This window comes from Peromyscus leucopus, chromosome 10, assembly GCF_004664715.2.
Source record: "Peromyscus leucopus breed LL Stock chromosome 10, UCI_PerLeu_2.1, whole genome shotgun sequence".
Lineage (NCBI taxonomy): Eukaryota > Metazoa > Chordata > Mammalia > Rodentia > Cricetidae > Peromyscus > Peromyscus leucopus.
This window is the reverse complement of record NC_051071.1, coordinates 53962348-54515687: the sequence shown is the minus strand read 5'-3', so window position 1 is coordinate 54515687 and position 553340 is coordinate 53962348. Positions and strand designations below refer to the sequence as shown.

At 45.1% G+C, this 553340-nt stretch overlaps 2 protein-coding genes, 1 long non-coding RNA gene and 1 pseudogene across 17 annotated transcripts in view; 3 read left to right on the top strand and 1 right to left on the bottom strand.

The window, feature by feature from the left end:
• The window catches only part of LOC119088687, a 9611-nt gene extending 3335 nt beyond the window's left edge, over positions 1-6276 (top strand). The window contains exon 2 of the long non-coding RNA XR_005092381.1: positions 6070-6276. This is a non-coding gene — a long non-coding RNA (uncharacterized LOC119088687). The remainder of the gene's footprint in view (positions 1-6069) is intronic.
• Positions 6277-131026: 124750 nt separating this feature from the next.
• Positions 131027-135759, top strand: Phox2b (paired like homeobox 2B). The gene is given in 4 exon segments (XM_028882216.2): positions 131027-131475; positions 132334-132521; positions 133465-133720; positions 133723-135759. Coding segments are annotated over 4 exon segments (942 nt in total). The 5' UTR covers positions 131027-131234; the 3' UTR covers positions 133980-135759.
• Positions 135760-177494: 41735 nt separating this feature from the next.
• On the bottom strand, positions 177495-498314 carry Limch1 (LIM and calponin homology domains 1). Of its 15 annotated transcripts, none has more exons than XM_037209070.1 (33): positions 498110-498314; positions 375807-375877; positions 347677-347746; positions 272845-272951; positions 268118-268148; positions 266535-266645; positions 258926-259121; positions 253459-253711; positions 252316-252576; positions 244344-244643; positions 241492-241734; positions 240627-240953; positions 239073-239188; positions 238859-238970; positions 234006-234041; positions 229389-229515; positions 227820-227977; positions 227229-227637; positions 223814-224035; positions 212099-212189; positions 211072-211235; positions 207072-207201; positions 203074-203114; positions 201547-201627; positions 198692-198784; positions 197725-197829; positions 195309-195433; positions 193277-193407; positions 192123-192246; positions 190315-190401; positions 188815-188923; positions 186077-186179; positions 177495-180382 (listed from the first exon to the last, which is right to left on the bottom strand). In XM_037209070.1, exons 1-33 carry the CDS (start codon positions 498203-498205, stop codon positions 180357-180359), a joined length of 4656 nt encoding a protein of 1551 aa, XP_037064965.1. In that variant the 5' UTR covers positions 498206-498314; the 3' UTR covers positions 177495-180356. The 15 variants fall into 15 exon arrangements, with proteins under 15 accessions (XP_037064965.1, XP_028738099.1, XP_037064966.1 ...); XM_028882266.2 differs by having other exon boundaries at positions 190324-190401; XM_037209071.1 differs by having other exon boundaries at positions 197749-197829.
• Positions 326617-329575, top strand: LOC114702007 (annotated as a pseudogene).
• Positions 498315-553340: the final 55026 nt, after the last annotated feature.

Genomic DNA, 553340 nt, shown 5'->3' with positions numbered 1-553340 from the left:
AACGCCATTGTGGGGAGGCCATCCCAAAATAGAAAGCGCTGGGGAGAGAGAGGCCTGGAGCCCAGGAGGCTGGGCTTTGTCCTCCCCTGGGAGAAGATGGATGGCCAATGTCATAGAGATGATGACTTGAAACCATTAAATTGTCAGAAGAGGGAGAATCTTTATCAGCCCCCAGCGCTGCTGGAAAATTCTAGAGACAGCCGCCGCCGCCGATGGGTCTTGGTTGGGAAAGGAAGGCCGGGTGGCTGGGTTTGCCAGGCAGGTTGGAGCCTGAGGTAGGGTAGCAGCCTGCAGAGGCAAAGTGGAGAGTACAGGGCGGCCAGGCCACCATTGGGTCTCTTTTTTGGGTGCTCAGACTTCAGCGGGTCACCTGGTCCTGAGCTTAGCTCCCTTCCCAATTGCATACCCCAGGCTGGCTAACGCCAGAGAAAGGAGAAGGGCAGAGAACCCCCTAACAGCTGAGGACCGTACCAGGCAAGGACAATTGTTCCCATTATTAGGGACTGAGGCCCAAGCCCAGCCCTCTGCTCTGTTGGGGGGCGCCTCGCTAACTGGATGGAGATGGATGGAGGCGCCCTGAGCCCGCGCCGGCGTCATGTCAGACCCCTGGGCAATTACTGTCCCGCCAGAGTGGACACACTGCCCGCCACCCTGACCCCAGCACGAGGGCCCACTGGCTGCCTCTTCTGCTGCGGCGATTTTCCCTCACCTTTACAATAACCCCACATGACATAAATAACTCCCGCGTGCTTGCCCACATTTGTTTGAGCGCCTCAATTCACAGGAAATTAGCTGTTACTTTTTTTTTCCTTAGAAAACAACAACAACAACAACAACAAAAAAAAAACCAAAACAGAACCGAAAAGATTTGTATCCTAACTTGTCCGCCTCTAGTATCGGTTCTGGTGGATCTTGGAATTCATCTTACTATAACAAAAATCATTTCGCTTCTGCCTCTGCCAGAGTAGGTTTCTTTTTGCTTTGACCGGGCTCTGCCAGATATCCTTCGTTTTGATGCTCCATCCAGGTAGTGGTGGAGTCTCCAAAACCTTCTCTGTGGGCGCAGGGGTGGGTGGGGTGAGCTTTAGCCACAGTGCAGGACAGGACATAGAGCAAGGTCACCCCTCTGGCCTGCCCCTGCTGGGTTTGGGGTTGTCTGAGAGAGAGTGCATCTGTTCAACCAGGCCACGGGGCAGGGAATGACTACATCTCACTGACTTGGTCTGGTAAGGGTGAGCATGGGCTGATATAGTCGGAATGGGATCGTGCCGACTGTAGGTGTGCAGTGGGTTGCCAGGTACCGAGATCAGAGGGAGGAGGGAAATGATTTCCAACGTTTTAGGACAATGGTCTCTCCAGTCGAGGAGACCTGGGGATGTCAGAGCCAGCTTTGCACCCTGAGGTATCCTCTTGCTGATGATGTTGGGTAGCAGTACCAGGCCAGTCACCTCCTATCTGGACAGGATTAGGGGCAACTCAAGAACTTCTGAGATGGAAGGGCTCCTAAAGGTCTGGTGTAAGGGTGCTTCTAAGTGTAAAGTTACAGAAAGCACACACACACACACACACACACACACACACACACACACACACACACACACCCCACTTCACTTCACAGCTTTAGCAGAGGGGTTGGACCCCCCCCCCCAACCCCTTTAGGGAACTTTGTAAAAAGCCTTGGCTAAGCTTTGTTAGAGAGAGCTACTCTGTTGAGCTCAGGTCCGGCTCCCCTCCTCCACTGCCCTTGCAGCTGAAGCTGCTAAGGCTTCCACGGTATCAAAATCAACAGACACAAAACAACGAGCCCATGATAATATCCCAGTTCCACAAGGTCAGCCAATTCTTGTGCTTGCTTTATTTTTATTGAAGAAAACGTCATGCAAATGTCCAAAGATGCTGAGCCTATGACCCTAGGGCTTGGGAAGCCGAGGCAGGGGGATCAGAACTTCCTAGGCTACCTAGTAAGTTCTAGCCTGGTCTATAGTGAGACTTTTTTTTTTTTTTTTTTTTTTTTTTTTTTTTTTTTTTTTTTTTTTTTTTTTAAGAATAGCACAAATAAGCAACCCAAATACCTGGAACATAGTGTTCACACTGTCATTGTCCATGTCATCGTAGGTAGGTGTAAACTGGTAGTGGCTCACTGATTAGTGTCCCTAACTTCATTTATTCATTACTGGTCATTAGTCATCCTTTAAGTAATTCCACAGATGCTCTCTGATAGCTCCATATGAAATACAAAAGAAACAGAATTCTTTGCAGTTGAGGTACTTCGTTCTCTTAGGAGAAACCTTCCATGTGGACTGAAGGATTTGCGGTGTAACCTCATTGTGGAACCCCAAGATGCAGGCTTAACCTGATGCGACCATTTTCTGATTTAGGGCCCAGGTCAGGTACGGAAAGGCTCTGGGCCTCGGTGGTGTTGTCTATGAGATGATGGGGTAGGAAAATGTTCATGCTTGAGAAGTCAGTCTCCTTAAGTTCTCTAGAGGCATTAAAGGGTGGAATATTCATTGGCAAACTGTGGGAGAGCGTTAAAGTGCCTCCAACAGGCTTGGGGGGACATCATTTTTCTTTTTTTTTTCTTTCTTTTTTTTTTTTTTTTTTTGGTTTTTCAAGACAGGGCTTCTCTGTGTAGCTTTGCGCCTTTCCTGGAACTCACTTGGTAGCCCAGGCTGGCCTCGAACTCACAGAGATCCGCCTGGCTCTGCCTCCCGAGTGCTGGGATTAAAGGCGTGCGCCACCACCGCCGGCAACATCATTTTTCTGATTGAGCCTCTGAACTCCAGATGTTAAAGGACAAAGCACAGGAAATGTGTAGGTCGAACACACTACAGATTAGGAATCTGGCTGTCATTGTGGAAACTTAGTTGGCTTATTTACCCTTAGTGAACTGATTTCTTCTCCTACACAGAGGGCATATGAAGTACCTGCCTATGTGGTGGGGTAGAAGCAGGCAGATCTCTGCCAGGGTTACCTAGAAACATCCTGTCTCAAAACCAAACACCCAACCAAACCGAATTAACTGCCTTTTTGCAAAAATAGTTCTCATGGTCGGTTCTGATAATGTGTGAAAACAAACGAACATCATGGTAATTAAAAATACAAATGACAATCTGGGATTCCACTCTTTTGACTGCCTGGGATAGACTTCCTTTCTTTAATTTCTTTTAAAAAATCATTTTTAGGTGTGTGTGTGTGTGTGTGTGTGTGTGTGTGTGTGTGTGTGTGCACATGCACATGTGAATGCAAGTACCCATGGAGTCCAGAAGAGGGAGTTGGTCCCTGGACTTGGAATTGCAGGTGGCTGTGAACTTCTCTATGTGGGTTCTGGGGATGGGTCCATGTCCTCTGGGAGAGCAGAATTCACCCTCATAAGGGCTAAGCCATCTCTCCAGCTAGATGTTCTCTTTCTTGTGAGATTTCCTTTTTTTCTTGTGGTTCTGCAGAAATTAGGGAATACTGTTTTAGGGAGCAGCTAGTCTCAAATTGGAATATTTTAACCTTTGCTGCATATCAGGATAGCACAGTTCCTTCTTGGAATTCAGCATCTATATGGCTACAAAAGAGAAGATAAAGTCTTGGGGAGATCTAACATACAGAAATACACTCCAGTCAGCTTCATTGAACTTAAGCCTCTGCTATTTGGAGTTTCTTTGGAAATAAGATTTATTACTGACACAATGAGGAAAGCGAGAAGCGTTTGAAGTTATTTGGCTGGTCCTAGCTTCTGAAGAAATACATGATTTTACTCTCAGCAGGAAAAATAAAACAAAACGCCAACTGCCCTTTTCATAGGATGCTCCTTGCTAGAGACCTGTTAGCTTACTTGGATTAGGGAAACAGAGTCAATTTCCCAAGAAGCTTCACTCTTTGCTGGAATGGAGGGAGACCCAATGGGTTCCGAGAGAAAGAACCTTGGCAAGTCTGTGTATCAAAAGTGGAAGTGTTGACAGAGGAGGAAGGGGGACACAGCCCCAAGGAAGAGCAACCCACCTTTCTCCTGGAAGCAGGAAGATAATAAGGCCACTCGTCTGCGGTCTTCATTCTGTGTGGCCTGTGGAATTCATCCAGCAGTTCTCAATTAAGGAGGCTGCCTTTTCCTTTTCTTCTCTCAACTTTGGTGATAAATGTTAGCGACCCGATCCTATCTATTATGGTGCCATTATCACAGAATGTTGACTGAACTGGTTCTTTTATCTTCATTATGGAGCTGCCTCCCTTGCAGATTTATGCATTTTTTTTTAAATATTAAAGTCTTTGTTTAAGCCTATTCTCTTGTTGACTTTCATTGACCCCGCCCCTCCCGACCCAGTCCCTAATTCTTTCCCATATTTAATATTGAAACATTTTTTTTTTCTCTCTCTCTCAGTGTTTCTCTTGGCTTTGTTGCCGTCCGTTTGATGGCTGTCCCTAATGGCCTGTGCTGTTTGCTCTGTTCTTGAACTTGGTGGGGTCACACATTCTTAAACAGTGATGTTCTCTGGATGTCTACCCTTGCTGTCCGGCCAAGTTGCTCCGTGTCACAAGCTCTGCCCTTTTCCCCGCCCCTAACTACCAACTGTCCCTAATCACTTAAACAAACACCTTTCCTAGTAGTGGCTCAGGCCCCCAGAGCCTTTTGGGTTTTGTTTAGCTGACGCTAATGCTCTGCCTGGCCCACCGGCGGCTTGGCCCCGCTGACCTGGTACATCGCAGCTCTTCTCCTTGGAGCGCGGCCTTGTCCAGCGGCCCCTGGGCCAAAGGCCAGGGTCCGGGCAAGACTGAGCAGCTGCTTGAGGTTGGCTGCAAGAAGACATCCCCGGCCAACTTTAGCTTGGAGCTGGCAAATGGACGTATTCATCTCCCTGCCTCCCCTCCCCCTCCCCCACCAACCCTATCTACTGCGGGGCTAGGAACAAGACAAAGGGGCAAATATTGGGAAGAGAAGCGGGAGAAGCTCATCCCGCACCAGAAATCTTAACTCCCTTCTTGGGGGCCGTCTGTTCAGTTTCACAACACTTACAAGAGCAATTTCCAGAATTGAAGTTGCCTGGTGTTTTGATTCTTCCGTTGCCTGTGCATTTGTGCCCCGAAGGTCCCTTCCAAATGGATACTAATTGTGGGGGCTGCACGCTGCTGGCTGCTCCAATGCCCCAGGGCCCTGAGGACCTGCTTCTCAAAGCCTTAATTGACAAGGACCTGTCTGTATTTAGGAGCAGCTGGTCCAGAGCGTTGGCACATCAGTGCAATCTTAACGCAGCATCCCTAGCCCCGAGGAGGATGAGGGTAAATGTGGTTAAAATGAAGGAAGATTTATAGCCCGCCCCCTTGGGTAATAGGACAGAAGACAGCTCCCAAGATTTTCCCCTATGAGGGGGTTCATTCATCAGCTCCCGGGCCTAGTAACCTGATAGGAGGCTCGATCTCGCTATTATTGCTAATGGGGGAGGGGAGGGGAGAGGGCTCTCTCAGAACAATTAGGCAGGTGACAATATCTCGCTACAGTGCATAGCCCCCTAAACTGGACGGAAATTTGGCTCAGCACGGGCGCAGTCTTCATGCTTCTGTGGGATCCGGCGCCGGTGCCTCTCTGCCTGGGTCTGGCGCTGGGTTAATGGTGGCGCCGCAGGCAGGCTGGGAAGAGAGCAGAGGGCGCTCTGGCTGCCCTTCCCCGGAACAGGGAGGCTTTCAGAGTCCGTGGCGACTCCTCAGGACGTTTCAAAGTTTCCAACTGTGGGTGGAAGGGGTGATCCTAGCGATCAGCTTCTCCCTGACGCGCCCCAGCGAGCGCAGCCGGCTCCCCAACTCTGGGGCTGCACGCTGAGAGCGTTTCTGAGACCTGCTCGCTCGGTAGACACCGCCATTCAGCCGCTTACAAAGAAGGTTGATTGGTTCAAGAGGAAGCTGGTTTTGTTGCGATGTGTGGGAAATACTTTGATGTCCGCCCGGTTCGCACGTGTGAACAGGGATAAAGGGGTTTGGGCATCTTCATTGAAATTTCAGGTTTTTAAAGCAGAAATTCCCCAACTTTTGCCTGTTTTTCTCAACATTTTCTTTTTCTGTCTTTCTTTTTTTCCCCCCTGCCTTTAGGAACAATGCCAACATTGAAGCCCTCGGTTGGAGTCTGCACAGTTGGAGATCTTTGGTGCCGTTTTAGACATCTTTGGATTTCATCAATCAAACTGACTGCAATTTTCCATAAAAACCCTGAATTTGGGTCAGAAAGTGGGCAAAGTAGATAAAGATCATTCGAGCTGTCTTATAAGATGATAAATAGATATCCTTTCAGGCCAACAATGCTAAAGTGCAGTTTTGTGATTCCCTTCCATGGGCTGTGAATGCAGTGAGTCGAAACGATTTATACATGTTTTCCCATGGTTTAGGGGGTGTCTTTACATACTTGTCAATAGTAGTCTGACCTTTCCCCCACTGAGTGGCTAAGTGTGTTAGTGGTTTTGGGTATTCCCCCCTCCCCCGTTGGGGTGTGTGTGCTTCCTCTCAAGAAAAGAAGGCTTTAATATTAATAGAATATGGGTCTAATCTAGACAAGTCTCCACGAATAGGCTGGTTGCAGAGGCCCATGAGTTGGTGGAGAATTCCCATCTACTTTGTGGTTACTCTTTGGAGTACCTCTTTGGACACCACGCTGGGATGTGAACTCACTTTCTTAACAACAACATCACTGGCACTGTGTCCTTATTCTTGAACTTGACAAATGGACCTTTGTATAAGGTGAACAAAAAGAGGCACCAAAAGAAACAGCAGAAGGAAGTTCCTTAAGGGTATGAGCCCACTAACTCCCAGAGATCTTTCAGAATGCTAGCGGACATGATTTCTTAGTGGATAAATGCATTTTAAGTATTTCCTCCTCATTACTAAAAATAATTATTTAGCATGCATTGCATGTCACTTTTTACACACTGAATGATTGCTGCTTCTTTTCTAGAAATTTTTGTGACCCTCACTCTCAAAATGTGCATATTTTGATAATCCCTTCACCCAGTATTTTTGTCTTACCAGATAGTTTGAGAGATTCATAAAGAATCTCCATGGAGAAATCCTAACTGCCCTTCTTGGCTACTTAAGAATTATTTGAGGTGTCCTATGAGCTCATAGATCTTTCTTGTGGAAGTATACAAAAATACTTATTAAAACACCTTTATTTCTCTTGATATAAGACTCCTTCCTATATGTGTCCCAGGAACACCATCTCTTTTCTGTGGTTGGCTTTTCCAAACTTGCTAAGTACCCAATGTATGCTGTGAACTATGTATAGGGGAGAACATGGTACAGTGGAGTTAATTACTGTTATTAGCTTACTGGCTTTATTAGTTTTGAATGAGGCACATAAGCTGTGGCTACAGTTACTTAGGCACTCTTTATTAGCTAAAATAATTTGTGAATTTTGTACATACTCCCACCATATAAGATTTAAAATGGCAGTTGGAAACTTGGGAAAGATCCTTGCCTTGCCATTATTAGTCTTTAAAAAATCTGGCTTCCAAGTACCAAACATTTTAACATATGGCTGTCTAACTCTTTAAGTCTTTCAATACCATTTTATTTATCTTATATGACAGTGATATGTATAAGTGATATCATACACTTAAAATTGTTTGCCTAATTTAAAAAAGACCGCTACAAACAGCAAATCCATGAAAAAGAAAAATAATCATTGTAATTGTTTATATAAAACAAACATATATGCATTTTCTAATTGGCCTTTCACTATCTCTTATTCCAAATACTCAACTTACATATATTTATAGTATCCATAAAATCTACTTAATGAGCAAAGAGGCAAAAAGGAAGGAGGGTGTGAAGACTGAAAACTTGGATGTTTTGGGGCTGAGAGTGTGTATTGCTCAGCAATAGAGCACTTGTCATGAGGCTCTGGGCTCAATCAACACACCCATACACACCCCACCCAACCCCTCACCAACAATAAATGAAGTTTATTAATGACATCCAATTGTAGTAAATGAAAAGCATATCTAAGACCATTTTATCAATAAATAGAATGGTAGAACTGTGTTCACCATTGAAGTGTGCTATAAACACCTGTTTCAGAACACCAGCAACTGTGTCCAATGGTCATTGATAAAATTTCTAGTTTGGAGTTTCAACATGCTCTGGGCATATAGTAAAGCTATTTGATTACTCTTATTGTTGGTGAGAACAGAGACCCTATTGATTAAAGGGAAAAAAGCCAAAGCCTTTATGTGATCTGCCATGTTCTATACATAAGGCATAGTCTGCAGGGTCTATGTACATTCAAAGCTTCAGATGTGGGTTGTATGTTTATGTCTGTGACGTGAATCATTTGGCTTGGTCAGGTACTAATTCTTCTAAGCCCCATAATTATAGTCCACAAAGGGAACTTTTAGATTAGTTTAGTGCTCCATACTCTAGAGGAGAAAACTAAGGCTGACTAGACACTGTGGCACACACTCATGGTAGTCAGAACAAGCAGCCTTTTCTTTACCACCTTTTCCTCAGTAAATCAGGGACATGTTTCTTTAATTTTCTTGGAGCTAAAAAGAGAGAGGGGGAAAAAAAAACTAAAGGTAAGAAAGGAGAAGGGAAACAAGGAAGGGGAGGGAAGGAGAAATGAAAAGAGGAAAGAAAGCCAGAAGGCATTTACTCAGTTCTAGTGGCCTGCTCCTCCCACTGATGGCACACATCGGATAAGCTGTTGCCTGCCCAGGGCACAGGAAGCACAAGGTCAATTAGACTGATGCCAGCAGCTCTTTGGAGGTTAGACAGCAGCAGTTCTTTTTCATGGAAGGATTTTCTTCTTGAGAATTATTTGTACAGTTCCCATAGGCTTTCCAAAGGAGGACATGAAAATGATCCAAACTTGGGGGAGCAGGCACAGTGAGAGGGGGGAGGAAAGGGGGAGAGGGAGGGTGAAGAGCAGGTGGGGGGTGGGAACCCAGGTGAGAAGGACGGGTGTTGAGGTCCTCAGCTGTGCAGTCTGCCTATCCATGGAGGCTCCCCCTCCCCCACTGCTTCCCACCCCCTTCTCTCTTTCCTCGATTTTGGGGGGCTAAGCATGCAACTCGGCACATGCTATGCACATGCTCAATGACTGAGCTATAGCCGCAGCTCTATGTACTTCACCCATCCCTGTTCTTCTCTGGGCGACAACACACACATTTGAAACAATCCATACAGAATACACTTTGTAATCTAATAGCCATCATATTTGAAATCCACCATTCAACCCAAATCCACAACTGCACAGTGATCCAGTGTGCTCGTCAAGTCTTTGATGGCTTATGTTAACGTGTGCAATAAGGAATGATAACCTTCTTATTTTCAATAACAACACCATTAGCTTGCTGTCATGACCCCCTCTATGACGGTGATTATCTTGGTAGTTACTGTCAAATTTTGTCATTTTTGAAAATGATGTGGTTTACTAGGATTTTTTTTTCCGGGGTTTAAATGACCATCCAAAGTAAATAATTTAAAGAAAACCTACCTCTTGTTCTCATTTAGCTGGGCGATTTAAACACAGTTATTGAGGAGGGAGTCATGAATGTTCTGAGTGACCCAACCCTCTGGTCCTGAGTCTACTGTGCTTGTAAGTTGGAAGTTGCTTGCTAAAAATGGCACACCACCAAGTATGCAAAGGCCATTTTACCTTAGACCATTTTCAAGTTTTAATAAGGATTTAATAGCCTTTGATTTAGAGGCAGCCGGAGCAAAGTTGTTGAATTGAATAGAGGCTAACATATGGGTAGGGTTTTAAGGAGCCATTCCCATCTAAACCCCAAAATGGTTTCAATCAGCAGGTAGCCTGATGCTTATTTAATGAAGAAATGTGTGAGCAGCTGCGGTTTCCCATCTCCAGATGCAGTTAGCTTCCACTGCTCTGCAACAAACCAGGAAGAAGACCAGCTTTCAGCTGTAATTCGGGACTATTCTATTAGATATGTAGGGCTACACCACTAGATTCATAAACAAGAACAATGAAGCTGGTTTAAGGAAGAAAATCAAATCGAATAACCCTGGGGGTGAAACCTGTGGGTTGTGTTTTGGGATCTATTGCTTCGTTTCTAGGTCATACATGCTTTCAAGTTTAGATTAAACCTTAATAGCCCTTCTATAGATAAATACAAACCAACCCGACACTGGGTTTCAACTGACCTTGTGGGAGTACTGCAGATGGATGAGTGAGGTTAACTTTTGCTTCCCAGTGCATGGTGGATGTTGTCAGAATCTTAATGCCATTCTACCAAAGCCAACAAGAGGAGGGAAAGGCATCTGGGACTGTGGTATGGCCTGCATAGACATTCCTACAGCAGGGCATCGCTAATTCAAATGCATTGCTCATTTTACTCCTGCTTCAAGCCAGTTCTCCTACGGACTTGAGGCCTAAATAGGAGGTTACTTTTTTTGTGGTCTAACTATGGCTTTTGAGCAATTATGAATTGGAGACATGTGCTGATTGCTCTTCCTCCTCATTAACACATGCTGGGCCTCTTTGAAAGGAACACAATTGGTGTTCTTGCCCTCCTAATAGACTCCTTACTTAAGAGAACAATTATAGACCCTTTCTCTGACCTTGGCCTTGGGGGTTGAGTTGGCTACAGTCTGGCAGCTTCTACCTGCTCTTTCTTATAAACAGTTCCCAAGTTGGGTGGGGGCTGGGGCTTGCTTCAGAGATGCGGCTCTGGGTCTACGGAAAATGGCCTACAGTAATATACATTTAAGTTGAGCTAAAATTATATATTCAACTATACAGGGCCAGTACAAACAATGAATCTATTTGGGAAGTTCTTTCTTTTTATTTTTTTCTTTTTAGTCTCATTGCAACAAATACTTATTACTTTTTAATGTATTAATTGGTGATTAAGGTAAAGTATTTTTCTCTTTTAGACTCTCAGAAGGCCTATGCTGTTATGTAACCCCTACTATGAAGCCAGAAATGGGGAGGGAGACAAAAAAAGGGAGACAATTTAAGCATTTTTTTTTTTTTTTTCCGAGACAGGACTTCTCTGTGTAGCTTTGACTGTCCTGGAACTCTGCCGAGCTCTGTAGCCCAGGCTGGCCTCGAACTCAGAGATCTGCCTGCCTCTGTCTCCTGAGTGCTGGGATTAAAGGCATATAGCAGCATGCTCTGCTAACTTGGGCTCTAAAGATTAAGTCAGCCTTTAGGACTGGTAACACAGGTATAAACAAGGAGTGTTTCGGTTAATTGATCTGTATTGCTGCTTACAGATCTGGCAAATGGGTTTGCCAGTGAACTGAGTGCTGCTTCGGAAGTCAGCAAATGCCAGGAAGGTAGCTGTTAGCTCAGTTCAAAGGACCCCAAGAACACAGGTCTAAAAACCCAACCTCGCAAACTAAGGTCTCACTTGTCTCTCTGAGGATCGGTTTCCCTGTTGGGTTGCAGGATTCAAGGATTTGTGTTTAGTGCTTAGAACAAAATGTTCCGTGGTACTGCACTGTGGAGAGGCCTCTTTTCTGATCCCTTTCTCTGTGGGGCCCATACACTAGTGTCCCTTCCCTTCGGGACCCTTAGGGAAGTAGCATCCTCTACCCAGGCCATCAGACCGCGCCCCTTCTGGCTTCTGCCGGGATTCCGCTCACATCCTAACACCTTGACCTTCCCTGGGGCTCTAGCTGGCCACAGGTCGACTGAGCTCGGGTTGAACCCAGCCGGAGCAAGGGCGAAGCCCTGGAGCTCACAACCCAGGCGGGTGGCCAAGACCCCGAGGGGCGCTGAGGGGCTGCGGGCGGGCCAGAGCTGGCTGGGGGCACTCGGGGAGCATGCTAATGAGCAGCGCGCAGGGGATGCGCCCCGGCTGGGGCACGCGGTGCCACTCAGGCCCGCGGGGGGCGCGCAGCTCGCAGCAGCCGGGAGCCCCGGCCTCTCAAAGCCCCTTTCAGCAGCTCTGCGGGCTCCTCACCAGAGGAGTCTGCAGCGACATAAAAGCGCATTATGAAAATTATAATATCAGCCACAGAGCATGTCCACCGAGGCAGCTCTGCACCTTTGAGGCATTGAGCCCGGTTCAGCTGGGCCGAAGGGAGAAATATCCATTTGAATTCGGCCCCTGAATGGGGGGTGGGGGGACAGCGGCGGCGTCAACGCCAACAGTGCCTCCTTTATCCGTTTGGCCGCTTCTCCTGCTTGCTCATTCCTGGGCTGTTGTACCTTGTCGCCTTACGGGCAGGAGTGTGGAGCTGGAGGGACGCGGGCAGCACAAAGCAGCAGAAGTGTGTGTGTGTGTGTGTGTGTGTGTGTGTGTGTGTGTGTGTGTGTGTGTGTGTGTTGTGCTGTGTGTGTTGTGGGGGCGATTCACAGCTAGCTGGGACAAGGACCGTAGTCCTCCGATCCCCATGAAGAGGATAAATGAGGACTTTAGGGCCCAAGGAAATGTTTCATCTGCGGGTGGAGGAGCTGAGGGTCAAGAATTGAGTGCATTTGTCCCAGGCTGCAAGAATGGAACGGGTATCCGGCTGGCCCCATTTTCTTGTCCATGTGCCAACTTAGAGATGCCACCATTAGGGGCGTTTTCCCATCAGCGCTCAGATTCCAGCGTCTGAAGCTCTAGGGCGGGAAGGGAGATGAAGCCCAGGTCAGAGTGGACCCCGCCCGCGAGTCGCCTCCCCAGCCCACAGGGAATGCCACTTCAATGGTCTGAGCCCCATAAGGCCACGTCGCTGGACGCACTCTGGCTCCTTGGGATCCCAGGGCGGCATTGGCATGCTGAGGCCCCGAGGCAGGTCTGATCTATTACAGCAGATGAGTGGCTCCACCAAGGAGTCCTGTCCATTGTCTTGTTAATCACCTTTCATTACCGACTGCTCGGGACCGTCCTAAAGCGTTTAATATTAATAAGGACCAGTGCATCAGCTCCTACACCGAGGTCCTGAGCGACCTGATTGACAGCGCAGGTGTTGCTCAGCAACCTGTTCAGCCAGCCTAGACTTAGTGTCGTCCCGTCCCCCCCCCCCCCCCCCCCCCCGAACCGGGAAGGCAGGTGGTAAAGACCTGGAAGGAAAACAAAACGCCAAACAAAAACCATGGTCCAGACAAAGGGGCTGGTTTGCTCCTGTCGTGTGCTGGGAAGAGTTGTTTAACTCCGGAGGAGAGGCGAGGTGAGAGATGGGGGTGGGGAGTGTAAGGGTCTGCTCCGGTAGGAACTTGACGTTTCCTGTGGTGAAGCCTGCATTGGCTGCTAATAGAGATCTAATTGATGGGTGAAGTCCCATTTCCGCGTGGTCTCCTTTATTGCTCCGTCCAGCCTGTTGCAAAATATAACCTTAATCTGATTTAGCAATTCCTCCAGGATTCGGTGTGAGCTTCCAGCTCAGGAAAAAAAAAAAATCGTTATTAAAAAAGTTAAAGTTACAGACTTGGGTTCGGTGCATTGCCATTTAAAAAATCTTGCCCCGGGTCCTGACATTTCACGCTTTTTCTTTTTGTAATCGCCTGATGTCTTATGGTTATTAATAACCGCAGCGTGTGGTGATCTACGCATCGCGCATCTGTTGGGGGATGCAAACTAGAGAGGTGATATGAGGTTTCCACGTGCGTGGGATGCTGGCTGGACTGGATGGCCAGTGTCGGGCTTTGCACACACAGTCTAAATGGTTTAGAAGCTTTCCTAATCCCTCAGCGTTCCCGCAGAGGCCGCCTGGGGACAGCGGCTTTGTAAGCCTGGGCAGCCTGGTGCCAGGCGGTGGCAGGATGGTGGGATCAGCCTGTACTGAGGAGATGATTTCCTCCTTCCGCTAAAACTTCCCAGTAAAGATTTCAAAGTAACAGCACCAGATTTAGCGTGCTGGTCCATAAAATAGTACTCAGCTTGGGTGCAGGGAGGAGATAAAGTTGGCTGTCGCAGGATACAAGATGGATGTTAGATGTTGGTAGCCAAAGGCATGGCTTCCCTTCCCTTCATCCGAATCCCTCTCCCCAGACACTCCCCCCTCCTCTAAGTACTATGCAAGCTTTCTTCTGCATCCCTTTTGGTGTTTAGAGACTGATTTTTGTCACAGGAGTAACAGGTCAGGGGCTGCTGTTTATTTCCTTGCTTCCTCTAGTCTGTTGAGGGGAATCCCTCAGGGAAGCATTTTGTATGTAGATATCATATCCCAGACATTGTGACAGAGAATTCTATACATAGGCTGAATGAGGCCACCCTGAACATCTATGGCAACAGAGTCATTAGAAAAAAAGGAAAGAAAAGAAAAGAAAGGATGCCTATCCACGTGATCTTGGTTGAATTCAGTACTTCTTAGGTTTGGCCTTTTCACCTCCAAAAAGCATGGAGAAACAATGTGTGTGAAATCTCAGTGTATTGTTTATACACACACAAAAAAAAATCCTGGAAAAATTTAAAACTAGAAGATCAGTTTGGAAAATTACAGGAACCTCTTTTACCATTGTAGACAGTTGGGTTTTATGCAAGTCACCTTGATGGTTACCTGACTGATTCATTTTGTCTGAGGAACTCTTTAATTTAGTGTCAGGCTTGTTTCCTACCCTCAAGCCCCCCCCCCCTCACCCCCTTTCTTCCAACAACCAGAAATTCACATCTGTTAGCCTTGACACTTTTCTCTTTCTGGGAAGCTATGATCTCAGGTCTCACTGGTCTCCCATTTCACCAGGAAGTTCTCTCAGAAGCGTGCTCTTCAGCCTGGGCTAATCAATTTCCTACGAGATGCTCAAAGAAATATCCCAGGGCAGACTGCTGACCCTGCATAGCAGAGTCAGGCCTGAGTACCTGGCGGGTCCAGCCTTCATAAGCACCTTCTGAGGCAGGTTGCTGTGGTGGGTTCCGGGCCTGAGATAGAGCAGTGGGAACAAGTGCTTAGGGTCCTGCTCACCCCACTTCTCTGTTCTGCAGTGCCCTTGATGGGTTTAATGAGGCGGAACACCGTGAAGGAGATGTGAACTGGTCCAAATGATTGATGAAGCCAGGGGCAAAGCCCAGGCCTTTCCAGATAAAACCCCATACAGATGGAGATAAAGGCGGGACAGTGGCAGGGCTGGGCTCCTTCAAAAGCTGTGGCCCAGAGGCATTGAGAGGAAACAGAGAAGGAAGGTGCTCTGTTGTTACATAATCACTGGTGCACTAAGCCACCAGCCACAGAGAGCAGGGAGGGCTGATTTGGAAATGGGGAGGGTGAAGGCGGACCTCTGTGCTCTCTTGCACACACACACACACACACACACACACACACACTGGCTGTCTCTCTTTTCCCCTTCTGACTGAGCAAGGCCTAGATCAGCCTTAGCTACCACAGCTACCTACTAGCTACCAGGGTACTCAACACGTATTGGGAACACTCCCTTCCATGGGCACAGAGAGAAGGGGCATAAGTGACTTTGCTTGGACATAGTGTCCTCAGTGTTACAGCACACAGTGTCTCCCTCGCCATGGTTTAGCAGGCATGTGTTGGAACACCAGTCATTGACGGTGAGAAAAAGCAGTGAAAAATCCCAAACTACTCTACAATTCCAATGAGGGAAATATCCAACCAACCAACCAACCAACCAAAACCCCCAAGGACTTCCTTAACTTTTTCTGTAATAAGCAATTAAAATAAAACAAGATTCACTGACTCAAGATAAAACCAAAACCAACTACTATTTTTCTCTCTGCAGTATATTCTTTTCTAAAGGACAATGTGTTACGGTTCTCGCAACAAATAAGAAACACAACAGTTAATAGGCTGTAATTATGGCATTCGCCTGCACTGTGGCAGGAGAAGCTATGTTATAGGAGAAGAATATCCGTAGGGCAGTTGGGGGTGGAACTCAGTGGTGTGTCTTAACATGTGTGAGGCCCTGGGTTCAATCCTTAGCACCCAATGACCTGCCAACTAGTGAGACCTTTCTGCAGGTGCAGCTCTCCAGCTAAGCCAGTTCGGCCCACTGAGAGACAAGGAGGCTAGCTATCTTACTCCTGGCTGCTGGGGGCTGCTGGACAAGCATAAAAGCCACCATCAGTTCATAAACACTTGCAGATAGGGGAACATTTTGACCAAGGTGGTGCTCTACATGGCGTTTCAAATATCCTACACTGGCCCAGAATTCACTGTGTAGCTGAGGGTGACCTTGAACTTTTGATCTTCCTGCCTCTACCTCCTTAGTGCTGAGATTACAGGTGTGCACTACAAAGCTTGGCTCATTCTGTGCTGGGGCAGCAAACCCAGGACCTCTTGTATGCTGGGCAAGCACTCTACTACTGAGGCCCCATTTCCAGCGCTTGTCTGTTTTTGAAACAGAGTTGACGATATAGCCCAGTTTATATATTATATCATATCTCAACTCCTTATCCTCCTGCTTCTTCTCCCCAGTGCTGAGATAGCAGGTAGGTGACATCCCTGCAAATCTGGGGTTGGGGAAGTGGCATCATTTTGACATTGTTGTTCATGTACGGGTTTCCATTTTGAGTTGTAACCACTGTCTAGAACTTGTTTTCAACATCTCTTTCACGGCCATATCTGTGTTTTATGTTCTACCCTTCAAAGATGACTGATACTGATGTCAATGTCTGTGAAAATGTCTCCGTGTCCCACAGGTGAGGTGGTCAGGAGAGATCATGACTTCTGCAATTCCTTTTAAAGACTTGTCAGTAAATCTCTTTTACCATACCAGATATCATGGCATGTTTACCCTATTTTCACTATTTATGTCTATCCACTGCTGGTCACGTCTATATTTAATTTTTATTGCATTCATTTATTTAGTGTGTATGAGTACATGCATATGTATGTATGTATATATGTATGTGTTTGGACATGTATGTGCCACAGTACTCGTATGGAGGTCTATCTGGGTTATCATTGCTATGATGGAACACATGACCAAGGCTACTTGGAGAGGAAAGGGTTTTATTTGGCTCACACTTCCACATCACTGTTCATCACTGAAGAAAATCAGGACAGAAACTCAAAAAGGGCAGGAACCTGGAGGCAGGAGCTGATGCAGAGGCCATGGAGGGTTGCTGCTTACTGGCTTGCTCTTCCTGGCTTGCTCAGCCTCCTTTTTTATAGAACCCAGGACTACCAGTCCAGGGGGTGGCCCTACCAACAATGAGTTGGGCTCTCCCCATCATTCACTAATTAAGATAATGCCCTACAGGTTTACCTGCACATAATCCTATAGAGACATATTCTCTCTCTCCTTCCCTTTTGTTTTTTTTGAGACATGGTTTCTCTGCGTAATCCAGGTTGTCCTAGAACTCAGTCTGTAGATCAGGCTGGCCTGGAATTCAGAGATCCACCTGCCTCTGCCTTCAGAGTGCTAAGATACCACCACTACCTGGCGAGGCACTTTCTCAATTGAAGTCCCCCTCTCCTCAGGTGACTAAGTTTGTGTTAAGTTGACATAAACCTAGCCAGCACAGAGTCCAAGGACGACTTGGACTTTGTATCATAGAGAGACTTGGTTCTCTCTATAATGTGGGTCCTGGGGGTTGAATTCAGGTTCAAGGTTGGCATGAAGCATTTTTACCTGCTTTGCCATCTCCCTAGGACACCTTTCATATTTTTGTTTACATTTGTTTGGAGCCAAAGTCACATTATATATTCCAGGCTGGTCCCGAACTCTCCATTTCTTGTCTCTGTCTCCCTCGTGATGAAATCACAAGTGTATGTCACTGTGCCCCTGTGCCTTCATTTTAGAGGGGAGGCTACTGGAGTACAGTGTCCTGGCTATTAGTAACTGTGCATTGCATTACAAGTAAGTAGCACTGAGTACACCAAGAGCTCATTACTTAAGGAAAAAAGATGTATCAGGCAGACTCTTGCTACTGACTAACCCTCTGTCCCATGTATTGTACTCAATAAATTCTCTCTCTCTCTCTCTCTCTCTCTCTCTCTCTCTCTCTCTCTCTCTCTCTCTCTCTCTCGTGTGTGTGTGTGTGTGCGCGCGTTTCACATGTATCCATGCAATTTATTCAGTTATACACAAGAGAGAAAAAGGTATTGGGGGAATAATTACTGTGGAGGATGTTTTAATGGGAAAAAGTGTTTTTAAGTTAACATTTTTTAGAAGAGAAGGGCAGGAAAATGGGGTGTTATGCCCTTCAGATATAACACAGCCCTTACAACCATGAGCATGCAGCATCTGTGGATACCTGAACAAAATTGGGGCCTATAACATTCCTCCATGGATAGAGACGGAGCCTATGAAGCCTCATCCCTTCTTGAGGAGCCGGCCACTGTTAGTGGCTGCTGGAGGAGGGGCTCACTGGGTGATTAGTTAGGAGAAAGAAGGGGTTCAGAGGGAAGGGAAAGGGGATGGTAGAGAACAATGGAGGTAATATAATCACAACATATAGTATATATGTATGAAACTGTCAAAGGAAAAATGTAAATTAATATTTTCTTTGATTATACAGTAATGTTTCAAAGAGTTTTTGAATATACTATTTTTATGAGTCTTTCAAATGAATATTCTAAGATCACACTTGAAAGTAATACCATCATATTTGTAACTTTCCTTGAAAAATGTCCTCAGAATATTGTATTATAGTGAATCCTTCTTTTTCTTTCTTGGGCTTCTAAATAGCATGTGATTGTGAAATCTTTTAGGGAAGGAGATAAACCAAGTCTGATAATTATAATCTTGAACATACATAGAAGCTTATTTGGCACTAAGAAAAAGTACAGTCTATAAAATATTTAATATCAGAATCATTTACATAAAAATTGTGGCCACATCATTTGTCAAGCTGGGCTGTGGAAATGAAATAACTATTCATATCATTTGGGCAAAATGAACACATTATTCCATAAAATTATTTTTATAAAGGTGAGATGGTGTAAAGAATATGTCTGTGAGTGTTCATGTTTTTAAGAAGAAAAAAAAGGAGTTTAGGCTCCAGCTGTCTAATTTATTCTATGACATTGATTTTGCTAATTAAATAACTGCTTGACTCTCTCTCCCCTTCTTGCCTATGAACAAAATAGAAACACAAAGTCTTTGGGATAAAATGCTAATGTGTCTCTCAGCGTCTTCTATGGAGTAGAGAATCTAGCGCTTTATAAGACTAGAAAACACTGATTTTCCCAGATTTGGCTTCCATTTCCAGATGAGGACTTCTGACTGAGGAACTTTGAAGGGCAAGGGGCTTCTACAGCCTTCATGGGGGCCTCCACAGGCAACAGGCTTGCAGAAATTACTTGGGGGCCAAACACAGTTAACTCTGCATGCAATTATTTTCTAATACAGGTTAGAAATGGATGTCTCTGCAAGGCGGTCCATAATTAGATGCTATCCAGGGAAAGTTCTTATTGCTGGGCTGTATTTCTGCATCTCTATTTAACTGGATCTTAAGAAAAATTATCTAGGGGGTTACATGTATACATACTTTTGTGTTTTAAACATGAAAAATTGAAATTATTTCAGAGTAGGGGAAATATATAGGAAGATGCCCCATAAGCAACTGATTATGTGAAAGTGGAGGGTGTTTTATTGTACTCATAATAAAGATGTTAAGTGTGAGGAAAAATCTCCTGGGAATGAGTTTTTTTTCTCTTACAAACCTCTATTAGATATTATAAAAACATATCTCTACACCTTCTCTTCCCCTTAATTCAAGTTTCACTTTTTCATTAGAGAGAAAATAGTTGATTAATGTCCCCTCATTTACTTTGTTTTAAAGAAGGTCAAGGGAACGAGCCTAAAATTACATTTAAGATTTTCAGGAGTTGCATTTTTACTTACTTTTTTTTCCATAATAAAGAATATTATTCTATTTGCTTCTTCAAACATTATTACTAAGTTTTATATGTACCTATTTGCATAACTGTTTCTTTACACATATTTATTCCAGAAATATTTTATTTACTTAAAAGTACATAGTGAAATTATTTTCTCATTCTCTGGGAAGTAAGTGGCTGCGGAAGAAAAATTGATGAAACTTTTTATGTGCCTCGTCCTCACAGGGTCTCTAGGGAAATCTGGGGAGAAACGACAAAATAACAGCCTACAGTGCCTGAAAAATCGCATTTGTTCAAGTGCAGGATGGAATTTCATAAACATTGGGATTTACATAACTATTTATATGACTCTGGAGTTTCATCAACAGTCAGTATTGATGTTTGATATTTACACGGCTATGGTTTTAGCACATTTGTTTGATAGGGGATGCAGTTGATTTTGCTTGTGTCTTTAAACAAGGCCGAAGCTAGCTGCATTCATATTGTTCTCATTTATACATCTTACATATCTTCTAAGATGAAAATAAATTAAAACTGAGAGACCTCAACCCATAGCCTCAACTCAAGTACATGTACCTTACACGTCCTGGTAACGTTTTGAGATTCCTAAGTTAAAGACACCAGCAAGATGTGAACATTTGACTCCTAGCATCCAGTTTGTTTTCCATTTGGTGAATAACAAGATTTCTTTCTAGCTATTAAAATGTACCCTTGGTTTAACTTACAAGAGAGAGTGATCATTAACTGTGGTTTACGAAGACCTTAGCTATGCAATGGTCTAAAATATGCATTTGATTCAAAGTTGGGGGCTTCATGTTCATGCGATTCACTTTCCCCCTTTTGCTTATATGAAAGTGCCCTTTGATTTCCAAAGACCATCTCTCTAATCATTGTTTTGGAAAATAAATGTCACCCACCGTCTAATGTGCAAGCATTCTAGATAGACTTTTTATAAGATTCTTTAATTTGTAAACCTCCCAATGGGGCTCTGTGAAAAGCAGCATTTAACTTCACTTCATCTGTAAACTATGTTGTTCTTAGTAGATGCTACACGATCATGTAAAATGTCTCACTACGTGTTCTGCATCTCTGCTGTGATTTTCAATGTCTATTCTGGCTTAAGAACATGTCTTTAAAAAACTGAGGGGGAAAAAACCCAACCACACCCACTGGAAGCGAATAACACACACACAAAGATGAGCTGGGGGGGGGGGCGTCGGCTTGCTCTGCTTCCTTTGCAAGCAGCTCCTGTCAGTGGTCAGTTACAATCAAGGCAGAACAAAGTTCCCTGATGTCTACTGAAAAATAGCTGCCTGCCGTTCCTTTCAATTGCTCCCTTGCCCAGGCAGGCCGGCCTCCAGCCAGAAGCCAGCAGGCAAAATTTAAAAGCCACGCTTCAAAATGTTAGTAGCAGCTATCAATGCATCCATAACTCTTAGCCCTCTAGATATGGGGTCATCTTTCAATACTACCCCACTGTCATATACAACATTTGTCTTGTCCCACATTCAACTGATTGTGTCAAACTATGGAGCGACTATATAATACACATATACAATAGCACAATGAAAGCAATCATCTCCAGCTCAGTTTCTTTATTTACTTGTGTGCTAGTACAAAGTTTCCCTGCAGTAGGGAGAGAGGCTGCGATGTGTCCAGCCTGCAGTGGATCTCGGAGGAGTCGGCGCTCCCGAGGACTGAAGTAGAGTCGGCACTTGCTTTGGTTTTGAACCAAGGATGCACGGTTTCCAGCATTTTAACAACCAAATTTGTTTTCCTAAATTCTAATTAACCCTGCTTATATTATGTAGAACCTATTTTCTGTTTCACCCAGGAAAGTTAAATAGACTGATGTTTATGCATCCTAGAAAAATAATAAGTTATCTAAAATAGCATTCAACTCACCTTGATTTTTCTAGGAGGGGCTATGAATGAATTCTTCCACCCAAACAAATCCAATTTGCCAAGGTATATCTTGCTTTATTATAATGGAATGCAATTCACAAAATCGTAATGAGATGTTAAAGAGGTGATTGCCTTAGAATCATTTTCAAGTTGTTTTTAATCCTTGTATAAAAGCTTCTGGGGGGAAAAAGTTGACTTTAGGGCACCAGACTTTTTTTCTTTTTCCTGAAGCTACACCTGCTGTAAGTCGTGAAATGTCAACAAGTCGGTAGAGAACATTGAATTATTTAGTCATTGGAAAGGTTGACAAGGCATTTAGGTACAAGCCTGGATGACGGGATGAATGAATATTGAGGAGGACTGGGCTCAGTCTAGCACAATCCCATAAAGCACAGATTGATTACGAGGAACAGCGACACACATTTAGAAGCTGCCGCATGAATACATCTGTAATTGCGATTTGTTTGGAGCTAGTAAGTAAACAACACTATTAATGTTTTTAGAGAATTGTCTCATTTCGCGATGAATTTGCACTGTTTCTGAGCAATAAAGAACCTGCTTTGGCCATGACAACTTCCTAAGAAGAAAATGAGGAAGAAAGAGATCATTTGAGGCGATCAGAACACAGCCTTGGCTAAAGAGTACTGGCATGGATGGAGTCAATAACAATGATGATCACAACGCGAACTGAAGAAGGAGAGAGAAGAGCGTCTGAACTGAGGTGTAACAGATTCTTGGTAATGGTTCTCCACCACGGAGTGGAGCGAGTCGCTCAAAGCCGAGTCTGTCTCCTTCCCGGCATGTTCCGAAAGAAAATGAATCTTGTTAATATTCTCGCAAAAGTCAATCGTCTTTCAGCAATCAAACAATGCTCTCTGTAACAGAGCTGCAAAGTACGTGGGGTTTTCAGCCACACTGTAATATTTTTATAGCCCCCGCAGTCACCATCTATTCCATATACACAAACATCCGCGTACCCAGAAAATAATTGTGGATAATTCAATGTTCAGATTCGATAATGGATGCTCAAATAAATATGAGAATTCCAAGCAAATTTGTGCAAATGAAAAAAGATTTCCTCTGACATAATGGCATGGTGCAAGGCTGTGTGTAATGAGCTGTAATTTGTCTGGAAGAGCATTTTAAAGGGGTTGATCCATCCACTGGCAGGGCCAGCAGCCGTTCCAAGGCTCACAGCACAGAGTCGGCCTGCCTCGTCTCAGAGGAAATTACAGCACAGGCCGGCCAAATTTCTGACAACTTCCATAAATTACTTCAGATTTTCATATTTCAAATTTCATCTGCATTCATCATGTGAGTTTGACTGGGGAAGAAACGTCTAGGAGCAGCTCGGCTAGCATTCAATGCAGCCGTCCCAGGAGCCTGCCCTGGGACGAGATAATTGAATTTCGTTTTGATTAGATTATTCCTGCTGCAGTCTACTGCCAATCTGAAGTATTGTGCCTTCTTCTCTACTTAACCTTCCTGCCCCATGCCTGCTCCAGCCTGCATGCAGCTCTCTATTGCAGAATATATTTGAACAATCAAAGTTAGGAGTTATTATTTTGCTTTCCATTGTCCATCCTTATAAAAGCACACATCCTTCACCGGGCTCCCTCTTCCCAGAAATCAGATTACTTCTTTCTTTTTTTTTTTCTTTTTTTCTTTTTTTTTAGTTTGTAATATTGTTTACCATTTTCAGTGGAAAGTGCCCTGTAATTTAGGTGGAAAATCTAAAATCATTACTAAATCTTGGCATGATGCAATAGACCATAAATAAGGATCATCTTTAAAACAACTATAATCATCACTCAGCGACACATGAGAGACCGAAAACAGGTGAATAATGAATATGCCCATCCATTAAACTAAAAATCTATTGTAAACCCAAGTTATTTTTTCAACCCTTTACCTAATGGTCAATGAAGAGAGCCCTCCGTAATCGGTCTTCCAAAGCAGGCTATTAGAGATGCAGAATACAGACTCTTGGTAAACATGCAAAAGCATAACCACTATTAACTTAGGAAAAATGCTGGCACAATAGCAGAATAATCTGGAAACAGACGCAGGGAATTTAATTTGAAAACACAGAATGGCGATTAACAGTAAATACGGACTGTGGCTACTTCACAATGCCTAAGCACACCCCCACCCCCACCCCACCCCCATTTTTAGAGAATGACTGTATCTATGTGAGATTCAATAACCAAAGAACACCAAAAATGTTTGTCACTGACTAAGTTAGAGGCGGGATTATTAGAAACACAGATAAATAAACAAAGCTAATGTTGTCTTTTAAGTGATATCTATCACTTCCTCCTTATTGAGTTATTTCTTTAAACAATATAAGTTTTTTTGATGCCATGTGTCTGAACTGAGGACTTTACCTTCTTTATTGTTCTCCATTTTGATGAAAAAAATTGAATTGGGGTCTGTTCTATTGAGTTTTGTTCAGTAAATATACTGAAATCATATTTTTGTTAGAAACTATCAATAAATCCAGTATAAGAAAAGTAATAAGATACAAATATGAACAGGACCTTTGCAAAGGAAATATTACAAAGAGAGTGAGCCCAGAAAATATATTAGGGAATGTGCTTCTTCCCTTGTGCTAGGAGAAAATGCAGAAGAAAGGACAGGAAACTGGGTTATTTTTAATACAGATTCCGTGCTTGAAATAAAAACAATTCTAAACACTCTGTCAGTGGTTCAATCGAATCCTCTTCTTGACATTGTAGTTAAAAAATACAATAGGTGTGCACCCAAATCTTTTTCCTAAATTAAGATAAATCACTGAAGAATAATCATACTCGATAAATAATCATGATTTCAAGATTATAAAAATTTGAAGTTTTTTTTTTTTTGGTACACATTCTAGTAGAGTGCACCTAATAGTCTCAATGTTTCTTCAAGCCAATTTAATAACATGTGACTAAATTATCTATATCCAAAATTCTATTATGTCCTACTAGTCATAGCAGAAAAAAGTATCGAAAGGGTATAAGAAGATCTAATTGATTATGGGTATATCTTTTGATTCAATGGATAGTGTTAACTCCTCCTAGTTTGGGGCAATATTGGAGGTCAAGAGAAAAAGAAGCATGTTGAATGCTGTGTTTTTCTTTCCACTTGTTCAACTGAATCAATAATGTGGAGTAGAAAATGATACAAGAGGCAAACCTGACTTGAGCAACTCCATTCAGAAGATCCCTAGTTTACCTGGTAACCTTTGCCCACTCCTGGAAATTAGACAGTGGCTGTCAGTCATTTGCAGTGCTGAAAGCTCCCATGGTATCTCCAGTTTTGTATGTCCTCAAGGAAGAGATGCCACAGACCCAGGAAACATTAATGGACATTCCTTATTAACTTAGACTTTTGAACAATATTTTTCCTTGGATGTGCTCACCATTTTTAAATAACTTTCCAATAAATGAAATGTAAGAAGAAAAAAAAATGTGATTTGGTATTTGCAACTTGTCTTAAGGGTCTCAAACTTGTTCTAATAAAATTAAATGCGTGCACTTTCAAAGCACTATCAAATCACGCTCTTGAAAATCTCTGTGATTCAATGCCGGAGCCACTGGGTTGTTTGGCAAGGAGGTCTGGCAATTAAGCTTTTTGTACCCGGTATTCAAATTTGAGAATGTCACTTTATTACTTTGATTTTTAATTATGGACCATGTCAGCAGAAAGACTTCCAGTGAGTGCAGTTAAAAAAGAAAAAAATTCCCCGTCTTTCCTGGAAATGGCAGTCGATGAGAAAAGCTGCATTCCTAGAAATGTATAATTTATGATTGAAGCCAGAGGCTCCCATGGACCATCGGAAAGGTAGCTTTAAACCAGGATGGCTCATATGGCTGGGTGCCTTTCGCAGTTGAGCTTTGGCATGTGATGATGAGGAGTAGCCTGGCCACTTCAAGTCTTGTAAGCCGAGCTTCAGAAGAAATGTAATTAACTACACATTTGCTCTGCGGAAGGGTGAACTCATCCTTTTGACTGAGCATGACTTTGGTTGCTGTTAAGGAAAATTAAGACTTGACTATGGTGAGTCATTTTCCCAAGACAGACCCCATTCTTTCACAGGAAAACTCCGTACCATTCTGAATAATTCTGAGCCCGTCACATTACATAACTCCAGAGACGCTGTCATATACACTGCGGTGGAGTTGCATTCTTGGAAGCCATTTTTAAAAATGCCCCGGAGGCAGGTGCCCTTGAATTTAAGGGCTCCCGCATAAGCTGTGGTGGAACCGTTTGCGTTGGGTTTCTTTATGCAGAGGAACCATCATCAATAAGGAGAAAGTGACGGGAAAGGACCCATCGGCTCCGTTTTTCTCCACCAAACTCTACCCTTCCACTCCCTGTAGACTTTTCCAAGCAACTATGAAAAAATATTTGGAAAAACTTGAAACTTCCCAACCAAGGAAGTAGATGAACAAAAGAGAGCCTGTCTCTGTTTTTATGTTTTCACCTACTCAGAGAACCTGGATGCTAAATTGGACATGTATCTCTCTCTATTTGTGAGAGCGGTGATGCTGCATTGGAGAGGGGACCCAGATGGACTCCTGTGTCCTCGAGGTGGCCTCTCTGAGTCCAGGGGAGGCTTTCTTGTTCTCTGAGAGACGTATGTCAGAGACGCGGGTTTCTATCACGGAGGTTCAGATAGAAGTCATTTCTTATTTGTTGAATTCTAGGCTTTGTTCTTTTAGTCCTCTCAGGAATATGAATTGGGCTACAAATTTTTGTGGTAGTGGATTTCTGGATATAAATTACCCTGGTGTGGTCATCTCCCCTATCCTCCACTCAGTACCAAGGTTTAAGATAGTCAGTTTTCTTTATCCTCTTTGGGGGACAGGCTTATTTCCAGCTCACCCTCACCTTTCTCTTTCATCCTCAGTGTCTCTTAAGGCTATGAAATCTCAAGCCCCAAGTCATGTGGGCTCAGCAAAGGCTTCCCAATGTGATCTTCTGATTCCTGGTCTGTTTGGTTGCTTTCGGCTCTCATGATGTCATTTATTTGATGCATTTGATTATTTATTGACTAATTTTTAAAAAGTTAAAGATTTCATTTTTGAATTTTCAAGACAGGGTTTCTTTGTGTAGGCCTGACTATCCTGGAACTTGCTCTGTAGACCAGGTTAGCCTCCAGCTCAGTCATCTGCCTGCCTCTGCCTCCTGAGTGCTGGGATTAAAGGTGTGTACTACCATTGTCCAGTTGAATTTTTTCTTTTTCTGCAATTTCTTCTCTCTCTCTCTCTTCCTTCCTTTCTTTTTCTTTTTCTTTTTTTGGAGACTGGGTTTCTCTGTGTAAACCTGGCTGTCCTGGAACTTGCTGTGTAACTTTTATAACTAGTTGAAGTAAATGTAAATTGGCAAACCCCTTTGGGAACTGTGTGAAAGTAGGTACTGAAACTAGTCCTATGCACACTTATGACCAACAGCTGCTTTCCTGGGTGTACAGACCAGAGAAACACCTAGAACAATTCTCCAAAAGACATAAGAATGCTAACAGCAGCCTTACTCACGCTAGCTGTGGAGGTTTCAATGAGAATAGTCCCCATAGGCTCCTATATTTGAATGTTTGGTTCCTAGTTGTTGGAACTATTTAGGAAGGATTAGGAGGTGTGGCTTTACTGGAGAAGGTGTGCCACTGTGGATGAGCTTTAAGGTTTCAAAAGCCCATGCCAGGCTTAGGCTTACTTTCTCTCTGCCTCTTGCTTGTGGATCAGATGTAAGCTCTCAGCTACTGCTCCAGCACCATGTCTGCCTCCCTGCTGTCACACTTTCTGCCACAGTGGTTGTAGACCAACCCTCTGAAACTGTAAGCAAGCCTCCAATTAAATGCTTTCTTTTACAAATTGCTTGGTGTCTCTTCCTAACAATAGACAAGTAACTAAGACATTTGCTTTAACTAGAAACTTCCAAACACTGTCAACAGGAGAATGTCTACATAGACTATGGTGTATTTGTGTAAGAAATCTGTGAAGGATTCTTTCTTCTGGCATGATACAGAAATTTTGCATTTTCCCTTTAACAACATGCTTGGGTTTAAAGGAGAGAGCCATTCTCCAACTCCAAAGCCAGCGTTAATTTTTAATTGAACTGGGACTACAAGAAGACCATTTGTGTTAAATGTCCGTAGAGAAGAGCAGAAACAAACATTTAAGAAGACTTATGAAATTTTATAGATGATATACCATGAGGTCAATTTACTCTTTTTCTTGGGACATTTTTTTTCTTCAGATGTCTCATTTGTCCAGTGTTCTTCAGATTCCTTAGCCTTCATTCTCCTGAAAGACAAAAACAAAAACCTTTCCCCAAGACTAACTTTGGGGAGGTTCCCTTTTGGCAAGTTATATCTGATTAAATGAAAAGGCATGTGTTAATGGTATAAGTTAGTTTAATTGGATGGTCATGCTGGTTGATGAACTATCACCTCTTCTAACTAAGAGGTCTCTCTGGTTCAAATCGAACCTTTGTTAATTTAAATGGTATCCACAGCTTATCATCTCCTGTAGAAACAAAAGCAAAACCTCATCTCCAACGTAACACATATCCTGGTTTCCATTCTGAGATCAGCACATCCTTAAAATATATAGGCTGATTTAATTCTGAAGATTTTTTTCTATTATCCAATGTCTCTCTACAGCTGTTTTCTCATTAGCATTGAGAAAATTCAGTTAATAGAGCATTATGTAATCTATTTCTGGGTTTTTTTTTTTTTTTTTTTTTTTGTTACCCCTTTCTGCTTATTTAGCATATCCTTTAGAGTTCTGTTTGATCTTTCTATAACTGTTTCATGGCCAGGAGTTCTTCCTGCTTAGTCAGGATCTCATTCTCCTAGGCAAGGAGGATATTTATAACTTCCTCATTTTCATTCATTTCTTCTTTGGAAACATCCTCTTTTGAAAGAGATGAAGCCACCCACAAGCCGAGAAGAATGGACAGCTGAATTCCAAAAACATCAACAATTTCCAGAATTTAAAACCCTGAATCATGACAGGACACTAGTGGAATTCAGGTTTATCTGGTACATGGACTACTCGAACTGAATGTGAGATTGAACTGTTGACCTTGTGTACACCCTACTTCACAAATGAATCTGCCAGATATGCTAAGCCTATAGGCTGAAGATGATGCCCCAACACTGTGGAGAAACCTCAGGTGACTGTCCAGGCAGCTGGCTGTTTCTGTCAACTCACATTTTTTTTTGGAAGCCGCTTACTTGCACTTCCTGTTTTACTAGGTAATATTATTTCCTTCTCGGGTCTCTGAGGGAGTTGAAGATTAGATAGCTATAGTTATAGTTAGTTAAAGATTAGGTAGTTATAGTTTTCCTTGTTAAGAATTTCAGAAAACTCACTAAAGAGGGGTAAGTGTATAAATTTGAAAGACATTATAAGATAGTTCTGTTAGTAATATAAGATAGGATAAAAAGTGAATCAGGTACATTTTGGACTTACCAAAATAGGATAGATAATGGAATATTTTCTCTGAGTCTGTCAAATGCAAGTGGACTAGACATTGTTGAGGTATTTACTGCTTGTATATATTGTATATAGTTATTGTACTTATTTTATGTAGTTTTTCTTATATTAGCTATAACTTTTTTCTTTTTTCTTTTTATTAGAATAAAAAGGGGAAATGTGATATTTTAATTGTGCTGAAATGTGATTTTATTTGTATGTTAATAGATAAAGTTTGCCTGGAGATCACAGGTCACATATCGAGGACACATAGCCATAAAGGGGAGTCAGGCGGTGGTAGCACACGCCCTTAATCTGATCACATGGCAGGCAGAGTCTCTGTGTGGTCAAGGACACAACCAAGCATGGTGACACAAGCCTTTAATCCTAGTACCAACCATAGAGACCAGGAGGTCTGTATAGACAGGCAGTGATGAGGAAGTCATGTGGCTGGTCTTAGAGCCAATGAGAAGGCAGAATAGAAAGGCAATAAAAACACAAGTCAGGCAGGAAGAAGCTCTCTGTGGAAGCCATAGCAGTGAGGTGGTAAGATAAGGTAGTCATGGCTTTTCGCTAGTTCTCTGATCTCTTTGGTTATTACCTCTGTATTTGGCTCTGTTTTTTTTTTTTTTTTTTTTTTTTTTTTTTTGGTTTTTGGTTTTTGGTTTTTGGTTTTCCGAGACAGGGTTTCTCTGTGTAGCTTTGCGCCTTTTCCTGAAACTCACTTGGTAGCCCAGGCTGGCCTTGAACTCACAGAGATCCGCCTGGCTCTGCCTCCGAGTGCTGGGATTAAAGGTGTGCGCCACCACTGCCCGGCTTGGCTCTGTGTTTCTTATTTAATAAGACTGTTTAGAAATTCGACTACATATTTGTACTCTGTGTAATGTTTAAACTATTATCCGGAGACTGGAAAGAAACAAGGTAAAATGGCATGCAATGAGATGAATGTGTTGTAGACACACAGCTAACCCAGACACAAAGAAAGTGCACTACATTTCATTTATGTGACACTCAAAATCAGCAAATCACTGTGGTCTCTCCTCTTCGTTGCTGGAAGGAAACTCAAGGGAGACGTTTTGAAATTGTGGTTATTATTTTTTATTCTGGGTGCTGGTTACACAGATCTGTTCAGATAGTGGGAATTCATCAAGATCAAGCACAATGCTTAAGACATCTGCCCCTTTCAGACTGGATTATGCTTTCTGAAAAGACAAAACACTCTGCATCTTTTTAGGAGTCTAACTAGACAAAAAAGTAGTCAGAGTAAGCTGTTTGCCATAGTTGAGATAATGAAAGGAAATAGTGTTTATCTTGATATTTATGCTTCCTGCACCTGCTTGGCCCATAGTACTCAAAAATATTTGTGGGACTCACATATTTAGGCTATCTATGTACATTCAAGCCAGCATGAGCATGAGTACGCGCATGCATATGTGCATATGCATGCATACATACACACAATTATCAGTTGACTAGCTCATTTTTTACATTAAAGAACCCCAGGAAATAACTAATATATACCTATAGAAATTCAATTGCCTTTCTAACATCTGTGAATAAAGCAGATTGCACTACTTTATTCACACTCAGAAAGCCAAGGAGTAAGTAAGTGAAAGAGGTTCAAACTGTTATCAGCATAGAAGGAAGCAGAATGTCCTTAGGAACCAGGTATGAATGCAAGCAACCTGTAAATATATATTATTTATATTTTGGTTGTTTTGGCCTTGAAAATGTGAGTTCTTTGAACAATAGCAAAAGTAATTTCCCTAATGGGAAGGGACGGGGGTGGGGGGGGGGAGTCTTTAGAAAAGTTCAGCTTTTACTTGAGGAAGTTGAAGCTTATTATAGAAGGTATGGTGGCCCTACAGAGACATTTCAGTGCAGAGCTGTGCAACCTTGCCCAACCTCACATTCTCTGCTTTGTTTTGTTTTTCTCATTTGCAAAATGGGAAGCAGGTTTTTTTCCAATTTTAATTCCCATCATTGTGTAATATTATGTAATTGTTGGGAAAATTGGCTTTTGAATTACTTTAAAAATATGAAATCTATATCATGAAGAAGGAAAGGTGATGTTCTAATTGAATTTCTGCTGTTGTGATTAAAATGTCCTGACAAAAGGCAACAGAGAGGAGGAAGTGATTTGTTCAGCCTGCAGCTCAGGTGGTAGCCCATGGCTGAAGGGAAGCCAGGGCAGAATTCCAACAGAGAGCCACGTCAGAGCCAAAGTCAAGAGCACAGGGAGAATAAATGCATCCTTGCTTGCTCACTAGGTTGCTTCTCCTCAACTAGTTTTTTTCATTTTTATTTAGTCCAGAGCCCAGTTCATGAAATGGTGCCTCCCACATTTAGGGTGGGTCTGTCCACCTCAATTAACACTCAAGACAATCCCCCTGAGACACACTGGCAGGCCAACCTAATGTAGACAGTTCTTTATAAAGAGCCCTCTCCAAGGTGAGTCTAGGTAGTGGCAAATTGACATGTTGTTGTGGAATGTTATTTTAACTGTGTAAAGATGTGTTACATTTGTTTATGCTGCATTTATTTAATTTGCAAAGATGTGTTCCGTTTGTTTCACCTTGCCTGCCTACGGCACCTGATTGGTCTAATAAAGAGCTAAACAGCCAATACCTAGGCAGAGAAAGGATAGACAGGGCTGGCAGGCAGAGAGAACAGACGGAGGAGAAATTTAGAGAAGGGAAGGGAATGAAAGAGGAGAATGAGGAGAAGGACATGCCTGGAACCGGAAGCCAGGCAGACAGGAGAAGCAGTGAAAGAAAGAGATACAGAAAGAAAGAAAAGTAAAAAGCCCTGAGGCAAAAGGTAAATAAAGAGAAACAGCTTAACTTAAGCTGAAAAAAAAAAAAAAAAAAAAAAAAAAAAAAAAAAAAAAAAAAAAAAAAAGGTAGCCAGAAATGAGCCTAAGCTAGGCTGAACCTTCATAACTAATAAGAAGTCTCCGTGTCATGTTTTGGGAGCTGGTTGGTGGCCACAAAGGAAAAGGTTGGCACAAAGTGTAAACTAACCAGCCCAGTTGGTTTACCAGCTACAAGCATACACTTGAATGTCGCTTAGCAGAAGCCTTGTAAAGGATTAAAGATGGTTTAGAATTAGAGTGTTCATGTGTCACACTTTCCTCTGCATTTCGGTAACTGTCACCGTGGCAGAGAATGGACAGCTGGCTTTCCACTGAGACTGTGCTGTTCCTTTTCATGGGGATGTGGCCAGGCTCTGTTTCTTACTGTTCATCTCATTCTTCTCTGCCATCTTCATACGGACGCGTGTTTCCATGTGGGCTCCTTCCTTTCTTCCACAGCACAGAGTCTCTGCAGCCTTGCAGGCCCACTGGTGGAGGGATTCCCACCCTGAATCGGTCAGCCATTGACCAACCAGGAACACATTTTTTTCCTTCCCATAAGTAAGAAGAAAACATATTTCACATATTGTGTATCATTTGGGTTTAACTTGCAGACGGCCTATTTCACTAGACAACCCTTTACAAAATTGAAATATGACTTTAAAAGAGAAAATACAGATAGAAAATGTGATCGCTGGCTTGGCCTGGTGGCTCAAGCCTGTCATCTCAACCACTTCGATGGCTGAGGCAGGAGGGTTTTGCAAGTTTGAGGCCAGCCTGGGCTACAGAGTGCATTCAAGACTAGCCTAGGTAACTTAGTGAGGCCCTGTCTCAAAATAAAAAGTAAGAAGAGAGCTGGGCATATAACCTAAAGGCAGAACACTTACCTGGCATATGTGACGTCATGGGTTCAATCCCCAGGACTGCAAGAAGATAAAGAAGGAAGATACTGACGATGAAGCAAGCGAATAAGAAAGTGGCAATGCCGATGTTTTTCTTCCTTGTAATTCTCTGTGAAGAGCAGGGCTGTTAGCAAGAAGAGACACCACACTCCCCACATTCTCCAGAAACTGGACCAACCATCCTGATTCCGACATTAGGGAAGCATCAGGGTATGGCACCGAGGTTAAGCCCCCAATTTACTACCCAGTGCCTCATAGTTCTTATCTTAAGGATGGAGCTGTCCTCCTTGCTAAGCCATCAGCAGTAAAGGACAGTGGCTAGGTGCATCATTTAGGGTTGGATTGCCCAGAGTTGGATCCTGGCTTTGCTGTTTTGAGTGTAGAAACATGGGGGTGAAATACTTAAATTCTTTATGCTTTAATTTCCTCATCTGTAAGACTGGAGTGCTAATATCTCATTATAGGTTACAGTGAGAATTTAATGTTAAAATGGTCATACTTACACCCAATGGGTTTCATATCTGTGGATCTGACAAAACACAGCTTGCAGATATTAGAAATAAAGCCCTTCACTTATAATGAACATGTGCAGACTCTTTTCTTGCTCTTTACTCCCTAGGCAGCATGGTATGACAGCTACATTATATTAAATAGTGTAGAGATATAGGAGAACGTGCAAATCATTTTATGTAGCTTATCAAGTAACAGACTAGAACATCTGTGGATTTTGAATCTCTAGAGGTCCTCAAACTGTTCATTCTCAGATACTGAGGGACAGTGGACCATGCATACAAAGTATGTAGGACAGAGCCTACCACAAAGATGTGCACATATTTGTCATTGCAGTGATTAACTAGAGTGTGGGTGAACATTTCCGTACATTGTAGGCACTCATTAAATGGCAATAATGTGTGATTCAAAGATGTTTGGCAATACTCTTCGGCACACAAAAATCAGAATCTTTGCTTGACACTTTCTACATGTACAATACCTTATCATCCAGAAGTTTCATTTCAGCCCATTTCAGTTTATCCAGTGTGTGTTGGTCCAATGTGAAATAATTTGATTCCTGATCTAACAGGTATTGCATTGAGAAGAAAACATGACATATAGGAAGAAATCTGTCTTCTCTGAGAATTAGAGTTGAGAGCTCATGTGTGATTTTTCTTCTCTTCATAGTAAGCAGAACCCAAGCTCTGTGCACCAGGAACCTATGGCTAAGGCTGAATGCTCTTGCCCCTAGAAGTCCCTGCCTAACCTCTTCCTGCCTAGCTATTGGCCATTCAGCTCTTTATTAAACCAATCACAGTGACACATATTCACACAATGTAACGGAATATCCTGCAACATCTTATTGTGTCTTTTAATCAGGAAAACAATTTGGACAGGCATTCTCATAGCAAAATGTATTTATTACAAACACTCAGTATTCATATATAAGTATGCATATACACTAGTGTTCTTATGTAGTATTAAACATGGTACATACATAAAACTGCCGTCTTGACAGGATGGAGCAAGGAAAATAGCTCATTGTATGAAAGGTATTCCTAACTGTGATGGCTTCATGTTATTAGTCAATACCTTAGGGCTCAGTCCTAGGATAAAGGTCATTGTCCGTTAGAATAAAATATTAATTAATATTTCAACTAGGATAAATTCTAGATAATTTCAAAATGGTTTGATTGACATGTTAAGTATTTTCCTCGCCCTTCCTATTAATTAATTTTGTTTCAGTACAGGGTTTCTCCGTGTAGCCCTGGCTGTCCTTGAACTGGCTGTATAGACCACGCTGGCCCCGAACTCAGAGATCTGCCTGCCTCTGTCTCCTGAGTCTGGGATTAAAGACTTGGGCTACCTTTGAATGGCTCATTTTTATTTTTTAAGACAGGCTTCTGCTCTATAGCCCAGGCTGGACTCAAACTTGCGGCCCTCCTGCCTCATCCTAGTCTTCCAGCCTTCCTCTCCCGAGTGCTGGGATGATGGCCACCAGGCCTGGCCCTCATCTTTTCCTTTTCAGTGTCGTGGTGTAGCTAATGAAAAGCCTCTTTAGGAGCAAAAGGGAATTGCATTGTACGGTGTCCAGTCTGTGATCTTCTGGAAAACTGCATTCCTACTTTTCTAGTTTACTTAAAAGTCTCAGGGTGGGCTGGAGGGATGGCTCAGAGGTTAAGAGCACTGCTGCTCTTCCAGAGATCCTGATTTCGATTCCCAGCACCCACATGGTGGCTCACAACCATCTGTCATAGGATCAGATGCCCCCTTCTGGAATGCAAGTATCCGTTCAGAGCACTATACATAAAATATAAATAAATAAAAATGTTGAAAAAGTCTCGGGGCTGGAGAGATGGCTCAGTAGTTAAGAGCACTGACTGCTCTTCCAGAGGATTTGGGTTCAATTCCCAGCACCCACGTGGCAGCTCACAACTGTCTGTAACTCCAGTTCCATGGGGATCCAATACCCTCACACAGACAGACATTCAGGCAAAACACTAGTGCACATAAAATAAAAATAAACCATTAAAGAAAGGTAGGAGACATAATATTTGGTCCATGAGACTGACCACATGCAACATTGCAGTTTCAATACATATCCACAAGCAGTCATGAGGAAGAAGTCTACAGATGCTCACGCTCTGAGAAGACGGGGTACATACTTCTTTGGCTGAGGGCTAACAGTGTCAGGACCAGTAGTTTATATACCTCATTGCTCTTTAGTGGGCTCATGCCTTGTAGTAACATGGCTGTTTCAGTTGTTGCCATTGGGTTTGATGCCGGTCAGTGAGGAGAAAAAGAGAGAGTGAAGGAATGCTATTTCTCCTGGAAGAGCACCACTTGGAGGTTGTTCAAATTCTATTGGCCAAGGCTTAGTTAGCCACATGGCCACCTCCTACCTGCAAAGGCACATGGGAAATGTAGTATTTGTTAGTGTCTAACTCCAGGTTTCTTCTACTAATAGGGGGGATGTTATAGGGTTATGATGGCCATCTCTGATACACTTGTTTCTTAGTATAGTTGTAAGGATTAAATAACATTTTAAACACAGAACTGTCCTTATGATTAAACAACAAATCAAAAGATAACTTTCAGATTTTCATTTTTTTTTTTAATTAAAAAAAATTTTTTTTGAGCCAGGAGTGGTGGAGCATGCCTTTATTCCCAGTACTAGGGAGGCAGAGGCAGGATCCTGTCTCAAAAAATAAAAATAAAATTTTTCTCTTTCTTTCTTTTTTTAGAAATAGGGTCAAACCATGCAGCCCTGAATTCATTACATGGACCAGACTGGTCTAAAACTCCACCTTCCTTTATCTTCCAAAGGCTGGGATGAAAAGCATATGCCGCCTTGCCCAGCTTGATTTTTGTTTTATGTGGTGGCATCTGTGTCTGTGACTGTGTGTGGCTGTGCCACATGTGCGTGGATGTTTGCAGAGGCCAGAAGAGGGGGTCAGATGCCCTGGAGCTGGAGTTGCAGGCTGTCATGAAATGTCTGACATGGATGCTGGGACCTGATCTTGGCTCCTTCATAAGAGAAGCAAATGCTCTAAGCTGGTAAGCTTTCTTTCCAGTTCCCAAAGATCACTTTCATTACTAATCTCTAGAGCTTTCCCGCTCTCTGAAGCCAAGTGCACACTGACCGATTGCTCAGTTCTGTAAGCAGGCACTGAGTACTGATCTTGTGGTGAGAATGTCTGGGTATGTCACGGGCACTAAGTACTAAAACAGCTCTGGCATTGTAGGCGGGTTCTGTGAAGCAAATGCATCATAATTTACTTGCAAAGCATAATTCTTACTCCTTTTATGTCTATGTTGTGAAGTCTTTGCATCACAACTAGTGAAAAAAATGGAAAAAAATTACGTTGTTTTTACTGAGTGTGAAAAAGAAAAATGACAGGATAATCTGGGGGAGTGCTCTTTGAGGGGACCAGAGACGAGAAGCAGGAGAAGTGAATGGGATGTTCTTGGACTGTAGAGGCAGAGGGACTTTGTATGTTGGTCAACTTCTGCTATAATAATTCTCAAAGGGGCTGGGGAGATAGCTCAGTGGTTAAGAGCACTGACTGCTCTTCCAGGGGACCCAAGTTCAATTCCCAGGACCCACACGGCAGCTCACAACTGTCTGTAACTCCAGTTCCAGGGGATCTGACACCCTTACACAGACACATATGCAGGCAAAATACCAATGCATATAAAATAAGTAAGTCATTAAAAACAATTCCCAAAGCTGGTGGGTTTAAAAAAAAACCAGCATGTTCTTGGGAACTGATGGGTAGTAGTTCAAGAGGTCAAGTGACAGCAAGAGCACTTGGAGCCACTTTTGTTTGTTTGTTTGTTTGTTTGTTTTTTCGAGACAGGGTTTCTCTGTGTAGCTTTGCGCCTTTCCTGGATCTCACTTGGTAGCCCAGGCTGACCTCAAACTCACAGAGATCCGCCTGCCTCTGCCTCCCGAGTGCTGGGATTAAAGGCGTGCACCACCACCGCCCAGAGCCACTTGTGACATAGTTACTCGACATTGCATCCACCGAATCAAGTTACAAGGATAAGGCTGAAGGCACCGGCGTGAAGGAGTGTTTTCCATCTTACAGGCAAGCACTGTAAAGGGAGGAAAAGAACAGATGTGAATAAATGTCTTCAACGCTAGAGTCTGAATCCCTAACACACTGTACATTGGAGGTGAAGTGCTTAATCTTTCTCAGGCCCATTTATGAACAGGAACTGTAAACTATAAGCCCCAAGTTGGCATGAAGTAAATGAGATGTCTCTATAAAGCAGCTTCCCAGTGACGTGCGATGTACTGATCATACACGTGTTGTGCTTGTGTGTTTTGCAGCCCACAGATCAGTTGGTTTTGGGGGTGGGGGCAAAGCTTTCAGATACTCAGTGCAGCCAGTGGCCTCCTGGAGGGGCGGCCTTGCCTGTGTGCTCGCTGTGTGAGGACTATAATTGTATTTTCTTTCCTCCATCCTTTTTTGTTCCTCTTAATATAATGTCACTGTGTGGGTGAAGCTGGTTTGAGACTCAAAAGTAGCTCAAGCTGGCGTTAAACTTGCGACCTTCTTGCCTCCCCCTCCCAGCTGCTGAGATCATAGGTATGCATTACTAGGTCATTTTTTTCTATGATGCATTAAAAACATTAGGAAAACCCAGCAAATAAAGTAACTAGAGGTTTTTGGGGTTTTTTTTGTGCTTGATCTGGTTTGGTTCCCGAGGCATCTGTCACTGCTGAGAGACGGCGAGGTAGCCGGAGAGGCTGTCTCGGTGGCTATGAAGTCACCAGCTAAACAGAATTGCCCCTCAGAGCAGCTTCAAGAAAATTCCCCTTGTTGCTTCGCTGTTTTCCTCCCAGTGACCCTAGTGAGGTCATGACCTGCTCCCCCCTCTGCAATTTGAGAAATCCTGGAGGACAGTGTCCAGAGCCCAGCTCTGTGTGACCAGAGCTGAGTTGAGTCTAAAAATATGTCTTGCTATAGAACACCAATTGTGGCTGTTTCTCCAGTCCTTCTGGAGCTTATTACAAAGCCATCCAAAAAGAAATTCCTGGCATTGCATTGGTCTGGGAGTTGCTGGGGAGACAGGGCTGTTCCTCGTCTGGTTTGTGGTGGAGGTGGACTTGCAGGGTCAGGCACTGGGGCTGTCTCCTGTCGCTCAGGTCGTTCTGGGTGTCCCTGGAATCTGTCCTGGCTGCAAAGATACTTTTCTCCTATGACCCACACTGAAAACCCAGGAGAACAACCCACATCACTGGAAAGCATTGTCTGCCCACTGCTTAGTTAAACCACTAAGCAAAATGCTCCTCTGCTGTACACAGAGATAATTGCTTCTTATTTGACTGCAATTTCCTCACCTCCAGCATAAGTATGACCAAGGTTTATTGGCCTACAACAAATAACAAAGTACAGAAAACAATTCAAGACCAGTGAGGAAAGCTGGAAAATTTAAACCAGAAGAAGAGGACCAAGTTTCCTACCTTGGAAACAGCTTCACCATAAGTGATTTTCAGGGCATGACCACTTGTTCACTCTGCGTGGATTCTGCAGCTTCGTACTCATCGCCTAGATTTACATCTCCGGGAAGTCGTTTCTATGTGAGACCCTGGAGAAACACGATAAAGCAGGCCTATCATCCAGCCTCGGGGAGTTTACCCAGTAGGACAGAAATTTTAGAAACATTCTGATATTCACGAGGATGGTCACCGTCCTCTGATCTTACGCCGACTGCATAAATGTGGCCTGGAAGTTAAACAGTAATTCTATACACATCTTTTTGACCCAGGATCTCCCTTTGTAGCCCAGCGGGACCTTGAACTCCAATCCTCCTGTCTCCACCACACTTAGCTTAGATACACATTTTAAAAGTCTTGTTCACTCAGTACCCTGTCTTTAAATTCCTGTGTCCAATTAAGAGTTCCCCATTATTTTTCTAGGGAGGAAAAATAAAGCAAAGCATAACCAACCATCCAACCAAACAAACAAAAACACTTGGTCAGCAGTGCAGTTAAGAGAACAGGGAAACGACACACCTACACTGTTGATAGGGACCTACATGGATTCAGGCTTTCATGAATGGCAATCTGGTAATATGCAAATGCCACCTGATGGGAGAACTTCTTAAATAGATTATGGAATTGCCATACAAGGGAACACTGTGTGTGTGCCACAGGAATGCTCCAGAAGGAACATGAAGTTGAATGCGTTATTATATGAAGAGAATATTCCAAACGTGTGTGCATGTGTTCACGGGGAGGTATATACCCACAAAAAAACTGAGAAAAAGAGAGCATTAGTACTGTTAACTTCAGGTTTAATGTGTTGTGGGGACACAGATGTGTGCAATCGGGAATGTGCAAGTGTATGTCCATAGGTGTGGAGGTCAGAGTCTTCCTCGGAGCTCTTGAGACAGCATCTCTCACGGGCTGGACTTTCACCAACCTGGCTAAGTCGTCACTGAGCATCCAGGGGTTAGCCCATCCCTGTCTCCTGTCTCCCTGTGATGGGGATTGCAAGCTCACGCCATCTACGTGGCTTTTTCTTTGTGTTCTGAGGATCCGAATCAGGCCCTACTTGGTCGACTGAGCCTTCTTTCTAGACCCAATTTCCTCTTTCACACGTGAAAGAGGTGGGCATGCGGCGCTTGTCCTCCCTTCCTCAGTCGCTTCTTTCAGCGTCTTATCGCAGCAATGAGAAAGGAAACTAATTTTGCCAGATTTCACCAACGTAGACTTTACCAAGTTAGGCCTATGGAAGAGCTGGCTCGACCTTCCATGTTCTATCTGTGCGAAAGTAATGGCGGTGCAGCCTATCTGAGGGGGAGAAGATGGTGTCAGCTCTTCTAAGCAAATTGTGTTCTCTTTGATGATTTGATATTGGAAATCAGGGCCACAGGCAGATAGGGGAATGGCATGCTGGATACCAGCAGGGCCAGGGTGGGGTTGGTGTTGGGGAGACCATGTGCCTCCGCGGGATTGGGTTGTTACAGCAACAGAGTTGGAGAGGAATGAAACCCTCAGGTTCCCAAATAAGAGTTGTTTCTTCTCTTCTAAATATCACAGAGTTTTAAATGTAATGAAAAGTAGAAAATCATGTAGTGATCATTGTTTTTCTTATTTTCTTCGGATTTTCTCTCCTCTTCCCTCAAGTTTAAATATATGGGTACCTTAGAAGCCACTTCTGAGCTCCCCCCTCTTTCCTCCTCCCTCTTACAGAGGTCCTCACATGAGGCATTGCAGGGTTCCTTGTTCCCATGTTCCCTTCAGAAATTTCTACAGATTTTGCAATAACAAACAGAGAAAATATTACTTTTCTCGAGTTTTTTCTTCTTCTTCTTCTTCTTCTTCTTCTTCTTCTTCTTCTTCTTCTTCTTCTTCTTCTTCTTCTTCTTCTTCTTCTTCTTCTTCTTCTGGGTTTCTATTGACTTAGCCATGGTATTGCTATCCTACCTTATGCGCTTCCGTGGCTGTATTGTCTTACATTATGTAAGTACACCATAGTGTATGTGTCTACCCTTCCATCGATGAATGTTTTGATGGCTTTAGACTTTGTCTTTGTTTCACTACTTCTAATTATGCTGCAGTGGACATTCCTGGGCTTCTGTCCTTATCCAAGGGCTAGAGCCGGAAGCAGGTATTGCTGGGTCACAGGACAAGTAAGTCAATCTTCAGTATAACTGAGAATGGCCAAGTGCTGTGCAGGTTACACCCCCCCCCCCCATTTAGGTGTGAGACTTTGAATGGCAGTTCTTTTCGCCAATTTGAAGGGTAGGAGATGGGTTCTCCTTTGCATATTTTATTTTCCTAAGAAGCATCTTACTATGTATTTATTGGCCATTCCCTTTTCCTTTCTTGCCAGTGACCTTTTATCCCTTTCTTAATGCATTGTTAATTATTTTATTTTTGGTTTATTCTGAGCTTCCAAAAAAAAAATAAGAAAAAGAAATCCATCCATTCTACATATTTTTATTGAATGAAAAATCAGGTGCTACAAAAAAGAAAATGAAAAACAAAATCTAGACACTTCCATGCCAATATTCAATGCGTGTTATTGTTGAAAATTCATAGTATTTTTGATAGTAAAAAGAAGAAATTCTGTAACAGTGCATTGGCATTGTAGGAGGATGGAATTGTGCTTCATTTATATTTTGCTCTCAAGGTTTATATCAGATTTTAATTAAAATACAGAATGACTTGGTTAGAATTATTGTCGTGTTGTCCTTTGATTAGTCAAATCCAGGGTGTATTCTGAAGTTGAGAATAGAGAAGAGAAGGAAGTGGCTATTCTCCCTCGAGATTTCCTTGCACTCCCCCTGCAGCAGGCAGGCCTTGTGGGATGGACCAGGGTACACAGAGTGACTCATGCATTCATAGGGCTCCCAAGCACCTCCCTCCCCATAATGGCGCCCTCTCATTAGTTTCCACCCAGCTGGCCTGAGCTGCACAAACAAAATATTGTATAAGATCATCCCATTGATGGTAAATTGGGGACAATTTTTGAAAAACTCTTGCCAAGTTACATACTGACCTCAGGGTCTCTAAACCCAGCCAAAAATGTTAAGCAAAAACTGAATTAAATCTATTATCACAAATGTGTGCCCTATAATCTGATGAGCCTTCCAGATGTCCAGCCCGAGACCATCTGCTGTTTGTCTGTGGGCACACACCCCAGAGCCCGCACAGCACTGAGGAAGCAGAGAGGAGCAGGACAGCTCGGAGCACTTCCTGCTCAGACATGAAGCAGGCAAGGAAGTAAACAAGCAGGAGGATTCTGTTTGGAGAGCTCTTCTTCTTCAAGTCATTTTCCCTTCTCTTTAATGGATCAGTTGATTTCTTTTTGGAGTCCGGTAGCTTTCTCTAACACTCAGCAATGGAATACATCTCTTGCAAAGGCACCATACCAGGGTGATGTCAAATACTGAAACCAAAGCTATCAACTGGCTACCTGGATGAGACAACACAAACTCTTCATTTTAACTTCCATTGATTCACAGATTCAATTCCATCCAAACCTTAATTCTCCGTTTTTTTTTTTTTATATAATATAGCATATTTAAAGGCCACGGGGATTAAGATGTGACATCTTGAAGAAGATTATTATTTTACCAACCACAAGGGATAAATGTTCAAAAATGGCATAAGATATAATTATATGTTTAGATCAACAGGATAGATTTGAGCATGCACTGTATTTTAATACTTGCTCACACTCAGTTCTCTTACAACAAATGCAATCTCTTAGGTAGTTATGGTCATATCTTTTTTATGGCTATTTGGTCTATGCCAAGGCTATCATTGCCAATTACCTTCTTTCTCAGTACTTATTTTCCCACTCACTTTTTTTTTGGAAAGCGATTCTTATGGTGTCAGTAACATATGCCTATTGACTTACTATGAGATTTCTCATACCCGATATTCCTTTATCATTTATTCTGGTAAAAAGAACAATTTTGTTCACTATCCTCTAATTTTATCTCTTAATGTAGCCTACCTCTGAAAGAAAAGGCCCGTGTCTTCAACAGTTCACAATAGACTTCAAATTTTTTAATCCACAGACCTATGTTTTGAATGACCTTCTATGGAAGTATGTAGACTAGTGTACAAACCAGGAGAAAACAGGGCTGTTTTGTTGGCCTGAATCTCATGCTTCACTTCCAACTCTAGAAACACCATGGTGAAAAGAATAGACACATACCTCCTGAGGAAATGATGAGGGCATAGGAATCCGTAAATGGTAACATGGAATACACACTGGCAGAAGTGACATTAACATCGTACAAAGCTAGGGAAACAATGAAATCACAAGAATTTTGAGGAGTTTAGATCAGAAGGAAGCAGCAGAGAGACTAAAAGAACATGAGTGAAGAGAGAATGGCAAAGTAGAGGTTGTGTTTGCAGGAAACCTAGACAACCCTTAAAATTGGTTAAAATTGAGAAATGTGGGTGAAGAGTTGAAATAGAGAAAGCTGATGAAGGTTTGAATGCCACGCTAAAATTACAGACTTCATTTCATTTGGCCATGGAAAACATGTACTGAACACAGGATTTGCAAATGAAAACTAGGTCCAATTAAAACCTGGGAACCCATTCGTGTGAATTATAAATAATTTGAACACTTAATCCTTTGTATTTGGAACCTTTAGGAGGTGGGATCTACCTGGGAAGTAAGTCACTTGGGGAGGACTTTCAATTACAGCCTGCCTCCATGTCAGCTGCTCTTGTTTCCTGGTCCACTGTGACATGGACAGGTACCGACTCATGTTCGTTTTTCCCATTTCCCACATGTATTTTATATTATTTGATAATTTTATACATGAACACAGTGATTTAAATTATATCTACCAACCATGCTTCATGTTCTCATTGCCATGTGTGAATCTGTTCCAACATGGTTTCTCTACTATGATGCACTGAAATCTCATGGTATAATGAGAAAAAATACCCCCCCCCCACTTTTGTGGTCACAAAAATAGAAAAGTAAGTAACTAATAGAGAGCATACTTATGAAATTAATTGATATTACAAAGATTTCCTTTGTTTGAAGCAAAGGAGGCATGTTTATAACATTTTTAACAACTAGTTTTCTTCAATTCCATTATACAGTACTGTGGTTTAGTCATTGACATTTTTGCCCTTTCTCTGTTACTAATCTACTCTGCTCCTCTCCTCTCCTCTCCTCTCCTCTCCTCTCCTCTAAGCTATTTCTACTTCTGCTCTTCTTGTTAGTCTTTTTTTGCTCTTCTCTCTTCAGCCCAGGTTTCTCCTATTGATTCTCTCTGCCTGACAGACACACCCATCCTTTCTCTGCCTAGCTATTGGCCATTCACCTCTTTTTTTTTTTTTTTTTTTTTTTGGTTTTTCGAGACAGGGTTTCTCTGTGTAGCTTTGCGCCTTTCCTGGAGCTCACTTGGTAGCCCAGGCTGGCCTCGAACTCACAGAGATCCGCCTGGCTCTGCCTCCCGAGTGCTGGGATTAAAGGCGTGCGCCACCAACGCCCGGCGGCCATTCACCTCTTAACCGATCAGGTGCTTAGGCAGGTAGAGCCAAACAGATGCAGCACATCTTTACATAATTAAACACACATCCTGGCATCATTAAGCAAAAGCAGCATGAACAAAGGTAACACACTTTTACAAAGTTAAAGTAATATTCTACAGTGTAAACAAATGTAAATACATCTTTGCCTAGTTAAAATAATATTCTACAACAGTCATTTTGTGATGTGATTTGCAAATATACATGCATAGACACATAAAATAGGATTGAAAACTATGTAAAACCAAAGCCATAGTTTAAGATGCTCCATTGCAAGCCCTCCTCCAAGAGCCCGAGAAGAAGGTATCTGATGACTGGACTGTGGGAGACATAAAGAAGAAGGGTGTCTCTATAACTCAGCAGGTAAAGGCACCTGCCCGTAAGGCTGACAATCTGAGTTTGATCCTGGAGACCCACGTGGTGGGAAGAGAAAACTAGTCAGTCAAGTTGTCCTCTGGCCTTCACACATGTGCCCACACACATACACTTGTGCCCATATGCATATATATGTGCATACAAAATAAAGAAAAAATAATCAAACACGTTTTATACAGTGCCTCAAAGCCAAAGTTACCTCTAAGCCTGAAATGGTGATGCATGCTTGTAATGGTCCCAGCACCTGACTCAGGAGGACTGCTTCAAGGTCAAGGCTAGCCTGGGCACATGGAGTTAGAAGTCATCCTAGGCCACATAGGAGACTGTTTCAAAGAAAAGAGAGTTGCCTTTAACATGAACTCCCCAGGCACTGTAGACAATTCTTCCCTTAGAATATAGATTGTTTGAAAGAGTAACTCTTGGACTTTCCTCCCGTTAAATAACGAGAGTTTTATGTATACCAATATATACAGGCATAGTATAAAACTAGTTATTTGTTTTGCTGCATAAATATAAATAAAAATTAAGCCAAGTGTAGTGGCTCACGCCTTTAATCCTAACACCCAGGAGGCAGAGGCAGGAAGATCTCTGTTAGTTCAAGGCGAGTCCAGTCTATATAGTGAGTTCAAGACAGCCAGGGCTACATTCTCTCTCTCTCTCTCTCTCTCTCTCTCTCTCTCTCTCTCTCTCTCTCTCTCTCTTTCACACACACACACACACACACACACACACACACACACAAATAAATAAATCAAAACACCTAGGTAAAATGAATAATCATTCAATGAAACCCCATAGAGGAAGCGTGTATCATAGACGCACTGACTTGTGCCTCACTAGAACACACTAAGTACTTGATGACAGTATCAGCATAGAGTGAAGACAATTAATGGCTGCCATAAAACAAGGGAGGCCGGAACTAGTGCCAAGCTCTTCAAATCTAGAGCCAAGGAACACAGTATGTAGATCAGAGCTCTGATTCAACTTAGGAACCTGTCCAGGGACTTCACAGGGAAGTCCTATTGAGGAAAAGTCTGACTTTGCAAGCTCTTTAGTAAATGGCAAGCCTTGTTTCGTGGAGGAGTGGAAGCGAGCTCACACCACCAGAAAAAGGCATTTTCCACACTGACATTCAAGTCGTCTCCCCTAGTAAATACCACAGCAGCAGCCTTCTCATTTTCATGTTGTCCCTGACAGATTCAAAGGCAGAGGCTTTTCCTGTACCTTATTGTCCAGCTCACATTTGGGGGCTGGCCATGGAGCTCTGTTGGTAGAATGCTTGCCTGCAGGGTGTGAGGGTCTCCCTGAGTTCAACCTCTCGTACCACAAAACTAAGTAAGTAAAAAAATGAAACAATGTTTTGCTAAATTATTCATTGCTAAAACAGAAAAATTAGTAAAGATGGCTGCATTGCAAATGATCGAGCCAATGGTGTCAGTCCTTCTTTAGAGTTATTTACATTTACTTGTCCATTCTGGGGTGGGAGGGTGAGGCGTAGAGGTCAGAGGACAATCTTTGCAAGGTGGTTCACTTTCTACCATGTGAGTCATGGAGCTTAAAGTCAGGTTGTCAGGCCTGGCAGCTAGTGCCCTTCCCCGCTGAGATATCTCACTAACCCCAAAGGACGGTGTTTTGTGAGATAGTGAACCTATATGATCTCATTACCCAAATCCTAGGCTGTTAGCTGCTCCACACTTCTTCCACAGCCCCTAGAAAGCAACACCCCACCACCACCACCACCACTGCCTCCTAGGAAAGGAAGAACTCAATTCAGAACAGAGGCAATATCACCAAATCAGTTTTAAAAATGTAACCCATATGTCTTAGTTAAGGTTTCTATCATTATGAAGAGACACCATAACCATGGCAACTCTTAGAAAGAAAACATTTAATTGGGGTGGCTCAGTCCATTATCATCATGGCAGGGAGCATGACGGCATGCAGGCTGACATGGTGCTGGAGCAGTAGCTGAGAATCCTATGTCTTGTAGGCCACAGGAAGTCAACTGAGACACTGGGTGATACTGATGGTAGGAAACCTCAAAGCCCGCCCCCACAGTGACACACTTCCTCCAATAAGTCCATACCCACTCCAACAAAGCTACACCACCTAATAGTGCCACTCCCTATGAGATCTATGGGAGCCAATTACATTCAAACTACACCATTTATAGTAATTTTCTAAGGGTTTGATAACATATGTTGTCATAGGGTTCCCCCCCCCCCATGTTGATGTGATGAAACACCCTGACAAAAAGCAACTTGAGAGAGAAAAAACTTATTTGGCCCCCAATTCCAAGTTACAGTCCATTGTTGCAGGGAAGCCAGAGTGGCTGAGACCTGAGGCAGCTGGTCATATTACAGCCACAGTCAAGAGCAGAGGGCAGTGAATCACCCCACGAAAACAAGTACCCAGCTCACTCTCTCCTTTTCATTCATTTCAGAGACAGCCCATTAAATGGTGCTACCCGCATTTAGAGTGGGTCTTCCGATCTCAATTAGCACAATTAAGAAAATTCCTCACAGGTCAAGCTAATCTATACATTTCCTCATTGAAACTTCCTTCCCAGGGGATTTGAGATCCTCCCCAGTTGACAAAACTAACCATCACACACGTCAAGGAAAAGCATTCCCATGTCCATTCATAATAAAATCTCGATAGTTATTGAATGGTAATGAAGCATCCGCCATGCTCCTACCACCCTCTGTGTAACTCAGGCCATAAATTTAGTGTTACATGGCCCATTCATGGATGCGACTGCCACTCTCCCCATTCTGTAGATAGACAGCAGGAGCCGTGGAGGGTTAGTGGAGCCTGCCCAGGTCCAGGGAGGATCCTCAACCTGGAGCTTCTGGCAATATTAATTGGGAAGTCACAATCCTGGGAGAGCTCTGGGACCTGGATTCTTGCTGTGCCCGATAATTTTATGTCAACTTGACATAAGCTAAAGTCATCTGAGTGAAGGGAACCTCAATTAAGAAAATGCCTCCAAAATGTAGGGCATTTTCTTAATTAGTGATTGATGGGGGAGGGCCCAGCCCCTTGTGGGTGGTCCCATCCCTGAGCTGGTGGTCCTGGGTTCTATAAAAAAAAAACAGGCTGAGCAAGCCATGAGGATATATATATATAAAATAAAGGAGGCCACAGGTGTGGTGGCACACACCTTTAATCCCAGCACTTGGGAAGCAGAGCAGAGTTTGAGGCCAGTCTGGGCGACATAGTGAATTCTAGGACAGCCAGGGCTATGTAGAGAAACTCTAAATGATAACAACAACAACAACAACAACAATAAAGGTGGCAAACATCTGGCTGTGCCCTCACCCTCCCGATTCAAGCTGAAGGCCTGGTAGGGCAGGCTCCAGGCCCCTCTCCCACCCCCAGCCTTCTCTGGACTTTGCCTGCTCTTATGCTTACTGGGTCTGATCATTAGTTTTTTGTGTCCCCATCTTTGGGGAATGATTGTCATTTACTGTGCTGCCAAGGGCTGAGCCTTTGACTTTTCAGAATTCAGAGAAGTCGGTGGCAAATTCTCAAACTTTTGTTATTTCACAACCCATCAGTTGTTAAACATCCAACTTTGATTCTTTGGTCCTTGTTTTTTTATCATTTTCCCTGAATGACTCAAGTATCTAAGATAAGGTCACTCACTGTCAGATTTCTGAGGCAGCTTAAAGAGAACAGAAGAGGCCATCTACCCTAGACAAGTGGGGCCGTGTTTATTGGCACCCACGGCAAGGGAGCATAACTTTAACCCATAAGGACAAAAGAGAATAACTTCAACCCGAAGAAGTTGAAAATGATGGTTGGAACCCTTTGTAGAGGCAGAAATGACCATAGCCATAATTTCTTCCGTAGTCCTTTGCTACCAGAGTTGCCTTGCCTGGCTGCAAGGGAATCTGGGAAGTGTAGTCTTTTAGCAGGAAACTGTCATTCCAAAGTCTAAGAGGTTATAAAAAAAAAAAAAAATGGGGAGGGGCGCAGGGACACAAATTCTTTCTCAGTTGTTTCCTGCAGAGGAGGGTCTTTGTTGGAGGTGGGCAGTTCTTGGTCCGTTGAAAAGGGGGTCCTCTGGTCACTTTGTAGGGTGAGAGCCATTGGGAATGCCTACGCGGAACATTTTATTTAGGTGTAGGTGGAAGCTCAGTATGGGAGGGAACCGGAGACCCACATGGGAGGAGCTTGATGTTGAGTTTTATCTGGTCCCTGTGTCTAGGACCCCATCTCAAACCAGTTAGGATGTATTTGTGTGGAAGCATCATGGTTTGCGGAGGAGAGCACACGTCCTATTCTTAGCAGCAGTCAGCCCTAGAGCTTTTTTATTTCCAAGTACTACAGCAGTCAAGGAGTAGAGCTGGACTTGAAGGATGCTAGGCCGGTCTGAGATCTCTCTAGGTTTTTTGAGAGCTGGTGGGACAAAGGGTTAATCATTACAAAGTAGGCTGTTAGAGTTGAAAACAATGCCCCAGAGTGGCATAGGGAGGGATGTGGTGGATGGCCCACCGCCCACTAGTTCTGTTTTTATGGGTTTGGGGAGGTGCTGATCTCTCAGTAACTGCTTCATGCTGACAAATGGTTGATGAGGTGGGCAGTGATCAGATTGCCCCAGAAGAGGGTCTATCCAAGGGGCCATGATACAGTTGGGCAAAGATCCAGAACATAAGCCAGGAGGTAGGAATTGTAAAACCTTGTGGAGAACATTCAGAGACAAAGTTAATGAGGAAAAATTTTGCATCAAAATTAACATAAGTTAATATAAGATTAAATATAAAGTTAGCATAAGGTTAAATGCAATTGTAGAACTGGCTGGATACCAGAGTTCTGTAAAAAGGATGTGGTAACTGTAATCAGCTGTTGGTTTACATCAGACTCCTGCATAAGGGACAAGTACCAGGAAGAAGTAAAAGAAGTCAGTTTAAGTCAGCACCTAATTGACAGTTTTAAAAGAGAAATAGAATCCCACCGAGTCATTTTTCTAGGACTGTCTAGCAAAGTTCCAAAGACACCACTTGGATAGTCTGAATAAATTTCCCAAGATGCGTGCTTGATGACTCAGTATCTGGCAGCCTCCTTCAAACAGAGACATAGGGTGTGGACCTTGGGATTAGCAGGGAATGACAGTCATTTTCTACACGGCCACGGACAGACCTCCTGATTCTTCAGAATTCAAGGAAGTTGGTGGCAAATTACCCTCAGGATTTTGTTGTTTTCAAAGCCCGTCAGCTGTTTAACATCCAGCATTGATCCTTGGTCCTTGTTTTTATCATTTGCCCTGAAGGACTCAAGTGCCTAAGATACGGCGCCCCCAGATGCATTTCCTTCCACCTGTCTCTTACCACATTTCACCAATTGCACCGTTAGGGAACACGGGGAGGAGCTAACCATCACTGACCTACCACAGGCTCTGAGCTCTTCCGTGTCAGCCAGCTAATGGGTGGTCCAGCGCTGAAATTTTATTTCAGAGTCTGATCCCCAGGATCTCTTTTTGCACGGTTAACTTAGTCTCCCGGAAACAAACTCTGGCGTGGAGCTTTTCTGTGAAAGCAGGAGCCAGCACTGCTAAAGAGATGATCGGGTTGCTCACTGGACAAAGGACAGCAGCACGCTTTTATTGATTTTCTGAGATGCGCTAACAGTTGTTAATTTTTTTATAGTCCATGTACAGTTTCAGATATTTAGGATTTTTGTTGTTGTTGTGAGCATTCTGGCGGAGAAAACTCCAGCTACAAATGGCACCCGGCTAGCTCAGTGTGTGCACGTCTCTGGGCTATGTTCTCACTGGTGAGAAGCTGGCGTCAAATGCCCCACGTAGAGGGAAAGGGAAAGAGGGATTGCCTTCACAGAAGAGGATCTCAAAGTGTGCCACCACACTTAGACCTTTATTTAGCAATGTTTGGTCAGTTCGTCTGGTGTTGGACTTCGTGGATTTGATTCCTGATTGCCATTTATTAGCTGTGTAACTCTGGATAAGTCATTTCAGTTCTTTGTGTCTAAAAGTCTTATCTGAAATGTGATGATAAGACCACCTTCTCAGGGCCAGAGGGAGGGTTCAGTGGTTAAGAGCTCTGGGTACTCTTCCAAAAGACCAGGATTCAATTCCCAGTAATCACATGACAGCTCACAATTGTCTGGAACTCCAGTTCCAGGGCACCTGACAGCCTAACACAAACATACGTGCAGGCAAAACATCAATGCACATAAAAGAAATAAAATGAAAAAAAAAAAAAAGAACATCTTTGGGCTTTTGTGACTGTTAGATTAATTAGACTTGGCAAAGGACTTACTTTTAAATGGTTTATTTTTATCTATCTATCTATCTATCTATCTATCTATCTATCTATCTATCTATTTATTTGTGTGCACGTGTGTATGCATGCATGCTCCTGTGCATGCGCCTGTGAGCACAAACGAATGGGGTGCCCATTGAAGGCATGAGAGGGCACCAGACCCCTTAGATCAATGGTTCTCAACCTTTCTAATGCTGTGACCCTTTAATACAGTTCCTCATGTTGTGGTGACCCCACTGCCCCAACCATAAAATTATTTTCATTGCTTCTTCATAACTGTAATTTTGCTACTGTCATGAATCATAATGTAAATATTGGATATGCAGGATGTCTGATATCTGATCCTCAAAGGGGTCTTGACCCATAGGTTGAGAACCACTGCCCTAGAACTTAAGTTACAGATGGTTGTGAGCTGCCATGTAGGTGCTGGAATTGAACCTAGCTAGGTCCTCTGTAAGAGCAGCCAGTGCTCTTAACCACGGAGCCATCTCTCCAGCCCTAAGCAATTAGTTTTAAAAAGAAGAAGAGGAGAATGAGGAGGAGGTAGAGGGTCCAAATTAGCATTAGTCTTTCCATGAGATGTCCTATGCCATGTTAGGATGCGTTAAGAAGTTCCTCATCATATGTTGGTACCTTTTAAAAATGTGATGGTGTTTTCCTGCATGTCTATATATCACATGCATGCCTGGGGCCCATGGATACCAGAAGAGGGCATCAGATCCTTTGGGACTAGAGTTACAGGTGGTTGGGAGCTGTCATGTGGGTGCTGGGAACCAATACTGGGTCCTCTGTAAAGGCAGTGAGTGGTCTTAGCCTCTGGGCAATCTTTGTAGCCCCATATTGGCACCTCTCTTTGAACTTCGAAGTTTCCAAAACCATTAGCCAAATACAACCCTGATCTTTGTAAGTTACCAGTCTATGATAGTCAGCTACATGACATAAAACAGAAGAAGACACTGTGTGTGTGAATGTGGTGGCTCTTACCATCACCTAGTCTCATGGACTTTCTTCCTCTGCTTAGCATTAGTACTTGAATTCTAAGTTTAGATGAGATTGCTTTTCACATCTACATCGAAGCTAGCTACATCTTAGGTGGGAACATAAGAGGAACCATTGTGAGGGTTCCAGGGTGCCGAAGAATGTCTCCTTTTGCCTCTTTGCCTTCTTACCTGTTAGCCTACAACTGAGAATTGATGGCTGCAGCCACAACAGTCACCCTAAGGCACATAGACATCGCACTCTGAGAGTAGCTGCTGCAAAGGACTGACTCGGGTCTCTGGAGACGCAGAGGGACTCCCGCCCACACCCTCCCAAAACACCGTTACGTCAGAGTGAAACCAAACTTCCCTTGATTCAGCTGCTGTTATTTTGACTTCTGTTGTGTGGAGCCCACCTCTCCTAATACATATCTGTACCCCACCAATTCATTCATTGTCAATTTTGCTACTTATTGAGTCCTCACTCTGTGTAGATGCTGAAGAGTTCAGGCAATCCTTGGGAATAATCGTCTCTCCAGGTCACTGGGTCTCATGAAGATGAGCTGTGGCTACAATAAACTCAAATGAAAAATTAAGTGAAGAGACCATTTGGAGTCTCTTCCAGCATTTGAAGACGGACCTGTCAAGTGATCTGCAAACTCATATTCACTCAGAGAGAATAATGAAGCTGCCTTGAGCTTCTTTCAGCCATGGTGGTTATAGGATTGGGAGAGTTCTGGGAACTTATTTGGTTTGCTTCCTGCTCCTTGACTCCAAAGTTTTCCCTTCCTTTTATCTTTAGTTGGACATGACGTCACTAGTCAGCCTCACGTGGGTTGTCTTTTATCTCTGTGGCTGGCTGTTCCTGTAAAGCTGGCAGTCCTTGAGATGCTGGGGTAATGGAAGCAAAAAGACACCAAGGAACCATGAGAGCAGCAATCACAGACGCTCCGCCTTGAAAGGCAAATTTGCCAGACCTTGTAGCAGGCACATAAACGCTTGGGTGATCACATGACAGGTCAGGCTGCTGCCCAGACAGATGAAGGCCAGGACTGTCTCTGCAAAGAGAACTGAACATGATGTTAGGAAGCTTCGGTCACCCAATCATTCAATTGAACCCCAATTACTGACTTGCTACCAAGTATGGGGGCGGTGGTGGTGGGTGGGTGGGCGTAGAAAGTCAGAGTGAGCCTGCCCTCATGATGCTTAGAGTTACAGATAGCTCCCCTTCTTTCCTCCTGAGACAAATGAAGTTCTCGTCCTATCTTTACTTTAAAATTGTGCAGATATGGTATGAAGCTTGACCATTATGATAGGACTTATAGGTAGCATGACCTCAGTTTTACCTTTGACTCAGGATAGCCTCATTTGTAAAAAAAAAAAAAAATTAAAAAAATAATAAGGGCCAGTGGATTGGCTCTAAGGGTGAAGTAGATTGCTATGAAGCCTGAAGACCTGAGTTTGAACCCTAGAATCGGCATGATGAAAGAAGAGAGCTGACTCCTGAAAGCTGTCCATGACCCCCCACACCTGTACCACGGTACATATGTGCCTTCCTCACATACAAATAAATAAATAAATAAATAAATAAATAAATAAATAAATACAAAATAAACAAAAGCAGCAGATTAATTTTCCAGAGAATATCCTCCCTTTATGTGAGCTGTGCTTGATATATTTTCATAGCAACAGGATACAGAGAAGATGTGAGCCGTAACATTCATTTCCTTCTCTACAGAAATGTTCTCCATATAAATGCAACCCAGTGCACTAGATAGGGAAAAATCCACTGTGCCAAACACCCTATTATCTCTTCCCCTTCCTTTAGAGCATCCTCACACACTCAACGGACATCATATTTATGAGGTAGGGCCTGCTGTTGATTATTTAGTTGTTCAACATCTGAAGCATAATTGAGATAAAATGTGGGTCACTGAATAAAAATCCAGTGACTTGTATTTTTCCTTCAACAGCAGCCCTCAGACCTTTAAATTTGTCAATAATAGATTAAAACACATTACCATTTGGTCTGTCTTCTCCAACCTCAAATCCGTTTGAAACATTAAAAACACCTCCTCCCACGTGATTCGTGTGTTTTTTATTTCTTTCCAAATAGTGTTGATTTGATGCCACGTCTTCCGGGCTCTGATAGCGGAGGGGCTGCGTGTAACTGACGGGTTAAAAACAAAGAGAAGGAGCCGACACCAAACAGAGAGGCTTGCCTTCTTTTTTAAGGGGCAGCAACTAGAAGTCAGGTCAACAGTTGTGTTTTTCAGTTCATTTGGGGTCTCTTTCTCCCTCCCTGACCCCGATCTAATTTATTTTTTGCATTAAATAATTCAGCTCCTCTCCCTTTGTCATGGGGAGCTGAAGACAAACTGCTTAGACCTTGAAAAGCACATGGGTTCCTCGCTTGGATGGCGTCTGGGTAGACTCCGGACTGCCTCCACGTTCTATAGGGAAAACACAGAGCCAGGTGCATTTCTTCCCAAATCGAATTAGCTGCAAGATGCCACATCCAATTGTGGCAAATTGATGTGAGAGTTTGTGATTTCTGCGGCGGCTCTTACAGCAGAGGTCAGCAGGCAGAGGCACAGACACCAGGCGGGGTTTTTTTTTGTGTGTGTGTGGGGGGGGGGGTGCCACAACTTGTGGTCCAGGCTGCTCTGACAGTAGCAGGGAAGATGTGAAATGCAATCAGCTTTTTGAAAATTGCAGGAGAATCCAGTTGTAAGTACGTATTCTAATCGGATTTACTGTGCCATTGTTTACCTCTTTAGGATGTTAACATAACATTATGCTTAATTGAAAAACTGGGTAGTTAGCTATTCAGATGGGATTTTTTCCAGCCCCCCACCCCCATCTAAGCCTCAGTCTAATCAGGCACAAAATATAGGATCCCCTAATCATATAAGCAGAGTTTTTAGATTTCTGAAATAAAATTTGCTTGTTTACTATTGGAAATTAGCTAAAAATGTTGACATATGACAAATTTGCCCCTCTTCACTGCTGTTTTTAAAGACCTCCCCTGACATTAAACAGGTTTACATCATGCATTATGACATTTAATTAGTCATTGTTTATTTAATTAGCATGGCAAGACATCTAGAGCAATACAAAGATTTTCTGCGAAGCCCAAACAGGAAGCGGCAGTTCCATACATTGTGGGAGCAGGAGAATGCAAAACAGACCATCTACCTGACAGCTGTGTTTCTACATATCCCTCAAAGACTGCCCTAGCAGAAAGCTGGGAAAGCCTCAAGATTGCATAAGCCATTTCAGGACGCTTTGTCCAAACTGGTCTGTGGAAAGGATATGCACAGTCAAGTCACCTTAACCCAAGGCACATCTCTGCAAGAAATCCCTTCTGCCCCAGGAAGGCTTGGAATCTACCTGCCATACATTCAGGAAGATTTCTTCACCCATGAATAAATAAGCCAGCGTGTTGGTACAGAGGAGATGGCATCCTACAGTTGGAGTCCCTTCTTCTCACAGCTTTCCTCTACATCTCGTGGACTTCTGATTCAGGCCACTCTAAATTTAATTCTTGAATATGTTGAGCTGTCCTGAAGATTTTACATATAAGGCCACATGCTAAGTGAGCTTGTGTATTTTATCTCCTTTCAGCCACTGATCCATTGCTGCACCCATTCGTTAGATGGTGTAACTGAGGCTCAGGGATAGTTACTCACAGCTTACAAATATGTGACAAAGTCAGGAGTCAAACCAGTCTTGGAGCAGATGCAGGCCCCTGTCGGAGAACCACAGGTTCTCTGGAGCGCAGATTCACAACCCCTGGCAATGCACTTGGCTTCTGCCATGTTCAAACCAGACTCCTCTATTTTCGCATAGTTGTTTGTTTGTTTGTTTGTTTGGAGACAGGGTTTCACTAGGTAGCCCTGGCTGTCTTGGAACTCACTTAGTAGACCAGGCTAGCCTCCAACTCAAAAAGTTCCACCTGCCTCTGTCCCCCAAATACTGAAGTCAAAGGCATATGCGCCACAGCCCAGGCTGCAGTTTTAATTTTTTTTTTTTAAATTTTTCAAATTTTCATTTTAAGTGCTGCTGTGAGCTCAGATGGTGCCTCTGAACAGAAAGACGTTTTCTGTAGAGGCATTTGTTAGCTCAACTTTTTCTCCCCTCGGTACAGGGAAGAACAAACTTTGGTTCATTTTCGAGATAAACTATCATGTTCAAAGTCAACCGGCCAGTCGGAGGGAGCAGGATGACAGCTCTACCCCTCCTCCCACTCTTAACCCCACGGACTCTCAGGGAAGAAGAGCTTTAAACCCACTGCCAGCTCTGTCTCGGGTTTAGGTTGTTGGTGAAATGTAACTTTAATGCATTTGTGGGAATCTTCCCGTGGACCTGTACCCCATATATGTGCAGCCACTTAAACCTACTCCTAAGCCCCCTCATGAATGGGGATTGCAGATGTCAGTCTGATGCCAAAGCACCAGGACTCCAAGTACATTAAGAAAATCATCTCCATGTAGCTTTTCCTAATGCAGAGTATTTTAAAAAATGAAATGAGGCAGATACAATAGCAGAGGCGCCCCAGATTGAATAAATATCACTTAACCAATTACCAATTATCCATGCTAATGAAGGATGAGGCAGAGTCCTGATAATTAAAACCCCAAATAAACTGAATGCTGGTTTAACCGGCGATTCTTCTTTTGCAAGAATGTCTGAGGGACAGCCATAAAATGACTGATCTGAGTTTCACTTCCCCGCCTCCACTTGCCCACCCTCTGACTGGGCTCTGATGGGCAGCAGAAGGGTCAGAGGGCAGACAGCTGGCGGGGAGTCAAAGGGAGTAGGGGAGACCCACAGAGTGGAGACTCTGCCCCCGGATAACTGAGACTTGATTGGATACACAATGGCATCCCATTGTCTACTTCCCATTTTGGAGAAGGGGCCACAGACAAGTTTGACATACGTAGCTCCCGCCTGGCCCTTCCTCTCCTGGGCCATCTGTAGGCATTCACTGGTGACAACCACAATCCGCACATTCCTGACTTTACTCCTCTGGCCTGAGAAATCAAGGTTTGAACTAGAAAGTTCTGGCCATATGGGAAGACCGGCTCTGTCATTTTGTACAATGTCAGCCTGTACCAAAGGCTCTCAAGATAGGCCTGGAAGGGAATGCTGGGGGACATCTCCCGATCTGACATCATGAGCTCCGGGGGTGCGTCACTTCTTGGGTCTTCACCCTGCCTCCTGACTTCCTGGTGCCTTCCCGATGCTCTTGCCCTGTGTTCCCCCACTCCAGCCATGCCTCCATCTTCTTTCCTGTGTCCTTTGCCTTATCCCTCACCTCAGCATCACTAACAGGGCGTATGTAACTAGAGCTGGCATCCTGGGGCTCTATGGGTCTTGACCATGGCAGACACAAAACCGTTATGCAACCGGACATCTTACCATTGGCTGTCAGAGCCAGCAGCCTGCTACCCTGCTCACTTGGCCCTCTGAGCTCAACCATTAGGAACCTCTCCCTTACTTTTGGACCGTCCATGTTTCATCAACTAAAGCAGTGGCTCTCAACCTTCCTAATGCTGCAACCCTTTAAAACAGTTCCTCATGTTGTGGTGACTCCCCCCCCCCACACCATAAAATTATTTTTGTTGCTACTTCATAACTGTAATTTTGCTGCTGTTGTAAATTGCAATGGAACTATTTGCTATGCAACCCCTGAGAAAGAGTTGTTCGGGGAGGCCCCTAAGGGGTCAAGACCCATAGGTTAATACCTTAACTAAAGGGTTAAAGATGGATACAGCCGAGGATCTCCAAGACCTTGTTCAACCTGGCATGCAGTTGGCATCTGTTCTACAGGGCTGGCATGTTTGCATGCTTCATCAGAAAGACAATCTGCCTTTCAGGGGTACAGATACAAAGGTCTCTGAGGAGCCCAAGTATAAAAGGGTAAATATGCAGTCATTTATACATTGGAAGTTGTTTGGGGTCTTGTGGGCTTGACTCTGTTCTATGGGTTGGTGTCACTTGCAAAAGGGGTTTTATTTAAGTTCCAACAAAGGCTCACAGATCCATCCGACTGGCATGGGTTCCCTTCTCTACGCAATGCCCTTGCTGACTACATTGAGCTGGCATGCCGGCACTGACCTTACAGCTTATCATATATCTTCGCGTACCCTTTGCCTTTTGAAGGAATGCCGTGCTTTCCTGGGTTCCCATGGAGGGTGTGCCTTCCTCTGCCATAGCCTTGTGCTGGAGCCGGGCGCTCACCCATCATTATCGTCCACAAAACCAGCGGTGGAAAGCTGCCGTACACAGGAGGCATTTAGGGGTCTTAAAGAGACACATTGGTTGAGCCTCTCACTCTCGGAGGTGCTGATGGACTGGGAATAGGTGGGACCTAATACCTCCCACGTGACTGTAGCACCCCAGTGTATTTGACAATCCTGGCGGTGTCTCATGTGTCCTTGTCACCTGCGCACCCAGCACAGCACATGGCGCATGGGAGGTGCTTAGTGAACAGACTCGTTGGTCTATTCCTAGCAGATGAGAAAGGTCTGTGCAGAGGACGCTAGGTTCTCCCCAATATTAGTTTTCTCTCCCCCAGGAGGAAAAAGTCGACCTCATGACTGTGGATGCAGGGCTGCTTAGGGGCGGGGAAACTACTTCTGCCTTCTCTGGTAAGTATGAGAGACCAATAGATTAGTCCTGGTCGGCTGGATGTGATCAGAAGCAGTGGGTGCGTTTCCCGTGTCGTGCTCTTCAAGAGGGGCCTTGAGCTTCTGTGTCCGCCTTCTCTTGCTCTGCAGCCGGAGGTTCAACATGTTGCTGCAGACCACCTTGGACCATAAGGCTGAGGACGACGTAATAAACAGAGTTGATTCTGCCTGTGTGGAGCTACCAAGTTCACCCGTAAGAAAGCCATGGGCTGAAGTAGTCACTAATATTTCAGGCTTATGCTGTAACATCAAAGTATTACAGTGTCTAACAAATTTGAAAAAAAAAACCTGTTTAAATTAAAAAAAAAATTTCTAAATCACAAAACCTGATACCTGAGCTTGTCAACACTAGCAAAACCTATCTTAGCTCATGTCCTGGCCAGAAATGGCAGGACAAACACCGAGGTCACTCACATGATGGCATCCAACCATTCTCCCCGTCCCCTGCCAGAATGCTTATTCATTTATTTATTTAAACTCTTGGGATTTACTTATTTGTTTGTTTATTTTGGTTTTCTGAGACAGGGTTTCTCTGTGTAGCCCTGGCTGTCCTGGAACTCACTCTGTAGACCAGGCTGGCCTTGAACTCACAGAGATCCACCTTCCTCTGGCTCTCGAGTGCTGGGACTAAACGTGTGCACCACCACCTCCTGGCTGTAAACTCTTTTTTTTTTCCCCCAGATTTATTTATTTATTATGTATACAGTGTTCTGCCTGCAGGTCATAAGAGGGCACCAGATCTCATTACAGATTGTCGTGAGCCACCATGTAGTTGCTGGGAATCGAACTCAGGATCTCTGAAAGAGCAGCCAGTGCTTTTAACCTCTGAGCCATCTGTCCAGTACTCTTTTTTTTTTTGAAAGACATTTTTCCACACAATATATTTTGATGACAGTTTCCTCTCCCCCAACTCTTCCCAGATCCTCCCCACCTCCCTATCCATCCAACACCTCATCCTTTCTTTCTCTCTCTCTCTAGAAAACAAACAGGCAAACAGACAGACCAAAAAAAAAAAAAAAAAAAAAAAAAAGAATTAAAAAAAAAAAGACTAAGAAAAGACCCACAAGAAACACACACACCAAACCCACGAAAACATATAAAATACAAGCAAAAGACCAGAAAGTATTTAAAAAAAAAGTCCAAACAAAGCACTAAGAGACAAAATGTCTACAAAATACTATTAACTGTTTGAGAATTCATACATGCCTCTAATGTGTTTTGATCAAGCACACTCCCTAGTCTCTTCTCTCCAGTTCCTCCTCTCTCCATTATCATTTCCTCCCAGCTTCATTATTTCTTATATCCCGAGCCCACTTAGTACTGTCTGTGCATGCATGGGTGTAGAACCCCTCAGGGGCTGCATTCCTGAGGAAAACTGACTCTCCCACTCCGAGCAGCCCTCCATCGCCAGGAGCTCCTCAGCTTGGGGCAGGACTTTGCGACCCCCTCTCCCAACCACGCTGGGATTTTGTCTGGCTCCGTCTTGCTCAGCTCTCGCGCCGGCAGGCACAGTGCCTGTGAGTCCGTTCACGCAATTGTCCTGTTGTACTCGGGAAAACACAGTTTCACTTTCTCCACTCGTTACCTCGGACTCTTACAATCTTTCTGTCCCCTCTTCTGAGATGGTCCCTGTCCCCTGGGAGGAGGGAGTATTAGACAGATGCTCCACTGAGGAATGAGAGCTCCGAGATCTCTTCCTCTCTAACTACACGCTGACCAGTTTGGGTTTGCCGTGCTAATCTCTGTCTACTACAAAAGGCTTCTCATCATTTTTGTCTTTTTTTTAAAAATTATTTTTATTTTATGTGAGTTGGGTGTTTTGCCATGGGTGTCCAGTCCCCTGGAACTGGAGTTACAGACAGTTGTGAGCTGCCATGGGGGTGCTGGGAATTGAACCTGCGTCCATCTGGAAGAGCAGTCAGTGCTCTTAACCACTGAGCCATCTCTCCAAGTCCATCATTTTTGTTTTAACAGCCACGAACCTTGACAAGGATTTTGTCTTGCTTGGTCAGGCCATGTCTTCCTCCCAACCCAACCCCCTACTCCTCACATGTCTCCCTCTCTGTTTCTCATGGGACTTTTCTCGACTCCTCAAGTGAATTGCTCTCTCCTCTCACAAGACGGCTCAATGATCTGCTTCTTACCTATGTTCCCACCTGCTGACCCTGACTCATCCTCTTGTCCTGTAGATCCCAGTTTGGGGGTTATTTCTTCGGTCTGCCCTGACTCCTCTGAATAACCATCTCCATATTATATACATCTTGGAACTGCATTCAACAGAGCTGTTCCATCATCGACTCCCCAGTGCCTAGTGGAGTCGAGAACGAAAAATAGCTGCTTTGATGAACGGTGATGGAAACACATGAGGAAACTCGAGGGGCTAATCTTTCCCTTCTACTGTAGACCAGGCAGGGGCAGAGGGGATGAAAAGCATGGGTTAAAACATCCAGAGAAGAGGAACTTCATTTCCCAACACTCTTCCAGAGAGCTTCCTCCCCTGGGATCAGGCTAGAGGAAGGTTAGCCAAGCATGAGCTCACTAGCCTGAGTCCCAAATTAAGTTGTTCTTGGCACGATAGCCACCAGATCACAAGTAGGTGGACTGCCTCTGCTTCGGGGAGCAGCGTTTCTTCCTTGAATTATGATGACTGGGAAAGCTGTAATACTCTTCTTTCCTGTTGCAGGCTCATTCACTTAAAAGCCCCTGGCCTGAGCTTCCTTGACAGACATAAGGCCTCACCATGACTCCTCTTGCCTGGAATCATCTCCCCCCTGGATGTGTTCAAAGTACTCATGCCCTACACTGCCTACAGGGACTTTTATTCTCTCTTTCGGAGAGATTTGATGAGCTAACCCAACTGATGGAGGCCTTATGCCCGTCCCTCCCTGAATTTCAGGAGCTTTGTTAGGAACACATTCAATAAACCGTCATGACAAGTTGCTTAGCAACATTTATTTTTATGAAACCGTACTATCTCTTTGAAAAGAGTTTGTGTTTGATTGAGGGACATACTAGCAACCTTTTATTCTTCCAGCTCAATACAGGGGATGGCACTAAGAGTCCAGGGAACCATAGCTTGTTTAATATGATGAGGACAGGGTGGAAGCATGTATGGATTCCCTGGTACCTTGCTGACCTGTATTCCTATACCCTGGAATTGGGTCAAGAATAGAGTGCAAAAAATCTTAAGACAACATTTCACTCTGAGATTGAATGTTGAAAGTGGCTGCTAACACAGCCCACCCCGGGGTCCTAATTTGTTTGCAGCTAAAAAATAATAGGTGAGATCTGAATCTGCAAATCTCCTGAGGTGATGGAAACTCGGTGTGAATTGAAAACACCTCTTTCATCTTTATTTCTAATAGAAAATAAACCATCCAGTTAAGTTACAAGAATCTTGGGTGGGTGCTAGTCTTGTATTTTATTCCATTCATCTTTCATCTGGTACCTCAGACCCACCTACATCTGACAACTTGATTTATTATTAATCAGGAAGAAACTTATGGTTTACTTTTCCTGGGGGAAAATGGCCTTTGGTATTTCGGAAAAAGCACTGGTGTATTTGTTTGGTTTTTCCTGACTACATGCTCATCCACCTGTTTAACTCTCCACCTATCTGCCTAACTACGGAGTCTTCCTCTTTCCATCTGGCAGCCTCCCAGGCAGCAAAGGTAGAAGTTGGTCACATGCTAGGCATTAGGCTAAATGTGTAATATAAGGCTAGATGCTAATAGTAGTATAAACTAAAATAATGGTCAATTTTAGCGGCAGAATCTCTCCTTGGGTGATACTATTATATCCCCACCCAGTCTTTCTAAGGTTCTGAGTGAGCTTTTTAGTTGCTTAGTCATCACCTAAAATTTACTCAGCACCTTCTATCCAACTCAGAGCAAGCTCTGGGGAGGCATCAGTGGCAGATATGATTGCTGGCCACAGGGAGCTCACAATCTCTGTGGTAAGATAGATGAATGGAGAGAAAACACTTAAAACATAGGCCTATAAGTATGTTCGTGGTGTCATGATATAAAGAAGACGGGAAAACTCAGAGAGGGGACCTCGGCTTGGGAGACACTGTGCTGAGTCTGAAGACTGGAGTTAGCCAGGTGGAAGAAGGCGAAAGAAGGTGCATGTAAAGGGGAAGGCTGAGGAAAACACGCAGACATGTTATGCTGATGTTCAAAACAAGGAAGTGTGAGCAAGCAAGCAAGAACAACTGGAGAACCTGTGGGTAGCTCATATAGCTGCAGCCTGGAGCTCAGGGGTGTGTGTACTTGCATCTAGGGAGGGAAGAGAAGAAGCCCTGAATGCCATGTTGAAGTTAGACGCGGTTATGAATGCAATGGTGAGTCATTGAAGGATTTCAAGTCAGAGGAGTGACATGATCAGATTTACCTTTTAAATGATCGCCGTGACATCAGTGTGCTGAATGCGTTGGAATGAAGCCTGACTGGAGACGGAGAGGCCAGTTAGAGCGCCGTGGCAGCGATCCAGGTGGGAGACAATGAGATGGGGATGACAATAGGGGGCAGACGCAGGAGCAGTTTAGGATATAGAATCAGCAGGACTTGGCCACAGACAGGCACTGAGAGCCGAAGGAAGAGGCCTTCTAGATTTCCGGTTTATGAATGAGAAGGGAGGATGGGGGTGGCAGGAGGAAATTATGAATTGAGTTGGGGACAATTTGAACTTGAGATTGTTTCTTATTACTTAAGTGGAGATGTCCAGTAGGCAGGCTACCTGGAAATCAGTTCATGACCATCTTCTTTGCCGGTGAAGGCTTTTTCTTTTGTAGTGTGACTCACCCATACTTCAGCTACCACTTCGTTTCTAGGACTTCTAAGTCTTTAAATGATCCCAAGTTTCTTTTCTGGGCTCCAACTTTCTGGATCCAACCACAAATTTGGTATTTTCTTTTCTTTTCTCTCTTTCTCTCTTTCTCTCTCTCTTTCTTTCTTTCTTTCTTTCTTTCTTTCTTTCTTTCTTTCTTTCTTTCTTTATTTTTTAAGATTTATTTATTTATTATGTATACAGTATTCTTCCCCCATGTATGCCTTCAGGCCAGAAAAGGGCACCAGATCTCATTCTAGATGGTTGTGAGCCACCATGTGGTTGCTGGGAATTGAACTCAGGACCTCTGGAAGAGTAGCCAGTGCTCTTAACCTCTGAGTCATCTCTCCAGTCCAATTTGGTATTTTCTTTTGGAGACCTCATTTCAGGGATGAATAGTTGTATCCTGTAACCAAGGTAATGTTTCTAGGATGTTGATGCTACCACCGAATGCTAGAAATGTGCCTGGCCCACTAAGGAAATGGGAAGACAAGACACAGAATAGGAGCAAAGACTTGCTGAAGACATACCTGATAAAGAAGCAAAAATGTAGAAAGGAATCTTGGGACTCAACAACAAGAAAGCAAAAAGCTTGACCAAAAAGTGGGTCAAAGATCTTAACAGACAACCTGCTAAAGAAGATAAAGGTATGAGAAGGTACCATGGATTATATGTTATTGGGAAAATATAGATTCCAAAAGATTTCACTGCATAGCAAAATGCTGACGAGGATACCCAGCAATAGAGCTCTCAGTCAGTGCCACTGGGAATGCAAATGGAACAGGTTGGGGGGGGGAGTGGCTGGAGTGTCTTCCACCAATTAAACATTCTCTTACCTTGTCACCTTGTAAGTCAAATTACTAAACGGTCTTATTAATAAAAACCTGGAGCCAGATATTGGGGTTAAAACTGAGAGATCAGAGGAATAAGACAAGCCACAGCCAACCTTACTTCACCAACATCTCAGTCTGCAAAGAGACCTACTTCCTGTCTACCCATGCCTAAATGCCTTTCTGTCTCTGCGATCTCACTTCCTCTCTCCATCCAGCTACATCACTTCCTCTTCCTGCCCAGCTCTGTCACTTCCTGTCTGTCTGTACAGACCTCCAGACTTTTATGGTTAACTAGTGTTGGAATTTAAGGCGTGTGCCACCAGGCCTGGCTCTGTTCCCAGTGTGGCCTTGAACTCAGAGATCTGGATAGATCTCTGCCTCCTGAATGCTGGGATGAAAGGCATGTGCTACCATTGCCTGACTTCTATGTTTAATATAGTGGCTGGCTTTTTCCTCTCATCTTCAGATCAGCTTTATTGGGATGCACAAATAAAATATCGTCACATCACCTAGAATTGCATTCCTTGGACTTTACCCCAATGAAAACCATGTCCTCACAGAAGCCTGCACAGGAGTGCTTGCAGTGGCTTTGTCCATAGTTTTTAAAACTTAGAAGCAACCATGATGCATTTTGGTAGGTCAAGGGATTCAGTTGTGGTTGATCCAGATGCTTGGGTATTACTCACTGTTAAAAATTAATGAACTATTGAGCCATGTGTAGTCTAACAGCTTTCTCCAAGACTGAAACATCCCACCCTGCGGGGAAATACCTTAAACTCTAAGGTAAACAACTCATCTCAAATGTAAACAACTCAAAATAGCTTCAGGAAGTCCCTGAAACTGAGCAGATTCACCAGGCCCCTCCCTGCCAGAGGGAGTAAGCAGTGAAAGCTGAGAGCCCCTCTCAGAGGAACTGAAGTGGAGTTGAAGTGATGCTCAGACAACCTTAGCTGCAAAGAAGACTCTGGGACCAGACCGGCTGCCTGGTAGAAGCAGAAACATGCCATCTTCCTGGAGGAGGTTTTGACCAACTGAATCACTTGAAAGGGACACTCTACATCCTGTGGAGCCGTGTGCAGGCTGTGCAGGGGGCTCCAGGTTCCCAGCTTCGTGCACTGTCACCCATGCTGCGGTGGGCTTCGGTGGCACAGCTGTCTTGGAGTCATTTCAGCTCCTGCGAGTGACCCCTCACCCATGTTCCTGTGAGTAACCCTGATGAAAGTCATTGCTCACTAGGTTGGACTTTGGTCTGTGGTGGGCTGCCGGTCTGGGGTGTAGGCATGTGTGTTGCATCTCCCCAGGAGAAGTTTTATCACCCAACACCACAAACATTTTGGAAAAATTTTAAATGTATATTTCTAAGTGAAAAAAAAAAAAAGACAACTTGAAGAGGTTTCATCTTTGATTCCAACGATATGGAGGTCTGGAAGAAGCAAAACTATGAAGATGGAAGGATTAATGCCTGTCAGGGTTATATAGGGAGAGATGGACGAACAGATAGCGCGTAAAGCAGTTTTAGCGTGGTAAAACTAGCCTGGTGGTTATAACGATAGGTACGTATCCCTGTATATTTGTCAAAATCCGTAGGCTGTACACCACCAGGAGGGGGCCGGTGCAAACTGGCTAAGGAACATTTGAAGCTGTGCAGGGTCACGATTGTAGCAGAGGTGCTCCCACAGTGTTGACAGAAGGGGTGCCGTACATGTTGGGGGGGAGGGGTGCATGAGAAGTCTGTGTACTTTCTGATTAATTGTACTGAAAACCAAAATCCACCCTAAGAAATAAAGCCCATTTTTTTTCCAAATGTGGCTGGGCCACATTGAGATAAGATGAAACTATAAAATAGGCCTTGAATTTCAAAGACTTGTATGAAGAAAAGGGCATGAAAATGTTATTAGTACTTTCCTGTATGATTGCAGGATGAGCAGCTTGCATCAAGAGCGGGTTTGGCATCCACTAAATGCTGTGGGATGTTCTATATGCCCTGTGGGAGCCCGTTCTTGGGTTCCTCATGGCTTTACCCAGCAGGTCCGCATAGAGGATGATTAGGACCACGGGCCTGAGTGCAGGTGTCTGAGATGGTCTGCACTTGGCTGTGCTGTGGGATGGTCTGTAGGTCAAATTGCTCTGGTCAATAAATAAAACCTAATTGGCCAATGACTAGGCAGGAAGTACAGGTAGGACTAACAGAGAGGAGAAAAGAAAGACCAGGAAGACAGAGGGAGTCACTGCCAGCCGCCACCCTGACAAGCAGCATGAAAAGATGCCGGTAAGCCACGAGCCATGTGGCAAGGTATAGATTTGTGGGAATGGATTAATTTAAGCTATAAGAACAGTTAGCAAGAAGCCTGCCATGGCCATACAGTTTGTAAGCAAAATAAGTCTCTGTGTTTACTTGGTTGGGTCTGAGCGGCTGTGGGACTGGCAGGTGACAAAGATTTGTCCTGACTGTGGGCAAGGCAGGAAAACTCTAGCTACAGCTAAGTAAAATACATCATTAAAATGTTTTTGCTGTTTCGTTTTTTACTTTAAAGAGTGTGGCTATGGCTAGGGATGTGGTTCAGCTCATAGAATGCTTGCCTAGCATGCACCAAGTCTGGGTTTGATTCCCACACCACATAAACTGGAGGTGGCCACGTATACCTGTGATCCCAGCACACAGAAGGTAGAAGCAGGGGGAGCAGGAGTTGAAGGTCATCCTCAGTCACACACCAACTTTGAGGGTCAGCCTGGACCACAGGAGATCGCCTGAAACAACAACAGCAACAACCACCACAAAAAAGCAAAATAAAAAAAAAAAAAGTGAGACTACTTAGAAAAATTTAGCTGCTGTATGAGAACAATTTATTTCTTTGGGATAGTGCCAGCCCAGACTATAAAGGCACCAGCATTAGAATCCAGGACACCTGGCTTCCAGTCCAGGAAGAACCACCCTATAAACATAGCTGGAGCGCTCACCCCGTGATGAAGACAACGATGGTTCCTGCCCATGCAAAGCTTGCGATCCTCTGTCTTAGCTCTGAAAAGTACCAAGCACCTTAATAACTCAAAAAATAATGTGAGTTTAACGTCTAGGTCAGAAGAAGACATACTCTGAACTCTGCTATTAGGATAACCAAGAATATCGTATATATATATATATAACGTGTAATCAGTCCAATAATTGTAAGCGATTAATTAACCTTGAGCGGACATTGAGGTTGTCCCAGGAGGTGAATAGGACACCTTTAAGGACTATACAAACTGCAATTTCTAGCAAAATACGTGGAACAGACCCAAAGGTGGTCTGTCTGCAGAAAGAGTTTTGCATTTTGGCTGACTGCTGCCTTGGAAATAAAGAAAAAAAAAATGATTTTATGCTGTGGATATTACTCTATATAAATAAAACACTGATGGCCAGTTACCAGGCAGGAAGTAGGTGGGACAAGGAGAGAGGAGAATTCTGGGAAGCGGAAGACTGAGGGGAGAGACACTGCAGCCACCACCAGGAGAGGCAACCTGTAAAGACGCCGGTAAGCCACCAGCCACGTGGCAAGGTATAGATTTATAAAAATGGGTTAATTTAAGATAAAAGAACAGTTAGCAGAAAGCCTGCCACGGCCATACAGTTTATAAGTGATATAAGCGTCTGAGTGATTATTTTATAAGTGGATTGTGGGACTGCGGGGCTTGGGGAACCTGGAGAGAAGCCCTCCAGCTACAAATGGCGCCCAACGGCTCGAGTTTCCACCTTAAACCTGAGAATATTTAATAACCAATTCTAAACAGAGCCAAAACCAGGTTCCTGCTTCTTGTCTCATATGAGCAGTTAGACGCCGCAAAACGCAGGTTTGAACACCGGCGGGTTCCCGGCGTGTGCGTTTGACCGGCAGTATGGCGGGAATGAGGCGTCTGCCAGCGGCACATTACGCTGTGTGGTAGATTTATTCTTTACTAGTATTAAAAAAAAAAAAAAAAAAAAAAAAAAAAAGGTTTCTGGGCTACACACTGCTTTGATAAAAGCGTAGACCTACTATTTCTGAGACTTGATGACTCCCAGAGCTGGCGGAAAACGTACCACTGCCATGTTGGGAAGCTGAAGTGGGCGGAGCCAGCGGCCACAGCGCTGTTTCAGTCTTACAATGGTGCAGTTTAAAGCAACAGGCTAAGGTAATATAAAAAATAAGCCACGTAAAGATGGCTACCACACAGAGAATCTGAATTATGTTCTCTTTGATATTCGTAACTGAAGAAAAACATTTGATTGCAAAAGCTGTTCAATTATGCCAAAATGTATATTTTAAAGGTACCTTGACTTCAAAATTTGGATTTAAGGATATGTTGCTTTGGAAAAGAGGTTCTGCTTTTGTTTCCACAGAAAGCCAGAGGCTGTGGATTTGTTCCAGATTAAGATACATCAGGTTTCACCAACCAAGACCCCCTGAAAGGTCTCCGATGACACCATGGCCCAGATGATCCAACATCCAGAGCGGTTTCAAGGCAACTGGTTCACACAATACAGCCTTACGGACTACCCCATAGGCCTAAAGTTTTCTTTGCGTCCCCATAAGATACAGCGCCCCCCTCCAGCAGGAAGTAGTAAGAGATGCTACGCCCAAATTCCCAAATATACCAAGCTGGCTTTAGAGGTGGAATTGGCTCACTCCCCCTCTAAACCCAGACATATTAAAAAAATAAATGGTTAAGAGATTCTTGCGTCCCAAATCAAAAGAGCCCTCTGGTGTGGGACAGAGAAAAACCAATATTTTTATTTAAAACAGGTTGATTATAAATGTGATCTCTTTCTAAAAAAGAAAAGGGGATATGATATGGATATATAGGATATGGAGATGATAAGATAAAAGGGTAGATTAATGAACCTACTTTTAAAGAACAACTTGTTTAAAATGTTTTACATTGGTATAGATTTTAGTTTATGTTTAAAATGTTTTGCATTGGTATAAATTTTAGTTTATTGATACAAACTTGAAGTTAATTTTGTTATACTGTATATATGTATATTTCTATTCTTGTTTGAGGTATTATGTTTATGTAACTCATTTAAAATTGTAATGGATAATTAAAAATAGATTAATAATCAGTCATCTATGATAATCATATTTGTAGCCATGTTAGTTAAGTCTTCTAGGTATACATAGATATATTTCAGATAGATAGGTAATCTTCAAACACTTCATAGACCTAGAGAATATGGCATTTAAATAACTTAAAATTCTGTTGACGTGAGACACAATTGCTCCTGGCTGCACCAATTGATCCCGAGAGAATGTTGGGCTTCTAAGACATTTCCATTTGGAAGTTTGTCTTTTTGGCACAAAATGGCCTACTGGGCAAAGAACTGCCCTTGCCTTGATGGCTGACAGTACAAATGCAATGCTGTCCTTTCTGGACAAGCGGGACACAAGGAAAGCGACCACTGTACTCTGCCAAGACAGGGTAAGATGGTCTCTCAGAATTCCTGCTTCTGAAAATGGTCTGTCAGATATTCTAGGTCTGTAGCCAATTTAAATGCACCAACAATGCTGAGAAACATTAGGTGACTGTCCAGGCTGCCAGCTGTCTTGGTCTACTTTTGCAAGATTCCCGAAAGTTGCTTGCATCCATCTACCATTTCTCAGGTACCATTATGTTCCTTCTCAGGTCTTTGATGTGGTTGAAAACTAGATAGTTGTAATTTCCTCAGTTATGATAAAAGATAAGTTAGATATAAAACCTTAAACTCACAAATATAAGATAGATAGGACATCTTCTTTAATATTGTAACTGTAATTCTTGCTTGATAATTGTTTTGTTATATGTAATTTTACTATGTTAAAGTTAAAACCTTCCTTTTTAAAAAAAGAAGAAAAGGGGAAGTGCTGTGGATATTACTCTATATAAATAAAACACTGATGGCCAGTTACCAGGCAGGAAGTAGGTGGGACAAGGAGAGAGGAGAATTCTGGGAAGCGGAAGACTGAGGGGAGAGACACTGCAGCCACCACCAGGAGAGGCAACCTGTAAAGACGCCGGTAAGCCACCAGCCACGTGGCAAGGTATAGATTTATAAAAATGGGTTAATTTAAGATAAAAGAACAGTTAGCAGAAAGCCTGCCACGGCCATACAGTTTATAAGTGATATAAGCGTCTGAGTGATTATTTTATAAGTGGATTGTGGGACTGCGGGGCTTGGGGAACCTGGAGAGAAGCCCTCCAGCTACAATTTTAGTTCACTTCTCTTCAGCCAATGCTGCTGAGAAACCGAGGTAAAGTGGGTAGGACAGAAGAAACAGTCAAGTAAGACCCAGAGAAAAACGTCTGTTGTGGGCCACGTACCACTCTCCCAGTGCAGGTGAAGGGTGGGTCAGTCTGAACCAAAGTTTATCAGCTGAGGGCCTAAGGCTCAGGCACTCAGCTGCCTCTGTCTGTGAATGGATAAATGGGTGAAGCAGGGCCAAGCTTCGTGCTTATCACATGCATTTCTGAAAGACCATATGCCCTGAAAAAGGTCTTCAGGATCCGGGAGAAAGAGCAGCGGGGAGGAAAAGACACTGGTGGGTTTGCTGGTGCCTGCAGTCCTGGGCTGTGTTAGAAGCCCCAAGGGAATAAGATGTCCCCTCCCTCCTCCCCCGCCCCCTCCCTCGATCCCTCCCGTGAGCCTTTCCTTACTGGGAGGAGATCCTGTCTGTCTGGCAGTGTTTCCTCCACCAAGGAAGCAGTCTCTAAAATGATTCATTTAAAAAGTGCATTGGACTGTTTCAAAACCAATTTCAAGAAAATTGTCCAAATTTCGATGCACAGTTCCGTAAAACTGAGACGTTCGGAGAAATAATTCTCAGAGAACCTTTGGCATTTTAGAACAAAAGAAGAGGGTCGTTTTGCTGCTGTAAAGATAGTTCTTTGTTCTTTTTAATTTTCCCTAAGTTCAAGTGCATGTATATGTTATTAGCTGACAAAGGTCAGATCCTATTGCTTAGGACACCTGGAGATGTATAGACATTTCTTATACTTAAGAAAACCATCACACTGAGTGTTACTTGAAGTATGAGTGCTCCTGGATCTGGGGTAGGTATTTCCTGAACGGCAGCTACATGCCAGGCATAGTTCTGGGCCTTGGGGCACAGTTCTGGGTCGCCTTGGGGCACACTAATGAAGATAATTAAAGCCCTTCTGAGGACCAGCCGTACTGAGTCAATAAACATGGAGTGCGGTGTCAGGGGCACTAGTGGCAGAATGGGGGGCTGGGGAATGACAGAGTTTGGGCCGTTTGGGTGGATGGCCAGGGAAGGACTCTGTAGCATACATGGTGGTTGTGGAGATCACGTTTACAAGCCCTAAGGAGTGAGGAGGCAATCCACGAAGGAATGAAGTGTGGGGACACACCGTGTTCCTTGAAATGGACCTGCCTCTGTGACCAAGAGACATCCGCATATACCTTACACAACTTGTCATGCATGGGGCCATTGGTGAAAGCAGAGATTTGGAGAATGGTGGCCATGCTGGAGAGAATCTTGGGGCATTCGGGGAGGAACCAAGGGACAAGATGGTAAGATCTTTAAATGGCAGCCTCTCAGTGGTCTCTGATCGATTTTCCACTTTTTTTTTTTTAAGTTGTCACAGTTGATGTCTTGGATAGGTAAATCATTGTTTGGAGTAGAGGAAGGCAGTCATACACACTGGGAGATGTCTAGCAAAACCCCTGGTATCTCCCATTTATAACAACCTAAGATATTTCCACTGTGGCACACTGCCACATCCTGTGGAGTAGGGGAACAGAGTCACCTGAGGTGTAGAACCAGTGTTCTAAACCCTGGTGGACAAAGTGTTATCCTTCCTGAAGAAGTGACATTACAGGAAAGGAGTTTAATCAACATTTATTTCACATCTGATCAAGAGGAAGCTAGGGACGTCTGGTAGCAAGGTACCAAGAGCTTCTTATGAGCAGTGGGTCCCTATCAGCCACAGCTTCATCCCTGTGAGGTTTCAGTTACCCGTGGTCAACCATATCTGAAAATACTAAGTTGAAAGTTCTAGCCAGGGGGTGGTGGCGGCACATGCCTATAGTCAGGAGGCAGAGGCAGGTGGATCTCTGTGAGTTCGAGGTCAGCCTGGTCTACAGAGCGAGATCCAGGACAGCTGGAGCTGTTACACAAAGAAACCCTGTCTCAAAAAAAGGAAAGAAACAAAAAAGAAAATTCTAGAAGTAAACAATTTGTTCATCTAAAATTGTGTGCAGTTCTGAGCAAAAGAAACACTTCTGGTGAATGCTGTGTCCCACCGAGGATGGGAATTGTCTCCTTCACACTACATCTCAACGTGATTTTCACCTGCCCAATACTTGTCTTAAAGCCATCTTAATTACAGGATGGCCTGTCATAATACTGTAGAGCTTGCGTTCAAGCACCCTTCATTTTATTTAGTAACCACATCAGAGCCCACAAACAGTGGTAGTATGACAACCAATCAGAGAGAAGTTGCAGATTCTTTCTTTGAAGCAAAAGGATGGAAGATTCCTACCTTGCTAAGGAAAGAAAAATATTTGCTGCATGCGGAACTTACTAAGATCTATAATAAGAACTCTCCCAACTGTGAGACGTGCAGGAGCTACCCCAAGAGTGTGTGCAAAGTGCTTCGTCACTCACCTGGCTTCATCCCATCACTCAGACATCACGAGAACAGTGCAGTAGAACAATGTAGTTCAGATAGAGGCTATATTCAGAGCTGTTACTACAGCATGTTGTCAAAACCATTCCATTCTGTTATTAACTGCAGTTGATCTTACTGTGTCTCACTTATTAATTAAACTTACACATAGAAAAACTTACATATTTGGTACTATCCAAACATTCAGCCATCCACTGGGAGCCTGGGGACACAGTCTCCCTAATATAAGGAGAGGGATACATTATCTGATTGACTCCACACAACAATTTGACGAGTAAGGGATCATTAGTCCTACTTCTACATGGGGAAACTGAGGCTTCCGGAGACGGGTGGCTTGTCAAAGGTCCAACAGCTAGTGAACAACAGAGCCAGGATTCGAACTCAGGTTTGTCTGACTCCAAAGATCAGCCTGTGTTCTGGCCCCTCACTGTCCAATATGGTAGACATAATCATATATAGCCATTAACATGTAAATAAATTAAAATGTGAAATTCAGTGGTACTTGCTACATTTCAACGACTCAGCTGTGACACATGACTAGTGACCAGTGTCTTGGACATGCAGAAGTAGGACGTTCTTCCGGACCGAACTGCTGTGAGTGGACCAGCTGGCTCCGAAGGAGGTGCAGGTGTGAGATGGGCGAATGGGCATCTTCGTCTCCCTAAGTTACCACTCTTTCCACCATTCTCCCTCCTGACAGGCTTGCACAGTCCGCCTGTGATGACCTGCTTCTGTGCCGAAATGCCTGTAAGGAGGAGGAATGATCCCGGTGTTAGCAATTTTGTTTTTGTTTGCAGAAAATGTTCTTAAGGGCAAGAGACAAGGCTGGCTGCAAGTCACCGGAGAGAAGTCTATTTTTAGACCTATGTGGGCAGACTATGGCACCAAGCATTTCTTGATCTTGTGAGCATGAAAAAGGAAGGGAGGAAACACATGGTCTTATTGAGCCCAAGCAGAAAATTGATGTCAGAATTACTTCCTTTCCCCATTACTTTTTTTTTTTCTAATAGAAGCCCGAGCGGCCCTACAGATTGTAAGATGTAAGCTCAGTGTAGCATGGAACACCAGAGACAAATTAGAGTCTCCTAAATGCTACCTCTCCTGGCACAATTAGAGTCCAAAAGATGGAGACAGAGCACAGTGAGTGACAGACTGGCACCTCAGGTCTCCTTGTATTACTTCATACTGGCCCCAGAAAGCTTTTTATAATTCCCTCTCATCCACTTAGCTACATTTCAATCTTTTTCAGGAGGACAATACTTAAAAAAAAAAAAAAAAAAAAAGAGCCACACAGCTTCCCGTTGTTTTTAATAGAACGGAGGCTGGCTGTCTTAGGAACTGCTCCAGTACCAGCACCAAGATGAAGTCAGTGTGGAACTGAGGCAGGAGGCGATCCCGTGGCGGATCCCGTTGCCGTGAGTCAGTGTGACCTCCAAGCATCCTACTGGACAGACTATTCCAGGGTCACACAGTAGGACAGTTTGCAGGAGAGTGTTCAAGTCATCTGCCTTATTAAACCAATTTAAAGCACGCAGGAAGACAGGAGGACTATTTACATATGTGGGAGAGGAGACAGTGTGGGGGCAGGTTAGTCATCTGCACGGCACTGAGCAGTGTTCTGCATCATCTCCACACACGCCTCCTCTCTGACTCATTCTCTCCTCTCTGTATCAGCTTCCTCTCCTGCTGGAGTGCTTATCAAGACCACGGAACCAGGAGGGTCAGCCCTTGGGAGATGCTGGCAGCCAACACAAATGCTGGCCTGGGTCTGCTGGAGGGATGCGGTGTTGAGGAAGAAGGGATATACCAGACCACAGACGCCGCTCCCCTAACAGCCACCCAGCAGCTCTGAAGAGAGGACATACGGAATCAGGGCAGGAAGTCACAGTGGGCGACTGAGCAGGGACTCCAGAGTTGGAGGCTGCCTGGACGGAGGTGGTCTGGTTACTCCCAATGGCTTGCTCTGCATCATTTCTGACTGTAAATACCACCTTCATTTATTCCACCTACTTCATCTTCTATTCCACCCTCCTTTTAGTTTTCCTGATCGCTTACCAGCTGACTGTCTCTGAGTAACACATCTTAACCAATGTTGGCCTTGTGTTCTAAGTTATTTACTTCAGTCATTTCTTATTAGAAGGCAATATTGTACATCCTCAATTCCGCAAACACCTATCACATCTCCCTCTTTAAGAAAAAGAACACTTTCCAATCCATTTTCAAGTATATTTAGCAAGTTTAGTATTGTACTTTTCTTCTTTTTTCCTCCCAAGAGTAGCCTTCAACTCATTAGTCTCAAAAAACAAACAAACATAAAAACAAACAAACAAAAAAATCTTTGGCCAGAGGAAGCATTTTCATGAACACAATAGAAAACTTTTTGTGTGGTTCAGGAAATTTGTAGTGTCTCAGAGTCGTGATTCCTCATGTGGAGTGATTTTAGAGCTAGAAGGGGCCTCAGAAATCATTCAGTAAGGCCATAAGGGGAACTGAGGCCCAAAAACACTACGCACTTTATACTTGGCCACACAAGCGCTTTATACTTGTCTGAAACAGGTAAGTAGAAACATTTGGACACGATATGCAACAGCCCCAGGAAAGCTCCCAGAAGTTGTTTGTTTAAAATAAAAGTTGCTGTCAATCCCCTTGGTGGTTATTTGCCCGCTACAGGAAGAAAAGAATGTGAAATGCAGCCACTTACTATGCTCTGCCTCCCTTCTTTGACTGAAACCATCGAGTCCAATATTCTAGTTCAACTTGACCAACTCTTCAGGAGTTAAACCTATCACTGAACACTGTAACAATAAAACTGATCTTCAGAGAATGTGGCCACTTCTATTTGGTTAGAATTGACAGAGGCTTGAGGCAAAGACAAAGCTAGCAGCAGTTTGATACTGTATTATTTTTACAGGAAGAAATATTCATAAAACACACCATGGAATCCACTGCCCATGACAGGGCCTCTCAGCCCCCTGAAACTAGAAGCTGTTTTGTTTTCCTGTCCCTGGGGGAGATGTGGTTACCGATGGAGAGGTTGTATAAAAAGAGGCTGGACAACATAAATTAGAGCAATGGTTCTCAACCTGTGGGTTGTGGTCCCTGGGAGGGGGGGGGTCACATATCAGATATTCTGCATATCAGATATTACATTATGATTCAACACAGTAGAAAATTACAGTTATCAAGTAGCAATGATGTAGTTTTTTTGTTTTTTTTTTTAAAGATTTATTTATTATGTATACAGCATGTATGACTGCAGGCCAGAAGAGGGCAGCAGATCTCATTACAAGTGGTTGTGAGCCACCATGTGGTTGCTGGGAATTGAACTCAGGACCTCTGGAAGAGCAGTCAGTGCTCTTAACCTCTGAGCCATCTCTCCAGCCCGCAATAATGTAGTTTTATGATGGGGAGTCACCACAACATGAGGAACTGTTTTAAAGGGCTGCAGCATTAGGAAGGTTGAGAACCACTGGATTAGAGGGTTATCTCTAGAATCCAGAGGAGCCGGAATCCTGACTTCCCCACCTACTACGTGCATAGCCACTTGCTCTGTGGCTTGCTTTTCAGGCTGATACAATGAGGACAAGAGCAGAATCTATTTCAGGCGGTTTTTACAAGTGTCAAGTGAGTTAGTACATCTGGCTTAACTGAGTCCAGTGAACTGGGGACTTGAGTCGCGTAGCTCGAGAAATGGTCGCTCTCACTCTCCTTGCTTCCATCAGGCTTGGATGGAACAAGAAATGATCTGCTGACTCTGAAGCTGAAGGAAATATGCCAGCAGTTGTCTTTCCTGGGTTTTGGCCACATGGCATGGCTCTAGAGTGGTCAACAATACGTGTTTGCTCAAACTACCCTGGCATTAGTGCCGAGAGTCCTGTGCTGCAGGAAACCCTCCATCCTTGCACAGGATCTTGCACAGGGAGGGCACGGGGAAGCAAGGCCATTGCTGTAGTGGGAAGTGAAGGAGCATTGGCTAATACTGGCTCTGCTCCAGATCTTTTATAACATGGTTTTCATTCACCCTTACAATCCTAAGACTATACTTTAGCTGGTGCAGTAGCAGAAATAATGGACATAATAGCATAGTTAACTAGGTGTTACAGAGGAAGAAATCAAGCTTCATTTCAACCTAAGTTCACATGACTCCTAAGAGACAGGTTCAGGATTCCAAACCATGGTTCCTCTGTCCATGAAACCTGCACTCTTTCTAGGATAATGTGATACTTAATCTTGATTGTCAATTTGATAGGACTTGGAATTAACTAAGAGATATATCTCTGGGTGAGTCTGTGGAGTCAGAACAGATTAACTGAAGGAGAAAACCTCCCTCAGTGTGAGCGGGACCTTGGGGGGCGGGGGAGGCAAATAGAAAGAGATCCGAGGAAAAAGGAATGTTACTTGCCTACCTGCCTTTGCTTCTTTCGGAGCAAGGACATCAGGTGCCCCTGCTGCCACCCACGGCCACCATCCTCCACGGACATCAGACTCCAGCTTCTTCAGACTTCCAACACGGACTGGAGACCAGCAGCTCCTGGAATCCTGCAGGCCTTCAGGACAAGACTGGGACTCTGAGGCATCCAGCTTCATAGGCTGAATAGCTACTGACTTCTCAGGCACTCTACTGTGCAAATGGCCATGGCAGGAATGCCTAGACTCTGTCGTGTAAGCCAATTCAACAGACTCCTTGTCCTTTTTTATTTTTATTTTTATTTTGAGGTAGGATCTCTCTCTGTAGTTCTGGCTGCCTGGCTGGCTTAGAACTCACTATGTAGATTAAACTGGCCTCACACTCACAGCAATCCTCCTGGCTATGGCTCCTAAGTGCTAATTAAAGGCATGCAGCATGCCTTTAATAGTGTACACACACACACACACACACACACACACACACACACACACACACACAGAGTTCCTCTTACAAGCCCTGTCATATGCACATAACATTACAGCTCCTGTAGCCTGGTACATACAATTCTCCTATTTACTATTTTTGGGTCTATCTGTTGCTGTGGGATGTTCTGAATGTTAAATGTGTTGCTCTGATTGGTTAATAAATAAAACACTGATTGGCCAGTAGCCAGGCAGGAAGTATAGGCGGGACAAGGAGAGAAGAGAATTCTGGGAACAGGAAGGCTGAGTCAGGAGACGCTGCCAGCCACCGCCATGAGTAGCAACATGTAAAGTACTGGTAAGCCACAAGACATGTGGCAAAGTATAGGTTAGTAGAAATGGGTTAACTTAAGATGTAAGAACTAGATAGCAAGAAGCCTGAGCTATTAGGCCAAACAGTTTAAATAATACAAGAGTCTGTGTGTTTATTTTATAAGTGGGCTGTGGAACTGCCGGGGCTTGGCGGGACCTGGAGAGAAAACTCTCCAGCTACAATCTGTGTTTGCAAGTTTGGGGAATTTACTTCTGGAATCCTGTGGTCTAAAGGCAGTGCAGGAGCATCTGAGACACCAGCCCTTCTGCTTTAGATCCAGTTTTGACGAGCTGCCTGCAAAGACGTATTCTGACTTAGGGTCATTGAGGATCCTGCTTAGACTCTCTGGTCAGGCGGCTATATATAAGGTGGCTTGTGGTAGCCCAGCTGACTCCTGTCCTAGTCCTGGTTGGGCAGGCTGCCTTGCCACACCGTCCAAGGCTGAGTTGACGTTGACGATGGTATCCTGTAGGTTATGCTGCCGACCCCTGTTTTCACAGACCTGCCACTTTCACTCACTGACCCATAAGGCCCTGCAGTGAGGACAGGGATTCAGGCCAGATCAGCTGGAGGGCAGAGATGACTCCCTTGTCTGCATTCACCAAGGCAAGGACAAGAGATATTCAACTTGCCCGACAGCTGAATGCAACCTATGGGAAGGGCCTCTAATTTGCTCCACAAGACAGCACAATCCACAATCCATCAGGATGCCCTGGCTTCTGTGCTGAGAAAAACGTTGCATGAGTATGCCGTAAACAACAAGTCCAAAAAGCTGGGATGCCCCCACTTCTAACAGGTGGGACCAAATTCCGTCCTTTTGTGTATGAGGTGAACACAGTGACTCGCTTCTTACAAGCAGGATGGTAGCAGTAACGGTGCATGGCTTTGGAGGTTAAGGAGAGGGTGCGGGCAGCCTCCTTGCTCTCTTAGGTCTTTGCTCATTGGGAAGCCAGCTGTCATGTCAGGAGGACACTCAGGCAGACTCTGGAGAACTCACATGGCAACGAGAATGAGAGAAACAAGTCAGGCTTTTGGCCTGAATAACAGAAACATTGACTTAACTGAGCTCTCAAAATAATTCAAGCAGTTCAGCCATTTGTCCTTGCAAGATTCTTTTCTCTTGTGATGCTATTCTCTGAACCGGATTTTTCTTCTTTGTTGTTGACTGATCATTTTCAGTTTCCTTTGCTGCTACTTTCTCTCTTACCCACTGTTTGGGTAATCAGGGCTTGATTTGGGGCTCCTTGGAGTTTTATAGTTTTCCACTAAGCATTCTTATCTTCTATAGAGACTTAAGTGTAGCTGAAGCTTTACTGGTCCTGCCTGGCCCATGGTTAGGACAAATCTCTCTCACCCACCAGTCCCATAGCTGCTCAGACTCAACCAAGTAAACACAGAGACTTATATTGCTTACAAACTGTATGGCCGTGGCAGGCTTCTTGCTAGCTGTTCTTTTATCTTAAATTAACCCATTTTTATTAATCTATAAGTTGCCTAACTAGATTAGGTTACCAGAGTGGGCATATCTACCCTTAGAGTGGGCCTGAACCATCCCATGGACTAGGGTCCAGGACTGTATAAGGAAGAGTTAACAGCAGCATTCACTGCTATCTGCTTCCCAACTGTGGACACAATGTGACCAGCTGCCTCAAGCTCCTGGAATAATTTTCCTGCCATGATAGACTGTGTCATCAAACTGTGAACCAAAAATCAACCTTAGCTTTCCAAATCACATTTGTTGGGTATTTTGTTGCAGTAACAAGACAAAGGGTTAATACAGCATTAGGCTTTGCATTGGAACTCACAGTGGGGCTCGTCAGAGCCTGACACTGGGCAGATCCTAATGGCCCTCATCCCAGGCCTGCCTATAGGCAGGGACATGGAACAGCTTCAGGGCAGGCGGTGTACAGGAGCCCCAGCATCGGATATCAGTGTTGGCCAGCATCACCTTTCAGGCAAACCACACATGGAGACTCTTCCTTATCTCCTGGCTTTTTACTTTTTTTTTTTTTGATGGTTGCAGTGGTTTGAATGAGGATGTCTGCTCTAGGCTCAGATGTTTGAATACTCAGCCCCAAATTGGTGGTGCCATTTGGGGAAGTTTAGGCGTTTGCCAAGGAGCCTAGTTGTGACCTTCTTGGAGGAAGCTTCGAGGTTTCTAGTTATTCAGTGTCCAGATGATGTTGTACACCAGCCAAGCATGGTTTCAGAGGACACAACCTCACCTAATGGTCAAAATACAGTACCCAGAACCAACCAGACAGTAGTAGCTGTGACCGAACTCTTAGATGGAGATAAAGTCAGTTGCTTCAACCTCGCAATGGGTTTCAAGAGAACACAGAGGTGTAATCTCACACTCTCAACAGACAACCTAACAGAGATTCAAACAATTAAAATAGCAGGTAGGGCTTGAGATGTAGTTCTGTGATGAAATGTTTGTCTAACATTTACTTGCTTTGATCTTTAGTAGCGTGCGTGCATGTGTGTACGTACACACACACACACACACACACACACACACACAGAGAGAATTTTAAAACTAAGCAGAGGTCTCTGATCAGGGAAACACTCTAAGCAAAGTTAAGGATATAACAGAAGTCACCCACAGCCACAGAAGGAGAAATCAAAAGGAGGAAAGGACCAGTGACTTTAAAATTAGGCGTTTTGAAAATACAGTTAGTGGAGGGGGAAACAAAAGACCAAAAATAAGAAGAAGAACCTCAGAAGAAATGACATAACTTTGCAATAGCTTTTGAGGTTTGGGATCGTCACAGTGGTGGACAGCTTCTTCAAAGACAACCAGAGAGAACGTTTCAAACCTAGGGGGTGAGGCAGAATCCAGGGAAAGAAAGGCCAAGCGAGCAAGCTAGATTCGACTCAACCAAGTTTACGGTAAAGAATCCTTCCTCAGGCTTCCCTTCCAACCGTTAAACATGAAGAGATTGTCACGGCAGCAAGAGAAGAGAAGCAGCTAACGCATGGCAGTGTCCCCATTATGCTGACAGGCAATTTATTTATAATGATAGCATTATTATGAATTTTATTCATTTTATGTGTATGGGTCTTTTGTCCACACGTATGTCTGTGTATCATGTGCGTGCCTTGAGGAGGCTAGCAGAGGGTTTCAGATCCCCTGAGACTGGAGTTACAGGAGGTTATAAGCTGCCATGTAGTTGCTGGGAATCGAGCCCTGGTCTTCTGGAAGAGTAGTCAGTGCTTTTAACTGCTGAGTCATCTCTCCAGCTTTTTTTTTTTTTTTTTTTTTTTTTTTTAAATTTTGAGACAAGGATTCACTATGTAGCCCTAGCTGGCCTTGAACTTGGGATCTCCCTGTCCCAGCTGCCTATGGGTTGAGATTACAGGCAAGTCTCACCATACCCAGCTCTATTTATAGGCTTTAATACAAGTTGCTCCGTAAATAGCTATTCTACTGTATCATTTATGGAGTGATGGAGAAAATACCATATACATGCAGGACAGATGCAATCTTTTCAAGTTTGCTTGATGCCTGGTTGTTTGAATGTGCAGATGGGAGCGGGAAGATGAGAGGGGATCTGGGTATCCCTCTCCCTTTTAGTAGCTAGACAGAGAAGCCACTCCATCAGTGTGAGTCCCCAAGTGACTAGTAAACAGGGGCCACTCATTCACCCATTTCTTTAATAAACACACTTCATTGTGTTTGAGTCGTTATTCTTTGTGTGAAGAAAACCACTGATTACTTCAACTAACTATGGTACATAGGCTTTATTCTGTTTTTCAAGATGCTTCTAAATATTCTAATTTTATTCTAATAAAATATTAATAATATTTTACTACTACTACTACTAATTATTATTAATAAATAAAATATTCTAATATGACTCTACTGGCTACAAAAGAGAAAGAAACATGGCTCCATACTCTGAGACATTTTTCCTGATTAGGATGGTGCCTCCGCTTTTCCAAGTGCAGTGTTACATAACTTTGATTTCAACACTCAAGAGGCAGAGGCAGAGGCAGACTGGTCTCTGAGGTCAAAGCCAGCCTGGTCTACAGAGAGAGTTCCAGGACAGCCAGGACTAGTGAGATTCTGTCTAAAAAGAATGGAAGATGGAGCCGGGCGGTGGTGGCGCACGCCTTTAATCCCAGCACTCGGGAGGCAGAGCCAGGCGGATCTCTGTGAGTTCGAGGCCAGCCTGTACTACCAAGTGAGTCCCAGGAAAGGCGCAAAGCTACACAGAGAAACCCTGTCTTGAAAAACCAAAAAAAAAAAAAAAAAAAAAAAAGAATGGAAGATGGCTTGTGGTGGGCGTGTGGGCAAACAATGGCGTCTGTAGTTACCTTTGACTCTCCCGAAACCAAGTGCTAGTTTATAAGCTATGCTCAGTGTGCCAAAGAAGTCTCCTGGGGCCCAGCCTGCTCTCTGCCCTGGACTTTCCACAGAGGTTTGGACATGTATTTGACAGAAACACTGTTTGCGGCCTCTTGACTGTACTCGCTGTGTTAAAGTAAAGCATTGTTCAGTGTTACTGGACCCAGTTAACCAAGCCACGCCCTCATGCGGCCTAGAAGCTATGGGCCCTGAGGGCTCCTGGACAGTCACAGTAATTATCAGCGCAGCCTTGAATTCATCCTAGTAACTGTGTTAACCAGATAATTTAAATACTCCACTGAAAGGTTTTAAGAAGTTATTTCTAAAGTGGGTCAAAAATTTGTGACTTCAAACAAACAAACAAAATAATAGATGGATTTAGGAATCATGTAAGAAACCCCAACCCATAACATTAATGCAATGAGTGTATTTCTCTAAATTTAAAGTTAGGACCTACAGGTGGAATTGTATCTACAACCAAATGCCTCTTGTTCCTGAATTCAGAGTGATACTTTTCTAATTATGTCAGTTTGCTCCTGCCTGAGTAGAATCAGTTCTTCAAGTCCAGCTCGGGTTCTGCTGTCATGTTGTCTGAAATGGACATCTCTACCTCCTCTTCCAATCTCTAGCCCATCAGTGGGGATTTTGCAGCAAATACAGAGGAGCCAGAGCCCTAAGTTCTTGTTGTCCAATGTCTTTTTGTCTTAATTGTACAAGAGTACCTACTCTTGGCCATATTAGCAAGGTAAGAAGAACTCAGGAGTCTGAGACTGTAATGCTGTTTGTCTTGATCTTCAGAGAGCAACTCAAGGAAAATTACAGTGGGAAGGAAAAGGGGCCTGTCATCTACACTTTGATTTTCTTAGTTTAATTCAGGAAGTGCAGTTTCCCTAAAAACCAACATGGCGTGTCTTTTAGTCTTGGGTTGGAAGAAATCCGATTTTGGTTCCTTTTTGGCATTAAGTTGGGCAGCATATAGACACAGAAGAGAGATGTTGGAAATTTTTACTACTGAGATGTTTTTAATGACCCTCAACTCACTGTTTACTGTCTTTCATACTAGGGACCTTACAATAATTTCCCTCATAAAAATAGGATTATTGGATTAAGTGCTTCTATACCAGTTCACTTTTTTGGCAATTCATTGTTATTTAGGAATTGAAACTTTATGTTGTCTTGTTTAAGTTTGTAAAGCCCATTTTTCATGTGGGAAGCTTTTCCTGTTTTGTTCAGTTCTAGCTGTAGTTCTGATCTATCAATCGGATCAATGTAATCATGCCCAAAACAACTTAGTCTGGGAAAGGTAGACCTTGCTTTAAGTTCTAACAGTGCCCATACACATACTCTGTACATGTTTAAAGTGGAATAAATGGAGATTGTGGAGAAAAAAAAATTGTGACTTGGTATACAGAACACACACACACACACACACACACACACACGTACTATATACTATATACTATATACTATATATTGTATACTATATACTATATATTTCAGTGAAACATAGTAATGTATCAGAAGCCAATGGGATGCAGAGGATGATAGAAAATTCCTGCTGATTTGGAATTCAGGCAACTACCCTTCAAAGGTTCTTTGTTTCCCTCTTGTCTGCTGGCCTGAGATCCCCTCTCATCAGAATTCAATGATGCTTTTCAATTCACTTCTCAGTACTAAGAGAAGCCAGCACCCCTGTTTTCTTGACTGGGGTTCATAGCAAGTGATGAGGTGAGCAGGTCCATGGCGGTGGGGACTTCACTTTTGTGACACTGCTTTGCCGAGGTCACATCTCCTGTTTCCTCACTGAGTTAAGGCACGTCAGGTGGATGCTTGTTTGACATCTGTTCCTGAGCCAGAATCTTGCCTGGTGATTGCTTCATGATTCACTTCCTGTCTTCCTGTAGACATGTGCAGGTCTGGGGGTTAGGGGTTGGGCAGCTCAGTGCGGTAGGGATGCTTAGCATAAATGAGATCTTGGGGTCAGTCCCCAGCACTAAATAAAAACAATACAGAAAATAAATGTGTGTACTCTACAGAGAGACATAAAGAGATTCGTTATCAATTCAAACAGACATGATATTCTACAAAACATCATATTTCAGAGAAATTAAAGACCTTTGACTGTGTGTATGTGTGTTGGGGGGGAGGGGGGGAATGAGTTCCTGACCTCTCGTGGAAGTAGATGACAGGGACTTGTCCTAACCTGGAGAAATCAGACTGAATGCACATGCCAGCTTGTGTATCAGTCAATTCTGAGAAGCACACTTCTACCTTGAAGTTTTAAGTGGACCTGAGGTTCAGGAAGAGAAGATTTGCCCTCTCCAAGGGAACAGTGGTACACAGCTCTGGCATTGACTTAGGGGAGACTCAGGGAGGTGAACTAGAAACAGACCGGTAGTTGACTGTAGAAAGCTAATTCGTAAATCACCCAGAGCCCAGTCAAAAGGACTAATAATTCTGGGACTGTAATTACCCACCTGTAGGCTTTATTTTTTTTTTTCCTTCCAACTTCCCACTTTTCTGTTTTTCAAATGTTTTAATAATGAGCATGCACTCCTTTTATAATAAAAAATCCAATTAACTTAATTAGAAAAAAATTACCCACAGGTGACGGGAGGTATCTCATTAATTCATCATGGAGCGTTAGGATCTGGCCCACGATCTCTGCCCACTGCGCACCGTCACTGCTGCGTTGTTAGGGCTGAGTTGGCGTGGAGCACTGAGGTGGGCGTAAGAAGGAAAGTGATGGGAAGAGAAGAGGAAAGGCTGTTTCTAAGAACACACATTGGGAGGAGAGGCCCGAGTAAGTCCCTCTGAGTGAGAGCAGTGTTCGATGCCATGTGGCTTTTGGTGATTGCCAAGAGGGGAAGGGAAGGAAGGATGCTCTCTCCTGGGGCCTGGGTGTCACAGTGTGTCTGCTGCCACTGCTAGTCTTACATTTGGAAATCTGAGTTTGGTCTACCTGGGAGCCTGGAAGAGATGCACATAACTGTGGGGCCTCGATGTTGCATGGGTCCTACAAGCAGGCCAGGGATGGAGTGGCCAGTCCAGCCTCCCGCCTGGCGTCATGTTCGGTCTTCCCCCGAGTGCCTTTCTGAATGGGTCTAGTGGGTATATCAGCTTGAGTACCGACCGGAAGTTTGCAAGACTCATCAGTCTTCCTCTGGCGTAGATCGAGCCAGTGTTAATGGTTGGGCGCTGGGGACGAAAACACGTGATGTGGATGTCTTTCCTCTCCAGGTAAATGCAATTGTCAAGTTTACTTTCTTCTAAGGGATTCCGCGTCATGTAATTGGCAACTGTGGCACGCCCATAACAACAAATAAGTAAATAAATAGACAGTCCACACCCTGCCTCTAAATGGACATGCTCTCCATCCCTCCGGAGTGCAGTGTAGCTGCAGCGGGAAGAGGAGATTCCTCACAGTTCGCAGGGACATGCAGAGAACCGCAGGGGAGCAGGGGGATAAAATGGGGAGTTAAAATGCAGTATCACAATGGAAAGAGCGAGGTCTGCTCCTCCACGCCCACGCCTTAGGTAGAGTTAATGTATGCCCGTCTTCCTAAAGACCATCCCACTATCGATGAACTCCCCGTTGTTCAACAGTTAGTTAATTGCAGCCTTTTCCTGTTTCTGGCTCTGGTGTTTAAAGACGAAATAGGCTCTTTGTTGTCTTTTCAGAAGAACTAGTTGCACGTTTTGATTTGGCAAAGAACTGTTCATGTTTTTAGACCCTTCTGGCTTAAAAAAAAAATCTGTATGGAACATGCAAGGAAAACTGGTTGAGCATCCAGACAGCAGATCAATCCCAATAATCAACAGACTTTGCTCGCCTTATTCTTTTCTGATGGCTACATTTCGTATAAACTAAGTCGCTATTCTGTGATAGAAAGGCCGCTGTATGAAGAAGGGTGCATCTTCCTGCTGTACCAGCTGCCTCAGAACCATGAGCCCTGAACACTGGGCTTCATGAGCGGTCCAATCTGGAATGTGCTTTCTTCCCACCGCTGGGTCTCTCCACTGTGGTGGGGGAGGGGAAGCTGTGGGCAAAATCCTCAGCCCCTTGGAAGGCACCCTGACCTCCCCAGGACTGAACTTTCAACCTCTTGAGCTGACAGTTAGTGGTGTATTGCACAAATTTTGTTTGAGACTAATTGCAGCTTGTAAATGGGGCATTGTGGCCCTGGATAAGAGCCAGCGGTCTCTCTCCTCAGGGTCACCCAAGTGGAATCCGGACACAAGAAAGCCTGTCCCCTAATGGGCCTCCTCCTTGAGCTCTTCCCAACCTCTGGAGCCCTGGGCTTGTCTCCTTCATCAAGTGGAGAACCAGAGGGCACAGCAGGAGGCTCCTCTGTAAATCTCCTCAGGGAAAGCCGGGCTATTCATAGCAACTTGCAGCTCCCTCAGGAATTCCCACAGACTCCCCAGGGCTCACCATTATCTCCCACTCAGCGGCAGCCACCTTTCACACACCCAGGGACACACAGCTGTCTCCAAGCACAAAGTACTTTGAAAGTCATCCCCGTGGTGTCCACCAGGGAAACTACTGGAAGTTGAGGAGATTTTTCCCAGCACATCAACTCCCTATGTTTTTGGTTTCACAAAGTCGATAGACTTTGGAATGGAAGCATAAGCCATCAAGTGCATGGACCAGGAAACCCCACTTCTTCTCGGAGGCAGGACGGGATGTGGCCCGAGCACCTTTCCTCCTGAACAAGCTGCTGCTTCCATGTGTGACTCACAGACGTTCAGCTGTAAGACAAAAGAGGCAGCCAAGGGTGACTGTGTTCTGAGAGTTTCATCTGACCAGAGTGGTGGCTAATATCTTCTATCCCGGGGCCATGAAAAGAGCATACGGAAGTGTGTGGAAGTTTAGAGTGGGTGTTCCAGGCAAGCGGCATATTGTCCTCAGTTAATCTAATTTGTCAAATTGTTCCTGGTGCCTCAGAGCTAAAGGATGATGCTCGGGCCACAGTGTACAAATCCCCAGCCATCTGCTCTGACAGCTGTTGGACTCTGAGCAAGAACTTGTACCCCTGGCATCTTGTGAAAGCCCTTGGGCCCAGGAGGGACTCGAACAGCTCAACCAAGTGACCAAAGGTTAACACTACTAACAGCATTGAGGTAGAAAGGGCGGTAGAGGACACCAGCAGAGGTGTGCCCAAGAGTGAGCAACGCCCCCCAATTCTGCGCCCCCCCCCCCCCCCCGTGACTCATCAGCCACCAGACACTCCAGTCTCTGTGTCTGGATATTTTCTTAATCCCTTCAGCCTTGCCTTAAAAATCAGTGCAGTTACTGCACTGCTTAGTTAAACGTGAGCCTATCTATTGATGGTAAAACAAGAGCTGGGCACTTCCTGCCAATATCAGGAGATCTGCTGGCATGATCTGTCAATGCTTTGAAGAAAAAGGGCCGGGATGAGCTTGCAGGTTCAGTAAATTATCTCCATGAAAGCCGTGTACCTCTAACACACTACTCTCTGTGGGCCAATTTCATTAGCCTAGTTGAGTTTCATAAGTGGAGTTAGACTACCCAACCATCCCAGTTATCCTGATGGGGTCACGGTTTCAAAATAGAAAACTCTGCGCTCTGTTAAATCACTTATTCCAGGAACAGAGAGCTGGCTAGTCACAGTGACGGGCTATTTGCATTCGGTTAGGTCCATTCTCTGATGCTATAACCAAATAGTCAAAGCTAGGTAACATAGAGAGAAAAGTTTATTTAGCTCACAGTTCTTGAGGCAGAAAGTCTAAGCTTTACTGGTTGAACTCTGATAAGATGTCCCCTTGCTGTATCCCACCCCACCCCACCTCACCCCACCTCACTCCACCCCACCCCACCTCACCCTACCCCACCCCATCCCAAACCCTCTCAGAAGATGTCAGTGTAGGGGAATGTGTGCCAGAAGAAGAGATAGGATAGGAAGCCAGAGTAGGAAATGATGCTAATCTTATTCTTTCTTTTTCTTTTTCTTTTTTCTTTTTTCTTTTCTTTTTTTTTTTTTTGGCAACTCCCTCAGCATCCCACATGAACTATGTCAATCTCTAAAGGAAGTGCCCACTGAAGACCCCACAAATCCCCATAGGCTACAACACCTTTGTTCTGATTTGAGGATTTATTTTATATGTAGGAGTGTTTTGCCTGCATGCGTGTATGCGCACCACGTGGAGGCCTAGGACCCTCAGAAGTCAGAAGGCAGTGCTGGATCCCCTGGAACTGGAGTTTCAGAGGGTGGTGAGCCACGGTATGGGTGCTGGAACTGAACCCAGGCCCTCTACAAAAGCAACAGGTGCTCTTGCTCTCTGAGCCATCTCTCCAATATCCAGCTATTACAAGTCTCACGGCCTCTCAACATGACCAGATTGGTGATCCCCACATTTCTAGTCCGAAACCTTTGCGGTACAGATCCAAACCACAATGCCTTGCGAGTCAAGATCCTGAGCTTGACAGTGAGGTAACCTGATGTAATCTTAATCTCAGAGGGATTCACACCCAAAGGAGGTCCTCTGAAAGTGGTCTTAGCTTTTCTTGGCTGGCCAGTTTGTTTTGAAGTTCTGGGACCACGGCGCAGCGTTCCTGCTGATTACATCTGAACTTTTACCTTCAGGAAATTTCTGGAAAAGAGGGAAGAAAGGTGGAGAGGACCATCCTTCTGTTCTTGAAATTAATGCTTGTTGAGACAGGGAACTCTGTGTGCTCCGATGCTCAGAGCAAATGAAATTAGAATTGACCCCAAACATCATTGTACCTAGGAAAGGAAGTCACTGGGAGGAAGTAGAAGGGCCTGTGTTTGGCAATTACAAGGTCCGTGGCTGGAGGGAAATCACTCTTTTTTAAAGTATTACAGACCACCCACCCCCCTGCTCAACTCTACTGTTCCCTAGGCCTTACCAGCCAGGGGTTTCCTTTCCAGAGGTTGCCAGATATAAGAGGAGAGCTTTTGGTAGAAAGCAAGGAAATGTTTCATTCCCTTCCAATTGGTTGCAAGAAAGATCCAAGTATGGATGAAAAATGAAGCTTCTTCTGAGGAGCGTTAACAGTCACTTCATGTTGGTTATGGCTTTACGTGCTGCTGGAGACACAGAGGCAGATAATGAAATGCGTGAGTAGAAGGGGAAATGTCATTAAGTCAAATGCCTGACAGAAAATGGATGGTGCTCCATCACACACACACACACACACACACACACACACACACACACACACACACACCCATGCTGTGATACGGTCTGCAAGAACCCTTGAATCCAATTCAAGCACTGTCTATCACTCACACAGCCCTGGTTAATGAGAAGACACATTAAGGGGTAGAAAGGGAATTCTGGGATTAAGTGTTTTAATTATTTAAGAACAAAATATACGTGTCACAGAAATGTATGAGAGAGCATTGTTCTCCAAATGACATCAGTCATGACCTTGGGAGAGTTTATGTTCTTTCCCCAGAAGAGAAAGATCAGATGTTGATGAGTACATGGTTATTAAGGTATCAAACAACAAAACAAACACACAAAACAACAACAAAAAAGAGGAACTTCCAATGTGTGCGCTGTCCACGAGAAAAGTGGAGCCAGGATCCTAGCTAATGGGATGTTTACTTTCTTCTCCTACAAGGATTTCAAGCAAAACCAAAAAATAAATAAACAAAACCCACAAAGTTATTTTTCTCCCTACCGGTCATCAAAGCAAGAAGCGCCCAAATTAGACTCCATGTTTCTTTCCATTTCTACAGAGCACGAGTATCTAACTGGGATAAATCAGTTTCAATAGTCTTCCTTCCCTTGGTGCTGCCTCTGTTTAACTGTCTCCCTGACTTCTGGTGTGAACTGCTGGCCGGTCATCCACATTCTTTTATTGTCGGGATGTCCTCAGAGACCAGACTGTGGGACCCCGAGATTGGGACTCTTTTCTTTGCTCCTCACCAAAGCGAGTGCCCTGGACACTCCAGTGCTTTTGAAAACTGCGCCTCTCCTCTGTCCCCACAGGGTGAGAACAACCTTGATATATATTAGGCTCCGTCTCCTTCCCTATACCTTCCCATGAGTGTGTAGGGACTGGTAGAGGGGAGGACGGGCGAGAGGCCACTCGTGGGGTCAGCTTGGTTCACCTGCCCCACAACACACTCCAGCTGAGAACCGTACACATATCTCTAGGTGGTCACAGCTCCCAAACTCTCCCCAGATTAAACTGTCACCAGTGCACAGGCCAACGGGACTGAATAGAAATGACCTCTAATTTGCTCAGACATTTGTACAGCTAAAGTCATCATGCCACTTAAATAATGTCATACATTTTACCTTAGGACTATTTTTTTTTTTCCGAGACAGGGTTTCTCTGTGTAGCTTTGCGCCTTTCCTGGAACTTGCTTTGTAAACCAGGCTGGCCTCGAACTCACAGAGATCCGCCTGCCTCTGCCTCCCGAGTACTGGGACTAGAGGCATGTGCCACCACTGCCCTAGGACTATTTTTTTGGGTGGTAGGAGACACGCTGTCACATGGCAGCACAATTTTGCCCTGTGTTGGCTAAGTAGCCAAGGATGACCTTGAACTTCTGACCCTCCTGCCTGAACCTCCTGATCTCGGAGTGGTGGAATTACAGGTGTGTAGCATAATGCCAGCTGTGATTTCTGCAGAGGGGTGCAGCTCAGCAGTAATGAACTCCCCAGCATGAGCCAGGCTTTGGGGGTTTGATCCCCAACGTGAAAAATAAATAGTCATACGTGTCTCTTCTTCCCTGACATAGGCGTTTCTTTTGCTTTGCCTTTCAGAGGCAAGGTCTTTGATGTGTGAGAGAGATACAGTCTCACTATACAGCACCTTTGTCTGCACCAGTCTCTCTGGGCTCTGTGGTTTCTTTTCAGCAGAGAGAAAAGGAGGGACAAGCAAGACTCCCTGCTCAGATCTCTCTGCCTAGTACAGGCTTCTAGTAGGCAAGGAAGCACTCTGTTACAATCAGGCGTAGCTGACCTCACGGTCATAAGAAACATACAAAACAGGCTGACTTTGTTGGCACCCATCAACTGAAAAATTTAAATTTTACTTGATAGCAAGTAGGCTTTTTTGTTGTTGTTTTCAAGACAGGGTTTCTCTGTGAAATAATCCTGGCTGTCCTGGAACTCACTCTGTAGACCAGGCTGGCCTCGAACTCACTGAGATCCACCTGCCTCTGCCTCCCGAATGCTGGGATTAAAGGCATGTGCCACCACCACCCGGTTAATAGTTGGTTTTTTGTTTGTTTGTTTGTTTTGTTTTTTGTTTTTTAAATGGGGTCTTGCTCAGTAGCCCTGTCTGTCACAGAACTTACTATGTATATACCAAGTCATTCTTCATTTGGAACGATCTTCCTCCTTCTGCCTCCTAAATGCTGAGGTTACAGACATGTACCACCATGTCTGTTAATAGGTAGATTTTTAAACAGCATTTTTCTATGAACAAAACGAATGCATTTCTACTGTAGAAACAAAGGGAAGCACAGAGCAACTCTATATAGAAAAGGCAAGCCCTGTTTAGGACTACTGTTCTATAGTAACTTCTTCCAAGGTTCTCTTCACCGTGTCCCAAGGGGGAGTAAAGAGCATGAGTCAGGGCTGTGTCTGGCTGAGTCAATTCCACAACGCCAGCAGGGGAGACACCATCTTAGTACAGACAAGTCCGCAGTAAAGAATTTTTTGAAAGAATCATCAATGAAAAACATAGAATCATGTCTATAAAGATACTTTTGCCCCACCGGGACCACTAACTGTCAGGCAGAGTTTTTTCATCATCACTTAGCTGGGTCCTTTAAAAACACAGACTTAAAGTCAATGGCGAATGTTAAGTAGGTCCTAAATGGATGAAGAATCACAGGCTCCTGTTTTACCCTCATGGTGGTCCTTAGCTAAAGAAATGTCCCTGTCTCACATGAATGGACCCTGAAGGTTCATCAGGCTGAGCTCAGACAAATGGTGCCTAGCTTGGTCTCAGGAATCCTTGAGCCTTACTGGGTGTCTCCTTCTGAAGTTTTGGTGGGTGTCATAGTTACCTGTCAACTCGACATAGCCCAGAATCCCCTGGGGGTGGGGAGTAGTGTTAACTGAGTAATTGTCTGTATCAGTTGGTTCTATGGGGATGTCTGTGAGGGACTGTCCTGACTGCTGGTGGATGGAGGAGGACCTGGCCCACTCTGAGTAGGCAGATGGACCTGGGTTGGATAAGGAAGTTTAAGCACGCCAGCAAGCAGCTTCCCCTCAGGGTTTCTGCCTCAAGTTCTTACTTGAATTCTTGCCCTGGCCTCCCTCAGTGATGGACTGTGATCTGGAATTATAAACCAAATAAACTCTTCCCCCCTTCTCAATTGCTTATAATAGGCCTGATGCAAAGCTTCAAACATGCCATCCTATTTAATTCTTCCAACAGCCACTTGGGTTGGCTACTGCTTGTTCTTATAGACAAGACAGTAGATGCTGTGATGGTACAGTGGCTGGTCAAAGCCACACAGCTTGTGAGGGGCAGAGGCCAAGCCATGCTCTTCTCATTCCAAACTCCTTACTCAGTCACTCAGATATGATGTAATCAGAATTTATGCTTTATTTGGACTATGCTGTGTATTTGATCTCATATTCTAAACACTTATTCTAATGATTAAATTACCTTCTCAACACCTGAAGTGTCAAAGTGACATGTTGTAACTCACTCTATTTTCTTGTACTTCCTTGTTGATACCTGTGTTGTAGAGAACAAAAGAGCCAAGATTCCCAATGTTTAAAACCCGGACAGGATCGGGAAGAGCATCCTACCGTAGAACCCCGCAGTGAGATAGAGGCCAAACCAAAGCTGTTCTGCTCAAAGGGCCCAGGTACAACCTAGGTCCAGCTACGCACCCTGCTGAGGCTCAGAGCCAGCACCCTGGAAATGAAGGAACACTAACTAAAGGGGCTGTAAATGAGGAAAAGAGAAGGGCCATGCTTTGTCCTTTCCTACATCTTGTTACCAGCCATTCAAACACCTCACAGAGCCCAACTGTTTTTTTCAAAATCGCTAAGTATCAGAACCTCCTTAGGCACAGGAAGGAAACATGGATCCTGGTTTGCTGTTAACTCCCCTCCCCCACTCTTTCCCTGTCTTCGCCATCTACCCTTGCTCTGTCATGAGGGGTAACACAGAGGGGTAACAAAAGTTGAAAGATGCTCCTATCCTTGACAACACCCCCCCAAAAGCTCAGGCCTAGATCTTTCTGCCTTCAAAACCCTTGGCATCTGCCCCTGTCAGTAATTGTTAGAGGGAGGCTACAGCTTCAGACAAGGCCCAAGAGCAGACTGATGGACCCCCAGCCTGAGCTCTGACTCACAGACAATGAAGACCCTTCTGCTCTCCCAATCCTGCCATCTCTGGTCCCCCTGGTGGGGGCGGGGGTTAGTGACCAAGTGAACCCAGCCTAGGAGGGCACACAAAGGGAGAGTGAGTTCAAATCAGCGTTTCTCTGAACTCTGGGCTAGGGGTTAAGCCCCATCTCTACCTTTATAACCTAGAACTGTGCTATTTACTTAGGACTTAGTTCTCCTATCTAGAAAATGGTGGTGAGCGACGCTGCCTTAAAGAATAGCAGAAATGAAGCAACATTGAATACTTTGCCTGGCAACCGGTCCGTGTGCCATAAAGACACTGCCATCCTCAGTATGCACAGAAATCTTGTCTCGTCTGGGGTGAAAACACTCCCGACTGTTTTTGTGAGATCTGCTGGTGTTTACGCTGCCTCATTTATGGGGCAGGTTGGCTTGCTAGCTCTCCTTTTTCTTTTCTCCAGAAGTTTTTGTTTTTCTAGATTCACCAGATCTAGACCCTTTTGTCTGAAGGACACTGGGGCCAGTGGTGACCCTCAGGGGACCTTCTATATTCTAGACAGAGAATCTAGGTGGAGAAAAGGAGGCAGGAAACACAGAAGTCCTTTATGATGGTTCTCTCTCTCTCTCTCTCTCTCTCTCTCTCTCTCTCTCTCTCTCTCTCTCTCCCTCCCTCCCTCCCTCCCTCCCTCCCTCCCTCCCTCTCTCTCTCTCTCTCTCTCTCTCTCTCTCTGTGTATGTTTGTGTGTGTGTTTAAAGTCATGGGTAGAAGCTATTTTATTCTGTTGCCATTAGTCCTGACTCCACCCCCTTTCAACCTTGAGAATCCAGAACAGAAGAGAGGAATCCTGAGAGGCCTCTACATAAGAATCTGAAGTTCTGTGTTGTCTGTGTGGTTGGCATTTACAATGGAGTACAGTTGCAGGAGAGCTAGGAACACACACACACACACACACACACACACACACACACACACACACACACGAAGACAAAAACACTCAGAATCTTAAGGAAAAAGAATCAGAAGTTCAAGGCCAGTACAAGCTACATATCAAGTCTTTCCCTCAAAAAACCAAAACCAATGCATATATAATAGACACACACGAGTGTAGTATATTCTCATTAGGACAGTAGAAAATCCTCTCCTAAAACCAGGCTGAGGTGGGTGATGCCCTGAGATAGGCAATACCAGGACAAGATCCCAGAAGAGTCCTTCATCTGGAAGCTCTGGTGTCTCATAGTGACCTTGTTTTAATAAAACATGTCACTGTGGATGAAGAAACAAAAACAAAAACAAAATAAACTTATACCCTAATAGTAGGGAATGATTTTACGGCTAAATGGCGCCCTTTGCCAAGTGTCTGAATCATAGCTTTTACTCTTTTAAGAGATTTCTCCACCGCCAGTCACTCACTGAATTTCTTCTCTCAATAAACTCTGTGATTCTCATGTGACTGAAGCAGGACACCATTTCTTTTTCTAGAATTTAGATTCAGAAAATTGCCACTGTTCATTTTTAGTTCATTTAGCAGTCAGAAAAATGTAAATGGTGAACTGTTTCTTGAGACTATTTGATGGAGGGGTTTTCAGATCACCAGTAACACTCGTGGTTAATCACTCAATGATTGTTTGCTCAGCTCTCATCTCAACTGTGCACCCAGATTTTTTGGATTGATGTGTTGCTGTTATCCTGTCAACAAGCCCTCAAAACTCAAGATCATTTTTAATCCCTCCCACATGAGGACTTGGCTTTTAATACATTTTATTTGCAGTTATTTAAAAATGTTGTGTACATATATAGACTCTCACTTGCTCTCATTTCGTCTCTCTGTCACCTTCTCAGGCAGATTTTTACGAGAAAAGTCCTGTCACCCGAAGCAACCTAGCCTTATTTCTAATTCCCTTTTAATGGTCTTGTGTTCCAAGTTTAATTTCAGAATGGATTGCTTACATTTCACTTACAAATCTCCCTTCTAATCATTGTTATTAATATCACCATTTGGTTGCAATATCTGTAAGAGCACAAAATGTGTCCTCTTAAAGATGCATTTGCCAGCCACTGAATTGCATACATTTCAATTACCACTCTGCCTCGTAATTATTATTATTAATATCACAATTACTATTGTAACATCCATAAGACTGCAGAGGGTGTCTTGTCAAGAGTGCATTCACAAACAGCTTCTTCAGTTTGCTCTTAAGAAAAACGTACTAGCCTTTATCTAAATTCAACTTCCCCTACAATTTACATTAGACCACACACTCCATCAATAAACCCATCAAAATGATCTACTGTGCTGTAGACAAAAGTTATTGTGTCAAGTTGACACTAATCAGTTAATTCCAGTAAACCTTCAGATAAACAAAAGCTTGTTGTCTATTACTGATGTGCGTGATGGGCCCCATGTACGTCCTATGGTTATAGCATCTATAGAGATGTATCTGGCAGACATGCGCCCTAAGGCATGTATATGGAAACTCAGACAAGATCTATAGCTAATGATGTTGACCCTGACTCCCCCAACAGAGATTGAATTCAAGTCCTCATAATATCCAGACAGCTGATATGTATACTGTGCTAATAATATTAACAATTACTATGCCACTGGGATTCCCCAGGCCCTCGCTTAGGAAAAAAAACAAAAAACAAACCCAACAGTCTCAAAGCTTCTTCCTTTACGTAATTTCCTCCTTTGTGCCATCGTTCCAGCTACTTCTCTATGAAAACAAGGATGCATTTCTGAATAGAAGAAGGCTTCTTCTTCTTCTTTTTTTTCTAAGATGGAGTGCTTATGTTAATTAGCAATGCCATGCAAGTTAAGCGCCTTCCGGGAAGAGCTGAGAGTACCATCGGTGGTCTGAGGAGCTGATTACAGCCACCATGTAGGTCACCGGCAGACTGGCTGAGTACAGACCGAAGGGAGAGACAGCTTTGCCTGTTCTTGTGGGGGCGGGTCAGGAGGGAGCATCAGGAACGACACCAGGCTTTCATTGACGTTCTCTCTGGGGCCCAGAAAGCACCCTTCCCATTCTGTTTGACTCACTCGTGAGCGAGATGGGGCTGTGGACTGACGCAGCCTTTTTCCTCCCCTCCCTGCCTTTTCTTCTTCTGTTGCAAATAAATGGGAAAGGCCAGGGCAGGCTCCCAGGCCACAGGAAAGCTTGGGATGAAATGTTGACAGGGGCTTCTGTTAAAAATTAAATTCCACCCTGTTTTGTGTATCATTCTTGTGAGTCACATTCGTGAATAGTAGCGAGAGATTTAATGATCGCATATTCTTTATCTTATTTCCCTTTGGTCGATGGCAATTTTTTTCTGTTAATGTCAACTTAGAGCTCAAAGTAATTTAGTAATTGATTCTAAGCACAGCAGTTCGCCAATGGCAGGCTCTCTATTTGGGGGGGGGGGGATATAGCTTTGCTAATTTTATCCATCAGAATGAGATTACCATGCTAATCTCTCCCAGCCTCATCTCTTGGTCATTTGGGACCTGCTGAGGCAAATGACTTATTAGACACAAGGGCTTCGTCCATTCCCATGATCAGGGAAAGATGATAGGAAGCCAAGATAAGGATATTGCCATGCCCTAACACACACGGATGGCATGCATGCCTGATACTAAAATCGGAAAACCCTGAACTGGAAACCTGAGTGAGAAGTTACAACAAAGGAAAAACACAATGAATCAAGACGTTAAGTTCACTGATGGAAAAGAACAAACGTTAAGGCAGAGCAGATGTATCCGGGGACACGTAATTGGAAACCTAAACATTCGCTGGGCCAGGGAAGCCTGGTCGATCCAAGGCAGGTGGAGGGGGAGAGGTGCCCTAATAACATTAAGTGGAGGAAAGCCAAAAAGGCTGAGCTAACAAAAAGACTGAGGCTCAGTCTCCAGACAATCTCCTCTGCTGCCTTCAGTGAATGGCTGCTCGCTGGCCACGTTCGCCATTGGTTATTTGTTTGATTTAATTAAAATGCTCAAAGCAGTGTGAGCCCATGTGGTAAAAATAGCCTAGAAGTAGTTTGGGTTATACACACACAGTAAGGTATTGTATCTCACAATGGGCTGAGAGTCCTTCCAGTCAGTGAGAGTAAATGGGCATGTTCTAAAATGTCTCACAGAATTTCTGAAAAAAAAAATCTGTTGAATAATTCAGGTAAAGATGGGTTTTAAAGAAAGAAAAAAATAATATGAGTGTATTAGCTGGGTGAATGTTTATAAAGGCAGCAATACCCCCCAGATAAAGCATTTATGATGCCCACCGGCAGATCACACAGGAAAATCTTGATACTAAGCATATAAATAAACCCTGTTGCTCTGCTTGTCTCGAGAAGGGGCAGAGAAATTGATATTATGAGCATTTTAATTTCAGAAGACAAAGCCTTATTACCAAAATAGATCATGGAAATCTAAAACAAAACTGTTTCCAAGTTCTTCTCATGTGTCCTATAATTTCAAGTGTTTTATGCTGTAAGTCCGTTATGTAATCAGGTTAGCAGACTAAAACTATGGAACCAAGTGACATCAATTGCATGGTCGCTGTCCTCAGGCTTCACCTCAGCCCTCCCAAGTCAGGATTTCCCCCTAACTTTCTAGGTGTCACTGAAGAGACGAACTCCCCCACATTGCTGTGTTGGCTTAGACCCTGCCTTGTTTACTGTCCAAAATCCCAAACCTGGTTTCAGTAAAAAATTATTTCTAAAAATAACAAGAACAGGAAGGTCTACAGTGGGCTGATTTTATTTTATTTTATTTTTAAGATTGTCCTATAATGTTATTTATCAGGACCACCGAGGGTTATTTATTTATTTTTGAGTTCTCCACTTAGCACAACCTGATTCCTGCCTTGCCCTGTGTGGCTCACTGACTTAAGAGCAGACTGCTAACTCTGGTCTTCCAGGGTTTATGACATGGGAAGTCTCCCTCCTGGCAGTTACCTTTTGGGGACTTGGAGCTCACCAGGCCCTCAGCACAAGTCTTCACCCTGCTGACCACTCACTGTACTGAGCATGGGCCTGAGCTTTTGGCTGAGATGTTTTTATAAGCACCAGGGTGAAATGGTGATAATAAAAACAAAGATTCTTCTCATTGTGGTTTTTTTTTTTTTAACTAACTGAAAGATTATTGGAACATAGCTAACCTTTAGGCTGACATGGGCTTGACCAAGAAACATGACAAAGGACATTTTGCCTGCTAGGCTCTAATGGTAACTGCAGCCAATGCTACACCAAGACAATCTTAATCTTTTCTAGCCACAGCTGGGACTGTTGGAATTTAAGCTATGGCCTATGGCAAATGAGCTTTGAGTACAGCTCTCAGATATCATGAAAGGGGTTTCTTTGTGTGGTCGACAGCCATTAACACAGAAACTCGAAACTGGCCAAAGAAAGCAAGAGCCTGTGGGAACTCAGTCACAAATGGGACATCTGCACCACACACACATCCATCAAGGCTCGGGGACCATCATGGAGATGGAGCCAGAGGTTGGACCAAACAGTGTCTTCTGGCCGTGACAGTGCCCTGAACTCGTGAACTCGTAAGCAGCCCTGGTTGCTAGCACACGATCAAGCCGGCCCATATTCCAGCATAGAGGGTGGGGAGGCTCACAACCCACCACCCATAGCTGAGGAGCTATTGCTAGTTGATGGCTCCTGGGAGAGGGAGAGCCAGTTTTCTTTAAGGGTGGCTCCTGGTGGGTCCAACTATGCTCTAGTGGATGGCCCTATGGAAGGCTTTCTTTTGGGCCACTAACTAGCACCCCAATCAAGACACTGGGACTTCTTATTAGTTATGAATGCTCGGCCTTATCTTATGCCTGTCCTACTAGCTCTTATAACAACCTATTTCTCTTCATCTACGTTTTGCCTCGGGGCTTTCTTCTGTAAATCTTATTGTCACTGCTTCTCACATCTGGCTGGCTGGCATCTCCTCCCTCTCTTTCTCCCTTGTTCTCTCCTCCTTCTTCTCCCTTGAGCCTAGATTTGTCCTTCTATCTAATCTCTCTGCCTGCCAGCCCCGCCTATCCTTTCTCTGCCTAGCTATTGGCCGTTCAGCTCTTTATTAAACCAGTCAGATGCCTTAGGCAGGCAAGGTGAAACAAATATAACTCATCTTTACATCATTAACAAAGGCAGCATAAACAAACACAACACAGCTTTATACAGTTAAAGTAATATTCCACAACATGGCCCCATACCCGTGAGTATATGGTGAGTACAAAATAAACTCAGTGGGCTATTTTTTTTAAAGGACATTAATTTGGGGAAGGGGTGAATCTGGGAGAAGTTAGAGGTAGGAGTGGGCATGATGTGATAAATCACATTGTATGCATGTACAGAATTTTCCAAAAATTAATAAAAGCATGCTATTTACATTGTTCTTGTGTTCACAATGCTTTAGTAATAGAGTTTGTCTGAGCTTCCATATTTCCTTCTTTTAGCAGGCTGCAGGAACTTTTTATCAGGGCTGGATTGTCATGGAGCATGGCCTTGGATATAGAAAGAAGTTGTGACCCACTTTACAAAGAGTCATCCAGTCAACTTCACAGGCGGTTTGTAATCTTCAAGAACATATGTCTAAGGACTAGATGTGTGGCTAAGTGGCCCAGCACACGCCCAGCAAGTACACAGCCCAGGGTTCAATTCCTCAGCTAGGTGAACACAAACAGAAAAACAACCTATTTTGTTGAGAGCTTCTGTTGGGCATGGAGGCACATGCCTGGACTCCTGTACTTTGAAGACTGAGGCAAGAAGGATGTGAGCACAGGGCCAGCCTAGGCTATACAGTCAGACCCTATCTTACTTAGAGCTATAGTACTTAGTACTTACTTACATAGTCAGTAGTACAACTGTACCTCCACTCCTCACATCTCAAGAACACATGACCTTGTAGTTGAATTCCTCTGTGTGTGTGTGTGTGTGTGTAAGAGAGAGAGAGAGAGAGAGAGAGAGAGAGAGAGAGAGAGAGAGAGAGAGAGAGAGAGAGTGTTTGGAGACAGGGTCTACTCTATGCAGTCCCAACTGTCCCAGAGCTCACTCTGTAGACCAGGTTGTCTTTGAACTCACAGAGATCCGCCTGCCTCTCCCTCCCGAGTGCTGGGATTAAAGGCGAGCACCACTACACCGGGCCTTGAATTCCTTTTATAAGTAAAACTCCAACAGTCTTTCCCTGTTCATCTCCAGTTGCTTATCTGAAGTCCCTTGTGGTGACTGAAGAATGACTAACGGGTTGCTATGGTAGAGTGAAGTACAGAACATTCAAACCCCGGTTTAGCTGTAGAATTGCTGAGGGCTTCGGGGTGATTTTGTAGCTTCGCTAAACCTCACCGACATCTGTGCACGTACACAGAGGATGTCAGATTTCCTGCTGAATCACTCTCTATTTTTTTGAGATGAGGTCTCTTATTGAACTTGGAGCTAGCCCGGCAGCCAGCAAGCCTCAGTGATCCTCCCGTTTCTGCTCTCCATGGTACAGGGGCCATAGCTCACGTGGTGCCGAGATCCATTGGCGTTGTACATGGGTGCTGGAACCCAGACGCAGCTCTTCGTGTTCTGTACAATCTCTTGTATCCACTCAGCCATATCAGTCCAGTCCCTGGGTTTCCTCTTTATGGTCCACCTTTTAAAAGTTGGATCATGTGTCTTCCAGAGTCTAAATTTCGGGTCTTGTTGGTTTGTGTGTTTATTGTTTGCATCTGTATGTGTGTGTAGCAGGAATGCATGCATGGACGTGTGGAGGCCGGAAGACAGTATCTGGTGTGCTTCCTCAAAAGCTGTCCCCTCTTCTTTTTAGACAGGGTCTCTCACTGGCCTAGAACTCACCAAAGAGCCTACATTGTTTGGCCAGTGAGCTCCAGGGATCCACCAGCCTCTGCCTTCTCAGTGCTGGGGTTACAAGCCCACGCCACCATACTGGCATTTCTCTGGATGTAGGCTCTGGGGTTCAAATTCAGGTTCTCAGGTTTGCAAAGCAAGCGCTTTCTCACCTGAGTGACCTCTCCTCAGCCTGCAGAGCCTGCTTTCATTGGCTGGCAGACCGCCAAGCTCTCAAGACTAGAAGAGCAGCTTTCTCTCTCTGCCTAACACCCTTAAGGGGACCTGTGTACAGTTCCCATCCAAATGGAAAAAAGTGGTCAATGGGATGTGGGTTTTCTAAATAACTTCTTCATATACCTGATGATGAAATGATCGGGCAGGTTCAGAAGGTAGATACTACTCACTGTAATAAGAAATGGTGGTGATCAATACACACTCTGTATTATGTAAAGTGGGCCACAACTTCTTTCTATATCCAATGGTGTGCGTGCGTGCGTGCGTGCGTGCGTGCGTGTTGTAAGTTTCCCATTGTGTAGAAGATTCCCTGGATTAGCATGCACCTTCCAAATGGCATGTCAGGGTGCAGGGGCATAACTCCTAGGGTGAGCCATCTTCTGCTTTTTCTCATACTTTTCCTTCTTTTGCTTGTTTTCCATTTCTTCACTTTCTGTCTGTTCTTGACCCCTGCCCGGGCACTTTCAGGAGCCCGGTAGTCAGATGAAGGGAGCACAGGTTCTCCTGAGGCTGTCAGGACGTAAAGTGATACCTCATACATAAAAGAGAAAAACGAGCTAGGGCAGGATGGCTCAGTGGGTAAAGGCACCCGCTGCCAAGCCTGAGGACCTGAGTTCAATTCCCAGGATGTGCATAATGGAAGGAGAGCAGTGAGTTCCACATTTTGTCCTCAGACTTCCATATATGCATGTGCCCACAAATGTGCCACACATTTGCAACATGCATGCACACACACACACACACACACACACACACACACACACACACACACACTTGGGGCTTGCCTGTTCCATTATACTGACATCTCATAATTTTACAGAGTATTAAATGAGATGTGAGTAGTTCTTTTTACAAGATACTTTTATGTGGTTGACTTTTCACTCAGTGCTGACCCAGGGCTATTTAAGAGGGAGAGGATCCCCTAAAAAACTTCCAAAGAGAAAAAGCTGAATTTTTCTATGCTGTGTGAAGGGGTCAACTGTAGTGGAAATGCTAAATGGTCTTATTAATAAACCTGGAGCCAGATATCGGGGTGAAAACCTGAGAGATCAGAGGAATAGGAAAAGCCACAGCTAACCTCACCTCCCCAACTCCACAGATTCCAAAGAACCCTACTTTCTGCATACCCACACCTATATGCCTTTCTGTTCTGCCAACTCACTTCCTCTCTCTGCCCAGCTGCATCACTTCCTCTTCCTGCCCATCTCTGTCACTTCCTGCCTGTCTGTACAGACCTCCAGACCTTTATGGTTAGTCCTGGGATTGAAGGTGTGTACCACCAAGCCTGCCTCTGTTCCCAGTGTGGCCTTGAACTCACAGAGATCCAGACAGATCTCTGCCTTCCAAGTGATAGGATTAAAGATGTGTGCTACCACTGCCTGACCTTTATATTTACTATAGTGGCTGGCTTTTTCCTCTGATCCTCAGATAAACTTTATTGGGGGACACAGATAAAATATCACCACAATCAACTCTAGCAACTTTTAGTGTGAGACTTTAGAGAATATTACAGTGATAAAAATCTGCGACATGCTAGAAGACCTGTGTGTGAGCACATACATACATTAATCTCCAAGCTTGAACTCATGACTTTGCCAACAAATGTCCCATGAGCTGAGTTCATAATCATACTAACAGCAATGGCTATTGTTTATTAAGCATTTGCCTTAGGCTGAGAACTTTACAACTAGCATCCTTTTGACCATCACAGTCACCTATGGAGTTGATATTATTATTATTACTATTATTATTATTATTTGGTTTTTCAACAGTGTTTCTCTGCATAGCTTTGGAGCCTGTCCTGGAACTTACTCTGTAGACCAAGCTGGCCTCAAACTCACAGAGATCTGCCTGCCTCTGCCTCCCGAGTGCTGGGATTAAAGGCGTGCACCACCACCACCCGGCTCTATATTATTTTTAACATTTTATTTCATAGCAAAGGAATTGAGATCACGAAAGTTGAAATATCAAAGGTCCCGATAGAGCTGGGATTTAAACCAAAGCCTTTGTGGCTGCAAACCCACGCTTTTGACATTTGCCTGGCTGCTGCTGTCTCGTGGCCCTGACTTCTGTTTCTCTCAACTCCCTATGTTAGCCAATTCCAAGCCAATCTATATTTAGTATTGCAGCAATTTCTAATACACCTTCTCCACCCTGTGTGGTAAAAATCGGACTCTCTAGGCGACTGCGTAACATAGCGTCATTGCAGATGTGAGGCGTCCACGCTCCACATCCAGAGAGCTGTCCTGTGTGTGGTCAGGTCGGTCCTTGCTTGCACACCACCGGAGACCTTTCTATTTCTGACTGGCCACATTTTTCTGTCACTGACCTGCCACCCTGCAGACTTCTTTCATTAAGTCTTAAAGAGCTATGAAATCAGTAGAATTACCAGTAAATAAGTAAGAGGGCAGGAGGACATTTTTATTGTTATTCTTAAATGCTTTATTGAGTTCACACAAACAGAGCAATATTTTATTTATGAATTTAATATAAATGCCATGAATTATATACAAAAAATGCACAAAACCAATGAGCAGAACATAACAGTATTCGAGTCCTGCACAGTTTAATTTTACCAATATTCCACGGAAAAATTTTCCTTATGATTGTTTTCAGTTTAGTGTGAGAAAAAAAAAAAAACTGTTGGTTGAGCTTTCTTACCCTACAGTAGGCACCAAATACATGAGTGAACGCGGCACATGGCTGTCCCCTCCCTCTCAAATGACATGTGACACAGACTTTCTTAATGTGTATGGGAAATCTGTGCACCATCCTCTATTTTAATAATTTACCAACCCCAAGTCAAGCTAAGGGCCCAAGTACCCTTTAGAAACATTGTGTTGATGATGCTCACGGCGGTGAGGTGGGGACTTATGTGCCGTAGCAGGAATGTGGAGGTCAGAGGACAACTTCGTAAGATCAGTTCTCTGCTTTCGTCTTTATGTGGGTCCCAGAGGTCATCAAGCTTGAGAAGTTAGTGCCCTTATCTGCTGAGCCATCTCACTGGGCCTTCGAGCGCCTCTGTGTTCTGAACAGAGACTGTATGAGTGAAACCCGAGGGCCTACGGGCATTCTACATTGATCGTGGCACTGATTTCTGACAGGCACACGGTCTCAGAATCCTTCTCAAGCCAGTGCTCACAGTCATGGGGGTTGGCATGTGAGAGGTCATCACTCCCTAAGGCTTTTCACTAAACGTGTGCCGTGTCACCCATTTCGAATGGGTGCTGTTGAGGCTTTGGGCATAGTCAGCCTTGATTCCACTGATGTCGCCTGGACACTGTGCCAGCTAAGGTAGAGGGCTCACACTAGGCCTGCCACTGAGCCAAGTGCGTTCCTCACATTGTAATTTCATCCCATACATACTCTGTGGGAGCGCAGCAGAGATGGCTCCGTGGTGAAGAGCACTGTGCTGTTCTTCCAGAGGACCTGAGTTCAATTCCCGGGGCCCATGACAGGTGGCTCTCCATTACCTGTAACTCCAGCTTCAGAGGATCCAATGCCCACCTGCACTCATAATAAAAATAAATATTTAAGAAGAAAAAACCCAAACGACTGGGTAGGATGGGGCTAGAGAGATGGCTCAGCAATTAAGAGCACTTGCAGCTCTTACAGAGGACCCAGGTTTGGTTCCCAGCACCCACGTCAAGCACCTCACAACTGCCTGTGACTCCAGCTCCAGGGGACCCAACTGTTCCTAGCCTCCACGGACACTGCACTCACACACATCATACCTTCACACAGACACAGACATATATACACATAAGTAAGTCTTTAAGGTGCTGGGGAGATGATTCAGTGGTTAAGAGTACTTGCTGCTCTTCCAGAGGACCCAGTTTCTATTCTCAGCACCCTCATGGTAGCTCACACCATCTGTAACATCAGTTCCAGGGGATCTAACACCCTCTTCTGACTTCAGCAGGCATCATGCACACACTTGTGTACAGACATACATGCGAGCAAAACACCTACACTCATAAAATAGTAACAAAAATATTTTTAAACTTATAAAAAAAAAGCCTGGCGGTAAAAGCTGGCGGTTCTGTGCCCTATAGTAGATAGTTCTGAATTTGTTTTGTTTCTAATCATGCAACGCACTTTGCTACTTTCTGGGCCGACTCTGGCCCAAACTGTGGCAACACATAACCTTGGCCTGGAGAAATGCCCAGTGTCAGGGTTAAGAACCTTCTTGGCCACATTCGAAACAAGCTCCTCAGCTTTCTGCTTCTGTCTCTGTGGTTCTGGGAGCTTGAGTGTTTGTGAATGTGTGTGAGTATGTGTGAGAGTGTGTAAGAGTTGTGAGAGAGTGTGTGAGTGTAAGAGTGTGTGTCTAAGTGCATGTGAGTGTGTGTATGAGCTAGAGAATGTAAGTGTGCATGTGTGTGTGAGAGAGAGAGGATGTGTGCATGTGTGTGTGAGAGTACATGTGCATGTGTGTGTGAGAGTACATGTGCATGTGTGTGTTTGATTTTGACTTCTTTGTTTTACAAACAAAAAAATACTAACAGAATCTAATTTCACACATGAAAACTTAAACTTACTCAGGTAAACTAACCTGTTCATGGTTACACTAAATAGTGAGTGGTTGAGCAGGCTTAGAGTCACAGGTCAGCTTTTGCCTTTATCAGTGTGCTGGTTGATCTGGGTACTATGACAGGATCTCTCTGCTCTCAAGACCCAAGACTGAAGGGTCAGAAGTGAAGTGCTGGTATTCCACATGACAGAACCGCTCAGGGTTTCAGATCTTAATTTCCAGACAACTGAGGGGGAGATTTTAGTTGTAATGATAAAAATAATCCATAGTCCCTGACTAGATCTCCAGGTCTGGGACAAAGGGCTTTGCCATGCTGAAAAAGAGGACAATGCGAATTGCCATCTTGGTGTTAATGTCTTTTCGGTATTTTAATCTGGAAGAAGGGAGACTAGCTCTTCCCACTCTCTATAACTCTGTATAATATTTGCTACACAGAAGATGAGCAAAACAACCAAAAAACTAAATAAGGGAGGGGGCAGGTTAATGCAGATTCTTTCCAGTTACAAAGCGTAGCATGTTTATAGGGAATAACTGGAAATCTCAGAACAGTACAATGGAGAAATGTTGCTCACAATCTTACCAAAAGTCAGCTGTAGTCAACTGTTTTGTCTAAGCTCCCATGGTTACCCTCACTGTAAGAAATTTACATAGCATTTTGCTGTACTTGTTCTGAGCTCTACTTTGTTTTAGTATATTTTAATTTTTTTTCTATTTTCATGTGTGTGTGTGTGTGTGTGTGTGTGTGTGTGTGTGTGTGTATGTGTGTGTGTGAAGGCCAAATGCTGATGTCAGGAATCATTGTCCATCACTCTTCTCCCTCTTTTACTGAGGCAGGGGTTTCTCAATCAGATCCAAAAACCTGGGGTATGGCAAATCTCTCCAGCCACCTTGCTCTGGGGATTGCCTGTCTCTGCCCTCAGAAGTTGGAGTTGCAGGCAGGACACCATGCCCGTGGGGCTTTGTATGAGTTGAGTTCTCTGGGTGAAATGGCTGTCACTGGTGTGACCCCTTCCAGCCCTCACTGGCTGTCATTTACAGTTCAATGTCTCCAGCAGGTGGACATCTTGTGATTACTTTGTTTTTATTTTTTGAGGTAGGATCTTGCTGTGTAGTCTAGGCTGCCCGCTGTTGTTCTTTCACTCGTTTACTCTTTTAGGGACCCACCACTCAGCTCCCAAATAATCACACACAGAGATTTATCCTTTCTTATGAATGCCCGGCCTTAGCTTGGCTTGTTTCTTACCAGCTTTTCTAACTTAAATTATCCCGTCTACCTTTTGTCTCTGGGCTTCTACCTTTCTCTATTTCCGTGTATCTTTTCTTTCCTTCTGATTCCATGGCTGGCCATGTGGCTGACTGCTTCTTTTCTCCCTCCATCTCTCCTCCCAGATTTCTCCTATTTATTCTCTCTGCTTGCCAGCCCCGCCCATCCTTTCTCCTGCCTGGCTATTGGCTGTTCAGCTCTTTATTAGACCAATCAGGTGTTTTAGACAGGCCCAGTAACTCAGCTTCACCGAGTTAAACAAATGCAACATAAAAGAATGCAACACATCTTTGCATCATTAAACAAATGTTCCACAGCATAAACAAATGTAACACATCTTAAAATAATATTCCACAACAGCTGCCTTAGAACTCTCTGAGATCCTCCTGCTTCAGCCTCCCAACCACTGAAATAAAAGGCAAGCATCACTGTACCAACTTCACTGTTCACTTATGGTTTCATCTGCAGTTACCTACTGATAGCACACCTTTAATCCCAGCACTGGGGAGGCACTGGTAGGCCTGGGCTATGGAGTGAGTTCCAGTCCCTGTCTTAAAAAAAAAAAAAAAAAGTGGATAGACAGACATATAGACAGACAGACAGATAGATAGATAGATAGATATTTTTGTCTTTGCTCAGTCATAACAATTACATATTTACATGACATTTGAATACATTCATGCAGCATGAATGATGGATCAGGGTAAGCGGCAAATCTGCCATCTCAGGCAGAGATCATTTCTTTGTGTAATAAACAATCGAAGACCTTCTCTTCTGGCTACTTTGCAATATTCAGTTAATTCCTGCCAACCGTAGCTTGCTACTGTGCTATAGAACATTAGAAGATGCTCCCCCACCAGGCTGGACCCCTGTATCCACCTGGGGATGGACACCTTGGTTGGCTGAAGTACATATGCGTATCTTGACTGCAGTGCGGGTGTCTCTTCCTCATACTGACTTCAGGTCACCTGACTCTAAGGCCAGGCAGGAGCAGGCACAGCAATCACGTGGCTGCTCTATTTCTGGCTGCCTGAGGAACTTCCTTACATCTTCTGTAGTGGTTGTACTTGTTCACACAGCTGTAGGAGTTCCCTTTTCTCTACGTCTTTGCCATGTTTATTTTGAGTGTAGGGATGCTTTATATACCCTGCATATTAAATTCTCAGGTTACGTGCACGGCAAGCACCATATCCAGTCTCTTGTGTGTTTCATTTATTTGTGGTGTGACTGCTGTTCGTACAGTGTTTTCTGCACATCTTAGATGCTTACTCAGTACACACACGAGTGATTTTTTTTTTCATTTAACACCAAAACATAAGCATTTTTCCAAAATAATAGCTAATAGCACTGTGTAATGTGGTGATATTTTGTTTGTGCTCTAACAAATAAAGCTTGCCTGGAGATCAGAGTGTAGAACTAGCCACTGGTTAACCATAGAGGCCAGGCAGTGGTGGTACACACCTTTAATCCCAGCACTTGGGAGGAGGAAGCAGGAATATCAGGAGTTCAAGGCCACCCTGGGCTACACAAGATTAATCCAGTTTAAAAGAGAAACTGAGCCAGGAGGTGGAAGTTCACACCTTTAATCCCAGCACTAGGGGGGTGGAGACAGGAAGTGATATGGCTGGGCAGAGAGACTATAAGGTGGGAGGAGACAGGAGCTTGACCCCCCTTTCAAGCTGAGGAGTTGGCGGTGTAAGAAGTGGCTGTGGCTTGCTCCTTTGTCTCTCTCGTCTTTCAGCTTTTACCCCTATATATGACTCCAGGTTTTTATTTTTAAGACCAGTTAGAATATGCACTACGGTGTATTGTACAGAGTCACTCTGTATGCTCATCCCTCGTTGAACATCCATACTGCGACACTTCCAAAGCTGTGTTACCGTTCTTGCTTGCCTGGATCGCCTTGTCGTAATGGTTTCTTATTCAGCAGCTTGGTGCTTGAAGTTTTGTGTTCCGTGAGTGAACAGGGATAGCTATCCCAAGCAGTTCCGTTCCTGAGTCAAAAGAAAGACCCAGCCCTTGCCAAACCGACCTTCGGAAGGTCACATCATTGTGTCTTTCCTTCCAGGTCGCCTGGAGTGGATCTGCCGCCAGGGCTCCCGGGTTTAGTTTCCACTCACACCTCATCTCAGCGCTGGTTGTCACAGGCTGTCACTTAAGGCACTCAAGAGTCCTACTCTGCTTGAAAACTCTCTTATAGGAGCGATTAGTGTCATATCTGTTCACATTGGCCACAGCAATTTTCACGGTCCTAACTTCATACGGGTCAGAGGATGCCAGCTGCCAGGTGCTCGGGCAGAAAATCACAACTGTGAACAGCCTGAACTCCCAGAAAGAGGCAGAGGGAGTCTCAGTACACCATAGCTTTCCTATTTATATTTTTTAAATGGAGAAAGAAGGCTGGGATATAGTACAGTAGGAGAGTACTTATACACATACCCAGGGTGCTGGGGTCAGTCTCCGATGTCTAAAAAAGGAGGAAGGAGAGCAGGAAGGGAGGAGGAAGAGGAGGAGGAGAAGGAGGAGAGAGCCATAGTGAGAAAGATTGCCTTTGGGATCTGCCCCTTTAACTTTTTTCTTTTTTGGTGTATACATGTGTTCATGTTTGTGTGTGCATGTGTGCACATGTATGTAAAGGCCAGAGTTTGACAGCAGGTGTCTCCTCAACTGATGTCTACCTTACTTTTGAGGCATGTTCTCTCACTGAACCTTCAGCCCTCCAACTAGGGTAGACCAGCTGGCCAGCGGACTCCGGAGATCCTGCTGTGAACCCGGAGATTCACCTCCTCAGGGTCACCACATCTGCCTGGCTTTTTTATGTGGGTGCAGGGGCTCAAATTCAGATCCTTGAGCTTGCCAGGCAAGCACCGGACCCACTGAGACATTTCCCAACCTCCTTTCTTAACTTTCATTTTGAAAGAATTATACACAGGAGGTTAAAAAATAACACATGGCAGGTGGCGGTGGTGCATGCCTTTACTCCCAGCACTTGGGAAGCAGAGGCAGGTGGATCTCTGTGAGTTGGAGGCCAGCCTGGTCTACAGAGTGAGTTCCAGGACAGCCAGGGCTGTTACACAGAGAAACCCTGTCTCAAAAAAACATGAAGTCCAATATGGCCTTCCCTCAACTTCCTCCATTGATGGCTTCTTGTGTAACTGCAGTACGGTATGAAACCAGAAAATAGACATTACTGCAACAGTGGGAACCGACTACAGGCCTCATCCTGTTTCTACAATTCACAGATACTTCTTTGTGTGTGCTTCTGCGCAATTAAATTAAATTTTCTTTATTTGTGTGTGTGCGCGCCCGCAGTGCCTGCGTGGGTGTATTCACACATGTGGGTGTGGGTTTATACAGGCAAGAAGAGGGTGTTAGATCCCCTGGAGTTTAAGCTACAGGCATTTGTAGGAGGCTCAGCTTGACACACAGTGCTGAGATCTAAACTTCCAACCCGAAGATTGCTCAGTGAGCGCTCTTAACGGATGAGCCCCCCTCCCAGCCTGTCCACGCACTGTTGTTACTGTTGGGCAATACATCCATCGTTTTTACTATTTGGATTCCATGAAATTTTAATCTCTTCACATATTCTTGTAACCAGCAACCTAGTGAACCTTTCCCTCCCCACAAGACAGCCTGTGAGCCTCTTCATGTTTATTCCAGGCCTGCCCTTTGCTGTATGTTCATCTGCCACCCATTTCTGTAGTTTTGTGATAGTACATATGTTTTGTTGTTGTTGTTGTTCTTGTTTTTGTTTGTTTGGACACAGGGTCTCTCTGTGTAGCCTTGGAAGTCCTGGAACTCACTTGGTAGCCCAGGCGGGTCTCAAACTCACAGAGATCTGCCTGCCTCTGCCTCCCGAGTGCTGGGATTAAAGGTGTGCATCTCCACCACCAGGCGATGGTAAGTATGTTTAAGAAGTGGAATTATTTGATGTTTACTCTCCTGAGAGTGGTTGTCATAGGCACCAATACTTCATTCTTCTTCTTCTTCTTCATTTCTATGGGGGTCTAAGGTGTGGATGTACAATTGGTTTTCCCATTCACATGTCAAAAGCATGGGTTGTCTTGGGTTTGGGCGATCATTACTAAAACCACCATGAGTATGGGTTTATATGGCTTCTGTGGGTCAAGATGGCAGTTGTTGGGTTATGTGGTAAATGCATGTTTGGTTCTATAAGACACAGCCAATCCTTTCCAGAGAATGTAATATTACAGTCCCAGAGAGATTAAGTTTCTTTGGATCTTTCAAAGAATTGAGTGTTATTATTACATTTCAAAATATTTCAGAGGGCTGGGAGATGGCTCAGTGGGCAAAGGTGCCTGGTGCGCAAGGGTGAGAAACTGAGTTTAGTACCCATGTAAATGCCAAGTAGGCATGCAGTACCCAGGAAGTGAACATAGTGGATCCCAGGGCCCGCTGCTGACTAGACTAGCCAGATCCATGAGTTCCTGGCTGAGGACAAGGGCATGCTTCCATACACAAGGAGGGGCTTGATCAAGGAAGACACTTTATGTCAACCTCCGGCCTTCACACACATGTGCACGTATGTTCATATGCACCTGAAAACACAGGTGTGCCCATATGCATGTGAGCACCCATGCACGTATGTATGCACACAACAGGCGTGAAAAGAAGTTTAGTTGTTTAATAGGTGTACAGTAATACTTTATAATACTTTTAATTAATTTCCCTAATGGCTAATGATGTCGAACACTTGTTAATGTGTTTATGTGCTGGCTGTGTCTCCTCTCTAATGAAATGTCCTTTCTCACTTTCTAATTGGTTTTTGTTTTCATATTATTGGGTTTTGAGAGTTCTCTATCTATTGCAGATACAGGATGTTGGCCAGAGATTCTGCCCCCGCCTCCCGCCGTGTGTGTGTGTGTGTGTGTGTGTGTGTGTGTGTGTGTGTGTGTGTGTATGCACACACACATACATGTGTATATGTATGCTACCTGTTCAGGCCAGAGGTCAATGTGGGGTGTATTTCTCATATTTTGCTCTCTACCTGATTTTTGCGACAAGGTCTCTCACTGAACATAGAGCTTACTATTGAAGCTGGATTAGCAGGCCAGCAGACCTCCAGCACTCACCTATCTACCCTGTCCCCCTAGTGCTAGGATTATGGACACAGACATCCTCATGCCTGTGCCAGCCGGTCCTAAGTCAATTTGATACAAACTAGAGTTATCTGAAAGGAGGGAACGTCAGTTGAGAAAATTCCTCCAAGTGATCTGACTGTAAAGACTTTTCTTAATGCTGTGGAAGTGTAAGAAGAATAGACCTTTTCCTCCCCAATTTGCTTTTTGGTCATGGTGTTTCATCACATCAATAGAAACCCCAAGACAATGACCAATGTTTTCCTGTGAGCTAGGGATCCAAACTTCAGGTCCTCAAGCTTGTGTAGCAAACAATTTGCCCACTGAACTATTTCCCCAGCCTCAATTTATCAGCCTTTCAATGGATTCCACATCACTGTTCATCATTAAACGAAGTCAGGGCAGAAACTCAAGCAGGGCAGGAACCTGGAGGCAGGATCTGATGTAGAGGCCATGGAGGGTTGTTGCTTACTGGCTTGTTCTTCATGGCTTGCTCAGCCTGCTTTCTTTCTTTCTTTTTTTTTTTTTAAGATTTATTTATTTATTGTGTATACAGCATGTATGACTGCAGGTCAGAAGAGGGTACCAGATCTCATTACAGATGGTTGTGAACCACCATGTGGTTGCTGGGAGTTGAACTCATGACCTCTGGAAGAGCAGTCAGTGCTCTTAACCTCTGAGCCATCTCTCCAGCCCTTAGCCTGCTTTCTTATAGAACCCAGGACCACCAGTTCAAGGAAAGGACCACTCACCATGGTCTGGGTTCTCCCCCATTAATCATTAATTAAGAAAATGCTCTACAGCTGAATCTTATGGAGACATTTTCTCTATTGAGGGTCTCTTCTTTCAGATGAATTCTAGCTTGTATCAAGTTGACATAAACTAGCCAGCATACATAACAAGACCCCATCTCAAAAAAAAAAAAAAAAAAAAAAGTAAATAAAATTCTGTAACTCAGCCATCAGGATCCAGAATCATAGCCAGTACATATAAATTTAGCAGGTTTGTGTGCATTTCAAATGTATGTAGTACTTCATTTCAAGAAAAAAAAATAATAAAGGACCATTTGATAAGTTAAATCTTCTTGCAAACGCATTTACATCTCAGTCATCTTTAATGTTTTATAAATAAGTTGAATTCATTGCTATCTATTTCTATACTAAAACATATAGAACAAAATGTAAAGCAGCCCACTGCTGAACATTTGTGACATTACTCCTATCAAGAATTGATTGGAAGAGAAAGCAGGCCTGGAGGCAGAGGGATGGATTCAATGGCTTCTTGAGGTCTTTGGCAATGGGCAATGTCTAGGATTATAATTATGACTATGTTTATTTATTAACATTTCTACTAGGCCATTTTAGTTGATTAGCACAATGCAATTACAAAAAAATATGCAGCTACAAGTTCTGGGAAGTCTCTACATTGCTAGGAAAGTCTAGATATGATATCATTTCTGATTTTCAATGATTTAATTAAAATAAACAAGCATACAATAGTCTCAGCATAGCTTATAATATGATGAAGACCTACATCTAATTGCTCAAAGTCGAGGCAATGAGAGCCAGTCATCTCAAGTTCTTTGCTAATTACTCCTTGGGCCCTTCTCTGTCCACCAGACAAAAGAGATGTATTCTCTTAAGGCAGAGGAGATGGAAAGGGGGTATCACTCTGTGTTAGAAAGTGTGCTTAGTGACCACCAAGACAAATATAAATAAATAAAAAGGAGAAAGAAGGATGGAGCTGTAGCTTAGTTGGAAGAGTGCTTGTCCGGTACACACAAAGCCCTGGGTTAGATCTCCAGCACCATGGGGCACACACCTACAATCCCAGCAGGGTTGTGTGCAAGCAGAAGGGTGGGAATTCAAGGTCGTCCCATGTTGTACTTCGCGGATGACCTGAATTCGTTTGCTTTTCCCATTTACCGTGCCTCACCGATTCGTCTTGCAGCCCTGGACTCTCATCAGCTTCAGGTGGGAGCCAAGGGGACAAGCCTAGCTGTGAGCACAGTGACACCAGAACAGCAGTCAGATAAAGTACCTACTACATCTCTCATGTGCTCCTTGAGAGACCAAGGCTCCTGAGGGAGATTTAATCCTTGTTGAAATACAAATGCCCTAAAACCTTGAACTTATCATCCTCAGCTACAAATACAGATTAATTTTGCACAGCGTTTCTTTGGAGTACTGGTTCTTTTTTTTTTTTGGTTTTTTGAGACAGGGTTTCTCTGTGTAGCTTTGCGCCTTTCCTGGAACTCACTTGGTAGTCCAGGCTGGCCTCGAACTCACAGAGATCCACCTGGCTCTGCCTCCCGAGTGCTGGGATTAAAGGCGTGCGCCACCACCGCCCGGCTACTGGTTCTTTTTTTGGTAGGGGGGTTGGTTTTTTGAGACAGGGTTTCTCTACAGAGGCCTATCTGCCCTGGTGTCCTGGAACTCACTCTGTAGACCAGGCTGGCTGAGAACTCAGAGATCCACCTGCCTCTGCCTCCCAAATGCTGGGATTAAAGGTGTGCACAACCACCCCTGGCCTAGAGTACTGTCTCTCAACACAAGATCAGAAGACCTCTGGAAGTCCCTAATATTGGGTATGGAGGGGTATCAATGGAGCTGCAACTATTTTCATAATAATAAAAATAATAATTCATTTTTACTTTGCTGTCTATCTCGAGTATAGAGTGAAATTTTCTTCCTTCCTTCCTTCCTTTCTTTCTTCTTCTTTTTTTTTTTTTTCCCAGACAGGGTTTCTCTGTGTTGTTTTGGTGCCTGGATCTCTCTCTGTAGACCAGGCTGGCCTCTAATCCACCTGGCTCTGCCTCCTGAGTGCTGGGATTAAAGGCATGTGCCACCACTGCCCGGCTTTAGAGTGAAATTTTCTAATAGAATCTACTTGCCATGTGATATTACAATACTTTGAGTGTAGAAACAGGTGTGAGAATATAGTAGTCTCCTTATTAGATCAAATACTAAGAAATTGGCAAAATACAAAACAATGCCATTATTTTAATACATTTTTTAAAAATATTATTTCATCTAAGTATGTTAATTGTATTAACATTTAATGGATTTTATTCTTATTTTTAAATAAAGTGCTGGGTGAATATCGTAAGCTTTTTTCCTCAGTTTTTATTTCTAATATAGAAAGTATCAGAAGATATAGCCCTTATAAACAAAAGCTCTCTGGGGGGGCCTCAAAGATGGAAAGGAATCCAGGTATCACAAATGTTTCTTGCAGAGGCCAGCAGAGTGGGCGGCTGTTGAATATTCTCTTCCACCATACACAGCCATGATCTTCAACAGAGGAGCTCTGGCTGCCGGCTAGACACCATCAAGATCCAGCCTGCTAAAGTTCCTGCTAAAGAAAAGAGGACTAAGGGTAGGGATTGTCACTGGACCCTACCTGAGATTCCAACTGTGAGCCTGCAAGTCACTAGGCTGTCTGGAATTCTGCCCCAGCCACAGGAGGTCTTGGGAGGAGCTAGAAGATATAATGGGGGAAAGTTCACTGAAAGGAGGAAGGGCCCATTCCTGCTCAGGAAAGTAAGCCCTCCTCACCCCTGCTCCTGTAAACACGCTCAATCACAACATTGGTTCACCAAGTTAGACTTGGGTGGAACCATTGCTGCGGTCTGTTGTTCCTGCCTTATCTGGGGTGAAGAGATATTTGCTGATGTCTCAGTCAAGGAAAGTTAACGCAACAAAGGCAACCCTGGGAAATATTGGGTTCCCTCACCTCTTTTATAGATTGAAAACTGATGCCCAACGAAGTAAGACAGTTTACCTGGTATCCTGTACTATAAAGTCCCACAACATGGTGGTGGATGAATACATAACAATGATTCATTTTGCGGTCACATATGGGATTTGTCTGAGAGCTGGACCAACTGGGCTTGGCAGGATGCATTCTCTCTCCCCCTCCCCTCAGGACCCCCTCACAGCTCTCAGGGCTTCTTCACAGAGTGAGTGAGCCTCTGTGGAAACACTCACTCTGTGGAGTGAGCCTCCCATGACCTCGAATTAGAAGTCCCGTTGTTCCCACCACACGATACTGGTCCAGGAAGTCCCTGAGATCAGCCCACTTTCAGGAGGAGGAAAGCTGGTCTCCTCTCAACCAGAGGAACACCAAAGAGTTTGCGGCCATCTTATCTATCATCTAGCAGAGGTCCGCGGACCCTGGGATTGGCATTAGAAGAAATGACCCTGCAGCTGAGCTCCCCTGGGTCTTAGCACACATAGGAAGGGATGAAGGCATTGGGGCTGCCCTCCTAAGAATGGAAGCATCTCAGTGACCGTAAGCACCCCCCAGGGGCATGCACAGTGTAGAGCCTGAAAAGGAGGCCACTGAGGAAGCTGCTCATGAAGCTCCTGTCTCAGACACAGGACAGAATTCAGGCTTTTATTGCTTAGGATACTCAGCTCTCCTCAGCCTATATTGGAGGTGGCAGGCTTAATGTGGAGATGGCCTGCTTCCCCGTGGGGCAGTAGAACAAGGGTTCCCAACCTATGGGTCATGACCCCTTAGCATTAACTGACCCTTTCACAGAGGCTGCATATCAGATATCCTGCACAGCAGATATTTACATTACCTTTCATTACAATTATGAAGCAGCAATGAAATAATTTTATGGTTGGGGGTCACTACCACACAAGGAACTATATTAAAGGGTCACAACATTAGAAGGGTTGAGAACCACTGCTCCCGAAAGTTCTGCCATGGAGCAGAAATCTGTTTGCCAAGGGCCTCTGGGTGGCCTCCTGGTTTCTCTCTTGTTGCTTTAGGTGATGCTGGGGAAGTTTGCTCTTGTCTTTGCATGAGCCTCTAAGACTTTTTGATTCCAGGCTTGGGATTCATTAAATTGTCCTCTGTTTATCAGGTCTTGTGTATCCCAGTTTGTCAACGAGCTACAAAGTATTCTCTGCAATCGGTCTGCGCAGCCCGCTCTTGACCAGTATTCTCACGCACACACTGTCTTAGTCAGGGTTTCTATTGCTGTGAAGAGACACCATGACCATGGCAACTCTTATAAAGGAAATCATTTAACTGAGGAGACAGCTTACAGTTCAGAGGTTCAGCCCATTATCACCATGGTGGAACATGGCAGTGCGTAGGCAGACATGGTGCTGGAGAAGTAGCTGAGAGTCCTACATCTTGCAGGCAACAGAAAGTGGTCTGAGACGCTGGGTGTGGCTTGAGCATATATGAGAGCTCAAAGCCTGCCTCCTCCGTAGTGACACACTTCCTCTACAAGGCCACATCTATTCCAACAAAGCCATCCTCCATTAGTGTCACGCCCTTTGAGAGTGCATCATTCATAGACATCAACATTCTGTGCACTTTGCTGTTATCCGTATACATTAATAGTGTGCCAGGAAGGGCCTAGAGATTTAGCTCAGTGGTGGAGCACCTGACTGGCAAGTGTGAGGTCCAGGCTCCATCCCCAGCACAAAAACACACAAAGGTGTAGATAAAAAATACAATATGCAGATTGAAGCTCCTAGATCTTCTCCGAGGACTCCGCTAACTACACTTTGCTCAGGTTGTCTGGATGTCTGTAAGTACCCATGCTTAGTTTTTAACTTGGCTCTGAAATTTTACTTTCATCTCTAGAAATTTTATCTGTGGAGCTTGATGGTCAGCCAGTCTAGCCACCCGGTGAGCTCTGGGTTCAGTAGGAGACTCTGTCTCAAAAAACAAGGTGGAGAGCGACTGAGAGAGATACCTGGAGTGGATTCATAAACTGAACCTGCCAATATCTACCTGAATGCAGACAAAACTACTCAAAGAACAGGACACCATACAACCGGCATGCTCGTTAAGTATTTGTCCTATGCATTTACCATGTTGTTGAAAAGGTTCAGCCGGACAGAGGCCTCCGTCTCTTCACTTGAGACCATCCCCTGTGCTAACGTCAATCTCCTAAGCAGCGTCTTTGGGGTTCGTTCACTCACCTAAATGTTGTTAATTTGTCTAATGGGGCTATTGTTTAGTCCATATTTCTCCATGTTGTCCACAGTGATATTGTGACAGCCGGGACGGATGCTCTGTTGAAGTCCAGATACATTATGTCTGTGGCACTTGGCCGCTCTCTCTATCCACTAACCCTGTCAAAGGAAATGAAGCAAATCGACTCTCCAAGCACGCCGTGCGCTTTGATGGTCAGCCTTTGCTTTTCTTCTTCGCTCTGCCCAGCATCCCCTTGCGTCCCACCTTCCTGCCTATTTCTAGTGCTTATTGCTCTTCAGTGAAGCCTTGTTCCTTGACTCCAGACGTGGTTCTTTGTGCCGGACTTGCCCACCCCCAAACCCTGAGGGTAATGTTATCTCCCAGGCTATTTATGCTTACGTGTCCTCATCCTCATCCTCATTTACAATTGGACTTTGATTATTTGGTGATTGGTTCAACTCGATTTTGGACCTACTGACAGTCACTTCTTATCTAACCTATCACTCATTCCAAAATTCAGCCTAAGCACCCAAGGTGGCTTCTACGTGCCAATTCCTCATAAGAAAGAGCAGGGCTCCTTGGTGAGATGGCTGGTGCCGGCTGTAGGCAAAGGTGGGGAGGATGAGGCTGGACCATTCTGTTGCTCCATCAGAAAGGAAGCTAAGGGGAGCCATCGGGGGTCTGTCAATTGAGTTAGAAGCTGGGAAGTCCCACTGGTCAGAGCCAGGCTAACTTGAATGCTAACAATGCCACCGCAGGGGGTAGCATGGGATAGCTCATCAGCAAAGAGCTTGATGTGCAAGCATGAGGACCTGAGTTTAGAGCCCCAGCATAAAAATCTGCGTGAGTGTGCATCTTTTACCTGAGGGCTAGGGTCACAGAGGGACAGGTTGGGCTGCCAGCTAGTCTAGCCAAAGGAGGAGCTCTTAAGTTCAGTGAGAGACTCTGTCTCAAAAATTAGGTGGAGAGGAACTGAGAGAGACACCTAAGGCTGACCTCTGACCTCCATGTACACTCACATGAATACACAGAGAGAGAGAGAGACAGACGACAGACAGACTGAGACAGAGAGACAGAGTGAGAGAGAGTCACTGCAATGAAAGAAATATGCAAAATATATCTAGATCTGTGCATGAATAATGCTGTAAGAAATGAAAAACCCCACTAATGTGGGGTGCCTACAAAAAAAAATCTTCATTTTCTGTAAACTGGTAAACAAGGGATTCAGCCTTCCCACGCCTGCCACATGTTAGTGAGCTGAGGATCGACTGTTTTCTTACCTCCCTCCATCCCTCGGCCTCCATTCCTCCCTTCCCTCCTTCCTCCCTCCCCTCTTCCTTCCCTTTGACATTGATTCTCACCAAGGAGCCCCGGTTGGCCTGAGTTCGAGAGCCCCTCCCTCAGCTCCCCAGTGCAGGCTTGGTAGGAATGCACACCCACACCCAGCCCTGGACCATCCCCCCCACAGCAGCATTCCAGCTAGAAAGTTAACACGGAGTGCAAGAATTAGAACTTCGCCATTGTGTGCCATCTAAATAAATGAAGACCCTCCTATCTCCATCTCATCCCTGTTGGGATGACAACCATGTCACTGTACCCAACTTCTGGCTTTTTAAAGTGGGTGCTGGGGATTAAGCCCTATGGTTGTGTGGTAAGCATTTTATAGACGCGTCACCTCCCCAGTTCCTCCTGCTTCATTCTCTATGGTCCTATGAAATTACAGTCTTTCAGGTTCCCACTGGCGTGCTTTCCTGGGCCTCAGAGCTCTGAAGGAACTCACGGAAGTGGTCAGGACCCTTCTAGGTCGGGCACAACCCATCGGCTCTGGTTCCTGTCCCTGGCATTCACACTAATCCTTCCCTGCTGAAGTTTACTCTCTTTGACAGGAAAGGCAGAATCCAAATAGGAGTTTTATTTGGTTTCCTTCATCATTTTTCAATGTTGAAAAAAATCAATCCCAGGTGGAATTCATCCCTTTGTCATCATTAGATTTTTAAGCCTTGTCGTTGAAACTCTATTTTTATAGGTTACTGTTAATATTTAGAATCACTTATTCCTGCCCTCATGCCTTTTCATGGGGTCGTTGGTTTCTTCGGGCAACCTTTTTCTTTTCTTAAGAATTCTTGCTCATGACAACACCCCAGTGGAGAGGAAGGACCGCACTTATTGATGATACCGTGCGGTGTTGGTGAGTGTTGGGATGCAGAGGTCCCATGCTCTGCTTCATAAGCACAACAGAGTGTCACCTTTCTGGAAGGCAAATGGGTAGCATGCGTTCAGAGCCTTTCAAAATACACGCGCTCTTGTGATGGCAGAGTTCCCATGTTACCAATTAATCCTGAGTCCAAGAATGTACAGAGAGACTTGCCTAAAAGGATGTTCTGAGTAGTATTTTAAATACATTTTTAAAAATTAGAAACAGTCTAACCGTCCATCAATATGAGGTTGTCGAAACACACTATGGTTGTATTGTGCATTGGAATACTATGTGGTCATAGTTTTCCTAATTGGGAATTTCTCAATGTGGGGATGTTCATGACATATCATTGAAGGAGAAAGGAGGTTACAAAGTAGTCCATGGGGGTACATTTCTAATTTTTGAAAACTGTATCTCATTTTGTAAAAATTGTATATTAGCAGAAGGAGAAGAGATAGGTGAGAAAGTTAGAGAGCGTTTGCTTTCTTCTCTACGCATGATGTCTTATACATGTCCATGATGTGTTTTACTGTAGATATTGATTACTTCAAAGTAAGGAAGGGCAGGAATAAGAAAGCAGTAGTCGGCTCTGACTACGTCATGAGTGTCTTGTCTGGTGTTGGCTTCTGTGGCTTGACTGACATGCAAGAGTGGCCCTCAACCTCTCCTTGGAGCGGTTTTTTGTTTTGTTTTATTTTGATTTTGCTGTATGCACAGAGAGGTGGGTGTGGCCTAAGGGATCCCTCAGAAACAAGGGCATTTCTGCAGATGGTAGGGACATGGATGGCCAATAGTAGCTAATGAAGAAGTTGGTCTCATGAATGTGGGCCTGGCCAAGGCCAGTCCAGGAGGTCCAGTGTGGCCTCAACCCTGTCTATGAAGCACCATTCTGGCCCCAGCCTAGGCCATTTGGGAGACTTTGTCGCTCGTCTCCCAGCCTAGCACTGTTTGGATTGGAGCTGGTGGCTTCTGCTCTGTGCTCTCTTGGGGTGACTTGGGGGAGCTGTTTCATGTACCATCCTGCCTGACTTCCCCTGAGCCACCCTCCCATTTCTTCCTTTAAAATCTCTCTTCCCACTTCCTGTCTTCAAGCCCAATTTCAAATGGTGAAAGCTGTATGAATAAGCAAGTGTCTTCACAGGAGTTTATGGCGGGAACCCCTCCGCCTAGTAATTCTCTAGGATGCTGATAACTCAGCGCGGTAAACAAACAGCTGGAGGAAAGAAATACGCATTTACAAAGAAAATGAGTCTTCCCACTCTATCGGCAGGGGAAATACTGCAAACACACATACTGTAACTATTTTATTGTCTCTGGCTCCCGGGCTCTAGGACACGTGGTGCCAGTCCCCGAGTCCTGGATTGCATTTGCCTCTAAATTCTGAATCAGCTGAAATCCACATTAAAATGCATGATGCTGCAGCACATTACCGGCAAAGCCCACAAACTTCCTAAATGAAACAATTCAGTGAGATGAGGAGCCCATAGCAGCAGGACCTTTGGAAAAGCCAGAAAGGAAAATATTTTTAGACACTTCCAATTTCTTCTTCCCTTCTCTCCATCTTTCAGGCTGAGCAGTTGAAGACCACAGACAGCCCCAGCATCCCTCCAACCCCTCTCAGTGGGCTCCCTGGGCTGACTGAAGATGCAGAACTTACCTGGGTGTGGTGGTGGCAGCAGAGAACCCTTAGAGAGCTAGGAACAAGGCAAGCTTCCCTGCGGAGGGGGCGGGGTGCAAACAGATAGCTATGTTACAGGTATACCAGCAGTAACACTGGGAAGGAAGCACCACCTGAAATACTTCTAGAAGCTTCTTCTGTCATAACAGGGCTTGTTTCCTATGACACTACCTCTTGGTAGCCTTATCTGAAAAATAGGCCCGGGGAGACAACATGCAAAATCCCAAGGAAAAATGGAGGGCCAGACAACATTTACTCAGCTCTCCTGGTCTCTCTACCTCATGCTCCTCTCTTCTCTAGATATCCTTCCTTGGCTTTCCACTGTCCACACAGCCCCTTCTGTTCTTTCTCTCATAGAGAAAATTACCCAATGGAGGAATGGAGGTTCCTAAACTCTTTCCCACCGATCAGTTCACAGGACCTTAGGAACAAACTAGACTGACCAAAGTCTTACCCCGGTCGCTGAGGCGACAGAGGTCTTTGCCCAGAGTGATCGGTGATGGGTCTGTCTAATGGCCAGTCCGGCTTGAGACACTCAAGTTTGGCGCCAAACTTTCTTACACTGTGCGATAGGGGTTCTATTTTCAGCTGGATGGTTCCCCTCCATGCCGATCCTTGTTCCGTTTCCAAATCATGCAAGATTATCTGAGCCATATTTACATCAAGGAGGAGGGTTCTAGTACATAGTAAAGACCTGAGGGAGTGATTCATGTCTGACAAGCTCAGAAAAGTGGCTTAATAAGATCCCTGGACTGGAGTGACAGAGTGGAAATCTTGACAGCTCACACATCTAGGGTGATCCTTGAACTCATGAACTGGTCAGGACTGTGGACTTGGCTCGCTCTGAGACTTGCTTCTCTACCATATTTTTAATCCCTTTGTGTCCCTTTATTCTACATTGTGCTTGTCTGTCTTGGATTCATGCCTGTCCTTGGGCCACACCTCTGAGTTTATCGTGTGTCTTATTGTACCTTTCCATGGACCCCAATACTCTTGTCTTTTCTATTATAATGAAAACCTAAGTTGAACTACGTATGGGTTCCTGAATATTCCAAGCTCTCCTTGTCTTCGGTGTCTCTGACTGCCTTAGTTAGGATTACTGTTGCTGTGATGAAACACCATGACCAACTGCAACTTTGAGAAGAACGAGTTTATTTCATTCACAGTTCCATGGGACAGTTCACCATCAACAGCAGGAAATCAAACAGGGCAGGAACCTGGAGGCAGGAGCTGATGCAGAGGCCATGGAGGGGGCTGCTTACTGGCTTGTTTGTGGTGTGTAAGCCTGCTTTCTTACAGAACCCAGGACCATTAGCCCAGGGGTGACACCACCCACAATGAGCTGAGCCCTCCTTCGTCAATCACTACTTAAGAAAATGTCCCACAGGCTTGCCTATAGCCAGATCTTACGGAAGTATTTCTTAGCTGAATTTCCCTCTTCTTAGATGACTATGGTTTGTGTCAAGTTAACATAAAACTAGCGTGAATATTGATTATCATGGTCTTGTGCCTGGAACCTTCCTCACCATTTTATTTCCTACTCAGCTGGTAGTAGCCAGTTAGCATACACCAGCTCTTCCAGAGCATTCCCTGGCCCTTGAAGGAGCTATGTGTTCATTATGGTTCTCCAGTGATCTCTTCTCCATGGTATCCCCAACTCTAAGGCTAGGGCTAACAACGTGGCCACTACAGGAGTAAAGATAAGAGCAAAAGAGATGGGAAGGGCTCGCATGCCTTCTCTCCATTTCTAGAAGTCACAAGCAGGAGTTTATCTAACTGGCATTGCCAAGGCAAGGCATATGACAGTATATATCTTCTATAATGTAGGAAGGTGGAATCCTACTAGGTTCCTGGAAGTAGGCGAAGCCAGAAATATTTGTTAACTAGCCCGAGTAATAAAATATACTCAAGTAAGTCCAGGCTTAGAAAGTCTATGATGGAGTTGGCAACCATGATGAAAATATTTGATTTGCATGAGGAAGCCACGTGGTGAAGGATGATGAGAAGTTAAGAAATAATGACACTGAAGAAGACAACACATTCCAGATGTCTGACTGCCACTGGGATGGGGTGGTAGCAGTGGGGTGAAGCTACGAAAGCTGTTTGCCTGACGGTTAGTGTGGGTGTGGCCGGGGCTAGCCTGATGGTTAGTGTGGGTGTGACCAGGGCTAGCCTGCTGACTTCCAGAAGTCAGGCGTTTGAAGACCCGTGAAAGGGTTAGATGGAGCCCTCAGCCAGTGGAAGGGGTTGACCTCCAGGGTACAGTGCCAAGATGAGTTTGAGATTAGACTAAGGCTTCCTCCTCTGAGCAGCGGGACAGTGGAAACACGGAGAGGTGCAGAAATGGTTTGCTCTACGGGTTGAGGTAGAGGGATTCTTGTGCGGTAGATTTTGTTATCACTGGGAACCTGATGTGTATAATCACAATGGGTGTCACTTGGGAAAGGAGAGAGATGAAGACAGAGAGAGAGAGAGAGAGAGAGAGAGAGAGAGAGAGAGACTACCAGGTTGGAAAGACGTTAAGTCATTATCTCTGAACGGCCCCCCCCCGCCCCCCATAGGTGAGCCCTACTTCAGGTACCGTGTAGGTAGTCTCAATGCCATACACAAATTCTAGGCACACAAATAGGCCGGAACCCACAAACTCATTCGTCGTAGTTGACAGTAGAAGCTTTAATCCAGCCGTTGAGTGAGACTCCAGTTCTTGCCACACTTATCCAGAGACAGCCTGGGATGTCAGAGTGCCCAGAGGCTTTGCTCTGACCAATAAGCCCTGTCTTCAATCCGGAGATGGCTTCTCAGCTCATACCTTATCCACATAGGCTGGGGTATTGTTTGATTGAGAGAAACCTGTTTGACCATTTTCTCTGGGGCACGTGAGCTTCAAGGGTTCAGGACATTGCTGCTCTGTGGGAGCTGCTACTTGGCTTCTTGGCTTCTCCTGGCAGCCGCTGTTCACAAAAACCTCTCCACTTGCCATTTGCTAGCTTGAGCAGCTCAGGTTTTCTTTTTCTCTCTGCTTCTTCAAATAGTTTTTTTTTTTTTTTTTTTTTTTTTTTTTTTTTTTTTTTTTTTTTTTTTTTTTTTTTTGTCGTTGTTGTTCAGGCAGAGAGGGCTCCCTGCCTAATTTAATTTTGTTCCTCCTTTCTTTGTTACAAGCAGATGTCACTTTTACATCTGTGACTCTGATCAAATGCCCTGTGCCTCTCTAACCAACAGCCCAGCAGATGTTACTACCGTCAGCCAAATTCCAGTTAAAGTAACGGGCTGCCCCTTCTGCTAATTATGGCTTTATAGGGGGGAGGGGGACAGAGGAGGGAAGGTGACTGGAACCAGGCATGTCCCATGAGGAGGTCCTCAGAGAACATCTATGAAGACTAGCAGCCCATCACCAATACAGAGCACTTACATTTAAGATACCCTCAAAGCAAATCCAGCTACATAAGTCCCATCTAGGAGTCATCTGTAAAACCCTAACCCAAGCCCGCCCAGTGAGCCAAAGACAAAAGGTTTTTACAGAGCGGTTCCTCTCACACTCAGCATTTGTACACGAAAATAAAGCGTCATATTAGTCACAAGCAAATTCTGTGCATACTGTAAGATGAAACCTAGGATTAGCTTTTCATCTGTATCTATATATCTTCTAGTATATCCCTTTAAAAAATGGAATGTTCAGGCTTGATTGCTCACTCTTTCCCACCGATAACCTGGAGCTGATGGGTGACTGGTTACCATCCTCTACACACGTTATAAGTACGCAATTGGAAAGATATGCCTCTCTATGCTTCATGCGAAAGCCAGTGTTCACCTCACAGTCCTAAAAGACTTCAATCTCCCAATGCCATCACCCTCATCACCCTAATGCTGGTGGCTAAACCATCACCGGATTCTTTCCAAGCACCAAGCTCCACGTCACTCGCTTTGCTTCTATTGACGAGCAGTTAATAATTATTAGCATCATGGTGTGAGGAGGTTAGCTTACAAAAACCAAAAAAAGGGTTTCTACTGGGAAATGTGAATTTGGGTTGCTAGGCAGTCTCTAGTAAAGATTCTCAAACACTGGGTGAATGAACACAGTTGGCCTGAGTCAGGTTTGGAGACTCGTTCTGGCTGCTTTGTTTTCTGTTCTGGGAGTTGGTGTCCTGATAAATTCTGTGAGGATTATTTTCTCGGTGCAGGTAAAGGAGAAAAATTGCAGCCTGCAGCATTCTTTGTGGAGAGAAGGCCAAGGACAAATTGCACCCTCTAATTCTCTGGTTGAGAGAACACTGGCTCTGAGTTTCATATCCACCAGGCAAGGGGTTGGCTGTGCCCGGGCAATTCAGCCGTAGCATTAAATAAAGCAAACAGAAAATTCCTCTGGAACTCTCGCCGGTATTTAATATTTTATTTGTCTCTGTTATTGTGCCCAGCCTAGGGTAAAACAGTCTCCTAAGAGCGAGGCGTGAGGGGGCTGGCTAGCATTTCCCCATGAATCGCTACTACAATACAATGGCATTTTGTTTGCTGGTTTTGACTCCTTGTCTTCTAACATTCTTTCTGACTTTCAAGGGAAAAGAGAAGAAGAAGAAAAAAAAAAAAGAAACGCTCCTATAATGGCAAAGAAAAGGGAAGGAAAGTTTCTTTTAAACCTTCAACCTTTTTTATTTGGTAGCATGTAAACATTCCCCGCCCCGCCCCGCCCCCCCAAGTATATGTGCGGGCAGTCTTCTTCTTCTCTTGTCCTTTAAATAGCGGGCTTTTTTTTTTTTCTCCTTTTGCCACATAGAATTGCCTTTCCATTATTGATTTAGAAATTGGCAAGGGGATAAAAAGTCAACCGTGTACACATACTAAGAAACGAGAGACAGAAGAAGATGGATCAAACCATCCATCTATCCATGTGGCCATTTATCTATCAATCCATCTCGCTTCCCACCCGCCTCTATTAAAATAAATAGCAGGCTCTGTACACACTGCTGGTTGGCTGAAGTTGTGATCTGGACAAAAGGTCTGTTTGGGAAAAGGATGCTGAACCTTTAATTCTATTTGTGCCGGTTGAAAACCAGGAGGGGTTTTTCTACACTTCACTTTTATTAGATTATTTCTTATAGATGGCTTCTTTTTTCCTCCCAGACGCGTGGTGCGGCTGCTGAAGCAGTTGGTCTATAGTTGGAATAATTGAATTAACCATTTGGTACAACTTTTAGAGGAGAGCTCGCGTGTAGAAAGCACAACCGGGACAAAGCAGGGAGCTGGGGCTGGAGCTGTGGCCTGGCCCAGCCTCACAAGCCTTTCACGGCTGAACAGAATCAGGACCCCGAGCCACAAAAGAGGGGCCGGGGCTGGGGAAGGGGCGGGTGGGAGGGACGGTGACATTGAACAAAATAAACCTACAAAGTCCTACAATGGGAAAAATGAAGTCAAGAGCGTTTGCTCATCCAACCGTGCGGTTCTAGTTCGGAGAGGTCTTCAAGGAGGCGCTCAGCACACGGGCCACAAGAGGATGGGCACCAGGGGGCGTCTGGAGCGAGGCCGAGGATGGTCCACAGAACAGGGCTGGCACCCTGGAGGCGGCTGGCGCGACCAAGTGGTGGCGGCTTGGAGCCAGACTGCGGGGAGGGACCAGCCCTGGGCTGGCGCCCTGCGGTGGCTTATCCCTCCTCCAAGGGCATTTCCCTAGCCCAGATTGCTGGTCCCTACTCTCTCTTTCTCCCGTCCAGACGCCGGGCCCTGAGCTGCTGCATAGCCCGGACCTCTTTCCAAACTCCTTTCAAAAAAACAAAATAAACAAACAAAAAAAAAAAAAAAAAAAAAAAAAAAAAAAAAAGAAAAAGAAAGAAAGAAAGAAAAGAAAAAGAAAAAGAAAAAAAACCCAGCCGCGTGCGTTTTAACTTTCAACCTAGAGTGGTCTGAAGCTGAAGTCAGGTGAAGGCTGTTGGAACGCCGCGTGAAAATGCGTGGCGAGCCGGTCTGGTGTAGGGCTCTTGGCTCCGTGGGAGAGCAGCTGCCAGGAGCCGGGGTGGCTCCCAGTGGAACACCCCGAGATGCACCTCAGGCAGGCTGTGAACCTGGGCTTTGCCAAACCTAGGCTCTAGAGACTAAACGCACCTCCTCCCTAAAATGTCTCTCTTGCAGAAAAAATAGCTTAAAGCCCACCGCTGCCAGGGAGAGGAGCTGGCCGGTGTTAATCTGGCCTAACCTGGCCTAGATCCCACGCCTTGGCATCCTCAGAACTCGGGCCTGAGCTACAACATCCCTTTCAGAAAAACCAGGACGCACTCTTTTCCTTTTGCCCCCCCCCCTTCACCCCTGAGTCCCAGGGAACAGAGAAACTTGGACAATCGTAGCCTTGTGCTTGGTAACTTATCCCCCACCTCCCTGAAGTGGAAGGCAGTGGGAGAATACCAGTGAGGGAAATTCCATGTGGAGTCCGTGGGGTACAGGCACCTCCCGGTCCAGATGCAGATTCATATTCATGAGAGAGCAATAAATAAAGACAAATCCGCGCTGTAATAACCCTTGGATTCGCATCCGTCTTTGCTGGCCTTTAGGTTCAGGGACTGAAGACAGATGTTTGCATCCCCTTTTCTCCTCTTGTCTGGTGACCATAAAGAAAAACCATTTAGAGTGTTGCAATTTGTTTCCCGCCGCAGTCAGAGCTCGGACGCATTTATTTTCATTCCCCCCGCTGCACAAAAAAAAAAAGTGCGCATTGGTGACCGAGGGACCCTCTTTATCAAATACGCATTGTACAGCGTACAACTGCAATAAAACTATCAGCCCTCCCCATAAAACTATCACCAGCTTCCTCGGTGGGTTCCCTTGCCTGCACTTGCTAGTTCAGAGCTCTTACGTCCAGAGGATGCGCAAACACCTGGGAGGAAGCTGAAAAGGCTGGGGGCCGCTGTCCGGGTTTAATCCATTACCCAGTCTGCAGCGGTTTAGTGCGTAATAAAGCAGGGTAGCAGCGGAGAGCGTGCGCCCATCCACTCCCCGGCACTAGCATCGAATTAAACCACTTAGTTTGGCAAACACTGAACGCCTAAATGCCCCTATAAAGACTTTATGAGTTTGTTACTTTAATTACTGACTTGTTACAGAGCACATAAAGGGGGTAATGAATGCAATAAAACTAATTATCTACACATTTAATTCATATAAAATATCCAGGGTTTGTTTACACCACACGGCGATTCAACTAAGCATTCCCCCCTCTTGTCCACCGAGAGGAAGGATTTAATGAAATATTTCCCTTTATTCGGCTAGAGTCTAACGAACCAAATGAAAATTACCCTCCGCTTAAATCATGGGGCCACCGAGGTCCACAAATCACGGCTAGCTTCTTTGTCTGCGCCTCCTTGCCAGAACCCAAGAGCCCCAGGAATCGAACTAGGAAAGCGAGCTGCCTCGAGCCGTTGGGTGCCGCTCAGTGAAGTCCGAAAACCTACAGGGGCAAACAGACAGCGATCCTCTTTGGAAAACCCCAAGTCTGGAGGGTGTGAGCGCCTGAAAAACCGGGAGGCGAAAGGGAGGGAGAGAGTAGAAGGCTGGAAAAGGAGACCCCGTTCGGGTGCATTTCATGCTGGGCATGGTAGCTACCGAGTAATTAAAACGAACAACCACCGCGGGGAAGCGTCACACACACCGCGGCAAATCTACACGAACGAAAGCAGACAGACACTGCGCAGGCTGAGCGCAGAGAAACGTTCGGTGGGGAGTCCAGATGTTTTACCTCTGAGATCTTCACTCGGTTGTTTATTTTACTTTTGTAAAGGGGGCTGTCTGCCCACGTCTCTGGAAAGCATATAAAGCTTCGAGCAGAAACACAATTGATAAGATGCTATTTTTTTTCCCCATCCCCTTCGACCAGGTGTATTTTAAAGAAATCAGCTTATCCTTATCGTTCACATAAAACCCCCTCGGCCCACTTACGCTACGTTACAGGGCGCCCGAGTCTTGCCAATGTCCCAGTCTTTATAACATTTCATGCACTTCGGGGGGTAGGCTTGTTGTTAAATTGAGCGTGTAACACTCTTACAAAACAGGTTTTCTATGACATCAAGGTTTCTTCTCCCTAACCAAGAAAAAAAAAAAAAAAAAAAGAACGAAGAAGGGGGAAAACACACTATCTCAATTTATGCCTAAGGTATATGATCAGTTAAAAAGGCTTAAAAGCTCTTGGAAATTGGATCAGGGAAAATCGTCACCCAACTTTCATTATTTCCAAGTAGCATGATTGAATTAAAGGGCAGGAGCTGGTTAGAAGGGAGGATCAGGGGCTCGGTGCGTAATGGTGTGGTATTAAATTCTAATTAGAGATGCAGGAATCGATGATAGGGAGGTTGGACAGCTCGGTTCCCCAGTGCCAGCCCAATAGACGGATGAGTTATTGTCATGTAAAAAGCGCCAGCAATAAGACCAACCGCTTTGCTATTGTCCAAGTGGAAAGAGCCAAGTTTATTATGAGGACTATATGCTCTAGAGACCTCAGACAAGGCATCTCATAGGAGGCTTTTTCATAAAACTAGGCTCTGCTGGTAGTGGGGAGGCCAGTGTGGAGGCAGGCGCTGAGCTGTGCACATCTCCCCACCGCCGCCGCCACCGTCTCCTCGCCCACCTTTCATTTCATTTTTCCACTTGGCTGAGCCGTCCAGAACCTTTTCAATGTATAAAATGGAATATTCTTACCTCAATTCTTCCGCCTACGAGTCCTGTATGGCCGGGATGGACACCTCGAGCCTGGCTTCCGCCTATGCAGACTTCAGTTCCTGCAGCCAGGCCAGTGGCTTCCAGTATAACCCGATCAGGACCACTTTTGGGGCCACGTCCGGCTGCCCGTCCCTCACTCCGGGATCCTGCAGCCTCGGCACCCTCAGGGACCACCAGAGCAGTCCGTACGCCGCAGGTAAGGACCGCGAGCTCTCTTAGCGGAAGACGCTGCCTTTCCGCTCGTATATAGGAAGCCTTGATTGCATTTGAAAATGGAAATGTGTTTAGTATTTACCAAACGAAATTTGCTTACACAAATGAAAGAATTTATCACGTTAGAAGCGATTGCAGGGAGGGGTAATTCACTTACAGGGTTACACTATCCTAGTCACACCCGAACCGCCAACAAAATTATCTTAAGCTGCCAAAATGATAGGCATAATTTATTTACTTTGCGATGAGACGTAAAGCTTAGAAAATAATTAAATAACAAAGAGTAAAGCTCATTACTGGCGGTGTCTCCTTTTTTTTTTTTTTTTTTTTAAGAACCGACAGCGGCTCACACCTCTTTGGCCGGTCATTTTTATGATCATTTCTGGAATGTATTGGTTTTTTTTATTATTATTATTTTACAGCACTATCCCCCAACTTTTGGTCGGCGGGCATCAACTTCTGAGAATTGAAAAGTTGCAACAGGGGCGCGAGGGGATAACTTCGTCCCTGGCTTTCTGCTATTCCGGCTGATGTTTTTGGACTGTTTTCGTGCTGAGTGCGCTATTCCCCGTTCGGGGGCTCAAGTGGTCTCCAGCTTGCTGTTTCAACCCATCCAAAGGCACTCGGGCCACAAGAAGCCACACAAAGTCCCCGCTTCTGTGTCTTACTAATGTGCTGGGTTTTCTTGGCAGGTCGCCGCTACTAAAACTCCTTCCGGATGCCGCCGGTGTCCGTAGCGGCTCCCGGGCTCTCCGACCTTGGGTCCCCACGTTCTGGCTCGGCGGCCCGCAAACTCCTGACTGTTTCGCTCACTCTAGCCTCCTCTGTCCTCCTCCCCTAGTTCCATACAAACTCTTCACGGACCACGGCGGCCTCAACGAGAAACGCAAGCAGCGGCGCATCCGCACCACGTTCACAAGCGCGCAGCTCAAAGAGCTGGAGAGGGTCTTCGCCGAGACGCACTACCCTGACATCTACACCCGGGAGGAGCTGGCGCTGAAGATTGACCTCACCGAGGCCAGAGTCCAGGTACCGGACGGAGACCGAGGGCCGCGGCGGCGGTAGGGTGAGGGAGGGGTGGATGCTAGATGCCGGATGCTGATGCTTGAGAGTTCCGAAGGGACCCAGGGCGGATCAGAGGAATGAGATTTGGAGCGCTGTGTGCGTGCGTGCGTGCGCACGAAGTGGGCCTAGGATCCACGCTCTGGGCCATTTCTTCACAGCCGCCAAGTGTTTCCCACCGGGGTTGGGGATTTAGCTCAGTTGGTGGAGCGCTTGCCTGGGAAGCGCAGGGCCCTGGGTTGGGTCTTCAGCTCCAGGGGAGGGAGAAAAGTGTTTCCCACCAACCAGTTGGAAGTTTGAACGGGAAAAGGGAAGCGCGGGGTGGGAGGAAGGTTGCGCACTTTCCCTGTGCCTCGGTCAGCCTAGCTGTCATCGTCGTTCGGTTGCTAAGTGCCTCCGAACTTCAGCGCCTTGAAAAACACGGTGTAACCTCCTAGCAACTCGGACTGGAAACAGATTCGTGAAGGGACCGTCCCTACCTAACTATTTAGGAGCGAACGTTCTGGAGCCGGTCAGCCAGCCCAGTGCAAGGCCAGGGGATGAGCGGTCACCAGAGTGGAAGACACCCCCCTTTCTCCAGTCAGACTGGAGAGGCCTGGGAGCAGGCAGAGCGCTTTTACGTCAAAAGAGCGGCTTGAGCCGGTCTGACCCTGACGGTGCCGCGTTCGGTTCGTTCGAGCCCTAAGACGGTTTCTCGGAAGGGGTCCCAGCAACGAGGAGGGCCGGGCTGGTCCTTCGCTGTGGTGTCAATGGTCCATTCCTACAGCGAAGTGTGTGTGTGTGTGTGTGTGTGTGTGTGTGTGTGTGTGTGTGTGTGTGTTCCGTCTGAAACGAAGTCGGTCGTCCCAAGCGCCACTTTGCCTTCTGGTTTTCTTCCCCCGTTTCATCACCTCCCCCTCTCTTCGGGCAGGTGTGGTTCCAGAACCGTCGGGCCAAGTTTCGAAAGCAGGAGCGCGCCGCCGCCGCCGCGGCCGCTGCAGCCAAAAACGGCTCCTCCGGCAAGAAGTCCGACTCCTCCCGGGACGACGAGAGCAAGGAGGCCAAGAGCACCGATCCGGACAGCACCGGGGGCCCGGGACCCAACCCCAACCCGACCCCCAGCTGCGGGGCCAACGGCGGCGGCGGCGGCGGGCCCAGCCCGACCGGAGCTCCGGGGGCGGCGGGCCCCGGGGCCCCGGAGGCGAACCCGGCAAGGGCGGTGCGGCCGCGGCGGCGGCGGCAGCGGCTGCGGCGGCAGCGGCGGCGGCGGCGGCGGCGGCGGGAGGCCTGGCTGCGGCCGGGGGCCCCGGACAAGGCTGGGCTCCCGGCCCGGGCCCCATCACCTCCATCCCGGATTCGCTCGGGGGCCCCTTCGCCAGCGTCTTGTCTTCGCTCCAAAGACCCAACGGTGCCAAGGCCGCCTTAGTGAAGAGCAGTATGTTCTGATCTGCGATCTGCGGCGGCGGCGGCGGGCGAGCCCGGGCGCGGGCTGGCGAGTGGGCGAGTGGGTAAACCCAAGGCTAGGGTCGCTGCTGCCAGGGGCTTTTTTCTTTTCTTTTTTTTCATCGAAGGCCTAAAATGATCGCGATTCGAATAACGAAAAAATGACGTCGCTCCCATTTCAACCCCACTCTTACCCGGTTCCTCAACCTCCCTCCCCTAACAAAACAAAACAAACAAACAAACAAAAAAACTTCCCCGGCTTCGCACCTGCCTCGGGCTGCGCATCGGACAGGGCTCCGCCTGCTGCCCAGGGGGTGTGAGCAGCGTGGCCTGGACTTCGGGGCACTCTCAGGGGGCTGTGTCTGAGTGTCGGGTGTATGTTTGTCTCGGAGAATGTGTGTCTGTGGCCCCAAGTAGGTGATAGGGAGAGATGGGGTAGGGGCCACAACCAACTCAGTGACTTCTTAGAAACAAATTAAAAATTCGGAAGGCAGCAACGATTTAAAAAAAAAAAGTAAAATAAAATAAATCACAAAAGTTAAAAAGATCCACATGGAGGGGACAAGTTAAAAATACAAAGGGGACAAGGAAGGCCTGTGGCTGGTACTGAGGATTTGGGCTTGCGAACCCCTAAATTCTCATGCTCACAACTGTACAGACTCTCGTGACTCCTCTTTAGGAAGGAATACTGACAGCCTTTCCAGCCTGGTTCCCCTCAGGTCCTTGGGTTCCGGCCACCGCAGAGATGGCTCACTCAGACTGTCCTGGCAGCCAAAGTGACTTTCTGGAGCCCGCTTGCCAATGTCCCCACCTCGCCGCCGCCGGAAAACCATCTTGCCATGAGCGCGACTGATGGCCACACCGTTTTGCTATCCCCAAACCCGAATCTTGCAGCCGCTTGGCCCTGAAAAGATGCCCTGTACATGAGATGCCTTTTCATCCTCAAACTCTGCAAACCGTGTCTCCTATTCCACAGCGCTCCTTGTTTTTCTCTCCTGCCACCCCGACCCACCCGCATTCTCTTCCTCCACCAGCTTTTACGGAACTTTCTGGCACTGCTTTGCATTGGAGTCCGTTGCAGTCCCACGGAGCTGGCTGCAGAGAAATCTACCCAGCACGGGAAAGGCACACACACACACACACACACACACACACACACACACACACACACACACACACACAGAGTTTGCAGAAAGTGTCTCGGCTTGCGTTTCTGATTGAGTGATCCGAGCTGGACTCATCCTGTAGGGTGGACGGACTGTATATTGATGCGCAGTTTAGACATCTCTGTTGGGATTTTTATTTTATTTTATTTTAAAAGGCACAAACTATAGATATTAGTTGAATGTTGAGGCTTTAACTTTTTCGGTGTCTTTCTACAGCTGTGTTCTGTGACTCAAATGTATCGTGTTACTCTCAGTACAGACCGTCTCCTCTACGTGACCGTATAATGTTTTTCTCTTCTTGTAGTCTCTTTGGTGTGTCTTTATGGCGTAATAAGGTTCTCACGGGTTCAATTCCTTTGTGTTTAGAGAGACCAGGTTCAGACAATGGTATATATTTTTGTTATCAGGTGCATGTATGTCTGATTTCATTTTCTTCTCGTTGGACTATGTTTGTGAACATAAGCGTCATAAGTTATGTTTCAGATTTTCAAATTTATTTATACGTGTTATAATGAATGCTTCTATTTAAAGGGGAAATATTTCTACATGTGCATATAGTTTTCCAAGAGTGTACCATTAACTTGATTGTTGATAATAAAAACAAAAAGCAAGTATAAGCAATTGAACTCTCCGGATTTTCTCTGCAGTCTGGTTTAAATCTAATTTGAAGTGTTACGGGCAGAAGAATTGGTGCTAAGCATTGAGAGGGCTGAATTTTTAATCCCGGCACTTGACTTGTGGACTCAAGCATTCAAATTGAGCCACACCTGAATTTTGGTGCCTGGAGAACAAGGGCGCCTCTGCTCTGTATGAATTTGTTTCTCAGGAACATCAACCACCAATAAAAGCGTACATAGGGTGCTCCTGGCCACTGCTGACTCGGTAGTATCTGAGGCACGGTTGGAGAACGGGTCTTTGAAGTGGGCTTGAAGTGAAAGCTAGGGTTCTGTGTGCAGAAGCCTGCAGGGTCTATCTATCCGTTAGCTCTGGGTAATCTGGAATCCCCAGACCTCACCAACTGCTGCCACCCAGAGATACCCCAGTGCCTCCCTGTGGTCAAGGGGCAGGGCTTCTGAACCCAGCAGCAGCTTGCTGTAATGGTGTGCTGGAGGAACTAACTTTCGGACTTCAGGAGGTACTGCCCATCACAACTGTGCTTTTGTGCATTTTCCTGTCCACCTAGGGCCACAGAGCAGGTGCAATTCCTTTTGAACGGGGTGCAGGACCGTGATGCTCATGGGGAGATTATACAACCCAAGAGTCCTCCTGTTGACAAAAGGTAATGCCAACCTTTGGAGCCCAGAATCTAACTCTAGAACCTACCCACCAACTATTCAAGTGGTTCTCAAAATGTAACTCCCAGGCCTGAAGCATCAGTATTACTTGGGGATTTGTGGGCACACTTGCTTAGATCCCATCCTGGCCTTTGAGTGAGGCCGAGTGACTGGTTCCTACCAGTTTTACTAAGACTATGACTTGATGAACTATAATATACTCTAAGCAACTCAAAGGGAAAATTAAGAATTTTACCTAGATTGGGAGCAGGTGTGTGTGTGTGTGTGTGTGTGTGTGTGTGTGTGTGTGTGTGTGTTCCGACAGACATAATGGTCCCCTTTTAGAATAAAGAAGTCATCAAGAAAGCCCAACACACCACTCTCTGTGCTTTTCTCTCTTGAACTGTTTGAGTCACTTTTTTAAGCAGGAGTCTTATATGCATTTCTGACCCTTTGATTTGCTTTTGGTTTTGCCTTAACAGCCAGTGACTCAGTCCCCTTCCCTGAGGCATAGCCACAGTCCGTCTGAATATAAGCAACCCATATGTCTTAAATCTAGAGGGGCTTCTCACCTTTGCACAGCTTGTTTTTGATGAGGCAAGTTCATTCAGAATTTGCTGGACTATGTCTTCAAAAATAAATTGTCATAAAATATACTTCAGATTTCCAAATGTCATAGTGATTCCTTTCAAAGTTTCTTTTTCAAACATTACATGTGCATATCGTTTTCCAAGATCAAAACTCTGGGACAAAATGAGCTTTTAATCATCATTGAAAAAGGCTTTCAAATAGTCTTTGAAAAATGTCATCTCAAAATGCCCCTTAATAAATGCCAAGACTGCATCCTTTATAAACAATGCCTTTAATTGTTCTGGTCCAGCCAGGCGGTGGTGGCACACGCCTTTAATCCCAGCACTTGGGAGGCAGAAGCAGGCAGATCTCTGTGAGTTCAAGGCCAGCCTGATCTACAGAGTGAGTTCCAGGACAGCCAGGGCTACACAGAGAAACCGTGTCTCAAACCACCACCACCACCACCACCACCACCACCATCACCACCCGGCCCCCCGCAAAAAAAAATTGTTCTGATCCAAACCAATGGTTACTCGATCTCTTTGGACTCAGTATTTGGTTGTAAATGTAACTTGGAGGCAAAGAAAAGAGAGGAAAGCTATTGATTAAAGAGCACTTAAAGCAGGTAATATTTTGGCTACAGGAAGATTGTCTTCTTTTAGACAGTGAGGCCCATCTGGTAAAAATCCTTGAGATTGGGCAGGGCCAGTGGGACAAGTGTCTTGGAGAAGGCAAAATGAGCAGAGGGAAGGAGAAAATGAGGGAGGCAGAGAAAGAGAGGAGAGAGGAGAGAGAGAGAGAGAGAATCAGGTCATGTCTGTGAATCTCAGTTCTGGAGGGGCACAGCTTGAGTTACATAAAACCCTGTCTCAAAAACTAGGAGTAAATAAATACAAGAGGAAACACCAACCAGCTAAAGAGCTTTTTAGAAATACTAGTGAACCCCCCCCCCCCCAGAGATGTTTTCAGATGGGAACAAATGGGTGAACGGTCAAATATCTTCTTCTCCTTTGAGTGTCTTGTCTCTAAGACAGAGAAACTCTGGGGATTGCTGAGGCAAATCCCACTCTTCAGAATAACAGCTCCCCAAAGAGTCACCTGTGACTTGAATTTGGGTCACCTCTGCTTCTCTTAATGGCCTAAGAAACAAATTGTTGGAAGGCAAGTTTTTGATCAAATGCAAAATATTGTCCCTGTAATATGATGGAGTCTAAGGCAGGACACTGTGTCTCTCACGTTGTGGCATTTCCTTGGAGTCCTGCACAGTGTGAACAAGCTCACTTTCACTTTTCCTCTCCTATGGAATTTGCATTTTGGCTCATCAAGGCATCCATTTTCCTGGCAACCCTGAGACCACACGTGACTTCACAAAAGCTTTGTGAACTGATGCCAGATGGCCATCCTGAAGCCAAGTCTCCTCTAAAACATCCCAGGACAGAGAACCCAAGCGGCTGCCTAGAGGAACTGATAACCCAGCATATTAGCTGCTCACAACACAGTCCAGATGCAGCTACCTCAGACCTTAAGGAGGGCAGTGTAAGGCTACCTGGAAATGAGCCTCAATTCAAGACAGATCTCTGCATGCCTTTGAGAACCTTAGTGCTTGGAGCCTGACTCACTCACCAACTATACATTTGAATAATAATAATAATAATAATAATAATAATAATAATAATACAGACTGAGGGTTGGTAGGGTGGGCAAATAAAACATTATCCAACAAATATCTGGCATGGCAGTAAGTTTTCAGTAGATGATAATGATGATAATGATGATAATGATCAGACCCCCCAACCCCAAGGTCCTTTCTTGATTTTTCTAGCTCAGGTCTGTTACCAAAGTCTTCAGAGCCATGCAACAGTGAGATGAGATGGTAACCTGGAATACAGGGAACAATTAGTCCACACTCAAACAGGAAAGTGAAAAAGGATAATGTCAGGTTGCCTACTCTTCCCAGTAGTTATATAGTAGCATATATTCCCACTAATACATGCTAGACTCACAAGCTTTAGTGACGTCAGCTCCCACAACTACTCTGTGGGGAAAAGATTCCTTTTCATTTTTTCTTAAGAGGGACCCGAGGCACTGAAGAGTTATGCAACATGCCCAGGGTTAGTAACACTGCATCAGGAATCCAGTCCTAGCTAGTCTGTCTCTAGAGTTTGTGGTCTTTCACTAATGTTCTTTACAACATGACAAGGAAGGATTCATTTTAGCCCATGAGGTTCCATATTATCAGACCCAAGAGATCTCGAAAGGCAGGTGAATGTTAGACTAGAAAACAGGAAGGGTGGTGCTGGGCTAGAACTTACAGAGAAGCCCAATCCTGGAGGAGGGAGACTGGTCCCTGCCAGACAGCACAGTCCCAGTTCTATCTCCATGGAAATGGACGAGACGAGGAGTAGCCAGAGGCATGGAACAAGAAAGGGAAAAGAGCGGTTTTACAGACACAGGGCAGAACATGCATCCACCAACAGGAATGGACTTTACCCTGGAGGCTCGTTTATCACCGTCATGACAGACACATGGCTCCACTGAAGAAGCCCTTCTTCATCTTTGGCCTCGATTTCAGGATGGCAGTTCTCAATCCCTGTGGTTGTATAACGATGAGTCATCTCCGGCTGGTGATGTGTCCATGTGGGAAAGCAAGGCATCATGCAAAGACCTATAGCTCATTGTACAGGTGGGCAGGTTGGTTAGAAACAGGTCTCCAGCACCGCGGTAGACATTCCGGATGATGCTGGTTTCTTCACCTTGAGTTCATGTGTAGACTGCATGAGGCATAGCAGATCATAACCGACCTCTACATGAACTGCCTAAGTGATGAATTTAGGGACCATAGCTACAGCACTCACTGTCAGTACCCATGACCTGGTCATCAACAGTCGTCACAGACACTTGCATTTCATGGTGGAGCTTCTGCAGTTAGCATAAGATTCACATTCATCATTATTTAAGATTATGATACTTATTAGCCTAGACGTTATATGTTATTATTGAATACATTAATAAAGAAGCACACAACTTGAAATAACAAAAATTGTTACATTTTTTGTGGTGTTGGAGGTCAAATTCAGGGCTTTGCATATTCTAGACAAATGCTTTACTCCTGAGCTACACCCCAGTCTATTAAAACCATTTTCTGATAACACTGCTCTACCTGGCCTTTCTCATAGAACTATACACTTTCCCCCAGCTTTCTCTTGTTTTAACTGACTTATGTAATGTTTTTCCAAAATGGCAAAGTTTGTACATATTTATTGTACACATTGTGATTATTTTAAAATATGTATACCTTATAAGAAGGCTACATTAACCTCACTAACATACTCATAACTTTATCTACTTATTTTTTTTTTTTGAGGTGAGATCACCTAAAATCTGTTCTTTTAAAAACCTTGAAGAGCACATTCCATTATTATGAAGTATAGTCACTATGTTGAACAGTAGATAGATTTAATCAACTTTTAGACCAAATTTATAACTTAAATTTTATAGTCTTGGACCACTGTCTCCCCTGACTCCTCCAACTTCATTTTGTGTTTTTCATTGGAGCCTGCTATTTTGAGAAGGGGTTCATGGGCATAATCACCTTGCCAAGGGGCCCGTGGCGCATGCGCGCGCGCGCGCGCGCGCGCACACACACACACACACACACACACACACACACACACACACAAAGCTAGGGGCTCCTGGCCAATTGGTGAGACCCGGGGATTATGTCTCCGGAACTAAAATATGCAATCATTTTGCTTTATTGGTAGAAGCAACATCAAAGAAAATGAAATTGTATCAAATGTTCCTTCAAAAGACAAAACAGAATAAAGCAAGCCCTCAAAGCCATCCAAAGAAGACCCTAGAACAGTGGCTCTCAATCTTCCTATCTCTGGGACTCTTTAATACAGTTCTTCATGTTGTGGTGAGCCCCCCCACCACCAACCATAAAATTATTTTCATTGCTACTTCATAACATAATTTTGTTGCGAACCATAATGTAAATACCTGTGTTTTCTAATGGTCTGAGGAGAGTCCTGTGAAAAGATCATTGGACCACCCCCAGGGGTCACGACCCACAGATTGAGAACCACTGCTCTAGGACTTTAAATGCTCCTGGCTGCAGCAGGAGAGAGTGAGGAGACCTGAAGGTCTCTGCAGAAGTTGGGCTTCCTCTTGCTAGGCATGCCACGTGGTCACAGGAGCCCGACACTGGGCAGAGGCTCAGAGAGACCCTGCAGGGATAGGACTGTGTTTCCCTTCGTTCTTCCACACTCCTGAGATCCGAAGCCATGGGGTCTTGTCCAAGGTCACACAATTAGCAACATGGAAGCAAGGATCCCACTCAAAGCTTAGCCTGCTCACACATGAGCACCACAACTTTAAAAAGAACCCAGAAACGACAATTTTGCATCTACCTAGATGTTTACTCACTATTTTTATTTATTTATTTATTTATTTTGTCTAAATCCGAAGCTATTTGGCTTGTTGAAACATCCCACAGCCCGGTGTTTTAGCAATGACGTTACTTTAGTCTCATGTCAAAGACCTCCCTGTGGGAAAAGCCAGACATCAGGGGGATACAGGCCTGTTACCTGGACATAACTTCGTTATGGAACTGAATGGATGACTGCCTGCTAGATAACTTCTCAGATGGTATATGTGTCGATTTCCAGAACAGGAAGAGTGTGGTGTAAAACTTAATTTCTCTAAGGCCATGGTGATGGGCCACCTTGGGCAAAGCAGAAGACAGACCTGGTTTGCCTGAGACATAGCATATTGAACTCTTCCCTTTAAATTTAGTGTGTGTGTGTGTGTGTGTGAGAGAGAGAGAGAGAGAGAGAGAGAGAGAGAGAGAGAGAGAGAGAGAGAGAGAGAAGAGTTAGGAAAATGGCATCAGGTTCCCCTGGAACTGGAGTTACAAGCAGTTGTGAGGTGCCCAACACGGGGACTAGACTAGAACTCAGGTCCTCTGGAAGAGCAGCAGGTGCCCTTAACCCCAAAGCTCTCTCTCCAGCCCAGACACAGAGTGTTTTAAACTACTAACAGTATGTTGAATATTCTCCTGGCCATTTGGCACTGTTGTCTATGGAAGATTTTTGAGCATCCAGAATGCAGATGTCATGTTCTCATCTTACAGATGTGAAAGAAATTCCAGTGATAGAACAGAGCAACCTCCTCCAGATTTCAAGGTGGATAAGTACCAGAACTGAGTTCCCAGCCCTTGTCCCATCCTCTAGAGCCTCCCAGGTCGAGACGAGTCATTGCCTAGAACACAGAACCGCCTTTACCTCACACCTCAGGAAAACATTGGCAAGGGCAGAGGGAAGGATGGAGATGTTCTGGCTTTCCCCTTAAGAAGAGGATATTTTACAGTATGTGAACCACAGTCAGTTAAAAATAGAGACTCTAGTAAGGAACGCATCACCTCTTTGCTTTCCTCCATGTCATTTATTTCTTAGGCCATAATTTACACACGTCTTCTCTTAGTCTTAAGTCAGGGTGCCTGCTGTGAAGAAGAAGAAGAAGAAGAAGAAGAAGAAGAAGAAGAAGAAGAAGAAGAAGAAGAAGAAGAGAGAAGATAGTAAGATATGTGTGTGTGTGTATGTGTATGTATGTATATACATATCTCTAGATATATGTATATATATACATATGTACATTGTGCTTTGATCTTGAAATGGGGAGGTCTTTTGCCTCTCCCCTGGATAATGTATAAAAAGCACATTAGAATAGATTTTGAGGCAACTGGGCCCTCCAGAAGCTATCCCATGTATATATGGGATATATATGTATACACAGACACACACACATACACACACAGACACAGACACACACACATACAATCTCTCTCTCTCTCTCTCTCTCTCTCTCTCTCTATATATATATATATATATATATATATATATATATATATATATATATATATATATCTCCAGCCTGTAGAAGCAGTTTGGAATAAGTAATAAAAAATCTGAATAGTTTAGTGATTTCAAAATTTAAATATTTACAAGGTGAGATGTACATGGGGTACAACTATAAATGATTGAAAAGGTTAGTGAGGTGTCCCCCCAAAAGTTTCTAGCATTTTTAGTCATTGTGTCCTGAAAACTGTCTCCTGCAGTCAGTGGGAGTGCATGTCTTGATCCCAGTAACTGAGAGGCAAAACCAGGAAGACTGAGTTTTAGGTCAGCCTGGGTCACCTAGACTATCTATCCTAGGGTAAAAAACAGACTGTCTCTCTTCATTTATCTACATGTATCCCTCCACCCCGTGTGTGTGTGTGTGTGTGTGTGTGTGTGTGTGTGTGTGTGTACACATGCATGTGCATGTGCAGGGTGCAGAGATGGAGAAGCATAGAGGATTTGAAAAGAGTCAGGAAACTGGAGAGGGATTTAGTGGATCCAGAAGTGTAGTCATTGAAGTCCATAATCACTTTGCAACACCGGTAGTAAGATTTCTGTTTAATATTTTTATTCCCCTGGAGGCAAAGTTTTAATATCTCCATCAAATTTCATCTTGAAATATAATTATCACTGTGTGGTTTTAAGAGTGTGGAACACTTAACTTGTGACATTTGGTGACGAGGCCTTAGGGAGGTTATTAATGCTTATAGAGGAGATAAGGTGAGGCCCCTCATTCAATAGACTGTGGCTTCATAAGAGGAGGAAGCAGCTGAGATATCCTTGGCTCTGCCTCCTTCTAGGTGCCCCATGTTCCTCAGGACTCTGCGGAGTCCACGCCAACAAGAAGGACCTCACCGGCCGCTGCTGCCCAGTGTTGAACTTCCTAGCATGAGCCAAAGAAACATGTATTCTGGGCACACTGCCATCTCTGGTGTTCAGTTTCAGCAACAGGAGAGGGACTACTAATCATATGTGGGCACAAAGGCTATGATGACTGTTCTTTGTTGCCAGCTTGACCGGATTTGGAATCACCTAGGAGACACATCTCTGGATGTGTCTGTGAAAGTGTTTCCAGAAAGAGTTAATCAAGAAAAAAAAAAAAAGAAAAAAAAGAAAAGAAAAAAGAAAGAAAAAAGAAAAAAAGAAAAGAAAAAGAAAAAGAAAACAAAACAAAATCTCACCCTAAACCACTCCTAAATGTAGTCTGGATGTCCAGTTGAATAAAAGTTGGGAAATGAACAAGAAAACTGGTGAGTCCTGGGTGCATCTCTTTCCTTCCCCGATCTCAGATTCAAGGTGATCAGTGGCCCCACAGTGCTACCTTCCAGAACGGACGGTCCCACTGCCACCCACGAATCCAAACAAACTCTTCCTTTTCCAGGCATTTTTGTTACAGCAATGAGAAACGTAATTAACACAAACGCTGTGACCTCGTACACACTTTCTACGCTTTGTACTTTTTACTTCCTCTGCACAGGGGCAGAGAACGACCTCTCACCTTCATGAGAAAGGACACCCAGCAGTCGTGACTGACGGCAATTGTACTCCTGGTGGAAGTCTCTTCTGGGTTGGAGACTGTGCAGGGCACTTCTCACGCATTATTTCATTTCATTGAGGCAGCAGCCATGTGAGGTGGGGTAGTACCATCACCCCACCCAGAGATGAGGAAACTGGTAGCGAGGAAGATGGAGTAGCTGGCTCAACTTCCCACTGTCAGAGTCTGTGGGAGATCAGCTCCAACCTGCTGAAGAATTCTTGCGGGGAGGAGAGAAGGATGAGGAAATGATAGAAAGATAGAGAGACGATGAGAAAGACAGAGACACAGGATAGCTTCTGGAGGGCCCAGTTGCCTCAAGATCTGTTCTAATGTGCTTTTTATACATTTTCCAGGGGGGAGGCAAAAGACCTCCTCCTCTCCCCCTAGATCAAAACACACTGCACAGCCAAGTGCAGACCCTTCCAAACACCTGGTAACCACACCCGTAGCCAATCACCCCCATTATACAGCCCTGCTGGGTAAAGCAAGCTCAGATTCTCTGACCTTGAGCAAGGTCTTACTAGGGAGCCTCTGTGGGCTCCCACATCCCACAGCTGGGAGGAACAAGACTAGGATCTGATTTCATCTCCTCTCAACCTGCCCCCAGAGACCCCTCTGTTCCACATGTTCTGCTCCACAGCGTCTACTTTTACACAGCAGGTGTGTGCTCACTTTTGCCTTAGTGAAAACCATTCTTTCTAATCCCCCAAAAGCTCTTGTGCGTAACAGGAGTGTTTGTGCCGTCTCCTGTCTGATTTTTCTTTTTTTTTCATTCAAGAGTATTTTGTTTTGGGCAGAAGTTCCTAAAACCCATCTTTACAGCGTCTGGTGCTTAACAAGTATTTATCAGTGTGAAGTGTCTGTGAACCAGACAAGCTGGGGAGTCAGGACGCCCCAATACTTTGGAAATAATGAGGTTCCCCCCTCCAGGGCTAAGCCATTCCCACAAGTCTTTCTTCTGTCTCTGTCCAGCACTTCTCCAGGCCTACGACTTGAGACCCTAATTCATGCACAGCAGGCCAGCCGAGAATGAGATTCAGGAAGACGCTAGCTCCGAAGGACAGAGATGACGTCATCCGGTCCTCTCTTTGTGGGTCAAGACTTTGGGGGAGCAGAGATGCCTTTTCTCCAGCACGGGCTCGGGTGGCCAGCCCACTTTGATAACTACTGCGCTTAGGCTGGCTAAGAGACACCAACAGTTTTGGTCTGAGGGCCTTGGATGTCTGCCATTGGTGACAAACAGATTGTACCCGATCAAGGCCGAGTAGTGTTGCCCTCCAGAGACGAACTGCTCACTTGCCTCACAGAACAAGGTGTCACAGCCAACCCAGGTGGGGCCTTAGTCATTCCCCCATTTTCCAAAAGTAGAAACTCAGGCGTGGAGGGGGGCTGGTGACTTGCCCAAGGTTGCTCAGAATAAGTGGCAGGAATGTGGTTTTTAAACTCCATGCATTTTATTTAGTGCTTTTTCTGTGTCTGTTGAATCTTGGTTTGGAATGGGGGAAATGACGGAAATGGTTTAATTATTTCAGGAGTATGGGACGGGTTTTGCTTCTCTGTCTTTGATATTGTAAAGGAAATAAGAAAACAAAAACCAAACCATGAACACACTAGCCACCGGCAGCCCCAACCACCTCCTGCTGGGAACAAAACCCTGTTCCGAGGTTACTGCTGCTGTTTTTGAATAACAAAGCCCTTGCAGGAATTAAGCCTCCGCGCCTCGGCTGCTCAGACCTGGAGGAGCCAGATCAGACCGGAGGATGTCAGACCGATCAGGCCTTTTTCCCTGCAGCAGGATCATTTCCAACCACAGCCGGGATGGCGGAGGCATTAGCAAGCCTGCAACATCTAAAACGGCCAGATCAATTCGCAGAAGCACTTCTAAGGGAAACAGATCAATACGTTCCTTCCCCTAAAGATGGATAACATCATCAGGAAGCAACAGATGCATTTTAGGGCTGGTGCACCGTGGAGGGGAGGTGGACTCCCCGCGCTCCATCTCTGGGAAAGCTATTATAAATCAGCACCTGAGCAGCCTGGCACCTGGCAGGACAATCGGAGCTGATCCCAACACACTTGGCAGGTTGGAAGGTGCCATCACATATCCATCTCTCGCCATTAACATTCCGAGGTGGATACCACCATCCCTATTTCACAGGTGAGATTCAGGGAGGGGGAAAGCAGCTTGTTTGCTACATAGACCCATATGGCCAAGGTAGGGTTGGAATCTTCTGATTCTGAACCTCTTGTTCTGACTAATCACCAACTGCCCCCCAAACTTCATGAGCTCTGGGGACACCTTCACTGTTCCCCACACACCAGAAAGCCTCCTGCGCTGTTCAAAAGCTCCTATTGCTTTTGCTTTTCCTTCATTTAGTTTTCATCATATGTAACATCAAGTTATTTAGAAGGAATCCTCCTCACACTATTATAGATGAAAGCGGCAGCTATAACTAGAAAGATACTGCAAAGAACTGCGAACACTTCAGAAACAAAATCAGCATATTTTTCGATGCATTACCTAAACCAGTGGTATGTGTACAGGCCATCCTTCCAGAACACGATGTTATATTTAGTCTTTGTCCCGGTCCTTAAGTTTCTTTTTAAAAAAATGACGCAGGGCTGGGGATGTAGCTGAGGTGGTACAGTGCCTGCCCAACATGCACAAGGCCGTGAGTTTGATCTCCAGTACCACACAAATGGGGTGTGGTGGCATATGCCCATAATCCCAGCCCTGGGGGAGGTAGAAGGATCAGAAGTTCAAAGTCATCCTTGGAAAATGTGAGGACATTTTCCAAGGGTTACATGAGACTAAAACCACAACAATAACAACAACAACAACAAAACATAATTTTAAATCTTGAGGTCCTAAAATATAAACTCTATTAATGTAAGTTCATATCTTCACCCATCATCTTATCTCTAGACAAAAAAGATTCAAGGTTAGGGCACTGAAAGCGTGCCCCATGTGAACACAAGGGTCTATAAGAAGGAGTCACTTTGGACAGGCTTCCCAAAACCTAAAGAATAGAAGAGATGGGAAATTCCAAATAACATTGTCTTTTAAACAAGTAAACATCAGAGCCAAGTGCCAGGCACAAAAAAAAAAAAAAAAAAAAAAAAAAAAAAAAAAAAAAAAAAAAAGCAGCTTCTAACTAATTCTACAGGGGAAGCAGCTCTCAAAGCCAGGATTAAATGGAAAACTGTCCCACTTTATTCCTGAGAGAAATCTGTCATTTAAATTCACTTAAGACTCATTCATGTCTTATTGTCAATTCTGACTCATAATGCTTTCCCCGACTGTCCTCAGATCCTCGTGTCTTCACTCCCCTTAACAGCACCTACACCCCTTTTTAATCAGCATCCCCCTTGAGATGGCTTGGGATCAGCTGCATTGGTTACTCAGGCTCTTGTCTTTAGCTCCTTGTGTCCAGGTCCAGTTCATCTTGCACACAATATCAGCATCGTCTTTTCAAAGTACAGGTCTGTTCAACTTCTCCATCACCTGAGATGGGCCACCGAATGTCTTTAATGGCTCCTTGTTGCTCTAGGGTAGAGTGTAAGTTCCTACTGAAGAGATTCCTGCGTGGTCATTTATTGTAGTGTTGCTGGAAATACCTAACAGGTCATCTTCAGGGCCAATCAACAGATGCACAGACATAGAAGGTGGTGTATATACACAGAAAGACGAGTATTGCTTGTTCTCTTACATGTATGGGAACTACAAAAGGGGGTCTGAAAGTAGAACAGTGACCACTAGATATTGGGAAGGGCTGGGGTGTCTTAGTTAGGGTTTCCATTGCTGTGAAGAAACACATGACCAAGGCAACTCTTATACATAAAACATTTAATTGGGGTGGCTTATAGTTCAGAGGTTCAATCTGTGATCATCATGGCAGGGAGCATGGCGGCATGCAGGCAGATGTAGTACTGGAGTAGCAGCTGAGAGTCCTACATCTTGCAGGCAACAGGAAGTTGACTGGGACACTGGGAGGTATCCTGAGCATAGGAAACCTCAAAGCCCATCCCCACAGTGGCATACTTCCGCCAACAAGACCATACCCGCTCCAACAAAGTCACACCTCCTAATAGTGCCACATCCCATGAGATTGTGGGAGCCAATGACACTCACACTACCACACGGGGTGAGGGTGAAAAATGACAGCTAGTTCGATCAGAGCACCGTGCGTGCACGTTCACAAGTATCCCACTGGATCCCATTAGTCTTTGCAATTAGTACCCTTTGGAAAAAATTTTAAATATTCTGCGCATGTGGGAAAAAGGTCTAAATTCCTTCACAGGGCCATATGAAGTAATAGCCACGTGTTGTCCACAAACTTACTGTCCCCCAAACCAAACCTACCAGGAAGGACGCTGTATGTCTCATCTCTTCCCCTTTTCCCCGACACACTCTTACTGCCTCCTGGGACTTCTCCATCACACAGTCCAGAAGACACTCGAACACTTCTGACCGATCCACAGAGCCGGGTGGTGTTTGCACCCCTGGGCCGGGTGTTTCATGTGAGCAGTCCTGAAACAACTGTGGCGAATCATTTGTTAATCATGAATTATGCATAGCTTTCGCCTTCTTCCCAAAGGGAATCCTTTTCTTGCTTTCTCTTTCTCTTTTTTTTTAAGTTGATTCATTGATTATTTCTTACATTGTTGACTGCAATATAGTTCTGGGTGTGAAACGCAAGACCTTGGAAATTCAAGTATTCGTCAGGAAAAGCATCCGTTTTCATCTCCTAGCTGACAATGACTGAGGCGGAAGGCTCCCTTTAAAACAATTACTGCTGGAGAACTTGGGCATAATACATGAGTCGGTTCATGTTTCTTTGTTCAGAAATAGTCTTTGGTGTGAAATAAGCCCACACCTGCCTCAAATGCAATTCTGTGTTAAACTGTCCTTGCTTTAAATGTCTAGCTTTATCACTATGCCTTCCGTGAAACACTTACCGTCTGAGTATTGGCTCTGGGACAGGCGTACAGTGAGAGGTTGAGTCATTGGGTGCGATGATTGGTATAACAAGTGTGACCTAGCCTCACTTTAGCCCGGAAACCTTTAGTGTAGATGGGTTTAAAGTCCTGCTGGAGAACTGACAGAGAAAGGCATGGGAAGTAAGAAAATCTGTCACTTTTTTGTTTTGTTTTGGTTTTGGTTTTTTGAGACATTGTTTCTCTGTGTATCCCTGGCTGTCCTGGATCTCACTTTGTAGAGCCGGCTGGCCTGGAACTCACTGAGATCCGCCTGCCTCTGTCTCCTAAGTGCTGGGATTAAAGGTGAGTGCCACCACCACCACCTGGCCTGTCACCTCCTTTTGCCCCTCTTGACCACAACTGTCGATCCTTCCAAGTTATATCCTGCTTTCTATTCATAACTCTCCTGCCTCTCTGGAAGTACAGCATCGTGCTTGCTTCCCAGATTAAAAAACTGAGACATAAAGATGTTATGTCAACTAGCTGTGGTGACATTACAAATTCCTATGCGCGTGCGCGCGCGCGCGCATACGTGCGTGATTATGTGTGTGTGTGTGTGTGTGTGTGTGTGTGTGTTTGTGTAGTGAGTACATGTCTGCAGGCAGCAGAGTGGGGTAGGTGGTAGTGGGTGGTAGGCAGGAGAAAGTTTACAAGTAGAGAGAGGATAAAAAATGGGAATAAAAACAAAGGAAACTGTGGACTGGCTTTTGAAGAGTACCTACGGTATGCCGGGCACCTAGCCTGTCCTAATTCATTTAATCTTAACTTCATAACTCTTTTCTAAAAAAAAATTTCTTATTTTTCATGCATTGAGTGTTCTGCCTGCAAATATGTATGTGTGCCACATACATGCCTGGTGCTCAAGGAGGTTGGAAGAGGCACTGAATCCCTTGGAGTTGGAGTTCTGGATGTTCGTGAGCCACCATGTGGGTGCTGGGGTATTGAACTCAGGGCCTCTGAAAGAGCAGCCAGTGCTTTTAACAGCTAAGTCATCTCTCCAGCTTAACATAATAATTCTTTGTGTTAAATATTCCTATGCTCCATTTTACAGCTGTAGAAATTACTTGTACATGTAGTAACCAGGGACGATTCCTTTTATTACTCCAGGCAAGGATCCGGGTGGTCTGGTACAAAATCCAGTGTTCTTCCCACGCCTTCACCTTTCTCAACAGCTGGGAGGATTCAGGGTCGTGGAGAAGCCCTTTGGGGAACTGCACATTACATTCATCTTGACTTCATTACAGGTGGTTTTCTTACAAATTTCTTTACATTATTTTAACATTTTGTCAATGTTCCTCTCACCCTTGAACTGAGTTTCATTGTCTTCTGTCAAAATAAAAGTCATCCGTGGGGGTCACAGCCACATACCATATGGGTCCTGGACATCCAATTCAACTTTAGAATTCTGGTATAACAGCAAGATTTCAAAGGGTTAGGTTAGGCTCAGTAGTCCATGGCCACCCCACTTCTGTCCCTGTCCTGGAGTAGATCTGATGGCTGATGAAGGACGCTCGGTGTCAGCTCTCTGGCCAGGGGTGACATTAAGGAATCAAAAAGCATTGGCCCATCAGGATTTGACTCCAGGAGTCCTTTGTGTGCGACACACAAATCTTCTTGCTGCAGGATCGTGGGGGAAGTCTGCGTGTCCCAGGAGAGGAGTTGGGGTGGGCAGGGTGGGCAGGTAGCATTCAGAACTCAGCAGAGAGACTTTTCACCAAAGGGTTCAGATGCACTTTAATATTGGAACTGCCAGTCTTGACAGACTGGTACTTGTCGCCTGCTTGGTACCCTGCCTCTAACCATCTTCTCTAAGTTACAGCCTCTGCTGCCTCTCTGCCCCTCAGGAGGCGACTTCCTTCTGTTTGGCTGGTGTTGATTCTGGTGAGGACCAAAGGGTCGACATGTCACTTTGTGGATTTCTCTCCCTTTGGCCCTTGGCTTGGGGATGAACACAGTGTATCAATAGCTAATCATTTACCAGGGACCCACTCTTTTCTTTCCAGATCTAGAAGTCTAATCTGTCATGTGACTGCCTAGCCAGAATCTAGATTTCCCATTTTCCTCGAGCCTCAGCTACTGTCTGTTAGGTGTATCATTGGTTGATTGTACCATTAATCAATGGGTTTTCCATAGCTCACTACCTTTGAAAATAGATAAGAGGAGGATTCTGTAATCCCAACACTCTTGTGGCTGAGGCAGGAGCATATCAAGATTTGAAGCCAGTATGGGCTATAAAGCAAGTTTGAGGTCAGTGCTAGCAATGATGGGGTGGAGGGCTGAGGACGTTCGAAGGGTTTAAGATGGAGCCCAGTTTGTGGAAGTGTGTGGTGGTCTTCAGCGTTTGGTAGAGAATATCCCGACCAACCATGGAAGGTTGAGGAGGCTGGATTATGGCCGTCTCCTGCTGCCTCTGTGGGGACTCTTTTCCATTCACTTCTCCTCCTCTTTCCCTGCTCAGTTTCTCCGGATGCTGGCTGGAGATTCCGATGGCTGCTCTGTTCCAAACACACCTGTCCCTAGGGGATTTTCGGTCTTCTGGTGGTGGGGATTCTCTTGAGCCTAGTCCACATGGACCTCGACTGTGAGACTTTTTTCTCCCCTAAAGCAAAGAATGTCTCTTCTTGTGCCAGTCAATTTAAACTCTTTTGCGATGCCCATTAGTAACTAGGAGCCAATGCTAGCCAGTCCCAAAAAAATAAAAATAAAAAAGAAAGGAAGAAAGAAAGAGAGAGGGGAGGAAGGAAGGAAGGAAGGAAGGGAGGGAGGGAGGGAGCAAGGGTGGAAAAGAAAAAAGAAAAAAGAAGAGGAGGGAGAGGAAAGGAAAAGTCTTTTCAGTCTAGAATTTTTTTTTTTTGGAACTGATCGACAGCCAATCAGAGATTTTGATTCATAATAGCGTCATAACATTTGTTATCAGTCAGGTAAGAATGGGGGAGAAGTGACATTTTAGATGGTCTCTGCCACCAGGAGTGAGATACCTGGGAGACTCTGCAATCAGTTTTAACTGAGTGTTGGAGAGGGTACTCATCACTCAGGTTCTCACTTCTAGATCTGGCTTGCCATGGACCACAGACTTTGTGCTCTGGGTCTCCCTTGATGTCTTCAATGGTTTCTTATTCCTTCATGAGAACTGTTACTCTACTTTGTGGGACTCTATGGGGGATTCCAGGAATGGTGTCTTCCTGTCCCAGACCCACCAGTGTGCAACGGTTATTAGTCCACCAGGTGGGGATGCCATCTACTGGTTATATATGATTTTCCTTGTTGGGAGCCAGATCCACCCTAGGCTTTCTCAGAGGCCCTGAGAAAGGGACAAAGGGAGCATTAGTGTAGGCCCTTGTCCAAGAATGGACTTGGCCAAGAGTCAGTCTGAAGCTGGAGCCCTGTGCCTCAGAGGAGTCAAAGTTGTGGTTTGTGGGGACCCAACTCTTCCCCCTGGACTGTGGTTATTCCTGAAGCACCCATGTCTGAGGCAGGCTGTGTTCTCCTAGCTCTCTGCTGACCTTGACCATGACCCCCGGAAGATAGGATATAAGAAGTTGTACTTCTTAGTAAACTTGTCTGGCATTAGACATGGCTTGTGCAAGACTTCCTGACCCCAACCTTTCTGTCTTCGCCTTCTTATCTTCCGGCCACCTTCCCCTTAGGACTCTGTCACTGAAGAATGACCTACTGGTCCAGGTCATTTCCTGGAACTGATGTTACTATAGTTTGAATTTTGAATGCCCCCCCCAAAGGCCCACGTGTTGACCTGGGGTGGCACTATCCAGAGTCAGTAGAAACTTTGAAAAGTCAGATCTTGTGAGAGGTCCTTAGAGAATGGTGGAAGTGACTCTTTTCCTTTTGTCCTTGTGCTTCTTGGCCACAGAGCTGAGTGGTTTTATTCTGCTGTGACATGAGGGTCTTTCTGTGAGTCCAAAGCCCTGGGGCCAACTGATGGTGGCCTAGAACTGCAAAACCTTTTCTCTTTTAAGCTGACCATCTCAGGCATTTTGTTATAGTGAGGGAATGCTGATGAATACAGAGATGCTGGGCGAAAGAAGGAATCTCTCTTCACTGGTGTTGCTAAGGAGTGTACCAAGTGGCCTCTCACACTCCTCCCTGGCTATACGGAGAAAGCTGGTCTTAGCATAGGGTTTTTATCCCGACATCCAGTGTTGGGTTGAGAGAACCCTGGCAGTGTTGTGTTGCTGATACCAGACCACTGTTCTCAGCCACTTCTTGAACACTGCCTTTATAATTCCATCATCTATCCAGATCTCTCCTCAGCTCTATGTGCCCCTCATTTGCTTAAGCTGTTGTGAACTAGGCTCTTGCCTGCAGCGTTTTAATAATGCATGTTACTTCCCAAGCATAATTACTTAATTAATGCCCAACTAGTCACAGATTCTAGTTGAATGTCTACATTCTGTCAGTGACCCTCTAGAACTTCTGTGTCCACATAAACGAGTCTTTTCAATGGGATGAACAAGTCACAGGCAATGTAGCAAGTCACAGGACTGTCTGGGGACCCTGGAGGCTGCAGCCTCTCAAGTCAGCGGGAGCTATGGAGCAAAAGCCCCAATCAGTGACCTCCATTCTGTCTCAGGTCTGCCTTGTGCAGGTGAAAGTGACCAGCAGAGCCGCTGGAAGCCGGGAGCTTATTTTAGTGAGTTCCTCCCCAGGCCCAGGGCTTCTGACATCCCTCAGCACTCCTGCACCACTGCAGCAAGACACGGGTAGGATGTTGTGTAGGGAATTCACCACTAAATAGCAATTGCCACCAATACCGCCACACTTCAGGGAAGGACAGTTATGCAACTAATTACTTCCCAAGAAAATACCCAAACATAATTTTGTTCATTATTAAAATTCCCCAATAATAAATTTATCCTCTCCATTAAGTAATACATTATTCTCCCACAAAACACACAGCAAAGTAGAATTACTAGGCACTGCTCATATTAAATTGTTGCTTAATAAATTAAAACTCCTATGGTTATGAATAAAGTAGGTCATCTGCACATTCTGTAAATTAGTAGTTTCTTGTAGTTATTTTCTCCTGGTCAAAGCCTGGAAGAGGGGGAGAGGAAAAATGATGGTTGTTATTATTTTATTGTTTCCAAGCAAAGTACTGCACTCAGCAGGGTGGTTTAAAAACAGGGCACTCAATCCACGACACCAGCATCAATATTGTTAAGTATCAGTCAGTGAGGATACGTCTACGGCCTCTAGTCTACAGGCTGCTAAGTCACACTGGGAGCTGTGTCTGCTTGGTTAGTAAGACCAGATGACTAACCGGCCTCAGTAGGACTTGAAGATCCTTTGTTTGTGTGTGTGTGTGTTTGTTGAGACAGGGTTTCTCTGTGTAGCCTTGGCTGTCTTGGAACTCACTCTGTAGACCAGGCTGGCCTTGAACTCACAGAGTTGCCTCTACCTCCCAAGTACTAGGATTAAAGGTGTGCGCCACCATGCCTGGCTTGAAGATCCTTGCTACAAAACATCTCTGTCAAAGTGGCTTTAATTTGTGTCCCCTCCCCCTCCTTTCTCACTAACTGGAGGAGAGGTCAGCTTCTCCATCATCTTCTGTTTGAAAAGTCCTATCTGAAATGGGAGCTATTAACGAATCCTCTGCAGCGACCTCTCAAGTTACTTATAGAATCTGACAATGCGAATAGGTTATTGATGATTAAAAAATAAATCTCTGTACTCATTTAAAAGTTAGGGTGGGAGACAATTAGGCCACAATAAGACACTCGCCCCACCTTCTGATAAAGCTGTGGAATTGCGCCCGGCGGTGGTAGCGCATGCCTTTAATCCCAGCACTGGGGAGGCAGAGCCAGGTGGATCTCTGTGAGTTCGAGGGCAGCCTGGGCTACAGAGTGAGTTACAGGACAGCCGGAGCTACACAGAGAAAGCCTGTCTCGGAAAGCAAAGCAAAACAAAACAAAAGCTATGGAATTGTTCCCACCCAACCGTCATCCAGCCTGCCCGCCCCTCTCCCTCCTGCAGGCTTGGCTCTGCTCCCCACGGTCCTTTTATCTCCCAGTCGCTGCTGTTCAGATCTCTCGACTCTGCTGATTCGCCCCTTATCTCCGTGCATAGGATTCCTTCAGCACGCTTCTCTTGTCTGTCCTGAGCTATTGGCAGATACTGCAGGGATTTCTTTCTCTTTCCTGAGCAGTTCTGCTCCCCCTCCACAAAATAAAACCACCACATCACCACCACCATGATTACCACCACATCACCACAACCATACCACCGCCACACCATCATGACCACACCACCATCAACATTACCACATCACCACAACCGTACCACCATCACCATTATCACACCACCACCACCATTACCATACCACCACAACCACACCACCACATCACCACTACCACACCGCCATTATCTAATTTAACATACATAGGAGTGGCATTTTATAATAAGGCAAACAAAAACCAGGCTTCAGACTATACACACACAATCATTAGGGCAGCTGAGATGTCCATCGACTCAGAATCTCTTCAGAGTGTCTACAGAAAGATTTGCTTTAATGAAACCAGTAAATGTGAAACTTACCTCATATTCAATGTTTTTGTTTTTCTGTTGAACCATTCATTTAAAAAGTGAAGATTTTTCTCCCCAGGATACTGCAATCCATCTACATTTAGTTGGTTAGTAATATTTCTAGGTTGCTGGAGGTCACCGAGAACTAACTTTCAAGTCACATTCTAGGAGCTAAAGACACATTGCTTCAAAGATACAGCTTGTCTTTTAGAAATATTGTCACTACCATCAGTGAATGTCTTCATTAATCTAGATCTTCATTTAAAAAAGTTAAGAATTCCCAAAGTAGTAGTCATTCACAAAAACAAAACAAAGCAATTGTTAAATAGATAAATTAAAATAAAAGTTTCATCTCTTACTACTTTTATTTCTGGTGTATGAGTGTGTGTGCATGTGTATGAATATGTGTGTATATGTGTGTGTGGTGTTCATGTGTGTATGTGTGTGTGGTATAAATGTGTGTATGTGTGTGTGTGTGTGTGCTGTACTGTATACGTGTGTGGTGTACATGTGTGTATGTGTGTGGTATACATGTGTATATGTGTGTGTGGTGTACATGTGTGTATGTGTGTGGTGTACATGTGTGTATGTGTGTGGTATACATGTATGTATGTGTGTGTGGTGTACATGTGTGTATGTGTTGTACATGTGTATATGTGTGTTACATGTGTGTGTGTGTGGTATGCATGTGTGTATGTGGTGTACATGTGTGTATGTGGTGTCCATGTGTGTATGTGTGTGGTACACATGTGTGCATGTGCGTGAAGGCCAGGGAAGGATGTCTGATGATGCTGTGCTTCTCTCTGCGGGTCTCTCATGGAGCCCAGGACTCACTAGTTTCTGACAACACTGGGAGACAGCAAGCCCTGACGATCCTTCCTTGTCCCATACGGTGCTGCAGTTACCGGCCATGCATGCCAGCACCCAGCTTTTTCCACAGGGGCTGGGACTGAACTCAGATCCCCAAGCTTGCACGGCAAGCCCTCGTACCCACTGAGCCTTCTGCTCCCGTCCGTTCCTCTTCTATCCGTCCCTCACCAGAACCAGCGAGCATGCCTGGAGCGGTGACGCATCCTGGTAACCCCAGTACTCAAGAGGTTACCCAGTGAGCTCCAGAGCAGCATAAGCTACGTGGGGAGACCTGGCCTCAAGAGCAGACCAAGCCAAAATGACAAAACAAAGCAGCCAGCGCCTGAAGGACTTCAACTACTCTATGCAGTCACCATGTATGTGCAGAGCTGGAGACAGAGGAACCCTGCCTGCCTGCCTGCCGTCTGTCTGTCTGTCTGTCTGTCTATCCACCTACTTACCTATCATCCGTCATCTACTCTTTAAAGTCTATGAGGTTATTTTTTCAATCTATTTACTATGAGCATTCTTTGGTGTATGACTATGATTTAAATAAAAAATATTTCCCATTAAATACTTTATTATTTCTATAAAAAAAGAGGGGGTATGCATGAGTTGGGTTTATCTGAGATCAGAAAGTGAGAGTGGACACAAAGAAAGTGTGCTCAACTCTACAGCCACGAACTTGGCCATGGCATAAAGAACAACCCAAAAGTCCTCTTTTCATCATGGTTCATTTGAAGCAGGGTCTCTTGTAGCCCAGGCTGGCCTCCCATTCCCTGCATAGCTGAGGATAACCTAGAAACTTCTGCTCCTCCTTTCTCGACCTCCTGAGTGCTGGGATCATAAACACCTGTCTCCGGGCCTGTTTTGTGCCAGGTAGGGAGCCCAGGGCTTCAACCATTGCAGGCAGGCACTCTCCCGACTGAGCTACAGTCCCAGCCCTGGGAAAGCAGTTTCTTGTTTTCAGAGAACATGACCACGGAAAATAGGAAATCAATGCACGTTTTTGTATGTGCTGTGGCTCATCCTTCTGAATATAATTTTTTTACATTTTGCAAACTCACGTACTTTTTACCTTTTTCCAGTAAATATTACCTCATTCATGGAGCCTATTTAGGCCACCTCGGAAGTCAAGCAAACACAATCTTAAAGAAAAATCCACACAGCCGGGACTGGTTTACTCTCCAGGGATTGACAGAGCCCCAAGTAAGAGCACACCTCTCTGTGTCACCAACCTTAGCACACGAGAATGGTTTGGTTCATCGGGAAGAATGCCAAGTTTTCCACTCCAGTGCATCTCTTCCTCAGTCCTATGTTTGTAGAGCTTGGCTGCACCACCAGGATGCTCCCCACAGGCTGGTCGATCCATTTTTCCATCAGAAACACCTTTTCCTTTACTGCTTTCTTTTTCAAATAATTTTGCCTTTTTATTGTTTGTGTAACCACAGCTTATCCTGTGCTTGTAGTGATGGTTTGTGGCTGCTCCGTGGCTGCTCTGTGGCTGCTTCGTGGCTGGCTTTTATGTTGCTACACCAAAAACATCTGAGGCTGAGTATCTTTATCAAGAAAAGAGGTTTATCAGGCTCACAGTTCTGAGAGGATAAGAACATGGGGGCAGCATCTTCTCAGCCCTGGAGAGAGCCTCATGGGGAGTAGTATCACAGTGTTGAGAGCGTGTGCTGGTGGCGCCGTGGACATGATCACAGTGGTGGGAACCTATGCTGGTGGCTCCATGGACATGGAGGATATGGTGTCACCGTGGTGGACATGAGGATATGGTGTCACAGTGTGGGCATGAGGATATGGTGTCACCGTGTAGACATGAGGATATGGTGTCACAGAGGTGGACATGGAGGATATGGTGTCACCGTGGTGGACATGAGGATATGGTGTCACAGAGGTGGACATGAGGATATGGTGTCACAGAGGTAGACATGAGGATATGGTGTCACTGTGTGGACATGAGGATATGGTGTCACAGTGGTGGACATGAGGATATGGTGTCATCGTGGTGGACATGAGGATATGGTGTCACAGTGTGGACATGAGGATATGGTGTCACAGAGGTGGACATGAGGATATGGTGTCACAGAGGTGGACATGAGGATATGGTGTCACAGTGTGGACATGAGGATATGGTGTCACCGTGTGGACATGACGATATGGTGTCACCGTGTGGACATGAGGATATGGTGTCACAGTGGTGGACATGAGGATATGGTGTCACCGTGTGGGCATGAGGATATGGTGTCACCGTGGTGGACATGAGGATATGGTGTCACAGTGTGGGCATGAGGATATGGTGTCACCGTGTGGACATGAGGATATGGTGTCACAGTGTGGACATGAGGATATGGTGTCACAGTGGTGGACATGAGGATATGGTGTCACCGTGGTGGACATGAGGATATGGTGTCACAGAGGTGGACATGAGGATATGGTGTCACAGTGTGGACATGAGGATATGGTGTCACAGTGTGGACATGAGGATATGGTGTCACCGTGTGGACATGAGGATATGGTGTCACCGTGGTGGACATGAGGATATGGTGTCACCGTGGTGGACATGAGGATATGGTGTCACCGTGGTGGACATGAGGATATGGTGTCACAGTGTGGACATGAGGATATGGTGTCACAGTGTGGACATGAGGATATGGTGTCACAGTGGTGGGAGCGTGTGATGGTGGCTCCGTGGACATGAGGATGGTTGAGGGAAGGAGCAAGCCTCTTCTGTCAGGACTCAATAGAAAAGATTTACTTACTTATGGACGTGTATGTGTGCGTCTGCATGAGTTTATGTGCACCACCTGTCCGCAGGTGCCTGTGGAGATCAGAAGAGGAACTGGAATTACAGGTTGTTGTGAGCTGCTGGTGTGGGTGCTGGGATCCGGCAAACCAGTGGACGCTCCTAAAGCCTGAGCTCTCTCAGCTCCAGAACACGTCTAGTCTCACCGGAGCTGGCCCCTCCTGGGAGATAACATCAATCTGTTTTCAGGGTGATGCCCTATGACTTACCTAATCCCATGAGGCTTCGCCTCTTGAAGGGTTTGTAACCTGCCAGCACCACCACCCTGTGGATAGAGTCTTCAACACCTACTCCCTCAACAAACCACCCCCAAACCTAGCAATGGCCCTTTGTAAGCCTATCTTGCTGGCTGCTGCTGCTCCGGATGCTAAACTTGTCCACCCACGGGCCCAGTGACATCAACCCACTTTGGCCATGTGGACCTCTCTCTCATCTTTCCAAACTCGGATTCCTGTACCAATGCCTGCCACGATCATGGACCCACACCATATCTGAAGACTTATTGTAGGGTAGTAATCAAAACTATTGGAATTGGAAGCTTTTAGCTCAACTTTTTTACTTTGAGATATAATAGATGCAGAAGGAAACATTGTCTTAACAGTATGAATCCTTAATTGTGACGATGAAGAATTGTCCTTCTGAGGAGTGTCCCTGAAGTGTGTATTACTTATTTTAAAACAGAAAACAGACAGACAGACAGACAGACAGACACTCATGCATGCACAAAGGTGGAGAGGAGAGCACATGCATGTATAGGGCTGTAAATTTTCTTTTACAATACTGATTTTTTCCCTCCTGTCATTAAGGGAAATGGTATCTGCAGGATCACATGATGTTTACACACCAACACTTCCCCCAGGCCTCTTTTCTTTGCATTTACTGAAGATTAGAATTCTTCCTCCCTGGTGAAGGGCACGGTTGAACTCTCTAATTGATAGTGATTGGCCTTCCCATCCTGTTAGGTGGCCAGTAGTCTTGTTCATTGTGGGGTGGGGTTTGTTTTTTTTTGCCTTTATTTGTTTCATATTTTTAAAGCTAATATTAAAATTATTATTTTAATACTAACTTTATAATAATAATTAAGGGGAGCTAGTTTAAAAAGTCGGTTTGTGACAGTGACTTCCCCATATTTCCAAGACAACCTTTTGAAACATCTATATACGTGGGGTGTCCATGGAGCCTTCCCCACCCTCCCCCTTCTTTATGACCAAAATTGTCCCAAAAGCTGGAAAATTGCTTCTTATTGGCTGCTTTCCCCAATCATCAGTGTACTTAAAAAAGATAATACCAGAGTCTTGCAGTGCCAAGCAGCTAGTGACTGGAAAAGGGAAATAATCATCTTGTAATTTAGACTGGTAGGAAACAGTCATTTCTAATTACTTGTCATGAGAGAAGAAAATGCAATTAAAGGTTCTGGCTTAGACTGGAGCCTCCACACAGCTCAATTGATTCATACTTTAGACTGTCGGAAAAGGCAAAGTCAGCCAGGCTGGCCACACGCTCATCCAAGTTGGCTTGTGTGTGATGGAAGACACCTTATGGCTGGCTCATGCTTTTTGTGGGTGTCAGAGAGACTAGAAGATCTGCCCATTAGAAGCCAAGGCCCTTAGGGCTAGAAGAGCCATCAGGGATTATTTCAGAATGATAGTTAGGAATACTACTCAACCGTGTTTTTTAAGGACCCACCGGTACGATCTGCTTAAGAGTCAGAGAATTTTGTTAATGCAGCCAAGAGGCACTTTTTTGGTCTCTTACCTTATCTGATCATTATGTTCAGTTCTATGTATCTATGTGTCTATGTGTACCTATGCATCTATGTATGCATGTATCTATCTATGTGTCTATGTATCCATCTATGTATCTATGCATCTATGTATATATGTATAATTATATATGTATGAATCTATCTATGCGTCTATCATCTATCACTATCTATGTATCTATGTATTTATCTATCTCTATCCATCTATGTATACGCATCTATGTATGTATGTATGTATGATGTATATATGTATGTATGCATCTATGTGTCTATCATCTATCTGTCGATCTATCTGTTGATCTATCTATCTATCTATCTATCATCTATCTATCTATCTATCCATCCCTTCTTCCTGGATGTATAAAAGGACTTTGATATTTAGTAACCCTATACTCAGTTTAAAACCCATTTTCACCTAAAACCTTGAAGGTGTGGCCTTGGTGCTGAAGCAGAGCATGTCAGCCCTGACACCCTCTCACACTACCTTCATGGTTGCTGGCCTCTACCCTATGTGGCAGACACTTTGGACCAAGTCTGGCCCCTTGAACCACTGCTAGGAGGCAGGGAGACCTCAGCAGCTGAGTGCAAGGGGGCCGTGTTCTGGTGCGAAGCCAACAGGCCTGGGGCTTATGCTGCCACTGCGGGGTCACCCACTCTGTTCGCTCCCAGCGTCTTTGGAGGTCTGACTGCCGATCTGCCTGGGATTGTGTGATTCAGAGCTGAACTCTCCTGATACCGCTTTGGCTCCACTTTCTCAGTCTCCTTGAAAACGCCCTCGCCCATGCTTTCCCTGTCTTTACCGGAGGTCCTGAGTTGCCTGCTCTGGACTCTCTCCTCCTCTCACTCGCCACAGTCACCCTGTTCCGGTTCTACCTGACGAGGACTTGTAAATCTGTATCTCTAGCCCAGACTTTCCTCAACCACACACCTTACGTGTCTGCCTACGTGCCTACTGGATGTCTCCTGTGGATCCAAATTTCAACCCATCTAAAATCTATCTTAAAAGCTCTCCTTCCTTCAAACCTGCCCCTCCTCTCGCTGTTCTCAGTCAGTGCATCACCACGTGCTGCATGTACTCTTCAAAGATGAGTCCCACGAAGCATCCACCTCCCCGCACTCATGCTCTTGTTTAGATCCAGAACAAGCCCATTTCCAAAGAAGGCCACCTTCTGAGGTTCTGGGAGTTAGGACTTTGCCATACAAATTTGGAGAAGACCTAATTTACCTAGTCTCATAGCCATTCATATCTCAGAACAGGGCGTATCTCAAGGATAAGTTTGAAGTGTAGATGAGACCTGGCACATTCAAGGCGGCATGACCATAGACACATTTGAAGTTTAGACCTGGATCTCAGATGTCTGGAGATCAGCTCATCTTAGAGAAAATCCAAACTCTGGCCCTGTGTCTTTGTCTCCCATGAATCTGAGGAATGCTGTGGCAATCATTGGGCTTCCCCGAGGGCTGTGCATCTGACCCCTGTGACCTGTAGCAAGTAGATGGTTGCTGGGTGGTATGCTGCTTTTCTGTGTGCTGGACTAATGAAGCATTATATTTTTGGTAATTGTGCTGGTTTACTATACCTGGAATTTTAAAAAATGATTAATGTCCAGATATTCAAACCCCAAACAGAGAAACAGGAATCACTTTCCTCTTTCCTGACCCTTCATATTTCTAGCAAGTGGGTCAAAATTCCAAGTCGATGGATTTAAAACTATTCAGAATAACAAAAAGTTTAAGCTGCAGCCTTACTTCCAAGTCTTTTAGACACACGAAGCGTGGGAAGCGAATGAGTAATTGTGTGCTAGGCTGCGCTGAGATCATCCATTTCTCCCGAGGGCTCCATTCATCACTCTCGCTTTGTAGACAAATATGAACTACCTGTACTCAACGTTCGAGACATGTTCTCTCTAAAGACACGCAAATAAGGATTTAAAAAACATTGTTAGAAAATATAAAATGCTTTCATGAATGTGTTAGGACTACCGAGATTCATTTCTGCCAGCTGATTGAACATTATGGCGGGGGTCTTTCGCAAATCCTTTTGTACTGTGCCCCAGCCTAGTGCCCACTTGAGAAAATGCTGACTCCAGGCACCATGCAAGACTTTTGAGATGTCCACATCTTGCTTTATGTCGAATTAGTAAAACTCGTCTCAGGGTGCCTTCAAAGGAGGAAATGAGACGGTCTTGTTAATTTAGCATGTAGGATGGAAAGATAGTACAACCATCATCATCTCATCAAAATTTGATTAAAATATTTGTGACTGGCCAAAGGGAAGGGAGCCACTTTTTTCCCCCTCTTTGATTTATTTTATTTTATTTTATTTTTGAAGAGTTCTTGGAACACCACTCAGCTCTTAATGGTTCTTTCATTATGGGAGCCAATTCGAAAGGCTAATCCCCGCGTCTGAACGGCCTCATATATTAAACCACAGAACTCGTACAGTCATATAATTGCTATTAATTTAAAGCATGCTGGTCTTAGCAATGGCAGCCAGGCAAGAAGGTGATTTTAAGGTCTTCTCACAGAGGTTTTATTTTTTTTAGATTTATTTATTTTTATTTTATGTGCATTGGTGTTTTCCCTGTATGTATGCCTGTGAAGGTGCCAGAGCCCCTGGAAATTGGAGTTACAGACAGTAGCATGTAGTGGGTGCTGGGAATTGAACCCGGGTCCTCTGGAAGAGCTGTTAGGGCTCTTAACCACTGAGCCATCTCTCCAGCCCCCTCTCACAGAGATTTAAAAAAAAAATCTACTATCAAAAAAATCTTTGAGTCTTAAAAGACCTTCTCGTATCCAGTGGAGAACACGGACCAGTGATTATCCACTTAGCCCAGATTCAGACTCCAGCTTTAAGAAATGCTATTTGCTGAGACATAGCAGACCTCACACAAGGGGAAGGTAAGCTCACGGCTCTGGTAACAAGATTTGTGGTGTTAAATGCAATTGGAGCTCAAATTTTAGGCAGTTAAATGTCTTAATTTGTTCTTTTCTACCTGCCATAAGATAATGAGGGAAACTTTGACACCCGGCTGCTCCTCCCAGGGAAGAGTTCTCCGTGTTCACTGTTTCTCAAACCAATCTTCTCTCTTGAAATTGGATTTCCAAAGTGCCTCACGGTCCTTAAGCCAGGTGGCCGCAGTGAGCCCACTTGGAACATTCATAATCATCTGCAGTAAAAGCACACTCGAGAAGCCAGATGTACTTAGGACAACCGAATGGGGTTAGTCACCGAGTAGAAATAACCTTTTTACTCTCTTGCCAACCATGCCCTGTAGCCTACCCAGTCCAGCTCAGGCTGCTGATGGGAATCACCTTGGCTTGGAAATAAATAGCAGGACTCCCCCTGTGTGAAGTACTCATGTGTCCTCTTATGCACAATTCATTGTTCCGGGGCTTTGGCTCAACTATTGTCCGTCAGAGGCTTGCCCTGTGGCTTGACTCGGGAAGACTGGCATAATTTCCAAAGGGCACAGTGGAAGCCAATCTCCTGACTTTACCACTACTAAACGTTCGAATCTTTCCCCATAGACGTCTGCCCCCCATCTGAAGAAGGTCAGCTGAAGAACTGATAGGGGTTTTAGAAGATCAAAGGAGTCCTGTGTTCCATGTGAGAGGGCCTTGTGATTTGAGTGTGAAATGTCCCATAGGCTCTTGTGTTTGAACCCTTGGTCCTCAGCTAGTGATGGTGGCTTGGGAGGTTTGGAAGCCTTCGGGACAGTGGTTCTCAACCTTCCTAATGCTGTGACCCTTTAATACAGTTCCTCATGCTGTGGTGACCCCCCCATCACCACCACCACCACAAAATTACCTTTGTTGCTCTTCATAACTGTAATTTTGCTATTGTTATGAACTGTAATGTAAATATCTGTGTTTTCTGATGATCTTAGACAACCCCTGTGAAAAGATCATTCAACCCCTAAGAGATCATGATCCCCAGGTTGAGAACCACTGCTTTAGAAGGTGGAGCCTGGCCGGAAGTCAGTACTTGCCGGACTTGCTGTTTTATACCATGGTCACGCTTGGGGTCTATTTTGTGCTCTGTGGTGTTGACACAATGTGACCAGTTCCCTCGTGCTTCTGATACCAGGCCTTCACTGCCAGGACAAAATGTATCTCTTCTTTTAAAAATCTTCAATGAGAAGTTTATTTAAACAACAGGACGCTTGACATGAAGGGAAAACTATCTAGGATTCACCGTTTCCCCCCCGCCCCCAGAGTAATTTAACCCTACTTAAAGACAGATTACCTTGTGTGTAACAGCTAGGTACAAAAGCTATAAAACTGTCGTATCTGTTTTTACAATGATAAATGAACAACATTAAAATTCTCCAATTGAACAAGATCTGTGAAGAGTTTTATGTTGTTGGGTTTTGTTGTTGTTGTTAAAACAAAATAACTTACTGGAATATGAAGTTCAGATCTGAATGAGCATGCCACTAATGGAGAAAGGAGGCATTTTTCAGAACCAGTACATTCCCTGTACCGTCTTCACTTGATGCCGATAAAACCCATTTGTTTGTGTGTTTGTTTGTTTTTAAGGTACAATATGTTCTGCATCCCCACCAGTTACTTTATGTCCAATAAAGATATGGGGAAGGGGAGATGAAGGACTAGAGAAAACCATACAGTCAGCAGGCTGTGTTGGAATCAGACCGCACTAACTGAGAATGTATTCTTGGTCTGTTATATTTTCTGGAGGAAGGGACAGGTTCCTCTTTAGTACATACTTCCTGTCTGTGACTGGAATGCACCAGGGCATTCATCCTCCAGGTTTCTCATCTTTGCGGCTGTGTCTGTGTTATGATTGGCTGCCCATCACATCAGACTCCCGCCTGCCTCACTGACCAACCCTGTCGCTCACAGCCAGCATTCATGGGTTTGCTAGATGGTTGATACCTTTTCATCTTAAACTGCACCACTGCCATTGGCCCCCACCACCTTCTAATTAATACGATCGATGTTCCCAGTCTTGACTCCTTGCTTGGGTTTCTCACGGTCCAAGGTGAGCCCTGGAGTCTCCTCAGCGGCTGTCTCACAAAAGAGGCGCCAGGTCCGCACTGAAAGTGCCCTCAGGCAGCCCGAGTCCCGTCCTATACCGCAGACCCTTTCTCCTGAGTGGCTTCTTGCCCGGCCTTTGGTCACAATGAGAAAGGTAACTGAAAGACCCTAACCCTTCAGGCTTACACCCCCAAACCCCAGGAAATGAGAAACTAAAAATCTAGTTCCAAGGGCAAGCTGACTCAATCATTATTCAACCACCCCTGTAACAATGTAAAATGATTTGTGTTAGGAGATGTGCTCAGCTGTGACTGGGATAGTTGCAAGTGTTCCAGGAAGGACCACTGTGACCTTTGTGTAAGCTCCACTCCCGCCCTGATACCCGCCTTGAGGTTTCAGGAAGAATGTACATGTGGACGTGACTGTACCCACTCTGTGATCAGACCATGATCTTGTGAAACGAAATTGTATGGGAATTGTAATCTTATGGCTTTTGTGGGTTTTTCCTTTAAAATCACCCATGTGACTACAGTAAGATGTGCCTCTTGCTCTCTGGAGCTGGGTTTGTCCGACTGTACAGCCGCATCAATAAACACCTCTTGCTGTTGCATCAACTGGACTGGAGTCTGAGTTCTTGGGGCACCCCCTTGAAGCCCTAGATTTTTGGGGTCTAACAGTAACTAATGGAGAGGAGCCACGGATCTGGATTTGGGCACAACTGACCCTGTTTTTGTCTGTTCATTCTACATTTCATCTTTCAACAAAACTGTCCTAGGACAAAACCCTTTCCCCGTTATACAGTCAGCCCGAGGAAGGCGGGGCCTCGCTGTCACCTGGGCTCCTTTTTAATCAGAGGAGCTGCCTTACCTGTGAACAACTGGCCAGAGGTTTTATGGGCAAAAGTAACTGTGTTGACTTGAGAAGAGTTACCACACTCCCCGGGTTGCCCCCCCCCCCGTTTTTACTGCTCCCTAACAGAAAAGTCAGAAGCCCTCTGCTAAGAGGGTAGGGGAGAATAAACTATAAACCAACAGTATCAAAGGTGGGACAACCACTCGACCACTAGGAGAAAACTGTGGAACCTATTAAGACTTGAACTTAATCATGTATCAGTTCAAGACATCAAATCTAGGCACCACTAAAGGTAGAAGCAGAAGCAGTTGTGGTCATTCTAACATGCTTTTTGTGTCTGAGACACACACTGACTTCTGCTTCATACAAGAAGCTTTTCCTGGCAAGTCGCAGGAAAAGCAGCCAACATTGAAATAAACGAACACTACAGGAATCTGAAGGTCTTAGGAATCTCCACATGTGGATTTAGAGCCGGGGCCTAGGAATGTCTCAGAGGACTCTTTTCTCCATCACCACATCTTCAGCAGCCCCCGAGGCACAGCACAAGCAGATACACAAGCGTCCTCCTCATCTAGGGAAAAAGGGGACACTTCCCTCAGCTCTAACAAAAGGCTTAAGTCACCGACTTCAATCCTAGTCTCTCAAATCAATAAGGATGGCAAAGGAGCAAGGCTATTTTGATGGATTGTTGCAATCAGAGCCCGGCCCTAGAGCCAAGTGGGGCTGTTAATCCCACCTAACAACATGGCCGATGTGGGATGGGTGATGGGAGACGCACCAGGGCCCCCGCCACACACAGTCACTGAGACAGTGAATTCAGGAGTCCTGGGTTTCGTACTTTTTTTTTTTTTTCAACAATAGGCAATGGATGGCACAATAGTAACTTCAAAGCTTTTAGGGATCTCAGCGCTCTTACTGGGGCCCTGTTCTCACAAAGATCAGAGCAAAGTCGATTTCAAGATGCTCAGCAGAGCCTCCCTCCACGTTACCCCTCCGCTCCTGTGACTCAGAGGACGGAGCATCGCACAGTGGTCCAAAGCAGAGTCCACAAACCCTGGAACTCTGCATCGGAAGATGAAGACCGAGGGCACAAAGGTAGAAACCATCACGTTTTTGTTCAAATTACTAAACGCTTTAATGAATGGTTCCCAAAAGCAAAAGATAGTTTCTGACTTACTTTTATTTTTAACCAAATGGAGTTATTAGTTATCTTTAGATAAGAACAGCTTTATCTTGTTGGTTATGACAACCCCCCTGGACATTTCTTGGGAGCTCAAGGGCTTGAATCAAGAGGTCTAATGCATTCCAGCCATTACTCCCTCAGGCCTCTCCACCCCGCAGGAGCCTCCCATTCCTACCTGCCTCGTTTCAGAGAAAAGTTTCCAAACTGGTTTTATTGTTGACGATCTTTATAGCTGGGAATTCAGAATTAAAAATGGCCTAAGAACTTCAAAACATAAGTGCACATTACCAAAGAATCAGAGTGATTTTTTTTTTCAAATGTGTTAAATGTCTAATCATTTCCAAAGCACAGCCTGTGGAATCCAAATACTAGATGTTGAGAAAAAAAAAATCTGGAATATAGTTTCTTGATGAGATAGCCTTAGGAAAACATGGATTGAGCAAATTTGCACACACCACTCCATCTTTTAATATGCCTTATATAGCCCCAGGAAAAAGAACACGCCACGTTTGGACACATGTTGGCCATGAAATTCTCTTCCTGAACAGCATTTCACAGAACACATCATAATGCACACCGGGAAACGCTCCTCGCCTCCCTGTCAAATCACCGGGCTTTCTGTAAGTCAATTATCTACTTGCCCTTTGTCAGTCTGTGTTATTAGATGCCTCTAGGATGCTACGCCACAATGAAATCCATTAAGGAAAGCTTGAAACCCCCTTTAAAAAGTAATAGAAAGGAGGAGAGAAAGGCCCGGAGGTTATTCTTTCCAGAATAGTATATCTGATCTAAAGATGCTACTGATTCATTGTACTTGTTGTCTTTCCGAGGGTGGAGGGTACACTCTGTGCACCTTTAACTGGATCCCCTTTTCCACCTTATGGTACATCCTGAGGCTCTAGCTTCCTGATATCAATGTCGAGCTGAAGCATTTCTTGTGAGCCACTCCTAAGACCTGGGTGGATGCTGCCCATGTTAAATGCGGATGAGATGAGGCTCTGGCGTCAGTTCCAAGTTCAGGGTAAGACGCAGTTCTGTTCTGCCCCCAGGGGACGAAACTCTGCCTACATTAAGGGACAGCAGCTGGAGAGCTCCCAGGCCTCTGAGAGCAGCCACATGGCCAAAAGGACAGCTGGACTCTGCCAGGACCCAGTGCTCAGATAAACGCTGCCTCATTCAGGCCTCTGCTACAGTTCATTGTAGAATCTGATCATCTAACCAGCTCCAACAGACTCTCCCATCTGCATGGATATGGAAGACAGATTCTCCATTTCTACAATAGTTCTATTCTTGCACACCACGAGAGCGGTAGAGAGCCAGGATGGGTAAACACTGAAGGGTACCGCTAGAGTAGTATGCCAGCCACAACCCCACCAAGCAGCGGCCACTGTTGCAAGGGCTGGGGTTGGCTTGGCTCTGTTTTCTTCCTTTTTAAGTCGGTACATATTTATGTGGCAGTGTTCCCAGTATGGTTCTGAACTCTTGGGATTCCCAGCGCCGAATACGAGGATTTAACCAGGGGGCACTCTCCCTCAGAAGACCTAGTCTGGCGATCCTGTCCTGCAATGTGGAGAGGGATTGAGTTTTGTTTTGTTTTTGTTTTTTACATACTGAAAAAAAAATGTAAGTCCTGGAGCTGGAGGGATAGCTCAGTGGTTATGAGCCCTTGCTGTTCTTCCAGAGGACCTGGGGTTTGATTTGCATCACCCACCACCATGTGGTATCAGACGTACATACAGGCAAATACCCATACACATAAAATTAAAATGTAAAAAAATGTAAATACCGGGCAAGTAATTCTATTATTATATCTTTTTAACATACACATACCCATATAGTAATAGACAGCAATCCTAATATGAATGGCCAACATTTTCCTATAAACTAGAAATGTACCCTATTTAAAATGCATTATCTTCTTAAGAACACTATTGGTATGCTATATTATTTTATCTAATTTATTTGGGGACAGGGTTTTACGTAGCCCGTGTTGGCCTCGACATCACCCCGTGTTAGCTGGTCTCTGAAAGAACTCCTAATAAAGTAAATGGGAAAAAACAAAAGAGCGACGAAGTTGGCAGTCCCTCACAGTGTCCTCAGTAGCGTCCCCTCCTCCTGCCCCAAGCCCTGAGTTCTGTGTTCTTCTTTCTTTCATGCAACAGTCATGTTGCATGTCTGTGGAGGCTACAGCACTTGGTTCTGTTGTCTCTGGGTGTCAAGTCAATGGTATTGTGTACCACATTTTATATATATATTTATTATTTATATATTATTATTATTTATATATACAATATATATTCATATATAATATATATTGACAATGATATATATATATATATATGCATGCACACACATATATCATTAGGTGTCTTATTGTTGTAGTCCCTTATTTTTTGATACATCTGAATATGTGTGATCTGTTCTTCACTCACTTTTCATAATTTTCCCTTGTAATTATAAGCAAGTAGAGTGTGCCTCATAGCACACATTATTGAACATGTGTCCTGGACCACATGTGACTCCTTTTTAAGCTTCTCTCAAGTGAGGCTTAGGCATGATTCTAGAAGTCAATCGATGCCATTATATTAATCGCCAATAATTTTTTTTTTTTTGGACAGGGTCTCAATATGTAGCCCTGACTGGCCTAGAACTCTGTGACCTCAAGCTCACGGAGAATCACCTGCCTCTGCTTCTCGAGTGCTGGGGTTGAAGGTGTGCACCACCATGATTGGCTGCCGATAAACACTCTTATCAGTAGTGAGTTCATGACTTTTATTCCTCACTCACATCCGGCTCCATCAAAGCCTTGAGTTTTCCCCAGTCGGACGGGTATAAAATGGCACTGTGGTTGGCGATGTGACTCAGTAGTGGTGGGATCGTCCACCATGCTCAGGGCCAGGGGTTCAATGCCCAGCACCGTTAAAAAATACTATGACATGTCTACTGGTTATAATTTGCATTTCCTTTCTAGCAACTCAGCGTGTTTGTGTGTGTGTGTTTGTGTTTGTGTGTGTGTGTGTGTGTGTGTGTTGTGATTCATATTTTCTTTCTTATTTTTTTTAATTTTTTTTTTGTTTTTTGAGACAGGCTTTCTCTTGTGTAACCCTAGCTATCATGGATCTCACTCTTTAGACCAGGCTGGCCTCAAACTCACAGAGATCTGCCTGCCTCTGTGTGGTGGTATTGTGTTCCCCAAAATATTGTGCACCCTAATAAACTTATCTGGGGTCAGAGAACAGAACAGCCATTAGACACAAAGGCTAGAAAATGGTGGCACTCACGCCTTTAATCCTAGCACTCCAGAGATAGAAATCCCTCTGGATCTCTGTGAGTTCAAGGCCACACTGGAAACAGCCAGGCATGGTGACACACACCTTTAATCCCAGGGAGTGGTGGCAGAAAGCAGAAAGGTATATAAGGCGTGAGGATCAGAAACTAGAAGCTTTTAGCTGGTTAAGCTTCAGGCTTTTGAGCAGCAGTTCAGCTGAGAGCCATTCTGGATGAGGACTCAGAGGCATCCAGTCTGAGGAAACAAGATCACCTGAGAAGTTGGCCAGGTGAAGTTAGCTGTGGCTTGTTCTGTCTCTCTGATCTTCCAGCTTCACCACAATACCTGGCTCACAGGTTTGATTTTATTAATAAAGACTTGTTAAGATTCTGCTACCCCTCTGCCTCCCAAGTGCTGAGATTAAAGGTGTGCACCACCACCTACCTGGCCATGATTCATATTTTCTATTAATGGTTTCTGCTTTTAATGGATATTTTAAGTTTCTTTATGTGTAATTGATATATTCTTGATTTTTTTTATTCTAAATCTTTGCTAATTGTATGTGTAACAAGTATCTGGTTTCTTTGCCGCTTTTGTTTTCTGCTTTTGTTTTTGCAATCTATAAGTTTTTAATATAGTAAACTGGTTCCCTATTTGGGGGAGATTCTGTCTTAACTGTTTACAAATATTTTTACATGTGTGTTTTATCTGCATGTATGTCTGTTCACCCCTTGCATGCCTGGTGCCCTCAGAAGCCAGAAGAGAGTGTTGGATCCCCTGGAACTGGAGTTACAGACAGTTGTACACCACGGTGTGTGCTGGGAACCAAACCCAGGTCCTCTGCAAGAGCAGCCAGTGCTCTTAATGTGGAGCCATCTCTACCCCCTTAACTGTTATTTGAACTTGCATTTGTTTTGATCAGTAATAAGGCTGAAGGTTGCTTTTCATGGTCTATTGGTCATTTATATTTATTTTTATGAGATTTTCAAAAATTTATCGTATGTCTCCACATTACTGATAGTAACCTTCTGTCATATCATTAGTTTTAAGAGTTTACTTAAGTTTCTCCAAAGTTTGTGTTTATATTTAGACCTTTCATTCTTTTCTTATTTTTATTTTTAAAAAGCATTTGAGGATTGACCCAGGTGGAGTTGATATTATTGTAGAAGAGATGACATTAATCAACTATTTCTTGTGTGGCACTGATTTATGATGATTATTATACACTAAAATGTTGTTTATCTGGGTGTCTCTGACCTTTATTCTTTGCCACATCAAATCTAATTAGTTTGGCAATGCTTGCCCCCATCCCTATTCTATTATTATCTTCTTAGCTACTTTACTATTCAGTAAGACCATTTGGTTGAACTTTCATGGACCGTATCAGGAAAGGCCTTCTTTTTTGTTATCAAGCATTCCATTTGGTTCCTAGAGCGCTGTAATACAAACCAAGCTTCCAGATTCTCAGTGTTGAAAAGCAGGGTCACTTGTGGTCACATTTGTTCATGGTCAGGAGGAACAGCCAATGCTCCCAGATCAGAGTGTGAATGGTAGTTGATTCAATATCTGTGCAGAGTGAGTGCGGTGTTTGGCATGATGGACTCTCCTTTCCCCTCTCAGCCAGGGGCTTGCCATGGTGCCCCGACTGGGCTTCAAGCCCTGCCCTCAGCCGACTATAGACGGGCCTACAGCCATGGGCTCCAAAGCCAGCTGAGTGCTCATGGGAGCCTCTAAGGGATGGTTCTGACATCTCTCTCTGCCAAACCGTGTTCTAAACCCACAAAGCATGTTGAAACAAGCATCCATCTGTCTGGTGAATGCTAAGAAACACTAGCTTCCACCCACAAAGACATTTCGTTCCTCCTGTACCAGTGGATCTTCCGCCCAAGAGCACTGAGCACAAGGACCAATGTGGGGACTTCCGGAGTCCTTGTCCTGTTAGCCTTGGCTGCTGTTGAATTGAAAAAGCTGAGGTCCAGCTAGGTGGAGCTGGACAACTCGGGGCTGGTGATTTCAAACCCATGGAGAGGGGAGGGAGGTTTGGAGGTGGTGTTTGTTGGGAAAGGCTGGATCGGAGTTCTGGTTGGGGCCAACACGGTCATGTCCCAGCCTCCATGTAGCAAACATCTAGTAGCTGAAGCCTGCCATAAGGACAGCTGGGTCCCCTCACCTCCACCCCTAGAGTAACAACATTCAGTCTCAAAGGGTATGCTAGTTGGCTTTTGTCAACTTTACACACACCCGCACTCATCTGAGAAGAGGGAATCTGCAACTGAGGAAATGCCCCCATAAGATTGGCCTGTAAGTAAGTCTATGGGCATTTCTTAACTAGTGAATGAAGCGTGATCCTAATTAGTCTTATCAATAAAAACCAGGAGTCAAATATCGGAGTAATAACTTGAAAGATCAGAGAAGTAAAGGAGCAGCCACCAGTGACTTCTTACCTCTCCAGATCCTCAGACCAAAAGGGGACCTAGGATCCTGTCTCCACCCGCCTTATATTCCTGTCTCCACCTCCCGAGTGCTGAGATTAAAGGCCTGAGCCTCCCAAGTGCTGGGATTAAAGATGCCAGCCACCACTGCCTGGCCTCCATGGTTAACTAGTGGCTAGCTTCCGCTCTCTGACCTCCAGGCAAGCTTTGTTAGAACACAAACAAAACATCACACAAGTGAATGATGTGGGAGGACCCTGACCATTGTGGGTGGTGGCACCCCTGGGCAGGTGGTCCTGGAGGGCAAAAGCAAGCAGGTTAAACAAGCCAGTCACGTTCCTTCATGGCCCCTGCTTCGGTTCTTGCCTTGATTTCCTTGATTTTTCTTCCTTTAGTTTTTTTCTGATTTCCTTCAATGCTAGACTGTGACATGGAACTGTAAACTGAAACAAATCCTCTCCTCCCCAAGTTGCTTTTAGATACAGTGTTTTATCACAGTAATAGAAATCCTAACTAAGGCAAAGGGAAAGCTGGAATGCTGAGTCATCTGAATATGTGTTAGTGTAAATTTAGACAAGTGTGCTTGCCAGGAGTAGGTACACCTTCAATTCCAGAACTCAGGAGACAGAGGCAGAAAGACCCTAAGTTTGAGGCCAGCCTGGACTACATGAAGAGATTCTGGCTCAAAAGGCAGGCACTGGAGCATGTGCGAGGACACTGCCCCCCCGCCCCAGGTTCTTTCACCTGGGTACAGATGAAATTCTACCAGTTCCAGCCATGCTCAGGGGTCCCCCTCCTGGGTCTCAAGTGATGTCCCAGATCCTGAGAATCTGGAACAGTTCAACAGGAATTTATCCTGACCAACCTTGATTGCGGAAGTTGATGAAATACACAATTCTGTAAAACATTGGACTTACCTGAGACACATCACTTCCTTCTCTCAGACCCTCGTTTCTCACAGATAAAACATGGGGAGACATAAAGCTATCCTGGAACATGCCAGAAATGCTATCTTAGAAATAAAACACGGCTGGAAACAGTGCAGTTGTTAAAATGAAGCTGAACAGATTTAGGAAAGAAAAAAAAAATAGTCTTGTCTCCGGAGTCCCTTGAAGACACTTATAATCAAGTATGAAACTGTTTAGGGGAGAGGCACAGTTAATCTGGACCCCAAACGGTGCTCCCACAGTAGTAATCCCTGACACAACACTCCAGGGAGCTATCCAAATGTCCCAGCACTGTCGCCTGGTGATAGCTTCCTCTGCACGACCCCAAGCATCCTGAAATGCAGGTGACTGCATGGTATTTGTCAATAAATAATTATTCATATCACAGCTAATTAGTAGCCGCCAATAGAGCAAAAAAGAAGAGTTATAGTTTGCCATCTGATTTCCTGAAAGTTGTATGTATACACATACCGATGTAATAGATAAAATTACATACATACATATAATCATTTTGAGTTCCATAATTTTAGATCGGAAAACTTTTTTTAATCCACTTATTTTGTGTAAGCATGTGTGCACATGTGCGTGCATGTATGCATGCCATGGAACATTTTTGTGGAGGTCAGAGGGACGATACATTGGAGTTGGTTTTGTTCTTCCATGTGGGCTCCAGGGCCTGAACTCGCGTCATGGGTCTCAGCAGCAAGTGCTTTTGCCCAGTGAGCCATCTTGTTGGCTCTCGAGTTCTGCAACTTGGGGTGGCACCGGGTTAGAGGGAGTTTTGAACTGGCCACTTCTGAAAACTGGGCATTTCACAGGCAAGCAAATGGGCAACATCAGAGGTTGCCGGCTTCTTCAGACAGAAGCGCGTTGGGTCTGCTGCTGTCCTCACGCACCGTACTTAGCATTTCCATTTAAGTTTGAACTACCGAACCATTCTCATTACTGACTCCTACCTCAGGTAATACCAAAGACTGGGGAGGGAGACCTCGTGGTCTAGGTTAGGGTTCAGAAATTTAGTATTCATCCTCGATTTCACGGAGTCACACTTGTTGGTTCTGAAATGCATTCTAGTCGCAGGGCTTTCATTGCAGTAATCGTACTTTTTAAAGATTCGTGTTTTTGTTTCTTTTTTTGTTTCTTTGGTTTTTCGAGACAGGGTTTCTCTGCGTAGCTTTGTGCCTTTCCTGGAGCTCACTTGGTAGCCCAGGCTGGCCTTGAACTCACAGAGATCCACCTGGCTTTGCCTCCGGAGTGCTGGGATTAAAGGCGTGCGCCTAAAAGATTCGTTTTTAACTGTGTGTGCCTCTGTGTAGGCACATGCGTAAGGGTGCAGGTGCCCGCAGAGGCCAGAAGAGGGCACCGGACCACCTAGAAGTGGAGTTACAGACAGCCCTGAGCTGCCTGCCGACATGGGTGCTGGGCACCGAACTTGGGTTCTCTGCAAGGGCAGTATCCGCCCCTAACTGTGGAGCCGTCTCTCCAGCCCCAGCCCCTGCTCCTCTGGTAACTATGGACGCCCTCCGACTAAAGGAAAGGCGCTTACTTCCCCATGGTAACAGCAGCAACAACTAACTCCCCGTCAAATGTTCCAAGAATCAGAACCCCATGCAAACAGCGGCAACAAGTAGCATGTGGCTCCCTAAAGCGCTGGAAAGTTTCAAGGGATCTGCTTGCTGTTACCGCTCCCTACAAATGTGGGACTGAGCGCAAGGCACAGTACACCAGAGCTTTAGAAAGAGGGGTGAGAGCCAGCAGGGGGTCCCTGTCTTCAGCATCTTCTCTGGTCCAATCTCCGGGTAACTGAGGAAAGGGCCCTTAGTGAGCGCAGCTGTGTCCAGTGAGTGAGGAACCTTGAGGAAGCGGGGGTGGGGTGGGGGGTGGTGGTGGGGGGGTGGTGTGTGTGCGGTAAGTGGTAGCACACACTGACTTCAATGGGCTAGTGCTGTTTCACTGATCATTACCTGTTTGCTCCTGGAAGCTTCCATAGGCATCTGAATGATCTCTCCTGGACACTGTGTATCTAATATCAAGGAGTTAAAAATATTCCCTTGCGAGGCAATTCCACATCAACCCCTACAACCACTGGGTAGATCTGATTGTTCATAAATAGGTGACCTTGGACGCACATTTCTGTTTTCTTTTTTTCTTTTCTTTTCTTTTTTTTTTTTTTTTTTTTGGTTTTTCAAGACAGGGTTTCTCTGTGTAGCTTTGTGCCTTTCCTGATCTCGCTCTGTAGCCCAGGCTGGCCTTGAACATCACCAAGATCCACCTGGCTCTGCCTCCTGAGTGCTGGGATTAAAGGTGTGCGCCACCACTGCCCGGCTGGACGCACATTTCTGCCATCATCTGACAAGGCAGCCCTGAGCCAAGAGCCATGAGACTCTCTGCTCCCCAAGAAGAATTACCTCACTCCCCCCCAGAAATAACAAAAGCAATACCAAGTGGATTTGAGTATTTTATTTATAAATGTACATTTACTATAAAAGCTGTTGCATTTTAGACAACTTTTCATTTTTAATTTTTTTTAAACTATTTCTCAGAGGCATTTTTAGAATAAATATTGTAAATGAAAGTTAGTGTATTTGATACAGAATGTTGCCCACCCAGAACAGGAACATCTCTTGGATGGACTCACATCAAAAGGTGGATTACTTCCGCTCACTGAATCTTAGGCCGTGTACGGTAACTAGAATACGGATCACGTTAATGACACTACGCAGAAAGGAGGACAGATGTCATGGAAGTTTGCTAGTGAGAAACAGAGTCACCGTTCTTGTTCTTGGGAAGGAAGCATTCGGAGTCTGCAGGGGAGAGACAGCTACAGTCCCCCAGGAACAATAAATCACTCACTTGCCCCGTCTGGTTTATAAACAAACACATTTACATTATAGCTGCACACAACAGCACATTTTTTTTTTCCTGGGATCTCAAAGATTATTTGAAGAGAAATAGATCATAGTCGTCTATGCTGCCTTGGAGAACAACAAGATCTAGTCTGCCAAAGCTGCCATGTAACTGGCCCTAAATGAAATATAAACCAAATGGAAATAGAAACAGTTGGCAATTAGAATTTAGAAAATGCTGGAGATTATTCCAGGCTGGTGACTAGTGTTCATTACGGGAAAGCACGCTCCGCTTGGGAATGGGGCTTGATTCCTCCTGACTCCAGTCTGGCTTCAGTACATGTACAGTGCGTCTCACTAAGAAATCTGTATAAATGGCTTTGTGAAACCAGAAGAATGTGCAATACTCATGTGCTCCTGACAGAATGGATGGCCTCTCGCATGGAAAAAGTATTCTATAAAAGTTGCTTATGAATGACCATATTGTACATGTTTTGTGCATCGCTTCTCGTAAAGTACTCTGTTAATATCATGCAAAGTGTAAACATCCACATTATTAAAATAGTTAATAAAACATGCAGGTGCTTCATCAAAATATTGGACTTGATCTGTACATTTTCAAAACTTTTCTTTTTCTTTTTAAATTTTTCCTTTTTTTTTATTTGTCTTTTAAAATCTTTTATTTTTTTTTTCTTGTAAAGCAGCAAACACCTTTGAGAGAACTCATGGGAACCGGGAAGTGACGTCATTTCCCTTCGGTGTTCTGGATCTGCCGTTCATCGCTATGTGCAACAGCTTTGCATTTTCTAAGGCACAATTTTGAATGAAATGGTGTGTGAATTTCAATCCAATAACAGCTCGTCCAAATGACAAAGTGGTCAATATGCCTCCAGTGGCCAGGAGATGCCCGCACCTATAAGGAACCCACATGCAAAGAACCGTCTAGCATGGAAATAAATAACTGCTAGCCATAATCCATAAGACACAGAAAAAATTATTGCTTTACATAACAGAAAAACATCTACTTGCTCTCTCTCTATGCTACATTAGCCTACTAGGAGTGTGTCCATAGTCTACATTCATCTAACAGCGTCGTTACTTGGTTGCCATCCTTTTAAGGCAGAATAAATAGTTCCCCTTTCCCCAGTCTTAAGGAAAACAGCCTGGAGAGCTAAGTCATGCTGGTTTAGATATTTCATGCCTGTCGCGTCCAGCTGAAACTTATCACATAGGGCAGAGAAATAAACCAGATCTCCGCAGGCATCCCTTTCTACACTCCACGGGTCAGGTCCAGAATGCTTGAGCGTAAAGAAGGCGATGTGGGAGAAGGAAGGCGCTCACAGGTCCATGGGAGTGGGCAGGGCGCCGTCCGCCTTGGTTGCGGCCGCTTACAGACCAGGCTGCGGGCTTGGCATGCCATGCCATCTGGGTTCTGTTGGGATTGACTTAATGCTTCTCTTTGGATACCTGGGCGTCAGCCCCCAAGGCAAGCTTGCAGGCAAAGATGAGATGTGCCCATTCCTAAAGGTAGACTGTTATCGATGCCCAACACCCACATCCTCACATCAAGCCCTCAACAAGCCCTAACCCAGTGCTTGGAGAAAGCAGGCGGCCCAAGCCGCAAGGCTACCACTGACACACGGTCAGGGTAGACTCTGCTTCCTCACAGATTTTACAGTAAGTCTGAAGACAACGGCTGGTCTCTTTCCCTCCTGCTGTTTCCTACCTTCCCACAATGTCACAGAGGGGAAGTCTAGCAGTCTGGAAAGGGCTCTCTTCATTTGCTGGACCAGCCTCTATTAACGACTTGACTTCCAGGGTACACAAAATCTAATACTAGCAGTGGGATAGTTTATTGGTAGGATTTCTGCCCCCAAAAGGTAAGTAACACACATGTTCTCAGGAGTACAGTATATACTATCAGACTAGCGTCTTTGCATTAAAAAACAAGTTACAGTTCAGAGTCAGAGCTTTCTGGGGTGTCTAGTTTTTCTGAAATGCATTCACTTTATGCTCCTGTCTTAAGTTGGCATGTCTTGCACTTCCTGAAGCTCAATTCTGTAAACATAACATGTTTAATTTCTAGAAATACTAAAACACAACAGGTTTATTGCACCCTTTTGCTATTTCCCAAAGAAGAGAATAACAACTTTTCAGCCATAAGTCTCTCTGCCCATGCTAAAACCAGTTTTTTTTCCCCCTGTTAACTGTTCAGGATCATTACAATGCAATATTCTTTTGTATATACTGTGCAAATGCAGAAAAAAAAATCAGCCCCCAACCAGAAAAAAGCACAAACATTGTGCTACAATACAAAAGAGCAGATACCACCTCGTAGGAGAGTCTTCCAGAAATTAGATGAATGCTGAGAAGCCCCTGAACTTGGGGTTTAATTAAGCAGTTGCCAAGGGACACCCTTAAAAAAAAATGATGCTCGGTGATCCAGAAGCTCCCAACCACATCACAGTGTTGTAGGTTGGCCAGCACCTGTGGTGAGAAAAACAGAAACTTGGGTTAGTCTCATTCCGTATGTTTCAAAACTCTCAAGTCAGCAGCCACCCTTGCCAAAGTCTCTTCCCACAGGAAGGGGAGTCGTGGCCCCCCTGGATGCTTTCGGCAGCATCTCTGGGCACAGAATGTGGCATCACATGGGTTTTTGTTAGAACACAGCTGTGAGCTCCTCAGCCCCACACGGCCAGGTGTACAGGTGGTCCCGAAGCTCCCAGCCTGATGTAAGGTCTCTGGATTTCCCCAAACCAAATGACTCCCCATCAAGCTTTCCAATTTGTCCTTTGGGACACATTAGCAAGAAATTCTTGTTTTTTTGTTTTTTTTCTTTTTGAGGTCTTAGGTCAACGAATCAGCCCACTGAAACTGGAGGAATCTAAATGATCTAAAAAACCAGATTGCTGGATTGAACAGGTAAAATACAGAACACCTAATAAATCTGACTTCCAGATAAATACACATTTTAAACGCGTAAGTATACCCCATGTGATATTTGGGACACACTTGTGCTAAATCTGGAGCATGCAATATACATTGAAAGAATGATTATACATCTGAAATACAATGTGAAAAGTTATTGTTTAGCCTGGTGTACCAATGCATGCCTGGAATCTCAGCACATGGGAAGTGGAAACAGGAGAATCAGAATCTTGGCTGCACGGTGACTTGGAGGTCAGTCTGTGCTATGGTGTGAGTTTGACTATCTCAAACCAGGCCACCCCTGCCCCGCTGCCCACCATACAGAATGGGGCACAGGAGACGGCACAGTCGGATCCTTAGAAGCCAGGTGAGTAAGTTTAAGATGACGGCACACACTTGCAATTTCAGCAGTGGGAAGGCAGACACTGACAGATTCCTGAGGCTTGCTGGCCAGGCAGCCTAGCCAACTTGAGGCGCAAACAGACAGACAGACAGACACACACACACACAGAGTGGACAGCATCTAAAGAATGAGAACCAAGGTCACCACCCCTGGCTTCCCGTATGCATTTGAATTTTGTAAACACATACCAAAAAACAAACAAATAACAAAACAAAACAACCCAAAAACACCCCCCTCCCCCAAACCAACCAAAAACAGTAACAAAAATGCATGGCTCTCTGTGAAATTCAAGTTTCAAACACTTCATTGAGCATCTTGTATTCTACCTGGTCACCCCATCTAGGGAGGGTTAAATTTCGAGTTCTCGTTGAAGCTTTCCCAAGGTACCTTCTTCATTTGAGGCACTCCAGTCATGATGAGGCGAACTTCACATTGGAAAGGCCCTGGGGGAGTTTGTGCTAAGTGCATTTCACCAGAGTGAATGATGGGACAGAATGCCGTGTACAAAGACGGCCATCCAATGCCCAGGCGCAAACGGTACCAGTTAAACATGTGATGGCTGGAGTCGTGACGGGGAATTGGCTTTGCACTCCCATTCCCATTTACATACGAACTGAAAAACTCCTTACGTGGCTTTTAGGGGCTGCATTTGAATATGCTTTATGCCATTTTTCCTCCAGCAGAAAAAAAGTTCATTTAAATGTGACTAGTTACTTGGAGAAAAGAGGATTAAATATTCAGGTTTTATTATTCCACAGAATGAAGTGATTTTTTTGCCTCTGTGGAATGCCTCTGATGTAAGCCGTACTTTCCATCAATCCATCTCCCTTCTCATTTCAAAGCAGGATTTTAAAAAAGAGGAAAAATCGCTGTCAGCCATCCTTCCCCCACGCCACTTACATCTGGGGATACAGTCAACCTGTCAAGTGTATTTATAGTTCTTCAGCTAAATGATTCCTACCCCATCACATCATTCCCGAGTACATTTATTTCTTAAGACAGCAAGGAGAGAGAGAGAGAGAGATAGAGATAGAGATAGATAGATAGATAGATAGATAGATAGAGAGAAGTGCTCTCATATACCCTGGTCTCTCCCCCTGACATGTGTTTACTTAATTAAAATTAGCCTAAAATGATACAAATATTTGTCTGGAAAAAAAAATCAAGGGCAAGAAAGCTTGGGGGGCGGGGAGAAAGAAACTGGAATGTATGTGGCTATTATTAGTCAATCTTAAAACATATTATGAAGCTACAACAATTAAAACCACACAGTCATGAAACGTAAGTACATTAAAATATAATCATATATCCAGAAGCAGACTCAAACTCACAGGGAACTCAGGAGAAAGCTAGTATTCCATATTAGTTACAAAAAATGATCATGAAGTAATATTCATGCCATGGGCTGACTTACCAAATATCTGCCTAACTTTTATCTCCAAATATGTTCCTGAGAATCACACATTTATAGTCTGATGGAGACTTTAGGGTAACTTTCAGCTAATCTTGTTTATACCTTTGGAACAGAAAGTGTTGCTTTCCCTGAGTAGGACATAAGGCCCAGAATTTTAAAAGGCAAAGAATTTGTATGTTTATTTAAAATGAAAGTCTTTTGCATGGAAATAAATCACAAAGTGAAGAAAAATGAATAATCGCAGCCTGCAGCAAATGTCACACCGGGAAAACGTCTAACTTGCAAAGCCCTTCAACAGAGCAGGTTCCGGGCAGAGGGACAAAGGACAGAGAGCCACATTACAGAAGAATAAACACAAACAGAGAAACAAAAAAACACAGGGAAAGAGGCTTCAACTCAGAATTAAAAACACACCCCTGGGGCCAAGGGGAAGCCTCAGAGGGTAAGTGTGTACATACGAACAGCTGAGTGTGGATCCCCAGGGTCCACACAGAAGCCAGACATGGTAGTGCTTTTGTGTCTGTGATCCAACACTGGGCAGCGGGGAGAGACAGGTGGGTCTGTGGAGGTCGCTGACCAGCCAGGGCAGTTCAAACAGTGCACCTGGCGGTTCAGTGAGAGACCCTGTCTCAAAAAGTATGATGAGGAGTGACCTCGGAACACATGTGTTGCTGACCTCCACTCACACATACATTGCACACACATTTACACCATACCCATACCCACCTGCTACATATCTAAGGAACACAAGCTTTTCCCTGCCTAGCAGAATGGGTTTTTCCATTTCCTTTTTTTCTTCTTATTTTTTGGTGCTGGTTCTCATGGACGGTAACCAAGCACTCTGTCCTGAGCTACACTGACAGCCCAGGGGTGAAACTTTAACAGATGATCATCCCAAGAGTTGCTATCAGCAGAGAAGAAGAGGGAGGATCCCCATGCACTCTGCACGGAGGACTCGTTTGTTTTCAGATGATAATCAGGCAAGGTGTCTGAAGCTGTAAAAAGCTCCCGCCTTTTAATACAATGTTGCTCCTGCTCAGCATCTACCCACTGGAGATGGCTTCACATCTTCATCCAGGTATACCCAAGGATGTTCACAGAAGTGTTTGGCCACAACCGGTGTATCCACCCAGATGAAGGACGGGGCAATGCTGAACACAGCTATAATAACAACTCCGTACAGAGCCCAGTCCCTCTGTGGAGTGAAGCCGAACACATATGCAGCTAGATGCAGCCCGTGTGCAAGCCCATGTGCTAGCCCGTGTGCAAGTGCGTGCACAATACACAAACACCCATTCCACCCCTGCCCTGAAGAAACCACGGGAAAGGGGTAGCCTCAGACAGACTTTGGTTCCAATGTCGTATGCTTCAGAGAGAGGGAGAGAGGGAGAGAGGGAGAGGGAGAGAGAGAGGGAGAGAGAGAGGAGGGAGGGAGGGAGGGAGGGAGGGAGGGAGAGAGGGAGAGAGAGAGAGAGAGAGAGAGAGAGAGAGAGAGAGAGAGAGAGAGAGAGAGAGAGAGAATGATGAACACACAGGATGTACACATACGAAAGTGGAATAAAGAGACCTAGCATTTGGTATAATGACTATGTGCTAATAAAAGGAGAAAAAAAACTCATTATAAACAAGAAAAAAAAATCTCATGTGTAGTCTACCTTCAAATAGCTTTCTTTTTATAGAAATTGCTTCAGGAATTCTCTGGCTCTTATCTTTAGTCGGAATTAAAAACAGTTAACGCCCTTTATACTTGCATGTGTAACGGAAGTTCTTGGCCTAAAGCCAGAAACCCAATTGCAAAGGAAATGGCAACAAATCACCTAACTCCCAAAAAGTCTGGATGAAAAAACGGGTCACTGCCACCCAGAGGCAGGTTCAAGCTTGTCGACATCTTTTGCGCATGCTCAGATCCAAAAGCAATTCAGCTCCACTGTGCTGCCTCAACAGTCCCTTATTCCAACAGCGCCCCCTTCTGGGACTAAGATTCCAATCCAGCCTCTTGCTGAGGTTGAGAAGAAAGCGTGATTTATAAAGAATGATAGGGGGAAATCACTTTGAAACCTGTGGGAAAGGGGAGTTCCTTTCCAAAACACAAAAACAAAACACAGAAAAGCCTAGTTTTAAAAAGTACAATCGTGCGCTTGTCTTTAATCCCAGCACTAGGGAGGCAGAGGCAGGTGGATCTCTGTGAGTTCGAGGCCAGCCTGGTCTACAGAGCGAGTTCCAGGACAGCCAGAGCTACACAGAGACCCTGTCTAGAGAGAAAAAAAAAAAAAAAAAAAAAAAAAAAAAAAGGAAAAAAGAAAAAAAGCACAATTATTATACATTGCATGTGTATGTATGCATTTGTATATGCAGGCATGCATATTCATGAGATGTACTGAATACTGCTTATACACCTCATATAGGATACAAAATCTGACAACTAATGCCGTGTAATCCATGATGTCAACAGTCCCATTATTCAATAACAGCCCCAACTGGAACTGTATGACTTCAAGGTTTATCACAGATCCGAACAATCTGCATTTGATTTTGTTAACAGGCATCCATTTCTCTGTATTTCTTAATGCACTAAATCTGCAACTATAAATGAAAACCATTGAATTTTTTTTATTCTTATCCTCCAATCTAGAAGCCAGGGATATAATTTCTTCACTTACTTTGACACATAATATTTTTGAATTTCGGACGCCATTTCTTCCGCGTAACTGGTGAATTTGCACTAAAAGGTCTCCTGCTGTTTGTCTCTACTTACTGAGGACTAGGCCAGCAAGCCACCGGCCAGTTTCAAACTGTCTCAACAGTTAGACATCAGCGCCCCCTGGTGGCTCCACACAAAACACGCACCCAGAAGGTACCCACAGCCAGCCAGTTTTTAAGATCTTACTGTACGCAAAGGTATGGAAGTGGGCGGGGTCAGAGAAGTAGGAGCCATCAGTATGCCTTTCAGTGAACGTTGAAGTTCCTTTAAGAACAAAACCGTATTCTGTAATGAAACCCCTGAAGGGCTCTGCCGTTGCAGCGTGGGCACTTACCTATCGAACCCGGGACAGCTACTCTCCGAATTCCACCTCCTCCAGCAGCTGCCGGCCTCCGAAGACAGGCTTGACCAAGGGACAGTGCTGGAGACCCTAACCCTTCCTCTGCCTCAACAAGGTCCCTGCAGTACGCTCAGGCGGGTCTCTCAAACCTGCCTACTACAGTTTCACCTGCCGAGGAGCTCACACACTCCTCCTGGGTAAGAGTCATGTGCCCAGCGGAGCAGGAACGTCCTGTGAGGAGTAACTGCCTACTGGCTTTTTATTTCTCTGGCCCCCATCCTCAGAATCCTCCTTCCAGGGGTAGGAATGCCAACTGGAGGCAGAAAATAACTGAATCCACGCACCGAATCCCACAGAAGAAGTGTGACTGGGGGAGACATCCTCTCCATACTCACTTCTGGATCGCATGTAGCAGTCGGTACAGTTTAGGAGACCGTTGCGAATCCTAACATCCGTCCCACTCACTGTATCTCCGAGCTGTCCTTTACAAATGCCGCACTGCAGGAGAGAGGGGACAGAGGTTATAAGACATCAGGGAATCGTGTCTGGATCCGAGCTGTCCTTTACAAATGCCACACTGCAGGAGAGAGAGGACGGAAGTTATAAGACATCAGGGAATCGTGTCCGGAACCTGAGGGGGACTATTTGTGGCGGTTTGAGTGAGAATAGCCCCAGTGGCTCATGTGTTTGCATGTTTAGTCCCAAGGTGGACTTTCCAGGTGGTGAACTGCTTTGGAAGGATTAGGAGGTGTGGTCTTGTTGGAGGGAGGTCCGTCACGGGGGAAGGGGGGGTTGGCTGGGAGGCTTCCAAAGCCCATGTCAGGTGCAGTGTCTCACTCTGCTGCCTGTGGTTGAAGATGCGAAGCTCTCAGCTACTGCTCCAGCCCCATGCCTGTCTGCTTCCTGCATTGATGATCGATGGATCGATCGTGAACTCTACCATCCTCTGGAACCGTGAGCCCCAAATGAAAGGCTGTCCTTAGTAAGAGCTGCCTTGGTCATGGTGTCTCTTCACAGGAACAGAACCGTAACTAAGACACTGCTTATGCGAGGCACTCGGGGATACTCCCATGAGCTCCATGTTCACTGAGCATCTATTATGGGCTAGCTATGGCGCCAAAAGCCAATTTATGGCAGTAAGTAAAACATATTTTGACCATTTTATCTTAACTCCTGTATTTTACAGAGAAGGACACAGGTTGAGAGACACTAACCGGTTTGCTCTGGGGTTGGGAACCTGGTAAGTGACATTGCAGTGACTCGAGAGCCCGCTCTACTGTTAAAATGCACAATTTCTCAACGGAGACAGAAGGACCATTTCCAACATATTACACCCCCTACTGGTTTTAAACAGACATGCAGCCAATGGATATCAGTTGGTACTTGACTACTAATAGTCTCGGCTTTCTGGAACATCCCACCAGAGAATTACTAAGGAACACATTCCGTTGTCTAGTTCCACATTAGAGGCGTGGCGCCCAGGGTAATAAATTCCCCGGGTATGGAACCCCCATTAGCTGAGTGGTGTGGGAGCAGAAGTGAACTGCAGGAGGCGTCTGCAACAGAGGAGGTGGCACGGGGCGGGGAGGGGGGAGGTCCCCTCCAGGTGCCAGCCCCCTGCAGAGGTTCAGATGCAGCCTCTAGTCCATACTCCAGCCAGGTCACAGGGCACAGTCGGCAAACAGGCGAGACTGCATTTCACTGCCTTCTGTCTGACTTGTGAACTCCACTGACTGCTTCTTACACTAGGGGCAAAGGGAGGTTCTCATTTTTATTTTTATTTTTTCATCCCTTATGAGGATGGCATTGCCCAGGAGGCTACCAACGAGAAAGAGGGCGAAATCCAAAGAGAAAAAGGAAATGTAGTGGCATCATGTAGAGAAAAGAGGACTCATATTCAGAGAGAGAAGGCTGGGCTTCAAAATCAGTGACGTCCACTTGAAAGAGAGGCTGGGGTGTGCCGATGGAGTACAGTTCATTCCCCCGACAGCACACCAAGTATGACAGTCTCCCCTGTCCCCAGGTAGCAGGAGACCTGGCGTGAGAAAGAAGCCAGGCTCCTCGGTGCACTGTACTCGTCCATCTAAAGTATTTATTGGTACTTACCCCTGTAGATGCAAAGGAAAGCCGTGGCCGTTGAGGAAGACAGAATCATTACTCTTTTTTTTTTTTTTTTTTTTTTTTTTTTTTTTTTTTTTTTTTTTTTTTTTTTTTTTAGTTTTTTGAGACAGGGTTTCTCTTTGTAGCTTTGGAGCCTGTCCTGGATCTCACTCTGTAGACCAGGCTGGCCTCGAACTCACAGAGATCCACCTCCCTCTGCCTCCCGAGTGCTGGGATTAAAGGCGTACGCCACCACCGCCCGGCCAGAATCATCGCTCTTATGGAGCTCACTGTTTATCGCAGCAGCTGGTAACTAACACAGCATCATGAGTAATAAGGACTCAGAAAGGCTACCTGGGATTCCCCAGCAAAGGCGACTGACTGGCTGGGTGTGGTGGTGCGTGCTAGTCATCTCAGCACTAGGGAGACTGAGGCAGAAGGACCGTGAGGGGCTTGAGGCCAGCCTGGGCTACATAGCGAGACCTTGTTTCACACAAAACCAAACACACCAAGGACCAGCAACAACGGATCCACAGGCTTAACCCAGGGCTTGCCAGAGGGGGCTACCATCTGAGGTGACAGGCATGCTCTCTCTGAACTCTGAAATCTTACAGCTAGTCACTGCCACTCACTGGGCAGGAAATATTCCATTAGGGCAACACCTAAAACCCTGTCACAGGAAATCGTAAGAGTTAGAGAACAGCAAAGCTATTTCAAATAAATCCTTAAAGCCCCACAGACCCTGAGGCCCCGCTGTCTCCCAGGGTCTCATTCCCGACTTCCCTTTGGAACGTCCACGGCCAGCAGCGGAAGCGTGCAAAGACAGATAGCACAGATCTCTTTTCCTTCTAGAAGGAGTTTTCTTCCCAGAGGGACTCAGGGCCGGGGAGCTGTATCCTTAAGGCTGGACTGGACCCACACCTCTGTCTATACCACGTGGGAAGAGGCAGCCAAGTTGCAGGAGGGATGTCTCAGGACAGGACACGACCTAACCCCTGACATCAGCTCAGAGAGGAGAGCGCTGCGTACATACCCGGAAACACTGGATGTGAAAGCAGAGATTCAGAGTCTCGATGATCATGGCGGCTCCTTTACCCAAAGCGAGCCCGCAGGAGGAGCACAGCTTCTTCCCACTTATGGACCTGAGTCAAAACAAAACAAAACAAAACAACCAAAAAGAGACATAGTGAGAACCTTGGCTCACGCAACAGGCAACCTCATGCAAAAATGGGAACATGGATTTTTAAAAAATGCTTAAACCATGAATAAAATGAGGATCCCACACTGACAATGAACACAGAATTAAACAGAGCCATACACTGCCAGCAAGGCCCAAGCTGAGGGTGATGGATGGCGTGGTGTTGAATGTGCTGGGTCTGAGCACCTTGAGATGATTCAACGTATGTATCATGTTTACAGAAGTCCTACAGAGACACTCAGATTTAGCTTCATTAAGGTCCCAATGTGGCCTTAGCAGTCTCCATTGCCTTTCCTTAACAAAGAGTCCACTGTCATGGGGGAGGGGGACACTTGTGGAGGCCTCAGGGATCAGGTCCCTGCTCCTCCGAGTCATGGTGTGCCATCTAGGGCTCTCCTTGGGTCTCCCTCCTACCTACACAGGGAGAGGTTGGCCAGCCTATCTCTACTGTGTCTTCCAGAACAAACATCGTCTGCAGGAATGGTACGTGCTGTCTGTCTATATCGGAACCTCCTGGGACTGAACCCATGCCTTGCCTCTACCTACAGCCCTGGACACTGTCTACCCACAGGGGCTAAACTCAGCAGGTCCCACCAGGGGCGAGGGCAGGGTCAACTGCCCACCTGCCACCACAGGGCTGTCCTCTCAGGACAGCGTTCCCATGATGCCCACAGCTGCAGGGCCCTAGGAGAGATTCACAAGTATGCACTGCACAAAGGGCCAGAGGAAACAGAAGGACAGACGTCGGCGGAGGAAGAGCTGGCCTCATCAGACACCCTCAATTAAGATCTCCCTCTCTCTAGCCACGAAGAGAACTCCTCTACCAATGAGAACCACTGAGCCCTTAGCCATGAGTGCCTGTGACAGACAGACACCCAGGCAGCTTTGAAAGATATCACGGGGACCGACTAATGTCCAGAGACCTCGGGGAGAGGCGGAAGAGGATGAAGTTTTGTTTCCCAGCTTCTTCGTTTCTCTGGAGGAGCCAGCAGCCCATTACCCTGGGAGGGCTGATCATCTCGGAGGCAGAGACCCTGCTGTAGGAGCCCACCAGCTGTCTGGCGGGCTTTATTATTAGATTGCCTGTTCCACACGACGTCATTAAAACCTAATGGCCACGGCCAGCACCACCCAGCTGACTTTTTCTACCCCATGCGGATGAATCTGCAGGCAGATGGAGATGTTTTCCTGACTCCTCCCCTCTCTGGGGATGGGGGGGGGGAGTGAGGGATGAGGATGATAAGCCTCTCAGCATCACTTGGCACGCACTCATTTGGCCGGAATCAGGCCCATTAGGTGCTGGACCACAAAACAGCCTCCGAAAGGCTCGCTGACCTCTTATACCTGTTTGGTGACTGGCCAGGAGGGGTAGGAGAACAGGGGGACAGGGGACCGGCCCGGAAGTTCTCTCGAGGGCTTTTCCTGTAACACGGTAAAGGAGCCCACAGTTACAAGAAGTCAACGGAAGCCACAATCAAAGACATTTTAGCTTAAAACTAAAACAAAAGGGCCACAAAGGAGTCTCCTCCTGGCGTCTTCGCTTATTTGTTTTGAGATAAGGTCTCACCATGGCGCCCAGGCTGGCTTGAAGCTTACTCTTCCTCGTGGCTCAGCCTCTCAAGTGGGGGTTAGGAACATGTGCTACCACGCTTGGATTTTTGTCTTTTTGGAACAAAAATTAGCAATTACATCTGGCAGGAATGCACACGTATGTAAAATGAAAACCTTACTGGTACTGCTGCTTAGAAAGGAGAATACTGGTGAATTCTCCTTCACTTCGGTTACGGGGCTTTTACTCATCGACGCTGTGGAGTAAGCTGTTGTTGCATGCCGAGTTTAATATGAAAACTACGGCCTTTGTGGGATTGAAAGATGAATAAAGACAGAGGAAGAAATTCCGAAGGGCAGCCCAGAAGTTCAGGGGAGATTTTTTAAAAAACTGCTTTATGGTAAGGACCTTGCAAATAACAAGTATCATGCAGCTGGGGTCACGTGACCTCTCAAGCAAGCAGGGCAGATCTTAGAGGAAGCAATTTTCAGTGTCACGGTTCCTGCCTTCGACGCCTGCCATGAAGGGTGGCACTGAGACCCTTCAACACTCATTAGGTCATGAGAAATCAGAAGAGGCGCCATCTGATGCTGTCAGCATGTCACCCGGGTGCAGGGGCTGCTTAGGAGCCAGCCCCTGTGTGGGATCAAGTTTTCAGTTTTGAAAAGCTAGTTTCCTGAGTGAAGAACCAGTTAGGCGACAGAAAAGACCAAGGAAAGGAAAAGGCAAACAGAGGCAGACTCCCTTGTCTTCTGGCTGCTTGCCGGTGAGATCTTGGAGGCCCTGCTCACCCAGGGCCTTCCCACCTCAGGTGGCGCTTGTCTCCTCCAAAAGTCACATTTTCAAAGTGTCAGCACCAGGGCTCGAAAGAACAAAAGGCTGAGAAGCACCACAGTAACCACTGGGAGTAATCCCATCCAGGCCATCTGAGCTCCTCCTGATCCTGGTGCCACAGAGGTCCAGCCATGGAAACCGGAGCAACCGGAGAGAGAGAGGCAGTGGCAGCGGCGGCGGCGGCGGTTCAATACCGTGTCAAGGAGGAAGAGAAGCTAAGGGGCATGCTCATGACCCACACTGCAGTGCTGGGTATTTGCCAGGCCTGGGAATCCGAGGAAGGTACCACCAGTCTCATTCCCACTGGGAATGAGGAAACTAAGACCCATGCCCAAGGTTCCGGGTAGGTAAGCGGCAGCAGACAGACTCTGAACCCACACAGTCGGGATCCAAGTGGGGTGATTGTTAAAGGAACGAATGCCCTAAGTGTGATGCGGCTTAACTGCGGTCTGAAGCCGTGAGCCCTCTGTGTGTTCCTCTAACACGTCACCAGACAGATTTGGTGGGCAAGTTACGTAACTTCCCTAAATTCCTCATCTGGAAACTGGGATTAGCAACCTCCTAACATTATTGGGAAGGCTCACTGAGAGGAAGAGTTTTAAACGCTTAAATACCTATCATCCCCAAGTGTATCCTTCAAAATGATCACACGGAGACCAAGCACAAACATGCCGCTGCCATCTTACACTCCTCCCCTCCCTGAGCCGATACAACTGTTTTCGATACAGGAATCCCACCTCCGTCCTCCTCGTCTACTCACTTCCGCCTTTCACCCGGAGACTCAATCTGATGATTAACGTTTTTATCCAGGGGCAGGGTTTTGGGCTTCACATCTTCTGGCACGTATGATGATGGGTCTGACACCTGAGGACTCTGAGGTGGATCTAAGACCAAGGGAGGAACATAAACGTGTTCAGCCAAGTCACTTTGATACCCGGAAATACACCGCCCTTTAAGGCGCCGATGGCTTCCGGTCCTCACCGCCATCCTATGTGGGCCAGGTTGCACCCGTATCCCAGTCTGGTTTGGCAGGGTCTACCCCTCAAGAGCATTTTGGGGGTTGGAGCGGGGGTTATGTTCAGAGGTAGAACTGGGACATTTGAAGAATGCACGGTTTATGATAACTTAAAGTTTTTTTTTTTTTTTTTTTTTTTTTTTTTTTTGTAAAGTCTTCCTCTGATTAAAAAAATTCTATTTTCTGAGTATGGGTGCTTTGCCTGCATGTACATCTGTGACCCCCATACACAGGCAGTGACATGGAGGCCCTAAGAGGGTGTCATATCCCCCTGGATATGGAGTCACTGACAGTTGTGAGCTGCCATAGAGGTGCTGGGAATTGAACCTGGGTCCTCTGAACGGGCAGCCACTGCTCTTAACCATTGAGCCACCCCTCCAGCCCCTCCATTTAAATGAAAAATAATTTCATTTATTTATTTATTTTTGTGTGTGTGTGGGGGCACTTGCCACAGGGGTGTGTGTGTGTGAAGGCCAAAGGACACCTTTTGGGAGACGCTTCTCTCTTTCCACTCCATGAGTCTTAAGGACTGAACTCAGGTCATCAGGGTTAGTGGCAGCCCTTTCCTCGCTGGGTCATTTTGGGAGCCACAAGCTGTAAAATGCTAAGAACTGTTCGGGTCCCACTGAGACCCCGATGACCTCGTGTAGAGTCTGGTCACACAGTGGGAGTTTATGTGTTACATATTTATCAGAAGCTAGGGTACGGGGGCTCTTAGAGCGATCTTGCCACCAGCAGAGGTCAGCTCTGGACAGCAGGAAGGATTTACAGTAACTTAAATGCTGGGATTCTTACCCTGAGCTAGCTGGGGGCGTGCACCATAGTGTGTGTGTGTGTGTGTGTGTGTGTGTGTGTGTGCGCGCGCGCGCCTCTGCCTCCAGCTGCTGGTCCATTCTTACCCTGAGCTAGCTGGGGGCTTGTAACACAGTGTGGGGCCCCAGCCTCAGCCTCGGGCTGCTGGTCCAGATGGATTCCTTTTGACATGGACTCTTCAGAGTGAGCTGAGGGCCCTTGAGTTAGGCTGCTAATGCTAAAACAAAGAAACATACTTCAGAGTACAGATAACAGCAACCAGATCAAACCTACTGTTTCCATACCCAGGGATACAGAGCTAGCAATTACAATCTAAGGGAAGGAATAGACTGTTCATTCTTTTTATTTTAAACTAAAACCATTATACAATACTATGTATTTTTAGTGCCCATCTATTTAATCAAGTCAAGAAATGATCGTTTCTGGGGTCCTCCCTGCCCACTAGGCTCTTGATGCTGAGTTCCTCTAGGGAGTGGACCTGAAGCTCCCAGATTTTCACAAGAGAGCAATTATTATAGGTTTCACTTGGAAGCCAGGCCTGGTGAAGCACACCTGTAATCCCAGCACTCAGGAGGCAGAGGCAGCAGGATCAGCCAGACGGGGCTACATAGTGAGTTCAAGGCCAGCCTAGGCTGCAAAGAGACATACTATCTAAAAATAAACAGATAAATAGATCACTGGGGCCACTTCACTTGGGATCTCTGCAGCCTTGGTTACTTCCCCAGCCTTTCGGTGACTTCTGTGTGCAGAGAAAGGAAAGATTTAAGGAGATGAAGGCACCGTTTCTGGTGACCACGAGACCAGCCTGGAGAAAGCAAACAGCCAATCCACAGGCAGGGCCTGTTTGGAGAACTAGTGAAGGAACATGCAGGCACACGGGGTGTGTTTCGGGACCCTTCAAACCTTCCTAACAGCTCACTCCCCAGACTGAAGCAGTGTTACCCGGAAACAGAGTTGCTCTTCCAGGCCATGCCCTGCCAGTCAGACTTGGTGCTCAGAGTCCGATGCCAGCAGCCCAGAGTGCAAGCCCTCACCAGAATCCTGCTCCCAGCCAACGGCTCACCTTGACCCGTCTATGACACCCGGACACCTTTCTCATTTTCGGGGCCCTCTGGGATGCTGTACACATGTTATAGGTGCATGCATACTTGCTGACACCTGTCTGGGATCTCACGCCCCTGAAGCAAGCATCTGTTTCTTAAGCGGGATGCTGCCAACTTCCTGGGCTTCCTGTAGATTCCTTCCAGGTTAAGCAAGAGGTGCACTGATAACCTGCAGCCCAAAGTCTGCTCCAGTCTGAGGTACTCTGTGTGTTCTGGGGCTTCTGGGTTTGTTTCCGGATCTCCCGTGGAACATCCTAGAGTTCACGCGTGAGGTGACCACCCACAACTGTTCTGACAAATTGGTTATCCTTCACATTAACACTCACATCAGTGAGGACACCCGCGGCCATGCTCGGGTCCACAGTGAACCATGGTAGGTGGGACTCAGGACTTCAGTGTCTTTCCTCTCTGGCACATCCTCTACTTCAAGTAACTGAAAGCTTGAGGTTTGGGGTCAACAACAAGCTTCTCTGATGATTTATACTATTTTCTTTATTTAAAAGAGGTCTCCCTTATTCAACTTTTTACATCACTATTAAAACATTCCGACTGAATCACGTGATATACATGTGTATGATGTGTGAGCTCACATCACACCATGCGTGTGGAGGACACGGGATGATTGTGGACTGGGGTCTCTCCTTCAACATTTATGTACTTTCCGGGGATCACACTCAATTCCAGGCTTGAGCAGCATGTGACTTTATCCTCTGAGCTGTCTCTCCAGCGATTACATTTATCTGTTTTTTTTTTTGAGATATGCTTTCATATGTACCCAGGGCTGACCTCAAATTTATGATCCATTTTTCTCTTCACAACTGGCCTCGCCTGTTTAAAAATAGGTCTATATATTCCAGAGCACAAGGACACTGACTTCAGAGCTGTTATAGCATGTTTCAACAACATGGACTGCATCATTAGAGATCCTTTTAAAGCAGCGGGACCACCTTCCTGGGAGGGAACGGCGGAGCTCAGCTTTGGAAATTCCCGTGGACGGTCTGGGATGGGCACATACCTGTCCTCCTCTGGTGGACCACTTTCCCTAGCCCTGAGCAACGAGTCACTGTCGTTCTCCTGGAAAGGTGGCTTCTGTCTTCTCTCTTGTTCTTTGTCTTGACAGCTTTCCAAGTCCATCTTATTCTGATAGAAAAATTGGGATCATTTTGAATATAATCTTTTTTTTTTTTTTTTTTTTTTTTTTGGTTTTTCGAGACAGGGTTTCTCTGTGTAGCTTTGCGCCTTTCCTAGAACTCACTTGGTAGCCCAGGCTGGCCTCGAACTCACAGAGATCCGCCTGGCTCTGCCTCCCGAGTGCTGGGATTAAAGGCGTGCGCCACCACCGCCCGGCTTTGAATATAATCTTTAAAGACGCTAGATGACTTTTCTGTCTGACCATGGACTCTCTGAACCCCATCCCTAATGACTTATATTTGACCATGGACTCTCTGAACCCCACCCCCTAATGACTTATATCTGACCATGGACTCTCTGAAACCCATCCCCCAATGACTTATATTTGACCATGGACTCTCTGAACCCCATCCCCTAATGACTTATATCTGACATAGACCCTCTGAAACCCAATCTTTGAATAATAAAAATTTTCTTCCATTTTTGCCCTAACTTTTAAAGAAATTATTACTATGTACTTTCTGTATATGAATGAGACTCACTGTAAGCTTGCACACACACACTTCTGTACATGAATGAAACTCACTGTAGGCTTGCAAATGAGCACACAGTGTGCTCTGGTTATAGCCACCCTGCTCTTCTCCTTCTGCACCGACCCCCTGTTTTACCCGCCCCACTGTCTACAATTCAAAGAATAGTCTTCTAAACTAACAGAGTTCAATGATTTCCAAATACTTAGAGTAAGTGTGCAAAGTGAGATCTTTCTTGAAATTATCACAAAAGGGATTGGTCCAGAAACCCCCCTTTCCAAACAAAATGAAGTCATGGCACTGCTTACTTCCGGACAAATGGCCTCTGGCATCCATGAGTTATTTTACACATCTTGGCATGTTTCTACCTAGCACCCCCATCACTTTACTTGGGAGATGCGGGTCTGACCAGCCTTTACAGACTCTCTCCACCCTCAAAGACACGTCAGGTTCGTGTGGAATTTGGGGGATAAGAAGCTAGTTGTATGGCAGCTGGAGGGGATATACTGGGGGCCTGTCTGCGGCTGCAGGATGATGCAGAGGGATGCACAGCACTGTGGGGAGGGAATGCATCGGGGGCCTGTCTGCGGCTGCAGGATGATGCAGAGGGATGCACGGCACAGTGGGGAGGGAATGCATTGGGGGCCTGTCTGCTGCTGCGGGATGATGCAGAGGGATGCACGGCACTGTGGGGAGGGAATGCATTGGGGGCCTGTCTGCGGCTGTGGGATGATGCAGAGGGATGCATGGCACAGTGGGGAGGGAATGCATTGGGGGCCTGCCTGCGGCTGCGGGATGATGCAGAGGGATGCACAGCACTGTGGGGAGGGAATGCATTGGGGGCCTGTCTGCGGCTGTGGGATGATGCAGAGGGATGCATGGCACAGTGGGGAGGGAATGCATTGGGGGCCTGCCTGCGGCTGCGGGATGATGCAGAGGGATGCACAGCACAGTGGGGCAGGAATGCATTGGAGGCCTGCCTGCGGCTGCGGGATGATGCAGAGGGATGCACAGCACAGTGGGGCGGGAATGCATTGGGGGCCTGCCTGCGGCTGTGGGATGATGCAGAGGGATGCATGGCACAGTGGGGGAGGGAATGCATTGGGGGCCTGTCTGCGACTGCGGGATGATGCAGAGGGATGCATGGCACTGTGGGAAGGGAATGCATTGGGGGCATGCCTGTGGCTGCGGGATGATGCAGAGGGATGCATGGCACAGTGGGGAGGGAATGCATTGGGGGCCTGTCTGCTGCTGCAGGATGATGCAGAGGGATGCATGGCACTGTGGGGAGGGAATGCATTGGGGGCCTGTCTGCGGCTGCGGGATGATGCAGAGGGATGCATGACACTGTGGGGAGGGAATGCATTGGGGGCTTGTCTGCGGCTGTGGGATGATGCAGAGGGATGCACAGCACAGTGGGGAGGGAATGCATTGGGGGCCTGTCTGCTGCTGTGGGATGATGCAGAGGGATGCGCGGCACAGTGGGGGAGGGGCACATGGCTGTGGAGGGAAGAGTGATGCTCCAGTCAGGCAGAGAGAAGGTTCTAGCGCATGGCTTTACTCCTGGAGATCCTGCTAGCCTGTCTGGGAAGATCTGGCCAGGGCAACGACTCCTGCTCTGTGGAGGGAGCTTAGGGTCTGGTGCCAGCAGTGTAGGAGCTGCTGAGGCTCGGGGTGAAAAGCCAGCTCCGTCCGGTTTTAAGGTACTAAGGTGATGGGAAGCCTGCTGAGGTTACTGAGGGCAGACTCGGTTTTCACCAGCGCTCTCACCGGTGTCCCACTGCCTTCGCTTACAGAGGAGGAAGTAGACAGCTGGTCTGCAGAACTTGAGGAGAGAGTGAACGGGACCACAGTGTCCTCAATTATCTTGCGCTCCTAGGGCAAAGACAGGGATACATGAAAAAAAAAAATTAAATCTGTCAAGAGAAAGAAGTACAGTAAGGAACTCCGGGAAAGGAAAACTCATCAGAACATACACACATAAGCAGGGCATTAGGAAAATTATTTTTCCATACAAATCAAGTAACGCCAAAGTGGGCAGTAGTTTAGAACTTTGTACTGAATTTGCAAACACCAAGTTTAATTAGTGCTACAGAAGAACACAATTAAGAAAAACTACTGTGGAGCTGATCGGTTAAGTAATTGCTGAAGGTGAAGTTCCCAACAATATTGACAACAAATTTAGATAGCCTCCTCCAAACTCTGGGTTGTGGCCTGTTTGTTGTTGTTAAAACATTATTACCGGGACAACTCTCCTCCACAAATCCCTCTAGCATGGTGCAGCAGAGGAGTCAACAGTGAGGATGTATGTAGCTTCGGTGCTCAAGTTATCCTGTAAGACGGATTCGTTACTACCAAACGCTCTTGCTGCAAGGGAGCAGACACACAACGTAATAGTTGCTGTGTTTGTGTTACCTAAGACAGATCAAGAGTCAGGTAGGACTGGAGGAAAGATGTGATACAGCGGCTTCTTGAACATGGTTCAATCCCTTCCTCCTACAATCCACATGGTGTGTGTGTGTGTGTGTGTGTGTGTGTGTGTGTGTGTGTGTGTGTAGGGGTACTGCGGTCTGTTGGAACCGGTATGATGTGGTTCTCTTTAAAGAGACCGAAGGGACCCCACTTTGAGCACAGAGAGTCAGATACACCCACAAGCAGCATGCGCTGCAGACACAAAGGGAGGTGACAGACTTTGCGGAACTGCGTGACGGGCCCGGTCCTCTTGGCGGTCTCCTACCTCCTCGTAGTACCTGCGTTCTTCTTCCTCCACCTCCTTCTGGGCCTTTTCCCACTCTTCCTTCAACTTATCTTGTTCCTTCTGGTACCTCTCCTGTCATGGGATGTCCAAAGAACAGGTGACCATCGCACTCATTACCGGGATTTTTCCCCTCTTCTAAAGCAATACAGTCTTTGTGAGTGAACATTTGGAATCTAACACATGCATATCAGAAAGAAAGAAAGAGAAAGAGAGAGAGAGAGAGAGAGAGAGAGAGAGAGAGAGAGAGAGAGAGAGAAAGAAATGTTGGATATTATGCACACAAGTTAGGTCTGTGTGGGGGATGGAATGAGTAATGTCCCCCTTTGGCTCATGTATGCGGACATTTGGTTCCAGCTGGTGTCATCTGGGAAGGTTCTGGAACCTTTAGGATGAGGAAGTGTGTCACTGGAGTTGGGCTCTGAGGTTTTAGAGCCCAATCTCCCTTCCTCTTCTCTCTCTGTTTCCTGTGTGTGAATGAAATGTGACCACTTTGCTTCTTGAATGCCAGGCAGGCCTCCAGCTCCCGCGGCTCGCCTTCCCCACCATGATGGGCTGTAGCCCTCTGAAACCGTAAGCCAAAATAGACCCTTTCCTCCCTTGCTTTCCATCAGGGTATTTTTTTTTTAATCACAGAAACAGAAAAGTAACTAACATAGACATTTAAAATCCCATGGGAAGCCAGATTTCTGCTGCTAAATTTTGTAGAATTTCTTTTCAGATAGACCTTTGTTCATAAAAGATGAAAAAAAAATCAACAATCTCCCTCGAGAGATTGGGAGGTGCTAGTTAGGCCATACATAGAGTTTGCTTCAACTGAGCCTGTCAGAGGTGATTTTTTTTTTTTTTTTTTTTGAGTGCCTGTCCTGGATCTCACTCTGTAGACCAGGCTATCCTCGAACTCACAGAGATCTGCCTGGCTCTGCCTCTCGAGTGCTGGGCTTAAAGGCATGTACTACCACTGCCCGGCCTCAGAGGTGAATTTTGTTATTTAACTAATAGAAATATATTGCTGGACTGGGGATGTAGTTGCTTAGCATGTGCCATGGTCTGGGTTTGAACCCCACCCCCACAAAAACCAACCAATCAAAGCCAAAACCAACCAGCAGTGCTGCTAAGGAAGTTTAATAAAAGGTTATAAAATCCTGTTAAGTTTATAAGAGATACAGGGCAGAAAAAGTCCAAAGTGCTCAAGACAACCATCAGCTGAGAGGCAGAAGCACTCTGCTTATCACCATGGCAACGAGGTGAGGTACCAGGCCCAGCTAACAGTAACTTGAATCAATAGAGTCTTTATACCACCCCTTACAATGTGTTGGCGTGAGAACTTCTGGTATGGGATGTCTTTCCACACACTGTGAATATGTGTTGCTCTGATTGGTTGATAAATAAAGCCGTTTGGCCTATGGCAAGTCAGGTTATAGCCAGGTGGAAAATTGGAGAGAGAGAAGAAGAAAGGCAGAGGGGAGAGAAGCCAGCACCACCAGGAGAAGCAAGATGTGAAAGTACTGGTAAGCCACATGGCCACATGGCCACTTATAGATGAATAGAAATGGGTCAAGTTATAAGAGCTGGCTAGCAAGAAGCCTGCCATAGGCCATGCAATTGGTGATTAATATTAAGTCTCTGAATGATTATTTAATTAAGTGGCTGTGGGACCTTGGGGCCAGGTGAGACTGGAGAAACCTTTCGACTACAAACTTCCATCCTTGTGTTCAGAAATGGTGTAATACCTGTCACCATTTCTGAGAGCAAATAAAACACTTGGAATAAGAATGACATTAAAAAAATATGCAGGGAGTCCCTAACAGCTGACCGGGAAAATATAAGAGTATATGAAGATTAAAATCAGTATTTGAAATAAGATTTGGCCCCTTGAAAATGGTGTCCTCACGGCAGACAAAGGAGACATGGGCTTGTGCACAGACGTGCCAACACTGGTCGGAACGGACTGGTTACTGTCAGCTGTCTAAAGCTAGGACAGGACTGTGTGTCTCTCTGGAGGGGGAAGGCAGGCACTGAGTTGTCCCCAGAGAGCGGCTGCTATGACTTAGGTGCACAAAGCTTTCCTGGGGACTTCTGGAGACGGTGTTCTTGCTAATGCTAGCAGAGCACCCCATTTAATGAGGTTTACACTTCCTCTACGTGAGCGTTCGGGTGTCCAGTGGAAACGGCATAGGTTTTAGAGCTGTACAGACAGACTGGGCCCAGGCTCGGCACCTATCAGCCATGTGATATCAGGCGGTTAATCTGACCTCTGTGAACCTTCACCTCTTCAACTAAAAGAGGGATATTCAGATGTGTCCCCGGCAAACCCCAAGTGTATAAATAGGCCAGGTTTGAAGGTCGCTAGGTCACTTTGGGCATGAGGCAAGTGGAAGCATGTTACATCTCTTCTCCAAATATTTCTAGGATTGACCATTATCAGCTTTCACTGAAACATGGAGTGAAAATTCTGTTGAAGGAATTAGACTGATAGCAAGTTTCATTCTACCTGAGTGCTGTTGACTATCTTTTGGGTAGTTCATTCTCATTGTTTCTTGAACTGGGAACTGGTGGCTAAGGAGGTAATAAATCCGGGTAGACTGACCCTTAATCACTGCACAGAGATACATTTTTTAAAGTATCAATGTGAATGTTTTTCGCTACTCCTTCTCATCATTGGACCTATTCTCAGGAACAATCAGGTACAAGACTCTGTTGCCTGGACACAAAGCATCGAGAGACTCATGAGTTTCTGAGAACTGGATTCCACGTTCCCTGTGCTAAAAATCCATTCAATGCAACAGACATTCACGCAGTCACAGAACACAGGGAAGGCAGCAGGCGGGTCCTACCTGGAGCACACGCTCTTGTTCCCGCTGCCATTTCTCCTGCCGCCTCCGCTCCTCTTCCGGGTCCCACGCCCAGAACTTAAACTGCTCCGGAAAAACAAAGAACACAACCCTGTGATCAGAACGTAGGTAGGTCCTCAAGGGCCGGCCAGAACAAGAGAAGACAATTAGCCTCCAACATGGTACCCAAGGGACCAAATCTTCATATATCCAAATGCTCCCTTTGGTGGCAGACTTAATCAATCAATCTCTCTCTCCTCTCTCTCTCTCTCTCTCTCTCTCTCTCTCTCTCTCTCTCTCTCTCTCTCTCTCTCTCTCTCCATTGATTCCCAAATGCCAGGCTGGTTCTGTGCCTCGGTGCCTCTTTACGGATCATGGAAACACTCAGTGACTAGCCGCAGGACCGAGAAGGCTTTGCTCCATTTCTCTCAGAAGCATGAGAAGTTTAGAAGCAGCCACGCTCCTGAGCATGACGCTCACGGTGCTTATACCAGGAGAAACGCACCGTCTAAGGTCTAGAGACCCCGTACCGGAAGCAAAGCCTGTATACCACTACTGCTTTCCAGGGCAGCTCCCTCCAGAGTGGACTGATGTCACTCGGAGAGGTAAGAGGAGTCGGGGGAGCCCCAGCCCTGAGGCCAGCATAATCAATACTCACACCCAACACTGAGAACAAACAAAATCCTTCGAGAAGGTTTGAGCATGTTTGAGAACAAACAAGAACGCAGTTGGATTTCCCATCCGAATCCACGGATTCTCTTGCTTCCCCAAACAGGAAACGGCAGCCCATCTTTCTGCAATGCCTTTTCCTCCCCCCTCCCTCCCCCAGGGGCACGTGAAGAGTTTGACAACCTTGGAAGTCAATGGCTTACATCATCCTCTTCAGCTGTGTGTGGTGATACCAGCTTTATAGTCATTCTGGGGTTTAGTTTCCAGGAAACTTGGGGTTACTAGCATGGGTGTATGATCGAACTTTCACATATGGTTCCTAGTTCTGAAATGTGGTGGGAGATACTTAGGCTAGGTAACAAGCAGTGGTCCATTCTACATGGCCACCAAGGGAACAAATTTGCCAGTAGATACTAGGTGGTACTGGCTACGGTAAGCATCGTGGACTGGTCACTGGAGAGGGAGGGATCATCCCCTTATCAGGCACTGTATAGCAGCAACTGTACGACAATTTCAAGTAAGGCTCACAATAACCCTAAAAGAAATCTATTTGCACCTCACTGCACAGTCAAGGGAGATTAATTAAGGATTTATAAACTACCTCCAGTGTCCTATGCTAGTAAACCTGGACTCAAGGATACAAAGAGATAAGTGCTTTGTTTCCAGGCAGGGCAGGATATTGACTTCATATAATGATGATCTATGACTTTACAATCTTGGGTACCAGGAACCATCAAATTGTTTCAAAATAAAAAAAAAAAATTTTAATCTCAGTTTTGGTTGAACACTCTTTAAGAAGATCAAACATACGTTAAAATCACTCTAAATGCGCGGCTTAGTTCTTTAAGAGGGACTACTTACAGGTGTAGTCACGGGGGACTTTTCACTGCTTGGAGAATCCGCTACACAGAACAAAAGACAGAAGAGAAGACAGAGGTCAGTGTACGTGGCTTCCGGCCGCGGTCGTCTTTTGATCCTACAGTGTAGTTCCTATGTGAACCTCGGCAGCCTTAGGAAATCACAGTAAAGCAGAGCGCCGCGGCAGGGTGTGCCCGTCACCAAGAGGAATGAGGAGCGGGACACACCAAGTAGCGCCAGGTGCTAGACTCTAGGAAGCGACGACTAAGCCATTAGTGCTGGCGCTTAGTACACCGTGCATTCCGGTGAAGGGAGCGGGCACCCCACTGTCCGGCATGGAGAAGTCCCACACAGAGACGTTACCCAGAGAATGACACAGTTAACAAGAGAACACCGCGTTGGTGGCCATGGAGTCCAATCTTTGTTTTCCCGGGGAACGTGGGTGGTAAAGGGCCAGGTGGATGGTGCTACTTCTCTGGCATCTCAGAAACCAATATAAAGTTCTGTGAACTTCCTCCCAATTTGAGTGCACCGTGTGGACATCAAAGAGCAAGCTCATTGCTAACTGTGTGTCACCAACAAGCCTCTTTCTTCTCTCAAGTATCTGAAGCCGGAGACGAAGACAGTGACAGATACCATCGGTTGCCCCAACATGGATTTTTACCCAAAAGAAAGGCAGCGACCCCCGTATGTCGTTTACCTGACCGGGAGAAAAACTGGGACCGTCGCCAAGAGTTCTGAACTCTCAGCGGGACACTGGCACTGCTAGGCATCTCTAGATCGGATGGCGAAAAATAGAATAAACAGAAATCCATGAAACCAATGGGGTGAGAGCCGAGAACACATCCCCACCCGTCAAAAAGAAGGGTCAGCCGGAGTCGAGCCGGGAACCGGACGTAAGACAGCTCACCGGAATACACGTCAAACCTGACCATACGGACGATGGGCAGTAGAACCGGGCAGTCTGTGTTCCTGTTGTTGTGGGTGCTGAGTGCAAGTTTTTAGGCTTATACGTAGTGGGGAGATTTTTGAAGGGTTAAAGGTCACGATGACGCAGCAGTATGCTGTGCAGGAGCAACTTCAGGAACGTGTAAGAGGGTGGTGGAGATTGTGTGGTGGGGTCATGATGTTACCCACACCCCACCTGATGAAGGGGCGATGCTGTGGCTGGCTTCCTGTCACGCACACAGACAGGCACACGCCTGTGACAGCCTGTGATGCACCAAGCAGACAGAACTCCTGGCGAACACTTGGCACCTTACCCATTGGCTCTGAGACCTGCGTTCTCAGAGCAACAGACACTGCACATTCAAGCCCGTCTTTTACAGAAACATAACTTTGGCATAACTTGATTGTTCCCAGAGAGTTGGATCAAGGCAATCTGTCAGCTTTAAGTGTATTTTATGAATGTTTCCACAGCGTTGAAAGACTGTACTGATACGCATGTGTGTGCCTGGGGGCGCCTGTGGAATCTTATTTGGGTTGACAGGCAGATCTGCAGTGGCCTGTGAGCATCTATAAATAGATGACTTTAAAGAATTTGGGAAGACCCCAATTTCTGGGGGAGAGAGAATTTATGAGGTGTGGCCCCGGGGCTTCTGGTTCCTTTGGACTGGATGCTGGAATTCATGCTAGCCGCTTCAGTGTGGACCAAGTTCTCATATCTGGGTCATAACCCAGGACTTCTCCCACCACACTCCAAAGACAATCATGTCTTCAAAGGTTACATTATTAGAGGCCTCCGGCTTCCAGAAAGACCTGTACTCTGCGGAGTCTAAATAAGCACTACAGCCAGTTTCCTATCCATCAGCAATGTCTCTGAGGCACCATTGAAATAAATACTTCAAGTCAGTGGCTTCCGGGTTGGATTCCTGGGCAGCCACATCACCTGGACATGTGGTCTTGCTGAAGTACAGACAGAGAGCCTCTGGCCAGATCTACGGAACCAGACCGGGTTTTGGCCCCAGCCCGGCAGGCTCAGGCGCACACTCAGGTTTGAGAACTATTGCTTCAAGCTGTGTCGCTGTCCTGTTGATGCTTTTATTTTCCTCCTCCTCCTCCTCTTCCTCTTCTTCTTCCTCTCCCCTCCTCTTCCTCCTCCTCTTCCTCTTTTTTTTTTTTTTTGGAAAGCATTCCATAAGAGTTTATTATTTCTTCCTAGCACTTGACTCTATACTCCCACTCTTACTGCTATAATTCTATAATCGCTTAATCCAATTCTCTTAAAAACCAGTGTATGGTTATTTCTACTGGACAGGTGATAGTTAAGCCCATAGGGAAAACCGGAAGGGGAAAACTATGCAGCTAAGAACTCGATGAGCGAGAATTTAAACCCAGGTGTTCTATCTCCAGTGCTACACTTAAAGATCACAGAGTTCCTGATCCACATGTCACAACAGAACAAGTGGATTTTGCCTGCTAAATGAAGAATGACCTTTAAAAGACTCCAATGCCATGCATTTTTATTTTTTAAATTATTCAACTCGGATAAAGCATGAAGTAAAGTTCTTTACTTCAATAGCAGTTTCTCAACACCAGAATGCCTTGTGTTTAATGGGGGATGACAAGTATAAATATAAGCCATCAAGACTAATTGATAAGACTTACATGTTTATCCTAACTATATTTCTTATTTACATAGTTACAAAGTGCTAGAAATGGAACATAATTACAATATCTACATATGGCCAACTGGTTGACCCAGTTGTGAGTTTTATTTTTATTAATTATTTTCAGGACTGTACCGCTGAAAGATTTGGGTCACATGCTTTGGTGGTGGTACTGAATTTGCCTCTATGTTAAGAGACTAATGCTTTAGTATGTGTACCTCTTAGTTTCCTACCAAATGCTCCTTGTTTTGTATATGGCTCCCCAAATGACCAGCAAAAGTTAATGGAGACCAACTCAGATGGTGTTAATGGTGACCCCAAATAGCTTCTCACTCTTTAAAAGAAAAGCGATGATAAACCATAAATAATGATGTCATACCATCGTCCCTGACAGATCAGATCTACAAATACTGGAGAAAAATGTCAACAAAGAGTTACGTGGAGCCTTATGAGCCTACCTCCCATTGAAATGTTTCATGCATTTTACTTTTCATTTTTGAAAATATTAAATTTTCCTTTTTTTAAAAAAAAGATTTATTTATTTATTTATTTATTTATTATGCATACAGTGTTCTGCCTACATGCCAGAGGAGGGTACCAGATCTCATTATAGATGGTTGTAAGCCACCAGGTGGTTGCTGGGAATTGAACTTAGGACCTCTGTAAGAGCAGCAAGTACTCTTAACCTCTGAGCCATCTTTCTAAATTTTCTTATTATGAAGAATTTTATTTGTTTGTGTTGTTTTGAGACAGTGTTTCTCTCTATCACCTTGGCTATCCTGAAACTTGCTCTGTAGACCAGGCTGGCCTTGAACTCAGAGGTCCACCTGCCTCTGCCTCCTCAGTGCTGGGATTAAAGGTGGCGCCACCACCGCCTGGCCATGAAGAATTTTTTAAAAGAGTAAAATTTTGAATGAGTAACTACACTAATCATTGTGTACACCCAAGACTTATTATAGAACAAAAAATTTTCACCTTCCCCAAAGTTTATATTAAATGAGTATTTTATAAAGACTGGAATTAACAATAAAGTTTATATAAATAATATTAAGAGATAAACTTTTTGAAAAACAAGTTGAGTTTTTATTTTTAATTATCTTGTCATGTTTTGGAGCCAAGACAAAACAAGTTGGAAGGTCTCAGTACCTAGTCAGGCCCTGTTGTACCCATAATGCCTAGCTGACAAGGTGGGCTTCATGGCCAGGGTCCTGTTGTCAAAGGGAAAATGCATCCCAGCTTTCCAATCTGAAATTCTCCATTCGCAAACTCTGGCGGAGACTATGGCTACAGGAACGTCACATGAAGGATGCAACCTGCTTTCCGTATGAAGTGCATTTTCCCACAGGTGGGCCCGGCAGACTATGAAGATCTAAGAGAGCACCCCGCCCTTACCTTGAGAACTGAGATTTGGCAAATGCAGTTGGTTGGTTTCAGGCAAATGCAGTTGGTTGGTTTCAGGCATTTTGTCGAGAAATGGAAACGTCAAGGTTGCTTCTGGTTCTGGGGATTTTGGCTTTACCACCTGGACCACAGCAGGAGACACAAACATTAGAAAGACTGTCCAGCACTTACCTCACAGATCATTGTTACACTGTGACTATTTAAACAAGCCAGTAAGCAAAAACATTTAATTTTACAATAGAATTTTTCCTTCCCTAATGACTTATCACACTTTTCTGAATCAATAGAGTGATCGATTTTTCTTAGAAATTACATAAGGGCATAAAAATGTGGTGATCCCCTTTCTTCAGCCTCAGAAGACATTTGGAGCCCCCACACTTCCTTCTCTTTTTGGGGGACAGGGTCTTACTGTGAAGCCCTGGCTGTAACTTGCTCTGTAAATCAGGCTAGCCTTGAACGATCTACCTGGCTCTGCCTTCTGAGTGCTGGGATTAAAGGTGTGCACCACCACTCACGGCTTCAACTCCTGGCATTACAACCTGCTGATGAAATATTCTACAGAAGATGGTGAAGACCATCTTTGCTGTAAGGCTGAGTATCATAGTAATCCACGTTTAATGGACATTATTCTGAAGACAGTATTCCACCCTCCTACAAAGTTAAGCAACATACGTACACTTTGCCCGTTGACAAAGATGCATTGCCCATAACGGCTAGTATCACACAGTGCCAGCACAGGGGTGTCCTTACAGTTTTTGAGGCACATTAGATGACTTGTCCTTATGGTAAATGGTTCTAAAATCATAGGCTTTAACAATTGTCATTTTTCGCTCTAGGATTTTTTGTATCACTGCCCTTTAATTGTATTTGTTTCTTCCTGGTCGAACGCCCCTTAGTGGAAGCGCCCTCTTGCTGTCTCAATGCTGCCCATCAATTTACTCCTAGAGACAGACTGCCAGCCATTTCCACCGTGCCCCAGAGGAGAGCCCCCGACTTCTGAATCTGAATGTAGAGTGCAGCTGTATGGGGTTAGGTTCTTGCTGTCTCTCACAGGACTGAACTCTGATTTCATCTCTGGCTGGTAGCTGCACGCCATGCTTAGTGTGACAGCCTGTGACCTCAGGCTGTGCAACGTTTATTTCTTCTCTTTATTAAGAATACACACGCTCCTAGGAGAACCTTGAAGAAAACATAGTCAGTCACTTCGGTCAGTGTTGCTGTGGTCAAGCAGCTAGCTGTCAGACTTCAGCATTCAACGTAGAGCAGATATTGGAGGTCTGGTTTTGCCAAAGTTCACAGCATGCTAGTCTTTTACCTTTCTAAATACTTATTTTTTACTTATAACTCTGTGTGTGTGTGTGTGTGTGTGTGTGTGTGTGTGTGTGAGAGAGAGAGAGAGAGAGAGAGAGAGAGAGAGAGAGAGAGAGATAGAGAGAGAGAGATATGTTATGTGCATATGAGTGCAAGAGATATGCACCAAGGCCAGAGGTACTGGGTCTCCCAGAGATGGAATTTTGGTTGGCTGTGACCCATCCGATGTGGGTGCTGGAGACAGCGCTCAGTGCTCTTAACCACCGAGCCACCTCCCTAGGCCTCACAACCCTCCAGTCTTAAGCTCACAGACACTACTTCCTGCGTGGTGCAGACTGAAAAGAAGAGGTTCAGAGGAGAACTGGTCACGAACCGAAGAGTTACACACAGCAGAAGTGTCAGCCTGGTGCTTTGCTTTTGCAAAGGTAACATCCCCAAGTGAAATCAGAAAATCAAAGGCTGTCGGAAGCATGGTGCTCATCATTATCTAAGACCAAGAGAGCAGGGGGAGGGGGCCACAGAGAGGGCGGGTGGGCAAAGCGTGGCCCCAGAGGCCATCATTCCATTTGCTAACCAACCATCAGGACTTCTGAACCTGCGGTCAACAGCATAGAATTCTAGAGCTGTGGACATAGTAGCATTTGATACCAAGGATGACCTGGGAATCCTGGATATTTTATACTTTAAAAATATGATTCTGAGACTCGTGTTTACTAAATAGACAAAAGGTTCGTGATAGAAAAACAAAACAGATAAACAACCTGAGAACCCCTGAGTGAGTGTGTGCATGCGTGCGTGCGTGCGTGCGTGCGTGCGTGTGTGCATGTGTGTGTGTGCGTGCGTGCGTGTGTTTAACCACAGTGGTTGGACATGAAACTGGCAGTCCAAAGATGGCTCACACTGATGAGGGGACCCAGGTGAGCATTAGCCAGGAATACACTAAGTTATGGCGGTCACTGTGTTTGGTTAGTCCTAAATTCCAGGAATGTTACAAGGTTTTCCTTTCAGGTTAGCATTGCATGAAGTGCTAAGTTTGGAGTAATAAGTAAATCATGATTACAAACACATGGGAGATAAGGTACACTTGGCAAAGAGACGCAAACCCTGCCTGTCCCACTCTGCTGTGAGACCCATGATTCAATTTTTCTCTGCAGACCTCCAGACAGCTCAGTAATTCTCTCTGTATAAAAACGGGGACTAGCTGAGGTCTGAAATACTCACATCAGATTACAGGCATTTTAGAGGCTCTTCCAAGGACAGTTCTGTGAGGCTAGGTGCTGTGTCCTGTTCCCTATGAAATACCCAGTGTCTAATACGGTACTTGGCACATTGTAGGTGCCCAGTTGATGTGCCTGAGTAAATGATGTATGAAATGGAACTAAGTGGTACAATTTTCACTTTAAGGTCAAATCTGTATGTAGTTAGGCTGATTTTCAATGGTGGAACACTGCTAATAATTTGACTACCATACACGGCCTGGTCCCCCTAGGTGATCATGAGGATTCTCTAGGAGCTTTCACGGAGGTCAGGGCCATGTTCCAGAGAGTGTCTATTTGGTCTGGAAAGCACTCTTTAGTTTTAAAATTCTTTAGAAATCAAAAACTGAGACAAACGTGAAGAGTTTTTAGATCTGGCATTTAAAAACAAACCCAACTAATATAAATAAGACTCTAAACACGAACTACATTTAATTAAGAGCAAGACTTCAAAGCCCATGACATCCTAAGTTTCTTGATACTCGAATCCAGGGGTATCAGACATACCATTGCTGAGAAGTAGATAGACAATGGAAAGAGAATATTTAGTAAGATGTCACGTTAGGAAACAAACCAGCAAGTCCATCCACAGCAAGTGAAAGCCTAACTTTAAAAGGATTCTACAACATGATCACGTTTAAATAAAAGTATCTTGAAAACTAAATGAGAATTGTAAATGCCGAAAGTACAGAATACAGAATGGCATGCTTCAGTTATCTGCCCCTCCCTCAGTCTGTTGTCTGTACATTTAACAAATGTGTTTATATTTACTATGGTATTCGATATAACCGTAATGCAAATGTCTCTCCCTTTCTTTCTCTCTCTCTCTCCATAGACACTGATGGTTTGAATGAGAATGGCCCCTATTGGCTCATATATTTGAACGCTTTTTCCTTAGTCTGTGGAATGATTTAGAGAAAGATTAGGTGGTGTGGCCTTATTGGAGGTGTGTCACTTGGGGCAGGCTTTGAGGTTTCAAAAGCCCATACCAGGCCCACTCTCTCCCTGTGTCTGTCTGTCTATCTGTCTGTCTGTCTCTCTCTCTCTGCTTCCTGCTTGTGGATCAGATACAAGCTCTTAGCTACTGCTCCAGCACCATGCCTGCCTGTCTGACGACACACTTCCCACCATGATGAGAATGGACTCATCCTCTGAAACTATAGGCAAGCCCCCAACTAAATGCTTTCTTTTATAAGTTGCCTTGGTCATGGTGTCTTTTTACAACGTATGGGAGTGTGTGTGTGTGTGTGTGTGTGTGTGTGTGTGTAATGTTTAACGATGAACATGCAGTGTAGTTTTGAGAAAGAAATATAGATTGAAGACAGGGAGAAGGTCAGGTGAGAATGTCAGTCCTCAGGACTGCTGGCCGCCCCGGAAGCCATGTTAACCTGTGGGTTGAACCCTGCGCTCCGCCGTGCCCTCACCTTCTGTGACAGCACCAACTCCACCTTCCCGCTCATGTCATCTTCTGGCTTCTTCTGGTCCTGCTCTTCTGGTACCTCATCCTTCCTCTGCGGGCTGGAGGAAAACTCCACAAAGGCCACTGTCGGGCTGCATCGGGTCACAGTTGTGGTGAAATGCCGTGGCTCTGGAGGGAAGGAAAAGGAAACCATACAAAGGATCACTTTCCTTCAAAGTCGCCGTGGCCATTTCATCAGAGCCCTCCCTCCTGGTGACAAGCAAAGGGCCGGGGATGGCAGGATTCCCATCCAACTGCCCGACTATCTAAGACCGTTCTGAGCAGTCACGATTCACATCTGAGAACCGCGTAACACCAAATATTTAATGACAGTGGGGCGGAATGTCCACAGACCCGTCTGTCCGTGTGACTGGGTGACAAGCTAACTTTCCCTTGCTGTGTGAGCTGCTGTCCTTGCCCGGAGGCTAGAGGCTGACATGACGTGTCTTTCTCTATAGCTCCCACCAGGCAAGCAATGTTCCTCCACGGTCTCTGCTTTGATTCCTGCCTCCATGGTCCCGACTTGCGCTCTTGCCCTGACCTCCTTCCATGGATGGACTGTGATCTGGGAGTTCCAAGATGAACACTTTCCTCCCCAAGTTGGTGTTTATCACAGGGACTACTACAAAGTGACTAGGACAACTCGGTGTTTGAATTATTTCTATAAAGGAGTCAGGTAATTTTTAATAAGCATGAAGACATACTTTGAGGAAAAAAAATATCAGAGTACAAAAAACGAACAACAAAAACCCCAAAACCCAAAGCCCGAGTTCCTATTTTTATAGCAATGTTAATGCCGTAGTGAGCATTTCTCCCCAGAGCCTCTAGGTGGCAGCACCAAATGCCGTAGTGAGCATTTCTCCCCAGAGCCTCTAGGTGGCAGCACCACCACAGAGCCTGACGAGCCCCTGCCGTTTAGTAGGAGAAACCCCGCGTGCTTCTATCCCAAGGTACCAGGTTTTACCTGAAAACCAGCATGCCATGAAACAGACCTGCTGAGGACGGCTCCACGTCCTGTGTCCCCGACTTCCCATCACCGTTCTCATCCTCCTGGCCATTTGACTCAGCTTCATCAGAGGCTGCCTGAAAAAGATTTTTTTTTCCCCTCCCCTGAATAAACCAGACCCTTGAAAGTTCTGAAAAGCAAAGAACTTTTTTTTCCCTATCTCCTCAATAACAATTTTCAGGCCAACAAGGTGGGCCGCCCACAAAAACTGTCTTCTGTGTCCAAGCAGCTCTATGTTGGAGATCTATTTTGTTGGAAGGAGGTGTCTGTGAGCGTGAACTGGTGGGCACCAGCATGCCACTGTCCCCGCCCTCCCCTTACACATACATCCTCACTTCCCTGTCTTACCACCTAATCTCATAAATCCAAGTTACCATCGGCTCGCTCCAGAATGCCTTTCAAGCTGGCTGCAGGTCCTCTCACCAGCGGAGGGGATTTTGTTTTGATGTTTAAAGGATAAACCTCACAGTTGGCTGGCCTGGGCAGAGCTGCCTGTGCCTGCTCTTAACACTGTAGGTTTTATCCTCGAAGCTCTCGGGAGTTTTTACAGCCATTTCTGTCCTTTTGTCCCGACAGCTGGGAACTAAGGTTAGTTTTTCTTCCCTCCGTCTTCCACTAAGGGGACCCCTTGGCACGGATGCCAGGCACCGGCCACGCCACGGTCAAGTACCCTCTCACAGCCATGCTTTCCAGCTGTCAGCTGTGTGCTTTTTACAACGTCCACTGCACAGCCAACCTGAACGTTCATCAGATGGGCAACAGCAGAACGAATCACTCAGGACTATGAAGGGAGGGACCACTTGGTCACTGAACATAAGATGTTGAGCAGGCTGTGGACACTGCTCAGTGGGAGAGGGCTTGCCTAGTGTTCGTGAGGCTGTGGATTTGTTTGAGCCCAAGCGCTGCAAAACAAACAAACAAACAAACATGCTATACAGTAGTGATGTGTGAAAACTGTTATTCAATGTGAAGTTAAAACATTTAAAGTTCATATATACATAGCATGTCTACATATATAAGATTGTGCATATGCTTACGTACATATAAATGTACCTGTTAGTACACGTATTAAAATGTACAATGTGCATACATTTATACTCATATATATATACACACACACACACACGACATAAGTGTGTGTGTGTGTGTGTGTGTGTGTGTGTGTGATAAAAGCAAAAGAAGACTAACATGGAACAGCAGCGGCAGCAGGGAGAGGCAGCAGATAGCAGCAGCAGGAGAGGATGAATGAGAGCAACGGACAGGGTATGGATGGAAGTGTCATAACAAAAACTAAAACAATAAAAACAGAAACAGAACTGCAAGGAAACAGAAAATGTCAATAGTGCTTATTTGTAAATGTGCGTACATGTGGGGATGACCTTTCCATTTCTTTATTCTTTCGTATATTATAAATGCTGGACGATCAGAAAACCATCCTGACATTCCACACTATCTCCTTCTTTCCTGTCTCAGTTGCTCGATGAAAATAAGCGGAAGGTTAGACCAGATGTATCTGGAGGAACGCTTGCGCCAAAGAGTGTAAGTCAACGACTCCTTTATTATTATTATTATTATTTTTAGCAGAAGTTTTATGTAAAAGACTAAAGTTGAAATTTTAGTGTGTATAAAACATTTCATAAACTTTAAAGGGTTTTGAGACAAGAGCTAATATTGGTTTTCAGGAGAGGCATTATTAAATTCTTCATAAAATACCTCTAAAGAGAAAATCAAGTCCCTTAAGTTGTCCTCTGACATCCACAGGCACACCGTGGCACACTGTGCCCTCATACAGGCATATACACACCCACAGATACACACATTATCCATAAATATGCACACACAAAATAAATGTAAAACTTTTAAAATATTAAATAAAGGAATTTTAAAGCAAAACCTTTCAAGCTTCTAAAAGACTTTAACACTATCTAGTGGACAAAAACGTGTTTTTTTTGTTTTTGTTTTTGGAGTGTGAAATACTTGGAAATACTCATAATTAGATTGGAATTTTCTTTTCTTTTCTTTCCTTTTCTTTCTTTTTTTTTTTTTTTTTTTTTTTTTTTGGTTTTTCAAGACAGGGTTTCTCTGTGTAGCTTTGCGCCTTTCCTGGAACTTGCTTTGGAGACCAGGCTGGCCTCGAACTCACAGAGATCCGCCTGGCTCTGCCTCCCAAGTGCTGGGATTAAAGGCGTGCGCCATCACCGCCCGGCTAGATTGGAATTTTCTAGTGATGGATAATCATATATCAAGTTAAAAATGTAGTTTTTTTCTTTTCCAGTACTGAGGACTCAACAGAGATTCCTACCCACAAGTCAAACACTACCACTGAACCACACCCTGTTCCTAGCTCTTTCTTACAGTTCAAGTCAGGGTCTTGATCATTTGCGCAGGCCATCTTCGAACTCACTCTGTATCCAGAAAGACCCTGCAGTCCTCCTGCCTCAGCCTCTCAAACAGTTGAGACTAAGCTTATGTCTTGAGGCTGGCTTTTTTTTTTTTTTTTTTTTTTTTTTTTTTTTGAGACAGGGTTTCTCTGTGTGGCTTTGGAGCCTGTCCTGGAACTCGCTTTGTAGACCAGGCTGGCCTCGAACTCACAGAGATCCACCACCCGGTGATGCTGGCTTTAAAAACCCTTGTAATCTCAGCCATTGCAGAGGCTGAGTCAGGATCACAAGTTCAAGCCCAGCATAGGCAAATTAGTGACACCCTATCACAAGAAAAACTGAAAAGGACTAGGGGTGTAGATAGATGGTAGAATGCTTGTATAGCATGTACAAGGCTCTGGATTTGATCCTCAGTATCACACAAAAATAACAAATAAATAAAAAGAAAGAAAGAAAGAGAAACAAACATTCCCCAAACATACTGCCAATAAGAAAAATACAGTCAGAAAATAACCACATTGATATTATTTAATGGATTTTAATATATTTAATCATACCAACAAGCTTGAATTGAATCCCTTTAAAAATAAATGAATGAGCAGAGTGGCACATGAATGAGGGCGGAGCATGCCTTTAGTCTCAGCACTAAGAGGCAGAGGCAGGGGGATCTCTGTGAGTTTGCGGCCAGCCAGAGTGAGACCCAGGACAGCCAGGGCTACACAGAGAAACCCTGTCTTGAAAAACAAAAACAGTAACAACAAAAAGGAACAAAGGAAGAAATATAATGAATAAAAATAACCAGACCAAAAATCTCTTTTATTATATTGAGGTTCTGTGCGTGCATGCGTGCGTGCGTGCGTGCGTGCGTGCGTGCGTGCGTGCGTGTGTGTGTGTGTGTGTGTGTGTGTGTGTGTGTACACTCGTATTTACAGGAATCACTGAAGAACAACCAGCTCAATGCTGTAAAAGAATAAGCTAGACTTTATCTTTGAAGTTCACTCTGATACAAACAGAAACATTACTACCAGGTGGTATTTTTGCTTTATGATGTTAATATACAAAATGCTGGCAGGACTACTGATCCTTGGCTTCCTTCTCCTAATGGACAAAATTACAGAAAACTATCTAAGGCTGGAAAACAAATTTGCAGCTAAATACTGATGAAGGAGCCTCTTGAGAACACTCATGTTTCCAACGTCTAGAACTGAGTAACTACTCACAGGGCCCAGAGACTGAAATGAACAAAGAGATGAACATATTTTCTGCGATCTAAGATGCCCTCCAGTTCAAGCGGTACTATTTCAGGCACTCCTAAGAACGAAAGCACACTGCTAAGCATGGCACACTACAGATTACAAGAGTAGTCTTGATTTGTAGACGTTAAAACACAGAAAGGGCGCCACTTGAACTCAATGAAATGAGAGCATTCCCGAAGCCTGTCTGCCATAATGCATAATGCAAACAGGACAAGATCCACCAGCATTAACTACTTCAACCAGGGTTATGTAACTGGCATATCACGTTCCAGTAATATTTTAGTTATGCATGACTAACAGACCTACCTTTGAGAGTTCTCAGATTGCTGAAGTATTTCTATACAGTTCAACACCACCCTGAAATGATGGTCAAGAACCACCCTGACATTCTGCTGTTCACTGTGGTTCAATAATGGCTGTAATACAGTTACCATGATCAATATTGACCTCATTTAGCAGGTTTCAGTGCCACTGAGTTACCTGATATGGATGAGGTCACTGACCCATCAGGGTGAACTTAAGGGCAGCATCAACATGGTTCTCTTTACACAGGCTGAGGGAAGTGGCTTGCCAGGGTACCAGTGCCAGGCAGGAGAGGCAGGAGCTCTGAGCTGCGCTAATGACCTCCCCATGCTACCATCCGGCTTTAGAGTCATACTTACCATCATGGTCTCCCAGCATTTAGTGTTTGATCCAATAGAAGTAACTAAATACTCAAGACTTTCAAGTTCACTGTAAAAACAATTCAAACTGCCATTTCTAATCCTGCTCTTTCCTCTACCTCCGCTCATTATTCAGGAAAAGGTTAGGACTGGCTGGACTCCTTCAGAGCAGAAGGCGGTTTGGTCAGCTCCTCTTCTCAGAGAAGCCAAGACCATACTGCCCCTGGCCAGCAAGCCATCCCTGGGTTCAGGGTGGCAAGGGTGGACACACAGCCCCTATCAGGAAAATGAATGCTTTCTAAATAAATGCATCAACTATGCAATCCATGCTCAAAAGCTAGGTTTAAATGCATAGTATACACCCAAATCAAGTTATCACTAGCAAAATATTCAGGGAAAATTGAGAGAAAAAAGAAGCTATAACTCAGCTTAAGAACTCTTTATATGTACCAAGAAAAAGAAAAAGCTATTTTTAAGCTATTCTAAAAAATGAACTTAACAGTGGTAATGTAATGGACACCTTACATTTTTTTCTATAAAGTTTTCTGCATTCCGCAACATACAAAGACTATCTGTAATGAAGGGAAATTCCCAAAGCTGGTTTAATTAACTCAGGTCTGGCTTCTCCATCCTGAATGCTTGTTATTTCTGTACTAATGGCATTACATCCAAGGAAATGAGTTCAAAGTTGGCAGTCTTAACCAGCCCTGATAGAATCAGAGGTTTGCTTCAGAAACACATCCTTGCTGGCAAATGTGCCTTCTGACTCGGGCTTTCCCTTGGTTACAGCTCAGAAGAGAGGTCTTCCCTCCTCCAGCCGGTAACACTTCTTAAGGACGAAAACAAACCAACACAAACAGAGGGCTGGATGGGAATGAATGAGCGCCCAGAACAGTTTGCACGGGACGAAGCCAGGAGTCGGCTTCCCCTTAGGCAAGAACCCATCCAAGCTAGCCTCACTGCCCAACTCGGCCCCAAGACCTCAGGCAGGAGGTGGTGGCTTCCTGGCTTCAGAATCACATGGCTTAGCCACAAAAATCTACCTGGCTACCGGGCTGCTCCTCGGGACCTCAGCCTTGTCAGACTGGCAAAGAGCAATCTAAGGGATGGCGACTGTGAGGTGGAAGGGTAAGATCCAGGCTGAGACCTAAGCTCCAGAGCATCTCTTGACCTCCATGGTGATGTCCAAGGACCTTCTCAAGAGACTATTCTGGGACGGTGAGAGTTTTTTCTGGCTCCGGTCTTGAATAATTGGACGTGAGCCTGGAAAACCAGTGTATTTGCGTCCTGGCATCATGAGCCAGTGCCACGTGTGCTGTGCCTATGATTCTCCTTCTACTTTTGGGCCATTAAGAATCTGTCACCACTGGACGGAGAAGAAGCAAGACAGGAGACCAGCTTCTGCAGACTTTAAATGCTACATACATACATGCATTGGGACTGTGCTATTTATAACCTGCTTTTCAAACCACTGGAGCTGGGCCAGCTTGAATTTACTTCCTCTGATGTACATCTTCTCGACACTGCTAAGCTTCTCTGTAAAAGTATTAAGAGAATACTTAATAGATTTTTTTTTTTCAAAAGCACTCATCTATCAGCCTCACGCTTACTTCTAGTTGGAGAAAAACACTTTATGAAGAACTGCCTGTCAACATTTGACATCCGAAAGGAATCTGCAGTTGGTTCGAGCTTTGAGGCAAACAGCGCCTACTCAGATGCCTTTGCCTTGCTCTCACGGCAAAGCAGACCGGAGCAAGAAAGATCCGATTGTTCCCCTGGACCAGAAAACAGAAGGAAAGCGCTGACTTTTTTTTTTTTTTTTTTGAGGAAGGCCACAAGCTTTTTCAAGATGGGGAACACAGACCCACCTCATCACTCAGTTTGAGAAAAGCTGGGGGAGTGCTTGAGATACCCAGGAGCCAAACTGCCACCATCATTTGGGATGAGTGAGTGTGTGACAGGGATCTGGTCAGCCCTTCAGGGAATGGAGTGACAGAAAGGTCACTCCTGTCTGCAGAGGGGAATCTTGGGAGCTCAGGTGGCACAAGGGAGCCGAGACAGGGGAACACCACAGCAGAAACAGAAAGAGCCAAAGGAAGAACGGAGAGTTACCAGCGATGGAGTCTTCTGGAAAGAACTGTTCACAGCTGCCTGGTTTTCAGAGAATGGACTGGAATGATCGACATGAGCAGCTGGGAGATGACAAGGAATTCACCTCATGCATGTGAAATTCACATCTGCTCCAAACAGTAATTTTGTGATCTTATGTAAATTCTCCCGATTTGGGGTTTCTGGGGGCAGAAAGTACTATTTTACCTTGCATTTGCTGTATGGCAATATCAAAACTAAGGGCACCCGTGGTCTACAAGTCGCCTTGGCATTATGCTAAGTGCGTGGCAGATGTGCATTCTCACAATAACCATCTGACATGTATTAGTGTATGCAGTGCTAGTCTACTAACTTCCTTCTAAATACAGGCCAAGGTCAGACACTTGCATGTGTTCAGTAGAGTCTAGCCTAACACACGGTGTTCTTAGGGTATTTCAGGAAAGGATCATTGTCAGACCACCAAGCATGGAAGAGATTCTAATTGAAGTATAAATGGCTATTGGACAAAAAACAAATAACACAGCCACCACCATGGAGACAGCTTTGAGGGAGACTATCTCAGTTATTTCTCTTGTGATAAAAATACACAGCAAAAGCAAGTTAAGGGAGGGAGAGTTTCTTTTGGCTCATAGTTCAAGGGGATACAGTCTGTCATGGCGGCAAGTCAGGGCAGCAGGAGTCTGAGGCAGCCGGTCACATGGCATCCACAGTCAGAAAACAGAGATGAACGCTGGTGCTCAGCTCCCTTTCTCCTTTTCAGTCAGTTCTATACAATGGTGCCATCCACATTTAGAGGGGGTCGTCCTACCTCAGTTAACCCAATGTAGACATGTTCAGAGGCCTGTCTCCTAGGTGATCGTAGGATCTATCAAGTTGACAATCAGTATTAAACATCGTGAAGACAAAAGCATGTCTTTCAATATAGGCTACTAAACACAGGATAGATTAATCTCCACTAGGAAGACTTCTAAGTTTCCTTTCCAATCCTGTGGTCTAGGAACCTGCATGTGTGCTATGACATGGTTTTCTAACAGAAGCCAGCATTTTAAAATGCAAGGGGCTAGCTTTTTTTTACTTGGCTTCTAACAGAGATACAGAAATGAACTAAACTCTGAAAGATCTCACAAGTAACAGGGAGGGAGGGGAATCAATCTCTCAGTCTAGAACAGGATAGCAGCTAGTCTCTAGCACTACCTGGTATCCCTCTTGGGCCCTCTGATTCTAATATTCCCATTATGTGGAACAGCCACATCTTTCCTCTAATTCGATGTGAATATCCACGCTGAAGGTCAGGCTTCAAAGTCAAAGCCCACACCCCCCCACACACATTCCCCGACCACACCTACTCTATACTGATTTTACCCATTCTTTGCCATCTTACAGTCCTCTGGTGTCCTTAGTCTATAACCGAGCATCTGATTACATATAGTTGGATGCCCTTCTCCAGTTCATTTCTGCAAACATTATATTCCTATTCTTATACAACTGAGCCTACCAGAAGGGTCTGAAATGGGATGGTCTAGGTAGATACAGCCCAGGTATCAGAACAGATCCAGATTTCCTTCCAATCTAATTATAAAAGGAGAAAACCATTGTCTCAATGGCATCCAATGAGAAAGAGGAAGTTGAAGAAAATTGAAAGAGGTGACGTGTCATCATAAAAAGTACCCATGTCAGCCTGGGAGGCTACCACTCCCACTTCAGGGCACCCAGTGGGAGCATCATGGCCTCACTTCCTTGTGGCTCACCTCACGTTCTGACGTCACACTCCTGCCGACTCCCGCCCCTGTGCCCTTTGCACAGCGCCAACTTGCCCTGAAGTCACTGTGGCATTTTAGTGGTGGGTGAGGCTACTCCTCTGTAGAGGGTGTCTCGTTTGAGAATGCAGTTTTTGGAAGAAAGACACTATTTAAAAAGAACACTATTCTTTTGACAGCCCCACGGAACTGGGAAAATGAGTTAGAAACAAAAAAGTCAAGTCCAACCCAGTACTAATCCTCAGGAGGCATGGAAATATAGCATTCTGTCTCAAGACGGCCACCATTCTCCACTAGGATCAATTAATTTCACGTCTTCAATGTGATTATAACAGCTTGCTTTTTTGGAATAACAGAGAAGGAAGTAAATAAAAGAGTAAGATTTCTGGAAAAAAAAACCTGATTCTTCTCTCTTTCTTTCTTTCTTTCTTTCTTTCTTTCTTTCTTTCTTTCTTTCTTTCTTTCTTTCTTTCTTTCTTTTTTTCTCGAGACAGGGTTTTTTTTTTGTGTAGCTTTGTGCCTTTCCTGGAACTCACTCTGTAGACCAGGCTGGCCTCGAATTTACAGAAATCTGCCTGCCTCTGCCTTCTGAGTACTGGGATTAAAGGTGTGTACCACCACTGCCTGGCCTCTGATTCTTCTTTAAACAAAAAACAATTATGTATTAATTTATGGATGGTGTTTCACTCTTTCCCTAGCTGACCAAGAACTTACAATGTGGGCTATGTGTGGCCTCGAACTTGCAATAATCCTCCTGAATAAGCTTCCTAAATATTGGGATACAGGCATGACTAGCTCTTGGGAAGGGATTCCTTTAAGATGACTTCTGGGATAACATGCTTGAGTGGAGAGGTTTTAGAATTTTTGTTTGTTTTTTGATTCACAGTTTCTCTGTGTAGCCCTGGTTGTCCTGGAACTCACTCTATAGACCAGGTTGGCTTCAAAATCACAGAGATCCACCTGCCTCTGCCTCCTGAGTGCTGGGATTAAAGGCGTGTGCCACCACTGCCCAGCAAGTTTTAGAATCTTAAGTAACCAGTGTAAATGAAGAACTTTTTAGTAATGAGCCAAAGTTCCACACAGTACAGATAACAACTTTTCACACACACACACACACACACACACACACACACACACACACACACACACACAAATACATGCATGCATGAATGCATGAACAGAGTTAGGGAGGGAGGGAGGGAAGGAGATAGATATATGATAGATAGACAGACAGACAGACAGACAGATAGATCCACTCAGAAAATATTGGAATCATGGAATAACTCCTATCAAGTTTAAGAGCTTAAAGTACTAGAGATCATAAATGTCAGCCTCTGTTGCCAGCACTCAAGTTTACTCAACTAGAAATGAATCCTGACTAGGAAAAACTACACAAGAGGAAGAAACCCCAGGCTTGCCCATGGGTCTGGATCTGTCCTCTGAGGCTGCCTAGGATAGTGTTGGCTGTGGGGAAGAAAGGCCACAAGGTCGCCTTTCCTTTGGAGTTCCTCTTATGGGGACACGCAGACTTCTGAAATAACATGATGTATTTCATATCATGGATGCTGCTTCTTAAGTGTTAACTTAAGAATGAAGGGAATCTCGAAAATGCTCCTGAGGACCATGGAGTGGGGAGAGAGTTGCTAACTCTCCCTGAAAAGCAAGCCCAGCTCTACAGTGTTTAATTACTGGGGGGTTTCTAGTTTAAATGTAAGAGCGGAAGTGAACGTTTATCTGACTAGTTAAGATCTCCCCTCCTGGCAGCAGAACTCAACCCCCCAGTCCTGCCGCTCTGTAACGTGTCCCCAGAGGTGGTGGCAGAGACACAAAGCGGAAGTAAAATTACAGTACGGGAGATGAGCATCCGCCTGGGTCACGACACCTGGTGAAGAAGTGACTTCGGCCTCTTCCCGTGTGAGGCTCTGTCACAGAGCACGGGGCGGGGAGGCTGTGGGGAGGACAACGTCCTCTCAGCAATTCCGGCAAAACTTATTCTCATAGGGCCGCGAACAGGACCAAGCTATCCGGTCCAGTGTGTGGGGTTGGCAAGGGGGTACCTCATGCTGAGTGGAGGCGGGAAGCAAGTTTACCTTCAGACCAAACCTTCTGAGGAGCTGGAGAGGAAACCTCAACTATTTATCCATCCTTAACTATCAGATAAACCCCAAAGCACAGTAGGACGCTGGCTGCTGGTGAGGGCGGCCTGAATCCCCAAACCCTGGCTGTCTCTGTGCAGGGTGACAGCTTCGACTGGCTAAGCAAAGGCGGCCTGAGTTCCTGATGGCGGGACACACGCCCAAGGGCAAACCTCGCACCGTTCTGAGTTCTCACGGCCGCTCTTCTTAAGGCACTCCTTCTGCCTTGTTCACTGAAGACTGGCCTGCTGCCTTTGACAAGCTCCAATTTAAAAGTTGAAGCTAATACAAATTGATTGTATATTTAACAAATTTTTGGTTCTTAACTAATAAAAACATATATGCGTGCATGTGCGTGTGCCTGTGCGTGCGCGCGTGAGTGCGTGCGTGCGTGTGTGCGTGCATGCGTGTGTGTGTGTGTGTGTGTGTGTGTGTGTGTGTGTGTGTGTGTATGTAGATAGGTAGGTAGATAAAAGATAGATGATAGACAGATGTAAATGATAGATGGATGATAGATGCTAAATAGGCAGATGATAGATGATAGACAGATGACAGACAGACAGACAGACAGACAGACAAAAGAGATACATCATCAAAGATAAGAAGTCAGGTTCTGACAGCACCACTCATCTTATTTTGGGACAGGGTCTCACTATGACGCCCAGGCTGACTTTAAACTCACCATCCTCCTGCCTCAGCTTTCTAAGTGTTGGAATTACAGGTGTATATCACCACACCTAGATCGGTACTAGTTATTTTCAAATCATAAAACCAAGTCTAATGATGCCTTTCACAAATAGAGAAAAAGGATAATTTAAAGATACATGTTTTCCTGTAACACAATAGACCATTAATATGAAGAAAAGTTAATTTATTATCCTCAAATTATATTATCTTTAATTATAGTCTATTGTTTTAGATTGAATTGAGTTTCCTTAGAACCTTCAAATATGATCTTATTTGGAAATAGGGTTATTTCAGCTGAATTTAGTTAAGGTTAATGGAGTAGGCATCCAGCCATACTGATATCCTTATAAACAGGAAACTTTGGCACAGCCACACAGGAAGAGCCCTGGGGAGAAGAAGGCAGAGGTTGGGATGATGTATCTACACACATTGGGCAGTCAAGATTTCCAGCAAACATCAAGAGCTTGAGGAGAGGCCCAGGGCAGACTCCCCCTCACTGCCAACAGAAGGGTAATCCTTGGTTTTGGACTTTTATCGACTAGGACCGAGACGATTTCTACTGTTGAGGCCTTGTAGTTTGTAGTACTTTGTATGCTATGAAGCTCTAGCCAACGTATGTACTCAAGGAGAAAGAAAGAAACGTCGTCATGACCAACTTATTCCAGAAGCTGATTACATGACAGAATTACCCCAAGGGGCAATGGTGCGTCTTACTGTCGGTTCCTGGGGAGCGGAGTCTGGCTTCTTGATGTTGATCTCAATGCTGCTGCCTCCTTGCTTCACTTGCACAGGAGAACCGTGCACTGTGGCCACGCCTTCAAACAGCTGGGACCTGGTTAAGGAGGGGCCCGGTTCCGCCGCGGAGGGCCCTTCTTTCTCCTTTTCTTCCTCATCTCTGTGGGCCATGTCTCCATTCATGCTGATCTTCCCATCTACCTATAAAGGCCAGGATGAACAAGAAAACACAGTGTTCCACAACCAAAGATGATAACCAAACACACATTCCGAATGGCCTTAAAGAATTCCCTGTGTATGTCCCCATCTCAAAAAGGAATCAGGGGTCCGAGAAGCCAGTCTTCGGTCAATGTCATCTGTAAGGGCGTTTCTTTGAGGTTGTCAGTCACATCATGACTGGATGACATTTCATGCTCATCTGATTTACAGTGTGCATTCATTTGAAAGTGTAGAAAAATCAAGGAGTCTTAAACACACGCCACATATTTGGGTTTCAGTCACTTTTCAATTTAAGCCGTGATGGCAATTCCACAATTCAAATTGTTTTTTTTTTTTCTGCTTAGCATACTGGTGAAGTGGGACCTGATCAAGAACATTTTACAGGCTGCCTTGGAGTGGAGAGATGGGGTGTATTTCGTCAAGTTATCACGGAGGGCAAGGATTCTGATATGTTGTATTCCAAAACTAAATCTCATTTTCTATTTAATTTTATAATTCTACTTTTTTCCTCAAGAGGAAAAAAAAAGCCCGTGCTCACTACAACAGTGTTGGTTTCACACTCCATATTTAGAGGAGGCAGCCCGGCCTCTGGAAACCTCTGTTCCGCTGTCTGAGGCGGACGGTCTGTGGTGAGATGACCCCCGATCCAGTTCTGACGCTACCTCTCAGCAGCTCTGCAATCTCCAGCAAGTTTCTGACTGTGTGTGTGTGTGTGTAAAAACGCCGATTTGGACACAACTTGACCTTCCTCATTGTGCTGTTGTGGGGTTGGATGTCTAAAGCATGCTCAGGACTTGGACAACACCTAACACACTACTGCCTGTTCTTCTGAAATCTTTTGAAAGAAACAACAGAAGGTCGGACACCGGCTGCTGTTTACCTTGTGCTACTGGCCGCCATGCTTTATCGCCTGCCACCGATAAGAAATCGACAACACAGCCGGGCGGCGGTGGCGCACGCCTTTAATCCCAGCACTCAGGAGGCAGAGGCAGGCGGATCTCTGTGAGTTTGAGGCCAGCCTGGTCTACAGAGTGAGTTCCAGGACAGGCACTAAAACAACACAGAGAAACCCTGTCTTGAAAAGCTAAAAAAAATTAGAAAAAAAAAAAAGAAAGAAAGAAATTGACACCACAACAGCACACACGAATGAATGTAGTAGAGACAGATAAACAGTACACTTATCTTTACTGAGTGTGATCTGTGTGACTTTTTCTATTGTATTCTTGCCTACTTCATTTTCCAAAATGATGATTCTAAACCATTAAACCGACAAAAACCCAATGGCAGGTTTGAAGCAGGATTGTTTTTGAAAACCAATCCTTGAAGTGCATCACCTCGATCTTCCTTTAGTCTTTTTTCCCCCTAAAATTATGCTACAGATTATTTACTCATTAATTTTGAGAAAGGGTCTTGCTGTTGTGGGAACATGTACACACACACACACACACACACACACACACACACACACACACACGCACACGCGCACACATGCACGTGTGCACATTCTTATCAGCTGTCTCACCTCTCTAATCTAGTAACCACCGTCCTATTTACACGTCACCTTGACAAGGACTGTTCACGTATTTTTGAGAAGGTGTCCGGCTGTTGTGGGCATACACCCCCACACCCTATACACACAGTGAAGGAGAGAGAGGCTGCCGAACAAAAATGACAAGGTTTCCTCAGCACCTAACTTTCGTCATAAAGTCTTCTATCTTAACCATGACGTGGTCATGCTGTACCATTTACGTAAGTGAGGGGAAGTGGACATCTAACTAATGTGATCAGATGCCTTTGATATCAGTTATGGAAATGTATTCTCACCTCTGTCTGGCCCACCTCAATGTAATGCTTTCATCGAATGTTACACCATCCTGGCCCCGGGTGAAGGAAGGTACTCAAATATTTCAACCACTGAGGACACTGGTAGGCACAGATCTCACACACACACACACACACACACACACACACACACACACACACACACACACACGTCTTCAACTTCTATGGCTAATCTCAGGAAGAATTAAGTTATTTACTTTTGCTGAATGTCTACTATGTCCTGGGTGTCTGTCAATGTCAGGCTCTTCAGATGGAGCCATGAAAAATAAAGATACAGTTCTTACCCTGTAAGGCACAAACATTTTAATTCAATCTGGATGAAATGGACAGACATGCATCTTTTTTTTTTTTATGCTAGCAAAGCTTAAGATACAGATTTTAAAGATGTCTTTAGATTTATTTCAACCTAAGTCAGAAGGTAGGTTTGGGGTCTCTCTGAAGGCCAGTGATAAAGGTCCCCTGCACTCACTCTTGGTTAGTTGAGATAAAGGTCCCCTGCACTCACTCTCGGTTAGTTGCGATAAAGGTCCCCTGCACTCACTCTCAGATAGTTGAGTTAGGCAAACTTCTCGCCAGTCTGAATGGCAACAACTGCTAGTGATGAAGCCCACTTTTGACATCTACTACAAAACTCACGGAGGGTACAAGGACGATGTGAACTGATTTGTCTTTGGAGTCAAAGGAGCTTAGGGTCCAGGGTGAATGCTCCCCCACAGTACAGGTGGACACTGGAATATGAGCAAGTGAAAATGTGTTGGGTTGCCAAAGAGTCTTTGGTTCTTAAAAATGATTTAACACACTCTTCAGTAATTCAGCAGTTTACCGCTCAAGAAAAACTTTGTCTTATCTGATGATGAACACACCCCATGCTACCGTGTGGGCCTTGCGTTATCTTTCCCAAGTGCAGCAACTCTTTGGATACAGTGTCAATTTCTTCCTTAAGATATAGCTGTGTATTTTTCTATTTAAACTAAAAGCAAATACACTTTGAGTTTGCCACGCATCCAGATAACTATAGATGTGGAGTATCGCTAAATTAGGAATTGCTTACACTGCTCTAAGAGAAACCACATCATCAACAAACCAGGACTAGGCCCTTGCTTATGGAGAAGACTCATCAACCACAGAGAGTAACAACAGTACTGAGTGGAACGCCCATCCCTTAAGTATCTGAATCGCCTGAAATATAAATGCATTATTGTCAGTGTTAACATGTTTGGCTTTTGTTTGATAAAAATTATTGCATTTTTTTTTTCTTGAGTCAGGAAGGCTTCTCTCCACAAACGACCCAGAGTTCCGCTTTCCATTCTTCCTCCCAAAGAACCCATCCTACCTTAAACGTCTTGAGAGCCTCGGGAGAGTTCCTGGGCTGCGAGTAAGGCCTGGGTGTCAGCATAGGCACTGCGTGGGGAGCGACGGTCTTGCTTGGAGACCCACTGCCGCCTGCCGCGCTGGTCTCCGGGAGGCCGGGGCGAGCGATGGTGGTTTCCACCGTGGCAGTGAACTTGGGTGGGGGCAGTGACTGCTGCCGCAAGTACTTCATGGGGCTGGGGTCATTCGGGAAGGAGGACAAGTTTGGCTCCGTGGAATGGCTTCTTTCCAGAATTTTTGGCATCTCCAAGCGTTCGAGCACAGCCTCGCTGATGGTGAACCTCTCGATGTACTGCTGGAGGATCCCCTCCGCCTCCTCCTGTGACCGGGCGTTCTTATAGGCCTCGTGCAGTTCCCGCTCTCTCCGCTCTCTGCAAGGTGGGGCACGGGAAGAAGAGCAATGAGAGGCTGGGAAGGTTGCAAAGACCCCCACTGAGGCAAGAGTAAAACCAAACTGTAAGCAGCAGCACTGGGAGCCTTTGTGATGGCAAAAGTCCATGCTTACAAAAACCACGGCTAGACACTACTGCACCCCGACAACAGAAAGACCCACTTTTCTTGGACAATCTCTCGGTACGTCTTGATGCTTTTCCTGCGTTCGCTTATCCCGTCTTCTCCAGACATCAACTTCTCCATTTTTTTCCTTTCTTCCTCCTTCTTGATTAAGTCCTGAGAAGCACTTCTTCTACGGCTCTTCCAACGAGCCAGGTCCTGCGGAGGGGAGAGAGAGAGAGATACCATGTTCTTTCTCAGCTCGCACGGAATTCCCTTCCCGTGACTCATAGACCTGGAAGCGCCGAGGCACTGTACTAGGGATACTTCCACAGGATCCCGTGAAGGTCTGGTTGGAACAAGGATGTCTGGAAGGCAGGGAAAGAAGCGGAAAGTGTGCACACGATCATCCACAGGGCAGCAGTTTACGCAACACTGGGGTGTGGTAGAGGCAATCATCCTTTACGTTGCTGGGCAAATCTGAGAGAACTGTCTCGCGAGGTAACCTGCATTCTACTCTATCCCCACCTCAGCACCGGAAATAGGTATCCTGGCAAGAGAATGGTAGGGAGTCGTGTACAGTTTTCTCTTGGATGGGGGTAAAGGCGGGGCGAAAAAACATGGCTTTGGAGTTGAGCCCCACAGATCCATTGGTTCTGTAGGTGTGAATTCCTCGGAATCCTTAGGAGTGGCGGAGGACCTGTCCTTCAGGTGGTTACGGCTGAGGCTTCTGGGTCAGAGGGCCACAATGGAGCTGTGGGAAATAGCCTGGCTCTCTCTTGCTCACGCACTGTCCGGTTTCCTAGCCTCTCTGAACTCATTTTTATCTTCTCTAAAATGGGGGTGGTTGTTCCAACTCTGCTTACAAGTTGTGGGGTTCAATGTGCCCCCCACACTTAGGTGCCTAGACCGATGGACATATTGTCATTACACTGTGCCAACTTTGGAGAAATTAACTTTTGGACTAATGGTGGATGAGCACCTGCTCTGTGAGAAGCAAATAAAACGATCCTCTCTCCTTGCTAAGCCCAGGCTCGCCCTGCAGTAGCTCTTTGCCCTCAGCACACTACCTCCAAGCTCTCGCCAGCCTCTGGCACCTTCTTTTCCAGGTTTGAATCTCGCCTCTCTGTTCACCAGCTGTGGAACTTGGGGCAGTGGTTTGGCTGGGCTGGGATTCTACCTGTGGGTGCTGGACGCTAACCATTGTTAGTACAGAGTCACTCGGGGATGAATTACCCAGAGCAAAGCATTTAGGACAGTGCCTGCTACTGGTGCAATTAACGCTGACAGTTGCAGTCACCGTGGCCATCCATCAGTCTGAAACACAGCATATTCAAAGACAGCACACCGCAGCTCTGTGCTTATCCCCGTCGCCTGCCTCCCACCCGTTCTCTTTGTGACCAAGCCTTTGGTCCAGAGTACCTGCTGATACGCACCAGCGTCAGTTTCTCCTCTCTCCGCGTCCCTACAGACCCCTTCTTTCATCTTCCCACTGGTGTGGTCTCCGTCTGTAATGCTGGGGCGGCCCGGCCCTCCCCCAGCGGGCCTTTGAAGTCCAAGTCTACCCTCCCAGCCCGGTGGTCGCCCGAGTCCCTCCCCAACTGCCCGCGCGGCCTTGGCCCGAACTCACATCTTGCCATTTGTCGTCCTCTTCCCTCAGCTGGTTATTTATCAGCTGCAGCTGCTCCTGGCGGGCCCTGCTGTGCGGCAGCACCGCTGCCTCCTCCTCACACCGCATGTCAAACATACTCGTGCTCCTGATGCCGAGAGAGAGAGCAAAAACAAAAAGCGAGCGCGATGAGCGAGCAAGCGCGGGCGGGCGGGCTGCAGGCTCCTTTCGCCACTGAGCATCGCCGCCTGGGGGCGCTACCGGGCTGAGAGCCGCCGCCGCCTCTTCGCGGCTCCGCAACGGGAAGCAGTCACCAGCAGCCGCAGCACAGCCTAGAGGGGATGTCTTTGTCCTCATCGGTGACCCTGAAGGGGGCAGCTTTCTAGAAAGGTGCCAGATAAGGGCTGGGAGAAAGCATCCGAAGGCCTGCCCTCTTCTCATTTAAAGGTATAATATAATTGAGGGAGAATTTGCGGGGACCGGCACATGGCCACTGCAGTGTGACTTCGTGGTGGAAAGAGAGGGCTGGTCTGATCTACATGCCCAGAAGCAATTTCTTCATCACTTAAAAAAAAAAAGCATAGGGCCTCAAGAGTAAGACACCCACTGTTGCATATTTAAACTGATGCTGGGCAGGCTGTGGTTATTTTTTTTCTTCTCTATACAATTATGTAATTGATAGTACATCTTGGAATCAAGAAAATAAGGCATTCTGTAATAAGCGGATGGGATAAATATATAACTCGGGGTACACTTTGTACCCTAATGTGTTTACAATCGTTTTGGTTTATTTGTTTGTCGGGATTTTTTTTAACTTACTTTCGAAGGCAAAAAGGGCAGGTAACGAAGACAAGCAAACCTTTCGGCTGTGCGTGTGGTTGATAAATTCTGTGGGAGCTCCCTAAGACCACGCACGGGGGCTCAACAGACCCGTTAAGAGCAAGCACTGACTGACGCAGCAGGGAACGCAGAAGTAGCGGCCACGCAAAGCCCTCCTCCCCACCCCACCCCCCTTAAAGAAACGATAGGCTCTGAGACGGAATGGATCACACGGGTCGCGTAGGCAAGAAGTAATGGAGAAACCTTGAAGGTCCCCTAGGTGTAGAAAGAAGATGGCGGTAATCCATTGCGGAAGCCAGCATAACCTCTGGGAGAAACAAGAACAAAGCCATGCGCCAAGGGCGGCAGCACCGTTGGATGGATCTGCATGGATGGCTGGGTTCCTCGCCCCTTTCTCCAGGTGCCGGACGTTTAACATCTAATCTGAGACCTAAAACTCAAAGACTGTCTTCCTCCAGAGGGTTCTAGGGATCCAACTGCAAAGACTTCCTTTTGAATCTGAGGGTTCTGTCAGGAGAGGGGTGACAGGGCACAGTGGGAAGCTAGCTGCTGTTACCTTCTCTCCTGGGAATGCTGGTTTCCAAAGCTGTGCCTTGTAGAAAAATAAACCTCCCCCTCCCCATCAAAGGGGAAAGGGGCCGGGGTCTTTTTCATCTATTTTACACTACTTACTAATATCAAGAAAGGTTTGGGAATTTACAGGGTTCAGAAGAAAAGTCTTGCCTGTGTTGTTTTTTGCTGTTTTTTTTTTTAACTTTAAGATAAAAAAATCACCTAAGTAGGCTTTCTAGAAATAGACTGAAACTCATACACTTTAGAGTTAAAGGGGGGGGGGCGAGGAGAGGGAAATTTTACCTTTAAAATATCCAATCCATCCAGTTATTCTTTAAGGCAAATTACGATTTCTACTAAGGCCTTTGGATGGGTAAGCGTCTCTGAGCTGAGTATCTTACAGGACCAAGCAGTCAGCAAGGTGTGGAGAGAGGAGGCCTCTCAATCTGCTGCCTGGGAGTTCCAAAGGGCAGAACTCTGGGTTGCCTAGTAGGCAGCTACACAGTGGCTTCTACAGCGGTGGGAAGGAAGTAGCTGCCTTCTCCAAGGTGTGGGGTTCAGCCTGCTCGCTAGCTGTTCATGGAGGGAACGAGAGGCCTCGGCCTCCTTCCTCAGCCTTGATTTTCTATCTCTGTTCCCACTGCGAAGCTCTGACTTACCCCAGCCCAAACTCGGCCAAAGGCACAACAATTAAGTGGCCCTCACTTGCCTGCTCCCTTCCCCCTTCCCTCCAATTTAAAAGAAATCCTAACAACTTCATCCCTATCCTTTCATTTCAAAAAAATTCTAACAACTTGCCAAAAAAAAAGGGAAAAAAAGGAAAAAAAAACAGCAAAATTGTGACATTTTTGTCATTTATTAAAAAAAAAAAGAACTGAAAAAGTTGAAAATTGACAATAGCAGAAAATGGGCTGAGTCACCGTTTAGAAAATGTTCTTCAGTTCAGAGGCTGAACTTCACATCTGAATGAAGAAGTGTGGGTCTGGGTGTGGGGTGGGGCAGAGATGGCGTGAGGCGTTCTGGAGAAACCAGCCTCCAGAATACTGTGACCTGGACTCCACCCGTCCTCAGCACCGATGCTTATGTCCCAGGCTGGTGGGACACAGGTTGCTGGCTGCAGAGCCCAAGACTCAGTTTTGGGTGCAAGCGAACATTTCTGAGAGATGGGCCTGACCTGCCTCTGGTGGCACCCGAAGATGATTTCTGAGGCAAAAGTCTGGAGTAAAAAAGTTCAGAATAAAATGCCTCATGGTGCTCCCAAGAGGCAGGCTCCTCTGGCTGAGGCATGTGGAGAGAAGAGCAATGTTCAGTGGAGTAAAGGGGAGGAGGTGAAATTAACTTACAGAGATACTCTGGATGGGCCAGAAGGTGGAGGGTTCACCATCTCTACGGTAGATCTACCCTGACTGCCCTGTTATCAGGACACATTGTGTTGTCACTGGGCTGTATCTTAATGTGACAATTATTCATCACTGTAGCTTATGTCAGGAATTGCCTTTCAAGAACTTGGAAAAAGGAGAGGGGGGAAAAGTAAGAACTGTACACATCTCTGATTTAAAAATGAACTCTTGGTAGCACCTTTTGCTCTTGTTCCCACATGACTTCACGTCAACCGTGTCAGCTCTAAGCAGTTAATCTGGCACTTTGTATATTCTCAAATCGAACCTCTGGACAAGAAGTTCCTTGACCTCTTCCTGGTCCACAGGACAGTTTTATAAACACTGGAGAGGGAAGCTCTGTGCCTGGTCCCTTTAACTGGCCACTAAGCTTTGCTGTGGCCGAGGTTTCAGAGGCAAGTGTGGGGAAGATCTAAACTCCTTTGAACGTAGCTTTCTTCCCTTCACCTTTTAGGAGTTCCCCAAGATCTGCTTTGGGCAAATTGCACGGCAGCTTTGCATCAGGGAAGAACAAATCCATTCTATCACAATGTTGCTGCTCACCAGATCCGAGTAGTGTCTCACCTGTCAATCTCACACCCTCCTCCTGTCAGGGATGTGAAATATTGCCACTGCGGGGTTTACGAGTAACAGCCGGGACTCGGTCTCAGAGACTGCTTAAGTCAAGCGCAGGCTGAATTTCACTTTTGAGGCATGGAGGTTCTGTCTCCCAGGTAACTATACAGTTCTAGATTGCCCATCACAACTTGGGGATGGAATAGGAATGCTTAGGGCTAAGGGTCGAAACTAGGCTGACGTCTCCAACACAAACATGGGAAAAGCACGATGGGAAAACATCGTTTAAAGTCCTTCCTCTGCTCAAACACCATTATTGTGTCATCTGTGGGTTCTACACCCCGATTTAAACTCCTCTCTGTGACCTGGACACCTTGGCCAAGGAGAACAGGCAGCATTCAGCCTTCCGGGGACGGAGTCATCCCTGTCCAGGCCTCATGCTTTTGTGTAACAGATGTCGGAATGAAATATTAAATCCTGTTTCTTGAAAGACCAATTGTTCAGACCTGAGAAGGATATTATTATGAAAACCCCTTCTGCCTTATGTATCTGGTGCAGAATGATCTGCTCACAGGAAATCCAGCTGTGGGACAGAGTTTTAAGGTCACAGATGGGACAGTTCAGATTCTTCTCGAACTGGGATGTAAGGTGTTGAGTGAGGGAGAGACCCCTGTGTGGGAGGAAAAGCCAGTGGCAGGCAGAGGAACCCAGGTCCTGTTTTATACCCCTGACCCCTTACTATGCCATGGGACTTGAACAAAACCCCAATGTTTGGGTCTTAAGCATCCCACAGTTTATATGACTCCAACCTGGTAGGGACTTGGGCTTCTGAATCTATAATTAGTGGTTAGGATTTATTTTCTTAGTTCGGGGAGGGGGGGGAGGAATGTGACTGTAGGAATGACTACTTCATTGTGTATGCTAAGCCCCAGTGCATTAGGGTTAAACTGCAAAACTCCTGACACCCCTTTCCTAATTCCATTAGTTCCCTGACTTCCTAATGCAGAAAGGGTACCAATGTCCAAATCAAAAGAGCAACTTGAGCCATGCCCAGCTACGAAAAATGGAAAGCAAAGCTGAAGCATCAGCTCAACATTAGCATCAGGTTTACGTCGCTTCTTCCTCCTCCCTGCACGGAACGTACTCTGCCTGGTGGCCCCACATGCTCTGCTGTGGACTGGGCCCACCATGCAGCTCGCTGCGGCATCCGGTGCATGCCAATTAGTGGTAAGTAGTGAAAGCATGCAGTTTAGGCTAGTGGTTAATGTAATCCTACGAATGCGACGCCACTTACTCTGCGTCATCTGACACAGGAGTTCTCGGACCGTATCTACAAGATCAAATAAGAAAAAAAAAAAATTAGAGGGTTGGCAAAGAGTGGATGATGGGACCGACCTGAAAAAGCAAACTGTGGCAGAAATCAGTTTATGTATACCAAACCTTCTTGGCTGGTCATGCTGAAAGAGAAATGTCATCACACCAATAGCAATATTCATTAGCTACTAAAAAACTAAAGCCTCGATATTTCCAAAGGGTATGACGTTTGTGTTAAAACCCAGAAGAGAAATCAAATAATCCCATGCTGCCCACAAAGAAAAACTCTGTCCAACGTAAACATAAAGAAGTTTAGGTGTAACCCACGGTGCTTGGAAAAGGCAGCTTAAAACACAAGCACACCATGGTTGGCCGGCCGCAAACAGTTAAACCGCTCATGCCTCTGTGTCGTCGGTGGTAATGGACTGTATTGGGCATGCAACATACACGCACCCTCCCCCAGCTGACCTGATGTGTTAATGCATCTGCACAGACAACATCAAAGACTAGTTCTACAGTTTTCTAAGAGGAAAGCAGAACTTCAGCCAGAACCCCCAATCAGTACCTTCCGTCTGCATTTGACAAAAACCACAATTCCTAGAAAACGGGTTGTCTTAATCAAAACCAGACTGAGGCTATCCCACAATGGAAAAGACCAAAGACTTTCCTAATCTTTTCTATTCTTCTGATAATTTGCGTTTAGAAAGCTGTATCCTCTGTGATATGTTAGGGCTAAATGTGTCTACACAGCAGACAGGATTTAAGAAGAGAACATCACCCTATGGAAGCACACATCTGGATGGACAGCTCCCATGAACATACCCTTGAGCAAGGGTCAGAGTTGAGAGGCACCGTCCTTTTCTGTCCCTGAAAGGCTACTTCACTTCGGCATTCTGAATGTGGATAAAGAACTGTAGCTGTAAGGAGCCTCTATCCTGCTTCTAGCTTCCCCGAAATCATACCTCCAAACTGTCAGCAAAACATTACCTTGTTCCATGATTAGTGTCCTATCAGGTAATTTCTGAAGGTTTCTTCTTGTACGTTTAGAGAAAGTACCCCACAATGTACACGTGTATACACACACACACACACACACACACACACACACACATTTCTTCAACTTTCATCATTCTAGAACATTCTAACTTATTGGTAATTATTATTTTGTTCACAGGGCAAGTAATCCATACGTGGGTAAACCCCCAGATTTCTGTTGGAATGGCCACAGCAAGCCAAGGAAAGGGCTGTGGGGCTCCGCCTCTGCGATGGAAGACTCATTCTGTTCTCCAGGGGCATTTCCAGAAGGTGCCAGTTTAAGTAAGAGTCTCAGTGTGCCCCAAATGCCACAACTGCAAGGCGCATGATGAGGCTCCTCCCCACCAGAGAGAGAAAACATAAGCAGCATCAATCGTAAGTTCTGGATACCTGGGCTTCAGTGAGTAAAAAGGTCTTGGAATACACGTATTCAAACGCGGAGCTTGCTAACTCATCTTTGAAAGGGAAGTTATTCTTGAGTGAAGGTTAATGGGGAATAGCTAACCAGCAGTTGTGTGGTCTCGTGTCATGATCTGGACGTCTTATTCGTGTCCGATTGAAGCAGAGTGCAATTTGGACAGTGAACTTGTGCACACACAGTCTCACGCCAGCTAACACCTCTACAGTGCTGGCTTCGGGGTATATCTGAATTTCAACTGTTTCTTCACAGAACAATTAACAGCACTCATGGACATCTGGGCAGATAAACGGATTCCTACAAAATTCTAAGTCTCACTATGCAAGAACTTTCCTGATTGTCTTCCCTCCGCAGTGGCCAGAGGAGGCCCCCGAGGGGTATTTTGGAGCACTGGAAGGAACAGGCACGCCCTGAAGATTGCCTTCCTTTATAGCCCTTTTCTGTGTGCTCCTGGATCTAAGGAATTTCCTCTGACCAATCTGTTAGAGGGCATAAATGTAAGTAAAACTGCCTTTGCTGGTAAGAGGAAGATAATTAGCACTTGGGATTCAAGGGGTTTTTTTCAGTTATCAAACATCCATCTCTCTCTCTCTCTCTCTCTCTCTCTCTCTCTCTCTCTCTCTCTCTCTCTCTCTCTCAGAAGGTTCTTCAATGCAAAGAAGAAGAGCCAGTAAGAATGGGCAGCCTATCAGAAGAGTCAGTTAACCAAGTCCCAATCTGAGGGCAGGGGAAGGTAACAGAAACAAGTCAGATACTGACTGACCCTGGCTCTAACAGAGCATCTCAGAATCCACAAAGGATCCAGCGGGAGGTCCCTGTACGCCAAACTAATTTGAAGTGAGAGCTGACAATGGCTTTTACCATTCACCTAGGACATGCACTCAGCTGTGCATTCTGCACATAGTAATTACTCAGTAAACCTTTGTCAAAAGGAAACACAAATTCTCAGAGTGTGGGGGTTGGCTCGATCGAGGAGCATGGCATGGGCTGGGAGACGGCTCAGCAGGGAAAGGGGCTTGCCACCAAGCCTGGGTTTTTTGTTTGTTTTTGTTTTTTAGTAACTCACATGGTAGAAGGAAAGATCCAACTCCTGCAGGCTGTTCTTTGACCCCTACTGGCATGTGGGCATTCTCATTCATTCATTCATTCTCTCTCTCATACAAACACACTCCAAAATTTTTTAAAAGATGTCATAAAGTTCATGGGTCTCTCCACTTACATTAACTATTCATCCTAATATGAACTACAAATGAGTGGCAGATAGAATGTGTTAGGAATTCACCAGGCCTCCGTGACTCTTCCTGTGACTTGTGTAGGCAATGCCTTGAAGTTCCCCTTCAAGGGGTTTTCCACTAAGAGCTAAGTTTAAATCTTGGTGTGCTAATTCTGGGCTATGTCCTGGAGTTTGGTTTCCCATCTGCAACAGAAATCCACACTCTCAAAGGTCGTGTGTGAAACCCAGAAATGCACCCAGAATGCACCAGTGCCCAGCCTGTAAGGCCCGCCTCCTTCTTTCCTTTCCCTCTGGTTTGCTCTAGAGCAGCCCAGGGATCCAGAATAAAGCCTCAGGCGGGGACATCAGGAAGCTGAGTGACCATGGCGGGCAAGGCTGATCACTCAGTCCACTCTGTCACAACTTAACCAGCTTCAACCTGGGAAGCGAGTGGGACCCAAACACTTCGCTTTTCACCTGCCATGTTTCTCATCTGTGAAATGAAAGACTATCCACTCAAGCTGCCTGTGATTTTTCAGAGGTGAGCTGGAGAGAGAACAGACACACACAGAAGAGGACACAACTTACTCCACATCTACGGTAAGGCACAACTGCTGGACCTGCTCCCTGGACATCATTGTAATAAGATATTACTACTGTTATTATCCAGGAGCATAGAAACTCTGGGTCAAATCAGCTTATAAAGATGGCTAGGATACTTATTTTTTAAATTTGGATCAGTTAATGCTCTTCCTGGCCCCCACTGTGTCCTTGACCCAGGGCCATCAAGGGCTTTTGAGAAGCAGAATGCCAGTACTTTCTGCTTCATCCTGAGCTTAAGAGATAGCAAAGCACTTCTCTCTCACTGACCAGCATTGGGTAGTTATAACACACACACACACACATACACACACACACACACACACACACACACACACACACACACACACACACAATTCGTCTCATTAAATGACAACACCAGCTTCCACACATAGGACCTTGAACTCCAGGATCTTAACTCAATCAGAAAGTAGGATAGAAATCCTGCCACCAGATGGCAGTGAGGTTGGCTAATGCTGAAAACATTGCAAATTTTATGAATGTTGTTTGTCTTCTTTGGCCTGAAATCCATAAAATCAAGTAAGTTGGACCAAAGTCTGACCCTTTTGCCAAAGGCTCCTCTGTGAGCCAGGAACAAAGAAGAGTTCTTTACTTAGTCTGCCCACAAGACGAAGATCAAAAAGAATGGTTAACAGGTAAGCTCATTACTCAACTACTCCTCATATCTGCTTACATGCAAAAGAGAGAAACACTCGGCACTGACTGGCCCAGTGTCAATCATTCCGTATCTTCTAGCCAAAGCAGGTGAGTGGCCTTGATACACCATGATGCATTAGTAATACACTCAAAGCATGTGGCAAGGCCCCGATGGGAGAAATCAAGTCACGGGGCACAGGATAACCTGAGCTCTGATCATTCCTGGGTATACCCTCAGCAGATTACATTCTGCTACTGTACAAAAGAAACTAGAACGGTTTGGATCTGGGATGTCTAGGGAGCACCCCAGTTCTCCAGTCATCATACATATCATCTTTTCATAAATCAGCCATCTTGCTCTGAGGGCCTCGTAGTCCACAGCCACTCCAGGAAGAAGCTGTTGTCTTCGCGGACTTTGCTTCTGTTCCCAAAGGCTCCCACCCGGAAGCCAGAGGACATGCTTTAGGGCAACATTTGGTCCAGCCAGTTAGAGACCATTTACTGCTAAAGGAATTCAATCGTGCCATTTACTGACACTAATTGAGGCACAAGTGCCTGGAGACGGAGCAGCTGCATAGGAAATCCCCCTTTGAATCCGGCCAGGCCTCGGTCATGCAGCTGGTACTTGGGAAAGGTCCCCGTTCTACTTTTCACCATTGTTGAGGAGGGAATCAAGCCAGTCCCCGCCGCATGCAAAGGCTAAAATCTTCATCCAGTCTGTGCTCCAGGAGCACAACTCCAGTACTAGTGCAGACAGGCGGACGGGCACATCCCTTTAGATGACTTTACTCCCCCACTGATTCAGTCACCGAGGGCACACAGGGATGCGCAGCTCTTATCTAGGCACACAGCGGCCACACACAGCAGAGGCGGCGGGCGGCGTAACACACAAGGCAGGCAGGAGGCTCACAGGGGTCCACTGCACTCCTCCGGTCTTTCCGCTCTCGGCAGCACCTCAGGCTCTTTTTGAATAACTTCTTCACTTTGTTCTCTGCCATTCTGTGGCAGCTGCGTGGGTGTAACTAGAGTCAAAGAGGACAGTTTTGTTATGCGAAGACGCTTCACCCAAAGCCTGCTTGTCTGTCAGCCTCCACCTCTGGGAGGCAGGATATGCTGGGCCTCACCTTCCTCTGTCCTTGGGTTGTCGCTTTGAACGCAGACCTGCTCTTCCTGGGACTCCGGCACTGGCGCCAGGCACGGGACCTTTTGGAGACAGTCATCTGTGCCGTGACGCACTATCCTAATGTTAACCAAGTAGCATGGTGTCAGGAGACAAAAGGTAGAGGGTTATGACTGAAAGACTAAGAGAGATCCTCGGCTGTCATTCCACCGGCCAGTTAGTAGAGGTGACATGATCAGATTTAGAGGGCAGAGTGTGAGTTCTCCAAAGGCCTCAGACACACCGAGAGGGCCTGGTATGACCTACTCACTGCAGGACTGAGTAGTGGCCCATGAACACTTGAGGACCCAAAGCCGCATTTCTCATGCAGTTTCTCGCCCCATCCTGCTCTCAGACACAGAAATCCTGAAGCCTCACCATGTGCTCCTACCACGTTTATATGGACAGCTTTTCCTCTTTTGGTGTCAACCAGTCTGGAGCTCCAGAGATTGTACAGGTCATGGACCGCCTCCCACCTCCTCTGGGTATCAAGGACAAAGTATTGGGAGGAATGCTATGTTTTCTTCCCCCATGAAGAACGTCACACGACCGACCGGGCGGTGGTGGCGCCCGCCTTTAATCCAAGAAATTGGGAGGCAGAGCCAGGCAGATCTCTGTGAGTTCCAGGCCAGCCTGGTCTACAGGCACCAGAACTACACAGAGAAACCCTGTCTCGAAAAACAACAACAACAACAACAAAAGACTGTTACATGGCTCCTACCAAGTGGGTGGGATGGAGGTTCTAGGAGAAGCAGGAGAATGAGAAATGTTCTGGTCTGCCTAAGAGAAGGGAGACCCGATGACAGGCCTGAAATGCCAGAAGAGGGCCTCCAGGGAAGAGGTGAGTGCTATCTTGTCCCGGGTGTGATTTACCAGACATGCTGAAAGCTTAGGGGGAGGGAGAGCCCCTTTTTAATAGGTCTACTTGGATGTCCAAAACTGAGTTCATGATGTCCCCAAGTACCTTCTAACTGGGAGACGGGAGACGGGGATGTTGTGACATGAGCCAGGTTTTATGTATTCAGAAGATACACGGGCAGTATCATTATGATATTCCATCTAATTATTTCAAGTCGGTCAACTAATAAAATGGTGTTCAATGGTTAGGCCCAAAGGGATGTCTGTGGAGATCACTGGCCCTCTCAGGTACTGGTCCCCATGACAACAGACTGGAAATAGACACCTGCCATTTAACCTCACACATGTGTTTCCCCAACGATGGACCCCTAACACTGTTTTTCTGCTGTTGTGTGGAAGAGTCTATCAAATGTATGTCATCTCTGGAGGTCCCTGTAATGCACCTCATCAAACTCTTGGCATTTTGTTGTTAGATGGTTGGTTTTTGTTGAATTTATCTTTGTTTTGTTTTGGGATTTTTTTTGGGGGGGTGGGGTGCTGGGGATCTAGCACGTGCTAAGCATATGCTCTACCACAGAGCTACATCGCCAGCCCCAGACAACTTTAAAAGCAGCATTTGACTCCCATGCAGACCTCCTTGCATAGGAGGGAAAAAAAATACCTGCAGTCATTCTGTGGACTAAGCATTTGGTCCTCCTGTAAGCCAAAAGGAGCAGTAGAGGTAGGCAACCGAGAGAGAGTCTGGCTTCGGCTGCTGTGACTGACAACCTCCGCATTGTCCCTAGGCCCCGCCTTTCCAATGCTGAGCCGCTTCCAAGTCTGTTGGTCTATCTCTGTCACGGGCCCAAAGTGCACAAACTTTTGCCTGGGGCTGGATGCTTTCTTATAGGCCCTTGCTTTTCGGCTGGCAAAGTCATCTCGGATGGCCGTCTCTGCGTTGATTTCTGGTGAGGGCTCAGGGGCACAGGTGTTCTGAGCATCTCCGTCCCTGGTCAGAACCAGAAATCAGTTCCAGGAGATCCCAAGGCAAATACAAATCAAGGTGAGGCCAGAAAGCCAAAACTAGATACATGAAGCACACTACCATAGGTAGAACACAATGGCTTTCCCATCAACCACTCAAATGAAGAAGGGATGATCACTGTTCTTGCCTTGGTAAATAGTGCTTTAAGTTTCTGTTGTTTTCAAAGCATTAGTTCTAGCACCACAATTGATAGCATAAGAAAATTGTGGGTGCAGTGCCATGGTTAGTTATTCAAAAATCAAGTTGAAATTCTTTATAGTAAGCAAGTCTTGGAGAATAAATAACCACCCTTAGAAAATCAGCTGGATAAAGAGGATGTTTTCTGCTAACGTGGCTTTTAGTATCAATGCTTCCTCTCATGCAGAACGTGCTCACTTCCAGACATTCTGCGTTGAGAGAGGCACTCTTTCCAGCCATCAAAATAGAAAATGAAATCTGGATAATTGCTCAATTCTCTGCATCTGAAATCCTACCCCTGTCGGGGGGTGAAACCATGACACACCTTGTCTTTCCTGACACTTTCAATCTCTCCCACGTCTCCAGGTCAGCTTCTGTAATGCCGGAGAGTTTAATAAAGCTCGGAGCCTCATGGTGAGGGGTCTGTCTGCCCCGGATTCTCCTCTGGGCCAGGTCGTCCTTCTGAAGATCCGGTGCCCTCCTGAAATTTGTTTCCACCGGTTCAGTCTCCTGAGTTCTCATGACACAAGCCACTACTGTGTTCCCCTCTTCGGGTTGGTCCTGGTCTCTGTTGATTTGATTGGGGCCCCCACACCATCAGAAAAGCCAAGTTCAAGGAGGGGGAGCAGACAAATAGAATGTCAAGCATGGAAACTTAGAGGCTGAGGGCAGAATGCAACCACAGGAACATCCTTTTCCTCCTCAAAAACATGGGATTAATAGAGCTGTGAGCATCTTCATAGGACGGGACCTGGGGTCCTGCACATGCTAGGCAAGTGCTCTAACCCTGGGCTACATCTCCAGCCCTTTGTGCTACCCCTTTAATACTATAATAAAACAGATGTTTTTCCTTCCATCTGTGATAGTCTCTAGCTTGTCTAGGAAGGAAAGCCAGGGCTGGCTAAAGACTGATGACGATAGTTATGAGATTTCAGTTTGACAGTAATGATGCTCAATTCCCACACTATTCAAGTCACTATAATGAATTCGAGTTTTCTGATTGAATCTCTCAGCCCTCTTAGAATGCTTTTTGCTACATCAGTAAATGTCAGTAATGAGCTTGGCATGATCCAAACTCTAGGATTATTTTGGAGATAGCTGGGACATGGTTCAGATGTGAACATCTCAACTGTGAACCCCCAACGGCCTGAGAGTAGAGTTAGGTTGATCTGAACATTGAGCCTCACTCTTTGTTTCATACATTAATCGGGGTTGGCTACTATAAGCACAAGAAGAGAGAAAATACACTCTTTTCTCTGGGTAGTAACTACTGACCTTTCTGAAGGCTGAACTGATAGTCTCAATTGTTCTACTACTAAATTAAATGCAGGTCGACACATGTAATGTAAAGCTGTGTCAGCCATACACTTCAACGGTCTATCACACTGAAACACAGTCTTTTGTGTGCATGTACCAAGCATAATGGTGCACATCTATCTGTAATCCTAGCATTTGGGAGATGGAGACAGAGGAACACGAGTTCAAGGCCAGCCTCGGCTTGCAAGTTCCAGGCCCAGACTGGGCTACACAAAACCCTATGTCCAAAGTAAAGCAAGGCACTTATACCAACAAACACCAACTGTTTACCGAAAGTTCAATAGTTTTGCTTATAGAGTGAGTGGCTTTTAATTTGGAAAGTGCAAGAGAGAGCACGATATTCTTAGTTCCACAGACTGCAACTCTCTAAAATGATGGGCAGAAAAATAATACAATCTGAACTCCGATTTTGATATAAGGAAAACCCACAAGATGATACATTTTGCAGGGTGAAATTCTGCGAAGCCGACACCTTGACTGTTGCCACGCTCTCTTTGTACACAAATCACTGGCCAGAGCCCACATGACTACAACTTTCCTTCCTCAGTTCACCCCAACATGTACCAGCTGAGCACCTCTCATCTAAATACTTTACATCAGCAGTGCTTTGGAGTCCAGATTTTTAAAATTTTGGAATCTTTTGCACACACACCATGAGATATCATGGGGGTAGGGCTCAAGTCTACACAGGAATTTCATTTATGGTTCATATACATTCTATAGACATGACCCAAAGGCAATCTGTATACAGTTTTTTTTGTTTTTTGTTTTTTTGTTTTTCGAGACAGGGTTTCTCTGTGTAGCTTTGCGCCTTTCCTGGAGCTCACTTGGTAGCCCAGGCTGGCCTCGAACTCACAGAGATCTGCCTGCCTCTGCCTCCCGAGTGCTGGGATTAAAGGCGTGCGCCACCAACGCCCGGCCTGCACCTGCATTTTGACTGTGACCTGTCATGTGACGTCAGGGGTGGGATTTTCCACTTGTGGTATGTCAGTCTCTAAACATTTTTGGATTGGGGGCCATTTGAACCAAGATGATGGGAGAAAGATGGGAGGAGGAAATTCACTTGAGAATGACTTCTCCAACAGTACTTGTGGAAGTGTGTAATATGTCCGAGAAGGGGTGTATGTGCATGTGTGTGTGTGCAGGCATGTGTGCATGCATGCATGTGTACATATTGGATGTGTGTGAATACATCTGCTCCTGGGCCATGGCAGGCATGTGGAGGTCAGTGGGCAGCCACAGCTGTTGATCCTCTCTTTCCCCCTTGGTTGAGACAGGCTCTCTTGCTTACTGCTAGATGCTAGGCTCGCTGCCCTGCAAGCTTCTGACAATTCTCCTGTCTCCATCTCTCATTGCCTGGTCGCTAGGAGTGCCCTGGATCACAGGCACTAGTGATACTGCTGGGAATTTCTGTGGGTTCCGGGAATCGGGACTCCAGTCATTAAATCTGTATGAGAATCACTCTGCCTCCTGAGCCATCTACCCAGCTCCGCTTTGTTTCTGACGAGAAATAGCCACCTTCATTTGTCCAAGTGATCTTGCTTGTGCGAGAGAAGAAAGGACAAGCTTTGTTTTTCTCCCTCCGTCTAAAAAGTTGCTAATACAAGAGGCTAATAGGAAGGTAATGGCTGTTTCCTGCCCCCTTTGAATGGAGTGGACCGCCCTTGAGTAATGGCTGTTCTCTGAAAGGCAGTTGGACATGTCTAGGTGGCTAGTGACGCGAACTTACAGAAACCAGAGGCAGAAAAGCAGGGATGGAGATGTGTACAGATCATCTGCGCTTAATTATGATCTCTCTCTCTCTCTCTCTCTCTCTCTCACACACACACACACACACACACACACAGAATGCACACACACCTTTTACACTCCAGATTGTTCTTGACTGATGGTCCCTTTGAGACCTGTTTGCTGCCACCTGCCTTCTCTTGGTCTTTTTTTTGGTAAGGTCCATACAGGAGCTGATTAAGGGGCACTTGTGGCTTGCTCTGGTTCATCCTTGCCCTCCTTGCAGCAAAGTCGTCTTTCTCAAGGTCAGGCAGTCGACATGCGACTTCGTCTTCTGACTCTGAGTCTCTGCCATGCTGGGTCAGGAAAGGGTTTTCCTTCCGAAGGATGATATCACGAGTGGCTTCATTCTCGTCACTCGATTGCTTCTGACTGACAGAGCAAAATCAAACGGAACTCTCCACACGTGATCAGACCAAAAGACTTTCAACTCCCCATCTCCAGGCAATCGCACTGTTACTGAAAAGTCCTCTCAATGCTGTTAGTTCAAAGGACATCGCCTTATTATTTTAGTACAGAGCCGCAGCATTGTTAGGATAGGCTTACAATCTTGAATTCAGCCAGATGCAAACACTAAAAAGTCATGGAATCCGCAGGACTCCATGAGCATCCATAAAAGCAAGATCCTAAATGGCTCGTAAAGTGACAATCCAAATTCTTTTTGTGAAATTGGGAGAAAACACAGGGAGCTTATCACTGCCGCTTTTCTTGATGAGCAGCACATTTGCCACGCACACAGTAGGCACTCAGCTTGGTCTGGGCCGAGAGAGCAGAAGAATGAGCCCAAGAAATGAATCTGGAAGAAAACTCATGAACGAAGCCATGTGCTAGGATACGGGACATGTGCCCACTAGAAAGCCCAAGGAAGGTCTTTCGGCAACCAACTGAGCTGAGCGGAGGCATGTGGACTGGATCGGGGACCACTCAGAGGATGACACATCAGCTGATCAAGCCCTGTATTCTCCCATCAGCACCTGCTTCCTCCCCCCCATCCCTCAGCGCTCCACCTCCCAGATCTGCTTCCTCCCTATTAGTGGAAGTGCATGGTAAAGGCATTCTGCCAAATGACTGCTACAGATGATTTCCATTTCCAAAGGAGTCTTGAAGGCCCCTTAAAACCAGCAGCTTTTAAACTGCTAAAGGCAATTTGATAGCGATATGTCAGGCAGCAAGCCTTAGGACCCCTCTTATTTTTTCTTTTTTGTCCTGGGGCGGCAGGCAAGGCAGCAACTGTGTTTAGACGGCATTCAAAGAAAATCTCGTCCCTTCATCCCTTCCAAAGACCAGCTTCATTTTTAAATCACAACCTGTGCTGGAACCTTTATCCCCAACCGCTTATTGTATTCTCAGTTCATAAAGACGACAAGCAAATAAAGATAATCCAATTTCTACAGAAGCAAACCTACTTTGTATGGGCTTTTAGAAAGAGGATTAAAAGTTCTTGAGATGAGGACCTAGCAGAAGAACAAAATCATTTGATTTCTAAAAAAAAAAAAAAAAAAAAAGGTGTACTTATTTTGTATGGGCTTTATGAAAGGTGATGTAAAGTTTCCGAATGGAAGATACAGCGCAGTGGCAGAGCACTTGCCTAGCATGCACACAGACCCAAGTTCAATCAGTAGTACTACACCCCACCTTACCCCCACTCCCACTACCAAATGTGTTTAAGGTCAGGCAAGGTGGCTCAGTGCATGAAGGAGCTTGCTGCCTGGTGTGACAAGTTTCTGATTCCTGGAACAATGTGGCACAAGAACTGATTCCCATAAATTGTTCTCTGACCTTCACTATGTACACTATAGCACAATGGCATGAACACAAATGTATGCACATGTTTACAGTATTGAACTATGCCCTTAGAATTGTACACTCAACTCAGTCTCCTGCCTAGTCCCTCTCAAAACTGTGTTCACTTTCCTTCCCTGAATCTTTGGTTGACATGTTTGGCAGAGATCAACTTGGATTGGTCAATGATGGCTATGAAGAATAGTTAGTAGAAAATGACAGACCACTGAATCTCTTCAGTCATTATGCAAAAGCAAATTGATTGTAATGATGCTGGCCAGTGGATAATGAGCATACACTATGTCCTACATAGTGATTCTAAAACTAAAACTGCATGGCCTAGGGTATACACTTTCCCTCATTTTATCAAGTAGAAAGTAAGATTAGGCCAAGGAATTTGCACAAGGTCAAAGAGCTGGAGCATAAATTCGAATACAAATCAAGGCAGGCTGGGTCCAGAGGCCCTGCTCTATGACAATGAATAGACCACTGTGCTACTGATTGGACAAACAACAATGCCAGAAACAGCTTTGAAAGCAGAGCACCATATCAAAAAAAAGAAAAAAGGGGAAAAAAGCATTATCATTCCTATGAGAACAGGAAAAAGGGAAGTAATTTGGTTACTAAATAAAGGGATTTTTGTGAGTTGGGCTTAGAATAGAGTTGTAAATTGCACTGCACAGAAGAGCACGGAGAGGCCTGATGATAGCAGAATGCTAACTAGTCACACCTCCCAACTTTGCTCAACATTGACTATTATACAAAGCCCTCTCCATGGCAAGCGCCTCACACCGTCTTGCACCCCTGTGTGGGGCAGATCATCAGGATGAATCAAGTCTAAGACTAAACTTCTTTCCACTTTCTGACTGCGAGGCCTGGTCTTCATCTCCGGAAGAATGTGTTAAAATAAAAAGTATGCATGTATGCAAATGGCCCTGCCAATTTACAATGCCAATCTGGGCTGTGCGAATCTGGTACCTTATGCCTCTTGCAGGCCCAGCTGGGCTGCAAATTCCCCTAGTGTTTCTTTCTAGGCTAACTGCCCAGTGTGGCAGGACTTGTTTCAAGTGATCTCAATTTAGATATGCGTGCTTCAAAAAAGAGACTGAATAAAGTTTCTGTCAATGGCCACTTTAAGATACTCCCAGCTCTGGAATATCTCTACTCCAACTGGAAAACTGTTACTATGAGCAATTCTTGTTCATTGTATGAATTCTGTAAATTCAGAGCTTTGTGGCCATCTCAGAGAAATGAAAAATGATGTAAATTATTGGCTGGCACTACTGACCACGAAATAAAAATGCATTGAAGGCAGATATGTAAAAGAATGGTCACAAGTATCTATGAACCAAAAATATTTCAATGACTTCTATTCTGTATTATTTAGTCCTTCAAGAAAGTCTATTGTTAAACTCTGATATAGTTTTAATTTTCAATAACTACCAGTCTGAGAAGCTGGTGCATAGACTGATGACCAAGAGAACCCTACAAACCAGGAATTATGATATCCACTTTGCAGAGAATATTAAAGCCTCTAGTTCAAGTTCTACAAACTTAGTTAAGTAACTTTAACCATAAGCATCAGTCAGACTGCTCAGACTTACATTTACTGATAGGGTTGGCAATTGCTAGGTGGACAGTGCTCTCTAGAAGTAATACAATCTATATGTAACTTGCAATGCAGAAGCCTAGCGGGCCCTGAGGGCACAGGTCTCCAATCACAGCTACTTGGGAGGCTGAGGCAGGAAGATCACAAGTTCAAGACCTGGTTCAACTACGGAGAAATGCAGAGCCCAGCTTATGATCTGGCAACTCTGCCAGTCTCATCTAAAACCAAAACAAAGGAATGCTGTCATGATAAGAGAGATTATGGATTAAAACTAAGGAATGGGCAAAGGGGGCTGGGGAGATAGCTCTGCAGGTGAGCCCTTGCTGTACAAGAAAGAGGACCCGACTTTTAATTCACAGTCCCCATTTAAAGGGGCGTGGCTGCACATGTACTCATAATCTCAGGCTGGGGGGGGGAGGGGCAAAGACAATGGCATCACTGGGACTTTCTGGCCACCAGCCCAGCTCCAGATTCAATCAGAGACCCTGCTCCAAGGGCTAAGATGGAGACTGACAGAGCGACATACACGGTGTCCTCCTCTGGCCTTTGCATGCTCAAGAGCACAAACACGCACATGTAACACACACACACACACACACACACACACACACACACACACAAAACAGAAATAAACTAAGGAAGAGTTGGCATTCTCTTTCACCCCTTTTACTTGGCAATGAGCAGACAGCTTGGCTTGGCAGTGAGTCTGATCTATTGAAAGAAACTGGGCTCTCCAGAAAGGCCTGTTCGTTCTCTTGGGAATGTCATGGGCAACAGCAGAAACCTGTTACCCTGTCTCCAGGCACAGCAGACACATGCAGAGTCACAAAGGTCATGCCTTTGTCTGTCTGGTCCCTAGACTGGGGGATCTGTGCAGAAATCAGCAGGAAGCCAGCATCTGGTCCAGCGGGACACGGAAGAGTATGTGTCTGGCACTGGGCTACATCTGTTCTTCCTCTGAAGAGTTCTAAAATGTCTATTGTCCCTTGGAGGGTTGTCCCCCTCTGTCATTAATTACCATGTGGTTGAGAAGATTCATAGACTAGTGGAAAATACTGAGTGATGAAACACGTGCAAATAATTAGAAGAGAAGTACGGTCACGTGAAACCTATAATTCAGTTAAAAAATGTACTTCTCCAATGGGAAACACCAAATAAGAGAACTCAAATCTCTATGGTATTTTAATTTAGGGGGAAGTGAATCTTGGTTCTTATTTTACCCTCTTAAAAACAGAAATCTGGCTTCTTTGGCAGAATCTTAGGGGGAGGAGTAATTAAGTTAACATGATCATAAAATAAAACAGAAGAAAAGGCAGTTTTTTTTTTGTTTTTTTTTTTGTTTTTTTTTTTTTTTTTTTTTTTTTTTTTTTGGTTTTTTTCGAGACAGGGTTTCTCTGTGTAGCTTTGCGCCTTTCCTGGAGCTCACTTGGTAGCCCAGGCTGGCCTCGAACTCACAAAGATCCGCCTGCCTCTGCCTCCCAAGTGCTGGGATTAAAGGCGTGCAGTTTATATGCTATTTTTTTAAACTTTGATGGAAATTCTAATAAATATTAACTGCCACATGTCTACTGGGAAGGCTTATTTTCTGTTCCTTGATGCTAAGGTACCTCCTGATTCATTTTTTCACAAGCAGTATGGGTCCTATTGGCTTCCAACCTCATGGGGAAATGGAATGACATGCACCTTTGCTCTGTGTATATATTGGCTTAAAAATAATGCAAAGATGTATGTGAGGATCCGTGGGAAGGAAAGAGAAAAGTGGCCTGGCTATAAAGGTGTCCCCCACTCTCCTGTGTATGTCCCTTTCTTGTACAGCATATGCCAGACAAACAGCCCTTCCCAACTGAGCAACAGCCCTCAATAATTATCTTTAGCTTCTTGCTGGGTCCAAAAAATGTGATGGCCAGAATCCATCTGGATGTCAAAACAAGAGCCTTGAGGTCAAATGCTCTGAGAGACATTGGCATAGCTCAATGATTTATAGTCTCACGTTTCCCCACACTGAGACTATACACACACACACACACACACACACACACACACACACCCGTCATGATTTGCAGTTCATTCCAGTCAAGCCACTTTTTGCCACATTAAAAGCAGGACCTCAAGTGTGGATAAGCTGAGAATGACTCCCAACGCTACTGTGCCTTGTAAAAGGTTAAGTGACAAAAACCGTAGCCATGCTGGGCTGGTGGCATGGTCTATGTGGCTTTGGGAGTGAGCTAGCCGCTGAAGGACTGTCTACCAAATGAACTCTTGGTGACTGAAGCGGATGAACAGTGCTTCTCTGGGGGACATTCTCCAGGAACATTCACAGCTGCCCCGACACCACTGTAAATGCTGTGAGAGGAGGTCTGAGTTGGGATGACGTGACAAGCTGCTAACTCAGCTGACACAGGTAAGAAGTAAACCAGGTATCACCAAACAAGCGTGGAAGCATAAATGACCACCTAAATACAGGATCTCCCCCCACCAGAATCACATTTTAAACCACGACTCTATGTTTGTGTGCTGAGCGAGAGTTGTTACCCAAGAACTCAATGTTTTATTATAAAATATGCTTCTCACCGAGTGGCACAGGTCACTGATGGGACTCCTAAAGTACACAACTGTGCCCTCTGTCATCTTATTCCTGTGTGTGCCCCGGAAGCACCCTGCCTTTCCCTGCTCGCCCTTACTGCTCTTTCAAAGACTCCAAAGACAAAGATTTTCTTGATGCATTTTAGCTAAAAGACTTCACAGATATGGTAAAAAAAATAAATAAATAAGGTATATGCATCCGAGATGTAGAAAGTTGATTTTGCAGGTTTGTGCCCTTATCTGTATAACTTAGTAATACTCTGATTGTGTTCTAAGGTTAAAGAGGGGAGTTGGGCAAGTTTGAAGAACGGTGCAGGGTAAGGGGATGGTATTCAGTTCTGTATTCAGCTTTTAGCATGGTCTCTGGGATAGGCAGATGTTTGGAAGAGACAGGGGAAAGTATATTTCCAACACAGTCAAAGAATATTTGGATATTCAGAAGACACAGTGTGATATTCTTCTTCATTATTTCAGAGACCTGCTTATAACACAAGCAGACTTTACATCAAAATTTCTAGAAACGCATACATGTTTAAGGTAGGAAGATTAACTGTGGGATACCACCAACAGGGAAGGAATATATTCTTTTTGGGTGCTTAAAAAAAATCAACACAAAGCTATCTTACAGTTAAATCTATAAAAGCCAACATTGAATACTTCGGTCAAGAACTAGATCATGGAAATAACCACACAGGGAGCATATGGAGAAATATATGTGTGGGAGGCAGATGCAGTGCTCTATGGTCAGAGGACCTGACTCTGGCTGCCAGGCCAGCTCCGGCCGGCTCTACAGGTCACTTACCAGGCCAGCTCCAGCCAGCTCTACAGGTCACTTACATCTTTGCTATGTTTTGAAGGTGAACTATCACCAGAATACCCACCAGCTTATGTGTTTGTTGACGTGATCTCCGGACAGTGACACTGTTTTGGGAGATGGGACACAGGATCTGACTGGTAGAGGTGAGTCACTGGGAACAAGCCTTTGGGGGTGGGTGGGGGAGGGGTTGTAGTCTGACCTTATTGATCCCATTCTCTACTGCCTGCTACAATAACTCCAGCTGCCTCACTCTCCCGTCAATATGACCACGCTGCTCCCACCTCCACACTCTCCCTGACACGATGGACTGAAATATCCCCTGAGACCATGGGCAAAAATAAACCACTCTTCCCTGAAGTGGCTTAGGTCAGGTACTTCTTTTCACAGCACTAAGACAAGTAATATAATCACCCATCCTTTGTTTCTCCTTTTGAAAAAAGTGAGTGTATTAGTGACTTTTTAAAAAATGAAAAGGAATTTCAAGTGTCAAATTTCTCAGAACATCCATCTGTTACATAAGCATTGATTGCAAGATTATTTGTGAGGATCACTGTGGTTCTTATTAAAAAACAAAAAACAAAAAACAACCTTTTCGACCCCACCCCCACCCCCAATAAAACTGTAGACCTGTAGAATTCCGTGGCTTTGATTGTTAAAACACTTCAAACCACCTATCCTTCAAAGCCAGTGGCACTGTCCACCACTAATGCCTTTAGCTGCAATGACATCACTGTTCTGTTCTTAGCTTCTGAATCACCATGCTTTAGAAAACACATCGACGCATCCAGTCCTTACTACTTCTTAAAAGAGCGTGTATTTCTGCAAGCTAGTTATTCTCTATGAACAGACTGTCCCCTATTTCAAGACACTGAACATAGTCTAATGATGGGCCGGTCACATGAGATAATGAGCCATTTAGGAGTAGTATGAAAGTTAACAAGACACAGGCAATAGGAGAATCAAATGTTATTGCTAGGTAAACCCTGCAGCCCATAATAACTGACCACAGGGATGGCGTCTAATGAAGCACAGAGGAGCTCACACTTTATCTCCACTTTAGCTAGCCGAGGACTGAGCAGAGACATGCCCCAAGGCAGCATATCTATTTCTATTTGTCCCGAGCAGGGAGGGGTAATGCGATGGACATGTAGCAACTGGGGAAACAAGATGAGAAGTCCAACTTGCTAGACGGAGTCCAAACCTGCCGGCATGCAGAAGGCCAGCCAGGCCAGCCCTCAGCTGGCAGAGCTAACCTGGCAAAGCGCTGTGCCGCGGGCATGACCTTGATCCCAGCTTGCTCCAGCTTTCTGCGCTTTTGGCTTTCCACGGCATCTCTGTCTTCAGGAACGGCAGTTGGTACTGCAGCCACATCCTCAGGAGACTGCTCCTCACCATGGCTGGGAGGAGGTTCTAACCCACCGGGAGGCCACCCATCCGGGCCCGTCTGGCTGCTGGGGTCATCTTCACCAGGAGACCCTGCTTCACTCCCCTCCTCCTCTATTGTTTCAGGATAACTAGTGAGTTGGACAATATGGTTTATTAAGCTAATAGTCAGGTCAGGGAACAGACCGGACATCGCTTCCAAGACATTCTGATATCACTTTTAACTAAAAAAAAAATTAACAATCACAGCCCAGAATGGGATCCTGCTAATGTGAGGCCAACTTAGCGTAGCTAATTAATACAATGCATTTCTCCTACACACACGGATCACGGACTCTTGTAAACTTGATACTGAAAACAAAAAAACTTTTTCTGCTGGAAAGGTAAGATTCATTAGTTTTGATCAATAAGCAAAATTTTTAGCTAAACATTTCCTTAGTGGAAAAATCGTAGATAATAAAAATGAGATATTAAAGTCCTTATAAAGTTACTAAAGGCAGGGACTGTTTCTTACTGTTTGCCTATTGGGTCCCCAAATCCTAAAAGACCGCACGCAGCACATAATCGATACTCAGCACTTAAATATGTACCTTCATACTGAGATTAAGGAAACAGTTTCCTTCTCTAAAACAAATGTAAAACATGTCTTCTATTTATTCTGACCCTTGTCTACACTGATCTTCAAGGCCCGTCGGTGCTGTTCTCTTGTCTTTGCTTGCTCTACACGAGTGCACCAAGACTCTCTGTGCCCAGTCTTTGTACCCCCACTGTAATGGGCTCAGGAGTCGGGCAGCCTCCACAACAGAACACACGTGACACATGTGTGTTTTCCACCTTCGGTCAACAGAACCGGCCCAGAGCACCCGCTCCTCGGAGGAAGTATTTCTTGGGTACCTTACTCTGTGCCAGGCATGGCACAAGAAATCGGTATCCTATGGCAAGCTCTCTGGGATGCACTGGCCACTTACTTTCCTCCAAAATGGTGCCTCGAAGTACCGAAACCTCATTCCTACCTGAAGGGCCTTTCCCCGCCCAGGGGGGAGGTGGCCGTGCTCCAGCTCTTCCGGTACTCCTCCCGCTCCACCTTCTTCTTTCTCAGAGGCGCCGGGACGTAGGCGGTCTGGTTGCTTTTGTTCGGGAGGTACTGGTTAAAAGGCACTGCAGACTTCGGCTCGCCATGGGAAGTCCGTCGTGCAGACATATCATCTTTCTTCACATCCGGCAACTTCCGGTGCGGCAAGTCGGATTCAGAGTCGCTTCCTCTTCCTGGCAAAGACAGGACAAAGGCTGGGGAAGTGTGTTGGGCTAGCAGAGACACGCAGCAGCCAGCAGCGCAGTGGCATCTCTAATACAATCAAGGGTAACTCTTGTGTGTTCTGGAATCCATACCTTGAGCTAGTAACTTGGAAAGTGTCTACATTAACCTCCTCTGGAAAGAGGCCTCAATTTCAGTGAGGAAAAAAACCAAAAAACTACAAGCATGTTTTTTATTGGCGGTCGTAGTGGTGGTGGTAGGTTTTTTTTTTTTTTTTTTTCTCTCTCCCTGTCTTTTTTTTTTCATAGAGATAAGCTTAAGTGTGTCTGGAATTACAGTAAATGACACAGTTATGTGGACTTGTTTGCCTGCCAAGCCTTATGCTTTGGCCACTCTCAAAAGAAAATCTCATCAGTTCTCCAGTGGCGTTTTTTACTGATGTCTAGCCAGAGTATACTGTGCTAGACATTGTGACAAGTATGCATTAGAAATGATTTGTCTTTCTGTATCTTTCACCCTGCTTCAGAACACGGAGAAGACACAAATTATCTAGTAGCGAAGACAGACAAGGATGGCAGAGCTTAGAAAAGTGACCAGTTGGACTTCACTGGGGGTTGACCTTCCAAGAGGTTACGCCTTCTTCTACATACTTTTCCCAGGTCCCTGAGCTGGGGAAAATCTTCTTCCTACTGTGGCTACCAACCCATGGTCATGTGTTCTCTCCCTGTACATGGTTCTTTCTCCCTTTGTTTTAAGAACCAGAGCCGTCCAGTATACAGCTTCTAAGGCATGCCATTACAGCCAATGGGCATCTCCCACTCAGATGGAGACATGAATTAGTTTGGCTGAAAAAGTGTTTTGTTTTGTTTTGAATGCAAAGGAATCCATCGCTGCCAACACCAGCCTTGCGCCTAGAGCATGGCCCCAGTAACTGTAAAATATTCTTTGTGAAAAGCCCAAGTCTCATGTTGTTAGATTTCTAAGGTCTATTAGAATGAAGACAAACACAATCGTATGAGTAGCTGCTACTTTAAAGCTGGTTGAAAACTCTTAATCAATGAATGAGAGCATGACATCATTCTGACTCTGTTGATAACAAAGACATTGATGCTTAGGAAGAGAGCCAAGAGCCGGAACAAGGCAGAGGGGGTAGTGTGTAAGGCTAGAGCCACTCCATCTCCAGCTCTGTTATTCATTAGTCTTGTTAACCCGACTACTAATCTGTAAAGTGAGGGTAACAATGCCATCTGCTTTATGGGACTACTGGAAGGGTGGAATCCACCTACAACTATTGGCCCAGTATCCGGCACCTCGTGTTTAATACATGCCGCCTACTCTTTGTGTCCTAACAGTCTGGGTCCATCACACAGGAGCTGTGGCTTCCGAAGTTTGTCTCTAACACACTTACATGTCCTCTTCTGTGAGACTGGGATGAAAGGATCTGCCCCAAAGATTAGACAATAAAATGATGTTTAAGAGACCGTAAAAGTTAAAAAGCACTGGCTGTGAACAAGTTCTTCATTGTATGTGAAATATTCAGACTATGAATTATTCATGGCACGCACTTACGGTCTCTCTTCTGAAATTTTGGCCACTTCCTGGCTTGTTAGTGTTTGATTCATTATTTAGCCCCTTTCCCACCACAAGTTTTAACAAGTGTATCTGTCAGTGCCAAAATAAAATGTTGCCTGTAAACAAATACGCACACCGCCTGGCCTTGCCAAGCACATGGATTTGTTTCTCCACTTGGTAGTAGCCTCTCTTTATAAGGATAGAAACAGGCTCAGAGAGGTCCCCCCCTCCCCATGGCTGATTAGTGTGGGCTCGGGGAGACTAGATTCTGCTCTCCAGACACCCAACGTTCTATCCCGTGAGCACACTGCTCTGAGGAAAAAAAACGTCTTTTTACAGTGTCCCGGCTAGGGGAACTACTCCAGTGTGCCGAATAAATGAATGAAAGCATTTACTATGACAGCTTAGTGATGGTTACAGTTGTCTTGGATCCCTCAATCTATAGTCTAGGGGCCACATTTCTGTATCACATCTAAATATTATCACAATATACTGAAAGTCTCAAAATACGTTAGCATGTAAGCACACCCCTTTCCTCCTTGAATTACTCTTCGGGATGGTCTCAACAGACATTTTAAGAAACGTTAACCTGCCCGTGTCCCTGGCCTTAGCTGTGGAGTGGGCAGCTTCAAAGACACACAGCCAAGATGGCATTTCCGTTGCACCACCTGTGAGCTCCCCAACACGGGGAGTTGAAACCCCAGGTCCCCTAGGTTCCCGGGGCCTTCACAGAGGAGACACTAGTGTTCCTCTGGGGTGTTGTGAGGGTTCGGTGAAATGGCACTGAGGACCCCAGAAAGGCTGCTGTGGTATGCTGGGGTAATTGTAAGGCTAGACCTGAAAAAGATGGTTACTTCCCTTCATCCTGTGGCCCTGGAAAGCTACCAGGCTGGCTTCTCCCCAAACGTTCAGAGTTAGGAAAACAGAACGGAGCACACGGTGCACTATCATTTTATCAAAGTCTCACCCCCTCTTTTCCACGTGCTTACCAGCAAGTAGAGCCATTTGGTTTCCTTACCCTCCTCCACCCCCTCTTCCTTCCACATATCTGCTGCCAAACACCCCCAAATTACAAAGACTTTGTCATTTTTTTCTAGCATTTTACTTGTAATTACTCTTTATATTTTTTTTGTAACACATCTTTTTAAAAAAATATTGGCATACTGAATTAAGGTAATGAGTCATATTTATGAACTAATACTAATTTTAAAGCAACATGAGTACAATGTTGTTTTCTGTTCACTGAAGTTTTCTGAGTGACCTCACAGGTGACGCTTGTGGAAGCACAAGGAAGCACTTGGTATCTGGCTGGCAAGACATGTTGGCTGAAGCAAGCCTGCCAGGAAACTGTATCCAAATCAGAATCATGGCGCTTCTGAACGTGGCTTGTCTCTTTTGAATTGGTCAGTGGGTACCCATCCGTAATAACATAGCTGAAGCCTTCCATATGGACCCAATACAAAGGGAAAGAATTTTATGTTAAAATTGCCCCAGATTGGTTGTGAGTCCGGGGACAAAAAAAATGTTAAGATACACCCCCCCAAAAAAAAATCTTCCAAACATGAAACTATTCATTAGAACTAGCAATCTTACTGATGAGCATCATTTTAAAAGAACATACTAGAAAGGAAGATTAAGAAATGTGTTTTTTCTTTTAAAGCTTCACTAGGTCCTGATTAGTTTACAGGAAGGTATGCCTGCAGGTATCAGATTGACTGGTAAAACCTATGGAGATGCCAGTGAGGGGGAATGGTAGGGCTGTATTCTCCAGTGTTCATCTAATGGAGAAAGCATTTATAAATAGGCTCTAGTTTATCAGTTTTAATTGCTGCAACTAAACTGTGCTTTGGGATATTTTAGCATAATGTTACTAATCACCATCTCAAATCCTTTCAAGATGCGGTTTAAACTCTGAACCCCTCAAAGCTGGTGACAGACTAAAGCATCCACAGTACCAGTTATAGAAAAAAAAACAGTCATATTTTTTGGAGGTTAAAACAAACAGCATGGGTGAAACAGTTTGGTCGAGATGGCTTTTGTAAAGGGAAACCCATGCTTGGGTTATATTGGAGCATAATTAGATCACGGACTTGGTATTTTAACGTCTAGTGCTGTGGGTGGTATTTAAGATGTCAAATAAAATTTCAGAAATATTTCTCAAGCAGCTCACAATGTACCATGGAATTCTTTAGGAGTCGCACACTACGTGGCCCCGAGGCTAATCTGTCAGCTGAAAAGTATATATTCTGAGCCAACACATTTGTTCAGTGAGTTCAGAATAAACCTTCTACCGGGTAAAGACCAAAGCAGCCTGGGTAAATTAAGAGTACACCCATTTGGACCCATGCTTCTTGAGGCTGACACAATTAAATTAGACCGACCGTGATTTTTATCATTTAGAAATGTTGGGACAAAGACTTAAACTCCTGAAGACACATCTGTAAAATAAGGAGTAGGGGTGTCTCCCAGCTCCATGTAAGGATAACTTAAGATGTGGCCAGACACCAACATCTAGGCTGAAGATTAAGCAAGATACTGCGTGCTAAGTAAGCATCTAGTCTAACTTAGAACCTGGACCTGGGAAATAGTCAAGCATCACAGTGACTTGCATAGCTCAGAGGCTGGGATGCAGCTCAGTGGTCCAGCACTCACGTACACTGCACAAGGCCTAGCATCGATCTCTAGTACTTCACTAAACCAACAAAAAAACTATAGTAAGAATTTAATGTCAACATCGCAGCCACAAAGGATAATCTTGATCTCAGACAGTAGAAGGCTATCCCAAAATATTGCGATCAACCAAGCAACATATGCAAAAACAGAAACAACAACAAAAATCCCCCACCAGCCTTACTGTTGTTCTGCAAGTTTACACATGCAAGCCACCTGCTCTCGTGAAAAGCCCCAAGGTGCAAGAGAAGTAAAGCAAGTAGCTCTTAGTAACAGCCGCTGAACTCACATCAGGCTGCAGGACCACGCTTTTTTTTTTTTTTTTCTGGACAGAAAATAATGATCATTCCATACAAGTAATATCAAATCTGCAGGCTTTAAATAAAATTCAGCCTTGGGGCCAACAAGCAGCCTGGCTATGTACTATTCATTCATGGCCATTTGCACTGAGTTAGCCCACCAGTGAGACGTGCTAAGCATCAAATTGATTGATAAAATAGGTGCTAATGGAGGGGGGCACAGCCCCCCCCCCCGCCCCGCCCCCCCCGGGCTTTGAGGATGTAAAGCGTACTTCTAGTTTGCTGGGGAGTTGTTTCATTTTCCCTTCCACAGTGTGTTACTCACTAATATTTCCCTTCCTTGCACCCACAGTATATAAACGGGAGTACACTTTATGAGCTAATGGTCTGCACAGCATCTCGATTCAGGGAAGAATGATGTAACACATTTTCCAACAGAAGATACACTCACTGAGGGAGGCAGTGTTCGAATGCACCGCGGGCAAAGCCAAGCAAAATTCTGAAAGCCACGAAGAACAAGAGTCAAAGACTTTTCCCTTCCCCCGGCTAGTTTTATAGACTTCCCAGGCTCCAGCCAGGTGGGTATGGAGACTGCCTTCCCGGCCCTCACTCTCTAACCATGCCCCCTGAAACTCCTGGTAACGATTAACTCCAAGATGGGTGCCGTAGGAAGAGCCAACCTACCATCACTGCTTCCCCTGAGAACTACATCTGGTGAAGGTGTCTGCCGGGAGCGGGAGCCAAAAGAATCCAGGCTGTCGAAGGAGTCATCTCGGCCGTGGCGGGGAGGGGAGAGGGAGTCGCTGCGTTCAGAGTCCCAGCAGTCAATATAGCCACTGTCTCGGATACTGCGCTTCGGACTCTCAATGTCGTCAGTCTCCTGTCCCAAAATAAAACGGAAGAATTTCAGATATGACGGCAACATACATCTGTTATCCCGGTCTCCAGGGGTCCGAGAGATACTTGCATAGGCAATCTGGTGTGGAAAAGTCATGGCAGCTAGCTAACGAGGTTAATCAGCAGGTGAGCATCCAATTCCTCAGCCTTTCTCTGCTGCATCCTTTCAATTAGAAAATCATGCACAACTTAAAAAAAAAAATCCCCAAGAAACTCATATCCCATAATTTTATTTTTAAAAAAAGTAACTAAATATAGAGAATCACAAAGTTTGGATTCATAAGAATGCAATAATCATTGACCATAAAGACAAAACCTTTGACCTGTCTTTCGGAATCCATAACCGCATGTCTCTGGGACGAGTCCCTAGTTCAGCGCTACTGTCCAGGGCTAGGCTATCTGGCAAACGCAGGCAGAATCAGGGCTGTGAAATTCTGGAGCTGCATGCTTCCCTCTCCTGCTACCTTGGAGGGAAATTCCTGCTCTGAAAGCGAGCTGTCTTTCTGAGGCAAAAGTTAAAAAAAAAAAAAAAAAGGCAATGAAAAATATGCAAAACGCTTTTCCTGATGCCTCAGAAGAATCCAGGCATGCTCTCTCTCCGCCAGCTCTTGGCGTTGGGGGAGCTGCAGGCACTTGTGGCTGACCCACATGTTCAGAGCAAGGAGAACAATGGCTGCCTTTGACAGCCTGTGATTATAAATTCTTTCCAGCACAAGCGGCACATACTAAAACACTGAAAACTCCAGCAGAAGAAAGGTCAGTCAAAATCATCCTCACCCTCGCATTATAATAAAAGCCTTGTTCCTGCCAGTGCCTTCGCATTCATTACAATAGTCCAGGCTGACGGGGGGGGGGGGGGGGGGGGGGGGGGGGGGGGGGGGGGGGGGGGGGGGGGGGGGGGGGGAACCCTCCCGTCACTCAGAGATAAACCTCCGCTTAATATCCCCGAGACTGTCGCTAGAAATCTAGCCTGTAGAGCACACTGGCAGAGGAGTATGCTCTCACAGACCAAGTCTGGAATACTGCCCCGCAGATCTCCCCGGGATCCACATGGAGGTCCCCTCTGCATTCCCAATGGAAAGGAAAAAAATAAATAAATCAACACCCTCCCTGTTTGCAGTTTGAGACGCCCGCTGGTCTAATTCTGTCTGAGGGGCCCTGGGCGCTCATGCCTTTGCAGGAACTATAATTGCCGGCTGTTTCCAACAATTATGGAAGGGGTGCGCTTCGGACCCATTCCCCACCCTGGGGAGACAGGCATGGGGTTGGAATGGTTGTAATTCACCAGGCACACTCAGGTTTCTTCCCATCAGGAGGAAGGAGTGGACAAGAGGACAGGGGCAGGGCTGGGGGAGGGGAGGACCCTGCAGCCCCAGCCGATTAATGGCCCTGAAGACTAGGCTGTCAAATGCCTGGGTGAGTCCAGCAACCAGACTCTAGAGCAGTGGTTCTCAACCTTCCCAATGCTCTGACCCTTGAATACAGCTCCTCAGGCTGTGGCGACCCCCAACCATAAAATTGTTGGTACTTCATAGCTGTAATTTTGCTCCTGTCATGAACTGTAATGTAAATACCTGACATGCAGGGGATCTGATATCTGGCCCTTGTGAAAGGGTCATTCAACCCCAAAGCGGTCAAGACCCACAGGTTCAGGACCACGGCTCAGAAATGCCACTTACGGAAATTAAGGTTAATTACTTGCAGGTCAAAAGTTAAGCAGAATCTGGAATAAAATCCAGGCCCGAGAAGTTGAAAAAAGAACACATGACTCACTGAGAAACATAGACCTGAATAAGAGAGAGGGTCAAATTTAGCTTCTTTGGGAATACAAGTTATTATTGTAAATTACTCATCAACCAAATGGCTAAAAGATGAAGCTTACTTTTATTGAACACTTATTATATGTCTGGGTCATGCTTTCTGCATATCATGTTATTTACCCCCATACCCAGCCAATGTGGTAGTTAATAATAAATACCCTTATTTTATAGAAGAGAAAAATAGGAATCAGAGAGTTACTTTAACTTAAGCCACACATAGTAAATGGTAAATACTTAAAAATAAAACCTAAAATGATTCGTCTCTAGGGGTTGGCAAGATGGCTCAAGACTGGGTGCTATCTGCATCCTTGCATGGGGAATGCTTGCCAGTCTGGGTTATGTCTCCTAACTGATGCTGTTTACCACCAAATGACTGAAGGAGAAACGTCACAAAAGAGATGCAAGCTGGGGCCATGGCCAAAGGCTCAGCTTCAGAAGCCACAATGGCTGGGTTTAAGTCTTGTTAGCTGTGTGACATTAGGCAACCCACGTCGCCTCATGGGTCTTCATCTATAAAATGGGACACAGCAAAGATACCCATCCAACAGAGTTTCTGGGACTTTTAAACATGTGATGTGTGGAAAGTATTTGGAACAGGGGATGATGCAGAGTAAGGACTCTACAAAATATCAGCAATGGCCTTAACTGCTATTCCTTCAATGAGGCATACACATTTTAATATAGAAACTATACAATATTTATACACCGGTGTCAAAGGCAACACTTTCCACACTGACCTGTTCTTTCTCTACTTATACCCCACTGGTGGCAGCTGAAGTGACATGCTTACAAGCTGCCTCGTGCCGTATGACAAAACTGAATTTTCAAGAACATAGTATCAGAAAGGCTTTCCATGAAGCCTGGGTCTTCCCCGCACCCCCAGCTGCAGGAGAAGGTTCAGGAAGAAAGAGGATCCCAGTGTGTCTGTTCCTGGAGCCTCAGCAGCAGTCTCCCTGATGCTCACGGGAAAGAAAAATAGAAAGCTTACCATGTTCATGACTACATAGTAAGCCAAGATGGAGTCCCCAGTGGGGAAATAGACGGCGTGGACAGTCTGAAAAGCGGAGAGTAGGTCACTGTGGCCAATCTGGCCACGCTGGCCTCCCAGAAATGCCACAGGTAAACCAAGAGGCTGAGTTGTTAGCCAGAATTAAAAAAAATGTGGCCATCCACTGGACTTCCAGTTTTACTGGTTTCAATCAAGTCACCACACTTTTTTTTTGGGGGGGGGTCTGGGAGGACTTTATAGTGAGGCTTTTGGGGGAGGGTGGAAAATATAAACTAACAAAGACAGGTATGTCTAAGTCTTTCATGGGGTCTAATTGCATTATCTGTGCCTTTCATCTTGGAGCACAGTAGACCATCTTCCACAGAGCTCTCAAGGGAAGGCGGGGAAGACTGAAATCAACCCACCGGACCAACTGCTCACTGTTCTGGGGAAAGGGTTCATAGAGGGAATGGGTGCCTCTGGCCTCCACAAACTCACGGCTTATTTCACTAATCCCCCTTCTTCCTAGTCCCTCTGTGAGTGTTAATGAGAGCCAGCAAGGGCCCGTGGGTGACTGACAGAATCTAAGACACTCCAGATGCCTTCTCTGGACACCTCAACATTTTTCGGCTTGCTGTGTGATTTATAGGGTGGCTGAGTGCTGCTCCAGCATGTCTGAGGTTTAACTTCTCCAACATAAGCGATTCATTCTACAGATCCTGCCCAAGGGCCTTCCAGGTAGTATTCTAGCCCCAGGGACACAGCATCATAAAAATAAATCAACGGGTGCCTTATTTGTAGGAACCTTGTGTTCTGATAGGGAAGACCACAGATAAACAGAAAAAGGTAGGTAGATACAAAATTGGAGAACGAGTATGATGGTAGTGGCTATTTTATGCACTCGTCTCTCCAGGATTTGTTTGCTAGTCCCATGTCCCCCTTTCTATCCCTTCCTCATATTGATGCCTCGCCTCTTGGATCAGGAATGGGGTGGGCCACCCATGGTCACAATGACTAGTGAAGAACAGGACAGCCATCCCTTTGAATTATACCTCTGAGCCTAGAGAAATACTTCCTTCCCTTTCCAGGAACTAGAAGCATCTTCCCTGGAGATGCTATTAACTGCATCCCTTTATGAGGGTTGACTTGCTTACTGGAAGGAGAATAAACTCCAGGAGAGATGGGAATGATGAGTGAAGGGCATGGAGAGATAACCCACATGGTTCACAACACTGAGAGCTCCAAGCTTCTCCTTCCACTTCAGAATTCTTGCTAAGGGCTCTCCACATATTAATTATAGAGTAAGTACCCTATAGTTACTGATTTTTGCACACATTTTCCACTAGAAAAGTTAATATTAAAATTTTCTAGTTAGTCCCCTTTGAGGAAGACACAAATTTAATTTCAAATTTATTTCAGCCAGCCTCTGTACACAGTGTTCAGTTGTCCCACAAAATCTGTCTACTTCTCATCTAGTATATATATATATATACATATATACATATATATATATATACATATACACACTAGATACACACACACACACACACACACACACACACACACACACACACACGCCAAAATAAAGCCTTTCTTTTCCAAGCCTTTACTTGTGGATGGGTATGAATTTGTGACCAAGTTCAAGTCAATGAGATGTGAACTGGGAGTTGCTATTGTCCATTTTCTTCTGCTAGAACAGAATGCCACAGACTAGGTAATTTAAAAAGAACTTACATATCAAAGTTCCAACGTCTGCTAAGTCCAATGTCAAGGTGCTGGCATGGAGAAAGACCTTCCTAACATGATAGAAGCCATTCTCTACCCAGAGAATGTGTGTGCAATGGGCAGTGTGCCTTGATAACGCAGCTGGGATAAGAAACCCACTCTGGCAACCACAGCATCAATCCATTTGTGAGATTGTACCCCCCATGGCCAAATAGCCCTGAGAGTATAACTCCTGTTACCACCGCCGCAGTTAGGGTCCAGCAGGAGTTTTATGGGGTGGGGGGGGGCATTCAAACCACAGCAGGATGTAGTGTGTATTTTTCTAAAAAACGTGCTCAGAGGATAGCCCTTTTCTCTGTTTCCCCTTCTTCCTGACTTGAATGCAGACATAACAGGGAAAAAGTCTGAGCAGTTAGCTAGCTTGAGCCAGCAGGGAGAAGCCGTGGGCTGGAAATGATGGCGCATGGGACACAAGGGTCTGGGCTTCCTGGCATCGTCCAGGTGCAGAACTGCCACACTCGCTCTGGACTGCTTGCTCACACCCAAATCCCACTTATATGAGAAAAAAGAAAAAATTCCTTTCAGCTGTTATTTTGAGTTTTTCACATTTTGCAGTTGAACCCAATCGTAAGTGAGAGCATGGAATAATATAGATCAGATACAAAATATTGCCAGTATTTGGATAGACCAGTATCTTCCAGGTCATCTGTTCTTAAGCACCGCTATGGCCTGGGTGTACCACAGGGGGCCACAGTCATGAAGAGCCATGCTTTGCCTAGCCGGTCAACCCCCTGCATCGTATCCTGTGGTGCTATCTACATTCACTCCAAAGAGAAGCAGCTGCCGACTTCCAGGCACTTCCAGGCAGCTGCAGGCATCGTCTCAGCAGGAAGGGAGCTAGCAAAGCAGACTAGGTTCTTCCTCATCCATCAGCAGGGCTGTGAGATTTCAGCAGCTTTCAACAGATGACCCACCTAGTATTACCCAAGTACAATTGAATATAGAAGCAACCATTTACACCTCCAACTCCCAACCAGCAATGGCACTCTGAATAGTGAGATGAAAGATGGAGGGGTAATAGAGAGCCAGGGCAAGAGACAATGGGTTGTGCTTACTGTGTGGGTGTATTTGTTCCATAGGTCACGATAGATACAAAGGTTGTTCTGTTGTTGTTGTTTTCAGTGCTAGGGAACAAACCCAGGGCCTAAGGCATGCCAGGCCAGTCCTCTACACTGAGTACACGCTCAACCCTGCTTTATCCATTATAGATATGTGAGCCAGACTGGCTTTGGGCAAATGTAGAGACTATTAGCTTTAAGGCAGTGGGTCTCCACCTTCCTAATGCTGGCAGCTTTTATACAGTGCCTCATGTTGCTTGGTAACCACCAACCACAGTTATTTCTGTTGCTACTTCATACCTGTAATTTTGCTACTCTTATGAATCATAATGTAACTATCTGATATGCAAGATATCTGATATGTGACCCTGTCTAAGGGTCATGACCCACAGATTGAGAACCATTGCTTTAAGGAAAGAAGAACAATTTATTAGAAAGTTGGAACAAAATCTTGCCTTCAGAATTAAAATCATGAAGGTCTGAATGTCCTGAAAAATTTTTATTTCATCTCTCTGTCTCTCTGTCTCTCTGTCTCTCTCTCTCTGTATGAGATCTGGGTATATACATGAAGGTCTGAGGAACACTTGTGTGGATCAGTTCTCCCCTTCCCTCACGTGGGTCTCAGGTCAGAAGGCCAGGTGGCAGCATCTTAACTCAATGGGCCAACTTGCTGGCCCTTTGGATATCTTTGTGTCTCGTTAGTGGATTTATTTTGTATGGTAGAAAAGCAAGGAAGAGCTGCCCTCAATTATTTATGCTCTGAGATGGCCCTGACCAAAATACAAGGATGATAACTGCAAGGGAGCCTTCCTGCTTACCGAGGCTAAAACCACTGTTTTGTATGAATTAACTCTATTGCTGAGCCTTTAAAAGGCAGGCACATACAAAGCATTCTGCATAATCCTACCTTCTGTCGATCTTCTCAAGCAAACAAACCACGTTTTTAATGATATGCCATCAAATATTTTGTCAAATAAACACATCAAGCTTTAAACCATTTTCCGAGTTTCCAGATCACTCAGACACAACGATCATCAGACAGACCCAGTAGAAGGAAACGTCTAACTTCTCAGAGCCCGTCCAGGGCGGGGGCCGGGGCAAGGACATGGCTGGCATCACCTCACCCACATCAAGGCCCTAACAGGCAAACACGATGACCTTTAGGCTGAAAGTGCAGAGCTGGTGGTTGTTTTCACAGAATGCCACATTGTTTAATTCAAGCATCGCCTCCCCCAGATGCACAAGGCATGAGCTCCATGGTTGTACCAAGCCGCACACCAACATACCAAACTCGCTCTTTCCAAACTACCGTTGGAGCCGGCTCAGACTTTCCAATCACCAAAGACTGTAACATATAAAACGGAGACTCGGGAGGCTAATGTGCTCTGGGTAAGACAAATGGACCCTTTCTTGAATGTATACCTTGAGTCAGTACAGTTCCGCCATGCGAAACTATAATTATCTTCATTTTAGTAAAGATTTTTTTATTCTATGTGTGTGAGTGTTTTCTCTGCATGTATGCCTACAGGGCTCAGAAGAGGGCATCATATCCCCTGGAACTGGAGTTACTTAAGGTTGTGGGCTTCCACGTGGCTACTGGGAACTGAACCCAGGTCCTCTGGAAGAGTATCAAATGTTCTTCCCCGCTGAGCACACTCTAGTCCCAGAACTGTAATCATCTTACAAACGTGTTGCTTTCCTGCTTTGTCCAACCCTCCGGGGATGAGGAAGAAAAGCCAAGTTACCTTTCGCATCTGGGCCAACAGTCCTTCAAACTCCTTCAGGTTCAGGGTGGTTCCACTGTAGGACGCACAGCTGTTTGCGGCTTTCCCCAGCCAATAAATGGTCACCAACACCTGTGGAACGGAACAATGCATAAGGGTGGGAGGATTTGTCCTGAGGAAAGATACGTCAGCATGGGGCTCGGGAACCCTCCAGGAAGGAACAGCTCAGCACCACCGACTTGTGAAAACCAGTCATGCTGCGCCCATTAATGTGAGATCGCGGCAATGGGGACCCAATGCTGTCCCGGTTGACCCAGACACACGGTTCAGTCCAGCAAGTCTCCAGCTCTAGGATAAAGGAGGTTGTGAGAAAGTGATCTCTGGGTGAGAAAGAAGGGAAAAATAAACCCTCCAAAATGACGCTCTCATCAGACAGCACTGTGCCACAAACTCTTTGGAGTCGTTACCCAGACAAGCGATGCAGGAGACTGACTGTCAGCTCCATTTGAGATGGGTTCTTTCAGAGCCCCCAATTTCCACTTGTGTGCACGGAGAACCTACTGGGATGGATGGCAGAAGTCCCAAAGGAGTGATAACTGAGTGCTCCGTGGCACAGGATCAACACAGTGCATCTAAGTGACGTCAGAGTCAGCAATGCCCAGAGAGTGGGACCTACTGGCCTCTCGCATCAGAGTGTGGCCACACCCCCATTAATCTGCGATGGGGATATTTTAGCCTTGACACAATTGCTATCAGTTAAACAAACTTGGATGCTGAGGACTCTCATAGATATCCAGTGGTCCGAGGTTACTGTCCTACATTTGTTTTATGCTGTCTCTCCAAAGAACTGTCCACCAAAACAAAAATCTTCTTTACTTTGAGTTGGAGAAAAAAAAAAAAATCAGGGATTGGCTCAAGTTGTGCTCCTTGGCTGAATCATAGGGATGAGAAGTCCATGCAAAAGCCTAGACTTTATGTTCACATTCTGTCTTTTTGCTTCGTCTATGCTGGAAAGGACTTATTGCACTACCTTCCCCGTGGTGGGCCAGAAAATGCTCTGGATAATGGGACATAGGCATTATGGGTCCAGCTGGCCACGGGCCCGAAGTATAGCTCTGTGCATGAGCATTATGATGCGGTTCAGTTTTCTACCGCTGTGGGAAACTCTTACATCATGAATCCTTCAAAACTTCCAGAAGGTCTTTTATTAACTGAGTTCTTACAAATGAATTCCCAGAGAACAGACAATACCGAATGTAAGGACATTAACTAGAACCATAATATAACTAACGTGTGCTGACTGCGATCCCATCTGGGCCACAAATGGAAATGGCTAATGTTAATGTTGAAACCGATCACTGTGTGTGTTAAGAAAACGAACCGCCACAGAACACAAGCTTTTATTCGTTTGTTTCTAGACTGAACTCTGAACTTTTTAGCTCTAGCACAGTTATTAACTATTCTATAAGAGATGCATACACATTTTCCTAAGAAAGAGTCTTTCTAATGAGGCCTATTAGATGCACTGCATTTAGCTAAACATCAACTTTGGACCATTAAAGTCAAAAGTATACAAACTTAGAGAGAGATGTTAAAACACTTACGTTTTTTAGCTTCCGGCTATAATCAAGGTTCCTAGGTCAGGCAAGAAAAACAAAACATTATTAGAATAGCAGTTTCTTCAGTGTGGCCGTTCCTTAAACACCTCAAAGACACGCTTGCAAAAAAACACATAAAATAAAATCAGAAGGATATGGCAGGCTTTTTAAGGCCTATGGCTGGTAGTTTCACTTGTAGGAAAAACAATAAACAAACAAACAAAAACCTGTAGGAGGACCAGGGAGGATTGAAGTCTTGCAGGATGCCAGGAAAGGTTAAACGCTTTTCAACATATGAAAGATGAGAATTCCGTTCAAAACTGGGACTATTTATATTTGAATTTACAAACTTGATTGTTGAAGATACTGTCTTGAAGGAAATTTGACCATATCTCCTAAGTCTTCTTCATGCAAGTACATTTAATACAGGTCTGATAACTTAGTGAAACAGACCTGAAAACACATGTGTAAGAAGCCGTACTATCTAAATGGTTTCTCCCCACCCCACCCCCTGGCTACAAATTAGAATGAAAAATTGGTCATAAACAGGAAAATATGCATACTATTTTCAAATGTATGCACATGTGTTAAAAACACATATAATAATGTTTATTCTCTAAAACTCCCCAAAGCTCTGACTATTCACACCATGAAATATCAAAATATTTCTAAAGGTATTCGAAAGCTCCATGAACACATCAACAAATAAATATTAGGAAAAATGAATGCTGGATTTTTTTCCTCTGGTCACTTTGGTGAGGTGTAGGGAGTAGAAATTCCATCGTACAAACTAGCTGAGAACACTGCAAAGTATTTAGGCCATGATTACTTGCTGCTAGTATACTCTAACAAACTAAGCATGATGAAGAGGTGGACAGGCTTAAGCTATTAATATTGGAAGGACCAGTCAACATTAGTCCCACTCTGTGGAGAATAGCACAGGATTCAGGGCTTCAGTTAAGACAAGAATCCATCCAATTTGCATTTGTTCAAGGAAATGTTTCTATACTTTTGAGTTTAACAGGAAAGTAATGGCATACTATTCTCAGCTTAAATATCTGCTAAGATTTTTTTCCCCCACTTGACAATGGAAAGATTAAAAACAAAAATCCAAGAAATATCTAAAATGTCTTAGGAAAACAAGAATGTGGAAAAAAACAACCATTTTTCTGCATTGAGAATAAAAGTTCACCGACTGAAACTGCAACTGGGTGCTAAAAAGTTATATGTGGCACACAGTAGGACCCCACCAAATATCCTGTAACCACCAATTACTTGGGAATACTTCCCATTTTTTAAGGAGACTTCCTGCCCCAGGAGCCCTTCACGGCCTCTCCACACTTCTGTGCGACTGTGTTGATTCCCTGGACGGTCTGCACTGCACTCCCTCTGCGCTGTGTCCCCCCCAACCCCCCACCCCCGGTGCTTCCATTTCCATCAAAGTCGTCTGGCATTCATGACAGGTAGGGTTCATGCAATTACACAGTCCTTATTGTAATCATCTGCAGGGTTTTTCCTCTTAATTTTTTTTTCTACTCAAGTTACATTTGAACAAAAAAGGTAAGAAAAATTACCTTACTTAAAACTAGAGTTGTTTGGTTTTTTTTTTAAGACAATTTTAAAAAATACAAATTTCCCCCCATGGGATCTATCCCTGATCCTGCATCTCCTTGCTGATGCTACAAACTCTCGTCAAAACGATGCTCTCCATCTCTGCGGCGAGCTGCTCAGCTCTCAGAAGGGAAACCAGAGGATGATAACCGTGGTACTCTGATCTCTCTGTGCTGCAGAATCAACACTTTAAAAACCAGTCCCCGACTAGTGCCAGAAAGCAGAATCACCTATGAAAACAATGTGAAGCCAATAGCGTAGTCCACGCGCCACTCCTACGCTCCTGCTAAACCCAGAAGCAATGCCTTTCTGAGCTCCATAAATTAATTTGTGACATAATTTGAGTATAAATTCTTTATGATTTTCTAAATGCCAATCTGGCGAGACAATCTTCCTGCAAAATGATTCCAAGTCCAACGCGCCATTGCCTGTGATGGATGCTCCCACCACACCTGCCCGTCAGCACAACCCTCCACCCTCACTGGGGCCTTTGAAGCACCAGCAGCTTCTTCTCCCTGGGCCTCATACTTGCTTTGCTTCCACCCCAAACATCCAGCAAATCTCCCCAGGGCTGACGCTTCAGATAGCCCATCCTTGACGCCCTCCAGATGGACCACTGGCTTTCCTGCCTCACTATGTTACGCTCTCCCCCAGCACTCTCACTCCCCATAGTTATTTTCTTTCGTACTCACTATATTTCTAAGTTATTGGCACTGCGGTGTAAAGTTCAATATGAACAGAGGACGCTGGTCATCTTGTTTGTGTGTTTCCCTCACAGGAGCTACTGAGTAAATCTTTGTTCAATGGCTGAATGGAGGGACAGAGATATAAGGGGAGGTGATGGGGAAGCAGTATCTAGAGACTCCAGTGTGCAAGGGAAGGGCATTTTTAAAACGGGAAGGAATGCAGAGGAAATGCAAAAGGGGAGGTAGACGAGAACAGGGACGGTGACCACTTGGGACTGGCCTCACTGACCTTCTCCCGGCCCGCTGCTTCCCGTGCCTCTGAGCTAATCCATCCCTTTAGAAGTTGATCCCCTTGTCTTCCCGGGTCTACAACGACCAAGCTTTACTTAGAGTCACATTCGGAACGATTTGATCCAGTCCTCCTCTGCAGGGGAGAGCACAGTGCTGAGCAAAGGTGCTGAGCGAGCCAGAGGTAGGTCCAGACAGCTCCAGATCTGGAGCTCGACCCAGGTTTCTGATTCCCTCATTGTCGAAGATGAGCAGCGAAGATCTGAGTTTCTGGTTTTGTTTGTGAAACCAACTGGCCTCAGAACTCTCCTGCTCCGATAATTGGTTGTTTAAAGGTGGTCAAAAAATTGATTTTTTTTTAAAAAAAGGAGCTAGCGTAAACCACCAGAGTAAACTTGCCTTCACCCTCCAAGCAACGTGTGTGTGTGTGTGTGTGTGTGTGTGTGTGTGTGTGTGTGTGTGTGTGACAATTATTACCTATGGTGTTGCACAGGTGCTATTGTTTCTGGTCACCTGCCAAGCAGGTGAAACCAGAACACGAGATGAGGCAGAACTTAAAGTGATTTCCCAAAGTGAAGACGAGCTTAGCAGAGGCTGGATTTAGGCTCGCTAACAAATGGAGCCTGACATAGTTACAGTGAGGCCTATGGAGGCGTCTACAGTGAAATATTACACCTTTTGTGGATTTTTTCACTCAACATCCACTTTCCATGACAAGTACTGAAGAACGGCACATTAAAAACACAGAAGGAACTTCAGATCATCCATCATGGCTGGCTCTCCTTGTTCCCAGCCACACATCATAAAATCCACTGTCAACTTCCCAACTTCAATTCATTCAGGAGTTTCAAGTCTCCCGTCATTGTAATTATGAAATCAACAACATCATCATAATTATGAACAACAACACCACAAAAATCCTCTAAATTGTGGCTTCTTTCCCTTTTGTGTTCTTCCATGATAAGATGGCACTGCCCCAAACCATCAAATCCCAGATCCCCTCGACTCAATTCAGCCAATTGAGTCTTGTTGTTATTGCTGTTGTTTGTGACCAGGTTGCCCTGATGGAGCCCTGGTTTATGTGGTGTATGCCTTATGTAAACCAGGCTGGCCTTAGTCTTGTAGAGATCCTCCTACCTCTGTTTCCCAAGTGTTGGGATTACAGGCTATGGCATCACACCTTACTTTTAGATGTTTTTTAACAAGATTTATTTTTAAATTATATGTATATGTGTGTATCAGTGTATGGGTAAGTGTACATGAGTGTAGGTGCCCATGGAGGCTTGAAGAGAGAGCTAGATCCTCTGGAGCTGGAGTTAGAGGAGGTTGTAAGTTGCCTAACGTGAGTGCTGGGAATTGAACTGGCGTCCTCTGCCAGAGTGTTACCCCTGTAACCACTGTGCCATCTCTCCAGCCCCAGGAGAGAACCCAGCTTATTGCTCAATCATACTCACACTATACACTGTTTAAATAAAATGTCAAATGTTTTATATGACATCACGGGCTCTGCAGAACTCCCGAACTATAGGCAACTTATTTTTGCTTTCTCATAAGGATGGATCTTCTTACTCTGGTCATGAGCTATCTCTTTATACAGAAATGCATCCTACTGCAAGAATTCTTTACCCCAAAGATGCTTCACTAAACAGATATAGGTAGAAACGGCCAAGAGGCCAATGAGCCATCTCTGAAAAGCTTAATTACTGTCACATGGGAGAAAATGGCTACAGGTGTAAATGAAGGCGCCAGCTCACCTTACTCCGCATCATCAACAGCACTCAATCTGTTTGTGTCTGCTGCAGTCTGCCAAGAGCCTATTCAACTGTCCCACTGGAGCCAAGAACAGGGGTCCTGTCTAAGGCACACAGGTTTTGTGCACATTTCTCTGTAGCCTCACCGCTAAATTCTACTTAATGTTTTCTCTTCTTCAAAATTCTGGTTCTATATGCATTTGAAAAATTATATTAGCTCAGAATCAGAGCTCCACACAGAGGACAAGACACTGTGTTCTGTTGCAAAAGCTTGATTTTTGCTTGTGCGATTTTATTAGGAACATGTAATCTACCTCTTAGAATTTACAACATCCTCACAAAACTGCAAATCGAAACATCAAGGGTTTCCTTTAAGCATAAATCAGGCATTACTCACTTGACAGTGACCCTGCTGGACGTATCCTGGAGGTCACTGGGGTCAAAGAGTTGAGATTCTTTAAGGCCAAGCTCTTTACAGCCCCTCAAGAATAAGATGGTATTGTCCTGGAAGGAAGCAAAGAAGCCCAAGTGTTATTTTAGATTATGACGTCCCACTTCATCAACAGCTCAAAGTGCTATTGTCAAGATGCCGGCCATCATGGCTGCTACAGTCACATCCAAATCATGGTGTGTCACACAACAAAACTGCAGTTAGGAAACACCAGAATAAACAGACACTTCAAGTTTCCAAAATCCTAGGCACGCCAAATTCAATTTTCCCCTTAGCTCGATACATCTGTAAACAACTGTAAGTCAAATGCCGCTATAAAGAGAACATAGCGTCTTTTTAAGGAAGAGTTCTTTAAACAGTCAGGTATTTTCCATGGCTTCTAAATGGTTTCCTCATGTCTCATTGCTTAGAACGTGGTTTCAATAGATACTTTAACAATACAATTAGAGCAGGGGATGGCTTAGTTGTTGGGTGTTTGTTGAACAAGCATGAGGCCCCAAGTTCATATCCCCAGCGCCCAAGGGAAAAACGAGGTATGATGGCATACACCTGAAATCCAAGCCCTAGCAAGCTGGAGGCAGAAGGACTCCTGGTGATTCCTGGTAAGCTTCAGGATCAATACGAGATCTTGTATCAGAAAAATAAGGTGGACAGTTGTGTTGGTTTGAACGAGAATGGTCTCCATAGGCTCATGTATTTGCAAGGTTAGTCCCCAGTAGTGGGGCTGTTTGGGAAGGAGGAGGAGGTGTGATCTTGTTGGAGGAAGTGTGTCACTGGGGGTAGACTGTGAGGCTTCAAAAGACTCCACCGGTCCCAGCGTGCTCTCTGCCTCCTGATGACGGGTCAAGATGTGAGCTCTGAGCTGCCATCATGGACTCTAACCCTCTGAAACCATAAGCCCAATTTAATGCTGTCTAAGTTCTGCAGGCCATGGCATTTCATAACAACAACAGAAAAGTAACTAATAAACAGGGATAGAGGAAGAGGTATAACATTGACCTCTGGCCTCCACCAGCATGTGTACACATGCAACTGCATGCATGCACGTACATAAACATACACCACACACACAAAAGAAGACATTGTAAAAATAGATAATTTGAAAATCATAAAAGGTTTTGTTGCCTCGGGTGTTCTCATCCTCAAGTTTTTCTTATTAATTGATTTAAATATATTCTTTTGGGATTTTTACACCCTTCATATATTCATTATGGGTCGTGGCTAAAAATACCCTTTTAATGGGATGCGAGATGAATTACAAGATAAAAGCAATCTGGTCCCTTCTTTCATGTCACACTTGTTCCATTGCCATCTCTCGAGTATTTGGGGGGGGGCAGCAGGTAGAGGGAGTGGGGGGAAAGAGCAGGGCACAAGATACAATGCCATACAGGAAGATGTCCTGAAGAAACCCACTACTTGGTTTGCTAAAAATTAATTAAAAAAAAAAAAAAGAAATCTAGATTTGATTGGGAAGGAAACTGAGAGCAAGGAAGACTTCTGAGAGCAATGCAAAGACCCTTGTCCTGGCAAACATGCCCTGGCAGGCACAGATTCACTGCAAACCAGCAGGGGAGCAGGACAGGCTGACCACTGTACTCTCCATTAAGGAGGATTCCATCCGGACTGCTCATCTACGGGAGGTCCTAGGAATAAATGAATGGTTCTGAAAGTGAATGCAAACTGTGCGGGTCATCCTTTGAAGACCCCAGGACAACTGGTCAACAGATTTATTGCCTCGAATCTCTAATTGTCCTCTTCTCGAGGACTGACTCCATCAATTTGTAAGAACTGCAGGACAAGGGCTATCAGTTTCCCATCAATGAGAAACCCTCTGAATGCTGACAGAAACTGCTGTAAACAACCGAACTGAGGGTGGTGATTACCCACTTCACCCCAGGTAGTTCAAAGGGATCAGCAAAGATAATATTTTTAATTACCAGTGTGTAGGCGGGACTCTCAGGCCCCAAAGAGTCCTGCTCCAGCTGAACACACTCTAGGTAATCTCCTCTTGAGAACAAGGGAAAGCCATGACTGTGATAAGATTATGGCACTAAACAATTGCCTCTAAGTTAACCAAAAGAAAGATCATCTGATTGGCACTGATGTAATCAGGGAGCTTTTAAACAGAAGGTGATATAAGAGTTTCTGCTGGCCCTGAATGCCACAGCTGCAAAGGTTTGAATGTCATCAACCCCCATGAACTTGGGATGGGCTTGGGAGATGCTCCGGGTTGCACCCTTGCAGGCATCTTGATTTCGGTCCTGTGATATTCTGAGCAAAAAGAGCTCTGTCTCACCCTATCCAGACATTTAATCTATGGACAATGTGAGGTAACAAATGGGTATTGCTCTGAGATGCTCGTTTATGGTAATTTTTAATGTGGCAATAAAAAATTAACATGCTTGAGCTCTAAAGAGCAGTAGTAGAGAGTTGTTGACCTTTCTATGGCCCATATTATGTGACCAACATGCTCCCAAGGGCTGCATTCATTATATTAACTCTTAATTCCTGCACACCTTATCCTAAACTGACAGATGAGTGATCTGCAGCCTAGAACAATTACACAATGGTCCAAGATTACAATCGACAAAAAAAAGCAGGCCGCAAAACAGTGTGGTATGTCTGATGAATCCAAGCACAAAATTCGAGGTAAGTACCAAAGGACAGTGGGACTGTGGAGGGTAGGACTGATCTCAGAGGGTCTTACAGATGTAGAAAGCAGACTGCAGGAGTCAGGGGCAGCTGAGACACAGAGCAGTTACACATCATATTGAGTCAACCAGTTAATCCTGCATCCCAGCTAACTCATCACAGAGATGGAATGGGGATCGTCCAGAGTTAAAAACTCTAAGCCCCCAAAGCAGCAATTCTTGTTCCCACCTCTCCAGTTCCTAGTTCTTTATGCTTATTCATCCATCCTGAAATTCCTGCCCTCCTCCTCCTCTCCATCTCTCCCTCTTTCCCTCTATACCTCCTTCCCCATTTTTTCGGTTTTTCTCTTTCCTGTTTGCCTAACACAAGTATGTTCTCTCATCCACAACCCCCTCTCTCCCTCCCTCCCCCCTCTCTCTGTCTCTGTCTCTCTCCCATTCTTTTTGGCTCTGAAACTCTCAAAAGACCACACTGGCTCAGAGGCTTTGCCATGTTCAGAATAAGGCACCCCCCCACCCCCACCCCCACTACCCCACCCCCCAACCCCGCTTTGCAAGTCCACATTTCAGAGGTGTACACTTCCCCTTTCCTGAAGAAGGCAACTCCAAACAAGGCAGTGACCAGCACAGATGCCAGGTGGGCTTCAGTGGGCACCGAGTGTCTTCTGGCTTGAAGTGAGAGCCTCTCGGGAAAGGGAGGAAGTGAGTAGGTGCTCTCTAGGAACCATTAGTGGCCACAATAAAGGACAGGCCTCTGACCTCCACACAGTCCCCCAGGACTACAGCATCTGGGATCATGAGTACAGACAAGGAGGTGTTCTTCCTCTGCACGTTCCCAGATGCACACGTGCACCCTGGCACACGGCACGCCATTCAGCACACAGCCTTCAAACATACAAGCTCTGTATGGCAGCCAGCAGGGGCGATTTGGGCTGGAAGATTTAAATGACTGCAGGTCTGTTTCCAACTCCTTGCTGTAACCTAATGATGCTGGAAAAGAGCCAAGCCCTAGTCAGAGGCAAAGCCAGAAGGAAGAGCCACTGAGCCAAGAGCTAACCAAGGCCAGCCACCGGCGCAGGCAAGAACAACCACGTTCTTAATTACAAAGGATGCATCCTGTACTTTCTCATCTGCCTTTTTTACCCACTGAGACCTCTCCACATTTACGATTTCCAGCAAAGCCCTCATCTTAGTAGCTTAAGTTCAGAGCTAAACCATTTAACACTGTGTCAATCCCCCAGAAGAAGTGGGAGGCACAGATTTACTACAACGTCTATTATATGTAGTTCCCACTTACACACAGCTAATATCCATTTAGTAATCTTTTGGGGAGCTTTCTAGAGACTTGAAAAAATCATTGCTACAAAAGAAAAAAAATATAATTAAAGATATATGCTGACCAAATGTATGAGCTTTAACTGAACTCTAGATTCTAAAAGGAAAAGTAAATAAGGCTATGCAGCTGAACATGGGCAGACTATTGAATAAACTTTGGATTGGGCGTTAACTTTCCGAGGTGTGGTGATGGTAATGTAGTGAAGTGAGTGGACGCCTTATTTTTAAGTACACATCTGGATTATTTAATGGTGTGTTACATCTGTAACACAACTTCTAAATAGTTCCAATAAAATTGTGTGTGCATGTCTGTGTACATCCATGTATCTTCACATGTGGGAAGAGGGAGGCCACAGAGCAAAAGACAGGGGTGGAGAGGAGAGAGGGATGGAGAGACCGTACATATGTGTTTCTCTGTGTTTAGAGAGAGGAATATGCAAATAATAAAATATTAAGAATTGAGTCCAGAGACTGAACTGACAACCAGGAAGCCTGCATGGGACTGACCTAGGCACTCTGCTCATAGGTTACAGTTGTGTATCTTGGTCTTCTTGTGGAACTTCTAACAGTGGGAGCAGGGGGCTGTCTCTGCCTCTGTTGTCTGCTTCTGAGACCCCTTTCCTTACTGGTTGCCTTATTCAGCCTTAATAGGAGAGGATGTGCCTATTGCTACAGCAACTTGATTCTCTGTGGCTGGTGATATCCACGGGAGGCTTGCCATTTTCTGAAGAGAAACTAAGGAGGAGGGGAGAAAAGGGAAGGTGGGATGTGTGTGTGTGTGGGGGGGGGACTGGAAGGAGAGGAAGGAGGGGAAATTGCAGTCAAGTTTGGGGGCGAGTACTGAAAGAGTCGATTGGAAAAGGGGGGCATTTTGGAGTCAGGTAGAAACCTGGGGCAAGGGAAACTCCCAGGAATCTGCAAGGATGACCTCAGCTAAGACTCCTAGCAATAGCAGACATGTAGCCTGAATAGGTAGGTCATTTCCTGTGAGCAGGGAAGGCTTCTAGTAGAGGGACTGGGACACGAACCCAACCACATCACCTTCGACCTACAACCTGTCCTGCCTCTGGGATGTCCTGGAAAGGCTGGTAAGGGGTACGAGTGGTACAAGATTGTGAGAGCGGCCAACCAACGACCAGTCCAGCCTGAGACCCATGCCAGGAGAGGGAGCCCATCCCTGCCACTGCCTGGAGCACCAGGACCCACAGGCTGGATGGCCTCGAGACCTAGAATAGAACCAAACACAACTGGAGGGTGGGGGGAAGTCAATGTAGTAATGCCCAACGATATTCCGCTGTACTCACAGAATGGTGCCTAGCCTAATAGTCATCAGAGAGGCTTCATCCAGCAATGGATGGGAACAAATACCGAGACCCACAGCCAAATATTAGGCAGAGCTGGGGAATCCTGCTAAAGAAAGGGAGAAAGGATTGTAGGAACCAGAGTAGTTGAGGACATCACAAGAAAACCTATGGAGTTAACTAACCTGGGCTCATAGGAGCTCACAGACGGCCTTACCATCTTCCTGGCAACTCCTGCCCTGAAGATTTTATATCTTTATCAATTCTCGCCCACTCTAAGATGGGAGAGCAGCCCAGCTCAAGAGAGCCCCTCGCCCCAGAGTCTAGTTGTCTATTGCAGGTAATGCATGTTCATTAAACTTTTAAGTAGAATGTACCAAATAGTCTCCTAGATGTTTTTTAATGGTGAATAAAACAAGAGATTCCTTCATCTTCATGATCCTTTATGTTTTTAGATTTGTTCAAAATCCATATAAACAGGGGAAAGCTGGTTGAGTGGGCAAAGGCTTTTGTGACCAACTTTGATGACCTGACTTGATCCCAGGGACCCATGTGGTGGAAGGAGAGGACAGACTCCTACAAGTTGTTCTCTGATCTACACACACACACACACACACACACACTCATGCACACACGCACGCACACACGCACACACACACACACACAAACACACACATGCATGCACACACGCACGCACGCACACACAATTCAAAATCCACATAAACAGAGGTCTTGCATCAAATTAGACAATGGAAATTAGCGAACATATACTAAGGAACATGGCATGATAGCCCTGGGGACAGAGGGACTTTAGTTAGAACCTCAGTCTCATCTGCACCCTGGCTGTGTGTTCTGGGTGAGACTCCCTAGCCTTTCTGATTGTCACATCTCTAATCTGTAAGGTAGGCTAGGGGTGCAATCAACCTTGTAGATGTGGATGCCAGAATTACAGGAAACAAGACATTAAAAGCACAGCCCGACTCGCTGGCATATTCCAGGCATTCCTTACAGCAGCTCTCCCCTTCCTTCCAGGCTTGCTTTCCACAGTTTCATTTATTCCCATAGGCAACTATGGTCTGGAAATACAAAATGGAAAATTCCAGAAATAAATAATTCGTGAGTCTTAAACTGCATGCTGTTCTGGATAACGTGATAAAGTGTTCATGATGTCACTCTATCCTGCCCAGGATGCGAGTGTCCCCTTTGTCCAGTGTGTCCTTGCTCCACACACTACTTACATGTTCGTTACTCTGCTGCCGTCTTGGTTACCAGAACAACTGACAAGCCACCACAAGCTTGAGTAATCCTTATCTTAATTAATGATGGCTCTCACAGCACAAGAGTAATGGGACTGAAAATTTCATTACAGTACATTATCACCATTGTTTATTATTAGCTTTTGTTAACATCTTACTATTTTACACATCAAATTTATCATTGATGTGCATGTATGAGTCATAGCTGCATCACTACGAGAGAATGTCTGACAGACAAATGAAAGGGGCGGAGATTAACTTCCGCTCACGGTTTCAGAGCCCTCAACCTAGCATGGCTGAGAAGCCATGGAGTTCATGATGGCAGGAGTGTGAGATGGAAGCTGTTCACACGAGAGTGGGCCAGGGAGCGGAGGGTAAGGCCGAATCACTGGCAGGGCTACAGCTTTCAGAAGCCTGCCTCTTACTGCTCACCTACACCATCCGAGAGGCACCAACAGTTAGGGGACAACTGGTCAAAGCATGAGCTTGTGAAGAACAGTTCAGATCCAACCATAAGCCAATCAGATTGTATGTACTGTGTGTGTGTGGGGGGCTAGTATGGATGGGGTCTGGTACTAACTGAGGTTTCAGGCATATGCTGCGTGTGTGTGTGTGTGTGTGTGTGTGTGTGTGTGTGTGTGTGTGTGTATGTGTGTGTGTCTTAGAATGCATGCCCTGTAGGTAAGTGAGGTGTCAGGTCAAGAAAAGACTGTGGAAGATAGAATGAAGAACAGTTTAGGCATCTAAGAAAAAAGAGACACTTGCACATAGCCTGTCAGTTACACGGGAGATTAAAACAGAGGAGGGATGCTGCTTTTATTTGTTCACTGTTAGTCACCAGCTTGGCGTCCACAGGCAGCCTCAGACTCAGGAGCAGGCTAATATACGCAGAGGTCATGTGCAAGGTAGCTGCCCATGTGTAAGTCATCATTGGCAATTATTCCCCAAACATAAATCCTCAAGCGATCCTTCCCAATTCAATCCAGAAAAGCCTGCTTAAGCCAAAGTGTATGTGGAGGGCTCTTAACCCCACGATGGAGCAAAGCCGTGCTGTGGGAAAATGCATGTACAGATGTCCAGTGCTCATCGTTCCTGGCTACAGCTGGCTCACAGACCCCATCAGCCTCTGTCCATAGAAGAGGCTCGCTTTGGCCTTGGCTGTGCTTCAGGTTGGAGGGGCCAGCAAGGCACTCCCATGCGGCCCCTGGGGGAGCACTCCACGGCCTCATCACATCTTAAGGTTGCTGCTCTCTTCTTCAGAAGGCAAACAAGAAACCATTTGCTGCTTTTCGCTCCCCTGAGCCGTCATTTCTATCTAGAAAGGAAGAGCCCTCTGTCTCCTTGATTCACTGTTCTGGGCAAGCTTGTTTCTGGCCATGATTCAGGAACCCAGCACTAGGGGAGCCCTTCCAGTGGGGTGGACCCACTTTTCTGGGTTTTATTTCTTTTTCTCAAATAGAGAAAAAGCAGCACGGCTTGAAGTTCAGAGAAAATAAAAGTAATGCACATTCAGGCTTCAGACAAACTCACTACAGCCAGGTTTGTAAAATCCAATATAGAACACATTCCTGTAACTTCCAGTTTCTTTAAGTGAAAGACTAGATGGAAAATACAAAAATGTAAACTGTGATCACCTGTGGATCTGTCATTTCAGTACATCTGTATAATACATGCTTGCTATAAAACCATAATAAGCAATAGGATATCTCAAAAGGATGTGGAAGTACATCAGAGAAGACCAGATCTTGTTAGGAAAATCAACAACCAAGATTAATGTTACTTTTCTATTCTACCTTATAAAACTCATTTTGAAATATGTTTTTTGTTAGGTTTTCGACATGTGAAGCAAACTCCCTTCAACACATATACAATTAAGAAGCTCAAAACTTAAGGAATACATTACCAAAAACATCTCTAGGAACTTACCCCATAATTAATAGAACACCGGGGTTTCCTGGACCTGCCCTGTTCACAGTTACTGCCCAGTCTGTACCGGCTCCAATCAAACTCCTGGGACTGGCTGGAATCCAACAACAACCAGCACTAGCCAGACTACCAGAGTATTTTTACTTGCCAGGAGCACTTAACGAGGACACCAGCTCTACCACTGAGAGGAAGGAGGAACTCAATGCAACCGGGAGACTTTAGGGAACTGAACCGGAAAGGTGGCATGGGATGGGTTCTTGGGGTAAAAGAAAAAACCATGGATGGGAAATGAGCGAAAGCATGGTAGGCTTCAGAAGAAAGAATGGAAGGGAAGGAGGGAAGAAAATTGAGTTTTAAGATTGATGGGTGTGTGTGTGTGTGGGGGGGTGAGCACCCCTCTGACAAGCTCCAGGCTATGAGAACTTAATTCAGTTCATGTGGAGTCTTGGAACCCCACGTGTATTTTAGGGCAAATGTGTGTGGTTCTGTGGGAGGAGCTCACTGGTCAGGGAGAAACTCCCCCAAAGGCCTCTTCAAAGACTGAGGAGAAGTAACTCAGCAGGAGCAAGAGGAGGAAAGATGAGTGATCTAGGAACCGATGATGCGCTGGGAGAGATTTTAGGGGATGCCAATGCTGCAGCCATTGAAATGATCTTTAGGAACTAGAGGAGGCTGATGAAAGAAAGAAAGTGGGTTTAATTCGGAACACCCTCTTCTCAAAGAGCCACATCTCACTGGGGACATGTATTTGGACCAAGAGTCAACAGTGAGGCCACTGAACAATACAGAGGGTTAGGAGTCAATGGCTCATGTGCACAGGAATCGGCGATCAGCTAACTAGCCTCAAAGTGTCTCTATAAGTTTCTTTTATTGCTTTTATTCTACACCACCTTCTCGACTTCAAGAACTTGACTTTTACCTCACTGTTCACTTGAAATTCTAATAAAAAAAAATCAGTAATAGGCTTTTAATCAGAAAATCCATTCATTGATGATTGGACAGTATTCACCCAAAATAAGTATCATATGGAAGCCATTTATTGGGTTATTGCTGTGTGCCAAAAATTTCCATTCTCAGTACTTCACGTACTTTTTTCTCATGTAACACCACACAATAGCCTTGGCATGTTGCAAGTCTTCCTCACTCTCATGATCATGCGACCCACACATTTTCATAGAGTGCTTACTAACTGTGTACCAGAGAGTGTTCTAGGAAGCACCTGGGCGCCAGGTCGGGGCAAGAGCAATGCCAAGGTGCTGGCAGGGTTCTACCTGGCATGTCTGAGGACCAGTGAGGCCATTTCCAGTTACACTCTGAATTTCCAGAATCTGCCTGGCAGATTCTGACCCACATCCACCTCCTTCACACTAGCTTTCCCAACTCCCAGGCTTCTCATTCTCCTTTAAAATGCCTCCTCTCCTCCCTCTCCTCTCTCCTCTCTCCTCTCTCCCCTCTCCCCTTTCCCCTTCCTCTCCATTCCTCTCTCCCCATGTTGCCTTTCCTGGGGATTTAATCCTGACCAAAGTGGCTGTTTGACTCCACTGCCTGCCCCTCTCCAATCTTCCCAACACAGAACAGAGATAAAGGAAAAGAAGCAGGACACACAGTGAGGCTTGTTGGCTGAACCTGACATCCCTTGTCTGTACTTGAAGAGGAACCATGTGTCCACACGGAGAGATCCTGGCCCCTCCTCCTCTTCCTCCTCCTCCCCCAAGTTGCTTCAAGAGAAGAAATGGGGCACACACCCAGCTCAGCTCGTTTGGGATATCCTTTCCGTGGCAGACAGCCTGTCTGTAGGACACATGTGTTCTGTTTGTCTCCACCATGTGGTAGGGGCCTCTCTGTGGGGGATGATGCCTGCGGATGTCCAGCTGTGGCAGGAATCGATGGCTGGGTTTGTTTAATTCAAGGATGAGGATCAGCAAACCCGCTTGGCTGCAGCTCCAATCCCATGCATTCTCTTTGGCTTCCTGGGAAGCAGTGCGGCTAGTCTGCCCCCTGTGTGACTCCTGCGCTTCTATCTGAGCCTGGGGGATGAGAGGGGCACTGCTTATGGACAGCTCTAAGCCCCTGGCACTCAGTTCTCCAGGCTACTGGACATAATGGTGCTGCTCTGGATCTGGAGACGCCACAAACACGTGAGCTCCCACTGCCGTCGGCCCATTAGACGTAGTTGGTAATCCTGGGCATCTGGTCAGCTCTCTCCCCACCCGGGAAGAAGCCTGACCGCCCCCTCCCTCTCTGTTCTGTGTCTCCCTGTCATCTTTCACCATCTTTTCTCTCACGGACACGTTAAATCTCCTCACCCCATTCATCACAGATTCTGCATTGGAAAACTGTTTCTATTTAAAAGACAAAGCCGGATACCCTAAGGCATTCTGAAATAATCTGTTAATTTTTTTTTTTTTTAACAATAGGAGCAAGATGTACACCTTGGCTCGGGTGGATATTAAAGAGTCAGAGGTTCAACTACACTAACTTTCATTTAGTTTTAAACACTTAAATCAATTCATTGCGTATTTACTGCATGAAAAGTAACGTGTGAAGTGCCCTGTGCAGGAAGGTTCACCGTCAGGGCTGGATTCTTCTTTGCAAATGAGAGAAGCCCAGAAGAAGTCGATATATGTGGATTACAGAGTCTAGAACAACCTGGGCCCAGGAGCACTCACCCACCTGTAAAACATAAATGATGGAGCCCTTTACCTGCGGTCTGAAGTGGCTGTGACATGGGCGTGAGTTATAGGGTGGACATGGAGTAGGCATACAGGCGAACCCCCGAAGCAGCAGGAAGCCAGGGCTTTGTGATTTGGGGACCTACACTTACTTCTCTCATCTGTCCACTCTGCGGGCCGGCATGTTGGTCCTCACTGCGGTTCCCCACTAAAGTGGTTAGGGACTGTACAAGGAGATCCACTTTTTTCCCCCTCACTTGGCGTTAGAAAAACAAGGCAGGAAAAGATCTCTACAGGCCCGCACAGAGTAAAGCTCTCTCCCACAATGGCTAAAGAGATTGGACAGACAAGATCATGAACCCTTTCAGTAATGAAGAGGAGGAGGAGAGGTACTGTTTCCAACAGGAGAAAACCTGGCCCAGGAACACAAACTTCATTCACTGGGAGGGAGGGGCAGAGCTAGCTTTTTCTCCCCAAGTTCTGTTCTCAGGGAGTGGACTATATGGTTATTACTATCACTGTAAACATATCAATCAAAGCTAATCAAACTTAAAGTTTCTAATAACACAGGAAAGTCTGTCTCCTAAGCCATAATGCTGCATCGGTTTCTCAAAGTTAACAATACAAAAGCTATAGAATCAAACAATAAACATATAATTAACTCTCTTGCAAGAGATTTTTCAAGCGCAATTCCCTCACCACACAGCAACTGAAGCACAATTCTTCTTCTGTATAGGGTATTTAAGATCTGGAGTGCCCAATTCCAGAGACTCCATGGCCTTTGGCACTGGGATTTGATCTGCTTTTCTGGATTCCTGACTCAGGGCCATGCCTGACAGCGCCACAGAAGTGGGAGTCCAGACAATGAGGACAACTGTCTAGATGCCATGAAATCTAATCCTCTGAAAAAGTACTGCTCTGCTTCCTAAACTACTTAACCTAACCCTAAAATGCAACATAAGCATTCAAATGTTACATTGGCAAATTGTTTCCCAATATAGTCCATTAATTGTGATTTTGGGAACTGACTGAAAAAATAGTTTTCATGTGTATTGGGATCACACTGCTTAAATTATCTATCCCACTCTATCAAATAATAGGCATGTATCTACTTGTCAAGGGTGACCAGGAACACTGATAAAATGTGGTGCAGAGCCTGCTATGGATTTTCTAGTGCTTCTGATTAAATGGATGAAGAGCTGGGAAAAAAAAGTACTGAGAAATGTTTAAAATAACGTGGCGCTGTAATCAAGTCAAACTGTGGGGTCAATAGACTTATCACCTGAATAGAGAATAAAATATATCAGTGTGAGTGTCTTCCAATACACATGTCATTTATCAGTGGCACCAAGTACTAATGGAAGTAGAAACTAGTGTCCATTGACAAAGCAACCAACCAATCAAACATAATAAAATACTGAGTAGAACAGTGTTATTTTATACAATTTTTTAAAATGTTGGTAAGAATGTAGAGGAAGAAAGCTCTGTGTATTGCTGATAGGACTGCAAAAATGGCAGAGATGTTAAGGAAAATAATTCAGCAGTTCCTCCAAAAGTTGAATGCAGAATTACAATGTGATCCAATAATTTCACTTCTGACCATATACACAGACGGATGGAAAGGGGAGACCAAACTTGATTCCTTGAACAACTGATGTTTATATTCACAATAGCCAAAAAGCAGATGCAATCTAAATGCCTACCAGCAGACAGAAGGACACAAAGATTGTGTATGTACACACAAAGGAATGTTACTGACTCTTAAAAAGGAGTGAAATTGTGCATGCCGCCACAACAACGGGCATTAAGCTAATGGGAATAAGCCAGCCACAAAAGTAGAGAAATTCTGTGCTTCTGCTTATATGAAGTACTAAGAGTGGTCACATTCTGAAGGATGGAGGGCAGAACAGAGGTCACCAGGGTGAGAGAGAGAGAGAAAGGGATAACGGGAAGTGATTGTTTAATGGGCACAGTTTCAATCTGTGGTGATGAGAAAGTTCTGAAAACAGTGCTAAACATTAAATATCTGCATAACCCATAATTCACATATTCTAACCTCAACCTCAAGATGAGTATCTGGAGGAGAGGCCTTTGGGAGGTGACCAAGTGATTGTGATGGCTGTTCTTGGTTGACTATATCTGGAAGGAACTATAATCCCGAAGCGAAGGCACATTTGTGATCTGGATCTTGAGGCAGGAAGACAACATGCTTTTGATCTGGATCTTGAGGCTGGAAGGCACAGGCCTTTAATCCAGACTTTGAGGTTGGAAGGTACACCTTTAATCTGAGTCACACCCTCTGTTGGAAACCTATATAAGGACAATGGAAGAAAGAAGGGCTTATTCTTCGCCTGCTTGCCCTCACCTCATCAACACATCCATTCCTTCTTCAGGATCCCAGCAGACCAGCTGAGATACCCAACCTTGTGCAGCTACTAGATTCTTGGACTTTCCATTCATAACTAGCCATTCTTGGACTGTAGCCTGTAAGCTATTTCAATAAATTCCTGTGTGTGTGTGTGTGTGTGTGTGTGTGTGAAGAAAGAGATTCATTCTGTAAGTTCTGTGATGCTATAGAGAACCCTGAATAATACAGTGGTGAAGACAGGCCCCACATAATAGACTTTCCTATTCCTACACCCTCCATCATGTAACATTACAGACAGAGAATATCCATCTATGAACCAGGGGGCAGATTCTTACCAGACACAAAATCTGCTAGTGCCTTAATGTTAGGCTTTCTAGCCTCCAAAATCATGAGAATCAACTTCTTTTGTTCATAAGTTTATAGCCAGTTTACAGTGTTTTGTTCTAGAACAGTGATGAACTAGACAAGTAATTGAGCTACCAAGTGTCATTCAACTGAATATCTAAAATGGAAACCATATTATGTATTCTACTGTAGAAGGAAAGGAGGGAAGGGGAGGGCAGGGGAGGGAAGGGGAGGGCAGGGGAGCAGGGAAAGGCCATTATCAGCAACAAAATTTGCTTTGTCACATGGTACAGTCCTGGAATATGTGACCTGGGAAGGTGTAAATCAAGTCAACTAGGAAAATGTGGTATATACAGTATTCCTCAAGTGAAGGTCTTGGTGCTTAGAGTCACTGTTGTGAGACAACCTTATGTATGTATGAATGTATGGATAGATGGATGTATGCATGTAAGTATTGTGTATGACTGCCTGGGTTAATGTGTACCACATTCATGCAGGTGCCTGAAAAGGTCAGAGGGTGCCAGATCCCTAGGACTGGAGTTACAAATGGTTGTGAGCTATCATGTGGGTGCTAGGAACTGAACCTGGGTCCTCTACAATACACCCAGTGCTCTTAAGCCATCTCTCCTGACCCCAAGACATCCTTTTAAACTCTTGCAGCTCAGCAGTTCCTGTACCCAGTGAATCTCCAAATCTTTGTTTCCATCATCTCCCGGTACCTCCATTCATAAAATATGGCTTCAGAAGATGATGTGTTGAGACTGTCACACGACACTCAAAACAGAGTGAAATCACCATCACTCTGCTCTGACCATATTCTGTTCTCAGTGTGTGTCCCCCCCCCCAACCCCCGGAATGCCAAGCTCAAGGCACGCAAGGCTCACAGGACTCCAACAGCTAGGAGTCTAATTCATTCCTGCCCCATGAGAAAAGGTGCAATTCACACCGTCTCCCTAGACAAGGATTTACTGGTTAATACTGACCGCTGGAAGCATCCTTCACAGTCAGGGTCAGGCATGTGGATGCCATTAGAAAAAGAAACAAGAAGGAGCCAGACTGACAGATTCTAATGTGCTCGTCCCTTTTGCATGGATGGGTCACCACCTCTCCACTGAGAAGGCTAGAAGCCAGTTAAGAAAGGAAATGCCACAAAGTAAAAAGCCATAGGCAACCTTTGCACTCACCAACAGAGAGTGTGGCCTGGAGTAATTTTAGCACTTAAGAAATTCAGCTGGAGAAAATGGTTCTCTTCAAATGTTCTGCTAATATTTAAATATACGTGGAAAAGAGGAAGCAGAGAGAATTCAATGGCGGAAGAAAGGAAAGCTGTGGAAACACCACAGCCAGGCCACTCCTCTTGTTCCTTCACGGCTACCCATCTATTGGGTCCTTCACTGAAATCAGGGCACCTTCACTACGCTAGTGTGTTACTAAGTAATTAAAAAGGGGGCTGGGGAAGAGACTGCCTTCCAATAGCCCATAAATTCCTAACTTGATAATCCTTCAGGAGTGGAAGCCACAAACACATCTTTAAGAAACTTTTTAAAAAGCAGATTAAAAAAGTATCCATGGATACTGCAATGTTTGGTCCAAATTATACAATAAATAAGTGATCCCTCCCCAATAGTGTCTAGCACATTCTTGGCATCCAACTAGAGTCAACACATTGCACATGCTGTTTATGTTCACAAAACATTTATGAGACAAAAGTCACCAGAGAAAGGGAGGAAAAAGGCAAGGTGAACAAGGAAGGTTGAGCCACTAATGTGGCTGCAAAGGACCTACTTCTAAGCACTTGGGCTTCTGAAAGAGCATCCATGGGTACCTAAAGAAAAAGCATCCATGGGTACCTAAAGACAAGAAGAGCATCTATGGGTACCTAAAGACAAGAAGAGCACCCATGGGCACCTAAAGACAAGAAGAGCATCCATGGGTACCTAAAGACAAGAAGAGCATCCATGGGTACCTAAAGACAAGAAGAGCATCCATGGGTACCTAAAGACAAGAAGAGCATCCATGGGTACCTAAAGACAAGAAGCATCAAGGCCCTATAAAGTATTCAGAGATTTTCGATCTCTTCCACATTGACTTCCAGCAAATTAATCCTAAATACCTTTCAAGTAGAAGAAGATTATGTAGAAAGTGTCATCCCAGAGGCTCTGCTCTTTATCATGTATGGCATCGTCTCTTAGTATGTATGTTTTGGCCCACAATGTATAAAGACATAACCGTCATAAGCTTCAATATGATGTTTCAGCCACATATGCATGGAGGTCATCAATAATGTTAAGACAGGTACCCAAAAGTCCATGTACACGTAATCTCAAAGGAAGATATTATAAAAGTCCTGCTCAAATGTCTCCTGTCATGGCGATGTCCACATGTCTATGGATCACACCCCCTTGGCACCACATGTCCCATGATTATAATAACAGCATGCACGTACAGTATGGGTTACGGCAGGCCTATAAGCCACCTCGTGTGGAGTCATACTCAGAGTATTTTAGGACTGGCACTGTGACTGACAGACAACAGGTGTTAGGTACATTTTAAAAATTCACTTGGAATCGTTTAAATAGCATGCGGGTGTCTGCATCATTCCCAGTGGCCGAGATATGGAAGCAGTCATGTTGTTAATCCCTAAAAAGGGAGGGAGTAGCCCTTGTGACAACATGGATGAAACCCAGAACATTCTGCCATGTGAAGTAAGGCAGATATAGTCTCATTTTATTTATTTGTGGAATCTTAACTCATCAAATGCAAAGAAATACATTCTAATGGGGGAGAACAGTTGCCAAGGGCTGGAGAAATGGATGCTGGTTATGGGGTACAAATTCTGTTACAAGATGAATAAATTCTAAGGATCTAATATACAATATGGTGACTATGCTTATTAATATTGTATTGTATACTTGAAATTTGCCAAGAAAGTCGATGTCATGTGTTCTTACCACATACACAACAAGAAAGGTAATTATGTTGGGGGACTGATGTGCTAATTGACTGTGGTCATTTTTACATGTATTCTTAAGTCACTATGTTCTATATTTTAAATATATATAATTTTTAGTTATCAATTATACATCAATGAAGCTAGAAGATTTTTAAAAAAATCATAATTCATTCTTTAAGACTTGGTTCTTAAGTACTCATCAGTGCTAGCTCGTGTGTGTGCGTGTGTGTGTGTGTGTGTGTGTGTCCTTGAGTGTGCTCACATGCACACATGTGGAAGGCAACTCTGAGCATCTTTCTTCAGGAGCCAGCCACATTGGCTTCTTAGTAGCCCAGAGCTCACTGATTTGGCTGGCTGGCTGGCTGGCCAGTAAGCCTCAGGGTTCCACCGGTCTCCACCTCGGCAGTGCTAGGGTCACCAGGGGTATCACCACATCCAGCTTTTCTACATGGGTCCTGGACATCAAGGTCAAGTTCCTATGCTTGTACAAAAATCGCTTCACCGACTGAACTACTGCCCTAGACCAAAGCTCACTCTTAAATTGTTTTTCAGTACTTGGTATAGTCGTGATTTCTACTTTAGATTGTTGGTCATTTCTATTTTTCTAAGAGAGTAGCCTTTTCTATTGGTTATTAATCCTTTAGCAATAGCATTGTCTAAAAAGGCCTCAAAGTTATTTCCTCCCTCTTTTTTTGTGTGTGTATTTTTGTGCTTATTGTCTACTTTGTTCTTTTCTTGAGCTTTCATGGAGATTACCTAAGTTACTGGTGTTCCCAAAGAGCTGACCTTTGGATAGTTCGTCCATTGTTCTTTCTTCAAGTCTCAGCTTTTACCTTAATAATTCCCTCTTGCCCATCTTTAGGGTTCATCTTGCTCCTCTTTGCTTCCAAAGATGAGCTAATGACTTGCCCCATCTTCTTTTTCTTTTTTGAGAATTCTCTCCTTGGTTAGGACTAGGCAACCTCTACATAAGCAATGTCTATGCTCTCATTTTAAAAATCCGACAAAGCAAAGTTCTGCTCCACCAAACTCACTAGTCAATTTATTGGGCTTCCTTCCAGGGCATGAGTGAGGGATTGTTGATAGAAGCATGGGCGGTACTAGGGCAGCCACAGAAAAAGGTCTACACCTAGCATGGGTGATGGATTCCCCATGGCTGCATACATAGAACCACCTGCCCAAGTCCTCCCCACCTAATATACCCTAGCCCTTCCCTGAGATCACTAGGTCATGAGCAAGTAGGGCAGAACTGCATACGCCTGGCTGGAAGGCATGGTTGGATACACAGGTGAGGGTCCCATGACCCTCCCGACATGCCCTTCTCTGAAGGAGTGTCAACAGTCAACAAGCCCAGCTGTGAGGATCTTTTGCAGGCAGCCACAGCTGAACTCATGGAGATGGCAGCTGTTTTGTATGGAGGACAGTGCTGCGTTAGACCTTCATTCTTTAACAAGGAAAAAAGTTCCTCGGAGAGCTTCGCTCCCTGTGCTTAGAAAGGCTTTTATTATTACCTTTATTTATTTATGCGTGTGTGTGTGTGTGTGCGCGCGCGCGCGCGCCTTTGTTGTGGGAGCCCGTTTTCGGGTTCCCGTGGGTTCCCCATGGCTTTACCCAGCAGGTCCGCATAGAGGATGATCAGGACCACGGGCCTGAGTGCAGGTGTCTGAGATGGTCTGCACTTGGCTGTGCTGGGGGAGGAGGTCTCTTGCTCCACCCCTTGGCGTCTCTATAAAAACCCTGGGGCAGAGACAGTCGGGACCGTTGGAAAAGGTTCCAGGCCCTCTCGAGGCTATCCTTTATTTTCTATCTGTTTATCTCCGCAAGATTCTCAGCAATAAATCCTTCTATCTAATATTTCCTGCTGCTCGCACTCAAGAAAACTCTGGGGAGCTGTGGAGTTGGTGGGCAAACGCCCCCCACTTTGTGACACCACACATGTAGAGGTCAGAGGACAACTTGGAGGTCCATTTCCCCCTCCACTATGTCAGTCTCAGGGACTGACCCCAGGTCACCAGGCTTGGCGGCAATCACCTTTACCTGCTGAGCCATCCTACCCACTCTGCTTAGAAGTTTTGGTAACAAACATACTCTTTTTAAATTTCTTTCCTGGTAACTCTAACTTCCTCTTGAATTCCCTTTTGAACCCAAGGTGGTCAATAAATGTGCTTACCAATTCACAGGTGGATAAAGCTTTTGAAATTGTTTCATTTTATTTTGATCCCCATTTCATCCTAACCAGACTACAGCCTTTTGAGCGGCTCCTTTTCCTCTGTCTTTTGATGAGTTTCTTTGCCATCAAGCACAAGATAACAGCGTAAATTCTACGGACATGTAACTATCTATTTTTATGTTTCTGTTTATATCTTTGGACACTGCCATGGCACTCATTCACTTAACAATTTCCCATCAGCCCCCTAGTAAGACATGATAAGAAAAAGCCTGAGATGTAGAATATAAAAACCCTATCTCCTTCACAGATTTAGGTCTCAGCATAATCCCGAGTATAAAGTATAAACCCCAGCTGGCCTGTCTAACTCGAGCTAGCTTCAAAAACCACAAGAACACAAACTCTGCTTCCTACTCCACAGTAACTGGTAGATAACGAGCTGACCCGTGTGTTCTCTCTGGTCCTGTGATACACCTTCCCCCCAAAGACCCAGGGAGGCACTAAGATAGGAAGCACCCCCCATCTGCAGTCCTGGCATGCAACAGAAAAGCCTTTGAATGGAGACGGGCTCTGGTCAGGCCCCACGGACCACAAGTACGGAGAACAGGACACTACGAGGCAAGCCTGTGACACTCGAGAGGATGCTGAGGAAAGGCAGTCATCCCGGATCAAGTGTCTTTTGAAGCCGTTAAGTGTTTAAAATCCTTTAAAGCATGCTGAAGTGTACAGTGTCGGGGAGGAGGGGGCGGACAGAAAGTAATTCTGCTCTTCTACTTACCACTGTAGAGCATAGTTTTGAAACTAAAGACTGATTGAAAAGGACATCAAAGGATGATGATTTGTTTGATGTTTAGACATCCATATAGGATGCAGCTCACTGCTGTATTAATGGTGACCGGCTGTAAGCCAGATGGACTGGGAGGACTCTCTCAACAGACATTTAACTCGGTGCCACTGAAAGGCAGGGCAAGGTAAAACCATCCTAACACAAAGGACTCGCCACCTGATGCTTAAAGGTACATCTCTCTATTGGAGTTTAATAATTCAGAAAATCGTAATTAATTTTAGGAGCGTCCATGGCTGACTCAGCATCATGAAAGAATTGGAAGTGGAGCTAGACCCCGCCAAATGCAGTGGCTGGTAAGATTCTGACAGGACAGGAAACGAGATGGGGTAATTGGTCCTGATGCACTCGACAGCTGGCCTGAAGATTTATATAATAATCTGGGGCTTGATATTTCTAAAAGCAACTTAAAAATGTATTTATTTTTATTTTATGTGCATTGGTGTTTTACCTGCATGTGTGTCTGTGTGAGAGTGTCAGATCTTGGAGTCACAGACAGCTGTGAACTGCCATGGGAGTGCTGGGAATTGAACCCAGGTCTCCTGGAAGAGCAGTCAGGGCTCTTAACTGCTGAGTCATTTCTCCAGCCCCCTAAAAGCAACTTTCAATCCAGATATCTAACAAGCAAAAGGAAGAAAGCCAAAAATTAGTACAGTTTCCTCCTTCCAGAACATTCTTCTAAAATTTTAGTCTCACTAAAACATCATTTATTTCCTTTTGTTATCTTTATTCATAAGATACAAACACCTGACAAATATATAGGAGGAGAAATTTAATGTGCGCCCAGATTTTCACTGTACATGAAAACAATCCAACCCAGACTAGCCAGGATGGACAATAATAAGACTCAGTGTTGGGGACGGTATGAAGAAACAGACAGCTTCAATCCAGCTAAAAGGAGAATAAAGTAATTCTAGACTATCTTTCAGATGGGTAATTAAAAAGCATAAAAGCTGTATAGTCTTGTGTATTTCTTGGACTCAGCGATTCACTGTTAGTAATTTAACATAAAGTTATACATACCAACCATTCACAAGCATTTTTCTGTAAAACAATACATACTGCAACATGGTTAAAATGAAGCACAAAGAGATGAGCAACAGCAGGTTGCTTCAGTAACCATGTGACAGACTTAGGTCAGAAACTATAGTACTGTTGATGAAGTCTTGTTATTAGGCATTAAAATTATTTGAAAAGGTTTAGTCTTGAAGTTCAAATTATGAGGACACTCAAAAGGGCAATAATAAAAAAAACATTTACAACTAAACTCAGAACAAGTATTATTTATATTAAGACAGATCCTTTTTCAAAGTTAATTTTCTGTGAATATTTAAAGTGTTTTTCCCATTTCAAACACATTTTGGGTTTATTTTTGCTGAGGGTTTCAGGGAGCCAGAGTCGAGTACAGCAAGGAAGGCAACAGTTGGGGAAAGCATGGTGCCCAGAGCTGGAAGCTGGCTAACCACATTTTACCTGTGTTACAGGAAACCGAGATCTAACAGGAAGTGGAGGCAGGCTATAAACCCTTAACTCTGCTCTCAAAGGCACACTTCCTTCAGCAAAACTCCACAATCTACAGGTTCCATAAGCTTCCCAGAGAGAACCAACTGAGGACCAAATATTCAAACACATGAACCTATGTGGGATGTGTCTCATTCAAGCCACAATACTTAGCATGGTGGTGATGACGGTTATGGTGCTGAGGATGATGATGATGATGATGACGTGATACTGCAACAAAAACCTTAATATCCATTTCACACAAGTGGGAGCGCAACTGTAGAACACAATAACTGAAGTGAAGTAACTTGGCAAAATGGTGTACTGGCTTACCCAAGTATATGCAAGCAATCCCAGCACTGGGGAGGCTGGAGAAGGATGGCTGTATGTTCAAGGGCAGCCTGGGCTACAGAGTGAGTTCAAGGACAGCCTGGGCTACAGAATGAGTTCAAGGACAGCTTGGGCTACAGAGGAAGACCCTCTCTCAAAACCAACAAAAAAGAAAAAATCTCTGAGCCAAATGTTTTTATGTGGCAGATATTTACAGAATGTCTGCCAAGCTGTTACCATTCTTATCTTTCTGCATTAAACAAGCATCTACACTGATAACAAGAAAAAAATGCCTTTAAAGTTAAAAACTGAAAAATAGATTGGGCAGGTTTAAAGTATTCTTAAGTCATAAATACCTAAAGAGAAACAAAACTGTAAATAACCAAAGTTTTAGATATTTAAATTACATTGATGTTTCAAGCCAATCATAAGCTCCAAAAGAAATGTGTGCAGGGGCTGGGAAGATGGGTCAATGGGTGAGAGCACCTGCTACTCAAGAATGAGGACCTGAGTTCAAATCCCCAGCACCCATGTAAAGCCTGGGCATGGCCATGTGTACTTGTAACCAGAGCATTCAGAGACAGAGTCAGGTGGACCTGGGAGCTTACTGGCTGGCCAACCCAGTCAAAATGGGGAGCTTCTGGTTCAGTGGGAGACCCTGTCTTGACGCCATAAGGTGGAGAGTGATAGGAGATATTTAGTGTCCTTCTCTGTCCTCCACATGTAGGCGCAAGGGCATGTATACCCCACATGAACATACACATATATACCACATACACGCGCAACACACACACCCAAATATACAGAAATTAAAAAAACAAAATAAGTATGTCCAGATGAACAAATTATGCAGTCAGAAAACACACAGATAGGATTGCAGTAATTATAGGGTTTATTAGTGTCTGTGTGTGTCTATGGGCTTCTTTTAATTGTCTACCCTGCAATTTTTGTCTGTCCACCTATGCAAGTGAATTTTCATTTGAAGTCTGTAAATGACAACAAATGGCTAACGAAAAAGGCTGCCCTTTTCTGGTCAGAGAACAAAGAGATCCAAAGAGATGACCTGACCACTTGGGAGGTGCGGCAGCTATTGGAGGATCAACAGTATCCCTTGTAACTTCTGGGGCTGAGGAGAGGAGACATTTCCTGTGAGACCCACAGATGATAATATTCCCTATAAACTACATCATCTCCACGTCACAAGAAGCAAGTTTTCCTTCCAAGACAGATTCACTCCTGCATCAGGGGTTTACACTCTGGGGTGAAGTCACAGATATTTTCACTTAAAAAAAAATGAAATGCACACTTGCCAAAGTATGTTTAATACTGTCCTGCACCGGGACCCTAACCTTAAGCTATTTGCTGCTACTGCGAAGACATTCCTGATTTGAGCTTTATATTCATCACATACATTTTTTTTCCCACACAGTCAGGAGACCAAGTATAGAGTGCTCTCAAGTAATTGAGAGAGGATTCCTGAGTGATTTCATAGAGGCTCATATTCACAGGATGAAATTGCATTCTAAAATTATTTCCAAAAGAGCATTTATCAGAATGAATATAATTTTTAAATTTTGGTCTTGTAATGAGTATGTGAAAAATTGATACATAGTAAATATTCATTAAACTATTACATCTGGGGCAAGACAGACATCAACCTATGAAAATCATATCCGATGACGCAATATAGAACTGACTGGCCAAACTGCACTTTCTCAGAGATAGTGCCTTTAAAAGTCAGAAATCTTAAAAGAACTGCCGTCCTAACTTGGCGTGATACTACACCTCTGGATTCCCATTTTTGGGGAGTCCCGGGGAGGAGAATTGTGAGCTCAAGGCCAGCCTGGGCTACATAGTGAGAACTAATAGCTAAACAAGTACATTATAGAAATGAATGAATAAACTAAAAATAAGAAAGGCTATCCTGGTAGTGTCTTTACACTTAAGCAATGACCACAGTTCCCAAAATCCTCACATACATCCTCTAGTCCTAGACACCCCTGATCCTTCTAACCCTTTGCTAGTACGAAATATGTGGCAAGAAAAAATGGAGTGTGAGCAAGAGAAACATCACATGAGTTGGGGTGCGCTTGTGGAAGGGGAAGTGCGGCCAACACTTCAGACACGCTTTTTAAAATAACAGTTTTCTGACCAAGCGAAAGATCTAAGAGTCTGTGGGGCGACATCATTCTCCTAAGGTCAGATAGCTGGACAATGACAGAGCAGGGGTTTAAACCTGACCCCAATGTCCTGTCTACTTTACTCCCTTAGACAGCCAGGTAGATGGCTTCACATAGCATACAAGAACGCTGGCCGCTCTGAAGATGTGCACTGCTTAAACCCAATGCATAACCATCGGCAGCAGTGACGGTAGATGTGGCGCGAATCTTAAAAGGTCTTATTAATAAAAACAAACCTGGAGCCGGGTATTGGGGTGAATGCTGGAAGGTCAGAGAAGCAGAACAAGCCACAGCCACCTCACCTTGCCAATTCCTCAGCTGATCCTGTTTCCTCAGACTGGAAGCTTCTGAGTCCTCATCCAAATAGATCTCAGCTGAACTGCTGCTCAAAAGCCTAAAAGATTAACCAGCTCTGGTTCCTGGTTTTCATGCCTTAAATACCTTTCTGCTTTTTGCCATCACTTCCTGGGACTAAAGGCGTGTGTCACTATGCCTGGCTGTTTCCAGGCTTTGAACTCACAGAGATCCAGACAGATCTCTTTGGAATGCTAGGGTTAAAGGTGTGTGTGCCACCATTTTCTGGCCTCTATACCTAGTGGCTGTTCTGTTCTCTGACCCCAGATACGTTTATTAGGGTGCACAATATTTTGGGGAACACAATATCACCACAGGTAAATGAGCTAGAGTTTCTGGCTTCACCTAGTCTCTCAGTGAGGGTTGTGGATGCTACAGCATGAGAGGGGGCCCATGTGAACAGCAGTCAGATCCAGAATGGCCTCCCACATAAGCTCAACACATTTTGTCCGTCTGAAAATTTCACTGGACCATCCCTGCCAGAGCCCACCTGATTCCATATAATAAAATCAGCTCAACAAAGCCAGGGCTATTTCCTGCCTCCAAAGTTTGTGTTCATAAAATGAGGTGCATTTGGATCACTTGGCACAAATTCCTCTGCAGATGGCATATATACGACATGTTCCTTCTTCATTACATTATAGATGAGAGCTTATGGCAAAGATCCAGAACTCAAACCTTTAAAAATAGTTCTTACAGCTAATGACCTAATGGCCATCAGCGTTCATAATCAAATGCCCCCCTTGGGGGCTGTATGGCACTTTGCACATGCGTCGTGAGTATTGCAACCTTTGAAAGGAAGGCTTGACAATGTCTCAAAAACCATAAAAATGTGCATTTTCTTTGATGTAGCAATTTCACCACTGGGAATTTGTCCTAAAAAAAAAATGGCTAGGAAAAAGGAAGATTTATGCTCAGTATTGTTCATCTTAAGCTGATTTATAATAGCTTAAAAAATAGAAACATCCCCCAGTTGGCCAAAAAAAAAAAAAAAAAAAAAAAAAGTACGCGAGTAATTTATTGTACAAACATATGGAGAAAAGGTTATATAGCCATCAAAATTGCTTTTTTCAAAGAATTACTTAACAGCATAGGAAAATCCTTACCATCAAGGTCAAGGAAGAATAAAGGCTAGAACTGATGTATATAATAACCTGGACCATGCCATTTATATAAGTTTATATAAACAGACAAAAACCTGGGCTGCACACCACAATGCTAACACAAGAGCACACCATTACATGTGCTTTTACTTTCTCATACACTGAAGAAATTTTAATTTTCATACACCATAAGTATTAAAATTCAGTCCAGAAAATATGACAAATTTTCAAAATAAATTGATTTCTGGTGCTGTTGATTCTTAGCTAGGGGCCTTCTGCAATTAGAGCCGAGCCAACATGAATGATTAGACACACATGGCTCCTCATGCTGTCCTCTGCTGTCCGCTCAGCTCATCACTGGTGGAGCAAAAGACCGTGTGATAGTGAGGTTCAGGGCCATCTTCATTTCCATGCTTGAAGAGGATCTGAAAGGTTTACCTTAGTCAAAATTAGCAGAGATTTTCTTTATCTACACAATCTTTGACATACCAAGTGTCCCATTCCTGCGGACAACTGCATTTTGGACTCAGAACCTCTAGCCTCATTGAATGGAACAGCCTGTGGGGGAGTGCCTGCCTCCCCCTTTGAAGGCTCTTGTCTGCCTCTTCTTCCAATACCTTAATTCCTGGAAGCCCTTTGTCTTCTATGTTCTTAATTATCCTACGGTTACTAAGTCTTTCCCTTCCACTCATCCAAAGTCTATCTACCTAGACACTGAAATGAGAACATGAACTCCCCGTGCCAAATGGGAACCAATTCATTCCAGCCTGGGAGTACATCACTCACTAGTATAAAAGACTGTTTGAAATCACATTCCTCGGCCATCATTTTTTTTTTTCCTTCCCCAAATGTGCTACCAGGAGCCTTGCTTTCTTTTGTCAGAGAGCCTTACCTCAGAGGTCCTTTTTATTTACCTCCCTGTCAAATTCCATATCACTCCAGCTCACTCTTGATTTACCTCTGGGAATTAAGGCATCTCATATTTTCTTTGCTTTTGTTCAAAGACAGGGATTGAGGACCAGGGGGGCATAGCTCAATGGTAAAGTACACAATTATGCAAGCCTGAGGCTCCGAGTTTGATCCTGGCCACCAAGAAACAAAACCAAATAAATAAACAAACAATTAGTACGGGGGAAAGTTGTAGAATAGACCCTTTTCTGACAGTGAGATAGAGTACAGGGCCAATTCTACTGGGAAATTCTTGAAATCCAAGCTGAATTCTGGGATTTTGTTTTGTTTGCCTCTTGCAGCCCTAACCCTTCCCCAACTGTGTTGTTTATAAGAACTTGAGTGGGGTACTTGGCAGATCATCATTCTTATCTGTTATTTTGGGTGCCTTTGTGAGTAGAGCTGATAACAGTGAGAAACCCTCCGGAGAAGTTCAATGGAGCGGCTCTTCACTTGGCACTACAGCTGTCTCTCTCACACTCGGCACCCACACCCCTCTTCCCTTCTCCTTCCCACATGAGCGATATGACCAGCTAACACATCTAAGAACACCCCTTCCCATCACCACTTATTCATGCAGTGGGAGACATCCTTAGAGGTGAAAACATCCTCCACATCAGTCCACTTCTAGTTACCTCTAAATTACAGGCAGGCATAACATGTCTTCCAGGAACTTCAGAGGCTTGTGTGGGTGCTGTCTAAGGGCAGAGGTGAGTTTTGTGCAGGGGTGGTTTCCTGCCATCCTTGGTATGGAGACAGAAAGGAGCCACCCACTTCCCCTTGCTATCAGGTCAGGCTCTACTTTGGAGATCCACTATGAACCATGTCATTACCTGAAGTAATACCTTGGAAAATCCATCCCGAACTCTACAGTTGAATGCACTAACTGCCAGCTCTCTCCACCCTCGGAATGCAGTGGTCCCTGAACTTCATAAACTCCCTTCTACATTCACTGCTTCCAAAGCTAGTTGCAAGTTCTTACTGAGACCACAGTCTCCTCCCATCCCCCTCAACAACTAATCCAAGGCAGACTTCTCTCCCCATGCTTCCTCTGGGATACACTCTGCTGATTTTCAGATATCCTGGCTGATGCTGCATGGAGAAACCTGAGACCCTCAAGAATGACACCGTGACCTCTCCAGTCCTTATGCACATACCCCATGTGTTCACCTCCCTTCTTGACAAGCCCGTCCCTTCTTATAACCCAAGACTTTTCTCTACCTGTTTCAGTCCCTCATCACTATTCACCTTCTTCCCAACAGTGGCCCTTTCTTTTTCCTCTGGACAAAAACATTCTCACCCTAAGCAATAGCCCTCCAAGCAAGGTGTGGCTCCCTCAATATTTTCAGCCCCCACCGCCATGATTGCCCTATCCCTTGTGCTATTAAGAACTGTCCCTACTTAGTCTATTTCTCTCCCTACTTAGTCCCCTCACAGCCTAACTTCAGCTCTCACCATGTGTTGCATATGTTGACCATCAGGCTCTTCTTGCTAAGCCAAGCACACTTCACAGCTCTTTCCATGGTTAACGCTCTACCTGCCCTTGGCCCAGCTCATGACCATCTCTCTTTAGACAATTTCCTTTTTGCTGACGTTACCATGTTCCACTTCCTGCACATCTCTCCTTCCTTTCCTCAGCTTGCCACTGAGTTACTTCCATCCACTTCTTAAATGACGATTTTCCCAAGTCATACGCCTCAGGGTCAATGACATTTTCCAGCCTGTCCTTTCTGGGTGGTGTCATTCACCCCTGTGACATCAGATTTCCTTAAATATTGATTCCTGAGGCCTTCTTCTATAGAACTATGTATTTAGACATCATCAGTACTACAAAATGTCCAGAGCAGGGCCACTGTAACATCCTCTGTTTTCCTGGTATATACGTTCAATAACACAACTCATTCCTTCTCCAAAACTGATGGCTCACTGATAAGCACATAAACCCAAATAAACAGAGATACATAAGCTCTTCAAGTGCACAATCCCCCAAGTAAAAGGGGCCTGAATAGAACAAATGCACCTGCTGAGAGCAAGGCCCCTGGAGTGAGCAGGTTATTTCTGATGGTGAACTGGATAAGCATTCACAGGCTTGAGGCTCCATTGTTGGCAGCATAGTTGGAGTCCTGTGTATCATTATTTCTGAAACTATCTTCTGTTTATCTCTAGTCATCTGGGTAGCAAGGTACAGTGATGATAGCCAGAGATATGGTTTGTTTTTAAATCGCAGGTGTCAGCTGCATGTTGTAACATATTATCCAGGGCAGGCCTTCCTAATCTCTTGTTTCCTGTTTCCCAGGAGAAGGAACTCCATTGGAATAAGGTCCCCCAGTATTTTTCTGCCACCCTGCTCATGAGCTGTCAGAGTGGTGTGTTCTGAGGAAGAAATTAGGTACACTCTGCCATGGCCCTTTGTTGGTATCCTATAAGAACAATGCTCGCTCTCCTCTCGTACATTAGATGTTTTAGGGGTACAGCTTCTGTAGGGGAGACCTATGTGTGTCTCTCTTTCCAGGGCTAGTTTAGTTTAGTGAGTCTAGTTTAGCCCAGAGCGAAAGAGTAGCAAGCATGTTTGCTGCAGACCAACATCGTGGCTTCCAGAAAACGAAGCTGAGTGGAGTGACTCAATTCATGAGAACCGCTGCGAATCTGAGGCCAGCTAGGGGCACACGGTGTTCCCCCAGAAAAAGAAAGAAAGCGTTCTGAGCATCTAGCTAACTCCAACTCCTGCATCTCCCAGCACAGGTAATCAGACATCAGGACAAATACATCGGTTTGTCAACACCATCAAATCTGGTTTGGATTCAGCTATTTACTCAGTCAGTTCTCAATTTCCCTTGCTCGGTCATTTCTACTCAGTGTAGCATTAAGAAGCACAAAACTCAGTTCTGTGGAACGCTTCTCTCTTACACTCGGCGTGTATTTTCATTGTCCCATCACTGGGAGGTCAACAGAACAAAGCAGACAAGAGAAAAAAACAACAGAAATGTAACAGAACGAGGCAGCCAACAAGCAAAGCCAGGCACCTAACCGGCACCGAACCTGAGCTGGGTGGTAACTAACCAGCTGAAAGAGCCCGAATTTGAGAAGATTCTTCCAAATGTGTATCCTTGCACTTCATTTCAAAGTCAAACAACCTTTTTCAACAGCTACTTACTATTCCTAGGGGCTGCCAACACCCAGGCTTGTAGCCCCACTGTGTTCTGTGTGGCAATGAAGACAGTCTCTATTTGATTAGACCCAACAACATTCACAGACATTTCATCAACATCTTGGCCCACTTCTAACAGCATCATATTTTTCTCATTTGCTCTCTCTGAAAGAAAGCCAGAAGAAATAATCTATTTTAGAGTATTTTTCTAGCATGGGTTGTTTGAAAAAAAAATGTAGACCCAAAATAAGTAGAACATTATGTCACCATAGCTTCAAGAACACTCGCTCACTGTTTATGTGGGTCAGATCCACGACACCCCATCACAAGTGACAGCCACGATCCTTGTGCTGTAATACTGGTGTGTCAGGGGGCTGGGGAGTGGCTCACTGGGTAAAGCTTTGCTGTACAGGGGTGAGGATAGGAGTTCGGATCCCCACCTCCCGTGTAAATGCAAGGTGGGTGTGGCAGCCTACCTATAATCCCAGGACTAAGGAAGCAGAGACAGGAAATCCTTACAGAAGCTGGCCTGGCTAGAGTTAGGTTAACTGAATCAGTGAGCCCCTTGTTCAAATGAGAGAGACCCTGCTGCAGTCCACCACGTAGGGCAACTGTCCAGTGTCAACCTCTGGCTTTCATCCTCACTGAAACACATGCATGTACACACACACACACACACACACACACACACACACACACACACACACACACACTAGCAGGCCCACACAACCGGGTCTTTAATAACCTCTTTTGGGGTGAGGAGTTAAAGTTACTTTCAGGTTACAGAATGTATTGTAAAGTGGTAGGTATAAGCTTCTTTTGTGCTGAGTTTATCAATCCACTATTGCTTTTGGTTTGAATACTGGAGCCTTGGCCATTTGCTCCTCAAACACCACTGGGTGGCCCATTCAGTAAATGTCAGAGCTGCAGAGCTGCAGATGTTACCTAGAAGGTAAGTAAACCACCACAGCTATAAAGCTAACAGTAGCACAGACCACCTGAAACATGTCCGCCATTGCTCTTTCGATGTATCTTAAAACACATTCATTTTAACACGACCTCATTAACAGCGTAATATGGGAGGAAACCAAGGCATTGAAAAGTTACTTTATTATTTTTTTCTTTAATTTTAAAAAAAAGTTTATGTGCATGGGTGTTTTGCCTGCCTGCATGTATGTGTACCCCTAGTGCCTATGGGGGTCAGAGGAGGGCACTGGATCCCGGGGAACTGGAGTTGCAGGTGTTTGTGAGCCGCTGTGTGTGTGCTGGGAATCAAATCTGAGTGCTCTGGGAGAATCGCAAGTGCCCTTACCCTCTGCATTTTCTCTCCAGCCCCACGCTGGGTTACTTGAGAATGTACACACAATGAGCAGCTCAGACAAGTTCCCAACTCCACTGGCTCTCCCTTAACATAACATTCTCTCCACGGCCTGGTTAGAAGAAGCGACCGCTGGAGGTGTGCCACGGAAGGGTGACTTGGCCCCCAGACCTTCCTCTCTGCCTTTTGGTGCCATGAGGTGAGCAGTGGACTCTGCCACAGTCTCATGCCACCAACAGTTCAGCTAACTCTGAGCGGGAACCATGAGCCAGAATGCATCTTGTATCCTTCCAGTTGTTTCTCTCCAGGAATCTGTCATGTGATGTAAAAGCTAACCTCTCATCGGCCAGGATGGGGAGAGCTGGAAGTAGCCTAGACATGGGTTCTAGTCCCAGTTCAGCCAACAGAGCAAGTGAGTGGGAAGAGTCATCAAGGCCAGATGTAGTGTTGTAGTATGGCCTTTTCAACTTTGGGCACCACATCATTACCATGGCTCGGTAACCATGGCAATTAATTACAGTGACAGTCTGGTTACCTGCTTTCTAATTCCAGGTTCCTAACCCTCAGTGGGTTGCTAAGGTACTCTGGACTCCTTTGCTCATATGTAAAATCAGGCGGAAGAATATTGCCATCTATACCCTATTATCAGAGAGAGCTTTTGAACCATGAAGACTACTCAATAAACATTAGCTGCTCTTTCGTCATTTCTAGATGAGAGGTCGAGGGCCAATCACTTAACCACCTCAGCTCCCTTACCTCCTCAGGCATAAGACAAAGGCGAGGGAGAAGCAGTTTCAGAGGCTCTGAAGGAAGTAAAGAGGATTGTGGGGAGTGCAGCATTTTCTCAGACTCAACAGGCTCCCCTGATGGTAAAACTTCTGACTGACCTGGCAATTAAGGAATCCCCACCATCAGCTTGGCCTGTGGGCATGTCAGTGAGCATTTTCTCAAATGCTAATGTGTGTTAGGGGGCTCGTCCCGCTGTGGGCGGTACCATGCCTGGGCAGGTGGGCCTGGGCTGCATAAGAAAGGTAGCTGAGCAAGCCAGGGGGAGCTGGCCAGGAAGCAGCGTTTCCTCGATGGCCTCTGCTTCAGTTCCTGACTCCAGCTGCCTGCCTTGAGCTCCTGCCTAGGCTTCCCTCAAGGATGGACTAAAACCCGTAGGCCAAATAAATGCTTTCCTCCGTAAGTTGGTTTTGGTCGGTGTTTTATCACAGCCATGGACAAGCAACCCCACACAGCGTGAAGGGAGGTGCTGCTCTCCAAAGCACAGCTGCTTCTCACGCCATCTGGATACGGGCTGTGGTTGATACAAATCTACTATGAGAAGAAGAAAGAATATGGAAATGACAATAAGATAAAAAGGTAGATTACTGGATCTACTTTTATAAAGGAACTACTTGCTTTAAATGTTCTACATTTGGATTGGATTTTTGTGTATTATATAAAAATTTTGTATTGGACGCACCAAAAATAGTATGAATAATGAATTTTTTGTCTGAATTTGTCAAATGTTAATGGACTGGACATTCATTGTTAATTTATATAAATGGAGTTTTTTTTTGTCTGAATCTGTCAAATGTTAATGGACTAGACATTGTTAATGTAATTTTTGACTGTATATATTGTATATACTTCTTGTATATACTTTTTCTTATATTAAGTTATAACTTTGGAAATTTTAAACAAAAAAGGGGAAATGTGGTTGATATATTATACACACCAATAAACTTATCTGGGGGTCAGAGAACAGAACAGCCACTGTATTAAACACAGAGGTTAGGCAGTGGTAGCACACATGCCTTTAATCCTAGCATTCCAGAGGCAGACATCCATCTGGATCTCTGTGAGTTCAAGGCCACACTGGAAACAGCCAGGCACGGTGACACACACCTTCAATCCCAGCACTTGAGATCTTGTGTCTTGCTTGAGAAAGACACACACCTTTAATCCCAGGAAGTGATAGCATGAAGCAGAAAGGTACGTAAGGTATGAGGACCAGGAACTAGAGGCTTTTAAGCCTTGAGGCTTTTAGCAGCAGTTCACCTGAGATCCATTGGGTGAGGACTCAGAAGCTTCCAGTTTGAGGAAACAGGATCAGCTGAGAAGTTGGCAAGGTGAGGTTAACTGTGGCTTGCTCTGCTTCTCTGATCATTCAGAATTCACCCTAATACCTAGATTCGTGTTACACTGGCCTCCCTAGAAATTTCCCAAAATTTCTCAGTAAACTATACAGATCAAGGGCTGGGGAAATGGCCCGGTGGTTCCAGGGCTTCCTGTACATGCATGAGGTTCTGGTCTCTAGAAGCAATGGAAATGGCAGGTGTCTACAGTGGCCTAACTGTGATTCCAGCCTCAGAAGACAGAGGCAGCAGATCTCCTGAGCATGCTGGCTAAAAGACTTGTCATATCAGGGCCCTCTGGGTTTGATTAAGAGATCCTGCCTCACTGAATAAAGCAGAAAAGTGAAGGGGAATGATTTCCAACATCACCCTCAGGTCCCCACCCATGAACATCTGTTTCCACATGTGTAAATATGCATACCTGTATGCAACACACACACACACACACACACACACACACACACACACACACACACACACGCTATTTAAAAAACTATTCAGACTAAAAACAATGGAAGAAAGAAATCTGGTGTCTTTCAATATAAATTTAATCCAGCCCGTTAATATAAGAAAAACATTAAAATGTACCAGCTGGTTACTTGAATTTGGGGAAACTCCCTTCTCTTTGTAAGCCAGCTGCAAGGATTTGACTGGGTGAGCTCCGGGTGTATCTTGGAAAGGAATGCTAGATGTGGATTAGACACATCGCATAAGCATAATGACATCAGGTGATGTTAACTGAGTGCCTACTGTGTGCCTCTGTAGTGCTGGTCATTTTATAGATGTCATATGTTCTCGATATGACAGTTCCTTGATTGTACTGTCACTAGGCTACGCAGCTCAAGGACACTAAACACTGGAAAGGTTCTGTGACCTAACACTGCCACAGAGCTGGAGGGTGACAGTCCTAAGATGTGGCCCAAGAACGGCCCAGTAATAGTTTGCCACAAACCTTCAACTACTAACAGTGGCTGAGTCATCCCCACTTAAGCACAGTATTTGCAGTTCATGTAACAATCCACCTCCTTTAAAAACGGTGGTGCTCAGTGTAATCTAGTTAGGAATGGAGGGGAAAGAGCCCAGTGGCTAAAATGCTAACTTGCACAATCACGATGACCCGAATTCAGATCCTAAGAACCCACATAAAAAGCCAGATATGGCAGCACCTATCTGTAACCCCAGTGATTGAGGGTAGAGGCAGGTGGACCCCAGGGCTTCCCTGGCCAACCAGTGAGTTCCAGATTCAGTGAAGAGATCCTGTCTCAAAAGAGAAAGAGGGAGATAGAGAGAGAGAGATGAGTCAAGTAACGATTCTGTAAACACAAGGGACTGAGTTCAGATCTCCCCCCATCTGTGTAAAAAGCTGGGTATGGTGGTATTATGCCTGTAACCCCAGCTCTGGTGGCGGTGTAGGGAAGACAGGTAGATGCCCTAAACTCATTGACCAGGCAAGCCTATGTGAATCCCTGAGTTTCAGGTTCAGTGAGAATCCCTGTCTTAATGATGGAGAGGCTGGAGAGATGGCTCAGAGGTTCAGAGCCTGCACAAGACCAGACTTGGTTTCCTGGACCTACAATGGCTTACAACTGCTTGTAACTCCACCTCCAGGAGATCCAACACCCTCTGCTAGCTTCTGAGGGTATCACAGGTACTCACAAAGCCGACCCCTATACACACACACACAATTTAAAAAATAAAAAAATGAATCTTTAAACACAAAACAGAATAATAAAGGTAGACAGTGATTGTGGGAAAACATCTGATATCAACCTTGGGCCTCCACATGCTAATGAACACACATTTATGTACACTCACATGCATATATGCACCCCACACACTCATGCCAAATTTAAAATAAGAGAAGAAAAAAAAAATCAAGTGGAGAGTAATAGAGAAAGACATTCAATGTCAACCTCTGGTCTCCACATGTGCATGCATGGGTATGCAGACTTGTGCACACATGTATGTAACACACATACAGTAAAATTTTTTTAAAAATCTGCTTAGAAATGCTGTGATTGAGAAACTAAGCCCTCCTTATAATCCACTACCCAAGGAGATGACACTACTCATTCCGTTTCGATGATCCTTCTAGCAAACGTCTGTCCGTTCTGGAAAGCAGGAAAGACCTCCAATGGTATCAAGAGTACAGGCAGGGAGACTCTCCTGGGGCCTCACAGCCCGCTATCTGCCCAGACAAGGGCGTGATGCAGTCACACGTCAGCCCCTGAGAAGCAGATACAGGGACTCATACCCACTCCCAGGCGTGGTCTACACTTTCTGAACTAACCTTTCCTTCACTGGTAACTGTGGCCAAAGTGACTGTGCCTGAGGCCAGCTATTGGGGGGCGGGGTAAGGATGTGGAATCTTGCTATTTGCTAATGACCAGCCCCCATCGAGGGAGAAGTGCAAATTCTGTTTTTAGAGCAGGCGGATGGGACCCATGCTAATCTGTAATAAAGCAACATTATTACTTTCCTATTTCAGCATCTCATCTAAATTGTTACTAATTTACTAGTACTAAATACTCCCTGGTATTTCCCTCTTTCCTTTCACGTTCATCCTTCTTTAACTGCTCCCAGAAACAAGGGAGAGTCAAAAGATGCCACTTACAAAGCTGATTTATCATCACCTTGGAAAGGAGGAAACAGAAAATTTCTCATCCAGTCCCTCAACTGGTGGTAAGAGGAAGCAGTTTTACCGGAAGTGTATAGAAAGTCCGGGCTGGAGAGTCAAGTCCACACTATATGCAAAGTTAAGGAGAGGATTTTAGAGTCCCCTCCCCCTGCAAAAAAGAGGTGTCACAGGAGTGTGCCTGCCACTTCGTGCTGGCGACACATGAAAAAGGCCCTTTTGGCTATGTTTGAAAGTGGATCAGAGGCCATACAGCAGAAGCAAAAGTAAAACCAAGTCTCAAACCCACAAGGCAGTCACGATACTGGCTCCAGAGAGGGAGAGACGTGCAGACAGTATTTTATAATCCGAACTCTCCGCAGACAGGAGGGGTCTTAAGGCCTCTGGGGAGATCTCTGCGGATTCCTAAATGCCATTTCGGGAAAATGTTTACTGGAGTGTGTCTCCTGCGATAGCCTTCAGTTGCTTCACACTGTAATTTCAGGACACAAAGAGCAGGATTGCTGAGAACCCTCCCATCTTCTTCCCCTAAGTCCCTTGTTGATCAAGTTCTTGGTAGGCACTCATAATCCACCACCGTTGGAATTTCTATTCTTTTCTCTTGCTTTGCTTCTTTCTTTTCCTTGTCTATCTTTTCCTTTTGTCCTTTGGTTTTAATGCCCAAGAATAAGAACTTAAGCTCAAGGTATTTAAAAGAAACATATACACTAATTGTCATATAGCAATGGCAAGCACACACTTCCCCTTGAAATACAGACGCAAGACCTCCAGCCCCAGATGTATTTACAGCCTTTGCCTCCAAACCATTCACTGGAGTGCCCTGACTATACATTCTAATGAGCTCTTCTGCATTCTGCTCATGGACTGCCGGCCTCAAAGAACCTGAATGTTCCCATCGTTTACAAAAAGCCCTGACTCACCAAGATTCACAAAGCAATCAGAGGCACAGAACTAGATTTTTCTAGTACCTACAGAAAATTCCATGCCGTTCTGAGAAAAAAAAATTAAAAATACAGCACACGAAGCAAGACTGTACTTAAATGTCACATTTCTGACCTGGAGAAAGGAACAGAAAGGGATAAGCACCCACAAAGGACTTTGCCACGTGGGACAGCACAGTCTCTACTCCTTTCACAGAGAGCTTTGATCAAGCAATCAGGGCCAGGAAGAGTCTAGTAAATTCTACAGATGCAAGTCACACCTTCGACCTGCTCACAGGTCTGAACTCCTGGGACAGAAAAGGGGTCGTAATTGATTTGTGCCCAAATCTAGGCACAGAAAGAGGCACGCATGAGCATGAAGTTTTAGGAGAGGTAACGCCATCTGGAACTTTCATACATGTTCCTTTGCCTCCGAGCCTGTTTGACCATGAATAGAAGGGCACAGATGTCCCCTGTCAGTCTTGTGTGGCCTTGACAGCCTTGAAGGATTTTGCTGTGGTCCTGAAGGAGCAGAAAAGGAGCATAATCCTTGTGGGTGGCAGGAACTTTGACACAATCAGTAGGGAGAGGTGGCTGTGACAGAGAGGACTCGGAGGATTTACATGGGGCCTGTGGAACAACCCCAGGGAAGGCTGAGCATTGGGAATGGCTTGAGCATGGTGGCTGACGATGTAGGGTGGCTTTTAGAGGAAAACAGGTCATTAAGAAAATGAAGTATCCTGATAGAGGGTGGGCTAAGAACCACACAGGAGAGCTATATCCTGTAGTGGAGGGCCACACGGAGGGCAGGGAATGCCACAGAGGGCTTGAGCAGTGTAGCAGTTCCATGGGGTGGGGGTGGGGGCGCACAGCAGATGCACCTTTGGGCCTCAGCACGTGGGTTTAAGCTCTGGGAAGGATGGGAAGTTGACAGGGTCACAAGGACAGGAGGTAGCGAGGAAGTGTGGGCACCTGCAGGAGAGCCCCGAGTGTGCCCTGGAGAGAAGGATGGAGAAGGTGGAACTGGAGAGATGCAGTCAGGCTCAGGGAAGGAGGGCGCAAAGGAGAGTGGAGCTGAGGAGTTTTCTAGACCGACAGGAAGGAAATGATAGCAGGTGAGGGACAGAAAACGGGCGAGGGACAAGCTGCAGTGTGGACCTTCCCTGAGGACATTCTAGAAGGGCAAATGGAGATAGAGAGGATAGGACCCTTCTTCCTACAGGCCTGGGGGTGGGGTGGGGGGACCGGAAACAGGCTGTAGGAATGACTAAAGAAAAAGGAAGGGGGCTGGAGGTAACCAAGAAGGGCCACTCGAAGCTAGAATTCCAAATTACGCTTCACGTGTTCTGTTAACAGCAGCAAGGGCCCTTTAGGACAGTCTGCAATTGCTAAAGGATTATCTAAAGAGCAAATGCCAAAAGCTGCCTCCTCTATACACTGTCCCCTACCTTCCCACCCTTCAAAATTAATCTTCCAAGCCAGATAAAAGCTACACAGATGAGGCCCTCTTAGGTAACACGAAATAAAAATGCATCTGCTTCATAAAGCTAGTTAAATACATAGTATCAGAGGGTGACAATGTGTTTGTGGACATGAGTGTTGAGATGGGAAATCCACTCACTTTAACAAAAGCAACCCTGAGATCCAAGAGGAAACCTCTTCTTTACAGCATCACACCAATTCAATCACCCAGGAGCTATAATCAAGCCACACGCTGAAGGGAAGGACAGACAATGGTTTCTAACTTCCATAGAACTGACTATCTCAAGAGGAGAATCCCATACATGTCTTTCAATATGACGTGACTACTCCCAGCAAGAGGAGCTGTACTGGGAGATGGGAGCCCACCCAGAAGTTTCCAAAGGGGACTTCAGAGATGTGACATGAGCTCGGGTCACCCTAAGGGTAGTCAGTCAAGTCAGCCTTGTCTCATCTCTGAAGAGGAAAGGGATGGAGAGGCATGGTACTGGGGGTGGGAAAACTGAGATAAAGGGACAGGAAATGAGGCTAGGCAGGCTGTTGAAAAGAATATGGATTGTATCCTGCTGGGGAAGGAACCAATAAACCTCTAGCTGGGAGGATGCCTCATCAGTATCCAGGCCACTTCCTTAGCCAATGGTTCAATGGATACCATGCCTGCATTCAGGGAATGCCTATAAGATCTAAGGCCAGTGCCTTCTTATTCCTGCCTTTACAACCCCAAGAGACATGCTTTGAAGTTCTGAAAAATAATTACGAGCATTGGCTTTTTAAGACCCCTTAGAAAGGACTGAAATGGCTTGAGGGTTATCACCAATGTGTGAAAAGGTTTCCTGAAGGCACAGAGTGTTTACTGGTGACTTCCATTTGGTCTGATGTATGTGGCAGCGAGGCTTGAAGCTTTAAGTAAACTAGCAGCCAGGCCCTGGGAGGCATCCTGAGGTGCACCACAAGGCCGGTGCAGGGGTTCACACTGTGATCAGGTCACACCGCCCTTCAGGGGCAGCTAAGAGTCTGGACTGGTGCCAGCATCAGCTCTCCAATTTTAGGCACTTGGCCTCACAACTGAGGCCTGTACAAAAGCTTCTTACTGACTAGAATCCCTTGGGAGTTTGCATGTGCTATTCCGCTTCCCTCACAGAAGAATCCCTTTCAGCGCCGGAGTGTGTGCAGGGAATTCTGGGAAATCAAAGTTTTTCATCATCGTATATTCCTAATGGTATTTGAATATCTCAGTGTTTGGGGAGTATTTGGGATTGAAACCTGGGCCTCACACATACTAGGCAGGCATTCCGCTACTGATCTATGTCCTCACACCTAACACTGAAGTGTTTAAAACTGATTTGGTTCTGACCCTAGAGGAGGTATACATTTTAACAAAGCAAACACATCTATATGCCTTTGCTTGATTTAAGGTTATTTATTGAAGGAAGGGCATAAGTTGAAACTGCCTTAGCCTCTCAGTTCTCAAATTATCCCACCCAAATGCTTGTAAATTCTCAGTATGTGGGGGAGTGTGCCTGTGCTTTTATTAATGTACTAACTACACTGACTTTACAGAGTTCCCTTGTATAAGCCCCCTGTTATAGGCCTCGAAACACACTTTTACACGTATCTTTACTTTCAGAACATTGCTGGTTCACGATGAGTTTTTGACACAAGTCCCTAAGCAACAGGTATGAGGGACTCCATTGTGACATGTTACTACAGGGAAATGTGACCCATTCTGCAGGAGGCCACTCTGTGACTGGGTTTGCAGTGGGGGAAGATAAGGAAGGCCTGTGCTTACCTGTGGCCTGAGCTTTTCAAGCCATCACTACTCAATGCACTCATCATCCAGAGCTGACTGGGTACCCAAAGGAATTAGAGATCTACCCCGAGGCTAGTCATTAACAAGCAAAAATAGACAGGACGGCTTCCATGGTAGTTGGGCTATACACAGAGTGTAGATGGCCTCAGCGGATGCCATACTCCAAATGCTTTTTGATTTGGTGAGATTTCCTGGGAAAAGCTGATCCTGATGAGGATTTTGTGAATTTGTAGAGTATTAGTAATGTCATATTCTGTCTTTCAGTACTGACCTCTCCCCATCAAATCCTCTTTTTATTTTGGGGTACAAACTCGGGGCCTGATGTAGGAGAGGCAAGTGCTCTACCAGTGAGCTATATTCCCAGTTACTTTAAAAAAAAACACCCCCAAATTCCTGATTTAGTTTCAGGCCATTCCCACTAAGGTTATAAATACAAGAGAAGCCACATGGCAAAGAGAAAAATACTCAGGCTTTTAGTGTTAAGAGTTCAAAGCCGGATTCAAATCCTTTCTCAGCTGCTGCTTGGGATATTGGACCTGACTTAATCTGAGTTTTCATTTCCTCAACTGTAAGTGGATATGGATAATACAACCCATCTGCTGGTAGATTCCAAGCAATATATGCAAAGTATCCAATGTCTTGTCTCCAGCACTTAGAAATTAGAAGCTAATGTCATCTGTGGGCTGATGGCACCATCTGATGGGCCCAGTGACCCTGGTGCCAGCTGCCTTATCTACATGGTTGATATTTTTCAATAGCTATATAGTTAACTTCTTATTCTTCTCAGATCTTTGCTCAAATTGGTCCAATCAGATAAAATATATACCCTACAGCTTTTTATCCCAGCACTGCATGACCTTGCTTACTGAACTCATTGCCCAGCATAATACCTGAACTTCCTACTTAGTAGATTAGTCATGACAGCCATGTTTTCACCTCAAAGGCAGGTGTTTTGTCCACTGACACATTTCTAGTGCTTGGTGGACACTTGATATTTGATAAAAAATGAATGAAGAATTTAATGTTCTTGGCATTTTAAATGTTTGGTCAGTTAGGTTGCTGTACTCTCAAAGTCATCTCCTATCAGCTGTTGAGAAAGGGCAACACCCAAGAGATGCTAATGGGACACCTAGAACCACTGGGGGACTTTCAGCTGGCTCTCACCCAAGGCACACCACAGAGCATAATGGGAGAGAAAGTATTGTTTGCACGGACTTAAGTATTCACCACCTGCTCCCACACCTACAATGCTTCACAACTTATGCCCACCAGGCAGCACAGGGGGAAATGTTTGAACATCCCTGGAAAAGTGGGAGGAAACTCCTGAAAAATGAACAGCTCCACGAGTGTGATGTTGATCAAGTTCATGACGTTCAACAGAAACCTGCCTTTTGCTATTTGCGGACAGTTTCCACATCCGCCAACTATGGCTGCCTTGTTCAGACAGCTGTGTCAACAGCTCCCCAAGTCCCCCACCCATCAATCAAAGGGCAATGACTAGAATTTTAATCAAACACAGGAGCTCTTAAGTAGAACAGAGAGGCCTCCGTTGTTAAAAGGGGCAATCACACCAGTCATGCCTTGAATCCTGATCGCCAAACCTTTAACATCTATCACGGCCTTTTGTGGCTGGTGCATGAGCTCCATAAGACAAAGGTTATCATCTCTATGTAAATCTGGGCACAATATTTGGTACTTGTAGTTACATGATGAGTAGCCACTGAACAAATAAAAGAACTTAGTTAATTCAATACACATTTCAAAGACTTTTTACAAAACCCCAGGGATGAAACACCAAAGACTGTTGATTCAATAAGATGGATAGAAGTTGAACACAACACACACATGAGCACATGCACACACACACACATATTTTATGGTTTTTTTTTTCTGAGCTTGACATGAGATAGAGGCCCAAGTGTGTAATTCAACTGCTAAATGAGTTAATGCCATCTCAGCCCAAATGAACAAATAAGAAAAGCGAACGCAGGGTCTGAAGAACTAGCTCAGTGGGTAAGAGCACTTGTTCTTACAGAGAACCAGCGTTCAACTCCCAGCATCCATGTCGTGGCTCACAACCATCCAGAACTCCAGTTTTACAACGAGATGCCCTCTTTTGACTTATTCAGGCACCAGGCACACATGTGGTGTACAGACATGAATATGAGAAAAAAAATTCATGTATACAAAATAAAATAAATCTAAAAGTAAAACTTAAAAAAAATTAATGTATCAAGAGCATAAGAAATAATGGTTTTCCTGCTTTAAAAAACAAAACAAACAAAGACAAAACAAAAAAATGAATGAGACCATATCTAGGAAAGAGATACACAAGTCTGGGTGCACATTTTAGAAAAAATAAATCTTGACAGAACGGTGAGTGGTCCAGAAATGGAGTTGCGTGGATATGAATGGAAGGAACTAAATAGTATAAGGACATGCCTGGGAGAGACCATCAGAGCAGGAGAGTCATGTGAAGCAATGCTTGGTCACCTCACCATTTGGGCCCCAGCAGTGCCCTGAGCCTGTCTATCCTAGATGTATGAGTGATTGACACTCGACTATTGCTCTTGAGACCTGGCGACCATTACACAGTCCAAGAGCAGTAACAGAAAACCGAAACAGATGATGGGAAATCTTTGCTATATAAAAAGAAACTAGTTTTCTTTTCTTGAGTTGTTTATAAGGTTTAGTGGCTCTAAAGGAAAAAAAAAAATGGCTTTATAGAGATTGGAGTCCTCCATGCAAAGCATAGGCTTTACTGAATGTGAGCTTGGAAACTAGCAAATGACAACTGAGAAGTCTGTCCAGGTACGGGCTGCAAAACCTGCCCTGCCTTGCTCTGAAATTGCTATCACTGAGAACCTGAAGCAGGGACGGTTGCATTCTCTTTTTACATCACCATACATGAAAACAACAGCAGAAGATCTATCTAGCACATAGTCAGTATACAGTAAATTAAAAAATAAAAGATGCTAAAGCTGGTCACCAGTACCTGGATTCAAGAGAGACTATACAGAAATTGGTTCTAGAACTTTCAGTGAGAGCTAATCAGGCTACCAAGACTTCTGGTCTACCCTGGAATACTAAGGCAGCTGATCACTCTGCTTGCATCCCTATCATGCATAGTTAGCACAATTTCTTTAGATTTTCATCAGAAGGAATCCTAAGCCCTGTGGCCTGGTTCCCAGGGCTTCTCAATTCTTGATCCTTCTCTCCCTAATCTCCTATTCTCCAACTACATCCTACTCTACTTTGTGGGCTTAGATTCCTTGTACACAGTTTGCTCTGGGTTTCTGTGGATCTCTTCAGGTTCTTCCATCTGCCTGGAACACATATGTCTGGCAAATTCAAAGTACTGCAACAGAGTTTCCAAACTCTCCTTTTGTCTACCCCAAAAAAAGCTTTCTTCATTTCCCAAGTAGGCTTGATTAATGTCCTTCTCTGTATTTCCACAGTACCTTGGGCTACATCCTTCTTAATACCCTCTATTCTAAGTTGAAATGCCTGCCTCCCTCCAGAGAATCGGTTCTTCACAGATGGACAACCATGACTTCCATGGCTAGAACCCCGAATTCACAGCAGTAGGCACCGTCAATGTTCACATGGTCTGAAATAATGGGGGCAAACCAGCTGCCTTTGACTACAGTGAGCCAGAGATGAGTGGTCCTGTTTCCAAAACGGGAAGAAGATCCTTATGATGCCTGAACACTGATGACAAATGGCATCGATGATCACTTTACAGCCCTCACAATAGTCACATAAACCTCCTTTCAGACTTTGAAAACTAGAATCCTTCCATTTTTTTAAAAATAACTCAGCTCAGAGTGCTAATGTAATTTCGTAAGTGGATAATTTTACAAGTTACTCCCATGCGCCCTGAACGTTCCTCTCTTAATTCTTCAACTTGGTCTTACCTCTGCTTACATCAAACTTTCAAACAACTATCATTAAATAGCGACATCAAGTGCAGAGCCTTATGGAAAGCACACATATTAAACAAGTATTTTAAGGGCCATTTTTATCCAGGCTCCTGAGAAAAAGCTGGCACTAACAGAAAATAAAAATCAGTGTCTAGGATGGGCAGGAATAGGGGTGACTGGAACCCAAAACATTTTGTGACCCAAAACATTCAAATGCTTATGCTTAGAATTTGATAGGTAAGTGAGGGGCAGCCTCAGAGAGCAAGGGGCAAAGAGAAATCAGATTCTAAGAGAACAAGAACTGTCTGCTCCATGAGCAAAACAATGCTGATTATAAACTCCTGGGTACTCAGCCTATGGTTCCAGGTTTCTAGAACATTCTTCCTCTCACAATGATCCTTAGGCAGGTTTAGCAGGTGCCATGTTTTAGAGATCAGTATGTAGGGACATAAAGGATGAGCCACATAGACAGAAGGGAATCCAAGCACAGGGGCTTCACCTTGCTCACATACAGCAAGAACCTTCTCCGCCACCATGGGACTTTGTAAATTTTCATAAAAGACCAAATAACACATCGTTTTAGCCTCGAGGGCCTCATGTTTTCTGTCATGGCTGCCCAGCTCCACCATTCTGGAAGGAATGCAACCAGGATGTTGCATAAATCCGGAGAGCATGGCCGATTTCGGTGTGTACAGATAAAAATTAAAATTTCACTTCATTTCCATGCGCCACATGATATTCTTCTCTTACCATTACCTCAACCCATTAAAGACACAAAAACCAGTCCGAATCCAGGCCATGGATTAGGCAGTGGTTCACAGTGCCCTGCTCTGTTCTATACAAATGCTCTTCTTTGATCTCATATCTGCGTTTTTCTATAGCCAAATGCCAGCAAAATAGCCCACTGCTGGAAGATTCTCAGTATTTGACCATGTTGATGGCAAACTTAACTTTCATTTCATAAAGCAGAAAGCTATATAAAGAATTACAAGACTTATTTTCTTTCCAGTCATTTTCTATGGAAGTTTTGAGGCCTGAGCACTGTTTCGTTTGTTTGGTTTTTTTCCTTCATGAGTGGAGAATTGTTTTTTTAAAAATTATTCAACTTTTTTCATCTATTTTACACACCAGTTACGTTTCCCCTCCCCTCTCCCCCACATCCCATCTACCTTCCTTCCCATCCACTCCTCCTCTGCCCTGCCCCATTCGTAAAGGGCCAGGCCTCCCATGGGTGTGAACAAAGCATGGCACATCAAGTTGAGGCAGGATCAAGCTCCTCCCCTGCAGCAAGGCTGGGCGAGGTAATCCAGCCTGGGGAATAAGTTCCCCAAAGCTAGCTAAGCACCCCAGGGACAGGTCATGATCTCACTGACAGGAGCCTCGGTGTCAAACCAAGCGACACAACTGTCACACACATGCAGAGGGCCTAGGTCAGTCCCATGCAGGCTCCCTAAGTCCAGAAACCATAAGCTCCCACGAGCTCAGGTTAGCGGTCTCTATGGGTTTCCTCATCATAACCTTGACACACACACACACACACACACACACCGGCTCATACAATCTCTCCTCCCTTTCTTCAGCAGGACTCCCAGAGTTCAGTTGGTGCTTGGCTGTGGATCTCTACATCTGCTGAGCACCATCCTTGAATGGTCTCTAATGAGTTCGGCAATATAAGCCAAGGCTGTAATAAATGTCCATGATTATGAAACGTCAATGAAACCCATGGAGTCTATAGATAGAGCAGAGGGACGAAAGACACACGTCACCGCTCCCAGACCATCTGTTCTCTTATCGGGTTGAGCAGCTGTCCTAACAACGACTTTCAAAACTTCCCATCCTGAATGACACTGGTCTCCTGTCACAGAGGCAGAGAGACAAGAGAAACACTGGAATCAGAGTTCGTCTTCTATAGGTGTACCTATACACAGATGGAAGTGGATACGTATATAGGGAGTTCTTTTCTGCCTAGCTGTTAACTGTAGCTTTCTTTGTCATGAAAAATCGGTGTGACTCTCTCATGAGCATTGAAACTTACATAATCAATCATATTTTCCATGTTGCTATGGCACTAGGAAACTCAAGTCAAGTTCCTATCCCAATTACAAAAACTATGTATTTTTCTTTTGGTTATATTGATACTTTCCATGGTCAAAGCTTTTATTTTTCTCAACTATATTAATATATTTTCATATGCTTTTATTAGAACAAAAGTGAGATACCAATTAATTAACTCATTAATCTTAGTAGCCTGGTCTTTTTGTTCAAGCACACAGAAACAAGCATGTTAGTAACACATACAAAAAAGCATATTAGTAACATGGTCAGACCAAGATGAGCCCAACAAAAGCTTTCTTTCAAATGTCCCCTTTCCTGAGACTTCCACATCTCCATATGTTTCTGTTCTTCATCGGGCTGTTAGCATTCTGTTGCCATGGCACTCATTATTTACACAAACAATAAGCAAGGGAAGAATTTCTGCCCATTTCCTGACAACTACTCCTTAGAATCTCAGGCCAAGCGCTTGGGAGTCCAACTCTGTATACCAGAGATGGTGAGGCAGGATAAGCCCAAGCCGTTTAGTCTGCATTTTGAAAGTGGAAGACTTATTTTTTTAATGCCTAGAAGAGTGAAATAAGCTAACAGTACCAGGTGGTTTTTCTTACCCAACTAGCCAGCTGGTATTAATTGGGCATATAATATCATATAATATAATGTAAAATGAACCAACCAGATTGTGCATCACATTTTGACTCTTACCTTCTTATAAACAAGAAACAGATCTTTTAAATGGCCTTTTAGGGGTGTGTGTGTGTGTGTGTGTGTGTGTGTGTGTGTGTGTGTGTGTGTGTGTGTTGTACACATGTGTATATGGTATGGCCATGTGTGTGCCCCCCACTTCGTGGACATGCATGCAAAGACCAGAGGAAGACACTGGGGGTGTCTTCTTCTACTGCTTTTTGATTTATTCCCTGAGACAAGGTCTCTCACTGAACCAAAAGCTTTCCATTTAGGCTCGGCATGCTGGCCAGTGAGTTCCGAGGATCTGCCTGTCTCTACTTCCAAAAGCACGTGATTGCCAAGCATGTGCTCACACACTGCACTATTTCCTCAATCCAGGAAACACATTTTTTTTGTTTTTTTGTTTTGTTTTGTTTTGTTTTGTTTTTGAGACAGGGTTTCTCTGTGTAGTTTTGGACCCTGTCCTGGATCTCACTCTGTAGACCAGGCTGGCCTCGAACTCACAGAGATCCACCTGCCTCTACTTCCCGAGTGCTGAGACTAAAGGCATGCACCACCACCACCCAGCCAGGAAACAGATTTTTAAACATTAGAGGAATATGCAGAGAATATAAGGGATGCTCTGCAGGCAGATATGTAAAGTGTTGGATCTTGCTGTATGGGTACACAGTAAAGTTTTAATTTCGAACGTGTTGTCTGGAACCTAAGACAAATCAGAAAGTAAATTATCCTACAATATCTTCCCAAATAAAACATATCTGCCTATCAGTAGGGTGTTTATTACACAGTGGTTTCTGTATAATAAGAGTTTAAAAAATACTTTTAAAAAGTACAGAAACTGTTTTTCCCTAGCTCACAGTGGTAGGTATGGCAGCAGAAAGAAACACATTGAGGCATTGAACGGAGTGGGAAGAGTCAGCACAGAACTAGCTAGGTCACTTTGGTCAAACTGTTCATTGCACCTGAGCTGCCTTGTACTGTATAAAATGTGGGTTCTACAGTACACTTCTCAAGGTTGCTGAGAAAACAAACCAACAACAACAATAACAAAAACCAGTGGGAGGGGGCAGTGCCTAGAATGTGGCAAAATAAAAGTGAGAAGATGGTTGGAGAGATGGCTCAGCAGTTAAGAGCACTGGCTGTTCTTCCAGAGGACCCAGGTTCAATTCCCATCACCCACATAGTACCTCACAACTGTCTCTAACTTCAGGCCCAGGCACCATGCATGCATGCATGTGATGCACATACATACATATATATGCAAGCAAAACACACACAACACATAAAATAAAAATATAAAAAACTTTCTAGGAGAAGGACAGAATGACAGACTCCAGGAGTCGGACTCTGCTTCTATCTTTCACTCAGGCATGCCTGTGAGCAAAGACCTCCCAGCCCTAGACATCAGTGTGCTAGGAAACATGGCCACTCCTCTCAGCTACCACTTGGAATTCCTATAAAGAATAAACAGCAGACACAAAATGCTTAGCACATAATCGGCATGGAACATATATCTAACTGTCATCAACAGTGTCTGATACATAGGAAGCATTCAGCTGACGGTCACCATCACTAATAGAATGGACTCAGCATCCCAAGTCTCACAGGTATAAAGCTTTTTGGCATCATTCAGTATTCCTTCCATTCATAAACAGGACAGTTCATGCCCTTCTGCTCTAGAGACAGAGAGTCTGGTCTGTAACACAGAGCTTTGGGCTTCTAGTCGTCCATGTTGGGTTAGAAACCGCACTGGAGGTCCTTATACCTCCAGGAATGGTGGGGTCATTATGGAAACCTGTTCCTCATGGCTGTGTTCAGAAAGGGAAAAAGCTGGGAAAAGATTCGAGCATTGGGCTAGGTAGGGGCTGCCACTGGTGATGAGGTACAACTCCACGTTGTTCTTGATCCATAGAATGTGTGCCTGGAAGGCATCAACATTCAATTTTTTGTGAAACTGGCCGAAGGTCTGTAAATCAAAAATATAACCACAGGAAATCAGAATGACATCGGGGAATTACAGACTGATCAATTATACTTTGGGCCAGGGCCAGAGCATGGCGTCATTAATCAAACAAAAGACCCTGATTTTTCTTTTTAATATGACAAAATTTACTAGGGTCTTTAGAGGTTTTATGAATGGTGACAGGGAAGTTCTCAAACAAGATTCTCATGAACGGGATTTTTTTTTTTTTAAATGAGTACTGTGATCATTGCTAAAGTATTTTAAAGGGAAATAGTATGCCAAGTGTCGAGTTCGGTATACATTTCAAATGCAGAATGGAAACATGAGGGTAAGTGGATGGTCACAGAGATGGGGCAGTTCAGGCTCCAAGCGTCGCGAGAGTTTATTCATGCTCTATAGCGTAGACCTCAAGCAGAAGGTAGCCACAAATGGGAGAAATGTAACGGTCTTACAAGTGGCCAAAGTTCTGGTCACCATCCACTGACAGTTCATTAGGGCTAGACAGCGCACTGAGTTCACCCTGTGTGCCTCTGTTCCTCACAAGTGAATTGACTACATGCTATTATGGTGCCATTTCACAGATATGGAAGCAGAAGTCCGAGGAAGGATGCGAGAGACATTAACACCTTCACCAGAGCAGTGACCATCACCAACTGCTTGGGAACACACCCCATGCTCCAGGCAGAAGAAGCCTAGTTACTCTGTTCACATAGCTCAGTTAGCCTCGTAGGTTGGTGCTTGTGGTGGTATTGTGTTCCCCCAAAATATTGTGCACCCTAATAAACGTATCTGGGGTCAGAGAAGAGAACAGCCACAATATTAAACATAGAGGACAGGCAGTGGTAGCACACGCCTTTAATCCTAGCATTCCTGAGGCAGAAATCCCTCTGGATCTCTGTGAGTTCAAGGCCACATTGGAAACAGGCAGGCATGATGACTCACACCTTTAATCCCAGAAAGCGAGCCTTTAATCCCAGGGAGTGATGGCAGAAAGCAGAAAGGTATAAAAGGCGTGAAGACCAGAAACTAGAAGCATTTGGCTGGTTAAGCTTTTAGGCGTTCAAGCAGCAGTTCAGCTGAGATTCATTCTGGATGAGGACTCAGAGGCCTCCAGTCTGAGGAAACAGGATCAGCTGAGGAACTGGCAAGGTGAGGTAGCTGTGGCTTGTTCTGCTTCTCTGATCTTCCAGCATTCACCCCAATAACTGGCCTCAGGTTTGATTTTATTAATAAGTACCTTTAAGATTCATGCTACAGGTGCTAAAGTTACTCCCCACTTTACTGGATAAGACTGAGACAAGGTGACCCAAGATCACGTCACGGAAGTAGCTCAGCAGGATGATGGAGCTCCATACTTAACCCCTCAGACAATCGCAAGCAAAGGAAGACAATGCCTAACGGTCTCCTTTATATGTGGAATCTGAAAGAGTCGAGGTCACAAAGTATGGAGTAGCCTGGCAGCGGGCATAGACGGGAGGTGGACAGGACATAACCAGGATGGTGCTGGTCAGAGGGCACGAGGTGTCACTTAGACTGGAGGAGCCAGCGAGCTCCTGCATGGCGCCATGATGGCCGTGAGTAATCATGACACATGCTTCAAGTTGGCTGAGCCAGTTTCAGATGTTCCCGCCTCTCAATGGCAAGTGTGCAAGGTGAGGTACAGATTCATTCGCCCGGCAGTCATCCTACATCATAACATCACACTGCACTCCACGAGTAACCTACAATTACGTGCTCGTTAAAACAAAGGAGAAAACGAACAGCACGAAACAGCAAGTGCCAAGACAGTCCCCACTTGCAAACCTTTGGCTCTGTAGTAGTGAAGACCCAAGCTAACAGGGAGATCTCTGGCGTGGGAGCGGGGAAGGGGCTGCCTTGGCAGGTGCTGAGGAACCAGACACGGAGCTGAGCTAGAGGTACCTAGAGCTGACTTTAAAGATGGTGATATCTGCTGTGTTGTGTTACTGCTCCCTCCAATACAGGGCTGTCATCTTTCACAGCAGAAGCAATATGCTCATGGCCTGAAACAACATGCTAAGCAGAACAGTAAATCAAGAGAGAAAAGGGAGGTTGATGTGCCTGAAAGACTCAGGAGCAGGGAAGGAAGGGGTTAAAGAGAAGAAGAAAGTGGAGATAAAAAACCAGAAATGCATCAATTCCATTCCACAGGCAGACAAGCCTAACACAGTATAAAGCAGGCCCATGGGGATTGTTCTCATTAAAAAACATAGCCACTGGGCCTGAGATGGCTCAGTCACACACCACAGGATGCACAAGCATGAGGGTCCGCGTTCCATCCTTCAGAACACACATTAAAAGTGTGGGGGTGGGGTGGGGAGTAATTGCACCACATACCATAATCCCAGTGCTGGGGAACCAGAGATACCAAGTTCCCCGAGGCTCGCGAGCAAGCAAGCCTCGTTGATTTGGCAAGCGCTCGTTCAACGAGAGATCCTGCCTCAAAAAAAATAAGGTAGCGAATGACTGAGATATACACTCATGTCAGTCTGTGTCCTCTGCACACACGTACATGCCCATGTGCATCTGCACATATGCATGTGTGCTCACCCCTGTGTGCACACCCCCACACAAACAATACATGTGTGAGGGTGTCTTTGTACACGGAAAGCAGTCTGTATTTGCAAATATTAAGTAAATGTCCATTAGAAGTCTGTGACACAGCCTGGACTGTATTGATGGGTAAACAGGAAAGCCAGTCAGAAACAATAAATCATTTTGCTAATGGTTAGTATTTCATGCTTGCAAACTGAACCAACTTAAAAACCTGAACGATGGCCCCAAAACATCTAAAACATCAAATAAGCATAACGTGTAATGAATATATTACTGGATATATTATTTTTTTTCCTCTAACTGTTTAAAAGTATAAGCTCTCCGTTTACCTAACTTTGGGAAGTCAAACCTGCACCTTACTCTAGTGAATCCCTTTCTGACCAAGCATGAGAGACGATCACTCTTAGCTTAGTGACTAGAAGGCCATTAAATAGAATGATGGAGGACTTGAGAACTACAAGTCAAGATGGAACAGCTTCTTCTCAAGACTGTATGTAAGCAAGTGGTCGCTGGTCAAGGTCAAGACTGGGATTATAGTCAGATATAGTGGTAGCTACACTATCACTCTTGCTATGGCCTTCTCCTAGAGTTCTTTTTTCCTCTATCCCCAGTGATAACTGTCCATCATTTTCCATTGCTACTCTCTTCTCGTGCTGACAAACAGGAAAAACAAAACAAAACACCACTCAACTTCTTTCTTAGAGAATGTGTTCCCCGCCACCGCCAGGAGATTCAGAACTCAAAGGGCCTTGATGCTTTTATCAATGCTGCTCAGTGTCAAGGACAGGAAATAACAATATTTTTTCTTTTCTGACTCAAATACAATAGCCCTTTGTGAAGCTGCTAAAAAGCTAGAAATAGAAAATTTGAGAAATATTTCAGGTGAGAGATACTCATCAACATATTCCATCTTGCTTAAAACATCTCCAAGCTTTTCTTAGCATTCCAGCTCACACAGCACTGAACTTCAGCATGATTAATCGGTTTCACTCTTGTAGTGGAAGGAACTCTGAGGTCATCACAAGAGAGAGAGAGCAGGGAGCTGTCCTGTGGGACTGAAGTCCCTGTAGGCATGTGTCAACTCAGAGGGTTGTTTTCAGAATGAAAACAGGACACGTGGGAAAGGCAAGAGAGAATAATGCAAATTACTGCATCCTCGTTACCTGGCACCCGGAGTTTAGATCAAGGACCCAGGAGGTAACTTAGGCAAGCTGGAGAGTCCCTGAAGGCTAAGCCTATGACAGCAACCAGCAGGTGTTCTCATTGGCTGCCCAGCACAGATAAACGAGGCCCTTAGTTTGGCAAGCTTGACCGTGTTGGTGTCAGTGGGCCTGACCTAGCAATTGGAGATGACGGAGACCAACAGAAGGTGTGTGGTGTCTACGGTGGGCTCAGACATTACAGATCCAGTGAAGGAAAGACACACAGAGAGATACACATGATGGAAACAGGGCTTTGGGGAGCAGGGTGAACTTGGTAATGGAAAGGTAGAGAGCTGCAGGGCACCAGAGGCTCCTCCTGGCCTCCTTCCTTAACGGCTTCTCCTTGCCACACCAGTCCCCTGGGTGCAACTCCTCCCTTCAATGGGAGAAAAGCAGATGACAGCCAAGTCTGCTTCAAGTCCTGCCAAGAAAAACTTTGCAGGGTTAAGAACACACACAAAAAAGCTTTAAATGTCACACTACTGTGGTTATTTTTTTTTTTTTTTCGCAAGTTTCCGGGGCACACATACACACAGGGAAATGTTGCTTTTATTCAAAGGGTTCAAGAATGTTCACAGTCTATCAAGGAGCTACTATGTCCTCCGGCTCTTTCACCAGCTGGATCTGTTCTCCAAAGGGCTGGAGATTTATTTCAGAGCAGCCGATGTTTCAGTTGGTCCATTAGAACCCAAAGCATAGCATGGGAAGCCTCCAGCATAATCACAGGCCCGTGGCTGAGCAGGCTTAGGGGACATGGGTGGGCAGTCAGGAAAACAACACTAGTTCACTGTGTTAGCTGAGCAGGAAAGTGTCCCTACAGGACACAAAGTTGACTTCCAGATAGAGCCAGAAATGTAAATATCTGAAGAAAAATGATTTCTACGATGGTGAGTTTGTTGACATGTCCCGCAAATCTGTCATCCATACATGCAAAAGAAAGGTGGTGGTGGTGGCGGTGGGAATTAACCAGGACTTGTGAAATGTCAGTGATAAAAATTAATCTCAAAATGAACGCATGCCACACACTTTCTAGAAAGGTGCAGACAGGTATCTTTCATCATCACCATCATCATCATCATCATCATCACAGCCTGACAGCCAAGATACCAGGATCCCAAATGGCAGTACCTAACAGAGGATCTGAGCTCTGGATGGGGGAATTAAGATGGTGACAACATCACTTCGTGTGTTGTTCAATCAACCATGTTCATAAAGGAGATGTGACGACTATGAAGGTACACATCACTGTACTGTACCACACACCAGCCTTCACCCTGGTGCTCAGGGAAAAAGTAAAAGCTTCATTCTGAAGCACTTATCTAATTATCCTTCATTATCAATAAAAACTCAGGAGTCAGATATCGGGTTAAGAACCTGAATGATCAGAGAAACAGCAGAGAAGCGACCAGTGACCTTCTCCTCTCTCTCTCTTCTTCCTCGGTCCAAAAAACGCTGAGAATCTTTCTAAACCCCTCCCTACTACTTCCTGTGTCTATCTGTTCTCGGTCCTCCAAAACCTCTATGGCTAATTGTGGTCAGCTAGTAGGTCGCTCTGCCCTCTGAATCAAAGTAAACTTTATTGTCAGTCGCAGGAGTGTCAGAGTGCGAACAAACACACCCCACAACATATCATTCAATTCAGGACGAGGAAAGTAGAACTGAACTTTGCTGTCATGTGGACTGAACCTGTTGATTTCATGAAAACGCAACTTTCTAGTTCAGATACAAAACACTTTTTCTATAGGAGCACAAAGAAGACCTCAATACATCCAAATATAATTCACCCTTTCCCTGCAGAATCACCATGGTGGCCGGGACCCTGTACTCATATCCTGAAAACTGGGGGTGGAAGGTTAGTACTGCTCAGTACTGTGGGGCTCAGGTCTACCTGCTCTCCATACCACCCCACTTCCACTTTGGCCAAACCAACTGCACCCCTGATTTTCTCCACAAATTTCCTCCCAACGAGGTTCCACTATTTGAGGGCAACAGCAGATTCCGTGTGCTTGGCCGAGATTCTGTCACCTACTGTGTGAACAAGGAGGAACAGTGGAGAGGTAATCCAGAGACAGCCGCTCACACGGTGCAATGGGTGAGCTTTGCCGAGAGTAACATCGTTCCTCCCGCCACTTAGGAACCCCTGGGTGTTCCCCACCTTGGGGCATCACGCACAACACCAAACAAGCCACTGAAAATGCAAAGGAGGAGATGAGGTGGATTCTGGGGCTGCTGGACACACTTGAAGATAAGGACTTTTCCAGCGGTAATGAGTGACACTGGCTGATACCACAGTTGTCTGCACCCTGCGGTGGCTCTAGAAACAGGTCTTAGAGGCTCCTTTTTTGCTAGACCTTCCCCAATACCAGCTGCATTCGCCAGCCCTAGTTCATGGCTGTCATGGGGGAGGGGTGAAGCTGTGTGAAAAGATGGCCCAGTCTGACACTAAGAAGTCTGCAGAGAGCCAGCCAGCCTCAAAAGGATACCCCAAAGAAAGAAAAGAGTTCATGGGAAGAGAAGAAGAAATCCCAGGCTAAGGGGAAAAAAAGAAAAAAGGCAGCTGTCACAGCTCCTGAAGAGGGGATGCACAAATGTGAGCAGGCACTGACTGCTGAACCCAAGGCCAAGGGCCCCATCACTCACCTGCCCAAGAGTATCTTTGTGTTGGATGAGTTTAAGCAAAAGTGCTCCAGCGAGGCCATCCTCTCTGTGGTTCTGCCATATTTTGGGGAGCACTTTAGGAAGGATGGCTGGTTCCTGTGATATCCTGAGTTCTACTTCCCTGAAGTGCTTGCCCAGACCTTCATGGGTTGTAGCCTCATCACAGGAACGTACCAGAGATCGGACAAACTGGGGAAGAATGCCTTTGCTCGTGCTACCCTCTTTGGAACCAATGACAACAGATCCATTTCTGGTGTTTGGGTCTACAGAAGCCAAGAGCATGCCTCTCCCCTGAGTTTAGATTGGCAGGTGGACTTAAGAGTCATATACATGGTGGAAACTGGGTCCTTATAGCTAGGAGACCTAGACTCTGGGTCTAGGTCTTTTCCTGGGACATGAAAGAAAACAAACACATAATTCATGAATTTTATATCTTTATATTTACATGCACAATTATAGACCAACATATTTCCATTAAAAGATAGTGCATGCATGTTTATAATCAAAACTAAGTATCATTAGACATTCTGAGCCCTGAGGTTGACCAGCTGTCCTGGGAACACTCACCAGAGAAGAAAGTGCTGGATCCGCCTAAGGAATTGGCATCCAAATCTCTTAGGCATAGTTTCATGTTATTTTCTCCTTCACACATTTGATGCAATTAGTTCTCACCAAATCAAGATATTCATCACCCCCAAAGCCCAGGCTGATGATAACAGAGCCTCATTATTTCTTGAGAGTCAATGGATCCCTCGGCCATTACACGTGGTAATTGGTAATAGGTAATTCTTCAGGACTATTACAAAAAGTAGTCCATCATTTCTTTTGCTCTGGTTTTCACTGTGGGAGGATTCCTCTATAGAAGCACTGCCTAGGAGGTTCTTCTTCCCTACTGTTAATACTGTGACTGATGTAAGACACTCCCACTCATGGAAACACGCAGAGCAGTATCCCTCACGGTGAGACAGAATGTGAGCCCTATGATGGAGCGATGTCTGCAAAATGATGGGGTGAGAAAAGTCCTGTGTGTATTTATTTTAAGGCAATAAAACAGGGTCAGTGTCAGAAAATAGCAGGGGTATTTAAGGGGCAAGGAGGGAAAGAGACAGTCAGCTTTCCATCCTTTCTTCTCCCTTCCTTCCTCCCTCTCGCCTCCCTTCTCTTCTTTCTCCCTTCTTTACTATTTATCACTTTCCTTTCTTACCAGTCTACTCATATCACTTTTCCTCCTAGGTATTTTTTTCCTTCCTAAAAGTCATTACTAGATAAGTAGGTAGGAAGATGGGGGCGGGGGAGGGTGGGAGCAATATAAATCTGTAAATGTGTGAAGGACTTAATTGCCTTGATTGAATAATTTGGGCCCAGAAGCTTCCTATCATCAATACCAAATATGTAGATGTAAACATGTCCAAGAATATCCTAAGTTTTCCCATATTTCTAAGTGAAAAATGTAGAAGCAGCCGTGTGGATAAAAAAATCAATACATTGGAAACTTCTAGCCTGGTTAGATTTCTGGGAGTATAAAATTTAACCCGAACAGGAAGATGAAATAAGACTCTACCAAAAATGATTCCAGCCGAATCAGGGCTGGAGTGAAAATCCCAGGACATATAACGAGGGCAAAGTGATTGAACCAGAGCTGTCCTCTGGCCCAGAGAAGTCAAGAAGAAGCCAGGGAAAGCAGAGCAATTCCAGGCCACTGCTCATCCCCCAAGTACGGCTGAGGTCAGGGTCTCCGAGGTCAGGCCTGGGTTCAGCCCTTGGAGAGGCAGGAAACCACAACAGCAACTTTTCAAGATGTACTCTTTATGGTATTTGCAGGGACGGCCAACAACAGCCAGAGGGCTGTTTACCAACAGCATTCTCCAGCACCTCCCTCAGAAATGACTGCTGAAATTCCTGCCAACACTTACATGGGAACCAAAGAGAAGAGGCAGAGTGTAGCCATGTAAAACATGCCCCAGTCATTTCGTAATCTCCAGCTCCGTGCAGATGGCTGCTGTGGAAGAAATGACTGCTTACAGAACGGAGCCCAGAAATCCATCCAGCCTTCGGAAAGAAAGCAAGAGTGAAAATTAACCACCATGCTCTGGAACTCAGAGCTCTCTGATGTCTAGGAATAAAACATTCACAAAGGAGAGGAAATGGGGTCAAGGGCAAGTACAGGTCATTGTTGAAGGCGGTCAATGTCAAAAAGGGCACGCCATATTAAAGTAGATGTTCTACAGACTGGAGAAGCCAGACATAAATTAGTATATCTCCATTTACCCAAGAGATGTGGGGCTCTGGGCTCTGGAAGGAACCAAACACAGGCTCAATTGCCAAGACAGTACCAGAAGCCACAGAAGCTGGCTTTCATCAAGTCATCTGCTCAAAGCTGGGCCTTAGGAGTCTTGGGACCCTTGGGACCCATTATCTGGGGCTCATCCTTGTCTCTCCTTGATAACGATACAAACAGATCAGAAGAGTTTGGTATGCCGCTCTACACAGACAACCCTCCCTTCTTCACCCTACAGCCTAAGAATGAGTACAGACACACTGTCCTTCTAGATCTACTGGACATTCCTTTTGAAAGCATCGGGAAAAGGGACACGGAGCTGAGTGTCTTGGTCTTGACTAGTTGGTGGCACCCTACAGAGTTTAGACAGCAGCATCCATTGGGTAAGACCTGAGGGGACTGGTTCTAGCACTGGCCACCTGACATTTGGTTTAGTCCTGGATGGGGTAGAAGGGCAGTCAGTACTCAGGAAAGATTAGATATCTCTCTCTCTCTTTCTCTCTCTCTCTCTCTCTCCCCCTCTCATGCATGTACACTTGCACACTCACCACACTCACACACACTCAATGCATGTACACTCACACATGCACAAACACTCACACACATATCACATACTCACTCACACACACACACTTAACCTTCAGAAATAAAATCTCAAAGAATTCCAAATTCATCTCATTGACCAATCCTCCTCCTTCACCTCTTCTTCCTCCCCTTATTTCTCTCTTCTCCCTCTTATTCCTTCATCTTCTCCTTTTACTTTCCTTTCTTCTTTTCCTGCTCTTGCAGGAAAACCCCTAAGGTAGTTATCAAGCCCATTTTACAGGCAAGTAAACACAGGCTTCAAAGGATTAAGGAATCTGCCAGAATACACAGCCACAAAGCTGAAAATTCAGGGTTTCAGATTACCAGCTTACTGAATAGAATGTCAGCTGCCAACAAAACTTACCACCCCCTTCTGAAAGACAGATTTTGAAGGCTGGGGCTATGAGGAATGTATTCTATTCATTCAGCAAATACCTATTGAGCATCTACTGTCTACCAGGTGCTAAAAATGCCCCAACTGGCATGAGCTTTGGCCCTAGGTAGCTACATTCTCCTGCTTCTCTAGTTACGTGTCTTATCATCAAAAGAAGAGGCTGCTGAATATGCTACTCAAGGGAGCCCAGAAAGCAGCTTCTTTTCTATGTCTTTGAAGGAAACGATCTCATTTTTTTGCTAGGACCCTCCAAGAACCATTTGGTGACATGCAAAGAGGCTGGAGGGACAGCGATTAAGGAACACAGGGAAATGTACGGCATGAAGTCAGGAGGAGGGAGGGACAAATATGGCGGCCTTTGTGTCAAACAGGGAGGGCTGAACGAGTGGTGTATTCTTGTCCCTTCTCTACCCGAGGAAGCTGAGAGAGTTAGAGCCATCCATAATACTCAACACACCTGCAGAGAAAGCAAGTTGCAGAGTGTGGCTCGCACCCCTAGGCAGACTCCCCCGGGTCCCAGACAGCTGTGGAGACCAGCAGCCTCTGGTAGTCCCCACCTACACAGTGCAGAACAATCCCACAATCCCCCTCTCCCCCGACTGCTGAATCAGCCGGGCTGGGATGCTCCAGGGAGAAGAGTTAGACTCTAGATATATTTGGTTTACTCGGCACCATGAAGGAAATCACAGTAGTTCAGGGAGAGAATAAAAATGGGGAGTTGGCAGAATCAAGGTGATAAAAATAGATTTTTCCAACCCTACGAAGATGAATCACTTTGCCACGGGGATTCGTGAAGTGGTTTCAATTTGGTTTTCGATCCAGCCCCATAAATTTGATGAAGGGATATTTCCTTCCCTGGGCAACCAGTGCCATGAAGTGCTCATTCAGTCTTCAGACAGCTTTGACGGGACTTGATTAGAAGATTGCTCAGGAATAACCTCCAGTCCTTTCTCTGCCTGCTACAAACATGGATTGTGATGGACAAGGAGCAGCGAGTGAGGCTGGTTATCCAGCCCTTGAATCCAGAACCACTACCTCTTCCTCCCAGCTCAGTTTTCTCCCTGATTATTTCCCTCTTTGTTGTCAGAAAAGGAGATTTTCACAATGCAAAGGGGGTAGCTGAGGAAAGAGCAGAGTGTGAGAGGTCCCAGGTGAGAGGTCTCTCCATGGCACCAGGTGCTGTCAGGAATGACGCAGTGTGGGCATCCGTCTTTAAAACACAGCAGGGTTGCTTCTCATTCACAAAATTCTTAACATTCTCTTGAGTTTGACAAATTACTATATCTGTGCCTTTAGCTGCATACCCATAAAGGAAAAGACAATATTCTGCTTAGCGGATAAAGCCTATTTAAAGCAACTGGTAGTGGGGGGGGGGGTGCAAAAAGTAAAAATCCATATCAAAGGCTCAGTGATAGGAAATTGATTCTGGAATTACTTTAGCTCATAAAAAGTAATGTTTTAAACTAAACGTAAAAATCCACATAGCCTCCTTCCTTCTCCCCTGAACATCCATCACATACACTTTCCAATAACGGATCTTACTCACCCCAGCATGTCCTCACTCTCTGCACTGAGCTCCAGCAGACTCACACAGAGAGATGGAGGTGCACCTCCCCTCGTCTGAGCCCCTCACAGCAGCAGCCCAGATGCCCCTACATTCTCCTGCTCAGCAAGATCCTCACTACCACAGAGCCAAGCTTGGGGCAGAGCAGGCTGCAAGAGCTGAAATGCTGATGCGGGAAAAGGAGGATGAAGTGCTAGGGAGCTGATTGCCACATCTATCGGGAAGGGAGGCGGGGATTCCGCTCCCTCGGAGGAAGGGGAGGAAGCTGTCCCCAGACCCCCGGAGACCCAGATACCATAGCGCAAGACAACATGGTGGCGGTCTCCGGCCGGCACACAGTAGGCTTGCAGTACTGCCAGCCATTCTGGGACTGGGCTGAAGGGAGTGTGACGCAGGGCACAAGGCTTGAGTTCCAACTCAGTGACAAACCAGCTGCAGGGGCCTGGGCCAGTTACCACCTTCTGTGTCTCAGTTTCCCCATTTATAAAATAATAGCGCTCTGAAACAGTCAGATGGCCCCTAGTCTTGCAACCATGAAAACAAACACAAGCCTAATAAATAAATAAGCACTGCTATGGTTTACCGGAAACACACTACATACCATTCACCATCATCTTACACACTTGACGTGTGTCAGCTTGCTTGGTCCCACAATGCTGAGATGAGATTTATTAGCTCCATTTTATAGATGGGGAAACTATCGCACGCGCTCTGTGAATCCCCATGAACGTAAAAAAGATCATCATATCCATTCAGTGTTTTGAATTTAAATGGTAGCATTTAATCTCTGTGCTTGAAATTGAGGTGGCATCTGAGAATGGAATCCAGCGCCACTGGGTGATTAATGTGTTTACAGCCTCTGCTGGTGTAACTCTGAGATACCAGTATTGACGGTCATAGCCACTCAGGCTGCTGCAGAAACCATTTCCCACCTGTTGGTTTTTATTAAAACTCCATAAAGGGCAAGAAATATTTCTTTGTGCAGATTCTAAAAACAGGGTCCTGAAATATGTGAGCAGAAATACCGTGTATGGATTTACTGTTTGGAATTTTCAGGTGCTATAAAACACAGTGTTTACAACCAATCCATCACTTATAAAACTTTATTAGATTGATAGGCCAGCAGAGTCCCTGGCATCCTGCTATTTATTGACACCAATAGATCATCCAGTAGGCTGGCTTTTAACATTTATTAATAACTTCTGTGCTTCCTGGCCCTTCCGCTGTTTCCTCCCATTATGGCCTCCTTTATCGTTCCTGTCATTTACTCTACTTTTTTTTAAGTAAAATATTTACTTGAAGAGAGTTTTTAAATTTACAGAAAATTTGCAAAAATAAAAGAATTTCAATACAACCAAGACCCTGGATCTCAATGCTTGGGATCATCTGTAACCATTGCTGAACAGATGCACGCAGAGTGCTGTGAACCAAACTGTGTTTCACTCTGAAGGCCTTCATTTCTTCCCCAATGTTCTTTTCCAGCTCTTTGATACCGTCTAGGATAGCACAATACATTGTCATCGCGTCCCCATAACTTCCCAGGACTTACTTTGTTTCTGAAACTTGCCTGTTTTTTTTTTTTGGTAATGACCTTGGCAATTGTGAAAAGCTCTGGCCGGGTACTTTCTAGAATGTTTTCCACTTGACTTTGCTATTTTTTTCCCTCATGCTTAGCCATGTGAGGAGGACCATAAAGGTTAAGTACTATTTTTACAACACTTGTATCAGCCACACTGCTTTTATTTTACGTTTTGGAGGTTGGTTTTTCATTTTATGTGGGGGTAGGGGGTGGCTGTCTCACTATGTTTTCCAGGCTGGTCTTGAACTCCTGGCTTCAAGTGATCGTCCACTCCTTCCTTGTGTAACTGAGACTGTAGGTCTGTGCCACCACCATGCCTATTAGTCACCATATTTTCAAAAGCTTTATATTTAAGTCGAACAGCAGCTTTATGGTAACAAAAATTGAACTTGGAAAAAAAACAAGTTAAATAGTGAGGCCTTTACTTGGTTACCCTGTAGTTTACATGGTTGAGAAGACAAGAGAGAAACTAAGGCTTGCATCCATTTTTAGATGAGTGTGGAACCCTTAAGCTTCTAGCGGGAAGCCAGTTAATTACCAGATAGGTGTCTAGCAATTCTTTTGAAAGGCTTGCCAAGACAAACTTCCTACAAAAACAGTCTCAGAGGAAGACGTACTGGAAGAGCAATGTTATTTCAGCCAAGTATGGCCTACTGTTCGTCTGATGCCTTCAAGCGGGCAGGGATTTTTTTTTTTCTTGTCAAACTGTAGAAACCCCATGAGCTCAAGTTGGGAGTCCACGGCAAGAACTCGTTCTGTGGAAATTTCTTTATGTAAGCTGTGACTATGAAAAACAGGTAAGACTCAGACCAGAACATGTGTTCCCGCTCTTATATATTTTTCCTCACACGTCCTAATTAAAGGTTTTATTCCCAAGGGGGGAAGTGATGTAATGTCACAGGCTGCCGAACTCGGCCCAGTGAAAGATAAGGCAAAACAACTGGGCTCTTTCTTCAAAGAAAGGTTTGTTTTCTCTTCCCCCAGAGACAGGAAGAAGAAAAAAAAACCTAAGGGAAGGATAAAAAAGCTTACCGAATTCCTATATTTAACTCCCACCTTTGCAGAGACACAAAATGATGGTGGAAACAAGTTTGGAAAATAATTTAGTGTATGAAGAGGTAATTAGACTCTAGCAAGCGACACTAGTCATTCACGGCATGTGTGAGTAAGAATTTAGGTGGCTGGCTGGCTTATTCACTGCAATGGGTTGAATTGTACCCTCACCCCTATAACTCAGAATCTGACTGTATTTGACTTTAAAGAGGTCATTAAGTTATAGGAGATCATCTCGGTGAAACCTAAGCCAAGCTGTGATGGTGTGTGTCCTCATAAAAAGTGGAAATGCAGGCACAGACAAACATGGACCAGTGCAGAAGATGGCCACCTCTACGGTAAAGAAAAAGGCTCAGAAGAAACCAGGGCTCGTGGCGCCTGGATCTTGGACTTTCACGTTCCTCCAGAATTTTGAGAAAACACATTTCTGTTGCTCAAGCTGCCCCAGTGTAAGGCACTTGTTACAGTAGTAGAGCAAACCGACAGGCTCCCCTGGCACTAACGGTCAAGGTCAAAGGGTAGGAGAAAGGCTGGAGCGTGAGCCCGGTGGGGATTACCTAACCCGCTGTCGTCCGTGAGACAAAGGACTTTCAAAGTTTCCATCCGTCATGATTTCAAATCTAACTCCAACAATTAACGACGCCTCCTGTGGCTTCAAGTCTCTCTCTCCTCTTCCTTGAGTCCTTTCAGTACTGACCAAACACACCAAGACTACAGTTGGGGGGGGGGGAATTCAAAGTTTGTGATTCTGGGACAAGAAATGATTTGTTCTTGTCCATACTTAAACATAAAGATTTAATGCCAAAATTTTTCATTCATTAACTGAGTCCAAATGGTGTCGTTTTCCCCCGAGTTTCAACCTAGTATGGTTTTTACTCTGCCAAACAGCTGCTCATGACCATCTCTTAGAGATAGCCAAGTCAGTTCATCCAAAACAGAATTGATCTTTGCTCTTGGAACCCGGTTCTCATTCCCCTGCTCCCACGATCCCTATTAATGGCATTAGCATCCTCCAAGTTGCTCAGGTCCAAAACATGGATGTCATCTTCCTAGCGTTATTTATTGTGTTTTACCAAGTCCACCACATACATATTTTTAACATCTGAAATAAAGTTGCATCTTTCCATTGCTGGTGCCTTAGCTTTGTGTCATAACTGAATTGGCAGGTGGTTTTTATTAGGCTAGGCTATTAAAAACTGTATGTCGTATAAAATGATGGCTTATTGCATCTGGAGACAAATTCTATCTTCTCATGTCCATTCCTCCTGGCCTTCATCTAGGCTTAGACGTGTGTCATCTCTCGTTTGGATTTCTCATCTCCTACTCAACTGATTTAACTCCTCGTTTCTTTCCATCACAGTCTCCCCCACACTGTTAGTGTTTAAATCTGAGCTGTCTTCCCGAAGCTCATGTGTTCAAAGCTTGGCCCCCAGCACAGCAATGTTGAGAGGTGGGACCCTGAGAGGCAACTGGATCATGAGTATGAGAACTTAGACACTGACGAAGTCACAGCTGAATAGGCTAATAGTGGAAGGAGGCAGGTCACCAGAGCTGTGGTTTTGAAGGGTATGATTTCTCCAGTCTTTTCTCTGCCTGTTTGGTTCCTGACTGCCATGAAGATAGGAGTCTCTTCTGCTACACACTCCTATTTCCATAACCCCCTGCCTCCTGGCAAGCCCAAAGCAACAGAGTCAGCGGATCATGGACTTCAATCTGTAAAAATGAACCACAAAAAGCCTTTTTCTCTGTAGGTTTATCTCGGGTATTTTGTTATAGTGATAGAAAGCTGGCTAGCCACACACAGCTGCAGAGTTATCCACAACACAGAAGTCTTTTGCTTTCATTGGGTTTCAAGAGATGAAAAAGGAAACAACTCCATGTTGATGGCATTTCTGGCCTCAATGTACTCTTCCTGGTTCACTTTCTAAAACACTGACTTCTCTCAGAGATGCTTAGCTCCACATACAGTATAGAAATCCTGGCCACTCACAGACAGCATCTAAGCTCTTCTGGCTTGACCATCTACATTCCTAACAAGAATATCCCTTCCCCAACCCCAAGGCCCTTTGTGTTCACGGGACCTGGTGGCACCTCACCTGTCCAAAGCAGGTTTTGACCTCAAGTCAGCATACCTTTCTTGTTCATTGTTGCATATTAGACTTCCTTAGAACTCTACAGTTGACCCAATGTTAGACTGGGTTATTTGCCTTCTAGAAGGAGGTCCCTTAAACGTTAAAGGTTATGTCTTATGTCAGAAGTGGATTCTCACTTGAGAGAATCCACAAGAGGAAACAAACCATCTCTTTTTGGTGCAATGCACAAAAAAAAAAAAAAAAAAAAAAAAGAGGAAACAAGTTTGATGTCATATAAGAGAGACCGTCTGAGGAAACTGTAATCTTTAAAGTCCTGTGACCCTAGGGAAATGTCTTCAGAAGAATGAGAGATTTACAGGTCAGTAGAGATGCTCCTCAATTTCCAATGAGGATAAGTCCTGACAAGCATATCAAAAGTTGAAAATGCAAGGGTTGGGGATTTAACTCAGTGGTAGAGCGCTTGCCTGGCAAGCACGAGGCCCTGGGTTCAATCCTCAGCTCCAAAAAACCTCTTAATAAAAATGTTTTAAAAGAGAAGAAAATGCAATAAACACATCTACCCCACCAAACATCATACCCAGGGACACGGCGCACAGTAGTGTATGTTGTTTACTCTTATGTATGTGTGGCTGACAGGAAACTGTGGCTCCTGACACTGTCAGGATTTAGCACGTCACACTGCTGTGGGACAGTCTGTATGTCAAATTGCTCTGATTGGTCAATAAATAAAACACTGGTTGGCCAGTGGCCAGGCAGGAAGTAGGTGGGACAAGGAGAGAGGAGAATTCTGGGAAGCGGAAGGCTGAAGAGAGACTCTGCAGCCGCCGCCATGACCAGCAGCATGTGAAGACGCCAGTAAGCCACCAGCCATGTGGCAAGGTATAGATTTATGAAAATGGATTAATTTAAGATATAAGAACATTTAGCAAGAAGCCTGCCACGGCCATACAGTTTGTAAGCAATATAAGTCTCTGTGTTTACTTGGTTGGGTCTGAGCGGCTGTGGGACTGGCGGGTGAGAGAGATTTGTCCTGACTGTGGGCAAGGCCGGAAAACTCTAGCTACAAATGGTGCCTAACGTGTTGGCAAAAGTTTCTACCTAAAACCCGAGAAAAGATTCTAAAACGGAGCTAAAAACAGCTTCCTAATTGTCTCTCTCAAATGAGCGGCAGCTGCCGGTTTGAGCTACTGGCGGGTTCCTAGCGTGCGAGCTCAGTCTGCAGTATGGCGGGAATGAGGCCTCTGCAAGTGGCACATTAAGCTGTGTGGTGGATTTAGCCTTTGCTAGTACAAAACAAAAAGAGGTTTCTGGGCTACACGCTGCTTGGATAAAAGCACAGACCCACGATGGCTCCCAGAGCTGGTGGTGAACGTACCACCGCCATGTTGGGAAGCTGAGGTGGGTGGAGCCAGCAGCCACAGCACCATTTCAGCTTAAAAGGCTGCTGTTTAAAGCAATAGGCTCAAGGTAATATAAAAAATAAGCCACATAAAGATGGCTATCACACAGAGAATCTGGATTATGTTCTCTTTGATATTTGTAGCTGAAGAAAAACATTTGATTGCAAAAGCTGTTGAGTTATGCCAAAATGTGTATTTTAAAGGTACCTTGACTTCAAAATTTGGCTATAAGGATATGTTGCTTTGGAAAAGAGGCTCTGCTTTTGTTTCTACAGAAAGCCAGAGGCTATGGATTTGTTCCAGATTAAGATACATCAGGTTTGACCAGCCAAGACCACCTGAAAGGTCTCCGATGACACCATGGCCCAGATGATCCAACATCCAGAATCGTTTCAAGGCAACTGGCTCAGACGATACAGTCTCATGGACTACTCCATGATCCTAAAATTTTCTCTGTGTCCCCATAAGATACAGCGCCCCCCTCCAGCAGGAAGTAGTAAGAGATGCTACGCCCAAATTCCCAAATATACCAAGCTGACTTTGGAGATGTGTAAAAGTTAAAACCTTCCTTTTAAAAAAAAAAAGAAAGGGGAAGTGCTGTGGGACAGTCTGTATGTCATATTGCTCTGATTGGTCAATAAATAAAACACTGGTTGGCCAGTGGCCAGGCAGGAAGTAGGTGGGACAAGGAGAGAGGAGAATTCTGGGAAGCGGAAGGCTGAAGAGAGACTCTGCAGCCGCCGCCATGACCAGCAGCATGTGAAGACGCCAGTAAGTCACCAGCCATGTGGCAAGGTATAGATTTATGAAAATGGATTAATTTAAGCTATAAGAATAGTTAGCAAGAAGCCTGCCACGGCCATACAGTTTGTAAGCAATATAAGTCTCTGTGTTTACTTGGTTGGGTCTGAGCGGCTGTGGGACTGGCGGGTGAGAGAGATTTGTCCTGACTGTGGGCAAGGCCGGAAAACTCTAGCTACATCACACTGCACACCACCATTCCAGGGAAAGATCAAAGTAGAGACTCTACTGAATGGGCATCATTTCACATCATAGTCAAGTCAAACAACTGTGAACCAGACCAGTTGTACAACAATTTCATCCCCTGTGACATGAAGGTCTGACGGTTCCCAGGGATCACTTCCGGTTTGAAGCCCTTACATAAGCTCCTTCACTGGAGTATGGCTGCACCTCGTGACTTTTAACTGAATGAGTATGGCAGGCGTGATGAAATGCCACTTCAGAGATTAAGGTATAAAGGACTGTGACTTCCACCTGAAGTGTCTGTGCTCTCTCTCTTTCTCTCCCTTCTTCTTCTCTCCCTCCCCCTTTCTCTGTCTCTCTCCATCTCTCCACTCCTCCTTTTAAGCAACTACTCTAAGCCTTGCTCAGACTCCAACCCCATGGGAACTATGGGAGAACCAAGGCTGTGCCTTTTAGCTACAAAGCTGGGTAGGCAATTTGTTATACAGCTGTGGATAACTAACAAACTCTCCAAATAAGAAACCCGAAGGGAGATCAGAAGTACAGAATACATATAAGGGACAAAACTTTTCAAAACGTCTGCCCAAAACTGGACAAGGAGACTAATGTGTCAGTCTGATCTAAGCATATTAGTGAGCAGCCACGAGCTGCACACACAACACCCAGTAGTGTATGTTGTTTGCTTTTGTGTATGTATGGTTGACAGGAAACTGTGGCTCCTGCCACTGTCAAGATTCAGAAGGCCATACTGCACACCACCACTCCAGGGAAAGATCGAAGTATAGATTCTACTGAATGGGCATCACTTTTACGCTATGGTAAAGTTAAAAAAAAATGAACTAAAACAGTTGGCGAGTGTACGAACAACTCTTTCATTCCCAGTGACAGGCAGATCCCGACAGCCCCCTCTGCTTCACTGGTCATCAGAATGCTCCCTTAACCTATCTCCCTCACTGTGAGGAAAGCAGTCATCATTCGGCATGCGATGTCTGCATATTCATTGTGCAGCCACATCTTCTGGGTTGGGTCGTAGCTTAATTGGAGTCTGGTTCCTGAAGAACCATGGATGTCAGAGATAAACTTGGACTCGAATGTAGCCCAAGAAGAACCCCAAATGCCTCTATTCTCATGTGTTTGGATTCCACTCCATATACATTTGAGAGCTTTATAAAAGTATAGGAAAAGATGAGGCCCAGAATGGTCTGCACGTTTACAAGCTGGCAGTGGAGACCGCTGTAACCAGCACACAGCCAGCAATGATCTGATAGACATCAATAAACTATTCCTCTCCCCAACTCATGTTCCATCACTCAACACAGGGCCCAATGTACAAAAATACAATACCCTCACTTTTTTTTGTCCCCCCCCACACACACAGTTTGTACTCTTTTACGTATAAACCAAGTAAAATGCTAACAACCATCCTGACTGCAGACTGCCCTTGGCACCAACCCCAACAGCAGCACACAGAACAGTCCTCCTGTGTACCATGTGGGAACACAGGCAAGGCTTCTCACACTGTGCCAGGGATGAGGATCAAAGGAGATGTGTCCCTGAAGTCACTTTTGGCTGAGATACCCTACAAGATCCAGTCACTTCCCTCAGTGAAACAGGCTTCCTTCACAAAGAACAAAGAGACAGACTCGTGTGTGTGTGTGTGTGTGTGTGTGTGTGTGTGTGTGTGTGTGTGTGTGTATGTGTGTACCGCACATGTGTGAGCACACCTGCAAACAGAAGGAAAAGGAAGATGTCATTTAGGAAGTTTGGTTGTGTGCTCTAAGTGGAATCACGATTTTTCAAAAAGTCTTTCGCAAAACTTCCTGATATTACAAAAAAGTCATTTTTGTGTATGAGTATTTGCCTGCTTATATGTATGTGCATCATGTGCAAGCCTGGAGTCTGTGGAGGCCAGATCCCCTGGACCTGGATTCTTAGCCAGTTGTAAGCCACCACATGGAGCCAAACCGGGATTCTCTAGAAGAGCAGCAATTGCTCTTAACCACCAGCCACCTCTCCAGCCCTCAGCAAAGATTTTTTTTAATGCTTTCTTATTATTATGGGTTGTCAGACTATACACGTCACTGACTGTGATTCCTGGGATGTGGCCAGGTGGAGCTTGATTTAATTGGGCTGACAGAAATACTTCCTGTAGGGTCCACAATCCCCAGCCTTCAGTAAGCAAACCCATCAGAAACGAGAAGGGTGGTGGTCTTCTAAGACCACGTGAGCTCTGCTTGGAGGTCAAGGCTTCCAAACAAATGTTTGGAAGTATTGCACTCAGGTCTACGTGATGAGGTCTGGAAGGAGGCAGTGTGACAGGGTGGAAAAATCACAGTACCGGAAGCTGGGTGAACCCAGCTTTAAATTCCTATCCTGTCTCTTGTTACTGGAGAGGAGAGTGAATAAGACTGAGTGAACTGTAGGTCCTGAGATCTAACCAGGGTCCAGCCAGGATGACATCTCAGTGTGACTGTGAGGAGTAAGAACAGTGCGGTGCTATACCTGGCACAGAATAGACATTTAATCCGTGAGTGTATGTATGCCCTGTGATGGCTACACCCTGGCCTTTCTCTCACTGCCCACTCTGTCTCCCTTGTGGCCGAAAATAATGACTTGAACTGAAATAGAGACAGAAGTAAAGAACAGAATTTTTGTTGAGCTTTCTCTGAACTGGCCGTAAGATAAACTATGGGAGGAGGAGGAGGAGGAAAGTGCTAGAAATTCTGGGAGAAGTGATAGACTAGCTACCTCAAAGACAAGGTACTCGTGAGAGTGGGCTGGTACATGGGAGCTCACGTCAGGGTAGGTTCTGGGGGAGACCGCTCACTGGCTGGTGGGCACCCCAACACCTGGGGCCCAAGTTTATTATCTTGTCCTTTTCCTAAAAAGATGAAGTTTTCGTAAAGGCTTTCACACCCGCTTTCCACAGCGCCACAAACCTACCTCCTGTCTAAAACAATGTGTTTAATCTTCTTACAGTCTGGAAATCTCTACCACCCTTTCATCAATCTCCCTGCTCTGATCTCCCTCAAACAATAAGACATCAACCACACCACAGATGCCTTCTGAAAGCTCCCAGAAGTCTGCAGAGTTTCCAGAAACTTACATTTCATCCATTCCAGGAAGCGCAGCTCTACCCATATTTGAAATAATATCTTGGTTAGAGAAAAATGCATCCTTTATGCAAAAAAAAATATTTCTGAGTCTAGGGAGGTCAGACTTTGCCTTCCCCCTGGCTTAAAGAATTCAAAATAATCTGTCATGAATCTGCCCTGTCTTCAACTGGGAACAGTGGGATAGGTAACGGAAGAGTAGCCAGGATTCAGCACACTCCTTAGCTTTTACTGTTTGACTAATCTGGAGTGAATAACTCCCCCAAAACATGCCCTCATGCCTGCATCTATAAAACAGATGTAACTACAATGTCTTTCCATCTGCGAGTTTGTTTTTTTTCCTCCTAAGATCAGTTTCATCCTTGTGGTCCTGGATGTAAAACCAAAGGAATAAGATAGCTCTAAGAAGGTTCAGGACCTGAGGCAGCATCCCCCAGTAGCATCTATTTCTAGTTGCACTTCTCATATGCATATGTAAATGGCCATTAAAAAATAAATCCCAGGAGCCAAAAGATCCAGCTGCAAACTCCCATGGTAAGCAAGGACTTGGTGTGCAATGGCCTTCAACATCCTCTAACAACCGCTGACTGGAACTTCAGGACGTGACTCAATTATGCAATGCTGATGAGCTGGCAGACTAAAGGGATACTTAAAAAAAAAAAAATCTTTGGTAGGCCAAGCCCTGAATTTGAGGTCTTTCTCTCTGGCAGCAGCAAACGGTTTCTCTAACACCTAAAGAAGAATGCAAGCATCTGCAGGCAGTCACCACGCAGCTTCAGATGTCAACGTTACAGAAGGAACCCAGACCTGGACCCAGGGTCTGTGTGCGTTCTTGCCAGGAAATGGTTCTCAGCTATTCTGTTTTAACACCTTCGCCCCTGAATTCTCTGTAACCGCAGCTCAGGAGGTAAAATACACCTATTCATGCCTCTGTGCATCTGCATGTGTTTGTAATTCTGGATTGGTATGTGAAAACACCCTTTGCTGTTTATCTTCAGGTTGAGTGATTGGGCCATCTTACTGGATTGACTTCTCAACACTAAGCCGTTAGGACACACACACACACACACACACACACATACACACACACACAAATATACAGTTTCCCCACCCCGTCTCTTGGTACAGAAAACCCTCAACACACTTCTCAGGAGACCTGAGGCTTCTTGATCAATACTTGGCTGGTGGTCTGCCAACTCCCTGGCAATGTAAACACCAACCTGGAAGTCTCCAGGCACATTTGAGGTATTCTCTGCCTTTTCCTTGGTGTCATGAACATGACAGGGAAAGACAGTGAAGAGTTTCCTCCATCTTGTATTCTCACCGCAGCCATTTCAGGTTTAACTAAAATTTGATCTCCCTGATGGAGAATTCCATGGAAAACCACCCAATTCTACCCTAGGAACCTGAGGACAAGATATCCTAAATAACTTTCTTCTGTTTAACTGCCTGCTTGTGCAGAACTCCCTACAGCTAACTGCTTATCTTAGTTTCTGTTAAACTACTAGCTTGCATAAAACCTCCCCCTGCATCTGCCAAGTGAACTACCAGGATTTGGTTTTTGCTTTTGAAAACCCCTTAGCCTAAACACTTGGGCCTACTGTTGGGCCCTAAATACCTAACTGTAGTCATAGCTAGCTGGAATAAAAGCTTTTAATTGGCTGTCAACTGTAGCTGATTCATCATCTCTGGTGAGCAACCCACAATAATAAATATGAGGAGGAAGGAAATATCATTTGAAAAATATACCTAATAGAAGGGCAACAACCTAGATGTATTGCTTATTTGGAGTCTCCTCCTATAAAACAGAATTTTCTTTGAATCTCCATCTTTGTGCCAATATAAAAATTTGCAAACCTACCCAAATGGTTACAATGCTACCATAACATCATATATTTAATTGGCATTAACAGTGTTGCAGAGCACAGGCCTACTGCTTTGCGGCATGTGCCTGCATTTGGACTTGTCTTATTATCTCTTCAAAATTGTGGGGTTTTTGTTATTGTTGTTACTTTTTTGTTTGTTTGTTTGTTTTTCAAGACAGGGTTTCTCTGTGTGGCCCTGGCTGTCCTGGAACTCACTCTGTAGACCAGGCTGGCCTCAAACTCACAGAGATTCACCTGCCTCTGCCTCCCGAGTGCTAGGTTTAAAGGCATGCACCACCACTGCCTGGCAGAATTGTGATTTTTAATGTAACACTGTGCCAACTGATGGCCATTATTGGTATGTGTGATCATAGCTAATTAGCATTAAGGCCATACTGTCTTAGCGTAAATACTAAACACTTACAGGCCTTTCATTTCAAATTGCTACACCATCTTACTCTGCAGAATATAATTTAAACAAAGTTGATGCTTATCTTTCTCACGCATTAACCTATTTTCTCCAGTATCAGGGGATAGCCTCCATATTCTGTAAAGAAAGATATTAAGAGACTGAATAAGCTCCAGGATTCACACAGGTGGTTTTATGTTGGATCTTGATAAATGAGCAGAATTTTGTCAAAAAGAGTGGAAACACTGACAATTCCTTAACCACTGTGGCAGTAAGTGTGCTTAGGAAAGCATTTTCTTTCTTTCCTCTTTTTTTTTTTTTTTTTCAAGACAGGGTTTCTCAATATTGCCTTGGCTGTCCTGGAACTTGCTCTGTAGACCAGGCTGGTGTCGAACTCACAGAGATCTGCCTGCCTTCGCCTCCCCGGTGCTGGGATTAAAGTTGTGTGCTACTACTACAGCCCAGCAGGAAAGCATTTTCTAAATGCTAAACTACCAAAGTAATTTACTTAATACTTGACATTAACATATTAAATATGGTCAGAAGATAGCAATTTAGTAAGAAGATGTAAGTGACAAAGAATGAAAACAAGCAGGGAAATGTCAGCTAGAATGGATCCAGAACGTGGGAAAAAAAGAGGATGAGAAAGAAGTCATCTATACAAGCAGGAAAACAGCTGAAGACCTCTTGCTTATATCAAACTGTCTGGCATTGAAAGAACAGTATCTATGGTAAATGATAGCAAAATGGGGGGGGGACGACAGCAGAATCCATGGCTGATATGTAAAATTAAATTATAAAATTAAAAAAAATAATAATAGCAAAATAAGCCTGGGGAGCTGGGCCAAAGGGTCAGTGTGCTGGTTCTGCAAGCCTGGGCACCCTAATTTGAATCTCCAGCACTCACATAAAAAGCCAAGCATCTGTACAAGCTTGCAAACCCCAGCAAGCTCTAGGTTCAGTGAGGCACACTGTTTTGAAGTAGTAACCCGAAGAGAAATAAAACAAGACACCCAAAGTCCTACTCTGGCCTCCTTACCTGTGCACATGGGCATGCACACACAGATATTCCTAAGCATGCACCACACAGCGTACTCTGCACACGTGATTACTCCCCAAGAAAGAATATCAAAATACATGTAGGTACTCAAACATGTACTATTACTAAAATTACTCACAAGTCACATCTGAAATTAAAGTTTCCACCACCCCTCCCTTTCCTTTAGCTACTGTGTACAGAACTGTATGCAGCTCATGAGTGTGTCCTGGGGCCTCCTTCACTTTGTACTTCATCTTATTCCTGGGACACTAATTCCCAGAGCTCTGACCCAGCAAGGTCAGAGGCTGCCCCAGGCTCAAAGCCAAGAAGATACACATCAGTCATAAGGACCATAGCTTCAACATCTGGAAGAGATGGCTTTAATAAGAAGAGTTCTAAAATAATGGATGTAGATACATACTAACATATGTGATCTATCCATAATACTCATATATTATACGCTTGGTAGAATTATTTAAAACCACTCTTCCTAAGTTTATATATCTACCCTCTCCCTATTTGTTAGCTCACTTGGCTACATGATTCTGACAAACAAACTAGATGGAATTTTAATGACTGATCTCCAACTCTCTACCACCCAATCTAGGAATGAAAGTGTACCCACAGAAACAGCAATGCTTAACGAATGAATCCAGTTTGTTTAACTCACTGATATCATGCCTTCCCACCAGGACCCCCACAGTCTTCGAGGACAATAGCTTCTTGTCACATCTAATTTTAACCAGTCACCATGATATAACTAAGAACCGTTAAAACAATCAGCCGGGCCTAGGCAGGAGCCAGCCTAAATTCTTGACATTTTTCTCATTGTTTTCATGCAAAAACACAGGCAGAGAAGGTAATAATCAAGGAAACAGTCGGCCAATCTTACCAGGCCACACATCCGTGTGTGTGTGTGTGTGTGTGTGTGTGTGTGTGCGTGCGTGCGTGCGTGCGCGCGCGCGCGCGCGCGCGTGCGTGTTGTAGCTCCTTCAAGAATTAAGATTTGGTCATCTTCCTGTTCTTCATTTTTCCTTTTATCTACACAAAGGTAGTGTCAGTTAAATGGCTACTATTAATGGCTAAGAGTTATAAAACACATTAATACCTGAAAGCTATATCCTGCCTGATCTGATGTGAACATGAAATTCTACAGATCTCAAGAGTGGACACAGAAGTGCTGGGGCCATTCTTGCATGGTTCACCAGGTAACAAACACTGGGTAACCTTGGGAAGAGTTGGTTTGCAACTAGCCAGTGCTGAAACATTTAAACCAACATAGAGTTTTAACACTGAAAAAGGCAACTTAAGGTGATATTTCCTCTTGCAAGTTCTCTGTTTTCCCCTCCTCCATTAAGTGGAATGTAATGAGGCACTCCAGAGGGGACATGTAATTCAAATCACATTCCCTTCCTGGGTCAACCGAATTATCAGCCTCTTGCCCCAAAACAAATTTACCTCTTTAAGACTGGAGGACTTTATCACTCTTGGGAAAAATACAAACAATGATTAAGATGCCATTTGGACATGGCTGGAATTTTTCATGTTCAAGGGATCTCAGAGTGGAGTGGAGTCGATGCATTCTCATTCAAGTAGAGTACATATTGCAGGAAAGAACTGTGATCAATGGCACTGATGTGACCCTCAGGTTAGAGCAAAGGAATATTGGAAAATAAATCTCCATTGTGGATACTCACCAATCCTGCAATGGGGGTAGGCAATCTATTGACCTTTTTAACAAGTCCTGGCTTTATAGCATTCAGCAACCTGTCATGAGAAAGGCAGAATGTCAGGTGAGACATAAAGCAAGATGGATCACACAAATCACCTGGAGCCAGGGCTATGGCTAAACTGCTGACTAGGAAAAGCTGTGGATTTCAAGCATGCCATAAATCCTGATCATCTACCAGCCTCCCTCTGTAAGTCAAGAGCTCTGCCAACATCAAGTCTGTGGACAGCAGGTGGAGTCACAGAGTTTGGAAAGTTAGGAGAGGAGAAAGAAGGAGACTGAGAAGTGTTTCATGGGAACAAAGATTCGAGGTGGGCTGAGGCTAGGAGAGAACTGTCTAGAATCAGAGCCATGTACTGCAACCCAGGGCAGGTAAGGAACGTTGCCAATTCTCCTGGCTGAGGCAATGACCTCTTCATGGATGGACTAGGTTCAGAGACCAACACAGATCTTTGCAAATGATTTGCCAAAACAAATTCCGTCTCCAGGCCCTATTTGTGCTTTGAGGGGAGTGGCTTGTTAGATGTGGCTGAGCTTTGTTTAAAAAGGGAAGAGTGTATTTTCTAAGGGGTTGACCACTCACATCCTGAAGATCTGAAACAAGGTTGACCACGATTCCCTAGGTACCAAAAATTTTACTCGAGCAAAAGATTTTTCAGGGCAAGCTTAAGCGCATGTAAAAATGGAATTACCAGCAAGAGAACACAAGAGCAACTGAGCTGCAGTCTGTAGGAAATATAACCCGAGTGTGAATAGCAGTAAGAAGGGTAAGCAAGCTGTAAAATGAAAACATGGTTAGCATCGGGGAAAAGGTAGAGTGCAGTCCTTACAAAGTCGGATGCTCATTAAGGACTGGTGGGCAGTAGGGACCGTAGAATATAAGTGCTTATTTAAGAATTAGGCAGCTAGATGATTTACCCCAGAATACTACATAAAGAGAAATTAGAAGCTGATTATAACTCAATGATCAACAAGCTACAAACCCATGGGTCAGGGGTGTCCAACACCTGCTTTATAAATGAAGTTTTACTGGCACACAGCTGCAGCCAAGGCCATGTGTTATGAATAGGAGACAGCTCGTCTTGTCTATAGCCACAGTGTTCAGCGGCAGAGGGAGAACATATGGTCTACAAAGTGTGTGATGTTCCCTCTGTGGCCCTTTACAGAAAAGGTTTGCTGACTTCTGCTCTTCTTCCTGCAATCCAAGATCACAGCAAACACTCCAGGCCCCACACTTGAAAGATTCTACAGGTCACACTAACAGAGACTCTTTCAAACACTCCACATAGATGGGGACAGCCTGTAGCAGCGGGACAGGACACTCTGATTTTTACCGAAGCTTAACACAAGCTCTCCGGATACTTCACTACAAATCCCGCTCACTGCTCCAGCATGGAATGGTCAGAGTGGGCATGGGATACTTAGTTCACTGAGGCCAAGGTGGCTACTCTTTTCCATGAACCAAGTTAGGTTAGCCATGCCTTTAATCTTTTTGAAGAAGTATTTCTATAAAACCTATTCTGAGGTTGTTGGCATTTTGAGTTGGAGGTGACTTCCCATTTTATTGCACAGAAAACTGAGGTCTGGTATTGCTGAGTTACTTTCCCAGAGATGCTCAGAGGCCTCACTGGGCCCAGAATCCACATGACCTAGGTCAGTATGTTCTCTTGGATAGTATTAGAATCGCATTATCTTTTGGGTTAAAATACACAGATATAAGGTTTCCAAAGCAAAAAAAAAAGGGGGGGGGACAGAATTTTAAAAATTAATTGTTTAAATTAAGCTTTCATATAATATATTTTGATCTTGTTTTTCTGCTCCCCCAGCTCCTCCCAGAACCTTTCCAGTTCCCTACGCACCTAACATTATGTTCTCATTCTCTCTCTCTCTCTCTCTCTCTCTCTCTCTCTCTCTCTCTCTCTCTCTCTCTCTCTCTCAAAAAGCAAAAACCCCTACAGAAACACAAACAAAAATCAAAACAAGCAAGCAAAAGATCAATAAAATAAAACAAAAAGTTTACAAAAGGGAGGGTTTGTGTGTGTGTGTGTGTGTGTGTGTGTGTGTGTGTGTGTGTGTGTGTGTTGGCCAACTGCTCTTGGGTGTGACAACTTCCCTGGGCTGTGGTTGATATAAGTGGTGAAAATGATTTTTCTCTTAGCCAGCAAGGTATCAACTGCAATTAGCTTCTTGTGGGAAGGACTCCATGGCCACTTCCTCTTGTTAGTACTGGTCCTTTCTGACTTGGACCAACACAGGTCTTGTGCCTGTTGCCATGGTGTCTGTGAGTTCATATGTACATTGGACCTGCTGTGTCTGGAAGACACTGTTTCCTTGGGGGCATCCATCACCCTAGCTCTTACCATCTTTCCTCCTCCTCTTCTTCACAGACCCCTAAGCTTTTTGAAGGAGGGGGTTTGATGAAGACCTCCCACTTAGGTTGGGTGGTCCCATGTCTCTTACTCTCTGTACAATCGAATGGACAGAATTCTTAACATGCATTCCCTTTTTTTAGTAGCTCTTCATAGTGTCACTTAAAATAGAATTATAAAACATCTGTGTACAGTATTGACAATTCAAAGGTGGTCAAAAGGATACATGGCAAAATGTAGAACACTTGCTGTTGTTATGCTCCCATGGGGCCTCCGTCTATCCCCTGAAGGCAATGTGAAAAATTTTCAATGGAAAAAAAAAATTTAAGCCGGGCAGTGATGGCACATGCCTTTAATCCTAGCACTCAGGAGGCAGAGGCAGGTGGATCTTTGTGAGTTCAAGGCCAGCCTGGTCTACAGAGCGAGATCCAGGAAAGGCACAAAGCTACACAAAGAAACCCTGTCTCAAAAAAAAAAAAAAAAAATTAAGTACACATATTTTTTTTTAAAGGCAGGTATACATAGTCTACACCATATCATATCATACACTGTCTTGTGCCTTGTCTTAGCAAAGTAGTCATCCTTTAGTATTCACAGGGGATTATTTCCAGGTCCCCTTTGAGTACCCAAACCTCTAGATTCTCTAGTTCTGTGTATAAAATGTCATTTCTGCACTTTTCACATACTTTAAATTATCTCTACTTATACTAACACAATGCAATGCCAGGCAATAGTTCTTACACTGCATTAATCAGGAAATACCGACAGGAGAAGAGAGTCTATACACGTTCAATGGGGATATGACTTTTCCCCCAAATATCTTTTATTGTGGTTGGCTAAATCCTTGATGAAGAGCCTATGAATACAGAGGAGTAACTGTGTGTCCTGGAGGTTGGACAACCTGCTTTGGAGAGCACGTCTTATCAATGCATACGGAGGCTATGTCCTTCTTAATAAGCACAGAGGATACTGGAGAGCTGATGGAGGGGGAGCTGGGGGGGGCATTCCTTCTGAGGACTGCCTGAATACAACCCCCAGCTGGGTCCTTTTCTAGTGGTGTTACTGACGCATTTGTTAACCTGTTTTATCAGCTGTAATACAGGTTCCAGAGTGGCTTTAAAGAGATGAAACGGGAGAAACTAGCACAAAGCCCAGCCCATACACTCCGTAAACACTTCCCCAGGTTTCTGTGTAAGCTTTTCAGCCACTGTAAATGGACTGATGGAGAGCACTTTAGACATGCCATTTGTTTAAATCATTTTGGATGTTAAAAAAGTCAAATGAAATAGCATTGCCACTAGGTTTTAAGCCACATTTCTAAGTAATGAAAGCAGAAAAAACACCTCTCCTCCGTAACGCATTGACTAAATTTTCTTCTCAAAAGGCATCCTTTGTCTTCTGCTTCCAAGGGACTCATTGGTATTTGTAGTAATGATGGCTCTAACTCACTCATCTTTTATAAACTCATCATTACTTTAATCCTTCATGGAGTATTCTGACGACAGGCATTTCACTAGCCCATGAAGACGTCCAAAAGGTAAAGAAATAAAGCAAACTAAAATGCCCGCACTTTAATGAAAAGAATGACGGAACACTACAACCTCTCTCAAAACGTTTCACTAAAATCCAAATAAAATAAAATAATAAAAATAGCAGGCCATGTTGCTCTCTCGCACATGTGGGATATTTTCAAGACTGTACAGCTGTGTTTTTCCATGTAAACAGTCTCTCAGTTCTGCACAGAATTTACAGTACACAACAATAAAAGATAACATCAAATTCACATTGTAGAGATGCCCAGCACCTGGATTTGATCTTGTATTTTGCCTTAAACTGAGGAAAAGTTTATGTGTATTAGGAAAACAATGAGACATGCAACAGCAGCTATAAGGAAGAATATTCATCTATAATTTCACTTAAAGCCACAAGTGCCCTACCACCACCACGTAAGTTTATGAACAACATGCTGTTAAATTATGAGCATGGTGATATTTTATATTTATGTCCCTTTTGAGGTGCATTATTATTCAAAAGCCTTGTCCCAAGACAGAGGTTACATGTATATTCCACCATGCCTATAGGGAAAAAACTAAGTCCCAATCACATGTGAAGACATCCCAAGAGACACAGCTGGTAATTTGGCCAGGACAACCTTCACCTTTCAGGATGGTTATTTATGCTACAGTTTGCTCCTTTAGAAAGATCAGCTTCAGTTTGTTTATATGGTGTATTACATTGACAGATTTTCATATGTTGAATCATCCTTGCTTCCCTACTTGGTCATGGTGGATAATTTTTTGATGTATTCTTGGATTTGGTTTGCCAATATTTTGTTGAGTATTTTTGCATCAATGTTCATGAGGAAGACTGGTCTGTAATTCTCTTTCTTTGTTTCATCTTTGTGTGGTTTGGGTATCAGGGTAAGACATTTAAAGAAATGTTCAACATCCTTAATCATCAGAGAAATGCATATCAAAATGACTCTGAGATACCACCTTACACCTGTCAAAATGGCTAAGATCAAAAACACTAATGACAGTCAATGTTGGAGAGGATGTGGAGCAAAGGGAACACTCCTCCACTCTTGGTGGGAATGCAAGCTTGTACAACCACTGTGGAAATCAGTATGGCGGTTTCTCAGAAAATTGGAAATCAAACTACCTCAAGACCCAGCCATACCACTCTTGGGCATATACCCGAGGAATGCTGATTCATACCATAAAGATACATGCTCAACTATGTTCATAGCAGCACTATTCGTAATAGCCAGAACCTGGAAACAACCTAGATGCCCATCAACTGAAGAATGGATTAAGAAAATGTGGTACGTATACACAATGGAGTACTACTCAGCAGAGAAAAACGACAGCATGAAATTTGCAGGCAAATGGATGGAACTAGAAAATATCATCCTGAGTGAGGTAACCCAAACCCAGAAGGACAAACATGGTATGTACTCACTCATAAGTGGATTCTAGATACAAAGTAAAGAACAATCAGACTGCAACCCACTGAACCAGGGAGACTACCTAGCAGGGGAGACCCTAGGATGACTGTGGCTTAGAATAAGTTTTGGTTTTACTCAAAAAAAATAAACAAACAAACAAACAAACAACAAAAAAAGATCAGCTTGGAGCTGGAGAGATGGCTCAGTGGTTAAGAGCACTAACTGCTCTTCCAGAGGACATGAGCTCAATTCTCAGCATCCACAGGGCAGCTCATGACTATCTGTAACGCCAGGTCCAGAGGATCCGACACCTTCAAACAGACATACATGCAGGCAAAATGCCAGTGCACATAAAATAAAAATAAATTCATTTTAAAAAGAATGCTTTCCAAAGAGAGTTAGGGAAGGGGAGGGGAGGGGAGGAGAGGGGAAGTAGGGAGGGAGAGCAGCTTCAAAGCACAACAAAGAACAATGTCAAAATATCATGGGGTAAAGGCCAGCCACAGTGGCACAAGGCTTTAATCCCAACATTGGGATTAAGAGTGTGTGTGTGTGTGTGTGTGTGTGTGTGTGTGTGTGTGTGTGTCTGTAAGAGTGAACAGAACTAGAAGCAACTGTCTGTTAAGGGGATGGTACACTGAAGACACATCACATTCTTGCTCTGCCTATGGATGGTCTATGACATCATGAGCAGGAATCCCAGACATGGCAGAATGTCTTTTCTCCCCGCTGTGGGTATCCCCTACTGTCCCTGCTGTGGGGTATCCTTTCCAAAGCCTTTAGCTAGACTGCCTTGGAGGTAGTTTACTCTCTCTGTCTGGTAACAAATCACCTTTGTACTCATCGAATGATGATTCTGGGCTGGGCATGGAGGTGCCACCTGCAAATCCCAGTGCCTGGAAGACTAAAGGAGGATGAGGGTGAGTCCCAGGCTATCCTGGTCTATAAACTGAAACCTTGTTTCAAAACTTTTTCTTTCTTTCTTTCTTGGAAATTAGTATAATTTTATACAATAAAAAATATGAAAGCAATGTGTCATCCTATATTTTGAGGCTAAATATATTCATATTATAAAACCATTAACACAAAAAATGATGAAGACAAAAGAACCAACTAGAAGGAACTATCGCCAGAGACTTACTTAACCAACGATTCTTCGTCAAGTGTTAGCGGTGCATGGTATTCTAGGCGTACAACAAGTGGACAGGAAAAGGCTTTGTTCTGTGGTACAGATGAGTGAGGGGAGGAGAAAATAAGTAAACAAACAAAAAGGAATCTTCAGAGAATCGTAAACACTTGAAGACCAGCCTAGTGACCAGTCGTGTGATGGATACTTCAATTGATGGTCAGAAGGCGAAGCTCTTGGAAGGTAACATTTAAGAACAAAACACTGAATGCTACAAAGCCACCAAGCGAGATGCGGACAGCAGTTCCAAATAGACTGAGTAGCTAATAGAGAGGCCTGGACAGAAGAGTAGGGCTGGTATACGTCAGGGATGCTCAGCAGCTCAATACAGCAGGGCATGATGGGTAGGAGGAAGTGGTTCACCACTCAAGGACCAGAGTGTAAGATGTCCAGGTGAGGTGTCATGATTGTTTTTTCCAAATTCAATAGGAAGCACTTTCAAATCGAGGCTGAAGTGACCTACTGCAAATGTGTAAAACACCATTCATGAATAAGTGTAAAGATAACTTTACAATTGTATATATAGAGTGATGTGTATTACAGGAATCAGAAAAAAATAACAAAACCCCCCAAATCATACAGATAATTTATGGCACTCAGAGTGAAGAGCCCAGAGAGACAAAGACCTTGGGAGCCAGCAGGCTTAAGTTCTAACAGGCAAATTCCACACTCATCAACTCTAAGTTTCTGGGAAGCCCCTCAGCAAGGGTTACAGTTTCCCCCTTCATAAAACAGGAGTGAAAAAGCCCTCACCTCCATCTAGGATGGTGCTGAGCTTCCAGCTAAAGCTCACTGTGAGGCTGTGATAAATGCAACTTGCCTGCTTCTTTATTCAGCAACTGAGCATGTCCCTCTGTAGCAGATGAGTCCAAGTGGTTTCATTTCAATTTCCCATTAGCCAGCTGCCCAAGCTTAAAATGACTTTTACTTTCTCTCATTGGCCAAAGATAACCAAATAAAGATCTCAGAAAAATGAGTTATATCAACTGATATATACCACCTGCCTTGCAGTGTATGTCTGGTGAAAAACACTGAGTAAGAAAAACTACTATCTTGGACAATCCTCAATTATGGGAAAAAAAAGGAACATCACTGAAGGTAAGTAAAAAGAAATGTGCCTCTTCTGATACAACTTAAACCATACACCCTAAGCTCACATTCTAAATCCAGCACACTGTGCTGGTTAGCTTCATGTCAACTTGACTCAGCCAGAGCAATCTGAGAGGAGGGAGCCTCTGTTGAGAAAAATGCCGCCATGTGATCAGGCTCTAAGCAGGCCTGTAGGGCATTTTTTTAACTTGTGACTGATACGGGAGAACCCAACCCATTGTGGGTGATGCCACCCCTGGGCTGGTGGTCCTACATGCTATGAAAAAGCAGGCTGAGCAAGGCAGGAGGAGCAAGTCATTAAGTAACACCTCTCCATGGCCTCTGCACCAACTCCTACCTCCAGGTTCCTGCCCGGTTTGGAATCAAGCCCTGACTGCCTTTGATCATAAACAGTGATATGTAAGACTAAGTGAAATAAACCTTTTCCTCCCCAAATTTCTTTTGGTCATGGTATTTCATCCCAGCAATAGAAACTCAAAATAAGACATACATTGTGACCCTTATGTAAAAAAGGCCATTCCACTGTTTCTTCATATACTCAACAAGTTATCTATCTGTTGATCCCGCATGATGTTGACTCTGAAGCCAGGTATGATCCACAAAGGAAACCATGGAAGACCCAGGTCTCTACCATGCAGTGCATGCTCACTACTGGATTTAAGAGCCATGGGAAGTCAAGGACTCTGCACATGTATGGTTCACTGTCACACCACCCATGCACAGCCACCACGTGTCAAAAACATGTGTAGCATGTAGTCCAGTAAATACAGTTCTTAAAGAGTAACTCACTATTGGACTCCTTAAAAAAAAAAAATATCGAGCCCGGAATGACACCAACGTTCCGACTCAACCACGGACTGCATTTAACAACATTCGGCCTCCTCATATGCAGTACGTGGTGGCCTCTCAGCCACTGTGTAAGCATTGCTTTGTATTTATAAATACAAAGTGAAGATGCTTTTTTAGACCTACAACAAAAAAACAAACAAACCAAAGCCCATCTCTAATTTGGCCTTGGAGAAAGAACTTCTGTTTCTTCTCAGAAGTTATACAAGAACTCTGGAAAGGGGCACAAAACCATGTGATGCTACAAAGATTCTGTCCAGACATGGTGAACCAGCCCACCAGACAGACTGCTATCAGACTGTAATAGGAAGAAGGTTAAAAAGTAAGATGTAAAGGACTGAGAATTTTAGGGAGTATTGAACTTACTCTACAAATGATTGGCTTCTGAGATCCGGGCTTTGTAATTATCCTAGAGTTTGGGAGAGGGCAGTTATAGACCTCAAACACCAGGATGGGAAGTTTAGGCTTCATCTCACGGGAAATGACTTTGTCCTTTACAACAATACATTACATCATCGTCTCATTAGCTTGGTTTGTACAGCTGCAATTGGGAACAGTGATGACAAAATGGCCCATTTTTGTGTCCTTTTTCATTTGGCTCAAGAGTGTTTTTCTACATGGTTTCCTTGATGGTTTTCTGGATTTGACTGTGAGCCCTGAATGAAGGGACAGGCGTTTTCATTTAATCTAACATGGCATCTGGTTTCAAACCTAAGCACGTGATCAATGCAACCTTGACCACAAACCCGTTACAGATGTCATTTCAAGTTTTCTTTTTAGAGTTGTCTTGGCAGAACCAGGAACATTAACAAACTCTTAAGATTTGGTGGGGGGGGGGGCGCGGGGGGGGGGGAGGAAATTACTAAAAGAAAGGAAAAAGCAAAACCTGAGCCAAGGAGAAGTTTCATGTGAACAAAATACTGTTGGAATACAAACTGTCATCGTTAACATCAACTAAATGTTTCGGGGGGGGGGGGGGGTGCTGCGTTTCATCCAGAGTGGGTGACAGGTAGGTCATGTTGAAGCCACCTGCCTTGAGCCAATGGAGAGCAACACAGGAGCTTTCTAAAGAAGGTCTCTGTTGACCTGAAGCCAGGAAGTTGATCCTGGGCCCACGAAGTTGAGCTGACCAACACTGTTATTTTGACAGAACTCCAAGAGTCTGTCCACCGACCCTCCACACTTGCCTTCCTTCTCTCCCAGACAGACTAAGCCACATTCTCCAGCCTCCTTTCCCATTCACTGTAGGCACGTAACCGACTTTTGGCCAATGGAGTTTGGGCAGCAGTAATAATGGCCCACCCCAGCCTAGTCCTAAAACCCTTACAGGCAATTCTTCATTCTCTTTCCTCACCACCCACTAGCTTTGGTTGGCTTCACCTCTAGCCTTCGCCAATGCCAAACTCAAGCTGCACAAATGGGATCACATTTCTGTCATCTTAACCCACTGTGATGTAGTGTTTATTAGCTAGATGTCAAGCCCGCATTAGCTCTCACTAGGAGGACCTCATTCGATGAAAAGGAAACCCATTTGGCAAATTATACCCAGGGAAATACTGTCCTCACACTAAAACCAAACACCTGGTCGCATGCTTCCCATGGAGCTTTCTGTCATATGAGCTACGATCACTGGAAGAAGTGGAAAGCATTTCTCTGCAGCTCCCAGAGTCCTCTGGTTCATTTCCAAGCTCTCTGGCCATGCATCTCTTGCACAGCCATTCTTGCTGTCTCGAAATTCTGGCCTCTGGGGACCAGAAGGGACCGAATAAAGTGATACAGAGAAGGAAAGTCACTCGTCAAGGTCAAGGCACACGTCTGAGGTCAGAGCTCCCACGGATAGAGTCAGGATCACAAATTGTACTCCTTAAATCCACACAGGATCCTTTCCTATCATCCTCCAATTAAAAATATTTTATTAATTCTTTGAGAATTTCATTCACATGTCATGTGTTGTTGGGGAATTTTTGGTCTTTGGCTCTTCTGGGGGACCCACCACCCAGCTCCCAAATACTTAATTATGAATGCCCAGCCTTAAACTCAGCTTGTTTCTTACCAGCTTTCCTTAAATGATCCCATCTACCTTTTGCCTCTGGGCATCCCCTCTTTCTTCTGTAACCTTATTTCCACTCTTCCTCTGTGGCTGGCTGGGTAGCTGGGTGGCTGGTCCCTGAGCCCCCCTCCTTCTCTAGCTACTTCTTTCTTTCCGCTCAGATTTCTCCTCATATCTATTCTCTCAGCCTGCCAGCCCCGCCTATCCTTTCTCCTGCCTCACTATTGGCCGTTCAGCTCTCTATTAGACCATCAGGTGTTTTAGGCAGGCACAGCAACACAGCTTCACAGAGTTAAACAAATGCAACATCAACAAAAGTAACACAACTTAACATATTCTACAACAATCAAGACCATATTAACACAACCTCACTCCACATCCTAACTCTTCTCGGATCTACCCCCAACTTCCTGTCCTCCCCCACACACCTTTATGTTTCCTTTCATTTCTTTTAAATTACCCACCACGTCCGATTTGCGCTGCCCGTACACTCACAGGTGTGGCAGCATCTACTGGAGCATGGCTGACCTGCTGGGGACCGCACCCCTCAGGTAAACAGACGGCTGAGGCCATCAGCTCTCAGCAGATCCTCAGACAGGGTGGAGTCTCACCAGCCCCTCCCCACTCCATACTAAAAAGCTGGCTGGCTTGATCTTGTGCAGGCAACTACAATTGCTGTTGAGTTCATGAGTACGGCAGTCCTGACATGTACAGAACAAACTCTTGCACGCTGGTCTGCCCTGACCTCTGGCTCTTACCATCTTTCCCCCACCTCTTCCATGAAGGCCTTGGCCCAAGAGGTGGTGATACAGACGCCTCATTTACGGCACTCCACGCACTTCAGTTTTCCTGCACCCCAACAAATAATCCCCAGCCCCCACACTAATAAACCCAGGATATCCACATTTCTAAAACCCACGCCTTAGACCAGATCATTCTCTCTTCCAAATGACGGCCAGGTTTTCTATCGTCACAGGATACCTACCCTCTGAACTGCATTTTTGTCAGCTTGACAAAAACTTGAGTCATCTGAGAAGAAGAAATCTCAATTGAGGGAGAGCCTCCATCAGATTGGCTGTGGGCTGTCTGTGGGACGCCTTCTTGATTAATGATTAGTAACTGCCGTGGGAGGCACGGCTCACTGCGGGCAGTACCATCCCCCTGGGCAGGTGAGTTGTATAAAATGCAGTCTTAGCAAGCCAGGGGAGGGAGTAAGCCAGTAAGCACCGTCCCTTCACGGTGGCCTCTGCTCTGCTTCCTACCTCTGGGTTTTCACTTGAGTTCCTTCCTTGGCTTCTCTCAATGATGGACTGCGACCTGTAAGCCAAATCAACGCTTTCTTCCTAGTTACTTCTGGCCAGTGTTTTATCACAGCAACAGGGAAGTAATACACACCCTTCAAATGCCTTCACCTAGTAATCAAACCCACATCCCCAAACTGCCTTTCCCACCAAGACTTTTACTCAAGGCCTCTTCTGCTTTTATAAGCTCCCAGTTTGAGATGGCACACATGGTTAATGAACTGTGAAAATGGCAATACCGGAACAGAATTTAGTGAAGCTAAATAGAGTGGTATAAAGTTACATTGACACAGACAGCGATACATGTAATCACCATTGTGCCATGTAGTAATTATGTATTAATGACTGCAATTAGTGTTTCCTTCACAAAGCTAAAAACCTCAGTTCTTGCCATGTTCACTGTCAGGAGGGTGGAGGAGAACCTTAGAGAGTGAAAACGCTGTGATCCAACTCGAAAGGCTTCCGTGTCCAGCCCAAGGCGGGTAATCGGCCCTCTCTAGGCCCCCGGCACTCTCCTTCAATAAGAAGTCCTCAGAACCAAAAGCCCAGAAGATCCTAAGCATGACAGGAATCACCAGAAACAAAGGCCTGCACTCCAATTCCAACCCCAATGCACAATTCAAGTTACGGAAGTAGTCAACATCTGGGAGCCTACATGTCTCCCTCTGAAAAAAAAGGATAAAAACACCAACTAGTCAGAACGCAAGAGGAGTGTGAGATGAACGGCAAACTTGGCACAGGCCAGGTATATACATTCCACACCTCATGCTCCTCATGCTGTACACGGTGGTATCATTTCCTCCAAGCCAGTTTCCGCCCCGCCTCGCACCGGTCGGTGCAAGTCTGATGTGTCCACCTCTGGCTCCATTCTCCCCCTATGCATCCTGCACTAGGCGGACGGGGATAAAGAGCAGAGGGAGCAGATGAGCTCATATGAGTTCTCCACATGGGTGTCGTCTCTGGACAGGGCGAAAGGCGACAGAAAAGCTGGGGTGGAAGGAAGGGAGGGTGCCCACACGGGAAGGTAGTAAGGGCCCTAAGGATAAATAGAGCTAGGCTGGGACTCCATCCTGGGCACTGGTCCTGCTTCCTGTCAAAGGCTAGCTGAGACTGAACTCTTCAAGGCTTCAGAGCCTCACCTTACCTGATGTTCTGAGGAGGACGGAGGTGGGAAGCCAAGGGCTGCACAGGGTCTTCCTATCTCAAAAGGAGAGATGCTGCTTTAATGGGACCGGGTAGAATTGTGTACTTCCTATTCGTTCTGTGTATCATTTCCATACACACCTCCACTAAGGCCTGACGCATTCATGGGACTGGGTTCTCCAGCAGGGCTGCCACAGATGCTGTGGGAACCACAAAAGAGAGGGGGGGGGGACTTAATTCTTTGGGGAGGAAACCCATGTTATAATTGACTAACAAAGAAGAGCAGGAATGTGTCCACCTCTGGCTCCATTCTCCACATAGCAGGAATTCTAACTGCAGGTGAACAGAACGAGACAGGTGTAGGGAGCCTGTGTATGGTGCCTTTAGCTGTGAGAGGGGAGCACAGCATTACAGTTACCCATATTCGTGTTAGAGCACAGGAAAAAAGTAATCAAAGTCTCCACCACAGAGTCCGTGTCCTCAAATTCAAGTCCCAAATCACCGATCTTCCGTGTAGAAATAACCCGGCTGCCAGCTGCTCGCCAATGCTGCGGAAATCCCTTCAACGGGCTGCTCCAGCCCTTGCACAGTCTGCTCTGATACCGATCTCACATCGCCAGTGTGCCCCACCTTGCCCATGTGCTAGACGCTGGCCTACCCTTCCTGTGACCAAATACTTTCCTAGACCTGCAGTTTTCTGTCTTTATCACGGCCCCACCCACCAAGTCCTTTACAGCCTAATGACCTTCTGCTCATCCCTTACAACACGGCTTAAAAGCTGTCTCTTCACTGAAGCGTTCCCTAGGTAGAGACTGTTGTCCTCCATTACCTGATTCCAAAACTCCTTGGCTTCCTTACTTATCCCAAATCACAGAAAATGTAATTAATTAGGAAGAGTCCATCCTTTCCAATCTCAGCTGGAGTATAAAGGCTAGTCCCTGGCAGGGCCTTAGTGCTTCTTTGCTCTGTAAATTCATATGAAATAAGTAATTGTCAAGTCTTAGGAAAGCCACAAACATCATTTTGGAAACTACAATAGACTACAGATCCGTTCCTAACTCTGCAACGTTTGTTGTTAACCGTAGTTGAATCATCCTCTGGGGACCAAGATGAAAATCGGGTCCAGGTAACCACGCGGTAGCAGGGTCATCTGAGAGGCTCACAGGTCCTTCTCAGCTGCTCCCACCTCATCAAGTGGCTGTTGATCTACGGGAGAGGGGTGGTCAGAGTGGTGTTCTCCTGACTACTCCAAAGGACAGCTGGAAGTTGTCTGTCCCCAAAGGAGGCAGCAGAGTCCCTTTGTGATATGTCATGAGGTACACAAATGGGGTAAGGTGAGCAGGCAGACACCAGGGCCAACTCTGCTTGCCCAGCACCTGTCACTCTATTGTATGGGCTTTGTAACAAATGTGCAGAGTCTATGTTCCTGAGGCCGGGAGCTCCGGTAAGGGAGTCCTCGTCACCTGTGCTAGGAAGGCAAGCACACAAGTCTGAGAGGCATACTTATTTAAACAGAAACCTCTTATATATTATATAAAATATAATGTATATATAAAGTTGTGTGTATGTATATATATATGTGTATACACACACACACACACACACACACACATATATATATATATAAAATCAATCTAGGGCACAATGTCATCAATGAAGTTCTAAAATATGAATGGTACATTAGAATGTCATATTAGTAACACCCAGAAAGAAACAGAATGGCATCAGAAGTCCATCTAGATGATATTTTAGACTTCTTGAAATAAAATAAATTTAACTTATGTGTGTGTTATTAATGAAGCAGTATTCACCTACAGTTGGACATTGGAAGTCTAAAAATCCAACAGCTGTTAAGATTATACAGCCATCACTAAAACTTAATTTTAATATTTTAATCTTCCTTCCCCATAGAAGAAACTCCAAGTCCATTTCTGTTCCTTCCTCTCTTACATACCCATAACCCCTTGCCTTAGGAAACGGCTAATCTACTCTTTACCTCTATAGATTTACCTGTTCTGGATATTTCATCCAAATGGCCTCAGAGGCTGTGGTCTTTGGGACTAATGTCCATCCACACCGTGGCAAACATTGGTACTTCATTCCTCTTTGCAATCAACCCGAAGTGCACTATATAGATAGAATACCCATTATGTGATGGGCATTTGGGGATTCCCACCTTTTGGCTATTATGAATCGTGTTGCTGAGAGCATCTGTGTGAGTTTTGGGATCTGCCTTTTCATGTCGCTTGGGCATGTCCTCAGAAGTGTAACTGCTAGGTCAGAAGACTGAGGATCTGAGGATAGTAAGCATCTTTTCATGTACTTCTTGTCCGTGTTTATAGCTATTTTGGAGAAATGTCTATTTAGATCTTTCGTCCATTTTCATATTTGGTTGTTCATCCTTTTTGTTATTGAGTAGTAAGAGTTCTTTACATATTCTAGGGACAGGTCCCTTCTCCTTTCTTATATTTTCCCACTGTGTAGGTTCAAATGGTATCATTTGAAGACCAGGATGCTTAACTTAGAGCCAGGAACTGTGACACATTGGCAATCCCAGAAGTAAGGAAGGTGAGGCAGGAGAACCATGTGTTCAAAGTTAGCCTTGAATACATTGTGTGTTCAAGACCAGCCTAGGCTGTCCTTGGCAAGTCTATATCTCAAAATGACAACAACAAAAATAGTTCTGGTAGAGTCTGGTTTATTCCTGTAATTTTGATGCTAAGTGTAAAAAACTATGGCCTAACACAGGTAAGTTCTGTTTCCTGAGAGTTTCATAGTTCAGATCTTAAATTTAGCTCTAGCATCTATTACGGATTAAGATGGATCAGACTTACTGTACATTTACTGGTTTAGTTATAACTAAATACTATAATATTAGTATATTGTCTTAGTTATAAATACACTAACTTTGGAATGATCTTCCCTCTCTACATGCGTCTTTCAAACACCTATTATAAGCCTGCCCTGTACAAGGACCATTGGGTAAACAAAGATGGGTGAGTCCTGCTGTAATTTGGATTGAAAATGGCCCCCAAAGGCTTGCGTGCTGAATGCTGAATCCCCAGCCTGACACTATTTGACCCTGGTGGAGACTGGAGAGTGGAGTGTTACAGAGAGACTTGAGGTCATTGCGGGTGTAACCTGAAAGAGACACGGGCATTACTGCCACACTACTGCCTCCCTGACCCACTTCTCTCCTGCCCTGGGACAAACAGGCTCCTTCCACCTTGTACTCTTGCCATGACGTCCATTTTTCAATTGGCTTTCGAACCTTAACATAGGCTCAAGAGCAACAGGCAACCAACCATGGATAGAAACCCCTGAAACGGTGAGCAGAAACCTTTATTCTTTTTAAAGAGTACTCTCTTATTTTGTTACAGTAAGAGAGGGCCAACTAAACAATCATGGCGGTTACTTCACAGAACATATAATCTAAGAGAAAATTATAATTACCAGTCATATGTAAGACCAAGGACTAAATCTAGGCACAGCCAAAACACCTCTCAAGTAAGAAACATGGGAAAGAACATTTGAAGTGAGAGTTTCCATTTTTAACTGTAGGTGGCCAGAGCCAAGTGCATCCAAAGCACGGAATGCAGGACACAGCGATCAGATAGTTAGTGGAGGGAAAGGCGCCCAAAGTGGCTGTGGGTTCAGGAATTAGAGAGACGAAACTGGCCAGGAAGGAGAGCACACCAGGAACTGGAACGAAGTGCAGCGCGGTGTGGGATCGGGGAGCAGGGCCAATACCAGCAACAACAGTGCACACTCTTGGGCCAAGGACAGCACTGACGAACGCTGTGGCAACCCAGCGCCCAGTCAGGGACACCGGGTACCTGTTAACCGAGCCTCCATCATGTCCTGGAGGAAGGACCTGGACCAATAATCCTTCACACCTCCCACCTGCGATGAGGTAAGCAAGCTTCTCCAGCCACAAAATCGGCCTTCCGGAACAATCTACAGCTGCTGAAGGGAAAGTGGGCACGGGAGCCGGCCTCACCCACCAGCCTCGGTTTTCCACCTCCTTCCCTCTTTGTCTGCTCTAATAAAAAGAAGGAAGTTGACTTTTGCAGTTAACGCTAAAAAGAAACCATTCATAAGGCAGACCCTTGGTCGGCTGTTTAAGAAAGGGCCCTCTCCTGTGAGTAACCAAAGAAAACACGGGGAAAGAATGGTGGAGACGGGAATTTTACACACTTCATCGTGGGAAGCCAGCCCACCCAGCTTGACAGCCCACGAGAGGCAATCAAAAAATGAATTATTATGGAACTTCAATTAGGGAGCTGCTAAATCCTCTTAAATGCGGGCAAAGCCTAATCCAGCATGGAACCCTACCAGGTGGGCAAAGGGGCAGAGCGGTTGCCTTCTGCCCCACAGCAGCCCAGATGGAAACCCGCAGTTCCCTGCCAGTTTTCAAGTCAGCCGATCACTCTCAGCCACGTACACGAAATGTCTTCGGGAAGCAAGAGATTAATTAAGCTGTTTTAAGTCCACAGAAGTCGCACATTTATCAAGGCACAGGCTGATGAGGTGGAAGACACCACCACATACTGGTTGGGGAAATAGTTACTGAATGATAATTATCCTGAAATGAATTTCAAACACATTGATGAAAAGCACCAGAACCAGCTCCAAGTTCCAAGACCTGTGTCGTTCCAAAGTCTCAATGGAGAGAAAAGAAGTTGCGACGGGGATGCCATCGCTTTAAATGGGGAAAATATCACAAAGATGGATGAGGGTGAGCAGGTTTCCAATGCGGGACGCTGGAGTGCTCACAATAGCTCCCCAAGAGGACTTTGTAAGTGATGCTGAGAGAACAGTCTGACAAGCACGACTGTGCCAAGAGGCTATTGATGTGCGGAGGACCAGGGGTCCATTCTGCTCATCAGGAGAGCCCTGCACACTGGCCCGGCATGGTTTCCATGTGTGCGCCTTGTTCTTGACAGAGGGCTGCCGGGAATACTCAGTCTTCGCTCGGTCCCCACCTCAGCGAGGCCAATCATCAAACAAAAAGCAGTTTTTCACTAGGGGGAGGAGGAGAAGCAGCTCAAACTGTCCTCACTTGAACTTGAAGGCTTAATGAGTCTTAGTGCCCAGAAGCTGGAAACAAGCCAAGTCAGCGGGGCCAACTGTGATTTGGCCAGTGAAACAAGAGAGAAACCTACATAGAAGGCCTATCAAGTTCTTAACGGCCTGCTGAGGCCAGAATGAGCAATGGCAAAAGGACCCGAGAGCGCTAAGATTTGAGTGAGAATCTGGGTTGGTGAGAAAGCCCCAAAGAGGCCAAGGATACAGTGAGCTACAGCACCTTGGGTCTTCATGTGATCGGCTGCACAGGGGCTTGGGGGGTCCAGGCTGCTCAGCTGCTCGGGTTCCTGGGGATACTTAGCGAAAGGAGGGCCGGAGAACAAGATCAAAACAAGGATATTCTGAAAACATTAGTATGAAATTAATAGCCAACACCTAGGAGGACCACACATCCCAGTTGTCAGAGGACGGTCCCAAATGCCACCCGTTTCTGTATCTCATCTACTTGTCACCCCTGTTCAGTGCCATCCTGGTTTGTAACTGTAAGGTCACAAGCCCTCAGGTCACAGGAATCTCTTACTTCATTTTCAGTGGTTCAGGAAAACATTGCATATACTGTTCATACTACATAAGATCTTTAATAGTAGCCCACTAAATGGTGAAAAGCATCGAGGCACATCTAAGCCAGCCAGGGGGAGAAGTGATCATCTGATGACATTCATTGGCAAAGATAGGTCAGTGGTTAAGAGCACTGAATGCTCTCCCAATGGACCTGGGTTCAATTCCCAGCACTCACATGGTGGCTCACGACCATCTGTTACTCCAGTCCCAGGAGATCTAAAGCCCTCTTCTGGCCTCTTTTGGAACTCTAACAGTGGTACAAAGACATACATGCAGGGAAAACACCTATATACATAAATTTTTAAAAATGTTTTTTAAAACATGCCGCATTGAATGAATAAAAAGAAGTATCCCCTCTGCTACCTACTGCCAGGCAGCTGTCTTCTGTGTTTACCAGCCATTCCTTTCCTGACTCCAAACCCTCCTTCTTGCTGCTGTTCCTAGATAGAATGCCATGATGCTGTGGTCTATAATAAAACCTTCTCTTAAATCTTTGCCGCTGGGTCCTGGCATACATCTCCTTAAACTTTCGTGACCTCCCTAGTGATGGGGATGGTCTTGGATCCTGGTCACTGAGGCAGAACTCTTCATGGAATTTCCTGAAGGACAAGAATGTCTCTTGCTGTAAAAGATGACACTTGGGTCAGCCCCTCAATAAAAACCAATCCCCAGAAAAACCAAGCCTAACAAGAAGTGTGAAACTTCCAGCCCGACTCCCATCCTTGGGGAAGCAGCACTAACACCCAAGCAGGCCCATGGGATGGCACCACCATAAGAAGTCTCTAGAAGACAGGGGAAGAGAGATTCTTCGGTTCTAAGATGCCAGTGTGGCCCACCCAGGGAGGGCAGTGCAGCTTCATGTCTGCCGCTTCATACCTTACCCAAAGCATCTCTTCATCACAGCTTTTCCTTAACAACCCTTCTGATAAACTAGTATATGTAAGTAAGGTATCTGCCTGAGTCCTGAACGCCAGCTTAGCAATTGACAAAACCCAAGAAAGGGGATCCTGGGCACCTCCAATCTGTAGCTGAGTGAGCCAGTGGCCTTGGCTAACCTGTGAGACTGACTAGGGTCTGGTCTTGCGGCACAGAGCCCTTAACTTGTAGGCTCTGCACTGACTCCAGCTAGTGTCAAGAGCAGGAAGGCAGGGGCTGGAGAGAGGGCTCAGTAATAAAGAGGCTTTATGGCCCTTGCAGAGGATGTGGATTGGGTCCCCAGCACTCACATGGTGGCTCACGACCATCTGTGACTTCAGTTCCAGTAGATCTGAGGCCTCTGTCTGACCTCCAAAGGCACACATGTGGTGCATATACACACATACAGGCAAAACAATCATACACATAACATTTAAAAATCTAAAAATAATTTTTAAGAATAAGTTATGGGACAGCTGGCTGGTGTTGGAAAATTGTTTATTTTTGTGACCAGAAGCATTGTGAAAATATAGAGAAAGAAGAAGAAAAAAATAGCTCTGATATAAAAATGACTGTTTCCTTTGGCCTATGTGAAATATAATCCAACTGATAAATCATCTCCCTAATAACTACCAAACCACAATGATATCTCCCTTTTTACCTCTGTATTAAATCCTGGAGACTAAATCTTGTTCATATCTACATTTATTAAGACACTGATTTCTACTCTAACTTCACTACATTTGTGTATGTGAGTGTGTGTGTGAGAGAGAGAGAGACAGACAGACAGACAGACACAGAGAGACAGAGAGAGAGAGATCACTCTATAAGCTCATTATAAAGACTTTGAAGATGGTATTTCACATCCCCTGCTTATACCCCTCAGTGCCTGTGCATGGACAGTGTCCCACAAGCCCCCCTCATGACAAGGAAGTCCTCCACACATCAATTCCCATCTACCCTACAGAGGGCTAGTCATATCTGTGCACACCACATCTCATGCTGAAATCATGACAGGAATCCAAGACAAGCCCTCCTTCTTAGAGCAAGCAGCTCATTTATCAGGGACAGCATAAACAAGTGTGGACCAGCCACAGATTTCTTATCTTCAGAAAATTATTTCAGCAACATAAGAACAGAGACAAAAATCCACTTCGGCATTCTTTATTGGTCACTTATCTGCAGATTTCACATACTCAGACTTGGCATTCCATGAGAATGTGTTGGCAAAATAAAACTCAACCAGGTGGCTCTTGGCCTCCTAGAAAGATGGAGGTCCCAAGGGAGAATTGTATACTTGAAGAGAACAGATACCTCCATCCTCCACTGCCCTGATAGTCAGCAATATGTTCTTTGTATGGAATTGTGTGTATGTGTGCGTGCGTGTGTGTGTGTGTGTGTGTGTGTGTGTGTGTGTGTGAGAGAGAGAGAGAGAGAGATTGATTGATTGATTGATTGTGGGAAGAGAGTCAAGGGTAGTCAATGGTGCCCTAGACATAGGTTTTACTACTGGGTCTCAGTTTCAACAAGTGCTTAGAGCAGACATTACCTGCCAAGCCAGTGCCTGGTGAGGGAAATACAAGGACATATCAAAGCATCTTCAAGAAGCTGGGGGTCTAGTGTAAGCAACAGAGATGGAGCTCTGTGATAATATTAGAGTAAGGTTAAAAACGGTACTTAGAAGCCACATACAGAAACCCACTGATTCTGCCTGGAGAGTTCCAGACAGCCTGCCAGAGGAAGAAGTCACTGCAAACTGGAGAAGCAGGGGGAAATGACGTCAGCACAGGGGCCAAGGTTATTGTTTGCAAAATAAGCATTCTAGTTCCCAAGCTCTGCCAGCCAAAGGTCATTATTCACAGACGATCGGGTTTGCAAGGGACTCAATATGTCTTGCCCAGTTTTTGCTCACAAACCAGACGAGAGAAGCTAGAAAGTAAAATGCAAATTCCTTCACCCTGAGGCTGGCTGGCAGGCCCTGGGAGAGCCCGGACGGGTGCACAGTGACACAGAGGGGCGTTGACCATGTCATCATCGTAATTGGCTTTTGGCCTAGTCCCGCCGACAATAATAGGGACGGCCGGTGCTGGAGTGCCAAGCGAGCAGCAGACTGTGCTGGGTGCTGTACTGTGCTTTCTCACACAACTTTGGGCACGGCTAAATGCCTTGACGGAGAATAGCCTTGGATTTAGATGACGCACATTCGAGATTTCAGGAGCTGAGTTTCATGACATCTGTATCTCAGGTTCAAATGTCTAGTGCCAAAAGAGGCATGTATGCATGAAGAAATAATGTAAATACAGCAAAAGGAGAATAATCAGCATGCCTGGGTGCATGATGTACAGGTATCTATATATTATTCTAGTTTTTCTATACATTTGAAATCGTCCCAAATGAAAAGTTGAAGGGAAAACTTGAAAGACTCTGAAGTTAAAAAAAAAAAAAAGTTATTTGATTTACTGAAATAATATCTTAAATTGACCAAACTCAATCACCTCACTTTATGAGAATAAGCAATTTACATGTAAAGTCAATCCCATAGAAGACATTTAAACACATTAAAAACTATTCTGAACAAGGGGTCCAGTACAAAAGTAAGCAGAAGGCCACAATTTGCCAATCTTGTATCTACATGAAATTCTTTTTCGTTTGTTTGTTTGTTTTTCGAGACAGGGTTTCTCTGTGTAGCTTTGTGCCTTTCCTGGAACTCTCTCTGTAGCCTAGGCTGGCCTCGAACTCACAGAGATCGGCCTGCCTCTGCCTCCCGAGTGCTGGGATTAAAGGCGTGCGCCACCACTGCCCGGCCTCATATCTACATGTAATTCTTTAGAGGTCTGTCTGAATGACAAAGGGTAGTAGAACAGGATGGTGGAAACTTCGCCTTCTGGAGTGATTTCGAGGCAGTCTGGACAGCTGTGGTCACACGCTATCCCAGGAGCAGCTTTTTCGTCTCAACAGGACCACCAGACTCTCCACGCTTGTACTTTTCAAAGACCATCAAGCCCTCCAGTTTGTTGACCCTCTGCCCAGCCGAGAGAGAGAACAGTGCAACTTCTTTCTGTACCGCCCTTCTCTCTACACGCTAGCTTTTCTTCGACCACCCTTTCAACATTCCAAGCCCACCCTTCGACCTCTTACTTCCCTCCCCGCTAAAAACCCTCGATCCACAAACAGGTTTAAGGAGCAAAACTGATAAATCAAATGTCCTCAATTGAAGTCGTTCTAGCTGAGTGAGCTGGCCAAGTTATTTACTCCTCTTCCATGCCTCAGCTATTTCTTCTGTAAAATGGGTTTAGTGACAGTATCTTCGAACCCTTGGGTTAATTTGCAGCCAGGGTTCTAACAGGGAAGTACCCTACTTCTCAGTGGGAACCAAGAGAGATTTTTTTTAAGACTCATGAACAACCCAGGGCATTTTGGGCAAAGATCACGGAAATTTCTATACAGTTGCAACTAATACCAAGAATTGATCTAATCTGGGAAAATGACAGCTTGTTTATTTTCTAACTAAGGTCTTAACACTAATAGAAGACCCCAACTGAGCTTGACTAATGCAAAGTTTAAAAGTCCTAAGTAATTTTCATAGACTACATCATCTGCTTTAAATCCACACTATTGGCTTTCCTTATTGCTGTGAACTAACAAGAAATCACTTAAGGAAAGGGGGTGATTTTGACTCCAAAGTTTGAGGGTACAGTCTGTCACGGCAGGGAAGGTCTGGTGGCAAGGCTAGCTCTCACGAGTGTGGAAAGAGAGTGAGGCTGCCTGTTCACAACTGGGCAGATCTGGAAGCAGAGATGGGGCAGGAAGTGGAACCAGGCTGAGCATCAGGGCTACCTCCCCCGCTGTGCCCCATTTCCTCCAGCTGGACCCCAAAGGTTCTAGAATCTCCCTGAACAGCGCCACCAGCTGAAGACCAAGCATTCAAACTCATGAGCCTATGTGGGGGGGCACATTCCATATTCAAAGCATAACCAAGAAAATATGCTATGGAATACCCACTCAAAAGAGAAATGACCCGCTTAGTTTTCAAAAGCCGAAAAACTGCAGTGCTTTTATATTTCCGAGTGCCACAACATGGCCAGTAGTTCTAACTGAGAACTCCTTCACCAGCACCTACCAATCTCTCCAGGACTAGGTCTACTCTTCAAAGCCAGCCATGGGTGCAATAGTGCAAGCTGGGCCCCCAACATCACCCTTGCTGGTAGCCTGGCTTCAGGATCCAAGTCCTGGGAAATATACCTGCTAACATCAGCCAGCAGAAGCACGGGGTGGGGAGGGAAATCTCCCACTCTACTGTCCCCAAGCTTCACTGCGCTCAGCAACAGGGCAGTGAGTGTGATTTCTATGAACTAAACCTCTTGGACAGAACCAAGCCCTCTATTCTGCAGGGCTGATAAATTGATGAAAACTCCAATGCTGTGGTGAGGTTGGAATGTTGCAAGTCCAGAGTCAAATAATCTTGGGGCCTCTCTAGTCTCTTAAATGCCATTTACTGCCTTCCTCCGTACCTGACATGCATGACATCTTTGTGACCATTAGTTAAATCCTCTGGGATGTAGGAACAGACCCCTGGTTTCCAACCAACTAAAGGACTAAGAATGCTGTCTGAGGCCTGTAGCCGGGTTGACTCCTGCTTCGCCTTAGGCTATTTGTGGTTTGGATGAGAATGGTCCCCACAGGCTTATGCACTGGAACATTTGGTCCCCAGCTGGTGGCACTGTTTGGGGAGGTTTGAGGAGTGTGGGCTTGGTGGAGGAAGGATGCCCCCAAAGCCCGGCTTGGAGTGTTTAAAGACTCGTCCTGTTTCTAGTTCATTCTCTGTTTGGTGCCTGCCACTCAAAATGAGAGCTCTCAGCTTCCTATTCCAGCTTCCACCCTACTGCTTCCAGAATCTACTCTTACCCCTCGGAACCGCAAACCCAAATGAATCCTTTCTTCTTTGGACTGCCTCGATCAGGGTGTTTTACCACCACAACAGAAAGGCAACATATTTGAAAGGTGCCTTGATCTTCTTTGTCCTTTTACTAAAAAAACTTCATCAAACTGTTACCGCTTTGGGACATGGACTTTGGCTTAACCTAAACTTGCATTCCTGGGCCATGATCACTCATATTTGGCTCCAGAATAAACTCTCACTCCTCCCCTCTGAGGCGAGAGCTCTGTTTTGACATTGACTTTCCTACGGCTCTGTGAGTCCTGAACTTGGAAATTTTGTCACGTCTTGTTTCTCCAGCTCCTGACTCAGCTTTTCCCCCAAAGCTGTGATGAAGAGGAGATCAATCCCCCCCTCAGCATGTTCTTCCAGGCTCCAGCCGGGCCCTCACTAGGAAAGCCCAGGATCAATCTCTGGTCCTCAGCCCCCAAAACACTTATTTCTTCCAACACACCAGTCATCTGGTCTTCCACAGATGGCTGCCTCAGACGATCACTGACCCATCTTTGGCTTGTCCCTCTGTCCAGACAGCAACATTTACCCATGTCCTCCCCATTGGTGATTTCCCTCTGCTTCACTGACAGGCTATCAGCAGCCCCTGCTATTTATTTGTTTGTTTGTTTATTTATTTATTTATTTATTTATTTATTTATTTATTTATTTAAGAAGCCCCTGAGTGGTCCACTTTGTACTGTTCTGATCATATATTTCCTAACCATGACCTGACTCTGTGTCTTACCTTAGCATCCTGACATTCATTACAGCATTTGCAAAAGCCCCAACAACAAAGCCTTCGTGTGCTTTCGGAGATTCTCATTTGGAAGAAAATTGTAGGTGTAAATGCTTTTAAATCCTGAGCTTGTCTTCAGGGGAGCCCACTCGAAACCCCAAGACAGGCAGAAGTACAGCTCTTGACAGATTCACTCCTGTCAATACAGTGGAACGGCAGATGCCTGCAGGATTCTCCATAATCAATGCTGAATGGACAAAAACTGGTACCAAAGACCCTGACCTAGTGAGGTGCCTACTGCTGTAAACAGTATAAACACCATGAGTAGGAGCAACTTAGAGGAGGAAAGGGTTTATTTCATTTTACAGTTCCCAGGCTGTCCTCCATATATCAGGAAGTCAGGGCAGGAACTCAAGGCAGGGACTCAGAGGCAAGAACTAAAGCAGAAGCCATAGAAGAATGCTGCTTACTGGATTACTGCCCATGGCTTGGTCAGCATGCTTCCTCATAGCACCCAGAACCACCTGCTCAGGGGGTGATACCACACCCAATGATCTGGGTCCTTCCACATCAATCATCAATCAAGAAAATGCCCCCACAGGCTGGTCTACAGGTAAAATATGATGGGGGTATTTTCTCAGTTAAGGTTCTCTCTGAGCAAATAACTCCACCCTGTGTTAAGTTGACAAAAAACAAAAACTAAGACAGATCCACTTCAACAGAAAGTATGATGGACCCTGAGCAGCTCTCAGCAAGCTCTTGACCCAAGAGAAGACTGAGCCCAGAGACACTGCAAGTGCTATCCCAGAAGGGCAGCATGGAGCCTGTCCACTCAGCTCAGCTCTGGGAGATGCCAGACTAACTATAGCTCATCTACAGATGAGCTCTCGTTGAGACAGAGCACAGAGGAGAGGGGCTGAGGGAAGACCGTCTAAGAAGAGGACCCCACAGGGGTAGAAGGGAACAGAAACAGCAATCTGGGGTCCCCAACTTGTCTTTGAACAAAGGGCAGTGGAGAGGTAGGAGAAAATGGTGACATGAACTACATAGAAAGGGAATCTAGAAAATAATTGACGTTTGTTTGTAAAGAACTAGCCAGTCCCTTGAAGTGCCTTGCCCACAGGGTCAGTCCCTCAAGTGCCTATGCAGTGGACTGGTAAATGTGTATTGCCTTTTAGAGACAAGTGAGACAGGAAGAGGTTAAATGATTCCAAGAAAGAAAGCAGACAGGAGGTGGTGGCGCATGCCTTTAATCCCAGCATTTGGGAGGCAGAGGCAGGCAGATCTCTGTGAGTTCGAGGCCAGCCTGGTCTACAGAGTGAGAGCCAGGACAGGCACCAAAACTACACAGAGAAACCCTGTCTCGAAAAAACAAAGTAGGTACTTGAACATTTCATTTTTAGGTTCTAAAATCTCTGTAATTTTCAACCTCATCAAACAATATTCTGAAAGTCATCATATGTGATTCCATTCACCTCATGCTCAAGAAGAGGTCAGAGCATGCCATGGTGAAGGGGACCTCAGAAAAGTGCAATCACCAGGGTGCTGAGATTCAGTGGGAAAATACAAGAGGGGAGTTTCTATTTTCTAGTTTGATAGGGATGTAGAGGCTTGTATAAGTCCTTCAACATCCCCCCACCCCAGATTTCACATTTAGGAGCAGTGTGTTTTGTTTTAAGTCCGTCTTAGTTAAGGTTGCTATTGCCATGATGAAACAGCATGATCGAAAGCAAGTTGGGGAGGAACGGGTTTACTTGACTTGCATTTCCACATCACGGTTCACCAAAGAAGTCAGGACAGAAACTCAAACAGTGTGGGAATCTGAAGGCAGGAGCTGATGCAGAGGTCTTGGAAGGTTGCTGCTTACTGGCTTGCTCCCCATGACTGTTTAGCTGGCTTTCTTATAGAACCCAGGACCACCAGCTCAGGGATGGCCCACCCACAATGGACCGGGCCCTTCCACATCAAATGACTAATTAAGAAAATGCCTTTCAGCCTGATCTTATGGAGTCATTTTCTCAATTGAGGTTCCCTCCTTTCAGATAACTCTAGCTTGTGTCAAGCTAGATATAAGATTAGCCAACACAATGTCAGTTACTTTTCACTAAAATAGAAACCAGTGTCAAAATTATACAGTCTATTAAATACATTCAAAATCTGAAGTCTTGGTTTAAAGTTTAAGTCCATATACATCCGTAAATATCAATGCTCTGGATTATTTTGTGACTAAAGCCACTTTCTAAAAAGTTCCTAATTCTACTGTCACAGAATGGCTCTATGACAGACCCCTGCTCCAAATACAACAGACACTGCCATCACTGTCTACGCTGGAACTCTATCAACAACACAAGCTCAGTGTACCCAACATCTGCACACAGTAGGGCTAGTGAAGAACACATCCCCGCCTGCTGTTTGGATGCCTTGAGTTTACGGAAACACTGTGTTCACTTGTAGCACAGTCAGCCCTGCGTCTTCACAACTACTGGGGCACAAGTTCCCACGCAATGGAATTACTGGGAGCTGGGTCCTACCCATGGGTCCCATTTCTCCATCTAATTTGCAATGACTATAGTGCCCACCACTCCCTTTGCACACGGAGGCTCACTCTCCATGTGTGGCCCCTGCCTATCCTAGAGGTTCCTCCTAAGCCACACAGATTCAAACTGCGACTCAATCAAAAATAAAGGGCTGGAGGCCAGATTCGGGAGGCAGAGGTAGGCAGATTTCCATGAGTACAAGGGTATCCTGATCTATATGGTGAGTGCTAGGCCAGCAGAGCTACGTGATAGACCCTATTTTTTTAAAAAAAAAAGTTAATAAATAAAAGAAAAAGAAAAAACCATACTCCACTGGAAGTTTTACAGACAAACTGATAATATTCAGGACATTCCTAGAATAAAAGGAAGGGCTACTCACTCGCAAAGAAGGATCCCATTTTCTAGCCCTGTCCGGAAGTCTTTGTCACCAAAACTTCGGCCAGTGACTTGCTGGAAAAGAAGAAGAGGAAACAAGAGTGTAAGTTTTTCTTTTATAACCAGGAAGTTCGATATTTAAAAAAAAAAAAATTCAAGAGGCCTGAAAAACCCATGACATTCCAGGATTGGGAAAATCTGTTAGCCTTGAGTTTCCTTCCCACGTGCAGCTTTGCGTGGATCAGGTGAGATAAACTTAGACCATGGAGTGTCTGTTCTTACTGATAATAGTGCTACTTTGGGGGTTCAACCACAGTTAAGGTAAGGTCACAGTGCCTCTCTCAACATAAAAAATAACTAACAGCAAATAGGAAGTACTGCCCAAGGACAAAGACCCTGTGTACTAAAGCTTTGGCGGTCAGGGAAGGAGAGTCTGTAGACCCTCGCCTCAGGAGACTAACATCGTGACTGGAGATTAAACCAACATGCATAAATGACAGTACAGGGACATTCATGGTGTCGCTGGCTGCCAGCAACCGTTGGCTGGGGCACAAGGTACTCACTGTTTGGTTTGTTCATTCTCTACATACAAAGGCCTGACCTGAAATATACCAGGTAGACGTGTCTGTAACGCGCCCTAAGGAAACCTCTAATACGCAAAAACAGAAGTATGTCTAAGAAGGAGGGAAATGGAGCCATAAAAAATATTCCAACAATGAAAAGGGAGATAGAGGAGGAGGGAGGGGAGGGAAGAGGGTAGAGAACAGAGAGAAGACGCAGGAAGATGAAGACTCAGCACTATGTCCATAGTCACGTTAAGTGAGCGTGGTCCCAGAGCCCCCAGTTACAGCACAGAGGTTCCCAGGCTGATTCAGAAGTTGAGTCAACACTGAGCTACCTACAAATGCGCTGTTTAAATGGGAAGTTGTGTACTAACAGGAGTCACAGGAAAGCTGGGCCAGTCACACTAGTATTGGAGAAAGCAAAGAACAGAAAGTAATAGCACGGATGGAGAAAACGCTTTCACAATAAGGGGTCGGTTAATTCACCAACAAAGACCATCATAATCTTGAACATTAATGTATTTCATTATATTTAAAAAAAACTTTAAAATACACAAACCAAAGCAGATAGGATTACAAAGAGAGGAAAGACAGATTATAAGTGGAGTCGGAGATTTAAATATTTTCTTTAATAATAGATAAATTAATAATGATATAGAACACATGAATAACATTATGGACCCAACTGGTCCAATTGTTATTTCTAGAATATTCCACCCTCCAACGTTTACCAAGCCAGACCAAATTCTAGGTCATAAAACAATTCTCAATACACTTAAAAGCCTTTATCCCAAGTGTATGCTCTGACCACAAAATAATTAAATTCTAACTTAACAGCAAAATATCTGTGGAATCTCCCCAAATGTTTTAAACTAAGGGTATCATAACAAAACACGGACAGAAATACGGAAGCAGGACTAGAGGACACAGACAGCCAAAAGGGAAAAGAGGATACAAATTACCAGACTCAGACGTGGCCAATGACATCACTGCAGAGAATAAAAATACTAAAAGCACGATGACGAGGGACTATTATTAAGTTTGTACCGATAAATGAAGCAGCTTAGATTGTGCTGATAAAATCCCTGATGCAAGGACAATTCATCCAACAGAGAAACAAACAACCCCCCATAAAGAAAACAGCAGGGCTCAAAGGCTCGCTGCTAGGCTGCACCTGATAGTTACAGAAGAAAACAATCTAATTCAGAACCAACTCATCCCGACAATTTTTAAAAACGTACCTCTATGATGTGTTTACGATGGCTCACATTTTGTATTCTGACTACAAAGATTTCTAATCATGATGACCTCAGTCATCATAATTAAGATTAACTGCCATTAACAAACGTCCATTTGTAGGGAACTAAGTGTCATGGCTCAGGCCCTTCCCACCTCTACCTGGATGCCAGCTGATTAAGGGCTCTTAGCAATCTTGCCAACAAGGTACCAGCCCTGCCATCATTCCATGACCACTTTCCAAAGACACGAGGAAGCTCAGCCAAGCTCTTAAGAGATCCCAAGTGTAGTGGCATCCTAGAACTTGGGAGGCAGAGGCAAGTGGATCTCTATGAGTTCAAGGCCAGGCTGGTTCTATACAGTGAATTCCAGATTAGCCAGGGCTATGTAGTGAGACCTTGTGTGTGTGCCCTTGTGTGTGTGTGTGTGTGTGTGTGTGTGTGTGTGTGTGTGAGAGAGAGAGAGAGAGAGAGAGAGAGAGACCGTGTATGTGACTTGTATGTGTGACCTTATGTGTGTGTGAGACTGTGTATGTGACCTTGGGTGTGTGTGTGTGTGTGTGTGTGTGTGTGTATGTGTGTATGTGTGTAAGAGAGAGACCATGTGTGACCTTGTGTATGTGAGACCCTGTGTGACCTTGTGTGTGTGTGTGATTGTGTGTGTGAGAGAGAGAGGGAGACTGGTGTGTGTGTGTGTGTGTGTGTGTATGTGTGTGTGTGTGTATCTGCCTTAGGTTACAGGGTATCCGTGAAGAAAGCCCAGGCTCAGGAAGATTCGGGACCCAGCAGGCAGAAGTAGCAGGATGGTCAAGAGCACTCTTCCCAGTTCCCACCCCTACAGCTCCTCACCCACCGACTCCCTCCTCACCGCTGTCCAGCCCGAACTGACAAAGCCGCACCAAACCCGTTCTTCCACATCGAGCACACCCCTTAACAACTCTTTACTCCCCCTTTAGAACGTAGACCCAAACCTCACTTCCTCCCAGCGCTACCCGTCTCCAAGCCACTGCCCTCCTCCGTCCGTCAGCCATGTCCAGCCTTTTGACACTAACATGGTGCTGCCAACTATGTAGTTCACACTTCAGAACCTCACTGCTAAGTATTTTAAATCCCCGGTAACAGGTTTCTCTGCCCATGCAGTAAGCCAAATCAGGCTGAATTAATAAAACCGGGTTTAATCTGAGCAAAGCACTCTCAAGTGATCTTGGGGGAAGGAAGGAAGGATGAGAAATCACACGGCAGGTCTGTGGACCGGAGTTTAAATACCCTGTAGGCGTGGTCTTGAGCAGCTCTGGGGAAGGAACTGCCACTTGGTGGGCTTTCTGAGGGGCAGGGTTGGGGGGATGGGTAGGGCCTGAAGTGGAGCTTCCAACAGAACACTCACAGTCAAGTTTTAAAAAAGAGAAGTCACGATATAAGACTTTAAGTTGTGATTTTGTGTTGGGTCACTATTTTAACTATCCTAAACCACACATGGCCCACAGGTCATGCATGGATTGAACATGTCTGATGGAGACTCGGAAAGCTGGCCCAATGGCTTCCACCTGGCCTCCCATCTATTCTCAAGCAGGCACCCCACCAGTGACTGAACCTCAGGCATCATTGTAGAAGCCAAGTCCCATAGTTTCCTAATGGTGTTCAACACACACACACACACACACACACACACACACACACACACACACACACACACACACACACGAACGCATGCATCGGGTGGGAGCAGATGACAACATGTTAGAATGCCAGAATACATGGACAAAAACTACTGACCACCACTGTCTTATCAAGGGTGATCCCCAACACATCTCTCTATTCAAGGGACTCCTCAGAAATTCTTAGGATGGCCATAAGTCATCAGCTATCCCCTGGCTAACCTTCAGGGAACCCCTGTATCAAATCCTCCCTGCTTTATGCTCAGGGTCAATCCACTTTAATTACTAACCACAATATTTGTTGGAGGACCAGGCAGAGGACAAGTCACTGAATACTTAATTTACCAAAACCTGATTTTCCAGGAAAAGAAAAGCTTTGATCCGCCTCCATAATTAAACAAAAGCAGAAGCCAAGGACATTGTAACGTGTCACCGCACTGTTCGGTGCAAGCAATTATTGAGGAAGCTCATCTGTATCCGATTTCCTGTCCATGGAGCTCAAAGGTAATTCTGAATTTGTCTACGCCCCTGGCTCTGATCTGAATCATGCGAATTCTGAAATATGGAGAAGCCAGACTCCAAGAGCAAACCACACAGCTCCATGGCAACATTTTTACGATGTGTTTATAATGTAACACGCTGTATATCACAGCCCTACAGTCTGTTAATTGCTTTGTTACCATTGTTATTATGGAACTGCGATGAAGAGCCAAAGGCTGCCAAGAGTTGGTCTTCCAGCCTGATCATTACCATGTATGCAAATAGTATTTCAGAAACATTTTCATGAATCTTTTGTAGATTTTTGAAAGGAAACCACAAACAAACTATGGATCTAAAGAGCATTTTCAATAAATGTTCACAATTCTTAGTACAATGATATAAGCAGAGGATTTTTTGATATGTTATTTTGATTTGGGTTTTTTTTTTAATTACTTTATGTGTATGAATGTTTTGCCTGCATGTATGTACGTGAACCATGTGAGTGCCTGGTGCCTGCAGAAGTCAGATCCCCTAGAGCAGGGGTTACAGATGTTACATCATCATGTGAGCCACCATGTGGGTGCTGGGAATTCATTCCAGGTTCTCTGCAAGAGCAAGAGGCACTCTTAACCATGAGCCACCTCTCTGCCCCTGACTTACTTGTTTGGAGACAGGATTTTGCCACATAGCTAGCCAAAAACTCACTATGTAGCCTAGGCTGGCCTCAAGCTTTAAAAGATGGCCCTGCTTCTGCCTTCCAAATTTTGAGATTACAGGAGTGAGTGATCACTCCTGGCCTTCTAAAGAAGAGATTCTGTTTCCTGACAAAATAATGCTCCCTGATTCAAGCGAAACACACGTAAGGTTGAGCAGATTTTCACTTAATGTTTAAGAGATGTAAAGATTTTCCTCAAGTTCTGTAATAACAGGTCTTTTTCAAGAGGCTATGATTTCCTCTCACACCTTGTTAATGATAAAACCACACTCCTTCATTCATGGAGAGACTTTACCTCATTATGCCTCCAGCTCTTCTGATCCTACCTGACTTAATTAACTAGAGCATCTCTGCATATTTTGTGCTGAAATTACAAGATAAAGCAGAATAAAATTATTACTTTTCACTTTTTCCCCTCAGAAATAAACCTCTCATGAGATTGTTAGAAAGTCAAACCAAAGTTTTAAGGGTGTGTTTTGTAAACAAAAATTAATCATATTCACTTAAGGAAGAATTAGCAACCAACCAATCTATTATTTCCTGAATACGTGTTTAGCTAGGCCCTGTAGAAGGGATGAGATCAAAATAACAAGACCCCCTTTCCTCTCTCCCTCTCCCCCCTCTCGTCCCATCTTTCTATTTCTCTTTTCCCACTCTCTTCCCCTCCCACCAAATAAAACTCCCCACTGAGTGCTGTCTGCATGGCATCTCTGTCTCTTACCCACCACCATGGAGCACCTTGGCCCCACTGCCAAGGCCTCTTGCGAGACATTTCATAAGTGTCCACCTACACATGGCTATTGCTTTTTTTTTAATAGTCCTGTGCAGTTATTTTCTTCCCTGATCTTTTTTTTTTTTTTTTTTGAGCTGAGGATCGAACCCAGGGCCTTGACTGAGCTAAATCCCCAACCCTTCTTCCCCAATCTTAAGAGAAGTAGTGTTCCCTGGCTCTCTGATGATACACAAATATTGCCATACTGCCTAATGCAAAGATTCCCCCCCCCCATGATCTTAATCGATGACTGAGCAGCATGAGCCAACAGCTCCATCCTTCTGAGATCCATTACTTTTCCTATGCTTCCCCGCCACTTCGTTCTCCCGGTTTTCTTTCCGCCTCATTAAATAAATACACCTTTCCACTGCATTAGGGATTTCTACCTCATTAGCTGGAACGTATCAAACAGCCTTACCCTCTCCTCTCACTTCCCCTTTCTTCTCTTCCTGTGCCCTCCCCATCACATCCCCAGGTAATTCTTTCTAGTCCTGTCTTTCATATCTTATGGATGAGGAGAATTCATGCATTTTTATACATGGTTCTGGGCCCTTCAAGTCCCAAATCAAATATTCAATTTCCCATTAAACATCTCCTCTTGGGTACCTCATATATATAAATATCACATTTGGGGCTGTTACAAAATCTTGATGTCTGTCCACCAATCCAACTCGATCCATCTCTGGTCTTTGCATTAGTGAATGGCATCACCTCCTCTAATAACACAGAGATGAATTCAAACCACCAGAAAGAGCCAAGTAGTCTTTCCAAAATAGATTCCAGACGTGTCTTTTCTGTAAGCAATACAACTGCAGTGTCCACCGACAGGGCCTTCCTCAAATCATCGCCCACGCTGCATCCTGAGATCTTTCTAAAGTCCCACCCAGAACCCCTCCTCACACCAGATTAAAGCCTATTATAGAAAAATAAAATAAAAGCTTTTCGCATGACAGGTGAGAAAAATGACATCCTACAAATCAAGTGACTCATTCAAGGTTATGTGGGCCAGTCAGCAGCTAAAGTGACAGGTCCCCTGTCATCCTGACCCCACCACACTGTGTGCACAGTCCTGACGCCTCCCTGACCACTGAGACAGCTACACTTTGCTCAATGCTAACAGCTCCTTATATTGACTCGGTTTGGCTTGGCAGAAAAACAGCACAGAAGTCCAAGGCTGAAGTTATTTAATCAGCATTACTAGACCACGATTCCCGCTAGCACAAGCTCTGAGTGCTTAATATGGAAGATAATAAAATGCAATCTGCAAGATCCATTTATATTATCATCGTGTCATCGGAAAACCAGAAGGCGCTGTTTATAGCCACAGATTGACAGAGCCTACCAAAAAAAAAAAAATCTAATTAAGAATACAGCTGATGTTCTAAAGTACCCTGGGAGCGTTCAGTCCTCTGATCTAACCATTGTGTGATCTGGACCCAGAAAATGGGTCAATGCAGACACGTGTGCGTGGGTTCCGCTGACTGTGTGTGCACATTCTCAAGCTGCCCTTCCCCGTAAGAGAGGTTGGCAGAAGCTTGAAGAGAAAGACAGACAACACACATAAGGAGTGCCACCAAAGCCGAAAGCCTCGGTGACAGATTGAAGGGAAAGAAGATTCCAGAAAGAAACTGGGCCAGGAGGGTGTTGTGAGCTAAGCATGCTGTCTCGTGGGAGCTCGTGAAGCCATGGTTATTTTTTTCCTGGGCATTGTGTGGTTCCTTCAATAAACATTGCAGTTCTGGGCTAAATTTGCAGAACCTGTTACTTCGTTCTCAGGGAAGCAGAAAGCCGCTGCACTAGGCAGATTTGGGCACAGACCGCAGGGCTGAGGCCCGGGAGCTGAGGGCAGGCATCATTCACCGGAGCCTGCTGCAGGGTCTTTAAAAGGAGCCTGTTTTACTCAGTTGTGGAAGGTCAGAAATCAGGGTGGATGCTGCCCCGAGGGGCATTTCATGCTTCTGAAGTGGGTAAAACGCTAGTTCTCTCATGGTTTAGTTTCTCCAACTTCACATTTAAGAGGAAGGAAATCCACAACTAGAGTGCCTGAGGTCAGGGGCTACCATTTGTATCTGGAAACGCAACTCTGCTGAGGTCAGGGTTTTGTGGGTGCTGGGCACAAAATCAGGCCAGGAAGACGATGAGAGAGTCCCCAAGCATATTGACAGAACTAAAGGAGACCATAAAGAAGCAGTCACACAAATCCTGGAGGAAAATAAAAAAGATACATTTTATAAGAAAATCAGACTTGTCAATAGAAAAAAGTCCTTGTCATGAAGGAAACAGGAAAGCTCGTTATTCATAAACAAGAGTCCGAAGAGCATCGTGGCAAAATGTAATGTGTATCTCCTTGCAAGACAATGGTTAAAAAGAGCCCCATGGGTGACATCCGGGGCACAACTGGGGTGTCACTTAAGGACATCCGTCATCGCTGTCCACTCCTGAAGTGGTAATGGCTACTGGGAGGAAGCCCTTCTCTAGGCATGTGCTCAGATCTTTAGAGAAGGAAGGTAGCTGATGCCTGTCCTTTCTTTTGAAACTGCTGGAAGAAATGCTGAGTGTTGATGGATGTGTATGAACTAAACGCAGAAATGTCAATCGCCACTGAGAGCTGACGGTTGGCACGCGGGTTTCTAGGAGCCTCCCCGCTGCAAATCTCCCTTCCTTCCCTCCCTCCTCCCTCCCTTCATGTTCTCTCTCTCTCTCCCTCTCTTTGCCTTTCTCCTCTCCTCCCTTTCTTTCTCCTTTCCTCCTCTCCCTTTCTCCTCTCTTCCCTTCCACGTGTTTTAAAATGTTGACAATGACATGCTGTTTGGGTTCTAGGGTTGAAAAGTACGTGAGCAGTACCCAAGCCAAGTACCCATTCAACAACCCATCCGGGGCCTCCTCGATCATCTCCAGGGGTGGTTTCCATGTCCCAGGACAGTCGTTTGCCAGCTCACTATTAGTCACCACATTTGTGTCAATTCGCTCACGCCCTGGGTCACAGCCCAGAACTGGCCCCGCCAGCCACTGACACAGTGACGATGAGGAGAAAGAAGGGGTCAGCACCTGGGCTTCCTGACGTCGGGCAAAGAACAAGAACTCGAGGCTCTGCCAGGGACACCCAGTCCCGTAGCCACTCTAGAGCTCTCCGAAGAAGTGATCGATTTCACTATTTGATATTCTAATAATGGAATAATTCTCGGCAAAGGATCCAAAGCAACCACAAAACTGGTGGACACTGCCAGTACCCGGCACAGAAAACGGCATCAAAGCCAAACTAGAAAACGGCTAGAATTCACCCAAACAAGTTATTGGATTACCAAATGAAAATAAAACATGGCGGTGGCGGGAGACTCAGAATAAAAGCATAGTAATGCAAGTAGCCTTTTTTATTTCAGGATGGACTTGAGTAATGAAATATCTAGGGACACCTCTGAAGCAACCAACTGAAAATGAGTGAGGCCAGGGAGACAGAGTCGCAGGTGAAGTATGGCAAGCAGGAGGGGCTGGCTTTGATCCCTGGCACTCATGCAACAAGCTGGGCTTGAGGGTACACGCCCATAATCTCAGTGCTGAAGAGACAAGACAGTTGGAGTGCACCAGCCAGCCAGCCTGACTTAATCAATGAGTCCCAGGTCCCAGTGACAGACTGTCTCAAAAAACAAGATGAATGGGCTCCTAGGGAACTAACGCTCAAAGTTCACCTCTGGTCTCCACACACAGGAACACATACACATCACACACATAGGCACATCACACACACACACACACACACACACATATATACACACATATTCACATCACACACACACATATACACACATATTCACATCACACACACACACATATACACACATATTCACATCACACACACACACACACATATACACACATATTCACATCACACACACACACATACACACACACACACTGAGGAGACTAAGTTTGAGAAAAGAGGAAAGGATTGCAGAAGATATTTCTAAGGTATAAAGATTCCATTTTTTTTTAATTTGGGAAGTCATTACAATAAAGGAAGTCATTCAATCATTAACCAGGCTGTGTATTTGTTCATGTGATTTTTCTACATGTGTGTATTAGTTAATTTTATGCAACAGTAATGAAATGCAAGAGGCAGAACCCTTTGTGAAGAAGAGAGGTTTATTTGGGCTCATGGCGTTAAGGAGCTGCCACAGGCCTTCCTATTGGGAGAGTCCTGAGGCAACACAGGGTGACAAGCCATACTGAACCATAGCATCAACTGCTGATTCAGTGGCTGCAATCCATCCATGCCTACCCCACAATGTATTTTAAAATAAAAATCTGAATACTGGGCAAAGAAACTAATGCACTATTTCATTTGTGAAATAAATCACACTGTTTTGAAGAGCCTGGCATTCAAGTGGCTCCAGGTGGGCACTTAGGTTGGTGTGACCAGAGAGCACTTTATTCAAATATTCTATTACTTTATCTTTTGTTTGAATTACACAACTGTCTACTAACACCTAGTCAATATTGTGGAAGAAAGGCCCAGAGTCAAGGAAATGGGGCTCTACCCATAATTCCAATGGGCTTCTGGTATACTCTTCATTTCTCTAAGATTCCTCTGTACCCATCACAGACTTTTCTGAGGCCACCACCACCCCAGCCTCTTGCCTTTGAAATGATAGCAATGGCAATGGTATCTTCCACTAAATTAACTCACTGGCCCCTTAGCACCATGTGTCATGGTCACAACCACGCTGGCGCGTTATACAGATGAGACCCTGGACAAGGGCGGTCCACGGAGGAGATGGTGAGGTTCATTAGCTTCAGTCGCCTTTGCCTAGCCACGCAACCTCTCCTGAAAGTCCTGCTTATTAAACCACTGCTGAGGGAGGACCCACGGGGTCTGTTCAGGCCGAGATCTTTCTTCTGATATTCACTCAGTTGTTAGCAAGAGCCCCAGTGCAAGTGTTATCATTATCCCTGCTGCAGGCTAAAGAAACTGAACTACAGACCATTAAACAAATTGTCTAATTTCCTAGGGCTAGCAGGCGGCAGAGGATAATAGGCAGGGTGGTCTGACTCCTGACCCATGCTCCTAGCCATCAGGCTATGCTGATGAGACCGTTCTTGTCAACTTTGTCCTTCATTACACTGCCTTTTCCTCAAAGTGAGGAGTAGGAAAATAAATCCCTACATTCAGAAACATACTAAAATATGTGAGTTCTTATCATTAATTTCCTCAATATCATAGGGATGAAAAAATAAAAGGCTTGGTGGTGTTGCTAGATTTTTAACTCTGCCTTTTAAAAAAAATCATAACAGGTATTCAATAATCCATCTTGATTAAACCTTTACACAAATAGATCCTGTGTCATGAAAAATAACTAACCATTAATGGAGGGTATGGAGGAAGGTAGAAAATGCTTCTTTAACGTTTACAGAACAAGGGAGCTCTCTCTCATCTTTCAATGGTTCTGTTGTTGTTGTTGTTTTTCTAGACAAGGTATCTCTGTGTAGCCTTGGCTGGCCTGGAACTCTCTCTGTAGACCAGGCTGGCCTGGAACTTAGAGATCCGCCTGTCTCTGCCTCCCGAGTGCTGGGATTAAAAGTGTGTGCCACCACTCAACATTCCCTGGTCCTTTAAACCTGCAAATAATGTTATTATGGCAGGAAATCTGTGCTCTTGGCTGCTTTGTGATAAAAATAGCAGATGGTAATCCAAACCCACTGAATCACCATCCAACACTGAGTCTCACTGAGTCAGCAGTGAGGTGTCAGCCGCCCCAGTAAAAAAAAGCACCCATCTTGGCTTCCACGAGGCCAAGTGAATATAGATCCATCACTGAATTTGGCTCATCTCACCTCCATGCCCAATAATGCCCATGCCAAGGAGGAAGGAGGCTCATCTCTAGCACAAAGAACTGTTTGGTCATAATGTAGTATTATGCCACAGCAGTGAAATTAAAGAGGACACAAGCAGCCGGGCAGTGGTGGCGCACCCTTTAATCCCAGCACTTGGGAGGCAGAGGCAGGCGGATCTTTGTGAGTTCGAGGCCAGCCTGGTCTACAGCGTGAGATCCAGGAAAGGTGCAAAACTACACAGAGAAATCCTGTCTCGAAAAACAAAACAAAACAAAAAAGAACGATTTATAAAGAGGACACAAGCAGGCCATGCTTAAGGAACCTAATTGGTGAGGTCTAGGTTTAACTAACAAATAAATACTAGGACCGTGTGCCCACACACCACTGTACATTTCACCAGGGGGTAAATTTATGTTAACAGATTAAAAGGCAAATGGTGTGAAAGGCCTTTTAGTTACAGTTATAAAGGGACACAGTTATAAAGGCATCTGACTCTACAAAGTTGAGTATCCATCATCTGAAATGATCCCAAACCCCAAATTGTTGGTGTGCCCAAAGGCACAATGAGAAAGCTTCCAACTTGTTCTCATGTGATGGGTCATAGTCAAAATGTCAGGACACTAAAAAATGCTGCATAAAATTACCTTAAAGCTATGTGTAGGTGTGCATGAGACATACATGAATTTCACGTTTAGACTTGGGTCTCACACTAGGTATATACAGGTATTCCAAATCGGGGGTGGGGGTGGGGGTTGGGGTTTAGAAGCACTTCTGTCCCAAGCGTTTCAGGCAAGGATGCACAACTTAAGTCAGTCTGAGGGTCAGCCTAGGACCCACGGTGTTCCACCAAACACCAGCTTTCACAGAGGATGGAAGATTCCTAGTGTGTAGCAGTTATCAACTAACATGGTGTAAACGTCCTTTCCACCATGGCTTTATTTAACCTCAACATAATGTCACTGAGCAAAAGGCAGGGGAACAAATAGGCACAGTCCTCTCCTCAGCCCCCTGAGCTGACCCCAGATCCACACAGTGAACTCACCATTTTGTGTTCTTTACATTGCAGGACAAGGAGCTAACTTGTAAGTAACGTTCTGTCTGGTAGTTTCTGAATAACCATGACACTGGAGACACTTAGCCAGATAACGATTAAAAGCAAAGCACATAACCATGTGAACATCTAGATACTTTTGAGCTTAAAAACACATTTCTTCTGTCGCCAATATAGGAGAAACTTAAAACGAAGCTAATAATTGTCCCCAATCCATTCTAGGGTATACTGGGTTTGAACTGAGTAATTTGCAGGCAGTTAGCCAGGTTGTTAAAAAACAGCCGAACATTTAGAAAAAAAGGGGGCAAACACATCCGACTTCCAAGGTAAATGTGTATAGTGTCCAAACTCTGTGCTCTTTATGACTCTGCTAGGTAGGCTTGAAGGACCAGGAAAGCCTGCCTCGTGCTGCTGAGTGACACAGAGTTGGAGGGGGGGGGGTTTGCTCTCTCTTTGGTAAATTGTTGCCTGCTCTCTCTCTCTGGATATGCTATGGTACCCAAGGGCAAGTCTAAAGCAAGACAGACAGACCCAATATCTGAACGGACGTGGGGTTCACGGAACACACAACTTTTGCCCCCCCCCCCCCACACACACACACTCCTGGCACTAGCAGCAGGCCCTTGGTGATTCACACTCACTGAGATTCACAGAGCTGACCTCTTGCAGACCCTGGGGACTGGGGTGAAAGTGCAAAGGTAATACTGTTCTTCCCATCCTGTCTTAAACCGGATTAAATTATCGTTTCATAGCAATTGGCCTTCACACTGATTCTCCGACTCCTTATGAGAAAAAAATGCTTACAGCAGCATTGCCCAATGTGTGTTTTACAGGATCCCAGGCTCCGTGGGACTGAGAGAGATTTGATGGGGGGGGGGGGAGGATCCATGGCCAAATAAGTTTGGGGAATGCTGTGTTTAATTTTTCAACTCCGTGCTGACAGCATGTTCATGGGATCTTCCAATAAAGTAAAAAAGCAGTGTTTCCCCGTCTGTCAACCCAAGACCTCCTTTTCAAGGCTAGTCTTTGGGCTGGCTGGGGCCGGTGCTCTGTAGATCTGCTCAGGGACTTCTGGTTTTCTGAAGAGCTAATGAACTCACAGCATGATGGGTGAAGAGGGCCCCCCATAAATGCTATGGAACCCCTGTTGTCTTGGGCACATACGCTATTTGTTTTAAAAGGGAACATGCCATTGCTGAGGTTTGAATGCCCCCCAAAGGTCATGCTGAAATGGAATTGCTCTTCTGAGAGTATGTGGGGGTGGGATCTCTAAGAAGTAATCAGGTTCAGAAGTTTCTTCCATCATGAATGTGTTAGTTACCTGAAAGTGGGCTTCTTGGGAGGCCTGCTCTCTCTCATCCGCTCTTCCCATGTCTGCATGTCCTTACATACATTACATACATGTCCTCATGTATGTAACGATACAGCATGGGGTCCCAACAGACACCAGGACCATTCACTTGGACTCCAGAACTGTGAGAAATGAAATTCTGTTCTTTATACTTTCCCTAGTCCGTGGTCATTCCCAGGCTAGGCCTTCTGCCATTAAAACAGAAAACAGATTAAGACAGTCACCGAGGTTTAAAAATCAAAGAGCAGATACTGAAAACCAAGGTTCGGAGAAGAAGATTCAGCAACTGCCCACAGCTCTGCTTGCCCTGAGCAAATGATCTCAGGCATAAAGGACTTTTGAAAGCTACACCGTGGGCAGGTGTGATAGTTCGGCGGGTTAAGGCACTTGCTACCAAACCTTACAACGGGAGTTCAATCCCTCCGACCCACTCGGTTAAAGGGAAAGAGCTATCTTCCTGCAAGTGGTCCTCTAACTCCACACACAGGCTGCGGCACAATAAATAAATAAACTTGAAACACATACATCCCAGCTGCTGCTGCTGGTGGCGCACGCCTTTAATCCCAGCACTGAGAGAAGGCAGAGGCAGGCGGATCTCTGAGTCTGGGGCCAGCCCGGTCTACAGAGTGAGTTCCAGGACAGCCAGAGCTACACAGAGAAACCTTGTCTTGAACCCCACTTCCCTTCACCCCCATCCCCACCCCAAAATACATCCCATGTAAGTTATTCAGTTTATAGCAAAGTTCAAGAAAGAAAACCACAAGATGTTCAAAGGCATCAAACAGGCATGTGAGAGGCGGGCAGGCATTAAAGAGAGAAGTCTTCCCTAACACAGGGATTTGTGACGGGTGAGGCAGGAAGGGAACACACAAGCCCAGGAACACTCCCTAGATAAAAGCACACGGCTGAATCCATGTCATGAAATTCAGATCACAGGCTGCCTAACGACGCTCACACACACATACATTTGACTTTTTCATGTGAAACGTAATTTAAAAACACAGCTGTCAGATCACTGACATTAGACACAGGTAGGTGAAGTCAATCTGTCTGGTCAGCCTCAAGGAGGACAAACACAAAGTGTTTCTCAGGAATTTGAGTAAGTAATTCCCTAAAAGATGTCCATCAAATGCCAGGTGTAAAAGCCATTACAGCCGTATCCTTACCAGCAGCGTACGGATCTGGGGGAGCTGGGCCTCCCAGAGCCAGCAAAGCAATTCAAAAATAATTCTGGAACTTCGGAGATCCTATTACTACTAGGCAGAAATAGACTTTCAAGTGCTTGCTTTGAAATATCAAGCATTGTTCCACCCAGCTTTTTCCAGCCTCCTAGAACATTTATTAAAAAACCAGTGTAGGGTGAGTCAGCTTCTGAAAGCTTTACCGTGGATGCAGGGTAGCCTCACGTCCCCATAAGGGGGCAGGCACAGTCATGACAACTTTGTAAATGATACACAAGTGTTTATTAAGAAAGAACCGGGCTGAGGAGATGATGATTCAGTGATTAAAGAACTAGCTGCTCCAGCATAAGGACCTGAGATGTGATCCTCAGCACCCACGTGAAAGCTGGGTACGGTGGTGTGCATCTGTAACCACGCACTGGGACAGAAGCACACAGAGCCCTAGAGCTCACAGGCCAGCCAGTCTAACTAAAACTAGGGCTTCAGATTCACTGAGAGACCCTGTCTCAATAAATATGGTAGGGAACAATTGAAGGAATTAATGGACATCCACCTCTGGTCTCCACACTTACACACGTGGTGATATTTTGTGTGTGCTCTAACAAATAAAACTTGCTTGGATTTTCAGAGTGCAGAGCTAGCCACTAGAGGCCAGGCAGTGGCGGCACACACCTTTAATCCCAGCACTTGGAATCACATGCCTTTGATCCCAGTACTTGGGAGGCACACAGCTTTAATCCCAGCACTTGGGAGGAGGAAACAGGAAGTGATAAGGCAGGGTGGAGACAGGAGCTTGGCCCCTTTTAGTCTGAGGATTCAGCAGAGGTAAGAAGTCTCTCTAGTGGCTACTCCTTTACTTCTCTGATCTTTCAGCATTCACCCCGATATCTGACTCCAAGTTTTTAATTATAAAGACAAATTAGAATTTGTGCTACAGACACATGAATGTACCTGCACACTTATATGCACACACTTGCATTCAACACACACAGACAGTACTGCATGTGCTGGGGATAAAGTTCAGTAGCAGAGAGCTTCCCTAGCATGCATTAGGTGTTGGGTTCTATCCCCAGCATTGTGACTAAATAAATAGTACATAAATAAAATCATACATAATTGTACATAACTATAAATATTACATAAAACAGAAATAAAATTCTATGTGCACAAATTAAATGTTAGCTTACTTGTTTCTGTTAGCATGGTTGCCGAGCATACATATAAGGACTTGGGTTTGATTCTCCCCAAAAGTACTGAAGATGGAGTGAACACACAATAGAGAAAAATGCACTCATCAGTCGGATTTAAGATCTATCGCTGTTGCACAATTTCTATTGTTTCCCACATAATGACTACTTCGATAATTTTAGCAACCTAACCCCCAAACTAAATTCTTTTCTGCCTCTATGTCACGTGTTGCTTTGGAAAGCTTGGCACCGTCAGACAAGTACAATTCTCTGAGTGCTGGGAGTCCCCAGGTCTTCACAGGCCTCCGCACCCCCTTTGCCACCTCCAAGTCTGAATCAGCTCTCTTCCTGAGTGAGGCCTTCCAACCCAGGGTCTCATCCTGCACCCTTGGCCACCCCTCTCTGTGCTGCTGGCCACGCCAGAGAAGCCTTGCTCATACTTGTTTGCAAAGCAACATTGATTCAGACATTCTTCTAATGTCTCTCACTCTCCACAGCTCAAGCTGCAACTTTTAGACTGCCTAGCAGATTGAGAAATCTGCTGTGTGGGTCTACATCTTTTATGAGTTCGCCACACAGATGTGTGCCTCTGCATTCACTCATGCCGTTTGTCACATCAGGAATGCCTTTGCTCTTAATTTATCTCCAACTCCATATTCAAGTACTGTAATATTTTCCTACAGCACATATTATCCATACTCCCCACCTCCTGGCAGGCCAAATTAACTGTCCCTCCAGGAGCATTCATTGTCTCTCACACATGAAATAAGGTAGTTCTTATAGTTAGGAGATTTGGGCTTAACTCCTACTATTAGAGTTTGGGAGAACCGTCAAAGGCTTCTGTGTCGAAAGCTTGATCACAATGCCATGTTCAGAAGCAGGGCTTTGGGGAAGTGATGGGATGGATCTTGAGGACTCTGAACTCATCAATGTATTAATGGCAGTGATGGCATTGTATTATGGCATTGTTGGGAAGTGATAAGACTGGAAGATGAAGCCCAGGTGCAGGAGATGGTCACTTTGGGGTGTGGGGCTGAAGGAATGTCTTGTCCCAGCTCCCTTCCTCACTTTCTCTGCTCCCTAGCTACAGTGAGATGATCCTCCTCCATGCTCTTCTGCTGTGATGTTTCTGCCTTGCCACAAGGCAACAAGCCCTGGTGCCGGCCAACGATGTACTGAAACCTCTTATCTTATGCTATTTCCACCCTTAGTTTATCTCAGGTACTTTCCCTAGTGATGAGAAGCTAACACGGACATGCCCATTAATCAGAAGAAATGAACTTATACATCTGTGATGCAGTTCTGTCTTTACCTGCTAAATGGAGTGTCGGGGCAAGGGATCATAGTGTTGACCTCATAGATAAAAAAAAAAAAAGACAAGATTATGTATCTGGGTGTTAACTGAAACTGCACATGGCCAAAGGTATAATTTTTGAAAAGGTAATTTGAATTATTGCTACTATTTGTCTTTCTGTCCCTCTGCCCTGGAGTAGACTGATTTATTCATCAATTATTTACTGTACATACTATTGATATTCCTGGCACTGTTCTGGACACCAGGGATGTGGTTCCTGAACCTGCGCCATGACATCTAGTACCTAAGACAGATGATATTATACAGCATTAGACAGTGATGAGAGCTATAACTAAATCTAGAGCAGGGCAGAGAATGGTAGAGTGGACCTCTATTTGGGGTGTTTTATATCGGAACAGCTAGTCTAAGGAACGATAGGCAATCAGAGACCCAGATGAATACAAGAAGCAACACTCCCTTGTATGGGAAGAACATTCTGGGCAGAGAAATGCAAATTCAATGCCCATAGGTGGGTATGATCATAGAGTGTCTGGAAAAGCAAAAGGCCAGGGTGGCTGGAATGGAGCCAGTGCAAATTGCCAATCAATACCTAGCCAAGGTCAGAGAGGCAGATGAGGTGTGAATGAGTCCCGATATGCACTCTAGACTTTTCTTAAACTGTTCAAAGCCATTGAGAAGCAAATTTTGAGTAGAGAAGGCTATGGTTTGATCAGCAGCATTTTTTTTTAAAAAAAAATGAATTTAGCCAATATATAGAGAATTGACTTGCAAGGAGGAGGAGAGAAATACTAGAGAGAGAAAAACCAGTAAGGACACAGAGTGTTGACTAGGGGAAAAGATGATAACTTGGATTGTTGGGGAAACAGATGGTCAGTGAAAAGTAAGTAGATACACAGGTTTATTCTGAAGCTAGAGGCTAAAGTATTTTCATGTGGACTGGCCTGATGTGAGACATTAACCAGGAGAAACACTCTTGTGTTTTCACAATGAGGAGCAGGTACAAGCTTCTATAATCTATTAATGGAGAAGACTTCAAGAGGAACAAATTTAGAAGGACATATTTAGCCATATTTCTTCCTATCAAGGCTTGATAATGCCAAAGACACATCTCTATGGCAACACTGAGCACTCGTTAGCACAGGAAGGGGCGGAGCTGAACATGGACACCTGAATGTGATCACCACTAGGTGAAACTATTCACGCAATGCCTAAGGACTGAACCTTGGGAGATAAGCAGCAACTCAGTCAGTGAGAAAAAAGATGATCCAGTAAAGGAGAATAAGAGTTCTTGATAAGTTAAGAGGCAATAACGAGAATATTGTGGGATCCCAGAGAGCGAGCGCGAACTATTTGAAAAGAGAAAGCAAGTTCATGCTCTGATAAGGCAGAAAGCTGTGTTGGGTGTGGACTGGATGTTTTCTGTTGGGCCGGGATAAAAGATACAGGAAACCTTGACACGAGCAACTTCTACAGAATGGGAGGATGAGAGCAGAGGATCAGAGATTAAGGAGGGAAGGCATGGAGAGTCCACTTCACAGGAGGAGAAAAGACCGGAAGCTCGGCTAGGAAGCGTGCGAAGGAATGACACAGAGGTAGACGCCTGATTGTTCTCCTGAACCCGGGCCAAGGTCAAAGCTTAGATGTGAGCAGAGAGGTCGTTTCTTACAAAGCAAAGAAAGCAGAACATAAGAGTGGTGCAGAATATTTGCTTACACTGTATAAAGATGTGTGTCTGCCTAAGGCGCCTTATAATTGGCTTAAAGAGCTAAATGGTCAACAGCTAGGCAAGAGAGAATAGGCGGGACTTCTGGGCAGAGACAGAGCAACAAGGAGGAGGAATCTAGGCATGTGGATTTCTCCAGCAGACTTGGAGCAAGTCAGATGTGCCGGACTAAGAAGAGGTAACCGAGCCATGTGGCAGAAAGTAGATTTAAAAAAAAATTAAGGGTTAATTAAGTTATAAGCTAGTTGGGGGAAAGTCTAAGCTAAGGCCAAGCTTTCATAATTAATAATAAGTCTCCGGGTCACTATTTGTGGGCTGGTGGTCCTAAGATAGTCCAACAAGAAAGCTTGATACATAAGGTTATACAAGATGGAGGGCTAGGGCCACGTCCATGCTAGGAAGATGAATCACACACTACTTTGAGAAGTCATCAGCTGAGAGTGAGAAAGGGGGAATCAAGTTGGAAGCTGGGGGAAGAAGAGGGAGAGAAGCGTAGTGAGCTGAAATGTGGGCAGGGGACATGAATGGGCTGCACACATGATGGTCCACTCTTCCATCCACCCTTCAGCTCCTTTTCAAGAACCTCGACGGCTTTGTGGCTGTTCTCCGACAGCACAAAATCCTGGAACTGTGTTTAAAGAGGAGACTAGTTACACATTTCACAAAAAGTAGCGGCAACGCAATCATGACACAGGTTATTAAAACTAAAGGAGAGCTCTCCGGGAATGTGTCCCCAGCCAGGCCTTGGACACTTGTGAAGAGTGCCTATGGCTGCAAGCATGGCTGGCCGCCCACATTCAGAGTCACCTTCATCTCTCATTTTGACAAGGACATGAGCGCACTGATTGATGGGACATTCCAGGGAATGAATGACACTTCAAAGGCTTCGGAAATCTATTACTGGATTAAAGAGAGAGGCAGACACAGGGTGACGGACACAGGCTGGTAGTGCAATTATGTATTCTGGAGGTACGCAAGAGCCCATTTTTCCACGAAGAAAGTGCACTGTAGAAAAGAGCCGGTCATTCAAATGTGTGGTTTTGTTTCCACTGTGAGGTGGTGGCTTAAAGATATTAGTGTCCGCCGGGCGTGGTGGTGCACACCTTTAATCCCAGCACTTGGGAGGCAGAGGCAGGCGGATCTTTGTGAGTTCGAGGCCAGCCTGGGCTACCAAGTGAGCTCCAGGAAAGGCGCAAAGGCGCAAAGCTACACAGAGAAACCCTGTCTCGAAAAAACCAAAAAAAAAAAAAAAAAAAAAAAAAAAAAAGATATTAGTGTCCAGGTTCTAAGAAGTACAACTTCCTGACTTCTCACCTCGTAAAACATGTGATCTTCACCCCCTAAGGATGGAAGGGATGACCCTCATGTCACAAACATCTGTGACATCCTTTCAAATACCACAGCAAAAGGCATCCATTGCACTGTTTTTCAGGAATCGTGAAGAAAAATCCCCTGCTTAGTATTTTCAGAAGAAGAGCCTTAAAACCACCAGGATAGGGCCAGCGAGCGGACTCGGCAGGTAAAGGTGCTTGCCACCAATGCAGATGACCAGAGTTCAGATCCCCAAAACTCAAACAGTAGAAAAAAGAACTGACTGCAAGTTGTCCTTTGACCTCCACACATGCATTGTAGCATGTGCTGGCATGCATGTGCGTGTGTGTGCACACACGTGTACACAAATACACACACAAAAAAATAAAACATAATAAAATAAATTTTAAGCACACCAGCATAAACACCTAGCTTGGAATTTTCTAAAGTAAGGAAACCTTTTTGAGCTTGTTAAGAGTAAGACTTTCCTGAGTCTGGAAAGACAGCTCAGTAGTTAAGAGCACTTGCTGCTCTTGTAGGAGACCCAGGTTCACTTCCTAGGACTCATATGGTGGCTCACAACCATCTTTAACTCCAGTTCCAGAGGATTCGATGCTCTCTTCTGACCTCCTTGGGCACCAGGATCACATGTGGTATGCTTTTATACATGCAGGAAAGGCACTCATAGACATAAAAAAAAAAATCCATCGTTAAAAATAAAGAAAGACTCTCAGGCTGAGGGCATGACTGTTCACATGTTTACCCGTCAAAGACAAAGCACTAAAAATAATCTTGAACACCAGATAAATGGGATGTGGTGGCACACTTCTTTATGCACTGCTTGTAAACTCCACTCCAGCCTCGGATACACGAGATCCTGTCTCAAAACAAACAAACAAACAAACAAACAAACAAACAAAGCTATCTACAACTGAGTTTCACAAATGTTCCCAATAGATAGAAGTCCAGAGTTAGAAAACTGAACGGCGCCACTGTTAGATAGCAATCTCTGTGATATGAAACCATCTGTCTTGGAGGGAAGCTCCTTTAAAAGAGGGTGAAACAACAGGGTGATCTAAGGGAGGATGAAACATTTCACCCTACAGGAAAGCTTAGGTTATGACTCAGGAAGTGTACAACTTAATGGCTCTAAGAAGTCCCTGAAACTGATCAGATTCACTAAGCTCCTCCCTCCTCAAGCATACAGAAGGGGTAGGGATGACGGCTGAGAGACACTCTCAGATAAGCTGAACTCTCTGAAAGAAGCAGAAATGAGCTAAGCTGACTGGGAGAGGCTCAGACCAACTGAGGCACCTGGAATGGACATGTATCGACCTGTTGAACCTCCTGCAGGCTGTGCAGTGTGCTCCTGAGAGCCAACTTTCATGAGCTGTCACCTCTGCTAGGGTGTTCTTTAGTGATGAGGCTGTCTTTGAGTCAGTCCTGCTCCTGTCAGTAAACCTTCACCCATAAGCCTCTTGGTAGCTGCAATAAAACTCACTGGTTTACCAAGCTGGACTTCACTGGTATCCTGACTTTGGTCTGTTGTCAATTCCCCTACCTGAGTGAGGAGACATCTGTTCGTATCTCCCTAGGAATATTGTCATACAGCACACTCTGGTCAAATAACAGCTGGAAGGAAGACATAAAAGCCAGGAGCACTCCCAATGCTGTCTGGAGTGATCCCAGACTCCAGAACGTGAGAGAGCTAGATGCCTGATAATGCAAGGCTGCCACGCTCACTCTAAATGTTGGGTTTATAATTTCTTAGATTATATAAAAATCATGTGATCTAAGTACCATTTTCTAGGAAACCCCTCCAGATAGCCCAGGGAAGCATTCTGTAAACAGACACAATATCTTTATGATACAATCGTTGAATGGTCACATTAGATGAAATAAACTGAAGGTAATGAATGTCTTCAAGCCATTTTGGATCAGGTCAATATTTTACTACTAAATGAACTACAGAAGTGAGAAGAGAAAGAAGATTTAAAAAAAAAAAAACAGAATTAAAGGAAATTTTCCACTTCACAGAGTTTCTTGGATTTTAGAGCTTTGTTTTGTTTTCTGGATGGTTTTGTTTGTTTAGGGAGTAGGGTCGTTGTTGTTGTTGTTGTTGTTGTTTTGTGTGTGATACTGGACAGTGAAGCCAGCTTCTCACACAGGCTAGGTGAGCACTTTACACCTGAACTGTAACCCCAAGCCCCACGTTACATAATTGAGCCCAATGTGATTCAGATCCATAAAAATAATAAAAGCTCGTAAGTTTTAGCGTTAAGCTTACTATGTTATACTATTAGACTCCCAGAGAGCTGTCACTTGACTCTGAAAAACAGGGGGAAAAATGAAGATTTTTTTTAAGCCCTGACAAGCATCAAGAAGCACAGTGTTTAGAATGTGACTCATGACATGCTGAGTAGGGCGTGGTAGGAATCAATGGTGCCACTATACAGTAATGAACAAAGGTGAGTATTATTGAGTTTCTGAGTTCATGCTGCACACTATTCTGTTTTCTGGTACAGAGGAAGGTTAGACAATAATTATTGATCACTGACCTCCCATAAGTAGCATGTCTTATGTGAGAATATTGAGGACCAGGCTCTAGATCTGACTTTCCTTAGATAAGATAAGAGATGTATCAAGTTAAAAGGGAATATAATGGGCTCAAAGAGACTTGATACACTCACGTTCACAGCTGTGTGGCTCACAATGCCAAAAGACAGAAGGCAAATACTTTGCAACGTATATACTTTAAAAAGGAAGGGAATTCTGACATACAATGTGCATGAACCATGAGGATACTGCTCTAAGTGAAATAAGCCAGTAATAAACGGAGCAGCAAGCCTTTGAGGATGGTCATCTGGCCAAGAGAATTCTGGACCTCCCTGGCCTTCCAGCAGCAGAGGTCAAGGGCACCATCAGTTCAAAGTCCATTAAGAGGCTTCTTGCTGTGGGATGTCTTTCTATATGCTGTGAATATGTGTTGTTCTGATTGGCTGATAAATAAAGCTGCATTGGCCTATGGCAAGGCAGCTTAGAGGCAGGCAGGAAATCCAAGCAGATAGACAGGAAGAAGAAGAAGAAAGGAGAGGAGAGGGAGACACCAGCTGCCACTGCTGAAGGAGCAGCAAGATGCCAGGAGACCAGTAATGCCATGGCCACATAGCAACTTATAGACTAATAGAAATGGGTTAAGTTATAAGAGCTAGCTAGCAAGGAGCCTGCCAGAGGCCATGCAATTGGGAACTAATAAAAGCCTCTGAATGATTCCTGTATAAGCGGCTGCGGGACACAGGGCCGGGCAGGATGGATGGAGAAACTTTCCGACTACAACTTCTCATCTATGAGCAAGCATGAGACAGCTGGGAGCCACTCCAAGGAGACCGGCTCTCGGGCTTTTAGCATGCTAACAGAAAAGAATCAATGAATGCCCAAAGTAAGCAACGTTAGGGACCTGGAGCTGGGAAAAGAGCTAAGCTGGCAGTGTGTTTGCTGGACCTGAATTCATGTTTGTTTGTTTTTTAAGGTGGATGCAGTTGTGATCTCAGTGCTGAGGAGGCAGGGACAGGCGGATCCCTGGGGCTCACAATCCAGCTAATCTAGCCCTCTTGACAAGCTCCGGGATGAGGAGAGATGCTGTCTCAAAAACAAAGTGGGAGCCGAAGATAGAGCTCAGTGCGTGAAAGTGCTTGCTGTGAGAACAGGATAAAATGGTTAATCCTGGCTGTCACCTTGACTGGTGACAAATCAACTCCAATGTAACGGGCAAACCTGTAAGGGATTTCCTTGGTCAGTCATGGAAAGTGAGAAGACCCACCCTACATGTGGGTGGCACTTTCTGGTAGCCACTAGATGAAAGGAAGTCCAAGAAGGTTTTGCTTTTTACCTTTGAGTTGCCTTCCTGTCGTGTGGGGGGCAAGGTCGCCTACTCATTTACACCTTGCTCTATCACCCACCCAGTTCACGCCTTGCTCTGTCTTCTTCATACCTTGCTCACCTCATCTCATCCACCCTATTCACACCTTGCCACCTCATCTCATCCACCCTATTCACACCTTGCCGTGAGCTCATCTCCCCTGTTGCCTTGCAGAACTGCTGTGGTCATTCTTGGCTAACATCGCAGCCCAGCTCTTTCCTTTAGCCCTTCTGACACGGACAGAAGCCAGCTGGCTCTCCAGGAACCCTACAGGCAGGAAGCACCAGATGAGGACGGCTGAGGTAGCCAGCCTTGTGGACTAAGCAGCTACCAGGTTTTCAGACTGTGCCGTGTGCAGCCAGTCATGGTTGGACAGCCAGATTGGATCATGTAAGCATCCTAATAAATCTCCTTTTTATAGAGTCATTCTATCAGTTCCTCTACAAACCCTGACTGATACATATGAGATCCTTAGTTCACTTCCCAGCACCCACATAAAAAGCTTGGTGTGATCGTACAATGCCTGTCACCCCAGCACTGGGGGTAAAGGGGTTAGAGGAAGGATGATCGCTAGGACTTCTTGACCATCACCCTGGTTCCAAGTTCAGTAAGAAAGTCTGTCTCAAATGAACAAGGTAGAAAGTGGTAGAGCAGGATACTCAATATCCTCTTCTGGTCATGAATACACACACACTCATATGACACATACATATAACACACACACACACACACACACACACACACACACACACACACACACACCACAAAAAATTAATTAATAAAAAGCAAGGTGCATGATGCCCAATGTTGACCTCTAGCCTACCTATAGCACACAGAGAGAAAGAGAGAGACAGAGAGAGACAGAGACAGAACCTTTACCCTGCCAAGAATTTTTTAAATGACATTAGCAGAAAGACTGGGAAATGCACCTAGGAGAATTCCTTGCTTTGCAGTTGCTGACCAGGAGTACAGTAGTCTCCAGAAAGGGTCTACAAGTTTGAGGATTTGAATGCACTAAAAGCCAGACACGGTAGGGCAGGGGTAGGGTACTGGAGAGATGGCTCAGTGGTTAATCACAGGCTGCTCTTTCAGAGGTCCCAAGTTCAATTCCCAGCAACCACATGGTAGCTCACAACCATGTGTAATGAGATCTGATGCCCTCTTCTGGCATGCAAGCATATGTGCAGATAGAGTACTCATACCTAAAAAAAACATATATATATATAAAAAAAAAAAAAAAAGCTAGACATGGCTCTCAGGAGGGACAGAGGAGAGGCAATGCACCACAAAGTTCAAACTCCTGCAAGATGGTGGAGATGTTCCTGGTCTTCCACGGTGGCCCAGGAAGTATACTTACACTCCAGGACATTCACTGATTCGATAAACGTTTATGTGGCGGTACCATGGGAGGAGATTGTGTTCACGAGAAACGCAGCAGGGAGGCACGGAGCAAGAAGAGAGTGGGTTGGTACCTAACTGTACCACAGCCGCTGTTGTTAAGTTCCAGGAAGGAAGCTATCCTGTGTGGGGAGAGCACAGAAAAAGCAGACTTGATCCACGCCGGCGCCGAGATCTGAATTAGGAAGGAAGAAAAGCATGAGGAAAGAGAAGTGCTGGACGGAAGGCCAGTGGAGGAAACGTCTGCAGGAAGTGAGGGGGAAAGGCAGGAGGGAGGGGTTCAGGAAGCAAGGAGAACTCGGCCCCACCCCTGGAGGAGACCAGCAAAAGCATGGCCAACTGAAAGACATGTGATGGCTCCGGCCGTGCTGGGCAGGAGGTGACATCATCTACTATGTGCTTCCAGAAGATGGCACAGCAAAGAAGTGGGGGGGGGGCTGGTGTGGGGCAGCGGTGTGGGGAAGCCAGTGCACACGTCCTGGGAGACACCTGCTACACACAAGCTCACAGTCGGCAGCAGATTCCTGTAAATGTCCTCGTTCCGGATTCCAGCCTTTGATCACAGAATCACTGGCAGAGGGAGCGACCATAAAACTGCTCTCACTTTCTCGTTTTGAACCCTAAACACAGGTCACATAGTCTCTGCTACAGACTCGGGCTGTTCTATGAATGTGGGTGTGCCGTAAAAATGGTGTTTCGGGGATCACGGTCGGGACTAGATCTTATGCAGTTGACACTTAGATACCCTGTTCAGATCTTCAAGCACTCAGTAGAGATTGGGGAAAGAGCCTCATGGTGATGGGGGAGGAGGAGGAGGGAGGAGACTGAACTCCTCTGAGCTCTTTCTCCTCGTATATAACTCCCTTTGGGACCTCTGGGAGGTAAGGAGTGTTGAAGCAAGGATGGCAAGGCTCAGTTTCAGATGATACAAGATCCTGGGCCCTACCCAGGATCCCCATCCCGAGGTCATTAAGATTGGTGCCATGTTGATGCTCAAAGCTGCCTTTCCCGTAACAGGGATACCCACGAGAGACGGGTGCCTGCTGTTAAACTTATGCTTACTGATTTCATGAAAGATGGAATTTCAATATAAACTCCAAAAAAGTAGAAGGTCTATTTTAAATTTCCGGACAATTACAAGTGAGGCAAAACCCTGCCTTTTGCCAGCTGTTTTAGCTTTGAGGGAAGAAAAAAGCCAAACAGACTTTTTTTTCTTTCATGTTTCATCTCCAAGCCACATGCCAGCAAACATTGGTATTTACTCCAATGTTAATAAAAGTAAATTACTTTGTGGTTTGGGGTCATTGGCATAAAACTTGTGGTCTTCTTGGTTTATGTTATGTACAAAAGTTCAAAATTTCAAGATGCATCCAACACCAATTGATGGCTTACGTATGTTTTCCTGTGAGATTCAAAGCATTTTTTCAGCTCATGTTTGAATTACTTCTGCTTTGCCAGACCAAATGTCTCCTGACTCCTGGGAGACTCTTTTTCTTTTTTCTTCCATCCTTTGACCTTCATGGGGGCAAAACACTTTTTTTTCTTCTTCTTGAGACATCCCCAGCACTGCCAGCTACTTGAGGAGAAAAGTCATACTTGAAAATTCAGGAAAACTTTCATCTCAGCCTACTGTTCACCAACAGAGGTTTCCAGAGAGCTGGAATCTAACTAATCCTCCCTTGCAATTCATTTTTATTTCCTAAAGGATACAAGTCAACTGGGACCAACACAAAGCAACTTGAAAAGAACATTCTAGAACCTAACGTGCAGATGTCAAACATACAGCCCCTTCCCAAACCCACCAAGTCCCCACAGCAGATGTTGGGGTTGCACACAAAGTTCAGCATTCTTTCCAAGCACTCTTTCCATCGCCCAGATGTTCCGGTCAAGTTCTCTTTATAATTATTTATCACACAGAGAGAAGTTCACAGACCTGAAGTGGCAGCCCTCTCCGCTACACCGGCCAAAATGCTAGAAGCTGACGTCTTTTCAGCTGTCCAAAAGCATGCTACTGATTTAGACAATCTCCTGGAACAATCCATCATGGGCTGGGTCCTGATGAAGGACCCTGGGATGCACGTGTCCACTTCATTAGGCTCTCGCTTAGACCTGAACACTTTTCTCCTTTATGTTTTTTAACTAAGGCAACCAACCCAGCACGGTGGCACATGCCTTTAATCCCAGCTCTCAGGATACAGGGCTAGAGGATCTGTAAGTTCCAGAACAGCCAGGTCTAAATAGTGAGACCCTGTCTCAAAATACACACGTATACATACACATGCATACACACGCATATGCGCGCAACACACACACACACACACACACACACACACACACACACACACACACACCTGAAACAAACATTTGGGACAGCGTGTAAGTGGAACAGACCACTCATGACTTTCTCAACAAAATTCCACTTCCTCATCTTTAATCCAGATTAAACTGTAGGCTTTCCAGTTTAAAACACTGCCAGGTTTTCAAGAGCCCAATAGATTCTTTTGGGTTCAAATGCAACTCTCAAAAACAGCCCCACAAAGCTCTGCCTCTGCTCTCTATCTTCTCTGTGGAAAGCCGGCAGGACAGTCTAAGGAAGCAGCAATCAGCCCAGACCAGACTCCTTTGCTCATGTGACTTTAGGCAGCAACCATGTGTCAATATAGGCAGGCAGGTGTCTCTTGCTAACCATGAAGGGCTGGCTCCAGAATCCCTTGAGTATCACAATATGGAGGTGCTCCTGTCCCTCATAGGAAGTGGTGTAGTGTTTGCATATAACTTACATGCACCCTCCCATGTGTTTACATCATCTCTAGGTTACTTACAATACCTAACGGATACACACTAGGTAAATACTCATTACACTATATCATTTAGATAACACTGAAGACACAACAGTCTTCACGTTTTCAATTAAGATGCATTCTTCCTCCCCGAATGTTTTCCATCCATGTTTGGTTGAATCCAAAGAGGTGAAGCCACAGACCTGGTGTGTCAACTGTGCATCCAAAGGAAACCACAGGTCTCAGCTTCTCAAAAACGATCTTTAATGTCCTTTATGGCTTTTGTCTTTTTTCTGTTTTTAAGTAAAAGACAGCCAAAGCTGTGTAACCCGCAATGAACCAGACATCAAACAAGCCACACTCTCTTTAGTTGTTTTTAAACAATCAAAGAAATGTCTGCATATATTATGCTCCAAATTACCAGGACTGGAAGAATAGAGATGCAGTCAACAGCACAGATTCTGGAGCAAGAAGGCCGGGCTGACAACTGTCCCAGCTGAGGGCCAGTCCTACTTAAACACCCTGCCTCCCTGTCCTCATTGGCAAGCAACAGATCAACGATTTTGTGAACATCAACAAATTCGCAGGTGCTTAGAAAGAGAGGGATGACACAGAACAGTCGTATACACATGGTCCGCGTTACTATTTCCACAAAAGCACTTAACCAATTAGTGCAAGGAAATCAGGAACCCTGACAGTCACTCAGAGACGACTGGCTCATTTACACGGAAAGAATCAAGTTAGTTAATTTCCAGTTAGTCAAGTCCCGGAAGAACCGAGAACAGCAGGAAGTTTATCTCGCTGCCTCTCCTTGCCATCATGCTCGCCATGGTGGCATTGAACACCAGTCCTGAACAAATCCTACAAGGAAGATGCAAAAGAACTCACCTACTCACCCATTCCCAAGAGACTACAAAGCAGCCGAGAGAGGCCTGATGGATGGAGAGGAACCTAGGACCAAAAATTTCCACTTTAACAATGATCTAACTATTTGTCCAAAACCACAGTACAGTCATGGTCATCACTGTCAATACAAAATACTATGTGATACAGGCAGGATGTCTTAGTAGTTTTTCTAGTTTCCATCTCATTTTTGTGAGAAAATACTCAGACTAGAAACTACTTATGAAAGGAGAGGATTGGTTTGGATTTCTAAGTCACAGTCCATCACTGAGGGAAACAAGAGCAGGAATTCACGTAAGAACTTGAAGCAGAAACTATGCTGGCTCATTCACAAGTTCATGTTTAGCTACATAACCCAGGACCACCTCCCTAGGAATGACACCACCCAAAGTAGGCTGAGACCCCTTTAATGTATCAATTGATAATCAGGATAGTCCCTTACAGACATGCCTGCAGGCCAATCTGATCTGGACAATCCCTCATTGAGACTCTTCTCTCATGTGGTTCTAGGCTGTGACTAGGACGAAGGTTAAGGCTACTTGCTGCCAAGCCTAGCAACCTGTGTTCGATGTCCAGAACCCATACAATGGAAGGCAAGAGCCAAACCCCCACAAATTGTCCTCTGACCTCCACACAATGAGGCTTGCACATAGCTGTATACACACATAGCCACATGCACGCACACACACACACACACACACACACACACACACACAAATAAATAAATGTAAATAACAATAATGTACGTATAAATTGTCATAGATGTCAACTATTTACAATAATAACATGTGCTAGAAAGTATATTATATATTTTATTGATATCCCAGGTACAGAATATACTTTCCATCATGCATTACTATCTAGAGGGAGGTATCATATAAAGTATATCACACATTATTATTTGGTTCATCACACATTATTGTAACTGGCATTCATGAGACACAGAGAGCAACAAACGCTGGTTAAACAGAAACTCAAAGACTTAGCATGCCTCAAAAGGTCAAGCAAGGTCATGCTACCCCCACCCCACCCCCACCCCCCACACTCAAGCACACTAACCCAGGCCATCAAGCACTCCCTGTTGTCTTTGGAAAAGACTCAAATTTAGTCTCCTTTTCAGTCTTGGCTCCTTTCTCCTTGCCCATATCCCAAATAAGCTACCTGATGCTTCCTTCGCATACATGACAGCTCCTGTCCTGCTGCTACCACTGAGAGCCTCTCCAGGTCTGTTGGATGTGGGAGTCAGTCTCCACATACCAAGTGTTCATCATTCGCCTCAAGCTTCCAAAGTGTCGTTCTGGCTCCTTTCTTTGGAGTTCCCCGTTTCAGAAGTTCTTGCTCACTTACTCACTGTTTGCATTATATTCTAGTTATGGTATTTTAATACTTTTGCTCAATTATGAGGTCCTTGAGAGCAAAGACGGTATTTTAAATATTTTGTTTTTAAGCCTCCCATCAGCGTCTTGCGTGGCTTCTGCAAATAGATGATTTGCAGATATTCGTTAAATCCATTTCTATAACTCTCTACAGATGCTCAGTCACGTGACTGCTTGAAAGAAATGGAATTCTCCACCTCCCCAGGGTGAGGGATGAGACACTTGAGCCAAACTGTCTCACTGCTGTGCTTTAACTGCTGTACTTTTACTGTATGGGTTAGGGCCCTGGGCCATGTTTCCTCACTATAAAATCAAACTAATAAAACTACCTGATCTACATTGCCACTGGGGAGCTTCAAAGTTCCCAATAAACATTATTAGCTCTTATTAATATGACATCATTCTTCAACCAAAGCCACACTGTGCCTGACTGATCATTTTCTCTGGGTCAGGGGGTAACAGTCTCAGTTCCATAACCTCCCTCGGGGTCTCCTTCCTGCCCCCACAAAACACAGTGTGAACTAATAAAGAAAGATGATCCAATTTATTATAAATAGAATAATGTATACAAGACTCTGAAAGCAAGATAAATTTGACAATCCAGAAGTTAAACTGTTGCAGAAATCCTGACTAAAGTGAGGTGTGTATCCAGCGAGCCCAATGGCGTATGGCTATGGTGGACAGTACACACACATTTTTTTTTTTCTGTATCTATGCAATACATGAATTCTGAACTTCTCAATGTGGATCTACCTAGTCTCCAAACACTGCTTTGCCTCTGAGTCCTCAGATGATACCAGGACTTCAGTGGCAGAGACTGTTGGTCTCTCATCTTACACAGAATGTCGCCCTTACCCTTGAAAGCCAGCCTCCATTTTGTGAGGAAGCCCAAACCACACAGCGACCTGTGTGTAATAGCGTGGCAGTCGCGCTAAGGTCGTGGCTCAACTCTAGGGTCAGCCCCTGCACATGTAGGCTAATAAGTGTTAGCTGCCACCCCTTCCTGGCGGGCGCAGCTGACCAGTGTGGCACAGAGGCAAGCCGTCCCCACAGAGCTCTGACCAAGCTGCAGGTCTGCAAGGGAAATCGGTTCTTCGGGTTTTTAGGCATGGTGTTTTGGGTGACTTGGTAAACAGGAATCGCAGCCAGGGCAGGCAGTTTGGTACACAGCGAATAGGCCACTGCTGAACGTATTTACTTCCCGCTTCTGCTTTTCTGTGTGTGCCTCGTTCAAAGCTGGAGCGCTGGTCTAAGACAGCCGCCAAGAACGTACTGTGGAATTTTAAATCTCCATCAGTCTGATAATAAAGCAGCGCTATTTTACTGCTTGCTTATGATAAGACATATGCCACACAGTACCTGGAGAATTCGCAGTGTGTCGCAGGACAAGAAAGCATCATCAAAAAAGTTAAAATAGTCACCTTTGGAAAGTCGAGAAAGCTTGCACCAATCAGGCATACAGATTTCTGAAAACAACTGGGTCAATCTTTCTCTCTTAATAAATCCGTATGAGTCCTAAAACAAATGTTCACATAAACGAGAAGTACAAGCCGTGTGAGAATATAAATCCAGCCTTGTTCCCCCACCCCCTAAAATGGCCATTAAAGCACACGTTGTTTTTCAGTCCAAAGTTTTATAGACTCAGATAGACCAAATAAAAGATACTGATCTAGCTGTTTCAGTGGCATTATCAGAACCTGTACAGTAAGGAAGTGGGGGGTGGGGGGAGGAGAGAAAGGGAGGAGAGAGAGAGAGAGAGAGAGAGAGAGAGAGAGAGAGAGAGAGAGAGAGAGATATCCAGGAGCTAAATAAAATCAGAAACGAAACTCACTAAATGGAAAAGTCATTGCTCTCATTTTCCGACCATCAAGTCAGAATACTGTCTTGTTTTGACATCCCACAGTCCTTGGCAACAGGTTAAAGCCATAAGGGGTGGACTGGAGAGATGGTCCATTTCAAAGGCGCTCGCTGCACAAACAGGAGGACCCGAGGTTGGGTCCCCAGCACCCACAAACACAGCCCAGTACAGCAGTACAAGTCTGTAACTCCAGTACTGCAGAGGCAGGGACGGGGAATCCTTGGTGTTTCCTGGCCAGGCAGCCCAATGAGTGAGTTCCGAATCCAGTGAGAGATCATCTCAAAAAATAAGAGATCACCAATACTGACCACTGGCCTCCACACATACATGAATCTGCATACACATGCACTTACACACGCCCATGTGAGCATTTACATATAATATATACACACACACCAAAAAAAAAAACCTCACAAACCCTCATAGCCAAGATGATTCACAAGACTCCTGTCCTTGCATAAGACTGTAGTAACAATTTAGGACTTAAATAACTCACCAGAGCATGCAACACTGACAGGTCATCTTCAGCCAGCCTCTTTCACTTCAGAACCACGTGTCTTCTCCCAGTACCCAACCTCAGTCATAGAAAGTAACGCAATGTTTCTCCTCTCATCCAACTCTGCTCCCTCCTGGTCCGATCAGCTCCCAAGCCCCCGGCTTACCCACCTCTCCTTCGAGGATTAAGGAAATACACCCAGATGCGATCAAGCAGAATTTGCTCCCAGGGTTGACTGATACACCAAATAGGAAGCCATCCTCTCATCTAAAGCCATCCTTTCAAACCCTGTTAAGTGGTAAGAGCCTATTTTTTTCTCCATCGTGTAGACTACTCAGCTATTGTTTGCCTTCTCGTTTGAGAGGGCTGCGTCCTGGAGAATTAACTCCACATAAATATTTACTGCAGCCAAACCTACAGAAACAGACAGTGCCTTTTATGGCTGGATCTACCGTGCACATGTCAATAACCACAACGTGTCAGTCAGCAAGGGACATTCATAAAATATGGCTACACACACGCTGGAGGAAGGAGGGGTAAACCCCACAGGTGAACTTGTCCCTGTGCCCTCAAAGCCTCCAGTAGGGATTACAACCTTTTGTTTCCTTACAGCCAATCAGGGGATTGCCCTTAAAGCGTACCTACCTACCATGTGTAACTTATCGAAAATAAATTATAATCAGATCGGATTCACAAGTTCTGCCTAGAAAACAGCCTGCAGATGTGTCTTGCATATCTTACATCTCTGCTTTTTCTTTTAAAAAGAGCTGGAAAATGTGTACGGCCCCTAGACACCAGGTACATGTATTCAGTCTCTTTCCTTCTCTCCCTTCCCCCCTCCCCCCCCCACACACCACATTTTGAAAACACTCCATTATTTTTACTAATCTCCATTAGCAAACATATAAATGTTGTTCAGAACAATCTCTCTACCTACTGATGAAATGGAAATTAAATTTCAGTTTTATTTAATAAAATAGTGACAGCTGTTTAATTTACTCATTCCGTTATTGACGAAATACTCTATCCCAGGACCAGAGGGGCTTCACACTGTTGGGGAGGATACGAGGATTCAGTATGTATGGAATTGCACGGAGTGGTGGTGAGGGTCACAGAGGGGACACAAGGGTGGCGATGGAAGAGAAGGATGGGGCTGAGTCTGGAGGTGACGGGCAAGTTTATAGGAGGTGAGGACAGGGGCAGGCCTCTCAAAACAGTGATGTGAAGCTTACGTTTGAGATGACTACTCATACGATATAAGGTTTTCTCCTTTGCTCTTCCCTTCCTCCATCCCAACCCTACTCTTACCTCTCCCTCTCCCTGACAAAGGTGAGCAGGGCTGATAATTCCACCGCTGAGGCACACATGTAGTGAAAAGACCTAGAATTCTTCCAGGGTGACCTGGCCTCTGACCAAGAGCCTTGGTAAAAACACTCCAGTGCAACCCCAAATCAGAAAGGCACGAGTGGACACGTCCCCGGATACACCAGGTATGGAAGTATTGTCACTGTGTCCCTCAAATACACAAAGCATGGGTACTGTGGGTGCCACAAAGATGGGTAATACCTTATCCACTCTCAAAGACTAGCTAATCCATGGAGGGCAACAGGGGAATGAGACCTGGCAGCCTGTAGTAAATATGACAGAGGTTCAGGCAGATAAAGTGATCTTATAACCACGATGGAAGAACCACCTGGTTTTGAGGGCTGGAGGAAGCTGTGGAGAAGATCTGGCCCCTGACATTGATTGGCCTTGCAGCACTGAAGGAAGAAGGAAGAAGTTGGATTTTCATGACTCATGAGAGTACACAGTGAAGAGCAGACAATGTCCCTGCCTACTGAAGTCTTCAGTCTGTCAAGAGCTTCAAACAAGAAAAAAAGACAAGAGTTCGGAGAGTAACTAACACACACACACCATAAAGGAGATTCCTTATTTATTTATTTATTTATTTATTTATTTATTTATTTATTTATTTATTTGGTTTTTTGAGACAGGGTTTCTCTGTGTAGTTTTGGAGCCTGTCCTGGATCTCACTCCGTAGCCCAGGCTGGCCTCGAACTCACAGAGATCCGCCTGCCTCTGCCTCCCGAGTGCTGGGATTAAAGGCATGCACCACCACCGCTGCCTGGCCATAAAGGAGATATTTTTATAATCAGTGGGTAAAATGCTTCCTGTACAAGCATGAGGAGCTAAGTTCAGCTCCCAGGACTCATGTGAGAAGTTGGGCATGGAAGCATGGGCTGTGATCCCCGTGCTGGGGGGTGGAGCTAGGCAGATCCCTGGAATCCCAGGCAGCCAGCCTGGCTGAATTAGTGAGCTTCCAGGTTCAGTGAGAAACCATGTCTCAAGAATGTAAGGTGGAGACAACTGAGGAAGACACCCAGTGGAAACCTCTGGCTTCCACACACGTGCACACAGATGCACACGCATCTCTGCGCACACAGGTACATACAAACACATGCGCGCACACACAGTGAGAAATTCTGTCTCAAGAAAATACCGTTAAGGGCAAATGAGAAAGACATCTGACACCTCCTCTGATCTTCACATGCACATGCACATGTGTGCGCATGCACAAAGCACGCACACGTGTATATACACGTATACACACACATGCCTTTTTTTCTATAACACACTCAGCATTAGTGAGGACGTTGGAATTGTAACCTAAATACAGAACTGATAAAAAAACAATGAATTGGCATAATTATTTTGAGGCGCAACATATAAATTTAGAGAAAAACTAAAGATAATGTCAATAACATGACTCAGCAATTATAAAGCATATCTGGAGAAACTCATGAATCGTAAGACACACAAAATGTTCAACTGAGCAAAATCTGCAAACCTAAGTGTTTATCAATAAGTGAGGACAGGAATAAATGATGGTCCTTTCATGGTCTAAAACCCAGGAGCATAAATCATAAGGTAGGATTTATGTGCGTAAATCTCCAAAGTCTAGAAAGCAAATGCATGCAGACTAGTGAGACAATGTTACACGGTTTCCAGAAGGCTCTTTTAAAGTACACATAAGACAATCTTATGCATAGCATATGGATATATGGACATATGCAGCAAAAATGTGAAAATAAATGAACGGGAATGATAAAAGCCCACTCGGGTTAACCGCTGCATATAAGTAGGGGAAGAGCTTAGGACCTGGAAGGCTACGGAGTGGCTTGATATATAGATCATATACAAATATAATATACACAATATACACAAATTTAGATTTGTAATATATGCAAATATAGATTACATACACTTCCTTGGATGTGGTATACGTCTGGAACCAAGGGAAACACCCAAGGCATCAACCAGCAGCACCATGCTCATAAGAGATCAGTCCTCAGATGTCTCTCGAGTGGGTCAGAGAAAAATGGCGTCAGCTAGCTAAACAGCATTTGGATACTGACTGCCATGGCTTTGCTTAGGCTCATCATTCCTTCCCAGCGTCTTGTAACAGCTTCACGGAAGCAAATGTGTGCACACGTCCCAGGGATGGAAACTCAATAAGCTGACACCTCAGGAACATGAAGTTTAGGGCCACAGAGCCGGCAAATGGGTAAAGGCAGTTGCTGTCCAAGGGAAGTGACCTACATCCAATCTCTGGAGCCCACGCGAAGGTGGCAGAAGAGGACAGACCCCACAAAGTTGTCCTCTGACCTCCACATACACCCCAACACACACAGACGCAAATCATTATTTTAAAGATGATGCTTAAAAGAAGTATCTATCTACTCAAGACATGGTCAGAAGTAGGAATCCTAAAAAAGGTAGAACTCCCCAGACCCTGAAAGTACTTAAGGTAGGATGAACCATCTACTTGCTACAAAAGCTATAAAAGAAAGTCATGAATCCTATGGCCCCAGAGGTTTTATGGGTCTTGCCTCGATGATTTCGCAAGAGGTGACTTCAAATTCCCTCACCACATCATTTAAACGCCACCTCCTGTGTGTTCCCACCATGGACACAGCACTGTGTCTTTCTGTGATCCGTTGGACATCCTCACCCATGCTTGCTCTGGTTTACATAAGCAATGTCCCTCACGGACTCATGTCCTGAAGGTTTGTTCCCATTTGGTAGCACTATGTATGTGAGGAGGCTGGTGAACCTTCAGGAGGTGAGGTCCCGCTAGCAGAAAGTCGGTTACTAGGGACACACAGGCCTCTAAAGGTTCAATCTGTCCCACGAGCTGCTTCCTGGTTGGCTCTGACTTAAACAGCCGCCCTCTGCCACATGCTCAAAACAAGAGGCTGAGAAACTATGGATTCAACGATGGCACAGACCAGATGTGCAAAGACGGCAAACAAAGCTCCCCGCCCCCACACTGGCTCTGTCCAGTGCTGTAACCCAGCGATACATCAAGTACTAACCGGTACAACAATAACGGTGGACAGGAAAGCAGGTCCTGAGGGCTCTTCACGGCGAGCGCCGTGAGGACGAGGTGAGAACGCTCACTTCCACAGCCTCCCCAAGTGACTTGTCATCCATCACTCACCGCACTGGTTTAGAGTTGTGGGGTTTTATCTCCCATGATTCTGTCAAGATCTATTTCCAGGCCGGGCACACATATCCACCGGACGCTCCACCGCACACAGAGGGATCTGGAGGTCTAGACAGAGCGAGCCACTCTAGGGTCCTTTGGCAACGGGAATATTTGAGGCATCCACAGTGAAGATACTGTGCAACAAACAGCCATACTAAGCAAGGGCTTGTGAAAGGGTATAAGACCAAACCTTCAAATGACGGTAAGAAGCACTTAGAAGCATTTAGCCTGCTCGTCGATAACATTATGCAAATAAACGTCTCAACCATGAAGCAACTTCAGAAAAGAGCAAAGAGGAGGCTGGCAGTGGTTGCCATGGTGATAAAAGCACGCCTTTGCCTTTTTGTCTGTTCTATACGGGAAGGAAGGAGGCTGTGTGCAGAACGGGCTGAGACGACAGGGAGAGGGTCACACAGAGACTGGAGTGTCTGGTCCTCAGGCGGAGCAATGAGTCCACCCAGACAGCTTGTCCTAAAGCTTTTGAGGGGCAAAGCGGCAAGCAAGCCCTCCTGAGAAGCGAGCCCTAGCTGGGGAAGGCTACCCAGCACTGAGGCAGGATAAAGGCAGAGGGCTGGGGCAGGGGAGACTCAGCTGATGGAAAGGAAGGAAAAGAAAAGAAAGGATGTGCAACATGGAGGTGCAGCGTCACCCCAGTGGAAGAATGACGTTCTAACTGTACTCATGGAGCCAGCTGCGGGGCAGGATTGGGAACAAGAAACTACAGGGCTGTGAACGACAAAGCTTTGCCGTTCTTCCAGAATTTAAAATGTTGCCGCTGGCGGCTGGGTTTGAGGTGAAATGTTGGCTGTTGGGTGATGGAGCGGTAGGCCACTCCCCAACTATTCCCGAACCCACCCACCCTCCATGGGGGAGGGGAAGTCCCAGGAGGAAACAAACACTCAAGAGAAGCTGAAAACAGTGTATAGGACACTGAGGGGAAGAAAAAAAAAAAAGACTGTTTGCTTTGGGCCATTAAAAGTAAATGCTTTCAGCCGGGCGGTGGTGGTGCACGCCTTTAATCCCAGCACTCGGGAGGCAGAGCCAGGTGGATCTCTGTGAGTTCGAGGCCAGCCTGGGCTACAGAACGAGATCCAGGCTAGGCACCAAAACTACACAGAGAAACCCTATCTCAAAACACCAAAAAAATAAAAAATAAAAAATAAAAATGCTTTTAAATAAGTATCATTTGTGAAGAATTTTTTTCTATGTAATTTAAGTACTTTTCAAGCATTCGTGTTTTTAAGACGAATCAGGAAGAATAGGAGACCTCTGTAGTAACCAGTGCATTTCACACAAATGCTTTCATTCTCGTGTAAGCTCAGCCCAGTCCTTCTTTGAGATGAGCCACACACCTGAAGTGAAAGATCAACCTCAGGCCTCACTCTGCCCTCACAAGGATCAGTCTTGGATGAACTCACACGCATGAGCACTTGCAACGTGAACAGGAATATCCTCTGTGACTTTTACGTTGCAGTGTTAAACGCTCCGCCCTACTATATTGCTATCTCTGCTCATTCAAAAAATTTACTCCACAAATCTCTATGGAGAGCCAACTATCTGCTAAGCACCCCGCTCTCCTCTCTCCCTAATTGCCCTTCAGGAGACATGAGAAACACCTGGACAAGCAGGAATTCTTGCTTTGTGAGGGGGAAGCAGACCAGCTTGGGCAGCTCACTCACAAGTGGAATGTGACTTCAAAATAAGAGACTCACGAGTCATGGGTCAGTCTTCACACTCCCTGAATTAAACACATCATCGGCTCAGAGCACCAACCATGGGGGAGGGGAGGGGTTTCTGGTCCAGTTGAAGTCTAAAACTAGCTCTATGGTTGATGTCCTAAAAATGGAGGAAACGGAAGAAAGGTGCATCATACATCAAGGGTGTGTACATGCCACTGTATAGTATATCTACACACACACACACACACACACACACACACACACACAGGGAAATCATAATAAAGTTTATAAAACAAGCTTCTTACTATATAAATGTACTACGCTTTCTTTGTACTCACTCCATTTCAATTGTGTTAAATGCTAGTCCCGAGCTAGTCTGACTTTATTACCCTGGTCAGCCAGCAGCTGGGAATTCACCGTTCCATGGGCAAGGAGACAAGATGCGCTGCATTCGCCTTCCCATGCTCATCTCCACTGCTCCACCCTCCAGAATCAAGTCTCCGTCGGCTCAAGAAGAATTTCCCCCCACTTTCATAAAAGATGTGGCGATTAACGTATGTTCCTCATTAGGAGAACCAGATTTTTTTAAGAACAGATGTACAATTCCCAAGTCTGTTACTTTATTTAAAAAAAAAAAAAAAGAGTATTTGGTTTTTCTTGAAAATTCCATGAATCACAGTCATCTAGTTTGGATGGACATCACTGCCTTAATAATAAAAACAGAATTCTGCAGCCTGGGATCCTAGGCATTTCCAGATACAGACAGGAACGGCAAACCTGCAGGGCAGGTCCACTAAAGAAGCAGGCACTGGCCGGTCCCTCAGCCTTTTCGCAAACACTGGTTCCTGCTGAAATGCAGTGAATACATTGAACGTTCAGATTTGCTTCTAATTCTCTACCATATCGATCCACATTGAATCTAATGCAGAATCATGTACACACACACACACACACACACACACACACACACACACACACATATATGGGGGAACAATTCTTCCCTTTCCTCTTACAGTAATTCAATTTCTTGTTTTTAGTTTTAATTTTCAAGTGTGTGTGTGTGTGTGTGTGTGTGTGTGTGTGTGTGTGCCAAAGGTCAGCATTAGACGGGCCGTCCCCTATCTCGGTCTACCTTATTTGCTGTGACTGGGTCTCTCACTGACCCCGGGCCCTCCAGCAGGTCCCAGGGATCTCCCGTGTCTACCTCCTGGGTTTTCACGTGGCGTTCGTGCCACAAGCACTTGGCCAGCTGACTTATTGCCCCAGCCCCTCCTCGTAACTCAATTTCCAAAGCCACCTCCCAGTTTTGTTTGGGTTTTAACATGATCTCTAGGTAGCCCAGGCTGGCCTTAAACTAACAATCCTCCCGCCTCTGCCTCCCTAGTGCTGGAGTTACAGGCATGTGCCACCACACCTGGGAACCACATCCCACTTTTTAAAGAAACTTTGCAAGATGGGGGAAACCCATTAGTGAGGTCATCTCTTTGTCTTTATGCAAAGTGTTAGTGACTGAGTTTGTATGTAAGCTTTTTGTTTCATCACATACACATGGTTTCTTTCTTTGAATTCCTGCTAATTGCATGAGTTGTTGCCTTCCAACACTTACTCAACACATCTCTCCATTTGTAGACCATTCCAGAAAGACTGGGGGGGGGTGAGATACATTAACTCATTAGCTAGTGTGAAAATAAAGCAATCGCCATGCAAAGCTCAGGCCAGGGGCTGGAGCTGGAGCTCAGGGGTGGAGGGATTGCCTTGCATGCGCACGGCCTTGGGTCTGGTCCCCAGGTCTCCCAAGAAATCTAGATTCCCCTCCTTGCTGTCCCCAGACCCTTGCCCTCACCAGGTACCCAATTGTACAGATGTCATATATGCTTCAAACAAGCCAACAACCGGCAACCTGGAGACGTTCTTCCCACCATGGTCCAGACCGTGCATGGTCCAGCTGAAGGTGCAATTTAAACTAGTTCTCTTCATCTCAGTCTTGAAAACAGCCAGGCATCCACCCTCAAACCCTTGGATAAGAAAGCCCTTTTTAGAACAACTACTTGACGTGCTGAGGCTTCAAACCATAAAGCCTTAGGGAAATTCATTGTCTTATTTGAACTTTTAATTCTTTCCAGAATTGTCATTGTCTAGAATCTACTCACAGAAGGAAATAAACTCCAGTTTAGGTTGATATGTATTTATCTCAGCCACAGAGGGCCAGGGTCCTCCAAAGACAGCATCTGCTCCACAGAACCAGGCTCAGAGCGCATCCGGGAAAAAGCAATCACAGCCAACAGTAACAGATAGCAAAGCAAGATAGGAAAGCCAGTGCAAAATTAATTTCCATTTTTAGGCTACATAAATTCCACTTTGAAAGTATGGAGGAAAGATGCAGTCCAGTGGGCAAAGAGATAAGAAATCCTTCACATACTTCATGGCGGAGGAACTAATTGTAGCAATCCACTGTTTTTCTTCAAAATGGAGGTAGTACTTCAATTGCAACTTTCATTGCCAAAAGACAAACAAACAACAAATTGGAGGACAAAAATTCCATCTGTGTCTCTGAGGCTTCCTGCTTTGTAGTTATACAGCCGGGTTCTCATTTCGGATGTCCGCTGTCACGTGCTTTCCACTGGGGCCATACAACAGCATGAACACACCTTCCATGGGCAATCGATCGACTGCTCTAATATCAGAGGCTTTTCATTCAAACAGGCTTCCAAAGGATTTAACAGAGAATTAGCAAGGCTAAGGAGATAGTTCAGTCAGCCAAGGGTTTGGTTTGCCTCACAAGCAAGCTCAGACCTAAATTCGAGTTCCAGAACCCACTTTAAAAAACAAAAACAAAAACAAAGTGGGATTGTGAATGTTCGTTATCCTAGCATTGTGGAGACGGAGACGGGAAAAGTGCTGGAACACACATGCACCCAAAATCGGGAAATGGTGAAGGGCCTCTTCATTAGGGGGACAGTGCTGACCGCACAAGACACTAGGCTGGAAGAAGTCGACAACGTTGCCATTAAATAACCCAACACATAACCTCAGTCTGGCGGGCATGTCACCACAGAGACAGTGAATGGTAGGAGCTGGGCTAACTGTCGGCCACAAGATACTTTTATAAGCACTAGATCCCTAGCCACTAAGGAGGAACCATGATCATAAAGGATACACAAATCCCCAATATTGAGTAAGACTGGAAGTCCATTTCTTGTGGTGGCCAGTATGAGGACACTGGGGCTCTCAGGATGACTCCTTCCAGGCTCTGGAGACTGCAACTGTTGTACTTGGCCAGAGCAGGTGGCACACTGGCTCCTCTCTCTTCAGGGTTACTTGGGGAGACTGAAGTGATATTGCCCACTCTAATGATGGGTAAAGATGACTAGAGAAAAATGATGGCATGTTGGACAAAGGAATGTCACCACAAGCACAAATACAAGCCAGCCCACACCGACCCCGTAGCTGGAGGTTCTGTGACTCTCTCTTAGGGTCATGCTATGTGCTAACCTCAATTTCCACAAAGTACCTAAAACTGAATGTGGTTCTTACCACTTCTCAATGGCATTGCAAGAACAAACCCGTAGTGTGCCCTATACAGCAGGAAGAAAAGAATCCATCCCCACGATTGAAAGTCATCAAATGTCTACGTGAGGACACTCAAAACCAGAAAACTGTGTGAAGAAAGCCCCAGAACCTAAAACACACAGGCGCAGAATCTGCAGGGACTACTCGGACCAACAGAAACTGGAAGCTCTCCATTCCTGCACCATCTCTGCACACATTTTGACTCTCTTCAGTCCCACTGATGAGCTAGCTATCCACGCAGCTATCCACGCAAGCTATCCACACAGATACTCCTGGAGTTTCCTGATGGGTCCACCCTTCAAGACAAAGCAACACAGATGATGATACATTGCCTCTGACCATCCTCTGCCTGAGTCCAGACAAATTCCCTTCTGTCTTCCAACTGCTAGGAACAAAGGTTCCGAGGCACCTGCTCTGTGGGAGCCAGCCAAACTGCTCCCTTGACAGATGGAGAACATTCCATTTTATCTGGCAGGAAGAGTTTTCCTTCCCCAGGTGCATTTGTGATGTTTTCAGACCAGAGTTTAGCCACTGCTTATAAATACTCTGGATTAACGGATCTTCATTTCTCTAGGAAATGATGCGGTTTGGGGGGAGGGGGGGTCATAAGTGAGGCTTTAAAAAAATACAGCTGCCCTAGCTTCCTGAGATCTGGAACATTTCACATTACAAAATGAGAATGGTTTCACTGGATAATGATCCATCTGCATAAGGGCGACGTCCATACTGCTATTAAATGTGTTTATCCACTGATTCAATTGGTCTGCATACTCCTTGATTTGCTCTTAAACACTATAATCAAATGTTGTTATTTAACTAATATAGATTCCGGAAGAGTCATTTAGAGTCTCACAGGTGGTCTGAATCCACTACATTGGTTTCTTCCTGGGGGTATGGGGGGCGGGGGATCTTACTTTCTTTTTTTTTTTTTTCCTCTTTACATCAGGACATGAAATGCCAAGCTTTTTATGGGGAAACTTGCTCCCTAAAAGTGAGACTATTGCTTGCTAGCTTATGTTTCCATTTAAACAAATCTCTTGACTAAACACACATGAAAAAAAACGATAGGACCCGTCCTTAGATAAAAATCTAGCTTCAAACATTGGCAGGCTGAGTTTAAGTCACTTCCTGAATTGCTAAACAAACAAAAGGAATCGTCAAACACATTTGTGCCCTCCTCTCCCGTTTACATAACAATTCTTCTCTTCAAGCTAAAAAATCTTAGTTTCCCAGCAATTATTGTTTATCCCACTCAAATGACTGATACATAATAAGCTAATTACATGCGGCAAAGTGGAGTGAGGAGCACAAAGTGCCTGTGCTGCTTACATGATTAAAATCCAATCTGTAATTGTTTCCATACTGTATCACTAGAACACGTGTGCATTTGCGAGGCGACTGGGTCTCTGAGTGCTAGTCTTTCCTCATCAACACAGTCAGCCAAAATGGGCAGTGGAAAGAGTCTAATTGGAAATTACAGGTGATCTCAGACCCTAATAGGGAGCCACTCAAGTGATGTTCCTCAGCTAGCTCTGAAATCAGTCAGTGGACTATTTGGTTGTATTTACCTGATTTCTTCTTTCGTTCCTTTGCTCCAGAAGTACACATCAGATCCACATGTGTGCCAGAAAATATGCTAAGCATATATACAAAAGTGAGGCGAATCAGGCACTCTGGGCTGAATGGCCAAATACACAGATTTCATAACATGTTTTTGGTGGGTTATTCTGGTCTATCTGTCTGCTGTATTTTTTTTTAAACATTGATATCTGAGAGAATCATCTCTCTTGTTTCCTGTACAAACTCCATGTCCCCAGTAACCCCTACATTTCAGAATAGAGAGAAATAAACAAAACTGCATCTAATTTAAATTATTCTTCATTCCTTTCTGAGGTCTCACGTCACACCCAAGAACCTAGAACATTAATGCAGCTTCAGCTTACACTGTTGTAAGTTTATACCAACAAAGTTAATATTAATGTTTAAAATGACTTTCACTCTTGGGGACATCAAAATAAAACAGAAGAAGACAGTTACGCACAGCTTTGCAACCCAAGCTCCTTAATGAAACAGCAGCGTCCTGAAGTCAAGACGCCCACCGTTCGGATGTGCGTGTTTCTCATATCTGGGGAAGATCCTGTTTCCGATTTGTTTCCCCAAATCTCATGCATATTCCAGATGCTGAGGGTAGATAGGGGGAAAAAATCCCAAATATTTAATACAAATTCTACCCTACCTTCATTTTCCCTCAGATTAAAAGCAAGGCATGTGATGTCCTTACCAAGGGGTACGCCGAATTTGAGAGTGCTACAATTTTTTAAGCATTCCTTTATAGAAACCCACCCGCAAGAGAATATGAGAAATTGGGCAAACTAACACAAATACTAATAATGTTAATTAGACTTTTTTTAACCTAACATAGTACTGCTGGATTTTATTACCAAAGACGCTGTGCATTTCTCATGTAATCAAGTTTCAGTATTCACTGATTTCTTCTCTCAAACTAACCTCGAATTAGCAGTAATCCTTCTGCCTCAGCCTCATGTACTAGGAACTACCACCCTCAGCTAGTTTTTAGTGATTTCTACACTAACTATACTATTCTATATTAATGGCATGCATTTCCACATCTTCTCCTAGCAAACTAACTTCATTCAAAAGATCAGTTCTGTTAAGAATCCAAAGCTGCCGGGTGGCGGCGGCGGCGGCGGCGGCGGCGGCGGCGGCGGCGGCGGCAGCGGCAGCGGCGCACGCCTTTAATCCCAGCACTCGGGAGGCAGAGGCAAGTGGATCTCTGTGAGTTTGAGGCCAGCCTGGGCTAGAGTGGATTCCAGGAAAGGCTCCAAAGCTACACAGAGAAACTCTGTCTCGAAAAGACCAAAAAAAAAAAAAAAAAAAAAAAAAAAAAAAGGACTCCATAGCTAGCTGAACAGTGGTGGCACACACCTTAGTCCCAGCACTTGGGAGGCAGAGGCACATTTCTTCGTTCAAGGCCAGCCTGGACTACAGATCAAGTTCCAAAAAAATCCCTGACGATCCTTTGTGGTTTGGAGTTTCAAGGCAAGGAAGTGCTAGAGAGCAGTGACGAGACTCTCACCCTCCACATACGAGAGAAAGCGACTCCAGCCCATGAAGTAAAATCTACCATGGAGGGAAGCAATCTGTCAATGGCGGGCAGTCATTAGCGGCTAAGACCAGCCTGCTTAATTCCCACAGTTATATTCAGCATTTGCAAACGTTCTGGAGAACTTTACTTCCTTTATGCCTTGTCAACACAGAACTGAGTCTGCCACACTACCAAGGAATGCCGGGGGCATCTTCTTCTTGGTTCTGTCGAACCTACAATTCCAGCAGACTGTGTATGCCATCTTACGCTAGGGAAACCAAAATGGTTCACCAGTTCTGGGGCCTACAGCAAACTGTTCCACAGAGCACAGATGGTGCTCTGCCAGCAGGATTTATTCCTTGAGGGAGGTAGAAAGTGAAAAATAGCTCAGGAAGATGTAGGTTTTCTCAGAGAAACACTGTTGTAATTAGATGCTAGCATTCTGATTAAAACACTGAAAAACAAATTTACCACAAGGGCCCTATTTTATCAAGTACATAACCAAGCATTAAACAACATTTTCTTAAAGAAGTTCGTGATTGCTATGGGGTGTATCTTACCCAACTCAGAAGTTGGAAAGTTACTTTCCAAATCCACATTGCAGTAGTTTTTAGAGGTGAGGCCTTTAGAAGGTAATTAAGGCTAGACAGGGTCATCACATAGCGTCCCAGTGGTGGTAGTGATGGCTCTGAATGAAGATTAGAGTTAGCACCTTTCCTCTGTCTCCCAGGCCATGCCCTCTACCACCTTATTCCACATCAAGAGGGTCCGCAATAAGTGTTAAGCAGACGCTAGCACCACAATGCAGACCTTCCAACCTCTGGAACCATGAGCCAAATACACTCCTGTACTCACTGTCAATTACCCACCCTCACATAGCTTGTTCTAGAACAGAAAGGGAATTAAAATGATTACTGGGGCTTCTTTGTCAAAAATTATATGTTCATAGGTGTGTGGGTTAATGTCAGGGTCTTCAATTCGATTCCATTGGTCCACATGTCCGTTTTTATGCCAATACCAAGCTGTTTTTATTACTGTAGCTCTATAGTAGAGCTTGAAGTCAGGGATTGTGATGCCTCCAGAGGTTGTTTTATTGTACAGGATTCTATCCTGGGTTTTTTGTTTTTCCATATGAAGTTGAGTATCAGGTCGATCCCAGTCCTCGGGGGAGACCTTGATCTGGAGGAGGTGGGAATAGGGGGTGGGCTGGGGGTAAGGGGAGGGGGGCAGGAAGGGAGAGAACAAGGGAATCTGTGGCTATTATGTAGAACTGAATAGTATTGTAAAATAAAAATAAAATGATTACGGAGGGCAAGCCCACAAAACTTGAAACTTAATGATTTGTTTCTTTTTGACTTTTGAGACTAGCTCTCCTGTAGCCCGGGCTAGCCTTAAACCCACTTGCACAGCTGAGGTTGACCTTGAACTCATCTTCCTGCTTCCATCTCTCAAGTGCTGGGATCATAGGGGTGCTCTGCCATGCCTGGCTACGTTGTTTTTTGTTTTGTTTTTGTTATTCATTTCTTTCTTTCTTTGAGAACCTCATACATGAGTGCTGTATCTATATCCCTTCCTCCGCTCCCTCCCCAAACCCTCCCTCCCAAATTCACGGTCTCTTCTTTAGTTATTATTGTTACGAATACATACACAACCTACTAAATCCATTTAGCTTTGCTTCTATGTCCATGTGCCCGGGGCTAACTACTTGAGACTGGATAGCCCATACAGGAGCTCACTGAAGGAGACTGGTTCTCCCTCTCAGCAGCTACAGACCACCTGTAGCTCTTCACCTAAGGATGAGACCGGGTGGGCTTTCCATTGGCATGTTAACTGGTATTTGGTCTTGCTCAGGCAACCATATTATTGAGATTTCACGGGTGCATTTTCCCTGTCATGCCTAGGGAACACTATCCAACAACAAGCATCCTGGGTCTCAGCCTCTTACACTCTTTCTGGCCCAGCTTCCATGATTTCACCTTAGCCTTAGGTTTGGGGGTTTCACTGCCCATATATCAGCTGGGATTGAGTTAAAATGAAATAAAAACTTGTAATGTTTTCTACTTTTTTCCCCTCCACCAGCCAACTCCAAAGTATAAGAAGAACACCTTTATCAGGAAGCAGCTAGAAAAACATGCTCTCAAGGAGATTTCAGTTAGTAAGCTGAACAAATCGCCAAGTGAATGAGTAAGGACATTTCGAGAAGCTGCTGCAAGGCTGTGTTCTGCCCCTCTCCTCATTTTGGACTTCCCTCCCCTGTAAACCTCGCTGTAGGAGAACTCCGCAGTTCTCCCAAGGCGGAGGCTGTGATCGATCTTGAGGACAGTAACCCTGTATACTGAACGACAGCTTGAGCTACTGCAACTGGGGGGGGGGGGGGGGATGGGAAAACCGATTCATCTTCCACATGTTCAATTCCCAGTCGCTCAGCTTCACGTCCAGTGTCCCACGTGTCCCTCCAAACATCCTCACACGCCAAAGCAAAATGCCACAAGAAGGATCTGTGAGTTAAGTCATCACGGTCCAGGACGGCACACGTGAACAGGGGCTGAGGCCTGTGGCAATTTCATCATTGGCGCTCCCTCCAAGTCTTGCTGAGAAGAACAAAGACCTGGTGAGGTAGTAACCAACCTGCTTCGATGGATGGTCCAAAAGGCACCAGCGTGCCACCCCTGTCCCCTCAGCCTTGAGTTGCAACGGTTTGGGCCTTTCCCAAACAAAGACTTAGTTCTTCAACCACAGAAGTTTGCAGTGAAGAGACGGACATTGGAGTTAGGCAGACCCAGGTTTGAATCCTTGTCCTACAGCTCCTCTACCTGACCTGAGCTAGCGACTTAACCCCTCCGGACCTCGGCCCTCCATCGAAGCAGACACAGATGAAGACAGGGGGAGGCAGAGGCAGGCGGATCTCTGTGAGTTCGAGGCCAGCCTGGGCTACCAAGTGAGTTCCAGGAAAAGCGCAAAGCTACACAAGAGAAACCCTGTCTCGGAAAAAAAAAAAAAACTACAAATCCACAGATGAAGACAGGTAATGCAGGGCCAGGGGTACTTTAGTGGTCGATCTCTTTCCCAATGCGTACAAGGCCCTGGGCTAGATCTCCAGTGCTCTAAGAAAACAAGCAAGGGGCCGGAGAGACGGCCCAGGAGTTAAGAGCACTGGCTGCTCTTGCAGAGGACCGGGTTTAGTTTAGAGACTTACAACTGTCTGGAACTCCAGTTTCAGGGGATCCCATGCCCCTTTCTGGCCACCACAGGCCTGAGAAATGCACGTGGTGCACAGACACACACGCAGGAAAACACTAACGCAGAGAAAAGAGAAAGACAGAGATGAAGGCGGCCATTTGTTTGTGGAGTAAGCAGCTACCTCTCCACGTCCGCAAAGGCACAGTTTCAGTTCTGTGTGCCTCAAAGGCGGATAACACATTTGAATACTTTTTGGGTGTGTTCCGTTCTGCAGCTGTGTGAACTAAGCGCCATGTTTTGGACAACAGCCCTCCTGCCATGAAAGAGTGAGTGCCCAGCCTCTTCTAATAGCCCAGGCAAAAACTATTTTGGCAACAGATTTAGTCTAGCACAGGCTGGAAGAGGACGTAATAATCCCGTGGACACGGCAGGGTCCAGGCTTCACCATGTGTGACAGTTAGACCATTGTGAAGGGGAAAAAAAAAATCTCAGCTCCATCCAACGATAACCAAAAAACACTGCCCCATCCAAAAAAAAAAAAAAAGATAAAACAGACTGGTTTAATGATTATAGTCATTACATGGAAAACGTCTGGTAGAACAAGAGGGGAAATGCATTTTTGTAAAAGATAAAGGGAAACATGCAGATCACTTCAGCTAGCCTGCACAGGGCAATTCCGGCCACCGTGCGAGTGAAAATCAAGAGCAAACGTCTTTCTCAGGCCTGTGGAGTCCACCTGCCACACCCTGAGTACAGAACCAGTCAAAGCAGAGAGAGCCCTTATCGGGTCCCTTTGAGCCTTCCTGGGCTATTTTTGCCTGTGAAACGGCACTTTAATTCTTTCCGCCTTGATTTAAATAAATTCCATTACACCCTCCTTTCTGTTTATTATCAGGGCCAGCTGGGTGGAAGCCTGATAAGTCAGGGGACACTGTTCCACAGTCAGCCCTGGTCCTCAGGGGGCTGCTGCCTAAAAACAGGAAACCCCGCCATGCCAGGACGGTGTGGCATCAGCTGTCAGGCCCAGGTCCAGGTCCCCTGCACTCTTCTTGTCCTACGTCCCTACTGGAGGAAGAGGCCACTCGGGTCACACGGGACTTTACAAGGTTTCTAAGGAGATTAACCCTTTGCCAAGAGGCAGCTGATCACCCCCACTGCCTAACATTCAAAGATATTTGAGAGGAGGTCACTTGCAGATTAGACTAGGCTGGCTGGCCAGAGAACCCCAGGGACCTACCTGTGTCACATCTCCTGGCCATGGGATGACAAGAGAGCATGGCCACTCCCCTCTCCTTTGTATGAGTTCTTGGAATAGAAGTCAGGTCCTCACGTTTGTATAGCAAGCCGTTTATTGACTGAGTTATCTCTCCAGCTCCCAATAGGACAAGAAGTAAAAAGGATGAACCAGAAGCACAGATTTTCACCCTAATTTTCCACCTTATTTAATTTAACCTTATCTATTTAATGGATTTTTTTTTCCATACTGACTCCGTACTTCCAACATTTACCTAGACAGTAACCAGATCCTGATTTCCCATCCTCTGCAAGAACGGAAAGTATCCAATTGCCACAGACATGACCAAGCTTATACACAAATACTAAGAAATTTAGGAATTCCATTTGTAGTTCTGACATCCGCGCATGGACTGCCTGGTGCCATCATTATAATTATTTTACATGCTGTCTCCACAATCCCGATGACAAATGGAAAAGCTGTTTTGTTAGGACTTGGGCTCCAAATAGCACCCTGACGGTGGTAGGAAAAAATCCGTCACAGTATTAACAGGCTCACAAAGCTTATTCTTAATGCAAGCTGTTCCAACATATGGGCATTATTTCTGAGTGACCCAGACTTGTGACCAGACCCTGGGTAAGCCTGCGACCCCAATCCTTGAGTAAGGACCCCACTGCCAGGTCTAAATCAGAAAAACTCCAGCAGAAAGGCCTAGAGGGGTCCACACATGCAGACAAATGTTTAGAGGTGCCATCTCTACCCAACCCAGCGGGAGAGCTCTAAAAAATGAACCGTCCTAGGATCCAAACTTCTATATATGAGTGAGGAAGGGGGGAAGGCTCAAACCAAGGCGCTGCAGATGTAGCTCAGTGGTAGAGTGGGGGCCTAACATAACCAAAGCCTTGAGTTTGCTTCTCAATACCACAAAAACAGAAATAAAGTCTGCCTTAAAAATCCCCCTAAAATCAAACCACTACCACCTCGCATGACGGGACAAGGATTTCTGGCATCCTAATTTACAACCCAGAATTTATTCTTTTACTAGAAACACAAATTTAGAGGAGGCTTTTTCTTGTGGCTCTATAAACTTTATTAGAACTGAACTTCACAAAAAAGTTTTAAATGTGGGTCTGGAGAGACGGCTCAGCAGTGGAGAGCAATTATCTCCCTTGCAGAAGACTGGGGTTCAGTTCCCAGCAGCCACGTAGTGGCTCACAACTGTCTGTAACTCCAGTTCCAGGGGATCGGGGAGAGGGAGACTCCATCTTCTCCAGGGATGAGACCACTGACAAGTCATCCACCCCCAAGAGGTCATCCCTAAACTTGGGTACCTGCAAGTGCTAAATGGACTCAGCAGGCCGTGTGTGTGTGTGTGTGTGTGTGTGTGTGTGTGTGTGTGTGTGTGTGTGTGTGTACAGGAATCATTACAAAGGAGAACATGGATTTGAGAGGGAGTTGGGGGGCACAGGAGGGGTTAGAGGAGTAGGGAGGAGGGATGGAAATGATTTAGTACTCATGTATGAAATTCTCCCCAAAACAATCTAAGAGATAATATGAAAAGTAAACAAATAAAATAAAAGGTAAATTGAAATTAAAATGCAAACCTATTCAAAAGTTATGAATGCACTGAAAACTACCCAGGCCTTTAAACTTTCAACAAATACCCTATAGCGGTTATTTCTTCAGGGGTCAATTCAAATGTTCAAATTCAAGATGAGTGGCTAAGATACGCTGTGTAGACACGTCTTCCCATGCAGTTCCAGAAAGCCTTGTCAACAGGGTGCTCCAATAGAGGGATTTAAAGACATGATTTTAAGACCCCGGCACTTCCTCACTAAAGACTCCTGGTTGACACATCCCACCTGACTCATTTGACGGAAGTCCACCTCTCACATGACAGCCCCAGAGTTCGGTGGCTCTAATCCAGACTCAGTCATCAATCATCCAACCTAGACACAGTCACCAAACTTCACTCCCTACCCTTCCAACTTCCTACTCATTAAAAAGAGAAAGCTAACATGTTACGAGGAGAATAAATGGGGGGAAAAGAAAGCTAATTCTCTTTTTACTGTACAAACGAGCAAAAGTGAGCTGGAATGTTACTGTGTGACTTTGGCTTGGGACAGGAGAGATAATGCTGACATAACAGTAGTTTTTTAGTATAATGCATTAAAACAATGTAAATCCATTGCACTGTAGTTCTGGAAGCCAAAAGGCCTGTGTCACACATCATAGTGCTATTCCTCCTGGAAACTCTGAGAGAGTTCCCCCTCCCTTCTCTAGCTACTAGAGTTGACCAGCATCCCTTGGTTCAGGGCCTCCTCCACCTTCGAAATGCACCATCGCTTTATCTCCATATCTGCCTCTCGTATCGTCCCCTTGTGGTGACAGTAGGCTCTCTCGGATAATCCAAAGGAATATCCCTATCTCAAGACCCTTCACTTAACCACCCTGTGAAGTCTCTTGGCTATGTAAGATAACACGATCAGAGGTCCTGGAGATTCAGTTAGGGAAATGGGAGGGGTCTGGTGTTTAGATGGCCAGGTGGAGACAGCTAACTGCAGACCAGTGTGCAAATGTTTAGTCCAATAAATGAATCAACGTAAACAATAAATTAAGCAACTTCTTACCGTCAGTCTTTCTAGGCATCAAACTTGGTCCCCTGAATTTCTAACCTGCCCCCTGTTCATCTTCAAGACAGTGATGAGGTGTGTAATAAGAGTGTGTTTCCAGGGCTGAAGAGATGGCTCAGAGGTTAAGAGCACTGGCTGCTCTTCCAGAGGTCCTGAGTTCAATTCCCAGCAACCACATGGTGGCTCACAACCATCTGTAATGAGATCTGGTGCCCTCTTCTGGCCTGCAAGCATACATGCAGGCAGAACACTGTATAAATAATAATAATAATAATAATAATAATAATAATAATAATAATAATAAAAGAGTGTGTTTCCACTGTGATGGTGCCTCCCCAATGAGGCTGCAGCCTGCTACTGAGTGAGCGGCTGCCCTCCTGGAGACCAGATATCCCCCAGGCAGCTGCTGGTGGGCAGGGCAAGGGGAGCCACGGCCAACCCTGGATGTCACCCTCTTCTCAGTTCCTTGCCTGAGCCCTCTTGCCTTATAACTCAGCTGCCTCCTGAGTCCTCTCACGGAATCATCTGAGAGCATCTGGCTCCTTCCACTACCACACAGGAGCTGAGGGAACACACTGAACACCCTCTGCTGCAATGAGGAACAGATTCTCATTTGGGTGGAGAGAAGCCATTGCCTCCTCCCTTAAGAGTTAATCCAGTTAGGTCAATCAGCTGGCCAAGGGCCGTCCCTCAGAAAGCAGGTCTGTTTGGAAAAGTATAACTTTTCCTTTTTCTTCTCTTCTGTCTGTATAAGACGCTGGCCAGAGCCTACGTGTGTTTTCCCTGGTACTTTGGGGCTTTTTGGCTCTTTCTCAAAAGCTCCCCACCCCCACCATGTGGCTGCCCTCCACGCCTAACTCACGTGGCAATGCTCTCTTCCTCTTCAGCGCCTACCTATGTCTTTATAATAAACTTCCCTATATAAATTTATTATAATGTATAATAAAATTAAAATTCACCTCCGTGGTTCATGAATTTCAGCCTTTGAATTCGAGAGACAAGAGCCCTGAAGCCACTGGCTCCAGATGGCTTTAGCGGTCAAGTTTCCAGGACCCTGGCCCCCCAACAAGGTTCCATCATTCTCAGACATCCTACCATTCTCTTATCACTTCCCTCAGACATCCCATTTATCATCTTAAATGACTGTACACTAAGTCACTCCACACATCAATCCTTGCCCAGAACCCTAAACAGGAAGCGGGGTACCATTTTCCTCTGCAACTGGCATTTCCGTCAGTCTTAGCCATCAGCTCCCCTAGTACCTGTGGAATGCTTTCTATCAAGTCCTTCCCTCCCTTTAGGTATAAAGCACACCGTCTGCCCAAAATCTATTTCCCACCCCTAGAACCCAGACAGACTACAGGACTTCCTCTGACCCATGCAATATGGTAAACCAAATGTTCAGATTCCCAGGACTGGCTTCAAAGGGTCTGGCTGCTTCTGCTTCCTCTCTCTTGCAAACCAACCATCCAACGAAGGGCAACTACCTGCCTGAGAACACCATGGTAACAGGAAGCCCAAATCAGCCACTTAGGGAGGCCAGGAGGAGAAGCATCCAGGCAGACTTCCACCTTCCAGTGCACCCCAACACCAGCTGAACATAATGACGGTGGACTAGAACTACCCCAGCCAAAACTCAGAGAATCTTAAGGAAAAACAAATTATTGGTATTTTAAGCCATAATGTTCGAAATGCTTCCTTGTACTGTGGTAGGTAAGTGGAGGACTTTTTTAAAGTATATATACATCTATCTATCTATCTATCTATCTATCTATCTATCTATCTATCTATCTATATTATTATGTTATTATATAACATCTATACACACACACACATATATCTATGTATGTTTGTATTATATAACACACATACATATCTATATATAATTACGTATACATATATGTATGTACATATATTCTCATTCATTTTCATTCTCTCTCACTCTCTCTAGCTTTCTCTCTCCCCTTTCCCCTCAAAATGTGATCATGGTATGTAGCAGGGCACTTGCAATAACTAAAAGGCAGTAAGGAGACATTTTACAAGGCCCACTCACTGGCAAGGGTTTTGTTGTACTTTGTTTTTTGACTAAATGCACTCATTTAACTCATCAGTAGCCAAGGAGCAACTCACACTGTTGGGTTTTGTTGTTGTTGTTGTTTTCTTTTCCAATTAGCATGCAGAGGTTTCCCTCCTGGTGAAGAGAATGTTCTATGCAAAGTCATTGGGCCACTGGCCTGAGTAACAACCCAAGTCTTTTGATATCAGTGAGAAATGCCCCAAGAATGCTAAGGACATAACACAGACTGTGAAGTATGAAATTCCAGGGCATTAACCCTTTAAGAAGTGCTGTCTTGATCAGTTTTATTTTCTTTGATCAAACGGGCTGTGAAACTAGACTGGAATGCTACACATCAGACTCCACCATCAAAAAAAAAAATGATATGAAACTTGATCCTTTTAATAACATCTCCCCAATGCCCTGTACTTAGCAGACAGGTTTTAAGAAATGAAGCATGGCTATCATTTAAGAATGGTGTCCTGTGGACTGGGGAGATGGCTTAGTAGGTAAAGAACCTGCTGAGCAGGCATAAGGACTTGAGTTTGGAGACCTAGAAGCAGTGGAAGTCTACAGAATCCCAACACAGGGGAATAGAGTCAGGCAGGTCCCTGGGGGTTGGTGGCCAGCCAGTTCAACTGAAACATTGAGATCCAGATTGAACAAGAATCCTGCCTCAAAGGAGGAAGTGGAAAGCAATAGAACAAAGTCACCTCACATCAACCTCTGTCCTCCATCGTCATTTTCACAGATAAGGCCATCTACACACATGTGTACATGAGACACACACACACACACACACACACACACACACACACACAGAATGGTGTCCCATCAAGCCTCATAACCAAGAATAAAAACTTCCAATGTATGTATGTCACCCAGGTCTTGCTGCTTATCTTTGGGAATATTTTGAATGGAAAACTTAAGACAAAAGGGCCTCCAGAAGACAACCACCCAAACAAGGGCAGGAAGACCCCAAAGTCTCTGGGATGGCGTACACAGACAAGTTCCAGTCCTTACACGTGAGAATAATGCAGGAGCTGCTCAGACAGGTAAGCATGGACTTGTTCTTCTTGTCTGTCTCTACAACTGTTCCTTCTCTCTATTAACGCCCCTGCTGTGGATGCCACTAAAGGGCCCGCAGAAGCCAAAACCCAGAGGTTATAAATGGAGTAACGAAGACCAGGTTCCCAGGTTCTCAGATGCCTTGTCAATGTCAAGAGCAGCAACACTCTTATTTTAAAGTCCCTCAGACAAATTTAGATGGTATAAAACGCCAACAACACATCCTGCTCTTTCTTGCCACCACAATAACCTACTCACACCACAGCAGTCACACACCTCTTGTCAGCCCGGAATATCACTCCCGATTTGGAACTCACTATGTCTGCCCAAGAGAGACGAGGAGGAGAAAACAAGCTAATTCTGAAGTCAGAGAGCCTTGAGCCAAGACCAGCAATCCTAAGCATGTTGCCTGTTTATCCTCCTAATCTGAACTTCATCTTTAATGCACAAATAATAGTTGAGCTTATAAATAAGACTCGTTCTTAGCCGGGCGTTGGTGGCGCACGCCTTTAATCCCAGCACTCGGGAGGCAGAGCCAGGCGGATCTCTGTGAGTTCGAGGCCAGCCTGGGCTACCAAGTGAGCTCCAGGAAAGGCGCAAAGCTACACAGAGAAACCCTGTCTCGAAAAAACCAAAAAAAAAAAAAAAAAAAAGACTCCTTCTTATTTCATACAAACACAAAAGCATCAACGAGGAACTAGATACATCTTAGGTGCCACAATGTGGATTGTGAATCTCGGCCTGCGGCCCCTGTGTTCAAGGTTCAATCCCCAAGTTAGTGGGGGTTTTTTTAAGACTGTGGAAGTCTTGAGAGGCCAAGTGCTGTGGGATGTTCTTGGGTCACTGGGGCTGTGCCTTGCAGGGGACTGTGGGACCCTCAGCCCTTGATTTCCCCCTTTTGCTCCTTCACCCACATGATGTGAATTTGTTCTGTCATGAATGCCGCCATGATCTATGACCTCGCCATAGGCTCTGACCTACGGAGCTGAGCGGTCATGGACTAACTAGAACCTCCAAAGCTATGGGCAAAACTAAACCTTCTTCTCCGTAAGTCCATTAACTCGGGCATCTTCTTACAGTAAGGGAATGATGACTGACATACAGGTTATTCAATTACTGTTACTGACTATAACTGCAATCCGTTTTTGTTTTCTTCTCCTATAATAGTCACACTTATCCCCTCAGCCCTTAATCACTGCTCACTACTTACTCTAACTCCTAAGAGCACAGAGGACTCAGTCTACAGACTCTTAACAAGATGCCACATGAGAAACGGGACTAACAGAGAAAGCAGGCATTTATCCTAAGTCAACCTTTAACTATGATTCAAACTCTTGTCCTTTTGATTTTGAGTTTCTACTTTGGGGGGAAGATAATGAAAAGCTATTTCAGCTAGATTTCTCTCACCACCATGGTGTGTTCTCATTAGACAAAGTGCGACAAAGTTCTTTAAACACCAGTAGGTACTGTGCCAATAGGAAATAGTCCCTGCATCCTTACTGCACATCAGCCATGGATGGTATCTGATGAGAGCTACGGGCAGACATTTCACAGGAAGCATTTGAAATCCTTCTGATGTTCTTCATTTCACTGAGAATGAAAGTGGAATTTGAAGAGACTAAGCAACCTGCCCAGGGCCCTACAGGTAGGAAGGGGTGGGCTAAGATCCCAACCCACATCTATCGGTCCTTGGATTGCTGTTCTTTCCACCAAGTAGGAGGAGGTCACATGTCATAAAGCTCTGAGACAGTGCCCTGAATGCTTCAGAAAAGAACAGGAAATGGATTATGTCATCATTTCCATCCTATGTCTAGACGCTAGGAAATAACCCAAAACCCACCAGGAAGCATGGAGCTGTGATCCCCAACAATGGCCCTGCATCTAGGATAGAGAAACAATCTGAACATTGGGGGCAGTTGAGAAGGTTGTACCGACTCCAGACATGCATGAGCCATGTTGTAAGTGACGGACTTACTTGCACATATGTAGAATTGCTACACTTGGTGTTATGAGACTATCATGCTGGTTTATTTCCAGCCTCAGCACTGAAATGGGGGGGGGGGCAACCAAAAAATGCATTGACTTTCAATAGAACTCTGTCTGAGTTTTAAGCCAGCATGAAACAAAGATGTTATTTTCTTTAGGCATATTCAGCTTTCAGAGAGCTAATATATGGCCAGAACACACACACACACACACACACACACACACACACACACACACACACACACACAAATGGTGCATTTCCTATATAAAGATTCAAAGGAAGACCATGTAAAGCTGTTTCTTAAGGATTTAAATTCTGGATGTGACTTACTAGCTTTGTGTAACTTGTGTAAGATAATGACAGAACTGGAGAAATAGATGTGAAGGGAAGAGGAGTTCCTTTAAAAACTAGAGAGAGAAATGGCTTATAAATTTAAAAAATATAAATAGCTCATAAACTGCCTAGCTTTGACATTACATCTTTTGCAATTCTTAAAGCTGTTTCTCAACTTTTTAATTTCTCTCAGACCACGCTGCCTTCTGATTACTGGGTATGCCACTCAGCTCAGCAGAGTCTGGAGTAGACATTAGGCTGCTCACCAAATATTTCCAAGTCTCCCTCCAAGATCAAGATAGAGCTGTGGGTCTAGCCCACCTGGAGTTATGCATGATTCTTTAACGGGCTTGATTTCTCTTACTGGCCAGTGAGCCTGAGTAGCGGTTATATCACTCCTCGGTCCAATCTCACAGTGTGTAGGGCATGACTCACAGGGTCTCCTTTCCTTTACTTCACCATGGTAACTACCAACATTCCAGGTAGGGAAGACACCCTAACTCCCTAATTCACAAGTGAGCCCTTGTGGTGATTTCAATAGAAAAGAAAACGAAACACCTTTGCTGTTTTCAACTGCTAAGATTTGAGTCTTGTTCGTTACTGCAGCTCAACATACCACATCCTGGATGACAGTTTCAGAAACTCTGTATGAGGGCTAGAGATGTAGTTCAATTGGGAGAATGCTTGCACGAGGCCTTGAATTCAACCCCTGGCATCACAAAAACCAGGCATGGTGTGGTACATGCCTATAATCCCAGCACTTGGGAGGTAGACACAGGAAATCAGGGCCAATCTAGGCTACATGAGACTCTGTCTAAAAACAAAAACAAAACCTCTGGAACTGGGGAGGTAACATAATTGGTAAAGTTCTTATCTTTATCTTATGAAAGTATGAGCAACTGAGTTCAGATCTCCAACACCCACATTAAAAACAAAAACAAAAATGGAATGGGGTGTCATGTACTTGTAATCTCAGTGCTGGGAAGGCAAAGATGGCTGATCCTTGGAGCTTATTAGCCAGCCAGCTTAGTCTACTCAGCAATTCCCAGGTCCCAAGGAGAAAGCCTGTCCACCTTAGCTATGGTTTCTATTGCTGTGAAGAGACACCATGACCACAGCAACTCTTATAAAGGAAAACATTTAATTAGGGCTGGCTTACAGCTCAGAGGTTCAGTCCATCATCATGGCGGGACATGACAGTGTGCAGGCAGACATGGTGCTGGAGAAGGAGCTGCAAGGTCTACATTTTCTATGTCTTGATCCATAGGCAGCAGCAGGAGACTGTGTCTCACTGGGAGTAGCTTGAGCATAAGGAAACCTCAACACTTTCCTTAACAAGGTCACTACCTCCTAGGAGTGCCACTCCCTATGGGCCAACCATTCAAACACATGAGTCCATGGGGGCCATTCCGATTCAAACCACCATTGTCTCAAATCAAAGTTGATGATGCCTGAGAAACAACATCCAAGAATGAGCTCTAGCTTCCACATACAGGTGCACACACATGTATATGTGTCCTCACATACAAACAGGCATCTTGTTGTTGTTATTTTATTCTTTTTGGGGGGACCCGCCACCCAGCTCCCAAATAAATCACACACAGAGGCTTATTTTTAATTATGAATACCCGGCCTTAGCTTCTAGCCAGCTTTCCTTAACTTAACTTATTCTGTCTACCTTTTCCCTCTGGGCTTTTCCCGTTCTCTTACTTCTGTAAATCTTACTCTTACTCCGCGGCTTGCTGTGTAGCTGGGTGGTGGCCCCTGGAGTCCCCCTCCTTCTCTGGCAGCTAGATTTATCTCTCCTCCCAGATTTCTCCCTCTATTTAGTCTCTCTGCCTTCCAGCCCTGCCTCTCCTTTCTCCTGCTTTGCTATTGGCCAGTTCTTTATTAGACCATCAGGTGTTTTACACAGGCACAATAACACAGCTTCACAGAGTTAAACAAATACAACATAAACAAAAGTAACACACCTTAAAACAATATTCTACTACACAGGCATACATACATACCAAGGCACACACACATACACATAAAGAACCTGTGAATGAAATCTTACGAAAGACAAATCAAGAAAAAAAAACTGAGCAGTATGGTAGTAATGCTCATGTCTATTGACCTCATCATGCTTCTTTCATAATTCTTCATAAGTTCAAATCTGAGCGCACTGCTTACCCCAGCCTGAGACAAACACTAATATAAATGTAATGAATACTTGTGTGACTAAAGCATCAATCAGGCTGCTCAATGCCACTGCCAGCAACCTCACCACTCAAAGATACTAAAACCCACAGAACACTCTGTTTGCATGTCTTATACCAGAGTATTAAGTATCTAGTCCGACATGAGTGGTCCTCACTCAATAACTAAACCCAAGTAAATTTATATTCAAGTAACTTGTGGGTCAGAGCACCAGAAACAAAGTGTGGGAGGGGACCAATGCTGCTCTGTAAAACAGAAATATTGAAGGAGCCCAGGAGGAGAGTTAGACTAGTACAATAAACAAACAAACAAAAACATATACTCAAGAAGCTGCCGTGGAGACGGACTCTGATATCAAAAAATACACTATGAAGCGAGTCAGGAGGGATTCAGCCCGGCCACTTGCAGACCCTCCTCCGCGGCTGGAGCCCATCTGGGGGATTTACGCACACTGTTTACGTCATCGCGCACCGCACCGTGACTTCCTTCCTCGGCAGACTTATTTTAAACAATGAGGCCCTTCGACCTGCCCCTCGGAAAGGGAGATGGTTGGAAAAGAAGCAGGAGATAGAAGGAAAGGCTTGGGAAGGGAAGAGAACACAGAGCGAAACCCAGCCAGCCCTAGGCCAGTGTGAGCCCCAAGGATGCTCTCACCCATCCCAATCAGGAAACGGCGCAGGAAGCGGGTCTGACTCTTCCCTCTGTCCTCGATCCCACCTAAAACCATCATCCGGGTTGTGTCCCCAGCATTTCAGCCAAAAACGGGAGCCAGCCGTCTGTGGGTTTCTGGAGGAAAACACACTTCAAAGACTGCTAAGCCGCGGTCAGTCCAGTGGTTACGGCGCAAGCCTGAGGACCCGAGTTCAGAGGAAAAGGCATCAGCGGCCCACGACTGTCCTCTCCACACTGCTGAGGCAGGCACAGGCGGATCCCCGGTGGCCAGCCTTCATCAGCTGATGAGCACCGGGTCCAGTGAGCGATTCTGCCTCAAAAGAGAAGCTGGAGAAGCTATTAAAGGAGATGGCAGTGTCGCCCTCTAATTTCCACACGTGTACACACGCATACATTAATACACACGCAGAGTTATACACACACACACGTATTTATTTATACACAAATATTTATGCACATTTACACATATACAAATGCCCACACAAACACTTGCACACTCATGCACACATTTACACACAGGGACACTGAGTCAGTCTCCCTTGGCTGCTGGGGGCCCGTGTTTAAGTGGCACTCTGAAAGTCACACAGTGAACATCTCCAAATGAGCAAATGTATTGTCCAGCTCTTGATCCTAAACCTGCTTTCTCTGCTTCCTCTGACACCCCGCCAATCATCGGCTGCCCTTTCAAACTGGTCTTCACTCCTTGAGTCTGTCTCCCTGATGATCTACTAGTTAGTTGGTCTCCTCCCTTCCGTGTGCATGTGTGTGTTTGTGGGGGTGGGGTGCACGCACATATGTGCTCACGTACATGTGTGCACACTAAGAAGCTCAAAGTTGACATCAGCTATTTGTTGAGGCAAGGTCCCTCACTGAACTGGGAGCTCGCCCATTCTAGTTAGTCTAACTAGCCAGCTTTCCTGGGCCTTGCCTATCTCTGTCTCCAGAGGGAGCTGGGAACCCCAACGGCATCCTCACATTTGTGTGGACGAGGGTCTGGCTCACTGAGCCATTTCCCCAGTACCCCTCTGGGACTTCCTGACACTAATCCCTCCTGACATTTTCCTACTTCCATTTCTCATTCATTCATTAGCCAACACCTTTGATGATGCTTAGCATGTGCCAGACACCGTTCTATGTCTCCCAGAGATATTAACTCATCTAATCACAATAACCCAGGGTAGTTTGTCACTGATACCATCACACAATGAAGGTAAGTGACTCACACAGGCCTCTGGCCCTGTGGCCATTCTTCATTACTAGGCCCAAAGGGTTTCTCTCTACTGCTGCATCTCCTCTTCCAAAGATTAGAGAGGTCACATTTTCTCCATTTTAAAGTGTGTGTGTGTGTGTGTGTGTGTGTGTGTGTGTGTGTGTGTGTGTATGCGTTCATGCACATGTGTGTGATTTTTTTGAGACACGGTTTCTCTGTGTAACAACCTTGGCTGTCCTGAAACTCCCTTTGTAGACCAGGCTGGCCTCCAACTCACAGAGATCCACCTGCCTCTACCTCCGGAGTGCTGGGATTAAAGGCGTGCACTACCACACCCAGCCTTAAAAGTCATTTTTAAGGATCTCAATTCCAGAATAATCTGTTGCGCTCGGCTGAGACCACCCAAAGAAAACTGTTTATTATCCCCCACAACACATTTTAGAGATGACCTCTGCCCCCTGCAGTGGCCGAAGACATGGAAGGAAAAGAGAACCATTCTTTTCTCCCACACAGACTCACCATTTGGCGAGCAAACAAGACCAGGAAGAGTGAAGAGCCCCCGGGACCAGACAATGCGGTCTGCATTAAAGACAAAGCGAGGCCCATGCTGAAGTCATCGGAATGATTGATTGCACCCTAACTAGGAATGCGTTTGTTTGCACAATCTAAAGGAGGAAGAAGTCCTGTTTGGGCAAGATAACCTCCAGTCCGGCTTCTGTTTTATTTTTTGTTATGTATTTTTGTAACTCGGGGTTTGCATGAGCAGGGGTGAAAAGGTCTCCCAGCAAATGCTACTCTGTAAAAGTGAAGAAAAATAAATAACCTAGACTAACGCTCTGGGACAGACCCCGGCTGCCCAGCTTTCAAACATGCTGCCTTCCACTTCTTCAAGGAAATGAACACACACAGACTTCCAGAACTGTCTGTCTGACCCAAGGGGCGGTCACCGCATGGGACCAACTGATTTCTTGCCTAGGACAGGCCGTAGGCTAGGAGAGAGGGAAATGACCTTGCAGACTGGTAAATAGAAACTGCCCATTCTCTGGACCCGAGGAGCAGAAAGAAAACAAAATCCATCATTGGTGAGCTTGGAGACAGGCGCTATGTGGTGCTAAAATGTATACATGATCCCACCTTCCTGTGAGTGAAAAGGAAAGACCCATGCGGACAGGCAGGCCCTGGACAGTCTGTGAGAGAAGGGGGCAGGCAGCAGGAAAAGCAAGAGGTATTCTGAAAATACAAAATTAAACAGCTCCCCCTCCTAACTTTCCAAGAAATGCTCAGCTGTAAAGTGACCTACATCTGGTCACTTTCTCTCATTACTAGACGTTCACTCAATTATCGATTCACCCAACCTTAACTGTGTGTCTCCTCCTCCTATGCCCAAGAATTGTGTCAGGCTCTGGAGATCAGAAACTAACAAAGGCCGAATGCCTTCTATCTAAGTATCCAAAATGTTCTAAGACCTGAAACTTCCTGAGTGCGTCCACAACACTAGGGTAGAATTGCACTCCTGGCCACCTATGACAGGTCACCTTCAGATGTCAGAAGCATGGCACACAGCTTCTTTGGTGTCTCCAAATGAAAAGGGGCCCTCCTGGACTCTGTCATCTGTGATAAGCAAACTTTGTCTCATGCACAGAATGAGTTAAGATATATAAAATTATCTTCTGCATATATGTGTATATATATGTGTGTGTGTATATATATATATGTATATATATACATATATATATATATATATATATATATATATATATATATTTCAGACTTGGGTCTTATCCTCATGTGAAGGGGCTGAGGAGATGGCTCTGGTGCAAAGTGCTCATGGGGCAAGCATGAGAATCTGAGTATGGATTCCTGGTACGCTCGTGAAAAGCCTGACAAAGTGGTACACATCTATCTGTACCATCAGCATTGAGGAGCTAAGAGAGCAGGCCCTGGACCTCACTCACCAGCCAGTCTAGCTCAGTTGATGAGATCCAGATTCAGTGAAAGAAAGACCTGTCTTTAAAAGTCACAATGTCAACCTCTGGCTTCTACACTCATGTGCGTATATGTGCACATACCCACATAAACATGTGAACACACACAAGATACATATGTGTATGCAGCCATATCAAAACCCGAAATCTGAAACCTCTGCAATCCCAAATGTTTCAGATAGGAGAATTCAACCTGTGACGCCACATCTCCATCCACGGGGAGTTAAGAGTTAACTGGAATTTCACCAGAAGCTTCCAGCAGGTGCCACTCCGGGTACCAGGTGTACCAAAGGATGCGTTCGTTACTCAGTGTTTCCCCTCTAATGAATATTTCAGATGAAAGGCAAACCAACATCTATTGTTCCAGAGCTGTAAACTGTAAACAGAAAGACCTAGATCTTTCCACTCATTTCGACAAAGCTCGAGAAGTTTGTTTACAAAGACCTGTCCAAGTGAACTCGGGAATGGGGTGGCTCTTCTGAGCAATAATGTTTCCGTGCCAACCCGAAGTCTGAGAGGGAGAGTCCCTGGTAGGAAATGACAGAGCTGGGTGGGAACGGCAGCTGTGCATGCTGGACTGGGTAGGCTCCAAACAGAAAACCATCGTTTCCAGATAGCTCCTCCACAGTGCATGGAACCGTCCAAAGATGAAGCGATGTGAATTACTCTACACACACAACACTCATAATGGGACACTGCCAGGCTAAAGCTCCTACCAAATTTCACTAACATCTCCTACGATACCGCTACATGACCAGGAAGGCCTCCCACTATGATAAGGAAGAATGCAGGCAGATACTCCTTTTACACACCCACACCACACACGTGCACACACGGGGACACAAACGTTAGAAGAATCTCTGCACTTTCTCAGATTTCATAGCAGCCTTGGTTTCGGATAAAAACTGATTCCCACGCGTTAAAATATTCTGTCACAGCCACGGCATCTTATACATCCAGCATTTGGCTGCCCAGCAACCCAAGGGCTCCAAACAGCAATGAAACTAGAAATTCAAGTGTCTGCCTATGTGAGCAGACTCCAAATAGAAAAAAACTTGTAGCATAAACAGTGAAGGCCAAGGCCATCTATTTTGTTTAGTTACTGTTTTCTGGAATGGGCAACTGAGGATCCAGGTCAACACCCACAGACACTCAGGATTTGTAGGAAATAGCATCTAAACGCAAGTATAATTGGGTAGAAATTGTAGGCAGGTAGGGCACAGGGTACAGACCTGTAATCCCAGCACTCAGAAGGCAGGAGTTTGAGGACCTCCCAGGCTATCTTTGCTTCCCCACGCCCAGTTGAGGCAGACAACAAAGAAAGCAGGCGACAGAGATGAAGCAGTAAGAAAGAGGCTCTCTGTGTGCACTGCAAAGTCGGGGTGGGAACTAAGACCATGAGAAGAGAAATAAGAAACAGACAAGAATCAAACAGCTTGTGGGATCAAGGTCCCTTTACAGACATGGAGCCATCTGAAGCCATTATTATCTCTGCATATTAAAACCAATTACTCTTCACACTGTGTTACTGTTATCTTTTTAGGTTCAGAAAAAAAATAGAGATTATATTCTTCTTGATGTAAGGATCCATTTGTGCCTGCCAATTAGCAATGCCATATTCTCTGAGCAGTGATTAAAGAAAGGGACCAGGAAGGTGACTGAGAAATTTGGTGACCAAGAGGATGTATTTTTACAGTTGAGAGGCCTAATCAGGACACCCAGAGGGAAACCCAAGATGGATTTTCCTCCTCTTCCTTCCTGGCCTGTGGCATCGGAAGTGCAGATTTCCTGCAGGACACAGAAGGTGAATGATGCCATCGGCAAGCAGTCAGCCACCCCATCTAAGCCAGACAAGCCCAGCTTTTGTTTTGGTTTGGGTTTGTTTTTTTTTTGGGGGGGGGGGGTTGGTTTGTATTGTTGTTGTTTTTATTTTTCTTTTTTGGAAGGCGAACTGGGCAACACCTAATGGTGGCATAAGCCAGAAGCAGCTGCAAAGCTCTACTATGGTTTCTCATTCCTTACCCATAGTTCAAAGATCCCCAAAGCAAGCCACATGTAATGCCAGCACCAGGGAGGCAAAGGCAGGTGGATTTCTGTGAGTCTGAGAAAGTTCCAGGCCAGACAGGGCTGCATTAGTGAGATCCCCATCTCAAAATAAACAATAAGAAAAACCCTGACATCTCTGAGGCCCTAACTTGAACTAACCCACAGCTGGATGTGTTGTCTTAAGTGTGCAATGTCTGCATTTGTGCATTTCATTACTAAAAACAACACTCGGTGTATTTAAATATGGGGCACTGCTATCGAAGGGGTCACGTGATATGTTACATGCTCTGCACCAATTTTTGTAAATCCAGGAAATTCTGAAATACACAATGTGTTTCAGATAAGGATCCTTGGAGCCACTACAAGACAACTTTAAACAGTAAGAATCTAGGAGAAGAGCTTTGAACTTCTATCTGGGTTCTTCCATCCAACTGATCTTCCCTTAAATCCTCAGTTTCTTGAGAAAAAGTCTCACTGTCAGCCTGGGCTGTCCTAGAACTCACAATGTAGCCCAGGCTGGTTTTAAACTCATGATCCTCCTCCCTCGGCCTCCTGAAGCTGGGACTGCAGCTGTGGGTCACCACGCTGTCTCACCTGGCATTTCAAAGCATGTGTTATTTGCCTGGTATGGGGCTAGGTATTTGGCATATGTTCAAAGGGCCTCTGTAGCAGGAATCTTAAAAGTTCTTATTAATAAAATCAAACCCGGGGCCCAGTTATTGGGGTGAAATGCTGGAAGATCAGAGAGACAGAACAAGCCACAGCTAACCTCACCTGACTAACTTCTCAGCTGATCTTGTTTCCTCAGACTGGAGGCCTCTGAGTCCTCGTCCAGAATGGGTCTCAGCTGAATTGCTGCTCAAAAGCCTGAATGCTTAACCAGCCAAATGCTTCTAGTTTCTGGTCCTCACGCCTTATATATCTTTCTGCTTTCTACCACCACTCCCTGGGATTAAAGGCTGGCTTTCTGGGATTAAAGGCGTGTGTCACCATGTCTGGCCATTTCCAATGTGGCCTTGAACTCACAGAGATCCAGATGGATTTCTGCCTCTGGAATGCTAGGATTAAAGGTGTGAGTGCCACCATTTTCTAGCCTTTGTGTCTAGTGGCTGTTCTGTTCTCTGACCCCAGATAAGTTTATTAGGGTGCACAATATTTTGGGAAACACAATACCACCACAGGCCTCAGTTTGATTTTTCCTTATATGCAAAACAAGATGAAGAATAAGGATCACCATAACTGCTTGAATCATCAGCATGGTCTCATGACGAGAGAGAGAGAGAGAGAGAGAGAGAGAGAGAGAGAGAGAGAGAGAGAGAGAGAGAGAGAGAGAAAGAACAACAAAAACAAACCAGGAAACCTGATGTCACATGCAGAGCTAATTAATGAAAGTGCTTTTTTTTTTAACAGTTCATAGGAGATATCTTAGTTAATCCTATCAGAGTGACAGGGAGAGGGGACAGGAGGAAAGAGACCTCCCTAATAGTTGTAGCCCCCTCCTAGTTATTCTGAGGCTCAGAACACCACTCCCGGGGCATCGTGACCCCTCAGCCAGACCTGTGAACCTGACCGCCACCCAGACAGATGCCTATGCCCCTTCTAACTCCTCTTCACCGTCTCTCCACCAAACCCCTCCAGTACCCCTCGTGTTAAAAGGACAGCTTTCCCCAGGCCATGCCTGGACATCACATCAGCTTCGAAATGAACCTGCCCATTCTCCATCTTCACGAAAAACTGCCCCAGACCGGGCTAATCCCAGAACCCAACAGAAGCATGTCTATACACAGGGCCCTCTCTCTCTCTCTCTCTCTCTCTCTCTCATGGTCCTGCTTCCCTCTCCCAGGCAAGAAAGCTTTGAGAAGGTAGGAACTGATCCTCAAGGTGAGGCTCCCCTCTCAAATCATTCATTGTGATAAGCTGGCGTTTAAAAATCAACTATCAAACAAGTATTCTCCCAGTCACACGGCCTAGGTTAGTAATTTTAACTGAAAATGCTTGCCCTAGGAAGAGAAATTGGATTCCAATCTCAGGCGCACTGTTACACATGTAGCCGTGAGGATAGAATTCAAACTCTGTAATTCTTCACTTACTCAAGTGCAGAAGAGGGTGGCAGGCGCCCACCTCTCAGGACCGCAAGAACATACCATCTGTTGGGTGTCAGACATTCAGTGGTCAACACTGGACCAAAGAATAAGGACCACGTGCGCGGTAAGCACTGTGCATGTTTTGATTTTATTATTTTATTTGTTGATTGATTGTGTGGTGCTGAGACTGGAAGCCTCTGACCCTGGGCTCCATCCCAGTCCCCCCTTCACTGTCCATATCAGGACTGAATCCTAGAGACCGAGTTCTTATTCAAGGTCACAGAGCGCTTCCTCTTCCTTTTCTATTTAAAGAATGGAAGCTGACCGAGTCAACCAAGTCAAAAATCAACTCCCCAAGCTTGTTTGCTGAACACTTTGCACGCTTGACTTTCAGAAAACTTAGATTCAATTTAAAATATAAGCAGCCATCATTGCCTTGGCCACAATGGGAAACACCTTGTTAAATGAGCTATAAAAGAAATGGCTGACTTTTATACATCTAATATAAAGATTTTAGGGGAAAGCCCAAACATCACATTCCAAGACATTTGGGACATCCACAGACCATATGCTGTCTGGGGCGTGGTGGGGCGTCCTAGTGTTCAGCCTCAAATGGCTGATGAGCGCCGGCAACTTTGTATAGGTTTTATAGACACCGGACGGGAAGTGGTCGGCTGTCTTTTCTCCCATCTCTAACGCCAAGCAGACCCCGCCCACTTTGTGGGTGTGGTCGTGAAAACCTGAGGCCACTGGGGTAATTGCACCAAGCTGCTCTGGGCATGTTCAGTGCTTTGTCCTTGGTGAGCACTCCTTTCCACTTCCTGCAACTTAGCCAGGCTTCAACCTCTCTCAAGAGATCACAGCCAGGCTTCCCTAGCTATTCTCTGCGGCAATATGCTAGTGCTATCTGGAGGCCCTGTGAGGTCATTTCTTAGCCCCAAGACGGTATACATGCATTCAATGCAAATGAGTTTTTTGCTTATATATAAAATTCATTTCAGCAATCCCTTGATGGACTGGGCTAGTTGTGTGTCACAACCAGAACTCTCCCTTCCAGAATCCACGAGATTCAAATGTTTCCATCTGTTGCTGGCTGTAATCAATATTAAGATGTCCACAGAAGCAACTGCCTCTGGAGGAAGCAGTAGCTTCAAGCCAGTTCCTAAGTCTCTGGGCTCTTCCTGTGTTCCCCAACCCTACAGAAGGTGCCCTACACTAATGCTTATCAAGCACCCCACAAATTCTGCTCTACATGTTGTCCCCATTTGTTTCACTGGAGCTGACATTGAGTGCCAGACCCCAGGTGACATCTTCCCACAGTTCACCAGAGCCACACAGGATGAGCCACACAGGATGAGCCACACAGGATGAGCCACACAGGATGAGCACACAGGATGAGCACACAGGATGAGCCACACAGGATGATGACACAGAATGAGCCACACAGGATGAGCCACACAGGATGAGCACACAGGATGAGCCACACAGGATGAGCACACAAGATGAGCACACAAGATGAGCCACACAGGATGAGCACACAGGATGAGCCACACAGGATGAGCCACACAGGATGAGCACACAGGATGAGCCACACAGGATGAGCCACACAGGATGATGACACAGAATGAGCCACACAGGATGAGCACACAGGATGAGCACACAGGATGAGCCACACAGGATGAGCCACACAGGATGAGCCACACAGGATGAGCACACAGGATGAGCCACACAGGATGAGCCACACAGGATGATGACAACCTTGTCACTTTCAGCTCTCTGACCCCAAACTGATTCTTCACCATTTCCTTTTATTTAATCTTTAAAGGTTCCTTTTTCTAACTGGGGAGGGGAATTAATCATAGTATGACATTATGACTCCATTTTCTAAAGGCCTTAAATACTTCTTTAAGACAATACGGACCTTAGGAGCTCATTGAAAAAATAAAATAATGCTAACACGTCAGGCAAGAAGTTTCATATATTGAATGAAGGCATCACTGAGAACAGTTTATAACTTCATCATAGAAGAGAAAAGGGCTCAGTGTGATGTCTGTGGTATTGCTTATCAGGTGATCATATCATTTATAGTTTGGCCTCACCAAAAAAACTCACATCATCATTATATTGGAAAGACCATTTTCAGTTTTGTGCTTTCCAAGATCTCTATCAAACTGGGCACCAGATATGAAAAGACCAGTAACATAACAAAAATGCCGAAATAACCTCACTTAGCATAATTTAGTATTAATTGCTAGGTATCCCTGTTTCTCCCTTTGTGAAGCTGGGAAGACAATATCATTAAAAGTAATAGCATGTGGCTTTACTACTAAGGACTTAAATACCTTTCACATGTGATTTTTAAGTGTGTGTCATTCAATATGAAATAAAAATAGAAAGATTACTTAGAACTAGGAAACTCACCTTTGGATTCTGGATGCAGCCCCCTGGAAGTCTAATATCAGAGTATCAACAACGCTTAAAGACTAGCCATATTAATTGGAGATACTATTCTTGGGCTAGCACTTGCAATCCCCAAGTTACTGTTAGTCCTGGAGATCCAGATCAAGGCATAAACAAATGTGAGATCAGTCATTGTCCTGTTCCTAGGGTAAATCTTGAGAGTGGTTTCAAAATGAAGTCTGTAATAATAACCAAGCAATAAGACTATATTCCAACTGGCCCACATACACTAAAACGTGCTTCGTAAAGCATTCTTGCGGTGAGGAATTGCTATCCTGCAGCCCTTGGCGGCCACAGGCTAACACCTGCTAATCAAACCCTTGCAGGCCAAGGCCATTTCTTCTCCACTCCACGGAGCAGAACTGGAAAATTCAGCAGAGGATCTGCCAGGTGTGTGCAGATGTCTCAAGAGCCTCCTGCAGCATGCACATTGGCCCTACCTCAGAGCTACCTGCATATTGCTTTTGGGGAGAAAGAAATCAGGCTGAGTTAACCTGAGGCATGGTTCCTACAGTGAAGCCCTATCTGAAACTCATTCATCAAAGCACACGTTTCAGCCAACTGCTAAAGCCGAGCTGGCAATGAACGCAACATAATTAACCTCACCAATCATCTCTAGAGGCAAGGCTAGATTCTACCCCCATCTTGTTAGTCCTGTGCTCTAAATCCAAAACATGGCCCCCACAGACACTTTATTTATTTATTTATTCATTCATTCATTTATCCTCCAGAGCCAGCAGGTTTTTGTATAGATGATATGACAACTTCAACTAACAAAAAAAAAAAGAAAGAAAAGAAAAAAGAAAAAGAAAAATAAAGGTGAGTGCATTTGTAAATCCTACAATAATTGAAGGCTACTGAGCACCAGAGGGCTTCTAGGCATTCCTGCTTCTTACCTCCATTAATTCCAGCCTCCCTGAGAAAGAACTCATCACCCTGCCTGGGGGCTATGTCCACACTGGAAAGTGCAAGGAACTACACAATTTCTCTTCATTCAGGTCTGGACTGAAACGTCAGTTCCCCAGACAGCCTTCCCAGACCACCCAAGGGAAAGCAGTAAACTGCCCATCGGCACTTCTCACCTGCCCCCTCCCGCCCCCACCACATGGGCTTGCCTAGTTTTATCCACAGCATTTAATATCATCTGAAATTCTTTTGATTTGTACATGTGTGTGACTGAATGCAAGTATGTGTACCACAAATGTGCAGGAGCCCACCTAGGCCAAGAGAGTTTCAGATCTCCTGGAATTGGAGTTACAGACGGTTATAAGCCACTTGTGGGTGCTGGGAGCTGAACTCAGGTCCTCTACAGGAGCAGTGAGTACTTTTAACCACTGAGCCATCTTCCCAACTTGAGTGTGTGTGTGTGTGCACATCTGTGTGTGTGTGTGTGTGTGTGTGTGTGTGTGTGTGTGTGTGACATGTAAATGCAGGTACATGTAGGCCACCGTACAACTATGGAGGTCAGAGGACAACTTTGAAGAGTTGGTTCTCTCCGCCCACTTTGTTGAGACCCCGCCCCACAGACTCCAGCCTAGCTGGCCCGTGAGCTTCCAGGTGAGTCTCCTGTCTCTGGCCACCATCTCGCTGTGTAAGTACTGAATTTACAAGTGCACACCACCACACCTGCCTCTTTTATATGGGCCCCAAGAATTGAACTCAGGGTATGTGCAGCAAATGGTTTTACCTACGGAGCCATCATGCTGGCCACTGAAGTTCTTTCTAAATATGTTAATTATCCAACTTTCTCTACTGTAACATGAGTTTCTTTAGACCAAGGGAACTTTCCAGTCTAGAACTGTTTGAAGCTTTACACTTGGTGTTAATAATAACAGGATCAAATAATGGCATTTAAGTATTACACAGTAGGGGAGGGAAGGGAGGAAAGAAGAGAGGAGGGGGTATTGGAGGGGGTTGAAGCTGGTAAGAAAGGAAAGACTACGCAAGGAAAGGGGAAAGGAGAGGAAATGATAGAAAAAATAGGGAAGGAGGGAGGAGGAGGGAGGGAGAGAAGGAGGAAGGGGGTTGGAGTGGGGGAGGGAGGGAGGGAGGGAATACAGTATCCCCCATTACTTTCAGGAAAAAGACTTATTTAAAATATTGGAATTTTGTGACTTAAAACCAAGTCAAATTCTGAGGCACCTCTCTGAGAAAGGCCATAAAGCATGCGCCAATTCCCAAGTAAAAGCCCTAGAGCTCTCAGAAAATATCTTAGTGCCATCCTTTATGAACCAGGAATGATCTGAAACTTGGGGCCACACCACCTTCCAGACATCTTGCTCTGTCCCTGATGACACTCAGAAATTTCTGGAATTAAAACGCATGTTTTCTCTCTGGTTGGAAGTCACTTGTTAGTTACAATTCCATTGTTCCCCACAGCGTGCTTCTCTCGGTGTGCCCCACCCCCACGGCAGAGCCCTTTCAAAGCCTGAGCTGACAGAGCCCCATTGTCACAAACAGCATTTTAAAACTGGAATTTGGCTGGCTGACCACACACACCAGCAAACATCTGGACCAGTGAATGTGAGAACATTCTGTGATGACAAAAGCTTTCTGTAGTGAGGATGGGATTGGGATCCCAGGGTAACAAGGTGAGCTGCCTTAGGAGACTGGATGCCTGGCAGGCTGGTTGACCAGATGGCCCAAGCAACAGCCACTTGCTCTGAGAAGGATATTTGGTTGCTACTGTGATTGCTGGTGCCTTCCCCTGCATATTGACTCTCAGTGGGCAACTCTAGGCTTGCTCACAGTGCTGCACATGGTAGCAGCTGTCCACTGGCCCAGACCAGATGCTGGCTGCTCCCCAGATCAAGTCCCTTCTCAGTCCAGGTGACTGGAAAAGGTGACATGTTTAATTAAATTTTCTAATTTCCATAATGACCTACAACTGGGGCATGTGAATGTTAAGGAAGCTGTCAAATGGAAAGGTGGTGGCTGACTAGACAGCTATTGTCTTTCTTTACCCTTGATGAGATCAGATACCACATCACTTACCAGCTAAAATATCACCCAGCCTCACAAATTTGTCAAAAATAAGACAAATACAGGTAAACTGCTGAGATGTCGGAAACAAGACAAAGGGTGAGGTGGCAGAAAAGAAAAGAAGAAATAGTCCCAACTTCTGTGTCAGATGTACACTTTGAAGCAGGAACTGAGCAACCATCACTGGCCCAAAGAGAATCAGAGGCATAGTTAGGTTGTACTGACACAAAGCCTCTTCTCTGCCACTTTTTAGTCAAAGTGCATAAATCCAAAATGAAATGATCCATCATTAGATTGTTTTACTAATTCTAAAATAGCACATGCCTGTTGGGGAAAAAAATTCAAAAATTCATACACCCTTTTTATACACATATATTTCCCTTTTTATCTCAGTGTGCACTAACTACACAAAAGAATGAGTTTCACTGTGATAGTTTCATACATGTTATATAACGTGTTTTAATCATACCCATGCATATCGATCATGCCTTTGATATAGGCGACAGGGTAAGAGAGGGGAGGGTAAGTTTAAAGGACGTTTTACTTCAGCTAGATTTTTTTTTTAATTAGCATCTGATTACCCTCTAGGAATACACCTCATAACATACAGTTGGTATGCTCCACACTGCTTTTAAGGGCGAAGGGGCAAGACAAATATATCACACAACATTAACAACAAACAAACATAAATGCAAGATGTTTAAGCAGTTTCCTTATTATTTCTGCTGTTATTACTGCTATTTTTACTACAAATCTCCACAAAAACAAATTTTATTATTGTACATATGCCCGTTTTATATATAAGGGGGAGAGGAAGCTAAGAGAGAGGAAGCATCTTGTAAGTGGCAAGGCCAACATTCAAACTGAGGCATGATGGTTAGCTTTAACAGTCAACTTGACACAACTTGGAGTCATCTGGGAAACGAGTCTGCCGATAAGAAGGGACTGTCTGCATTGGGTGGGACTGTCTGCATTAGGCTGGCCTGTAGCATGTCTTACGTTAACTGATACAGGAGGACCCAGCCCACTATGGGCAGCAGCATCCCCTGGGCAGGGGCTCTTAACTGTATAAGACCAGAGAAACTGAACTAAGCTCAAGGAAGCAAGTATGCATTCATTTCTCTCTGTTCTTGCCTGTGGATCTGATGTGACAGCTGACTCAAGCTCCTGCGGCTGTGACTTCCCCACAGTGACAGACTCTAACCTGGAACTGTGAGCTTCTAAGCCACTTTTTGTCAGGCTCTTTGATGACAGCAACAGAAATGAAACTAGAATGTAAGGTATAGTCCCCAAGTCCATGTTCCCAATCACCCTACTGTACTTACCATGTTGCCAATAACATTTTTTAGATATTGTGCATGCAAGAGGTATACAATCTTCTAGAAAATCATTGGACCATTTTATTCTTTATTTATTGAGAACCAATTGTAAGGTTTCAGTTGTTTTAAAGCACAAGTTTCTAACCCTTGCATCTTGGAGACTGACATGAGAATTTTACTTTGGCATCCTGCATTGTCTTTCATAGTCCTGATATTAGATAATCAGGGTCAGCATCAAACAAAAGCTGCCATGCTGGCTAGTTGACACAGAAACATAATGCATAACTTTACATCAGGCTCCATATCCAGCATAATTTATATTCATAACAAAAATGGCAATCGCCCAGTCTCTGACATATGGATTTACGGTCTTGGCCAAGGCCAAGTCAAGGCACATTAGCCGAGTGTGTCTAAACATCTGACTTTAATCACTGCACCGAAAACAGTCAGGCATTAGGGGCTTGTAAGTCTGTTTCACTGAGCATGAGAAGTTAAGAGGAAATTGAGTTTTGAAGGGGGGGGTTCGGATAATGTGCTTTTAATTCAACATCGTCTCTTCTTTGTGGCATGCGAGCTGCCCCTGCTCCCATCTGTCCCTGCTCTCATGCTATGGACCCAGCTATGGCCAATGCCGCAAAGCCCCAGTCAGGCAGAGGACAGAAGAAAGATTCTGTGGACGTCTGTCAGCCACTGCGACTTGACAATATCTGTAGTTCCATGTGGGTCCACACACATCCTCTTCCTGCCTCCCCCACCCTGCTAAAATGAATAATAGAAGGCTATTAGCTTTTCAGTCACTCCCAGATACTTGGAGAAATGAGTTACTATAAATCTGTAATCTATTTTTTCCCCTCATATAAACATAAAGAGCTGAAGTTTAAACTAAATGTATTTATTACCCTCTAATGATATTTCCCATTCTACCAGGAAGGAGGGAGGCATGGCCCCAGCCAGCCCCGAAGGGGTGTGCATGGAAACCTAGCACCAGCTACCCATGGTCTAGTAACCCTCAGCTATTCATCTCCTTCCTCAACCACTTCCTTCTGATGAACCGCAGGAAGCTCTCCTGGTCTTTTTTTTTAAAAAAAACCTCATTTATCTGCCTCCCACTTGAGGTCACCGGGTGGAAACCACTTCGGTCTCAGCAGCCCACAGCAAAAATAACCATGCTGCAGAAACACTCACAGCCCCCAGGGTTTCTGTTTTAGGGACCAGGGGCAGAATGAACCCAGGAGTTTACACAAGCTAGACAAATGTCACCCCACTGAGCTGCACCTTCAGCCCTGGGCCAGGATAAATGATCTAGAAAGTGTTCATATCTTGCCAGTTTCTCTTTTTTCTGCTCCATCATTGACATTTTTCAAAAAACCTTGTATTTCAGATGATTCTTCAAGGTCCACAAGACTTCAAACCATTCAGCCAGATTTTCTATGCCCCCCTCCAACCGCCCACCACTTGTTAAGTCTACATGTTGCATTTAATAAAATATCTACCTTTAAAGTTTTGTAATTTAAACCAGTCTCTAGGAGGAAAAAAAAAAGTATCAATATGTAAAGGAAGAACAGAATTTGACATTTATCAGAACTTGGATATCTCACCTCCCAGATCACCTTTCAGATCGAGTTAGTGAATTCCTGGTTTGGATTCCATAAAGTAATTATGAGGCAAATTGTAGCTGGAAGTTTTCCTGTGTCCTGCCCAGTCCACAGTCACTCAAACCCAAGTAAACACACACAGGCTTATATTAATTAAAACTGCTTGGCCATTAGTTTAGGCTTCCTACTAACTAGCTCTTACACTTAAACAGCCCATTTCTGTTAAGTTATATGTTGCCACGTGTTCCATGACTTTGTGTGTGTGCCATTACATGCTGCTCCCTGGACAGCAGGCTGACATCTTCTGACTCAGCCTTCCTCTTCCCAGAATTCTCCTTGTCGGCTTAGCCCACCTATATTTCCTCCCTGGCTACTGGCCAATCAGCATTTTATTTATCAGCCAATCAGAGCAACACATTCACAGCATATAGAGCAACATCACCCATCAGCAAATATAGCCCAGCATCTTGCTACACACACACACATACACACACACACACACACACACACACACACACACACACACACACACACACACACACACAAAGGCCATTCTGTCCCACCAGATCATCACTTTCCCTTACATCTTTTTTTTTTTCTCCTGGGCAAAGACTTAACTTCTGGCCACCAGTTTGAGCAAAGGGAAAAGACTGGGTATTCCTGAATCCAGAAGGGTACAGCTCATCCCTGTTCATCTTCAGGTACCACGGCCTCGTGCAGCTCAGTCTGTTCCCCTACGGCTCATTCCCCCATCACTATCTCATTATCCTAGCAGCACACAACAGGAACATCATGCACAAAAGAACCTCTCCCTCTCCCAATATCTAAGACCAGGCTGACATGTAAACTGACCCAATTACCACATTCTTTTTTTAAAATACTGCCCTAAAAATAAACATTTTAGAGTCTGCCATTTTACCTCTATTTCCCCCTTAGGGTTACAAAATCTCATGGCACTTAATATCCTTAAGCAACCTTCCTAGGTCCTGGACTATCTAAAAACCTTCAAACATGAAAAGCGGGGATTGAGATATGCAGTTCAACACCTAGGACCACAGCTGCCGGATATCTTCAGTACGTAATTATATTTCATGTCTTAATATCCCTGGATTTTCAACTGGTCTCTTTCTTGGACACGCTTAAAATTATTTGGTTGGGAAGCAACCTCCATATGAAATCTTCAAGTGGTACCCAATAAATCACCGCTGTTCCTCATGGATGCCAAGGCATATCTGAGCGTTGAGAGCTGGTGTGTGTGTGTGTGTGTGTGTGTGTGTGTGTGTGTGTGTCACAGCCTCAAGCTGGGAAAAAAGCAAACACTATGGGCTTGGGGGGGCATTATTTTGTTGTGGTTGCTAACTATCATTCCCTGCAATTTATTTTAAACAGGGGCTTTCGATCTATTCCAGGGCTGCAGCGCTTTCTTTCTGTAGGCTGAGCTTATCCGCAGCTGGTAGACCACAGGAGTGGGCAGTACAGCTGTCGATCAGAATCACACAGTGACTCACAGCCAATCAGGGAGACGGGCCTAGCAAATTTGAAGGTCTCTTTCACCAGAAAAGGAATTTGCTGATAAAATGCAAAACAGCGTTTGGCTGATAAGTTTTAATGGTAACTTTGGCCATGAGAAGTTAGAATGCCATATGACCAAAGGAACAGTTTGTGCACATTATCTCCATTATCCCGAGTTATAAAAACCAGTAATTTAAGAACATCAGCTCTGGAGCCAGACTGCTTGGGGTCAAACCCCAGCCTGACTACATTTAGAGACATCTTTTAGTTCAGGGACTATCACGTTACAATATTATATTATAGGACACAGGGTTGTCTCCTATGTCCTTTAAGAGTAGCCTCTACCTTAAAGAGCTGTTCTGTGAATGTTCAGTGAATGAACCTAAGTACATACAGGAATGGCTGACGCACAGCAAAGGCTTGATGTTAATTTTTACCATTTCATGTCATCATCACCATCACCACCATTTACTTTATCTGGAACATCCTCCCTATCTCCTCACTCCCACGCCTGTCACTAGATTTTACACATCTTAGTTCAGATTTTTTCCTAGGGTTAGATAAGAGGAGGTCCTCATGCTATGCAGTCACATAGCATTTCTCTACCTCATCCCAAGGGCCTAGGTCTCCTGGGCCATGGCTACTCATCAGTAAATACTGCATGGAAAAACAGGTGGGTAGATACATAGAAGGATGGATGGATAATGTTTATCTTCTTCCTCTCATATTAAGTAAAAGGTTTGCATACTCTTGAAATGCTTTACAAATACATTCAAGGCCTGCGTGTGGGAAGACTGGGAGTCATGCCTGGGGTATAACATGAAAGGAAAAAAGGACCTGGAGGTGGTCAGGATGTCCCGGGCTGAATATGTATCTACAAACGAAACAGACAGGATGGCAGAATGGAGTTAGTTTGTCCCAGAGGGTAGTGTGAGTGTGGGACACGGGTAAAGGACTGGCCATAGAGAAGCCAAGGACCAGCAAAGTGAAATAGAAAAAGAATATGGTACCTATGCCCCAGGTAGACAGGGACCACTGGACCAGGACAATGATTAGAGAAGTAGGTCACTTGCACATTATAGATTGACAAGGCTAGTCTGTGGATCACCCAAATGACATCCATGAACTTGGTGAGAAACTGCATCTTGATTGTACTAAATCTGACTGAATTTTAATATATGGAAGCTATTTATGAACCACAGGAATAATTAGAAGTATTTCCATCAAAAAAGAAAGACATTTTGCTAAATTACAACCGTTATAGATATCAAAAGCATCTTTTTATTGTCAACAAGTTTTAAAACACAGAAATTTTAGAACCAGAACTGAATCACGTTACTCTGTGTTTTTTAAAGCAGCTATGTGGTATTATATTCAAAATTCCAAATATCTACATCATTTACTCCAGGATATCTAGTCTTCTTTATAACACTATGTCTTATTTTATGTGTTTAACATTCTGTGAGGGGTTCCATGGACTTGGTCAGAAAACTTAAAAGACTCTATGGTACCAATAAATAAATAGTCAAAATCTTCTGACTGTAAGAATATTGCCACAGAACCAGCAGAATCAGTGACAGTGGTTTTGTTTGGTGGGTTGGTTTGGGTATTTTGTTTGTTTTTGCTATTGGTTGGTTAGTTGGTTGGTTGGCGGTTTTTTTGTTTGTTTGTTTGTTTGGGTTTTGTGTGTGTGTGTGTGTGTGTGTGTGTGTGTGTGTGTGTGTGTGCTTGCTTGCTTGCAACAACAACAAAAAAATGTGACCATGCCAGGTATGATGTCACTTGGGAGACAGAGGTAGTCAGATTGCTCTGAGATCCAGGCCAACCTGGTCTTACATGGTGAGTTCCAGGCCAGCCAGGACTACACAGCAAGATCCTGTCTCAAAAAAAAAAAAACAAAAACAAAAAAACAAAAAACAAAAACAAAACAAGCCCAAAGGGTAATAATGATTCTTCTGACTTTCATAACAATGGGAAAAATGAATGGCACTGTCCATCACTATCCCAGACAGAAGGTGACAAGAGGCAAAAGCCGGGATAACAAACCCATCCATAGCAGAAACAGAAACCCCAAATGAATTCCTAAATATCCAGGGCCTCATACTTGCCACTGGCCCCCAAGGACGGGAGAGGCTTCTGTTAGTGATGACACTGTAATTTCTCTTTCCCACCACATTTTACTGCAGTGCATCTGAGCAGAGCTGTGGCACCCAGGTCAGAAAGTAAAGGGGTCTGACAGAAGGACCATTGATGAGGCCAACAGCAGTGGTGGCGGCAGGAAGCAGCCTGTCTGTCCTGCAACATGAGTAACACAGACAGACCTTAAGGGGCGAGCAGAGGTAAACCGAGACGAATAGAAATCTTAATGGAACCAAATGGAGCTATCCTGAGGGATGAGAAGACTCCAACAGGTATGGAGTTTACAGACCCTGGAATCCCGCACCTGGCTCCAGATGTCAACCGGGTCTTGGGACACAGCCTCCCTTGTTTCTAAGAAGCAATAGGACAGAAATGTATTCACCCCAGGTCTACTCACTGAAATCAGACTTGACTCCCCCCAGACCCCCAATTCTTTCACTGGATCCCACAGGTGGTTCCCTCCTTCCTTCCTTCATTTCTCTCTCTCTCTCTCTCTCTCTCTCTCTCTCTCTCTCTCTCTCTCTCTCTCTCTCTCTCTCTCTCTCTCTCTCTCACTGTCTCTCTCCAATTTACAAAAACAACTTTTGGTATCCTAAAATACAAAGCCCTTCTAGAAGTTCATTTTCAGGAAATTTCCAAATCAATAATCTTCCTTAGCCATTCAAAGGCAAATAATTTTTTTTTCTCTTTTGCTTTAAAGCTATTAAAGATTTTAAAGAATTTAAATCGAAACTGTTGGATCTTGGAGAAAAGCTTTAATAAAATGGAGGAGGACATAGAAACTCCCTGTTATTCAACTCAGCTGGCTTGTGAAATAAAAACTAATTTCTCATTCGCCCTTTTCCTTGGAATGAGTAAATCGGGCAATTTTCACATTGTTCCAAATTGCCCTGTGTCTGTGAAGGAGCCAAAGGGCCAGGAGTGAACTCCCAGAGGATGAATACAGTGTTACTGTATCATGACATCATTAACGGGGCCCACCCACATGTTCATCCCAGCACAGATTCTAAATAAACACCCAACTATCTCACAGCCACTAAATTGTTCCCTTTCCGCAATACAGACGCATTTAGGTATGAGTGACTTCTTCACAATATACGTTTTTTAGTTTTTGTGTATATGTGGCAGGAGGGATATACACGCGTGAGTGCGGAAACATACAGCGTTCAGAAGAGGACGTCAGAGTCCATGGAGCTGGAGTTTATAGACGGTTGTGAGCCACCCAAAACGGGAGCTAGGACTCAAACTAAGGTCCTCTTCGAGAGCCACGCTCGCTCTTAGTCACTGACCCGCCTCTCCAGCCCCAAAGGACAACTTCTTAATTACAGCAAGGCTGTCCAACTTTTTTAAAAGATTCACCAAATCAAACAACTTACCCAGTATCAAGCTCCTGTTGGCTGCCTGGGTTACGTTTCTCACTGGTGTGGTAAGGACAGCTTAAGGAAGGGGGTGCACTGTTGGCCTCACAGTTTGAGAGGAGCCAGTCCACCAGGGCAGGCAAGGCATAGCAACGGAGTACGGGACACGGGACCGCCACCTGCTCTTCATCCAGTCAGGAAACAGAGCAAGATGAAAGCCGGCACTCAGCTCTCCTCCGTTTTTATCTTTTTAAATCAACCCAGGATTGGCCTTGGGATAGTGATGCTTCTATGCAGGAAGCATTTTCTACGAGGAAACCTCCTCATCGACATGCCTAACCCGTGTATCCCCGGTGATTCTAAACCCTGTCAGGTTGACAACGAAAATTAATCATCACCCCGATTGTCACCGCATTGATTGTCTGGCTCGCTGAAGTAGTATATTGTTCAAGTCTGAATGTCACAATGGAGGTACTTGATTATTGGCCTCACTAATAATTATTGGCCCCTGAAACTCTGGGGCCTGAACAGTCCCAAGAAATGTTTCTGGCTAAATATTTCCTAATGAACTGACTCAGGACTGAAAGACCAGACTGCACTGCTCATGAGTAATAATACTGCGTCAACAGATCAGCCTGCACATGGTCAAATATAATTACCTACGTTTTTTAAAATTTGGCATGAAAAATAAGCCAAATCCTAGCATCACTTCATTATGAAAGAGCTCATCTCATAGAATTTCAAGTCAAGTTGCTAAGTATATTTTAATTATTAAGAACTCAAAAAAAAAAATCAAATACACTGTTTCCCCTACCGCTCTATGTATAACCCACATAATAACCCAATCAGGATCACTAACAAGTTTTTAGAAGATACTTTTAATCAAGATGGAAATGCAGACAAATTATTCTGGGTCACTGACTGCTACAACTGAACTAAAATGCTTTCATTCCCAAAGCAAATTGCTGCTCTTCCCTAGTACTTATGGGAAAGAAACCTCCGGACTAATTTAGGAGGTTTTGTGGCAATAGTTACTAGAAGCCAGGCTCCATCCTGTAACTTTACCCTTGGAACGATCCACCTATGCTGATTTCCATCCAGCCACTGGCATTTGCCAAAGGGCCAAAGGAAATGAAGATGTTTCTGTTTCAGAAGAAGAAACCAACACCTGTAGATGCAACTGTCTTCTCTCTCTGATTCCATAAAACCACCCAAGAATCAACCTGCACGGGTGTGGTTTGAATGTGAATGGCTCCCATAGGCTCCCATATTTGAAAACTTGGTCTCCCATTATTAGAACTTTGGGGGACAGATAAGAAGGTGTGTCACTGAGGTAGGCTTTGAGGTTTTAAAAGCCTACACCTATCATCGTTAGCTCTCTCTGCCTCCTGCTTGTGGGTCAGGATGTGAGTTCTCAACGACTCCAGCCACCACGCCTTTGCTCCACCATCATGGACTCTCACCTTCTGAAACTGTAAGCCCAACTAAACACTTTCTGATGTAAGTTGCCATGTTCAAGGTGTTTTATCCCAGTAATAGAAACCCTAATTAATTCAGCTGACTCTTAGGCTTTATGTCCCTGTGTGAGCCCAGGAGGAAGATTGGGCAGCTGGTATTTTAAACATGGGCACGTCCATGCTCTCACGATCATCAGAGAAGCTTGGAAGAAGTGGGTGGCTTCTTCTATCTTCATCTTCTTCTCCGTAATAAGGGATCATGATGGGGGCTGGGGGACTTGCTGTAAAGCACTGAGACATTCTCCAAGAGTCATGTTATACCTTCAGAGTCAGAGAAGTCCACCTACACAGATTGTACTGAAAAGAATGTGTCTTGAGCAGAAAGCCACTCACAGCCAGGCATCCCTGTCCCATTTCCTGTCTCACTGGCCCCTAAAACCTTTATATACTTGTACCTCTTACACCGCTGGTCTTCTCTGCTTGCCCAGCATGTTCTTGTTCACTTCAATACCTTCCTTAAGAACTATGTCAGATACTCTGTGTCATTCATGAGATCTGATGTTTGACCTCTGACTAGGGACAGGCTGTTGAGCAAGATGAGGTATGAAATAAGGGGGGATGAAAGATGGTTCAGCTGGGAAAACACTTGCCTTTATAACCACGAAGACCCCAGTTCAATCCCTAAACCCCACAGGAGAGTGCAGGATGTGGTGGCCCAAGCCTGTATTCCCAGCACTGGGGGGGCAGAGACGGAAGGATCCCTAGGGTTCACTGACCAGCCAGTCTCCCCCAAGTGTGAGCTTGGGAGGATCCCTAGGGTTCACTGACCAGCCAGTCTCCCCCAAATGTTAGCTTGGGAGGATCCCTAGGGTTCACTGACCAGCCAGTCTCCCCCAAGTGTGAGCTCCAGAACAATGAGGCTCTGTCTCAAAGGAGGTGCACAGTGTCCCCGAAGCTGACCCCTGGGGGTCTTGGCCTCCGCACACACGTACACAAAGCTACCGACACATGCATTCATACACAGATGAACACAGCCGGACCACATCAGCCCTAGCCAGACAGCGACACTGACTGTTCTCCAGGACTGTTCCAGCAGAGGATGAAGATGACAGAGTGCACAGTGTAGAATCTAGACTCGAGGATTTTTTCTCTCTCTCTTTTTACCTACATCCCAAGAACCAAGACTGGGACCAGTCACATTTTATTAGTAATTAGGAAGCTGGAAGGGTCTATATCACCGTGCCAGTGGAGCTGGCCTCCCTAGGAGAGCTGAAGCCATCAGATAGCTGAACCTGAATTAATGCCTGAGATCCTGAGGACGCCCAGCAGTGATATTCACAGTAACCCAGAAGCACAGCGCTCACACACAGCCGTGCTCTCACACTGGTCAGAATGTCCCTGGCTTGTGAGCAAATGTCACCAACGCTTAATCACTCTTTCTGAAGAATGTTAACACTGGGAGGATGCTGATCGTTGAAACCTAAACCTGTGTCCTTGCTGAAATCATTATAATGAATACATAACCATGTCAGTTCACTTGAATCATTACCACTCACCACAAAGGAAGGTCAGTGATCCAGCCATTCTGTTATCTCAATGACAAAAATATTGTCAGTGTGACATGATAATTGACTGCTGGACTCTTAAGTTGAGGCCTTGGGGAACCCAACCCACAAAACCAAAACCTTAACATTCCAGTAATTTCCCCCATTAACAGCTAACCCTTTAGTTTCCCTTGGAGAGTGAGTGGGGAGGGTCAAGCTGTTACTTCTGCCCCTCCGCAGAAGGCAACCCTTCCCATTCACGCTGATGACCTCCAGTGGGTCTTCCAAGGACCTTGAAGTAAATGCCAAGCTTCTGAGGACATGACTGTAGCCCCTCTAGATGGTTTACTGAAAAAAAAAATGGAAGTAAACAACAGAGAGAGCTACCATAAAACACCCAAATTCTGAAAGTGGGCTTTTCCTAACTATAAATCAAGAAACGTGCTTTGCCCAGAGTAGCTTTGGAATTGACAGTTAATTATGTTTCTCTGAGGCAGAAACATTGGCTTTGGTCCCAGGGAGTTTGCTTCCTTGTCCTCCTGAAAAAGACACTGACGTTACTAAGAAGAAAGTAACAGTGATTGATAGAGGTGTGTTACGTCAGAAAGCTAAAAAAATAAACTCAAGAACATTAATTTTATATAAGCAAAGTGAAACAAATTGCCCTCTTGAAACAAGTCAAGACTTTCTAAACATGCTGGAACGTTCTATATACCAAACCATTAACGTACCGTCTCTGGTCTCAGCTCTCCTCGGACTTAATCCTATAATTACCTTCTCTATTAAATAATTACAGTTTTTATCTTAGCCTCACATCATCTCAAAAGTTCAACCCTTGTTTTCGGTGAAAATCTAATCTGTTTAACAAGCTTTTGTCAACAGCTACTATGTACAGGACGTTATGTGAGGCCGGCAAGGGGGAGGGAGAGGTGAAAGGCTATGCAAATAAGGGAGACGCTTCCCATGCTCACTCCGTCAAACAAATTACAGAAAGACACAACTACAAAAACACAACAAGCCAGATCTCACAACGAGGAGCTGCTGTGCTTTGAATATAGTTGCCCCCTCCAAGATTTATGTTGACATTCAGTCCCACAATGGAAGAATCCTGAGAAAGGGTGGACCTTTAGGAAGTGTTAGAGCACTTGCTGCTCTTCAAGAATGCCAGGGTTTGATTCCCAGCACCCTGTACGGCAACTCACAACCATCTGTAATTCTAGTGCCGCGGCACCCATCGCCCTCTGCTGGCCTCCAGAGGCACTGCATGAACACAGTGCAGAGTCCTACATGGAAGCAAGACACCCATACACATAAAATAAAAATAAACCTTAAAAAAAAAAAGACAGACATCCCAAAACATAGAATAAGTTGAAAGATAAAGATTCAAAATAAACACACACACACACAAAGTTGCATTTGAGTAATAAAATTTTTAAAGGGCCATGCACAAATGTGACTATCATAAAATGTGAAAATTTTACAAATGGGTTAAAAATCAAAGATGCTTTAAGAAAACATTATCAAAAATCTCAATCATATTAAGAAATCTCAATAAGAATTAAGCAATATCGTAATAATAATATAGCAAATAATAATAAGCAAAATCAATAAAATAAATGGATACTTACATTATGTGCTACATATATATGTATATATATATATCACACACACACACACACACACACACACATATATATATATATATATATGACAGAACAATAAATATTTATTAACAAGGTAAAGGAAAGATAATTAGACTCAGTTTTTTTGGCCATCATCTCTGCATGCAATATTGAGGATAGAACTTTAAAGGAAAACCCAAATGGAGTACCAAAGACCAAATCATCAAGATCTGTACCCACCTCCCCTATATATCACTCAGGGAAATCCAGGGAACAGCGCTAGCTGCCCTGTGGTCCTCTGTCAACAGACATTCAGAGTAAGAGCTGCACCATGAGTCACGCCCAACGGGGAAGCTGCTTCCCCCCTCACTGGAAGGACGATGGTGGTTAAAGATGCTGTGAGGGTAAACTGCCCTTCTGGGTACCAGCCTGTGTTGAATATGCAGCATCAATGTTCAAGCCACTAAGATGAGGGCCCCGGTTGTCCATGAAACACAATGCAACCTCCCCTGGATCAGGCATGCACACTTATGCAGACTTTCCTCTGGACCCACATAGACCATTCTAACCTGTTAAACCCTCCTTAGCTGTCCCAACAAATTAGAGCTCAAGGAGGCTGTCCGCTTCAAATATTAAAATCAAGTTCAGCATGGTGGTGTAAGGAGTATGAGTCAGGAGGATCACAGGATCTAGGCCAGCGGGGCTCCATGGGGAGTCCCTGCCTCAACAAACAAGTAAACAAAACCCCTGAAACCAAATTGTTTTAATTACACTCCTGTAAAGTGGTGTATTTTGGCAGTGACCATATGGTACGGATGGGAGTTGCCAACATTCCATAGTTTCATGTGACAGAATCCACTGCAATTCCAAGTGTCCTCTCAGCAGGCCAGGGCATGGGCATGGCATTCACGAGATTAAAAAGGCTTGTCATAGGCACTCTGTATGGAAGACGGCCAGCTAGAATGTATTATATTGAAAATATATAGGCTCTGGGCTGGGGAGATGTCAGTGGGTCAAGGGCCTGCCCGGCAAGCATGAACTGGAGTTTGGATCCCAGAATCTATGTAAAAATCTGGGTGGGGACTATGGATGTTTAAAATCCCAGTACTTAGATGAAGACAGGGGCTCCCAGGAGCAAATCAGTGAGTTCTGGGTTCAGCTAGAGACCCTGCCTTAGTAAATAAAATGAACAATTGAAGAAGACACCCAACATGTGAGGAAGACACCCAACATGTGAGGAAGACACCCAACATGTGAGGAAGACACCCAACATGTGAGGAAGATGCCCAACATGTGAGGAAGACTCCCAACATGTGAGGAAGACACCCAACATGTGAGGAAGACGCCCAACATGTGAGGAAGACGCCCAACATGTGAGGAAGACACCCAACATGTGAGGAAGACACCCAACATGTGAGGAAGACACCCAACATGTGAGGCCTAGACACATATACATATGCGTGTGCACCTGCACTTACGTGTGCCCACTCACATTCAAACATGTATACACACATGAAAAAAACAAAAAGGAACTATACAGGGTTAATGCTAGAAGTGGGTAGAAATTCTCATAGCTACTGGAAAATATCCAAACAAAAGGCTCTGACGGCCAATCTAAAACAGGAAAGAAAATCCTGGAGGCTTAAGTTCATGATACACATCAAGTGGGAAATTCCATCTTGTACTCCCACCCCAAGACGAAATTAACTAATAAAATACTTAATGAACGGTCGAGACATTCTTCACAGCATTTCTTCTGTTTTCCTAGATTCGAGTCTCTGGGAAAATATTTAACTCGTGATAGGCATGTAAAAACCCTAGGACGAGCCAGTTCGTTCATGTGTAACCTCATTCATTTCATTTTCCGCATTTCAAAGGTAGGTTCGAAGAGCATTTAAACATCTTTTTTTTTCCCCTTTGGTTTTTTCGAGACAGGGTTTCTCTGTGTAGCCCTGGCTGTCCTGAAACTCACTCTGTACACCAGGCTGGCCTCGAACTCACAGAGATCCGCCTACCTCTGTTTCCCAAGTGCTGGGATGAAAGGCGTGCGCCGCCACCACTCGGTTGCATTTAAACATCTTTAGCTTTGAAATTTCTCTAGAAAATTTCAAGGTGGAGTGTGTGCTGTATGGCTGCTTTCTCGCATTCCCACGAATACATGTTAGAGATTGACATGCCAGGATCGATTTTCTGTACCTTCCATTTTGTTTCCTATTGATGTTTATGCTAAGCTCTATCTAGAAAGCACCAAGTGTTCGAAATACGTTCTAGAGCCTTGATATTACAGCATAATGATAATTTTAATTAGTGCTTATACATAGAGGCGTGGGAGGAAAGTGGAGCGGGGGAGGGGGAGAGAAAGGGGGAAGGAGGGAGAGGGAGGAGAGAGGGAGAGAAAGGGAGGGAGAGAGGGAGGGAGGGAGGGAGGGAGGGAGGGAGGGAGGGAGGGAGGGAGGGAGGAGGGTACTCCACTTCTGTCTGCAGCAGAAGAGGCAAGAACACACAATTCTTCAAGCATTACTCATGAGATAGTCCAATCTAAAAGAGATACCTTGACCTTTCTCATGAACAAAGAGCTGGGGAACAACCTTACTCTTTCTGGAAAGCTAAAATAAAAGAGCAGACACTTTTCAAGCTACCACACGACACAGTTTAAGAAACATGGGATACTCTCCCTAAGAGTCCTCTCTCTGTATATAAGGTCACCTCTAAAAGACCTTTAGAACTTTGAAATTGGGTTTCTGTTACTACTAGGTTTTTTTGTTCTGTTTTAAATGCAAAGTGATTTGGCTATATATTTTATTTCTGCAGATGTCCAAAGGCAGCAGAGAGTGCCACTGAGGCCGTCATCTTGGTCCGAATCTTAAGTTTTATTTCTTGCAAGTCTGAGACTTGGGAATTTAATTTCTCTAAGCTTCATTCCGTGTCTGCCTCAAAAGGAAAGGAAAGGGGAAATGAAAAGATGTTAAGAGTAAAATTAGCTGCTTATATAAAGTAGACCGACTCGCCTCAGCACTTCAGCGGCAGCCGGAGCGCCCTGGGTGACCGTGGGCCAGTCGACAAGCCATTTGGAATTTAGTGCGTCTGAGCTCAAAGCTACGCTGAGGATCTCCCCACCAACAACTGTATCCATTTTGTTGTAACCAAACAAATCTCTCAGGTGCCCCACCACCTCACCTGTCAGCCCCCTTCAAGAGAAAAAGTTCTTTCAAGTTCTCCTCCTCTCCACGCCTCCTTTGGTGGGGTGGGGGTGGGAGGATCTTTCTCATTTGTTCTATTGACCATTCATTCAACGTGGTTGGTGGTTTGCTCCGTTTGGTTTGATTTCAGAAAGCTCAGGCTACTCTTGAACTCTCCATTCTTCCATCATCAGCCTCCTCGGGGCTAAAGTTGAGGCATGCCCCACCACATCTGACTCTGCTGGTCTTAATATAAGAACTATGTCAACCAATAAAGTCATCTACAGTGTATGGAATAGCATGTTATTTCAGAATAAATGATGGGTTAGTTTGCACTAAGCCTCCCATGAAACCATCCTCCTCCCTGTCTCCTAGCGCCCCTTTAAACAAGTAACGAAGCACACAAAAAGCAGATTTGAATTCATCTCTGCAAAGCTTAAATGACACATCACAAGGAGACAGAGCAATGGGGACCCCGTAAATGTTAATTACCTGGGATCTTAGAATTCTTTTTTTTTTTTTCTTTAATGTATCTGGACAGGACAATACAAAGAAGTCTTATATTTTCTAGAATTCAAAAGGAACTATCTTCCAGCTAAGTGGACAGGGCTGAGCACTAACTATACCACGCAGGGGTGACGCGGTAAGAGGGATGAGCATTTTAAGCCTCCCTCAGTATCCCATCAGAAAGCAAGGTTGGGCTGGTGGACCTGGAGAGAGAGAACTCATCTCATACTCTGTGTCCGCCTTTCCCTACAGGCTTCTGAGTGAGAACAGGATGTGCTCTGGAAATGAGCTGCAGGGACAGGCAGGTGGCTGCCTCCATGCTCCACACGAGAAGAAAAATGCACCTTGTGCTGAACCTGGAGCCTCTCTGGTTTCTGCATGCCAGACCCCAAAAGGCACTGGCTGCGTACATTTTCCTACAGTCTCAGGCAAACCTTGCGGGTTACCTGCTCACTCCCCACCAAGGGGCCAAGTTCTAGGCCAACCCTTTGTAAGAGATAACAGATGAATAAATTGGGACCAAACAAATCCCAAAATATTGTTTTACACAAAATAAAGCAAAAATTCCCTTCACCTGTATAATATGAACAATAGAGAAATGCAGAAATCGATGTGCACACAGTCTGAACCCCTGAACAGCCTTATGGGAGTCTCTGCCCACATTTCCTGCACTTACCCATGCTCCTAACAAATGGAATAGAACAATTAAGTCAAAGTTCACAGGAAATTTTTCTTAAATCAAAAATCCGGGCTCATGCAAGAAACCACTTCCCCATGAGTCTGGTGTGTAGAAGCAGGTTTGTTCGTTAAAATATACCTTTTTCTCTTCTCCTATTGTAAGATGTTCCTAACTTCAAGGGCAGGACCATCAGAGTAAACTGAGATCCACTAAAAGTCCTTTTGTCCCTTTAAACACACCAAATGACCTTAGCCCCTCTGTATAAAAAGAACTTCAGAGATGTGTAAGGACAACAATCCTAGCATATTTCATTTTAACCTCCAAAATGATTCCAGCAATTTTCAAGTTTGTGGGGCTAAATAAAAATCACCAGAAAGCACTAAATGGACACTCATAGAATATATTCTGTGGTGACAGGCAGGGAACTACTAAAAAAAAAATCTCTGCTGATCCAGATGGTTCCAGGTGCCAATGAAACAAACAAGCCTGCCTTAAGCAATGGTGTTACCTAACACAGTCAAAAGCCCAAAGCGGGTGAGCTCCGGCGCTCAGGAATTCCGCGGTGCACACGGTCCCTCAATCTCAGACTGGCAGCAAGATGGCGGCGGCGGCGGCGGCGGCGGCAGCTCTGAGCATCACCACAGACACGAAGATATCCAGAGAAGAAAGACAACCTTCTCTAACTGTCTTGCTTGGAAACAAGTGGACTCCATGGAGTCCTGACTGAGTCCCTGGATCACTTCTTAGGCAGGCTCTAAGCAAGACACACAGGCATGCCATGGTTGGTCTAGTAAGAAGGGTTGGACATAGAGAGTCAACCATAATGACCCTGACGGTCAGCGGTACAGGGAACAGAGTATATTAGTTCCTAAACATTCACTCACTCCTACCAGCCTAGCTGCATGAGAAAGTCTACCGCAACCCAGTCTGGGGGCACATACCTACAATCTCATTCTGCAACCCAGTCTGGGGGCACATACCTACTATCTCATTTCCCTGGGAGGCTGAGTCAGGAACATCTCAAGTCCAAGGCTGACCTGGGCTACTGAACTCATTCAAGGAGAACCTGGGCAGCTGAATGGAACTTTATCTCAAAATACAAAGTAAAGCGAACGGCTGGGAATATAGCTCAGACGCACAGTAGATGCCTAGCATGTGTGAGACTTTAGGTTCAATCCCCAGCTGAATGAAGAGGGGTAGGATGTAGTATCTACAAAAATGTATTCTCAGTTCTGTTTGTCTCATCCTTTTGCACAAATAAAACACACGGGCTGTCACCTCTAACTTCAGTCTATATAGGTTCTGAGAACCCACGCTAGATCCAAGGCCCTTGCAGGATTTGAACCCAGGTGGTGCTGTTCTTCCGAGCACCATTTGTAAATGCCCCATTGGCTGTGAAATCTCCAAACCCCTGGATTCTCGCAGCCACACAATTTGCCCCAGACATCACATGGTCTCCCCAAAATACTCGCCTATTATAGACCCCAGACAGTTATTTAGATGTCCGCCAACGCGTGATTGCTAGGGCAGCAAGGTGACTCATCAGGAATCCTGAATTAAAGGTCAGAAGCACCTACAATCACGGATCAAGAATAGCATCAGTTTCCTCGGCCTGTTCCCGCTCCCCTCTCTTCCACTGGCAAGCTCAGGAAATCCACAAGTTTTAACTCCAAGTCCGAGAACCCAAGAACACAGCTCTCACAGTTCACTGAGAAGCATGACAGAGATTTTGAGATTAGGGCTAGTCAACAGAAGGCCTTTATTCTGCACACCCTATATGAAATCTAAGAATTTAACAGGTCCCAAGCAAATGAATATTTCATTCCCGTGTCATAGTATAATTTTTTTTAAAAAAGTTCTTTTCATGGGGAGAGTTTAAATGTAACCCAAGAACCCACCTTCTGATTCTATCAACAAACCGCAAACCAGCCGATGCAAGGCTCATTCCTTAACGAATCACGGCAACCGATAGAACAGTCTTCGTTCACAGGAGTGTGGGGCTCAAACACAAACTGCCAATCACACATGAAACAGAACCAAGCTGGCCGTAGTACATGCCGGAAATGGAGGTGGATTCTTCAAAACCTCAAGAACTAAACTGACACAGAAAACAACATAATCCCTAAAGCAAAAGGTAAAGCTGGACTCAGACATAAGTTCCTCACACCTAAGTTACACATGCGCACTGCAGACTTGGGGACATTTACATTCCTCCAAAACCATTTTTATTTTGTCAGATGATACAGTAAACTGGCTTGGAGATAATTCAGCTGAAAGGGTTCCATTCTGTATCTGCCAGACGGTAAAAATGCACTTTGATAAAAAGAAAGGTTTATTTGCTTTTGTCTCGGTATCTTTAGGGTCCTTGTAGTTTTAGCGTACTCGGCCACATATACACTTCCAAAAGGGGATTCCTTTTTATAAGTCAAAGAGATCGGGAGGAAAGCATCTCTTCTGTTACATGGCTTTAAAGCCCCGTTCTGAGGTATAAAGGCCCCAGAGGGAATGTCGGCCAGTTCTATTGAGAAATTTTTGTCTTTTATGTCCACCCAAGCTTTTCACCTCTCTGCCTCTAAGCTGGGACTAACAGTAGCACATGAGACTGAGTGTCCCTCCCTATAACTGGCCCAGTCCAGGCCCGCTGTGTTGAAAGAGGCTGCCTGTTAGGAGCCTAACATCAAGGAATCCTCTATCAAAGGCCGTGTCAAAGGCAGGTACGAGGATCCCGCTGACTTCTGGACTCCCCACTCTGTGGCCAGTGAGAGCGATGTCCATGGAGGGCAGACTGGGATGATAATTTACTCCCAGCAGCAGCCGCCGCCATGGCCACATTCTTGCCCTCTCCCAAAGGGAATGAAGAGACAGTGAACTCCACCTGACCACACCCCTCGCAAGCCTGGAGGAAGGCAGGCCCTAAAGGAAGCAAGCCGGGAAAGTTGGGCAGGCTTCTCAGCAACATTCAATGTCTTCATGATGAATGGATTGTGTAGTATATTATAACCCACACATGGCTGGCCAAAACAGGAAAGGGAGGGCTGACATTTTGGAGAGTATGGACAGGGTAGCCTCCCTCCACCCCGACCTCACTTCACTGGATGAGCACAGACAATAAGAGGATGGAGACCCTCCCCCCAACAGACTGAGCTTCACAAACATCTCGCCTTACCACATAGGCACTGTACCATGCTGAGTGTGATGATGAGACCACACACACACACACACACACACACACACACACACACACACACAGTGACAAGATCCTACACAGTCGGGGTGGAGAGGTGACCAGGATGATGCCTGCTATCAGAGTCCACCAAATAAACTTACTCTCTTCCTTGACCCTCCCCCTCAAGGAATGAAAGAAAATGATGCTGGGCCAGTACTATTACCTAATGGTGCCATTCTTCAGGTTTCCAGATTTTCCAGTGATGTCCGTATTGGAGTTCAACATCCTGGCCCTTCCAGTCAGATAGCTTGGGAGTCTTCTTTAAAAACTGATTTTGACAGGCTGGATATTTGTTCAGATATTTCGGAGACTGTCCCTCAGCTTCAGTTTGTCTGCTGCTACTTCGAGATATGGATTTGGGGCGGCGGCGGGGGGGGGGGGGGATGGAGTTGGAGGACCTTTCAGTGTCTATGACATCCCAGCAACACACAACTTAGGACTGGTGAAGTTAACCTTGAACGCTTGATAAAGGCTCCTCCATCATGAAACTAGTCATTTTCCTTTCCTGTAGCAGCCCATGCGGTTTCTAGGGATTCAAATTGCTAATATGACAAGAAGGATCGGCAGGTAAGGTGAGTCTAAGAAAATCCCCTGCTCTGTATCTCTAATAGCGCAGGAATTCCCCAGTCACTGTAACTGGCTAACAAGCTTGGCTCTGCTAACTGCCTTTAACCAATAGCATTTATCTAACAGTGCTGCAGGTAAGAAACCAAACATGCAGCCAAGACTATTAATTGTCCTGGAGTTTTTCCCACATCACAGAGCCTCAATTGCTTGGTTAGGCGCAGGACCGCTGTCTCAGTCACTGTCCTATTGCTGTGAAGAGACACCACAACCATGCAACCCTTACAACCCAGGAAAGCATTTAATTAAGGACTTGGTCACACTTTCAGAGATTCAGTCCATCATCATCCTGGTGGGAAGCATGGCGGCCTGCAGGCAGACATGGTGCTGGAGAAGTAGCTGAGAGTCCTACATCCTGATCCACATGAAGCAGAAAGAGAGAACCTGAGCCTGCCATGGGCTTTGGAGTCCTCAAAGCCCATCCCCAGTGACATACTTCCTCCAACAAGGCCAGGATTGGAAGGATTAGGAGGTGTGGCCTTGTTGCTACATAGCAAGACCCTATCTCAAAACCAATACTACGGAAGACCTAGGATTTATGGGGCAGAGGAGTGAGAATGCTTCTTTTTTTGTCTTTCTGGTAAAAGCATCCATGGCTGCTGATGCTCTTGAGTGGTCAGTTCTTTGGTAAGTGTAGTAAGTACTGAGTCCAGTTCTAAGTAGAAGAAAGCCTGCATTGTAGGCCTTGTAGAAGTGAGTGGTTGGCTAGCTGGCTGAATGAATGAATGAATGAATGAATGAATGAATGAATGAATGATTGGCTGGTTGGCTGCCTGGTTGGATGAATGGATGGTCAGATGGACGAACTGGCTGATGGATGGTTTGGCAGGCCTGGAGATGGAACACAGAGACTGAAGCATGCTAAGCAAGCTCTCTACCTATGAGATTCATTTCACCCTCCCAAGTTAGGGAATTCCATATATATTTAAAATAGATTAGAGGAGAGCCGGGTGGTGGTGACACATGCCTTTAATCCCAGCACTCGGGAGGCAGAGGCAGGAGGATCTCTGTGAGTTCGAGACCAGCCTGGGCTACAGAGTGAGTTCCAGGAAAGGTGCAAAGCTACACAGAGAAACCCTGTCTCAAAATATAAAATAAAATAAAATAGATTAGAGGAGACAGTGACCAATATTTACTAACTATGGGCTTATGGATTTGGGGAGCAGGGTCCAAGATGGACAGTAATGGATTACACAAAGCTGTGTTCTAATCTGACTAGCAATGACAACCACCTTGGATGATCACCGAAAAATAGGGACCCCACGGCTAGAGGCAGGCTTTCTAATATCAACGTGTTCATTACTCTGCAGGATTTAGAAAAAAAGAGAGCCCAGATTATCCAAAAGGCTGCCACACCACATGACTGTAACATCCACTGCATATTTTTTATAAAAGAAAATTGCATACTAATCCTTTCCCACAAGCAGCACCAAAGAGGCTATTTCCGAATTCAGTGTTCACAAGAAGCTTAACTCCCAAGCCAGGACTTATCCGAGCTGGCCCTTCAACACATCTCTGCTAAAGAGCCAACCTTTCCTGAACATTCGAGGCCAAATACTCCCCGTCAGTCATCTCTCAGTGTTTCATGTGACAGCATTAGTTTCGAATTGGGTTTCAATAGATCTCCTCTCCATCTGTGCTCACTGCATTTTAGGCCATTGAAAAGTAATCGCCAAAGAACAGAAAGCCGTCGACTGGCTGGTGCTATTACCAAAGTCTCCACTCTAGGATAATTCACAGCCCCAAAGCATTCCTCCTCATAGACACTTGAATAGTCAAGAGCGAGCAACTGACACTGTCAGCCATTTCTCTTGCTGTTTAGCACACATTAATTCATCTGTTCCTGAAACAGCCCTGATAGATGATGCCATTGCCACAGCCGTGACATGGATAAGGACGTGGAAGTTTGGAGGCCCTGGGCAACTTTTTCCTGAACAACTCCATCAGACGCTTGGATTCTACCTGGCCAGTGGGACTCTGTACCTGAGTCTTCCATCTCCCCTCTGTGAACACATGCATTGATGTCCCTGCAGGTGCTTCTTCCAAGAGAGGTCAAAGTTAAGAGCCCACACTGTAAACTAATGTCACCACTATGGGAATCAGTGTGGAGGTTCCTCAGAAACACTAAAAATAGAACTATCCTATGACCTAGCTGTACCCCTGCTGGTATATATGCAAAAGAATTTAAGTCAGAATACCAGACAGCTACTCACACATCCATGGCCACTACAGCACTATCCGCAGGAGCCAAGGTACAAAGTCAGCCTAGACACCCAACAACATACGAATGGATTTACAAAATGTGGCTTATGCACAGTGGGATTGTACCTAGCTGCAAAGAATAAAATCATTTGCAGAGAAGTGGATGGAATTGAATATCATCATGTTAAACAAAATAAGCTAGATGCAGAAAGACAATAGTCATATGCCCTCCCATACATGGAATGTGTGTATACATATACATACATATATAATATATATATACAGATATATACTATACATACACATGTATGTATACTACATGCATATGTGAATGGGGACAGTTTGTGGGAAATAAGGGAACAGAAGGAGGGCGGACAGGAGAAGCTCACAGTGGGGGCGAAGAGGAACAAAGTGTAATGATATTTATGTGTGATGATGTCCTAACGCAACCCACTGTTTTGTATGCTATAAAGTAAAGTACTTCCTTCTCCCCCTCCTGGCACTGAGTCCTGGACAACCAATCCGATGCTTCAGTGGATGCCATAATGATACCCAGACTGCCTATCAGTCTCTACCAATCGCCACTTGGCCTCACTCTACGTTTTAGTTCTTGGGAAGCAATACGCTAACTCATCAACTATGTTGGATTGGTTTTGGACATTTCTCTCCACTCTCTCAGACTCCTCCTAGTCAAATTTCCTAGGAGCATTAACTGTACTCTGAAAGGTACCAAGAACGGGAGGGTGGCAGTCCCTAAGAACTTTCACCCACCCACGCCTGCAGCTTCCCATCCATCCTGGAATCTGGGATTTGCAGGTGGCTACAAAAAGGCTTTGTTACAAAGGAAATACCTTCGAGCTGTTTGGCAGACTGCTTTTAGAAGTGCTGATATTTAAGTCTCCTTTTTATAGCTCTTCCCCTGAGAAAGGGGAAGTGAGGTCCACACGAACCCCCAAGTCACACAGGGAACAGATCCATGCTTTTCCTGGAAGCCGGATACATAAACAGCACTGCTCCTTTGTATCTCCTTACCCAGTTTACAGTTTTCCTTTCAAAAAGCAGGGGGAGGAGGAGGCGGAGGGCATCCCACGGAGTCTCTATAAAGAGTCTTTGCTCTCCTTTCTAGAACACTTTCAGTGTGTCCAGTAAAAGGTGTCACAGCTCGCTAACAAAAGAAAACGCCCACGGGGTAATAAACTCAACACCTCTCTGATGACCCTTGGCCACAAAACTACATTTTAAAAAGTGTGTTGCCAAATTGATGGCTCACACCTATAATCTCAGCACTTGGGAGGCTGAGGCAGGAGGATCACAGGCTGGAGGCCAGTCTGGGCTGCCTAATAAAAGAGAACAGGAGAGAAGAAGAGGAAGGGAGGAGAGGGGGAAATTGCCGTCACAAACATTCAGGTTTAGGATCGAAGGAAACCCACCGTAATCTCTGCATTATCTACGATACTTTAAAATAGATGAGCTATTGATTCAGTTCACAGAAAGTACTCAGACGACAAATACTCTTAATCAAAATTGGCTTCACACAAGAGAAAACTTGTTTGCATGAATTTCTTAGCAAAAAAATTCAAATAAAACATTGGACTAGTCAGGTGTGATGGCACATGCCTTTGGGAGTCAGAGGCAGGTAGATCTCAGTAAGTTTGAGGTTGGCTTAGTCTGCAGAGCAAGTTCCAGGATAGCCAGGGCTATGTAGAAAGAACTTGTCTCAAAAGACAAAAAAAAAAAAAAATTAGGAGGAGGAGGAAGATGAGGAGGAAGGAAGGAAGGAAGGAAGGAAGGAAGGAAGGAAGGAAGGAAGGAAGGAAGGGGGTTACAGTGGACTAGAAACAGATGTTCAAGCCGTATATGCAGATAAGAATTCTTCACTTGCCTGTTTATCATTAACAGATGAAGGAAATGAATTCATTAAGGAAATAAAAGCCTGCCAGAATGGAAGAGAGCCAGCTCACACAGTTACCCACTGGTTCAGAGGACAACTGAACTCTTCCAATTTTCAAAGGGATAATAAGCAAAATACACTGAAGAATTAAATAGAAAACTTGAAAATACCATAAGAGAGCTCTGGAGAGCTATCCCAGCTTCCTTATCTGAAGACACCTCCCTTTCACCAGCTCCAGATCACATAACCCAGAGTGACGCCTTGCATAGCTTTTCTATATTTATTTTTAATTTTGGTTTTTATTATGGAGACCAGGCTGACCTCAAACTCACAATCCCCCTGCCTCCACCTCCCTCCCAAGTGTTAGAATTACAGGCATGCGCTATGATATGCGTGTACTTAACTATTTTCTTAAATTTCTAAGTTTCTTACTCATTTTCAACTTCTATCTTACTTTCAAGCCTATAAAGTTAAGGAACCATCAAATACAACCTACCACAACTACACTTACGGTCTTCCCCTAGCGTATCTAAAACACAAGACCACACCCAGCCCATTTATTCTTCCTGCTTCAGCCCTGCCAATCAGCCAGACTAAACATTCTGCATCACCCTAGCCCTTTCCCATCCCATTTCTACTTATTTCTTCATTCATTTTTTAACTACAGGGGCTGAGGGTACAGAGTTCAGTTGGTACAGTGCTTGCCAAGCACACACAAAGCCTAGTTCAGTCACCTCCCCAGACACTAGGTAAGGTGGTATTGCCTGTAAATCAGCACTTGGGAAGGATCAGAAGTTCAAAGTCAACACCAGCTACACAGTGAGTTCAAGGCCATCCTGGAATACACAAGATCCTGACTTTAAATAAATAAATATGATGACACACACCTAAAGTCCCAGTATTGGGGAGCAAAGGCAGAAGGGTCACCACAAGGTCAAGGCCAGCCTCATCTACATAGCAAATACCAGGTCAGATTGAGAGAGGTCCTGTCACAAAGAAAACACACACACACACACACACACACACACACACACACACACACACCTTCCTATGTCCTTTAAATCATCTCTAGCAGGTTTGTTATTCTCAATGTATATATACACGTGCTATATAATCAGCTATTACACTATATTATTTAAAAAAGTATTAGCAAGGAGGAAGAGTCTGTACATGTTTAATACAGACACAGCTTTTTTAAAGTTATTTTAGTCTGCAACTGATAGAATCCATGGACACAGAGCCCCTGGATATGAACCGACTCTACATATACAAACATAATCTAAAACACACCCTGGTTGTGGGGATCCAAGAGGCTTGGACGGAGTCGAGTTATATGTATGAAAAGTTCCACAAGACAGTTCTTATTTGTAGTAAGAACTAAAAATCAACTAAAGTGTTTTTTTTTTCTTTCCCCGATATAATTCTGCACATAGCTCCTAAAGCACTTTGTCATCAAGCTAGGCTGGGTCTGCTTCCTTTCTTTAAATGTGCTGTTTTCTCTCAAAAGGGTCACAAGACCTGTGAATCCCTGGCTTTAAATCCTCTTCCATCACATTCTAGCTCTTGGTCATTTTCTTCCTCCCGGACACCTATAGGCCAGTAAGGTGGCCTGGTGAGTGTAGGTACCGACCACCAGGCCTGGCAACTGAGTTCGATCCCAGAACCCACACAGTGAAAGCAAAAAATCAACTCCTGCCAGTTGTTTCCCGACCTCCCCGTGTGCACTGTAGCCCATGCATGCCTACACACACACACACACACACACACACACATACACACGCATGTACACACACACATACACACACATACATATACACATACATACACACACACACAAAAGAAATAGATGTAAAAAGAGAGAGACCCTTACCAGCCTCCCCTATTCTGGACAATCTTCATCTGGGCCACCTCCCCTGCTTCCTTGAAGAGCCTAGCCAGAAAACCTGGTTATTGGTGTCACCACAAGCTTCAAGGAAGGTAAGACCAAGACGATGTAACTCTCTCACTCACAGATGTATCCCAGGCTCTTGCCACCCAAACAAAGAGCAAGCGCTGAAAACACTGAACTAGCAGCTGACCACACAGAGGAGACGGACTTCGAACTGAGAGTTAGAAGGTAAGACGGAAGCTGAGTATGAGGAGCACATCTCAAGTCCCAACACCCAGAGACAGAGGAGGGAAAACAGCAAGTCTAAGGCCAGCCTGGGCTACACAACAAGACCCTCTTGGAAAACACAAGCAAAACAAACAGAAACTCAGCACCTCTGTGTATGTGTTTAAAATTCATTGGTTTTTCAGGTTTCTGTGCAAATCAATGGTAAGAGCCACGTAAGCTCCACCTCGTGATACACAGGAGGTGTTTCCAAGAGGACTCCCAGGAGCACTGAGCCAAGTGTGGAAGATTGGTAGAAATCAACGGAGACAGGAAGAGGCAGACGTGCAAAGGCAGCGAGCGGTACCTAGGTTGCCGAAGTACAGCAAGTTTACCCCAAAATGTGTCTACAGGTCTCCCTGCTTTTACAAACTCAGTCTCCTCATTCAGGGCTTCTGCATCAATCAGGTGGACAACTTCCAAACCCATCCTCCTGCCTCTAGTTCCCCTGCCCTCTGACAGTGACCCTCTAACACACACACACACACACACACACACACACAGACACACACACACACAGACACACACACACTTCCTATCAGGGCATGTGAAGTCTTCAGAGCTACCCTCCTAGCCTATGTTGCTCAGCCTGGCAAGCACTCCATAGGAACCCTGGATAACTCACTTTTCCCCAGGTTCACCTCCATTTGACTCACAGATTCAGCTCTCTGCTCCGCCGTCATGCAACACAGCAAACCACCACAAAGCATGCTCTGCTTATGCATCTGATATCCACAGCTGGACAGCGCTGCTGCTGTTCCTCAGACACATCCGTAAGCTAGAGCCCAGCTGCAAACCAAGCTCAGCTTTGCCCACCACCCCAGGGGACAGGTGACAATGTCTATACTTGGTTTTTGGTTGTCACAACTAAAGATGAATACGCCACTGGCATCTTGACACTAAACATCTTAAAGAGACAGCTCCCTCCTCCCTAACAATTAACCAAGCCTGAATGTCGAAAGTGTTGTTGAGATACTATGCTAGAAGCATTGGTCGGCTCTTTGTGGATCTAAATTGGCTATGTTTGAGGCAACTGGGCTCTGTCCCTAGTCTGTAGGCATGCAGAGAGCTATCTGAGGCTTTGAAAAGGTGACGGGCAGAGGACATAGACAAGCATGAGGACACAGGATGTTTTGAAGCCTGCCTTGGAAATGGCATGGGATTGTATCTGCTGCAGTCTATTATCATAAGCCCTGCCCAGATCCAAGGGAACAGAAGGAGACTCCCCATCTCTATTAACAAAGACTGAAGTCCCTTATTCCCTCTCCCTCATTACCAAATTTGCTCAAATGTCTGGAATTTCATATTGCTCATCATAGTCTGTCACAAATGCTGATTCTTTTGCTCCATCATATGACCTAGGAATGATATCGTTGGCAGAAAGCATGACTGTATTCCCTGGATACACATCTCTTCACACCCCTCCCCCAGAAATAATAATTAAAATGGACTTTACATCTTGCATCTGCCAATAGCCCCCGGTGTAGTTCACGGGCTTGTTTAGTCATCTCCTGGGCCCACCCTGACTACACACTGGAATCACTCAGGGAAGGCTCTCATGAAGCAACAATGTCCAGGCCTGGGTCCAGATCTTTTAAACTGAAAGCTCCCAAGTGGTTCTAACATGCAGCCAGGGCAGAGAACTGCTGAGCGGGAGCCTGGCTAGCAGGAAGACCAAAAATGACTGCTGAACAGCATTTCAGAAATAAAACTCAAGAAACCCAAGTCCCTGCAAGATACAAAGATATAGGATAAATATTAAACTTTCCAGAAACTGAGGAAAACTGTGAGCAACATGGGCTGAAAGGTGAACAGTGCATGTTACCAGTGACTACCTGTATCAGGTGGAATTATAGGGCAGAGGTACTCATATTCCTATACTGGCTCTGTTATTGCTTTGGTGTTACTATTATTCACTAGTCAATTTTGAAAAATGCATCTAGAAGAAACATCTCACACTCTTGTAAAAAATTAGTTTATATTTATTATCATATCCTTTATATATACAACACGAGACATGAATAGTTACTGTCAAAAATCATACGCTGATTATCAAGCCTCTGTGGCAGTTTTAAAATAAGTCCACAGATCCTTTGGTCCTCCTCACAAGAAGGGGACCCACTTCCTCATCTGTTGCTGGTGACCTACACTTAGTGACTCCCATTAAGGAAAACTGTGTAGCAAATATGGAGGTACCAGAAGCCTGAGGCTTGGGCATAGAAGGCAGCCCCATAGCTTCCTCCTTGCTCTGTTGAATCAGTCACTCAAGGGAAGCCAGCTGCCTTGTAAAAAGAACACACAATGAGTGTGTCCTAGTCACAGAGAACCAGAACCAGCCAGCAGCCAGCAGCCGAGACCTCCTGCCTACAGCTCGTGCATCAAGACCTCTTGCCTACAGTCACACGAGTATATCATCTTAGAAATAGGTCTTGAAGTCCCAGCAAGTAAGTCTTCAGTCACGACAGCACCAGCCAGCGTCTTATTTGCAACCCCAAGAAAGACCCTAAACCAGAACTACCTAGCTAATCATTCCTAAATGTCTGACTCACAGAAACTATGAAATACAAGTCAGGTATGCTTAATTCAAAAATCTGAAATCCAAAATGCTCCAAAATCTGTAACTTTTTGAGTACCAACCTGACATCACAGAAAAATGCCATACCTTACCTCATGCTGAAGCCAAGACTCAGACATACTAGAAACATGGCATGAAATAATTTCCAATGTAGAAGATATATGGGAAACAAAGTTTATCCCAAGGTATCTCATTATACATATGCAAATATCCCCAGGTTTAAAAATAAAAGTTCAAAATCCACAACATTTCTGACCCAAGCATTTCAGGTGAGGGATGCTCAACTTACAATGGGAATGGGTTGTTTTCTGATGCTGTAGTTGAGGGTAATTTGTTATGCAGCAACAGACGACCAAGGCACCACCAGGAAACTTTTGGGTAAAATCTGAAACATTGTATCTGCTCTAGAGTCCTTCCCTGCATGCCTTGGGAGTTCGATTGGTCCATCATTCCTTTTCACCATCCTATAAGGAAGGTCAGTGGAAACTCCTGTCTCAAAACCTTCTAGTATGCAGGGATCTCTCCCGTTCTTAAGGACAGAACCAAACAAATCCTATTGGGATCTTGGTTCCTCCTCCCCGGCTGTCAGCGCCTTCTTTCTCCTGTGTCAAGCACCATGAGATCATCTCCCCTCCCTCACTCAGCTACATGCCTCCCACCAAGCTGTGAGCTACATCACTGTTGTGATCACCGCAAGCAGCCCGCAGCAATGTTCTCCTGACACACATCCATGGAGCCTGCTTGTTAAACCTTCTTCAGGATCTCACAGGCCCCAACCTAACACACTCAAGCCTGAACACAGCCTCTTTCTCCTCATGGTACTCTTTCCCCAGCTAAGGAAATCACTTGGGAATAATCACATTCATGTCTGCATTTCTCTACTTCCTACATCCATCCAGTCACTAAGTCTCATCCACGTCCCATTTCACACATCTCCCATGTGTCCTCACTGGGGTCCCATCAGCGTCTCTGTCTACATGATGGCAACATTTTGGTCTCCAGCTTCAGTGGCACTTAAGGGCAGGTCACCATATCTTTCCTCTCACTACCACCAAGAACACATTCCCCAAACACTATGAACCTGACCCATCTACTTCTGAGGAATAACCCATTTCTTACAGACAAAACCCAATATCCATTATGTAATACCAAGAGCGGTCAGCATTCCCTGAGCATGTGATGCTGTAACAAGCACTTTCATGAGGACCTCGGGTGACTGATGACTCAGATGTAAATGCTTGCCTATGTGCAAGGTCCTGGGTTCAAACTACAGCACCACAAGAAGGCAATAATCAAAAATTCCTAAACTCGGTGCTGAAAAAAAAAATCCTCTTCTTTTACAATGAGAAATAAAGCACAGAGAAGTTGACATTGGCACATGGTCATGATGTTATAAAATGACAGAGCCAAGTTTTGAACTTGGGCTATCTACTTCAAAACACCACATTTTCAATTTGTCGTCGTCATCATCATCATTAAATGCAATTTTACTTTTCCCTCAGGCATGGTGGCATGGCCTTTGTTCATGCCAATTGTGTCTCTCCCCCACAGCCTTCTTCATATGCTGTGCCCCCGTACCAAGGCTTCCCAATGCCCTGCTCCCTCGGCACACCGCTATACCTCCTCTGCAGCCTCTCCCAGCTGCCCAGAGGGCCTCTCTCCAACCCTTGCTTCTCACCTTCCCTGTCTTCTCTCCCCACCCAACAGACAATACCAAATCAGTTTTTAAGATTCCACTCAGCACCTTGACCTCCAGGGTTCTCCAAAACAGAAAGCACCTTCTCATCTTCCCTGCGGGCCTCAAGGACTCCTGAACAGATTTGCTTCCTAACATATCTGCTAGGGTATGTTATTGGAGAAATAGCTGCCACTATTCCCTCCTCTACCACTATGAGCAGGATGCCCTTCCCTGCCCCACTGACTGGGGCTTGGCCACACTGATTGCCTTGGCGGTGGGATGTAAGTAGACGGGACACAAGCGAAGACTGGAGCCTATTCATTGCGTGTTTTTGGCTGGACTCGGTTGCACCTGTCATTCATATGCCCTAATGAGAACATATCTCCCAGGTTGCCTCTGTCCAAGGAGAACAGACGCATGAAGCCAATTTGAAGCCCGCCCATAGCCTGGAACCAAGGGACCGCAGCCAAGTGCTTGGACAAAGCCACAGCTGACCCTGCAAATAAAGTATGCTCCTGCCATCTTCCAGCAGGCTCAGGGAACTTGTTCCACGGCACTGTTGCATCAAGAGTTGTCTAACACAGGCCTAGACCTTGCCACTGAAGGCATTCTTTGCCTATCCTTAGAGCTGAGACTAGTGCCCAGAATATTAAGAGCTCTTAGCAGACTTTTAGCAAAGATAATTCATACACTGTCAAATTCACCCTTTTAAAGTACATGATTCAATTTTGGGCATTGTTCTCTAAGTATTGTAAGTAATAGCCAACCATCACCATTATCTAATTCCACAAGATCTCTGCAACTAAAAAGAAACCCAGAAGTCCCTTGGTACTTTTTATAAATAATAATTTGAATGAATTATTTGAAAACCACTTATTCTAAATTAGCACACTCACACAAACACTGCATAAAAGCTTTTACCAGAAGTATTACATCCCTTGAGTATTTTAGTTTATCTTTCAAGTAAGTTATATCTACATTTCCCATATATTCTTAAATACAAATATGTAATACACTTTTTAATTGCAAAGCAAAGGCTATTTGGAGATTGAATTTTCAGTCTCCAGATCGCAGAGGCATGATTACATTAAAAACGACCAAGCACTGGGGAGGGACTCTCCTATGACTCAAAGTTATCAGTAGCTGAAGAGAGGGAATGACATGGAATTTGCTCTGCATTTAAAAATGTTGGTTCAATGCCAAAAAATAAATCTCAACATTCCAATAACAAAGACAGGAACTTCAAACTGAACAAATAGACACTTTAAAATTATAGATGTCAAAATGGCAGAGTGTGGAAGGGACTAAAATTTAACGGTTGGTGGATGACCTGACATCATACCTAAAATACTGTCATTCAGTTTTTTTTTGTTTGTTTTTTTTTCTGTCATTCAGTTTTTTAAAGATTACTAAAGTAACTATTTTTTTAAAACATGAATGAAAAGTTCACTTCATTCTATTAACCAAAAGAGATGCTTTGGTTAAAAAAAAAAAAAAGACAATGTTAATAGGCTAAATAAGAAATTCATAAAGGCAAAATGTTCATCTTCTAACCCCCATGCACAACAATCACCCCAACTCCTCTGCGATGAACAAATCTGTTTTGCAACTCTAAGAAACCTAGAAAATAATCCTTTCTAATTATCACCCCTATTTCCCTGCAGAAAAAAAAGGAAAATTCTGACCGAGAGCTAGCCAAGTATTCCGGGAGCTTCCGCTGATCCCGACTCCAGCTAAGCCGCATGTCCCGTTTTATTTTTACCCTTCTCTTTCCCGGACTCTCTCTGCCTCGAGCCCCAGCTGCGCTCTGCCAATCTGGGTCACTCAACACAGAGGATCAGTGGGCGACAGCCGCTGTGTCCACTTTTAGCAGCATGCCTGGGGAGCACTCGGGCAGAGCTGGCACGCTCTGGATCCGAGGGTCCAGTGAGGAGTGACTGAACACGTTGGTCCTTCCTAGGCTTCTGGAGAATGTGAATTAGACAGGAGAAACACAAATCAGTCACTGGAATGGGCTATTGCTGCTAAGGCTCTTTAAAACCGGCCATCTTATAATTCAATACAAAGTACATTCCCATAAAGACTGGAAAGAAAGGAGTTGACGCTCCTAAAACATAGACCTCTGGCTTCCTTAGTCAACACTTAAAATCAATGTGCTTCCTTGCATCCACTTGTTACAACTAATGGAACTAATCAGGTGTGCAGGGAGGGGTTGGGTACCTGATCCTCACTGACACCTCCAAAACTGATGGTTTTTTTTTTTTTAAGTCACACAAAACAGAAATAAAGCTGGGCAGAGAGACACACACCTATAACCTCATCACTCGGGAGGCTGAGGTAAGTTCCTGCAAGTTCCAGGCTGGCCTGAGCCACATAGTAAGACCCTGTTCACAAAAATAAAAGAGAATTAAACAATTTATTGATGGCTCTTTTTAAATCACACTAGGAGTATAATCCTACAGTCCCCTTAAGGAAGTAGCCACAGTTTTGTTCTTATCTTATTCCTGCCTTCCTTATCATCCATGAAATATGTTCCTATATATTATTGCATTATTATTTTTTTTGTGTGTGTAGAGGCCAGAGGATAACCTCAGCCATCCAACTTGGTTTTTGGGACAGGGTTTCTGAATAACATGGAACTCACCTTAATAGGTTGGGCCAGCCAGGGAGCTCCAGGGACCCTTCTGTCTCCACCTCCCCAGGACTCAGATTGCAAGTGGCCCGAGCCTGGCTTTCTACATAGATCCTAGGAGGCGAACTCGGGTCCTCATCCTGGACAGTAAACACTTTACTGATGTGCTATCTCCCAAGCTCATTGTTGCCTTTTAGTTAAAGTGCCAATAATAGATCTTGGCTTCTTCCTCATTCACTCCTTGGATTTTTTTTTTTTTTTTTTAACCACAAGTTCCCAGATTTTCCTTTAAGGAACTCTTGGCTTCTCTGTTGAGTAAGCATCCAAGCCCTTTGCTAGGGATGGACCAGACTAGAGTCTGACTGGCCTAGGACAATCAACTCCATTCCCGTGGACATCACGAATGAGGGCCACGACCCCTTTCTCTGCCCAGGGTACAGAAGGAGAGTGTGAAGACCGGATTCACCGGGTCTTGGCCAGAACTCACTTGGACTTCTTGGGCTGGAGCAGGAAAGGCAAATGGCATTACACAAAGCCACATAAAGCACAGTCCAATGGAACAGCTGAGAGAATCCAAGTCCTCTCCAGTATCCTATATGGCTGAGTCAGCCTGGCCTCAAATGGAACTCTACATGCACCCTGTCAGTGAGCTAGGAGGCCTTTCTATTTCTCTAAAACCAATTCCAGTTGAACTTCTACCGTACAACCATAAAATACTAGCAGACTCACACACACAAAAAAAAATTCAAGGGAAAATTTACTAACTATACATAGGCTACAGTATAAACTCACATAAGAAATTAAGTTGCAAATACACCCTACTCCGAACTCTACATAACAGGCAAAGTCAGTGTCCCATCACATCAAACCAGTATTAGGGTTCATCAGGGCTGGGAAATCAGACTTCTCGGGAGCCCCTAAAGCCAAACAGAGTCTAGCACATAAACAGGGTGACGGCCTCTCCGGCTGCCATGGTCATCTCTTAGTCTGTTCAGCTCACTGCTGCTATTTGCGGCAGAACAAGTTAAAGTATACTGCAGTTTGAATGTGAACTATTTATTCCCCATAGGCTCAAATAGCGTGAGCATTTGGGCTGCAGCTGGTGGCGCTATTTTGATTGGCTGTGGGACCTTTAGGAGGAGGAGCCTCCATGAAAGTGAGTCACTAGGGGGTGGGCCTTACGGCTTATGCCCCCAACCCTTCCCACGTGATCTCTCCGCTTCCTGACCACTGGGGATAGAACCAGCCACTCCATGCTCTGGCGTCACGCTTTGCCTGCCATCAGGGAGCATCCCCCAGGTTATTTCTTTCACAGTGATGAGAAAAGTTACAACTACAAAGTGCTAATCAAAAGTCCACATGAGGGCCGTGGGAACTCAAGGGCAGAACACCATCTCCCACGTGTAAGACCCTGGGAAATGGCGCGTGCGCACGATTCACAGTTCAAACACAAGTCAACGCAAACGCAGATGTATTTGTTCAGGACACCAGGGATGAAACCAGGCAAGTGTTTGAGGAGGGGCGCTGCCGTCTAGGGGTGCCATGGGCAAACCAAGAAAAGAACTGCTGCTAGATACCAGGTGGGAGTCCCGGAGCCAAACAGAATCGGGACCAACCTTCCCACCCAACTCAACAGGAGTGGCACTTCCGGAGACACGGCCAATAAGGAGCCTTGAAGGGGCATGGTGGGCAGTAGATGTCTGTGTGGCTCAGGTCTAAACAGGATGCCACATCCAGAAAACCTAAGGGTGTACTGAACCCATGAGCTTTTTTTCTTGTTAATAATCATGTCATGTCTATGCTGTATCCCAGACTATCCAAATCCAGAGACGGAGTAAGCGCCCCGTGAAGGGGAAAGATGGGGGAGGATCAGGTAAAGAGGAGACTACAAAGACCACCACCACCACCCCACAGGCGTGGTCCATTCTACTCCTGTAAGGGCTTTCCCTTTGAGTCCTAACCAATCTCCTGACAAATATTCTCTTTCAAAAAAACACTGCAAGGGCTTCGGATGAAGAGAATGTGCATGGGTACCAGATAGGTGGAACTGTTTCCTAGCAACCGACACTGCTTTGCAGAGATGCTGCTGCTCAGTAAACAGCATCTCAGGAAGGGGGCTGAGCCCGAGGGGGGAGGGGCAGGTCAGCCACTTAATATCCGTGGCTGGAATTTCCTGGGGGGCCTTATGGAACATAGCAGTCACGGCCCAAACTCTGGAACTCGCCTGCCTGGCTTTAAATCTCCAGTCTGCCACTTGCTTGCTATCTGGCTTCAGTCAGATCAGTTAACATTTCTGTGCTCCAATTTTCCCATCTATAAAATATGCATAAAATTGCTTGACGGAGAAACACTGCACCAGATGTTATGGATTTATATTTATCATATCGTTAGCGTAAGCTTCTACACTATCACCAGCACTTGACAAATGGCCTGGGAGTGGGTCGACTTTCACTATCATCATCATCATCATCATCATCATCATTATTATTATTATTACTTACTCTGGCTCTGGGCTAGCTAGGTCACAGTACCTTATCACATTCCACTGACTTTCGCAACAGGATGATTCAGGCTTTTTCGCTTGCCACCGACCCCTCCCACTTATGACAGCTTACAAGGTCCCTTAGGAAACAGGCGGTAACCACATCTGTCTGCCGCTGACCACCTCAGCGCCACAGCCATTTGTTTCTCCACTTCCCATAGGAAAGGCGGAGAGGAGGCTGCTGCTCTGAGTTCACACTGGGCTGTGCCCACCGTCACAGGCACGATGGTTCACCAGTTCATTTCCTGGGGGCCATTGTCCTTGTGAGAATACCCGCCTAGTTAAACACACACACACACACAGACAGACGCACGCACGCACGCGCGCACACACACACTTCTCATAAATGCCCTTCCATGCTTTTTCACACTGATTATCTTGCAATCAGAAGTACTCCAATCTTTCTCTCCTATTAAGAAATAAGAAAGAGTTGGGCACCTGGAATAGGTGAAGGAGGGCACTGAATGTGGCTTAGAGGTGAGGAAGGATAAACATCCTGGAACTTGCCTGCATTTGCCATTAGTTCTAGCCAAGAACTCAGTTCTGTGAGCGCTACCCAAAGCCAAACTCTGGGGAAGGCTACTCTTGAAATGATTCCTCCAGCGCGTATCACCTACCAAAGGGCCCCGAGGTAGGATCACGTTCCAAGTATCCAATCACTGACTGTCTCCGGGCCACACTTAGGTGAACTGCTTTTTTTAAATCACTCTTTACTTAAAAAAAAATCTGCTTCCTGTTAGGGCAGCAACAGCTTCTATTTTCTCTGTCTCAGTAGGGTTCAAGTGCCAATCAAATGATTCTCACTGTCTGGGCACAGACTCTCTGTGGCTGTCGGCCTGGTGGCTAACCCGCCTAGCTAAATAAATGAGGAAGACTTTGATGAAGAACTAATCCTTGTCCATGGGAGCTGTGGAGCTTATCAAATGAGGCAGATCCCATACAACAGACATTCATTATGGTAAAATAGGACAACTTTTCTGAGAGAGGTGAATGCTCTAGGTATAGTGTACCCCAGGAAGCAAGGGATTTGTGGGCTTAACCAACTGGAGAGGATGTCACCCGGGCAGTCATGTTGAAACTCCTAAAGGATTTGTCCCTGGGGAAGTGAGGAAGGGATATCCCAGGGGCCATTCCCTCCTTTCTCCTTAGAATTGAGAATTAGAATCTATGATAGGACTTATGATACCAATGATGATGATGGTGGTGATGATGGTGATGATGATGGTGGTGATGATGGTGATGATGATGATGGTGGTGACAGTGATGATGATGATGTAGAAGGAGGAGGGGGGAAAGGCCTTTCTCCAGCAGCAGCTATGGTACTTAAGTTCTGAGCAATAACAATGAAGCAGGTGTATCAGAAAGAATTTTCTAGAAAGTATCTTACAAGAGACAATTGTAGCCTCCAGTTCCAATTCCTCCAGCCCACTTCCTGGACAGGTGATGTAGTCTGGTATCCATATTGGACCATGAGAAGAAAGCTGACAACCGATGGGACTTCCAAAGAGCATCCCAAATCAGAGGACATCTGTGAGTGGCCACCTAGGATCCTGTGCAAAATTAACTCTGCTTGCACTTGGAAAAGCAGGCAGATTTCTTCCAATCCCTTCTCACATCTGAGTTCAGGGCAAACTCTCCAAACTCCATTTTGCCTGCAAGTTTTAATTCCTAAATCCTGAAATGTAAGTCTCAAGGTCTTCTGTGACATTTCTCCTAGAAAAGGAGTTCTTACTTTCTCTGTGATTTGGATAAAAGGGTCTGGTTGACCATGCCGCTGACTCTCTGAGGAGCCTGCAAATACATGTGTGGAGGCTCGGGCTGCAGCTCAGTGGCAGAACCCTTGCCTAGACTGCCACACTCCAGGTCTGGTGGGCAGCAACACTCAGCCAAAAGGAAGAAACGCGGGAAACATATAAACATATTTAACAACTCCTCGCTCCCTGTCCCTCTCCACACACAGACCTTCACCCTACCCGTAGAGCACTAAGAGTGTTCTATTATAATGCGTGTGTGTGTGTGTGTGTGTGTGTGTGTGTATGTGTTATGTGGTGTGTGTGTACAGTGTGTGTGTGTATGTGTGGTGTGGTATGGTGTGTATGTGTGTGTGTGGTATGTGGTGTGTGTGTACAGTGTGTGTGGTATGTGTGTGTGGTATGTGGTATGTGTGTACAGTGTGTGTGTATGTGTGGTGTGTGTGTGTGTGTGTGTGTGGTGTATGTGTGGTATGTGGTGTGTGTGTGCGTGTGTACAGTATGTGTGTGTCTCCGTGTGTGTGTTACTACTGGAGGTTAAACCTAGGGCCTCTCACACACTAGACAAGTGCTCGATCATTCAGTAACAGTTCCAGCTAAACACAGCACAATCATAATAAAAGCCACAAATCGGCATCAGTCTTACTAACCCTCCTGCTTAGAATCCTACAATGCTCTTGGCTCAAATTTTTCCTTCACTAAGAAAGAACTCTTCCACCTTAACACATCCCCACATGATATTTATTTTAGTTACTTACTTCATTCACCCATTCATTTTTGAAACCTAGTCTTGCCATATTCTAATGCACCCTGGTTCCAAACCTCCAAACCTCCTGCCTCAGCCTCCCAAATGCTAACATTACAGGCTTATAGGAATGCACCACCACACCCAGCTGCTCTTCATCTTTAGAATATATGTAACCTAACTTGTAAGTCGGCACTTATTAGTCTAATTTCCCTCAGTGTGGTTTTCCGGAAGGTAGGAACTGTATGCATTTGTATCATGTAACTCTGGGTCCTGGCACTGGGCCTGGACCACCACTGGAACTCAGTAAACTTCTCTCAGGAAAGGAATTTTTAATCACACTTTCACATGTTGATGCTAATTTTTTTTTTTTTTTTACCATGGTTTATATAAAGAACACTTACAAATGAATGCTGACTGGGCATCCCAACTAATTAATCTTATATTTTAAACCACTTGAGTACTTGCCATTTTTTTATAATTTATTTTTATGTTCATTGGTATTTTGCCTGTATGTATATCTGTGTGAGCCTGTCAGGAACCTTGGAACTGGAGTTACAGACAGTTAGGAGCTGCCATGTGGGTACTGGGAATTGAACCTGGAAGAGCAGTCAGTGATCTTAACTGCTGAACCACCTCTCCAGCCCCAAGTGTTTGATCAGAATAAAATATCCAACTAAAATAAAATAACTGAGTATCATTTGCTAAAAATGTTTTGTAGTGAAGGAAAAGAACAATGTACTCACTGTAATAAACAGGACTTGGTGTGGACTCACATGGGCACAGATAAGTCTGAGGATTTCTCTTTTCTTTTTTCTTCTAAAGTGTTAGGTCAGGGCAATGAAAAAGCCACAGCCCTTCTACCCTGGACCTTTACTCAAAAAGCAAGTGTGGGTGGGTTTTAACTTGGTCCTCTATAATGTAGCTATATACAGGTAATGAGGTAATGGCGGATCTGCCCCTCACACGTAAGGGGGATCAGGAAGACAGACTGCATCTCCTAGTAGCTCCCCACAGTAACTGCTGAGCAGACGGTAGGGCACGGGCTGGCTAGCCTTCCCTACTGGCTACCACTTCATTCTTTACAGCTCAGTGTAGGCTCAAACAGAACGTTCCGCTGGCCGTGCAAGTGTAGCGGGAAAAGGAATCTGCCAAGTGATTTCGTAGGTGTGTGGCAAAAGACCAAGTCACCTGGCCTTTTTCCTGGGGTCAAAGGTGACTGCTTGGGACCCCACAGCTAGTCTGTCAGTGTCCGGTGCCCAAGAACATCGCTCTGGATGTGTTGTTCTCGACTCTGCAGACATGGGAGTTTTTTCCACAGTGGACTTGAATTCCATGACGTCATTCCTCCATGCACAGAGATAGATCTAACATCTCATGTCCTGGCAGAAGCCTTGCCAATATTATGTCATTCTTTTTAAAAAGCACTATTATTTCCCCTGTGTTATCTGGTGACCCTTCCGTTTCAGCTACCATTGTAATGACAGCAAATGACAGCAAAGTCCTCGCGGCCTTTCACTGGCTCATGTGGTTGCACTGAACTCATCCTATGTCCCTGTGTCTCCTTACATCAAACACACAACGGATACTTTCCTTTGCTTGGAATATAAGCACACACATCCTTAAGAACAAGCGAGGAAATGAATTATAAAAATTGCATTGCATGTTTTTTTAAACTCCCAAAGCCGTGAAATATGCTTAAAAAGAACAAATAGTTCTAATAAGAGTAGCTTGGTCCAAAATCAGCTGGGCATGGTGATACACACCCATCCTCCTAGCCAGCACTCCAGAGGCTGAGACCCAAGGACCTGAGTTCAAAGGCAGCTTCGATTATATAGCCCTACCTAAAAATAAACACACATACAAACAAATAAACAACAAACAACAAAAGATCCTTGATGATCAAGACCACAACATAGTGACAAGGTCACCCTGAAACATAGGCAACAGGGATGTCAACCACAGCAAGCTCCCCTAAGGCTCCAGAGTTGTGTATCCAGGCTCTTTAGCTGCCTATGGTGAGACACCGGCCACTGGCAGAGGCTTCCATTCCCCTCTCCGAAGGATCTGCCTCTTGGTTGAACGCAACACCTCCACCTTTCAAAGTTAAAGTCCTGCTCAGAAGAGAAAACTCTCAGATGCAGATGAGGGAGGTGTGGCAAAGATCAAAGAGTCAGTGTGTCGATGGTGCTGGAAAACGCCAGTACTAGCGAAAGATGTTTCCCTCCCCCACACCCCAGACAATCCCATTTGAAGAGCAAACCATACAGACCCCGCAGACAGTGTTTCTTCAGTTGAATTATCTAGGGACCGTGAGGGTGGTGAGGCGTGCTCCCTGTCCATTTGCAAACGCTACCTGCACTTGTAACACACCAACCCTGAAGATAAAGGTGTAAGGAGAGCCAGGACCTCTCTTAGCAGACCTTAAACAGTCCAGAATCTGTCTTCATACCTTTGAAAGGTCAGGTCTGAAGGCAAGCAAGCCAGGGCGCAGCCTCACTCTCTAGCCTGTCTGCCTCAGTAGCACCACCTACTAGGGAACTGTGAGGTGGCCTGTCCACATGAGACCAATCCTGAGTCCTGAGGAGGAAAAATATGAGCTACAGGGAATAGGCTGCTTCCCATTCAGCAGCCGCAGCTGCTGAATCCACATGTTGTCCCCGCGTGAGAGGTGGACCTCTGCAGTGTCACGGACAGTCCTTACAAGAGATGCAGGGTCCTAAATGAGAGAAATATGCAGAATGCGATGGCATGGGCTATGCAATTAAACTGATTAGGAATTAAACTTTCCTGAGTCCTAGAAGCCCAGGTTCCTCACCTATAAATTTTGGATAACTGGAAATATGTTTGTAATATATAATATGTATGTATATGTAACATGTACTAACACATAAAGTATATACGTATACATACAACACATCCTTCTCTATAACATATACTAATATATGGATATTCTAACCTGTATTAACATTTAACGTATATACAAACTATACTAATATATAATATATACATACAGTTGGGAATCTAAGAGACGATGCCATAGATTACTCTCCTATCCGACATTTACCATTTAGTTCTTGGACTAGACCCTTATTCTCCATCTGTAAGGAGTGATAACAACAGCAGTACTTATCATGTAAACATATCATTTGCCCTCTGCCAGGTGTGGTACGCACCTTTAAACCCAGGACTCAGGAGGCAAAAGCAGGTAGATCTCTGTGAGTTTGAAGCCAGTGTAGTCTATACAACAAGTCCCAAGTCAGCCAGGGCTATACAGAAAGATCTTGTCTCAAAAAAAGAGAGAGAGAGAGAGAGAGAGAGAGAGAGAGAGAGAGAGAGAGAGAGAGAGAGAAGGAGAAGGAGAAGGAGAAGGAGAAGGAGAAGGAGAAGGAGAAGGAGAAGGAGAAGGAGAAGGAGAAGGAGAAGGAGAAGGAGAAGGAGAAGGAGAAGGAGAAGGAGAAGAAGGAAAGAAAGAAAAGAATTTGCCCAATGTCAATACACAGTCAACCCTCCATAAATACAGCTTCTCCATCCTAAGCAGTATTAGCATCCTTAGCATGTCGCCTCCTGTCTAAGGCCATCTCATGAGAGAAAAGAAAAGCTCACAATTTCCAGCACTTCAAGATCTGCCTTGTCCCACCTAGCACTGACTGCCACCCATGAAGTCAAAGCCAGATGTGGACATCATAGGTCCTTTGTCATCCATCAATGAAGAGCAGGGTGCTCAGAACGCTGGTTGCTGGAAGCAAATGTCTCCTTCCCCTCCCCCTTCTTAGTGGCCTGCCCATTTAGAGTTTGTTTGATACAATCCGTTTCCAGGGAGACGCTGAGGCAAGAAGAGTCTGCTCCCCCTCCTATCCCACTTCCCCTTTCCCCAGATCTCTGGGACTTCACTGTTCTCCCACCATGTGACAGCATTGTGTCATAGCAGCCCTGTGTACAAACAAGGCAGACTATTTCAATGCCACTCTGAGAAAGACGCTGCTTGCTCTGACATCGACTTTGTCCACCCAGCCAACAAGAGGTTTCTCCCTCTTCATCTCTCATAAGCAAAGCTGGAGAAACATTTGTAAACCTGATCTTCACTGCGACTAAGAAAGAAAAAAAAGATTTAAGAGTCACGGAGTCCTTGCAGAGAACTTGAAGGACTGTACGACTTCCACCACGACATCACCAGTGTCGTAGTTACCGGCCATCAAATGCTAAGGGAACTCAAAGGCTATTCATAAATTTCCCCTCCTGCCAAGCCATACAACGCCATGTGGTATCAGAGCACTAAGACACCTACAAGTGTGTTTAATCTTCAGAATGAGATCTGAATGAAAGTGAAATTTTTTTAAAAAAGCAATTCCCTGTGGCCACAGGAAAATGAAGTTCCCACTCACATGAAACATGCCTTAGGTTACAAATAAGACTGTCCCCATCACCAAAAACCCATGGGCATGCCATGACCCAAGTTAAAGCAATCCAGAGACTTTTCAAACGACGACTGAATTGGGTTGAAATCTTCACAACCTGTTCCAAATCCAAATCAAGTGGAACCCGGCTGAAGGGACATCTGGTCCTCCAGAAAGTGCCTGGCACTTAAGAGAAAAATAAATATTAGAACAGATTAATATTGTTGTGGGTGGAGAGACACATGGGAGAGGAGAACCAGGCATATTAGAATCATCTAACCTGCAAACAAACATCAATATTAGCACAGAAGAAAGGAGGCATCAAAATAGGCCACTACCGGCCAGGCATGGTGGCACACGCCTTTAATTCCAGCACTTTGGAAGCAGAGGCAGGCGGATCTCTGTGAGTTCCAGGACAGCCAAGGCTACACAGAGAAACCTTGTCTTGAAAAAAATAAAAACAGCCACTACCAAGCCAGTCTCCAGTTTAATGTATTGGACTGTCTTCGAGGCAAGAGGCACTGAAGATGCTTCTCAGAGTTTGGTAACAAAAACTACATGCTCAAGTTTGAAGTCCAGCCTAATATTGAGGGGTAACTTTCTAAGTCTTGATGGACTGTGAGGTCACCTCATGAGTGAGCTATCCCAGGCTCTCCTCAGACCCTAAAATCTAACAACAGTAACATGTAGCATCTACTTACTCTCTCTCTAGCCCAAGTATCCAGAATTACTAGACTGAGATAGTGTCAACTCCCGCCTAGACATGGGATTGATCCCCAGCATAAGGAAGTATTAAAATATAGTGAGATAATGAAGTGAAATCAGTAGGTAACTGAATTATATATTGTATATTAGAAACATATGGTTCAGAAGAATTTCTCTCAAACTCGGGCTTAGTGGCAGGCATTGGTGGTATATGACTGTAATCCCAGGAGGACTGAGATTCAAAGTCAGCCTGGGCAAGCCTCAGTCTCAGAGCATCAATATAAGACTAGGATGTCAGGTCAGTTAGCTCACTTGCCCAATTCCTGGTACTGAAACACAAATAAAATCATAAATAAAATAAGATAATAAATGAGTGAAACCAAAACAGAACAAAATCAAATTCAGTTGCTATTAGCAACAGCATCAACAGTGGTAGCAACGATAACAGAAGAATAACAGCAATCATAATATAATATAAATGCTAACTAATACCGTCACTCAAACAGCACCAGGTGCTATTCTGAGTACTTACTTTCTTAACATGCACATGTGGAGTATGTGTGTGTGTTTGTTGTTTGTGTGTGTTCGTGTGTGTGTGTGTGTGTGTGTGTGTGTGTGTGTGTGTGTGCAAGTATTAGTGCAGGTGTGTGTTTGTGTACATGGAACCCCAACATTGATATCAGGAGTCTGCCTGGACCAGCCCCTAACTTATTCTTCCAGGCAGTGTCTCGAAACAGAACCAAGAGCTCACCGCTTACAAGCCAGCTCCCCGGGGATCCCAATGCTGGAACTACAGGTGGGCCAGGGAGGACTCTGAGGATCCAAATCCCAGCCCTCACATTCACCTGGCAAATGCTTTAACCACTGCACCTTATCCGGAGTCCCTATTCTAAGCATTTTCAAATATGTTCACCTATTAAACCCTCCAGCACGCCTGTGAGGTGAGGTGTTATTTAACGTCCTGTTTTACAGATGTTTCAACAATACCCCTTTGTTGTTCTGTTGTTAATTCGAGGTATCTTTCAAAGAAAATATCTGGAAACATAAGGACAGGAAAAGCAGTTTGTCCAAGGTCGCTCAGCTAGAAGTGACAGACCTGGGCCTCCACCCAAGGATTTCCAGCTAGGAAGTTAGGCCTCTTGGCTCCCTGTGCAAGCCTTACTGCCCAGGGCTTGGGAAAAACGAGCTAGAATGGCAATATGATAGGAAGTTAGCCTTGCCTCTGCCTGCTGCTCGTGGATTAATGCTTGCACTTTGCTGTTTCCCCAGGACCCTCCCCAAACCCACAGAAAGGCACTCAGCCTGTTCCCACAACCATGGAAAGTCACTCAAAATGTGCCCCAGCGGTCCCTACCCAGTTGTGACCAAGTCCAGCTTTATTAGCGAGTTCACCTTTAGCATCTAAGTCAGAATCTGCAGGGGGAGGAGGGCAGGGGGAAGAAGGAGCCTGGCTTCTGGGCCACATTTCCTGCCCAATAACAGGGTCTTCAAATAGTCAAGGCTGCAGGCCAAGAAATTCCTGCTAAGAACCTGTATCCGGGAGCTTGCTCCCTGAGCCTTATTAAGAATGTAAATTCTCTGAACAGCCCAGAACTAAGGGTTCTGAAGCCGAGTAGTAGCAAAGTTTGTTTATTAACCTGCTGCACCCACGGGGACGTTTTCTGAAAGGGTAAAATTTCTGACTGCTCAGAAAGAAAAATGAAAAAGAAAAGGCCTGTGGGAAATTTAATCACCAACGGAACAAAAACCGAAAAACAAAGCCCTCCCGATGAGGATGTCGCCGGAGACAACAGGCCCCTAACGGGAGATGCGATCGTCTCCTGATAAGAATCCCCACGGGAAGAGGCTCCCACTAAGAAACGCATTATTGCTATATTAGCCCAGGAATCTTTGTTCGCTGGGCAACTGGGTGCAAAGCCATCTGTTACGGCCCCCGGGGTTCCCGGTTTGCAAACGTGGCATTTACATTTCAAGAGGAATGTGAGGAAAGGGGAGAGGGGTCCTCGAGAAGCTCCCCGCCCCTGCCGAGAACACCTTTTTACGGACTAGGCTGGGAAGGGGAAACTCCCCTTTGGATGAAATACAACTCCGCTGTGGTAAGGAGATAGGCCTGCTTCAATTATGCACACGCAGCGTGCCTGGCAGCCTGGTCCTAAAGCCACACAGGCACACCCCATCAGGGTTTTCACTTTCTTTGACTGGTTTAAAGGGAAAAGTAACAAGAGCGATACTAAACTGTGTTTAGAGCTTCACCTGGCCCTGCTTTCTTAAACCGTCTCTCCCTTTCCTCAAGCCGATATGAAAACTGATGCTCCACCCTGTGCAATGTTTAGCCTGAAATACCACCCAAAAAAAAAAAAAAAAAAAAAAAAAAAAAAAAAAAAAAAAAAAGCTTTTTATATCTTGCTCTTTGGAGGATGCACATACTCCAGAATTCACGGATATGTGCAATTAAGATTTGCATGCTATCCTGTATGGACATTATGCCACAACACACTTCGAAAAGGAGAGCATGTCGGCGTTCCTATCAATGAAAGAAACTGGAAATAAATCACTTGCCTATGAGAACAGAGAGGCTGTTCTTCCTCCTGGACATTCCTTTACCTCCAAAACACAATCAATTTTTCTCCAAGGAATGTTCAAGTTCAAGAACCTGAAAGATAAAAGAGTCCTACAACTCTCCACTACCGCCAGTGCCTACAACCGTCTCCTGTGGGGCCGTGAGCCCCAAGCGCAGAGAGAACACCTGTCCTACTCCAAGCCTTTCAGCCACACATCAAAAATAAGAGGCCAATGTCTTTTTCTCATCTGCTAGTGAGTTATCTGTATTCAAGAGACAGGCCAGCCCCAGCTTTTAGCCACAGTGTCTGGTATACTCTGTTTCCTTAACTCTGTTTTTAAATAGACGTTTCCAAACTCTGAGGCGCGTTTGTATACATGAAGAAGGTTGACCCTGAAAGGTGGCGGCCTGTGGCTAGAGCCTTCCAGCAACCGCCTCTATAGGCGACTCAGCAGGTTTAAATCTGCAGCCCCATACACCAGGTTTAAATCTGCAGCCCCATAGCTCTATCACCCTAACAACAATGGACACCCAGGCTGTCCCGAAGGTGGGGATGGGGTCCCTAAGTGAGAATCTGAGTACTATGAAGTTTATCCTTGCTTGGCCATGACTTAGCCGCGCACACACATCCTCCTTTTAAGAGTCAGGTCAAAGGAGTCATTTGGCCAGATCGACCTCCCACAAAGCAGAAGCAAGCATAATTCCGTTGAAATAGGGATTCCACGAGTGGGTCACCTCCCCCACTCTCGCCCTCCAAGCGTCCTGAGACCAAAGACCAGTCTTTTCGGAATCGCAGGGCTACTAAAGTGCACCTGCAGATAGACATCATGAATCAGGATCACCCTGCGAGCGCTTCCTGGCCTGAGCCGAGAGCTCCAGTGATTTCCTTGGCCTTCAACCGAGCCATTTAAGAAGTGAAATGTGCCAACCTGGCCGGGTATACGGCCTGCTGGAGCCCACCCTGCGGTCTCTGGGGCAGCCAATGGCAGGGTCGCGTGTCTGCGGATAGTGCACTCGCAACTAGGTCTTGCAGGTTCCCCCATGCTATGCTCTGCGCCAGCCTCGCACCTGAACCGGTGCCAGTACACAGGCTAGAGGCTCTCCGATGGGTATGAGCCTCTGAGGAGACACTTCCAACTCCGCTCCGGAAGGGCGAGGAGGGAGGCCAAGAGGTGGAATGTGGAGCAGAGAGCGGGACACCCTGAAATGCGGCTCCCGCAAGGGCTCTGGAAGCCCTAGCCCCTGGCGCGTTTGCAGCGCTTCGGCTCGCACTGCGCTTCCCATGGCAGCGCTTGCAAACCGAGCCGAGATTGCGAGCTCCGCAAGCAGCAGGGATGAAGGCGCAGGGGACCGCCTCCTGCCCCTGGGCACACTGCTAGACCGCAGTGTCCCCCTGTTCACGCCCACCACCCCGGGGGCTCCAACGCCTGGGGATCGCAGTCCGCTGCAGGCCGCGGTGGGTGACCAGGGAAAGCTGGCCACGAAAGTGGAGGTGGGGGAGAGGCTGGACCCGCGATCGCTGCGCGCCAGGCAGCAGCTCGGGGCGCCCTTGCAAGGCCGCCCGTCGCCGCCGGCACCCTACCTCGATCCACTTCTGGGCCTCGGCGAAGGCAGGCTCCGGAGGTGGTTCGGGCTGCAGGGGCTGAAGGGCTTCCAGACCGAGAGCGGGGCAAGCCATCTGCGAAGCCCGGCGAGCAACTGGAGCGCTTGGCCGCCGGGATGAGCACAGCCGCCTCCGCAGGAGCGCGCTCTCCGCCCCTTCCCGCCCGCCGCGCTCGCCCGCCGCCTTCCCCGCCCCCACCGCGCGCAGGTCCCCGAGGACAGCGGCGCGCACTGCCGGAGGACGCCGTGGCCACCTCAGCCTGTGTCGCCGGGCCTGCCGCTCCGTCCCCTCCCCCGGCTAAAAATAACCTGCCAGGAGCGCCGGGCGTCCCTCCCGGCTCACGCAAGGACCGTGGGAGGGACTCGGCCCGCCACCCGGCATGTCCCGCCACAGGCCGGCTTCCTAGGGAAGGGGGGGATCGGGGTGGGGACGCGGATCGGGCTGCACCTGGGTGAAGCGCGGTGGGGAAACCATACTACTACTGCAGCGGGCTGAAGGATTCGCTAGCACCTGCTGCCCCTCCCAACCACAGACCTGCAGCCAGGAGCTTCAGGCCCTGGCTCTGCACCCTTCAGTATCCAGAAGGCACCAGATCTTTCTGTTAAAAAAGAAGGGGACTCCCAGCAAGCTACCTGGGCCCTCGTCTGTTGATGCATTCAAACGACTGATTCAGCTCCTATTTATTTGCCAGCCACCAAGCACTGGGACACGACAACCAACAAACAAAAAGCTCTTAAAATGTGTGCTGGCTAGTTTTATGTCAGCTTGACACACACCTCAATTGAACCTCAACTGAAAAAAAAATGCCTCCATAAACTCTGGTTGTAAAGTATTTTCTTAATTGTTGATTGATAAGGGAGGGCCCAGCCCATTGTGGGTGGTGCCATCCCTGGGCTGGTTGTCCTAGGTTCTGTAAGAAAGCAGGCTGAGGAAGTCAGAAAGCAGCCCCCTTCTCCATGGCCTCTACATCAGCTCTTGCCTCCAGGTTCCTGCCCTGCTTGAGTTCCTGACGTCCTTCAACGAAGAACTATGATGTGGAAGTGTACGCCAAATAAACGCTTTCCTCCCTAAGTTGCTTTGGTCATGGTGTTTCATCCCAGCAGTAGTAACCCTAACTAAGACACAATTTGAAGACTGGGCCTTCAAGAGATGCACATTTAGACTGGGATATAGCTCATTTGGTAGAGTGCTTACCCAGCATGCATGAGACCCTGGTTTCTGTTCCCAGCACTGGGTACAAGTGGTTGTGGAAGCACAAACCTGTAATCCCAGCACTCAGGAGGTGGATGAAGGCAGAAGCTCAAAAATCCAAGGTCATCCTTTGCACACAGTGAGTGTGAAGCCAGCCTGGGCTATAGGAGACACCCCTTTCTGTATATATTTCCACTATATATTCACGATATAGATATTCCCATGGGGCACAGACAATAAACATGCAAATCAAAAGATGTGTGTAGAATGTGGTATCTGCTAAGATAAGAGGAGATGGCCTATGTTAAGGAACGTGCTAGCTGATTTTTAATAGCCTGCTCATGTTGCTCCAGAAATGGGGGGAGGAGGGGAGGCAAGCATGCTGGCAGAGGTCTAGAGGAGAGAGAATTGGACAAAGAAATAGGGAATTTATTCTGTCTCCCTAGGCCATGGGGATTGGCCCCACTACTCTGAAGCAACAGAGATCTCTCTCTCCTCTGTGGGTCCTGCCTTCTCTTGTCCCATCCCTCCCCCAGCCCCAGTAAATTCCTCTGATACTATCTGGTTTCCCGCCCATGCCCAGTTCTGTCCAGTCACCCCTTACCTTTGCTCAGTCACTTCAATTGTGGCTCAGTAAGCTCATGGTATGATGTGACAAAACTTTGCCTGGGGTGTGGCGGTATTATGTTCCCCGAAATATTATGCACTCTAATAAACTTATCTGGGGTCAGAGAACAGAACAGCCACAATATTAAACATAGAGGATAGGCAGTGGTAGCACATGCCTTTAGTCCTAGCATTCCAGAGGCAGAGATCCGCCTGGATCTCTGTGAGTTCAAGGCCACACTGGAAACAGACAAGTGTGGTGACTCACACCTTTAATCCCATAAAGTAACGGCAGGAGGCAGAAAGGTACTTAAGGCATGAGGATGAGGAACTAGAGCCTTTTTAAGCTTTTAGGTTTTTGAGCAACAGCTGAGATTCATTCTGGATGAGGACTGAGAGGCTTCCAGTCTGAGGAAACAGGATCAGCTGAGGAATTGGCAAGGTGAGGTGGCTGTGGCTTGTTCTGCTCCTCTGATCTTCCAGCATTCACCCTAATACCTGGCTCCTGGGTTTGTTTTTTATTATTAAGAACTTTTAAGATCCGTGCTACACTGGGGAGACACAACCCACATAGTCTACTCACCCCAGATATGGATTCCATGACAGACAGGATATAACCAAAGTCCAACTTGGTAAGCCAGTGGGTTTTACTGGGGTTACTTACAGGAATATAGGTGAGGGGTTACTTACGGTTGCAGAAATGACTCAAAGAGAGCTGTATCACCAAGGCTCACCCCAACATGGGAGACAGCTCCCAAAGGTGGGAACCTGGAGCACACTGCACAGCGTGCAAGCAGCTCAACAGGTTGGAGAGTATTCCAGACGCCTCCCTCACTTGGTCTAAACCAGGCAGCTCTGCTGGTCTCGGCTTCTTCCAGGCAGTTGGTCTCAGTCTAAGAATCTTCTTGGCAGCTTGTCTCTCATCTTCTGTGGGTCGGGGAGCCCTCAACTCTTAATATTTTCTCTGGCAAGGAGGAGGAGGCCCAGTGAATCTGGTCAGTTTCAGGGACTTCCTGAAGGTATTTTGAGCTGGTTGCCTTCCTACTTAAGGAGCCTCCTTGAAGGATGCAATGTTTCCATTACAGAGGAAACAGTTACACAACACGGTGCTCTTGATTGACAGGAAGCAAGGGATGGAGCCTCTGAACAGCTGCTGGAAAGAGGTGAATAAGCATGGCTGGAGAGAGGCAGGTAGTCAGTAACTGCATCTAAATCTGTCCTTTGTTTATAGTCTGAATTTAGTTTGGGTTCCATTCTGCCACTGCAACACAGAGACGAACCCAACACAGGCTTGGAATTGCACTGTGCTCTACTGGGGAGCCAGGTAGCCTATAGTGTATGAACTGTGAAAACACTTAGATGAACTTGAGTGGGGAGGGCACAGTTCTCACTGCAGCACAAAGAGGTGACCAACCTAAACTTGGTTCGAGCCCTGTCATCATTGCTGTGAGGAAGCTAGGCTATAAGCTCAGGCAGTCTTCATCCAGGCCTGCTCTAACAGCAGGCCCCGCTTCCTTTCCACTCCTGTTCAAACTGCCTGACTTTGTGCCTCGGTTTCTTCCTGTCAGGTGAAGCGGTCAAGCCACCCAGCATCATGGACAAGCACCCACAGGGACTAAGTCCAAAGACAGAAACTCGGTAGTTCATAGTGCTTAGCAAAGGCCAGCTGGTCCTTGCGTCCTGTCATCCAAACCAGAGGGAAGGGCGGATATGCAAAACACAGATCTTAAAGAGGGCCACAGAGGGAAAGGCCATAGGGAATGCAGTCCAAGGAAGACCTTGTCTCCAGGAAGAAAGACACCAGGGCAAACACAGGAGTTTGTAAAACAACTTCAGAACACTGACCTTGAACTTTCACCGTGGCCTTCACACTGCATGGTAAGTACAAGGAAGGGAAGCAGGTGACCTAGATGGCATCTGAGTCCAGACTGTTGACCAAGGCAGTGTGATAGTGCACACCCATAATCCAAGAACTTGGTAGAACAAGGCAGGGGGACCGCAAGTTTGAGGATAGCCTGCGATACACACTGAGGTTAGCCTGGACTACATAGCAAGACCCTACCTGTAAACAACAGGGGGCTGGCAAAGCGACTCAGTAGTAGAGCATGTCAATCCCAGCACTAATGAATAAAGAAGTAAATAAAATCACACAAGACATAGTCTCTCATATGTGGCTTCTTGGAATGTTTTTAAAATTCATCCCTGAAGTGTTACAGCATGTATCAATATCAGTATTTTGTCATTTTTCTGTCATTTTTTTTATTCAAGGTATATACTCTCACTATGTCCTCCAGATGGGCTCAAGAGATGCTGCTACCTCAGTCCCCTTAGCATCTGGGACTGCTGGTAGTGCAGACCATCACAACCGCACCCCACTCCTTTTTATTATCCCAAATTTTGACATTGTATTAATATTCATTCTGTATATCCATTCATCAGTTGGACATTGGGTTGTTTTCACTCTGGGGTTGCTATGACTAATATTATTATAAATATTCATGTGCATGTGTTCATATCGAAATATGTTTTCTCTTGTGTATTTGCCAAGATGATTTTATGTTCCGCTTGTTGATAAACCACCGGACAGGCTGGGCTCAAAGTCATAAAGATCCACCTGCCTCTGCCTCCTGAGTGCTAAGATTAAAGACACATGCCGCCCTGTCGGACCCAGACTTTTATTGTAACCACGGCAGTGTATATGAAATGGAGTTAAGTTTTTTGTTTTGTGTTGGAGATAGGGTCCCCTGTATTCCACACTGGCCTTAACCTCCCTATAAAGCCAAGGATGACCTTGGACATCTGGTGCTCCTGCCTCCACCTCCTGAGCACTCAGATTACAGGCATGTGGACCATCATGCCTGGTTTATGCCCTGCTAGAGATCAAACCCTGGGCTTCACAAGTACTAGGCAAACTTTCCGCCAATTGAGCTACATCCTCAACCTTTGATTTGATTTGATTTGATTTGATTTGATTTGATTTGATTTGATTTGTATTTCCCTGGGAGCTAATGACAATGAGTATCTTTTCATGTGAATATTGGCCACTTACAATTTTTTTTCGGAGAAGCATCTATACTTTTTCTTTCTTTAGTTTCTTCCTTTTTTTTTCTTTACTGTTTTTGTTGTTTGTTTGGTTGGTTTTTTTAATGGATCATTATAAACTCAGTCTGCCCTATATTTATGGTGAGGCTTCTGCCTCAACACCTCAAGTACTGGAATCACAGGTCTGCAACTCGAGACCTGATATTTTGGGCATTTATTAATGGAATTCTTTTTTTCTTCTTTTATTGTTGAGATGTAAGAGTCCTAATATATTCCAGATATGAATCCCTTATCAGATATATAATTTGCAAGTTTTTTTCTCCATTCTGTGTATTGAATTTTCACTTAAAAATATTTTTTCCATGTGTATATATGTGTGCGTGTATTCACGGGGGTGCTTATGGAGGCCAGAAGGGGAGTTGCCCAGGATGGGTGCTGGGATCCAAACTGGTCCTCTGATAGAGTGGTAAAAGATCTTAACTCCTTATCCATCTCTAGCCTTAATTTTCACTTTCTTCATGGTACCCTTTGAAGAACAGTTGTTTTTCATTTTCGTAGTCTAAAATATCCATTTTCTAATTTTGTTGCTCAGGGTTTGGGTGTCATAACTAAGATATTATAGATTAATGTAGTCTCACAAAAGGTTATGCATCTTTCAAAGAGTTTTATTGTTTCAGCTTTGATATATCCGTAGTTTTCATTGAAGCTCAGATCTCAAGGTCAAACAAACTTAACATGATAGCCTGGGTCCTTTGAGGAGCAGAAACCAACGTGCATTTTCAGGTGTGAAGAGCTTTTTAGGAAAACTGTCTTCAAGCAACACTACAGAGGGAGTCAGTGAGTGCTGCCTTGGAGTGAAGAAGAGAGGAGCCAGCACAGTAGTACACATCTGCAATTCCAGAACACAGGGAGGTAGGCCTTGGAGAATTAGGAGTTCAAGGCCACTCTTGGCTACCTAGAAAGCTTGAAGCCAACATGAGCTACATGAAAACCTGTCTCAAGAAAGGGGCCGGGGCCAGTCAGAAGAGCCACTAGGCTGCCATGCACTCCAAAAACAGTTCTGCAAGCCTGTCAGGAGGTCCCTGAGCCAATGCCAGCTGGGAGTAGAGTCCAGATATTCCAAGAATGGGCCAGCCTTCATGTCCCTGCTGTTCTCAGCAACTGTCTAGAAACATTGCGGGGTCTCAGTGCAGTGTGACCATAATTTCAAAGCGGAACAGTTGCAGCCCTTGGTCTATGATGTTCGTTAAGGGGCACATTTCATAACTACCACATTTGAATCTGAGTCCAGTCCTGTCACTCATTACAATGCATAACTGAAACATTATTTAATCCCTCTGAATCTTTCTCCCATCAACATCTGTCTGTCTTACAAGGTCGCGATTAACCTAGGCTGGCCGAGAACTCACTATGTAGCCAAGGATAACCCTCACCTTCTCATCTTTCTGCGTCCACTTCCCTGGAGCTGGGATGATTGGCATGTGCCACTGTGCCTGGTTTGGGCAATGCTGGGGATTGATCCCAGTGCTCTACAAATTAACTACATCCTTAACCCCTAATTTTTTTTTTTTTTTGAATCAAGGTTTTGTGTGGTCCAGACTGGGCTCAGGCTTATCACGTAGCTGAGATAAACGTTGAACTCCTGGTCCTCCTGCCTCCATGTCCCAAGTGCCAGAATTGTAGCCATGTACCACCAGGCCAGTGTATGCACTGCTAAGGATTGACTCCAGAGCTACATCTCCAGCCCTAAGTTATTCATAAAACACCTATGTCCTTAGATGCCACTCACAAATAAGTGATTGATAACAATAAATGTGATAGCAGTATATGTTAAGGTAGGTATAACTAATATAATGGTTAGTTTTTAATTACCAACTTGCCACAAACTTGAATCACCAGAGAAAAGAGCTTCAGTTAAGGAATTGTCTAGATTGGGTTGGCTTTTGGGGTGTGTCTGTAGGAAATTGTATTGATTGTTAGTTGATGTAGGGTGACCCAGCCCATTGTGGGCGACACCATTCCCTAGGCAGGAGTATCTGAACTATGTAAGACAGGAAAGAGCTAGAAGAAAGCTCTGAAAAAGCAAGCATCATGGGCACATTCATGTCCCTCTGCTCTTGACTGTGGATGTGATGTGACCCTGCTGCTGGAGTTCATACTTTGACCTCCCTTCAATGACGAGCTGTAACATGGAATTGTAAGCCAAATAAACTGTCTTCTCCCTAAGTTGCTTTTAATAAGGATGTTTTAATCACAGCAGCAGAAATAAAACAGAATATACACTAGTATATAAAATGAAACAGATAAATTGGTTGTCAACAAACAAATTCTAAATTCCAGCATGTTCAGTGTTTGGAAGACCTATGGTTGGATATAAGCGAGTATTTACTAAACTTCTTGTTCACCAAGGTCTGACTTACATGTCACCTTTGTGGTGAAGTCTTGCTGAGCCACCAAACCAGTAATAGTCACCTGTCACCATAACGTGGTACTTTACACTATAACAAATAAGTCTGAGGAGTCCCATGGGAACATCCAGACAACCCTGGCTATTGACAAGACTATAGGTTGCTCTTCACAAACTGACAACAAGGCCCTGTGGCTAAAGACAACACCTACACTATTCGTTGAACATGGAGATGTCAATGTCAAGCTGGTGCCTCCACAGAGCCTTCACACCCATGTGCTAGCATCTTTGGTACAGAAGGCACTCTACCAAAGGAGAAGTGTAAACATCAACCCAGCTGCAGACCCTTTGATCTACAGCGGTGTCCTGCCTGCAGGATATGCCAGTTCAGAGGTAGAACAAAGCTTGTGAGAGTGACCAAGCAATATCTGACTTGACTGAAGGGCCACTCCATGAAATGGAACCCATATCCAACACTGCTTAGGTGACCAAGAACCAGAGACTAGACAGCTCTGGGACCTAGGGTAAAACAAAATACTACTATTCTACTCAAAGGATGTAGCAATTCGATAATATTTTGCTATATTCATAGATTAGTGCCTTGCTCAGTCATCATCAGAGAAGCTTTCTCCTGCAGCAGACGAGAATCAATACAGAGACCCACAGCCAATCTGCAGGGCGTGAGAGACCTCAGAAAACTCAGCCCTAAATGAGATGCCTTTATCAAATCCTTCCTCTCAGGGCTTAGGAAACCCTGTGGGAGAGGAGACAGAAAGATTGTAAGATCCAGAGGGGATGGAGGACACCAAGGCAACAAGGCCCTCTCAATCAACAGGATCAATGAATCTATGAATTCACAAAGACTGAGGCAGCAGGCACAGGGGCTGCGCAGGTCCTTTGTGTATATATCATGACTTCTAGTTTAGTGTTTTAATGTTGTTGTCGTTTGTGTGTGTGTAATTTTTCAAGACAGGGCTTCTCTGTGTAACAGCCTTGGCTGTCCTAGAACTTGGGATTCCTCAGTGTGAGAACAAGTGGGTCTCTGAGTCTGTATCTGTTTCCTATACCTTCTCTTGGGCTCCTGTAGCTGGAGCTTTCCTGGTCCTGCCTGGCCCATGGTCAGGACAAATCTCCTCACCCGCCAGTCAGGCAGCTGCTCAGACCCAACCGAGTAAACACGCAGAGACTTATATTTCTTACAAACTGTATGGCTGTGGCAGGCTTCTTGCTAACTGTTCTTATATCTTAAATTAACCCATTTCTATGAATCTATAAGTTGCCATGTGGCTCGTGGCTTACCGGTATCTTAACATCTTCTCATGGTGGCGGCTGGCAGCATCTCTCCGCCTCAGCCTTCCACTTCCCAGAATTCTCCTCTCTCCTTGTCCCGCCTATACTTCCTGCCTGGCTACTGGCCAATCAGTGTTTTATTTATCAATCAATCATCCACAGCAGGCTCTTTTCCTTCTGTTTGTTTTGTCCTATTCTGATGGGTTAGTTTTTGTTTTATCATTGTATTGCTTTTTATCTCAGTTTATTAGTATCCCTTAGAAGCCTGTTTATTTTCAAATGAGAGAAAGATCTGTATGAGAGGGAAGATGGGGAGGGACTGGGAGGAACAGAGGGAAGGGAAATTGTAATCGAGATATATTATGTGCGAAAGAAATCTATTTTCTATTTTCTTATTCTTTGTGTCTTTCACATCATGCATCTCGATCCCATTCATTTCCCCCATCCCTTCATACCCATCCTCTGCCCTTGCAACCCCCCTCCCAACCAAAATAGAATAAAATTTAAGAGAAAAAAAGAAAAGGAAAAATCTAGTCATGGAAGTTCTAGTATGATGCAGTAAACCCTTTTGTCCATATATCTTTACTTGCAAGTGTTCATTGCAAAGAGTCATTGGTCTGTTTCCAGGCCTCTGGTTTCTGCTACACTATACATACTGGGTCCTCACTGGAACTCCTCTTGGATGTCCTGTTGTTGCCCTGCGTCATGGAGATCCTGCAGCTTTGGGTCTGCTGGACCCCTGCCCCTCGTGTGCTCCTGCAGGTCATAGATGGGGTGGATGTTGGGGTGGGCCAGCTCATAACCTTGGTTCTAGGCCTGGGTGGTTGCAGGGTTGGTCAGCCCGCCAGCCCTCCCCAGTCCTCACCTCTAGGGTAAGCTCTCCAGCAATGCCCCAGCTAGCTCACCTCCTGCAGCAATGAGCAAAGGGCGGGGCTGGTTCTCCTGCTTTCTCACCCTCAGGGACGGCTCTCTCACACCTGAACGGTCAGATCCAGCTCTACTGTTTTGCCCAGGTGAGATGCAGGGGCCATGCTCCAGAATGCTGCAGCTGGTGAGGGGCAGGGACAGCTCTCCTGCTCCTATGACCTCAGGGCTATCTCTCCCACCCACCACAGGTGGCAAGGGGCTGGGGTAGGGAGGGGGGCACACCCCCACATCCCCACCCCCGCTCATACCACCATATGGCAGATGAGGGGCTGGGCTAGCTCTCCCACACTCAAGAAAATGGTATATATTGAAGAAAAAAAAAGTAGGCTTGTGGACCCTTAAGGAAATTTCTAAGAAATACTCTGCATTTGTCATTGCTTGCATTTTCATGACACTTAAAATTATTTTTTTTTTCATAAGAAAATGTGGGGACAGCAATTTCACTTTCCTAAACTATGACAGACTGGATAATTTTCATACTATGGAACTCCTATAAATACTGTTTATGCCAAAAAAATGTAAATAATAGTCACAACTGATCTGCAAAGAGGTGAGCAGAAATCCTCAAGAGACAAAAATGAGAAAATGTGGAGATAGCAGTGTGTTCTCGACTGCCCATTGATTGATTGACAGGTCTGTGGCAAAGTCATGGCTCAAGGCCTCACCCTGGCTTAACCACTAAAATCTTTTTTCTTTCTTCTTCTTCTTCTTCTTCTTCTTCTTCTTCTTCTTCTTCTTCTTCTTCTTCTTCTTCTCCTTCTTCTTCTTCTTCTTCTTCTTTTTGGTTTTTCAAGACAGAATTTCTCTGTGTAACCCTGGCTATCCTGGAACTCGCTCTGCAGCCCAGGCTGGCCTCAAACTCACAGAAATCCACCTGTCTCTGCCTCCTGAGTGCTGGGATTAAAGGTGTGCACCACCACTGCCCGGCTTAATTACTAAAATATAATGCTCTGAGCCTGTGCCATGTGGGGAATTAGAAATAAATACTCTCTCCCCCTTGTCTTGACCTGAGCTCTAGGTGTGTGGGGCAAGAGGTAGTGATGAACCTTCTTTGGCTATAGGTGAACATAAGTCCAACCCACTTTAGAGACAGAATATACATGATCGTGGCCAAGCACCTCCCCGCAACGAGCTAAGAAATTCATCTGGAATGTGCCCTCCCACCAGGTGTTCCCGCACATGTCTATAAGCCCAGAACCTGGAAGGCTGAGGCAGGAAGAGAGCAAATTCAAAGTCTATGATTCGGCTCCTGAAAATTATACCCAGATCCTCTCAAAGAACACTGGACACTTTGAGGAGCTGGGTTCTCTCCAGCCCTTGGTAGCTATGTATTCTTTTTATCACTACAGTGTATATATAAAACTGTACAGTTGTTAGAGGTATAGGAGGAACCGTTCCTCCTCTGAGAAGCACTCATGGCTTAGCAGTTAGAAAGTGCATGGACAGATGGACCGGTGGAGGACAGATGGACCAGTGGAGGACAGTGACCATACGAAATTCAGTAGTAAGCGATCCGAACCACTCTACACTTCCTACAGATGACAGGTGTCTGTGTTCTATGTGTGTATGACTTAGGTGTCCTCATATGCATGACCAGTACCTGACAGTCTCTCTGGTCCCTTTGATGATGATTCTGCTAGGCTTCAGTCCCAGAACCCTCTGCAGGCAGGACAAATTGTAGGTCTAAGGCTTTGTGACTGGGTTGATGTCCCAATATCCTTCACTTGAGGCCTTGCCTGGCTGCAGAAGATGGCTGGTTCAGGCTCCGTATCCCCCATTAGTAGGTGTCTTTGCTTAGATTCCGTGAAGTTTCCATTGCATTAGGTTTCTCCCTCACCCCCAAAAATGCCCCCCAAGTTCTAGTCATTTCTCCCAGTATTTTCTCCCTTCCTCCCCCCTCCCACCTGCCTCTAGTCCACTGGCGAAATCTATTTTATTTCCCCTTCCCAGGGAGATCCTTGCATCCTCCTTTAAGCTCTCCTGTTACTTGAGCTCTCTGGGTCTGCGGATTGTAGCATGATTATCTTTTACTTTATAGCTAATGTCCCCTTATAAGTGAATACATACATGTTTGTCTTCCTGGGTCTGGGTTACCTCACTCAGGATGATTTTTTTCCATTTGCCTGCAAATTTCATAATGTCATTGTTTCTTTCTTTCTTCTTTCTTCTTTCTTTTTTTTTTTTTTTTTTTTTTTTTGGTTTTTCGAGACAGGGTTTCTCTGTGTAGTTTTGTGCCTTTCCTGGAACTCACTTTGTAGACCAGGCTGGCCTCGAACTCACAGAGATCTGCCTGCCTCTGCCTCCTGAGCGCTGGGATTAAAGGTGTGTGCCACCATCACCCGGCTAATGTCATTGTTTCTAACAGCTGAGTAATACTCCATTCTGTGTATGTACCACATTTTCTTTATCCATTCGTCAACATTTGGGTTGTTTCCAGTTTCTGATTATTATAAATAAAGCTGCTATGAACATAGTTGAATCAAGTGTCCTCATGGTAGGATGGAGCATCCTTTGGGGATATGCCCAGAAGTGGTAATAGCTGGGTTTTGAGGTAGACAATTTTTTGAGAAACCGCCATAATGATTTCCAAAGTGGCTGCATAAATAAACAAATATTTTTGCTTACATATTTTTTATTGATTCTTTGGAAATTTCACATCATGCACCCTTAATCCCACTCATTCCTAGTACTTCCATATTTGCCCTCCACCCTTGTAGCCCCCCAAAGAAAAATTAAAAAAAAAAGAAGAAAAGAACATTTCACTTCTCTGTCTTTCTGCCTCTCCATCACATATTCATTTGTCACAGTGGCCTTGGGAGCTGCGGTGTGTCACCCAGTATACCCTTTGGCTCAAACAGCTTTACTTGCAAATGTCCATTGCATTGAGTTGTTGGGCTGGTTCAAGGCCTCTGTCTTCTGGTACACCATCAGTACTGGACCCTCACCAAAACTTGCCTAGGATGTCCTGCTGTTGCCCAAGTCATGGAGATCCTGTGGCCATGGCTCCATAGACCAGGTTATGTATTAGGTAGACGCCGGGGTGGGCCAACTCAAAGGCCCGGATGGAGACCTGCGTGGTAGCTGAGTTGGTCAGTCTGGGCCTCCACTGGGACCGCCTCCTCAGGCAATGGTCTCTCAGGGTCCACTTTCCCACACCCATGCTATTGGGCCAGTTCTCCAGGCGGATCCCGCTCTTCTGCAGGGCCCGCTTTCCGATTGCTGTGGCAGGGCAAGGGGAACGACAGTTCTCCCAGGGCAGTCGAGGGTCTCGGGGACGGCACTCTTGGGCCCACAACAGTGGAGTAGTTTGGGGGGGGAGGTTGGGGAGCGGCAGCTGGCTTGCTGAGGTCTCCAGTACCCAGGCCACTGGGGCCAGCTCTTCCATGCCCCCAGTGGTAACACGGACCACGGACATCAACAAAGACTCAGACATGGACCTTGGCAGCAGCACAGGCCCGGACATCACATGGGCCCGGGTGGCAGCATAGGCCAACCATATCAGGCTGTTCCTCACATCTTTAGTTCCCCTTCTCTCTACAGTGCATGATCTGCTCTGCTTCTCCTCCTCTCCACCCCCTCTCCATTTCTCTACCACATACCTGTTCATCACAGTGGGGGCCGCCCACCTGAACCCATTGGCACCCAGGCAGGCTGGTCACAAACAAACATTTTTAAAAGTGTAATATACTGCATTGCCAAAATAATTTTATTCTTCATGCATTATGCATGAGACAAAGGTCTTGCCCAGGCTGGGCAACATCTCTAACACAGAACCAGACTCCCAACCCTTGTTTCCTGTACTTTCTATTTTGAGGCAGGGTCTTGCTAAATTACCCAGCTTGGCACTGAACTCAGTCATGGAGCTTGAACTCAAGACACTCCTGCCCCACACTTCTGAGTAGCTGTGGTGGTAAGCCTGTGCTACCAGGCCACACTCTACAGCTATTCTTGTCGGCAAGAGCTTCGGTTTTGACAAAGAATCCTAAGAACCACGTCCTCCATTTATGATTTTGCATGTCTACTGATGAAAAGAATTTCCCAAAGACCAGTTCCTTGTTTCACCCTTACCCTACCCAACCTGGGTGCAGGCATTGAAGGGCATGCGCATAGCTCCACCCAGAGTCTGGTTCACAACCTTTCTGTCACAGCAACTAGTGACAGGCACAGCGGATGGTGCAGATCTTCCTGGAAGTCACTCCTAAAACAGACCCACCGGCAATAACATACCCAATCTGCTAAACCGTGGCCACATAAATACATCCATACTTTATGTAACCCCAACTCAATTTCCCCTCACCCAGATTCCCAAAATACCCACAGCCATTTCATCACCACGAGGCATGAGGGAAATTATGATGAAAGGAAAGTCTAAGAGGCAAAAGACCGCAATGAAATATCTTTTACAGAGATATATGGCTATGGGAACATTCTCTCGCTCCCTGCCCCCAGAGGCTTAGAGGACGGCAATTCTCTGGTAGGAGAGAGGAAACAGAAGTTTGGTTAATCCACGTCTGGATGACAGACACAAGGGAGCTCAGGCTCTGTTCTATGTTTTTTTGTTCATTTCTTGTGGCTCTGGAGCTCAAACTCAAGGCCACACACACACACACACACACACACACACACACACACACACACACACACTAAGCACGTGTCTGACCACGAAGCTAGAGACCCAACCCTCTCCTCCCTCAAATTCAGAAGATAACACAGCTCTCCAGTGCGGTTTATTCTTGACTATTTAACTGAGTACCTGGAAATCCAGAGAAAATACTTATTTATTTGTAATGTATTTCAGTCCTAAAAGAAAACCATGCTGAGGGCTGGGGAGATGGTTCCATAGGCAAAGCTATTGCCACACAAGCTTGATGGGCTGAGTTCAGATTCCCAGTCAGACACAGTATCATATCCATCTGCCATGCCAGCACTCATAGAGAAGTGGGAGGGGGAGATGAGCATCTCTGGACGTCCTTGGGCCGGCTAGCCTAGCATACACAGTCGTGAACAAGTGAGAGCCTGCCTCAAGCTGGAAGGTGCAGACTGACACCTAGGATGTCTCAGGGTCCGGCAGTAGTGCACGCCTTTAATCCCAGCACTCCGGAGGCAGGAGCCATTCGGATCTTTATGAGTTCGAGGCCAGCCTGATCTACAGAGTGAGATCCAGGACAGCCAGGGCTACACAGAGAAACCCTGTCTCAAAAAACCAAAACTAAATAAGGGTTTTTTCCCCAGCTTGCACAAGTGTGTGCCTTTACTCACATGCACAAACACATACACATTCACACAGACAAAAGAAGAAGAAAGAAAACCACATTGGTGGCAGTGGGGGAGGGAGAGAATGAAGCTTTGTAGCAAGCATAACTAAAACACATATACATATATATACATACCATGGCTTACTTAATAAAGAATAATTGTGCTGAAGACAATTAAAGCTTATTAATAATTTTCAGATTTTAGTAACTGAAAATGTTTACACTTCCTCCTGATATTCACTCATTAACCTATTTAAACATGTGACCAAGCACCATTGGTTTTCCTCTTCCTGACTAAAGTTCAAATGCTTTCGAAGGGGAGGACTAAAGGCGTATGGTTGGAGCCGTGGGATAATGTAGCCATTTCTATTGGTATGCGGACTGCACGCCTGTTTCCTATTCCTTTCAACTGCCAGGCTACGGTATGGCTGCTTCCTCCGTTCCCATGGAAACCTCAGCCTTGCTGAAGTTCAAGTTAATTTCCTACCGCCATCTGCCTGCAGACCTACAGGGCTTTCTCCTGCTAGCAGGCCGTTAACTTGGGAGCTTACATCTCTGGCGAACATCTGTTAAGAGGACGAAGTTAAACTTGGGAGCTTCCCGGGCTGTTTCTCCGGGAGGTCAAGACACAAAGCAGATCCAATGGACGTCAATACGAACGAATTAGTGGGAGGATGAAAGGAGTTAAAACGCAGTACGTGAGCGCTTTTAAGAAAGATGAGGGCCTGCACCAGATAGGGCCTATCAACTGTCCGTCATGGATTGGGGCGGGGCTTACAGGTCCCTGCCCCCTCCCTGCTGAACTACTAGCCACTGATGGATTCCTGGGCGGAGGGGCAGCAGTGTCATCAGTTGTTTTGAATCTACTGAGGAACCCATACATTCAAACCCATGGCCACACAGATGGCCCTGAGTAAATCCAGTGGGTCCCCCAAACAGCAACAGAGCCTTGACTATGGGAAGGGAACTTGAAGGCAGGAGCGTGGGGCAATAGTTGTAGGAGGGAGATTAAAAAGGGTGGGGTTTAAATGAATGGAAGAGGGGCCCCCAACTGGATCAGGCCCCCTGAACGGGTGAGACAGTCATTTGGCTTGATCTGTTTGGGAGGCAGCTGTGCATTGGTGCCAGGTCCTGGGCTTGTTGCATGAGTTGGCTGTTTGAATCCTGGGACTTATGCAGGGACACTTGGCTCGGTCTGGGAGGGGGGAATGTACCTGCCTGGACTGAGTCTACCAGGTCAACCCCGGTCCTCGGGGGAGACCTTGATCTGGAGGAGGTGGGAATGGGGGGTGGGCTGGGGGGAGGGGTGGGCGAGAGGGGGAGAACAGGGGAATCTGTGGCTATTATGTTGAACTGAATGGTGTTGTAAAATAATAATAATAATAAAAAAAGGGTGGGGTTTATAACAATCAGAATGTGCTTTATACACATATGACATTATCAAATAAAAGTATCCATCAAGGCTATTTTTAAAATGAAGCGATATTCAGCACAAATGTTTAAAGTAGTTCACACTAGAGGCTGGGAAGACGGCTCAGTGGATAAGGGGCTTTCTGAGCAACTATGAGGCCCACAGTTCGGATCTCCAACACCACGGTCCACATAAAGAAAACAACAAAGGAAAGAAAAAAACAAACCAAAACGAGTGTGCAGGGTTGAAAAGATTGTTCAGTGGTTAAGAGCACTTGTTTTTGCAAAGGATGGCGGGGTTAGGGTTAAGATGGGGCTTGATTCCTAGCACCCTTGTAGTAGATCACGCCTGTCTGTAACTCCCATCCCAGGGAATCCGTCTCACCTCACAGACGCCAGGCATACATGTGGTGCACAGACACACATGCAGGCAAGACACTCGTACACATATGGACACAGCGGCCTTGCTGTCAGCCCGGCATCAGACAGACAGACAGACAGACAGACACAGAGGCTCCCCGGGGCAAGCTAACTAGCTAGGCCAGCTGAATCGAATCTCTACAGTTTCAGCCAGAGACACTGCCTCACTGGAGTGAAAGGTGAACAAAGAACACACCCAACATCACATCTACTTTACACACACATCTCACACACACACATACATATGCAGGCAAATGTGGGATAATCTTCTTTATACACTGTAAAGATGGATCTCTGCCTAACACGCCTTTTGATTGGTTTAACAAAGAGCTGAATGGCCAATAGCTAGGCAGGAGAGAATGGGTGGGATTTCCGGAGAGGAACTCTGGGAAGAAGAGAGGTAGCAAGACACCATCGAGACATGGAGCAAGTCGGTCGTACAGAATGGGAAAGAGGTAAAAGCCATGTGGCAGAACATAAATTAATAGAAATGGGTTAATTCAAATTATAAGAGCTGGTTGGGACCAAGCCTAAGCTAAAGACCAAGGTTTCATAATTAATAATAAGTCTCTGCGTCATTATTTAGGGGGTAGAGGCTGACAAGAAAGTCCAGCTACAACACAGCTTACACTGGACAAAGTCTATGTAATGCATTTCCTTTTTTAAACCCTAAAATTGACCAGCTTTCTGAGAATATGCTTCTTGAGAATGTTAGCGATATCGCCAGAGGTCATGAACTGATGACCCATGGTTCAGCTCTAGGCTTCAGACAGGGTATGGAGCCTGTACAGCACCTTACAACAATGCTTAAAATAGGCCCCAGCTTGTAGGAATCAGGAACAAAAGCTAACAGTGACAACCACTGGATTTCCACCCCCTCTAGCAAACTTGGAAGAGGAGGAGGCGATGCACTCCAGCGCTGTGGAAGCCAGGGCACAGGCCCTGTGGATTACGTTTGCTCTCCTCCGTTATTCAATGCTGCTGTCAGCACCATTGGCATCCACAATGTGTGCCTTAAGCCCGTGTCCACGCCGACACACTTCCCAAAAGGTAATACAGAGACTGAAACCCAAACACAGACCACTTACTGTTTCACAGCACAGAGTCACCCTCCGAGGAAGGCAAACTGAGGACATCGAAATCCTTACATAAAATGTCATGGCGTGCAGGTAACCTATGTATGCCCTCCCGGGTACTTACAGTCATTGTTCGATTGCTTGTGTCTAGTCCTATGGAAATGCTATGAAAAAATCATTTCTCCGTTGTTTAGGAACTAGTCACAATGGGGGGATCTGTACATGTTCCATACATGGGGGGGTGGTGTCTCTGAGGCCACCATGGTCAGCAGAGTAACAATTCACTGGAGGCAGGAAGGTAGTTCGGTTCAACACAACTCGGTAGCCAGTGTTCGTTCGAACCAAGTAGTGTGTTTTAGTCATTTTTACAGAATAATTTGGTGAAAACATTCTTGGTGATAATTAACTCAATCCTGTGTACACAATAAAACTTAAAACTGTTCAGTGGGGGCGCACACCTTTAATCCCAGCACTCCGGAGGCAGAGCCAGGCAGATCTTTGTGAGTTTGAGGCCAGCCTGGTCTACAGAGAGAAATCCAGGACAGGCACTAAAGCTACACAGAGAAACCCTGTCTCGAAAAACCAAAACCAAAACCAAAAACAAACCAAAACCCTTAAAACTGTAAAGTACATGTGATATCTTTCATAAAGATGGGTTCTATAATTGACTGCATGGGACTCTTTCTATAAAGGTGGGTTCTATAGATAAAGGTATAGGAGAAGATCCATTGTGGCCTTGGCTACACAGATAGCAGAAAGATCACCAGGCTATTAACCATGTCCACTCCCAGCCTTCTGGGTGGAAAGCAGGTTATATACTTCCCTCCCTTTGAAGGGCCAACCCTATGTGTTGAACATTCCTGGTTCCCCTGGTGCTTATCAGTGAGCAGAAGCACCTTCATACCTCCCACACATACGTATGCGATTTGTCACCTGAGATTTGTTGAATCAGCAAATGCAGAAACTAGATATCAAGCAGGGGGTGGGGGTGGGAGGTCCTGAAGACTGTTTTTACCCACCTAATACAGAGTAGCAACATAGATGTTAGTCATTTTTTGTTTGCTTCTACTTGATAGCATAGTTGCTTTTCTACGGCTGTGATAAAACTCCACGACCAAGGCAACTTATGAAAGAAAGCGTTTAATTTGGGCTCATGGTCACGGAAGGTTAGAGTCCGTGACCACCATGTTGGGGAGCATGGCGGCAGGCAGGCCTGCACGGTAATAAAGCTCACATCAAGATCCACAGGCACTAGGCAGAGGAAGAGAAAAGAAAGAGGGAGAGGCTGGGGGTGATACAGGCCTTTGAAACCTTAAAACCCACCCCCAGTGACAAGCCTCCTCCAAAGGGGCCACACTTCCTAATCATTCCCACACTGTCCCACCATGTGGGAACCACTAATTCCCAAATATATGGGCCTATGGAGGACATTCTCATTCAAACCATTACACTTAATTTGAATAATTTGCGGCGTTTTCCTTTAAGTAAAAGAGAAGACAGTAGTATGTTGGCATTTCTATTCTCCACCTAGAAAGTATTCACTAACAAACGTCATCCATAGTCATTTCCTTCCTCCATGGCAGACACTGTACAGTAGGGCTTTTTGAACTTTGCTCCATCATGACCTCCATTTGCCTGAGAAATTTTTATGCGACCCTGGGTAAATGTAGGTATACAAAATAGTTCCACAAATCAAGCATTTACTGGTAACATTAAGGAATAATTTTACCGTTTATTAAAGAAAGTCTATTTGCATGTTAGTGAGATGGACTTAATGCTTATATTCGAAGGCTTATCTCAGAGCTTGACATGTCGCGGCTGGTAAAGTGATGCACAGCATGTACTCAGCTGGGCTGGGTCCTCAGTGCCATGTAAACCAAGTGTAGGGTGCAAGTCTATCATCTCAACACTCTGTTCACAGAGGCAGGAAGAGCAGAAGTTCAAGGTTGTTCTTGGTTTCTTAGCAAGTTCTGAGACAGCCTGGAATACATGAGACCTTATCTGAAAAAAAAAAAAAAAACAAACAAACAAAAAAAAAAAAAAAACAAAAAAACTGTTGCAGACTTGATACTGCAGACTGTAGCATCTTTAATCTTTGGCTATAATTTGATTTTGTGATCCGTGCTGAGAATGTCACTTCTCATAAATATGTAGTACAGAGAGCAGGAATATGTTTATGACAATTTCAGAAATTGTTGGAAAGTCTGAAATCCTAGACCAAATTCTTCTAACGATTTCTTTTAACTGAAACTCATCATGAACTCAAATAGCAATATGTAAGATCCAACATTCCAATGCATTACAGCGCAAAGAGGTGCTGCTTGGTACTTACATGCTGAAGAATGATGATGATGATGAAATACAGTCTTTGTTTTTTCTTTATTAATGAAGCAAAAATTTGCAATTCAAACATTCAATAGTCTTGACCCTTAGATCAGGTATGCTGAGCAGCGTCTGTTGGCACTGTTTGCTTTGATGGCTCACACGGTGCAAAGTACACGAAGTATGTTCAGAACCCGGGCTGCAGTGAAGTCGCACAGTGTGACCCAGGAGAGTGCTACCCCGGACCACCTCAGATTCATTGCATGTTTGGTTTTGAATTGATAATTAGCAATTACAAGTTCAGAAACCTTTTATATTGCCAAAGATCTACAAGACCTCAACGTTCAGTCACATGACCACATATATAAGGAAACCAATAGACTTGCACCCAAGATTAATCCATGAAGAAGGCTTACTTCAGAGTTGTTTGTAATAGTTACTCCAGGAATACAGAGGCCTATCAGCAGCAAGGAATTTATTAAGCAAATTATTAAAATATAATCATTAAGTATGACCATTCCATACTTACTAATATGTACAATGATTATAATAAATAGTTAAAAGTTAAATGCAAGTTTCTGAGTGATAATCATATTATGAGGAAATTCTTATAACTACATAGCTAAATGTTGGTGGAAAACTTCCTTTGATGCCATGGACCAGTGTTTTAATAGTAACGGTCTGATTGAGATGCATGCGGATAACTTAAATTGTTTCCACTAGACATCTGTATTTTCTAGTACAGTATTTTCTAGTACTTTACAATGGACTTGGGTTCCTTTGTTTTTGCTTTTCTTATTAATTAGGAAAAAACAATATAAAGAGACAGACTGTTGGCGAAGCCTGTAATCCTAGTACTTGGGAGGTGGAGGCAGGAATATCAATTCAAGGTCATCCTAGGCTACAAAGTGATTTCAAGGCAAGCCTGGGCGACAGAAAATCACAGTCCAAAAGTTCAAATATACATAGTTTAAATTTTTATGCTGGTTTTAATGTATGCATTTTTGTATGTCAAATATATTGAAATGTTATATTTAATATATTAATATAATATATACTTTATATATATTAAAACCAGCATAAAGAATTAAAAAACAGCCGGGTGGTGGCGGCGGCGGCGGCGGCGGCGGCGGCGGCGGCGGCGGCGGCGGCGGCGGCGGCAGCAGCCGCAGCAGCAGCAGCAGCAGCAGCAGCAGCAGCAGCAGCAGCAGCGGCGCACACCTTTAATCCCAGGACTCGGGAGGCAGAGCCAGGAGGATTTCTGTGAGTTCGAGGTCAGCCTGGGCTACCAAGTGGGTTCCAGGAAAGGCGCAAAGCTACACAGAGAAACCCTGTCTCAAAAAACCAAAAAAAAAAAAAAAAAAAAAACCACAAGAATTAAAAACCAGAATGGCTGAACCATGACCAATAATGAGTGACAGGGGCTTGGAATAGAGGACCAAGATGGAAAGTGCAAGGGTGACAACTGTCCTGCAAGTATTGCGTCAGCATTTTCTCCAACATTCCAGGAAATGATGTAACCACAAAAATGACAGAACCATTTTTCTTAGCACATATCAAGAGACCTTGAAAAGTAACGCTAAGAGCCGATATCCTCACATTTTTATTCTCATGTAAATAAACGGCTGCAATGCAACCCAATTTCCCTTTGCCTGTGTTGCCTGAGCAACAAAATCTGAAGTAGCATTTCATTGAGGTGATTATTAGCTGTTTTTCCACCCAACGTCCCACGATTATCTACAGCATGGCCTCGCCCGCCTTGGCTCAGAGCAGGCCAGCCCCGTGTGCTTCAAAAGCAAGCTGGGGACTTGAAAGCAGAGAAAGTGTGGACCTCCCCCAACGAGAGGACTGAGGCTTGAAACCTCCAAGTGACACTGATGTCCCCACAGGGTATTTTCATATGGACTTGCACTAGTTCTCGGCAAAAATAATGATACAATCACGCCCAAATAACTTGTGACATCTTTTACCTTAGTTTAGTGGATTTGTGCCCCAAGATTACTGTAACAAATAATCACAATCTGGGGGGTTTTCTTTCAGCTCTGAAGGGTAACCCCTTCCTTGACACTTTCAGTCTCCTGGGGTTTACGACGTTTCTTGATTTCGGGGGACATCACTCAACTGATGAGTTTCCAGCTTCACTTGGCCTGGGCGTCTCTGCCTCTCTCCACCTTTATCTCACTGGGTGATCAGAAACCACCTAAAGTCCAAAATGAATACACGCATTAAAAAGACAGGATTTCTGCGATAGGAGGATGGCAAGTTTGGGCCAAGTCTAGACTATATTAGAACAACCCTGTCTCAAAGGAAGGAAGAAAAGGAGTGAAGGAAAGATGGAGAGGGTGAAAAGAGAGAAACACACCGAGAGGGCAAAACATTATTTCAAAATAAGGCCATGTTCCTAGGACTGGGGGTTAAGGCTTGCATATCTTTCTTGGGGTTCTACCTGAACCCACTATCATGTAGACATGGGTTTCTCCTTAGGCTGGATGCCAATCTTAACCACAGCTGGCGTTTACTTAGAATGACTTCAGCCATCGTGCTAAGACAGCCTTTATAAGCACCGTCTCAATACAGACACAAAGTCTTCCACTCTGCAGCTCCACCACCTCCCCCTCAACCACCCAAATATCCAGTTTCCATTATTTCGTCTTCGGCTAAAGAGAGTAGCATTTCAGAATTCCTGCCCGCGGACAAAGCGAGGGCTTTCACAGCGAAGAAGAACTGCTCAGAGACAGTCCCCGGTGCGGTGCGACCAGTTCGGCCACTTTTCCGACCTGCCCAGCTAGCCTTACCCTCGCTCCTAAGGCTGATGTGATCTGCAGAACCTGGTGCCTGCCTAAGGCCAGGCTCATTCTAAGACACGGTCTTGAAGTTCAGTGATGTGCTTCAACTTTGTCAGTTTTAGCTGGTTTTATTTCCCAGGTTATATCAAGTCAGACTCACGTGCATACTGGGTTTTTCTTTTCCAACTTCCTTATAGAAGTTCTTCAAACAGACTACAGAATGGAAAGGATTTAACAATCCTCCAGTTCCCACAGCTTGAACTCTGCGTCACTGTTCTGCTACAGCTTTGTTCTGTAACTATGTATCCATCTATCTTATCTATCCGTGAATCAGCTTTATGTTTCTCTCTGGATACTTCAGAGAGCCTGAACATCCTGACGCTAGCGCAGATCCTAGGCTGTGTGTGTAGACAGCTGTGAGCCCCTGTGTGCCCGCATGCCAAGGCCAGAGGAGGGTATCAAGTGTCCCCCGCCATCAGTCTCTGCCCTTATTCTCTCCACAAAAAGGTTTTTCCACTGAACCCGACCCTAGGCTTATGGCAAGCAAGCTGAAGAGATCCTCCTGTCTCCGCCCACCCCAGCACTGGGATCACAGTCATGTGTGGAATTATGGGTGCTGGGATCAAAATTCCAGTCTTCATGCTGAAGCAAAAAGCCTCCCCCCCCCCACACCAAGCCTTCTTTCCCAGCTCTTTAGAGGGAGGCAGATAGATGCCGGAAGCGAAGAGAGAGAGAACGGAGACTAGCTGGGCATGGCCACTTTGTTTCCCACTTACTAACTAAACCAGCCACCTTGTTCACCACAGAGGGAAGCAACTGAAGGTTAGGGGTATGGCAGGAAGAACTGGTCTCCCCAAGGAGCCAGGGACAATGAGGAGTGTGTTCCTTTGCAATGGTCCACTGCACGACGTAACAGGTGACCAGCTTCCATAGCATCTCCCAACAGATTCGGCCACACCCACCCACTGGATGACTCTAGGGTCTTCGTTTTTCACAACTGTGTCTGTAACCATCTATGTTTCTCTTTGTTCATGTTTTCTTTTGTTTTGTTGGTTTTTCAAGACAGGGTTTCTCTGTATAACAGCTCTGGCTGTCCTGGAACTCACTTTGTATACCAAGCTGGCCTTGAACTCATAGAGATCCAAACTGCCTCTACCTCACAAGTGCTGAGATTAAAGGAGTGCACCACCACCACCTGGCATCTTTCTCTTTGTTTTAATTTGCCAATCACCCTCATTCCCTCCTTCTCCAAAGGGGCATCCTCCAAAGAGGCATATGATAGTTTACATGATTGACCCATATTCCAATAACTTCCTGATCAAAGACCAAAAAAAAGAGAATTATTGTTATTATTACTATTATTATGATACAGGGTTTCACTGTGTAGCCTTGGCTATCCTGGAACTCACTCTGTAGACCAGGCTGGCCTCTGTCTCATAGAGATCTGCCTGCCTCTGTCTCCTGGGTGCTGGGATTAAAGGTGTGCACCACTGCCATTTCTAACCCATAGCTAAAAGGAAAAGACTAAACTTGGATCACACTGCTTCTAGGGACTAGTCCCTGAAGCTCACAAGATAGTGATTGGCCTGGTGTAGCTCATGTGTCAACTGGGTTCAAAGAGCTAAACCTTATTATGGCACGAAGGTAAGGGTCCTGGGCCTCACTAGGTCCTCAAAGTAAATCCAATGCTATAACTCATTTGTACCCATTCCCCTCCCCGAAAAGGCCCAATTTACCCTGAAAAACTGATAGGAAAAAAGTTCATCTTACTGATGCTACACAGAGAAAATAGCTCTAGCAGATAGTTTTTATAGTGTAACACTTTAAAGCAGCAGTTCTCAACCTGTGAGTCGTGCACCCTTTGGAGGGTCGCATATCAGATACCTGCAAAGCAGATATTTACATTATGATTCATAAGAGCAGCAAACCTACAGTTATGAAGTAGCAACAAAATAATTTTATGGTGGGGGGGGGTCACCCAACATGAAGAACTGTATTAAAGAGTTCCAGCATTAGGAAGCTTGAGAACCACAGCTTTAAAGTCTGTGGGGTTTTTTTATTATTATTATTTAAAGATTTGTTTAGGGTTGGAGACATGGCTCAGTGGTTAAGAGCACTAACTGCTCTTCCAGAGGTTCAGAGTTCAATTCCCAGCAACCACATGGTGGCTTACAACCATCTGTAACAAGATCTGGTGCCCTCTTCTGGCATGAATGCATACATGCAGGCAGAACAGTGTATACAAAATAAGTAAATCTTTAAAAAAAAAAAAAAAAAAAAAAAAAAGATTTGTTTTAGATTGAATGACTGGTGAAAGATTACTGCTCTCCTAGCAAGGAACATTATTAGTATATATACTATTAATATATATATTAGTTATATTTTTTATATATATATATTTTACTAAGATCCATCATGAAAGTTTTTATTCTTTTGTTGAGCAAAATGAAATTTCTAAAAGTGACTTCAGAAGGCCAAAGGAACTTGGTAGGAAAAGGAGGAAAAAAACCTGTTTAACCTTTGTCTCACCTTCTGGCGCATGTTTATTTAAACATTCTGCCAATGTTGATATGATCCACCAAGAATGTAAGCCAGGTTAGGCACAGTTAGATATAATTTATTTACAAAATCTGCAGAACTTGGGCTCCTTTTATAACAAATGTTAAGAAAATAAACAGAGTGTACAAGACCTCAGTCAAACAGTGTCAACCTATAAACTTGAAAACAAAATTGAGACAACTCCAAGCCTTAAGCAATGTTGTTTTTCCAGCTCAAATATTTGGCCAGTCATCCAATCAGGAGAGATTATATTGAGATGATGCAACTACAGCATCTCCGGGATCAAAGTTTCCACCGCTTCTCTGACTTCTGTCTCAAGCATCAATCTGTTACGTCAAAATAAAAACAAAACTCACTAGTACCCTGTTTTCTTTTGTGGGAGCCATGATCTTGGTTTGAAACAGTGTCAGCAGAGCAAAGCATTCAAAGACACTTGTCTTTCTCAGCCCATGGGTTCAAAAATCTCAACTGGCCCGACTTCTTGGAAGTACCAGAATTCAATCCTATAAATAGTTGGAATTTACAGGGCTTTTCAATGTGATTTAAAATTTAATAGAAGCTGGTGTGATAGCACTGTAATCTCAGAACCCAGGGGGCTGAGGCCAGAGGATGGAGAGCTTGAGGCCAGCCTGGGCTATTAGCAAAGCATTCTGGGAAACACATGTATATGCAAATGGTTCCTCATAAGATCGCTTCAAACCTTTAGCGTATTTCAGATGTTTCATGAAGTCTGTCCTGACCTTCATCCACATGCTCTGGGGGTTAACAAGAGAATGTCAGTCTGTTGCAGCCCATGAATTTTATTCCTGCTTTGCACGGGCATTTGTGCAGTGGGAAATCATGCCTACCAGTCCTGAAGCCTGGGCGGGCTTTCCCCACCGCCAAACTGATCCCTGGATCCCTGGAGGACAAGATAGCAGACAGAGTTGAAACATGACAGGAAAGCTGTTCTTCTAGGTTCCTGGACCAGGAAATAGCTCCTAACTGCCAAGACTGGAACTCCAGGGCCAGACCCCAATCGTATGGCATCTGAGAGTCTGTGTTCAGTGCCACCGCTGCTGGAGGGATAAGGCTTTGAAGGAAAGAAGAAATCATGTCTAAAGTACATCCTTTTGAGCACCAAGCAAACACAGAAACCTTTGTCCCCAGTCTATCGTGTGGTGGACAAAGACCTCCAGTCATGATTCTCTTCCCATTTTGGACAAGGAAGTCATAAGAGAAAAATACATGCAAGATAGTAGGAATCAGAACCACTGAGCCAAAACAGCCCTCTGTTTTGATTAGAGAGACTAAGGAGGTTTCAGGGAAGGATGTGGCTGCCCTTCAGGATATTTTAAAGCCTGAATGGTAGCCGATGAACCCCAAGTATCTGCAGTTGCTCTCCAATAGAACCACTGGTCCTCATAAGCCTAACACTGTCCCCCAACACTTCCACCTTGAACCCAGCCAGACACTGAGCTGTGAGTGCTCATCCTTCAGCATGCTCGGAGCTAACGCCCGTTAACGACTCGTGTGTGTGTGTGTGTGTGTGTGTGTGTGTGTGTGTGTGTGTGTAGGTCAGAGGTCAGCTTGTGGGAGTCAGTTCTCTCCTTTACCGTGTAGGTCCTGAGTATCAGATTCAGGCCAGGCTTGGTGGCAAGCACCTTTCTCTACTGAGCATCTTGCTGACCTTTCTATTAAATACACTGATGGCTGCCTTTCTGATTTCGAACCCACTGTTCCCTTTCTTGGCTGGGAGACTCTTATAGGCTTGAGAGACACCTAGCATATTTGCATAAACACCTCAACCATTCAGGTCACATAGGGGACTTGACCCAGCCTTCCAGATACACACTTGCTTTCCCCTTAATGCTTCTTCATTTTAGTTAAGATATAATTACATCATTTCCCCCTTCTCTTTCCCCCGCCCCTGCTCTAACCACTACTCAGTTCAAGCCAACTGAGCCCCGCTACACCTATCTGACAAAGACGTTTTCATTGTTTTAGTTTGGTTTCTTTCTTTTAATATTTATTTATTCATTATGTACATTATGTACACAGAAGAGGGTGCCAGATCTCATTACAGATGGTTGGGAGCCACCATGTAGGTGCTGGGAATTGAACTCAGGACCTCTGGAAGAACAGTCAGTGCTCTTAACCTCCGAGCCATCTCTCCAGCCCCCTAGTTTGGTTTCTTACGGGGTAGTTCTAGCCTCTCGGTTCTTTCAACCGCCACTCTCAGCTCACTCCAGTGCGGGCTGATAATTTGGACAGGTGAAATACATAATCAGTCCCATTTGCAGACCGCAGCGGCTAGAAACCCAATGACTGGAAGCAATCATTTTGTAAGTTTCTCAAAGAGCGAGGGAGGCATGCTGTATTCCGCTTTGGATTTCCACAGGATTCTACTGCGGTGCTTTGATCAGGGTAGACACCTAATCCATATTTAGGAGGAAAAGTAGGCTAATCTACCTATAGGGTCTGCTTCCAATTTTTAAAATATCTGTAATATATATGATGTGCGTGTCGCTGGAGAACACTTTCAGGGAGTAAGTAGTTCTTTTTCAGTTGCTTCCTTGCTTTAAAGGCAGCTTGATTGAGTTATAAATCACAGACCGTGCGATCTACCCATGGAAAGTGTATAACCGAGAGGCTTCAGTATATTTAGTACTGGGCCATCGCTGTAACCAATTTCAGGGTATTCACCACACTTGAAAGACACCCTGTCCCTGTTTTTACTCACTCCTTCTCCTCCCCAGTCCCCCATGGCCCAGGCAAACACTATTTTAGGGTCCTCCGAATTTGCAATTCTGGATGTTCAGAGTATATAGTCTGACTATATTCGGAATATAGTCAGAGACGTGCGAAATGAGGTCTTATGCATCTGAATTCTTTCATTTTCCATAATATTTTCAAAGTTAATCCGTCTCTGTTTCATATACCACCACTTCGTTCATTTTACTGCCAAATAATATGTCACTGTAGGGATAGAGAGCATTTTCGGTTACTCATTCATCCGTCGATGGACATCTGGGTTCTTTTCAGTCTTGGCTATTATGAACGCCACTTCTGGGAATATTTGTTCTCCTGCAGGCATAATTTTCACGTCTCTTGGGTATAACTGCAAGGGTGGAACTGCTAGGTCTTCTGGTAACTTTACATTTAACCTTTTGAGGGTGGGGCTGCCAGTCCTTCCAGCTTGGATATGGCTTTTTCCAAGCCCTGTCTCCCGGTTCCTTTCTCTGAAGCATCAGGTCTTTATTTCCACTTGCCTCGAGGGCAGGATGTGGCTGGCTGAAAGAAGAAACAAAGAAGTGATCCGACTTTCAAGTCCAAGAGCCTTAGGGGACCCGTGAACACTCGCACAACAAAGGGGATTAGAGAGAGAAAGGCCCCCCCCTTCCTCCTCCGCTCCACCCTCATCCACCATACAAACCCAAGTTCCCTCCAGGGCTGGAAAGAGAATAAGAGACAGAGGATGAGACCGGAAAACAGCTGTGTGGAGGTCGGGAGGCAGCTAGCTGCTTTAGGAAACTGCTAAGTTGGGAATCCATTCTGTGGACGTAGTCTCATCCCAACGTGGCAAAAAGGAGCCCCTGGTTTGGCCAGCAAAGATGATGCAGAATCAGGGGCACCTGGAGTACTGACCAAGTCGGGTGATTGGTATGTCCATGTGTGGGTCAAATAAACTATGACGCAGAAGGCTATGTTGACAGCTATAGGGACAACTCAGTGACAGCTACAGAGAAGGCCCCGGGAGATCTGCCACTTAGTTCCATGGAACTACAGTGCCTTTTGTAATTTAGACTTAATTGCAGAAGGTAGAGCTGCTATTTTCACTCTAATCTGACTGAAATCAATGATCTGCCAGTCTGCTAAATGATAAGTTTACATTTTAAACTGTCTTCTGGAGCTGGGGTGGAGGAGGGGGTAACTCAGTGGGTACCGGGCTTGCTGCTGAAGCATGAGGGCCTGAGTTCAGAACCCAGCCCCACCCCAGTCCCAGCCCCAGCAGACACTGACAGTGCCTATGCCCACCCGTGGATCCCAGGGACTCACTGGCCAGCCAATCCAGCTGAAAGGGCAAGCTTCATGTTCAGTGAAAGACCCTGTTTCAAAAAGATGGGGGCTGGAGAGATGGTTCTGTGGTTAAGAGCACTTCCTGCTCTTGCAGAGGACCAAGGGTCCAGTTCTCATCACCCACATTGGGCAGCTCACAATTGCCTGTAACTCTAGTTCCGGGAGATCTAACTCCCTATTCTGGCATGCAAGGGCACCTGCGCACACACACACACACACACACACACATAAAGTAAAATAAAAACATAATTTTTAAAAATAAATTTTTTGAGACAGGGTTTCTCTGTAGCTTGGGAGCTCATCCTGGAACTTGCTCTGTAGACTAGGCTGGCCTCGAACTCACAGAAAGCCACCTCTCAAGTGCTGGAATTAAAGGTGTGTGCCACCACCACCTGGCAAATAAAGAAATCTTTAAATAAATAAATAAATAAAGCTAAGATGATGTGGTAGTTTGAATGCAATTTCCCCCATAATCTTAAAAGGAGTGGCACTATTAGGAGGTGTGACCTTGTTGGAGGAAGTGTGTCACTGTGAGGGAGGGTTTTGAGGTTTCCTATGCTCAAAATACTGCCCAGTGTCTCATTTGACTTCCTGTTGCCTACAAGATGTAGGACTCTCAGCTACCTCTCCAGTACCATGTCTGTCTGCACACACCGCCCACGCTCCCCACCATGATGATAATGGACTGAATCTCTGAATTGTAAGCTACCACTTCAATTAAATGTTTTCCTTTAAAAGTGCTGCTGTGGTCATCGTGTCTCTTCACAGCAATCAAAACCTTAACTAAGACAAATGAAGAGCAGTAGAGGAAAATACCCAGTCAACTTCTGTCCTACACACACTTACAAAAATATATAATTGCCAGGTAGTGTTGGTGCACACCTTTAATCCTAGCACTTGGGAGGCAGGGGCAGGTGAATCTCAGTGAGTCTGAGGCCAGCCTGGTCTACAAAGTCAGATCCAGGACAGCCAGGACTATTACACAGAGAAACCCTGTCTTGAAAAAACAAAACAAACAAAAGTGTGTAGATGTAACCAACTTATTAAATATGAAACACAGAGCCAACTGCATAGTTAAAAGCCCAAGAGGTCAGAGCAGTAGCTAAGAGCTGAGACTAAAAACCCTTTCTTACCCTTCACTGCCGATGCTGTCCTTCCCCTCAGAAAGAGACCTACTTCCTGTGTGTCTGTCTTTTTATTGACTTTCTGTTCTGCCTTCTCATTGGTTATAAACCCAACCACATGACCTCCTTGTCACTGCCTGTCTATACAGACCTCTAGGTCTCTATGGTTGGTATTGAGATTAAAGGTGTGTGTCTCCATGCTGGTTGTATCCTTGAACACACAGAGATCTGCCTGTCATGTGATCAGGGATTAAAGGTGTGAGCCACCACTGCCCAGCTTCTGCTATGGCTTGTTATTAGCTCTGACCCCCGGGGAACTTTGTTTATTAACATAAAAATAAAATCACATTTCAGTACAAATGAAATATCATCATAAAAGTGTGTGTGTGTGTGTGTGTGTGTGTGTGTGTGTAGTTGTGTTCTGGAAAAATGAAGAAAGTCATGTATTTGAGGTATGCACAGAGATCAGTAGCTACCATATAAGAATTTTAGAGACTATAAAGAAATTAAATATCTAGTAAATCTGTCAAAAGGTACACCCCTTGATTTAAAAAACCAAAACCACCTCGTGTGCAGCCACTCTAAGGGAAAGCAATTCTAAACTACTGTTAGAAGGGTCAGTGGGAACTGCCGCTGTGGAGAACGGTTACCACACTTGGTAAAACTGAACAGATGTGTCCGACTGAGATAAGGCTGATGGAGGGCAAGTGGTAACCTCAAGGTGGCTAGAGCTGCATCATAGCAAGGACCCTACAAATGACTAGGACCCACATGGCCAACCAAGACGACCACCAAACTATCTTTTGCTCCTTCACATCCTTAGCTTTGCAAAATTGCCTGCATCTGTCATGCATCGGGGATGCATCACACATCCAGGAAAACCTCACAGAAGTACAGGAGCATCTCTATACTTCCTCTCTTCGTTAAATTTCACCCTTAAACCAGGTATCCCAAATCCCACAATGTCCCCCTCTTCAGAAACCCCATCTCTGCTTCAGACTAACTCTCTTCTGCAGCAGCAGTGAAGAAGGCAGCTGCTTCTGAGCAGAGGTCTCTGAGAACTCCTCTGGCTGCCCCACCAGCAACGCTGAGTTACAGCTTTCACCGATGATGACATTACAAGCCAACAGTTGCCATCTCGGATGTCCTTTTGCGTGGGTGTGTCTTGAAGGTAAGATTTTGTCATGTCCTTTATGTTAGATGCTGGGAAAAACATACCTACACGTAATCTCCATGTCCATCAGCGGGGACGGAGATTAATAAATTGCACCCTGTGAATTCAAAGGCTACTGTACTACACAGCTTACCTCTCCAAATGGTTCCTGGCCAGCACCGTCAGCATCATTTGAGAACTGCAGCCTTACCAAACCAGAGCCAGTACTTCAACACCACTCCTGGCTGAGAGCATGCCCCACCTAGCTGATGTTCTGTGGGGTTGAATGAGTGAAGGGAGGGTACTTTGTCTCAACCTCAGTAAGGCTTTAAAACATGAAGAGGGGCCAGGCAGTGGTGGGGCACGCCCTTAATCCCAGCACTCAGGAGGCAGAGGTAGGCGGATCTCTGTGAGTTCGAGGCCAGCCTGGTCTACAGAGCGAATTCCAGGACAGGAACCAAAACTACACAGAGAAACCCTGTCTCAAACAAACAAACAAACAAACAAACAAACAAACAAACAAATGTTGCTGGAGGGCTTCTCTCCAGGTTCCACCAAACCCCACAGTCCCACAATCCACGTATAAAATAATCACTCAGACGCTTATAATATTTATAAACTGTATGGCCATGGCAGGCTTCTTGCTAACTGTTCTTTTATCTTAAATTAACCCATTTTTATAAATCTATACCTTGCCACGTGGCTGGTGGCTTACCAGAGTCTTTACATGCTGCTTGTCCTGGCCGTGGCTGCAGTGTCTCTCCCCCTTCTTCCTGTTTCCCCAATTCTCCTCTCTCTTTGTCCCGCCTATACTTCCTGCCTGGTCACTGGCCATCAGTGTTTTATTTATATAGAGTGATATCCACAGCAAACAAACAAAAACATGAAGAGAAAAAAATACAAGTTCTCAATAGTTGGCACGGAGGTGTGTCATTTATAGAAAATTTGAGAATATGCACAAAAATGCTCCACGGACCCTCCGTCGACATTTATGGCATACAGTCACTACTTCCTTCAAAGCAACCACAACCGTCCCCATCCGCTGTGAGAAGTTATGTCATCCCCCCCATAACTAGCTAACTCAGCAAAAACAGAAGAAATGAGGCAAAGCGACAAGAACCCAGACTCCACAGAGGCCTCTTTGATGGATGTGCCACTGTGTCCTCTGATGAGGGTGCCCAGGTGTTCTTCCCGCACTCTGTGGACAGCTGGGAAGCTGGGAACCCAGGGCTCAAGTAAGAATCGTATATTTCTTCCCCACTGCAGGAGAGGAGAGGATGTCCAGACAAAGAGAGTGAGAGGTGTCAAAGGTAGATTAACAAGTGAGATTTTTGTTGTTGTTGTTGTTCTTCGAGACAGGGTTTCTCTGTGTAGTTTTGGTGCCTGTCCTGGACCTCACTCGTAGACCAGGCTGGCCTCGAACTCACAGAGATCCGCCTGGCTCTGCCTCCCGAGTGCTGGGATTAAAGGCGTGCACCGCTGCCGCCCGGCTAACAAGTGAGATTTTAAAGTCTGTTAGTCCTTATAAGATTTGAGATCCCTTTTACAGTGTTGCCCCTGGTTCGTTATCCTTGCCCGCACATTTTCTTCTGAAAAATGAGAAGGGAGAAACTGCCGACCGCGGCCAGGTGATCTCTAGCAGAGGCCTCAGTGTTACGACTGGAACCTTCTAGTCTCCACGGACATTTCTTTCGCTGCCTTGTGAAAAGTGCTTTGCTGGAATGCTCTGGAATTCCTCATCTCATCAACGGGTGGATTTTCCCTCAGTACAAAGTCCCTTCCCTTCAGCCTTTACGTGGCTTTGTTTCTGAGACAATCACGCGTCCCTTCAACTCTTGGTGACATGCCTGTCTCAACTTTCTCGGTGGACTGATCCCTGAGGTGGGAAACTTGGTTTGCGTCTGAGGAGGTGCTTGCTCAGAAGATAAAGAATGTTCTTCATCCAAATTTACACATCTATAGTGATACATGGGTTCCGAGGCTGATACTCAGAGCCTAAGGATGGAAGACAAGAGAGGCAAGTCCTTGTGAGGCCAAAAGCATTCTCTGTGCTTGAAAAGGGTCCTAGTGTGGTTTCTGCTGCTGTGATAAATGGCATGGCCAAAATGCAAGTTGGGGATGAAAGGGTTAATTCCACCTTATTGCTTAGAGACCATCCAAAGAATGCCAAAGCTGTGACTCAAAACAGGAACCTGAAGGCAGGAGCCCAAGCAGGGACCACTGGAGAATGCTGCTTGCTGGTTCACTCTCGCTCCCCTGGCTTGCTCAACTGTCTTTCTTCCTCAATCTGGATCCACCTTCCCAGGAATGGCATGACCCAGTGGGCCCGGCCCTCCTCCATCAACTGCCAGTCAAGAAAATGGCCCCACAGACAGGCCCACAGGCCAGTCTGATGGAGGCAATTAATTCCTCAGCTGAGGTTCCCTCTTCCCAAGTGTGTCCAGGTTTGTGTCAAGCAGACAAAACCCAACACCACCAGCACACGAGGCTCCTGGAAACTATGTAATACTGTAATACGCCCCCAGACCTTAGTGTGGGGGTCCAGCCCCCACCTTTGGAAGGGTTCTTAGGTGGAGGAGAGAGGGATAAGAAAATATCAGGTAGAAAGAGAGACCTAGCCGGGCGGTGGTGGCGGTGGCGCACACCTTTAATCCAAGCACTCGGGAGGCAGAGGCAGGCGGATCTCTGTGAGTTCGAGGCCAGCCTGGGCCACCAAGTGAGTTCCAGGAAAGTCGCAAAGCTACACAGAGAAACCCTGTCTTGAAAGAGAGAGAGAGAGAGAGAGAGAGAGAGAGAGAGAGAGAGAGAGAGAGAGAGAGACCTAGCTGACAAGAAGAAAGATAGAAACACAGGACAGCTTCTGGAGGGCCTGGGTCAATACCCAACAGCCACTTCGTTTATTCAAAAGGGCTTTTTATAATATGCCAAGGGGAGGGGCAAAAGATCCCCCCCTTGCAAGATCAAAGCACACCGTACAGCCAAGTGTAGACCCTTCCAAACACCTGGTAAACACACCCGTGGCCAAATCATCTCCTTATGCAGCCCTGCTGGGTAAAGCAAGCTCAGATTCTCTGACCCTGAGTAAGGTCTCACTAGATAGCCTCTGTGGGCTACCACACCTTAGCAAAGTTGACACCATGGTGGAGGCACCATTCTGAGCTTAGAATCCAGCAAGTGAGCCCCAGCACCCGGAAAACAGGAACAAAGACCTAATCCATCAAAGACCTAGACCGTAGTTCCAGGATCCAGGAAAGGCCATAAATGTACTAACCTTGCTTCTTGATTTCTCCTGTTTCGCTTCTCACTAACTGTTCTTGCTAATCAAAGTGTGTCAACCAGGATGGGATTTTTGTGCATGAAAGACAGAGTACAGTGAGGGTTCGGGGCTACATGATTTGGGCAAGGTCCCCATGTAGCCGATGGCCATCAGTACAGCCTTTCTGTTCAGCTTTCAGAGTGTCCGTGTGTTCGCTGGTGGAATTACCTCGCAACAATATATGCTGTCTCTCTCTCTTGCCTTCTCTGCTTCTTTTAGCTGAGGTAGATGACCCAACATTCTTGTATCAAGGTAACCACAGCTGCCTTGAAGAACCCACTAACTACCTTTGACCTCCAGGTCCCTCTGTACTCTGTGTTAGTTACTTTTCAAAGCTCTGTCTGAAGCAAATGAAAGAACAATAAAGTGGCTGACAGCTGCAGACAGTTAAGTCCACAGCCCTTGCCTCCACTGAGTCTGGGTCCACGGTGAGGTTGAATACCTCTGTGGCTGGAGCCACATACCTCACAGCGGACGGGAAGCAAAGCCAGCTGTGGAAAGGGCAGGGAGACCAGATAGAACCTTCAAAGGTCCATCCAATTAGGCTCCTCAGTCCCAGGTTCCCAGCACGTCCCCCAGTTAGTTCTGTCCACTGGGGACCATGTTCCACAAATGATCGGGGATCACAGCCAAGCCACCACGCCCAGCCAGCATTTATGTGGGTGCCGGGGATTCAAACTCTCAGCCTCAGGCCTGCACGGCAAACACCCTACCCGCTGAGCCATCTCTCCAGCTCCGAGAGAGGGAAGATTTTCAACGGCTTCGACACAAAGAAACGATGATGGTTGAGGTGGCGATGTGCCAACTGGCCTGTCCTAACCATGGCGTATCGGACTGAAAAATCAGTTACACTGTCTAGTTGCTAGGCAGCAATTAAACTCAAATGACACTTAAGTTAGTTGTAAGAGGTGGGATGTGTACCAGAAAGCAAAGGTAGACAGGCTCAGGAAGTCTATCACCAGTCTATCCAGCTGGTGGCTGGATGTGAGGGTCCGTCTTGACCGTCAACTCGATCGGATCTGGAAGGAACTGAAAGATACACCTCTGGGCAGGTCTGGAAGGGTGTTTCAGGGAGGATTAACTAAAGGGGGAAGCCCCCTCCCCCCAGCAGGCCACCCAGATATCAAGAGGCTGGTGTGGGGTGAGGGGGCCGTGGAGGGTGAAGCTGTTACTTAGGTACTTGATGGCCTGTCTGGTTTTTGCTGGTGAGCGCATCTATCCCGACCAAGCTTCTTTGCCTTCCAATGGGAAGTGAAGACCAACAGCTCTCCAGGAAGCCTCTAGGCCTTCAGCGCTAGCTTGGGACTCCTGAGTCAACCAGCCTCATGGGTTGATCAGTGACTGGGTCCTTGGGCCCTCCTACCATTGTTGGAGGTCCCTGCCATCCAAGCCATGTAATAAGTCCCCTTGTGAAATACAAAAATGTCGTAGCGTATATCATGCAATATTCATTGTATCCGTTCTGTTTCCCTAGAAACATTTCCTAATACATTGGTTAGCTAGCACAGTGAGGCTTAGTCCCCTTGAGAAGAGGAAATTTAAACAGGCATGAAGGAGGTGAGGAAATTGGCCGAGCAAATACCTGGGTGAGAATGTTCTAGAGAGAGAGCGCAGCTAGGTACTGATTCCTTAGGGCCCGGAGGGTGCCTGTGGTGAGAACAGCAGGGGTCACCGGGACTAGAGTGGGAGAGAAAGTGGAAGCAGATATAATCAGAGATGCCCAATACATATTTGCCCCCCCCCGTGAGTATATGAAAAACAAATACTTGTTTTTAAGCCCTGCTTTGAAGAACTTTCACATGCCTTGAATATTTTCCCATAGGCGAGAAGTCTCCAGGTTCCTGCCATCACCCAGTGTAATCTCAGAACCCTCAAGTGGCAACTCTACAAGGCGTGGTGTCCTTTCTTTTACCATGGGGGTGGGGAGATCTCCTGACCATGTCAAGAGATGCCACGTGTCCTCTGAAGCAGGAGTCACTGGACCCCTCTCAGGGCAGCCTGAAGCCCGGGAGATAAAGTCAGTTCTGCAGCTCCCTCCGCCAGCCTGGGGTGCTGACAGGCCACTCCACCTTCAAGGCCGAGCGGTGGGAACCAGAGAGCAGGCTCAGGAAGAAGGAGGCATCCTAAGGGGGAGAGGAGCCCACCCCCCTCAGCACGCTGTCAGGTAGCAGGGGCCAGGAAATGCACTCTGGCGGACAAACAGCTTTTCCTCTCCAGGAAGGTGCTGAAAACCACCTACTAAAAGTGTGTGGCCATGGTTTCCAGATGCCAACTGTTAGATGTGGGGGCCACTCTCTCAGTCCCCTCTTTTCTCTTTGTGTGTGTGTGTGTGTGTGTGTGTCTGTGTCTGTGTTGTGCGTTATATACATGCACATCATGCAAGTTGAAAGAAGACTGCCAATGCCCGTCTCTATCACACTGAGTTTTTTTTTCCATAGCTGAGGACCGAACCCAGGGCCTTCAAGCGCTCTACCACTAAGCTAAATCCCCAACCCTGAGCTTTTTTTTTTTTTTTTTTTGAGACAAGGTTTCTCCATGTAGTTTTGGTGCCTGTCCTGGATCTCGCTCTGTAGACCAGGCTGGCCTCAAACTCACAGAGATCCGCCTGCCTCTGCCTCCCGAGTGCTGGGATTAAAGGTGTGCGCCACCACCCGGCCCACACTGAGCTTTTCTCGAGATAGCGTTTCTCACTGAACCTGGACCTAGACTTTTTCAGCTGGTCCGCAAGTCCTGGCAATCCTCCTGTCACCACCCACCCGGCACTGGGGCTACAGACACATAGAGCCATATCTGGTTTAATATTATGATTATTTTTACATCTGTCCTGAAAATCAGAACTCGGGTCCTCGTGCCTGCTCAGCACACACTCTTGACTCAGAGTTGGCTTCCCCCGTTCTTAGTCTTTTCAAAATGCAGATTTGGGGAGCCTAACTCTGGAGGCTCTGATTCAGTGGGTCTTGAGGGGGACTCAGGAATTAGTATTTTTTTAAAAAAGATTTCAGGTTTTAATTGCATGTGCATGTTGCCAGGAAAGGGTTCAGTTGTGCCTATGAGTGCAGTGTCCAAGGAGGTGTCCGGTCCCCTAGAACTAGAGTTAATGGCAGCTGTGAGCCGCCAGACATGAGTGCTAGAAACCATACTCTAATCCTCAGTGAGGGCAGTGTGAGCACTTAGTCACTGCCTGGAATTTGCTCTGTAGACCAGGCTGGCCTCGAACACTCAGAGCTCTCTGCCCATCTGCCTGCTTCTGTCTCCTGAGTCATAGCTGGCTTAGGGAATTGGTATTTTTATCTGCTTCCCAGGAGGTTCTAATGAGTAGGGAAGTGTGTGAACCACTGTAACACTGTCTGGATAATGTGCCTATGTTGATCAGAAAAACTTTTAGTAATGGCATGTGAGGTTTCTCCTGGTGGCATTTCAGGTGATCAAGTTATGACAGAGTACTAGATACAGAGAGGACAGCTGGAATTTCTGAAATTGTGGGTTAGAAAGAGCATCACCACAGCACAGATACCCTTTGGGAGGATTTGTCCCCTCTTCCCGGATGTCTCGTCGTCTCCACCAGCAAGTCCTGCCCAAGATTAGCAGGAAAGCAGTCGGAGATTGTTGAGCCTGCTGGTGGGTTGTAACAAGAGAGACAGGAAGTTTGAGAATCTAAGAATTTCTGAAGATAACCTCGTCATTTCAGAGCAAAGGAGTGGGTGTGGAAGTATTCTGGTTTGTATTAAAAATGGCCTCCCATAGGCTGGGGTGTTGGAATTCCTGGGTTCCCGACTTGGAGCCTTTGGGAGCCTTTGCAAAAGAGGTCTTGGTTGGCAGAGGTGAGTCAGCAGGGTAATAGCCCTAGTTCTCGGCTTCCTGATCCGCTAAGCATAAGAAACCACATGGAGAACCCCAGACCCCATCAGCTGAGCCACTCTGGATGCCATGCCCCCCACCCTGCCCCTCTCCCAACCTCCATGGTAGACTGCATCCCCTGAACCAAAATAAACCACTGTTGGGGCTGGAGAGATGGTTGGAGTACTGCACTTACACAAGACCTGGATTCAGCTTCCAGCACCCACCTCTGAGGTTCGCAACTGTTTGTAACTCCAGTGCCAGGGAATATGATGCCCTCTTTTGTCCTCTTTTTGGCATGGGCACCAGCACCTGCATGCGTGTGGAGTGCACACGCACACCTGGAAAGGAGAGAGAGAGAGAGAGAGAGAGAGAGAGAGAGAGAGAGAGAGAGAGAGAGAGAGAGAGAGAGAGAGAAGAGAGCAAGCATCAGGCTAACACTCCACTTCCATAGCTGGTCGTGAGAAACACTGTGGCTTTTATCCAGGGCTCTCTGGTCCCTTCTGCTCACTTCTCAGGGAGCCTGGCTGCCCTGTTGTGAGAACAGGCCGCCTATGGGGCTCACCCCACAGTAAAGAACCAGAGCTCAGCCCTCGGCTAGCGCAGAGTTCAGAATCCGAGCCTGCCAACAACACAGGCCCGTGGGTGTGGACCTTCCAGCTCGTCAAACTTTCAGATGACTATAGCCCTGGCCAATGGGTTAGCTGCAACCTCAAGAGAGACCCCGAGTGGAGCTACACCCTAGCTTTCTCCCAAATTCCTGGCCCACAGAAACTGTGAGGTAATAAGTATTTGTTTTTCTCCGCTGCTAAGGTTTGGAATGATTGCGAGGCAGCCGGTGATAACACAAATGGCCTCTCCCCATCTCTTCTGTTTATCTAAACCACATAGGGTAGTGTTTTAGTAAATCCAAATCTCTCTCTCTCTCCTCCTTCCTCCATTCCTCCCTCCAGCCCCAGGCTCCGGGTTCCTGCTGTGTAGCCCTGGCTGGCCCCAAATTTACAAGAATCTTCCTGCCTCTGAATCCTGAGTGCTGGGTTACAGACATACACATTCCCAGGATCTGAACTTTTCTTGGAATGTGTGCGTGCATGCGTAGTGTATGTGCACGTGTGCAAATCATGAATGATTACATTCCTGAATTACAATCATGAATTATTACGTTATACCACACCCAGATCAAGCACTAAAATATTAACAGGCACCCAGAAGCACCCACTGGCTCCCTTTGTACCACCAACCACCTCCTGTTAAAGGCAATCACTATGGCCATAAAAATAGCTTTGCTCCCTCCTGGGCTTTATATGAATGGATGATACAGTATATATTCTTTTATGTTTGGCCTCTTGACCTCATCTTGTGGGTAAGATCCACCCATTCTGCTTTGTGTGTGACAAGTATCTCATGAGGGCTGGGATATAGCTCAGGATATAGCTTAAGTAAAGCACTTGCCTAAGCATGAAAATACATATGTTTAACTATTGAATTATCTTCTTAATTTTAGGAGCTAGCTGTGTATTTTGGTCACATTGTCAGCTCCAAGAAATACACTTCTTTCCCATATCACGGCCTTTTCATTGTCTGCATGGGATGTTCTCGTGAAGAAAGCATTGTGTCTTTATGTAGTCTCATTTATTATTTTCTTTGTGCTCTGGACTTTTTGTGTCCTGTTGGAGAAATGATTGTCTCTGCCAACGTCATAAAGATATTCCTGCTTCCTTTTAGATGCTCGTCTTTTTTTTAAATGTTACATATGGAATCAATGTGCGTGTATTGTGTAACTTAAATGTTTGAATTCATTTTCCCTATGAGACCACCCCTTCCCTTGCACCCGATTGTCCTTTTCTCAGAAACCTAGTAGGACGTGAGCTTGATTTTCTGGGTTGTGTTCTGGTCTCTGCCCACCTTTGCAGCATCTCCATCTGACAGCAATAGCTCCTTGTGTCTTGGTGGCCGATATGTCCTTAAAGACTGTTTCGGCCTGGATCACTCTTTTGAATCTTCATATAAGTGGAAATGATCAATTTCTTAACAGTCATAAAATCTAAGACATTTTGTTTTTCTTTTTCAAGACAGGGTTTCTCTGTGTAGCTTTGCGCCTTTCCTGGAACTCACTCTGTAGCCCAGGCTGGCCTGGAACTCACAGAGATCCGCCTGCCTCTGCCTCCCGAGTGCTGGGATTAAAGGCATGTGCCACCACCACCCGGCTCAAAATCTAAGACATTTTTGAGGGTCCCACCAACTCTGTGTATCCTGAGGGAAATCCAAGAACAGTACAGATTTTTCCATTCAGTTAGGTCTTAATGATTTTGACAATATGAATTAAAGATTAGTAACATCAAGTGACTAGCTTTTTGTTTTCTTCAGAAAGAAGTGTAGCTTTACTGAAAAGCCACAAATGGCGCAGAGCTTCCACCTGCCTGTCACTCAGCCTGGCCTACTGTGAACACCTCTCATAATCACTTAAATATATCTAAACTAGGGACATTGGCATTGGATGCTATTAAATAAGACTGGATTCAGATGCTGCCAGTTATGCTACTAACACCCCTTCTCTTGGGGATTCAGTTCAGGTGACCACAGAACCCCTTAGAGAATTGACATCTTTAAGAAAACAAATTCCCAGGGGTGGTCAGCTTCTTCCCATCTCTCTAGGACACCCCACTCTACCCGTGGTGTTTCTGTTTCCCTGTGTCTGGGGAGTCCATCTAGTGGAGGCTAGTGGAATAAATGAGAAATCGTCCTGATGTTTTCCTGTCCGCTTAGTGGCTGCACATGAACCTACTGACATTTTAATTATCCTCTGCTGCCCCACAGCCCCTCAGTCACTCGACAGCTGACCACTCAAGCTATGGCCAGGTGGGGCTTCCGATCCCCTGCCATGTGTAGGTTTAAATTAAGTCTCTATGGTTCTATTTATCAGTAAGACTCAGAAGTCACAGGCTGGGGTGAAAACCTGCTAGCTCAGAGAGGCTGAGTAGAAGCTAGCTGACCTTGCTTTTTGGACAGAGACACTGCAAGAGACACGTTTCTTCCCTCATCCCAGAACCTAGAGCACTCAAACTCTAGCCCCCCTCCCCCGTCCTCTCCTTCCTGTGCGTCTTCTCTGTCCAAACCGCTGACTTCTCTATGGCCAACTCTGCTCAGCTGGTCTCTGGCTCCACCCCTGAATCAAGGCATAACTTAATTGGACGCTCTCAGGAGTGTCAGAGTGCAAACAGAACATCCCACAACGTCATCCCTAAGGACACTCCACAGCAGGGACACAAAACACCGCTCCTCCAGGACATCGCATGCCTCGGCTTCTCCTCTGTTTGGACCCCTGTCCAAATGTCCTTTCAAGGCTCTGAGAGGCTTTCTGTAGCCATTTCATCCAAAGCAGGGGTTCTCAACCTTCCTATCGCTGCAACCCTTTCACGCCGTGCCTCGTGTTGTGGTGACCCCCCCCCAACCATAAAATTATCTTGTTGCGACTTCGCAACTGTAACTTTTGCTACTGTTACGAATTGTCACGTAAATATCTGATGTGTGACCCCGATGGGTCGCGACCCACAGGTTGAGAACCGTGGGTCTAAGCGCCTCCCCATCACCTAGCCCTTGGCCAGCTTTGTTTCTCACCACAGAGCTCCTTACACGGGCTGGGCATCTCTCCTCTGTCTGCACACTTGCCTCCTGTCCCCCTAGGGCTGTGTGTGCTCTATTTAGAGGCTGGGACATTTCTCTCGCCTGGCCACTGTGACGTCTCAGCATTTACAACCGTGCTCAATGTGTGCTCACTGTGTCACAGGTGCCCAGCATCTTTTAATTTTTAATCTCGATTTCGTTTGTTTGATGTCAGGATCTCACTAGGTCACACAGGCTAGCCTGGACCTCTGTAGCCCAGGCTGGCTTTGAACTTATGGCCTCCTGATTCTGCCTCCCAACTACTAAGATCATAGCCATGAGCCATCACATCTAGTATACTATATATATTATACTATATGTACTATATACTAAATATATATTACATAGATATACATATAAATAATGTGCAGCTTTGATTTCATGGAGAACCTTCAAAGAGGTTTTAATGTGAAGTCAAGCCTGGGCAAAAGTACTCATCATCCTTGAGATAGTTGTAGACATCAAGGTATTTGTCTGAAGAGAAACAAGGGGCACATGGTACATGGAATCACAGTTCTCTGAATATTGACTCTTGTTTATCAGCTTTTAGAACCAGTAAATTACTTTTCCGATGAAAAAAAAATTTTATTTATTTATTTTTTTTTTTGTTTTTCGAGACAGGGTTTCTCTGTGTAGCTTTATCCCTTTCCTGGAACTCACTTGGTAGCCCAGGCTGGCCTCGAACTCACAGAGATCCGCCTGGCTCTGCCTCCCAAGTGCTGGGATTAAAGTCGTGTGCCACCACCACCACCACCACCACCACCACCACCCCCGGCCCCCTGATGAAATATTCTTACCTATAAGCTGGAGGAGGGTTTGTGGGGGGCTCCTTTGAGAACTGAGAGCATCATATGTATGTATATGTTCAGCCAGATGTGATGCTATATGCTTTGGTCCTAGCACTGAGGAGGTTGAAGTCAGAGAATCTAGGGTTCAAAGCCAGTCTGGGCTATATAGTAAGACTCTGTTTCAATAAACAAGCAAACCAGCAAAAGACAAAAGGTGGCGGCACTTGTGTAAGCATTTGGAAGTGTCTGGGAGATCATGCTGTATATGGCTATAACATGATGCGGGTAGGGAAGGCCATTTGAGATTAAACTTGTTGACTTTAGGACATGGACATGGAAGTCAGGGCGTTCATATTTCAAAGGACTTTATTTCTTTTTTAAAGAAACCTCCAATGTGTAACTAGATTTCTTAAGTATAGATAAAAGGGGAAGAAGGGGGTTGACAAGATGGTTCATTGGGTAAAGGTGCTTGCTGCCAAGCCTGATGACCCGAGTTCAATCCCAGGAGCCTACATGGTACAAGGAGACAATCAACACCTCCAAGGTGTCCTCAGACCTCCATACATGTGCCATGGCATGCGCATGCCCTTACTTAAAACCAAGTAAGTTTTTAAAAGGAGAGAAAAGTGTCCAAAGATTCAGGAGAAACAAAAAACAGCACATTAGTATGGGGGTACTAGCTAATCTTCCTTCATTTCGCAAATACTATCTCCTTTTAACCTACAGCCTTTCCAGTTAAGAGACTACAACCCCAGTTAAATGTCCACTTCATTCCCATTGTGTATGCTTGGCGCAGAGAAAGCAGGTGTCTAAGTGTGGTAAAAACAAGTGCTTCATTGTAAAATAAAGTAAAACTCTATGTATTTCAGTTGGGTGTCTTTTGGTTGAAAGCAGCAGGCCCCACCTCAAACTGGATTAAAGCGGTGGGGTGAGGGGAGTTTATTGGCCCCATGTGACTGTAGAGTTCTGGAAAAATTGGCCAAGCTAAACTCAAGGGCGTATACCATGACATCAGGACCCAGTCTGTCTATCCCATTGGTGCTTTGTTTTCTTGAGATAGGTCTTGCTAAGTAGCCCAAGATGGCCTGGAACTCACTCTGTAGCCCAGGCTAGCCCTGACTTATGATCCTCATCCACTCTTGGTAATACTGGAATGAGACCAGGACCTTGTTCTTGCCCTGAGTTAGATTCAGTTTATGTCATAGTTGTTTTCTCCACTGGGTTCTTAAAGTCTCCCCTGACTCACACCAAAAAGATCTTCTTAAAGGCAAAGTCACCTTCTTGGAGAACAGGTAGTCCTGAATTGGGTCTGATCGTCTCTCATTGGTCTGACCTAAGCATGACTAAGCCAGACCCTGCCTGCTGCCAATGACATCATGTCTGATGACTCTATATGTGGTCACAGGCTCGCCTATGAGTCAGCAAAGCAGGCCTGCCTAAAGAAGAGAGCGGGTAAGGCCAATTCCACCAAAAATGATGTCTCAGGCTAGAGGGGAGCGGATGCAGACGGGCAGAAATGACAGAGGCCAACTGGGCCTGGAATTGAAGCTCTGGGTCCACGTTCTTTATCCAAAAGACAGCTCTCATAAAACAGGGGCGGAATCCTGGGGATTGAGTCCATCTCATTGGCTTCCCATCTGTAAAGGCCCTAGCTAATGTAAAATGTTCAGGAGATGGTTTTCTCCTTCGATCATATGGATTCTGGGAATTAAAATCACTTTGTCAGGCTTGATGGTAAAGAGCCTCTAGCAGCTGAACCATCTCTCTGGCTAGGTTTTTGTTTGGTTGATTGGCTGGTGTCTTCATTATGGATTATATTGCCATGAAGACACACTATGACCATGGCAGCTCTTATAAAAGAAAACATTTAATTGGGGCTGGCTTACAGTCCATAGGTTTAATCCATTGTCATCATGGCGGGAAGCATGGCAGCATGCAGGCAGACATGGTGCTGGAGAAGTAGCTGAGAGTTTTACAGCCAGGTCTGAAGGAAGCAGGACGAGAGAGTGACAGTGGACCTGGCTTGAGCATCTGAAACCCCCAAACCCACCCCCAGTGACACACTTCCTCCAACAAAGCCATACCTCCTAATAGTACCACGACCTAAGAGATTATGTGGGCCATTTTCATTTAAACAAAGACATTTAGGGTTTGTTTGTTTTGAGGGTCTCATGTAGCCCAGGTTGGCCCCCAATTTACTATATAACCAAGAATGACTTTGAACTTCTGATCCTCTTGCTTTTACCTCTTAAGTGATATAATTACAGGCACAGTGCTGGGGATCCAACCCATGGCTTTATGTATGCTCGAGCATCCTATCAAAATAGCTACATGCCCATCCCGTTTTTTGTTTGTTTGTTTATGTGGTTTGGTTTGAGGTTTGGGGGTTTTGTTTGTTTGGTTTTTCAAGACAGAATTTCTCTGTATAATAGCTCTTGCTGTCCAGGAACTTGCTTTGTAGACCAGGTTGGCCTCCAAATCACAGAAATCCACCTGTCTTTGCCTCCCAAGTGCTGGGATTAAAGGCATGTGCCATCACCGCCTGGCATTTTGGTTTAATTTTTAAACACAAAATTTAAAATCTAAAAAAACAATTAAGTATGTGGGTATGTGTATGTGAGTAAGGGCATCTGTGGAGCCAGAGGAAAGTGCTGGGTGTTCTGAAGTTGGAGTTACAGGCTGTTGTGAGCCACCAGACATGAGTGCTGGGAAGCAAACGGAGGGCTTCTCTTATGTGCCCTTAACTGCTGAACCATCCCTAGCCCCTCAAAACAATGTTTTCATTTATGATTTTATCGTATGTTTACAAATGTCTGACCTATGCACACGGCATGAAAGTCAGACACAATCTTCAGGGGTCAAGTCTCGCTTCACCACATGGGCTGCTGGGCTTGAACTCAGGCAGGTAGACTTGGAAGCAAGCGCCCTTCCCTGCTGAGCCGCTGGGCCAGCCCTGCTTTTTTATTTTATTTTATTTTATTTTATTTTATTTTGGAAACAGCGTCTCCCTAGTAGCCCTGGCTGGCCTAGAAATTGCTATGTAAACCAGGCTGGTCTTGAACTTACATAGACCCACCTGCTTCTGCCTCCTGGGTGCTGGTATCAAAGGTATGGGTCACCATGCCCCGAGCAGTTTTATAATTGCTTTATAATTTGTTGGGGAGGGGGGTTGTAGCCAGAGGTTCCCTGCCTTGCCCACAATCAGGACAAATCTCTGTTACCCGCCAGTCCCACAGCCGCTCAGACCCAACCAAGTAAACACAGAGACTTAAATTGCATATAAACTGTATGGCCGTGGCAGGCTTCTTGCTAACTGTTCTTATAGCTTAAATTAATCCATTTTCATAAATCTATACCTTGCCATGTGGCTTACCGGCGTCTTCACATGCTGCTTGTCATGGTGGCAGCTGGCAGTGGTGCTGTGGCTATCACTCTATATAAATAAAACACTGATGGCCAGTGACCAGGCAGGAAGTATAGGCGGGACAAAGAGAGAGGAGAATTGGGGAAACAGGAAGAAGGAAGGAGAGACAATGCAGCCACCGCCAGGACAAGCAGCATGTAAAGACACCAGTAAGCCACCAGCCATGTGGCAAGGTATAGATTTATAGAAATGGGTTAATTTAAGATATAAGAACAGTTAGCAAGAAGCCTGCCATGGCCATACAGTTTATAAGTAATATAACTGTCTGATTATTTTATACACGGATTGTGGGACTACGGGGATTGGTGGAACCTGGAGAGAAGCTCTCCAGCAACAAATGGCGTCCAACGGTTCAAATTTCCACCTTAAACCTGAGAATATTTAATAACCAATTCTAAAAAGAGCCAAAACCAGGTTCCTGCTTCTTGTCTCATATGGGCAGCTAGACACCGCAAAACTCAGGTTTGAACACTGGCGGGTTCCTGGCGTGTGTGTTTGACCAGCAGTATGGCGGGAATGAGGCGTCTGCCAGCGGCACATTAAGCTGTGTGGTAGATTTAGTCTTTACTAGTATTTAAAAAAAAAAAAAAAAGAGGTTTCTGGGCTGCACCCTGCTTTGATAAGAAGCATAGACCCACTATTTCTGAGAATTGATGGCTCCCAGAGCTGGCGGAAAATGTACAGCGCCGTTTCAGGCTTAAAAGGCTAGAGTTTAAAGCAATAAGTTCGCAATAAGACTGATTCAGATGAAATAGTTTAAAATGCATGTAAAAATGTACGTAGGCTTAAAAGAAAAAAATACATATCGTTATATAAACAAATAGTATCTAAAAATAAAGTGTTTAAAAAAACAGTGAAGGTAATAAGCCATGTAAAGATGGCTATCACACATAAAATCTGGATTAGGTTGTCTTTGATATTCATAACTAAAGAAAAACATTTGATTGTAAAAGCTGTTCAGTTATGCCAAAATGTAAATTTTAAAGGTACCTTGACTTCAAAATTTGGATATAAGGATATGTTACTTTGGAAAAGAGCTTTTGTTTCCACAGAAATCCAGAGGCTATGGATTTGTTCCAGATTAAGATACATCAGGTTTGACCAGCCAAGACCCCCTGAAAGATCTCCGATGACACCATGGCCCAGATGATCCAACATCCAGAACGGTTTCAGGGCAACTGGATCCCACAATACAGCCTCAAGGACTACCCCATAGGCCTAAAATTTTCTTTGTGTCCCCATAAGATACAGCGCCCCCCTCCAGCAGGAAATAGTAAGAGATGCTACGCCCAAATTCCCAAATATACCAAGCTGGCTTTAGAGGTGGAATTGGCTCACTCCCCCTCTAAACCCAGACATATTTTTTAAAACAATGGTTGAGATTCTTGTGTCCCAAATCAGAAGAGCCCTCTGGTGTGGGACAGAGAAAAACCAATATTTTTACTTAAAACAGGTTGATTATAAATGTGATCTCTTTCTAAGAAAGAAAAGGGTATGATATAGATATATAGGAGGATATAGAGATGATAAGATAAAAGGATAGATTAATCAACCTACTTTTAAAGAACAACTTGTTTAAAATGTTTTACATTGGTATAGATTTTAGTTTATGTTTAAAATGTTTTACATTGGTATAAATTTTAGCTTATTGATACAAACTTGAAGTTAATTTTGTTATACTGTATATATATATATATTTCTATTCTTATTTGAGGTATTATGTTTATGTAACTCATTTAAAATTGTAATGGATAATTAAAAATAGATTAATAATTAGTCATTTATGATAATCATATTTGTAGCCATGTTAGTTAAGTCTTCTAGGTATACATAGATATATTTCAGATAGATAGGTAATCTTCAAACACTTCATAGACCTAGAGAATATGGCATTTAAATAACTTAGAATTATGTTGACATGAGACACAATTGCTCCTGGCTGCACCAATTTGATCCCGAGAGAATGTTGGGCTTCTAAGACATTTCCATTTGGAAGTTTGTCTTCTTGGCACAAAATGGCCTACTGGGCAAAGAACTGCCCCTGCCTTGACGGCTGACAGTACAAATGCAATGCTGTCCTTCCTGGACAAGCAGGACACAAGGAAAGCGACCACTGTACTCTGCCAAGACAGGGTAAGATGGTCTCTCAGAATTCCTGCTTCTGAAAATGGTCTGTCAGATACTCTAGGCCTGTAGCCAATTTGAATACACCAACAATGCTGAGAAACATCAGGTGACTGTCCAGGCTGCCAGCTGTCTTGGTCTACTCTTGCAAGATTCCTGAAAGTTGCTTGCATCCATCTACCATTTCTCAGGTACCATTATGTTCCTTCTCAGGTCTTTGATGTGGTTAAAGACTAGATAGTTGTAATTTCCTCAGTTATGATAAAAGATAAGTTAGATATAAAACCTTAAACTCACAAATATAAGATAGATAAGACATCTTCTTTAATATTGTAACTGTAATTCTTGCTTGATAATTGTTTTGTTATATGTAATTTTACTATGTTAGTTAAAACCTTCCTTTTTAAAAAAAAGAAGAAAAGGGGAAGTGCTGTGGATATCATTCTATATAAATAAAACACTGATGGCCAGTGACCAGGCAGGAAGTATAGGCAGGACAAAGAGAGAGGAGAATTGGGGAAACAGGAAGAAGGAGGGAGAGACACTACAGCCACCGCCAGGACAAGCAGCATGTGAAGACGCCAGTAAGCCACAAGCCACGTGGCAAGGTATAGATTTATGGAAATGGATTAATTTAAGATATAAGAACAGTTAGCAAGAAGCCTGCCATGGTCATACAGTTTATAAGTAATATAAGCGTCTGAGTGATTATTTTATACTTGGATTGTGGGACTGCGGGGCTTGGTGGAACCTGGAGAGAAGCCCTCCAGCAACACAGTGGCTCCTTCTGCCTTCCTGTTCTTTCTTTTCTCCTCTCTGTTAGTCCCACCTATACTTCCCGCCTAGCCACTGGCCAATCAGTGTTTTATTTATTGACCAATCAGAGTAATTTGACATATAGACCATCCCACAGCACTTCCCCTTTTCTTTCTTTCTTTTTTTTAAAGAGGAAGGTTTTTTTGTTTTTTTTTAATTTATTTAAATTTATTTCATATGTATTGGTATTTTGCCCGTATGTGTATCTGTGTGAGTGTGTCAGATTCACTGGAGCTGGAGTTACAGACAGTTGTGAGCTGCCATGTGGGTGCTGGGAATTGAACCCGGGTCCTCTGGAAGAACAGCCAGTGTCCTTAACCACTGAGCCATCTCTCCAGCCCCCAAGAGGAAGATTTTAACTTTTACACATCTCCAAAGCCAGCTTGGTATATTTGGGAATTTGGGTGTAGCTTCTCTTACTACTTCCTGCTGGAGGGGGCCCTGTATCTTATGGGGACACAAAGAAAATTTTAGGATTATGGAGTAGTCCATGCGGCTGTATTGTCTGAGCCAGTTGTCTTGAAATGGCTCTGGATGTTGGATCATCTGGGCCATGGTGTCATCCGAGACCTTTCAGGGGGTCTTGGCTGGTCAAACCTGATGTATCTTTTTTTTTTCTTTTTTTTTTTTTTTTTTGGTTTTTCGAGACAGGGTTTCTCTGTGTAGCTTTGCGCCTTTCCTGGAACTCACTTTGGAGACCAGGCTGGCCTCGAACTCACAGAGATCCGCCTGGCTCTGCCTCCCGAGTGCTGGGATTAAAGGCGTGCGCCACCACCGCCCGGCCCAAACCTTATGAATCTTAATCTGGAACAAATCCATAGCCTCTGGCTTTCTGTGGAGACAAAAGCAGAGCATTTTTTCCAAAGCAACATATCCTTATATCCAAATTTTGAAGTTAAGGTACCTTTAAAATATACATTTTGGGAGTTTAAAAAAAATAAAATAAAATATACATTTTGTCATAACTCAACAGCTTTTGCAATCAAATGTTTTTTTTCAGTTACAAATATCAAAGAGAACATAATCCAGATTCTCTGTGTGGTAGCCATCATTACGTGGCTTATTTTTTATATTACCTTGAGCCTGTTGCTTTAAACTGCAGCCTTCTAAGCACTGTGGCTGCTGGCTCCGCCTACTTCAGCTTCCCAACATGGCAGTGGTATGTTTTCCACCAGCTCTGGGAGCCATCAACTCTCAGAAATAGTGGGTCTATGCTTCTATCAAAGCAGTGTGTAGCCCAGAAGCCTCTTTTTTTTTGTTTTGTACTAGCAAAGGCTAAATCCACCATGCAGCTTAATGTGCCACTTGCAGAGGCCTCATTCCTGCCATACTGTAGGTTGAGCACACACGCCAGGAACCCGCCATAGTAGCTCAAACACGCAGGCTGCCGCTAACTTGAAAGAGATAACTAGGAACTGTTTTTAGCTCCATTTTAAAATCTTTTTTCTCAGGTTTTAGGTGGAAACTCTTGCCAACACGTTGGGCGCTATTTGTAGCTGGAGTTTTCCTGCCTTGCCCACAGTCAGGACAAATCTCTGTCACCCGTCAGTCTTGAACTTGACTCCTTCTGCCTTCCTGTTCTTTCTTTTCTCCCCTCTGTTAGTCCCGCCTATACTTCCTGCCTAGCCACTGGCCAATCAGTGTTTTATTTATTGACCAATCAGAGTAATTTGACATACAGACCATCCCACAGCACGGGGGTTGAGACAGGGTTTCTCTGTATAGCCCCAGATGTCCTTGAACTCAGAGATCCACTTGCCTCTGCTTCCCGAGTGCTGGGACTAAAGACGTGCACCACCCCCAAAACAAGGCTCTTAATACGTAACCCTGGCTTGCTTGGAACTCGCTCTCTAGACAAGGCTGGTCTCAAACTTAGGGCAAACTTCCTGCTCCTTCCTCCTGAGTACTGATATTACACGTGTCTGCTACTACACCTGACAAATCTGTCTAGTTGTGGGGGAACAAACAAACTTCAAAAAGTAGAAAAACTATTGTATAGGGAGGAGAGACAAAAATTAGAGAGAAAAGCATGAACTGAAAAGGATCAGAGAAAGGACAGAGCTAAGAGAGACCAGAGGAGTAAAGCCCGAAGCCTAGCACTCACTCTAGCACCTTCTTAAGACTTTCCTTTTTGACTTATTAGGCTGGTTCCTTAGCAACTGTGCTGAAGAATGCTTTCAGAGGAAAGGAAGCATCATGAGCAGAGGTAGCTAAGCAAGGAGGCCCTGGAGCGCACACAGGATCAGAGTCAATCCCACCCACACATAAGGAGGCGCCCTTTCACCCTGTACCAACCAGGCATGGGGTGGGGTATTGTTTAGTCAAGGGCAACTGTCTATGGAAAGGAGCAGCTGTGAGTTGTTATCAGCCAATGCTCACAGCAGCTGGGATGAGGGAGGGGTACCAGCAACATCCATCAGTCGTACCTGCAACCTGTTCTCTAATAGCACTCCACATAGAAAGCTCGAATGAGCTTGCATATAACACCATGTCTCCAATTCTTTTTTTTAAAAGATTTATTTATTTATTATGTATACAGAAGAGGGTGCCAGATCTCATTACAGATGGTTGTGAGCCACCATGTGGGTGCTAGGAATTGAACTCAGGACCTCTGGAAGAGCAGTTGGTGCTCTTAACCTCTGAGCCATCTCTCCAGCCCATGTCTCCAATTCTTATCTGTCTTAAATACCTGCTCCTTTCCACTCAGGTGACATTGTGTCTCGAAGTGTCTATTGTTCACATCCTAATCGGATGGTTCCCCATCGACCAACTTCCACATGGTTTGACTAGTAACTTTTGGCGGAAATGGCACTGTGTAGCCTCCAAGGATGGGTCTTGCAAAGACTCAGAGCTTCAGCCTTTACCTTCTTGGAATGTCCCACCACCTTATGGCATTCATGAACAGCCATAGAGAGAATAAGGACTTGAGACCACGTGGATAACAGGGCCCAGCTGAGTCCAGCCCACAGCTTCTCCTCCAGCTGAATGATGCCGTATGAGCCCCAGCAACCACAGCAGGAAAACTACCCACTTGGCAGAATTGTGAGCAGCAATACATAGATCAACATGATTGGGAGTCTCTATGTTAGGGGTCATACTAGCCTGGAACCCATCAAATAGCCCAGGCTGGCCTCAAACTCTCAATCCTCCTTCCTTAATTCCCTGGGTGCCGTGTTATCCATGTATACCACTATGCCAGGCTCATTTGCTGGTTCTAATTTATTTTGAGACAAAATCTCATATGTGGTCCCGGAAACTCCTGGTATCAAATGATCCCCCTGCCAGGTAGGTGGGGCTGTCAAGATACACCATCATTCCTAGGTAAGTATGTGCACTGTGTGTGGTCATTTCCCTCCCTCCCTTCCTCCTTCTTCCCCTTTTCATTATTTTTCTCTTTTGCTTTCTCTCTTTTTTCTTGATTCTGGGGCTGGAGCTTCTGCAGGTCACCTGCACTTTGCTCTGTGAATTCCTTCTGTTCCTGCCCTTAACTGTGTTTGGTTTGTATGCATCTGTGCCCTGCCTTCAGACCAGAAGCTCCTGCAGTGAGTTAGGTCAGATTTCTCGTTGAACCCCCTGAACCCAGTCCTGCATAATTCCTGCTCTTGGCTGGTTATGTGTTTGGCTATGGCATATTACCGACCATAGGTTTCTTGAGGGCAGGCACCCAGTCCTATTTCTCCTTCTCGATTACACTGTGTGGCAGGTACTTAGCAGGTGTTTGTTGAGTTGGCTTAAATGGGTGGGAAGTGGGAATTTGAAAGAGCCCAGAACAAAGGATAGAAGAGAACAAGCTTAAATTCCAGGAGAGGGCTGCAGGATGGCTCAGGGGTTAAGAGCACTGGCTGTTCTCACAGAGGACACTCGTTTGGTTCCCAATGCCCACATGGGAGCACAGCGGTCTGTAGCTTCAGTTCCGGGGGATCCAGTGCCTTCTTCCGGCCTCCTTGGGCACCAGACGTGTATGTGGTATACACACATAAATACAGACAACACACACACACACACACACACACACACACACACACACACACACACGCACACACACACACACACATAAATGCAGACAACACACACACACACACACACACACACACACACACACACACACGTTCCATAAGACATCGAGGGGGGCTGCCTCAGTGATAGTTATGACTTGCGGGATGGAAGAATTCTTACATCTCTGAACACTTTTGGTTTTCTTAGTTCTCAGTCTACCCCTCTATCTCTCTTTTCATGACAAGTGGTAAGTTTTATTGGAGGATGAAGAGAAGTTTTCTTCTCCTGTGGTTGGAAGACTGATAACACCATCGTTCCTCAGACACCTCCCACAGAGGCCCTGGCCCGGGCTCCAGGCCTGTAGACTGGGTTTGAGTGAGGCCTTGCCAAGACGGAATCCAGACCCACGGGAACTCAGCCTTCCAAGTTATTTCCATGTGTCGTCTTATCTGCGACGATAAACTAGAGCCAATTTGGACAAGCCAAGAGCACACCTTCCTTCGCTGCTGACCCAGGGGCAGGGCTATGAGTGATTTTCCCAGGATTCCTACACTGGGTGTTTTTGTTGTTCGAAAAATTCAAAATAATGTCCACTTTCAGTCACTACATCAGGAGGGAAGCTAAGCTAAGGTGTCCCCAAGCTGTCCTATTAGTGAGAAGTGAGGCTAGGCCAGTGTGTGTGTGTGTGTGTGTGTGTGTGTGAAGTCTTCAGTTCCCAGATTTATCACCCCAGAGTCACCCAAAGGGCTTGTTTAAACACAGATTGCTGAGCCACACCCCCTCGAGGTTCGGATCGCATCTTTAGCGTGTTCCCAGGTGTCTTTGCAGCAGCAAGCGCAAACACCTGGAGCACCACTGCTCTCTACCAGAATGAACTCAGCCTTTCTGACTCCCTGGCCCAGGCCTAGCACAGAGAATGTGTTCAATGTACTTTTAAAAATCGGAATTTTTTTTATTAAGAAATTTTTCTATTCATTTTCCATACCAACCGCAGATCCCCCTCTCCTCCCTCCTCACGCCCCCCAGCCTTCCTTCCCCCCAACCCACCTTTCTTTCCCACCTCCTCCAAGGCAAGGTCTCCCATGGGGAGTCAGCAGAGCCTGGTACATTCAGTTGAGGCAGGTCCAATCCCCTCCTCCCTGCACCAAGGCTGTGCAGAGTATCTCACCATAGGCACTGGGCTCCAAAAAGCCAGTTCCTGCACCATGGATAGATCTTGATCCTACTGCCTGGGGGGCCCCTAAACAGTTCAAGCTAAACAACTGTCTCGCTTATCCAGAGGGCCTAGAATGTTAGTTAACTATCAGTTTTAGAAAAGTTCCTTTTAAAGCATCCCATTGTGAGTCAATAAATGGCAGATTGGGGAGAGAGATTTGGGGGGGTAGGGTTAAGTCTTTCTTGAACTCAGGTCCCAGTTCTCCTACTTTATCTCCTGCAGTACATCCTAATGGAGAGTATGATTTGGGTTTCTGGCAACCAAATAGAATACAGAGATACGAATCATTCAAGTCTGTTCCGGAGAAAGAATCCCGCCTGGAGGTGGCTCTAACTTACTCTTGGAGTTGTACTTGCTTCATCGCGAGGGATGGAAAAACTTCTCAGAACTGAGGTGGAAAGTG

Coding starts and splice junctions, on each gene's coding strand:
- Limch1 (XM_037209070.1), bottom strand. CDS start 498,205: ATGGCTTGCCCCGCTCTCGGTCTGGAAGCCCTTCAGCCCCTGCAGCCC. Junction 207,202..211,071: donor AGTTGGTGCTGTCACAGAAG/GTGAGGGCACGG, acceptor GCTGTGGTCCAG/GTGGTAAAGCCAAAATCCCC. Junction 201,628..203,073: donor AGTCCCCCGTGACTACACCT/GTAAGTAGTCCC, acceptor TTTCCGGAGCAG/TTTAAGTTCTGGGCGTGGGA.